The sequence below is a fragment of the Patiria miniata genome, unplaced genomic scaffold, assembly GCF_015706575.1.
Source record: "Patiria miniata isolate m_02_andy unplaced genomic scaffold, ASM1570657v1 HiC_scaffold_19, whole genome shotgun sequence".
Classification (NCBI taxonomy): domain Eukaryota; kingdom Metazoa; phylum Echinodermata; class Asteroidea; order Valvatida; family Asterinidae; genus Patiria; species Patiria miniata.
Genome location: NW_024037057.1, coordinates 16,876,798 through 17,404,737, shown reverse-complemented (window position 1 = coordinate 17,404,737; position 527,940 = coordinate 16,876,798). Strand labels below are relative to the sequence as shown.

The window sequence follows — 527,940 nt, the reverse complement described above, 5'->3', positions numbered from 1 at the left end:
GGCAGACAAGTACCACACTCAACTACTTGGACAAGTAGCTAATTACTTGATTGTGATGGGTAGTGGTACGTGTGTACATGTACAGCACAAGTGCTTCTTACCATTGGATTGCATGCTTTAAAATTAAGTACAATTTGTTTCACAAATCTTTGTTTGGAAAGCTGGCTTCACCTTACATCATGCAGTGTTGTATAACTTCAGAAAATCCTCCTCTGCTGTGTAAGCCCCCGATCAAGTTTTTTTTTTTTTGCCTCACAAAATACACTGATCTGATACACACATACTAGAATTTGTATCCTTGTGGAGACATTCCTTTGTTCTCATGTACTAAAGTTTCGAGTTTGAAAGTGTAGTTTAAAAATGCTCTTATTTTAACCAAAATTAATTTTCTTGGCTGTAATTTGGACTTAATATCCCTTTTCTAAATCTCTTCTATATGTGACGGTTCAACATAGCTTGGAAATTCCTAGTTTTCGAGTAAAATCTATATATTTTGTGAAAACCTTGGGGAGACGTACAAATGTATTCATCTATAGAAATTGCCCTGTGGAGACGTATACAAGTATGTACAATCTTTTGTTCCCTCTTGTACACACATCTCCAGAGGATACGGTGTACGTACACACATTCAAATTCTTCAAAATGTTCTTCAATTTCAGAGAAACTGTTGTCAAGTGCATTTTACATTAGCAGTCAAATAGTACTTTAGCTGAAGAAAGGGTTTTATAACACCTTACCAACAGATTCTGTATCTTGATTGGCCGAGAGCGAGTCACATGGCATTCACTATTTTTGCTATCTTGCTGTGCACAGCAAAAAAGTACTATACCCGTAGCAACCAATGCACTATACCCGTAGCAACCAAAGTACTATACGATGAGAACCGGTACATTTCGTGAGGGGTTAGTTTGGAAAAGTGCAAATAAACTTTCAACTCTTTTCATATTCAATTTGAATGACATTTAATTACATTAATCAGTTATCGCTTAAAATCAAGCAGAATCTGTGGGAGAGGTGTTACAAAACAAATATTGACTGCTTATAAATCTCGTGGTGTAGTAAAACTACATGTACATGTACATGTAGCTATAGGCTCCTCACTCGGTGATCCATGGAGCATTCTATTTCCCCTCGGCTTCGCCTCGGGACAAATAGATTGCTTCATGGATCACATCGGGAGGCTTACTACACCACTCGGAGCAGTCAATATTTTTTGTAATACATAGAAGTTCATTTTCATTATGACATATTTATATTGACAGGGGTACGTGCCGGTTTTTCTTTTTCGCTTCTTATTGTTCAGCACAATTGGCTGATATGAGATGAGCTGTATTGAGCTTGTTGGAAAACCCTGGCATTTGCCAGTTCAATACAAATGAATGTGATGATCAATGACTGGTAGCAGGTGCAGTGCTGCGCTTTTCAATTACATACATGCATCAATTCTAAGATGTCTAATTTCTACATACATCAATTCTAAGACATGCATGTACTATATGCACCGATACGTTTATTGCACCGGTAACAACTGGTGCTGTCCTTCCCCCTGCTTGTTAATTATTAAAGAGAACTGCATGTCTTTTCAAACAAAGAAGCAATGCCGGCAAGATGCTCTGCACTTTTCTCAGTCTTCCATAAACAGTTTTTCTACAAGTGACAAGAAATGAAAACAATACAATTTCTTCACATTGCGCATACATTATGGGAACTAGATTTTCCTAACTTTTAAATGTATACCTTAGAGAGTTTAGAGCTTCTGATTGGTCGAGACTTGATCATGTGGGGTATTTACATACATGTGATATAGACCGGCTTTAATAACAAGCGAAAATGGCCCCTAAACCAGCATTGATCCAGCGTCATGTCAGCCAATGATTGGCCAAACACCCAACAGTCCTGCCGAAGGATGGTTCCTGGCAAAAAGGGCCTAAGGGGTTAGGGTTCATCTTGCTTAGATGATTTTTATTGTGAGTTACATGTATTTGTATTTGTATGGTTAATTATTTTAAGATTTATAGTTGTTTTAATGCTTCTTTTCCAGCTTTTTCATATAGAATGCCTGAGTCAGAGTCTCCACCGTAGCGTTGTAATTGATTGTGTGTGATCATGAACTCCGTATCGGTATGGGACGCCATGGCCAGTGGCTCGACGGCCGTAGCCAGACCAATCCGGACGCTGGACCCTAGACCACCGTATGCAGTGGACAGACCCAGACCACAGTCAGGTAATTGTTAACTCTGTGACTATATTCATGATATTGAACGCTTGAACCAAAAGATTGATTCATGAGCTTAGGTCAATACGCGCAGGAGGGGGTCATATATGCATAGAAGAGGATCGACCGTTGGACTAGTAGTGGCAATTTTCTATGTGTGACGTTTCCTTCCACCACGTTTTCTGCATTGAGTCCATTTTTGTCTTGGCTTTGCAGATGTCCAATGACTTCAGAACATGCCACACATACATGTATTACTGGGCAGTTTGCTGGTTTCATCACCAGGGTTTTGGTCTGAGGTTTCAGATCTCGGAACATCAAAAGTAATGCCGTTGATATACATGTAGGCATCGGTTCGTCAAAAAAAAAAGAAGGTGTGACGGCAGCCACCTTTAGTTGGTCACAAGCCGGTCAAAGTCGATATGCCGGGTAACTCCCATAATCATGGAGTTGCCCATACAACTATGACAACTGTATTGAAGAAAGGAAAATTAAACCAGGGATGAAGGCGGTGAAATTACTGGACGATTCAGACTTTGGACATTTCATGTGCTCAATCAAATTTGTTCGGCATCGGTGCGTGCTACCTGTTAGCAAGTGCACACACACTGTACGACAGCTCAAAATTGATCATGCTACATACATGTACATGTATAGTGGTACATGTACAAATGTAGTTCATTTTTGTGGGAGCAGATTTTGCATCGAATCCTTTGCAGACTGACTAATGAGGTAACTAAAACTTTGACCAGCAAGTGCTCAGTTGCAATCATTGACACACCCACATGACCCATGACAAGTGACAAATTGCAGCTGTGGATGATGAGTTGTGATCTATGGCTGTACCTAATTGGAGAAATGCACTTTTGTATAGTGTACGACCATGGGCGTCGCCAGGATTTTTTCCAGAGGGGGGCAAAACATATCTTTTCCAAATTTTTTTTGTATTTCTCAACATATTCTCGATTTATCATTTTTAGATGGGGGCAGGGACATTTTGCCCCTCCCCCACCCATTAAATTTACACCACAATGACTTCACGCCTCTTTTCCTTTCCTTTTCCTTTTTTTTTTTCTTTTTTTGTTTGTTTTTGCTTTTCCAGGGGGGAGCAAGTGCCCCCCCTTGCCCCCCCCCCCCCTCAGGACGCCCATGTGTACGACTGCTACATTAGGACTGTAGGTGTATAGTGGGGAAGTGTTTCTCGTGTCATTTTAGCCACTTACATTTGTGATAGAATGACTTCTCAGGAAAATGGACTTTGTACGGTAGCAACACTGAAATGCATCTTTGAATGTCTTTTTGTCATAATGGTACGTATCAAATGTAGCCCCCCCCCCCCAATCTATTATTAAATGTAAACATCTTTAAAACACACATATGTACAAAACAAGCACAGAACACCAGGAGAGATGGTCCCCCCCCAAAAAAAAAGGGGAGAAAACAAATAAGAAACATGTGACATGTATTTAAGTGAGAGGTTTGCGGTAACACCATGTGGAAATAGGCCTATCTCTTCTGCGAGTATGTGTGGTTCTGAAGAGAAACTGTTGGGTTAAAGGGAATGTACATCATTGGCTTTTGCTGTAATTTTCAGAATTGAACTATTTGATGGGTTAGTACATTTTGTATAATAGACCAAATATTGTTGCACTGACATGTTTGAAGTTTTGTGTTCGAAAATGCTGGAAAACCAAGAAAAACAAAAATGTTCAAGCGGTCTGGTTCCCTGGCTCCACTTCAGTTGAAATAGATCAATATTTATAGATGCCAGAAAATTGTAAGATGAGGGAACCAGTCTAGCTGGCCTGCACCCGTTCATGAACATGTAACCAATAGCAAACAAAATTTGGACTTAAAAAATGGTAAATCTGGCTCAGTAGTTAAAAAATAGTTGGGTTTTTCCAACGGTGGCCGGCCAACCACAAAAATACTATTTTCTTGAAAATGACTTAATGCCATAATTTTACAGGATGCTTTATACTGTCATTTACCAACATCCTAGTGAAGTATTTCGTAAAAACTTGGTAGTTTTATTTTTCGATGTTTGTAAATGTTGTATATTCCCTTTAACTTGACGTTTCGAACAGTATGCTCTGTTCATTTTCTCCTGATGACGAACAGAGCATACTGTTCCAAACGTCGAGTTAACCCAACAGGTTCTCTTCAGAACCACACATACTCAAAAAAGGGATATTTCCACATGGTGTTACCGCAAACCTCTCACTTATTGATCTTTCCACCATGCAAACCTTCATGTCTCATGTGACATGTAATTTATTCTCCCAACGTTGCTACTCAGAGACAAAGGAGTGAAATCGTGAAAAGTTGCCGACAAAAATATTGAATACAAAGTTAATATTTAAAAATACTAGTGTACACAGTATAGGCACTGGATGATTGACACCAGCACATTGATCATGTTAATTGTTGACCCATTTTTTGTTGTTGACATTTGAGGTGGGACTGTTTTCCAATTCAATAAGTGAAACATTCTGGCGCCACTGTCATATGAAAATCAGACTCGTATGAAAATCGGACTCTTTTTCCCTTTTATTGGTTAAATCCTCTCACGAGACCGGTCCCCCTCCTAATTATCTATGCATGAGCATGCGCAATATCACCAATGAGTCCGTATTTCATAAAACCTAAATTCATGCTACACCGCGTTGTCCAACTGAGAAGTGAAATTGCGGATTTCGTTTTTTAGTTTCTAAGCCATCTGTCAGTTGAAGTGTACGTTTATGTTTAACCTCACAGAAATGGGTTGAACTCATAGAGCTATATTAAATTACTAGAGCGCTAACTTCGTGTACAAAGTAATGCCTGCTGGGCGCATCCATGTTTGTGCACAAACCTATGGAGACCTAGAAATTTTGTACGGCTATATATGTACATGTATATGCGTTTGTATTCCATACCGGTGCGTTATCAAAGCCAATACGCCCAAAACTGAAACGCACGATCAGCAAATGAGCGTTTCATTTTGCTCTACGCAAACAGCGCAACGCGTGCGCGTATTCACGGCAGATGCTTTTTGCCGTCACATTTTTTTGAACCGTCAATGATGCACTTAAGTTGTTTGCGTATTTTCTACTTGCGCGTTGCATGTAGAGTACACTTTCAAAATTCAATCCATCTAATTTCGTTATGCTCTACAAACACGCACATGAATTCAAAATGTCTGCGCCCAGGACGGCTTCAAAGCATCTTCTCGCGCAGAATGACGAGTTAGCACTCTAGTAATTTAAAGATAGCTCTATGGTTGAACTATACCCTATTAACCCTAAAGGGGCTGGGGGGGGGCGGAATCCGCCCCCCCCCCCTCCACATTTTCCGCGATAGCTTCTAAAAGAAATTTTTTCGCGACCCGAGCTGTTATGACTTTTTAGCCTCGAGCTTTGCGCATCTTTTGATACCAAAAACATAAAAATCGGACCACGGGTTGGCACGAAGCGAAACATTTTCCGGCGCTATGCGTCGTGAAAACTGAATTTTCGCATATACCTCGTGTACACCGAGCAGAATTGCCATTTAGACATATGAATAATTAATTAGCCATAATTCCAAAACCCTTTGACCTATAGTCATGAAATTTCTTGGGCATGTTGAGGAAGAGTTGCTCTATGCATGTGCTGAGTTTCAAAATTTTTCGTCACTCGATGGCCGAGATCTGAGGGGGGCGGAATCTGCCCCCCCCCCCCTCCCCGGCTGAGAGATGGTCAAAATAACCCGGCCCCTTTAGGGTTAAAGATTAGCTTCTTAGGTTGCAGAGTTTACCTTTCAGTGACTTTTCTCATTGTACAATACCCAGATCATTGTCTAAATTGGGCAAGCTCTGTGACTGTATGATATGGGTCAGTCTATAGATTTTGGATCCACTTCTTTCCCTGTCCCCGTTACATCTGACATCTATGATTTTGTAATTCTTATGCACTCCTTAATGTAGTCTTCCGCAAGAGTGAAGCAAGCGACCTACCCAACAAATACAAATTAATTTTTGAAGTTGTTTTTTATCGCTCTGGCTTTCAAGCCAAACAGGGGGAATATTGCGTATTCCTAGGCATGTCGGCGTGTGTGTGAGAGTGTGTGTTCCATTTCACTGTAAAAGTTCAGTCATCAATCCCAACCAAACTTGAAAGGTGGTCTGTGAAGGGAAGGCTAACGTCAAAACAATCTTTCCAATATGGATATTTACGAGGTCTCTGGAGTCTTTCCAATATGGATATTTACGAGGTCTCTGCAGAGATCATCACTCTAACATACACTGTAGGTATGTTAGTCCAGTGTCTCACTGAAACTCCCCATTCAACCCAAACTCCCCATTCAACTTAGAACTGATACCTACTGGATGGACTGCCGATTGTCCTTTAAACTGCCTGTATACAAACTGCCAGCATGCCAGGGGGATCGCGCAAGTGTTACTTGCAATTTATTTTTATATATTTTACTCCAGCTCTCAGAAAGTACTGAGTATACAGTGCTATAAATGTTTGTCGTTGATCATATATACTGTATGCAGTGATAAAAATTACATAAAAGTATTAATAAAATTCCAGTAATAAAAATGTAAATCTGTTTTAATTGATTTTCTTCTTTTTTTCCCCTTCCTTTTTTTTTCTTTCCAGCGCCAATCCGTAAGCCTGTATCACCTCCCAAACCCTTATGGCGGGATTCTCGCTCAGACTCCATCCCCCACAAGCAGCGACGCTTCACCACATCCCTCAGGAGCAGCAGTGCCAACCAGGACTCCTACGTCAGCAAGCGAGCCCCTTTTGCTGGTCAGTTTTGGGGGATCAAGTTATAGAATCAAGTTTAGGCCTAGCGTCCCTATTCATTTACTCAGCACACTAGGGAAGAGGAGATTTATCTCTCTTCACAAAAAAAACCCCCAGATTAATTGTTCTTAACCACAAGCCATTAATCATGCATTTTATTCGTTTCCAATATTATAATTAACATGTTCAAAATCCAGAAACTAATGTTCAACACCTACATGTACATGTAACCGGGTGACGTTTCAGCTGACGTGGATAACACATTTTCGAAAAAACATTGAAAAGCCATGCACAACCTTTTAAACACGACAAAAAATAGTGGACTAGACTAGTCCAACTGTCCTTGTTCAAGCTTAGTTAGTTAAACTATGGTGCACTAGCTGTAGAGTTCCGAACTTGCTCTATAATTGCACTTCAGTTTTCCAAACAACAATATTCCTTTATGACAAGCAGTTTAGGGCTGTCCCAACTATACCAAATATTTGAATATTTGATCATCAACCGAATATTCAAATAGCTAAAGAGAAAACTATGCACTTGCACACTTGACTATGGAGTCATGTTTAATAATTGTAAAGTTGTATTTTTATTATCAGATGATACTTTCTGTCAGGCCGTAACTTTCTTTTTGACAACTATTTATTGGTCTGGGTAAAGTCCACGCACAGTTATACAGTACAAGTTTACTGCAATTGCAAAACAATCTGGCGCCCATAATAGCCATCACTGCATGAAATTGTAACTGGCGTACTTTGTATGCAACTTTTGACCAGTGAGGAAGGCAACTTCAGCCGGCGTGTAACTTAATTGGCAAGTTTCAAATATTCAAATATTTGGTCAAGTGCAGTTCCGAATAACCGAATTCTAAATTATTCAAAAATAGACAGCCCTATAAGCAGTTACCACTACCCTCATTTGTACCAAGTTATAGACCATAAACTATTATGGGCCCAAGACGTTAGTGATCGATAGTGGACGGAGCAAAGTGCGCCCTCTAATGGCACAACAATTAGACCAGTGGGCCTGCGGTTTAAGTTTTTCTTTATTTTTTCCCTTGGCTTTCCTAGGGAACCAATCAGCGGTCGAAAAATGGTTCAATAGCTCGCCCAACGGTTGTAAACATATAGGTTATATACGTGCGGTGACCCAGCATCAAATTCGCTTTCCTAGGGAACCAATCAGCGATCGCGAAATATGGTTCAATGGCTCGCCCGACGTTTTTTTAACATTTGCAACGCAGTGATGCCCCCGTGCGAGAGCACAACTACTGCGGCAAATGGGAACTGCCGTTTTGTTCGAATTTATACAGACGGTCCTATTTTTTGGCCATGCCCCAATAAGACGTTAGTGCGAAAACGTCAAAAATCCATTATGCAAGGGCGCTACAGAACATTGCAACTATCGCTCTTGATCACTGACGTCTTGGGCCAAGACTAACCATAAACAAGTTCTTTTCAAATGGTCAATTCATCTCATGATCATAACTCTCTCTGTATTTTTTCACAGCCAAGAGACTCCATGCACTCAATGTGGAGAGACAGATGATGACTGGCACGTACCCCCGAGTGGAGAACGGTCGGACGGTAGCAGCACCAGAGTATGACCCCTTCGCTGACCCTCATCTCACAGATTACTTTGCCAGGAAGTTCTCAATTGGTTTACCTAGACCACCGTCAGGGGTAGGTTTTGTTTTTAGAAACCGTTCGCCGCAAAATACAGTAGATTTACATACATTCAAAGTAGTTGTACACATTATGAGGTGCTTTTTGAGATGTTACTGAGTAGTATATTCTGACTATTCTCATAAGGCCAAGTGAAAAAATAAACCAGTTTCTCGTTGTTCCTCCCCTCCCCCCCCCCCCCCCAAATAACTATTCATTAATACCTGCGACAGTTGTCCCATTCATATTGGTGGAAAGCCTTTCACATGGGTTGTATTAAACGCTTGTAAAACCGCTGCATTCTGCGCCACATAGCACAGTATGCACCCCACATGCTACAATCTCCTTATAAGGAGATATTCAGCACTATGCTACGAGGCACATACCATAGACGTGGCCAGAGGGGTATTTCACAAAACATAAAGCCAAAATTGTTGAACAAAATCGTTGGAATTTTGTCAATTTTGGAGTTGTTTTGACTTTTTGCCTGGAAATCTATTGATGACAAGGAAGAAATATGAGCTTGGCTGGTTTTTAACGGAGCGCTGTGGTCCAATGGTTACGGTGTTCGACTCACTTGCTGCTGTATGTGGGTGCGAAACAGGACGGGGAACATGGTGCATGTGTTCTTTGGCCAGACACTTTACTACAATTGCCTCTCTCCACCCAGGAGTATAAATGGGTACCTGTGAAGGTAGATACCAGATTGCGCTGATCTTGAGCTGCTGCAGAAGCTGGTCTCATGGCCTGATGAACAGGGGTAATAATTGTGAAGCGCTTTGAGACCTTTGGTATAAAGCGCTATATAAGCACTATATATTATTATTATTATTATTATTATTATTAAACAGGTACATTTAAAACTTACTAGGGGTCTGGTCATGTATAATGTCCTTCACCTTAGGCTCGGACCATTATCCGCGACTAATCCCCTAGCTGGTTTTAAATGTACTATTTAAAAACCGGCCAAGCTTTTATTTATTCCATTATCAAACAACATTTGGTCATAAAAAAAGTTATCATTACTGTGTGTATCACCCCTTGTATGTTGCCACCTTGCTTATTTATCCTTCCTCCCCATAATTTTTTTCCACAAAGGCAAAGAGACGTCCAGCTAGCGCCAATGGTCGGACCAGCAGCACATGGAACGGCGGCCGGCACTCAGCAGCGTCAGAATGCATGTACAGGGTAACTGTGAAGACCGGCGACAAGAAAAACTGTGGCACTGCGGCAAATGTAAGCCATCTGAGTGTTGGTCTTTCTGTCTGTCTGTCTGTCTGTCCGTAGGGCTGTACATTCAGAGCCAATTTCAAGCAGCTACAGGGTACAACGTTGAGAAGGATTTGAAAACAGAATGTTCCAATGAACCATTTAGCCAGTTAGCACTCTTTAACATTGTACTACACTGTACTTGCTCCTTGATAAATTTATCAAACCGTAGAGTGCTTGGGCGGGCTGGGGCATTACAAGGAGTAACAGGCAGGGCGCATTTTGGTGGTACAGGAGCTAAAGAGTTAACCAAAAAAGGATGAAGAATGGATCCAGTTGTTGACTGACAATACCTAAATTACAAGTTGAACTTACAATGTACCTCCTGGTACATTTCTGCCAACAGAAGGGGAAAGTTTCTCAATGAGGAGGGAAACAGCACATTTGTCTTTAAAAAGGGGTATTCAGAAGTGGGTGGGAAAAGGGACATTTTGACAAATTGCCCCTTCGGATGCCAGTGATATTTAGCTGCGGATAGCAATGCTTCAAGGTCTCATGTCTCTCTGTTAGTCCGTATGTTAGTTAGTTAGTTAGTTAGTGCATGTAGTAAGTAACAAACATTGACATTGATATTGACAAATTGGGGAACCGCCAACATAGGGCTGGTAAGCTTAGTTTTGGTAGAGCACCAGAACGGTAATCTGGAGGTCGCTGGTTTAAACCTCCGCTCCTGTTAATTTTTTTGTTCAACTTTCAATAATTTTAATGGCCATTTCGATGGTTCTTTCTTGCCATTTTATTATTCTACTCTTTGACAAATTCTATTTCTCTTATATATATTGAGAACGTAAAAAAAATGTACAAACGTGATAGCTGAGTTTCTTTTTTTTGCTCACACAGGTCTTCATTCAGCTGAAGGGCAGCAAGGGCAAGACAGCCAAGCGGAAACTCAGCAAGAAATCTGCCAAGACTCAGTCAGGCTTCATGAAGATCAAGTACAGCCGCAACACTTCCAAGGTCTTCAAACTCAAGATGCAGGACGTCGGGGAGCTACAGACATTGACGGTTGAGGTGAGGGGTTGGTTTGTTGACCAAGAAATTTGATTTTTAAATTTTTTTAATGAATTTACAGTAGGGGGCAATAACATACCAGTAACCTTGAATTTTGTGACGATGTTTGACCATCCTTTTGACCGGAAAATTTGCCATTTTTTGTGTGGTAATCAACCAGTTGTTCTCACTGTAACAGAGTTGTATTGCTATGTATAGCCCGGCTATTGGTAACCTGTGATGAGACCATATCATGTGGTCTGGGCCAAATTTCACGGTGCTGCTAAGCACAAAAATTTGCTTAGCGCAAAAAAAGTCTGGCTTATAAAAGCAGGTTACCAGCCAAAACTCCATGTGATTTTCATGCTAAGCAAACAACAGCTCAATACTAATCACGAGCAATATACACAAGGTGAAGTTTGCTTTTATAAGCCAGATTTTTTATGCTTAGCCCCTGGTTCAAAATAGTCTACTAGAGTGGTCCACCCCCTTCTGTGTTTGAGTGAGGCTAATCGACCTACTAGTGTTATCTTTAGATGGAACCGAAACTTGGTCCTACTGGTAGAATTGAAAGAGATTAGTTGTGGAGAGTGTCACACCAGTGCCATTGGAGACTTTTGAGACGTTGGTGGCAGCAAACACACCGGGCATGTTTTCATTGTTTGCGTCATATTGAGCGTGTGCGCTTTAGCTTAAACATGACGTAAACAATTGAAAAGGAAAGGTATGTTTGCTGCCACCAACATCCCTCCTCAATTGTTGTCGAGGTGTACATCGTTGTAAAATTTCACTTGCCACCCCTACTATAAATAATGAAATCATCTTCGCGTAAAGTTCCCGTCGGACGCAAACTAGCCAATCTCGCTGAACTGCATTCGTCAGAAGTCCAGAATTTCACAATCCCAAGCGTTGCATCACAGTGTATTGTTATAGCCGGCCATGGGTTTTGTTCAGGATCGTCCTACAGTGAAAAGCAAGGGAAGGCTGAACAAATTATTTTATTTCTCTCGCAAAATGAGTATTTTCTCATTCTTATATATACATCTTGCCTTGACCATGTTGACAGCATGACGGCCTAGAGAAGCCGGACAGTTGGTACCTAGAGGAGGTGGAAGTCACCAACCTATCCAGCAAGCAGACGTGGCTGTTCCACTGCGGGCAGTGGCTGTCACTGTTTGAGACAGATTGCCAACTCAGGAGAGTGCTGAAAGCTCTGGATCCCAAGAAACACGGCAAGACAGGTATGGATTGGGCTAGGCTGGCATGGTTATTTTTTTTTCCTAGGAGGGATGGGGCCAAGCCAAGCATAAGTCAGTTTTTCCTTTGAATCATTGCAAGACACTAAGGTTCTCGTTTTCTTTCTTCCCTTAAATTAAAATCATCTCAATGATAACTTTAGAGAAGAAAAATAGTCGATGAAAGTGAGCAGCGACGACGTGGTTTTGAATCAGGGCTCTTTGTATCCATAGCTCATCTCGCTATCCACTAGGCTATTGTGGTAGCTCGACTATGGCCTTACGTTAAAATGTTTTATGTAACTGGTTGACTTAATAACAACAATGCTCTTGATATCATTGTTCTATCTTTATATCATCTTGCCCTATCGAAACTACTGAATTATTCATGACTTGGCCCAAACCCTCCTGGCATGCCTGGGAATAAAAATTACACAAAATTGCATTTTATCTCTTTATCCCTCACAGAGTATGAAGAAGTCACTGTTACCGTGATGTGAAAGTGATGATTCCAACTTCTACATCACAATGTTTGGCATGCAGGGTACCAGTAAGAAGATGCACTCAAAACTTTCTCTCTTTCTTGATCACAGAGTATGAAGTTGTCACGATTACCGGTGATGTGAAGGGTGCCGGCAGTGATTCCAGTGTCTACATCACGTTGTTTGGCATGCAGGGTACCAGTAAGAAGATGCACTCAAATATTTCTCTCTTTCTTGTTCACAGAGTATGAAAGTGGTCAAGGTTACCGGTGAAGTGAAAGGTGCCAGAAGTGACTCAAGCATCTTCACCACGCTGTTTGGGATGCGGAGTACCAGCAAGAAGATGCCTCTCAAACTTGTCCCTCTTTCTTGTTCACAGAGTATGAAGTAGTCATGGTTAACAGTGACATGAAGGGTGCTGGCAGTGATTCCAGCATCTACATCACGCTGTTTGGCATGCAGGGTACCAGTGAGAAGATGTTCTCAAAACTTTCTCTCTTCCTTGATCACAGAGTATGAAGTTGTCACGATTACCGGTGATGTGAAGGGTGCCGGCAGTGATTCCAGTGTCTACATCACGCTGTTTAGCATGCAGGGTACCAGTAAGAAGATGCACTCAAATATTTTTCTCTTTCTTGATCACAGAGTATGAAGTCACGATTACCGGTGACGTGAAGGGTGCCGGCAGTGATTCCAGTGTTTACATCACGCTGTTTAGCATGCAGGGTACCAGTGAGAAGATGCACTCAAATCTTTTTTCTCTTTCTTGAACACAGAGTATGAAGTTGTCACGATTACCGGTGACGTGAAGGGTGCCGGCAGTGATTCCAACTTCTACATCACAATGTTTGGCATGCAGGGTACCAGTAAGAAGATGCACACAAAACTTTCTCTCTTTCTTGATCACAGAGTATGAAGTTGTCACGATTACCGGTGACGTGAAGGGTGCCGGCAGTGATTCCAGCGTCTACATCACGCTGTTTGGCATGCGGGGTACCAGCAAGAAGATGCCACTCAAGCCTCGGCAAGGCGTGGATCCATTCGAGAGAGGCAACAGCGACATCTTCACCTTCAAGTGCAATAACGTAGGACCACTCAGGAAAATCAGGTAAAATAGATGACATTTACTTTGTTTCTTGAGCTTACTTGCATTTTTATCCCCCGCTTTCAAGCCAGACAGGGGGATATTTCGATCGCGTATTCCTTCTGGTGTGGGTTCCATTTCACTGTAAAGTTCAGTCATCAATATCAACCAAACTTGAAAGTTGGTCTGTGGAGAGAAGGCCGATGTCAAAAAAATCCTTTCCAATATGGATGTTTACGAGGACTCTGGAGAGCTCAACCCAGTATTACGAAGGACTCTGACATATGTTAGTCTGGTGTCTCACCCAACTCTCCATTCAACCCAAACTCCCCATTCAACTGAGAACTGGTACCTGCCGGGCAGACAATCAAGGCCGTCACTGAAAATTGTCCTCACTAAGTGCCTGTACATGTATACAAACAAGTTTTATTTGCAGTATTTTTTGTCTTTAGCGTCATATGGGCTCCCTGCACAAATACTCTTCAAGGGCAAGAAAAGGAGAGTTTGGGGAGACCTTGACTGGCTCCCCGGTCCATACATTGCGTATTTGGAATGATCCAAAGATAATGGGGGCGGGGATTAGTCTGGGAGACTATCGCAAGTTTAATTCGAACGTATTCGCGAGCTGACAATGCATGACGCTCACATGAAGATGCTGTAGCTAGTAGCTTTGGCACATTCAGGAAGTTCTGCATACTTCGCGCGTGAACCAGTACATTACAGTACGCACACGCTGTGTGTCCCGTCCACATGGCTCTCAAAGTGGTAAAAACGCACCCGCTTTTGTTGGCGCACGGAGGCCATACTGATGACCATTTAATTTTTCCCCACCAAGGCAAATTTTAAAACCTTGAGTGCAGACCAAGTATTAAAAGTACAGTGGAACGCCGCTATAACGAACATCGCGGGATGCACAGAAATTGTTCATAAAGCCATTTTAAGCTGCCAGTGCAGCTCTGGTACTCACTTTTTAATAAATTGCGCCCTTCAGAACTTCACCCTGTTTGCCCTGGTAGTTACTGAAAGACAACTTTGAAAGCGTGCTGACTGTTGAATTATGTAATTACATCGTGTTTGAGCTTACTGCCGACGGCAATAAGTGACTTTCCCCTTCTGTTCCTTGGGGAAATAATAGCCACTTGTCGCTCTTCTGTTGACATTTTTCAACAACAATGTTTCGTGCATTTTGTACACAAAAATCGGGAGCCAAGGACGAGGTTCAGTTAAGCTGAATGTTCGGTATAGCGGTGTTCGCTATGGGGAGGTTCTACCATAAAAGGCCTGTATTAATACTCAAGCCGTTGAACTGAGTGTTTGTCATCCAAGTGCCATTCCACCAACTCATTTTTTTTTATTTTTGTTTTTAAGCCTGTCAAAACAGTAAAACTGTTTAAGGTCGCAATACTGGCAACCAAAAGTGGGACATTAGAGATCTGAAGCAAAATGAATGCTAACATTAAACTTCATTTAATTTTCTCCAAAACTGCAGGCAGCTTGATAATATCATTAACATATATTGTGACCTTTCAAGTATATTAAAAAAAGTGAAACTGCATGTAGTTCTGGAATGCGCTATTATTCTCAGCTTTTGGACTTAAAATCACAACAAATGAACATTTTGCTCTGCGTGATGAGCTTTCCTAAATACAGAAACGCATATGGTGAAATTAATACGGCGTTTCATATTTTTTTTTTTAATTGCTGGAATTGGTTGCATTATTTTCTTTATCCAGGATTGAGCATGACAATACCGGCTTTGCCCCGGGCTGGTTTCTAGACCGCGTGGTCGTGACTGACCTCAGCAACCCCAAGAAGGGCAAGTATTACTTCCCCTGCGGTCAGTGGCTGGCAAAGGGCGAAGGTGACGGCTTGATCTGCCGAGATCTGATGGGCAGCAGGGATCCACTGGCTGTCAGAAAATGTAAGAAGAATCCAATAATTTGTCGTGTGCCTGGCATAAGGGCGTATGCGCGCACGTCCTTCCGTCTGTGCGTATGCCTAATCACTAAAACGTTCCCAGCAAAAGGGCATATGCAGATAACTGCCTCTATTTTAATGAATTTTTATTATTTGCATTAGAAATTAACACAAGTTGTTTCAAAACTTATGATTCATACGTGTGACAAATGTAAAATTCTTACAATTTATGATACGCATGGAAGAACATTGGATTCACTATACGCGTGGGGGAACATTGAAGCCTTTCAATGCAATTTTCTAGAAAGTGATTTTGCGTCAGAGTGCTCATATGCCCTTCTGCCGGACACCCAATAAAGTTCTTTTTGAAGTCTAAATAACGTGTTTAATTTCCAACAATATGTCAATTGACCGATTGTCGGAAATCACCTACATTTCTTGATTTCTTCTAAATGAGAGCAAGCTAGGCGGAATTATTTCACGGGGTGTTTAGTACCAGAAAGATCTTTTACCAATGTAAGGTTTTGGATAAAAATTTGGTTGGCTACTTTTGGGATAGATGCAAATGGTCCTACCGGTATGTGTCTTAAAAACCATCAATTTGTCTCTTTAACTTTTTTTATTTTGCTTACAGCACACAAGTACAAAGTTCACATATTTACGGGTAACACGCGTGGCGCGGGGACCGACGCAAACGTTTTCGTCACAATATTCGGCGAGTCAGGTGAAGACTGCGGCGAGAAAAAGCTGACAAGCTCCAAAAACAACTTTGAGAGGGGCAGGTAAGTGGAAACAGATTAAACAAGTTGTTTGAAATATTTCCAATGAAGTGTACAATTTCTTGACTGCGAACCCTTTGGTTGCACATTTGAGCAGAGTACTTTCTTTTACTACACCTCATAAATACTCATGATCAAATTGGAGTACGTCGTTGGCCAATGCCACCGCACGTCTGGGAAGTGAAAATGATACGTGCCCAGGTGACGTCATCCCGGTGAGTATCCAGCTCGATACCGAGTGGTATTTTTTTCTGGTATCACCAAAAATTCCCTCTGTAACCCGCCTCGTAGATGAGTAGTCTATGGCCTGTAATCTTTACGGAACCAGTCTGTTATTGTAGTCTTTATAACTACTGCAGTAAATTCACATTAAAGAGTGTCGGCACCAGACTATTTCAACCCTGTTGCCATGACACACGGAACTTTGCAGCATTGGCATCAACGAGTATGAGTAACGTTACTGGATTTTGGTCACTGAATGACAAAGAACTTGAATATCTAAAAAAGCAGTGAGGCTCCTATAAAATATTTATGAGGTGTGGTCAAACAAATATAGCATGGTTTATTTTTGGAAAATAGTTTGAATTACTGGTTCCTTGTTGTAGGTCAGCTTGACGACCTCCCTCCTCTTCATTTCCAAGTACAAGTTGTTCAACAAACACTAATACCAAAAATTAAATGATAATGCAGCAGGGAATTAAGTATAGAAAAATAGACAATTGACCTATCGCGGTAGAATCGTGTCAACGCAGCTTGTGAAATTACATGATATACAAATGGATGCGGAACACGCAAAATCTGATACAAACAAAACTTAACGTACAAAACATCCATAGGGTTGTTTAAGGGGCGTTTCTAACTCACAAACCGCGATAGGTCAATTTGGGTCTGAAAGCCTGTTCAACGCGTCGTGTGTTATTAATACAAAGAATGTGTTATATGGTTTAGACAACAGAGTGTTAGCATGGGGCAGATGCTGCTGGGTTGCTCTAAGTGGGGAAAAGGGGGAGTCGGGATTAATCCTGCTATCAAATTGCTACGAAAATGCCAATTGGTGTGATTATTTTTTAACCATTTTTTGTGCTTGTTGTATGTGTGTTGCTATAGAGAGGATGTATTTGTCATAGAAGCACAGGCCCTTGGTCCTCTAGAGAAGATACGCATCGGTCATGACAACTCAGGGCCTGGACCGGCATGGTTCCTGGACAAGGTACGTCAATGTGATTGTTGCGTGTTTGTGTGTTCTAAAGAGGATGTATTTGTCATAGAAGCACAGGCCCTTGGTCCTCTAGAGAAGATACGCATCGGTCATGACAACTCAGGGCCTGGACCGGCATGGTTCCTGGACAAGGTACGTCAATGTGATTGTTGCGTGTTTGTGTGTTCTAAAGAGGATGTATTTGTCATAGAAGCACAGGCCCTTGGTCCTCTAGAGAAGATACGCATCGGTCATGACAACTCAGGGCCCGGACCGGCATGGTTCCTGGACAAGGTACGTCATTGTGATTGCTGCGTGTTTGTATGATCTAGAGAGGATGTATTTGTCATAGAAGCACAGGCCCTTGGTCCTCTAGAGAAGATACGCATCGGTCATGACAACTCAGGGCCCGGACCGGCATGGTTCCTGGACAAGGTACGTCATTGTGATTGCTGCGTGTTTGTATGATCTAGAGAGGATGTATTTGTCATAGAAGCACAGGCCCTTGGTCCTCTAGAGAAGATACGCATCGGTCATGACAACTCAGGGCCCGGACCGGCATGGTTCCTGGACAATGTACGTCAATGTGATTGTTGTCATTGAACATCAGGAATTTACTACGTTTTGCCATTCGGTCATTCTTAAAATGTGGTGTGTGAATTTTTCCTGTACCTGTTGTTACCTGGACTTCAATTGATTGTTTTATTTGTTTGGTTGGTAGTTTGCTTTTCATCACAGTTGACCGTATTGTTAAAAGGGTGCATCAGAATTATACAAACATAGATGTCAGATGAAACAGAGACAGTGAAAATGTTGACCTCAAAATTTAAAGAATTATCCACATGTGTTAAGTGAAACTGCCAAATCAGGACTTTTGTGTCCGTACTATCGACCAATATTTGAAATCAATGCTAGTAAAGGGAAATGTTTTACTGTTATCATTCAGGTCATCATTGATGACGTTGAGATGGGAACGACGTACGAGTTTCCCTGCAAACGCTGGCTGGCCAAGAACGAAGACGATGGCAAGATTACAAGAGAGCTGTACTGTGGAGACAAGGCAGGGAAAGGATCGGAAAAAGGTAGAGAAAGAGTTGAGGAACAAGTGTGGTTTGGGAAGGGAACTAAGACCCCCCCCCTCTCTTCAAAAATCACCATCAAGCCCATTACATTTGAGAAGATTAGCTGATTAATTATGGAAGACAACCGCATCTTGACCTCAAGATTTAGACCAATCAGCGGGCGCTTTCTGTATCAGGTCTTTGGTCATTCACCCATTTCGTGTCATAGACATGGATAAAAAAAGCTGTGTCACGTGCTCTGTATCATGTTACACAATATATAACAAAACACTGCATTTGAATTGACCAATCAAACCATTAGTCCTGATTTTGGAACGAAAGGACGTCACGATTGGGTAAAGGCGAATCTCTGATTGGCTTGCGCGCGGCTTGCATTTGAGACATATCAGACGTTATAACTGAGACTTGGCTAGGCTCGGTAAATAACGGGTGATACTCAGACTACCCTCAAGAAGGTTATGTGTAAAGATTACTGTCCGTGCTATTTTTGAGTTTCCCCCTGAAAAGTACCAGTGTTGTATTCGCGTCCTGTCACAAGTCCTTTCACAAGTCCAGTCACAAGTAGCGTAATTTTCGGAATATAGGCCGCGCAGAGTATAAGCCGCAGCACGCAAAAATCTGCAAATTAAGATTTGAAGTCGGCGTATTAGGCACAACGGCATATAAGCCAAACCAGCCGCAGCGGTTTCAATTTTGTAAGGCCTCCAAATTCTGAAGTCAAAAGGCCCTGGACCATTTTCACAACGAATGCTATAAAAAGGGCCACAAAAGTTATATCAAAACAATTACGGTCGATTCCTCTTTTTTATAAAAAGAAATTATGGAATACACCATGTGTCATCTGACTGGAGCGCTACAGTTAAATCTTGCTTTGTGGCAATAGTTGCTGAGTGGTTTTGTCCTAAGAATAAACAGGACCTTTTTCACAACAGAACTTATCTAATTGTTGTGAATACTATAAACGCGTAGTAACGACTTTCTTCAAAAACAGTCAACATAACACAATGCAGACATTTTTATGGACGTATCAATTAATTTCGTAAGGGGTGATTTAGCGCCTGTTTTGGGTTTCACATCGTTTCTTAAATAATTACCAGAAAAAAAACTATATTGTGATGTTTAACAACTGATTGTCGAATAAAGAAATGCCCAAAATTACTCTTTCTGGCATGCTGTCATTTTGAAGAAAAACAATAAAAGAAGGCTATTTCCAAAGATGAGTTAATAGACGTTTTGTTGGAAATTTCTGTATAGTTGTTTTTTATTTTGCGAATACGTGAATGGGTGCGTGCAAGTGTTGACACGATGCACACGTGCGTGTGGTTGTTGTTATTCGTTCATTCAGTGCGTGACATCACCTAGCTGCATTCAACTCAATGAGAATGTGTCCTAGATGCTGATTTCAGATGTCATTGAAAACATGACTCTGCAACTTTTGAATTGAAATCGAAATCCTAGAATATTGTGTTCTTTAGAATATACAGCATTCACAGAGCTAAAGGTTCATCTGGTTAGTTGTTAAGCGCCTGTCTTTAGATTTGGAGCACTTTTGTTGCTTCCTACGGAAGACAAAGCACAAATGACAAATGATGTACTCTATAAGGGAAGCCACCAGATTTTGCCACACTTACTATAATCAAAATTTTGTTCCAGGAATTCCCTACGAAGTTCGCATCACCACCAGCGACAAGCGCGGGGCTGGAACCGACGCAAGAGTCTACATCGTCATGCACGGCGGCAAAAAGGGCGAGGAGACTAGCGGCAAGATCTGGTTGGACGACGGGAAGTTTGAACGTGGCCGGACGGACGTCTGCAGCGTTGAGATCGGAACCATACTGAGCCCTCTATCCAGAATAGACATTGGACATGATAACGCTGGGGTGGGCGCAGGCTGGCATTTGGAGAAGGTAAACAAACGTTCCACGAAAATTATGCTTTAGGTGTCGTTGTAAAGGCCCTGTTTTGTCGTCAAGTCCTCACAATTCATCACACATCCTCACAAGTGCAAGTCCTCACAAGTCCTCACAAAACCTCACAAGTCCTCACTAGTCCTAACAAATCCTAACAAATCCTCACAAGTCCTCACAAATCCTCACAAATCCATTATCCATTAAGTCCTCACAATTCCATCCGTCATCATCACAAGTCCTCACAAGTCCTCACAATTCCATCACAAGTCCATTACAAGTCCTCACAAGTCATCACAATTCCTCACACATCCTCACAAGTCCTCACTAGTCCTCACACGTCATCACAAGTCACAAGTCCTCACAAATCTTCACAAGTCCATCACAAATCCTTACATGTGCAATAAGTCCTCATAAGTCCAATCACAAGTCCTCATAAGTACAATCACAAGTCCTCATAAGTCCAATCACAAGTCCTTGTAAGTCCAACACAAGTCCTTACAAGTCCATCATAAGACCTCAAGTAACAAGCCATTTAAATGAACTCAGACAAAATCATTCCTTTTATATTGTACATCCCCATTACTTGTGACTGGACTTGTGAATAGACTTGTGATAGGCTTGACTACGTGTATAACACTGCAAAAAGGCCACTTTAAAAAAGTGTTACTATGCAACTCAAACATATTCATGAGTGCAAGGCGAATTGTGCAAATTATTACCCAAAAAAAAGCATTTCAGAGTTTACATTTGGAGAGGATTTTACAAAGTATTTGAATTAAATAAACAATTCTATGCGTTTGTTTGGGTTTTTTTGCGGTTACCAGGTTGTGATCGACTGCCCTGCTGCCGGCATTGAGCAGACCTTCCTATGCAATGACTGGCTGGCTGACGATGAGGGCGACAAACGCATAGAGAGGACGCTGACGGAAAACAAGTCCATGAGAAAAACCAAGAAACAAAGTGAGTTCAGAGGCATCGGGAGCATAGTTACTATGCAATGTCATGATGTTGTCATTGTTATCCATTTATGGTGATAAAACAGAAACATTTTCAACCTGTGGTTTGGCAAATTGCCTGGATAGGAGGGGTTAGCCAGATAATGTTACAGTGGGCTGAGTAAAAGATAAACAACAAAATCCTGGTAAGGAAAACACCCTGGTTCGTTAAAAGCAAAATCACCTCATGTTTTACTTACAGAGGAAGTCTGGAACGTCACAGTCTGCACCAGCGACGTGCCCAGCGCCGGCACGGACGCCAACGTCCTCTTCTGTCTCTACGGAGACCAGGGCAAGTCAGACGAGATCAGACTGGAGAACAAGAGCGACAACTTTGAGCGAGGGCAGCAGGACAGCTTCAAGATTGAGATGGTGCCCGTCGGCAAGCCCTACAAGATGAGGGTGTGGCATGATAACAAGGGCATGGCTGCTGGCTGGCATCTAGAAAAGGTAAAAGGGGTCACGGCTAATCGTTGTCTTGCTCCAAGATTGGAGTTGAATTTTGTTTTCCTGACGGAGCTGGTCGTTACGGATTTATTCATTTTTTTAGGTACTACGAAAGAGCTGCCAACTCTCCCTGATTCTGCAGAAAGTTCCCTGAAAATAAACCTATCTTTCCATGTTCTGATGAACAAATTTGACGATCTCCCCGATTATGGAAACTTTTTCCCAATTATGTTGAATGTAATTCTAAATATGTCCCTGATTGTTGTACAAAATCTCCCTGATTGCAAGATGCAAACGTTGGCAGCTAAACAAATTTGATCCATAAAAGTTTGCCTTATACATGTACATGTTGCTGCACATGAATTCATTTATGGTAGTGAAACCGAGGAATCCTCAAAAGCGCCCTAGGCACTGTTTGCTCGCAAGCCTGAAGAAACCTGTAGAGAGAAGACGATGAGCAGAAATTACAGTTTTAGAGGTGGGAGAAACCCCAGAATGATATTCTGGGGAAAAAACCCCAGAATGATATTCTGGGGAAAACCCACGGAATCAGGTACTGGTAAAGACTGAAAACCCAATCCACATGTGGACCAGGGCAGGAATCGAACCCTGGTCACAGCGGTGGAAGGCGAGGAAAGAACCCACTGCGCCAATTAACTCCCCAATATGAATATATGTCGTTGCATAGTCCACTTATATGCCAGGGGAGGTAAATTCAGCATCACTGAGCATTCAGAGCGAAATTCAAAAAGAGTTAAATGTATTCAACTTCAACAAATTTGTAGAGTGAAAAGTTGCCGGATGTTACAAATTTACATTGGCCGTAACTTTTATATCCTGTGTGAACTGGCAGTAAGGGCCCGTCTCAGTTCATATCTGGGACAAGTTCCGGACAAGTTCCAGACATTAAATCAGGTATAAGTTGCAGGATCCTGAATAACTTCCCCCCAATCTTTCCGCAATGAAGTTATCATTGGTGAGTCAAGCAGTTGCAAATGAAAGTTTCCCCAGAACATGTCTGGGAAAAATGCAGTGCGTCAGCCAGACAAAGCAACTAGTCTGAAACGGATATGAATTGACATGGGCCCTAATGACTAACACACATGTAATGCTTTGATAGACTTGGTCTGAATTAAAAGCCATCTTCACAGAGACCTGGTGAGCTTTCAGAAAGTTAGTTTCACAAGATTTGAATCCCACAGATTGACATCCAGCGGGTTTCCTCCAAGAAGTCCTTCACATTCCCCTGCAATCGCTGGCTGGCTAAGAGTGAGGATGACGGGGAGATTGTCCGAGAGATGCCAGCGACGGGAGACAGCATCAAGAAACCACTGCCTCGTAAGTTATATGCACACTGAACTTACGCCTCGAAACGTAGCCCGTTTGTCAAGGGGTTGTTAAGATACCGATAAGTATGCAATGTCACAAAAACAAACGATTCAACATTGTGCGCAGTGGAACGTCGCCTTACTGAACACGGCTATACCGAACATCAGCCTTGGCTCCCAATTTTTGTGTACAAAACGTACTGAACATTGTTGTTGACAAATGTCAACAGAAGAGCGACAAGTGGCTATTACTTCCCCAAGGAATAGAAGGGGAAAGCCACCTGTGTAAGCTCAAATACTGTGTAATAACATGATTTAATAGTTGCACGTATTCAAAGTCATCTTTCAGTTTTGCACATAAAAAATTAAAGAAAAGAGTTTTTGGTTCCAATTTTGACTTTTCTCCATACTGCTTAAAAAGGGTCCTCTCTGTGCTAACCTTAGTGGCACTATGTTTTGTTCATCAATTCGGCCCATTACCCAAAGGCCCACAATGTTTCCCCTTCCAAGTACTTTAGTAGAATATAAACAAAAAATATGTAAATCGTCTATGCAGTTGACTCCAAAAAAGGGTTTCAAAGTCATCACTACTAGGAGGTTGAACTCTTCTTTCTACTTTAAAAATAATAATAATAACAGACATCTCCCTTTTTATAAAAATATTAAACTTGAGTTAAAAACTTTAATATGCCTAGGTCATGGACATTTCACCATGTGTACCCGGAACCACATCGTTTACACTGTTTACACCAACCTTCCTCTGTTTCTGTGTTCCATTGACAGTTGTCAAATACAAGGTCTCGGTCCACACAGCGGACAAATTCGGTGCAGGGACAGACGCCAACGTCTTCTGTAACATCTTCGGTGAGCTGGGCGATACCGGCCAGAGGCCACTCTCTAAATCAGCCACCAACAAGAACAAGTTTGAACGAAAGAATGTAAGCTCACTATTCATGCTCTCATCTTATTTTCACTTTGTTTTGGTGGGAAAAAAAACAAATAATTTTCCCGTCATTTTCCTATCATTTTTCTGTGGCACAGACTAATATCTCATGAATGTCTCCCATGTTTAGACAAACATTTAAATTGAACAGTGTACAATGTATGGCACCTCAGTTTGAGGCATATGGGATCATTTGCGATTATCCCAAAAGTATTACCTTTAACCTGGCTTACAATGTATTATTATCAAAAAAGCTTACTGGTACTAAACATCCTGTGACATTATTCTGTCTGGCTTACTGTCATTTAGAGGAAGTCAGGAAATGTAGCTGATTAAATGATCGTTGGAAATAAAGAGTTTTTGTGATCAAAATGCTGTGCATGGTTTTCACTGCTTTTCTCGAAAAGTTTAATATCCACTGAGCTGAAACTTCAAGAGGTTAATAAAATATTGGGTTTAGCTATAGAAATCTGTCATTGGCATACGTTGCCTGAGTTTTGTAAAAATCTTTTTCAGATCTTTGAAGATGGAAAGGCCTCATTACTGTGCAACGTTGGGAAAAAAATTATGTTTGCTTGTATGAAAATTTAGATTTTTATTTCATTTTATTTAATGGATTTTCTGTTTAGTAATGGTATAATTCTAACTTAAAACAAGGGTGTGTGGCCTGGTGGTTAGGGTTTGTGACTCATAATAAGAGGGTCAGGAATTGTAATCCAGCTGCTTTCTATGTTATGTCCCTCAGCAATCCACTTCACCCCAACTTGTCTCTTTCTACCCACAAGCATACATATAAGCGGGTACAGGCATTAGCTGGGGAGTAATCTGCGATGGACTGGCATGCCATCCAGGGGGAATAGAAATATTCTGAGTCATTTTATGCCAAGGAAACCGGGCAAAAGCACTGGCCAAATGGTATTCGACTTGAGACAGGAGTTTGAATCCAGCTGCTCACTATGTTCCGTCCCTTAGCAATCCACTTTACCCCAACTTGTCTCCACCTAAGAGCATACTTTAGCAGGTACAGGCATTAGCTAGGAAGTAGTCTGTGATGGACTGGCATGCCATCCAGGGGGAATATAAATATTCTGAGTCGTTTCATGCCAAGGAATCCAGACATAAGCACTGGCCGAATGGGTATTGGACTTGAGACAGGAGTTTGAATCAAGCCATGCAAGCTGCTCGCTATGTTCTGTCCCTAATAGCAATCCACTTTACCCCAACTTGTCTCTTTCCACCCAAGAGCATTCTTTCTTTTCCCTGTACTTTGATACTTGTAGGTTGATGAGTTTATCGTTGAAGCAGTCTCACTACGTGCCTTGAAGAAGATCCGTATTGGTCATGACGGTACCGGTGCGGGGGCAGGCTGGATGCTGGATAAGGTGGTGGTACAACAAGAGGGCAAGCAAGACTCAGAAGTTGTCTTCCCTTGCAAAAGGTGAACAACACTAAAAACAAAAGCATTTTATTGCTGTTTTAAACAAAAACCTAAAAATAAGCTGTACATATGTATTCGGTTTTTACTTCAGGATTTTTGAATGAACACCCAATACCAAATTGGAACAATTAGTTTCAATATACTTCATCAGGTATACTTAATGACATAAGTCTTGAGTGTACCAGTAGTCATGTGCTGGAATTTACTACCTTACGGAGACATGCACACAATAGGGAACAAAAGATTGTATTCGTCTTCCACAGGGCAATTTCTATAGATGAATACGTCTCCACAAGAATTTCATGCAATAGATATATGGATTTTACTCAAAAACTAGGAATTTCCAAGGTGGTTTGATCTGTCGCAAATGGAAGAGTTTTAGAAAGGGATATTTAGCCCAAATTTCAGCCCAGGAAATTAATTCTGGTTAAAATAAGAGCATTTTGAAACTTCAATTTAAAACTCGAAAACTTAACTACACGAGAACAAAGAAATGTCTCCACAGGAATACAAATTCCAGTATGGGGGTGTTAGTCTTAACCACAACAGGGCTCTTCGTGCTTGTGTTCTTGGGCAAGACACTTTACTACAATCGCCTCTTAAGACCAAAGACTATGGGTACCTGTCAGGGTCCAAAATAGATTGCACTGAATCTGGAACTGCTGCATAAAACTGATTTCATTGCGTGACGAATAAGATTAAACATGTGTGAAGGGCTCTGGAACATTTACATGGTGTTACATGTAGAAACAGACCAAAACATAGTTGTTTTATAAGTTATAAATCAATTTTGTTTTTCTTTTGGCAATCCAGGTGGCTGGATCGCGATGAGGATGACGGACAGATCGTCAGGGAACTCGTCCCAGAAGGAAACTCACAGCTTCTGTCCAGTAAGTCAGAAGAAAGTTTTAAAAATGTGAAAGGTTGTTTTTGAAAAATTTCCAAGCAGTTGAAGCCACATCAAAACCATGTGTTTCTAATCCTTGTATTGTTCTTTGCAGGGTACATTTGTTGTTGGTAACTTCTGAAATAAATACAGAAATAAATACAATCAGAAGCACCATCATGCAAGAAAGTTAAAAATAACAGATTTTGCTTTGTATGAAAATATGAAAATTATTCTCTGGCTTAAAAATGAAAGGTTTACTCCTCCACTGAATGTTCAAATCAAGGATACCCACTGCCTCAATCCTTCAAAATCCTCCAACAGTCTTGCCTCTCAAAATGCATTCAGCCTCATAAACTCCTCCGAAATCCTCCTCTTCTTCAAACACCATTCAGCCTCAATCCTCCAAAATCAACCAGTACTGAATGTTCATGTGCCCTCAATCCTACACAATCCGCAAAATTGTATGTTGCATTGAACCTCAATCCTCTAAAATCCTCCAAAATCGTCCAGAGGTTTTTGAAGGATTAAGGAAGGTTAGGGCTAATGTGAAAACTATTTATTATTTTCTTAATTTGGAAGTGAATGTGGTTTTGTTCGATGGAAAATTTGTTTGATAGCCCACTTAAGCTTTTTGCAAAACTGTTCTCATCCGACAGCAACCTCATACCACGTGTCAGTCAAGACGGGTGACGAGCGGTCGGCGGGAACAGACGCCAACGTCCACATCAAACTCTTTGGAGAGGACGGGGACTCGGGACTTATCCCTCTCAAACAATCAGAGAACACCAAGAACAAATTTGAGCGAGGACGGACGGACAAATTCACATTGGAAGCCGTGGATATTGGAAAGGTACGTTTATATTATCGTCCCACGCAGATATTTACCAGCCAATGTTCTGAATTTGGATGACACGTTTAAACGTTCACACACACAAATAATCAACTTCCATTCACAAATTTTCTCAGAAATGTCATCAGAATAGAACGTTTCAAATTAGACTTCGTCTTTAAATCTAACTGCACCATTGTTCTATTTCACATTCATAAACACCTGAGAGAGTTTACCCATTTCTATTGGTCCAGAGACTGTCACATGGGGGGCTTCAAATGGTTGATACGGTTGATTTAGCACCAATGTGCAACTACACGCACACTAAGGCAGAGGGCAGCCTTTGTAAAGTATTGTATAAGGTTCAAACCTTTGAACGGTGAACATTGTGCCAAAAGTTGGCTTCAGTGACCATGGCGAGATCGCTTCCTTAATTCTGACTCGATTTTCCAGCTGGAGTACATCAAGATCGGCCATGACGGCTCCGGCCCCGGTGCCGGCTGGTTCCTAGACTCGATTGAGGTAGACATACCATCCAGGGGACTGACCTACATGTTTGCTGCCCATCGCTGGCTGGCTGAAGATGAGGAGGATGGGGAGTTAGAGGTGGAGCTGTATCCAACGGAAAGCAAGAAGTCCAAAGCACGTACGTATGATATTAACCCTCCCGCTGTCTAAACAGTCACAGACAGTCAAAAAAATCAATCCTCTTCCCTGCCATGCCTTTTACACAGGCTAGTCAACAACAATCAGATCATATTTTTAAGCAAGTACTGTGACTAGTCAAACTCAGTCAACAGGCAAAGCAAGCAAGTGGTTAGGCAAAGCTTGCTTATCAATCGCTTACAGTCAAGGCATAGCCGTATCAAGTTACATAAACAGTCACAGCCAGTCAATCCTGCTTTATGTAGGCAGGGAGCACTCAACTGTAAGAACAGTCACGTGACTGAGTTTGACTGAAGATACAACTTTGCACAGAATATAATGTTTGCATAGAAGGGGAAATCTCTAAATGTTGCGAGTATTTTAGCAAGGAGGACTCCTGAAACTCCTTCCAAAGTCTGCATGATACAGCGGTGCCAGCCTCTCTCAGTTCGAGTAAAACCTTGAAAATGAGTTTCATTTTCCCAGTCAGGGAAAATGCAGGGAATTTGGAGCAAAAAAAAAAAAGCCAAAAAATTTGGAAATCTCATGGAATTTGAAATCAAAACTCCAGACTGGACTCGAACCCTCAGCCTGCCGAATTACCCGCAGACCACAAATTCAGTGCTCCGGACCACGAGGCCACGGCACTCCACATTAGAAGTTTTTTCAGTGCCCCAAAAGTATAAGACTTTCTGTATCGCAGTGCAGTGTGATAACTCTATTTGTGTGTTTCGTTGCTCTTTAGGTATCCCTTACGAGATAACAGTCACCACTGGTGGTTGCTCAGGGGCAGGGACGGATGCCAACGTCGTCTTACGCATCTACGGCGAGGATGGCGCGAAGACAGAAGAGTTCAACCTGCGCAACCGCACCGACAACTTTGAGAAGAACAGCGTGGACAAATTCAAGGTATTTAGCATTGACATTTACTAACAAGTGAAAGCGAAAGCAAACGTGAACACAAATTTGTGATGCCACGGCAAGTTTTCAAGCTGCGAATTTGCACATGTTGTTAAAGTCTTGCAAACATCAACAAACAAAACTACCAAATTATTGTGAAACACCTTACTTGACTGTAAGTGAATAATAGTCTCAAGCATCCTGTGAAATCATGGCATTTGGTGTGCTGTCATTTTCAAGAAAAGTGGAATTTTTGTATCAATTTCCAACAATGGGCGGCTGACCATCATTGGAAAACAAATAACTTTCTTTCAAATACTGCCCCCAATTTACCAAATGTAGTAAGTCGGCATTTTGTTTGCAATCAGTTAAACATGTACATGAACGGGTGCAAGCCAGCTAGTCTGTTTCCCTAATCTGACAATTCCCAAACATCTATAAATGGCTGTGTTTCATCTGAAGTAGGGTTTTGCTTGGTTTTTCCAGCATCTGTGAACACAAAACTTTAAACTGGTTAGTGTAACAGTATTTTCTATAAATATTAACGCCCAAATCCATCATCCATATCTGAAAATTTCAGCAAAAATCAACAATGTTGTCTTCAACCTTTTGCATTAGTAAGCTTTCAACCAAGTGATTTGATTTTGAAGCATGAAACTTGGCAGATACCATGCAGGGTCCAAACAACTGGCCCTCTTAACATTTTTTCTATTTGTATATTTCAGGTCAATCCAGTCAGTAATCGTTATTCATTTTCATGTTTTAAAGCCAGAGTCCATCATTTGCAGCTATCCAAAAATAGCGCGTAGTTGCTATAATTCGTCGGATCGGTGCGCGACATCGCGTAGCTGCAATTGGCTAGTGAGAACGTGTATCTGACGCTGAATTCAGGCCCAATTCAAAACATGATTCAGCAACTTTTGATTTGAAACTGAGATCCTAGAATGCTGTTTTTCTCGGAATATACAGCTGAAGCTGAGCTGAAACTTCATCAGGTTAGTTGTTCAGCACTCTTCTTTAGATCTTGAGCACTTTTGTTGCTTCAAACAAACAAAATGCACAAATTACAAATGATGGACTGTACCTTTAACATTTAGAAAAATGCTTTCTGTGTAGATCTGTGTGATTGGAGAAGAGTATATGTAAAAGTAAAAAAAAATTAGCTCAAGCTACTTTCTAAAATATGTTTTAGAAAGTCAATGTGTTTTCCTCGTAGATTGAAGCTGAAGATGTTGGGCCAATCAGCAAGATCCGCATCGGCCATGATGGCACTGGACGCTTTGCTGGCTGGTTCTTGGACAGGGTAAGCCCCCAACTTTCTCAACACCTGAATCAAACTTATAGAATTGTTATGGTTTAATATTAAGTCTGATATTAGCATTTAAGTTTTCACTTTAAAGCTTGTGTGAAATGAGATTTGAAGGTTTGCATGGTGGAAAGATACTAAGACAAGATAAGTTTGCGGTAGCACCATGTGAATAAATCTCTTTTGTGAGTATGTGTTGTTCTGAAAAGAACCAGAGGGACTCAACGTTTCGAACAGTATGCTCTGCCCGTCGTCAGGAGAATGAGGGATTCCATTTGTGTGAAATGTTATGTTAAAAAGTACCATATACATATAGGTGTTACACCATATAGTTGTCAGTTGGTTTGGCAGTAAGGCCAAAAAAAAAAAATATTCGGTCTCTGGTCAGACCAAAGTTCCGGAATTGACGCGGCCACGCGGCTTTTTTTTTTTCTGCAAGCTTGGATTGTACAGACAAGGTGGGGTACTATTTTGCTTTTTTGGTGTCCTCATGTACATTGGTGTCCTTCATAATTTGCTTGGTGCTTTCGATCATTTGCCTTGGTGCAATTTCCCATTCCTTGGTGCTCTTTGGTGAAAAAAATTGAGGAGGTGCGGAAATAAAGGGCGCTGTTGGAGCTACCGCGGAACATTTTGAAGAAAAAAAAAGATCGACGCGCATGATTAAAATCGATGCGCGCTGACCAGAGACCGACTTATTTTTTTTTTGGCCTAACATGGACAACATTTTTATCATTCCTTTTTTTGTTTTGTTAAGTTATAATGTAATAAAAAAAGGTCAAAACGACAAGCTGTTTATTACCTAATATCTCTCGGACACTCAGAACAGCAAAAATGTTTGTTTCTGTGTATGGGGCTTTTTATTTCCATCAGTGAAAGCTTGCAGAGATTTTTGTACAAGCTCATGAAAAACACTCAGAATACGGTATCAAATGTTTTGATCAAACCTTTATAACAACTTACTGAATTTCCACATAGTTAAGTTTTCAAAACCGAAATGATCCTTTCCCAATCTTACTATCGCAGGTCCAAATCGAACGCTTTCCACCAAAGAGGCGCCTGAAACGTCGGAAGTCCCGGTCGAAGACGCGGCCGCCCAGCGACGAGGATGATGACAGCGACAACAATCGATCCAAGAGGCGCCGGTCCAAGTCCAAGAGCCGAACGCGGAGCGACGAGGATGAAAAGAGCGACGACGGGAAGGAGGTTGACGAGAGCCAAGAAACGACCAAGTATCTGTTTGTCTGCAATCGGTGGTTAGCACGCAGCGAGGACGACGGCCAGATCGTCAGGGAACTTGTCCCGACGGACGAGTCTGGGAATGTCCTGAAGAAGAACTCGCTGAAAAGTTAGTATTATGTGGTGAAAACTGGAGTCACCATATGTGATGCAATTAAGCTAAATGAGTCGTTCGGAGATTCAGGCTAAAAGAGGGCCACTTCATCACATCACTTTATCACATCTCTTGGTGTTCTGACTTCCATAATTTTTGAACTAAAGATGGTACCAGCATGCGGTTTTCACAGCAGTAATGCTGAGATTGTGCTCTTTTCAAATCTCTTTAAAAAAAAGGGTCAACAAACGACTCGTGTAGCTTGATCGCATCACAAATGTGAAGCTTTCTGGTGAAATGTGACAGAACTGGGCACAGGCGGTAGTGGAGAAAAATGCAAAAAAAACAAATAGGGGTGGTTTTATTGTTGATTTTCAGACTAATTGATATCTGCAGTCTCCCATGTGTCTGCTACACATTCTCGGTTGCACCACAAACCGACATATCCCATTTTTCTTTGTTTTGAGAAAAAAAAGATTTAAAGTAGGTCATATTATTGTAGGCTCATTCCTTTTACTCCCTGTGCAAGAATTCAAGCTGTTTCGTTTCAGCTAGAAAATGATAGATTAAACTTTATTGTGTGCAATCCGTATCCATCTGATTTGCTTAGTTTTTAAGAAATTCAGTTCCCAAGATACACGTCACTTCGTGAAACAGATTTTTATCATGTTATTCATATTTCATACACTGCGTGTAATAGTGGCCGTGTGCCAGATACGGGATATGTCGGTTCGTTAAATGCTAAATCCACACTTTTCATGTCGACGCTCCTTGGTGATGTCATAGCACCATTGGAATTAGTGTGTAAAGCGGCATATCGTAAAACGTCACTTCGTGGTGAACGATTTCAGAGTTTTTAGAGATATATACCGAAGAGTCTCATTAGTGTTTTTAGTTAATTAGAACTCAGATCAGAATAAAACTTTGTGAGGATGAGCATTTTGATGAGATAAAAACGTTGATGACAAAATCTCAATTTGGCAAAAAATCAAGATACGCCAGTTCGTGGTGTGACCGATGACATATTTTAAGCATGCTGACTAGTGGTTGATTTTTGACAGAGCATGCACCTACACGCTGAAAACAATGAGCAAACGATTGAACCTCCTTCATCAGCTGGCTCCCTGCTGTACATTGCCATGCGCACAGCTATTGATTACCAGCTATGTATCCAACTTCGGAAGACCTGTCGCAAATTGTTCAACGTTATTAACTGGCATGCCTTTGATGATGGTTTACTGGTCGAGGAGTGGTCAGGCATACACAAATGTAGGTCTTGATCATACTAGCTCCGTGATATTTGAATTTGATGCAACCGTTATCATTTTCTTCATTGTATTTTTTGGTGTTTGTTCTTTTAGTGTGCGATTACGTCGTCCACACATACACCGGGGACGTATTCCAAGCGGGAACCGACGCCAACGTCTTTGTCAATATCTACGGTGAGAAGGGAGACACTGGCGAGCGCAGGCTGAAGGACTCAGAGACCAACACGAACAAGTTTGAACGAAACCAGGTAAAATACATGTAACTAGTTATTGTAAAGTAAACCAACTGAGGTTAAGATTACAGTGAAACGCAGCTGTAACGAACACCGCGGGATCCACAGAAATTGTTCGTAATAGCGATTGTTCGGTATAGCGATTTTAAGCTTCTGGTGCTCTGATACTCACTTTTCAGTAAATAGCGCCCTTCAGATCTTCACCTTGCATGTCCTGGTAGTTACTGAAAGACGACGTGTGAACTATTGAATTACGTAATTACACAGGTTTTGAGCTTACTACCTATATCGATGGGTGTCTTTCCCCTTCTATATTCCTTGGGGAAATAATAGTCACTTGTCGCTTTTCTGTTGACATTTTTCTACAACAATTTTCAGTACATTTTGAACACAAACAATTTGGAGCCAAGCACGGTGTTCAGTAAAGCCGAATGTTCGGTATAGCGATGTTCGGTATAGCGACATTCCACTCTATTGAAAATCCTGTTTAGGCCCAAATCATTATCAAGTTAACTGGTTATAGTATAAAGAAAAATCCATCTTATGAATGGTTATAGTATTGTAATCCAGAGTTGAAAAACAATTCTTGAATTTTTTTTTATGACCAGTGCCGCCGATCATGTTCAGATGTTCCCTCCTCCCCACCTATTAAATTTTACAACATGCAGAAACTGTCAGGATTTTTTTTGTCCATTATCATCGTCCCAATTATCAACTCAAATCTACGACATTAAAGAGGTTTCATACACTTTGATTGGTCGTTGTGGTCTTGTACCGTCATACGCAGCTCATTATCAGCTACGTTTGTACACGGCAAGCATTTATCTCTCACTGCACGTCAGCTGTGATATGCACAATAATTTGTTGATTTGTAATTCTCTTCTGTGCTTATTTATTAAATGATGTATGATTTATTTAAAAGAGGATGAATTGCTGAATATATGTGCCATTTGTGTGTATTTCAAAGCAGGATGAGCCACAGACACAATACTGCTATTTTAGGTTAAGTAATCGGGTTCCGATAACTATGTGTACTCATTCACAATGTGAAACGACGTAATGGTTGGTAACGGTTCCAGATAGCTGAAAGTATGCACACAGGTATCGGTTCAGATGCAACACATCTCCATTGACGGAAAATTCATCGTTTAATTGCCTGTATTTTTGTGTTTTCTGTTGACAGGAGGACATTTTCAAGATGGAGGCTGGGGATCTGGGTGGGATGAAGAAGCTGAAGATCAGACATGACAACTCAGGCCCTGGTGCCAACTGGTTCCTGGATCGGGTGGAAGTGGAGGACAAAATGCACAATCGCAGGTTGGTGACGGTCAAACAGCAACTCTGAAATTATGTGACTTTTCAGTAATGCTTAAATGACCGCCCTTTACTCTGAATTCCATGAATATTTCTTTGATGAGAAAAATTCACGTACTCATATTTTTTACAAATATGCACGTTTAACCCTAACCCCATAACTCTCTAGGGTATTTTGGCTAGAAACCGTACATAAAATAAAAACATTCTTGTCCGTATTTTAGGTATTATTTCCCCTGTCAGAGGTGGCTAGCGACAGGCAAAGATGACGGCCAAATATCACGCGATCTCATCCCAGTGGAGAAAGAGGTCATTCAGAGGTCGTTGTCAAGGCGACGGTCATCCACATCAGTCAGGGAGGAGATTGCGTTGGAAGCTAAAGGTGCGTTGTCTGTCACATTCTTAAGTTTTCAATCTGTTACACTTTGTGTCAGATCTTTTACGCAACAAATAAGTGGATTCCACATAAGCACATTTTTTGAAGTATGGAAAAAACAAAGTAATTTAGGTTTTCATCTACATGTAGATACATATTGTGCAGAAAAAAAATATTGACATGAAGTGAATTGTTCTTAGGAACGTATTCTGTGCAACTTTCTACTCCTCTTAAATATGTGACAATATTTGACATCCTTTTGTTGGTTAATGTCATTGAAAGTGCACTTCTTTAAACGTTTACGATTTCCCATGCTCTTCTGGACAACTGAGGGCGCTGTTGCCGTGATGTCATTTCAGGATGACACTGTTCAGTTTAGGGGTTTTCTGTTCCTTTTGTGAACCCAAAACTTTTATTGAAAATATTTGTGAGAAAAGTTTGCTAATGGTTTTACTGCTATGTACTGACACAACAACGAAATATTCAGAGTTCTGGCAACTTTTGGCACTGAAATAGCTGTAACGTTGAGGTTTCTGCCTGAAAGGACATCACACTTTTGCTCGTGAATGTGGAAATTTGCATTTGTATAAAAACCAAACGGCACCAAAATACCCTTGAAAATAACAAAACGAAGAGTGAAAAATATTGTTAAACGGGACAAAAACGTGCATTTCCCAAGATTGCATTAAAAATAAAATACATTATTTCCCATTGTGCAAGATTCATTGTCAGTGCTCTAAATATAAACTTTCGGGTTTTGTTCTATAAAAATTGAAAAGCAATTGTTCAAGTGCAAACAATCCTTCTGAGGGACACAAGAGCTGTTACAATTTAACTGTTTCGGGGTGTAAGGTTAAAATACTGTAGAGACAACTATGTGAATTCTTTGAGTTTATTGTCTCATACTATAATTAATGTCTGCTGTGGTTGCAAGTTTTAAATCCCGGTCAAGTTAATTTGTTTGTTTAAGCTTGAAAAAAGGGGAAGTTTAGTCAGTGTCCCATTGTGATTTAATATGATTATTGATGTCTTTGTTAACAGCCTCCATGGAGACATACCATGTGTTTGTGACCACAGCTGATGTCCGTGGTGCCGGCACTGACGCTAACGTGTACATCGTCTTGTACGGTGAAAACGATGACACAGGTATTGAGAACAGTTTTACACCTTTGTAGGTATTAATAATGGTTTCCACTTGTGAGTTACGGAAAATCAACCGACTATTTCCAAAGGCAAAATTCAGTAGCCTAAATAACATTAAAAAAAGACAATATAGCAGCCAGAGCTGCTGGCATGAATGAATGTTTATAAAAACTATGGTTAAAATAGTTTTATGAGGTGACTGATGGAATGTTCCATTTTCGCCTCGTCGAATGGAACATTCCAAATGAAATTATTCTTTCCATTGCATAAATGTGAAATATGTATTATTTGATTTACACCCTGAATAAAACCTTCTTATCTGATTGGTCAGAGCCAGCAATAGTGTCACCATGGAATGGAACTTCTGTCTTTTGCCTTGTGGCCTCGCTGTGCATTGGGACGAATAATTCAGTGGCATGTGATCAACAACCCACCAATCAGACGACAGGGATTTATTCAGTTGTTATATAATTGCAAATGGCCTTTTTTTGTGTTGTCTTGATTACTTTGGGGATTTTTTCGCTTTACAGATGATTATGCAATAAATGAAATTTGAAGGTTTTACCAATTTATCATGCAGTTTAAAGAGCGTGTGCAAAGATATATCGGTGTATGTTATTTTTTTAAAGAATTCTGAGTATCTAAGAAAGTGTGACAACATTTTCATCATGTAGAAAAATTCTTGGGGAATACACCATTGTTCCAACTTAAATCTTTCGACTGCTGCGGCAGTGTCAATCTGCTATGATTTCTGAACTGTTTTTGTGTTTGTAGTTTACATTTTTACCCTGTTCGCAAAATCATGAGTTTCTTTGTTTTGTTGATCAGGCCAGCATTTCCTGAAAGCGTCCAAGACAAACCGTGACAAGTTTGAGCGAGGGAAGACAGACGAGTTTATCATCGAGGCCGTGGATATCGGACAGATCCAAAAAATCAAGTATGCACTTGTTTATAACCATATGTAAATTGATTCAGGTGGTCGGCAATGCGCTCAAATGTCCCGCCCAGTGCCTTTGTTGCCAGGGAGCGGGTACCTGTGCCTGAAGTCAATATCGTCACCGTTTTCACGAAGAGCCACACATGTCAAAAATGACAATTTTTTCAATTTTGATTAGTTTTTTTTACTATTTCGCTTTAAAACATCGTACTTAACCATTTTGACATGCTTCTGTCAGCAAAACATCATAAATTTTTTCATTACATTAATGATGCAAGGGGCAGGCATCTCATTAGTGCATTTTTGGGTTTTTTTTACAAAGAGACATGAACATAGGTGCCCCTTGAACACGTACAAAACATATTGGATGGAAAGGCGTAAAAGTAGGTCAAATGAGATTGTGTTTTCACGAAGAGCCACGCATCTTTATTACATTATCAGTTGCGCATGTGTATCACACGCATTCCTTCCCTATGGAAAACACATTGAACAGAAAGCCTAAATATAGGAAACGTGGATTTTTGTTTTCATGAAGGGACACACATCTTTACTAATTAATTTTGGCTAGTTAACTATTGTGCTGATTCTAATTACTGGGTTTACATAAAAGTTTACCTTTCAAGGAATCGTGTGAATGCGTTCTTACTGCATAAAGGTGTTGCAAAGTAGTAGTTTTTGCAGTTTTAAAATAGTAAGAATTTGTTTTTCTTCAAAATTCACATGTGTGGCTCTTCGTAAAAATGGTGACAATAAATTCAGAAAAGTTTGTTAAAACCCAAGCACTTCTGCAAAGGCATCTACCCTGAAGACTTCACAATAATCTTTCTGTTTGCCATTACTATCTATTCTTGTCACAGGATTGGCCACGACAACAAAGGAGGCTTTGCGGGCTGGAAGCTGGACAAGGTTGAAATTGATGCGCCGTCCCTGGGTAAGAGGTGGTACTTCCCGTGCGGTCGCTGGCTAGATAAGGGCGAGGACGACGGACAGATTGAGAGAATTCTGCACCCAGTGGAGACTAGGACAGAGGAGTACCAAAAACGTGAGTAGAAAAGGAACCTGAAATTCAACAATTTTTTTTATTTTTTTAACTCTTAACTGTGGGATTACCATTGGAATGGTGTACAATAAAATAGCATGTTAAGAGCTGTGATATCTCCTGTTTGCATCAAAGGATTTGCATGTACATTGGAGTAGTTGCAGATAATTATATAATAATGTATGGCTTTGAGGGGATACAAAAATATATTGCACAAGCTTCGACAATATTGCACGATATTCTTGTATCCCCCGATGAAAAGCCATCCGATACTATTATTATATTGTTTATATCAGGCTGACTTGATTCGCTAGAAATACAAATCAAGACACTGTCTTCATTTCTCCTTTTTCGTCAAACTATTTGAAGCTGCCATTGTAATTGTTGACAACAGTGCGCGTATGTATACCTGGCCTGCTGCGTGCTGCGTTGGCGACTTGTTTGACGGTACTGCGCGCTACGCTCTGTTGACTGGTTGACAACTATGAGTTTCTACGCTCTTGATCATGGGGGAACCAGCGAAAATGTGCACAATCCGGGTACTTTGACTGACAATATTGTTGTCATCCGGGTACGTTTTACAAAAGCATAAAATACGCTGAATAATTTTTACCGCTGGAAGCCTGATATAAATAATATTATACAACACCTGAATAAATCCCCGTCATCTGATTGGTGGACCGTTGATCACATGTCATTATTGTCCCAACGCACGGCGTGCGCACAGCACGCAGCACACAGTGCAATGGAAGTTCTATTGTACGGTGAATAGAACTTCAATCGCACGGTGTCACTGCTGGTGGTGGTGGGGCTGTTTTGAATTGAGATGAATTGAATATGATGGTTCTCAACTTGCCTGTTTAACGGTTTGCATAAATGAAATATGATGAACTTGTCAAAGTTTTAAACAGTTTTTAACCTGAGTAAATTGGCTATTAAAAGTCAACCAATCAGATGACAAAGATTTATTCAGGTGTTATATAAAACAAATAATGAATGTTTCACGTTCGTGCAATGGAAAAAATAATTTCATTCGGTGACAGATGAAATGTTCCATTCTATTCGATTTTGCCTTGTGGAATAGAACATTTCATCTGTCACCTCTTGAAATTATTCTTACCATTGCACTCACAAACATTCATTATTTGCATAATACCATACATACTTTACAGTGCTATAAAAAATTGAAATCCATTCCTTGAAGATTTGGTGATTTCTTCATGTACAAATATATTGGGACACGTTGTATAACCATTGTTTTTGCTGTCTCTTTCAGATGTGCCTTATGAGTTCACAGTCCACACCAGCGATGTATCTGGTGCTGGGACGGACTCTGATGTCTTTGTCACCCTGTATGGTCAGGAGGTAGTGACGGGCCAGAAGAGTCTCTGTCAAACCAAGAAACAGAGGAAGGAATGCTTCGAGAGAAACCAAGTCGACAAATTTGTCATTGAGGTATGTCTTCAAACAAAACAGTTTCAAAACAACGATTCCCAACGATTTTGTATTGCACTTTGCGTAGAATGTGTACAGCCGTTTTCTATGAATGAGATCTCGAGAGCTGCTATTTAGCAGGCATGCGGCTATAGACCTTTATCATGCTCCCACCATTTTATTCATGTTCCCTGTATCCAATAACAGTACTGAATGATACTGTTTATTATGCAATAAGGAACCAGACTATTTTCCCTTCCAGCCTCGCTTTGGTTACATTGATCTGAATGGGAAAAAAATCAAATGGCTGCAACATGATAATGGTCTATTGTTCCGATTATCGCCGTTCATTGTGCTGCAGGCATGGGGCTATTGTCCCCCGTATTATCGCCGTTCATTGAGCTGTGGCTGCTCAGAACGTTTGTTACTAACTAACTAACTAACTAACTAACGAACTGACTAACGTATGTACTAACAGAGAGACACGATGATTTGTTGAGCTCCTGTCTGCAGCTTAAAAGTAAAATTTAAATGTAAGAACTGATTGTCTCCTCCTGTAGATTTGTATATCAATTTCATCACAACACCGTTTTTGGTCATGTTGAGTCCGAAAGACAACTTGGTTGATGTTTTGTGTACATATTTACAACAGTTTCAAAATTGGCGTGTACCGTTTTTGACAAACGATGATTTGTCAATATACAGTGCCATGAAAGGTGCATTTTTTTGTTGACTGTCTCAAGGAAAAAGGTACAATCAGAGACCAAGGGGTATTTTTTTTATGATATTAAGAACAAATTCTTTTTCCCATCCGACTAAATCTTTGCAAATATGCTTATCATGATCTCTGTTCATGCATGCTAGACTTCAATGAAATGTATCATTGCATATCTAAAATGATCATAGAAGAAAAAGGCCTGGCTAAAATATTGACTGTACAATGTAGTATTTAAAGAAATGTGATTTGGATTGTCATGTTTTGAGTGGGTTTTGTTGTTTATTGTTTCTTTGTTTTTTCCAGCTTGAAGACGTTGGGGAAACAATAGAAAAGCTACGCATCGGACATGACAACGCCGGGTTTGGGGCAGCGTGGCATCTGAACAAGGTGGAAGTACGCAGGCTCTTGGAAAACTCAAAGGTATGTGCCTTTTCCATGTTACACTTTTGTGCTGTGGAGCATCTTTCTTGTGCACTGCAGAGTTGTGTACAAACATTTAATGAAAGGGTAATTTTGGAAAAGTGGGGGTAGTTTAAAATTTTAAAATTTTAAATTGAAATAGAAGATGATTTATATTATATTTTGGTTAAAAACCTCAGATTTGTGTACAAACATTTCATGAAAGGGTAACTTTGGAAAAGTGGGGGTAGTTTAATATTCTAAAATTTCAAATTGAAATAGAAGATGATTAATATTATATTTTGGTTAAAAAAAATTCAGAAATCTTAACAAAAATTACCACAATCTGTGGTTGGAGTGTTGTAAAACAATATTTACTGCTTTAACTTGTGGTACAGTAAAATTAGCCTCCCTCGGAATATAAAAAACACTCCATGGATCGCTTTGGTCGGCTAGTTTTACTGCACAACTCGAGAAGTCAACGTTTGTATATTATTCCTTGTATTGGACTGCAGGGTTCCAGGACCTACGTCTTCCCCTGCAATCGCTGGCTGTCCCGTAAGGAAGACGACGGGGAGATTATACGGGAGCTTGTCCCCGCCCAGATCACTGAAGAGAAAGTCAGGAAGGACGGAAGCATGAAGAAGAAAGAAGTCAAACAGGACACTCTAACAAGTGAGCCATCTTCACACTATGTTTCATCACGAACTGACACTCACGTGCGCGTGAGTGCGCTGCACGCACGCCTATTTACAGAATCAGGATATTCATTACAAACAGTTCAGTCGCATCTTCCATAGACGACCACGCGCATATACTTGTAGTGGCATGAACACGAGGCGCTCTACTCCATAGCGATTCTACACAAAGCAAAGAAAAAGACGGCCTCACGGCTGTTTCCAAGACTTTCAGATTAATGCACACCGAGTTTAAACTAGAAGATATATTACTTAAACATTCTGGAGGAAAAGTTTTACAAAATGAACAACTAAACATCGGTACCTGGTACATTTCCCTACTTGTGACAACACGCACATTTTGACTAACAGCAGAATGAGCAACGGAGATTTGCACGTAATTGACAGTGTGACCGACGGGCTACCGCAGTGTACGTACTGTACTGAAAGTTCCCGTATTTATGACGCGCCGTTACTTCAAGTAATAAATGCACACTTGGCACTGTAAAGAGGATTTTGTAAGCTTCATTTTGATCGGTCATTCAATGCAGTTGGTAAAACTAATACCCCGTACCAAGGACCAAACAAATTTGTCTACTCAACAGTCCTTTGGCCGCCATAAAATACGGCGAACATCAGTTTTGCTACGCTCCACCACTGTGTTGTTACTAAGTAACAACTCAACGCGCACGCGCCCGCGCGATCAGGCAATGGTAGACTTGTACTGACACACACGGCGTATACACACATGCAAGGGATAAACGCAATTGCTGCGACAAAAAACGTTCCACACGCACTTCACGTAATCAATAACTGACTTAATGAAGTTTAATACTGCTGTTCATGTTGCGACTCGCCGTGTACAAACTGTTTGTAATGTTTGGGTTTCACGAACTGACATTCTCCACAGTGCGGTACTTTTAGAGCACACCCCGTGCATTTTCGGTTTCACGAACTGACACTGTTCTTAATGTTACCAATTGAAACGTTTTTTAATTAAAAATGTGTATAACCACACAAGTACACGGATGGATTAGATTCATGTCAAACCTTTCAAACCGTTTTTCTCCATTCTGTATTGCCGCATCATGCTTGGGTGTCACTTCATGAAAACGAAAATGTACGGGGTGCGCTCTAAAAGTGCCGCACTGTGGAGGATGTCACTTTGTGAAACCCAAAATATGCTGCGCACTCACGCGCGCGTGCGTGTCAGTTCGTGGTGACAGTGACGATTTGTCTTTATCCCAAAGTTAATTTCGTTCCAAAGTTAGATTAAGTCTAACCCCCTGGGCCTTTTTGCTAGGATGCACGCTCAATCCTTGAAAATCCTCCAACTGTCACTATTGATAGGTTTAGGCAGCACTGATGATTTCCAGAAGCAGTCCGGATGATTTCAATTAGAATCTAGACCTAAATTTATGCATCGTGGCTAACCAAAAACAACACAAGATGCATGTACAGCCTAGACATTGACACAATGCATCCTCCAAAATTAACTGACGCATTTTTGCCAGCGCCAACTAGATGAGCAGTTAGCAAAGTGTTTGTTTTCTGAAGAAAGCTTACCCTACTGAAAGTTGGAAATTGTTTTAAATTCTACATACAGTTTTGGACAAAGCATAATTGTTGTTGTAAAGTTAAAATACTGAGTCTTTCAGAAAAGGGGCAAGCTATATCAATAAACTTGTTAAATTTGGTTTTCTCTTTTATCTACAGTGAAGAAGTATGCAGCTCACGTGTACACCGGTGACGTGTTCCGTGCAGGCACTGATGCCAACGTGTTCTGCACGCTGTTCGGCGAGAACGGCGACAGTGGGGAACGACAACTACGCAACTCTGAGACCTACACAGACAAGTTTGAGCGCGGGCATGTAAGTCATAATAGAGTGAGGCTGAACCTTTTTGAACCCAGGATCGTTTGCATTTATCCCAAAAGTAACCTGGCGAATTATTATCAAAAAGCTTACTTGGATTATAGATCATTTAACAATTGTTGACTGCTGTGATGTGGGATATGAAGTTTTTAACACCCGAGGGACGCATAGCACCTGATGCAAAGCCAACGGTGCTATGTGTAAGTCAAATTAAGTTTTCAAATAAAAGAAGGTAATTATATAAATTGCATGAATAATAATAGTACTTTTATCTGAAATTACAAACGACACTTGTTTTGTTATTTCGTGCCAATAACTCAAAAAGATAAATGGTTGTAACTTTAATAACGTGTGAAAAAAAAAGAAATTAACTCAGTGTTTTGTTACCTTTGATAACTCAAGGTTTTCATTTTCTGCCGGACATGAGATCGAGAAGAACGTTTGACGTTGAAGTTCTCATTGCGCAAAGCTAGCACGACCGGCAGATTCCACACGCACGTTAACACCAGGTTCCACACGCACGTAACACGCGCAATAAACGCAGTGCGATATCGCCCTCAGTGTGTGTGACCGCGGATCCTCTACACAAGGATAAAGACTCATCTGAGCTTATGTACAAAATGTACAGAAATGTTTGTCTAGGGGCGTGATATGCCTCGTCTGCGCATAAAACAACACATAGAACATGTAGAACAATGCGCGCCATGCTCACCGACAGCTGGTGTCCTGACGGAAATTTGACCACTGAAAGACTGCAGTCTTTCGCGGAGTCTCGTGCTCGCGCACCCACGATTTGCAAGTGCCATATCACCTCTAACCAGAGATTTGGGGAAGTCGTTTGTCCTTGTGTATAGAGGATCCGTGGTGTAACATGCATTTTGATTGTCCAGACACGTGGCCGACCTAGACCAGTGAAAGTAGAGTATCCAAGGACACGATATATCAAAATGTTGTGCTCTCAGAACCCAGCTTAAAGCTATAGTCCATCATTTGCAGCCATCCGAAAAAGTAACTGGCGTATTATTGTTGAAAAACATACTTGGTTGAAAGATAGTAAGTGGACTAAACTCCCTGTGAAATTAATCTTTCTGGCAAGCTATCATTTGAAGTAATCAACAAAAGAAGGCCTTTCCAACGGTGCGTCTTAAGACGCACCGTAGGAAAATTTAAATTAGTAGTTCGTTTTGTTATTCGGCGCAGCGCGCGCAAGCATTGGCACGACGCACAGGCGCACACGGTTGCTATAATTCGTCGGATCAGTGTACGACATCGCGTATAGCTGCAATTCGAAACAATTCAAAACGTGATTCAGCAACTTTTGATTTGAAATTGAGATCCTAGAATGCTGTTTTATTCGGAATATACAGCTGAAGCTGAGCTGAAACTTCATCAGGTTAGTTGTTCAGTATCCTTCATTAGATTTTGAACACTTTTGTTGCTTCAAACGAACAAAATGCACAAATAACAAATGATGGACTATATCTTTAATTAGGCTTGTCTTTTGGTGTGTTTTTTTTTCACAGTGCGACAAGTTCTCTTTTGAGGCAGCTGACTTGGGAAAACCGTTCAAGCTCAAGATTCGTCATGACAACACCGGCTTCTCTGCGGCCTGGTTCCTGGACCGAGTGGAAGTCATCGACCACGACGGAGAGAAGTACGTCTTCCACTGTGAGAGGTGGCTGGGCAAAAACAAGGACGATGGCAAACTGGAGAGGTCACTGTATGCTAAGGTGGGTCTAGTAACCTTGTTCCTTGAATCAACAGAAATACATTGTGTTTTTGCAAATTGTTTCCATAACTATTAAGTTTTACAAGATTTCCTTGTAGGACTTTTTTGTCAAATTTCATATTGTGTCTTACACTGCCGTAAATGTATAGCTACCACTGTTTCATGTTCATATTGTTTAATCCTCGTGGCATGCAACACAGATTGACTAACATTGGAGGTTTCAGAACAGTTCTTGGTTCTTGGTTGGTTCTTCTCCTAAATACCCCACGTGGGAGATTTAACAGGAGGCAGAAACACCGGAGCAAACCCTTCTCGTAGCAATAAATGTCACTGGTCTCTTTTACGTGCATTGCATTACACAACACACGGGACCCACGGCTTTACATCCCATCTGAAGGACGAGGCTATAATGGTTAAGTGTCTTGCTTAAGGGCACAAGTGTCCACCCGGGCTCAAACCCACGCCACTGTTGCCTCTGAAACACCAGAGCATGAGTCCGGTGCTCTTAACCGCTAGGCCAGGACACTCTGTTGAGGTTAATTGAGTGCATCGTTGCTTTCTTATCTTGTTGCTGATTGTTGCTTATTGTGTGATGGTTTTGGCAGGGTTATGAGGGTGACATGTCCAGCTCTAGCACCCTGCACAGGAGCAAGTCATCAGGCTCGTTGAAGTCAGTCCGATCAGACAGTCCCGGCCCGCTGACCAGACGCAAGTCCATGCTGGAGATGCCAGAATTCACCGGACCAAGTAAGTCCAGTTAAAACCCATTGCCCCATTACACTCAGAGTGCCGACCAAAAAAAAACATCTAGAGGTTAAACTCCTATACCTGCAGCCAATTTCAAACTTTATGCAATGGCGTAACTGGGTGTGCGCCACAATTTATTGCGTTAGGTGGTAATATTTCACTTATGACACATTTCACGAAAGTCTCATAGTGCGTGAGTCTGCGACTTGCGCAATAAATTATGGCGTATCTTGCACAGTCCTTTTAGGTGGCGTTAGTTGTGGCAAAGCAACTGAAAATGAACTTCTACAAATTACAGCATAAAGCAAATGTTGTATATTCTCTTTATCAATCATTCTATATTTTAAACATTGTAGTTTTTGACATAACTTGCTCAATATGTTCCATTTGAGAACATTTGTTTGGTGTATGTTTATGTTATATAAGCATACACGAAATGTGTTGAATTCCTCTCAGATACACTTCCCATAGTCACTGACAGAGCATTTCAGCATGAACAAGTTTCATAGATTGTCTCTGCAAAACCCTAGAAAGATCACTCCTTCTCAACTTTGTTCCCACCCTATCTTTGCCAGCAATCCCGTACACGATCCGCGTGATCACGGGGAAGGAGGCCGACATGGGCACAGACGCCAACATCTACATCATCATCAGTGGGCCTAAGAAGAAGCACACGACGGGTCGCCTGCCTCTACAGATGGTCAGTAAGACCAAGCTGGAGCCGGGATCCATCGAGACATTCTCATTAGAAGCGCCGGACGTGACGGAGATCAAGAAGATTGAGGTATGACACAGGAAATAGGAAGGAGCCTAAGATTTGTGAAGATTTAGTATTGACATTGTTTGATAACTTGATTTGACCATGGAAAGTAGTGTTTAACATGTTTTATACATTTAAACGTTTAAAAATAATTTTAAATGCATTGACATATATTCCGAAATTTTTTTTAAGCGAAACACGCATTATAAGAAAGTGATGTTATGTTTACTTGATCTGCCCTCATGTTCACACAAAGAATCAAGGATTCCTTTAAACATATTTAGTTTTCAAAGCATTGGTAGCACCTCAGTACTCAGTCACATTTTGGGCAGTTGAGTTGATACTTTTTGACTTTTCCAATGACTGCCAGTTGTCTATTGTGGTTGTGGCAATGTTTTTCAATTTGCCTGCTGGCCCAAGAAGGTTGGCGGTTCGAATCCCATTCGGACCAAAAACTGGAAAACTCTCTCTGACGACCCAACGGTAAAATGGGTACCTGATTCGTTCAGGGAAGGTAAGACGGCGAGAGGAGAGGACTGGGCCCCGCCACTCATATGCCGCGCTCAAGACACAGTGGACCTCTAACATCCCACTGCCCCTACGGCCAGTAATGGCTATGGGATCTTTACCTTACCAAGATTGACGCTCATTGTGCTAAATTATGAAAAAAGGTTATGTTTTTGTTTTAACACGCCCGGCTGAAGACATACAGAAGCAGGCGTCAGCCTTTGTGAAGTCTTTGTGAAGTGGCTAAACTTTTAAACGGTTCTTAATAGATTTGCTATTAAACATTTACAAAATTAAACGCAAACGTCCATCTGTACTATTGTAAATGTTTATAGATATTTAGTTTGTGTTATAACACCTCACCCACAGATTCTGTGTCTTGATTGGCCGACAGCGAGTCACATGTTACTTTCTAATTTTGCTATCTTTCTGTGCACGGCCAAAAGTACTATGCGCATAGCAACCAAAGTACTATACCATTAGCAACCAAAGTACTATTTCCACGGCGCGGTATTTGTGTGCAAATGCATGCTGGTGTGCGCGTTGTGCGTAGCGCGTATTATTCCAAAGAGAGCGCGCCGCAGACTTGGGTTCAAACATTTCGTGAAGGGGTAGTTTTTAAGAGAGAAATACATTTTCCACCAATTTTGTATTGAAATTGATGTTTATTTCGACTGTGTTCAGATTTAAATAATTTAAAATATTAAAATCAAGCAGAATCTGTGGGTGAAGTGTTATAAAACAAATATTGAATGCTTTATCTCGTGGTGAAGTAAAACTAGCCTCCCTCGGTGATCCATGGACCATTCTATTTTCCCTCGGCTTCGCCTCAGGAAAATAGAACGTCCATGGATCACCCCGGGAGGCTAGTTTTACTACACCACTCGAAGCATTCAATATTTGTATAATATCAAGAAAAAAATGTGTACAAATTTCTTTAAAGGGCCATGTAATGTAATTTTGTTACAGTTATTTATTTCAGCGACAAAAATTGCCAGAATTTTGGATATTTTGCTGTTGTAGATCCCCTGTTCTTTTGGTGATTTGTTGTTGTTTCAGTACATAACAGTGAGCCAATGAGCAAGATTTTCTCACAAATGTTTCAAATGAGGAAATTGTGGATTCACAATGTGAATCGAAAACCCCCTAAACTGAACAGTGTCTTCCTGAAGTGACATCACAGCAACATTGCCCTCGTTTGTTAGGAAAGCATGGACAAATTTCAACGTTTGAAAAATTGCACTTTTCAACATAATAAATTTAAATCAATAAGGGATGTCAAGTAGTTTTCATACATTTCAGAGGAGTAGAAAGTTGCATGAAATGTGTTCCCAAGTAAAATTCATGTCGTGGGCCCTTTAAGATGTTGTTTAAAATATCGAGTCCAGTAGGCTGTGAAAGTGTCATCCATGATGTGATGGCTTTTACATTTCTCACTGAACTTCAGATCGGCCATGATGGAGTGACCCCCCAGGAAGGCTGGTTCCTGGAAGAGATCGAGGTTGACATGCCCACACTGGGCAAGCACGTCTGCTTCCCCTGCAAACGCTGGCTGTCCAAGGACAAAGATGACGGCCACATCTCACGCATCCTGGTGTCTGAAGATGGGCAGAGCGCCAACTACAAACCAAGTAAGCAATGTTGAACCTTGACCTTGTACGGAGTTATAGACTTGGCTCAAGCAGTGCTGTAACCAAGTTCTTTACAATTCCTTACAGCTGAGTCCATCACAAGTCAATCACAAGTCATCAAGCTATTCAAACTAAATATGACAAAAGCATTCCCAACATATTGTTCACTTCACTTTTACTTGTGACTGGACCTGTGAATTACTTGTGATTGGACTTGTGATGGACTATTGGCTAATTTGACTACAACACTGGGCTGAAGTCTGGAGGTATGCAACTCGTACCAACTATCTTGTATAATGTGTGGTATGTATATAATGACACTTGTGATGGATTTTGGATGATATCAGACTTGAATCAAGTCTAATCTCAAAAAAGCAGGAAGTCAGCATTCAAGTTTTCCTTCAAATCAGCCAATATTCTTGGTTGTCTTGTGTGTTTTGTAATAAAACCGAATTGCCCCTGTTGTTTTCATAACTCGCAGTTAAAACAATACAACTACAGGGGTTTTGGGGGTCGAAATATCTGATTCTGATGTTATTTTAATGATTTGAGGTCAAGTTTACCACTAATATCATTTGCGTCAAACCTGGTGTTTCTGGTGCATCATTCCACATAAAAAAACCCTGTCCTATTAGCTGTACATGTCGGAAAGTTTGACATCATCTCATAACTACCAGCTAACATGTCTTTAACTCTTCCAGTGTTGTATACGTGAAGCCACTTTTCTCTGATCTTTAGGTTTTTTCTGCAACTAGACAAAAAGTATTAAAACAAAATGTTTGATTTTAGGATCAAAGGAGTTATCATATCCTTTGAAAAGACCCTGTGAGATTACACCATTTGAGCTGATGCCAATTTGATGGGAGGAAAAACAGAAATTAGATATCGAAAACGAAATCACAGATGGTGTATTTTCTAGTTAAAAATACAATTTCCATTGGATAGTCTTTGATTATCCTGTTAACCCTTACTCTCTGAGGGTAGTTTACTGCATGTCAGTTGGTTATGCCAATGCCCTCCAGCTGCAGTTAATTGGAGGATAAACTATCTTGACTGTGAAGGCTCCAATTGGCAGGAGTTGGAGGCCCTGGAGGGTGCCTGATACTGACCAGCTGGGGGCACTCACTTTGTTATCAGAGGACTCTCATTGTTCTCTGTGGCATGTATTGGAGTGCCTGTCCAGTTACCCTTGAAATGACATGGCAGATATTGGAGGGCCATGCAAAAAACATAGGAGATTTTCTTGAGGCACATATTGGCATGCGTTGGAGGGTCTAGTAGGGTAAGGGTTAATACATGTATTTCTGTTTTGTTGAAAGCAAGTTGTCTGCTGTTTTCAAATTTTGTTAAAGTTTCAAATACTCCTGCCTTTAGCGCAAACGTTCCACAGATGTCCAGGGAAATTTGATTTATGTATGCTCCATCTTGACAATTGTTTTTACAAAATGTCTGATTTCTGGCTCTTTTCACAGAACGGGTCACATTTAACAGAGATCTGCTCATATTTTGAGAGAGTAGATCATTGTTGAATGCTTTTTTACACTACGAGGTAAAACATAAAATGTGCAAAGCATGACGCAGCTCAAACCCCATTGCTCCAAAAATTGATCCTTTGTTGTTGTGCAGACCCTCAAAATTCCCTCCGTAAAACCGTTTTCATTGGAGATGCAAAGTACATCAAAGAGTGTTTGTGTAGTAAGTTTTAGAAAAAGAAGTTTTATCCATAATTAGCATTAAAAAAAACAAATGCAGAGAATGAACTTTACTACCATAGTTTGAACATTATTGCCCCAATGTTGATCCCACTTCATGCAGATACTGTAGTCAGAATTCCCTCTGTTAAACATTTAGAAAATTCTAAATATAGCAAAGACGTGTGTTACATATGTAGGAAGTTTTTTACCCGTAAAAAGTAAGCAAAGCATGACTAACATGTAGTTCAGATCTTTTCGCTTCAATGTTGATCCTCTTTTCGGTTTGCGGTAACACCATGTGGTAATAACTACTGCTTAGAAGATATTCTGAAAAGAACTTGTCTTGCTTATTATCAACTTTCGCTAAGTAGTTTTTTGTTCTGATAAGAACAGTCCTGCTTTAAGTTTTAAAAGAACTTGTTTTTGGGCTCAACGTTTCGACTAGCCTGCTCTAGTCATCGTCTGCTCTAGTCATTGTCTGCTCTAGTCATCGTCTGCTCTAGTCATCGTCTGCTCTGGTCATCGTCTGCTCTAGTCATCGTCTGCTCTAGTCATCGTCTGCTCTAGTCATCGTCTGCTCTGGTCATCGTCTGCTCTAGTCATCGTCTGCTCTAGTCATCGTCTGCTCTAGTCAGCGTCCGGAGTCTCCTGACGACGACTAGAGCAGGCTAGTCGAAACGTTGAGACCAAGGACAAGTTCTTTTAAAACTTGGAAAACATTTACTTGTATACACGTTCTCCGGCGCGAATTGGTTAAGCATTCAAATACATGTAGGTGTAGCATAGCAGTACGATAAACAACCCTTTCCATGGAAAATCCCTACATGATATATGTTTGTAGCCCCTTCCTGTAAAGAAAGCAACCTTTCAGTAAGTTTTTCACATGTTCATAATTATTCACAGTTTATACAAGTGTCTTAATGTACTTGACATGTACATGTTATTCAGACTAACCCTGCATATATGCCTTTCTCGTTTCATATTTCAACCATATTTCGTCACCTGTTCTTCAGTGTTTTAGTCGAGTGCATCACAAGTCCTAACATTTCGTCGCAGAGCTGACCTACTGGCGAATCGACCATTTTGGCGATTTCGAGATTTTGTTATTTTTAGGGTTTATAAAGGTTGCTACTTCAAGTATTTATGCCAACATTCTTAATTCTTGTCTGGATTTTGAAATTCGGAGCCCCCCCCCCCCCCCCCACAAAAACAAATCCATAATTTGACATACTGACGAATACGGAATTTCGCTGGTATCCTGCTTATGTATGGTGTGCGTTCAAAGTACCAACGAATGTTATTCGTCAGTTTGTCGGATTGGCACGCGCGTGCGCCCGATCTGACAAACTGACAAATAGCATACAAACATTTTGCTGGTAACCAGCATATTTAAGGTGTGCGTTCAAAGTACCAACGAATGTTATTCGTCAGTTTGTAATTTGACAAACTGACGAGTACGTTTACGATCAAATAAAATCATATCGCACAACTTTTCTGTTTAAATAAGTGACCTGATGGATACTACGTTTCCTATTTTATTTCGAATATACACTAAAAGGGTTATTATCGAAACATTAAGGGTAAAATACGACTCCCAGAAAAATGTCCAACTTCAAACGCGAATTACTTGAAACAGGGTTTTTGCTTATTTGTCGGTATGTCAGCTCTGCGACGATTTAAGTCCTCACAAGTCATCCAGTACGTCCCAAGTCAAGTCTCAAGCTATTCAATTGAACTTTGACAAAATTATTCCTCGTCATTGTTTACCCCTGTTACTTGTGAGTGGACTTGTGAATTCATCTGTACTTGTGATGGACTTAAAATATTACCCTGTTGTTCTTCAACCGCCAGGCAGCATTCATTGTCTTTTCTCTTCTTGTTATGTATCTCTTGGCTTTTTCCTTCCTGTTTGGGACGGTTACTAGATGGCAGTCCAACTGTCATTTCCCTGGTTCGCAGCATACACTACAAACCAAGTGAGTGGGTACCGGGAATCGCATGAGTCAGCATCCTATGCCTGCAAGTTAAAATGCATCCATTTGTTTAAATGCATGTACATGTACATGGCATTTGCCTGCCAACCAGTTTTACAGCCCAAAGATATGGGGGGGGGGGAGATTTCACCCAAATCACCACCCATACTCCTTCCACTTCCTACCTCCCCCATCTTTTCTTCTAACCCCACCCCTTGCCATGATTGTTCCCTCTCCCATTCATAAGCTGTGTCTGATTCTGACATACTTGGCTGCGGCTTACAATTTATTACACATGCGCATATGAAAGTCGCTAAAGCCGCTTCCCATAGACATACATATAACCTGCCAGCCATAGCCACAGTAACCTTGAATACAAGGTGTGATCAGCATGCATGGGCACCGATGGCCATATTATACCGGGCTCACAGGTCCACGAACACGGCGAACCCAGATCCGTCACATTGTACTACGAAGCCCGGCATTCAACGCATGCACACAGTGCATTTGTACATGTACAGTACTGCTCATGGTCTGTCAGGACCACAGCCTTGATTCAACTGTATCTTCCTGGTTTTGCAGATATGTTAACTAGAATGAAGTACTTCCAATCAAACGGATCTGATTGGATGTGCCACGCTGTTAAACAGCACACTATGGGTCGATTCGCGCACGTGCCAGTGTTGGGTTACCAAACCAACAATCATTGATCTGCAGCAAGATAAATGAATATGCCGTAGAGGAATACATACATGTACATTCTACATACTGTATAATTCTTCATACTGTACTATTCTAGGTACAAAATGTAATGCGGGCTTTGTGCGTGTGACAGATCGGGTATATACCTGTGTACCGCGGTATTGCAGAGCGGGTAATACTAATACTATGCATGGCCAGCGATAATCTCACGTTGCCGATACAGCGCAGCCTTGAATTCAAGACTATAGCCACAGATTCCTTTCACTTTCCATCCCTTCTCCCCCTGAACATCTTTGTTCTTTTCTATTGGTTCATATTCCATCACCATCAAAACTACTTGATGCATGAAGATGCACGTTGATTTATATACATGTAGGCATGAAGCATTTGCATCCATTGCAACAAAAGAACACTTGGTTTCCAAATGTGTGTATCAAATATATCTCAGCAAAAACAAGTTCAAATGAAAGTATGTTCATTTTATTTACCGTAGTGTTACTTGTTCATGATTAAGCCATGTTTCATGGAACATGGACAGTATGCAAGTTCCATGGCATGCTTTCCATATACATTGAAATTGGTAGTAGAAAACAGACCAGTTCTTCATATTCACTTGTTCATGTGCCTGTAAATAAAATTGTCTCCAATGAACTTTTTGTTAAATTTTCCTGTCATAGCCAACTGGATTCCCCCCCCCCCCTAAAACTCAATTAAACACACCCAGATACTTTCAGAAAAGGCGTGGTGGCCTGGGACCAAGACTAGATTTGAATTTCATCCCCTCACTAAGTACAGCCGCTCATTGACAAGTGCAATAAAGCCACCGAGGCGGTAGGTCGCTGTCAACAAGATGAATCAAATTTAGTCTTTGGCACTTGGACAGGGCTACCCGGACAGTTCTGAGCGTGCCTCGTGTGCTTGCATTAGCAAGCATAATTGTGGTACAATCTCAGTTGTTGCTCCTGAATGCGTTTGCTGGATTCACCTTACATGCCTTTAAAAAAATATTGGGTTTTGTTCCTGATGAGGGGCTGCGTATAAGCCTTTTTTGAAACTATTACTTTGTCAACCTTAACGTTTTTGTTTTTTTCTTGTCAGAAATTCCTTATGAGGTGACGTTCTTCACCGGCGACGTCCAGAATGCGGGAACTGACTCCGTCATCACCTTGACCGTGTTTGGCACCAACGGTTCCACGCCGGAAATGACGCTGGACAAGAACGAGGAGAGGTTTGAACGGGGCAAGGAAGATTTGATCAAGGTAAGATCTGCTGACATCCGTATTAACTTGACTTGCAGCTTGCCTCATTTGCTTTGCCGCATCTTAAGCTGCATTTCACGAAACTCATCTTATTTTGCGAGTCATCTGAGGACTTAAGACTAGTCCCCGCTCTAAGATCGATCCTAAAAGACCAATTTCACTAAAACCATCTTAAGCAAGCGCATCAAAACTACCAATATGATGGCTGTTTCATGTTTCTTTTTACCGCTTGATGAAACAGAAGTTGGAAAGAAACACGAAAATCTAATCTACTCAATAAATTTCACATGCACGGTAGTTCTGCACAAGATGCGATAGCTACATGTATATAGAGTCATTCTTGCTCCCTGTTTCATCACTGTATTTTAAAAAGTCGACTAGTTGTTGGCGTATAATTGAATTTTGTAAATACGTTGTTTTTATTCAACCTACCCACATATCAAAAATCTTTTCACATCTGTTTCTACAGTGGTTTTCTTCCTCGAAACTATAACTCTAGGCCAACATTCTTCTTTAACAAGAAGATATTGCAATGATTTCAAAACGATTATACAAATTAAGTTAAGAGGAGTTAAGCTGCGTTGATAAGGAAATTAGGACATGTTGAATGCTTTTGGTGAAATTGATCCTAGGACGATTCGCGAGTTAAGACTTTTTAGAGTTTTGTGAAAGCTGCCCCTTAAGCTGCATTTCTGGCATCTTAATTTCTTCTCCCAAAAGCATTTTTCTTTGAGTGTGTTACTTTAATAATTATGAAATATTTTGTCTTTTGATTGACACAGATGGAGCTTGATGACATCGCCCCGCTGAAGAAGATCAGAATCGGACACAACGGGAAGGGCACCAGACCTGACTGGTACCTTGACAAGGTGAGAGACCAGTAAAAAAAAGTGGCATGTGCTCATATGTGATGTGGTATTCCAAACAACGGTTGAGCGGCCAAAATGATGTCGAGTGACTGTTACAACTTTTAATATAGAAATCTGTTTAATATTTTTTGTGTGAATTTGTATGAAAAACATTTGTATTTAATATAAAAAATAGATTCTTGAAGGAGCATTTTCTCAGATTTGAAGAGTAAAGTAATGAACTGGGCAATACACTGGAGAATATTTTGTGTAAGCAAAAGTACTCATTGTCTCGTTGAGCCTTACCAAGATAAAGTCTTATGCGGTCATGACTTAACTGCTGAAGTTTCTGCAACAGTAAAAAGTAAAATCTGTCAATAGCCAATGTGGCCCATCAGGCTGGCATTTATCTGAGGTTTCCTTGGCATGAAATGAATGAGAATATTTCTCCAGTCCATCGCTGATTTACCCAGCTAATGCCAGTAGCCTTTTGTATTCCTGGGTGGAGAGAGGCAAGTTGGGGTGAATTGTCTGCCCAAGGATTTGAACCCCTGACCCTCTGATCATGAGTCACGAATCCTGACCACTAAGCCACACTCCCCTCTCCGTTTCTGCAGTATTGTGTTACATTAACTTCGCTACCTTATTCCTGTGCTTTTGTAACCTCACTGAATGCCATGTGGCAATTTTTAGGTTCACCTGCGAAATATGGAGACTGGTGACTTGACGGTGTTTAAGTGCGAGGACTGGTTGTCCAAGACACACAGCGACAAGAAGATAGTCAGGGAACTACCCGCCTTTGTCAAGGGCAAAGCGCAGATCCAGAGTAAGGACAAATTTTGAAACCGTGTGTTCAGTATGTGAGGCTGCTGGGTTATTTGTCACAGTTCCTCCTGTGTTGTATGGCTGTCCCCTCTGATGTTTGCCAACATTGTCAAACGTTTATAGCATTTATTCTGATCTTTCATACCTTCTGTTGAATCTCCCCTTCCCCAGACGTCAACTACAAGGTCACAGTGAAGACCAGCGACATCCGGGGCTGCGGCACCGACGCCAACGTCTGCCTGGTCATCTTCGGCGAGAACGGCAGCTCGGAGGAGCTGAAGCTGAAGGAATCGCAGACTCACCGGGACAAATTTGAGCGCAACCAGACGGACATCTTCTCCTACTCCATGCTCAGCCTGGGCGAGCTGATCAAGATCAGAATCTGGCACGACAACAAAGGTAGGGGAACTCTGAGCAAGGGCGTTGCCAGACCAATTTGTTAAGGTATTCGTCCTCTTTGCCAATCAAACACGGGCATTGACCAATGAGATCATGATGTTAAGTCAGGTGACCATCGCAACTAAGGTAAATTTCGGTCAGAAGCACAATGAGGAATGTACAGTTACACAAGCCAAAGGTGAATGGGCAGAGCCTACAAGGGGGCTTATTTCAGAACAAGCCAATGCTGGTAGGGCAGTAACGGAACCACACAAAAAACAGAAATTTTTCTGACTTTTTCCCGGATATTTGAAAAGCAGGTGGGGGCATGACATTATTCAGTGGTGGGTCCAGGGGTTGCGCGGGGTGACCTGCAGTGACCAAAATTTTCTCAAAAAAGGTCAATTTTTACTTGAGAGAACTTCATGAGTGTACAGTGATCATGTGTCTGGATTCGTCAAAGCACAAATTTTCTGCAAACTGATAAAGCCCCAGTCACACATTTACGGTTTGGAGCTACGGATCTCCACGGTTTGAAATTCGTATCGTATTCATCCTTAGTACCTCCTTATTCATCCGTAGTACCTCCGTGGTTATCTGTCATCTTCCTTGGGTATTCGTGGAGGGGCTACGGAAGTTTGAAACTGTTCAAAACTTCCATGGCGAATCGTCATGAAAATCAATGCGTAGTGCAACTGTGGGACATCCATAGGACAACCGTACTGATTCATAGAGTTATTCGTGGCTATTCGTACATTTTCTTACAGATTCGTAGCTCATTCGTGGTAGAAATCTCTACGAATTCGCCATGAATGTCCAATGGATATGCCCAGTTGTGCTAGGTTCCTGCTAAGGTTGTACCACGAATATCCAAGCTTTATTTGTAGGAGAACCTTGGTCCTTCGTGGCCCAAACGCAGACAACCGTGGTGTTAACATAATTATTCTTAGTAATACCGTCGGTATTCTTCACCAATCCGTGCATATTCTTGACAAACCGTGGTGCATTCGTAGAGAAACCGTACAATAATCGTTGCTATCCCTCCTGTAACTGTAGTGCATTCTTAGAAAGTTGATTTCTCCACGACTCTCGATGGTTCATCATTATCGATTGATTCTTGGTAAACCGTGGGTATTTGTAGCTCCAAACCGTAAATGTGTGACATGGGCTTAATCAGTGCTGTGAATTTTCAGTGAGGATTTGAAGTACGACAATGAATTTATTATTGTGTGTCCCTTCCCTCAGGGCTGAAGGCCGGCTGGCATCTGGAATACGTTGAGATTGTTGACGAGAGTAAAGCTCAGACCTACATGTTCCACTGCAATCGCTGGCTGGCGAGAGACGAAGACGACAAACAGATCATGAGAGAGCTGACCTGTGTATCGCCGAACACGCCCAGGGACGACAAGGAGAAAATCAGTGAGTGTTCGGAACCACACAAAGAGAAGGTTTCCATAATCATTACACCCCGTACATGTTTTGAAAAAATTGGCCATACACAATGACCTGGTGGTATGGGTGGCCCAGTGCGTAAAGCGCTCGCCTGTCAATGCTGTGGCACATGTTTGATCCCGGCTCACGGGTTGCATTATTACTACTATTACTGTAATAGGGCGACAGGTTTTGCGAACTCCGTCCACAATAGGGCGAAACACCTTATTGAGGCGACAAAATAACTGTCGCCCTTTTATGAAAACGACCCTTAGGACAAGGAATTTTGCTGTCGCTAACCATCTAGATCGATTCCTCATGGTCCAATTAGTATAAATACTAAATTTCGTGGAAAAAACATAAGGTAAACTTGGGTTAGGTGACAGTTTAGGTTTGTGCACAAGTCTATGGGAAAGTCACCCTATTGGGGCGAAAAGAGTAAATATTATACTTATTATTATTATTATTATTTATTTATTTCTGTTAATGAAACCAAGGATTCCTCAAAAGTGCCCTAGGCACTGTAGCGCGAAAGCCTGAAGAAACCTGCAGAGAGGAGACAACGAAAAGAAATTACAGTTTTAGAGGTGGGAGGAAAACCCCAGAAGAATATTTTGGGGAAAAAACCACAGAATCAGTAGGGACTGAAAACGCAATCCACATGTTGGCCCAGGCGGGATTCGAACCCGGGTCACAGCGGTAGAAGGCAAGGAAAGTACTGCTACACCAACCTGACTCCCCAACTTAGTAGAGTTGTTTGATCGTTCTCTCCTGTGCTACAAGGGTTTTTCTCCGGGTTCTCCGGTTTTCCTCCCTCCGCAAAAATCAACACTTTTGATCTCTGGCTGTGCTCCGTGGTCATACATGGGTGGTATTGCAGCTGCCTAAGGTGCCTTTACATGCCTTCGGCTCGACCATGTTGTAGCTGCGTGCTTCCCAATTCAGCTTCTCAGCTGCGAGTACGGGCAATTAACACCCCCCCCCCCCAAAAAAAGTTACATTGTTCACTTTTGCAACTTGGTGTCTCACAGCAGTAACTTACTAGTTTCAAACTTTCTTCCATAGCTTACGAGATCTCGGTGACAACCACAGACAAGCGAGACGCAGGCACTACCCAGAATGCCTGGCTGATTCTAGAAGGCGATCTCCGGAGCTCACGGGAGTTCATCATGGAGAACAGTGCTAAGAGAAAAGTCCTCAGAAAGTAAGGCTTTCTCACAAGTTCTCAGTTGACACTTGAGGAAGTATCCACAACAGTTACCATTCTGTGTAGTGAAAGCAAACTTGAAATGAAAAATCAAAACTATGAATTTTTTTTTTTTTTTATCAATTTGACAGAGGCGACACAGACACATTCAAATTTTCCACCCGCAACGTTGGCATAATCGACAGCATCTTGCTGGGTCACCGAGAGCGAAGCGACGGCCCCAAACCCAAGGGCACTGGAAGAGAAGTTGACTGGCACTGCCATGAGGTCGTAGTCATGGATACGTCATTAGGAACAAAGTGAGTTATTAATATTATTATTATTGTTATAAATGGTTTATTGATAAAAAAAAATGATTGACATGGCAGCCCAAAGGCTGAATTACATCAAAATTTACGTAAACTCAAATGAACATCAACAATAAAAACTCAAAGGAAACAGTAAAAAATGTGTTCACACCTGTGAGTGAAATTAGCATCAAACAATTTAAGGACAAGACAAGACAGGACAGACAAAGTAAGACAGGACTAGACTAGACTAGACAACCAAGTATTAACAATCAGCAAAATTTACAACAAAAAACCTGAAAGTTAGTATAAGTTCATTGTAGTGCTGATTGTAGTGCAAATTCCATCAGGTCATCACGTTTTTTAAAGTGTTAAATTTTAACCGTTCATGAAAAATCATATTTAAAGCTATAGTCCATCATTTGTAATTTGTGTATTTTGTTTGTTTGAGCAACAAAAGGGTTCAAAATCTAATGAAGGATACTGAACAACTAACCTGATGAAGTTTAAGCTAAGCTTCAGCTGTACATTCCGAGAAAAACAGCATTCTAAGATCTCAATTTCAAATCAAAAGTTACTGAATCATATTTTGAATTGTTTTGAATTGCAGCTATACGCGACGTAGCGCACTGATCCGACGAATTATAACAACCGCGCGCGCGTGTGCGTCGTTCCAATACTTGTGCGCGCTGCGCTGAATAACAAAACGAACTACTAATTTAAATTTTCCTACGGTGCTTCTTAAGAATCACCGTTGGAAATGCCTTCTTTCGTTGATTACTTCAAAATGACAGCTTCCCAGAAGGAATAATTTCACAGGGAGTTTAGTCCCCTTACTATCTTTCAACCAAGTTTGTTTTTCAACAATAATTACGCCAGTTACTTTTCGGATGGCTGCAAATGATGGACTATAGCTTTAATCAGTGTTCCCCTGTTGGGCAACTCCAGCGTTATGTCATGTCCGTGACAGAGCTCACAATAAACCTGAAAATGCATTTTTTTTTTTCAAATCTTATACATCCATCATCTAGTAATGGTCAAGGAGATTACAGACTAGGAGTTTTGGAACATTTCTCTGAATCGTTAACTAGATATCATGATTAAATGGCTCTGTCACGGACATTACACCTCCTTTTGTAACACTGAAATTCCGCATTTAACGTTAAGCTTAGGACTAACAAGAAGTCAGTGTTTCCTCTGAACAGCTGATTTTGTTTTTACACGTATTTTGCTTCTCATGTAATAGTCCAACATTTTTCAAGAATTGTTCTCAAAAAAAACTTTCATTGTGTGCTATATTGTAGAGGTTTAACTTTTGATGAGGTGTGCGTAGCTTCAAAACTCTACAGCATAGCACACAATGATTTTTTTTTTTTTACGCTCAAGTGGGGTATCGGGGAACAGGCCTAGGTTTTATGAAGAACTTAAAAATCTCATTGTCTTTGTTAGTCATTGCATTTTCTAATTTTCTCAAAGGTTTTCAAGTCACAAACAAAATGGTGGAGGATTATTGTGACTTGACTAGACAATGAGCTTGCATTCGACAGCTTCTCAAGTAATAGTCTAACATTTTTCACGAATTTTTCTCCAAAAACAAAGAGTTTTCATTATGTGCTATGTTGTAGACGTTTGAAACTATACGCTCCTCATCAGAAGTTGAAACTCTTGTAATCTTTTATTGTTACAGACTGAAAAGCTGTCGAATGCAAGTTCATTATCCAGTCAAGTCACAATAATCCTCCACCATTTTGTTTGTGACTTGAAAACTTTTGAGAAAATAAAAAAATGCGATGACTATCAAAGACAATGAGATTTTTAAGTTCTTCATAAAACCCAGGCCTGTTCCCAACTGGAGCGTAGAAGCCCTTATTGCGTGGAGTCCGGTGCCCGCCCAAGGGCCCACAAAAATTTGGGATGCTAGATGCTCTGTGGAGCAATCTGAGGCATTTCCTGGCCACTTTCCTACCCCCCCCCTCCCCCCCCCCCCCCAGCGTAGGGGCTTGAAACCCATCACATTTACAACTGTATTTAGCCCTACGATAGTCTACCACTGATAACTTTTGTGACATCAATTTTTCATCCATTTTCTTCATTTTTGTTGTCCCTCCAGGTACAATTTCCCCTGCAAGGGATGGGTACCGCTGGGCTTTGGCAAGGACAGCGCCATGAGACTCAACTGTAAAAAAGTGGACGAGGGAAAAATGGCCACAACTCGAAGTGAGTCCAGATGAATTTTAAAATCCCTATATTTTTGCAATTATTGGACACTACTTGCAAACATCCACAAATGGAACTGCCAAAATATCATGAATTATCTTCAAGTTAACCTGAATCCTAGATCCTGATTGGTTGATCCATGGCAACAAGCCATGCAACATATAACCATGTAGCACGGTCAGGGTCCATACCGCAGTCTGCGTATGGACCATTCCGTACAACGCGCACGTGTAACAGGATAACTGCTGGAAAGTTTGTGTACAGGGTGCGGGTTCCATCTTTACTGTGCATCAAGTTTGCTTGAAGATAAATTTGTAGTCCCACTCACGCTTTTTAGTTTATATGTCTCCTCATTTTCGTTCCATCAGACCTTGCTCCGGTGCAGTATGAGGTTGTCGTAGTGACAGCCAATGAGAAAGGAGCTGGAACTGACGCCAATGTCTGCATTATCATATATGGCAGCAACGGAGACTCAGGAAAACAGCCGCTCAAGCAACGCTTCAGAGACCTCTTTGAGAAAGGTAGGTGATATGCAAGGGCTCGATATTCCATTTAACAACTGTCGGCTGCTGTGCTTTGGGACAGGTTTTTGAACAGCAACAATCTTTATGACGTCTTAACATAGCATGGCCGGCGCGGCGAGGCTGCAGACTACCGGACGTATTCATGAGATTGGCAATTTGCATAAACCTTGCGTTCCTCCTGCGTTCCAGACTGGTTGTCAAGTGCTCTTTTGTTTGGCACAGATGAACATTCTAGTCGGGATTCTGCGGGATACTTGCGTTCCAGAACAATCAGTCTATTTGGGGATGGGGCCTTAATACAATGGATGTACCAGCGGTGGCGGAACAGTTTGGATAGTGGGGGGAGCCAAAGCACCGTCTGTGCTAATGGCCGTTGCATATTCGAAGGGGGGAGGGGCCTAAAACTCATTCATCAATAGGGGCGCCCTTTTCCAAGAGTACGCTATCCGGTTCCTTAGTTTGATGTTAGTTCAGTTTAAACCACGCCCACTGGCCATTAAGTAGCATTCATAAATACCTAAGACAGTTTACGCATTCCTATTGGTCGAGAGCCCGTCACGTGGCCGGTCTTAAACGGATGATAAAGACATGGCTAGCTGGTCTTAAACACTTTTCCAGTGTCACAATAAAATGTGGACTCCTAAAAATCCAGTGCCTCTTATCATTTCATTGGTTGAACGTTCACAATCCTCACGTAGGCATGCGCAACACTGCCAGGGAGTCAGAATTTTATAGTTCTAAATTCAAAACGCAACGCGCCAGGTGCGTTCTGCGCGACATCGCGCAGAACATGATACGCGCGCGTCAATCTCCATAAAAGGGTTGTTTACATCTTACTCGCCAGCTGAACACTCCATTATTTTGCAAGAGTGGTGTTTCAAAAAGCATAAAGTGAATTTGTTGAACAAAATCGGGACGTTTTGAACGAATTATATGATTTGCTTTTACCGAAAAGGTATTTATGAATGGGAATAAATATGTGCTCCGTCGGTATTTATCACTCTGTTTAAGACCACTTAGAGTCTGGGTGCTGATAATTACCCTCGCCTCCGGCTCGGGTAATTATCAGCACCCAGACTCTAAGTGGTCTTAAACAGAGTGATAAAAACCTCCAGCGCACACATTTATTCCCTTATTGAAACATTGGAACCGAAAGTTAATGCACGTTGAGTGTTTATCCAATGGGCACTAGTAATCAGTGCCCCCCCCCCCCCCCCCAGTTCTGGCATACATCCCAATAAATCAATTCACCCCATAGTTTAGTTTATAATATCATAAATCCAAAATAACCATGTTGTCAATATACTAGGCCTACAATGTACCTTTCTGAAATTATTTTACAAGTGTTTCAGAAATTGGCAGATAGCATGAAATTGGTAACTTTATCTAGTGTGGAGAATTCGCTATATTTCTGCCAACCTCCTGCTGAAAAATTGCACAGTTTTGCAGCCTAAAACCTATATTTTGGGAAAACCTTATAAATCTACATTTTGATTTTCCAAACCTTTTGAAAATCCTATATTGATGAAGAAAGGCACTGAGGGGCCTGTGTTTAGTTTCAATGCACTGGTTCTTTTCAGAACCACACAAACTTACAAAACAAACCTTGTCACATGGTGTAACCCCAAATTGCAGACTTTACCATGCAAACCTTCACAATATCTGAAACATATATTTTGGAAACGAACTTCCATGCTCGGTATATTTTGATGTCTACAACAGGCCAGACAGACAAGTTCACATTGGAGGTTCTAGACCTGGGAGACCTCCAGAAGATTCATATAGAGCACGACAACAAAGGCTTCAACGCCGGCTGGCTGTGTGATCATGTGACCATCACCAACCTGGCCACGGGCAAACAGACGCTCTTCCCCTGCGGCAAGTGGCTGGACAAGAGCAAAGGAGACGGGGAGCTCTTCAAGGAGCTGTATCCGGTAGCTGAGTAAAATCATGTGGTGGCCATTTGATAGACATGCAGTGGCCATATGGTGGACATGTGACGACCATGTGATGGACATGTAACGACCATGTGATGGACATGTGATGTCCATGTGATGGACATGTGACGACCATGTGATAGACATATGCAGTGGCCATGTGGTGGACATAGTGTCCATGTGGTAGACATACATGTACGACCACCATGTGATAGACATGAGATGGACATATGATAGACATGCAATTGGCAGTGTGAGACATGCGATGGCCAAAGTGTAGACATATGCAAGGTCATGTGATAGATATGCGATGGCCATGTAATAGACATTTGATGGACATGTGCTATCCATGTGGTGGTCATGTCTTAGCCCCACATGCTGCCCATGTGATGACCATGTGATGGCCATGATATGGCCATTTAAAATTTGATGTTCATTGAACGACCAATCCCATGACAATGTGAGGACTACTCTGTATGTTTTTGCACGTACATTTTCGGTTGTGCAGGAAACTGATGCTTTATACTGGTAGGGAGTATTTCATAAACTTTCAACAACTACATGTATTTCTTCGGTGAAGTCTATTTAACATCTCAAATTCTCTTTGTTGCTGATTCTAGTATCCATTTATGTTCTGACCATGGTAGTATAATGATCGCGTGACAATCTTGTGACGGGTGTGAAATATTTCTTTGGTGAACAATTTCGGTCTAGTTTCAAGTTTACTGCCTACAAACATTCCTACTTTTTAACTTGCGAGCCAAAAATTTTATTTTCCAGAACTTTTTGCGACCCATGTGATGACTGTATGATATTTATGTGATGTGATTATCATGTGATTATCATGTGATTATCATGTAATCATCATGTGATTATCATGTGATTTCAGTCTTACATCGTATAAGGCTTCACGATTCCTAATTATCTCCAAAGTTTGCAATGAGACATCAGAGATCACATGCAATATGCACAGCAATATGTAACTGGGCATGATGCAAATGATTCGAAAACTAAAAAGTGAATTTTTTTCCAATACAATCGCAAATAATCTGAAATGTTTAAATTTAAAGAAATATTTTAAATAGCTTTCTTTTTGTGATCATGGATATGAATGAATTCCAACCTATGAGGTACATGTATAAAGATTTGGTTTTACAATTTATTGAATACTCAGGGAAAGAATATTTTTGTATTCCTTCACATTTGTTTTACTGTTAGAATCACATACACATATCCCACAGAACTCCCCCGTAGCTTTATTTGAGCTAATTAGCCATTATATTGCTGAAACATAATACACCGCTTTATGTCTTACGAAAGTAAGTAGCAGCGTTGTAGTCGTGTACGAGTACCGTCATTTCGAGAACGAGTACTTTGACCTTCGAGTTTGAGTACAAGTTTTTTTTTTTTTTAAAGTACTTGAGTAGTACTCGAGTACGAGTGCCGAGTACGAATACTGCAACACTGGTAGGTAGTTCGGTACTCAAATCATAATTTTAATACAATGGGCAATTGGCACTTCGCAGACTCGAATATCACATTCCTTACTTCTAACAGTTCCTCAATGGCAAAGTCACTACTGAGAAGTATCTGTACGGAGACAGACGGTGAACTCTTCATTTTTAAAACGATTTCCTGTATCAAAGGGTCAATATCTAACAGAAAAATCGGAGAGCCAATGTCACAAACATCTTGTCTGTTTGACTCCTTTGCTCGATGTAGTCAGTAAATCAGTCAGACAGTCCACTAAATAGCACAAATGGCATAAATGCTCAGTATGCGAGGAATTTTATTTGCGAGTGTGGAATTTAGTTGAAGCGAAGTTGGACATAAGCCTTAATTTTAATCTTCATTACATTCCTAAATCAAGCAGTTCACGTTCTACCAATTTGTTTTGAGTTGTTCATAAATTGATCGATAGTTTGGAAACCTTTTCTCTTTTCAAGTGGGAGGGAAAGAATTATATAACCAAACTGAAGAGAGGTGTATTTTGTCTCGGGCACTGTCTTTTAGTTGGTAATTTCCTCAAAACTTCATTGTAGAATACTTAACTGTGCGTAGATAGTGCTTGTTCCTTTGTTATAAATATCATAGTGAAGTGACATCTAGGTTGTTAAAAAAAAGTTAGTTGGCTTTTTTTTGTGGCTTCTTGTAAAAACTGCGTGTATAGTTTGTACTTTTTTAGCTGCAAGCTGTGTCTATGGCTTTCGGTCTTTTCCCGTGAATTGCACATGCTGAAGAGAGTACAGGGTACTAGTCCTTTGCCTAAAAGTGTAGATATTGTGTATAGTCATTCAGATACTACTCTAAAGAGAGGCTATGGCTCAGAATTTAGTCAGGCACCTTGATTTCCAACCCATTTTGTATGATGTAATGTAATTAGATCTCGGTCATTCGGTTTTTTTTATTATAGAAAAGCCAATTATAAGACACTTAACATTCCTATTTACAGGTAACGGGCGCCGCCATTTTATTTTATTTGTTATAAATAAAGATCTCCACATTCCCTTCAGAACCATGAAAACAAATCATTTTAGTATTACCAAAAAAATATATAAAATTTAAAAAAAAAATTAGAATCTAAGACAGGAATATTGTAGGGAACCGCCAGTGTAGGGCTGGATAGCTCAGTTGGTAGAGCACTTGAACGGCAATCAAGGAGGTCACAGGTTCAAACCCCGTTCCAGTCAATTTCTTTGCTCAACTTTAAAAAACAAAGTACAGGAATATTTTAGATGCGTACCTGTCTGTTAAAATGATAGTCCAGCAAAGAAAATCTGTATGGACTTTTGCCCCATTTTTGTCTGTAACAGGGTCTGTCTAGTTGAGGGTTACAAAAATAACCTGAACAATTTATCAGTGGAGAGAAATTTTGAAATATAAGGGCCGATCAAAGTACTCTTTTGTTTTTTTGTTACTTTTGTGGGATATTAGTTCGAAGTTCAAGTGTTCAAGCAGGCAAAGTTTAAAATGTTTAATATTTGTATTGCCACTGCCGCAATGTGAACCAAAATCTCTTGTGCAATTGTGTCAAACTGGATGTTTATTAGTCAACCCCCAAATAATTTCATTTTATCATGACATACTTGTAATACGTCGGACATTTGTAATAATTTGTAAATAACTTGTATTCGAGTATTTTTTTTTTTAAAGAATATGTTATTGTTTTTATTTGTTTTGTTAATTGTTATTAATTAGTTTTTTTAATATGAAAAAAGTAAGACTGCTGCAAACTGCTTACTGACTGGGTGGACCTGAAATATATAAATCTAAAAATTAATGTGGCCTGACGTTGCGAACTTAGCAAGTTCTTCTTCAGAGGCTAAAACAGAAATGACAGAGGTACATACATTAACATGGGGGTGCACACAAACATGCAGGGATGAAAGAAGAAACACAAAAGGAGGATTAGGTGGGAAAGGTGTGGAAAGATGCAGGGGAGGGTGGATGAGAGAACAAAGAAACAAAGGGAGATGGCAAACCACAAGGGGTCTGGTATGAACAGGGGAGGGACCAGAAAGGGGAAGGATCAAAGGTCACAGGGAGTGGGAACGGACAAAAGAGTGTGGGAGAGAAGGGGGATTATGCGGGGGGGGGGAACAGTATGGAGGTGGAAAGGGATGAAAGATGGGGAAAGATGGGGAAACACAAACAATGAAGACCAGGTGGATTATCTGTAACAGAAGACAATGGAGGAAGAAAAATATTAATCATTTCCAAGTTGGATGTTGAGACCATGTGGTTGAATAGTTCGAAGACGATTCATCCACACTTTCTCTCTGCTGAGGCGAACTGAGTCCTTGCGATGGCCAAGAGATTCAATGCCCTGCAAAATCATATCAGAAATGGAGTGGTTAGGCAGGTTGAAGTGATGACCAACAGGGGTGTCTAGTTTCTTGGTGTGGACCGTTGACCGGTGGGCATAGAAACGCTTCTTGAGCGTATTCTTAGTCTCACCTACATACTGCACTTTTTTTTAATAGGTATACTTACTGCAATATATTTTTTTTTGTTTACACAAATTATCAGAATCAGATTCAGAATTATTTTTTGTGTCTAAGCAAAGTTGTATTCAATGCTTTAGGTCCATATATAAAAACTTCAGCTGATGAGGAAGTTCAGTGATCTTCCCAAAGATAAGTCCTGTATTGTTGTATTTTGTAAAATCATTTGAATACTGCTCGAGTCTATAGTCTAGCAAAACGAAAACAATTCTTATAGGGATGCATGCGAATTGTTGTCGTTTTGCTGCAAGAACACTTACCTTTCTTTGTGATCCGTGGACAGAACTTTAAAAACGGTGTTTGTGTTGACTTGAAAAGTGCATGAGTGGTTTGAATGATTCTTGTACTTAAAGAAAGCTCATTGATTGGGCTTTCATATCCTAGATTTTGAAAGTGATAAAAGCAAAACTTCATTCAAATATTAGTCATGTCATTTGGGTTTCTTTTTTTTTTTTACTCGCCCTGTACTCTAGCTTGTATACATGTAAGTGTGATTTTGTGGTGTGTTTTTTTCTAAGTAACAAATTTTTAACAAACCTATTTCTTGTAAAGTCGTTAAAAACTCTTTCTACGCTCTGTGAGGCTGTACCTTTTTAAAAACATACTTCAGGAAAAATACCTAGGCCTTATTCGTAACACTTTTTCTTAGAATTTTTTTTTTGTAAATGCGGCTTCTTACTATAAACAGATGTGTATATTTTGTGAATTGAATAATTTGGATAATACGCTCGAAATGTCATTGTTGCATTGTGTGTGTATATATTTGTGAAAAAAAATATCTTACGAAGGGCTTGTCCCCAGTTTGTACTTTGAATGTACTTCAGAGGCTTAGTATAATAAACATGAGTCTAGTAATAATAAGATTGCAAATCTTGTATTTATTCTTTGGCTGTCGGTGACTGTTTGAGGACATGTTGAAAGGGAGTACAGTATATTATGTCGTATTTTTGACCATTGCATTTTTGGTTTTGCTAAAGAAGGATTTTTTGTCATATTTGGATAGAGTTTACTTTCCTTAGCCAGATATCCATTGGTAACATTTTTTCCATCTACTGTGTGGCGGCCATCTTGGATTTCAAAATGGCCGCCATTTCGGACCTAATTGATAGTTTGGACCTCATGTCATATCCATTTTGGTGGCAAACCCCATGTTTGTGATACTCGGGAACCCAAGTAAATCATTGTTTATAGTGTACTCCAAATGGATGGCTGCCATCTTGGATATTTCAAAATGGCCGCCATTTTTGACTAATTTGCATAATAAATTTGGACTCGAATGTCATATGAAGTCCATTTTGGTGGCAAACCCCATAAATTTGATACTAAGGAATCCAAATAAAACATTGTTGAGCTATTTCAAGCTTCAGGCTTGTGAGCTACAGTGCCTGGGGCATGCACTTTTGAGGAATCCCTGGTTTTATTACCAGAAATAAATAAATAAATAATTTAATAATCGTTTACTTCGTTTCTTATGAAAAAAAAAACATTAAATGCTTCAGATTTCAAATACGCACTTGTCATTTTTCAAGGCTGGGTTGGGGCAACCTTGAAATGATAAAGCAAATAATTCTGCGCAAAAAGTGCTGCATTTATTAATGTTAATCGCGAAAAATTAATATTAACAAAGTTCATGAAGTACAAATAATACCGTGTTCGTATGATTAAAACATGGCATTTGCTTTTACTACTAATGTTTAAGCATTTACTCGCATCTGTATGAAAAGAAATTAAGCAAGCGCTTTTACTGGAAACAATTTCCAACAATCGGAAAATAATTGATGTTTATCTTTTAGCTTTTGCTACACTATAAGCGTTTGCTTCGTTTCATAATTATGAATAAAAAAGAGTAAATGCTTCTTTTTTCAAATATTTACTTGTCATATATTAAGGCTGGGTTGGGGCTACCTTGAAAATATACAGCACATAAATCTGCGCACAAATCTCTGCATTTATTAATGTTAATCGCGAAAAATTAATATTAACGAAGTTCGTAAAGTACAGATGATACCATAGTTCGTATGAAAAAAAAACTGGCATTTGCATTTACTGCCAATTTCTAAGCACTTACTTGCATCTGTATGAATAAAAAATTAAGCAAACGATTTTACTGAATTTTGCACTGGAGCAAATTGGGCCTGCACAATTTAAAGGTTTACAGGTATATTTTGAAGAAAATATAATTATCGTAACCGAAACGGAAAGCGGCACGTGTGTGCACAGCGCGCACATACGCGGTTCGCATTGCTAGCTTCGCGCGTGTTGAGCTAGGTCGCGTGCTGGAGGACAGATAATAAGCTGTATGACTTTATGTTAATTTTTTGCGCTTCCTCGAGAGGCCACAAAAATGGCGCACATTTATTTCACAGTGAATGGGGCGTATGCTCGCGCTGCCAATCTTGTCTTTTTTATTCTATATCTATGGCCGTAGTACAGACCAGCAAAATTAACTTCATACGACATTCGAGTCCAAGTTTATTATGCAAATTAGTTTAGAATGGCAGCAATTTTGAAATATCCAAGATGGCTGCCATCTATTGAGGGTACCCCGTCAACAATAATTTATTTGGGTTCCTTGGTATCAGAAACACGGGATCTCTCACCAAAATGGACAACATTCAGGTTGCAGTGTTAAATATTTTAAATGAAATCCAAGATGGCGGCTATTTTGAAATATTCAAGATTGCTGCCATTCATCCGGGACACCTCATCAACAATGTATTTAGATTCCTTAGTCAGATTTATCGGGTTTGTGACCAAAATGGACTTCTTACGACATTCAAGTCCAAATTTATTATGCAAATAAGTCGAAATGGCGGCCATTTTGCAATATCCAAGATGGCTGCCATACATTTGAAGTACACCATAAACAATGATTTATTCGGGTTCCTTGGTATCAAAACATAGGGTTTGCCACCAAAATCGACTTCATATGACAGTCAGGTCCGAAGTTATGATACACCAGTGATGTAGTGCCTTGATGCTGGGCCTTGGCCTTAAGGCTGCCTTAAGGCTGGATTTTAGGGCCTTGGCCTTGGCCTCGAGGCTTGAGGGCAAAAGCCTTGGCCTTGGCCTTGGCCTTGAGGGTTCAGGGCCTTGCAATTTTGAGTCAAGGCTCTTCAAGGCCCATAGATTTTTGCATTTTCCAGATAAATCTGTTCGAAATTTTGCTGTTACCATTTTAATTGTATTACCATGGAGGAGGGAAGCACCCTGTAGATTTGTGTGTTGGGCACACTTCCACTTTTGTAGCATCACATTTTGTTACCATTGTAGTAGATTTGCTGCAAAAATATTCCGTACACTTGTGGGGCTAATGAGATGATCACTTTAATTGCATATAACTATGGAATAGATCTGATTGGTTGTATATGTCTCCCTGATAAGTGCTAAAGATTTCCATGTATCTGTTTTAGATAATGCTGATATTTCTGACCATGTTGGGCCAGCAAATAAAAAATTCCCAAATCAGTTTCTTGGATCCCCCTTTTGTTACACTTGGGAGAATTGTGTGTCAACATAGAAGTAAATCATTATTTTGTTTAGTTAAACCATATTGAAGACCTGAACTTATACAGTGCAGTCATAAAATGGTGTAGGCCTATGCGAGTATGTTGATTGCAATTAAAGAAATGTTGTTCTTCGTAACGAGCAATTCGTGATGATAAGGGCAGATCCAGGGGGGCCAAAAGGGGCCATGCCCCCCCCAAAAAAAAAAACCCAAACGAAACCATTTTTTTTATGTGACGTCGTAATAAAGGCAGGCAATGAGTACACCACCATCTTTTCCTCAAAAAACATCGGTTAAAATGGTCAGAAATTGCCTCAAATCGCACCACAGAGCATCTCGAATCCAAATTTTTTTCGGGGCCCTTAAACGGGCCCTGAAGCCCAAGCCGTCATTTTTTGACCCACTTTTTTTTGGGGGGGGGACACCAAAATTTCTTTGCCCCCCCCCCCCAAATTGTGTTCTGGATCCGCCCTTGCGTGTTGATGTGTCACTCGTGTGACTATAACTAGTTCTATATCAGTGGTCATTTCATAAAACAGGGCCTTGGCCTTGGCCTTGGCCTTGAGGGTTAAGCCTTGGCCTTGGCCTCGAGGCTTGAGGGTCAAAGCCTTGGCCTTGGCCTTGGCCTTGAGGGTCAAAGCCTTGGCCTTGGCCTTGGCCTTGAGGGTCAAAGCCTTTGCTCCAACACTGTGATACACATTAGGACCGAAATGGCAACCATTTTGAATCCGAGATGTCCGCCACATGGTAGATGGAAAAAGATGTTACCAATGGATTTCTGGCTAAGGAAGGTAAAATCTATCCAAGTATGACCCCAAAAAATCCTTCTTTAGCACAAAAAAAATGAAAAAAAGTACATAACAGCCTATAATAGGTGTCAAGTTACGTCACATTAAAGGTGCATTTTCTCTCCATAGCATTTGCACAGTGTTTTCTTCCACTAATACACTTTGGCACAAATAGACCAACACCTACAGATGGTCCCAAAAGATATCACGATGGCGTCATCATGGGTCCAGTTACGTCACATTTAAGGTGCATTTGTCAAAGCCCTATGTCTTCCGAAGTACAAGTCCGATTGGGTTGAATCATTAGTTGGCATGTAGACAGGAAAGTGTTATGTAAATTTAAGTGACGTCATCACGTGTCATGTGACCACATTAAAGGGGCATTTTGCTGAGGCCTAGTCAAGAGAACTAAAGGTCCGATTCAGTTGTACTTGATGTTATAGTGTGTATGTATTATACACGATATTTAGTGACATCATGAATTCATGATGAAACCTTTTGTCATCACGTCACGTAACAGAGCTGGGTTTGAAACTTTGTACCCATCGCGAGCTGGCGGGGCCACAGCTAGCGGTTGCTCCAACCACACTGCACTGCACTGCTTGCACTGGTGTATATTTTTGCAGTATTACTGCTCTGTCCCTCAAGATGGCCAGTACATGTAATCATTTGAGATACAAGGACAAGGTTGCCTTGGTTACTGGTGGATCTAAAGGAATTGGCGAAGGAATTGTTCGGGAATTTGGTGAGCTCTAGGATAGGTTTCATCTAGCTTGAGTAGCTCTATTTCAGCTTACTACATGCTCATCGGGAATTCGACATGTAACATGTCGAATTCCCGATGAGCACGATTGTAAGCTGGAACTCAAGCTAGTTTTCATCTTGGTCTGTTTTACTGAAACTTTTGCCAGCTTCAGTTTGTTTATCATTGTTTAGAATGACATTTTTCGATTTGTGTTTTTCTTTTTTAATTCTTTTATCTACAACTTAGCTAGGTTTCAGATGGCCTATTTATACATTTATTTTAAAGGGAATACAACATTCGTTTTTGCTGTAATGTCTAGAAATGGATGGATTTGGGGGGAGGGGATTTTATAGCAAATAATTGTTACACTGATGCCTGTGTTGGAGTCGAGTCCTCGAATCCGAGTACAGAGTACTCCGAGTAGTAGGGGCCGAGTCCAGGGCCGAGCCCAAGTACACAGTAACGAGTCCGAGTCAAGAATATTCTTCTGGGGTTTTCCACCCACCTCTAAAACTGTCACTGTCTTCTCCAGGGGCGGCGGAACCGGGGTGGGGGGGGGGGGGGCTGGGGGGGTGGGGGGGGGGGCATTTGCCCCCCCCCCCCAGATTTTCCCAAGTGCCCCTTTTGCGGCCATAAATATATGTGCCCCATCGAACAGTAAAGTGCCCCCTCAAGATACAACAAAAATGCCCTTAAAGTATCTTACTATTTCTTAGAAGTAACCATATCCCAATAATGGTATAGATATTTTTATATAAACGAGGAATAAGAAAACCAAGTCCCAAAACCCATACAATACGGCCTGAAAATGGGCACATAATGCATATTTAGCATATAATCATTGGTTTTGAAGAGCGCCCCCTATGTTGAAAGATGTGTCTTCTCTCTACAGGTTTCTTCAGGCTTGCGAGCTACAGTGCCTTAGGCATGCACTTTTGAGGAATCCTTGGTATCATTACCAGAAATAAATAAATAATTTAATAATTGTTTACTTAGTTTCGTATGGGAAAAGGATTCAGTGCTTCGGATTTCAAATATGCACTTGTCATTTTTTCAAGGCTGGGTTGGGGCAACCTTGAAATTATAAAGCAAATTATTCTGCGCAAAAAGTACTGTATTTAGTAATGTTAATTGCAAACAATTAATATTAACGCAAGTTCATAAAGTACACATGATACCACCATGTTCGTATGAATAAAACATGGCATTTGCTTTTACTTCCAATTGTTAAGCATTTACTCGCATTACTGCAAACCATTTGCTTAAATTGGAAAATGATTACTTTTTACCTTTTAGCTTTTGCTACACTATATGCGTTACTTCGTTTCATATGAAGAAAAAGGAGTAAATGCTTCATATTTCAAATATTTACTTGTTATATTTCAAGGCTGGGTTGGGGCAACCTTGAAAATATACCAGCATTTTAAAATGTTTAATGTTAATCGCGAAAAATTAATATTTACAAAGTTCATAAAGTACAAATAATACCATTGTTCGTCTGAATAAAAACCGGCATTTGCATTACTGTCAATTTTTAAACATTTACTTGCATCTGTATGAATACAAATTAAGCAAATGCTTTTACTTAATTTTGTTCTGGAGTAAATGGACTGCACAAAGGAGTACAGGTTAATAAGTTTGCAGAAAATATAATCATCGTATGGTGGCAATATTGGTGCAAATATTTGCAACATGGAGGCCATGTCGTGAATATTAGCGTCAATATATATGTGCGATGTCCCTTTGAAGCCACCATATCATCGTATAAACCGAAACGGAAAGCGGCACGTGTGTGCGCAGCGCGTACATACACGGAGCGCATTTCTAGCTTCGCGCACGTTGAGCTAGGTCACGTGCTGGAGGACAGTTATCAATGAAACAGGACAAATGATTTCATGTCATGTAACAGCCTTATACATGGACTTAATCTTGATTTGGTTGCTTTATTTCTGTGTTCCTTTTTTTTTTCTTTTGCAGTCAAGGCAGGAGCAAAAGTTGCATTTTGTGCAAGAGGGGGTAAGTGTGTACCATAAGGCTGAGTAAAAAAAACATAGTTTCTCGTCCGGCTGTTGAAAAAAAGATGAAGGAGGCGGGTATTTTTCTCTCCCCCCCCCCCCCCAAGATGGCCAATTTTCCAAGATGGCGGATAGAGTTTTCAGTTTTCTTGACTATTTTGCCGATACAAAATTGTGTCCAAGGAGCCACGACCCTTTCAGCATACACATGTAGCTATACATTAAGCTCATCCGTTGGTATTATGGGGTAATCCTATACAATAGCACTGCCCGACAGGTTACAGTGACAATGAGTCAGTCAGCGACAAGTCAGTGAGACCACTAGGCTGCCATACAAAAACACTTCAAAGTTGATCCCTGGCGGGAAGGACGAATTGATTGGGGAGCCGGGGGGGGGGGACATCTGAAACATCTTGACATAACCCTCCAATGCAAACATGCATTCAGTGTAGTAAAGTTGTCCTTTCAGCCAAAATTATTCAAGTGACCGTTTTTTAACAGTTAAAGAGTTCCCAACGTGTAGATACAGCAGGCTTGGCTGTGATTGTTTGTATAATTGATACAACTATGCTTTGGCTGTAGGTGATTGATAAGACAGCTGTGCCTACCAGTTGCCCGCTTTTGTCTGTTGACTGAATTTGACTAGTCAAAGTGCTTGCTTTAAATATGATCTGACTATTGATGACTAGCCTGTGTTAAAAGTAGGGGAAGTGCATGGATGAACATTTTGACTGTCTGTGACTGTTTAAATAGTACGAGGGTTAGCACGTGACGGTGCATTGTCATCAGTCTGGGAACGAGACAAGGAGGGATCCGAAGTTCCTGGATGTCTACGCACCAACCTACATCTATGTGAAGTTTTACATTTGCTTCCAAAATATCTGAAGTGGACGTCACCTTTTATAGTTCTTTGCATGATCATAAGAATGCGACAAATTGAAGTGTTTGTTTTCTTGTCGTCTTTACAGTGGAGGTTGGCAAAGCTCTGGAGGATGAAGTCAACAAGGCTGGGCCAGGAGAATGCTTCTTCATTAAGTGCGATGTCCAGAATGAAGAGGAGATTAAGGTGAACACACTGTAACAGTAGCCTTTGATTTCAAATTTGAATTGTCTGAATTTTGTTATACTTTTCCAAAGCCTACCAATTTTGGCAAACCACTCATACCACTTTCTAGTTTGTTAAAAAAAAACAATAATATTGTTTTTGAAAACAAAAAATTCAGATTGAGGCCAATGATAAATGGAAATGCACCTGGACCATTTTGATTGAAAATATTGGTTTGCTTGTCTGGTATAAGCACCGTCGATATCAGAATGTTCAATAATCGATATATGGGAAATCCAATATCGAGAATATTTGATATATCAATTATCCCATGTAAAATTTAAAGACCATAAAGATGACATTTTGATTAATAAAACACACTTTATGTCACAAATTTCCACGGCTTTCTCTGAAGCATATTGCTTAAACTTTTTTAAACCAATTTTTCGAGCTTAGCCGCTTAGCCACGGTGGCCTTGGCGAAAGGCTAACTATACATGCGTGCGTGCAGGGAATGGCGCGCGAGCATCTTGAAATAGCGTGACACGTAGAGTGCGATATCGACTGTGCGATTAGGTATAATATCACACTGTTGTTGCCATGGATCGACCAATCAGGATCAAGGATTCAAGTTTGCTTGAAGATAGAGAAGTTTATGATATATCCTGAATTTGTTTTTGTTTTCAGAGAACAGTAGAGCAGACAGTGGACAAATATAAAAGACTAGATTGTCTTGTCAACAATGCTGGATGGCGTAAGTAAACAAACGAAAAAATTGATTTCAAAAGTAGTTCCCTACATTGATAGAGAAAAGTTTTTGTTGGCTATGCAAACCACGTTGTATACCCACCTATAGTCTGTCGTTTGAAATCAAGACTGGACTTGCATAGTTCAGCTGGACCTGAAAGTTTTCGGTTGAGAACTTTATTTATACGCATTGACTCAGTCAGTCAGAGGACAACAGACAACACTTACAGGCTCATTAAAATTTTTTGAAATATTAGGAGCATTTCTTTTCAAACTGGGTCTTATTTCGGAGTTAACAGGGTAAGGTGCGTGTACAAACACTGCCTTGTGGGGTACCGGAACAATGGGAGGTACCCCACAAGGAATGCCCACCGACTTGCGGGGTACCGTTTTGGTACCCCACAAGTTTTTCACGAAATAGATGTATACATTTTACTCAAAAACTAGGAATTTCCAAGGTGGGTTGATGTGTCGCAAATGGAAGAGTTTTAAAAAAAGGGATATTAAGTCCAAATTTCAACCCGGGAAATTAACTATGGTTAAAATAAGAGCATTTTGACATAAGTGTGCGACGTTGCAAAATTTTAGTACACGAGAACAAAGGAAGTACCCCACTTCTATGCCTATGTAAGCGTGGGTGAGCTAGTGAGGGTTTGCGACAACACCGTGGGGAAGAATCTCTTTAAAGAAGATGTGTGGTCCTGTTTGTTGTGAAACTCGACGTTCCGATCAGAAGTATCCTCCGATCATCTTCAGGAGGAAGCCGTACAGAGTGGATGAATATTTGTAGGGCTAGATGATTACTGAGGCGTGGAGTTGTGGATGATGAAGGCTGATCGCTGAGGCGTGGTGAGAATACTGTGGTGGGGGAGTGGGGTGTGTCATCACTGAACCATGTCAGTGGTGGATAGGGTGGCAGAGGGTATAGGAGACCCATGCGCATGATGGGCTGGGTAACCGTTGATATAGGTGATCCATCTTCTCAAAAGAGATTCTTCCACATGGTGTTATTTACGGCCAACCCTCACTAGTTTATACTACTGCCTTGTAAAGTTTCAAATCTTATCAAAACTTATTTAGGATAAGGTAAGTTTCAGAAGATGCATTTCAGGTCAGGCGTATTGTCTCAAGGAGTCTTGCTCGATTCTCTTGAAATTAGCACCTCTTACCCAAAACACACAATTTGGTTTAGAGAACAATGTCTTAAGAACTCAAAACAATCGGAAAGTGACAATCTTTGTTTGAATTTGGAATAACAATATTCCTTAAAAGGAAAGTTTAATGTCAAAACTGGAATATACTTATGTATATGGAATACACTTGTTCCAAGATGTTCCCAGGCTTAAGTTTACTTTCGACCCGTGTTTATTTGCACTATAGACCCCCCTGAGGAGTCCATTGATGACATCACAGTGGAGCATTTCAAGTGGCTCATCAACTTCAATCTCGTCAGCTATTTCTCCTTCAGCAAGGTGGCTGTTTTTTTTTTTATCGTTTTATGTGTCGCTGTTTTGTTCCTAACTTTAATGTCAATTTAAGAAATCCTGATTGCTAGGAATTTCCATTTGGGATGGCGGCCTCTTCTAATTTAGAAAACAGGTTTTGTTTTCGTCTCGATACAGTCCAGAGATTGTTGTTTTTCTCACACCAAAACACAATACAAGCACACATAGTCCATAACACTAGAATTAAACAGTGCATACAACGGCTTTTCAGATAAAGCAGTTTTCAAACTATTAACATATGCTCCTTCATTGTCACACATATATTCTAGGATCTCACAGAAAATTGTGTTCTGTATTTCAGTTTAAAAAAAATGATTTCTAGATGCTCTCAGCTACGTGAAATTGTTGCGGGAAGGAAAATTATTTCAAAATGGATTGGTTTTGTCGTGTTGCATTAGATACAGAGCAACATTACTTGGGTAGAAAAATTTGATAGAAGAATATCAATTTTTCACTTTTTTTTTACCCATTAGCCAAAACGATCCTCAACCAGCCAAACTCAAACACCATGTTTTGGGGATCTGTTAGGATGAGTACTGCACTAGTAAACTGACTGTGCTTTACGTGGGATTGCATAACACATAAACAGAGTCCATCTGTTTATGGGTGCATACCTGCAAATAAACTCCCATAGACACTAGTGCTAAATGCCCGTACTTCAAAATTCTTTTAAAAATACTCAAAACTCTCACAGGTATTCAAGCTGCACAGAAAAATGATGATCAATGTGTCATCTTTCAATTTCTTTTCAATTTATGGTGGGTTGACCATTGACTTTTCGAGATATTTTCACGCAAAGAAGACGACCCCTATTTTCCCCAAAGCGGAAAAGTAGCCATCTTGAAAAACGATCCCTCCACAACATGGCAAAATAGCGCCACTTTCGAGCCCAATAGCATCAAAAATGCTCAGAATTGGAAGCCCCAAGTCCGGGCCAGAGGTTCACTGCCATATCTCTTCAATTCCCCAATTTTACGGCGCTCAGAACTCTCTAATATAGAATATTTTGAGGGTATAACTTTTATTCATGAGCTTGGCGGATCGATTTACCGGTGTGTACCCTATAGTGCACAATCTACGATATGGTGTCGGGATTTGCAACGATGAGGAAGTTCGGGTTAGTGACTGTACTGCCCCCAACGGCCCTGCCTTCTACTTCTTGTAGCCCCTAAACCATAAACCTAAACAATGCGATACAATGTAGTACAGTTGCTAATGGGTTAATTGAATGTTGTTGTTTTATGATTATATTTTTGTCCTATTAGTATGCACTGCCCCATCTCCGAAAGAACAAAGGCAACATCATCAACATATCCAGTCTGGTAGCCAAGATTGGGCAAAATAGTGCCGTGCCTTATGTAACGACAAAGGTATCTATGACATTGTCCCTGTTAATTGTTGTTATTACTGCTTCTGTTTCTTTCTTTTTTTATACTGCTACATGTACTACATCGGCTACTAATGAATGCTTTGTCGCATAGGCCTATGCCACTGCTGTTGTTTTTAAAATTGTATTTGTTGTTGTTGTTGCTGATTTTGTTGTTGTTGTTACTGTTAGTTGTTGTTTTCAATTCAATTGTTTGTTGTTGCTGCTATTATTGTGTTGGTGGTGTTGCTACTGCTTCTGTTGTTTTTATAATAATAATAATGACGGGTACTTATATAGCGATATTCGCTAAGATCAAAGCGATTTACAAAGCAATGAAACATTCAATCTCAGCTCCCTGGGGAGTATTCAGCTTGATGCTGCCATGTCGGCGTAAGGCAGCTAAACTCAATCACAATAACCATCTCTGCACTCACAGGTACCCATTTACTCCTGGGTGGGGAGAAGCGATGAGTAAAAAAGTTCCTTGCCCAAGGGCACACGCACCTTAGCCGCAGGCTGGACTCGAACCCACAACCTGCAGAATTAGCAGCAGACCACGAGTTCAATGCTCCACACCACGAGGCTATAGCACTCCGGATGTTTGATGAACATATTTTCGTATTTGTTTTGTTTGGAGTTGTTGCAGCTAGCTGCGGCGGCCTTCTTTTTGTTTGTAATTTTGCTTTGTTTTTGCTGCTGCTGTTGTTTTGGTTGTTGCCTATGTGTTTAATCTTTGCTGCCGATGTTGCTTTTGTTTGGTTGGCGGTTGGGTTGGTGGCATTTTTGGTTGGTTTTTTTTTGGGGGGGGGGTGTTCCCTCCTGGAGACAAATCTTTTCAAATCTTGAATTTTCTTCTAATATGTTGACTTTTCACTTGCCGGTGCCTTTAATTTTGCACATTTTGTTCGTTCCTTTTTCTTGAAATTTGATGCACATTTTTGTTACTGTCGTTTTATATCAGGGAGGTATTGAATGCAATGACGAGGGCTATGGCTGTCGATGAAGCCAAGTACGAAGTTCGTGTCAACATGTGGGTATTCACCATCCAATAGATTATGTAAGGGCGGTCGTTGGCACAGCAACGGGATCACCCCAATGTAAACATGGCCGCCACTCATCTGCAGTACCAATGGCTGGATCAGTTGCCAAGTGTACATGTGTGATGTGATTCATTCCTGGGATGGATTATGTAACACTTTAATAGTTAATTACCAAATGGATCCAGACAGACTGGTCGAAGTCTTGAAATAAATCTAGTGGTCAAACAGGGTGTCTAAAAAAAAACGAACCCTCAAGCGACCGGTCTTCTTTCTTTCTTTTACAGCTTTAGAAAACATACATCGCATATATTTAGAGAGTATAGTCCAGAGAGTATAGCTTTTCAACAATGAAACAAATCTGTCCAATCGGCTTTATATTATTGAGTTATGGCCAATTAAAAATAAGTGCCGATTTGTCAATCTGTCCACGGTCTTAATTGTCAGTAATTGTTAAGTGGTCGGGCACAACCCGACCACTGTTTAAAATCGTTCCGATTAAGGATTCTTCTTTCTTTCCTTTTTTTGGCACAATAATTCTCCGCGGGTTTTCTCCTAAACGGTTTATGATATGAACTTGTAACTTTCAACAAATATCAACCCTCATTCCGAGAAGTGCATATTACTCTGACGTTCGTCGTGATGACGTCGTCGGGTGTCAAATTACAAGCGGTATTATATTGCGGTAGTCAAAATATCAGTCGCTGTGGACAAAATGATAAAGCGGTACTTGTTTTTAACTTTTTTGCAATGACCTTCATTGAGATAATATATGATAAAAAAAGTAGCGTCAGGATGCAACATTCTTTCCTCTAATCCATGCAGTGCATCAGGTAGGATTCGAACAGTGTTAATAATATGAGAAAAATAACTCAATTGACCCGAATAAAAATGCCGTCCGCTTCGTTTACATTTGAAGCTTGGTGGCACTCGTCTACATGGCTACTATAAGAATGTGCACATGTAAATAGAATGGAAGTCATTATGATTCAGGTCTATTTGTTTGCACATAACAACCAGACAACTTGTTCGGATTTCAATCCTTGCTCTCTTACAGGCCATTGACTGTACAACCCGAATTTACAAATATTGAAGCGTTTTAATTGGAGAGTGTACCAAAGTAATCTCTTTACATATCCCTGTTGTATGAAGCTGAATATGGGTCCCAAATCCCGCAAGGCAGGGGCCTCTTCTCTTTCGGTCAACCTCAGAGACAATTTTTTTTTTTTAAGTTTTCAAAAAGGGTATCAAATGCTCAATGTTTCACTCATGACATGTGTATAAACCAACAGGAAACCAACATGAGTATTTAAACCAACAGCTAAAATTACGCATCTTCATTTCCCCTTAATACAAACATGCAGTTTCTCCCCTGGCAATATTTGGACACCCCTGTGGGAAAGTTGTGCAAAAGCCTCTGCCAACCCGGAGGCAATGAAGACAGGTGGAGCTGAGGCACAGGTGAGAGGTCAATGGGATGTTTCATTGACAGTGGTGGGTTAATTCTCAGAAATAGGAATAGTTATAATTTCAACCAAAACTCACTTGAACTTGTATTGTCGTTAAAAAAAAGTTCTCCCTAAAATCATTTGAAAAACTGTGTCATAATCACTCGAAGATTTGCATTTGAAATATCAGCATTCTTTATGAAATCAAAAACTTGGATGAGAATTTAATATGAAAAAAAATCCATGTGTAAAATCCTTGCAGCTGAATGGTCGGTTTGGCACACTGGAAGAATCGGGCAAGCTGTGCCTTTTCATTGCTGCCGACGCCACCTTCTGCACTGGCAACGACTTTTTGATGTCGGGAGGGGCGGAGCTAAACTTCGCCTGCAAGACCCAGATGAAGGAACGCAGCAATATTTACGAATAATTGCCGGGGGCAGTTTCATAGTCATTATCAGTTGCATTTCCCTTGCTCACTACCAAATTCTATTTTCTCTTTATACATTTTCAACTTGTATGTTTCATTCCAACCAAATATAACTCTTTTCTTTATTTTCCTTCTTGTTGTTTGGGGCTTCAGTAACCTTCTGGGAAAAATTGGTTTTATTTTTGGCACAAACAGATCCGCCTTGTGAGCAGACTGGCTCCCGGCCTATTATCGATACCGATTGTGGGGCGGGAACTAGCCTGTCATGTGATCTCGATTGGATTTATAATTGTCAGGCTGCCAGTAATTTGAAATCTGTAGAGTAAATATGGTCCAATAACCCAAACAATTACGCCAATATTTATCAGTCGATGCAAAAAATGACTATCTTTTGTATTGCTAGAAAAATAGCAATTTAGAAAAGGAATTTAATTTTTTAGGATGAAACTCGAAAGGTGAAGCAATTGTAGGCACAAACATTTGATAAACACAGAAATTATTTGCAGAGCTAAAATAGGACAATTTATAAATGATTTTAAAAAACTTCAGTACTAATAAACAAACATAAAGGATTCATTCCAAAAGAGATATATCTTAAGAAATAATTTCTGTGTAATAGTTTAGTTAGCAGTAAAGTCTGTATCAACATACCTTCCATTTCGTAAACACGTGATGATTATTATCTTATAATTTAGCTTGAATTAATTTATCCATTTATAACTCCTGTATCAATTTCAAGTTTTCAATTAACTCTCATATCAATTTCAGTTTGAATTGGAGTAGAGTGAACATTGCGCGGTACTTTTGTCTAAGGATAAAATATTTTACTTTTAACCAGGTCGCGCCGGGATTATTTTAACAAGAATGGAATGAGGCGCGGAATTATTTTTCCCTCGACCTCAAGTCTCAACGGGTTGAAGCCATCACCTCGTGCAGCACACTCATATTTCTGGCCACGCTCGCTGCGAGCGGGTCACTGACAGATATTTCCGGCCTCGCGCCCTGCGTGTTTATCCGTCATCCGTTCCAAATACCGCAAAACCTTTGCGGGTATACATGGCCTCCGGTGAGAACTGGTTAAATGTTAGCATTTATTCCAATATTGAAAATATTGAATGAACTTTACATTCCCCATAAATGTGTAGTTAAGGGCACTATGTTTTACCAGTTCCGCTAGAAAAACATTTCAAAAATGAGTTTTGTAAATGACTGTCAAATCCAAAACGACTCGTGCAGCCTCAGGCAGTCTTTTTTAATTTAAATTAACTGTGGGTTTTTACAATTTTGATAAGCACTCTGGTAGAAAACTGCTTACCTTTTTTAGCATTTAGAGACTTGCGAATCACAGCACGGTCTTTTAATTCTCTTAATGGAACAGGGTACTTTTACCTCATTCAGGACAGTCTTCATGAACTACAAGTAATTTATGTTCTACATGTATTGGTTGTGCTGTGGCCTCGAGATTAAGGGCACTGGATTTGTTGTCTGTGGGTAAAGCTGCGGGTTGTGGGTTCGAGTCCAGCCGGGGTCATGGTGCGTGTGCCCTTGAGCAAGGCACTTTGTCACTCGATCATTGCTTCTCTCCACCCAGGAGTAAGTGGATACCTGTGAGGGCAGAGATGGTTATTGTGATTGAATAAGCTTGCTTGCGCCTAACAGGCAGCATCGAGCTGTATACTCCCCAGGGAGCTGAGATGGTATTTGGAATGTTTAATTGGCCCAATGATCAGGGGTAATAATAATACTGTAAGCGCTGTGATTTAGTCTACTAATAAGAGCATTCTTAAATGCCGATTATTATTGATGCGACTCATCATGCTCTTCCCTGTTGATGGAATTAATTTCACAACGTGCCTTATAAAACTCCCATTGTTACTAGCAGGAGGGTTATCTTCCTCAATTCTTTGGAGGAATTTGCAAGCTAAAAAACAGTGGGTTTGAGGTACTAATGCGTGGACCACATTATTTTTTGTTCAGCCAATTCGTGCTAGGGCTGTGCCGAATATTGGAATATTCAAATATTCGATCAAGTCCAGGTCGGAATAATCAAATAGAAAATTATTCGAACATGCAAAGCCCCAATTCGTGCTATTTAGTGTAGTGGTTCGTCTGTTAGTTAGTGGTTCGTCTGTTAGGGTTAAGGTTATAGGTTGGGGAACATAGGTATTGGGGAACACATAGGCATACACCCAGCCCAATACCTACCATAGGACAACAAAAATCCCAAGTTGCACAAATTGAACGCATGAATTCAACAAAGGAAAGTTTTTAACTGTTGACTTCCACTTTCGGAAGATGCTTTTTTTTTTTTTAATTGGATTACCTTCATGGACTAATTTAACAAGCATTTCATACAAACAGTTATTATCAAAGTTTCCAACCTTGTGGGTATAAGATTTTTCCCCAAACACAAAATATGTTTTGCAGCTTAATTACACAAATTATCAATTAAAGAATCAGAATTACTTTATTTGTCGAAGAAAAGTTGTATTCAATGCTTTAGGTCCATCTTTAAAGACCTCAGCTGATGAGGAAATTATGATTCTCAAAGATAAGTCCTGTATTTTTGTTATTATGTAAAATCAGTTGAAACTGCTCGAGTCTACAGTCTAGCTTGTATACATTTAAGTGTGATTTTGTGGTGTTTTTTTCTTCTAAGTAACAACTTTAACAAACCTATTTCTTGTAAAGTCGTTTAAAACTCTTTCTACGCTCTGTGAGGATGTCCCTTTAAAAAAAAAAATTATTCGTAACACTTTTTCTTAAAATTATTTTTTTTGCTGCTAATTCTTACTATAAACAGAGATGAGTATATATTGTAAATTGTATAATTTGGATAATACGCTCTCAATGTCATTGTTTCATTGTGTATGTAAAAATAATTGTGGAAAAAAATCGTCCCCAGTTTGTACTTCAGAGGCTTAGTATAATACAATAAACATGAGTCTAGTTATAGTGGCAATCGTGTATTTATTCTTTGGCTGTCGGCGACTGTTTACAAGTTTGAGAACATGTTGAAAGGAGATTATTCAAGGGAGGGTGGGGTTGATACAAATACTGTGCTCTCTTAAGTCCCAACTCCCTAGGCGTTTTGCCAAGATGCAACCTCAATCCTGGCAAATCCTCCAACTGCCACCAAAACTCTTAAAATTGCATACAGCCTCAATCCTCCAAAATCAGCCATTATTAATTTTGAATGTGGTCCTTGGAGGGGTAACCACGTACTGCCTTGATCCTGCAAAATCCTCCAGCAATCACTGTCAATATGTTGAGGCAGAGCCAGTGACATCCTCGAGCAGTGCGGAGGATCTCAAGTTATCTAGGCCTAAATTTATGCACAGATGAGCACAATCGACACAAGATCGGGCCTAAGACTTTGACACAGACTTTCCTCTAAAATCAGAAACACATTTTTGCCATTATGTCATGTAGCCTCAATCCTGTAAAATCCTTCATATTGCGCAGAGGATTTTGGAAGATTTGGGAAGGTTAGGGTTAAAGGGCAAGGATCATTTGCTTGTTATGCATTTTGTTTGTTTCCAGTAATAATGCCACTCACAATCCAAAGAAGAATATTCAAAACCTAACCTGTTGAAGTTTCAGCTCGGTTGATATTACAATAAATTATGAGAAAACAGTGAAAACCATGCATAACCTTTTGATCACGAAACATGATTTCGTCTACTTACTTAATGCCTTGACGATGCCTACTGACACATAGGCCATCAACAAAGCTCCTCCATCTGGGTAATTAGCTAGCTTTTCCAGTTCCTTCCAGCTGTATCCCGGTCTGTCTCGCGTCGGCCATTGTGTCTCGCTTCCAGGTGTTCTTTGGCCTTCCTTTATTTCTCTTCCCTTGTGGATTCCAAGTCGAGGCTTGTTTGGTGATGCTTGAGATCGGATTCCTTAGAGTGTGGCCGATCCACCTCCATTTGCGCTTCAGGATTTCCTCCTCAATTGCGGTTTGCTGAGCTATCCTCCACAGTTCCTGGTTTGAGACATGTTGCTGCCAGTATATGCGGAGGATTCTTCGCAGAAACTTGTTTACAAATGTTTGCATCCTCTTCATTATCTTTTTTTTTTGTGGTTCGCCATGTCTCTGAGCCATAGAGTAAAATAAGACCCACTTGACGTTTGAGTTGAAGATTCGGATCTTGGTGTGGATAGAGTACTTCTTCGAGCTCCAAACCTTAGACAGCATTAGGAATGCTGTTCGTGCCTTACCGATTCTTGCCGTGACGCCACTATCTGTGCCACCCCGTTTGTCGATGATGCTGCCCAGGTAGACGAAGGATAGTCCACTTCCTCCAAAGCTTTAACGCCAAGAGTGATTCCTGTACGTGTTCCCAGCAGCATTCACTGTCAGTAGTTTGGTCTTGCCGCCGTGAATCCCCTTCCCAGTTGGTGCCGATTCTTCTTCTAAGGTGTTGGACTTATCCTTCATCTGTCTTGTCTATGAGAAAGGAGGGCGAGGTTGTCTTCAAAGTCAAGGTCGAGATGTACCCAGGGTGCATGTCCATTGTATCCCATTCTTCTTCCTTCCATGGTAAGTTTCATGATCGAGGCGATCATGATTAGAAATAAAGGAATGGGGGACAGAGGGCAGCCTTGGCGAACTCCCGTCTTCACTTCGAAACCCTCGGTAAGCTGACCGTGGTGTATATCTCTGCATGACATTCCCTCGCAGGTGGTTTGATGAGGTAGATGAACTTTTTTGGTACGCCATAATGGTCAAGGAGCCTCCAAAGCACGTCTTTCGGTCAACACTGTCAAAGGCTTTCTCGAAGTCGATAAAGTTGATGAACAAAGACGAGTTCCATTTATGGGCTGTTCCACGATGACGCAAAGAGTAGCGATTTGGTCAGTAAATGAACGATGTCTTCGGAAGCCTGCCTGTTGGTTTCGAAGCTGTTTGTCCACTGCTTCCTTGAGTCTCGATCTCCATGATGATCCGGTTCAGTATCTTTCCTGGCACTGAGAGGAGCATGATCCCTCGATCGGTCTTACAGTCTCGTTGGTCTCCTTTCTTTGGTAACTTCACCAAGTATCCTTCCTTCCATTCCTTGGGTACTTCCTCAGTCTCCCAGATCTTGCCCAGTAGCCTGTGCATCATTTTTGTTGATGTATCCATGCATGTTTGCCTTGATAGCCTCGGCCGGGATTTCATCCGGGACTGCTGCCTACCCGCTGTTCAGGCAGCCGATGGCCTTCTTGATCTCCCTTTTGCTTGGGCGGGACACTACTTGGAGGGCTGTTTCAGCTGGCGCTATCTCGATTGGGGTCTGTGGGGCTGGCCGATTCAAGAGTTCTTATAAGTGCTCAGCCCACCTCTTCATCTGCTCCCATCTGTATCTGTCAGTACCTGGCCATCGTTGTTTTTGATAGGTCGGTCGGTCTGCTGATATTTCCCAGTCAATTTCTTGGTGGTGTTATAGAGCTTCCTCATGTCCTTTCTTGCAGCTGCTTCTTCCGCCTCTCTCGCCAAGTTGTCGATGTAGGCTCTCTTGTCTCACTCCGACACTTTTTTTCACTATCTTGTTTGCCCCTGTACGTGTATATATTCTGGGCTTCTGTTTTTGTTGCTCGTATTATGTTGTTCATTGCCTGTTTCCTTTTTCGTCTCTTTTGAACTTTCTTTTGAACTTATGCTTGGTTCTCTTCTTCCCTATTGTCCCCTTGCAAGTGTTTGTCAAACAGTCACTGACTGCCTCCCACTCCGCTTCCACATTGGGTTCTTCCTCTTCTTCAGTCTCCTGGAGGGCCTGATACTTTTTTTGACAGGCTCACTTGGAACGTGTCTCGCACTGCCGGCTCTCGGAGCGAATCCACGTTGAAGCGCATTCTGGTGTTTTTCTTTGTGTCCCATGCTCCTTTTAACTTCAGCTTCACTCTTGCCGTGACAAGGTGGTGGTCTGAGGCTGCGTCTACTCCTCTCTTCACTCTCACATTCAAGAGAGACCTTCGGAATCTTTTCCCAAATTCGTCTATGGTACTCCTTATTTCCAAAAATTTGTTAATCGAACCAACCCTTATTAGAAATCACCTACGTTTCTCGATTTCTTCTAAATGACAGCACGTCATCAGGCAGAATAGGTTGGTTTATAGTATATATTCAGCTTTTTCTTTTAATAGTATATTTTAGTTACATTAATACTGCACACTCAAATATTACAGAATCATGAAGAGTTGCATAATGGATTAACATTTCATCAAAATATGTAACCAAGCGCATTCCAAGATTGAGACATGAATTCGAATAGAAATTCTTTTTGATTAGAAAAGCTTTTTTTCCCAATTAATTAGCAATGATGTTTAAGCAGGGGTGTGCGTGACCACTGATAAAAATAGCTGAAAACAGCTGGAAAAGGTGTAAAAAAGCTGAACTTTGGAAATCTCCTATACTTTTGTACACAGCAAGTGAGGGAAAAAGCTGAAATTCAAAACAGAAATAGCTGAAATCAGCTTTAAAGCTGAGATTTCACACCCCTGTTTAAGCATATACTCTAAGCACGAATTGAGGCTGAGCATCTTGGAATAATGTTTGATTATTCCGACCTGGACTTGGTCGAATATTTGATGGACTTGATAGAATATTTGAACATTCGGCACAGCCAGAATTGGCTGAACAAAACTAATTGGGTTCAAGCATTAGAACCTCAAACCCACGGTTTTGCAAATGCCTCCAAAGAATAGAGCAAGACAAGCCTCCTGCTCGTAACAATTCATAGGAGTTTTATAAGGCACATTGTGAAATTAATTCCATCAACTGAGAAGAGCATGTGTCGCAAACAATACAAGAACACAAATTACTTGTAGTTCATGAAAGACTGTCCTGAATGCGGTAAAAGTGTAGTTTAGGGCCCCATTCTATTCAGAGAATGAAAAAAGACTGTGCTGTCACTTGCACTTCTGTAACTACTAAATAAGTAAGAAAGTAACATTTTGTTTCCAAAGCTCTTGTCAAAACTTTAAAAATCTAGAGTAATTTTGAATGAAAAAGACTGCCTGCATGAGGCTACACAAGTCATATTGGAATTGACAGTCATTTACTAAAGTCATTTTAGAAATGTTTTTCCAATGGAACTAGTAAAAAATGGAGGTGTCCTAAACTACACTTTTACACTGAATGTAAAGTTCATTCAAAATTTTACATATTGGAATAAATGCTAACATTTAACCAGTTCGCGCCACATGACGTGTTTATTCATTAAGGTTTTGCAGTATTCGGAACGGATGACAGATAAACACGCAGGGAGCGAGGCCAGCAATATCTGTCAGCGACCCTCTCGCAGGGAGCGAGGCCGGAAATTTGAATGAGTGCGCTGCCCGAGGGTGATGGCTTCCATCTGTTGAGGTCCAGTGAAAAATAATCCCACGCCTCATTCTGTTCTTGTTCAAATAGTCCAGACGTGAACTGGCTTAAGAAATATTTTTTATCCTTAGACAAAAGTACCAAGCAATATTCACTCTACTCCAATTCAAACTGAAACTGATACGAGATTTATTTGAAAAATTGAAATTGATACAGAAGTTACAAATTGATAAATTCAAGCTAAATTATAACAGTTTTTCATAATAATCCTGTGTTTACGAAATGGAAGGCACATTGATACAGGCTTTACTACTAACTTTTACACAGAAATTATTTCTTAAGATATATCTCTTTTGGCAATGTTTGGAAAGAATCAATTAAGTTTGTTAAAAGTACTGACATTTTAAAATAGTTTATAGATTAATTTTTCATACATTACACAATTTGCACTTATTAAAAACAATCAGTGGGGTCTTCCTAACAAAGTAAAATTTCAGTGCTGCCCCAAAATTTACTAGACCTCAACCCAACCCCACCAACAAGTGGTGCAATTTCCGAATCACTGGCTTCACTTTTGGCTTTGGCTCCATCTGTGCCTTCACAATCACTTGGAAGCAAGTGATATTGAAGCATAAAATGGACCGAGTCACATTTAGCTACAGTCCCCGTAGGGAAACCATGAAACACGAGTCTGAAGCCAAAGCTTAAAATTAAACCGAGATTTTGTGAATATCTTTGGATTAGGTTCTGGGTATCGGGGTCAAATTGCACGAAACTTTGGTTGGTGCCCCGTATTAGCTCTGCAAATAATTTCTCTGTTATCAAATTTGTGTGGTTAAAGTTGCATTCCCTGCTCTATTCGAGCTTCATCCTAAAAAAATAGATTCCTTACTTTCAAAATTGCTATTTTGTACGTCAAGCAATACAAATTTTGAATGAGACACCAAATGATAAAAGCGGCCCAAATTTACAAGAACCTTTATTTTCGGAAGCCTCAAAAAGGAAAAAGCAAATTGGTTGTTTTTGGGTGGGAAAATTTATTCAGAGAAAACAACTTAATATCTCCATGGAACTGCATGGCCCCAAGGACAATTTACTCATAGATATTGCTGCGTTCCTTCATTTGGGTCTTGCACCCGTAGTTTAGCTCCGCCCCTCCCGACAGCAAATAGTCGTTGCCAGTGCAGAAGGTGGCGTCGGCAGCAATGAATAAGCACAGCTTGCCTGATTCCTCCAGCGTGCCAAACCGACCAATCAGCTGCAAGGATTTCACACATGAATATCGTTCAAGTTTTGATAATCAGAAAGAATGCATACATTTATATTGCAAATATAATATCTTCAGGCGATAACTGCCACAGTTATTCAAACAATTTTAGGGAGTACCTTTAACGACTATACAAATACAAGTGAATTGTGGTTGAAATTATAATTACATGCACCCCCATTGCTGAGAATTAACCCTACACTGTCAATGGAACATTCCATTGACCTCTCACCTGTGCCTCAGCTCCACCTGTCCTCATTGCCTCAGGGTTGGGAGAGGCATTTGCCAAACCTTCCCACAGGGGTGTCCAAACATTGCCAGGGGAGACGCTGCATGTTTGTGTTAAGGGGAAAGGAAGAAGTGTAATTTTAGCTGGTTCCCTGAATATGATGCTACGTCTTCCTGTCAGTTAATACACATGCCATGAAACATTTAGCATTTGAGACACTTTTTGATACCTTAAAGATGTGTTTTGTCTCCAAGTTTGACCAGGGAATGTAGGCCCCTGCCTTGCCGATTTGGGAACAATACAGGGCGGATAAAAAAATTTTAAAAAAAAATGATATATTATTGCTAATTGGAAGAGAAGTAGGGCACATGTGAATCATGTGCCCTACGAAGCTCATAGATGCAAAATCATGTGCCCTACGATATCGCGCCGAAATCATGTGGAGCTCTGTTAGGGTTGAATCTCCTCTTTAAAATGACACCCTGGTCATGTTATTACATTCACGGTTACCTGAGCAGTGACCAATTTTACGAAAGGGTCTATTTAGAGAATTGCGCTACTTTTTAATTGTGGTTTTGTATAGTCATTTGTCACAGAGTGAAAGGCTATATATGGTTGCCAATCAAGGCAGGTGGGAAAAAAGAGATTTCACCATAAAAAGTGGCGCGTCTCTGAATAGACCCTTTCATAAAATTGGTCACTGCTCAGTCAATCGCCACGTATTTTTATGAACTTTATTATTGTGAGCAACATGGGTTCCATGCAAGAAAAGTACATGGCAAATGATGGCATGCACGGGGTGTCTCAACCAAAAGAGCCTAACACTCAAAACGTCCGCTTTTTCACAGCTTTAACAGAAATAAATCGCAAAACGTAATCTACTCCTAGTGCATACCCACCTGTTGACACGAACTTCGTACTTGGCTTCATCGACAGCCATAGCCCTCGTCATTGCATCAATACCTCCCTGATATAAAATGGCAGTAACAACAACTGTGCATCAAACATCCAGAAAAAGGACAGATCAAACTTAAGATTTTAAAAGATTTGTCTTCATCCCCCGCCCCCAATTTGCCACCACCCAAACCCCAACCCCAACCAAACAAACCAGCAACACCAATGAAACTGTTAAAACAAAGGCAGCAACAACACTAAATCCAAAAACCAAACATCGGCATCAAAGATTTAACCCATCAGCAACAACTAAAACAACAACAGCATCAACAACATCAAAAAGAAAAATAACAGTGTTACTGTTGAAACCCCTCAGCCAGAGTCAAGTTATCATCCGACAACCATTAACCTTTAACTCAACATGATGACCTTGACCTTTGGCCTTTGACCCCAAAACCAGTCCCAACTTGCCTGTACCCAAGGGCAACCCCCTACCTAAGTCAAACACCAAAATCTCATTTCTAACTCAAGTTAGCATCCAGAAACCATTTACATTTAACTCACCACGGTGACCTTGACTTTTGACCTTTTGACCCCCAAACCAATCCCAACTTGCCTGTACCCAAGGGCAACCCCCTACCTAAGTCAGACACCAAAATCTCATTTCTAACTCAAGTTAGCATCCGGAAATCATTTACATTTGACTCACCACGGTGACCTTGACCTTTGACCTTTTGACCCCAAAACCAATCCCAACTTGCCTACTCCCAAGGGCAACCCTCTACCAAAGTTAGACACCAAAATCTCATTTCTAACTCAAGTTATCATCCGGAAACCATTTACATTTAACTCACCACGGTGACCTTGACCTTTGACCTTTTGACCCCAAAACCAATCCTAACTTGCCTACTCCCAAGGGCAACCCTCTACCAAAGTTAGACACCAAAATCTCATTTCTAACTCAAGTTATCATCCGGAAACCATTTACCTTTAACTCACCACGGTGACCTTGACCTTTGACCTTTTGACCTCAAAACCAATTCCAACTTGCCTACTCCCAAGGGCAACCCCCTACCAAAGTTACAACCCCAAACAACATTTCTAACTCAAGTTATCATCCGGAAACTAAGCTGCCCGGACGGACGTTCCAGCCAGACGGAATTGTGGGGTGATAGCATTGTGTTCCCATTTTCCCTTTTTCTAAAGATTCCCTTCTGGGGTGATGTTTTTCTATTGTGAAAAAAGAGGGGGTGATGTGTCCTGAAAGGAACATCACCCCACAAGGGTGGTATGGTCAGAATGCACAGACATACGGACGGACGGACGGACGCCCTAGGCGATGACAATACCCCTCGAGCCTCTCGGCTGAGGGGTAAAAAACAATTCACTTGTACCCCCCGCCATGTAAACAGGACGCTGGGATACGCTGATGAGCTTCACAGAATCTTGTGAAGGAAGTGACCTATAATGACCTATGTATAAAGCATCTGGCTGCAGCTGTTCAAGACCACAATTAGACAATGTGCGCAAATGCTATCCGAAAACTTCCCTTAGAAATGCACACATTCCATACCTTGTAATTTCTGTTTCATGGCGTACCATGTGGTCAAAATTATGAGCGTCGCATAATGCATTAGGCCGACTGTACGTGATTCGAAACTGGATCTTAAAGTGCCAGGAATTGTAAATTTACACCACAGATAAGTTTTACAGAATTTCTTCATTATTACGCTTTTCAACGAAAAAGAAACATCTCAAAACTGGAATAAAAAAGTAATGAATCAGTTGTAACGGCCTTTTCAAACCTTGCAGAGTCATGACCGTGATGACGCGCAGGTCACAGGTCACGCAAAATCCAATCAATCAGAGCGTGAATTCATCGGAGTATCCCAGCGTCCTGTTTGCAGGGCGGGGGGTACGAGCAAAAAAGAACGGCATCAAAAATTTAAAAAAAAACAACACAGCAAAAATGGCATATATGCAATACAATTCATTGGTAGCAGAAGTAGTGGCAGTATCATCAACAGAAACAAAAAACATAGGCAGAAATAACTTCAACATGAAAATATCATAAAATACCTTTGTTGTTACGTACGGCACAGCACTCTTCTGCCCAATCTTAGCTACTAGACTGGACATATTGATGATGTTGCCTTTGTTCTTTCGGAGATGGGGCAGTGCATACTAATAGGACAAAAAATATAATCATAAAACAATACTGCATTGTATTGCATTGTTTATCTACTTGAGCCCATAATAACCAGGATGCTTGAGTGGTTTAGGGGGCTACAGGAAGTAAAAGGCAGGGCGGTTGGGGGCAGTACAGTCACTAACCCCAACTCCCTAGGCTGATTACTAGGAACCTTCCTCATCCTTGCAAATGCCAACACCATGCACACAAAAAACAGTTGGACTCTGTTTATTTGTGGTATGCCTCATCCCACATAAAGCACAGTCTGTTAATTAGTACAGTGCTCATCCTAACTGATCCCTAAAACATGGTGTTGGAGTTTGGCTGGTTGGGGATCGTTAGGGTTAATGGGATGAAAACAAAGTTAAAAAGTAAAAAGAAATTGTAAAAATTGCCCATTGGCCTCATGGTTCATCTCTTGTTTCCCTGCTATAAAAAAATTCACAACATTTCTTTTCGTCTATCATATTTTCTACCCGGGTAATGTTGCTCTGTACTAATACTCTTTTGTTTATATAGAGAGGGTTAAGTAGTTGTAAAGTAGCTTGCCCAAGGACTAGCTTTATAGTGACACAGCCGGCAGCTGGATTTGAACTTCCTACTCTTGGATAACATGCCATAAACTTTAAGCAACGCTGCTTGACCTCATGCAACACGACAAAACCGATCCATTTAGAAATAATTTTCCTTTCCGTAACAACTTCACGTAGATGCTGGCAGAGCATCTGGAAATCTTATTTTTTTAAATGAAACACAGAACACATTTCTCTGTGAGAAGATCCCAGAACATATACATGACAATGAAGGAGCATGCCATATTAACTGCTTTATCTGAAAAGCCGTTACATGCACTATAAATTCTAGTGTTCGAAACTGGAATGGACTATCTGATGAGGTGTGCTTATATTGTGTTTCGGTGTGAGAACAACAATTTCTGGAATGTATTGAAGACAAAATAAAAACCTGTTTTCTAAATTAGAAGAGGGCGCTCTCCAAAATGGAAATTCCTTGCAATCAGAGTTTTTAAATTGAAATTAGGGACAAAACATCCACCTTGCTAAAGGAGAAATAGCTGACGAGATTGAAGTTGATGAGCCACTTGAAATGTTCCACTGTGATGTCATCGATGGACTCCTCAGGGGGGTCTACAGTGCAAAAATACACGGGTTGAAGGAGTTGACTTAAATGAGGAACATCCTAGGAATTAGTTAATTCCAGTTTAACGATTAAACTTTCCTTTAAAGGAATAATGTTATTCCAAATTCAAACAAAGACTGTAACGTTCCAACATGTTTTGAGTTCTTCTCTATAATAAACACAATTGTATGTTTTGGGTAAGAGGTGCTAATTTCAAAAATATTGAGCAAGATGTAGTGAGAAAATAAGCCGGCCTGCAAAGTTTTTTTCTGAATCTCACGTTGCCCTATTATAAGATTTGAAACTTTACATGGCGATAGTGTAAACTAGTGAGGGTTTGCCGTAACACCATGTGGAAGAATCTCTTTTGAGATGATGAATCACCTATATCCAAGGCATTTCCCTGGCACATGAGTCTCCTATCCCTCTGCCACCCTATCCACTACTGACATGGCTCACAGTGAGCACACGCCCCACTCCCCTACCACAGCATCCTCACCACCACGCCTCAGCGATCAGCTTCCAGCATCCTTACCATGCCTAAGCAATCAGCCTCCAGCATCCTCACCACACCGCAGCAATCAGCCTATAGCATCCTCACCAAGCCTCACTGATCTGCCTCCAGCATCCTCTCCAGGCCTCAGCAATCAGCCTCCAGCATCTTCACCACACCTCAGCGATCAGTCCCCAACATCCTCACCAAGCCTCAGTGATCTGCTTCCAGCATTCTCTCCACGCCTCATTAATCAGCCTATAGCATCCTTACCAAGCCTTAGTGATCAGCCTCCTGCATCCTCTCCACCCCTCAGCAATCAGCCTCTAACATCCTCACCACGCCTCAGCAATCAACCTCAAGCATCCTCACCACGCCTCAGCAAATATCAGCCTCCAGCGTCCTCACCACGCCGCATCAATCAGTCTCCAAAATCCTTACCACGCCTCAGCAATCAGCCTCCAGTGTCCTCCCCACACCTCAGCAATCAGTCTCCAAAATCCTCACCATATGCCTCAGCGATCAACCTCCAGCATCCTCACCTAAATTCAGCAATCAGCCTTCAGCGTCCTCACCATGCCTCAGTGATCAGCCACCAGCATCCTAACCACACCTCAGCGATCAGTCTCCAAAATCCTCACCATAGGCCTCAGCGATCAACCTCCAGCATCCTCACCTAAATTCAGCAATCAGCCTCCAGCGTCCTCACCATGCCTCAGTGATCAGCCACCAGCATCCTAACTAAGCCTCAGTGATCAGTCTCCAGCATCCTTCGTCACCGCCATGCCTCAGCGATCAGCCATCAGCATACACAACTCTATGCCTCAGTATTTATCCAGCCCTACAAATGCAGCCTCATCCACTGATGGGCTTTCTCCTGAAGACGATCAGATGATACATGTACTTCTAATGGGAACGTCAAGTTTCACAACCCACCGCTTAATCTTCTAAAAAGAGATTATTCCACAATGGTGTTACCCCAAAGGCCCAAACTCTCACTAGTTCACCTTACCTGTTAACTCCGAAATAAGACCGACGTTGAAAAGAAATTTGCAAAATAGTTGGAATATTTGATCATCCGGTTGTCATTGTCTGACTGAATGAGTCACAGCGTATACTTCTCCCAACCGAAAACTTTCAGGGTCAGCCGTTTCAACCCTAGTTTTGATTTCTAATGATAGACTACTGGTGGGCCTACAACTGGGTTTGCATAGCCCACAGCAACTTTCCGTTTCAATGTAAGGGACTATTTTTTCAAATTAATATTTTTGTTTGTTTACTTACGCCATCCAGCATTGTTGACCAGACAATCTAGTCTTTTATATTTTTCCACTGTCTGCTCTACAGTTCTCTGAATACAAAAAACAAAACAAGGATATATGATTAACTTCTTTGTCTTCAAGCAAACTTGAATCCTTGATCCTGATTGGTTGATCCATGGCAACAACAGTGTGATATTACGCCTATAATCTTTCCATGGATGCTGCTATTAAATATCCTAGTGTGATAACGAATCCTAGTGGGATGACAAAAAAATAGCATCTGGCCAGACATAAGTGCCATCAATATATGCCTATATTTGGTATTATTTTGGTATCAATATCGCCAATAGAAATGTTTTAATTATATCAAAATATCAAATTTTCAAAAATATAAAAAATAAGTCAGATTATCGAAAATAAATCTCCTGTTAGTGCTTTTAGTTAATGTTGAATGTTGCTGTATAATGAGGGAAAAACTCGGCAGCAAATTGTACTTGTGACTCAAAATAACAGCATCGTGCCATGCCAAGCAGCGTCGCTTTGTGCTCTGCATTCACTGAAATTGAGGGTCTCCCAAGTGTAAAACCTTAAAAGAAACTGCCCATTCTGGACAAACTCTCAGTATTGAGATTTGTTTTAATTTTTTTAGCAATATGCTCCGGAGAAAGGCTTGTAAGATTGGGACCTTCAACTTATTTTTTTTAAATAATTAATCAAAGTGTCATCTGTATGTTCTTCAACTTTTATATGGGATAATTGATATATCTAATTCTCTCAATATTGGATCCCCGATATATTGATTATTGAAAATTCTGATATCAAGCAAACGAAAATTTTCTCTCAAAATGGTTCAGGTGCATGCCTTAATCTGACAGGGTTTTTTTTCCAAAATAATTCTGTGGGTTTTTGTTACAAACTAGAAAACGGTATGCTTGGTGATTTTGATCAGCACTCAATGAGCTCTAAAATCGGACAACCTTTTGCCAAAATTGGTAAGCTTCGGCAAGTACTAACACGCAGTTCAGACAATGTCAAATTGGAATTTAAAGCTATACTGTTACATTGTGTTCACCTTAATCTCCTCTTCATTTTCGACATCGCACTTAATGAAGAAACATTCTCCTGGCCCAGCCTTGTTGACTTCATCCTCCAGAGCTTTGCCAACCTCCACTAAAAAGACGACAAGAACACTTTATGAAAACACACACTTTTGTTGCATTGTGATGATAATGCTAAGAATTATACAAAGGCGACGTCCACTTCAGACACTTTGGCAGCAAATATGAAACTTCACATAGATAGGTACGTGCGCAGACATCCAGGCCATGGGCGTCGCGAGGGGGGGGGGAAGAAAAAGAAAAGAAAAAAAAGAGGCGCAAAGACAAAGTGGTGTAAATCTAATGAGTGGGGGGGGGGCAAAATGTCCCTGCCCCCCTCTAAAACTGATAAATTGAGAATGTGTTGAGAAATACAAGCATTTTTTGGCAAAAAATGTTTTTGCCCCCCTCTAGAAAAAATCCTGGCGACGCCCATGATCCAGGCACTTCCTAATCTTGTTCCCAGACTGATGACAATGCACCTGCACATGCTAACCCCAGCTCCTACTACTTACACAGTCACAGAGAGTCAAAATTTCCATTTATTTCACCTACTTTGAACACAGGCTAGTCACCAACAGTTAGATCATATTTCAAGCAAGCACTTGACTTAAGTCAAATTCAGTCAACAGACAAAAGCAGGCACCTAGTAGGCACAGCTGTCTCATCAATTAGGGACCGTGACCATTCAGCCCTGGTATGACAAGGGCCCCCCGGTACCTCGTCCGGTTGAGAGCCAGTCCGGTCTGCAGCCCAGTCTCGTCTGGTACATGGTCCTGTCTGACCAGAAGTTTTGAACGCGTAGATGTAGGTGTGACCAGAAGTTTTGAAGTCAGTCAGGCGCATCAATTTATTGCCCTCCAGAGAACATCCAGAGCAGAACAATAGCAGACTTACCGGATTAAAGATAAATCCTTCCAAATGCCTTGGTAATTTAGGGTCCCATTGTGCATGAAACCACAAGGCAGGGGTTTTGATCTGTGCTGACGAAAGTGTTCTGTTGTTTCGCACTGAGAGATGAAAACCACAAGCAGGTTTCTTCTGGGATATATTAGCCTACATGTGTAAATACTTGCAAACAATAGAACCCAGGATAGAGGAGTTCCTGATTAGCAACCAGACCAGCTCCTAGGCCGGTAGCTGGGACAGTACGACAGGGCTTCTTGGGAGGGGACGAGTTTACCAGGGGGGCCCTTTTCATACCGGGGCTGAATGGTCACGGGCCCTTACCTACAGCCAAAGTATGGTGTATCACCTATCCAGTTATATACAGTCACAGCCAGTCAATCCTGCTTACATGTTGGGAACTCTGTAACTGTCAACAATCGACTGATTTTGACTGAAAGGAAACTTTTCACCGAATGCATGTTTGCATATATGAGGGTTATGACAAAATGTTTAAGGTGCCCCCTCCCCCCTCTACCCCCAAATCAATTCTGTTTCGCCAGGTATCAACTTTGAGGTGTTTATTTGTATGGCAGCCTAGTGTCCCCGTGGTCTCCTAAACTTGTCACTGACAGACTCATTGACTGTACATTGTCGGGCAGTGCTATTGTATAGGGTAACCCCATAATGCCAATGAATGAGCAACAATAAAGGGTCGTGGCTCCTTTGGACACAATTCTGTTTCAGCAAAAGAGTAAAAAAAATGAAAAATCCATCACCCATCTTGGAAAATAAAGAAAAGGCCCGCCTACTTCATTTTTCATAAAAGCCGGAGAAGAAACTACTTTTGTTTACTTAGACTTATGGTGCACACTTACCCCCTCTTGCACAAAATGCAACTTTTGCTCCTGCCTTGACTGCAAAAGGAAAAAAAAACCAGAAAAATAAATCAACCAAATCAAAAGTGTATAAGGCTGTTACATTGACAAATATTCAGTTGTATGATTTACATCCTGTCGGGCAACTCGAGCTACCGTACATTTTGGTTCCATCCATTTCGATCCATTGCACAGCACCTCGATTTCGATCGCCAGTGGCGTAGCCACGGGGGGGGGGCCTGGGGGGCGACAGCCCCCCCATGAAACCTTGTCGCCCCCCCAGTCAACCCCCCCCTGAGATTTTGAGTTTCTAAAAAAATTATCATTGATCTACATGACGCCCCCCATGAAATGTCCCCCCCCCCCCCCCCCCCCCCCACTGAAAAATTCCTGGCTACGCCACTGTCGATCGCGGAGCATGAATTTAATTTTCACTTGCTGCTATTGTGTGTTACACACTGACTGTACATGACCGGTTCTGACAATGACACCAACAAAACAGACTGTTTTAAAAAAAATATTGGATATGAATTCTGAATTTAATGTGTTTACAACTCTTCAGTCGCACTACGAATTGTCGTATCGCAATTTTTGGTGTTTTGAGGGGGAAAAAAAACGATTTAAGGTGGTCATATTTTTGGTAGGCTCATTCTTTATATCATGGAGGAATGTACTTCCTGTGTAAGAATTCGGTTCTGTTTCAGCTAGAAAATTAGTTTAATTTAGGTAGTGGATAATTTGCCGGAGGTAACGCCGGCAAACTAACGTTTACTAAAGGTTTGCCGGCGGCAATCCATATCAACAGAGGGCGCTGTACTCTTTAAGATAGGGCTGAGTTAAAACATGTATTAAATTCCCACCAAAGTTGTGTAGCACAGTCGGTGCTGTGGTTAAGCAATGGCTCTAGTGAGTCGGATGTCCCAAGTTCGAATCCTGATCCCCGCCACAATTTTAAGGGTTTTTTTTCCCATCCCCAAATAAATAAGAATATTCTTCTTTTATTATTTTAATATGTCTCAAACATTTTATTGCAGAGTATTACTTTTTCTTTTTCAGATTTGTGGCTCTGGAGGATTTTTTTTTAAAGGGAAATAAAGTCCGAAATTATAAATTGGTCTGATTCCCATCTTGTAAATATACAAAAATACAACGATAATATTGGCATGGAGCCAGACTAAAATTTGTCACCGGAAAATGTTTAAGTACAAAACAACAGTAACTGCGCATGTTCAGTGCATATCCGGCAAACTAACGTTTACTGAAGGTTTGCCGTCTCCGGCAAAATATCCACTGCCTTTAATTTACGTCTAGCAATCCGATTGCTTCTGACAATGTCTGAGTTGCTTAGTTTTTAAGATATGCTTACCAAATTCCCGCACAACTCCTTCGCCAATTCCTTTAGATCCACCAGTAACCAAGGCAACCTTGTCCTTGTATCTCAAATGAGTACATGATGTACATGTACTGGCCATCTTGAGGGCGAGAGCAAAAAGTACTGCAAAAAGATTGATACACCGTCACTGACCGTACCGTGCAAGGACCGCAGTGCAGTGGGTGGCGGAGCATGCAACCGCCCCTATATGATGGGCTCAAAGTTTCAAACCCGGTCCGTAGAACAACAATCACGGGCCTGCATACTATGATATAGTATTAATGGGTCAAAGGTTCATCGGTCACAAGTTTCAGTCGCTCGTGATCCTTATCTGCAAATGATTACTTCAACTTAACTTCCGATAATTTCGTGAAATCGTGAACTGTTGACAGCTAGCTAAGTATCTTTTGCTAAGAAATTAGTTAATTGGCCAAAAATTGCCTCCGACCGCTCCAGAGACCATTTAGAATCCAACATTTTTCGGGGCCCTTGAGCCGGCCCCGAACCCTACGCCTTTAGCTGAGAAAAAATTATTATCTTATCTTTTGCTATTAAAAAAACATTGGTTACTAGTGGTCAGAAATTGCCAAAGACTCTTCGCACCACAAAATCTAGAATTTTTTTCGGGGCCCTAAGTTGCCCCTATAACCCCCACATACACCTATAGCTCAGAATACACATTAGCCGATTCAATGACTCCGACCTCGAAAACGACGTTCAAATATATATTATCTTTTGCTAAGCAAATATCAAGCACTGGAGGAAAGTTGTCACAAATTGCCTCTCAGATCACACCACATAACATCTCAGTAGAATCCAAAATGTTGTCGGGGTCCTTAAGCGGGCCCCGAACCCCACGCCGTAATCAGCTCTGATCATGTCAAGGTATGTCCCCCCCCCCCCTACTTTTGGAATGCGATTGATACCCCTGGGTTCATCAGATATAACTTCAAAGAAAGTGAGTTGGTAGAGCAAAAACACAAAAACCATTTATAAGTTCAAACTGGTTAAAGAATTAAATCGAGATAATAATAATCAGTTAAGGACAAAAACCTCATTCTTTCCGATGACTTACATTGGTGGAATTCATCGAGTTGTTCGAAATCTATAATCAAAACACAAGTAGGAACCAGAACTCCATTACGTACATAATTATGTAAGTAATTACCACAAAAACAGTCAAATAACTTTGCGTTTTATAAGTCCACGACGTACCATCATGTACTTGTAAATAAATTACCTCTTCATTGATCGTTCAGTGGCAGCGATGAGGGCTGGGGGCATTTTGAATCCACCCATTTTGAATCCAACCGCAGTGACCATGTGACCCTCTACAAGGATGCAACAGCAGGGGCATTCCTGACAGTGAATGCAATCGGGCAGAAACAGATCGGACAAATGTGACAGAGCATGATAACCTGGTCTCTACAGCTGCAAGTGAAGCCATTGTGTCAAACGAGGGCATTCATGTTTTGGCGCGCGAAATATGATGTTGAGATCGAACGCTGACCCGGGCACAGGCATGGGAATGCGGATGCCATGTCCAGGATGTCATGCAGGCAGTGTGAATGGGTTGCCATCCGAGGCAAAAATGGAACTTAAGTAAGGAAGGAAGCAGCAGTCCAACAAGGGAACCGTAGAAAAGGCTTGCCGTTACCTGAGTTGTGGTGCCAAACTGGCTGCAAAGCATGACAAATGAAACGTTGTGTCAAGAGCAATTACAAGATCAAAGCCTTGGAATGATTACCAAGTGGATCGAGTCGAATGAACCATGATCAAGATGGACAGAAGTCTCTCCAAAAAGCGCCGAGTTAAGGAGCCTGTTGGGTGCCTGGAATCAACTTTGCCTTCGGCAGGGTGTAATGCACAAGAAGTGGGAAGACGATACCGATGAAGAAGTCCGTTACCGACTTGTCGTGCCCAAAAACTGCAAAAGGGTGTTTTGCAACAGTTACACAACACACCTACAAGAGGGCACCTTAATTGGTGCCAAGAAGCTCTACAAGAAGGCGAAAGCACAATTCTACTGGTCGAAGGTGAAGGAGTCCGTGAATCTGTGGTGCACACTATGCCTAGAATGTGCCAAACAAAAAATGTCGGCTAAACACCAGAAGGCCAAAGCAGAACATTTCTGGTGTGCCACTGGAGAGGTGGCATTAGATATAACAGGACCACTACCAGTGGCGAATGAGGGTAACAGGTACATCTTGGTGATCTCTGGTTTTGTTTTGAACAAAATCGGCCCAGGGGTTCAACAGTTCCAGTCAAGGTGACTGTATTATAAAAAGAAAGGTTTTGTTGCCTAGCAACTAAATTGCCGTAAATCACCTTAATCGTTTTTGCAGAAGTCGTTATTTGCAAACTGAATTGAACAGAGTGTGGAAATCCGTTCACAGATGTGCATTGTTTTCGTTACAGGAGTTCCAAACCCCTGAAGAATCTCCAAGCCAAGTTACAGAAGTGTGAAGTCAGCCAGAAATCAGTGACGTAACCTTAACATGCATAATGTTCAGGATCCTGGGACGCTTGGGAGTTAACATTATAGCATTTTCAAAAGAATTTATCCAGAAAAGTATTTGGTCGATTTCCTTCATTTTTAGAAACATTTGTATAAACCAGCCAACTCTTTCACCCTATCAATCTTAATCTGCCATTGAGGTCAATTAATTGATTATTTTTAAAATATAACTAAAATAACTTAACTTCGAGAACATGGCACCGTCCCTCCCAATATACCAAATATGCACATTTGTAAAATGTTATAAATGCTTAAGTGTTTCAGAAGTAAAAGAATGGTTAGCTATCACAAACTTATTCAAAGTAGTTAAAATTTTGAAATTAATTAGCATATTAATTAAGGTGTTAATTAGCGTAATGAAGAAATATTGACAATTTTTTTTCATCTTGCTTCATACACATTCCCACAGTTGTGTAGAAGGGATTGAAATACAACTAATTTATGGAAGCCTTAGTAAAACTAAGAAATTTTGGTCAATTTGCATATTAATTAGCTCTGAATTAAGAAATAATCACACAATAATCTGAAAGTGCTCATTTTGTTTTACCTTGGGTTTCAAAAAATGACCCAGAAAAAAACTGTGGAGATGAGAATCCCTTTAAAAGCTTGAGCTTTAATTCCAACAAACAACTCAGTGCCGAAATCTGCATCTCGGCGAAACAGATCTTAAAAAATAACGCAATATAAGGCCAACAAGAAAAGTACTCGGTCTCTGGTCAGCGCGCGCGTCGATTTTAATCATGCGCGTCAACCTTTTTTTTTCTTCAAATTAACACGGAAGCTGCAACAGCGCCCTCTATTGCCGCGCCTCCTCAAATTTTTGTACCAAGGAGCACCAAGGAATGGGGAAATTGCACCAAGGCAAATGATAAAGGGCACCAAAGCAAATTATGGAGGACACCAATGTATAATTAGGACACAAAAACGCAAAATAGTACCCACCTTGTCTGTACAATACAAACTTGAAAAAAAAAAGGCCACCAAAAAAAAAAAAAAAAACGCGTCGCAGCATCAATTTCGGAACTTCGGTCTGACCAGAGACCGACTATTTTTTTTGTTTGGCCTCGGTGCACGTCGTTTTTCGTGGGGGGGGGGGGGGGGGGGGGGGGGGGGGGGCGGGGCATCACCCAAAAGGGCCACTTGCTCCAGCATTTTTTTTTCGCACATCCGTGCTGAAAGAAAAAGAGAGGTGGCTGGGAAGAAAGCAAGCAGACAGTTTTTTTAAATCCAAAAAAAAAATCGGATTTATTTGATTTAAATCAGATTTTTTTCATTAAAATCAGATTTTTAATTTTTTTTTTACATTTTTTGTCTAAATCTCCCCATGCACCCTCACACCCATCACAAAGGAGTTTACAGGTTCCTATAATACCCATCATTGACAAAACTCAATAAATTGATAAATGCTTTTGCAAAAAAATTGTATTGAATCAGTGATTTAAAAAAAATCACTCGATTTCTTCTACATGTAGTCTACATCATTGGTTCAATGGTACATTATTACTGAAGACAGTCCAGAGTTGTAACGAGTCACTGATTTTTGTGACTCGAGTCAAATCGAGTCATTTTAAAGAAGTGACTCGAGTCGAGTCGAGTCATTAGGACAAGAAGGTCGAGTCGAGTCACGGTGTGTAGTCGAGTAGAGTCGAGCCGAGTCAAGTATTTAGCTCGAGTCAGTTCGAGTCACAAATAATTGAACACTATTCATAAACACGAGAGAAGTCACTTTTTTGTTTTGTTTTAATTTACATTCGGGCTATACTACATGTGGTGACAACACATTTGGCTCTTAATGCAAATAAAAAGGGGGTGCCACTAATCGTCATTCAACTAATGGGGACACTGATCAAACCACGTATGAACATTCTAACGTCACATGAACAAAAACCGGCACGGGCGTAAGTCATTACAAATATTTTTTCGAGTCGAGTCATTTGCCCTTAGGGACTCGAGTCGCGTCGAGTCACCAAAAATTGTCAGACTCGAGTCGAGTCATTGACTTGAGTCATTACAACTCTGGAAGACACTTTAAAGGTGCATTGCTTGATCGATACAGCTGAGATACATTGTGTGTATATGTGAATGAAAACTTGATGTATGGCACCTGTATATGGTATACAAAAAAATTCTCCATGGGTATGTTGTCAACAGTTCTCCATGGGCATGTCGATTTCATAAAAATGCTTCTAATTTCAAAAACGGAGGCACTGATCCTTGTGTAACTTATAGTGTTTGATTGATGGTCCATGGTGGGGAACAGAAATCAGGCCTTGCTCCTATAAAGGGTTTTATATAAATCTCAATCTAAATTTGTAGGGAGAAACGTTAAGAATAAGACTATCGATTGGGACTTTTAATACACCTTTTGATGGTTCATGTAAGCCTTCACCAGTGCAGTTGATTCACAATATTACTGTAAACAGATCAAGGAATTAAAGCAAACGTGAGTGTGCTCTCTTTAAAATTAAAAAACTTTGAAGAAAAACTTTTAACTCAGATCTTGACTTAATCAAAACAACGATTTTGTGTAATTATGCAAAACCTAAATTGAGTCGATGGTGAAGTATTGGTATTCGAATGTGTTAACAACATCTTACACTTTGTAATTATGTGGAATCAGTTGATTTAAATGATTAAAATGACCCTCAATCAATTGATTTTGCCAAAAGTAAGATTTTTACAAAAAGTGATCTAAATCTGTGATATTTATTTTAAAAAAATCATTTGATTTAAATCGCGATTTAAATCAGTGATTTAAATCAACGTGATATAAATCAGCCAACCCTGGGAAAAGACACAGTTTTTTGTTTTACTTGGCCTTAACTCCCTAGGGTGTGTTAGAAGTTATATGAAAATTGGGGGATTTAGGACTGTTACAGTCGATACAAATTTAGGCATCCTGGAAATGTATTATATTACTTTTTACAAATAATGGTTTTATTATCTAGACCTGTTTATGTCTTCATCTGACTTGGTTGATGAAAAAGTTGTACCATTGGACTTCCAAACGACTGCTCACTTAATACCAGTGTGAACCATGTCATGTCTCTTTAAAGCAGTTTGACGATTAAAGGCTTTACCACAGGTCTCACAAACAAATGGTTTCTTGTCAATGTGTAACCTGCCATGCCGATGGAGACCATGTTGCCGACTAAAGGCTTTACCACAGATCTCACAAACGAAAGGTTTCTCACCAGTGTGAACCCTGTCATGTTTGTTAAGATTACTTTGCCGAGTAAAGGTTTTACCACAGGTCTCACAAACGAATGGTTTCTTGTCAGTGTGTAACCTGCCATGCCGATGGAGACGGAGACCATGTTGCCGACGAAAGGCTTTACCACAGGTCTCACAAACGAATGGTTTCTCGCCAGTGTGAATCCTGTCGTGTCGTTGCAGATGACTGTGTTTTGCAAAGGCTTTACCACAGGTCTCACAAACGAAAGGTTTCTCACCAGTGTGAACCCTGTCATGTTTGTTTAGATTACTTTGTTGAGTAAAGGCTTTACCACAGGTCTCACAAACAAATGGTTTCTCACCAGTGTGTACCCTCTCATGTTTGTAGAGATGATTTGGCCGATCAAAGGCTTTACCACAGGTGTCACAAGTGAATCGTTTCTCATTAGTGTGAACCCTTTTATGCATGCTTAGACTACATTCACTTTGCTGGGTAAACACTTGACCACAGGTTTTACAAATGAAGGGTTTCTCAGAAGTGTCAACCCTTTGGTGTTTTTTCAGATAGGATTGTCGAGTAAAGGCTTTACCACAGGTGTCACAGACAAATGGTTTCTCACCAGTGTGAACCCTCATATGCATGTTTAGATTACCTTGCTGAGTAAAGGCTTTACCACAGGTCTTACAAACGAATGGTTTCTCACCATTGTGAACCCTGTCATGTATGTAAAGATCAGTTTGCCGAGCAAAGGCTTTACCACAGCTCTCACAAACGAATGATTTCTCAGTAGAAGTGTGAACCCTCATATGTTTGTTTAGATGGGCTTGTCGAGTAAAGGCTTTACCACAGGTCTTACAAACCAATGGTTTTTCATGAGTGTGAACCAATTTATGGATGTTTAAATGGTTTGAAAAGTAAAAGCTCTACCACAGGTCTCACAAACAAATGGTTTCTCAGTAATGTGAACCCTGTTATGTTTTAGATGGCTTTGTCGAGTAAAGGCTTCACCACAGGTCTCACGAACACATGGTTTCTCACCAGTGTGTACCATCTTATGTTTGTAAAGATGAGTTTTCCGAGGAAAGGCTTTACCACAGGTCTCACAAACGAATGGTTTCTCACCAGAGTGAACCCTGTCGTGTCGTTGCAGATGACTTTGTTTTGCAAAGGCTTTACCACAGATCTCACAAACGAAAGGTTTCTCACCAGTGTGAACCCTTTCATGTGTGTTTAGATTACTTTGCTGAGTAAAGGCTTTACCACAGGTCTCACAAACGAATGGTTTCTCACCAGTGTGAACCTTTTTGTGCATGTTTAAATTGGCTTGAAGAGTGAAGGCTTTACCACAGGTATCACAATCGAATGGTTTCTCAGTAGTGTGCACACTTTTATGGTTGTGTAGATAGGTTTGCCGACTAAAGGCTTTACCACAGGTCTCACAAACAAATGGTTTCTCGCCAGTGTGAACCCTGTCGTGTCGTTGCAGATGACTTTGTTTTGCAAAGGCTTTACCACAGGTCTCACAAACGAAAGGTTTCTCACCAGTGTGAACCCTGTCATGTGTGTTTAGATTACTTTGCTGAGTAAAGGCTTTACCACAAATCTCACAAACGAATGGTTTCTCACCAGTGTGTACCCTCTCATGTTTGTAGAGATGATTTGGCCGATCAAAGGCTTTACCACAGGTCTCACAAGTGAATGGTTTCTCATTAGTGTGAACCCTTTTACATGTATGTATGCTTAGACTACATTCACTTTGCTGAGTAAACATTTTACCGCAGGCTTTACAAATGAAGGGTTTCTCAAGAGTGTCAACCCTTTTATGGCTGTTAAGATAGGATTGTCGAGTAAAGGCCTTACCACAGGTGTCACAGACAAATGGTCTGTCACCAGTGTGAACACTCCTATGCATGTTGAGATTACTTTGCTGAGTAAAGGCTTTACCACAGGTCTTGCAAACGAATGGTTTCTCACCAGTGTGAACCCTCTTATGTTTGTAGAGACAAGTTTTCCGAGGGAAGGCTTTACCACAGGTCTCACAAACGAATGGTTTCTCATCACCAGTGTGAACCTTTTTATGAATGTTTAAATAGGCTTGAAGAGTGAAAGCTTTACCACAGGTATCACAAACGAATGGTTTCTCAGTAGAGTGCACACTTTTATGGTTGTTTAGATAGGTTTGCCGATTAAAGGCTTTACCACAGGTCTCACAAACGAATGGTTTCTCGCCAGTGTGAACCCTCTGATGAGTGTTTAGATTACTTTGCTGAGTAAAGGCTTTACCACAGGTCTTACAAACAAATGGTTTCTCACCAGTGTGAACCTTTTCATGAATGTTTAAATAGGCTTGAAGAGTGAAGGCTTTACCACAGGTCTCACAAACGAATGGTTTCTGAGTAGTGTGAACACTTTTATGGCTGTTTAGATAGGTTTGCCGACTAAAGGCTTTACCACAGGTCTCACAAACGAATGGTTTCTCGCCAGTGTGAACCCTTTTATGGTTGTTTAGACAGGTTTGCCGAATAAAGGCTTTACCACAGGTCTCGCAAACAAATCGTTTCCCACCAGTGTGAATCCCGTCATGTCGTTGCAGATGACTTTGTGTCGCAAAGGCTTTACCACAGGTCTCACAAATGAATGGTTTTTCATCAATGTGCACCCTTTCATGGGCGCGAAGATTACTTCGTGAAGTAAAAGCTTTACCACAGGTTGAACAAAGTACACCGAATACTTTCATGAGTAAAGGCTTCATCACAGGTGTCACAAATGGTTTCTCATCAGTGTGAACCCTCTCAAGTCTGTTTAGATTATTTTCGTGAGTGACGGCTTTACCACAGGTCTCACAAACAAGCGGTTTCTCCCCAGTGTGAACCCTGTCATGTTGGTAAAGATCAGTTTGGTGAGCAAAGCTTTAACCAAAGCTCTCACAAACGAATGGTTTCTCAAAAGTGTGAAGTTTCTCATGAATGTGTAGAGTTCTGTGACGACGAAAGGTTTGGCCGCATGTCTCACTATAAAAATCATTTAACACCAGTGTGGATCCTGTCGTGTCGTTACAGATGACTTTGTGTAGTAAAGGCTTTACCACAGGTCTCGCAAATGAATGGTTTCTCATCTGTGTGCACCTTTGCATGGGCGTGAAGATCACTTTGCATGCTTTGTGAAGTAAAAGCTCTACCACAGGTTTGAACAAACCAATGGTTCCTCACCCAGTTTCAACCTTTCATGGCTGAGATTGCTGGCTACCTGTCTGAAGTACTGGTCCATCAGAATCCCACTGGCTACATCTGTCAGTATTAAAGGGAAAAACAAACATCATTTAAGTGATATTCCACAATGCAACACTCAGGATTTTGAAGGATGTAATACTGGATGACCAAGAGAGTAAAAACATGCCCGGTCATTGGATAGGCGACCGCGCTTACAAGTTAGTGCGCATGCGTTTGAGGGTGATTACTTAGTCTGGTTCCATTTAGACATGAGCGTCGGGAATAATTGTCAGGTCTGGGAACCAGACTAGTGGTTACTAAGCAAATCGCGCGTGCGCACTGCGCGTTCACGCTGTACGCCATGGACGTACGTCATGCATGTACGACTAGACTCGACCTCGGCGGTGAGAAACTGATGAAAAGAGTCCACAACAACGTGCAAGTTTAACGTTGCTTTAGAGTTTATTTTCCTGATTAAGGTCGGTCAGCATCGCATATGGAATTCCTGAACCCAGCGGCCCAATAGATAAGGACACATAGAATACTACGACGTAAAAATTGGCTTCTCCAACAAGGTAAAAATATTGAAAATATTGGTCATAAATTTTTTTCGCCCGGTTTGGAGCACTTCATATCCTAGACTCCCTCCGTAACGTAGGGAGGAAAGGGAGTCCACCTGGGCTAGCTTTTTACCGATATTTCACATTTCCGTTCATATTAAACACTCACCTCTGCCTCAATATATATCCTTTATGCAGCAGAAGATCCTCTCAACATGACAATATGATCAAGCTGAACCCGAAGAAAAGGTATTTTACTTTTTAGTGCAACTCAACGGCGTGCCACCTTCGTTGTCGTTTGTGTACTACAAAATGGTGCCCAGCCGTATTCAGGGTGACCGTAAGGTCATGACTACATTCTGCTAAATGCACTTCAAAAATCTGTCAGATTTATCAAAAATCTGCCAAATCCCCCAGAATTACTCGAAATACACTATAAACACTTTAAATCACATGCAGATGCTGTAATATTGCCTTAATTAATGTTCAAATAACATTATAAACAATCTATAGCCACATAAATGGAGTGTCATGGCCTAGCGGTTAAGAACACCGGACTCATGTTCTGGTGTTTCAGAGCTATAGGCAACAGTGACGTGGGTTCGAGCCCGGGCGCGGACACTTGTGCCCTTAAGCAAGGCACTTAACCATTATTGCTTCGTCCTTCGGATGGGACGTGAAGCCATAGGTCCCGTGTGTTGTATAATGTCTAATGCACGTTAAAGAACCCAGTACACTTATCGCTAAGAGAAGGGGTTCGCCCCGGTGTTTCTGGCAGTGCGATTATCTTCAGCCATGAAGTCTGCGCTTGTAAGGAAGAAGAAGAAAAGATATGAAATTGCCTAAATTTCAGGCAAAATGTTATACGTTGCATCACAACGAAATCCGGTTCACCTCAGGCCTCAGCACCTAGACCGGGCAACCTCAAGGGCGGATCCAGAACACAAATTTGGGGGGGGCCAAAAAATTTTTTGGTTCCCCCCAAAAAGTGGGTCCAAAAAATTACGGCGTGGGGTTCGGGGCCCGCTTAAGGGCCCCGAAAAAATTTTGGATTCTAGATGCTCTGTGGTGTGATATGAGGCGATTTCTGACCACTTTAACCAATTTTTTTGGGAGGAAAAGATGGTGGTGTACTCATTGCCTGCCTTTATTGCGATGTCAAAAAGTGGGTCAAAAAAATTACGGCGTGGGGTTCGGGGCCCGCTTAAGGGCCCCGAATTTTTTTTGGATTCTAGATGCTCTGCGGTGCGATCTGAGGCAATTTCTGACCACTTTAACCAATGTTTTTTTTTGAGGAAAAGATGGTGGTGTACTCATTGCCTGCCTTTATTGCGATGTCAAAAAGTGGGTCAAAAAAATTACGGCGTGGGGTTCGGGGCCCGCTTAAGGGCCCCGAAAATTTTTTGGATTCTAGATGCTCTGTGGTGCGATCTGAGGCAATTTCTGACCACTTTAACCAATGTTTTTTTTGAGGAAAAGATGGTGGTGTACTCATTGCCTGCCGTTATTGCGATGTCACATAAAAAAAAAAAAAAATTGATTTCGTTTTGGGGGGGGGGGCATGGCCCCCTTTGGCCCCCCCCCCCCCCTGGATCCGCCCTTGGGCAACCTGTCCTATTTTGCAAGGGTTTGTTTGAAAAGATTGAAGCTTTTGTGAACAAATGTACCATATTTCAAAGTTTTTTGCAAATTTGCTTATTTTCTTTCAAATTAATAACCATTTTTGCAGAATTCTGCCAGAAATCTGCCCAAAAAACTCCAATCTCTCAAATTTTCTGTCAAACTCGTTTTATAACAAAAAATCTGTCAAAGTTAGCCGAAAATCGGCTAAAACGGTCACTACAGTCGTATTTTATGGTGGCCTTGAAGGGACATGAAGCAGTTGTGAATATTTTTGCGACGTCGTGAATTTATTAACGACTACTCAGCTGTGTGGTTGCGACTTGCGAAGGGCGACTTCTTAAGGTTACATAACACTTTATTTTTGAATGAAACTACATGCATACAGACATGTTAACGTTGGCAAGCGAAATCTTTGAAAATTAATTTCTCCAGTTTGGAAGACCGTGATCCGAGCCTGGTAAACATGTGTGCTAAAAATCGTCACTATAATGTTCATTATTTTTCGTTGAAATTGGCAGGCGCGGATCCAGGGGGGGGGGGGGGTTAACTGTCAAAAAAAAAAATATAATACAAATTCCTAAAAAAATAAGTGGAAACGCCCCCTGCTGTGACACCCCCCAAAAAGTATACTGGTATGACGTCCGCCTGTTCAAAATACAGTACACCATTCTGTAATCTAGTGTTAATAATCGTCGAATTTGAACAGCGCCCCCTATTGAAATATGGTCCCCCCCTTCCGTGTTTGATTTTACGGAGCCCAAGTGTCCGGAGAGAAAAACCTGTATACATTCTCAGATTTTTCGGCTGATGAAACACCCCCCCCCCCCCCCCCGCCCTGCGAAAATTCCTGGATCCGCCCTGATTGGAAAAATAGGCCTGCCTACGGTGCTTTTTCGAAAGTTGCAACACATAGCGTTTGCAATATCTGTCAATCTTTTTAAGCCCATGAATATTAATAAGGTTCTATATCCATTATGCATGGTGAAGTAAGAATTAGGACTGAGAAAAGCCTCCTTCTCGAGTTATTAATTGATGATCACCCTTTTTGCGGTGGCTTCCATTGGTCGATACTCACGCCGAGTAACGCCGGAGCGCCTATGCGCTTTGCCAAACCATGCACGTGGGTTGGGTCAGAAATCCTCGTCGAAATTTTCCTTGGAGGTAGTTCAAGCTTTAGGTGTAACGTGTATGTACGGTAGCGTTTGTAACAACAGGTTAAGCTGAAATTCGGACTATACTTATATGATTCGTGAAATAACAACCAGGAGAAATTCTACATAGATTTGGGGACGTTTTTGAACTAATTCTTCCCGACTTGAAGGTCAGCTTTACCAGTAAACAGTATGGACGTTTTGTCATCGATGACGGCGATTTTTTTCACTGACATGAAGTTTAGAATTTCTTCTTCCGCCATAATTTAACATTTCAATCACACTGAGCATATTTTCTGAGAAACACAACGTTCAAACGGCCGTGTTTTTTGGGGGGTGCTTGAATTTCACTGCTCTCTTATAGCGTACATCTAACTTTGCTTATGGACGGCAGATGCTTTGCCTTTGCAACCATACGGCTGTATCTTTGAGTGGCCGAAAGTTGACATGACTATATAGCACCATTCAATGAAAAGACGTAAAAGGTACCAGGAGCTCTGAGGCAAAACAATTATAAAATTCAAAACTAAGGCCATCAAAAACGCGGGGTACATTCCATTATTCGCTTTTTAACTCGTGCATTAAGTGGTACACCTTGACGCCGGCTTGTCGCCCGCTTGTCGGAAGCTTGACGCCGGCATGTCGGAGGATGCAGTCGTAAATTGTAATACAATGTATTACCGGAGACTACCTGACCTTAATAAGATTCATCAGGAATAGTCAGAATAATCAGTACCCCCTCACCGGCAAAGAAAGCACAGTTGGGGGTGACCGATCGACGCCATCTTGCCTGACTCCAATTTTGCCGCGACGCGCGGCCGTACCATGTACCGTACCACTGTGTGTACATAGTATACAAATATTGAGTGGCTCAGCGTGGAATGGGAGGAATATTATCGCAAGGTAAAATCTGGACTTTTCCATTTCACGAGGCGAAGCCGAGTGAAATGGAAAAGTCCAGATTTTACCGAGCGATAATATTCCTCCCATTTCACAATTTAAAGCCACTCAATATTTGTTTTATATAACTGACATATAGATCCTTGTCATTTGATATATTTGAACTTTTATTTCAATACAAACCTGGAGGAAAATGTATTTGTCTCTTCCAAACCACCCCTTCACGAAAATGTTTGCACCCAACGCTGTAGCGCTGGCTCTTTGGAACAATACGCGGTACGCGCAACGCTGAACGCGCAAACCAGCATGCATTTGCACACAAATACCGCGTCATGATCCTAACTGTTGAATAGACCGCTTGCAGACGCGTTCGATAATCGATGCGCGAAGGCGCGCGACGCCATGTTGTGGGACAGGCGTATATCAATTCACGCACATTTTGTCCCATAACATGGCGTCGCTCACCTTAGCGCGTCAATTATCGAACGCGTCTGCAAGCGGTCTATAGTATACAAATATTGAATGCTTCGAGTGGTGTAGTAAAACTAGCCTCCCGAGGTGATCCATGGACCATTCTATTTTCCCGAGGCGAAGCCGAGGGAAAATAGAATGGTCCATGGATCACCGAGGGAGGCTAGTTTTACTTCACCACGAGATAAAGCATTCAATTTTGTTTTATAACACTTCACCCACAGATTCTGCTTGATTTTAATATTTTACATTATTTAATTCTGAACACAGTTGAAATAAACTTCAATTTCAATACAAAATTGGTGGAAAATGTATTTCTCTCTTAAAAACTAACCCTTCACGAAATGTTTGAACCCAAGTCTGCGGCGCGCTCTCTTTGGAATAATACGCGCTACGCACAACGCGCAACGCGCACACCAGCATGCATTTGCACACAAATACCGCGCCGTGGAAATAGTACTTTGGTTGCTAATGGTAAAGTACTTTGGTTGCTATGCGCATAGTACTTTTGGCCGTGCACAGAAAGATAGCAAAATTAGAAAGTAACATGTGACTCGCTCTCGGCCAATCAAGACCCAGAATCTGTGGGTGAGGTGTTATAATATTTCCCATTCCCCATGGGCGGATAGTACTTTTTGAGCTGCGGTATGAATGGGAGCAATAAGAATGCCACGTGATGTGAGCTCGACCAATCAAATGACAAGGATCTGTATGTCGGTTATATAATACAAAATAATACCCTGGTGTACGTGCGTCACGCACAAGGAACGGTACTGTCAACCAGCGGGTCCTACTAAATTCGCTCGAACCCCCGCCTTCGCTCGTACCCCCCGCCCTGCAAACAGGACGCTGGGATACTGTGATGAGCTTCACAGCATCTTGTCAAGGAAATGGCCTATGTATAAAGCATCTGGCTGTAGCTGTTCAAGACCGCAGTTAGACAATGTGCGCAAATGCTATCCAAAAACTTCCCATATAGAATTACGCGCATTCCACACCGGATGTGATTTCTGTTTCATTGTGGACCATGTGGACAACGGTTTTGAGCGTCGCATAATGCAATCCGACCGTTCGTGATTCGAAACGGAGCCTGAGCGAGTGACGGGAATTGTAAATTTACAACACAGATAAGTTTTACAGAATTTCCTACATTATTACGCTTTTCAAGGAGGAAAAAAATCTCTAAACTGGAATAAAAGAGTAATGAATCAGTCGTAACGGCAGTTTAAAACCTTGCAGAGTCATGACCTTGATGACGCGCAGGTCACAGGTCTCGCAAAATCCAACCAATCAGAGCGTGAATTCATCAGAGTATCCCAGCGTCCTGTTTGCAGGGCGGAGGTTTCGCTCGTATCCCATGACTCTGCAAGGTTTGAAACGGCCGTATAAGACTGATACTCTTTTATTCCAGTTTAGAGACTTTTTTCTCGTTGAAAAGTGTAATAATGTAGGAAATTCTGTAAAACTTACATGTGTTGTAAATTTACAATTCCAGTCACTTGGTCAGGCTCCGTTTCGAATCACGAACGGTCAGATTGCATTATGCGACGCTCAAAATTTTGTCCTCATGGGCCGCAATGAACAGAAATCACATCCGGTATGGAATGTGCGCATTTCTATGGAAAGTTTTCGGATAGCATTTGCGCACATTGACTAACTGCGGCGGTCTTGAACAGCTACAGCCAGATGCTTTATACATAGGTCATAGGCCACTTCCTTCATAAGATTCTGTGAATCTCATCAGAGTATCCCAGCGTCCTGTTTGCTGGGCGGGGGCTACGAGCGAACCTATTAAACTGCGTCAACAAGCGTCAACAAGCCGTCAACGGTCGTCAACAAGCATCAACAAATTTTGTATATGCTTTTGAACATTAAAGATAATAGTCCATCATTTGTAATTTGTGATTTTTGTTCGTTTGAAGCAACAAAAGTGTTCAAAATCTAATGAAGGATACTGAACAACTAACCTGATGAAGTTTCAGCTAAGCTTCAGCTGTATATTCCGAAAAAACAGCATTCTAGGATCTCAATTTCAAATCAAAAGTTGCTGAATCAATTGTTTTGAATTGCAGCTATACGCGATGTCGCGCACTGATCCGACGAATTATAGCAACCAAGGGCGCATGTGCGTCGTGCCAATGCTTGCGCGCGCTGCGCCGAATAACAAAACGAACTACTAATTAAAATTTTCCTACGGTGCTTCTTAAGACGCACCGTTGGAAAGGCCTTCTTTCGTTGATTTCTTCAAAATGAGAGCTTGCCAGAAAGAATAATTTCACAGGGAGTTTAGTCCTCTTACTATCTTTCAACCAGTATGTTTTTCAACAATAATTACGCCAGTTACTTTTTTGGATAGCTGCAAATGATGGACTCCCGCATTAAAATTAGCTTGATATTTTTATAAAAAGCAATAAAGAACATCTTCTTCATATCAATTACAGTTAAAACTATTTAAAAACTTGTTGTTTTTTTAACGCGAAATGTACGACGAACTTGTCGATTAGTGTTGGCCGCCATCTTGTTTGGATGGCGCTGTACACTTCGCGCATGCGTAGTATGGCTCTGTGTTTAAATGGTGATATTCTTTGAACAGATTGAGCAATTTCAGTAATTTTTTTTCATCTAAAAGAAGCTTATGGATATAATTTTGGGGTTTGGGTTCCGCTATTTTTTTTTTTTACTCAACCTGTAGCGAAATCATTGTAAGGGGATTCGCGCCGCGACCAACGCCAAGCTATAGGTCTTTTGGAAAAAGCGAGGCCCAATCCAACTCGGACCCAGGGTCCTTATTCACAAAGCACCCGTAAATGTTTGCGTTGCGGGGACCCGTAAGTGGATGTTAAGGGCACGTAAGACTTGCGTTAAGTGGTATTCACGAAGCACCCTTAGAGTTCCCTAAGTGGACCCGCATGCTGCGGGCACCCGCAACTAATTGGTTGAACATTAAAAAAACATGCCAAGACATTTTATCCCATTTTTAGAGTTCTTGCTCGTTGTAAAAATTACAGGCAGATTCGATTAAAGATTAACTTGTCTTTGTTTTCTTAGCAAACAATCAACACCAATCAAGCATGTCTTTAAGAGCATGTTCTTCCACTCATTCTAAGAAAAAAATGAATCACTAAAATTTACCAATGCTTTCAGAAGTTATGCATGTGTTACAAACGTAGCCCATTTTTATAGCTGTCCTTGAATGTCATTGGAAGCTATTGAGTTAATAGTGAGAATCATATTACAGACAAACTTTAAAATGCCAACAAGACTTTAAAGGAAACATGCAGTGGAAATTCAGCCCATCTTGTTCTCTTACACATTATTATGTGTCGCAACAATACATACAAGATCGTAATACTTGTTTTCGTTGGAAGTGACAAGAGAGTGGTAGTTTTTCAATTGTTAGCAAATCCTTTCATCAAAACAATCGCATGTAATGGGCGCTATTTTGCTTTTGTCGCACAAGGAACTCCTTGTCAAAAGTGCATATGAACAGTACAAACATAACTCCTTCAAAATTACCCATAAAAAAAGCTTCGAAAAAACTAGTGGCGACTGCTAGTGTCCAAACAAGCTGTTTAACATGATAAACAAGTAAAAAGTGGAACTTACTGCAAGAAAATAGAAACAAGTGTGATATATATTTGTACTCAAAGCTGTAGAGACACTTCTGTTCTGCTTTAAATGACATTACGCTTTGGTCATGAATATGGAAAGTTTCAATAGCATAAAAATTGAAATGTTGAAATTTCTCCCTTTTTCTACTACAAACGAAGATTGAAAGTCATAGTAACATGGCAAGAAAGCTGTTTTAAATCTATTTAAGTTATACAAATCCTTTTGCAGGTTCCCTTTAATACATTGTAATTGAACTCAAGACGGAAACCACTGTCAGAATGTGTGCTTTCAATATATAAGAAACAAGTTAGCTCTATTTTTTTTTTAAATATTGATGGTGATTTTTGTATCCTTTCCCATGCTCTTGTTCATTCAGTGGAGGTGGGAAAGTCCACGTTTCATTGTACTCAATGGGTGTTCAGTTTGCATCACGTGATGAGTGGTAAACAAGTTTGTGATCGTTTTATTGAAATAGACATAACTTCGGATTAGACTGTGCAATTTAGGTGAAATGTTCACACACTTAAAATCCCATAAGATGTACTTCGTCCCATAAAAAAACAAAGGGCGGCAGTCGCTTCCCAAAAGTGGAGAACATACCTATTACGGCATGGAGCGGGCCCCAAAATTTTTTGGATTCTAGATGCTTCATCTGTGGTGCGATTCGAGGCAATTTCTGAGCACTCAAACCACTTTTGTGAGCAAAAGATCATCTTTTAAACATCATTTTTTGAGTTTGGAGTCATTGAATCAGCTACTATAGAATCATTATGTAGGCTACAATTTTTATTCGGGGATAGAACAAGTGTGGGGGGGGGGGGGGCAAACAATATGATATCCGCCACTTAAAAAAAAAAGTGGGGGGGGGAGGACTTGTCCCCCACCGATTGACGCCCATGAAAATGGAACGCGCCGAATATTTTGAACACATTTTTCAAATTCGGTCACTTTCTTTTTAACTCATCCTATAGTTGGTTCAACCGGTCAGGGAAGATGAACCGGCACGTCAAATCAGTTCGTAGATCCAAAATACATGCCAAGAGTGCCGCCATTGTGACAATCGAGATGATCCACGCAAGTTGTGGTGTGCTTGCGGGACGTCTGGAGGTCCCGCAAATTTACGGGTGGTTTACGGGCACACGCAGATTTAAGGGGGCTTCGTGAATAACCCGCAAGTGCTTAAGTGAGGGTTGCGGGGAAGTTGCGCGCCCGCAAGCATTTACGGGTGCTTTGTGAATAAGGACCCTGGTTCAAAGCCGCATGAGAGCAAGCAGTTGCAAACGGCCCGTGAGCTGGTTGGCGTGACCGGATTTCTCGTCCTCCGCGCACAAACCGTCCGGGCCGCAGAATTAATAAACCTAGAATTATATCCGAATGGACAGGACATTCTTTCCACGTTTGGATTGCCCCCCATCCCCCCCCCCCCAAAAAAAAAACCACACAGATTTGTAAAAGGTGTAAATCGAGGATTTCTATCGTTCCTCATCACGATCTCAGTTTGTACAACTTTTTGCAACTATAGTTCCCATTGGTTTGTACACGTATTCTCGGCGTCCTCGATTTGACTCATGTCCGATGCAACCTCGTCCCCAGTGCTTACTTTATTTCCAACCGCGTTTCCAATAGTAAACCCTGAATAGGAATCTTTCCTCCTGTATCCTGATTGGATACCGCAATTGGCTAGTAATGGATTTTTATCGTGTACTTGGTGCTATTATTCACAACGTGCAGTACGTGTTTTCGCGATCATTCGTCCACGCCTTCTCGAAAATACAAATTTCCTTTCCAATTTGCTCATATTAATATGAAATATGATACTGCATGTTGTCTCGATAAGATCGTAACAGTTTGATTTCAAAAATCGTGTTTTCGTAACTCACGCCGTGCTCGCGCTGCTACGAATTGACTCTGTTTTTACCCCAGACACCGCATACAAAAACAAACGCTAATGTGTAACGCATATCCAGGCACCAGACTGTTCCTCATTTGCATATGTGTTCAAAAATCTTGCACATGCAAATGATCCAATACCAGGGTGAGAGAGCAGGTAGTGGTGGGCGCGTACTGCTCGACACCCTGGGGACGAGGTTGTGTCCGATGATGCTTCACATGTTTGTCCTCGATTTACACCGTATTGTACACACTTTTTTTTTTTACAAAAAAACGCACAATATCGCAGAAAAGGGATCTTATATTGTTCTTCCATCGAGATCCAGCTAATCAAGGTAACTCATTATGGTTGTGCTTTTCTCCGGATGACACATTTTTATGGAGGGGGGGGCGACTGGAGGGGGCGTGAACTTTTTATGGGGGCGTAATTCCCACGCCCCCTCCCCTTAGCTACGCCGCTGGGCCTAAGAAGCTGGGCCTATGTCTCCTTGTTCGATCATGGTGTCTCACTACTTACACAATCCGAGAACAGAAAACTGCTTGGCTTGGTCATGCAGTGCGACAGGGTGAGGCTTGGAGCGTCAGTGCTTGGGTACTGCTGCGGTGTCGGCAGACCCAAACTCCGTAGGATCGGCGGCCTCACCACTGAATTGGGGTTGCCTCAGCTTGGCTGAACTATAATTGCGGCAGCACTGCATGTACCGACGTCATATAAGTTATAACCCCTGCATTGGACGGTTGTTGCATCAACGGGCAGTAGCCTAGACGACGTCTGATGAGTCGGATTTTCATATGACAGTGGCACTGACCCCCGTGATCGTCATTAAATCGGACAACTTTTCCCTATTACATGTATTATTAGTTAATCCCTCACACGTGACAGGTCACTCTCCCACGATCCTAAAAATAGCATGTTACATACTTACGCATGCGCAATACTACCAATGAGTCTATATTTCATGGAGTCGGATATTCACGCTACACCAGCTGTCGGAAGCTCAAAGACAAAACGGCGCACTTTCAGGCTCTATTCCCTTACACTTTTCGTTGCCTTCGAAATTCCTGAGGACTTTAGACATTTTCTTGAAATAAGGAAATATCCCTACAATGCGCTAGGCCCAATGTCAAAATCGGTGCGGCGTCAATCGGTGGGGGGACGGGGAGCTGGAGCTGGGGGGGGGGGGGGCGACCAAGTTCACCCACTTTTTAAAGTGGGGATATCATATCGTTCGTCCCCCCCCCCCACTTGTTATGTCCCCAAATAAAATGTGTAACATACGTAATGATTATATTGCTCAGAATAGCTGATTCACTGTGACTCCAAACTAGAAAATTGTGTTTAAAACTGATCTTTTGCTAACAAAAAATTGTTTAAAGTGGTCAGAAATTGTCAGAATAAGTGGTCTAGAATCCAACATTTTTCCGGGCCCTTAAGCGGCCCCCACGCCTTTAGTGCCAGTCGCGCTTCGTGCTTGCATTAAAGTTATGTCCCCCCACTTTTGAGAAGCGATTGTCGCCCTTGCATGATGTAAGCCTAAAGTGCCTAAAATATGACGGTAAATCCCCTGCGTTGCCTCTTTGTCGGTGCATCGGAAAAAATGAAGAAATAATGCAACATCTCCTATAAACCTATTTACCGCCCCCCCCCCTTTTAAAAATAAATTTAAATTATAAGTTTCACATAAAAAAAATGACAGACATGAAAGTGCATCTGCCGATAAAGCATTATTCCTCAGCTCACAACGCACGCGAATGTAAAATAAAATTTGTGGAAACAAAACTTTCTGAAAACTTATGCTAATTTTTGCTAATATTTTAGGCACTAAAATTAAGAGATAAATATGCAATTTGTTATTAAAAAAAAATGAACTTATTTATACCGTTTTATGAAAATTTTTTTTGAAATAACATTTCAAATAACGAATGGAAGACTGCTATACTGAAAGATTATTTTAAATCGATAATTTGCGTTATATTATTTCAGACGACTTGATCGAGCCGAATGACGTAATTGATCAAAAGGCAATATGGCCGCCAAGTAGAAAGGTCGACAATCTGTTTCGTAAAAACCTTCTGATTTCTCAAAATGTTCAACTGTGTTGACGCCTATATTATGGAATGACAGCTCTGTAACATTCCAGTTTTCGAGTGGTGTATTCAAATAAGATTATTTTTACCGAGGTAGCTGAGCTTTTTGTGCGATTTTTCTACCCAGCTGTCATCGTTGACGTTGAGCCGGTGTTTACTCCTCAGTGTTTAGCAACCGCGAAGCTCAACATAGCACACAAGGCAAGGCCAGGGACTGATCAACTGTGCTGTGTTGCACTGTCACGGTCAGACACGCGGTTGAATAACCTGAATTGGAGGCATTCGTTTGGACATAAGCTTGTCAGCTGGGTGTGAACATTCACTTTAGTAGTGCCGGCATACTCGGGTAATTTTGATTAAAATGAAACTAAGTTTCTGGTGGCCGAATAAATCTGGTCAATGATTTAAATCACTCATCATGCTCATCATGCTCATAAAAAGTCCCATTTTCATACTTCATTATTAATCATGTTACCTGTGAACATGCCTCTATTACATAGCCATGCTTCAATCTACAGTAAATATACTCTATTGTGATCCACGGTTACACAGTGATCAAGTGACCATGTAGGCCTACCCCTAGAACATGTAGAATAGCTGGAGTTACCCAGCCCTAATGATAAAATTTAGGGCTGGGACTCACCTAAATAGATGATGTTGACACCATGTTGTAAATCTGCTGGATTAATTTTGTAGAAAGAGGCAGGGTTTTGATTTTTGAGGGAAATTATGGGGTAAAACAACGACAGGAAAGAATTTCATAGGCAAGATTACCATATGCGAAGTTCACTAATTTTCCTCTGTATTGACTAACAAGCCCCCAGATAGCAATTTCATGTCATCAAAGTCAATTTGAGCAGTGAGAAAATGCAAGCATTTTCTTAGAAAACACTTAGAATTTTTCAGTCCAATTTCATAGGGTTTGTACACAGGGTGTTGAGTGAACTTCGTATATGGAAATCTTTCCCATGTTTTTGCTTTCTGATGGCTGATTGTGTATTCATCGTCCTGGTTGGCCACCTTTTGTTTTCTTCACTTTTTCTTGCACCTTTGCCTGTGACGTCACACCTGCACCCAATCCCAGTGTAGCAGTTTGCTGAATAAGGATCACACCTTTGAAGATTTGAAGATTGTCATTGCAGGGAAAAATTAGTGACGTCTATATGTATATGGTATTCTCTCCCAACGACAGCTACAAAACCCACGAACATGGTGACTAATTTAATTAAGTTAACAATGTTTAAGCTGGTTTGGTAGAATGTCGCTGATTCGTTGATGAAAAGTTCCATTTAGAAGAAAACTTTTGGACTCAATTAAGTAGAGGACGACAACACCATTTTGTATTACTGCAGGATTTTGCATGTTATTCTGCTCTCAAGGACAGGTTCTAGTCTGGATACAATTGTGAGTGTCGGTCTTGGTAAGTTAGGAACATTTGTTTGTTTGATATGAAGACTACCGGTGCAAATGTGCACTTCAATTCATTCATGTCTTATGCTTTATTGTCAATTGTAGCATAGCTGAGCATGGCCGAGGCCGTGAAAGTCATCGTGCGATGTCGGCCCATGAACGAGAGGGAGAAGTCGCTAGGATGCAGCCCGGTGGTTCAGATGGAAGGAGGGCGGGGCTACTGCTCCATTCAGAAACCTAAGACCAAGGACCCACCCAAGAGTTTCACCTTCGACGGTGCTTACTACGTGGACTCCACCACCGAGACCATCTACAATGACATAGCATACCCGCTTGTCGATGTGAGTACAACCATATATCGCTGTTGATTAAATCCTGATGTCAATTCAGTTTCAATATCAGTAACATTTATTTCATCAAACAGAGATGAAACTTGTCCGATTTTAATCGGAATTCCGACTTTTTCAAATTTATTTCCAAAATTCTGATTTTAATTCTGAAGATATTTTCCCCGCAGAGTTTGATTTCTTAACTTAAATTTCAACGAAATTGATGAAAACGGCAACGTGACATCTGTATTGCAAGCGCAATTTTAATTTGTTCTACCAGTCGTCAGTGCTCAGATTGTATGGTAAACGCACATAAGTACATGTGTATAAGCCCAGATTAAAGTAGTTTACTGCTAGAAATAATTTCAGCATTAATTGAAACTAACAGAGAGCTTGAAGGCTGCTACACGTGGGGTTCTATTGCAATCAAATGCACATGTTGCGCAATTTTTGAAGCTTAAGATTTAGTTGAACAAAATGCAATACTCTAAAATCACGTTGATGATCGTGAGGATGGCGAAGAGAGCAAAATGATAAATTTCACTGGCAATTGTTGGAAGAAAACGACAATAATGTCTGATTTTCCCCCACATATGTTAATGGAGTTTGGTTGAATCATGGACACAATGGAATGGTGTCATGAATGTAGCACTTGTCTCTTGGACATTTTCTCAGCCGACTTTCTCAAGTAAGAAGTGAACTTCTTTGTTGATGAGTCCCTTGCTCAAATCGTTATTCAAGCTTTTTTGTTTTATGGATACGCTGAACATTTTTGTGATGTCAATTTCTTTTTTGGACACAAGGTAAAGAAAATATCTGGAACAGTGGTCAGTTTGCTGAATGGTCTCCGATTGTGACAACATTCACTTGTTAACCCTAACAGGTCTCAACCCATCAAACCCCAAAGGCATGTTTTGTTGGAATCTGTCAGGATGGGTACAGTACCCCTCAACTGACAGTCTTTTACATTGGGTTGGCACACCTCCAGAATCAAAGTCAGAAATATGTGTGGGCAGTTTTCTATACGGTGTTGGAATTTGCCAGGATGGGTATGGTTTCTAGTAAATCATGCTAGGGGGTTAGCGTTAATGGCCTTCTTTGTTAATGAAAAGCCTGCTCATTTGACTGATCAGTGAGTTCCTATCCGTTTTTTCACCATTACAAATCTGGAGGGATTTTTTTTGCCAAGTGGTCTGTGAATCTCGCAAACTATACCCAATCATTGTGGAGGGCATTGCATGCAAGCACCTCACTCAGCACTTTTTGTTGGCATGACTGTAAGCTGAATGAGAATATCCGGTAAAGCAGATAACTGTTATTCAGTTTACAAAAATTTGGAGAACAGGAACTTAAAATCTCTTATTTCTCCTATATGCCTTTGGAGATGCCTGTGGATACAAGCAAACTTTGCACTTCTCAAAGTGTTTTCGTATCACAAAAAATTTAAAAAAAATTCTTTCACTAGCCAGCTGGGCTACTGAAACATACTCTCAACTAGCCCGCGGGCATTTTCACTAGCATCCATGTTTTTTCTTTTATAAAAAGTGTCATAACAAATAATTTGCATACATGTAAAATCTGTATAGCGCCTCTGTGCCTGAAAGTTTACCCCTGGTGGCGCGCTTCAGGGCCCCTCAAAAAGGAAAATTAACGTGTAAAAGTCAGAGTTTTTTCACAAGCAGGGGTGTGAAATCTCAGCTTTTTAGCTGATTTCAGCTTTTTTTGTTTTGGATTTCAGCTTTTTCCCCTCACTTGCTGTGTACAAAAGTATAGGAGATTTCCAAAATTCAGCTTTTTTACACCTTTTTCAGCTGTTTTCAGCTATTTTCATCAGTGGTCACTCACACCCCTGCACAAGGAAAATTAACGTGTAATGTCTTTTTTAAATAAGCTTTGGTACCCTAAGAATGTTCTGGAAACTTAACATTTACATGACATTAAAGAGAAATATTGTGCCAAAAATGAACCTCTCACTTCCAAAAACTTCCCTATGGACTCGTAGAACTCGATCACTTGTTCAAGCATGAACATTTTACATGTATGAAATAATTTTGTGAGGATCTTGAGGAAAAACTTCAATTAAACAGGAGACTCAACTGCCTTTTGGGACGAACAATTTTTTTGGAATAAAGTTGAAGGATTTATTTTCACCCACAAACAAATCTAAAATGACCGTTGATAAGAACTGTATTAACCCTTACTCTCTGAGGGTAGTTTACTGCATGTCAGTTGGTTATGCCAATGCCCTCCAGCTGCAGTTTATTGAAGGATACTTTGATGTAGCAGTGAAGGCTCCAATTGGCAGGAGTTGGAGGCCCTGGAGGGTGCCTGATACTGACCAGCTGGGGGCACTCACTTTGTTATCAGAGGACTCTCATTGTTCTCTGTGGCATGTATTGGAGTGCCTGTCCAGTTACCCTTGAAATGACATGGCAGATATTGGAGGGCCATGCAAAAAACATAGGAGATTTTTTTGAGGCACAATTGGCATGCGTTGGAGGGTCAAGTAGGGTAAGGGTTAAAATTGGATCCAAACGAGCCTGAATAAATCAAGAATCCATCGGATGAACGTAGGTAAACCTTCGCGTGGTTATAAGTTTCGTTCTCACGCCAATACGCGATGTGCAAACAGACAATGTTATTCGGGTTTTTTTCTCTGTTGTAATTCAGGGCGTGTTGGAGGGTTACAATGGCACCATCTTTGCCTATGGCCAGACAGGATGCGGCAAATCCTTCAGCATGCAGGGCATCACGGATCCAGCCACTCAACGAGGGATTATACCACGGGCCTTCGAACACATCTTTGAGAACATACAGGTTGGTTGACATTGTCTTTGAGGACATTACCTTCCAACGATCCAAACTACAATTAGGATTGTCCCAACTATAGTTAGGAATTCTTCCAATTTGGTTGGAATTGTCTCAACTGTAGTTGGGACTCAGTGTCATAGTTGGGGCGTAATATCCATGAGAAACTACACCCCAACTATGGCATTATCCTAGCTATAGTTGGGACAATCCCCACTACAGTTAGGACCATTCCAACCACAATTAGGAATTCCCCAACTTCTGTTGTTGGGATTTACTATTGTTGTTGGGATTGACTAAACTTTTGTTGGGATTGTTCCAAAAATTGTTTAGACTGTCCCAACTATGCTTGGGACTTAATGCCATAGTTGGGGCGTAGCTTCAGTGAGGATGTTCCACCCCAACTATGACATAATCTCAACTATAGTTGGGACGAACCCAACTACAGTTAGGATCATCCTAACAATAGTTAGGAGTTCCCTGACTATTGTTGGAATTGTCCCAAATATATTTGTTTAGTTGGAAATCAATGTCATGTTTGGGGCGTAACATAAATGAAGAACTATACCCCAACTATGGCACCATCCCAGATATAGTTGGGACGATTCCAACTACAGTTAAGATCGTCCTAAGTATAATTATAGGGGTTGGACCCCAACGATTGTTGGATTTGTCCAAACTATAGTTGGAACTCAGTGTCATGGTTGGGGCGTAACATAAATGAGGAACTATACCCCAACTATGGCATCATCCCAGCTATAGTTGGGACGATTCCAACTACAGTTAGGATCGTCCTAAGTATAGTTATAGGGGTTGGACCCCAACGATTGTTGGATTTGTCCAAACTATAGTTGGGACTCATTGTCATGGTTAGGGCGTAACATTAATGAGGATACTACACCCCAACTATGGCTTTATTCCAACTATAGAATTGCTCCAACCATAGTTAGGAAATCCCAACTATTGTTGGGATTGTCCCAGCTATAGTTGGGATGCAATGCCATAATAGGGCTAGCTTAACCCTAACTCACTAGGCCTTTTTGCTAGAATGTAGCCTCAATCCTGCAAAATCCTCCAATGAAACTTGAAAATAGCACGTGATACTGGAGTTTCGGTTAAAATAATTTGTACACATCAGGGCCCAATTTCATGGCACTGCTAAGCACATGATTTTCTGCTAACAGAGCCTCCATTTATTTCATGGAGACTGTACATGCTGTAAGCTGTAAGCACAGCAAAGGGCACATGTACCTAGAAGGAAAAACTTGCTTAAATCAGTGACCTAACAATAGAAATCTCCATGCGCGCACGGCCGTTAGCACATCCACGCCATGAAATAGTGCTTAGGGTTAGGCCAAAAAAATAAATAATCGGTCTCTGGTCAGACCGAAGTTCCGGAATTGATGCGGCGACGCGGGTGTTTTTTTTTTTTTTTTTGGTGGCTTTTTTTTCCCCAGGCTTTTATTGTACAGACAAGGTGGGTAATATTTTGCTTTTTTGTGTCCTCATTATACATTGGTGTCCTCCATAATTTGCCTTAGTGCCCTTTATCATTTGCCTTGGTGCAATTTCCCCATTCCTTGGTGCTCCTTGGTACAAAAATTTGAGGAGGGGCAGCAATAGAGGGCGCTGTTGTAGCTTCCGTGTTAATTTGAAGAAGAAAAAAGGTTGACGCGCATGATTAAAATCGACGCGCGCGCTGACCAGAGACCGAGTATTTTTTTTTTTTGGCCTTAGCACAATTTTCTGCTATGGTAAGCACAACTTTTCTGAAAACTGTTAAGCAATGCCCAGCAGCGATGGTAATTTTCAAAATTTTCGAACAGTCCTCGACTAAAAGAGAAATTTCAGAAAACTAATGTTGTGATGTAACAACGGTTGTTTATTTCCTCCATTTGTTGCCAGGTTACAGAAGGTGTCAAGTTTCTGGTGCGGGCCTCCTACCTGGAGATTTACAATGAAGACATCAGGGATCTACTCGGGAAAGATCACAAGGCCAAGCTGGAATTGAAGGAGCACCCTGACAGAGGAGTCTATGTCAAAGGTTAGTTTAAAAAAATGGACAAGCATACAAATTTTCCTCGGATCCGCTGATTTCCTTGTTTTTTGCTTCTCGTGAATGCCATTACTAATTAACCCTAACTCCCTAGGCCTTTTTGCTAGGATGTAGCCTCAATCCTGCAAAATCCTCCAATTGGCCTCATGGAAAAATAGCATATAGCCTCAATCCTGCAAATTCCTCCGTTATTTCTTGAATATGGTCCATTATGTCCATGGAGGGATGACCACTGCCTGAATCCTGCAAAATCCTCCGGCTATGACTGTCAATAGGCTGAGGCAGAGGTAGTGACATCCTGGAGCAGTGCGGAGGATGTCAAGTATAATCAAGGACTAAATTTATGCATGGCTGAGCATAAACAACACAAGGTCCGGCCCAAGACCTTGACACAGTGCGTACTCCGAAATCAGCAACCCACTTGCCATGTAACCTCAATCCTGCAAATTCCTCCAATTTGCAAAAAGGATTTTGGAGGATTCAGGGCGGTTAGGGTTAAAAAAACACTGTACAAAATCTTGTGGGGTTTGGAATTTCCTTATTTTGTCTAATTCCCAGTCGCATGCCTGAGTGGAATGGAGTTCCATGAGTTTTTTCTTCGGTATGTTTAAGATTCAAAAGACCATGATGGGCTCCGTGCGCCAACAAAAGAGGGTGCGTTTTAACCACCTTTGAGACCGCGTACACGTGAACACTGTACTGGTTCGCGCGCGAAGTACGCATGACTTATCTATCCTGAATGTGCACAAAGCTAAGCCATAGCGTCTTGGAATCCATAGATTCCTGGAATTATAGTATAGATAAAAATGACACTTGAATGTGTGTGTGACCTGCAGATTTGACCATGCACATCGTGCACAACACGCAGGAGTGCGAGCATATCATGGACTTGGGTTGGAAGAACCGTTCCACGGGGTCAACGCTGATGAATGCCGACTCCTCCCGTTCTCATTCCATCTTCACCATCCACATCGAGCGCTGTGACTTGGACGATTCTGGGGAGGACCATCTGCGGGCCGGCAAGCTGAACCTGGTGGATCTGGCTGGCAGTGAGAGACAAGCTAAAACTGGTAAGAAAAATGATGGCACAGTCGATCGGCTGTTAATCCTAACGTCTGGGCCCAATTTCATAGAGCTGCTTAAGCAGAAAATTTGCTTAAGCACGAAAAAACATTGCTTAGTAAATTAGGTTACCGGCCAAAACTCCATGCGATGTACATTGCTTGTGACTGGTATTTAGCTGTTGTTTACTTAGCATAACAATTGCATGGAGTTTTGGCCGGTAACCTGATTTTATTAAGCAAGACTTTTTTGTGCTTAAGCAAATTTTGTGCTTAAGCAGCTCTATGAAATTGGCCCCTGGCAGGTCTAGGCCAAATGTCATGGCGCTGCTAAGCACACAATTTTCTGCTAACAGAGACTGTAAGCGGTAAGAACTATGGGTGTATCAAATATACATTGGAACGCCGCTGTACGGAACACCGCTATACCGAACATCATCCTTGGCTCCTGGTTTTAATGTAAAAAATGTACTGAACATTGTTGTTGAAAAAAGTCAACAGATTAACAAATAATCTACCAGTTGTACATGTATTAAACACTATTTGGGCCACTTTTAATTTCCGAACATCAAGCGACCCATAGTTACATCCTGTTTGAATGTTGAAGAGCGATAGATGGCTATTATTTCCCCAAGGAGTAAAAGGGAAAACCAACCATTGCTAAAGCTTCCTGACGACTCCTCTTGCGGCCGCGGGATGTGAGAAATGCCAATTCACTATTGGTCAAAAGAGGGTACCGGCGTTTCAAAGTCGCTGTACCGAACGATTGTTATTACGAACACTTCCTGTGGATCTCACAATGTTTGTTATAGCGGCATTCCACTGTATACCGAATACTTGAATATTGGATCATCAACTAAACATTTGAATAGCTTTTTGCCGGTTTAAGAATTTGAGAATTGTTTTTGTTAAATACGCATGTTTACACACACGACTGTGATGTTATTTTATCATAGAGTTGCGGCATTTTATTGTCAGGATCCACTTTTTAGTCGACAGGATCCACTTTTTGTTGATGGCAGTTCATCCCTTTAGAAGGTTAAAGCCCTTTACAGTTGCAAAATACATACCGCAAAACTGTCCAGCGCCCCACATTGATCGCCGCATGCAAATTTTAACTGGGACCAGCACTGGGATGAGCAAAATGTCTGATGAAACAGCCAGTTTGATCATTATCGTTCCTTCCTTTTTTTTTATTTAAGGAGCGACCGGTGATCGTCTGAAGGAAGCCACCAAGATCAACCTGTCCCTGTCTGCTCTGGGTAACGTCATCTCGGCCCTGGTGGACGGCAAATCCAAGCACATACCCTACAGAGACTCCAAGCTGACTAGGCTGCTACAAGATTCCCTCGGTGAGTATCAACCTCTGCTCTCAAGCCAAATCAGGGCTGGAATAGACCAACCCATCAAGCCCCGCCCCCATGATGGGCTTGACCAATCACAGCCCTGATTAATATGCGACATCAGTGGCATTACTGGGGCCCAGAAGGGGGTACCAAAGGGGGCCTCAGTTTCTGGAGGGTGTACTTATTTTCTGGAAGGGGACACTGAATTCGGTTGTTACAATAGAAAAGCTCAATTTTTGCCATCCCCGAATTTGTGCTAAGACAGCACCATCTGGAGAGTCTTTCGGGACCACCTCTACTTCATAAAATACATTGATAGTTTGATGGTGTCATTCGCAAACCTAATTCTAGCAAAAACAAGTCCCATTGTTTAGTCCTGAAGCTACCTCAAAACCGCTGTTTAATACTGTACATGAAAGTCTTGATTTGGAAAGATTTGAAAAGTGCCTGATGAGTTAATGACTATGTTTACATGCGTTTGGATATGGTGTAAATCGAGGACACACTCGTGCAACATCATCGGTGAATCAAGGACAAGAACCAAATCGAGGACGACCTCGATTAGAAAACATGTACAAAACCAATGAGAGCTGTAGCGAAGTACAAACAAAGGAAAAGGGAAGAGGAACAAAAGAAAATCCTTGATTTACACCATAAACAAACGTGGGTGTTTGTGTGAGTGTTTTGTTCCGTCCCTGTGATGTATCAACATCATTCTGTCTTTGTTGATTTGCACCGGTTTCATATTTCAGAGGTTACATGTTCGAATTCTGTTTGAGTGAATCTGTCTTGTTTTGTGCAATTACCAGGTGGCAACACCAAGACCCTAATGGTGGCCTGCCTCTCCCCGGCCGACAACAACTACGACGAGACGCTGAGCACGCTCCGCTACGCCAACCGCGCCAAGAACATCAAGAACAAGCCCAAGATTAACGAGGACCCGAAGGACGCCCTCTTGAGGCAGTACCAGGAGGAGATCAACAAGCTCAAGGCCATGCTGATGGGTGAGATGCCAATCCCTGCCGAGGGCTTCGAAGGTGAGTCGGTCTGGGTGATAGTGATGTGGGCCACAGGGTTTTGTACCTCCGAGGGGTGTCAAGACACCCAAGTTGAAGCTGAGGGTGCCATTTGAAGATGATTAGGTTATGGTGGCAGTGGTGTGGGCCACAGGGTTTTGTACCCCTAAGGGGGTGACATAACACCTAAGGTGAAGCTGGGGGTGCCATTTGAAGGTGATTAGGTCAGGGTGATAGTGATGTGTTCCGTGGGGTTCTGTACCTCCGAGGGGTGTCATGACACCCAAGGTGAAGCTGCGGGTGCCATTTGAAGGTGATTAGGTCAGGGTGAAAGTGATGTGTTCCATGGGGTTTTATACCCTTGAGGGGGTGACATGACTCCCAAGGTGAAGCTGCGGGTGCCATTTGAAGGTAAGTAGGTCTGGGTGACAGTGATGTGTTCCACAGGGTTTGGTACCCCCCAAGGGGGTGACATGACACCCAAGGTGAAGCTGCGGGTGCCATTTGAAGATAATTAGGTCTGGGTGACAGTGATGTGTTCCTTGGGGTTTTGTACCCCTAAAGGGGTAACATGACACCCAAGGTAAAGCTTAGGGTGCCGTTGGAAGGTGATTAGGTCTGGGTGATAGTGACGTGTTCGATGGGGTTTTGTACCTCTGAGGGGGTGACATGACACCCAAAGTGAAGCTGAGGGGTGCTGCTTGAAGGTGATTAGGTCAGGGTGATAGTGACGTGTTCCGTGGGATTTTGTACCCCCAAGGGGGTGATATGACACCCAAGGCAAAGCTGAGGGTGTCGTTGGAAGGTGATTAGGTCTGGGTGATAGTGACGTGTTCGATGGGGTTTTGTACCTCTGAGGGGGTGACATGACACCCAAAGTGAAGCTGAGGGGTGCTGCTTGAAGGTGATTAGGTCAGGGTGATAGTGATGTGTTCCGTGGGATTTTGTACCCCCAAGGGGGTGACATGACACCCAAGGTGAAGCTGAGGGTGCCATTTGAAGGTGATTAGGTCTGGGTGATAATGATGTGTTCCGTGGGGTTTTGTACCCCTGAAAAACAAAGGTTTAGAATGTCATTTGTGGGGAATTTTCAAAATGAAAACCAGGCTACATGGAAAAACTAAACTGATTTACGTTTATGATGCTAGCAAAAATTCACTTTGCACCATTGAGCTGTAGAGCTCACTGTACACACTTGTATCTTGCTGCATTGACGCACTGATGTGGTAGTATGAACACACTGACCTTTCTGAGAAAAAAAAATCTGAACATCAACTTCCAAGATTTAAATTTTGGGGTTTGGTGTTTTTAGCGGGTACCTGGGTACCTGATTCCCATACTACCTGTAAATGCACACCCCTAAGCTCAAGGCCATGGGCATCTCAAGGCCAGAGATGCCGAGGGCTTTGAAGGTGAGTAGCTGAGGGTGTCAAGGGGGTGTAATGACACCCGAGTCAAAGCTGTGAATGCCATTTGATCAACAAGCTCAAGGCCGTTTCAGTTTCAGTGCAAACGATCTACGTGGCCTTTGAATCTAGCCAGTGCTTTGCATGCATGGAGATTTGCATTGCTCTGTCACTATTTCATGGAAAATTTCCTGCTGACTCTAAATTATTTCTTTTGGCTGGACATTCAGCCATAGCTCATAAAGACAAAGTGTATTAGTTCAAATGTGGAAAAACACATGGCATTCTTCAAAATGAGATAAATTTTGTTGGACCATGATTGCATATCCTCCAAAAAATAAAAGGGTTCTGCATACAATTTATTGAAATCAATATGTGACGTGGTATATCAAAATCAGGAACTTTTGGGCAAGAAGCCAAATTTGGGTTATTGCAATATTAGTTAAAACATAGACCTTGCTTTTTCAAACGCAGCTTTCTTAATTGAAATTGGATGTTCCAAAACAAAGTTATTAAATTTTGAAATTGGACTGTCTGAATTGTCACGCTAATTTTGCGTCATTTCAGAACAAAATCTTGAACAAAGTGTCATTTTTGTTAAAAAAAAACTGTATTTATGAATTTCCATTTTGCAGAACATTTTAAACATTAGTAGCATCACAAATTTAAAAAAATCTTAAAATCGCTGAAAATCACCCCAGTGTCATTTTTGCAGAGCTCTGTTTCTTCATTCGTAGCTCTGCCCAAGTCTACCTGGTTTTGACATACAACGTCACATTTGACATCCTTGAACACAATACATTTTTTTTTACATTATAAATTCTGTTAATTGAGACACATTTGACAATTATGTTTCTGTCCCAATCTTTGTCCCGTTTTCCCATTTCTGAAGGTTTTGGTATGCCAGCGGGTAAGTGTACCACGCACCAAGTGTTGCGGTCCCCACCAGTCAGACTAACACTCTATGTATAGACTCTGTGCACATGTACCCCCACAATGGTGGCAAAGACAGCGATAAGACAGACGTTGGAACGCATTGCCACTTTGTTGCCTGGTCCCCCTTCGGCTGCTTCAAATTAAAATTAGTCGCGCATACTTTATGTCAATCACGCGTGAACACTAAACCATTGCTGACTGCTGTGATGTTGGATATGCCATTTTAAGCACCCAAGAGGCGCATAGCACCCGAGGCAAATAATGGGCCTGAAGGGTTAAAAATGATATCCCACATTACAGCAGTCAACAATTAACCTATCGTGGTAGTTGTCAACGCAGTAACCAGCTCGGTGAATCTGTTACCTGGGCCAGGCTCGAGTAAGCGCGAGAAGTCACGTGAGAGGTAAATCGAACGCTGTCGCGCTTGCACGAGTAAGCACGGGGGGAAGTAATCGAACGTACTCATTGTGATTTACTGCTTTATATGTCAATTGCAAAAAGCAACAAGGTTGGGGCTTGAATTATAGCCTCTTATGTCGCAATGAGATCAATAAATAATTATGTTGAGATTTCACATCAAGTTAATTTTTTGGTCCACTTGATCTTTTCCGCTGTCCGGCTGCCATATTTGTCTGTTTCTTGGATTGAACAACGCATGGGTGTGACGTATTTCCACCGATGACTTCGCTATAAATTATGTTCAAAATCATTGCACACCAAGGCAGGCCTAGCATTAACAGTGATGTTTTTGCATTGTGACCATTGGGGGCACTTGTGCACAGAGCCAAAAAAGACAACAAATTACTACAGTCACAGAGTGCAACACATTAACACATTTTCACCCAAACATCTGTACGTTTTCTTCATTCAGAGTTTTCATATCCCTTATTATGTTCCTCATTCTTCAATGATGCCCAGGACAAATTCTCTCCAAAGCACTGTGTGTGTGTTTTCATTACTACCGGTATCTTTAATCAGTGTATGAAAGTTTCAGTTTCTTAAAGGGGCATCACGTCCTAAAATCGCAAAGATTTTTGTGTTTTAGATTGTTTACTCATCCTATTTCAAAGTTATAATTGAGAGTAAACTAGCCTAATGTCGCATTGTTCCTGACACAGTGGACATTTTGAGAAATATACATGTACACATTTCCAGCCATGTCCATTCAATGTACGGTACACGTGTGTCACACATAATACACACAGTACCAATGCACAAATTTTGTTTCTCGCACGTCCGCAGAATGCGATACACTGGTGGAACATGTGCGCCAGGATCCACGACTAGCACCCAGCAGCTCGATTTGTGAGGCTCAAAATTCTGACCCCCGAAATTTGTTCTGGCAAGAATAACACAAAAACGCCCAGTTTTTAAAGGATGGTTGTGTGGACGTTTATATCCTACTTTTAATATAATGATCTTTACAAGTAACATCATTTCGTGCAAAAATCCATTTTGTAGCCCAATTGGGCGCATTCCAGGACGTAATGCCCCTTTAACATCAGTACTTTCACAGCAGCACAATTTCCCAGAGTTGTGGTTGTGTTCAATAAGTCCTCATGAGACAATCACATGTCCATCAGGCTCAAGGCACAAACTATTCAAATTGTCCGTGACAAATGCATTCCTTTGTCCCTGTTCATTCCCTGTCACCTTTGACCTTTTGTGTGATTGACTCGTCATGTGACTTGTGATGGACTTGACCACAAAACCCTCTGTGTTCTGGCCTGATGGTTGCCAAGGCAACAACAAAATTGAAAACTTAATATCAGAACTCAATTCACACCTGTAATTCTTCAACCCCAAGTTTGAAACACCCTCTGACTTTTGTCCCCCCCCCTAATTCTTTTCCTCAGTTCTTGAATTTATGTGTGTTTTATCGTCATCATTTGCACCCTTTCATATGAGTAAATTTACAAATGGGAGAGTGGCACAATAACATGAAACTACTTTTTTGCCCTGTTTGATAGTTATAACAAAATTGATCATTATATATTCCACAGCTTCATGTAAACACCACTTTTCTCATAACTCCAAAAGGTACTTTTAAGCCGCCCCCCAAGCCCGCCATCACCGATGCCCCCACGGCCGACAGCGAGGCACCGAGGGTCTCGTCGGCAGAAATTGCGTCCGAGATTGACGCAGAGAGGGAGCGAATCAGGCAGGAGTATGAAGAGAAGATCGCGGCCATGTCGGCCAAGTATGAGGAGGAGCAGTCCAATAAGAACAAGTTGCAACAGGACATCGAGCAGATGAAGAAATACTATGAAGGAAGGATGGAAGAGGTGCCTGATGCTGTCAGGCATAACGGTGAGTAAAGGGGGAGGGGAGGGGGTCACACCCATTGACAGACATAGAGACAGACACGTAGATAGATGCATAGATAAACTGACAGATTGAGCAAGCAGCAACAGGACATTGAGCAAATGAAGAAATACTACGAAGGAAGGCTGGCTGAGGTGCCTGATGCTGTCAGGCATAACAGTGAGTAAAGGGGGAGGGGCCACACCCATTGACAGATATAGAGACAGACACATAGATAGATGCATAGATAAACTGACAGATTGAACAAGCTGCAACAGGACATTGAGCAAATGAAGAAATACTATGAAGGAAGGCTTGCTGAGGTGCCTGATGCTGTCAGGCATAACGGTGAGTAAAGGGGGAGGGGAGGGGGTCACACCCATTGACAGACATAGAGACAGACACGTAGATAGATGCATATAGATAAACTGACAGATTAAACAAGCAGCAACAGGACATCAAGCAGATGAAGAAATACTATGAAGGAAGGCTGGCTGAGGTGCCTGATGCTGTCAGGCATAACGGTGAGTAAAGGGGGAGGGGAGGGGAGGGGGTCACACCCATTGACAGACATAGAGACAGACACCTAGATAGATACATAGATAAACTGACAGATTAAACAAGCAGCAACAGGACATCAAGCAGATGAAGAAATACTATGAAGGAAGGCTGGCTGAGGTGCCTGATGCTGTCAGGCATAATGGTGAGTAAAGGGGGAGGGGCCACACCCATTGACAGATATAGAGACAGACACATAGATAGATGCATAGATAAACTGACAGATTGAACAAGCAGCAACAGGACATTGAGCAGATGAAGAAATACTACGAAGGAAGGCTGGCCGAGGTGCCTGATGCTGTCAGGCATAACAGTGAGTAAAGGGGGAGGGGCCACACCCATCGACGGACATAGAGACAGACATGTAGATAGATGCATAGATAAACTGACAGATTGAACAAGCAGCAACAGGGCATCGAGCAGATGAAGAAATAGTGTGAAGGAAGGCTGACTCAGGTGCCTGATGCTGTCAGGCATAACGGTGACTAAAGGGGGAGGGGAGGGGGTCACACCCATTGACAGACATAGAGACAGACACGTAGATAGATGCATAGATAAACTGACAGATTGAGCAAGCAGCAACAGGACACTATGTGGGTACACAAGCTAATATAAAATCACACAGTGATGTCCTTGTGACACATCACTTATAACACGTCCCTGTCTATGTACATGCCAAGTTTCAAGCCAATCGGACATATACTTGTACTGGCATAAGTGTTAGTAAAGGTAGGCGGTGACTGTATATGATCAAGTTGGAAAAGGGATTTCCACAGTTTTATGTTCAATTTCCCGGATTGGAAAACCGACAATTTTGAAATTGAAAATTGTTTACTCTGAGGGCGCAGGGAGGGGTGTGAGTAGGTTGTAGTTATGTGTTTGTATGTTCATATTTTACTTCAATTTTGTTTGGCTGTGCAGCCCACATGTCAGAGACTTCGGCAGTTGGAGGGGATGAAGCGAGCGCTCTTCGTTCGGAGAGTCACAAGCAACTGGACGGAGAAGGACAGCAGCTCATGACCAACCACGCCATCCCAAGAGAACAGGTATCGTTGAGCTGTATTATAACCATTGTATCTTCAAGCAAACTTGAATCCTCGATCTCCATTGGTCGATCCATGGCACCAACAGTTTGATATTATTGGTTATTCCACTCACGCTCGTGGGACGCAGATGGACACACCGCATGCACATAATAGGTGGCATGCGTTTTGCTTAAAGGGAAGGTACAACATTTGCTTTTGCTGCAATTTTCAGAAATTAATGGATTTGGAGGATTAGTATGTTATATAAAATATTGTTAAACTGATTTGTTTCATGTTTTGGGCTTGTAGATGCTGGAAAAAGCAAGAAAACCTATCATGTTCTTGTAGTCTGGTTCCCTGACCCCACTTAAGATGAAACAAAGCAATTAATACACTTTGGGGAATTGTAAGGTCAAAGAATCAGTCTAGCAGGCTTGTACCCCTTCACAGGTGTGTGATCAATTGCAAAGAAAAGTCAGAATAACTAAATATGAAAAATTAAGAACAGTTTTTGCAAAAAGCCAGTTTTCTCCAACGCTGTTCGGCCGACCAGCATTGGAAAAATACAGTTTTTCTTGAAAATGTCAGCCCACCAGGAGCCACGATTTTACAGGATGCTTTAGACTGTCAGTCCCTATATATTTCGTGATATTGGATCATTTCGTTTTTTGATGTTTGCAAATGTTGTATCTTCCCTTTAAAGCACACACGAGTAACTGTATTCTGAATCTGCACAAATCGGTAGTGTCTCTGCGTTTGAATGTCCCTCCCAGTGGTCTCCCCCAATTCTTACTTTGTAATCCTAGAGCGGATATTTGTGTATGGAGTCCAGCGAAGGACCGGACTGAATGAGAAATCTGTCATTTGATCTCCCCAGGGTGAGTCCTACGATGACTTTCCGCCCCAGGGTGATATGGAACCTGCCGATGAGGGTCCGTCGGCGCCCACAGCCTCCCCGACCCTACCCCGCAAAGACACCTCCCAAGCCCTGGACCAGAACGAAGCGCTCAAAAGGTAGGTCTAATGTGTGACTTGAAGGTCAGCCCATATCTTATATTTTTTGGGGGGGGGGGGTAGGGAATCTTACAGCAGGGCGTTGGCTCAATATTCACAAGATTGGTGAAAAATTAACATGCTGAGTAATGTATTCTGCTCAGAAGCTGCAACATCCTGTTACCGGAGGAGATGCATGTTCCTTGTCAATTATCTGGCAACCAGAATGTTGGCCTCCATTTATACTCCTGGGTTGAAAGAGAGGCAAATGGGGGTAAAGTGGCTTGCCCAAGGACACAAAATATGGCCAGCAGCAAGATTCAAACCCCAAACCTCTGTTCATGGGTCACAACTCCTAACAGGACATCTACACCAGTAAGCAGAAGGTTGTTGGTTCGAGTCCCACAGGTCTGCGTAAACTCATACCTTTTTTTTCAAAGGCTCTTGGGCAGCACTGATATACACTGCCTGTGAAACTACATTGGTAATGTACATGTAGTTGAATTACATTTCTAACCCGAAAACTCAATCATTCAAACTATAGATCATCCAGGCCACACTATCCCATACGCAAGCACAGATGTGGAAAAAAAACACAACATCAAGTCTTAAGGCCTAGACCCAATTTCACGGCCCTGCTAAGCACAAAAATTTGCTTAGCACAAAAAAAAAAGTCTGGCTTATAAAAGCAGGTTACCAGCCAAATCTCCAATGTGATTTTCATGCTAAGCAGACAACAGCTGAATACTAATCACAAGCAGTGTTCATCACATGGAGGTCTGGCCGGTAACCTGCTTTTATGAGCCAGATTTTTTTTTGTGCTCAGCAAAATTGTGTGCTTAGCAGCTCCGTAAAATTGGCTCCTTTTCTCCTCAAGCCGTGCTCAACTATCTCTCGTTGTCATTTCCTTTCACAGACTGCAGCAGCTGGAGCACGAGATGGTGGGCGGCGAGCGAGCCACCGACGAGAACCTGAAGGAAAAGCGGCGCCGGAAGCTCAAACACGCCGAGGTGCGCAAGCTGCAGCTGGCCAAGGCCATCGCCAAGATGGACGATGACGGCATCATGCTGAACATCTACAGCAACATCGAGGAGGAGCTGAAGGCCAAGAATAAACTACTGGAGGCGGAGAGGGAAAAGGTATGGCAACCATTAGCTGTCAAGTAGAAATCAATGTCTCGGATAGTTAGGCACCAGTCTGTTTTTAGAGGCCATTCTCTGACTAGAGGCCGTTCAGATTTAGAGGCTAATCTGAATTGCTTGTCTAAAGCAATTGTGATGCGATCAAGCTAAATGAGTCGTTTGTCAACCCTGGTCAATTTTTTTTATTACAGATTTGAAAAGGGCACAATCTCAGCATTACTGATGTGAAAACAGCGTGCTGATACCAGTTTTAGTACAAAAATTGTGAAAGTCGGAACACCAAGAGATGTGATGAAGTGATGTGATGAAGTTGCCCTATTTAGGCCTGAATCTCCAAATGAAAGTTCCAGACAAACGACTCAAAATGTAGCTTGATCCCATCACAATTACTAAATATTCTCTGCTTGCAAGGTTACTGTGGAATATCTCTGCTAATGCTGTAAGCTCAGAATGGTGATCATAAGTTTGTGGTTAGCAAAATTAGGCCCAATTTTGATGTCGTAATGAGTGACGATGTGTGTGGGACCCCTGAAATGTTTACTTGGCTCTCGTCCTTTCTAGGTCCGTGTGTCTGAGTGTGAGATCTCCGACCTGAACAGCGAGTTTGAGTTTGAGCGCATTGACTACCTGGACACCATCCGCAAGCAGGAGAAACAGATCAAGATGTTCAGCCAGATCCTAAACAAGGTGCATCCCTGCCTACGACGGGACTGTAACTATTACAACCTGGACAAGGTGAAGGCAGAGAGCAGCTGGGATGAGGAGGAAGGGAGGTGAGTACGAGAGATAGACAGAAGGACTGACGGACAGACAGATTGACTAGGACAGAGAGACTGGTTTGGTGCATCCCTGCCTTTGACGGGACTGTAACTATGACAACCTGGGCAAGGTGAAGGCAGAGAGCAGCTGGGATGAGGAGGAAGGGAGGTGAGAATGGGAAAGAGACAGAAGGACTGACGGACAGACAGATTGACTAGGACAGAGAGACTGGTTTGGTGTATCCCTGCCTGCGATGGGACTGTAACTATGGCAACCTGGACAAGGTGAAGGCAGAGAGCAGCTGGGATGAGGAGGAAGGGAGGTGAGTACGGGAGATAGACAGAAGGACTGACGGACAGACAGATTGACTAGGACAGAGAGACTGGTTTGGTGCATCCCTGCCTTTGACGGGACTGTAACTATGACAACCTGGGCAAGGTGAAGGCAGAGAGCAGCTGGGATGAGGAGGAAGGGAGGTGAGAATGGGAAAGAGACTGAAGGACTGACGGACAGACAGATTGACTAGGACAGAGAGACTGGTTTGGTGTATCCCTGCCTGCGATGGGACTGTAACTATGGCAACCTGGACAAGGTGAAGGCAGAGAGCAGCTGGGATGAGGAGGAAGGGAGGTGAGTACGGGAGATAGACAGAAGGACTGACAGACAGACAGATTGACTAGGACAGAGAGACTGGTTTGGTGCATCCCTGCCTGCGACAGGATTGTAACTATTTCAACCTGGACAAGGTGAAGGCAGAGAGCAGCTGGGATGAGGAGGAAGGGAGGTGAGTATGAGAGATAGACAGAAGGACTGACGGACAGACAGATTGACTAGGACAGAGAGACTGGTTTGGTGTATCCCTGCCTACGACGGGATTGTAACTATTACAACCTGGACAAGGTGAAGGCAGAGAGCAGCTGGGATGAGGAGGAAGGGAGGTGAGTATGGTAGATAGACAGAAGGACTGACGGACAGACAGATTGACTAGGACAGAGAGACTGGTTTGGTGCATCCCTGCCTACGACGGGACTGTAACTATGACAACCTGGACAAGGTGAAGGCAGAGAGCAGCTGGGATGAGGAGGAAGGGAGGTGAGTATGGTAGATAGACAGAAGGACTGACGGACAGACAGATTGACTAGGACAGAGAGACTGGTTTGGTGCATCCCTGCCTACGACGGGACTGTAACTATGACAACCTGGACAAGGTGAAGGCAGAGAGCAGCTGGGATGAGGAGGAAGGGAGGTGAGTATGGTAGATAGACAGAAGGACTGACGGACAGACAGATTGACTAAGACAGAGAGACTGGTTTGGTGCATCCCTGCCTGAGGTAGGATTGTCACTATGACAACCTGGACAAGGTGAAGGCAGAGAGCAGCTGGGATGAGGAGGAAGGGAGGTGAGTATGGTAGATAGACAGAAGGACTGACGGACAGACAGATTGACTAGGACAGAGAGACTGGTTTGGTGCATCCCTGCCTACGACGGGATTGTAACTATTACAACCTGGACAAGGTGAAGGCAGAGAGCAGCTGGGATGAGGAGGAAGGGAGGTGAGTACAGGAGATAGACAGAAGGACTGACAGACAGACAGATTGACTTAGACAGAGAGACTGGTTTGGTGCATCCCTGCCTGTGACAGGATTGTAACTATCTCTCAGATGTGTCAAATGACGTTCAGCCCCCCTCCATTCATTTTCTACTGCCAGAAAATTTCAGGACTTTTTTCCAGTTCATGAAATTTTCTTGTTATTCACTACCTCTGCTTCTTGTCTGTTGATCAATTACAACATTGTTTCAGGAATCACTGTGCTGGGTTTTTTTATTTGTGGAGCTGAATTTTTTTGATACAATCTGCTTATTTTTATCCCCCTGGCTTTTAGGCCAAAAAGGGGGATATTGTGATAGTGTCTTCCTTCTGTCTGTCCATTCCTTGTTGGTTAGGTTAACTGTTTTTAGTGCCGTCATGTGCAAAATTATACTTCAATCTCAACCAAACTTAGTGACAATAATCTTTGGGTAAGGGGACTTCAGATGACACGAGACATTTGTGGTCAAAGATAATCTAGGGGTCAAATGAGGTCATTGTTGATTTTGGTTAGGTACACTACTGCCAGCATGCCAGGGAAATTGTGCAAATTTCACTTGCAGTATTTTAAATACAAGAAATACTGCAACATTTTTTGTGTGTTATATGTGTGTGTTTGGTTTTGGGTAGGGCTTAAGTTTTGCCTAGGTTTCACAAGTCTCTTGTTCTCGATCCACAGATGGAAGATTCCAGAGTTGATCATCTCCAGGGACAAGCTGCCCGCAGCAGGCAGCGTCATGCCCGGGGGACGCCCCCCTATGCCTGGCCGGCCAGGCCACCACGCACCAGGACCACACGCCAGCAGGCAAGACCACTCCCATGTGAACGGCTACCCCATGGGTGGTACGGAGCTGCCGGAAGAGGATAGATACTTACAGGTAAAAAAAACAACCCAAACAGCAACTTAGGGCCCGTGACCATTCAGCCCCGGTATGAAAAGGGTCCCCTCGTCCGGTCCAGAGCCAGTCCGGTCTTCAGCCCAGTCTCGTCCGGTACATGGTCCTGTCTGACCAGAAGTTTTGAAGTCAGTCAGGCGCATCAATTTATTGCCCTTCAGAGAACGCCCAGAGCAGAACAATAGCAGATTTACCGGATTAAAGATAAAATCCTTCCAAATGCCTTTTTAATTTACGGTCCCATTGTGCGCGAAACGGCATGGCAGGGGTTTTGATCTGTGCCGACGAAACTGTTCTATTGTTGCGCGCTGAGAGATGAAAACCACAAGCAGGTTTCTTCTGGGATATATTACATGTGTCAATACTTGCAAACAATAGACCCCAGGATAGAGGAGTTCCTGATTAGCAACCGGACCAGCTCCTGGGCCGGTAGCTGGGACGGTACGATAGGACTTCTTGGGAGGGGACGAGCTTACCGCTGGGCCCTTTTCATACCAGGGCTGAATGGTCACGGGCCCTTACCCAGTTCAGTACAGCGAAACATATCAAAATCACACTCAATACAAGGACTCTTTGTGCACAAGTACCCCTTCAATGGTTACAAAGGGAAAGTTGGGAGAGACCACTGGGACGGACATTAGAGCGCATTGCTGACGACGTCTAATGCTCAGACACAGACACTGTGAGATTGTGCACATTGACAATAAGATTAGTCATGCTTACATTGAGCCATATACACGCAGACCAATACACCCAGGCTGTGATAGCTAATGCGCAAACAAACTTTTGCAAAACCAGACTAACAGGTTAACACAGACACTCACAATTTCATTATCACACCACAGCAATGGGCCAGTTCAGCCGAGGACCGTTAGTCGACTAGTGATCGATTTGTGATGTTAGCCACGCTTGGGCACCCATACCAACGTGGTATAAAATATAAGCTCTTTTAGGGGTGTATTCCATTCATGCAAACAATACCAAGGTTTGTCAACGTTGGTGAATGTTAGCAAGAAATGCAAACAGTCTTCCTGAGTTGTTAGCTATGTTTTTTTTTCAAAATGGTTAATATACATTTTCTATTTTCAATATCCGAAGTTGCGTCATATATTACTGGAAAAAATTCACTTCCAGTTAGAGTATATTTTTCAAAAATTTTAAAAGCTGAGCACTATCCGAACGGTGACACCTGTAAGATTGGCAAACAGGATGCTGCCATTTTGAAAACATTTTTTTTCGATGACGTAATCATTCCATTTGGGGTTAGTACGTTCGCAGGGCATAGCTAAGGAAAGCAAATATGTTTGTGTGACTGGAATGCGCCCGTGGTTTATCCTTGACGTTTCATGCAATACTGTTGCCCATCTTCAGAAGATTATTCTGAAGAAAAAAGACAGTGATGTTGCCTAAAACGTCAAGGAAATATATCCATCAGCCAGAATCGGAATTAACTTGATCAAGGAATTCATACACTGCCACGCCCTGTGATGAATTTTCTTTACGTTTCTGATTGTCAGCATGTTATGACCGCTTTTATCGTACATTTTGATCGTTACTTGTTTTCATAAGAATTCTTGTGTTTTCATGTAAATTTCTGTGTTTTCCTGTACATTTCTGTGTTTTCCTGTAAATTTCTATTATTGTGTAAACTACATGTTATTAAAAGAATTCTTGTGTTTTCCTGTAAACTTCTGTGTATCTTGTTCAGCTCAGCTTGATTCTGTTTAAGTTTTGTTGTCGGATGTCGTACTGTTGTCTTCTTCCCTTTGGGTCATTGCGTGTCAAATCACCCAAATGGTTTAAACCCCACCACCTTCAATTTACCGTAGTTGGTGTATGAAGAAAGCAAGCAAAAATTTGTATACCCCCAATTTTTGGATATTTTGTAGAAAACATGTTGGGGTATCATTTTCATCCAAGATCGTCTCAAGGTCACATGATCGGTGATCCACAAGGTCAAATTCAGGGTCAAAGTTTAAGTGAAATAGGTCATCATACTTCAAAATGCTCCCATATGAAAAAATAATAGTAAATGTGGATTCCTTAAAATGTAAATTGTACCTTCCGAAAGAAACCAAGATTAACAAACTTGGCCCACAGGTTATGGAGAGACACGGTCATTTGAAAATTGGCAGCCACGCCCATTTTGGCCAAAATTGCCCCCAAAAATGGCAGGCACTAGCGCGAAAACTGTTTGTCCGATGGCGCTAAAACTTAAGATTTCAGCTTGTTCAGCCTAAATTACCCCATACACTAAATGTGAACCAATCTGAAGGGGGTGGGTTTGAAACTTTCACTCTTTTGGGGTGATTTGACACGGAATGACCCCTCTGTATATTCTTCATCTTTTTCCTTTCCGCTCTCATGTTCTTATTTCCAATGTGGCTGCTTTTCTGTTGAGTAATGCCGCTTTGTACATTTTATCCCTTACATTCCCTCCGTCATTTTTTTTTCTTTTTTCCCCCTCCATTTTTGGTGTTTTTTGTCTTTGTACGCCCAGAAACTGAGTCGTTCCTCGCATGACGCTGCTGTTGATTACTTTAAACCTAAACGGGCCAATCAGCTGTTGGGTAGCACTAGCCACACCCACGAATCCAATTACCACATCCCTCCCGTCGGTGAGTGCATGACATGTCTTTTACATAAAATTTGTATAAATTTGCATGAATAATTATATAAAATTTGTATAATTTGCATGAATTTGCATATAAGGCCAAATAAAAATTAGCGTTGTGTTTCCAGTAACATTGCCAAGAAAAGGATGGGTTGGTTGGAAGGGTATATTGTTTTTGTATGTTTTTGATCGGATACACGGTACCCTGTGGAGACATGGGCACAATAGGGAACAAAAGATTGTATACGTCTGCACAGAGCAATTTCTTTGGAGTACCGAAGTGTGACGTCATTTATAGCCAGAAAGTGTAGCGCAAACGAATGGAGTACATGCGCGTGTTGGTTCACGGGCTGAATCACGCGCCAGTGTCTTTCACACACATTTTGTGCGCGTGACATATGCACTTTGGTACTCCATAGGTGAATATCGTCTCCACAAGGTTATCACGAAATAGATCTATGGATTTTACTCAAAACTAGGAATTTCCAAGATGTTTTGATCAGTCACAAATTGAAGTATTTTTTATGTATTAAGGGATCCGAATTTCAGCCCAGGAAAATAATTCTGGTTAAAAAAGGAGCATTTTGAAACCAAATGTTCACATTCTAAAGTTTTAGTACACGAGAACAAAGAAATGACTCCACAAGGATATGAATTCCAGTATGCATGGTATGTATGCACACATATGTTTACAAAATGTGTGTTTACAAGTACTGAGTACATTTTGGAAAATAACCAGACAAGTAGATATACTTGTATTTAAAAGACGGTACTTTAATGCAGACTACATGTACCAACACAGCAAATGTTTTTGTGTTTTTCTGTTGAAGATTAGCATAAATTTTCGTTTTCTGTCATAAATTTGTATGTATGTATTTTGGGACTGTAGGACTTGTGATTTACATGTTAGGCCAGTTCGGTTGCAAAGCGAACTTGATGTCAGAAAACATTCACTGTGATATTCGCCAGAGTTGAACTGTGTCCAATGTGTGCGAATTTGCAGCACGAATGCTTACCATGTTGTTACAAACTCGCATTTACGTTTGCTTTGCACCAACGATGAACCGTTCTTTAAAGCAGCTCATAAGATGAAACGCTCGGAACGTTGCATTGGGAACACTGACTGTTCTTTTTGGGAACACCCGCTGTTCTGCGTGGGAACAGAGAGTGTTCCCACCTGGAACAGCGGTTGTTACCAGCGGGAACAGGCTGTGTTCCCAAAAGGAGCGTTCCAAATGGAACGGGAACGTTCCGACTTATGAGTCGCTCCCTTATAGTCAACTTGTGATTGACTTCTGGTTGCTTGACTGTAAAAATTAAACTCTTTCTCAGTGTCATTCTCTGGTGTTTTTCTGCCCCAGATCACCAACAATTGAAAGGTTCGTCCGTTGCCCTCGCGTCGGCCAAGGACCTTCACGGACCCACCACCACACAGGCAGACATGCATCTACGAAGACCCCAACGCCTAGAGGCTCTGCAACATGGCAAGGGCAAGAAAGGCAAAAAGAAACATCTCAACTCCCTGGAACCTATATGAAGGGGGGAGAGAGAGGAACCAAACGTCTTGGGTTGACTCATGTGTGAGGGACTGCCACCCCCATTGCAAAAATGGTACAGTCCTGATGAGGATTATGTTATGGAAAGCAGGGTTAGGTTTAGTCTGTACATGTAGTCTAGTACCCAGTATCCGTGTGTATTACTCTTACGGCTCTATTTTGTGATGTTGTTCAAGATACTTCTATAATCAAGACATGGATGATTATTGTTTGAACCCACATTGCAAAGTTACTTACAAAACACAAAAGCTCAAAGTAACTTAAATATTGGGTAGCTCCAGGGTTCAACCTTAGCGGTAGCCCGCTAGCCAAATGTGAGTCAAAACAGCAGCAGGCTAATCAAAACTGTTCTCTAGAAGCCTGCCTGGTGAGTCGAAATTATTGAGTTAACGTAAGAAACTTTTCTGTGTAGCCGTGGATTTCCGGATTTTTTTTTTAAGGCGGCCTGAGAAAAAACTATTCAGATATTGACGCTTATGCGGCTTTTTTCATGCCGTCGTGCTGCCGAATATCGTTAGTGTATAAATTAATATAGAAAAGAAGACCAAGAAATGACAAAGAAAAACAAAAATTATATTGCAGACTAGCGAAAAGGTCCTTGGGCTAGTTAAGAGTCTGGTTCACTAGTCCGGCTGGCTAGTGGGGAAAAAAAGATAAGGGCGAACCCTGGTGGTTCATCAAATGTTGGCGAAGTAAAGGATGCTAGTCAAAATCAGCAAACACAGACCAAAATGGTTTGTGTAGATCCTGATGCAAAATGTCAACCTCAAGCACTGTCCATTTATACCTCATCGTGAGTAAATGACTATTACATAGTATGCTTTGAGAATCTCTCTCTCTCTCCAAAAATGAATAAATTGTATGGGTATCTGCCCATGCTTGCCCTTGTCTTTAATGTAGGATATTATATCTGTGCAATTTTAGTAATAAGCAAAGTGAGTGGTGGATAAAAACATTAATGATTTACTTGTGAATGTGTCAGTTTTTAATTACATCGGGTGAGATGTGCTGTTTTGGGGTATAATTTTTGTGCAGGAATATAGGGGTTTTTTTTGGGGGGGGGTGTTATAAGTTTTGGAAGTTGCATGTACATGTTATTTTCTGCAAGTGTGCTCTTTGTTTTCAGTAACCATGGAGGCACAAAACAGGAGTCCATTTACTTATCGAAAAACGTCCTGGTATTTTTCTCAGAAATCTGCTTATCAGTTTTAAACTTCACAACTTTTTTTGTTTTCTTTTTTTTGGGGGGGGGGGGGGTAGTGGGGGATGTTCGTAGCCATGGAGTAATTGTCTACACTGCTAAGTTTTGTTTTCAGTAAAAAAGTAAGTCGCAGCTACTTGTCAAAAACCGTCCTCGTGTTTTTTTTCTAAAATCTGATAAGTTTTCAAATTTAATGGTTTATGTTTTTATACTGTACATGCTATACCTTTGAGTGTGTGATTGCTTTAAGTGTGATGTTTTAAATTTAATTTACAGCTGATTTCTGAAATTTAATTTTTTTTAGCATCTTAATTTTTAGCTTGTTAAAAATGTTCAACACGTGCATTTCCATGTATATTTTGTTTGGATACCAAGATGTACAGATATTTTGTTAAGCAAAATAAGCAGTCAGTCACTAACATGACTCGTATTTATTCTATATATTTGCAAACGTGTGTTTCATTTAGCATTATTAATATAGGTTGTGTGCACTTTTTTTTGTTATGTTTTGGATTTTTCTTTTAGCAGATTATTTTATGTGTAAATAAGTTTACAACAATCAAGATATTTAAAAGACATTAAAAAGCTGTTTATTAATTAAAGACAAGTTGACCAAATGATGAATTGTATGTACAAGGTCAGTCAAAGTGATTTCATAGATATTTCAGTGATATTTTCTGTCATGTGGGTCTCAGTACAATCATGTGATAATCTTGGACTGTCATGTGACTATCCTATCGGCGGTGTTGTAGTCAAGTCCATCACAAGTCAATCACAAGTCAATCACAAGTCAATCACAAGTCAATCACAAGTCCATCACAAGTCAATCACAAGTCAACCACAAGTCCATCACAAGTCCATCACAAGTCCATCACAAGTCCATCACAAGTCCATCACAAGTCCACCACAAGCCCATCACAAGTCCATCACAAGTCCATCACAAGTCCATCACAAGTCCATCACAAGTCCATCACAAGTCCATCACATGTCCATCACAAGTCCATCACAAGTCCATCACAAGTCCATCACATGTCCATCACAAGTCCTCCAGTCTCAAGTCAAGTCACAAGCTATTCAGATGAACTGTTACAAAAACATTCCTTTGTCATTGTTCATCCTGTTACTTGTGACTGGACTTGTGATGGACTCAACCACAGCACTGCCTGTCAGTCATGAGACCATCTTGACAGTCATGTGACCATCCTGACCGTCATGTGACCATCCTGACAGTCACGTGACTATCCTGAGTCACACACGTGTGGTATCATACACCTTGAGTGCTTGTATCAAGTTGTATTTAGTGTGTGTGTGAACACAGATCTTCAGTGGGAAAAAAATTGTCTTATTTACAGCTAGCCTAAGGGCCAAAGTACATGTAGATATGTGTGCTTAGATTAGGATTTGACCAACGAGCCGTGTATGAAAATGTAAAATGATATGTAAAGAAACTTAATTAAAATATTGTGCCGTCCTACAGTATAATATTACAATATATGTAACACTGCAAACATGTACCATTAGATTGGTTAAACTGTACTGTGTCGTAAAAATGTATTCGGACTTGATCTGGAGCATTTGACTTTGTTGCAAACGATCATTTTTGTGAAAAATCACTGAACCATGAGCCTAGTTCAGTCATAAATACTGGAAGCGCTAGACTGATGCTTGAGACCACTGAGCTCAACTTGCATTAGTATTACGCTACTATCACTACAATCACCGCAATCACCTCCATCACTGCTATCACTGCAAACACCACTATATCAGCACTGTCACTGCTGTCACCACTATCACCACAATCACTGCTATCATCACAATGCCCGCAATCACTGCCATCATCACGGCAATCATCGCAATCACCTCTATCACTGCAAACACCACCACATCAGCACAATCAGCTCTGTCACTGCTGTCACCACTATCACCACAATCACTGCTATCATCACAATGCCCGCAATCACTGCCATCATCACGGCAATCATCGCAATCACCTCTATCACGGCTATCACTGCAAACACCACTATATCAGCACAATCAGCACTATCACCGCTGTCACCACTATCACCACAATCACTGCCATCATCACTATCACGACAATCAGTGGTCAGTATTACCACTATCACCACTATCACCACTTTCACCACAATCATTGCTATCACCGCTATCTCTACAATTATATCACCACAATCACCACACCCGCCACAATCACTAGTATCACCACAATCACGGCTATTGCTGCTATCACCACAATCATGACAATCACTGCTATCACCCCTATCACCATAATCCCCACTGTCATCACCATTACCATCTTATGATAGATCACCAGCACCAAAGTTTTATTTTGTACCATACGGCCAGCATCAGAATCGGCAGGTTTTGTTTTCTTCTTTTAAACTAACAATTATTGTATGCTCTCTGCATTCCAGTTTTGTGATCATGACCATTCCTGTGAATGCAGATATTTCTCCTTGTCTGCCCTTGTGCAATATCAACGGGTTTGAAAATGTTAATGTCTAAAGTCATGTAACGCTTGCTGTCTAGTTGATGTTAAACAAAATGTGCCTTTGCAATGCTTTGCTTGCCCTATCCATATATAGCCCATGTTATGATGATCCAAAAGCTGAAGACAACATTCAAGTTTTGATTTTCAGTTAATAGATGGCACACCAATTTATGCCTTTGCATAGGCTCTGTGCATGTGTATCTCTTTCGTTGAGAAGATCGAAGCACAAAAATACTGAGTTTACACTTTTGCAGGCCGACTAAAACATTATAAAACGAATAAGTCTTTAAAGCCTTTATAAGTTTCTAGAAAGTTGGAGGCATTTTTGCCGGGAACATAAAATCCCCAAAATCCTCCACAGTGCAGAAAACCAGTAGCACACTTTTTGTTTTGAACTTTTAAGGTCCATTGCAGAGTACACATGGCTGGGGTCTGCTGTCCTCAATCCTACAAACTCTTTCAAAAACCTGATGGAATATTCCAAGAGTCCTAGTGAGATAGAGGCAATTAACTACTTTTCAGCTCTGGCAGGAGCTTCTACAGGTCACTTGGGTGTCGGTTGGTCGGTCCCCGAAAACTGACCAAAAGTATTTTACCAAAATTGAGCAAATGCCATGCCGTCGTCAATAAATGCACTCTAACAATTGTTTGTGACAATTTGTAAAGTTGCTTATGAAAATGTTGTAAACGGAGGCAGTGCAGTAATGTTATAGACGTGATATTTTGTGTAGTGGTTGAACGGTATCCAGAAGGAGGAAATGAAAATTGGCCAAAAGTATGGTGTTCCATATGTGCCATGGGCGTCAAATTTTTTGCCAGAGCATATTGTGTACTCGCACTTGTTTTAATAGCCTCCATACTTTTTTTTCAGGGACCAGGCTCAATGTGCTGTGTTTGTGGAAGAAATATTGACCTTTTTCCATGTGAAATTGGCATAAAAAAATTCCTATGTTTTGGCCAGTACAAGTAAAATCTTTCTTATATGAGCCATTGGTTTATGTGGTATGGAATAAGGGACTAATTTCAGACATTGAATTGTGCCAACTGTTAAATTCAGCCACTTCAAATCTTTGCATCCACAAATGTGGCACCTCAAAAAATTGGCTTTGATGTACTGTACTACCCTTAATAGGCTGCATGATAAAGTCATTTTTTTTCTAGGTGTCTGCCACTGCTCATGATTAGGGAGTTGTAAAAGAATTGAGTTCATATGTACATTGTAGGTAGAAGCCTTTATGCACTATTTATTGATGTTGCTGTGAACAATGTAACTAGTGATTCAGAACCACTGTATGATATATATGGAGTGTCATGTATATAATAAAGCTAATGTGGAACGTACGTGCATCATTTGTTTTCTCAGGATGAAGTGTTTTGTGATACCCCTATAGATCTCTTTTGTGAATTTTCTCATATGCGACAAATGGAACAACACGGGGGTGTCATTTTGTTCCTAAACATTTTTGATAAGATGGCCAGCAGGCGAATAATTGCTCGCTGGTCACTGCATGAGACGGAAGGAGCTATGATAGCTGGAGCTCTGGTTGATCACGTCATTGAATTATTCGTCGATCCCACCCCACGGCCCAGCCCCACCGTGAAAATAGAAGTTCTATTCCACGGTAAATAGAAGTTCCATTGCACGGTCACACGATTAGTGGCTCTGAGCAATCAGATGACAAGGAGCCATTCACGTATCGTTTAAAACAAATAATAAATGTTTCACATTCGTGCAATGGAAAGAATAATTTTGTTCGGTGACTGATGGAATGTCATTCCAGGAACAGTCCATCTGTCGCCTCACGAAATTATTCTTACTCATAATCATTCGTTATTTGTATGATATTGTATTTTCAATGTGTTTTATTTCTTTACCAGTCATGTACATGCACATAATATATATGACACACAGGTTTACAAAAAAGAATTGAAATCATTATTATTCCATATTTAATAAAAAAAAAACCATGTATCTTTTTAACAACAGCAATATTTTTAAAATTCCCAAACCCCTGATCAAGTTGTGCTTTTATTTCAAACATCATTCTCACTGTTGCAACAACAAAATGTATACATCTATTAGTGTCTCATTATAAAAAAATAAAATATATTAGTGTCTCATTAAAAAATTCTGCAATTACTTCATGAAGGCTACTTACAGAGATATGGTCAAATTAGCACACTCGACCAAAAAAAAGGCCATCAATTCTAAAAAAAAAAAAAGGAAATGTGTTAAAACATTATTAAAATATTCAGGATATCTTCCCCAATTTTTTTGCAGCAACCCAGAGTTTTTCTTCGAAAACCTATTTGCATGGAAGCGCATATACAGCGTAGAATTTGGCATAAAACCTGCTCACACAAAAGAAAATAGCACAACCAAATTTGATGGTGCAGCTAGTTTAAAGCCCACAATTTGTCTAGTATATACAAACATTTCTTTTGAGAATTTTGTGGCCCCTGCACTTAAGGTTTGCAGAAATGAAGGGTCCCAGATATAAACTGGTCTTTGAATTGGTATTTCTGAGAAATTTGTGATAAATTTGAGCCAAACTCACTCTATTTTGCAATGGAATGGAGGATCATGCATTTATCAAAATGCAATGGGCTTCATACTGCTTTAAAGGGCAGTCTCTGAAGGGAAAAATCACCACAAAAACCAAATTGGTCAACCCTTCAAAAATTGAACAGAACGTGAAAGAGGGTTATCATTTGCTTTTAGTTTTTTTTGAGGTGGGGATGTTTATCTTTGTTGTCTTGTATGGGCATTTATTTTCTGGTCAGCACCCTACTATTGAGCTTATCAGCATACAGACTGTAACATTTGTTCAGTAACTTGCAATGTACTTTTAGTACAGAATTTGACTGATGATCATGTCCATTTTTGTGAGGACAAATAACAGGCATGCAACTGGGAATTTTGAAGAAAAAAACGAGGAAATTCCAAACCACACAAGACTTTGTACAGTGTTTTCCAATTTGTAATGGCATTCATGAGAAAATCTGTGGATCCCAGGAAAAGTTGCATGCCTGAAATAAACGGTTGGAAAATGTCCAATCATCATTTCACTCTCTGCATGCAGAAATTTTAACTAAATTGAGAATGAGAAATCTTCTATACTTTGCTACAAGAAATTTTGTAAAGCACACAGAACAACCCTGCAGCTAGAGGTGCACATGCCACATGTAAAAATTAATAAAAACAATAACTGAAATATGTCTTCAAAGACTACCCAGAATTACTTTCCAAAAGAAGACAAATTTAGTTATCAGAAACAAATGTGGTTTTTTTAAAAAGAAATACGAAGGAACGGAATTAAAAAGGAATGTCTCTTAATACATAGGTAGTATAAATATTTGTAAAACCAAAAAATATAATATAAGAAAATAATGCAAGGTTTGCGGAAACACCATGTGCGAATAATTTCTCAACTAAGAGAATGGTTCTGAAAAGAACCAGAGGTATAAACTCAACGTTCCGGTCAGTATGCTCTGACCGTCTTCAGGACGGTCTTCTCCTGAAGACGGTCAGAGCATATATGACCGGAACGTTGAGTTTATACCTCTGGTTCTTTTCAGAACCATTCTCTTAGTTGAGAAATTATTCGCACATGGTGTTTCCGCAAACCTTGCATTATTTAGTATCTCCACCATGCAAAGCCTCAAATCTTACTTAATATAAGAAAAGGAGTCTAAACATTTTACAAACGGTCAAAGTTATGGCGTGCTAGTCTCTATGCATATAAGCAAGACTGCACTGAGCAAGTTGGGCATTTTAATGCGTTAGGTAAATAAAGTGTACAATGCTCTCTATCAGATACATTAAAAACAAATGCGAATAATCATGGCATCAGAGGCCGGTGTAACTGGGGGCGGGGGGGGGGGGGGGGGGACACGTTGCCCCCCCCCCCCCCCAGTGGAGGTTCGTGTACATCTTTCCTTCCCCACCATTTAAGATCTTTAATTGCACAACAACCATATATCAGTTGCCTTCAGTGCCCCTCTCGAAAAAAAATTGGTTCACCCTAGGTGCCCCCTAGAAGATTAAACCCTACTTTAACACCACTTCAAAATGGTATTTGACAGCTCTAGTACTAATGCATGTCAAAAAATAAGATGCTTTAATATGCATGTACAATTTGGAATGGGCGGATGTTTGCTGGTCAGTTCCTATCATGTTTCTTACTTTAAAAGGTTCACATGTAAATAGAATCACCACAGTCTACGTACTGAGACAATAATGAACATGTGAGAAAGAACCATTTTAAAGTATTTTTTTGTGTTTTTCGGCGAAATAACACACGGCTCATTTGCCATGATCTATTTGCCCACATGAACGAGTGACAAATTTTGAAAGCTTATTTTGCTGATGACATCACAGTTGTAAAGAGGCATTGTTTTTTGGGGTTTTTTTTTGCACGGGCACAAAAGCAACGATTTCAGTTTCTCAAGTTTAAGAAATTACTGATACACAAAAATACTCCAAAAGCTTTATTTCTCATCATAAGTTCAACATTTGTAAATGTCGTATTATAGCGTGGTTATCAGCCATTGAATCCTGTGTCAAGTGACACAGGGTTGGATTGCTGACAACCAAGTTTAAAAGATAATGGCCCAAATCAGCCTAATTTATGTACAGTTATAGTACTCATGCAGATATTCGCTGCTAATGACAGACCCCTGCACATTCAGTAATACTGTAAACACAATCACGTAACCAGAGTATTCTTTGCCCATTGCTCAATATAATTTTAGTCTCCTTTACTCACAAAGTATCAGTGCTGAAAGATTTTTTACCTGGTCATCCGCCCTCCGCAAAATCCAAAGGGGGGGGGGGGGAGGGAGGGGTGGACACTATCTTATATGAGGCATTGTTCTAACGGATGATCACTATTGGACAGTATAGGTGGGACTCTTTATCCCTGTAATTTGCCAACGGACAAAGGATTTCCAACGGGATGATATTTCCATCCTATATTGCTCCTAACAGCATCCCGATTTTGCTTTTAAAATATAAAGCCTGTGGTTACGTCACTGGTAAAACATGGGTTAAAAATACCACAATTCTTACACATCATTTCGTTGTTTTTTTCCCCATACCTTCAGGTTGCACTAGCGCGTCTTTTCCATACCGGCGAACATGTGCATTGTACCTATACAAAATCATATACATGCATGTTTCCCAGTATGGAAAAGGCGCAGTGCAACCTGTTCGCCAGTATGGAAAAAAATATGCGACAAATTTATCACTATACATAATATAGTGCAAAGGTTATATATAGTGTGTGCAACATTTAGTACTGGCAACCAATACGAAACACACCATAACAAAGTACATTGGTTAAAAAGGTGCTCACTAAAATGCAATGTGATAGCTCACAATACATGTAACACAATAGGTAGACACAACAGTGGCGGATCCGGGGTGCCCCCATGCCCCCCGGCAGCAACAGAAATTGTCTCAATTAAGGCCATTTTTTTCCCCCGGCAAAGCCTCAGCCTCCCCCCCCCCCCTCCCCGCCCCCTCGCCGCATTAACCTCTCTGGATCCGCCATTGCAGAGTTTGTCCCTGTCCCTACAAAAACATAGAAAGTACCAACTTCAAATAGGACAGTGTATTAATTATGGCGGAACAAATTACTTTGTACACATAGTAAAGTAAAAGATTGTCTGGCTTTTGTCCACTGAAATGTTCAATACGTGGTTACATTTGGAAATATTGTACACAATTATGTACATAACAAGTCACTCAAAAAATACATTTCTTGGCAGGCTATAGCTAGCACATCTACTTCACCATATTTGTGGCTGATATTGAAGTGCTGTACAATTTTATTATTAAGGGAATAACAGTGTGAGGAGCCGGTCTTCACTGCGTGATAATGACCGGGTGTGGGGGTGACCGCTGTTAATGGACCGAGACGAATACCTTTATAACGAAATAAACAGTTAAAATGCTCCAATTTTGTGACTTTTTTCCAGCGATATTTCCAGACTTTTTGTGTTCATGTTCATGGGCCATATTTTAGCTTAACAGCTATAATGACGTAAACTCAACAGAAACTGCTGCCGTACAAAAACAAACTACAACAATGTTTTCATATCTTTACCTGATGGAGGAAGCTGAAATCTCGTTTACACATTCCTTGTGTCCGGAATTACAAAGATGCTTGGTTTAGGAAAGGTAAATATGTCGGTGGGTGAAGTGTTTCAAAGAAAATAAATCGTAGATCTACGCTTTCGTCGTAAACATCCTCAGTATATACTGCACTGCTGTACGATGTCGTTTCAAAACTTCCTGACGCGCGCGCACGCAAGCATCCCTAGCAACTGTGTTGCGTACGCGCGCGTCAGTCTCACTCGATGGGGGTTGAGCGCATGTGCAGTGCTCAATTGTTAAAAGCTACCGCTGGACTGTTACTATATTTTGACCAATCATTGGCTTGCATGGGGCTGAACGGGGCTTGATCAAAGCTGGTTCAGGGGCCATTTATTCGCTTGATCTTTGAAGCCGGTCCATTATCACCGTTAATGCCCGGCCACGTGATCGAGTCTCGACCAATCAGAAACCATCAAATCTCCAAGGTATTTATTAATGTTTGATAAATTGTTCCATACGTGTAACAATTATCAACAGCGTATCAATTTGCAAAAAGATAATCGAATCACATCACAAAACTCAATTGATTTATCATGATTTCATTCAATTTTTTGAAATGTTGAACAAAGAAATTGACGGGAGCGGGGTACTGTCCGGTGCTCTACCAACTGAGCTATCCAGCGCTATGTTAGCAGTTCCCCAATTCGTCAATATCTTTGTTCAAGGGGCGCTAGTCAGAAGCCAAATGTTTAATTCAATTCGATTCAGGGCTATTTCAGCAGCCAAGTTTGAACTGCATGGCTTAAATTGCAAAACCTCCCCACAATACGACTCACAAGAAAGGTAAACTAGTCCCTTATCTTCTTCCAACAAGCTTGAACTCGATGACCTTTTTGCGGGACTCATCCAGCTGAAAGTGCTCGGAGGCAGTGAACTGCTGGCTGCTTGTGCCTTGCAGTATCGTGGCGCCCGGTTGCCAGTCTGAATGAGAAGGTCCAACGAGGCTGCGCGGAACGTCGTTGACGGAAGGGACGGCGTCGTCCGTGCCAAAGTAGTCCACCTCGGGCTCACTGCCGAAGTTGCCAAAACCTGTATTACAATACAACACATGGTGGAATATTATCAACAAGAGAGATAATAATAATAATAATAATAGTGGATATTTATAAAGCGCACATATCCACCAGGACTGGTGCTCAAGGCGCTACATCATTATTACCCCTGCTCATTGGGCACATGAAACATTCCAAAATACCATCTCAGCTCCCTGGGGAGTATACAGCTCGATGCAGCCTGTTAGGCGCAAGGAAGCTAATTCAATCACAATAACCATCTCTGCCCTCACAGGTACCCATTTACTCCTGGGTGGAGAGAAGCAATGAGTGACAAAGTGCCTTGCCCAAGGGCACACGCACCATGACCCCGCCAGGACTCGAACCCACAACCTGCAGCTTTACCCGCAGACCACGAATCAGTGCCCTTAACCACGAGGCCACAGTACTGTGGATCTGTAGTGTATCTCAGTAAAGCCCCAGTCACACATTCACGGTTTGGAGCTATGGATCTCCATGGTTTGAAATACGTGATAAACCGTGGGAGTATCGTATTCATCCTTAGTACGTACGTGGTTATCCCTCATCTTCCTTGGGTATTCGCAAAGAGGCTACGGAAGTTTTAAACTGTTCCAAAGTAGTAGATGGTAGAAATCTCTATGAATTCGCTACGAATGTCCTACGGATATGCCCAGGTGTGCTAGGGTTCTGCTAGGGTATCCATGCTTTATTCGTAGGGGGAGGGGGGGGGGAAGGGGTGTACTTTGCTGGATAGGCCACTGGTACATGTAATTTCAAACGATCTTACTTGGTTTGAAGAAAAAATGTTGTCCTTTTGGATATTTGAAACCATTAAAAATTTGATGATTTTACCCATACCTCTGCTTATATCATTCCAGGGCCCTGTCTTGCTCTTCTCTGGGGTGAAGACAACTCGGACCAGACCATTATTGGGGTCCCCGTCTGTGACCCCTGACCCAGCAGCGGCACTACACGGGTCAATGAAGCAGAATTTTCTCTCCTCTGTGGCAGGGCGTTCTATGACTATGCTGCCTCTCGGATCCACGGTCCAGTCACCAGCAAATCTTCCATTGTAGCAGACCACGGCGCTGCAACGCAAACGCTGGTCGTTGTTGAACAGCTTGATCGTGTAGTTGGTGCCGTATCGGAGGATCACGTGACCACCCTCGGTGGTGAGCACGTGAACCCCCTCTTGGATCTTCACTTGGTATGGACCGTTCTCAAAGAGGTCAATTCTGCGGTGATCTGAATAAATTGGTTTCAAAAGTGCTTCTTATATGTCAAATAATTCTTGGAGGAATGAGAATTGAACAATTGTGCTTGTTATGTTTTCAATGTCTATTAACTGCTGCTCTCCCCCCACTATTTGTTGAGCTTTGCCCCAAAACGTAGATTTGTTTTAAAAATTGCTATGGAATATTTCGTGTACAAATTACAAACTACAATAATCAGACGTGTGCATTACCAGTGCGAGAGCAACCGAAAATAACAGTGTATTTTCAAAGGGTTAAAATGCCCAAAAGACAAAAGAAGTAGCTTTTCCATTTTAAATGAAATCTAAAAACTGAAACGATAAAAAATGTGACTATATATTGATGAGGATGGGTTGTGGCCTTGAAAGCATGTGTTTAAGACGTCTTCAGAAGGGGGGGGGGGGGCGGTAGAGTGAGTTCTAGCCCCATCCAAGCAACAACGTGAATTTTCTTTGCAAGCTGAGTGACACAATAATGTCTACGAGTGACGAATGCCTAAAGCGTGAAAACGAACACAAATGCAACTTTGTGACATCCCATTTTTGCAAAATTGGCAAACATTTTCAACCATGGTGAATTTTGCAGTGAAGGTTTCACGACGTCACATTTTGCTTCGCATTCAACATCACAGTAGGCTTGTGACGTCGTCTAAGCAGATGCAAGTAAGTCTACATTGTTATTGATCAATATACATGTATTCACAATGTGTAATGCATTATACAATGTACATGACAGTTTCTCTACAAAATCGGTAGATAGATGTAAAAAAAACAAAAAAACATATGCATTCTCCAAGAGACAGTAAAGGGTTCAAGGCTTCGCTACTTGCACAGGTCTTTTTTTCGTGACAGTATCCGGGGGGTCATATGGATGCATCCCGGTAGATATGTGTGCTTGACCAAAGGCTACTCTAATAGCGGATGAACAATTCTTACAAGTCCATCCGCAAATACCTACCGTAGAGTTGCTTTCCAGTACCATACTCTGACAACAGCTGACGCTCGGCATTGCCAATGCTGTTTGTGGATATTGGGTGTGCCGCTATGGTGGTTGAATTCCGATTATTCTCCACTAAAAAGAATACAAGGAAAGGAAGTTTAATAATAATATCCAAAAAAAGGCAATTTAGTATTGTAGTGGGGAGTCAGGTTGGTGTAGTGGTACTTTCCTCGCCTTCCACCGCTGTGACCCGGGGTTCAAATCCTGCCTGGGCAAACATGTGGATTGTGTTTTTTAGTCCCTGCCTGATTCCATGGGTTAATTTTCCCCAGAATATTCTTCTGGGGTTTTCCTCCCACCTCTCAAACTGTAATTTCTTCACATTGTGACCTATGGGAGATCAGTGAATTCCACTGAATGGGCTACCCAGCTAAAATATGAAATAAATAAATAAAAAAATAGCGACTCATGGTAAAATGAAAAGCCAATTGTTTGCCTCAAATATATCAAAGCAGCAGCATAGCGATGCGGGTTAGGGGGGTGAGACAAGAGAGAAAAAAAAGGGAGAAGGAGGAAGTGAAAGATGAGAGGGGTTAGCCAACCATTAATAATCGATGCACTGAATGTGCTCTCTGCATGCGGTCCGCTTGCGGATGGCGCACTGTAGACGTGCTTGAAACCATCAACAGGGTAGTCTGGCAGATACAAAAAAATCAGGGAAATATTTTTTGAACCCCCCTCCCCCATCAACCGGCCAACCCCAAAATTGAGTAAAGCTCAGAGAATTATACCGTCGGGTCCTTCACAAGACCGGTCACTTCAAGTACATTATGAGTCAATTCGGTAATAATGCCTTTATTAGAGTCCACGTGAATAGCTTGTGACTTAATTAATCCGGTACCGGATGACTTGTGAGGGACTTGTGAGGGCTAATGGAGGATTTTGAGGACTCCATGAAGACTTGTGAGGACTTGTGAGGATGTGTGAGAACTTATGACAACTTGTGAGGACTTGTAAAGACTTTCAAGGAATTATGATGACTTGTGTGTACTTGTGAGGACTTGCAAAGTCTTTTGAGGAATTGTAAGAATTGTGAGGACTTTTGAAGACTTGTGAGGACTTGAGAGGACTCAGGACTTTTGAGGACTTGTGAGGACTTGTGGAGGACGTGTTAGGACTTGTGAGTACTCGTGTGGTCTTGTGAGGTCTAGTTTGCATGGACCAGTGAGGACTTGACAGGACTTATGAGGTTTAGTAACACAGTCAAAAACAGCACTGGAATGTACCCGAGTCAGCACGCACTCTGCCTGTCTGGTAGGTGCCATCAGTAGCAGCCGTATTTGCAGCATTGTATCTCTTGATCTCTGTAGAGTCAGAAAGATTGACAAAACCAAATTGAAAACTGGGGAACACTCATTCTTTGCAACTATCATACTGACTGACTGACTAACTCACTCCCCGAATGACTTTCACTTGTGAGTCGGGCAGTGCTAATGTATAGGAATACCCATAATGCTGATGATTTGGCTAGATCTGGCCCACTGTGTAGGCCAGATGCACGAAAAAGATACCGGGCTGACCCAAATTTGCCATGGAATCTTTGCTTTTGGTCAATTGCATGGACAATGCTTTCACAATTGAAAGGGCCTCAAGTGTGTGCTGAGATCACATGCCTGGATTCATCTAATTTTCTGTGCAGCTAAACATTGAGTAAAAGATATGCCAAACAATTCTCAAGCAAGTCTTACCACTTGAAGGAGACTGTCCTCCAATGCTCGAAGTCCCGGTCATGACGTTGCCTTTTTCCATCTGCTGTCCGTTTACCTTGGGCATGCCTTCACCAGCAACATTCTCAACGGGTATGTTCCAGGTCTGGTTTTCTATCTTAGGGTGAGACTGGTGGGGTCCCTTCAAACTTGCCTCTGGCTCCGTGACATTTGGGGAGAAATTTTGGAGATTCTGGCCGGCCGCAGACATCGCACACGGGGCTGATTTGATGGCAGAGACCTTGGCATGACCGGGTGGGGCATTGTTGGGCATGTAGCCTTGCACCTGGGGTACTCCGGATGCTTGCGGATAGGACTGGATTCGCGAGCGGGGTTCTGCTTGCGGGGTTCCAATATTTGGCTGGCTACCGGGAGTGCCTGTGTACTGTACTGCTGTTGGGGCTTGGTTACCACTGTTCTGTAGTAGGGTTTGGAGCCGGAGCTTTTCCTGAAGTTGCTGGATCGTGTTTTGGAGGTCTTGGTCATTGGGCATTTGCTGGACGCTGCCTCCGTTCACACAGGGAGCATAACCGGGGGTACTCAAACCTTGCTGATATGGATTGCCAGTCTGCGAAGCTTGATAGTAATGATTGGCCATTTGGACTGGTTGATGTGTTGGATTACGGTCTTGCATAGGGTGTCCCTCCCCTGGATGTGATTGCAGTAATGGTTGAGGATATACCGCGTACTGATCTACCGATACTTGTTGCTGCATGCTCATAGGGCTTTGGTAACTCAGGGATGCCACTCCTTGTGGAGTTGGGTAATAATGCTGCATACCTGCTGGAAACGGTGGTACTGCTTGAGCTACAAAATAAAAGACAAAAACAAATAAGATTTTCATACCAAAGTGAAAGAAATCACAAGGTCATGCTACAACTTGATGAAGGCTGTAGTTGGGTGGATGCTGAACTTTTATAATACTCTCATTGCAACATATACATGTACAGCACTTCTCTTTCCGATTGGTGTTGTGCAAATCGGATCCAAAACTGACCCGACCTAAAACCGACTTTGGTTCGGATGGGGTTGGTTTTTCCACCATTTCAGTCAGGTCGGTTGTGCATTTTTGGGCGATTTTCGGGTCAAGTTGGGTCGGATAAGCCACCTTGCAAAAACCAGAAACCAAAGAAAAATGTTCTATCACGCACAGTCTATAAAGTGAAGGTCTACCAGTAGGTCACTTTAGGAGTGTTCACTGTATACGGTGCATATGACTGAGAGACAACTATTTCCATGGGTAAGTTCAGGATATGGGCCTATATAGTTCAGGCTCACAAAGTGGACATGGAACAGGGCGCGATATTGCCGGCACCGTGTACCATGTCCGAGGATCAGAAGGTCTGATGCTCGGGGCTTGGGAATAATTTAGTATCGGTATAGATTATTCGAATATTCGAATATTCCAAACTACCCGATCAAGTTTTACATGCACCAGCTGCAACTGGGTGCTGCGCCAGTCAAAGGTTGCACGCGAGCGTCGCTTAACATGGTTAAGTTTTGCATGAAAGCGATCAATATTATGGGCTGCTGGAACATTTTGCAGCACGTATTTTATAACTATCAAGGGCTCATTAGTAAATATGACTTACAGGCCTTGAATTTGGGAATTTTTAGGGCAAGGCCACTTTGGCCTTGAATGGAGCAAAATTATAGAGGGCACCAAGGCCAGTTGGGAGGGCCCCAAGGCCAAACTAATATCTGCAGAAGGGGCACAGAGGCCGGCCGGTAAAAAAAAATGCGAATTTATATCGGCGATCATGTAGTTTATGGCCCCTCTTTAGTTTCGATCAAATTTGAGTCAAAGGTGTTTCTATCATTCAAAAAATTACCTTTTCAACCTAAAGCAGACTTCTCTCAGCTTATATGGCACCTGTTTTGTAATTTTGAACTCTTTTGGGGGATAGAAATTACGTTTTTTGTAAGCGGTTTTATGGTTGGTGACGTGCGATCGCCATCTCTATTTTCGTGTTGCGTTTTTGCGTTGTCGTTTTCCCTCCAAATTCCCCTCAAAAATTCAAAACCCTTCCCTCTATCTATAACCTACCTGCATGTTCTTAATGTGGCTTAAAAGTTTATTTTGTTCTCTTAGGGAATCGGGCCCATAATTAATAGATGATCGCCATTTACAATGTCCGCTTTTGACAATCGGAATTCGGAACGCCATGTGCACGCGTGTTTTTACTATGCCCCGAGCTCGTTTGCCTCGTACACGAACATCAATGTGTTCTGTATGTACCGCGCATGCAAGCACTGAGAAAAAGAAAGTCTGTTGACTGCTCGTAAGATCTGCCGTACTTACTCCTGCTGGTATGTGTGTGTACGAATACAGACATATATTTTTGCGGCGGGGGTGTCGCTACTTGAAGTATCGGCACATACAGGAACTGGAGATTCAGTTGTCAGTGTACGTGTACGTGTGTGTACATCATACATACAGTGGGGAATCGCCGGTGTTTGGCCAGCCGGCCACGGCCGGCCGTACCGCGCGCGTGTGATTGAGTCAGCGAGATATTAAGACAACTGATCGGGCTGGCATGACATTGAAATACATTGTCAATGTGTGGAAAAACAACTGGAATCAAGGATTGTAGTGGTTTTAATAGGCTGATAGATGTTTTTGCAAAAAGGGCACGACGGCCAAGGTAATTATGGGGCAAGGCAAAACTGGTCGTGAAGACAGGGATTTTTTGTGGGGCACCTCGGCCAGTCAGAAGGCAACGACGGCACTGGCCGTCGTGGCCGTCGTTCAATTCAAGCCCTGAACTTAGCCTGGAAAATTGCAGTTGAAATTTCAAAGAAGCTACATTTTTGTATACAGTCCACCGTGAGCTTGTTTTTCTTTAAAACTGCATCATATGTTCGCCATTTTGTTTTACGTTTTAAAAACTTTTGAGAGGAGATCAAATGACTCTTTGCTGAGTATCAGACGACTGTTTACCGTACGCCGAATGAATACATAATTATAACAGTCACAGTTTTGTGCTACGATTTCACCTACGATGCGTTGCACTTTTAATAATACAACATGTTTTGTGAAAGAATTGCAGGACGCGTTGCAGCTGCAATGCATTGCAGGGATACAACGCGTCGCAGCCCTGCGATGCATCATATTTATGATGAGTTTCATGAAATCGGGTGCTGCACTACATGTATGTATGTGCACATCTTTTGTTCAGAGCTCCACACATCTGCAGGAACCGGTATCTGTACATGGTGTGTTCCCTCACTGGAGCACTCCAAAGCGCTATCTATACTCTTCATGCATGCATGGAGTAATTACCGTACCATTCATCGCTGGCTCTGTGGTAATACTCTGGGTTCTTGGCTTGTCTGCAGCTGGTGCCTTCTGCTGGTTGAAAGTGGAGGTCGGCCAAGTCTTGCTCAATGGTTCCTCCATAGCTATAAGATACAAAAAGGGGAGAAAACACTCAATTGACCTATCGCCGTTTTCGAGTTAGCCACGCCCCTTAGACAACCCTATGGAGATTTTGTACACTAAGTTTTGTTTGTCATTGCAAACATATTAAACAAGTCGATGCGGACTGCTTCCAGCAGCTTCAAAACATGCAGTGCCACTCGTATATAGCCATCTTCAAAACGCAAATACACATGCCTCTCCACTCCTTCAACAATTACGTTACCAGTCAGCCATCAACTTCAAAATAGCCGTGCACACACAAAGCACTTAATAAAAAACTAGGAACAAACCTGATTTCTGTGCTGCCTGAAACTCCTGCACCTTCTTAGCGAGTCGGTTGCGTTTATGATCCTCCAGTAGCCTCTTCAAATCATCCAAGTTGTCTTCGTCCAGTTTGTCCTGTCTCTCCATCTCCCGCAGCAGGTGGGTACCGGAAGTGATGTCTGCTGCTGCATCAAACCCGAGGGTGTACGCCATCTCTTCAACGTCTTTTTTGCTGAGGCCACTGGCGACGTCTCTGAGTAGGGACCGGTAGTTTGTGATGGCTGGATTTGCCATACTCGCTCAGATGATGGTCTTCTAGTACTACTGAATGACAATAATAAACTTCATATTAGTATTTTTTTTGGGGGGGGGGGGGGGAGGGAGCTCTTCACCGATGTATAGACACTGTATACTCAGTCAGTGTGTTACCTCCGGAGTGAAAGTTGGAAAAAAACACTCGGGTGGGACTCAAACCCATGACCTCTAGCCCAGGTGGACTCCCTTTCCTCCCGTAACGTAACGGAGGGAGTCCAGGGTATATGAAGTGCTCAAAACCGGGCGAAAAAATTTATGACCAATGTTTTCAATATTTTTACCTTGTTGGAGAAGCCAATTTTTACGTCGTAGTATTTTATGTGTCCTTATCTATTGGGCCGCTGGGTTCAGGAATTCCATATGCGATGCTGACCGACCTTAATCAGGAAAATAAACTCTAAAGCAACGTTAAACTTGTACGTGTTTGTAGACTCTTTTCATCAGTTTCTCACCGCCGAGTCAATTCTAGTCGTACATGACGTACGTCATTGCAGCGTGTAGTCTGGTTCCCTAGACCCGACAATTATTCTCGGCGCTCATATCACGTCTGGTCTGGGAGCCAGACTATGCAGCGTGAAAATGCAGTGCGCCGCACGATTTGGTTTGTAACCATCCTCATACGCACGCGCACTTACTTGAAGGTGCGGTCGCTAATCCAATGACCGAGCGTGTTTTCGCGCCAGTTACCAGAAACATGTTTCGGCTTTGGTCATTGGTTGAGCGTTTTCGTGACGTCGGTTGGCTGGAGTGACGTCACTGTTCCAACCAAAACTAAACAAATGAGGGCGCTAGCGTGCGTGCGCGCTTTCGTGCGCACGTACATGACGTACGACTCGGGAATAAAACTGATGAAAAGAGACTACAAACACGTACAAGTTTAACGTTGCTTTAGAGTTTAATTTCCTGATTAATGTCGGTCAGCATCACATATGGAATTCCTGAACCCCTGGATCAATAGAGAAGGACACATAGAAAATGTAGGCGTGAAATAAGCTTCTGTAACGAGGTAAAACGTAACAAAAATCTGGTCCAAATTTTGGGTGGTCTTATTTAGAGAATTCTCATCCTGGACGTCAGTCGTAATGCAATGAAGACTTCGTCCAACCTGGGCTAGGAGAATTAAATGCTTAGAAACTTTTCTTGACTCTCCATAGACTTAATTTGTCACAACTGCTGAAGTGGCGTCAGGTTGCAACATTCTATTGTTTAAACCGAAAGATTATGCTCTTGCATCTACATAATCTACACAAGCGGAAACTTCCTTTTTCCTGTGGCATCACATTATCCACTTGATGCTTACCTGCGGTTGCCGTGGATTAAATCAATGGCTTTTCTTATGGCAGTTTTGGCCACTACGTACACTCCAGCGAAAGACAATAATGGTTTGGGCGTATATTATGAAGGATGATCTCTCGCAACTCTCTCAAGTTTTCCTGACCGAGTTAAGCAAAAAAGGCTGAATAGAAATTGAAGATGCTCTCAAATCGGAAAGAAACAAAGCTGACAAATACGCAAGACGTAAACACACGTACATGTACTCTGACGTGCTTCTCGCATCCCGTCTACCTACTTATGTTTATTATGTTTTGAACGATTGCGAAACTCCCCAAACAATTTCGGGGACACTTTACTAAATTTCACTGTTTATATTTCCCTATTTTAATTTGCTAAAATAATTTAATAATCCATTAAACGGTTACAAAAGTATGCATTTTACAATATATTGGCTTGAATTTTTTTTATAATTAGGTACTTAGAAGTAAAGCGGGCGGTAAAATAAGAGTTTGGAAATAGGTATGCGCTCCCCCCGTACTTGAGGGGAATTCCTCGGAAGTTAAAAATAGACGCGTTGTTTCCCAAAACAGTGAAAACACGTGGCCACAAGTACGTGCCCCAGACGACGTATAACGCACGTGTATTGCAGTGACGGATATGGGCACCGACTTTTAAAAATTCCCGGGAACAAACATTGGAGCGCACCCAAACGATGACTCATGACTACATGCATGCAGCGGATGTTGCCTTCTTAATCTTGCACTTGTTGTTGCAGCCTGCAGGCATGTATTTGTTGTTACTTTTGATGTTTTGATTTCAAAACCAAGCAGAGTAAAGAGATGCCAGTATCACTCAAAAGCTGGGCGTGTAAACTGTAGTGTGAGCGGCAAAGGCCGAAAATCCAAACAGTGGCGTCCGGAATTTGGGCACAAAATCGGCCGAGTGCAAACTGCAATCTAGACCCGTGAACGTGACGTAGTTTACAAGCCACGTTCACGGGTCTAACTGCAATCATGTTACTTATAAAATAGTGTTACAAATCTTGGAAAATCCCTTAGTCATGTTACTTTGTTAGTATTTAAGAATTTCTTTACAATTGACAAATCGTCTTTATATCTCCAATCCCGTACTCCCCATATAGTGGCCGCGTACCTAGTCCGAGTAGCTTGGACCCAACTTATTGCCTTTTTTAACATTTTGGACATGGTCTGGCGTTAAAAATGGCGATAAGTTGGGTCCAAGTTACTCGGACTACCGCGTACCCAACTACAAATTTTTCAGCAAATTCAATAATTTGCTGAAAAAATGCCGGATGTGTGAGACTAGACTTGGTTTAACATCATGAATGCAGTGGCGTCGCCAAGGGGGGGCCAGGGGGGGCACGTGCCCCCCCTGGAAAACCTAGTGCCCCCCCGAGTGCCCCCCCATCTGAGATTTGGGTTGGTAAAAAAATATATATATATTTTGTTATATTCAACTCCCATCATCTGAGTTGGTTAAATAGCAATTTCTGGAGATATCTTCAGATCGAATTTAGCATCAAATGTGGCACCATTTTGCATCTAGCCCATCCTCCGTATGTGAAAATTTTCCAAAGGGGAGGGGGGCACCCCCTCCCCTTAGACCCCTCCCCCAGGACGGCGATCCGTATCCACCTAAGTGCCCCCCCCCCCCCATCAAATGCTGGTGCCCCCCCCCCCGTGCCCCCCCAGACTGAAAAGTCTGGTGACGCCACTGCATGAATGTAGGTCTGGCAAGTAGGTAGTCCGAGTAGCCCCACTAGTGTGGCCATCGGTGCGCAGCATACCGACGGCCACACTAGTGGGGCTGAATCACGGGCTAGTAGTCCGAGTAACTTGGACCCAACTTATCGCCTCTTTAACATTCGGACATGGTCTGGTCAGTTACTCTCGGACTAGCAAGTAGTCATGTATGGTCTGACAAAGTCAGGTACTATTATAATATAAATCCGTTACAACTTAATTTCAGCTTGTGATTGATTTTAAACTTTATGTTTTGTTGATATAAAAATGATACATTAAACTTTGTATGATAAAAATTAAATACATTTCACTTTGTTTTTAAACAAGTGGAAAAAATTGTGAGGGAGTTTAATTTGAAATTAAACTCCCTCACAATTTTCTAATTCTAGAAGTAAGAAGTTCTAAACAATTTGTTTTACAATTTTGTTTCAGCTAATTACAATGTTAATGATTTAGTTAAATTTGATAAATAAGGCTTAGTTTATCGTTTAATAAAGTAATTATGATTCAATTAATTTGTAAAAATATAGGCTATTTTTCCTTTCAGAAATCAAATAAGGAGCACGTTGGCCCCTCCAAAAAAATGCAAAGCTTAAAAATCAGAAGGGCAGTAGTTACTTTTAGGACCCCTCTGTATTTGGAACTCATCCAAAGTAACAGCTGGCAGAGTTGAGGAATTTTTCTCCAAAATTCTCTGAATGATTTTAGGAAACAGGAAGTGGGATCAGCACATGCACGCTGAGAAATCTAGCCTTGTTTCCAGAACGTGATTTCCTAATAAAAAACTGATTCCACCGTCACTCGCATGCCTAGCCCCATAAATGTGGCCAATTTACCAGACTACCTCCTTAAATAAAGGCCACACTTCCACCATGTACAAAAATATGTCGAACTTTGTCAAATTTGGATTTTCACATTTGGACTTAGTTTGTAGGGTTTTTTTTTTGCTTTAGAATCATTCTCACTGCCTTTATAGGCAAAGGCCAAACAAAATTTCTTCGGCTTCTGGTATGGAGTTTGCCCAAAAAGTGGTGCGGCGACGCGGCTTTTTTTTTTTTTTACCTGATTTTTTGCTTCAAATGTCGGCTGATGACTGCAAATGGTGCCTGACTAAACTTAGTGCAAATATATGGGAGCCCAGAGAGGCCACATAAAGCTTATTCTCGACCATAACCCAATCTAAAAACACGTTAAAATTGTGCAGCAGCAGGATTCCAGTCAAACCAGTGAGTTTGGCGGTTTTGAGACATCATTTTTCATTGAAAAAAAAACTTTTTCATTTTGCCGATGTGCATGGCTATGGCGAAGCGCGCGCATACCAGAAACCGGAGACTTTTTGTTTTGGGCCTATAATCAGAAAGTGCTGCCTTTTTCAGATGTCTATTTTTCGTGAAATTTACAGATTCGTTTGCACCCGTTTGTGTATCAAAATTTCAACATGAAATTTCACGAAAATTAGACATCTGAAAAAGGCAGCACTTGTAAAGAGGGTGAGTATGCTTCTAAAGCAAAAAAAAACCTAGAAAAGCCTAAATGTGAAAATCAAAATTCGACAAAGTTTGACATGTTTTTGTACATCATGGTGGAAGTGCAGCTTTGTGGCCTTTATTTACGGAGGTAGGCCAGTAAATTGGCCACATTTATGGGGCTATCGCATGCCATGCTTCTTTGACCTCTCACTGCTTTAAAAAACTTATTTGATCAAGCTGAATCCCCCCAGCCATACAACAACCTTGGGTTAAGGGGGACTTGTTGTGTAATTGGAAAGAAAAATTCAATCCATTTAATCACTTCTTGAAAACGTGTGTTTTGTTGTTCATCACTCTCATTACAAAAAAGAAGACATGGAAGATTTCCCAGCAATTCTGTTGTTAAGGTCTCCTCAAACTATAGTCTGCAATGCAGAAGTAATGTTGGTTAACTTGTTTTACCTTTCATTCAACCAATAGCTCTCTATAAAAACCCATTTTGAATCAAATCAGCTTTCAGTGTGTGTCTATGTGTTAGATACAAGGGACATTAGATTACAATAGGTACCGTACTGCACTCATACAGTACGTCACTCACATTAATTCCTCTTATATGGTTTCTAACACGGCATAAAATCTGACATACTGCAACAAAATGAAATCTTTTCTCATAATTGTTCTATAACTGGGGGGATTATACACACAAGTTGTACCAATGGCGACCAAAGATGCTGTGGGGACAGCAGTAAGTCCTTACAACTCAGTCCTAATTACCCTAACAATTAATGAAAAACGTCCCCATAACGCGGTGATGGCCCGCCCACAATAACACTCGCATTTTGCATGTTAAAACAAGGTGCCAAAATGACTACCAAAGTTCATGATTTTAGCCCAAAAAAGCAGGGTTCTTTAACAGAAATTACACTTAACTATACCATTAATGCCATGTCCCTTTTATTCATTTAAATGAGAAGTCATGCATTTGCGGTTGTGATGCTAGTTTGGAAGATTTCATACATTTTCCACTTTCCAGCTGTGGCCACTTTTGTATGGAATTACCCATTACAGTTACAAACACTCATGCAAAAGCATTTAATGTTGCCCCTTTTAGCTAAAAAAATAGATTTGTCATTCTGACTACATGTAAATACTTGGTACTTGGTTGGTTCTTCTCCTAAGGACTCCGTAGGGGAGTTTAACAGGAGGCCAGAAACCCCGGGGCAAACCCCATCTCTTAGCGATAAGTGTTGGGCCTACTGGGTTATTGTGCGTGCACTTACACAACACACGGGACCTACGGCTTTATGTCCCATCCGAAGGACAAAGCAATAATGGTTAAGTGCCTTGCTTAAGGGCACAAGTGTCCAGACCCAGGCTAGAACCCACATTCTGCTGCCTCTGAAACACCAGAGCATGAGTCCGGCGCCGTGTTCTTAACTGCTTGGCCATGACACTTCCGGCCTGTTTAAAATTTATTCCAGATGAGTGTCCAATGTCATCATCCGCTTCCAAGCTACATATCATCCTTTGCATATCCCTGCTAGCTGGCATAATCAAAACTCACACGTTCCACATCGGCAAGCGTGACGGTAGCTCCAACATGGCGGCATCGTCATACACGTACATCCCCAAACTCTCTCTGAAGGCAGCACACAGGGAGAGGATAGAGGAACTCATGGTGGACGTTGAAAAGCAACAACAGCGTCTCCTTGCAGAGTTCCGGGCAGAGAATTATGAAACGCTCTCCGTTGGTAAGCGACCATGTGTGCCCATAAGCACCGTCGATATTGGAAATTTCAATAATCGATATATCAGAATCCAATATCGAGAATATTCGATGTATCAATTATCCCTAAAAGACCATAAAAATGACAGTTTGATTAAAAAAAAAATACCTCCCACAATCTTAAGTCCCAATTGTCCACTGCTTTCTCTGGAGCTTATTGCTCAAACTTTTTAAAACAAATCTCAGCACATGACAGTTTGTCCAGAACGGGTGGTTTGTTTTGAGGTTTTACATTGAGGAGACCGCGAATTCCAGTGAATGCAGAGCACAAAGCGATGCCACTTGGTACTTTGTGATGTTTTCATTTTGAGTAACAAGCACAATTAAGTTGCTGCCGAGTTTTATTTCATTATACAGCAAACGTTAAACACAAAGTAAATGCACAAACGGGAAATTTATTTTGACGATATCATTCCTCAGTATCGAAAATTTTCAAAATAATATAGAATAATAGAGTAATATCGATATATCGACGGTGCTTATGTGCCCATGGCAGACTTGTATTAAATTTGAGTCCGAGTCCTCAGTGTTGAGTCAGAGTCCAAGTCATTTGGGTCGAGTCCGTATCCGTAGTCACAAATACTGAGTCTGAGACCGTGTCATAAGTCACTCTAAAAAAAACCCAGAAAACAACCAGACACAGTGATGGTGGATGCTGGTGTGCAGCGAGAGCATCTCCTTGCAGAAGGGCGAAGAATTACGAAACACTCTCTGTCAGTAAGTGACCACGTGCCTGTGGCAGACCTACCCCTAGAACTATATGCTCCGCAGAGCGGCCATAGTTCTAGGGTATGACAGACCTGTAATTGAGTTCAAGTCCTCAGTGTTGAGTCCGGGTCCTGATTCATTTGGGTCGAGTCGGGATCAGAGTCCGTAGTTAAGAATACCGAGTCTGAGACTGAGTCTCAGTCCAGAAAACAACCTGACACGACAAAAACATACAGTAGTGTTGCAATATTTGTGCAACTTCTGGAGAAGGTTGATGCAGGCACAATTTAATATAAAATTTGTCATTTTTCGATGAAATTTATTTTGCAAAAAAATAAATCTTTGATTTTTCCATTTAAAATAGCTAGCAAGCATACCGGTATTTGTAATTTTGTCATGGAGTTCGAGCCGCTAATGTTGAGTCTGGGTCCTAAGTCGGAGGTTGAAATGTCCAGTCCGAGTCTGAGTCATTGTTAACAGAGACTGGAGTCCGAGTCCAATAATGTGACTGAGTTAGCCTCGAGTCCGAGTTCAAGTTGCGAGTCCTAAATCTCTGGCCATTGGGCTCCCGAAACTGAATGATGTGATCTCGCTTCATTATTGTGTTTTTCAGATGAGAGAATTTCAGAAGCTCATAACTTACTGTCCACCAACCTTCCTGCCACAGCAGCGCTGCTAAAACAGACCTTAACATCACCAGCTTTGACTGTCAAACAGGTAAGGGTGTCCGATAAAATTGGACAAGTTAGTTGAGATTTTCTTACTGCTTTAAGCTCTGACTGCACCTGACCTCACCTCAGGATATAAGGATGTTTTAAAGAATGGTTGTTTGGAAGTTTATATCCTACTTTTCTTAGTACTCTTTCCAAGAACATAATTTTATTTAAAACACATTTTGCAGCCCAATTGGGCGCATTCCAGGATATAATTAAGGATCATTTGCATTTCCAAAAAATGAACTTCCAAGTAAGCGTTCTTGGGTCAAAGCTAAACAACCCATGAAATTATTTTGTCTGGCTTGCTGTCATTTAGAAGAAATCAAAAAATGTGGGAGATTTTCAACAATCAGTTGGCTTTGACTGATTTTTGAAAATGCAAAGTGCTCATATGGATGGAATCATGTTTCGTGATCAAAAGGTTGTGCATGGTTTTTCCACTGTTTTCTTGTAAAGGGTAACATCTACTGTGCTGAAACTTCAATGGGTTACAGTTTGAACATTCTTAATTTTAAAAAGCAAACAATCCTTTGCCATTATGAATTACCCATGACATCAGCGTTTGATGTTCGTCAGTCTATTTTGTTTACATCAACTTACCAATTGTCACAAAAAGCCATATCGTCACCGACACCACGAAGTAGCACTCCACGTTTTAAACCTTATTTTTTTCTTTTACATTTTTCAACATTATTCATCAAGACCTACCATTGCTTGAAGTTTCATAGCTTCAAGGGCTAAATTTACTTTAAGCATCACGTAGTGTTGTAATACACTGAAGGATACTACTCCTTGAAAACACAAATTTATAGTTTCGCAGCTTTTTTTGTTTCACGAACTAGCACTCACCTTTAATCTCTTATTGCTTGATGATTTATTATACAAACAGATTAAAAATATCAAATTAATATAATTCAATACATCAAGTGTCCACAACAAGAAACACCCGAAAATACCCTGCAGTTTTGAAGGAAAGTGTTGTTCTGGAAGGCGTTCAACTTTAGATGCCGTTTTCTTCAATTGCTTTTTTTTACTGGTAGTGGTATGTGCATGAGTGCTACTTCATGGTGTGTGAGAAATGAATTGGGGGACAGACGTTTGCAAATCTTATAACAAGGCCATTTTGTGTTTGTTAACAGCAAATGCTGTGCTATCGCCTGCTGTACCTGGTCTACATGTCACTGGGTCCACTCAGTGAGGGTCAAGAAGCAGCAAAACAGGAATACCGTGTCGTAAAAACTGTGTCACTGTCACAAATAGGCAACAGATCATCAGCCACGGGAACAGGGAACGTTGATCCCCAGGTGAGCACGTCCTCGCCAGAAATCAACGAGATGCGTTTCCAGGCAGCCCTGGACCTCGGCAACGCTCACCGTTTCCTGGGCAACATGGGCGATGCCAAGATCCATCTGGACGAGGCCATGGCAGTTGCCGTGGCGATGGATGACACGGACAAGATTACCACGGCGACCATTCACCACGGCGAGTGGATTCTGGCGAGCGGTCATCTGAAGGACGCAATCAGTCAGGTGTTCCAGCCGCTGCTGAAACGGAACATGAGCGACCGGAACCGGGGCATTCTGCTTCAGGCATTTGGGAATGCTGCCAGGTAAGGACCTAATCCTTACATGTTATTTGCCATCAAAATCCATCCCCCCATTTTGGGGATTTTGGCAGAAAAACGAAACCAAGATATTATTGCTAATAAAGTAGGGCACATGTGAATCAAAGGGAGATATCCTCTATTAGGGTTGAATCTCCTCTTTAAAATGACACCCTGATCATGTAATTACATTCACGGTTGACTGAGCTGTGACCAGTTTTATGGAGGGGTCCATTTAGAGAGTTGCGCCACTTTTCAGTTGTGGTTCTTGTTGTGTCATTTGTCACAGAGTGAAAGGCTATGGTTGCCAATCAAGGCAGGTGGGGAAAAAAGAGATTTCACCATGAAAAGTGGCGCAATTCTCTAAATAGACTCTTTCATAAAATTGGTCACTGCTCAGTCAACCGTGAATGTAAGGACATGATCAGGGTGTCATATTAAAGAGAAGATTCAACCCTAACAGAGGATATCTCCCTTTGATTTACATGTGCCCTACTTCTGTTCCAATTAGCAATGATGTCTCGGGTTTTTTTTTAACCACCCTGTGTAGCCATGTGTACCAATCACATGTTAGTCCATCAAAATCCACCAGCACCAGTGGTGGTTTTCAACGGATTTGGTCCTGAAGAATTATGTGAAGCAGCATGAGTGATGGATTTTGACGGATATGGTCTTCTACTTCAGTAAAAGTAAGTTAGGGTTAATGTATGGCAAGTACACATATGTGCACTAGCCAAACTTCCTTGCTTAACCCTTGGCTATAACTGTAACTGTAAGCCAAGAAGCTTCGAACCAGATTCGACTGGCCAACCGATCCCGTTAGCTTGAAAGCAGGAGGTCGTGGGTTTGAGTGCCAACCAAGTTATTTTTTCCAAATTTAACTCGGGGAGGTAACATACTGAGTATACAGTGTTTATACGTCGGTGAAGGGCAAAACCTAATTTGAGTTGTAAGCCAAGAATTTTCTGTAATGATTAGGAGAGATTCTCCCCTGATTGTAAGCAGAGGATGGAATTTGAGTACAGTTCTTCATCTTTTCATCTTCAGCTTGAATCCAAGACATGAAACCGTTTTGAATGCTTTCAGAAGATGATTATATTTATAAGGAAAATAAAAACACACAGTTAGCTGAGTGGTCTTTTTTATCCTCACGATTTTTGTTTTTAAGGGCGGCGGCAGACTGGGGACCAGCGAAAGAATACATGAGAGAAGCCATTGCCATCGCCGAGCGACTCAATGACCCCATTGCCGTGGCCGATCGTCAAGGCGACCTGGGTACCATATTCCGGTCGGAGGGAAGGACGAGCGACGCTTTGCTCTACCAGAAAAAACAGTTTGTGTTTGCCAGTGGAAGGGGTGAGCACTTTTCGTTCAAATGTCCGTCCAGCATTTCTAAAACATTTCTAGCTTTAAGCCCATATCCAATCGCTGATAATCGCCTCAGTCTTAATTGGCAAGCACAATCATCGGCGGCCAGGCTTCTAAGAGGTTTTATTTAGAGGAAGGATAATTATCAAACCGTAAAATGAAACTGCCAAATATTATACAAATAATGAATGTTTGTGAGTACAGTAGTAAGAATAATTTCATGAGGCGACAGATGAAATGTTCTATTGGAATGGAACAATCCATCTGTTACCAAATGAATTTCCATTGCACTAATTTGAAAAATGTATTATTTGTTTTATACAACACCTGAATACATTTTTGTCATCTATTTGTCAGAGCCACCAATAGTGTGGCTGTGCAATTCAACTTCTATTCACCATGGAATGGAACTGCTATGGCCGCGAGCCAGCTCGCTGCGACCTATAGTTCCTATGCATGACAGATTCCGTGAACTGCACTTTGACGTTTGAATAAGAAAAGGTTTTCTTTGATACTTTTCCAGCACTAAATGACACAAAACATTGAACAGCTCAGTGGAACACTGTTTGATATATATTAACAGCTCTTCTATTTCATGAAATTGCGACACCTGCAAATGATCTTTACATACCTTAAAGCTACAGTCCATCATTTGTAATTTGTGCATTTTGTTCGTTTGAAGCAACAAAAGAGTTCAAAATCTAATGAAGGATACTGAGCAACTAACTTGATGAAGTTTCAGCTAAGCTTCAGCTGTATATTCCGAGAAAAACAGCATTCTAAGATCTCAATTTCAAATCAAAAGTTACTGAATCATGTTTTGAATTGTTTTGAATTGCAGCTATACGCGACGTAGCGCACTGATCCGACGAATTATAACAACCGCGCGCGCGTGTGCGTCGTTCCAATACTTGTGCGCGATGCGCTGAATAACAAAACGAACTACTAATTTAAATTATCCTACGGTGCTTCTTATGAATCACCGTTGGAAATGCCTTCTTTTGTTGATTACTTCAAAATGACAGCTTCCCAGAAAGAATAATTTCACAGGGAGTTTAGTTCCCTTACTATCTTTCAACCAAGTTTGTTTTTCAACAGTTATTACGCCAGTTACTTTTCGGATGGCTGCAAATGATTAAACCACGTATTCATAAACACCTAAGACAGTTTACCCATTCCTATTTTGGCTTGGGTAATTATCAGCGTCCAGACTCAAACCGGTCTTCAACAGACATTTTTGTTTTTATTGATGTTTTCATTAGGTGATCAGGCGGCTCTGTGCGTGTCATGTTTCAACATCGGTTTCACCCATTACTCCATGAAACCACCAGACTATGACATAGCGTTGATCTACCATTCCATTCACCTGGAGCTAGCTGAACGAATCGGGTACCTAGCCATGAAATCACGAGCGCTGAATGCCCTCGGAAAGATCTACACAGGTTTGCATTCCAGCTGTTGGGATATATGGAGTTATAATGACAAGAGTCAGTGATAAGATGGAATTTTGCGTCGGGGTGATGTAAATCAAATTAGGTTTTGCCCTTCACCGACGTATAAACACTGTATACTCATTGTGTTACGTCTTATAATGGTTAATGCGGTACCCGCTGCTATGTACATCAGATTCGAACCAGCCAACCGATCCCGTTAGCTCGGTGGTCGAGTGGTAAGACGTCTGCACTAGAAAGCAGGAGGTCGTGGGTTTGAGTCCTACCCGAGTGATTTTTTCCAACTTTCACTCGGGAGGTAACACACTGAGTATACAGTGTTTATACACCAGTGAAGGGCAAAACCTAATTTGAAGAGTCGGTGACTCAACTCAAGTCTGAATTGAGTCTCAGTTTTTGAAGACTCAACTCGATTTCAGTCGTAACAGCAAAATGACTCGACTTGACTCAACTCGATTCGAGTCTCTTATGAAAAGACAATCTGTTCCGTGGATTTTGTACACAAGCTCAGATAAGTTGTTTATCCTTGTGTAGAGGATCCGTGTTAGAAGGGACTACTTCATGTTGTCAATCTGTAAGCTAGCTGGCGTGTGCTTGGAGGGCACATACAAGTATAACCAGTTGTTCAAATGCTTGCCACTTGAATTGATGCAAGCAGACATTATGACTCAACTCGACATTGTTGACCAGACTTGAGGCCCTAGAAACGGGCCAATTACGATATGTTTAATATCAACCATTCTGTCAACCTGTTTCCTCCTCAGCTCTGAGAGACTACGAATCGGCCATTTTGTTGCTTGAGGAGTGTTTGGAAGTACACAGTAAGATAGGCAACCATCGCGGGCTGGGAATAGCCTATGGGAACATTGGCACTGTCTACCGGGCCATGGGTAAGAATGAGGAACCCTGCTAACTTCTGTCATACAATTGCTGATTTCAGTCACCAGTTTGTAACATCATAGTATTGTAGGACCAATGATTTTCCGTTTTAGAAAACTGCAAATTCTGTTTTCAAAAATCCTAAACTTCGTTTCAGGCTGAAAAATTATGTTTCATATTTTTCAATACATAAAAGTACTTTTGAACATACACCATGTACACAGGCAGTGAATAACATAATTCTGAGGTGATAATGAAATTACCCTTTGGTTGGAACGAGGAAAACTTGCCAAAAGTAAGATTGCTATTTTATCAACGGCTGATCAATTTACAGACGTAGTATTTGAGCTTTGGCCCAGGTGCAACGCAGAGATTTGCAATTGTACCAAAGGATCTCATCATTTACAGAACTTTACAGAACCATAAGGGTTTATTTTTTTCTATCGTGAAACAATTGCTAATCCGTGTTTAAATTTATTGCAACATTCATATTCACCTGTAATATGGATTAGCATTGAACTATAGAACTTGAAAACATGTTTGATTCAATTGCAGGTAAGTTTGATGAGGCCATAGTTTATCACGAAAAGTACCGTAAAAATGCCGCGGAACGCGACGACGTCGGGGGTGTGGCCATTATGCAGCGAGAACTAGCCATGGACTACTTGTTTAAAGAGGTGCGTGTTTTTGGTTATCTTCAAGCTGGTGACAAAAACACAAGTTTTTGTTATTATTTTTTATTTCGAGCGAAATGTTAAAGTTTGTGTTCCCTGTGTTATTTTCAACTTTCATCCCGAAAAATAGATTCCTTTACTAGATTGCTTTTTTTTTTAGGAATACAATAATAATAATAATAATAACTGTATTTATATAGCGCCTTTTGCCAGAGGATACAAAGCACTGGGGGAGAATGCAACCAAAGACTGGTAAATGAAGTACATGTATATGAACATATGAGACCCATTATATAGCACTTTTTTGCTAGGTGCTGCGGCGCATAATTGCTTCCACTGCCAGAAACACCGGGGCAAACCCCTTCTCTTAGCGACAAGTGTTACTGGGTTCTTTAACGTGCATTACACAACACACGGGACCTGCAGCTTTACGTCCCATCGGAAGGATGAAGCAATAATGGTAAAGTGCCTTGCTCAAGAGCACAAGCACCATGTTCCCACGGTCAGGATTTGAATCCATGTACCACGGCACACGAGTCGAACACCGTAACCATTGGACCACAGCACCCCATTAACTCACTTTTGAATGACACATCGAACGAAAAAACCAGCCCATGTTTAGTTATTAAAATATGACTTTACAATTTTGAATTCTTGGCTACCAGAATATAATCCCATTCTTACGGGGTTGGCTGGTTCCCCTCCCCACAATCAGAACAGGAAGTCAGCCTGCTTGTAAAGTGGATCTGTTTGTCTCCAAAATATAAAACCTCATTTCTGAGGGAAAGGTTTTTTTTGTCGAAATAAAACATACAAGTTGAACATTTCATTAATAGAAAAAAATCAAATTTGTTGAGAACACAGAAAATGCAACAAATTTTGTCCTACTTATTTGGACAAAAGTTTTGCAAGAAAATCACCTTGTTGCATCACATCTCTGATCACAAGATGTTGTCTCGTGATTGTCAAAAAGAAATGATATATTTATGTTTACATCATGGCGGACAATTTGGCTTTCTTAAAACAGGATCTGGACATGGCGGAGCAGTACATAACAGACGCGTTCTTCACTCTGGAGCGAATCCGGGCCAAGATTGGCGCAGAGGACTCCTCGCGCATCGCCAACTTTGAGAAGAACCAATCGGAGGCCTTCAATCTTCTGCAGACGATCCTCATACGGAAGGGCAAATACCGCGAGGCGTTGGCGCTGTCAGAGCAGGGACGAGCGAGGGCGCTAGCCGACTTGATCCAACAGAACCAGGAGGAGCTAGAACCAGGAAGGTTAATAAATATTCATTAGGCATAATTAAGTTTTTTCTGACTGTTTCAGAGGGCTTTTTTGAAGTAAACTTTGACAAGCTTTCAATCTTAAGTGGCCACACTTTTCTCAGTCTACAATTTTGTACACCAATTACATTTCCTCAACGAGGTGCATTTGTTACTTCTTTTTAAATACCAACATTTCTTCTGAAACGAAATATGCTAGTATATTTTTTAGTGCACTAAATACTGTAACTGTATGTTCATTTGGGTATTTTAAGGAATTTGAAGTTTCCCGAAGGTTGAAATAGAAGCAAATTCACATACCATTAAAACGTAGCAAGAGCTTAAATCAAAGGAAGAACGAGCTGTACGTATTGCGGGGAAAAGTCTACATCGCACGACCCTGTTTCACAGCGATCACAAATGGCTCTAAACATTGCACCTTGTCCATGCTTTCACAATCAAATCTTGAAATTCTCCCTTCTGGGGGATTTCACCGTGCGCGGTGAATTTTTCCTGCATTTTTTGTCTCGGAATAGGCCGTGAGGCCAATTTCTATATAATCCTGTTTGATTTCTTTCACCTCGCGAGGCAAAAATCTCACCGTGTGTGGCGAATCTGAGCTACGTGCTGAGCTAAAAAGATTAACTAGCAAATGAAATCACGTACTTTGTACGCGTGATTTTAAGATATTTTGTGAAAATATTCTAAAGTCTGCTGACGTTTATTTGTCCCCCTTTTTTTTTTCAATCAACCAACCGACAAACAAGAATAATGTGCTATCATTGGTTAGTTAATCTTTTTAGCTCATCACATAGCTCAGGTTTGTCGCATACGGTGAGATATCTGCCTCGCGAGGCAAAAGAAATCAAACAGGATAGATATTGGCCTCGCGAGGCAGAAAATGTAGCAAAAATGTACCACACACGGCTACGTGTTGAGCACACGGCCTCGAGAGACTTTTTGCTCAGCACGTAGCTCTCGTGTGCGGCAGGCTTTACATGTAGTTTGCAAGAACGCGTCACATACGTTGTATCTTGATTTAAGGCTTATGATTTTTCTTTCCACAGCCCTCGTGATTTCAATAATGATTCTGCATACCTAAGCACCATTTCGATGTTGGAGGAACGCTTCACAGAGAGGGCGCTGTCAGATATCTTCCAAACGGCCAGCGAACTCAACACGACTCTCGTCATCTACTCTATTGTGACCGAATTCACCCCGGCGGGGGACGTCGAGAAATGGCTGTACTCCTGGGTGGTTGCCAGGGAAACAACAGAACCAACCAATGGGGAGATCCGTAATGTACCTCCTTCAGATCCAACCAATCGGGGAGGGGCTACTGTAAAAGACGGCGACTGGAAAGTCCACTTTGCAAAGGGAATGCTGAGTTCGGAGAAGAAAACGCAAGAGGCGATTTTGGATGACAAACACGTGAACGCTCTGTGCCGCTCACTTGCGGAACTGAGCGTTAAGGAAAACATAGATGTAAAAGGTACAAGAAAGACTTTTAAAGTTGCAATGGAAGTATTTAAAGTTGCAATGGACGTATTAATTTGGAGTGTTATGGCCTAGCGGTTAAGAGTACCGGACTCATGCTCTGGTGTTTCAGAGGCAACAGTGGCGTGGGTTCGAGCCTGCCGGGTGGACACTTGTGCCCATAAGCAAGGCACTTAACCACTATTGCTTCGTCCTTCGGATGGGACGTAAAGCCGTAGGTCCCGTGTGTTGTGTAATCCAATGCACGTCAAAGAACCCAGTGACACCTATCGCTAAGAGAAGGGGTTTGCCCCGGTGTTTCTGGGCTCCTGTATAGACTCCCACGCAGAGTATTTAGGAGATGAACAAACCAAGAACCATTAGGAAATGAGGCATTAAACTCCATTGACCCTCCCCCTCCCCTGTGAGAAGCCAAGGTGTCCAGTCTGGTCCACAGAGAGAGTTACTGCCAAGTTTCTTTCTGTTGGCATGGTGATCAACTTCAGGATCAATCCAACTCTCATGGACAAAAAGCTATACAGAGTGCGCCAAAAACAGTGCAACATTCAGAAAACAAATAATTAAAACTGTTCAATGTTTTTTTTTTTTTTCAATGAAATTATACAAATATATATTACATTAAAGCCTGACTATTTCTCAATTAACTCCTTTTTATCCCATTCCATTTTGGTCCCTAGTTTCATAAATACAATCGATTTAGTGGAAGGGTATAAATTTTACTTTGGCCACTCTCTCCCGGACATGCTGAATCTGGGTTATTTAGCATTGAATAGGCATTCAGGTGACATCATAGGTGAGAGTGACCCAAGTCATGAGCCGGTAAATTTGTCCGGGGGGACACATTACCAGGGGGGTCAGAATTATGTCACACCGGTATTAAACAAGTATGTTTAAAATTGGCTGAGGGCCTGGCCTGGCTGAGGGCCTGGTTTGAAACTTACTTGTCTAAAACCGGCCAGCACATATGTATTCCCTTAATTATGTATGATCATCTGAATGATTTCACACAGAACCTGATGTGTGTGCCTCAAAAGATCAAACCGAATGTACGGAGGCCTCGACTGACCACATTGAAGACTCTCCTGCAAGAGATATTCCCCATCGCCTGTACAGGCAAGAGAAGCTAGCCCACGTCTACGGTGGCCTAGAGGAGACAAAGCCAAAGCAACCTGTCACCGATCCCAGGCTGCAGAGAGCTTTGGACAAGCTGAGGGTGGACTACGACATCTTCATCGCTCCAATTGAGAGTTTTCTTCCAGAATGGAGGGAAGGGATGGCCGATGTACCAAGAATCACCTTCATTCCGCAAGGTAAACTTGTATAATTTCATCAGACATACAGGGATGTCACTTTTCCAGCTATAGCCCAAATTCCGACTTTTTCACGTTTTGAATAAAAAAATCTGGCACTCCTTGTTTTGCGGAAATGGAGAAAATAAAATAATATAGGTGCAATAGTCCCATAGTTTTTCAGATGAATGAACCTTCGGACTTTTGAACCTTGTGTTCACTTCAGGCTATGGAACCTTCGGACTAAGAACCCTCGGACTATTGAACCTTTGGACTAAGGAACCTTAGGGCTATTGAGCCTTCAGACTAATGAACCTCAGGACTAACGACCTTCGGACTAAAGTGCCCTTTTTTCACGAGTGCCTTTTTTTCACAGTTGCCCTTTTTTCCACCAGCACTTTTTTTTCACGAGTGCCCATTGTGAAAAAGGGCCCTTGTGAAAAAAGGGCACTTCTGAAAAAAGGGCACTCTTAAAAAAAGAGGCACTCGTGCAAAAAAAAGGTACACGTGAAAAAAAGGGTTTTATTTCAGGAGCACCTTTTTTTCACAATTGGTCTTTTATTCAACGCCTTGTCGGCAATTGTGCCACCATGAAAGGTGCCATCTATTGTCCGGAGACCGGGTCCCCTGTGAAAAAAAGCTTATCCACCTTTCAGCACAGATGAGGCAAGTGCTCTATTCATATCTACCCCCCCCCCCATATCAAAATGACTTTGCTGCACCACTGCTTTATACTGTAAGTCATTAAAAAGATATACATGCTGAAAGAATTACTGATTAGAATGAGGTTGTAGGGATGACACTGTGTGACAATGAAACTTTCTTAGAAACACGGACATACTTTTGATTGTTTTATGCTTTGTTGCAGATTATATGTTCAACCTGCCCTTTTGTGCCCTCCTCGGCCCGGACAATCTTCATTTGATCCAGAAATATGTCATCTCTTTTGTGCCCTCGGTGCGCACGCTCAAACTGACCAATCAGAGGCTGACCCAGCTGCGTCAGACATCAACAACAGCGCCCCCTAGTGTCCTGGCTGTGGGCAATCCCACAATGCCACATCCAAAGTAATGGCAATTCCACAGAATTATATACACCTGCAATGCCAACATTTCAAAAATGGTCCAAATGCCACAAATCAAACAGAAACATGTATATCATTTTGAAGCTTATTATCTGTATTTTAATAAAATACAGATAATAAGCTTAAATTCAATAAAATTTTTTATTGAAATATAGTTTTTTTTCTAACAATACGTCAAGAGTCGGCTGTAAGTCCAGCTGAACCATTAATTAATTGGTACACCGACAAAAGTAAGTTTGCCTGAGTGTTAAGGCCCTGTCACACTGTCTGCGATCATATGTGCGCTCTCACTGCGTCCTTGAAAAATAGCTGGGGCGCAGCAACAACTATTAGATCGCAGCGAGAACTATATAGGTCGCCAGATGGGCGCCAGAGGGTCTTAATTGTCTCAGATGCGCGCCAAAGTTTTTGAACATGCTCAAAACAATTGCAACACCTCTGCGCTTTGGCCTGGGTGCCGTAATGACGTAACTTCGGTGCTTCGCGAGCATGAATCATGCGACATTGACGTGGCATTGACACAGCCTAGTCGCAAGGCAGTCGATGCAGTCTCCATGAGAAAGTAACTCGACTGCGATGAACTAGTATAATAATTTTAAAACTGGAATTGGATTGACTGTTTTGTCGTGGTATTTATACAGCGCAAGTCACGTCACATGAGCGTATTTTGGTCGGCTGGAGAGCGCGACACGAGCTACTAGGACGTATCAACAGCAAGCAGAGCATAGTGTGAGCGCAGTGACAGCGCAGCGGCAGCGACTAGAGCGAGTAATTGGGCTTAACAGTGGCACATAGATAGTGAGTTGAGCACATCGTAAGCACAGGATGAGCACTATATGAGCGTAGCTTGAGCTACTTTCTGGCTGCTTGAGACAGAAAAATTGTCATTTTCTTGCGTCCTCGCTGCGATTGTTAAAATTTATTAAATAATTTTTGGTGGCCGTAAGGTCTCCTATGAGAGCGCATATAATGTGACAGGCCCTTTAGGCGTCGTCTGAGTGTCAGGCGTCGTTGGCAATGTGCCCCCAGTGGTCTCCCCCAACTCTCCCTTTTGTGCCGTTGAGGGGGTACTTGTGCACGGAGCCCAATATGCACACTGCTGAACTGTCCAAAATGAACTCTAAAAATAAATAATAATGTTTCAGTTTTGATTTCACTTATTAAAATCTCATTTGTATTCGAATGGCTGTAATTCTCAAAGTACAGTTGCTTCCAATGGCATTCCTTTTCAGTAAAACATGCATAACGTCTGATAGCATGGATCAATATCAGTAATTTTTTTGTTCAGATGAGTTGAAGAACATACTCCTTTAAAGACAAACTTCATTGGTGTATCAAATTTGATTGCTTTTTAAGAAAAAAAAAATCTTAAATCCGGTTTCCTGTCTTTTTGACTCATCCTATAGTTTTGTCCACCATCCTAAGCTTCAAATTTTAAACTCGTAGTACCTTTCATGTATCAGAATTCCAGCACTTCCTGCGGCCACTGAGGAAGCTAAAATGGTGAAGAAGTACTTCCAGTCACATTCCTCATTATCATCATTGGAGGGAGAGCCAGGGACAGACTCCATGGTGCTGACCGGCAATGATGCAACAGTGGACAACGTCCGGCAGAAAATGACCGGTCACTCGGTCTTACATTTTGCAACCCATGCTGAACAGGATAATAGAATTGTGAAGGTATGTGCATTTTTTTCTTTACAGACCCATTATCTTGGACCATAGACATCCCATGTTGGAGCTGATCAATTCCAGCTTTATATGCAAGATGCCGAATCAGTGTAATTCAACATTGTAATTGCATTAATAAGAAGGAGAATTAGAAATGTTTTTGTGGACAAATAGTAGCTGTTTCGGCTGTTTGAAATGACTCTGTGACGTGAAGCACACATGATGACGTCACTTCAAATTTCATGTCTAACATTTCGGTTTACGTTCATATCAAGTTACAACCATATCGGACCTATAGTTCTTTAGATATAGGCCTCAGAAAAATGCACATTAATGCAACGTCATATGACATGTGAGAGCATCACGTTGAGGTAACTTGTGAAAAAAATATGCGCAAAAAGCAACAAACTTTTAAAAGTCTTTATTGAAACTTTAGATGATCAAGGAAGGCACACAAGACTGCCAGCCAGAAAGAGTTCCGACAGGAGATTTCAGCATGCAGGGATTTCTGGTCCTTGCTCGCAGCCACGAGAATTGCAGTGGCCTCCTGATGGCCGAGGAGGTCAAAGATCAAAGGTTAAAGGCAGAGGTGGCCGTGCTCAGCTGCTGCCAGACAGGAAAAGGTCAAGTCACCGGTGAGTAGCCTTCCCCTGATAAGGGTTTGGCAATTTGGCCCATTTGCACGAATGTCACTTAACGGCAACGAGCGACGCCGGAAAATATCTTGTCAGCGACCCTCTGACAGCGAGCGAGCAAGGCCGGAAATATCAGGGTGTGCTACCCGCAGATGACGACCTGAACCCGTCTGGCATCGAGGTTCATGAAAAACAATCCCGTTAACTGGTTAATGAAACGATTCGGCTTTTCAGATTTGTAGCATGAGAGTACCGTATGTGTCAATTTCACAAAGAACTGCAATTCATTAGAGTTGAAATTACATTCACAATTACCAGTGTACCAATTGCTATTGGTTGAGAGCCTGTCATGTGGGTTTTTGCCGGTATATATGCGCCTCGCACATTTCCATATAAGGAGATTTTTAGCACTGCATGCATGAGGCACATACCATAGACATGGCCAGAGGGGTGTTTCATACAACTGAAGTAAAATTGTTGCACAAAATTGTGCAACAATTAGTTAATTTTTGACTTGTTTTTTACATTTTGACAGAAAGGCATTTATGAATAAGGGAATAAATGTGTGCTCCGGAGGTTTTTATCACTCTGTTTAATACCACTTAGAGTCTGGGTGCTGATAATTACCCGAGCCGGAGGCGAGGGTAATTATCAGCACCCAGACTCTAAGTGGTATTAAACAGAGTGATAAATACCGACGGAGTACATATTTATTCCCATTCATAAATACCTTTTCGGTAAAAAAAAATCATATAATTCGTTCAAAACATCCCGATTTTGTTCAACAAATTCACTTTATGCTTTTTGAATCATCCCTCTTGCAAAATAATGGAGTGTTCAGCTGGCGAGTAAGATGAAAACAACCCTTTTATGGAGATTGAGGCGCGCGTATCATGTTCTATGCGATGTCGCGCAGAACGCACCTGGCGCGTTGCGTTTTGAATTTAGAACTATAAAATTCTAACTCCCTGGTAGTGTTGCGCATGCCTACGTGAGGATTGTGAACGTTCAACCAATGAAACGATAAGAGGCACTGGATTTTTAGGAGTCCACATTTTATTGTGACACTGGAAAAGTGTTTAAGACCAGCTAGCCATGTCTTTATCATCCGTTTAATACCGGCCACGTGACGGGCTCTCGACCAATAGGAATGGCTAAACTGTCTGAGGTATTTATGAATGGGTATTAAACAAGTACGTTTAAAACCAGCTAGGGGCCTGGCTGCAGATAATGGCCCGAGCCGAATGAGAGGTCACTATCTGGCCAAGTACATAAAAACCGGCCAAGTACATATTTAGTCCCTTATTGTAACTTATGATTGTTGCTTGTTCAAGAAATTTATGATTTAGTTGAACGCATGTGGTTAAACCTTTGCGAAAACCTGCACTGCAAATGAAATACAGTATTATTTTATTACTTCATGTTTACTTGCATTTTTTTGGGAGACATGATGTTAAATGTTTCCAAATGTGATATAAAAAAAAAAATACAGCAACTTTTAGAATTAACCTTTTGAAGTCAAACTGCCTATAAAGTTGTAGAAACTGCCTTGCCTATAGCCTGCTGTACTGCCCCAAACCACCCTGCCTATTACTCACTGTAGCACCCCAAACCACCCTGCCTATTACTCACTGTATCGCCCCAAACCACCCTGCCTATTACTCACTGTATCGCCCCAAACCACCCTGCCTATTACTCACTGTAGCGCCCAAAACCACCCTGCCTATTACTCACTGTACTGCCCCAAACCACCCTGCCTATTACTCACTGTAGCACCCCAAACCACCCTGCCTATTACGCCCTGTATCGCCCCAAACCACCCTGCCTATTACTCACTGTATCGCCCCAAACCGCCCTGCCTATTACTCACTGTAGCGCCCCAAACCGCCCTGCCTATTACTCACTGTATCGCCCCAAACCACCCTGCCTATTACTCACTGTAGCGCCCCAAACCACCCTGCCTATTGCTCACTGCAGCACCTCAAACCACCCTGCCTATTACTCACTGCAGCACCCCAAACCGCCCTGCCTATTACTCACTGTAGCACCCCAAACCGCCCTGAGTATTACTCACTGTAGCGCCCCAAACCACCCTGCCTATTACTCACTGTAGCGCCCGAAACCACCCTGCCTATTACTCACTGCAGCACCTCAAACCACCCTGCCTATTACTCACTGTAGCGCCCGAAACCACCCTGCCTATTACTCACTGCAGCACCTCAAACCACCCTGCCTATTACTCACTGTAGCGCCCAAAACCACCCTGCCTATTACTCACTGTAGCGCCCCAAACCGCCCTGCCTATTACTCCCTGTAGCGCCCCAAACCGCCCTGCCTATTACTCACTGTATCCCAAACCACCCTGCCTATTACTCACTGTAGCGCCCCAAACCGCCCTGCCCATTACTCACTGTAGCATCCCAAACCACCCTGCCTATTACTCACTGTAGCGCCCCAAACCGCCCTGCCTATTACTCACTGTAGCGCCCCAAACCGCCCTGCCTATTACTCACTGTAGCGCCCCAAACCACCCTGCCTATTACTCACTGTAGCGCCCCAAACCATCCTGCCTATTACTCACTGTATCGCCCCAAACCACCCTGCCTATTACTCACTGTAGCGCCCAAAACCACCCTGCCTATTACTCACTGTAGCGCCCAAAACCACCCTGCCTATTACTCACTGTAGCGCCCCAAACCGCCCTGCCTATTACTCCCTGTAGCGCCCCAAACCGCCCTGCCTATTACTCACTGCATGTAGCATCCCAAACCACCCTGCCTATTACTCACTGTAGCGCCCCAAACCGCCCTGCCTATTACTCACTGTAGCACCCCAAACCACCCTGCCTATTACTCACTGTAGCGCCCCAAACCACCCTGCCTATTACTCACTGTAGCGCCCCAAACCACCCTGCCTATTACTCACTGTAGCACCCCAAACTACCCTGCCTATTACTCACTGTAGCGCCCCAAACCGCCCTGCCTATTACTCACTGTAGCGCCCAAAACCACCCTGCCTATTACTCACTGTAGCACCCCAAACCACCCTGCCTATTACTCACTGTAGCGCCCAAACCTTCCCAAGCACTCTATGGTTTTATTGATTCTTCAGTGAATAAACACAATGTAATGCAATGTAGAACATGTACTAATGGTTAAGCTAAACAGGTATGGTTGTCAAAAAAGGGCATCAAAACCAGCGTATCAGGGAAATAGTGCAAAATCACTTGTCTCTCAGTGTTGACTGATTCTGACTACCCTTTTGCACTTCATATTGATTAATCAAACACAGCGAGGGACCAGTAATTAAGTGTGCACTTCTTTGTCTAAACTATGCCACTTTGTACAATAAAGATTTATCCCTTTGGAAGACCAATTTTGGGTACTATCTTCCCTTTTTTGCCCCCAAGGGGATGGAGTGCTTGGTTTGTACCGGTCTTTCCTAGTAGCTGGAGCAGCCAGCGTCGTGGTCACCCAGTGGAAGATCTATGACAAAGCCACTGCTCAGTTCATGCGACATTTCTACCAGGATTTCATCGTAAGTTCAAACATCTTTATTTCACTGCAGTTGCCATTAGGAGAGGGACTAATAGACCAACATGCACAGTGCCAAGAAGGAGCCTAGCTTACGGAAGCAAAAACAGTTATTGCCGAAGTGTCATGCTTATGACTGGCTAATTGTGCTTATTTTCTGCGAAGCATATAAATTTTGCCGGAAGTAATTTTTGCTTAGAAACCCCATTAAATTGGTCCAGGTGCAAAAGCTGGATCCATCTCCAACTTGGACCATTCAGAGATGACGTCAAGAAGCCCTTTTGTTCCCTGAAGTGTAGTCAAGTAGTTAAGGACTTTGCTAAGCAGTAAATGTGATTACTGGGCACAGCTAGGCAGTAGTGGAGTAAACTGCAACCAAAAAAATGAATGGGTGAATTGGTGTTTCTGATTTCTGTATTTATTGATATTTGTAATCTTTGATACGGTCTACTACACATGTTATAAAGAAATAATTTAAAACCATAGAATAAAAGTGGTTTTCAGGAAAAACAATTGGCAACTGACACTTTCACTTTTTAGTTTTCTTTGTTTTTTGGGGTTTTTTTTGTGGATGTGTGTTGAGCATTTTGTTCTTCGTAAAGCGCTATATAAATACTTTGTATTATTATTATAAACCCTCATTTCGACCTCTACCCAGTTCTGTCTCGTTTCGCCTGAACGCCTTACAAACTGGTAAAAGACTAGCACACTGGGCTGACAAGTGACGGTAAATGAACAAGTGAGAATTCAACTCTCGATCATGAATATGTGTGAAGTATGGTAAATATCAATATTAGGTTTGTTGCCCTTCACCGACGTATAAACACTGTATACTCAGTGTACTACCTCCCAAGTGAAAGTTGGAAAAAAAATCACTCGGGTGGAACTCGAACCCATGACCTCCTGCTTTCTAGTGCAGACGTTCTTAATACCACTTGAAGAAAACGCTGGATGTGGGAGAAATTGAAGATAACCCTTTTCACTGGAAGTTCCCATTCAGCTCACAGTCATGCCAACAAAAAATGATGAGTGCTACATACAATGCCTTTCCAATGATTGGGTATAGTTTGCAGGATTCAATGACCACTCTGGACATTTACACACACAAAAACACACAAATGTGTGTTCACCGTCAATCGTGGACATCCTCTATTGTCCCTCTTTTGTTTGCACTCTAACTTTTTAGGAAGACTCCCATAGGTTTTGTACACAAACCCAATCGCGGACGTATGCTGGGAATCGTGGATGATATTGTTCTCTTTTGTTCTCTGGTAATTTTCGTCCGCGGTTTGAAAAGATGAACACGTACACTCCAGGTCTGTAGTGTTGAAAAAAAGGGTGGGAATGATCTGATCAATCAAAGGGGCAGGTTATTCATACACGAAGAAGACCATTGACAAATGAATTCTGTTTCAATCAGAGACTGCCAATTAGGGGATGTTCCATTTGTTTTCTTTAGCGTGTGTCACAAAAAAAAAATGGAAGGCTGTTTTAAGGTTGGTTTTGCTTACCCAGTTTCCCACATCAAAACCAAATAGTGGAATTCAAATCGAATTAAAAAAATTCGGCTTCAAATCCTACAATTAAAGAAAGCAACGTCTTGACATCTTTATAGGTCCACCGTGATTCGGCGAGGGCCTTGAGGGAAGCCATGCTATCCATGCTAGCAGACAGGGGGGAGCATCACCTGCCGCAACACTGGGCTGCCTTTGCTCTGATTGGAGCCTCTCGCCTAATCCAGACCTAGACAGCTGATATCAAGACAACGAGGGTGTACAGGAATCACCAAATTTGGATTACCAATGTAGGCCCCAAGTTTACAGCTGAAGTTTGCTTACCGCACAATATATGCTTATTGTCATAATTTATGCTTTTGTGAGCATAGGGATTTGACACTGCACTGGCACACAGTCAGTCTTTTTTTATGCTCATCATCCAAACTTTCTTGCTAACCTGTGAATAGGCCAATATCTGGGCATGATTTAAAACATACTTGTTTAATACCGGCCAAGCACATATTTATTCTCATTCATAAATTACCTTCAGGCAAAAAGTCCAAACAGGTCAAAAATAAAAAATGTCCAACAATTTTGTTCAACAAATTTGTTTTGTGGAACACCCCTCTAGCTATGTGTATGGTATGTTGTGCCCGGTGTGAGTAGTACTAAAAATCTCCTTATTATTGGCACTCACGTGGCGCGTTCGGCGCGTTCTGCGCGATGTGACCCAGAACGCAGCGGTGTAGGCATAGTGTGGATTAGGACTCGTATGCAAGACAGCGCATGCCTAAGTAAAGATAATTTTAGGAGAGTGACTGGTCACGTGTGAGGGTTCAACCAATAAAAAGGGTAAAAGGGGCCAGATTTCATTTGAGCCTAAATTAATGTGACACCAGAAAAAGTGTTAAAAACTTATTGGTGTTTTATTGACCGTTTAAAATCACCTTCGTGACGGGCTCTCGACCAGTAGGAATGGGTAAAATGTCTCGCGTATACATTTGTGAATGATTATTAATATAACTGTACATGGGAAAGTTACACGTAGCTCAGCAATGACATACAGCACGGTTAATCATTTAATCAACTGCCAATAGGAATGCTTGCCGTAATTTCGAATTAATATAGGCTTTCCCGGCTATTTTCAAGGTTTATCATTCAAATTTTCTGTTTCTAATATTCAAATTTGTCCATCAACATTGATTTAGTGTACTTCCTGTGTCTAATTTCATCGTTTGTCAGTCAATTTCAAGTTCAGTTCAAGCAAATTCAAACAATGAGCACACGTTTTTCGTCCCGGAGTTTTCAATTTTGCCTCATCTACGCCAAACCTTGTTATTTAGAAAACAAATTCGTCTAATTGATTAATATAAGATGAATTCGATCTCTGAATGCTGCCATCAGCAACAGCTTAGACGAATTTGATCTGTATTGACGAATATTCTTGACCTTGTGACTAAAGAGGGTGACCAAACTTTTAAATTGAATGGTAAATGACTAAATCGGTTTTTTTTTTTAAGCGTGTGAAATTTTTCTCGGACAAAATTGAATGTTAGAGTTGGTGAAGTTGCATGAAAAATATTTTAAAATATTTTAAAATAACCGGGGGTTATGTTTTTATTTAAGCTATCTTTTTTATTCACTCAAATTTTATGCAGTATATATGCTCTCTAACTTTCTGACTTGTATCTCTAAATAAATTTGATCAAAGCAATGTTCAGTGTTTCTATTTTGAGAAAGCCTTATTTGGTTAAAAGGGTTCATGAAATGAATATTTCTGAGGGACACATTTTGTGCAACCTTCTATTTGTGCAACTTTAAATGTATGAAAACTGTTTCACATGCCTTTTTTGTTAATTTTACTGGAAAGTACACTTTTTCCAAAATTGACCATGCTTTCCGGATAACTGAGGGCGCTGTTGCTCTGATGTCATTTCAGGAAGACACTTCAGTTTAGTGGCTCGAGTTCGAATTGTGAGAAACGTTTGCTCATTGGCTTACTGACATGTAGTGTACTGACAAAACAAGGAATCACTTGAAAGAAAAGAAAATTTACACCAAAATATCCAAAATTCCGGTAACTTTTGGTGCAGAAATAGCTGTGACATTGAGGTTCTGCCTGAAATGACATCACAGTTTTGCTCCTGAATTTGGTAATTGGCATGGTAAGTATAAAAAACAAACAGGCACCAAAATACCCTTCAAAAGGGCATAACGAAAATTGAAAACAAGGTTAAGTGGTACACAAAGGTGCGGTTTCAAAACTAGCATTAAAACATTACTTTGCATGGCCCTTTAAGGTTGCATCACTTGTTTGTTTTTTATGTAAGGATCTAATTGAAGCAATGGTTGTATAACTATCATCCATGATTATGCAGCTAAGACAAGCTTTACTTTTGTATGTTTGATGTTTAATCTGTTAAGGACAGATCAAGGACAGATTTGCTATTTATACCAAAAAGATGATACTTTGAATAAATATTGACAAACTTAGAATGTTTTTAAAAACAAGAATTGTGACTGACCTTTATTTAAGATTCTTCAAAATGTATTTCTTTTGGTTTACATTCCCTGAATTGTTGTTATTGTGTTTAGGGAACAATTCAAGGGTAACTTGAGGTTTTACCCTGAGGTACCCCTCAAATGTAAGGAGTGTGGCCTAGTGGACAGAGTTCGTGACTCACGATCAGAGGGTCAGGGATTCGATTCCAGCTGCTGGTCATAATGTTGTGTCCTTGGGCAAGCCCCTTCACCCCTCTTGCCTCTCTCCACCCAGGAGTAAAACTGGGTTCCAGCGTTAGCTGAGGAGTAATCTGCGATGGACTGGCATCCCGTCCAGGGGGAGTAGAAATATTCTCAGTCGTTTCATGCTACTGAAACAGGAGATAAACGTCGGCCCGATGGGCCAAATGTCGTGACAGACTTTACTTTTTTTACCCCTTAAAACCCTGTTAAACCTCGTAAAACCTCGAGTAACAGCTTGGTTAATTTTGATTTCCCCCTTTTAGGGAGGACCTTTTTTGTGTTCAGGATAACAACATACCTGCTTGTTAACATGGAAACCACACATATTCCACAGCCTTGATGATGTACGATTTGACTGTTCACATAACTTTGGTGACAGGAATTTGTCATGTTATCGACTTCTTATCGATATGTGGTTCCATTGTTATCTTATAAATCCCCTCTAATGCTTTTGAACTGTTTGCTGTAGTACCAGTACCTGGTAGCAAGATAGCACTTGATTTGGTTTCTTGTTTTTTTGCCAAACAGGAAAGTTTTTAAATTGTTTCAATATTTAAAGTGAAATAATGAACTCTTCGATTACTGAAATAATATAATGACAGAGGCTGAGCTTGGTGCACTGGATGATCGCTTGACTGCGATGATTAGAGGAATGGGGCCAAGTTAAGCGCAGGACCTTGGTCTCTTTAGGAGACAATTAAGAATATGTGACTTTGCTGTCTTGGGAATGGAGTTTCTTTTTCTATAACAAAAAGGATTCTGTAAAACTTTAATCGATTGCTTGTTTAACATATAAACATACATTTATATGGTTTTGATATTCAAATTTCTCTTTTCAAGTTTTAAAAAATCATAGAGTTACATAATACATTGATGCGTGGCCGGCCACGGCCCCCTATCTGTGGCTGACCCTGTATTTTGGTCATCCCTATAATCTTAACAAACACTCTTAGATAAAATAATATTTGGTGTATGGCCGAGATCCCTCTATCTAGGGATGACCCCATCAGGTAAGCCCTATTAGTCTACCCCATCCCATATTCCTCCCCCATTCTGGCCCCAGCCAAATCATTGGACAACTTTTGTTCTGGGTGCAGAGTATTCTATGTGGCTGTTCAAGCATGTTGGTTGTGTTTAATGTGCTCAAGTTACATCGATATCTTGTTGGAAATAGTTTGTTTTATATACATGTATAGCCAAGTCTTCGAAAACTGAGAGAAAAAAATCCATATTTTTGTACAATTACAAGTGGTTGACGTGGATCTTGTGGACGAGGATCACCACTGGATTTCTCTGCATGAAACATGGATTTCTTCATTCAAACATTTCTGCTGTCACTTTTTGTTACAGGATTGCGGGGTGAGTGTAGTCGATATCTTTCGTTAATATTGGGTATATACAGATGTGGTCAAGTCTGTTTCCCTGAGTCTGTGACAACTTTTGTCAAATTGATGTCGACCTTGGAAATCATTAAGTTTATTGCGGCCTGAGAAACCATGTTGTCTGAGTTCTCAAACTTCACGAGTTTTATTTTTTGATAGAAAGGCCTACTGAAAATACAGGGTGATTCGAAACAAAGCGGAACCAAAACCCCCAAAATTATATTTCATATTTAAAAATATGTAGCACCAAACATAATGACGGGAAAGCCAATTTTATAAGCTACTTTTAAATGAAAACAAAATTGCTGAAATTGCTCAATCCGTTCAAACAATATCACCATAACCTCTTTCGTCCAAAAATGCGATTTCAAGAATCGTCGTCACAATTGTCTTCAAACATTACCAGCGACAACACCTCAGTTTAAAAGTTCAAAGTCCTTTTGAAGGCCCGTCTTTAAAAAAAAAATGGATTTTATAAATCGCGTTGTTTGCCTAAACAGGGTTGTTAATAAAGATATTGTGTTCTACAGTTGTTGACAGTTTTGAAACAGTATTCTGTGCCATTTTTGTTTTGTTGTTCCAAACAGTCAGAATACACAATAAACGGGGGTTTTTTTTGACGAAAGAGGTTTTAGGGTCATTGCGTTGAAATGGTGCTGAATGGATTGACAAATTTCAGTTATTTGCTTCATCTAAAAGTATCTTATGAAATTGGCTTTCCAGTCATTATTATGTTTATTGTTACAAATTGTATTTAAATACGAAATATATTTGTTGGGGTTTGGGTTTCGCTTTTTTTTGACTCACACTGTGTATGCTCATCAAAGGACTTGAACCTTGGTCTTTGTCTGAAACTGAGCCTAGCTTTGCAAGTTTTCGTTCAGTCATGGTTTTAGTTGGGCAAAAGTATGTTCATGAATTATTGAGTATTGTGTCCAGTCGCAATACCCACAAAAGGCATTTGACAACAGAGTATGGTGCTTGAGTTTAATACTCTGGTAAGTGCTATTTTGATTACTTTTACTTGCCGGCTTGGGGAAAAAGGGAAATGACTTGAAGAGTAAATTCTAGTGGATCCATAATTTGTTTCTCTGTATATTACTTGGTTGGAACTAATTGAGTTTCCAATCTTTCTTCCCAGAACCACACAATCTTACCAAAGAGCCTTCGCTTTTAAATGGTGCAACCACAAACTATATACACTTATATTATTGATTTTACACCTGCAAAATGTACACATTAGTGGCTTTGCTAAAAACGAATGAAAAAGTCTCGGATTTCTTTTTTACTTTCTTGAAAATGCCCCCAAAAGATGAAAACAATGTCATATCCTTATACACTGTGTTAAAAGTGACTCAAAAGATAGGGGAAAAAAGATGTTAAGAAAAAATCATGCAACTGTTTCCGGGTGTTGTTCGAAATCGTGAAAACGATGGACTTCGAATTCAGGAGAGCATTCTCCGTTTTTTTTCTTTATTTTTGTTGTATTTTCTCTTGAAATAAATTCTGACATAGTGTGAATGCAAAGTTAATTGAGCAATTCTTTCACAGGTCAAACCACCTTGGCACCGTGTCAATCCAATGAGAGGCGATGTGATGACATGACCTGCCTGGCAAGTGACAAATTCTGCGATTTCCGCGAGGATTGCCCAGATGCCTCCGATGAACTCTCTTGCCGTAAGTTTCATTTCAAGACATTTTGTTTCCTCTTTAAGGCAAAATGAAAATGGTAACTTGAGACCAGTATAGGTGGCAAAACCTGAAAAACTGTAGCTTGTGAGAGGCTGGCCGGCAAGATTCACATCCGGGTCGTTCTGTACCTTTAGCTAGGGTCCAAAATGTGTTTTCCTGTTACCTTGGCACTTTGTAATTTTTTTTTCGTCCGACACCCCCTACAGACACCCCACCCATCTTCGTAAAAACCGGCAATGGCGGACCCCCCATTGTCCCAAATCCTCATTCCTTTGTTTGTACTCAACTTTTTAGCAACAGCTCTCATTAGTTTTGTATACACGATTTTCATCGTGGACTGTCGATCAATCGTGGACGGATTGTTTGGCCCTACCATTTTGTCCTATGGTCCACGATTGCCGGTGTTTACATACTCCAGCACAGACACACCCAGCCTACGGGGCTGAGTACAATCTGTTGGCACAAAATAGTCAAGAAGTGCCTTGAATCAGCTCTTTGGTTATTTTATTATATTTTGAAGTTGAAGCGGAATGTCAAACTTAATTTGTGTAAAATCCTAGGTGATAGGGTTTCATCTTGGTGATCTGTGTACAAAATATATAACCCCCCCCCCCCCAAAAAAAAGAAATCGCTCCAACTCAGTGCATGACATTTACTCCACAAAGCTGTATGTATATTTGTGTTTTTGCTTATCATGATTACTATCTTGTATTACTTAACTTGGAATGTTACTTAGAGCTTAGAAAAACAATGTCAAAGCAAGATTACGTTGAGCCCGCTCATCATAGTAGAGGTAAAATATACGTGGTGGAGCCGGTCGGGTGGTCAAACTTTTCAGCTTGATCATTATCCTGTTTGTGTGGTTTACCTTCTTTTTGGAGGCGGGTGGGGGAGGTAAACCCTATATTGGAAGTAAGTTAGACCCCTGTGGTCCAACTCCTAAATGCTTGGTCAATCCCCATAACATTTTTGTGTTTTTATTGCTGGACAAACTTGTGGTATGTTGAAAAACGAAAAGCTATAGGTCTTCTTTATAGGCCTATATCCATTTGAATGCTTAATAATATAATATGACTGATGTGTCAAGACAGAGTTAAAATCGGCATATCAGTTTATATTATAGACTTTAATCAATATGATCGCCATTATTCACAACGCGTGTTTTTCAATTCTTTTAATTGGGAAATACAGTTCTGAAACCAATTACGTTACTTTTATTACGCATAAATAAAGGTAACAATTGGCAGACAGTATTTTAGTAACAGACCAAATCATTAATATCGCTCATGCTCTGTTCCAGTTACGGAATTTTGAACACAAAATGTCCACGTCATCACATGTAAGGTACGTGATACTTTTTTATTGTAAAATGAAACCATGTCGTATTATGAAAACGTGCTGCAACCAGACGAGCTGCCTTGAAACCTGCCGGCCGCCAACGAAGCTCATCCCTCCACAATAATAAGATGCAGTCTCCTATGCCCACCCGAAACATTTCCACATTATGAGCTGCCCAACAGTTCTTGGATGCCTTAACAACAGACCATCCCAGATTAGAGAGCAGTGGCTTCTGTCAGAATAGAAGCTATAAGACAACCTGATCATGAAGGTTAACTAAATAACTTCTTGCAGGTCTCCACCAAACCAACAGGATTACCTCCCGAGAAAGGAGTAGTGCCGCCTCAATGGACTCACAACTGGCCTAGGCCGCTTTTAAGGCCTAGCTGCATGCATGCCTAGATCTTTCCCGATACCGCGGCATGCGGGTGCGAGGCACCTCAGACGGCACACAGTCCACCTTGTTGACCTATGTCCCATCCACCGACTTGCAGGCGGCTCGGACTCTCTAAAGGAGCTCTACGATGACGAGGAGGGGAGAACTAGCTGGTTCTATTCAGCTATATGTTTGCGAAGGCGAATGTGTGCCGGTTGTCAAGCAAAGCTAATCGGATTTCGTACTAAGCTTAGACGCTGTAACAGAGCAGTGAAATTTGTGAGCCCAAAAAACATGGCCTTTTTAACGTTGTATTTCTCAGAAAATATGTTCAGTATGATTGAATTGTTAAATAATAACGGAAGAAGAAATTCTTAACTTAGTGTCAGTGAAAAAAAAAAAAATCGCCGAAAGATCAATAGTGGTTACTGGTAAAGCTGACTTTCAAGTCTGGAAGAAATCGTTCGAAAACTTCCCCAAATCTATATATTTATATCAAATTTTGAGAATTTCTTCAAGTTGTTATTTCACAAGTAGTTGAACACTTATATTATCTAAGTATATTCCGAATTTCAGCTTAATCTGTTGTTGCAAACGCTACTTCACCTTGAACTATCTCCATTGAAAATTTCGACAAGAATTTTTTACCGACCCAACCCACGTGCACTGTTCAGCAAAGCAACATAGGCGCTTCGGTTGACCGATTTAGGCCCGGCAACACAATGACGACGGGCATATATTAGCATATTCATTAGAGTCACTCGGCATGACTTGGCGTGTGTCTCGGTACAATGGAAGCCAGCAAAAAGGGTGATATTTATCAATTAATAACTCGTGAAGGAGGCTTTTCTGCAAATGTTTACTGCACACAATAATGTATAGGAACCTTATTAATATTCGTGAGGCTTGAAAAGATTGACAGATATTGCAAACGCCAGTGTTACAACTTTCAGAAATGCACGTAGCCAGGCCTATATTTTCAATTTCAACGAAAAGTAATGAACATATCACAGCCATTTTTAGCACATACTTGGATCATTATAAGGGAATAAACCCTGAAAGTTGCATGAAGATACGGTCTTCTAAACGGGAGAAATTAATTTTCAAAGATTTCGCCCGCCACGGTGAACATTGTATGTGTGCATGTAGTTTCATTCAAAATAAAGTGTTACGTAACCCTAAATCGTCCTTCGCAACCACACGGCTATATTTGCCAACTTCCCAACCTGAGCCGCCCAAATCAGATCAGAAGAAAGAAGAAGAATTAACAATAGCGTTGTCCCCCATAATGTTTACAAATTGTTTACAGATTTTAGCCCAATGTACCTTACTTTGCACTGTATTTCCTTGTAACATAGTTGCTTGTGCACCACCTTTTTTTGGCAAGAAATCACTGCCGCTGTTTTTAAAAGGAACAAAAAAAAACCCAATGTCGATTTTCAGTGCACCTCGTACATGCACATCGGCTCGTCTTCACTCTAACGCGTTTAACACCAATGGGAGACTTTTGAGACACTTGGTGGCAGCAAACACAACGGTCCTTTTCAATTTGTTCACCTTATGTTGATGTGCGCATGTTCAGTTGAAAAGGACCGCTGTGTTTGCTGCCAACAAGCGTCTCAAAAGTCTCTCCCTTGTTTCAAGCGCGGGTAGAGCATAAATAATGGCACAGAGTAAGCAGCCATGTTTCTGAGAATGATAGCATTTGCACAGCGCCCTCTGTTGAAAAGGGTGCATGACTAATAAAGGTGTATTAATCATATTGTTACATCCTCCCCTTTTTGAGTTTGTGGGGAAATGCACGAATACAAATTGTTTTCACAAATGACATGTAGAACATCAAGTCCCTTATATACATTGTCTGAATCAAACATTTGAAATTAAGGGTAATGTAATTAGGCAACAACGTTCCAGCTGATCAAAATTTTGAGTAAATGCAACATGAGTAACACTTGAAAATGCAAAACGAATCTTCATAATTTTTTTTCTTTGCCAAAAAATCTGAGTAGAAAATAGCTTTCTCTAAGGATGGTTATTTTTGGTTCCAAGAGAACAGATTAAAATCGCTGACTATGATGTTTGGTATGCAATATCTGCCAAATGATGTTTGAGCTTGCTAATGACTGATCTGGCAGTTGTGCTGTGCAGACGATCCACTTCCCAGAAGTTCGATTTGTAACACACGGTGATGAGGTAATCTTTCCCATCATGGTGGAAAAGATCAATGCCAAGTTTTTTTCCAGGGTCGTTCGCATATGTCATGGGGCATCAATGAAAGTGGAGCTTGGGACACCTCGTATTCTCTGCATGTCTCACAGCACTTGATCCACTATCGGATTCATCTGTCATGCCAGGCAAGAAGACGTATTCTCTTGCTCGTCTCAAAGTGCCTTCCACACCGATATGGCACACAGTGGTTGTTCCACATTTGACGCCACATCTTCCACTCTACGGCTTCATCCTTAGCACTTGCATTAAAATGAGCTCGTGGATTGATGTGTGACTATACTGCTCCGTAACATTTGAGCTTGAAGCAGCAAATGGGTGGCTCCAGAAGAAGTTGGCATTTTGACAGTAGTTTTCTGTGTCAGTTAATCAGTTATTGGTGTAAGTAAAAGTACATGTATGAGCAAAAACACTGTGCATAATCACACTTTGGAACGGTGGACAGTCATTTATCCAAGTTGATATGAGAGAGATGGCAATTCTTCCAGCAGTAGTCACATGGGAATGTCACAGTTCAACATGTTCATGTGTACAGTAGAGTACATGCAGTACAATGCCACAGTATGCAGTGAAAATAAGACACACGCAGTTCGGCATTAAACAGTCATCAGAAATCTTGTCATTTGTGCCAATATTGTTGTCAACAGCAAACAGACATTAGTTTCAAAAACTTCTATAAATGTTCATGATGCCCTTCCCGCGCTTCCACCATGTTTCAAGCGCGGGTAGAGCATAAATAATGACACGAGTTTGACACAGAATATAACTTTCTGGAAGCAGCCATGTTTCTGAGAATGATAACATTTGCACATCTATGATTCTGTTGGCTAAAGGGTGCATGACTAATAAAGGTGCATTATTGTTACACCCTTCCCGTAAGGTCGTGATCAAAAGTGTTAACTATACCTCCGCACCCCTTTTTATCCATTTCCCTTTGGGGAACAAAATTCACAACCTCACCCCTGTCGTCGAATTGACGTCATTCAAGCCATAACAAACACTCTGGAGTATTTTTGAAGCAAAATCAATTCAACTGTTATTATTCTTCGTATTGGACTGAAGGAAAAAGAACGATACCGAGAGATGTTTTGTGTAAATCTTCAATCACATGGCAAGTCCGACCACACTGCATGTGATATGCCGGTTGACTTTTGTTTATAGTAGCCCATAGCTATGCCGTTGAAATTCTATGTTCACATATATCAGCGTTGTTGTGATCATCGTTATTGCTAACCTGAGGGTTGTTGCCGCAGAGTTTATAATTTCATTAGGTATTTGCTCAATGAAAGAACGGACAGCAATTCGTCGACGTGAGGGGAGCAAAGACAAAGACAGCTGAAGTTAATTGATACTGAAAACAAATCAAATTCATTCTGCCGCCGTCACAATTGCCGAGCGATTGCTAACATAATATAACGCCTCGTAAGAGACGTTTGGACGTGTAGGCAATTTCCTTTAGTTTGTTTCACCCTTCTTACACAATAATTATCCTTTTCAAGTTCAAGTGCGGTATAGGTATATAAAAGAGCGAACGATGGACCGGTGGCAGTGATCGGGCTATACCGAGAGATGTTTTGTGTATTCAGTCTTCATTCACATGACTAGTACCACACTGCATGTGATGCAGTTTGACTTTTTTTTTTATATCTCAGAGCTATACAATTCATTTTCTACATTCAAGATCAGCTTTATTGTAATAATCGTAATTTATAACCTGAGTGTTGTTGGCGCATGTAGAGCCAAAGTTTGATTTCATTAGGTAGTTGCTCACTAGTGAAAGGACGGACAGCAATTCGTCGACGTGATGGTGGCAAAGACAAAGACAGCCGAAGTTAATCAAGTTGAGACTAAAAACAAATCAAACTCATTCTGCCGCGGTCAAAATTGACGAGCGTTTGCTAACATAATAACGCCACGCATGAAAAGCGTGGACGTGTGGACAATTTCTGTTAGTTTGTTTCAGCCTTTTTACAAAATAAGTGATCCTTTTGAAATTGACACGAACTCACAGAGCACACAAACGATTGTCTTCTTAGCGACGCACGGTTGGCGCTTGTCTTGCAGTATAGGTACCGGTGTATATATAGAAGAGCGGACGATGAATCAAAGGCACTGATCAACTCGAGTTTCAAGTGCATCATGGATTCCAATAACGCGTCTGAGACCACACCAGGTCCGAATTTTGGTGGTGAAATCTTTCCAAGAGCATTGATTAAAGATGTCATTAACGGCATCATCGCCTCTCTGGCTGTGCTCGGTAATGGCATGGTCATCACCGTTATGCTGCTCAGACGGCGAGTGTTTAGCTCCTTCACGAATCGTCTCCTCCTGCACCAGTCCGTCCTGGATGCACTGGCCGGGCTGATGTTCTTTCTCTTCGCTGTTGTCCGGGAGTTGCCCGTTGCTGTCTCTCTGGAAGGTAACGCATACGACCAGCTGGCTTGCCGTGTTGTGTATTCGGCCGTCTTGCTCTGGTCTCTCAACGTGACCTCTACCTACAACCTCGTCATCATCTCCTTGGAGCGATTTATGGCGACTTGCTACCCCGTGAAGCATCGTAACACCTGGTCCAAGGCTAAGTTGAAGTTGGCCCTGACCACCTCCTGGGTAGTCGGATTCCTGTACGGCTCCCACATGCTCTTCGTCTTTGAACCACGCGAGGGAGAGTGCCAGGCAGTCCAAATGGGGTTAGGCCTTCAGGTCTTGGTCAGTGTGGTGGTGGTGGGGACGGAGTACTTGGTACCCCTAGCGATCCTGATGTACACTTACACTCGGATACTAATCGCCCTGACTAGAAAATTCGGCAATCCAGCTAATGGCGAGCTGAACTCACTCAGCAAAGCGAAGAAGAATGTGTTGGTGACAGTGCTGCTGGCTGGTATCATGTTCGTCGTCTGCTGGACACCGGCCGAAATCAACTACATCAACGTTCTGTTCTTCGGCAACAGTTTTGGTTATGACGTCTACGAGGTTTTGACCGGTGTCCTGGCCTGCAACATGTTCATCAATCCCATCATCTACTGCTTCAAGTACGAGCGTTTCCGAGTCCAACTCGGCGGGCTTCTGATGAAGCGATGTCGAGGGAATCGCGTGCATGGTGAGCAAATCACTTCGGTCTCCGCTGTGACCCATGACTGAGTACGACAGTTCGCAGACAGTCGAAGAACAAGCAATCCAACACTAATTTGCACACAAAACAAACAAGCAAACATTCATTCACCGAAAATTTAAATTATCATATTATGCATAGTGTTTCACCTACCATAAATACCAACCACGCCAGTAGGGCATACATTTTAGAGACTATAATCATGTGTGCACATGACGTCAGTTTACAGTTTCAAGTTAAATACTTCAGCACATGAGATAATCGTCCCCTTATGTATTGCACTTTCCGCGCTGAGAAGATTAAACAAAAAAAAAGGATCTCTGGATTTTTATGTTTGGGTATCAAATTAAAGCGGAGAGCTTTTTCTTTCCAATACTGAAAAAAAAAATCATGAAATTAGCACTTTGGGTTGCTGAAAAAATGTCAATTATGTAAAAGTAGTCATTTTTCATCTTGTACACAAGTACTTTACTTAGTGAAACATTTTACTGTAAGCCTGCTGTGGAATTACCCTTTAGTTGTGATATTTATTTAATATTTTGTCATATTTATGATGCTGAAAAGGTTTAAAGTAGGACTAAACGGATGAGGTTCCTGTTAAGGTGGAAAATAAAAGGTATTTCCATCAAATTCATTTTTGAGATTTGAAGGTTTGCATGTTGGAAAGATACTAAGACAAGATACGTTTGCGGTAGCACCATGTGAAGAAATCTCTTTTGTGAGTATGTGTGGTTCTGAAAAGAACCGGAGGGACTCAACGTTTCGAACAGTATGGTGTGCCCGTCGTCAGCTGAGAATGAGGGATTCCAACGATGATGCAATGTTATAAGGATGGGTGCGGTGAGGCGTGAGAAGGATGCAAACTGGTGAAGCTCGAAACCGTTGAAGCTGAGAAGGATGCAAGTTGACTGAGGGATGCTGGATGATCACTGGAGCGTGTCAGTACACAGTGAGGGGGAACAGGTGAAGGAGCTCAGGGTATAGGTGACCCATAGGCGAGAACTGAACCTAAGTTCACAAGTTTGCACCTTCTCACGCCTCACCGCACCCACCTTTATAACATCGCATCATCGTTGGAATCCATTCTCCTGACGACGGCCAGAGCTGTTCGACACGTGGAGTCCCTCCCGTTCTTTTTAGAGCCACACATACTCGCAAAAGAGTTTTATTCACATGGTGCTACCGCAAACTTATCTTGTCTAAATTCATTTGTACTCTTGTCATATTATGTGCTGTGTTGTTTGTAAGGATTGGGACATGCACAAAAAGGTACAGTAAAAATCCCAGGATCTTATAATGAGATACCTTAATTAATAAGAAGCCAAGGTTTGGGGTATATGTAGATTAGGCAAAAAAAAAGTCTCCGGTTTCTGGTATGCGCGCGCGTCGCCGCAGCCATGCGCGTCGGCAAAATGAAAATGTTTTTTTTTTTTCAATGAAAGATGATGTCTCAAAACCGCCAAACTCACTGGTTGGACTGGAATTCTGCTGCTGCGCAATTTCAACGTGTTTTTAGATGGGGTTATGATCGAGAATAAGCTTTATGTGGCCTCTCTGGACTCCCATATATTTGCACTAAGTTTAGTTGGGCACCATTTGCTGTCATCAGCCGACATTTGAAGCAAAAAAGTCGGGTAAAAAAAAAAAAAAAGCCGCGTCGCCGCACCACTTTTTGGACAAGCTCCATACCAGAAACCGGAGACTTTTTTGGGGGGGCCTTAGTCAACTACAGATTTTGATTATTTCTTGTTCAAATTTTCCGATTCTCTGTTTGCGATTAGTATTTCAATCCTTGGTACTGCATAGAAATAGCTGTTAGATAGTGCAATTATAGTCCAAACATTTTCGACACTCAGATCAATACTGTGTATGAGAGTGCCAACACTTGAGAAAGTAAAAACATGCAAAACAAGAAAATAAACTGCATGGCACCTGACACACAACCAGTCTCTATTTCTATATAAATTCTCTCCATAATCATGCCACCAGACTACTAGCTGAAGGATCAATCTTCAAAAGGTTGGACATGTACCAGTCTATAGTTTTCAAAATGAAGTCACTTGGTTTCACTCTCAGGTGAAAACTGTTGAAGAAAAGTCTCCTTTAAACATTCAATTTAGAGGTCAAACTTGGCTGCTGAAATACTGAGGACCTTGTTTTCAGTTCCCTTTGCCTCATGAAAATTTTGGAGAATTTTTGTCAGCTAAAGAGTGAATAAAGATGGCCTAATTTTGTTTTGCATGCATGTTTTTTTCTGCACCCAAGGTCTCAGTATGGTTATGGTGCAATTAGTTAAATTATGAAGATATTTGCACTGAACAGGCCCTTGCCAAGCGATATGTAAATAGTTGCAACCTTGGTATCAACATATACAGGGTGAGTAAAAAAAAAGGCGGAACCCAAACCGCCCAAAATATATTTCATATTTAAAAAAAAAAAATATGTAGCACCAACAAAATAATAAATAAATAAATGGAAAGCCAATTTCATAAACCACTTTCAGATGAAACAAATAATGAAATTGCTCAATCCGTTCAAAGAATATCACCATTTGAACGCAATGGCCCTAAAACCTGTTTCGTCAAAAAAAAACCAATATATTGTGCGTTCTGACTGTTGGGACCAAGTTGTACAAGGCTGCAACAACGGTGTTGAATTTGCAGTTTCTCTAACGTCTTACTAACATTACGGTCACGGCTGAAACATTTATCTGAAATTTTTGTCTTATGCTGTGAAAATGTTTGCAAAGTTTTTGTCTGATATTTCTAATAAAATCCGTTCTCAAAACGTGTTGGTCATTATTCACACCAAGAGAATGTTTACAAAATACGAGGAAATATACAAGATTCATGCGATGCTTTGAAAATGTTTCTATATTTCTTTTTACGTTCTAATAACGTCATTACACTACAGACATGGACATAATTTGTACGGTAAAATACCAATTTATCTTTAAAATGTGTAATGTCTAAAAGGGAAAATAAGTTACGAGTATCGTTGTAATATTTCGATCTGCAGTTTTTCCAACATTAATTTTACTAATGTATAGCGACTGAAACATTTATCTGACATATTTCTCTTATGTTTTGAAAACGTTTGTAAAGTCTTTGTCTATATCTAGGATGGTTTTCTGAACATGTTGATGTACAGAAAATCACATTAGAATAATGTTGTTTATTAAAATAATAATACATATGTTGACTGTGTCATTATAGATATTATATGTAATCAAATTGTTTAAACATTCTTTGGTAATATCCTTAAAATAATGTTCTGCTTATGTCATTGGTAAATGTTTTGGTCAAATATTAAATTAATGTCGTATAATGTTTTGTGTACAGATTGACATAATATTTTAAAATAATTTAACTGAGGCAGTTATAGTGAAAGTAATATCTCATAACATCTGTAAAATGTGAAAAGTTTAAATACATTGCATCAAAAAGATATCAAAATTTTATTTTTTAGTACGACAATTTTCCGTGAATAAAATTCTAAAAACATTTCACAAAAAATTATTGTAACATTGTGATAATACACTGAGTTAAAAAGACTTGGGAAATATTTCATATTTAAAAAAAAAGTATACGTTGCACCAAAAATACTTATGACTGCATGGTAACCCAATTTAATATTTAATAAATTACTTTTAAATGAAAAAAACAACAACAATTACTTCAATTGCTTAATCCGTTCCAATTACATCACCATTTAAACGAATGACCCTAAAATCTATTTCGTCCAAAAATGCGATTTTAAGAATTGTCGTTATATACCTTCAAACATCACCAGCGAACCTCATTTTAAATTTTACAAATATTCAACAAAGCCCTTTTGAAGGCCCGTTTTTTTTTAAAAGATCGATTTTTATATCCTATGGTTAACAGTTGTTTATAACTTAAACAACTTGAAACAAGTAATTTCAATGTCAATTATTTATTTGTTGTTCACAATAGTCAAAACGTACACAATTGGTTTTTTTTGTGGACGAAACTGAAAATTTAGGTTATTTCGTTTAAATAGTGATACCATTTTAACGTGTAGATCAATTGAAACAATTTTCTCACCTTAAAAGTAGTTTAATAAATGGGCTTAATTCCAAGTCATAATTAATTTCGGTGCCCGGCTACATATGAAGTTGTTTATATTTCTTTGGTTTTTTTTGGTTCCGCTTTTTTTTTAATTTAAGTTTGACTCGTCCTGTAATTCAAACATGTTTAGCATGTTAACAGAATGTTATTATAAGAAAACGAGGTATTTGTAAGATATTAATTGAATGTTAATTTTAAAATTACACTTAATCAGCACAAAGTTTTTGTTGCATTATTTGCTAGCGATAGTTTTATTGCTTTAAATTATAATACCTGCGACCTAAAAATTAAAGCTATAGTCCATCATTTGTAATTAGTGCATTTTGTTCGTTTGAAGCAACAAAAGTGTTCAAAATCTAATGAAGGATACTGAACAACTTACTTGATGAAGTTTCAGCTCAGCTTCAGCTTCATATTCCGAGAAAAACAGCATTCTAGGATCTCAATGTAAAATCAGAAGTTGCTAAATCATGTTTCGAATTGTTTTGAATTGCAGCTTTACGCGATGTTGCGCACTGATCCAACGAATTATAGCAACCGCGCGCGCCTGTGCGTCGTTCCAATGCTTGTGCGCGCTGCGCCGAATAACAAAACCAGGCGCGGATCCAGGATTTTTGTAGACGGGGGGCACACTGTTGGAGCAAAATTATTTGCTCCGAGAACTAATGCGAGCGCGGAGCGCGAAGCCCTTACGGCGTGGGGTCCGGGGCCCGCTTAAGGGGCCCGAAAAAAAAATTGGATTCTAGATGCTCTGTGGTGCAATCTGAGGCGATTCCTGGCTCCTTTCCCCTGAATTAGTTGAGCAAAAGTGTTTAAGATTTTAAGGATTTTTTTAAAACATACTCTTACTTTTACAATTTTTAAGTTACTGTGTGCTTGAAAGTCGAAAACCATTTTACGTCTTTATATTTTCTTGCTTTTTATTTTGGAAAAGGAATTGTATTGACTTCGTTTTGTAAACTGTTGCAACGGTGCGTTGTGGCATTTGCTCCGAGGACTAATGCGAGTGCGGATCACGCCTGTCTTACGGCGTGGGGTCCGGGGCCCGCTTAAGGGCCCCGGAAAATTTAGAATTCTAGATGCTCTGTGGTGTATTCTGAGGGGATTCCCTTTTCCCCGGAGTTATTTGAGCAAAACGTTTTAAGATTATAAGGATGTTTTTCATTGGTTTATAATATACTCTTGCGTTTACAAGCCTTTTCAGTTTCTTCTGTTCTTCACTTGTATAACCAAACATTTTTGTCTGCATAGTTATTTCCGTGCTTATTTTTGAAAAGGAATTGTATCTTGCAAGGATGAGTATAGGGCATCTTTCCGAAGACCAATGCGGAGCGCGAACATCTTTCGGCGTGGGGTCCGGGGCCCGCTTAAGGGCCCAGGAAATTTTGGATTCTAGATGCTCTGTGGTGCAATCTGAGGCAATTCCTGGCCCCTCTTCCCCGGAGTTATTTGAGTAAATTGTTTTAAGATTATAAGATTTTTTCATTGATTCCTTCTCAGTTTCTTATCACTTGATACCATGTATTTTCGTCTGCATGTGTCTTCGTGCATTATATTTTTGAAAAAGGAATTGTAAAAACTTAGTTTGTAAACTGGTGTAAGGATGCTTTCTAATGTTTTGTTTCAAGTTGAAATTTTCAGTTTATCAACAAGAAGAAACCGCTTGAACATGTTAATTGAATTCAAGTTTAAAATTAGTGTAATTTAATCAAACTAAAACAGAGGAGCAATTAGCCTGCATTGTAACTTCACAGCTCAGTTTTATCTCATGACTACAGAAATTAATCATACGGTCATCCAAATTTCTCCCTCTTTTTTTGCATAATGTAAAATGCCCAAACATTTCAAAGAAATGTTCTTTTAATTCAGTCAAGTTTCAATTTCAAGAATAGGGCCTATTACACGTGCATGTATTTGTAAATAAACCATCGGCAGATCGGCGGCGCAGCAAGACAAATTGTGTGAGACACTGCGTCTGGTCTTTACATTATAATAGACATCGGGTCTTTCGGCGCCATGATTGCAATTTCCACATGGTACAATTTTGAAGGTGGATTCGTCATTTAGTTATGTAAAAAAAAATTACAGTAAATAATTGTTGATGATAACGTACGTTGAGAAATAAACATCGGGAATAGGCGTATACCTCCCGGTCCGGCACGGATGCCGGCCCGCGTCGCCACCGGCGAACTACAGTCGTTTGACCGGTTCCGCAATCGCAAATCGTCTGAAGCGTCTTGTGGCGAAAAAACGCGCTTTCACAGGAAGCTACCTATCTATAAATATGCGCAAATTACTCACCTACTTCATGATATGAATAGTTTTCTGTGATCGTTTGAAAGAGAAATTTGCCAGGACGTTTTGTAGAGGTCGGTGCTTTGACCGGTTCCGCAAATGTTTTCCGGTTTCGCAAACGGCGCCCTCTGCGATACTGGACTGAAAATATTCCTTGTTCACTGGCCAAATCTAGATCGTTTTTGCCCCCAAACCAGCCAAGAAAAGATGTGGATTATATTTCCCTGTGCATGAGCCAAGGTCTGCACATTATAATGCGTCCAAATTTACAAAGTGTAACTCCATGAAAATGTTATGGTTCGTTGGATTTTTTTTACGTTATAATTATTTGACTTGCTTCAATCCAATTAAATGACTTTCTTGCTTTTTGTGCATTCTGTCTATCATCTTGCAATCACTAATATTTTGCTTTTTTGTTGTCTTATTTTTATTTAGACACACTCTGACGTTGAATAGAACCAGACACAAACCTTGTACCGAATTGCTCCAGTTGGTTGTTTTTTTCTCACATAAGCACAGACCAGATAATTTATGAATTTGAATTAATATTTTCTCCAGGATCATTTTTAATTCCTATGACACTTAAGGAAGTTACTGCATGGCTGGATGAATTGGAACTGAATCATTGTCTGCAGGGGAGCACTGTTTATTAATATTATTTTTTTATTTAATTATTATTATTTATTTACTTTTCTTTATTCCCTCCTCCTTTTTTTCATGTTACTTTTTTTGTGGGGGGGGGGGGGGGGGGGGGGGCAGTGTTTCAATTTGTTCAGGGTAACAACACAATATGCTTAATTTTGTGTGCACCAACATCCAGTAGGGGGAACCTGGGGGCCGGGAGGGGAGGGGGAACAGGCCTCAGCAGGCCAGATACATACAGGCCACATACATGCACATATTGTTTCACATTCAAATTAAATTTCACAAACAAATTAAAACAAATTGTTAAAAATGTCATAAATCCTATGGCTGTTTCATAGCAATGGCAATTTCTAATTATAATGTTCAGTTACTCCTCATACGTTGTTGCACATATTAACTATGTACATGTATCATGCTTGGGCAACTGTATTAGCAAACCTCATCTACTGTTCGATGATGCTCTTAAAAGAAAATGTCAACACATTCATCACGTATATCCCGATAACCCTTTCAATATATTGACATGTGATACCTGCATGTGTAAATGTAATACAAACTAAAGCACTCAAGAAGCTACCCCTTTTAAATCCAAAAATATACGTGTCATATAAATAAATGGTGATGAATCACAGAAATAGACATGTCCTGTGAGTTTTTCATGCAAAGTAGCATAGTTTTTCAAACACCTCACTTCTCTTTCACATGTACTGGTAAATAAAAATGTATGTAACGCCTTTAAATTTATTGCCTTTATGACACCTGCATGTCTGTTTAATTGTTATACACAAATAATTTAAGCACTCCAGAAGCTAGCACTATACAAAAAAACTTGTCACATAAATAAAATTCAAAGAAATGGTGATGAAGACACACAGCTACATGTACTTTCACTATAATATTCAACTTCTTCTTGACCTTCACAGGTAAAACTGAAAAAGATGTGCCGATGGCCTCTTATGGCCTATCAGGAGGCTGGCGTAATCTTCTTCTTTGTCTTTGGCATTGTCTGTATGAAAAAGAAATTTTATATAAAACGTTTAGTTTATGACCGATTGAGACAAAAATGAGAAATGGTTTATAGTATTTGACAAATTTTGTGCTCCAAGAAAACAATCAAAATTTGTGTCTCTGTACTGACGAGAGACTGGTCTTCATTATGAAAGGGTAAAGAGTAAGGTTAGAACCCACCGAAAAAGGATAATTTTAAATTTACTAAATTACTGGAAATGTCCTTTGGGTTAGAAACATATTATTATGCACTATTCTTAATTGGTCCCCACAAACCTCACCTCCTAGCCTGGGCTGACTCATGCACCCTGGATGTGGAGAGTTGTAACTCTAAAATGAATTCAAACCCCTGAGGCACAACTGCTTCAACATCAAGTATGGGGTGAATTTTTTTAGAGCAAAGGAAAAGCGTTTAGTGGGAAGTATTGAGAAAGATTTTTGTATTTTAAATTTTGAAGTCCAAATTTTTTTTATCCAAAACCTACAGTGCTGTCCGGAAGCTGGACAGAAACAAAATCATTTTGTTTCAATTTAGTTTTCAATTTTTTGCACTGAACACCCAGAAATGATCATCAAATTCGACATTTTTAAAACAAGGATTAAAAATAAATAGAAATTCTCAATTCTTTGTAAGTTGTAAAAAAAGAAGGATTCATGCCAAAATAAATAAAGTGCACCGCGCTAGGGGGCCGTCATCAACAATACTTGTCAATAGCAGCACTGGTTAATACAGTCACACCATGGCCAGTGTATTGTATAGGCAGAATGCGTTTGCGGAACCGGCCAAACGACCAGCAGTTACTCTGGTGGGTATAGAAAAAAAAATTCAAAGACTTCAAATCTTATATTTGTATGGTGGAATAATGAATAATTTCCGAACAAGTTGCATCAATCGCCATGATTTAGTTCCCCTGAACAATCGTGTAGCAGGCCGACAAACATGAAATCACGCTTCCGTGCGCGTTCCATTTCGGCAGTTCGTTAACGGCAAGTGACGGTCGTAGGGGATTTATTTTTAAATGTAAGTGAGTATCCTAAAACTAAAACCATTTTTGAAAAGTAGATTGAATAACCTTTCCATCAGTACCAAAGTTTAAGTCCTTGGCGTTTTCGTCTTCCTGAAAACGAGAGCTAGTTTTCCGAAATTGCGGAACTGGTCAAATTGCGGAACCGGTCAATTGACTGTACGATCAAATTAATCTCGCTTGCAATTCAAAAAGCAACACACTTGCGTTCTGTCTAGCTTGCAAGAGCATGTCTCGAGTGCTAAAACTTGCCTTTGGGCAATAACTGCTGATTGTTTTCGTCCTCAGACAAACAGATCTCTTTTATGTACCAAACTTATCAGATTTGTATTTTCTGCAACGCGTAGTAACGTCAAAACCCAACTTTTGGATCTCAACTTTCTTTGTTAAAAAAACGTTTTATGGACGGATCCATGACCTTCAGGGGTGTTACAATTTTTTTCAGGGTTTTACATCGTTTCTCGAATAAAGTCTTTACGAAAATTATATGATGACGTGACGTTGAAGAAGTCAATTTAAAACAAGGACATGTTTTGGACTCCGTGAAAAAAGTATAATTTGTAATTCAAAAGCATGTGGAACTGCTGGCAAATTGTTCTTACTAAAACACACCCTTGATCAATGGTGTGGTCCAAAGAGCACTGCGGAACGTGTGTTTGTCGCGCACATAAAGCTGCATGTTCGTAGAGAATAAATCGTGTACGTTCGTATGAATCGCATGTAATAACGGTATATGCAGGGTAATACGTACGTACATGTACGTACGTACGGGGTACGTACGATGGGATCGCGGTTTATTTCGAAGCTTTTCGAGTCGAGTACGCAATGTTTGCAGGCTCATGTTTAATATCGGCGCCGGTATTTTTGTAAGGAGGTTCCCTCCTCCTTCCCTCACCTCCCCTCTTTTTCCCCCTTCTATTCCTTTTTTTTTTTTTTTGACTCAAATTTGACGGGGGGCACGTGCCCCCGCGGCCCTCCCCTGGATCCGCGCCTGAAAACGAACAACTAATTTAAATTTTCCTACGGTGCTTCTTAAGAAACACCGTTGGAAATGCCTTCTTTCGTTGATTTCTTCAAAATGAGAGCTTGCCGAAAGGATAATTTCACAGGGAGTTTAGTCGCCTTACTATCTTTCAACCAGTATGTTTTTCAACAATAATTACGCCGGTTACTTTTTTGGATAGCTGCAAATGATGGACTCGGGCTTTAAAGAAAGGAAAAGATAAGTCATGCCAGTATGTAAGTAGTGGTGATTGCGCCCTCTGTAGTCTTTGACCCTTTCCGCACTTTCTCCGTTCTGTCAACCATGGAGCTGGTAAAATTCTGCCTCAATGATCATGGCAACTTCAACATGTTCAACGTGTAATCGCGAGTCAGCTCCTGTCAATAATGTCATGCCTGTAAACAAGTCCGTTTACTCATGGAGATATAGCTCCATGGTTTATTGAACTGTTGCATCCGTGCTGAAGCTTTAAAGGTAAAAACAGTTTTTTTCCCCAGCGGCCACGTCCTCCCTAGTCTGAGTATCACCCGTTCTCGATGAAGTAGCCTAGTCCATGTCAAAGGTCATTCGGGATAAAATCACTGATGTGAATTGTGATGATTTTAGATTCAATGAATGTAATACGTGATCGAATGCCCATTCTGATTGTAGAGTTCGTGTGCGTTCAATACGTTCATGCGCCTTCAATGAGCGTTTAATTAAAATCATGAATGGCCCGTGTTGACACATATTTCATTGTGCGCATGCGCTATGAGGAGGTTAGGCCTACTCTGATAATAAAAATACGTTGGTGAAGGGCAAATTACCTGAATTGAATTCACATAACCCTTGGGACGCACATTTCATCTTCTGAATTCTCAGTGAAAGTTTTAATTGTTTCAAACATTTGCCTTTCTCCATTTCAGCTAAGACGTGCAACTTTGAAGATGGCTTGTGTTACTGGACCCAAGACACAGCGGATGATTTTGATTGGAGCGTGCGTCTCGGAGGGCAGGACCCTGGTGACCGCTACCAGGGACCAAAGGAAGACCACACACTAGGCAGTTTCACTGGTAAGCAGGATACGCAGGATACCGGTGTAGTGTGAAATTTGGACACCATACGGACTCTTTGGTGTGCGAACGTGCAAACGTCTCTAGTCAAATGCTGGTCAAAATGTCATCGCAAAACTTCTGGATCCTGGCTCTCTGCTAGCGTTATGAATGCGCGCAGCTATTGGTTACCAGCGATGCAACCATGTCCCAGGTTGGTTCCAAATAGTCGACTAGCGTAGTCAACCACCGTCGACTAGACAGAGTTTGGGCAAAAGTTAGTCGAACTTCAGTTCGTTGGTTAACCATTGGTCAACTATAGTCCTTGCGCGAACTTGGCCCTAGTACCCAATACTTGCCATCGCGGCCGTATCCAATTGGCACTCTCTTGTGTTCAACGTTGTCCATTTGCGTTCCTGCAATAGTATGGTGCTGTCCTCACCACGCAGCTCACGTTAGTAATGCACTGTCAAGATTCTAGATTTGCGACCTTCGTTAAAAGCAAGCCATTTTGTATCAGCACACCGACTGCACAACCGGAACAGAACCTTTTCGCTTGGGACCATCTTGCGTCGGATTTTTTTTACGTGCCAACTGATGCTGATGATTGTCTTGATAGGGAGGTTTCGCAAGCGAACGGATACGCTTACACTTACGTGTAGCGAGCGAGATATGCGTGTCGTCTGCACGTATGATGTCATACGCCACTCACTATCTGCTAAACGTGCAGACGACACGCATATCTCGCTCGTTACACGTAAGTTAAAAACGGATACGGATAGCTAAGCATAAGTGTAAGCGTATGCGTTCGCTTTCGAAACCTCCCTAATATCGTAGCAGTTACACTCAGGTCGCGAAAAATAGCGACTTATTTGTTTCCAATTACGGTCGTAGCTCAGGCCCAGCTTGATCCTGAAAAGTCAGTCACCAACTGTAAGCTGTGTCATATGGTGGACCTGATAATGATAACGATAGTTTTTATTTTCTTATTACCCAAAAGGTCACTACCTGTATGTTGATGGTTCAACTTCACCAGGGCTCAACAACCGTGCCCGAATCATCAGCCCCACGTTCTCCCTCTGTGGCCGCTCCTGCAAGATCAGCCTCTGGTACTACATCTTTGGCGTGGAGTTCGGTGACCTCGAGGTCATCATCCGAACCAGCGTCGGCGAGCGCAAGTTGTTGAAGCTCAGCGACGATATCAGCGACAAGAATGCGTGGATCTACGAGGACTTTGCCGTTGACTCTTGCGCGACAAATTTCCAGGTGAATTTCTGTAGCTGCTGAATTTTGGCAGCTTTTGACAAAACAAGCAAGGGGAGAATGTAAAATTAAACAGACAATAACACGAGGTGTACCCTGAGGTTTTAGGAGGTTTAACAGGGTTTTGTGGGGTACCTCCGGGTATGACTTCTCGTTACCGCTTGTTAATTCTGCATTTTTCCCTAAAGGCAATTAGTATTCTACCCCATGCCATCCCAACCTAGCTTTCTATTAACTAATCTAACATTCATCTAACACATTCTGAATCATGAACATTTAGTATTATTGTGCAATGGTTGTACCAAATTTTGGGTTGACAATTAATCACATGACATTTCAAAAGATTATTTTTTACCGGCCAAATGGACTGGTCCAGTATTCCTGGCCGATGGTGTTTTGAACAATCAAAGCCATGGTTTGTATTTCAGTTATAATTCTTATTCACAACTGGGTAGCCCATTCAGTGGAATCCGCTTGTCTCCCATGGGGCCCAGTGAAGAGAAGACAATGTGGAGAAATTACCGTTTTAGATGAAGGAAATTCCTGAAGAAGATTCTGAGGGAAAACCCACAGAGTCAAGTTGGGACTGAAAACCCAATCCACATATTGGCCCAGGTAGGAATCGAACCCGGGTCACAGCAGTGGAAGACAAGGAAAGTACCGCTATGTTAACCTGGCTCCCCAACTTTTTGTCTGCAGGCATGCAACTTTTCCTTTGATCCGCTGATTTCCTTGCTTTTTTACTAATGCCATTACAAATTGAAAAACACTGTCCAAAGTCTTGTGTGGTTTGGAATTTCCTCGTTTGTTCTAAATTCCCAGTTGCATGCCTGTGTCTGACATGCCTGCACAAACATCAGACATGTGTGCATGTGTGTTGTCCACATATTTAGGCAGAGCTAATTGATCGGTCAATATTGCGTGGTGGACCTATAGTCCGAAAATTTTGGACTCGCAGTACTTGTGTATGAGAGTCCCAGAACTGAAGGTATTGAAAACGTGCAATACAAGAAAATAGACTGGCACATGAAACAACCGGTCTAACAACCCTTCAGTACTGCACCAATCAACTGTGTCAAAAGAAGCATCTTGCATAGCAGAAACTAGTCTCTATTTCTACACATTTCTCCATAGTCAGTCACCAGACTAATTAAAATGAAGAGGTCAGTCTTTTCAAACAGTTGGGCCATGGTTGGACATGTACCAGTCTAGTCTTTAGCCTCATTTTGAAATCTTTGACTTCCCTCCACATGCAAAATATTGAAGACAAGTCCCTTTAAACATTGAAGTCAGTCTTCAAACTTGGTTGGTGAAATACTGAGGACCTTTTCTTAGCCAAATGAAAATTTCGGAGAAATTTGTTGGCTGAAGAGTGAGTAAACGTGGCCTGATTTAGTTTTGCACGTTTCAGACCACTCCAGGTCTCAGTCTGGTATGGTGGACCATATGCTGATGAGATCTTCCAACCTTCTGTTGACCATAGATAATCATAGATGCGGAGGACAGACAGGAAATTCCATCAGAGGGAGGCTTTGCCATTGACGACATACGCTTTGAAGACTGCGCGCCTGCCGAGAGTCAACTCATCTGCGGGATCACTGAGTCGCAGTGCTCGTCTGGCCAGTGCTACCCGACGTCCCGCCGCTGTGACTTCCAGGTAGACTGCTGCGACTTGAGCGACGAGCAGCAATCCTTCTGCAGGAACTGTGAGGATCTGTAGCTGTTTTATTTGTCCACCTGTCTGTCTCTGTCAGTTAAATTATAGAACTGACATACAGATCCTTGTCATTTGACTGGTGGAACTCACATCACGTGACATTCATTATCGCTGCTATTCAGGTCGGGGCTAAAAAAAGTCCCATTCGCCCATGGGGAATGGGATTTACTATTCAACAGTTAGGATCATCCTTGTTCCAGGGCGCGGTATCTGTGTGCAAATGCATGCTGGTGTGCGCATTGAGCATTGCGAGCAGCGCATATTGTTCCAAAGAGCCAGCTACAAACTTGGGTTCTCGTGAAGGGGTGGTTTGGAAGAGAGGAATACATTTCCCACCAATTTTGTATTGAAATAGAAGTTCATTTTAATTGTAAAAATGACACGAATCTATAATGTCAGTTACGTAAAACAAATATTGAGTGGCTTTAAATTGTGAAATGGGAGGAATATTATCGCTCGGTAAAATCTGGATTTTTCCATTTCTCTCGGCTTCGCCTCGGGAAATAGAAAAGTCCAGATTTTACCTTGTGATAATATTCCTCCCATTCCACTCTGAGCCACTCAATATTTGTATACTACGAGAGTGCTCTCCGTACAAGTGAAGCCTGCTGGGCACATCCATGTTTGTGCAAGAAGAGCAAATCGTCGGATGCCTGGCAGAAAGGTAGATGAGCATTCTGACGCGAAAAATCTACTTCAAGAAAATTGCATTGAAAGGATGCAATGTTCCCCCACGTGTATTATGAATCTAATATTCTCCCACGCCTATTGAAAATCGCACAAAATGTTAATTTGTCACACTTATGAATCATAGATTTTTGAAAAATGTGCGTTAATTTTCAGTGAAAATGTTTATGTCATTCAAATAGTGGCAGTTTTCTACACAGTGCATATTACCTGCCATATATGTCATATTGAGAAATAAACCCCACCTTTGACTGTTCAAGTTCTATGTACATCATGTTAAAGCACATATGGACTTTCCAATGATACCAAATTCATTTCTCTAGCTTAATGTAATAAAAAGATGCCACAGGAACTTCAACAGTGTCCCATCAAACTTCCCCGACCTCATTTTGAGAAAAGTGGCTTTGAAAATAATACACATAGCAACGCCAACGGCAGTGAAAAAGGTTCTTTATTGTTTGCCCCACTTTTGAGATATATTTTTCCCCAACAAAAATACAGTGTGAATCTGATATGCCTTGGCTACTGAAAAATACAAAATACTCAAAATCGATTTTGACATGATTTTTTACGTATATCCGACTTCAGGCATCAATTACTCAAAACAAGGTTTTGGGGGACATTCCTCATTTTGCAACAGCAGGTTACATTTTCCTTTTTGCTGGAAATATTTTGGTGATTACTCGTTCGCGCTTAAGGGTGTAAGCGCATACGCCCTTCTGCCAGGCACACAACAAAGAGATCACATGTACCTTTAACATTTGTTACCGTAATTTCTCATCATGTAGATGGCTACTCCATGTGTGATTTTGAGTCCGGTATCTGCGGTGACATGTGGTACCAGGCTGCCAATGACGACTTTGACTGGACACGGCGCAAGGGAGCTACGGGATCTGACGGCACTGGGCCAAGAACTGACCACACCACCTACACGTCTGAAGGTGAACTGTTATCCGGAGCATTATTTCTTAGTCTTTCAAAAGTCCATCACAAGTCTGGTCATGAGGTTGACAATAACAGAAGATAGCCTCTGTTGCATCATTCAAATAGCTTGTGACTTGTCTTGAGACTGGAAGACTTGTCATTGAGTTGTGATGGACTTGTAAGTTAATTGACCTTTTGCCATTTGCGAGTTAGCCACGCCCCTTAGACAACCCAATGGAAAAGGGGACGTTAAGTTTTGTTTGTCTCAGATTTTGCGCGTTCCGCGTCCATTAAATATATCATGTAATTGGACAATATTTCACAAGCTGCGTTGACGCGATCCACCGCGATAGGCTAATTGTGTGGACTTACTGACGTCCACGCTGATTCAGTTGTGGACTCCGTACAGGTGTTGCCAAACAAAGAGTTTGGCAACACTGCATGAGGAAATTAGAGAGGGAAACGTTAAGGTGTGCCATGTTAGTTTCTGTGGTTGTTGATCTTTGTATTATCTCTATTTTTTTACTATTTTTGTTTCTATTTGTTTGTCCTGGGTTGTATTTGAGCCCAGTGTTTGTGTTTATCGGTGCAATAAAAAAATTTCAAATATGAACAAATAAAGGGCTTGTCACACTGTCACGTTCTGGTATAGAGTTCATACCACGTCCAAGAAAATTGACTAAAACGCGGTGGGAATGCAGATGATGGCGTAGGGACTCATTGATACTAGGTGTGGACTTCAGAGGGAATCCAAGGACTTTGCTGAACGCCAAACTGCCACGTTTGTTTTGGACATGCACAAAACAAATGCCGTGCCTTGGCATTTTGACCAGAATGCGGTAAAGACTCTGCGAGAACTCCTTGCGAACGGCCATGGCATACTGGCAATGCGTAGGCAGACGGGAGCGATGTTATGAGAACTCCACGGATGTGCATGTATCAGGACTGTGCGTCTCTTCTGTGTCTCCTGCGTCGATTTATGTCCTTAAAAATGTAAAGACTCATGATAACTATCGCCCGTTTTGGCCCAAGGATACACGCCGCGCTTCTGGCTGCTGACGTCACACAAATTTTTAAGGTCGCATCAAACGCGCAACAAGGAATCCACGAACATCGTACCAACTTATTGGATGCCATGAGGACGCAGCGGGGATGCAAAGGACGCCGCACAGACTTCTAATTGGTCTTCAATGGAACTCATAGAGAACACCACAAGAACGCTATAGAACACCACACGGACGTCTTAGACTTCCGGTGGACTTCACAGAGACGCATTGCAAGCCACTGGTACCATGAATCCTGCGTCTTCGTGGCGTTTTGTTACATTTTTAAAAATTTCAACAACGCAATATGAATGCCATACATGGACGTGACAGTGTGACAGGGCCTTAACATGATTAACAGATATATACAGACCTACATGGAGAGGAATGCACCAGAGCAAAGTTGTAGGCTATGACAACAAATGGTGCTTAAGTTTACAAAAATATAAGGAAGTCATGTTCTGTGGGTTTGCTTTCTGAGTGGATGGCTGTGCATAGAAGGAGTCGATAACAAACTTCTCTGACAGTGCACATACATGTACGACTTCCTTTTTTTACTAAATGAAATTTTGTTGTGTTCTCATTTGTTTCATGGTAAAACCAGGTGCTGATAATTCTTTTTGAAGACAATTTTAGTGTATCTTGTTCACTTCTCATCTGTTTTGATTGGTACCTTTTTAGGTTATTACATCTACACGGAGGCTAGCTCGCCCAGAATCATCAATGACAAGGCTCAACTTGCCTCCTACCCCCTCAGAGCTCCTGCAGTGGTGGACGGTTGCTCAGTAAGTTCTAATCATCAAGATATTTAAAAAATATTATTCTTACCCCAAAAATCATTTTAAAAACTTCATATTTTCTATCCATAGCTATAGCAAGAGGGTGTAGTGTTGGTGTTGGGGTGTGGTTTCCCAAAAATCCTGCTGTCTGAACAATCACAGACAGTGTCAAAAAAGCAACCCCGTTCCTCTGCCATATGCAGAGATGCCACTTTTCAGGGTTTAACCTGAATTCAGGTGGTTTTTTTTCTCAAAAACTGAATGTGACAAATTAAAAGTGCTGGATTTGGTCTGAAACATCCAGAAAAAAAAAAAAAAATTGAAAAGGGGTAAGGGTTGTTTCAGGTTTTTTAGTTGTACAGTAAACTCTGGCTAAACCGGCACTCTCGGGACCCGAGAATTTGTGACGACTTATGCGAATGCCGACATCTGCTGTAAGTCGTCATTTTGCCGAGTTACATGGATGGTCTTTTGCACACATGATTCATTGCACTAATTGGCTTCGATTTACCCTGGATTATCTCCTTAATGCTTGAGTTGAATCCAGCAAATTAATCCTCAAATTGTATCATCACATTTGGGTAATTGGGGTATTGATAGTGGAGACCACGATACATTATGTATGTGCACAGTAACGTGCGTGCGTGGTCCCGTATATACCACACACGCATTGACTGCAGCAGTAGTCATTCAATAAGACGACCCCCAAAATGGATAGAGCGCATGTGTACAGCCGAGAGGGGGTACTGGTATTGATATGCTCATGATGCATATGCGATGTATGCAGTAGGATATCCTTTTTCGACACCGATGCATGCAGTGATCAGATCACGGGCCGTGCGAAACCACTTTCACTCGACGCTTTGCCAACCTCAGAACAGGAAGTTGATGCCAATGCGTGATTTGTTGAATGCCGACTTACACAAAGGATTTTGTAATGCTTTTTAGAGAAAGGGAACCGAGAGTAACACAACGACTTGAGCAAAATGGCGACTTATAAAAGCCGACTTAGAAATAATAAAATCAATGGAAATGCATTACGGACAATCGGGACTTTAGTCAGACGGCGGACTTGAGCGAATTGACGAGTTCAACGATGTCGGTTTAGCCGGTGTTTGCTATACGTGTTTTCAGGCTTTTTATTGATATGCGTTGTATGGATGGCACCTCTGCATACATGTACAGGTATACCTTTTACACAGGCTAGTCACCAACAGTCGGATCATATTTCTTGTAGGCACTGCCACTGTGACAATCAAATTCGTTGAACAGACAAAAGCAGTTAACAGAATAGGTTCAGCTTGTTAATCATCAATCTCCAACAGTACACAGGAACTGTTAACAGTCACTTGATTGATTACGAGTACTGGAGCGGCTTTGTTGAATTTGCCAGCTTAGTAGCGCTTTGAAGTTATTTCTGACTTTCATCCATCGATCGATTGCTGCTTCCATTCTTGGTATTTTCATGATAAAAAAACTCTCAGTGCACAATTTATGGCACCAAAACATGACTAATTAAAGCCCGTGATTTTTGGTTGTAACAAAATGTGTTTCATAGTACATGTAATTTCAGTAGTAATTCAAGGCATTAAGGATCATTTGCATTTATCCCAAAATTAACCTTCCAAAGTATTACCAAGAAAAGTTTAACTTGGATCAAACATTGTACTAGCACTAAACTCCCCATGAAATTATTCCATCTGGTTTGCTGTCATTTTGAAGAAATCAAGAAATATAGGTGGTTTGCAACAATTAATCATTTGAATGAATTTTTTGAAATAAAGATTGTATATTGTCAAAGTAGGGTTCCGTGCTCAAAATGTTGTGCAGGGTTTATTTTCACCGTTTTCTTGAAAAGTGTAGTATCCACTAAGCTGAAACTTCAACTGGTTAGGTCTTCTTTGGATTTTGAGTTATTATCGGAAACAAACGAAATTCATGAATGATCCTGGTGATATGGTAGTAGGAATCTGGAATACACATATACATGTAGATAATGAAATTGGCATGACTAGCTGAAGTATTCCTTTTTAAAATTAATGTTTCCGATCAACCATTTATTGCCTTTTCTTTGCCCTTGATCAGCTGCGCTTTTTCTACCACATGCGTGGTGACTTTGTCGGCGCCCTCAACGTCTACACGATGACCAAGATGAACGGACCCATGACCCTCATCTGGAGCCGAGAGGGCGAGAAGGATTACTGGTCCCGCAAAGAACTTGTGCTGCAGAGCACCTCAGATTTCATGGTGAGACTGATATAGACTCTTCCTTTCAAGAATGGGTATATTCCCCTGAAATTTGTTCCTGTATTTTCCTCCCCCAACATATAAATTCCATGCGTAATAGTCAAAGCTATTGCAGTGGGATATTGACACTTTGTTGCGTGTGAGTGAGCATGCGGACATACTGGACAGAACCACTTTATTTTGGTTTTCACAAACTGACACCTGGTACTACATGAGCACACTCCGTACATATTCATTTTCATGAACTGAAACCGGTCTTAATTTCACCTGCAAAAAAATGGTTTTTTAATTGAGGTTTTGTGTAAAACCCACAAGTGTATGGGTGGAGTAAAATCGTGTCAAACCTTCCAAAAGCGTTTTTCTCTGAATGGTATTTCTGCCACATGTATTTGTTCAGTTCGTGAAAACCAAAATACACGTCATTGTATGAAGTGCGCACACTGACTTGTCAGTTTATGAAACCCAAATGATTGATGACGCGGATTTCACCAACTGACAACACACAGTGCGTGCATGTCAGTCGGTGAAACGTTGACGAATTGCACCTCAATTCCCACATTTAATCGTCCTGTCTTAGATCATTATTGAAGGCGTCATTGGTCTAACAGCAGAGGGCGACATTGCACTGGACGACGTCTCCCTGACCCCAGGATGTATCAGGTCACCTGACCCGCTCCCTGTTGCAACCACACAAGCGCCAGGTAAAAGAGCAATCCGCATATTTTATGGATGTGCTGATTCAAAGGCTTCAACCAAAAATAATCAATGTCCATTCCAAAAGTCTAAACAGAACCCAAACTTCAATAGTGGGACTCGTCGATATGTGATCAGTTTTTCTAGTTTTCTTATTTACAAAAAAATATTAGAAGCACCTTAGCAGTTGCTTGAATTCGGGACGGCCAGTGGGGGTGATGGGGTATGACCAAAAATATAAAAGAATTGCCTGGCCATGGAAATTTGAAAGGCAGTTACGGGTTGGGGGGGGGGGGGGTGGGGTGGGGGGGGGGGCCAGGAAACCACTTGACACTAGTGGTTACCGTTCAAGATACAAATGTACAAAGTTACATGCTTGCGTCCCTTAACCTTACATCAAAACGTTGTATTTAATGCTTCTGTACAGTATGTGTTCCGTTGTTCATAACTACCAGTATGTAATACATTAACTGTTTGAAAGTTAAAAGAAACCTCAAAATTTTTTTTTGGTTTCTAGTCACAAAAGTCTGGCGGGAATGATCCAATGAGTTCAACCCCACCCCCACCCCCTTGTCAAAAAGTGGGGGGGGGGGGGGGGGGGGGAATACATATTCTCTCCATTCACCCCGAGATTTATGCCCTTGGACCTTTGAGTATGCTACTGGGCCAAGAGCAAGCCTCAGTGCCTCTCTTACATTAAATGTTCCCCAGGGGCCGAGGATGCTTCTGTGAAGTGTTGACAAAATATTTAAAAAAATCAACAGTTCTTGAAATTTCAATGAATGTTCACAAAATGAACATGTGTTCCCGTTTCACCTTCACTCAAATTTCAGTTGTCGTGAAAACAATTAAATAGGCCTAAACTTTTTTTTTAGGAACAACCGTGCCATCCCACTGTCGGCGACGGACCGATTTCTCATGTTACGATGGAATGACGTGCATCGATGAAAACAAAGTGTGCGACTTCAGGCCCGACTGCCCGGATGGATCTGATGAAATGACGTGCCGTAAGTCTTCTATCATGAACTGTAGAAATTGTAATCTTTTTATTCGTTAACACAACAGAGACTTAAACAAACTCTCAAGATCAGTCATCAAACGGTGGCCTATGTCTGAAACATGTATCCCCATTGAAAGACATTCATGTGTATTAGGTTCATTATATAGAGAAAATGTCTAGAACTGAACTAATGGATCAAAACTAATGCAAGCGTGAAGCACAAAGCCCTAACGGCATAGGGTTCTAGAGGCTCTGTGGTGCCATCTGAGGCAATTTCTGACCACTTTAACCATTTTTTGAGTAAAAAACCCTACTTAAATTAAACATTTATGCAAAGTATTTCTTTTGAGTTGAGACACTGTCCGTTGCTTCCCAGCAGAATCCTGTCAAGCATGCACAATATTTTGTCAATACTAATCACTTCCTAACTTTTCGTCATCAAGGAGGAGAAGAGAGGAGGTGGGTAAATTTGTTTTCGATGCAGTGACTACAAAAACTAAGACGCATCCCGCCTTGTGCGCCGTGCGAACCCAACCGTGTCTATAGAAATGGAATTGAGCTTCTTGTCAACCAAAAATGGCAAGAAAACAAATTGATATTGTTTACAAGTTCTGTGCGCTATGGTAACAAGCAGCCGGATAAAGGTTTGGGACCAATAATGTGTGTCTGTTATGAATAATGGATTTTGTCCCGCAGTGACCAAATGAAATATAGTTAGTCGGGCGTACTTCGTGCCATACACGCGCGAACCAGTGGATGCATGCGTTGCGTACCCCACTAGAGCTCTCAAAAGTGGTCAAAAAGAACTCCTATTCACGCACGGAGCCATAGCGTAGCGGTGATTCAGGGCCATTCCTTGCAAGAATGCTGGTGAGGAGGAGTATCAGCAAAGGAAGGAGACAATATTCTGAAGCAGCTAACATGTATCTCATTGTCTTTTTATTGCCACCTTCAGCGATGGCCTGCTCTTTTGAATCGGACACCTGTTTCTTCACCGAGACGATGCCGGACAACTTTGATTGGCTGAGAGCTAGGGGTGCTGACACCATAGCAACCCCTAATGCAGCGCCGAGGGAAGACACTACACTCCGAACGGACCAAGGTATTTTTTGCTTGACAAACATCACCTGCAAAAGTTTCTAGCTTAACTCTGAATGAAAAAAACAAGTGTTGAAGAACTCAAAATTGTACATGACTAATATTTACTTTTGGATTTTGCCTTTCATTAACATGTTTTTTTTAACCGCTGTGTACTCAGTGCTGCCCAATCGCTTGGAAGGACAACTTCATCACAAGCTGTCTTTGGTCTTAATGTCTTAACTACTGAATCACTAGCTTTGTAGGATCTGCTGGCTGCTTTGAACTTGATATAGCAGCAGGTACCACAATCAATATTCATTATGTGAAAGTGACATCGCTGATGAGCAAACGCAAAATTGAAGTTAACCTTTTACGAGATAAATTAATAATTTTTAGTATGTCTCATAAAAGGTTGCAACAACATGGGTAAAATGGCGTAGCAAGGGAGGGGGGGATCCCCCCATAAAGAAATTGGCCCCCCCCCCAACTGGAATAGTGTTGGTCCTATACGTTGTACCAGTGTGACGTCACGTGGGGTCATCTCCCATAGTGATCGTTCCACACAATGTGAAATTTTCTCGAAAAGTAAGAATGAATCATATGCAGACTAAAAACTGGTACAGTGCTTTGTAGCTGACTGTAAGCATCATTCAGAACATGAAGAATCCCGTTATTTTCTTTTCCGACAGATGAAAAATTTATGAAAATGCAGGCACTGTGCCGCGCTATATAAGGCCATGTGTGTTTGGACATATTAACTGGGCGGTGCGTGGCCTCAGCAGTGACCATGTATAACTTTAAGTGACCATGCTAACATGGCCATGCTTAAAGGGGCACTAGGTCCTGAAATCCCCGAAAAATTCATGTTTTGGATTGTTTACTTATCCTATTTCAAACATGTGGTTGAAAGGGAACCAACCTAATGTCTTACCGTTCCGGAGAAAAAGGGAAGAATCCCCGGTTGTTTACATCGGACACGGCGGAGTACGAATACGTTTTTCGTGACGTTCTCATACAGTATACGATATACATGTTGTGTGTCTCTGGAACAGCGGTGACCAATCACCAATGCCAAAAAATGTGGTTTCTTCAACATCCGCAAAAGGCGAAAACTTTACGAATGAAATCACAAATAGCATCCAAACGACTCGAATTTATGGGGTCGCAAAAGTGGACCCCGAAATTCGTTCTCGCACGCATAACACAGGAATTACACAAAAACGCCCGGATTTTAAAGGATAGTTGTGTGGATGTTTATATCCTAGTTTTAAATGATCTTTCTGATTAACATAATCTCGTTCAAAGCGCGTTTTGTAGCCCAATTGGGCTGTTCCAGGACCTAGTGTCCCTTTAACAGAAAATCCCCCCCCCCAATAACTGAAACACACCCAGCCTCCCCCCCCCCCACTCGCCCCCCTATATGGTGAGAACACTGGCTATGCTGCATGGGCGTCGCCAGGATTTTGTAAGGGGAAGGATTCTTCACCAGAAGTGATGCTTTTTTTTACGGGGGGTGGGGGGGGGGGAGGATTTGCCCACCTCACCCAAGTAAGGCAAAGATAAAGTTTGATATTCCTTACACAAAAAGTTTATTAAATAATAAAGCAATGTCTTTTTTTGTCTTGTTTGAACAACAGGCTATTACATGTACATAGCAGCAGTGGGTATTATCACGGAGGCCCAGATTGCAGAGATCTCGGGAGCGACCTACAATGGTGCCGGCACCAACTGCAAGTTCAGCTTCTATTACTACATGGCGGGAACGTTGCCGGGGGAGCTCAGTCTCTTCCTTGACGACCAGGTCACCAAGGATACGGTGTTGCTATGGCAGAAGAGGTTGTCGCAGGGCGAGCAGTGGCAGCGGGCGGTGGTCGGAATTGGGAGGAGGAGGGACCCATTTAAGGTATGTTGGTTGGTTTTTGTCTGGTTGTTTGTTTGTTTGGTTTTTTGTGGATTTGTTTTTGTTTTTAATTTGTTTGGTTCATTTGTTGGCAAAAATTTGCAACCTGACGCCACTTTTGTGTTCACATATCATTTCACTAAAGGTCATTCATTGCAAAAATGACGATAAGACAAGAATCTGGGACTGAGAAACATATCCAATCTTGTTAGGAAATACATGGGAAAATTGTCTTGACTCTCCATATACTTTGTACTCCATCACGGAAGTGGCGTCAGGTTGCAACTTTTTTTTCCATTGGTTGTTTGGGGACTTGCTTTTGTTTTTGCTTTGTTTTTGTTTACTTTTGTCAAAGGTAGTGTTTTACTTAGGCTTGTTCATGCTATGAATGTTTTCATGAAGTCACATGCACGTGTTGTGTGGTTTATAGGTTCGTAAAAACAGCAAAATTAATAATTTCGGTTTCACGAACTGACACACTTCGTACAATGACGCATAGTAGAATGATTTTGTATATATGACTTGAAGCTTTGCATGGCAGATGATATAAAATAGACAAAATTGCGGGTAACACCATATGGAAAGAAATCTCTTCTTGGAAGAAGTGTGGTTCTGAAAAGAACCGGTTGGTTGAGTGTAGAACTCGATGTTTGGGCCAGTGTGCTCTGTGCATCCTCAGAAGGGTGAGTTTTCACGAGCTGAAAGGCAAGCATGTGGCGGAAATATACATTTTGGAGAAAAACGAGATGAAAGGTTTGACACGAATAACGCCATCATAAATGATGTCATCATAAGATTATCAGATTCAAAATTATGATCCCTGCAATAAGTAAGGATTTTCTTTTTTAGCGATGTTTATATGTCCCACTTGTATGTTCGAGTTTTGCCTCCATTTTGAGCAACCCCCTTTCAGTAAATGCTGGATCCGCCACCGTCTTATAAAGATTGCAACTTCTGAAATGTTGTTATCTCAATTTCAGACTCATTTTCTTGAAACTCAATGCTACTCATATCCTGAATGCTAGTGATAACACGGAGCAACTGCTGAAACTTTGCCTAAAAATAAATAGATTTTACATCTTTGGATGACATGACACAATAACAAAGGTTTGCTTATAAAGATTTTTGAAAGTTGTTATTTGTTCCCCCCCCCCTCCCTCCCTGGGTCTTTCTAGCTCCGTTTCTCCAAGTCACGCACAGAGCGCTACCAGGGCAAGATAGCCATTGATGACGTCTCCTTCATGGATTGCATGCTGCCCCCCGAGGACCCAACATGTCCCCCCTCCAAACTCTCCTGCGGCAACCTGGCCTGCATCGACGAGTCCAAAGTCTGCGACTTGGCCGACGATTGCGGTGACAGATCTGATGAGACGGACCTGCTGTGTAGTAAGTTCAGTGGTGTAGCAGTGTCGATTTGATGGGTGGGGGGGGGGGGGGGTAAAAGGACAAAGGCACTCGTTCCCCTGCTTGTCAATTGTTCAAGGGGCATTATAGTCAAAAGCCATAAACCAGCAAATGCCATGTAGCCACGGATCACATCCAAAATAACGTTAGCAATATTAGCAGTACTGCAAACCTGGGAAATAACACCGGGGCTCAGGCTTTTACAATTACAAATCAAATAAACTACAGTGGTACTGAATAACAGTGGGACACTGGAAAATTCAAGTCTGAAACAAGTGCATGTTTTCATTGCAGGTGTCAGCGGTTACACGCTGTGCAATTTTGAGACAGACCTTTGCGGCTGGGTGCAGTCAACCACCGATGAGCTAGACTGGACGCGATGGAACGGTACTACTGAAGACATCAACAGTGGGCCATCTAGGGATCATACGTATGGGACTAGCCTAGGTGAGAGCCATGGTGCAGACCAGTATCTGGTTCGTTAGTGTGACGTCACCTCCAGCGCTTTCTGCATGATTTGAACCAGAAGTTAACACAGCTCAAGTGTTTGTAGCCAATGGACGCTAGTAATCAGTGGTGTGCGCGTGTATGACGTTTTTACTAACAAACCGGATTCACATAATCACCTGTGACAAAATGCCAGTGTCACATGAAATTTGGACTACTATGAAATCTGGGTTGCGTTGCATTCCCGCGAATGTTGACCAGGTTTGTGAACGTTTGCCAACAAAAGAGAGTAGAACAGATTGTGCACCATCAAGGTCGGTGATAGTTTAGGGTCTAGATGTTGTTATGGTTTGATACGCGATAATCCGCTGCCGCGATAACCTGCCGCGCAAGAGGACGTTTTCACGACCAACCAATGTCATCCATGAACCGTTGGTAACAACATCTAGGCCAATTCCTAAAATAACCCCCAAAAATGGGAGAAACTTGTGCGCAAGCGCGACTTCTGCAGGCAATTACGGTCCCTTTTTAGTCCCACACAACAAAAGAGCTGACTAGTGAAGATGCACAAAAGTCTTGCTGCGTCTTTTATAGTACTGGAAGAAATTTGAGAGTTTGCTACTATGAATTTTTTTCAGTGCGTGCTATATTAGGCCAAACAGGTGCACGCGCATTACACAACCAATAACGAATTTGCCTGGTTTGTGAATGATATTGGTCGGTCGTGATAACGCCCTCTCGCGGCGGCCGGTTATCGCGTATCAAACCATAACAAAGTCTAGCCCCTAGACTACGTTGGCGAACGTCAGCAACCGAAAGCGAACAACGTCTAGAGTCATTAATGTTACCAAAATGGCCAACGCAACTGTAAACGTTACGCTACAGTCAGGGCAACAACTTGCCCTGACCACAACAGAAGATGAATTCTCAAGAGATTTTATTAGTTAGGAATTTTACTATAAAGGTTTGCACCTGTGGGATAATCATTGAGGAGCCCTTATTTCACTGGCGAAACTACACACTCACTCGATGTTAATTCTTCCAGCCTAACAGTATCAATGGGCGCCACCATTATGACAACGGTTTAGTTGCCCAAATCAGTTCCGCTTCTCCAAACACCATTGGTCAACGCTCAGAGAACATGGAACACTGTTTGTGCAATCAAAACACAGCCGTGGGCTCTTTTACCGTGTAGGGATGCTAAGCCTCAAATGTGACCTGCTACTTTTTTAATTACACAGTGGCGCTGGGCGCCGCCATTTTGACAACGGTTTAGTTGCCCAAATCAGTTTCACTTCGCCAAACATCGTTGGGAACACTGTTTGTGCAATCCAAACACAGCCGTGGGCTCATTTACCGTGTAGGGATGCTAAGCCTCAAATGTGACCTGCTACTTTTCTAATTACACAGTGGCACTGGGCGCCGCCATTTTGACAACAGTTTAGTTAATGCCCAAATCGGTTTCGCTTCGCCAAACACCGTTGGCGAACGCTCAGAGAACGTGGAACACCGTTGCAATCGAAACGCAGCCCCGTGCCCGATATAGGGATTCTTGGCCTCACACGTGGCCCACCACTTTTCTGATTATCTTCACTGAGGCATGCGCAATGCAACCAAGGTGTCCGTATTTCATAGAATTCAAATTTCCCGCGATACACCAGGCCCCCATCTTAAACAAAATCTGGGAAATTACTCACACCTATCACGGTGATCGAGATATATACAAAGAGTTGAAGCTTGAAGTGCATTGATTAGCTGTTGATGGCTATACTTACCCCTCCCTTTTCCACCCAACCCCACTACTCTTTTTTTAGTCAAACCAGTGAAACACCATGCACAATCTTTTGATCACGAAACACAATTTCCTCAATTGAACTCTTTATTCCAAAAATCAGTCAATTGACTGATCGTTGGAAATACATGTTCTTGATTGCTTCTAAATGACGGCGAGCAAGAACGAATAAATTCATGGGTTTTGTTTTAGTATCATGATCAGTACGATCTTTAATACAAGTGAACTTTTTGATAGTTAGGCTACTCTTGAGATAAATGCAAATGATCCAACATGCCTTGAAATACGGCACCGACTGTAGCCTAAGTTTTAACTCTCTTGATCCTTTATAGGTCATTTCATCTACTTGGACGGTCGGTTCTCGCACACCTACAAGGCCAAGGCACAGATCACGAGTCCTAACTTCCAGTCTGCCCCAGACGGCTCATGCCAGGTTTGTAGAATTATTAAAGAATTTCAAGACATAAATTTTGTTCATTTCTTGCCATATAAGGCCATTAACAACAGACTTTAAACAAGAAAATTGGAAATAATAGTATGAGGGTCTAGTCTGTTCTATATTGTGGAGCGACGTGGTCCAGTGGTTACCGCGTTTGACTCATGCGCTGTGGTACATGGATTCACACCCTGACGACAACCATTCTAGTGTTCTGGGGCTTAAAACTTTACTACAATTGCCTCTCTCCACCCAGGAGTTTAAAGGGGTACCTGTGAGGGTAGAGACCAGAATGCGCTGATCTCGAGCTGCTGCAAAAACTGGTCTCGTGGCCTGATGATCAGGGTATTATTATCTCTATTATTATTGCTTTTATTTCTTTCTGGTAATAAAACCAAGAATTTCTCAAAAGTGCCCCAGACACTGTAGCTCACAAGCCTGAAGAAAACTGTGGAGAGGAGACAATGAGAAGAAATACGATGTTTCATTATCCAACTGCATTGAACAAAAAAAAATGCGCACATCTAATTATCACAAATTTGCATCATCAGATCGGAAAAACATTAATTGTATATTTATCTCATATAGTGTTTGAATACTTGGGAAGCATGTGGCAGAAATTGTAAAATTTTAAAGTCACAAATGAACACAGATTATTTTTACAGCGAGGGGCAATAAAATGATCTATATTTATGTATTTATAGCAACAGATAGTGACTAATATTGATCAAATGACCTAATCTGACCTATGACCTGACCTCATCTGATCTATGACCCAACCTTATTTTTACCTTGTGTGGTGATTTTTGACTCTGCAAATGTAATATAAATGTGGTATATCAGACTTTTGACAAAAGGTCAAATTGTGAGTGTCTTTATTGGAACTTGTCTCTTGCCTCTGTGTGTTGCAGCTACGTTTCTTCTATCACATGTACGGTGAAGACGTGGATTATTTGAATGTGTACGCCAGTCGCTATGCCAACACTACATCCCTGAATGATCCGGTTTGGTTCCGCTTCACCGAGCAGGGGAACTACTGGCAGAGAGCGGAGATTACGCTCACGACCTCCTATAATTTCATGGTGGGTTTTTATTCACTCTGCCAAGGATGATAATTGATCATATAATAGGCCACAGTTTTGAGTGAACTAGGATGCTGCAATGAAACATTTACTTCAATACCACCAAGTGAAAAAGATGGTGATACTGTTGATATTTTTTATTATTAAAAAAGCACTATGAAGACCATTACCTTACAGTCAGCATTATCGAACTACAACTTTCACAGACATTGGAAAGAGAAGTGAAAGGTGCTGAAACTTAAAACTAGTGCGGAGAACGCAACTTAAAACAATTCTAAAACCTGGGTCCAATTTCATAGAGCTGCTTAAGCACCAAATTAGCTTAATCACAGACAATCCTTGCTTAAAATAATCAGGTTGCCCGCCAAAACGCCATGCGATGTACATTGTTTGTGACTGGTATTTAGTTGTTGTTTACTTAGCGTAACAATCGCATGGAGTTTTGGCGGGTTACTTGATTATCTTAAGCAAACTCTGTTTGTGCTTAAAGGGAATTCATATACAACATTTGCAAACATCGAAAAATAAAACTACCAAGTTTTTACGAAATACCTTACTAGGATGTTGGTAAATGACAGTCTAAAGCATCCTGTAAAATAATGGCACCTGGTGTGAAGTCTTTTTCAAGAAAATGGTATTTTTGTATACATTTCCAACGGTGGTCGGCCGACCAGCGTTGGAAAAACCTAACTATTTTGCAACTACTGCTCCAACTTTACACTTTTTTGGGTCCAAATTTTGTTTGCTATTGGTTACATGTTCATGAACGGGTGCAGGCCAGCTAGACTGGTTCCCTTACCTTACAATTTTCCGGCATCTATAAATTGATCCATTTTATCTTTAGTGGAGTCAAGGAACCAGACTACTTGAACATTTTTGTTTTTCATGGTTTTTCCAGCATTTTCGAACACAAAACTTCAAACATGTCAGTGTAACAATATTTGATCTATTATACTAACCCCTCAAATAGTTCATTTCTGAAAATTACAGCAAAAGCCAATGATGTACATTCCCTTTAAGCAAATGTTGTGCTTAAGCATGTTAAGCAGATCTGTGAATTTTGCCCCAGAAATGAAGCCAAATTAAGTCATAAACTGAGTAAGATTTTGAAAAACCCCTAATAGTACCCGATCTTCATATTTTCAAGGGCAAAAAATATATAAAGTATTTGATTATAATTTGATTTGATCTATGAGGTGTATTTCGTTCTTTCCCATAGATTGTAATAGAAGCAACCATTGGTGATGGTCTGAACGGAGACATAGCTATCGATGACGTTTCGCTAACATCTGGCTGCATTGTGTACAACGGTTAGAACAAAACATACAATTTGTTAAATGGAAAAAAAAAATCTTCAAAACACATTGCATTTGTATATGGGTCTGCATTTTTGTAAAGATAGATAAAAAAAAATTGTAAAAAAATGCACGCTTTCATTAGAGCTACTCCCTGAAGAATTGAAATTGAAGTATTTGATGTGAAAATAATTTCTGTACATTTTTAAAAAATCCAAAACCAGTCATGAACCAAGACTGTCTTGTTCGTTTCAGGTCAACTTCCAAACACTCCCGCTGATGACACTACGACCTTGTCACCTACGACCCCTGACCTGCAGGGCAACTGTTACGAAGGTCGGATCTTCTGTGCTCCGGAGAACAAGTGCATTCCCAGGAGGCACGCGTGTGACTTCCGCAAGGATTGCTCAGATGGGTCGGATGAGGCTGGTTGTGGTAAGAAATCCCAACACTTTGGATCTCTGGCTGTGCAAAAATCACAGTTCCGATCTCTGGTTGGAATGGCAGCTGCCTAAGTTGCCATTACATACCCTCGGATCGACCATGTTGTACAGTAGCTGCATCCTTCGCAATTAGAGTTGTAATGACTCACTCGAGTCCAACTCGAGTCACAAGTTGGGGTGACTCGACTCAACTCGAGTCCCTGAGGGTAAATGATTGACTTGACTTGAGTCACTGCGAACATATGACTCCACTAGTCCCTCATCAGAATGACTCAACTCGACTCAAGGGAAGGCCCTCCTTTTATTATATTAAATAGACACAAGCCTATATCTAAATAGTAAGTTTTATGTAATGCAAGATGGTTTTGATGTTTTCAACGATCAGGGAAAAAGGCAAAACAATTCTTGACCCGAAGCCAAACCAGATAGCCTATATAAGATCGAAGTTTCACTTCTTGTTAACTGTTAGTGATACCCATTACTTTTTCTCTTGTCTTTATTTGTTATATAATGTTCAAATATTTGTGACTCGATTTGATTCGAGCTTGTATTTGACTTGTCTCGACTCAACCTTCTTGACCTAATGACTCGACTTGACTCGACTTGACTCGAGTCACTTCTTTAAAATGACTCGACTCGACTTGAGTCCCTTCTCTAAGATCACTCTAGTCACAAAAACCAGTGACTTGTTACAACTCTGTTTTCAATCACAGCCCTGCATCTGCAAGTAAGGATGATTTGCCCCCAAATATTCCATAAAGCTGCATTCATAACTACCTAAGACAGTTCCTATTGGTCGAGAGCCGTCATGTGGCCGGTTTTCAACGGTTGATAAAGACATGGCTGGCTGGTCTTTAACAATTTTCCACTGTCACATGACATTTTGACTCCTATGAAATCTAGTGCCAGCACCGTTTAATTGGTTTGTTGTTCAAAGTCCCCATGTAGGCATGCGCAGCACTACCAGTGATGATTCAGTATTTCATAGTCCTAAATTCACAATACACCGGCACAGCTGCGTCCTGCGCCACATTGCGCAGTCCGCACGATACATGCTTCAATGACCATATAAGGCGTTGTTACCACAGGGTCATGCCATAATACAGCTAGAGGGACATACCATAATACAGCTAGAGGGGTGCTTAAAAGCATGAAGTAAACTTGTTGAACAAAATCATTGGACATTTATAAGTTTTGACTTGCTTTGGCTTTTGGACCGAAAAGATTTACCAAAGAGGTTTTTATGAATGGGAATATATATGTGCATGGTCAGTATTAAACGCTTTGTTTAAGACTGGTTAGAGTCTAGATGCTGATTTTCGGCTCGGGTAATTATCAGCATCCAGCCTCTATTCAGTCTTAAATGGAGCGTTTAAAACTTGCCCAGCACACATTTATTAAAATGAGCCAAAGTGAAAAATTGTTCACTCTATTTGATCATATTTATATCCTTTTGCTACTTAAACATGTTCCTTGGTGTAGTGGCAGGGGCTCATGTAGCATTAAATGGGATGTCGATGTAAATAGGGAATCGAGTCTAAGGTCTAAGGGGGGGGGGGGGGCTAGTTGCAACTTTGGCTGTGCTGAATTTCGTTACAGGCAGTGGGACAGCAGGAGCATTTTGTTTTCTTGCACTTACATCTTTAAAATAAATTGGCCCTCAATAGTAACATGCATTTGTATTGAATTGTCTGCCTCTCTGTAGTCCAGGACTGCGATTTTGAGACGGGCGTCTGCGGATGGCAAGAGGTGCAGCCGAGGGCGCTTGAAGGGTCACATGATCAGCGAGAGTTGCCACGGTTTCAGTGGGTCAGAGGTCAGCCTAACTCACGGGAACCTGGAGAATCGAGGCCTGATGTTGACCACACAATTGGGACAGGAAATGGTAGGGAAAGGGACTGATATAAATAACAACATAAACGTATCGACTTGTAAAAGGTGGTGGGAGAAACCAAACATTTCAAACTCCGGCTATCCTAGTTTGTTTCAGAGCGGATAACGGTTATCCAATTTCACCTGAAGTTCCCACTCAGCTCACGGTCATGCCGATGCTGAGATACTGCATGCAATGCCCTCCAGAGCTGAAATGGTTTAAAAAACTCTCTGATCCTTCAAATGGGCTATTCATGATGAACCAAGAAGACCGCTATAGCGAGTGAATGCTGTTACAATCAGAGACCGTGGAGCAAACTGGAAGATGTTCCACTTTAAATTTGCAAACCCCATTAAAAAAAAATTCAATGAATTTGTAATTTATACATTTTCAAATTTCTGTTTTGCTTTTTGGGGACTTCTGTAACTCTGAGGAAAAAAGGTTTTTGTTTTGGGTACAAACAGATCTGCTTTGTAAAGCGATCTGGGATCCTGGTCAGGACTACGAGAACAACCTATCCCATGATAACATGAGAAATGTCAACATTTTAGTTTTTATGCTAATGAAAATTTCCATATTCATGAGGCAAAGTGTGATGTCATTCAAGGCAGAACAGTAGTGTCTCCCTAGGTTTGTGTACAAATATATATCAAACTTTTCTTCATTTTCTTGGAGTAAGTTCCACTTTTTACTTGATTATCATTCTAAACAGCTTGTTTGGACAATAGAAGTGGCCAATATTTCTTCGAAACTTTTTTGTGGGTAATTTTGAAGGACTAAATTGTGTACTGTTTTTAATGCAGTTTTGACAAGGAGTACCTTGTGTGACAAAATCAAAATAGCGCCTCTTACATGTATTGATGAAATTTGCTAATAATTGAAAAACTACCACTTTCTTGTCACTTTCAATGAAAACAAGTATTAAGATCGTGCATGTATTGTTGCAACACATAGTAATGTGTATGAAAACAAGATGAGCTGAAGGGTGCAGACCAGTAAATCGGTCCGAAATAGCCTGCGCCGGCCAAATCACGATTTGCATGCCCTCAAAATCTTCAGTATTTGAGCATGCTGTGGGCCATGAACTTGAGAGTTTGTAAAAAATATGGGTGGAAACCGTGCACAGGACTGGGAGCTTGCAGTTCTGTGTAATTTTGATGTACTTTGGACCCTAAAAGCGCTCTATTTTGCAATGGAGTGTAGGCATCGTTTTCAAAATGGTGATGGGCTTCAGGACTATTTTCAGGGGTGATCATCTTCAGATGGAAATTTCCCCTAAAAGTCATCAGTGGACCCCCCAAAATTGAAAAGAAAGTGAAAGATGATGAAATAAGCTTTAATTTGATGTGTGTCTCGAACACCTTGGAGAGTTGTGAGTATTTTTCCCGAATTTTTGAAGTGGGAGCATTTATCATTGGGGTCTATGGAAGTTTATTTACTGGTCTGCTACCTGAATTTCCACTGCATAGTTCCTTTAAGCTCGATAAACAATTACCTATAAAACTGTTGCTTGTTTTTTGATACAACAACATTCTTGTTCTCGTTAGGATGGTACATGTACGTGGATAGCTCGCCAGGCACCCTATTTGACACGACGGAGCTCAACACTCCAACCATCTCACTGAGTGGGGGTAACTGCCAGATGAGGCTGTATTATCACATGTACGGCACGGACGTGGACACGCTGAGTGTCTACACGGAGGCTTTTGGTTACCGGCGGCTGATGTGGAACCGGATTGGAAGTACCAGCCAGGACAAGTGGAGGAAGGAGAATGTTTACATCGGCACTAATCAGAATTTCAAGGTAACAAACAGAGATGAAGCTTTTCCGAGTTTAATCGGAAAAACAACGTTTTCAAATCAATATTTCGAAAATTCTGAATTTTCTGAATTAAATTTCAACAAATTTGATGAAGTTGGCACAGCGACATCTGTATTGCGAGCACAATTCTAATCTGTTCTACCAGTCGTCAGGGCACAGATTGTAAGTAAGCCTGGACATAAGTAAGCCTGGATTGGAGTATTCTACGGCCGGAAAATAAGTTTAAGCATTATATGACATGATTGAAATTAGTACTAGCTGGCTAAGGCCCCCCAAAAAAATCTCCGGTTTCTGGTATGCGCGCGCGTCGCCGTAGCCATGCGCGTCGGCAAAATGAAAAAGTTTTTTTTTCAATGAAAGATGATGTCTCAAAACCGCCAAACTCACTGGTTTGACTGGAATCCTGCTGCTGCACAATTTTAACGTGTTTTTAGATTGGGTTATGGTCGAGAATAAGCTTCTCTGGTGTGGCCTCTCTGGACTCCCATATATTTGCACTAAGTTTATTCGGGCACCATTTGCAGTCATCAGCACACATTTGAAGCAAAAAAAATCAGGTAAAAAAAATTAAAAATGCGTCGCCGCACCACTTTTGGGGCAAGCTCCATACCAGAAACCGGAGACTTTTTTTTTGTGGCTTAAGTAAGCCTGGATTGGAGTATTCTACTGCCGGAAAATAAGTTTAAGCATTATATGACATGATTGAAATTAGTACTAGCTGGCTAAGTACAGAGCTTTAAAAAACGTACGTGGATATAACGGTATTTGACTGCAATAAAATTCACATATTTTCAGAGGTTTCAGATCAGATGAAGTTGTATAAAATGCAATGCTTTGAAAATCACGATGATGATCTTGAGGATGGTGACTACTTTTCACTGGCAATTGTCGGAAGAAAAAGACTATAATGCCAATGTTTCCCACATACATTAGTGGAGATTGGTTGAATCATGGACATGGTTGAATGGTGTCATGAATGGTGCACTTGTCATTCAGACTTTTTCCTCGACTTTCTCAAGTGAGAAGTGAACTTTTTTGTTGATGAGTCTGTTACTCAAAGATAATTCAGGTTCTTTAATTTAATGAAAACAAGGAATGTTTTTCCTCATCGTAAAATTTTGTTAGGATCTTAACCATGAAGAAGGAGGCAGTGTCCGGCAATTGGGCATAATGAATATGTAAGCAAATCTTGTGCCACCGGAGGCTGCCAGTTGTTTTGACAAACAGTACGGCTTCTATGTTTCACAAGTCTAAATTCATCCATTAGATTCTATTCTGTTGGATCGGTAGATACACTCAACCAAAAAAGAAAGTCCCCTTTTAATACTTTTTTGTCTAACTCAAAAACTACTAGGCACATCTTGCTCAAATTACGACTTATCAGTACAGAAATTCCAGCCCTACTCTTTGTTTGGCCCAAAACAGTGATAATGTGTACAAAAATATGCAATTTATGACAAATGGTAACGAAAAAAAGTTACACTTTTGTATACTTGCAAGGTGAGTGTGAAACACAACTTGCACGTATACAAAAGTGCAACTGTTTTCGGTATCATTTGTCATAAATTGCATAATTTCGTACACATTGTCACTGTTTTGGGCCAAATAAAAAGTATGGCTAGATTGCTAAGGAATTTCTGTACTTCTGTATTTCTGTATTTCTGATTAGTCGTTATTTGGGCGAGAGTTGCTCAGTAGTTTTTGAGAAAGACACAAAAGTATTGGAATGTGGGGACTTTCTTTTTTGGTTGAGTTTATTAGGAAAAGTACAATGTTGACCTATCTTTCTTCTTTTTTTTGACACAAAGATTATTATTGAAGTGAGACGTGGAGCTAGCTTTGTTGGGGATGTGACGATAGATGACGTTACTTTCATTGATTGTGAACCTCCGAGTAAGTAAACCTTATTTTTTTGGGAGTATATTTATTTCTAAGGATTTGTAGTAACGTTCCTTGTCGGAAGTTTTCATCACTGCTCTGTGCAGTGTTGATGAGCGAATGAAAATGGTGAAAAAGATATTGAATGTTTGCTACACATTTGCTCAACTGGAGAAGAATTTCCGTAGAGTTGGTAGCCTCGTGGTCGGGGTAGGCTGCATCCGAATTAGCTGTCTAGAGCTAGGTCTAGGTCTGCGCCCATTGAAAATACGCGGGGACGCGCTGACAATAGACGTAGCCGTAGCTCTGGAAGCCCGTTTCGGACACGGCCGTATTTAACTTTTGGTCAGTGGGTAATTCTGCAGGTTGTGGGGTTGAGTCCAGCCGGGGTTATGGTGCGTGTGCCCTTGGGCAAGGCACTTTGTCAGTCATTGCTTCTCTCAACCCAGGAGTAAATGGGTACCTGTGAGGTTATTGTGATTGATTGAACAGGGGTAATAATGATGTGTGCCTTGATCACAAATAATGGTAGATACATGTCATATATAAAGAAAAGGCCACATTGTTATTATTATTTTCCTTCATTTCCATATTTGCTTAGTTATCGATGGAACACCGTGCACGGAGGACCAGTTTACCTGCAGTAACTCCCACTGCATCGACGCTGCCAGGGTCTGTGACTATGGCAACGATTGCATGGATTACTCAGATGAGCTACACTGCAGTAAGTTGGAATTTATAATAAGCGTATCCATGCATTGCTGTTCATTTGTCTCTTGGTATTTTGTATCGTCATTGGTCAATAACAGTCACTTGTTTGTAACAAGTTTGTAAAAACGAAGTCAACATATGGTGTAGAGCGCTTCAAGGCATAAGTAGGATCATTAAATAATAATAATATGAATTATTTAAAAAAATGCTTTCCATGTAACAAAGACATCACAAAGCGCTGTACAATTAAAAATCCACAGGTTATTAAGAAATACAGATAAAAAGTTTAAAAACAAACAAGCAGGCCTAAGTAAAAAGAACTTAATTAACTTGAGTGATACAAAGGTAATGCTTAAAAAGATGGGTTTTCAAGTAAGTTTTAAAAATGTTGAAGGTATCAGCAGATCCGATTGCTGCCGGTAGCCTATTCCATAGACGGGGGACAATGACCGATCGCCATGGTATGCGGTTTTGCCAAGTGGCTGCTGTAAACATACCACACCAGAGGTTGTCGAGCGCAGAGTGTGTGCATTTGCTTGAACACTAAGTAGTTCAAAAAGATAACTCCTAGCTATTCCATAGCTTTGTGACATGAGCAGATATAGCCCCTGATGCATCTAACATAACACCATTTGCATAATATCCCAAAAGTAACCTACCGAATTATTATCAAAACGCTTTAAACAAGGATTAAAGATCGTACTGGTACTAAACGCCCTGTGAAATAATTTCATCTGTCATTTAGAAGACCTCAAGAAATGTAGGTAATTTCCAACGATCAGTCAATATGACTGATGTTTGGAAAGAAATGTGCTATATACAAAATCATGTTTCATGATCAAAAGGTTGGGCATTTTTTTCCCCCACTGTTTTTTTTGAAAAGTGTAATATCCACTTAGCTGAAGCTTCAACAAGTTAGGTTTTGATTGTTCTTGTTTGAATATAGAGCAAAAGCCATGGACAATACCACAGCAGGATAGAATTGTTTAGTTGTAATGTAGTATTTGGGAATTATATTCAAAGTACACTTTTTCCACAGTTAACTAGTAGCTTCATAGCTCCTTTTTAGCATGGTGTAAAGATGAGCAAGGCTAACATTTCTCTAGATTCTGTACTCCTTATACTTCTTTTGACGTATTGTGTGCATTTTATGTTTTATGTTATGTTTGTTAAATTCATTATGTTTATCCATCCTGACATTGACTATTTTGCTGTTTAATGAAAGAGTAATAAAATATAAAAAAACAATTTGGGGGGGGGGGGGAATGTACTTGGTACTTGGTTGGTTTTTCTCCTAAATACTCCACAGGGAGTTTTAACAGGAGGCCATGTAAGATGTTTTTTGTTTCATTTGGTTTTCAATTCAAAGTTATGCGCTATGCATTGATGCAGGCATCCGATCATGTCAGTATTTTCTGTTGTCCAATCACAAATCCTGTTTCACTTGACAGCTGGCTACCCTGGGCGCTGTGACTTCTCTCTGGACATCTGCGATTGGTTCCAAGATGACGAGGAGGAATTTGATTGGACGCTGAGGGGCGGCAACACAATCAACCCTGGAACAGGACCGCTGCATGATCACACGAATCTCAACTACGCTAATGGTACATCAATAATTCTGTCTCTGACAGATGCCATTTCGTTTCAGCAAAAAATTCTGAAGAGATTACTTTGGCTCATGGTGAGGTTGGAGGAGGTCGTGGGTTCGAGTCCCACCCGGGTGATTTTTTTTGCAATCACTTGGGACAACACTGAGTATCCAGTGTTTATAGAAATACATCGGTGAAGGGCAAAAACCCCAATATTGAATTTACATTGCTACGACGCAAATTCCATCTTGTCTTTATAGTTTGGTTGTGGTACCCGCTGCTATATCAGATTCGAACCAACCAGCCGACCCTGGCAAGCTCAGTAGTTGAGTTGTAAGACGTCTTGGGCTAATTTCACGGCGCTGCTAAGTGCACAAATTTGCTTAGCACAAAAAAGCCTGGCTTATAAAAGCAGGTTACCAGCCAAAACTCCCTATGATGTATATTGCTCGTGATTAGTATTCAGTTGTTGTTTGCTTAGCATAATAATCACATGGAGTTTTGGCTAACCTGCTTTTATATGCTAGCCATTTTGGTGCTAAGCAAATTTTTGTGCTTAGCAGCGCCGTGAAATTGGGCCCAGGAGGTTGTGGGTTTGAGTCCCACCCAAGTAATTCGTTATCACAATCTCTCTGAGGACAACAAAGAGTATACAGTTTTTCCGGTGATGCACAAACCCCAATATTGAACTTTAAATGTCTCCATCAGTATTCAAGATCTGATGAAAGCCTATCATTATTGTTCGAAACTTTGAGTACTGCTTCCATAAATATCCAACAGTATATGTTTCACTATGCAAAGCTCAATTCTTATTACTGCTGTCTAGGCTATTACATCTACACGGAGGCGCTTTACCCGAGACAAGCCGGTGACCGAGCCAGAATACATAGCCCCACTATGAGCAGGAAGAGTACCAGTGACTGCACGGTAAGATTGCCTTTTATTTGGCCCACATTAAATAGTGTTTGTCAATGCTTTTAAACCATTCATATTTCGAGAGATAAAAATGCAGTACAGAAGAGAACCATTTGCTGGAAATTGACACCATGTGACCACATGTCCAACATCCAGTTTTGTACATGAATGTCAAATATGATCTGTATGGCATGTATGGTGATAACATTTACTTGATGTCGCAAAAGAAAGGGGAAATTCCCTCATTATTCAATGTGGCAGAGCTTTTAAGAGTTAAGTCAATAAAACCTGAAAATGTATTTTTCAAATCTTATACTGGTACATCTATCATCTAGTAATAGTCAAGGAGATTACAGACTAGGAGTTTTGGATCATTTCTCGGAATCATTAATTAGATATCATGATTAATTGGCTCTGATGCTGCATGCTGTTTTCCTACGTTTTCCTTTTTTTCTTTATCTTGCTCCTACTTTTACTACTTTTTTTCCTTCATTAATTCCCATTTTCCTACTTTGCCCTTCATTTTTGTCCCACAACTGTAAAAAATAAAGTCGCATTGAAAAAAAAATAGGTAAATCAAATAATGAAGGCCTTGATGGGCACTGCAGTAGAGTTCAGTTGAGGATGGAGCACATCATGTTGTGAGTACAGAACATATGCCAAATGATTCTGATGATGCTGTAGACATGGACGAATATCAACAAAAACTACCAGAGAAAGTCACACAAAAGTCCTTTAATCCTGATTTTGTACTCCAAAGCCCTACTTTTGTCCTGTTTTTACAATTTGATATTTTGATCCTACTTTTCTCCTGCATTTTGACCTTGCTCTGCTTGATAACCCCACCATGGCCTTTGTGCAGGATTGGTCATTTTAACTCCTCCATTCACGTTAATTGTTACTTTTTGATAGTTCCGTTTCTGGTACAACATGAACGGGAATGACATCGGTACCTTGGAGGTCTGGCAGGTCACGTCTTACCGACGTCCCGATGAGGTCATCATGATTGATTCCCTGACTGGAGATCAAGGAGACGACTGGCAGCTCAGGGAGGTCCCTCTACCAACTAAGGACAAAGACTTCGATGTAAGTGAGACGTTGACCTGTGCATGAAGTCAGCACTACAAACATTTGCAATACATCTCGGTTGTAAATTGGCAAAAATGGCGGGGTTTACATGCACCATTATTTTCAGGACGCCCTGTATAACAAGTATTGTGGGAAGAGAAAAAGGCACTGATATTGCCCCTTTTTCCTTCCCACAGTGCTTGCTAATATACTGAGCAAGATTGCTGAAGTGATGATTGCAATTCTCTGGTGAAGTTGCGATATCACTCAGAAGTCAACTCGGTGCAACCATGATTACTGGTTCGTACACACTTTAATGACCCAGAGAACACAATGGTTTCGCTATGCCTGTTGTAAACCCATCTCATAATTAACCTGATTCTCCTCTGGTGTGGTGGCAATCTGCTGAAAGGCAGTGTACCATTTTCAGGCACTAATTGTGATGCGATCAAGCTAAATGAGTCGTTTGTCGACCCTGGTCAAAACATTTTTTGTTTCATATTTGAAAAGAGCACAATCTCAGCACTGCTGTGAAAACTGCATGCTGATACCATCTTAAGTTAAAAAATTAAGGAAGTGGGAACACCAAGAGATGTGATGAAGTGATGTGATGGAGTGGCCCTATTTTGGCCTGAATCTCCAAATGAAAATTCCTGACAAACGACTCATGTAGCTTGATCACATCACAATTTGCAAAAAATATTCTGTATAAGTACGATGTAAATTTGCCACTCGTGATCATGTGCGTTTATACGTGAAATGCATCTTTAAAGAATACCTATTGTAGTCGAGGAAGTTGGCCTGACTCGCGGGAGGAGATGACATCTGGTTTCTCAGTGAATAACGTCTATGGGGCTTTATCTTAAGACTTCTTGTCGTCCATGCCTCACAGATTGTTTTAGAGGGTGTCCTTGGCGATGGCAGGCAGAGCGAGATAGCCCTGGATGATTTCTCCTTCACGTCCTCCTGTATCGGAGGCGGAGTCATGCCCGACTCCCCCTTCAACAACCGCACCGAGAAGTACTGCACAGACGGCCGGCTCCAGTGCGCCACCACCAATCAGTGCTACGACCCGCTCAGCCGCTGCGATTTTGTGGCCGACTGTGCCGATGGCTCAGATGAAATATGTGGTGAGGATTTGTACTGCGCAAGTGCTCAATACAATGCAGTAGTTAATGTGTGTTTTAATTTCTCATGCTACTAGTCTAGTGGTTTATATAAACAATGTCAGGATAATAAGTCATTAGGAACACTTTCCCATAGACTTGTGCACAACATTTTTCAAACTTAAATGTGCCCTAACCCAATATTCCCTTGTCCTTTTTTCACGAATTTCAGTATGTTTTACTAATTGGGCCACGAGCAACAGTAAAATGTTGCCTCTAAAGGGGGGCTGTGCCATTAGGGAGACAGTTATGTGTCTCCCTAATGACCGGTGTCTCCCTATTATCGAAGAAATTACGATAACGTGTCTCCCTAATGGTACATTTAGTAGTATAAAGCTGTTCCTAATGAAGCCAGACCTCAGTGTTCTTAATTGTGAAAATCAAATATGTTTATATTTTTTAAAGTTCATATTTAATCAGTTGGAGAGCCCCTCGACAGAAACTATGTTTCTTTTGGGTGATCCAGTGCGAGCTGGTTAAATATTATACTGTGTTTGTTTTGTCTAAAGTGTTCTTGTGTATTTCTGAGTATTTAATGTTATTGTTTGTAATTGTTGAAACAAATGTATCCCAAAAAATGAAATAAATTTAAATGTAAGTGTAAATAACCATGCAAATCTTTCACTTTTTTTTTCAAATTGCGTTTTGGAAATACATTTTTTAAATTTTAAAACATATCTTTTATGATTCCAGGAAATACCTGCGATTTTGAGACGGACACCTGCGGTTGGAAAAATTCCTACAGGGAGAACCTGGACTGGTTGCGGGCCAGCGGAGACCAGACTGAGAACCTGAATACGGGACCTACTGTTGATCACACACTAGAAACAGATTTAGGTATTACAAATACGTTGAAATGTTGCATGTCTTCTCAGAGTCTACCTGTCTTCAAGGGTGCACAACATGAGTAGGATGTAGTCCATGACGATGACAAATAAGTAGGGCGCCATGGGGCGTTTTCGAATCCCTGTTCTTGACAACATGCGTGTAACACGAGAACATGTTCTTGAGCTGGTTGTTACAAACGCACGGGTGCGTGTCGCATCGATATAAAGCAATGCAAATTAAATGGCCGACAATCATCTGAATTTGTACTTAGGCCTATTCCAAATGAACGAGGACGACTGTTGCAAAACCGGACATGCGGGGATAAAATTGCAGACCTGCACTATAATGGTATTCTTATTCCAATCATTAGGGTATTAGCAAAAAAAAAAACCCACAAAACAACTGACGAATCTGCACAGTCCGCCATTTTGTTCAAGCTGCACCTCGCCGAACCCTCCATCAACCGGGGAGTGAAAAAATCGATCCGCGAACGCCCTCTCGGGTCTGTTCGTCACGTTCGAGACCGCTGTTCTCGTGTCGGGTTAACCCGAGTGTTCGGGATTCGAAAACGCCCATGGTGTCTCCCTGGAGAACACCAGATCAGTGTTGTGACTCAAACTCATCAGTGCAACCTGAAGATGTGCGCACACATGTGGTTGAGTATTGGTGTACAGTGACATTATCGCGTCAAACACCATGGGACCGTGCCCCGTGCAGACGGCAATAGGCAAGGCACGGCCAAGTCAGCGGCCTCAGCAAGGCAGACGGTCGCGGGCGGCATGGCATCACCGGAGAGCGAGTCCCTTGATCACACCTCAGCAAACTCCAGTTCAGAATCCGAAGAACGGCGAAATTCCAGAGCTTTCAAGTCCGAAAGGGAATTCCAATGTCCATTCCACTGGTAAGGAATGTGGGTTGGACTTCAGCGCCAAGTCCCAATGCGGGAACAAAAGTTTGTTGCAACAAAAGGGGACTATGCAGGACGATCGCGGGCCATTGGCCTAATTTACATGAAGTTAATTTGTTTAAACTTTAAACAATTTACGAATTCTAACAATACCATAGATATCTCTCGCAGGGCCCCGCCGGATGGGAAGTTAGTCAAACAGTGGTTGACCATAGTCCTCGATTGTATACTTGCTCATAGGTTACTACATGTACGTAGACACCAGCCAAGCATCAGGCATCATCGGCGGTGATGACCAGGAGAAAGCTCACCTACAATCACTAACTTACCAACACTCTGGGGATGCTTGCACGCTGTCACTGTGGTATCACATGAAAGGCAGCACTATCGGATCACTGGGTGTCTTCATCAAGGCAAACGGACAGGTAACCAAAGTACAGATGTGACATACATGTAATAAAAAAATAAAAAAAAATAAAGGTTTAATGTATACCGTTTGCATTTGCTGTAATTGTATGAAACGGAGTGATGATTGTCTATTAATTTATAGCAGATCGGGTCCACTGACCTGCACAATGTTTTGCATCCATTGGTGCTGGGAAAAACACCCCAAAAAATCCTGTTAAGGTACAGCTAACTCCCTGAAAGTTTCATGCATAGAATCCATAGGACCCACAGGATACATGCAGGTCACAGGAAAAAACCTGTTCCTAGCATAACCAAGGGTACACATGGACCCAATAGCTGGCTCACACCTGTTTTTCACAGTGACGGTTCAGTTTGAACCATCGTTAGTGCTGAAACAACATTCCTCTTTTCTCGTGGAGCGCTGTGGTCCAATGGTACGGTACGTGGGTTCGAACCCGGACGGGGAACATGGTGCTTGTGTTCTTGGGCAAGACACTTTACTACAATTGCCTCTCTCCACCCAGGAGTATAAATGGGGTAATAATTGTGAAGCGCTTTGAGACCTTTGGTATAAAGCGCTATACAAGCACTATATTATTATATTCTTATTGAGAATGATGCTTCTGTTTGTGTAATTTGATTTGCTGAACTGCTACAATAATGATGATTTAGTGTAGTTTACATCACATCGTTTTTTTTTCTTTTGCCAAAATATCTTGACAATAAAAAACATTTCCAATCTGCACAGCAAAGATTGTTTCTTGTAACTTCATTATGTAACGCTGACTGTCAATTGTCACTGTTGGCAATCTACACCTACCAATATTTTAAATTTATTCACAAAGCCCTGTTACTTGTATTACATAATTATTTTAACTTTCAAACATTTCTAAATAATCCAACATTCAATATGAAAATTTGATATTTGCCTTTATTTAGTCAAATTAACAACTGAATTCCCTAGAACAAAATGCAGGAATTGATAGCTGGTTAACCAATAATAATAACAATAATGGAGTCTTATATATAGCGCACGTATCTACCATCTATTAGGTACTCAAGGCGCTGGAGATATGTCTATTATTAAAGAAAGGTAAATCAAGTTTATGAGAGATGTGAGACCCATTATGTAGCACCTTATAAGGGTGTACAAGGTGCTGCGGCGCATATTGCAGCCACTGCCAGAAACACCGGGGCAAACCCCTTCTCTTAGCGATAAGTGTTACTGGGTTCTTTAACGTGCATTACACAACACACGGGACCTACGGCTTTACGTCCCATCCGAAGGACGAAGCAATAATGGTAAAGTGCCTTGCTCAAGAGCACAAGCACCATGTTCCCACGGTCAGGATTCGAACCCATGTACCACGGCACACGAGTCGAACACCGTAACCATTGGACCACAGCACCCCAACTAACTATCTATCAACCTTTTTGACTTGGTTTACCAAACCCAGGTTACGCAGCTGTTTGCCGTTGCCGGTAGTCAAGGTAACGAATGGCGGTCCACTGGAGACCTCCTGATTGGACACCAAGAAAACTTTGCCATAATCATTGAGGCTGTCCGAGGTATAACCATAACCGGCGATATCGCGATTGATGACGTCACTCTGGAGAACTGCAGGGACGGTAAGGAGTGCTTCAAAGTCATCTGTGAAAGTATATAACAGACATGTTGGATTATTTGCATTTATCCCAAAAGTAACCAACCAAACTATTATAAAAAAGCTTACTTGGATTAAAGATCGTACTGTACAGAACACCTGTGAAATCGGTCTGGATGTCATTTAGGAGAAATCAAGCAATTTATGTGATTTCCAACATTCAGTCAATTGACTGATTTTCGGAAATAAAGAGTGCTATGGATGAAATCATGTTTCGTGATCAAAAGTTATGCATGGTTTTTTCACTATAGCTTCTCGAAAAATTGAAATACCAGCTGAAACTTGAACAGGTCTGGAACATTCTTCTTTGCATTTCGAGTGTTGTTATTCTTGGAAAAGGACAAAATGCATGAAAACAAATTAATAATTGTACATGCCTTTAAACTTATTGTTTGCTGACACGTGTGAACTTTAAATTTGAACAACCAAACAAAATAGCCAGCTGATCTTAGCAAGCTTTGTGGTCCAGTGGTAAGACGTCTTCACAAAAAAGCCGGAGGTCGTGGGTTCGAGTCCCACCCGAATGATTTTTTTTCTAACTTTCACTCGGGAGGTAACACACTGAGCATACTGTGATTATACATCAGTGAAGGGCAAACCCTGAATTTACATCACACCAAAGCAAATTCCATCTTATGAATACTTTCAGTCTTAAGTATTTTTGGTTGATATTGTCTCGATATTGTTTGGTGTCTTGCCTGCAGATGGTTTCACCCGGCCCTGCTCAGACCAGGAGATCACGTGTGGTAACGGCCAGTGTGTCTCTCTCACCCACGTCTGCGATTACGGATATGACTGCCTGGATGGTGCAGATGAAAGAAATTGTGGTGAATTATTTATACAAATAAATACCAATTTCTTGTCCTTGCCAGCTTCATTTTATCCGGGACACCTCCTTTTGCTTTTTCTTTTATAATCACACATCTGAGTATATTTTTTTCATGTGTGTCCAGCAAAATTTTAGCTATAAATAAGAAAGTTCCAAGGGTGATTTGACAAAAGTACCAACAAAAGAGTGGGGATAATGGAAGAATCCATCTTGGAAAATCTGCCATCTTTGAAAATAACAAGGGACGCCTCTTCCCTTTTACAAAAGCCCAGACAAAAAACTTTTGTATGTGGCCTACTTTGGGCAGTCTGTGTGTTGACTTTTACATCGCAGAGGTTTATTTTCCTAGTAGGGTACTTTGGAACCCTTTTGTGTATGACAGATACTCCACTTTTTATGTTATTGGACTGGTCAGAATACTTGGCAATGTTCAATAGCAACAGAAATGTCATGGAAAGAAGGCAGGGTAGGGAATTCACATAGATATAGGTTAAAATGTTGACATTACAATAACGACAAAATACTGCACGAAAAATGAAGATGGTGATAGTACCAGCACACCCACGATTCATAGTAAATGCACAAAACTGTTTCTTAAGTTGGTCAAAAAACCTGTTGAAATCTTGAAACTAGGGGAAAAAGAAGATTGCTTGAGATTGCAGAAGTCATTTTGTCATATTGAAAAGTTGGGGATAATGTAAAGATCTTGTCACTTTGACTCATCAGTGTATAAAACAAACTTAAGTTTTATTTTGTTTGCAAATGTTTTCTTTGCAGAACCACAGCCCGCAGACTGCAACTTTGACCAATACCCATTTGCGACAGCCTGCGGTTGGACCCAGCTGAATAACGATGATTTTGATTGGTCGCAGGGTCAGAGTACACCAACTGGTGAAACGGGACCGAGCAGTGACCATAATGCGGACGGTGGTAAGGCTTTATAAGTCAAACAAACTTTGCTCATAGGCTTTGTTCTCAAGTGAATACCATTGGGGGGGGGGGGGGTATGGGCTCCATGCGCCAACAAAAGAGGGCGCTGTTTTACCACTTTTGAGAGCCCCGTGGACGCAATGTATCCATTTGAAGAAAAAAAAAACGTTTGAAGAATAAGAACAGTGTAACAGCTGTATTTAAACTTCATTTTTTGCTGTATTGCATTCTTACATTGTGTTTCAGTACATAACAGCCATCAAAATTGACTTTGGGCAGCCAGAGTGCTGTGGTCCAACGGTTACGGTATTCAACTCGTGCCGTGGTATGTAGGTTCGAACCCTGACTGGGGACATGGTACTTGTGTTCTTGGGCAAGACACTTTTGTACATTTGCCTCTCTCAACCCAAGGGTGTAAATGGGTACCTGTGAAGGTAGAGACCAGATTGCGCTGATCTTGAGCTGCTGCAAAAACTGGTCTCATGGCCTGATGAACAGGGGTAATAATTGTGAAGCGCTTTGAGACCTTTGGTATGATGTGCTTTATAAGCACCACATTAATAAATAAAGAGTGGGATTCTAAATGAAAATGGTGTATATTACGTTTTAGAAATAAAGTGTTCATGTGCTTGCATGAGGATACTGCTGTTTATATACTGATCGTTTTCTATCCTCGATACAACCCTACCCCCTTATTAACACCCCAGTCTTTCAGCCAAAAAGGTCTATCATAGTGATTATTTATTTATTTTGCTGTTGATATGTAGGCAGTTTCCTCTTCATTGAAGCCTCTGGTCGGAGGCAGAATGACATGGCACGGGTCGCTACCCCTGTCTTCCCGGCTAGCAGCAGTGTCTGCCTGATGCGATTCTGGTATCATATGTGGGGAACAAACGTTGGGACTTTACAGGTCAGTCACCTCAATTTACCCTACAGCCTTGCTCACATTCTACAAATTTTCTTTTTTTTTTAAATTAAACTAAGGCCAAAAAAAATATAGTCGGTCTCTGGTCAGCACGCGCATCGATTTTGATCGTGCACGTCAATTTAGGCTACAACAGCGCCCCACTGCCTCAAATGTTTGTGGACAGCCAGTACCCAGTGATCGATCCGGTACAAGGTTGATGTTGAACGAATGATAGTAGACCATGGGTACGAAGTTGCTGGCAGCTGATCAACAACAATGGGGGCTAGTCAACTACACACGTATCGACACGATGACATGCAATGTGAGCAATTGTGATTGTGAATTAAAGCCTGTCTAAATACATGAAATATGCCACTTATTTCCTTGTCCGTTGTTTGTGGAGTGAAAATTCCTACACTGTTCGGTATTGTGTCATGTGATGACTGTACAACCATGCATGAAAAAAAAAAAAAAAAACACCACGATTTGCCTCATCAACTCTGGAACTTTGGTCTGGCTGGACACTGACTATTTTTTTGTTGGCCTAAGACGATTGTAAAACCGAATCGGTTAAATCATACTTGAGACCCAGGAAATTTTTACCAGCAGGTAATCATTCACATGTATATCTCCAGGTGAAAAGAGAGGACTGTAGTATAGTGCCTTGCCTAAGAACACAATCACCGTCATCCCCATTGGGGTTCGAACTCATACCTAGTTATTGAAATATTTAAATGTGCACAGTTCCTCATTATTATAAAATGAGAACATTTGGATATGCCATATACCAAGTTACCAAATATCTCTGTCTGTGGTGAGGGTGTGGCCCAGTGGCTTGGGTTTGTGAATCATGATCTGAGGGTCATGGGATTTGAATCCAGCTGCTGGCCATAAGTTGTGTCCTTGGGCAAGCCGCTTCACCCCTTACTTGCCTCTCTCCACCAAGAACTATGAATGGGTACCCTATGTGGGGAGTAACCTGTGAAAGACTTGCATCCCATCCAGGGGGAATAGAAATATCCTCAGTCGTTTCATGCCAAAGGAATTGGAGATAAATGCCGGCCTGATTGGCTCGTGACAGATTTACTTACTACTTGTTGATTTGAATCTTAACAGGTGTATACCAAGTCAGCTTCATCAGATGGTCACATGACCCTCATGTGGACGGCCACCGGCCCCCAGGGAAATCAATGGAATTATGGCAGTCTCTTTGTCTCCAACAACAACAACTTCTCGGTCGTGTTCCAAGGGATCGTGGACAGCACAGGCCTCTCGGACATTGCAATCGATGATGTCACATTCATGGAAAGTTGTGGGAAACCCGGTAAGCAGATGATCCTGCCATAAATCATCATTGGATCATTTTCCTTCTTTCTATTAACTTTTTAAAAAGGAAGAATATGACTAGCATCATTTAACCAGATTGAGCAGGATGACGTGCGTGTACAAACACTGCCTTGTGGGGTACCGGAACAATGGGAGGTACCGCACAAGGAATGCCCACCGACTTGCGGGGTTCCATTTTGGTACCCCACAAGTTTTTCACGAAATAGATATGTGGATTTTACTCAAAAACTAGGAATTTCCAAGGTGGGTTGATGTGTCGCAAATGGAAGAGTTTAAGAAAAGGGATATTAAGTCCGAATTTCAGCCCAGGAAATTAACTAAAATAAGAGCATTTTGACATAAGTTTGCGACGTTGCAAAATTTTAGTACACAAGAACAAAGGAAGTACCCCACTTCTATGCCTATGTAAGCGTGCGTGTAAACACGCAGAGGTTTTGAGGTATTTGGAACGGATGACGGATAAACATGCAGGGAGCGAGGCCGGAAATATGAGTTTGCTGCCTGAGGGTGATGGCTTCAACCCACCTGGCTTGAGGTCAAGTAAAAAATTATCCCGCGCCTCGTTCCGTTCTTGTCAAAATAATCCCGGGGCAAACTGGTTAAGATAGTCATCTTCATATCCCTTTCACTATATTATTAGAAAGAAAACAATAAAACAAATACCATTACAGAAGACAAGAAACACAATAAAGGGGCCACTTATCTACCATCGCGTTAGCAGGTTTCTCCAAAGGTTGTGATTTTTTTGTTAAATACCTGAAACCACCAAAGGAGAATTTCAACACATGAAACGACATGCAGCCTTTCGCTAAAGATAAATTGAGTTGATTATTTATATTGCTTTTTGACATCCTCAAATTTCCGTCAAAAAGTGGACGGAAAACTTAGGTAACTTTTTCCATCCATTTTTTATGGAAATTTGAGAGTGATTTTAAAAATTAAAAAAGAAAGAAAGAGGGAAATGATTCAACACATATCACATGTATTAAAAGCCTACATGTCCATTCACATTTCAAAAACTTTTGGGTGGTTTCAGGTACTGTAAAAAAATTACAACCATTGTCAAAATGCTAACGTGACGGATGCAAGGTGGTCCCTATAGTGTGTTTCTTGTCAGAAGCTAAAATTACCGTCCACTTGTTGTTGTTTACTCTTTTGGGGGCCTATTTTTGCTTTCCCAAACCCATTTCTTAAACTCTTTATTTTTATGATTACAGATTGCCTGACTTTAAACTCCTCAGCCGTGCAACTTTTCCTCGGATCCGCTTATTTCATTGTTTTTTCTTGTCATGAATGCCATTACAAATTAAAAAATACTGCACAAAAGTGTTTGTGGACTTTAAAATGTCCTCGTTTGTTCTTAATTCCCAGATGTTTGCCTGACTCCTACTGACTGCATGCTTTGAAAGTATAATCCAACTTGTTCTTCTTTACAGAGGAAGCCGTTCCCATAGAGATCCCAAGTCTCTGTGGTTACGAGGAGGTTCTCTGTCCTGCTGATAAGGTCTGCATCCCTAAGACGTGGCTCTGTGACGGGGATGTGGACTGCCCGACAGACCTGTATGATGAACGCAAAGACGGCTTTGTCTGCCGTGAGTGCCAACTGTTTGTCATTTCAATTGATTCCTATATTTACGACAGGAATGCAACAATTTTCCTGATTTTTTACATCATCAGCTACACGCAAGTTCAGGTGAAGACTATGGGATCCATGCGCCAACAAAAGAGGGCGCGTTTTTACCTCTTTTGAGAGCTCTGTGGATGGGACACACAGGGTACGCGCAAAGTACACACGACTTCCTGAATGTGCAAAAGTAGCCACCGCGTCTTCACATGAGCGTCAGGCATCTTCGCGTAAGCGTCAGGCGTCATTGGCTCTTCAAACTCAACTTGCAATGGTCTCCGAGCCTAATCCCCACCTCAATAACTTTGGATACATTCGAAATATGCAGTGGATGGATCGGGAACCAGTCTAGGTCACCCACAACTCTCCTTTTCTGGCCGTTGTTGGGTCAGTTGTGCACGGAGCCCAGAGTATACAAATATTGAGTGGGTTAGAGTGGAATGGGAGGAATATTATCGCAAGGTAAAATATAGACTATTTTGTTTAATGAGGTGAAGAATGGAAAAGTCCAGATTTTATTCCATAATATTCCTCCCATTTCACAATTTAAAGCCACTAAGTATTAGTTTGATGTAACTGACATAATTATATCTTGTCGTTTGAGTTACAGTTGAAATGAACTTCTATTTCAATACAAAGTTGGTGGGAAATGTATTTCTCTCTTCCAAAACACCGCTTCATGAAATGTTTGAACCCAACCGTTGCTTAAATGCTTGCTGTTAAAAGTAGTGCTTCATATCCAGAAAAGATGACACAAATTTCTTGTAAAACTCCATCTAGTTTGGTTTTAATAACATTACTAATGAAAAGTACAATAATATCCAGAATATATAATTTGTAATCTTCTATTTATATTAACATTTTTTAACCTTGAGTTTTGTGTTCTTGCTTCGTTGCAGCGATAAACTCAACAACTCCGGAAGAAAATTATAATCCAAGTAAGTTGACTACTCTGTTGAACCTCTTCACTTATTAGGTTTTGTGTATTTGATGTTTTCTGATGAAGTGTAAGAATAATATTTACACAATATCATCTTGTAAAAGCTTAGCATGGGCACAAACTTTGACAATATAACAATTATAAGTTTCTCAGTGTTTATCGTTCAATCTTTGCTGTCTTTTCTGTGTGCTTCATAAGCCACGTGTACAGAATATTTGGTTTGGTAAATGTATTCTGTAATGTAGTCCATATTGCAGTGAATCAGGGGTGTTACATGCTTAAATCAAAAAAAGGGTCTCCGGTTTCTGGTATGGAGCTTGCCCCAAAAGTGGTGCGGCAACGCGTTTTTTTTCTCCTTACTTTTTTTTTCTTCAAATGTTGGCTAATATTGCAGATGATGTTTTGATCCTCTTAAAACTCTCAAAAATATCCTTCAGGGTGGAGCTTGAGGTGACCTCAGTAAGGCCATAAGGCTTGAGAATTCTGCACCCAATTACGATCTCAACCGACACCAACATTTTTCGGGAAATTTGGATAGTCAAGAGAAAAATCAGAGAAAACGGTAACGTCAGACCATACAGCGACATCGTGCATGAGCTGCCAGGCTGGTCATTAGTCTGCTCCCTTATTGCACTAATTAAAAAGCGTTTACAGGTTCCAGATACACTACCATCACTACCTCAGTCTGGCTTCCAGATGCACAACTACAAAATTACAACACTGTTAAAATTGTGCGACAGCAGGATTCCAGTTAAACCAGTGAGTTTTACATTGAAAAAAAGAAAAACATTTTACTTTTGCTGACCCCATGGCTATGGTGATGCGCGTGCAGACCAGAAACCGGAGACCTTTTTATTTTGCTTAAAAGGGTTCTCATTGTTTGCATTACTTTTATGTTGATTTGCATGACAGGTGTAAGCAGTAATACCGGCTTGATTGTTGGCCTGGCCATACTCTCAGTCGTCATAGCTCTAGGATTGGTCCTCCTTGTTGTGTACTTTGTCAAATTCAGGAAACCTGCAAAATCGTGAGTAGATTTCTCAAATTCTTTAGCTGGTGTGAAATGTTACTCATACAAACCCCGAAAAACCACAGGGAAAAACATTGGAGCCTAAAATAAAATATTCCGGAAACGTAGACCTAGCGATTTAATTAATGAGAAAGTATATGCTCAAGTGAATACAAGACTGGTACCATATTCCCTGTGAAATTATTCTGCCTGAAATGGTATCATTCAAAAAACAACACAATCATGGAGGTATGTTTTAAGAACATGTGCCCAAGGAACTGTTCTTTACATGCATTATTAGCAACAAAATCCACTAACGAGGCCAAAAAAATTGTGCTTACATTTTTGTGGTTTTTTTTCCCCAAAATGTTTAGCATCCACTGAGCTGAAATTTCAACAAGTTAGTTGTAATGCTCCCTTCTTAAGATCTTGAGCTATTTTGTTGCTTCAAACGAAAAAGCAAATTTTCCCATGTACATTGTACTGTACCTTTAACAAAATAACAGAATACAGGGTGAGTAATAAAAAACGAAACCCAAATGTTGGGTCCATTGTTTTAGTGAAGTTAAAACTTTCAAAATCTAGGATATGAAAGCCCAATTCATAAGCTTTCTTTCAGTACAAGAATCATTCAAATCACTCATGTATATTTCAAGTTATGGCATTTTAAACAAAACCACTGATTTAAAGTTCTGTCCACGGATCCCAAAAATGCAAGTGTTCTTTCAGCAAAACGATTCAGGGATGTACCTGAATTGTTCACGTAACTTGAAAAGTTTATGAGTGATTTGAATGATTCTTATACTAAAAGAAAGCTTATGCATTGGGCTTTCATATCCTACATTTTGAAAGTGCTACATGCAGAACGTCACTAAAATAATAGTCCCGACATTTCGGTGTCTTTTTTTTAACTCACCCAGTTAGAAAAAATATTGTGGAAATCTGAAATGTGAAGGTGTAATTGGCCCTTAATGTTCTTTCTTGTTTTTGTTTTGTAAGTGCTGATCCATCTGTGCCTTCAGGACTTGACAATCCTACATACAGCAATCAAAAAGACACAGGCCTGCCTGTAAGTATTGTTAAGTGTTAATGTCAGTGACAGGCAATACTCAACATTACAGTTTATTCTTCAATGATGCTATGTCATCTAGAGTCACTAAGATAAATTCTAATGTTAGTTTAAAATCCAGGGCACAATAAGCACAATTTGTGTGCTTACAGAACGGGTCTCTGTGTATTTCATGAAGACTGTAAGCAGTAAGCACACAAACGGCACACTTAACTCAGAGAAAAAAGTTGCTGAAATCATTGATGTAACTGACAATCAAAATCTCCATTCATGTGCAACTATTAGCACATCCGTGCCATGAAATAGTGGTCAAGGTTAACACTATTTTCTGTTGTAGTAATTAAGCACAACTTTTCTGCTATCATATGGAGAACTAGGGAGCATTTGCTCACTGGCCACTAGTGGAGCTATGTTTACGTGGGAAGACTGGCTCATGTCTAGGCGCTCTGAGCAAATTTCCGTTAATATGCGGAAAGTGTGTTGGTTTAACTTACTTCCTCGCATCGCATCACAAAATACAGATTTTCCTCTTTCACATGGATATAATTTCTTCATGATCAAAGGCGAATAATTATGTGCACTTTTTCATTGAAAAACGGGCAACTCAGTGAAAATTTCGCGTTTCCTATGGAGGTCACGGCACATTTCCCCGATTTTTGAGGGTGCGGGTTTACTTCTTCGAACAGCACACGTGTGAACCCGGTCGCATACAATTACCTCGCACGGTTTCTGAAAGATAACACAATAAGCTTTCCATTCATGTAACAACTGTTTAGATTGGTTGAGAAGAACAAGGGGCACTTTTCTTGTCAAATCAGACATCGCTTTTGTTCTGAGGATCGACCTGCTGTTTATGTATAGTCCGGTCTACGCAGTGGGGCTGTGAAGGTCTCCGAGTCAGTGCACTGTTGTGTGTGACCGCAGAGCATGCAGGGCTTTGATTTTCTGCACATATGGGTGGCAAAGTTCTCCATATGTGTTCAGCAGTGCCATGAAATTGACCCCAGAGGATTCTATAAGGGCAAAAAGATATCTGCACCAGCTTTACTAAACTGATAGCAGTAAATCCACTTTGATACCGAGCAACTAAAAGTGTTTTCAGTTAAAAGGCTATTTCTAACATGTTGGACTTTTGCCTTGCCACACAGGGTGAGACAACCGGTGAGATTGCGTACACGGCCTCAGGGGTGGGGTTTACCAACTTAAAGGAGGAGATGGCGTGAGGGATCATTGCCCTATCATTGGGCACTTTACTCTGGAGGGTGGCCTCATTAATTTTGACATTTTTGTTTTGATATTTCACTTTTGTTGATATTTTCCCAATTTAATGCAGATAGCTTTAAGGGTTCCCACAGTCATGGACAATCCTGGAAAATCCTTGAATTTAGAGCTACTGGTATCATAGAAAGTCATGGAATTTTGATATTGCAAGGAAAAGGTCATGGGAAAAGTCATGGAATATATCATTTCAAGATTTCCCTGGGAACCCGGAATTCTCTATGTGTACCTCTCAGTGTACCTTCGTCTCCATCAATGCACAGTTTAATGAAGCAAAGTCTTTATTGTTTAAATACTTTTTACTTTGTTAAAATTGTTCCCCAACAACATTTTCGGCTTAAATTAGAGTACTTTTACTTTTGTGGCTCCAATAAGATGTCCCTTTTAATAAGCACTCATACCTCGGTCAGCCTAATTTGTCGTTTTGTTACTAGTTTGATTGTTCGCATCCAGATTTGGAAGTTGTATTGAGCATTATTGTGTAACTGTTAAGGGTAAGATCTGTTTAACAATTTTTTTTGGAATGTTGGTTGACAAAGGGCAGACTTGACTATAAAGACCAAGTCAGTACCTATTTCGACCCGAAAGGTCACTCCAGTAGCTAAACTTGGGTTAAACTTCTTTGGATGGAATATAAGATGTTGAAAATCGCTAAACGTAGTTTGAAACAAAATATGCACTTAGCCTAGTATTTCTGTTATTGTTTCGACCTCTGTTGCCGATTTGTGAAGATAAAGCAAGAAATAAAAGCCAATATAAATACACCAACACATTCTGTAAAGCGTTTCCTTTTCACCTCTCTTTCATCTTTTTTGGAATGGCCATATATTGTTTTATTAATGGCTTTACTCGCAATATACAGCGCGTCCCAAAACATCCACAGCATATTTTTTTGCGAGGCTCTAGCGTCGCTGCGGAAACACGTACCGCCAATATTTTTTATATCATCATTCATTTTAAAGCTTGGAATCTTAACTTTATCCCTGGTAAGTGTTGGTTTGATATTCAAAAGGGGTTTGAAATGATTCGTGTTCAAATGAAGGCGTGCCAAAAACAAACTCAACCAATTTCAAGGAATATCAATCAAATGTGGAAATGGTTCATCATGTTCATGATGTGACGATCTCGTTGCCTTTTACTTTCTTTTTCTATTCTTTTTGATCCAAGTAGACTACACCTTTAATGAATTCACAATATTGTTCTTCGTTTCAAGATCAATTTTGAAAGTCACGTGCAGGTATGTACCTATTCAGAAAGGGGCCTCAAAGTGTGACTGATGTACCGCCTCGTCGATTTTCCTTGCAATCAGTTGAATTTGTTTTCGACAGCTTTATTTGAACACGAATAGTTTTAAAACTCTTTTAGATATCAAACCAATACTCGTCCGGGACAAAGTTCAGATTCCAAGCTTTAAAATGATATACAAAATGGCGGTTATTGTTTCCGCGCCGCAACAAAAATGTGGGTATTTTGGGACGCGCTGTACATGCTGCATTATCCTTCAGCGTATTGTTTCATACCGATTTCGCACCAGGGCGACTATCAAAGGTACAGGGTGAGTAAAAAAAAAAAGTGGAACGCAAACCCCAAAAATATATTTCATATATAAACAAATGGTGCTAGTTTTTTTGTTGAACAGATTGAGCAATTTCAGTATGTTTTTCATCTAAAAGTAGCTTATGAAGTTGGCTCTCCAGTCATTGTTTTCGGTGCTACATATTTTTTTATTAATGAAATATCATTTTTGGGGTTTGGGTTCCGCTTTTTTTTTACTCACCCTGTATATTATAATTACCCACTGAGATAAGCTCGCTCTACGAACAAAAGCGAAATCATTGTAGCGGTCTTTCTTTGATACAACATGCAAACTAGCGGAGACCGGCTTTGCCTCATAGGTGCAGGCCTAATTCCATCGTACCAGGATCTCCCAATCTAGTCTAAATCACTAGCAAATATTGACGATTACTGACATACAGGCAGGGCTGTAATTCCTACCATTTCCTAGTTTAAGAACTTTTCAAATAGTCCACTTCCATCCCAGCATAATAGATAATTACTGTTAAGTTCCGTTATGTTCATATAGAGCTAGATAATCGATGTGAGGTAAAGCCTGATAGGCGGATCCATATTTGTGCACAAATCTATGGAAACTGCTCGAAATTTAGTACGACTCACTTGATTAGTGATGTAAACTGGAACCTAGTGATATGCGCCGATTCTTGTTTCCGGCTGAAAAAGATAATCCGTGGACCGCGGTACCCATAAAACAACTACAAAGCACTCAATTCAATTCAATTCAATTTATTATTAACCATCATGATTAAAAACATGAAAATCAACACCCCGTGTGTTCAAAACAGTTTAAAAGACCAGACAAATCCACAACAATTTATCAAAACAGCTTACAATCACACTCAAACACAATATGAATACAAACGAGTACACCATTATACGGTCTTATTTAAAATGATAAAATCATCTTTAAAAGTGATAATTAATTAATTAAAATGTGGTATGACTTGGGCAAGTAGATCTCTTTAAAAGCGCTGTGTATTTGTACGGGGAAGCATGATTTATTTAAAAAGATAAAATCATCTTTTAAAAGTGGAATTAAAAAGGTGGCATGAGTTGGGCAAAAATGATCTTCTAAAACGTTGTGTATTTGTACGTGGAGGCCTGACTCTCCCAGATTTTTGCACAGTTACCAGGTGATGAATTGGGTGGGTGGGGTCCTGCATGATTGACTTGAGTTTTTTCAATGTTACCTCCTGAAAGATGACACGAAGGTCTCCAACATCCATACCAATCACCTTAGCAGCAGTTTTGGTTACACGTTCGAGCCTATATGCATTCCTAACCGTTAGAGAGCCATGCCACACACATATACAAAATGTCATTACAGATTGAATCACACTCTGGTTAACTCAGCGAGCGCAAAGCTCCTCCAAGGATTAATAATTCCCCGCCATATTGTCAGTTCACCCCAAAGAAAATACTCGCATAAATGGTGAAGAATCCTATTAAACAAATATCCTGGATCCAGACCCAGATCCGGATCACTTCCAAAACCTAATCGATTCGTACTTGTTCCAAGACAAACCAACCAACCAACCAACAAACAAACAAAATCCGATGAAAACATAACCTCCTTGGCGGAGGTAACAACTCACACGTAATGCGGAGTGTGTACCTACTGCGCAAGCGTCATTTCTTAACCGATTATATAAAAGCTACATTTAGTTAATCGTACCGCACATTAATCGCGAAAAAAAAAAACCCAGGGAAAATCCCTCAGTGTATAAAATCAAGGACTTCTGCTTTCGGGGGATGTACCTCCGTAGATTTGTTGAACACCAACAATACCATGGCTACCAGGAAAGACGGATGCAGATATCGGCTACACGTTTTGAAGCTTCTATAGGACTTTGACATACGTGTGTTGCTGCATGACATTGTTGCCATATTCATAAAAAATTACACTTTGTTTAGGAGTCTCCCAGTACTTGGTACTTGGTTGGTGGCCCTCCAAAATATTCCATCTGGGGAATTTAAACTGGAGGTGTGGTGTGGTGAGAGTGGTCGAGATTAGGTTTTGTCACTTAGTGAGCTCCTAATAAAAAGGCTAACACGGCTAACAATGACAGCGCCACAGCCGCTACGTCAATAATGACAACGCATTTACGAATGTTTGCCTCGCTAGATAATGGGGTTTGAAACGTTTCTTAATCCAAAATCCAAACATAAGTTACATAATTATGGCTGGAATAATGATCTATTTATAGATTTCACGGATCAAAGCTTCCTATTGTGACGTAGTCTACTCAGAATAAAACCAAGCCCTCACATAGCTAGCTAGCTTAGTTTTGGACACAAGAACAGACGGCTTCTTTTGAGAATCTAAGAGAAAAGGAACACATCATTTAAAGTTTTAGAGACCAAAAAAATGGTACAGCTAGCGGTCTATGCTACGGACCCGGATGGCCGTAAGGAACACGTGAAGAAACCTGCCTGGCCGATAGACGAACATGGGGACTTTGTGGAGGTGCAGCTATCATCCGTAAGTATCTGTTTTATTTCTCGAAACAGTACAGTCTTTCTTTTTAATATACTCTCACTCCAGATAATGGAGATCCACGCAACAAAACACACCTTCCAATGATATACCCTATTTATCTTGATAGAGGAAATATACGTTACATCTCTATTATTGTACAAAATAATGTTGTGCCCAAGATAGACCTAGTGACATGTACAATGTAGCAAAGTATATCTTGGAGCTGAAGCCAGGATGTGTTAAAAAAAAAAGTGCAACTTTTACTGAAATTTAAGGTCAAAAGTGTCACGATTTAGCTGTCCCTGTTACCTTGGTACTTTTTAATTTGGCATTCAAGTATCGATAAGAATGACCGTCCAACGATTTTGCATTTTGTTAGGTGGTAGTTTGCTATTCACCAGTCACTCTTGGAGGATGACTGCATTGAGGATTGCATCCGAAGTTTACGATCATGATGTCAGATGTATTGGGACAGGAAAAAAAGTGCACCCCAATTTTAAAGAATGACCCATATCAAACATACATTTATATAGGTAGCACTATTGTCATGTGTAGAGGTAATTTAGGTCTCCATAGTTTTTATAGAACATTGGACTAAAATTGGTAAATAATAAAATAACAAATAACGTTGTGTAGATGAAAATATCCATTATTTTGCTCGCAATTTAGTAGTCATCGGGTGCTACATACCATTCAGTCATAGACTGGTACCACAGTGTTTCAAGAACATAGGTCTGCTAGCTATGGATCAGCACATGTAAATAATTTCCCGATGTTTGTGCCCTCCTGTCAGGGGCGTAAATCCATTGGATCAACCCCCCCCCCATACCCCCCTCCCCCCACACACACTTTTTCGTGTTGAGACCCCCCCCCCCCCCCCCCCCCCCCCCGCCAAGAAAAAGGGCGGATTTTGAGGCATTTTTTCGAACTTCCCAACAAGCAAAATGTATTCAGTAGTACTGAAAAAGGGGGGAAAAGTACAAAAGCTTTAAATGCGCCGTTTTCATGTAAGGTTAAGGGGAGTAAGTATACATAAGGCCAAAACAAAGTCTCCGATTTCTGGTATGGAGCTTGCCCAAAAAGTGGTGCGGCGATGCGGCTTTTTTTTTTTTTACCTGATTTTTTTGGCTTCAAATGTCGGCTGATGACTGCAAATGGTGCCGAACTAAACCTATTGCAAATATATGGGAGTCCAGAGAGGCCACATAAGCTTATTCTCGACCATAACCCAATCTAAAAACACGTTAAAATTGTGCAGCAGCGGGATTCCATTCAAACCAGTGAGTTTGGCGGTTTTGAGACATCATCTTTCATTAAAAAAAAACTTTTTCATTTTGCCGACGCGCATGGCTACGGCGACGCGCGCGCATACCAGAAACCGGAGACTTTTTTGGGGGGCCTAAGATGTACATCTGTAGCGTGAACAGCGCCTCCTAGTGCCATGTGGTGTCCAGCAATCCACGGCCGGAATTGGTATGATGTTAGTCATCCCCCATCCCCAGTCCCCGGCACAGATTCACGCCACTGCCTCCTGTGTAGCTCTTCAAATTAAAGTTGTACAAGTTGCCGAGGAAACAGATATGCTCGTATTTGTCCTAGCTCCTTCAAAGCTTCCATCCGTTATTACGACACAATTAAGACAATAAACTCCAAAGACACAATAATACTGTGTTTTTTTCATGCACTAAAAAGGTTCGTACCCTTTCATTGTAAACATATACAGAAGGAGGAGAACGATTCCGAAGTTGAGGTAAAAAAGACCGGATGTTGCTCTCGCAGATGCGCCGTCATTTGCATCTTTCTCGGGGTACTGATTGCCCTGGGTACAGCTGGTGCTATTCTTGGTGTTTACTACAGCATGGGCTCGCTGTGCTGGGCCTCGGAATGTGAGGACGCTCATCAAGTAAGCTTTTACATTATGTTTTAAGTTAAGGAGAATACACGAGAAAGTGTGGATTCGTAATTTAAGAATTCACGAGGCGCGAAGCGCCGAGTGAATTCGTAAATTAAGAATCCACACTTGCGAGTGTATTCTTCGACTTAAACCATTGCGTCAAAAGAAGTATTGGCATTAACGGTGAGTGGAGATGAAAAGACTTGGGATAAATGTTGCAACCTGACGCCACTTCCGCGATTGTGTACAAAGTCTATGGAGAGTCAAGAATTTTTTTAAAAGTATTTCCTAACAATATTGGAAATATTTCTCAGTCCCAGATTCATGTCTATCATCATTTTTGCAATGAATGCCCTTCATTGAGATGATATATGGAGAAAAAAAGTGGCGTCAGGTTGCAACATTTGTCCCGGCTCCTTCCGTCGACAAATTGATAGTTCAGACGATGATTTCTTTCTGACTCGAAGTAGGTTTTGCAGTGACGGCGGAGAATCTGACAGGGAAGATGCATTGGTAATTTCGGAAGGAAATTTTCACGCATACGGTCCTATTAATGCTCATTATTGAGAACAATTGTCTGACGTGTTCAAAGTGTGGATTCGTAATTCCGAATCCACACTTTACTAAAGATTCTTCGTTCCGAATCCACACTTTGTGACCAGCGTAACAGATTCGTAGTTCCGAATCCACACTTTTAACAATAGTGTGACGTCATAGCAATGGTTTAAATAAGGGAATAAATGTGTGTTTGGGAGGTATTATAACACTTTGTATAAGACCTGTTGGAGTCTGAATGGGTGACAATATTACCCGAGGCGAAGCCAGCCATGTCTTTATCATCCGTTTAAGACTGGCCACGTGACGGGCTCTCGACCAATAGGAATTGGTAAACTGTATTAGGTATTTATGAATGAAATATTTGGGGATGCTAATTGGTGGACTTTGGTTTTCAGACTCGGTGACCGACACCGACACTGATCGGATTAAAATACGAAGTGGTACGATTGGGTTAATTTTGTGAATCCTATTTTTTTTTCAGCATGAGCCACAAAAGGGTGATGTTTTGTATCCAACACCCACTGGAAGCAACGGAGGTGAAAATGACGACCCAAGTGGCGACCATCATGGCGGCAAACCCGGTCGGCCTGGGCATGGTGGCGACCATCACGGCGGCCACACTGGCCGACCGGATTGGGACCACGACCACGATCATGGCGACCATCATGGCGGCCGTCCTGACCCAGATGGCGACCATCATGGCGGCAACACTGACCGTCCGGATTGGGACCACGACCACGACCATGGCGACCATCATGGCGACCACGATGACTGGCACCACGGTAACTATCTTTCTACAATTTTCTCTGTTCAAACGCGTTGCCTAAATTGCAAAGAATAGCAAGAAGTTCGGCCGACTTGCAAATGGCAGTCAATCGCGACCAGGCGATTAGCCATGTCATATGTTTGCCCGTTGCAAAATACAATTTTGAATTTTTTTTACCCAATTTCCACCATCCCGATTTTGCTACTATCAGCATCCCGATTTTTCTTTTAAATTCTCTGTCCCATTGTTTTGCTTTTAAATTCTCCATCCAGTTATCCTGTTGCAATCTGCACCCCCGCCGCCCTACGGCTAGGCTCCGTCACTGTTCATGACTGTATCTCTTGCGTAGTCTCCGCTCTATTCGCCTCGTTTTTTTCGCTGCTCATCTTTTAAATACCGACCCGAATCAAGATGGTATTGATGGTCAAAAGGCTCCTCCTGGCACACACTGTTGACCCATCATTGGTAGTTTGCACAACTTTATGGGTTACTGAAGGATTATAGTGAGGCTAGGGTTATCATGTCTAGTTTGCATGCATGCATGTGATGTCACCACATTTTGCAGAATGGCATTCAAGCTACATGTAATCGATGTCTTAACAATTTCTGTTCCGACGTTTGAACATGCATAATAATCACCTTTTAATAACCCCTGTTTTGTTTAATAGGTCGTCCTAGGCCATCTAGACCTCGTCCCCAACCAACCGGAAGACCGCCCATGCGACCTTGGCCGTAGATGGGAGCGCTCACCACCCGGGATAGAGGACGATATGCACAATATGCAAATGAACGCTTTATACTTAATCACTTTTGTGATTCACAGATATTTGAGCAAATTAAATGTTGTGGAGGGTGTTTAATTGAGGCAGAGACACCTCTTACAAGGTGTACTTCGAAGTTCATATTCTATATACTATTATTTTGACGATGTTTCAAACTTTACCGAAAGTAACTATAAACTAGTGAGGGCTTGCGTTAACACCATGTGGAAGAATCTCCTTTGAGATGATGTGTATAGTTCTGAAAGAACCGGTTGGTTTTAAAACTCGATCGACGTTCCGATCAGTATGCCCTGATTGTCTTCAGGATCAGAGCACACTGATGGGATTGTCGAGTTCACAACCAACTTTCTCACACAATTTCTCAAAAGATATTTTTCTACATGGTGGTTTACACTACCACCATGCAAAGTTTCAAATCTTATTTAACCATGTATATTTTTACAACTTAATTAATCCAATAATGGTTGAGGATAAATAACAGTCATGCCAGCATTGAAACGAGTCTCTGCTGTTTTAATAAGGGAATAAAATATGTGCTTGACCGGTTTTAAACATTGTGTTTAAGACCGGTTAGAGTCTGGATGCATGCCGAAAAATAAAATTATTAATTTCCAACGATTTAAATTGTTCATCAATTTTAACTCATGTTTTTCGAACCACCCCTCTAGCTATGTTATGGAATGTGCCTCTAGCAAGAAGTCGTGAACAACTCCTAATATAGTGATTGACGCGCGCACGTAAACAACCCCTTTAAGGGGATTGGCGCGTACTGCGCAAGGGGGCGTGCGCATGGATTCAGCTGGGCCGGTGGCGTAATTTTTTTACTAGGAGGGTTAGGGGCAATATCATGAATAATTCAGTTTTTCCTTTGAATCATTGCAAGACTTAGGTTCTCGTTCTATTTTCCCCTTAATTTAAAATTATCTCAGTGATAAATTTGGAGAAGAAAAATAGCTGATGAAAATGAGCAGCGACGACGTGGATTCGAACCAGGGATCTTTGTATCCATAGCTCATCTCGCTATCCACTAGGCTACTTTGTGGTAGCTCGACGACAACCGTTCTTTAAAATGCTTTAATGTATTGTAACTAGTTGAGTAACTAACAACAATGCTGTTGATGTCATTGTCCGTTCTCATGGATAAACATGAATTATTCATGACATTGCCCCTAACCCTCCTAGGAATAAAAAATTACGCGGGCCGGTGAAGTGTAAATTTGGGACCATGAAATACTGACTCACTAGTAGTATGACGCATGCCTGCGTGAGGATTGTGAACGTTCAACCTAGCTCTATGGTTCAACCAGCAACACGGTAACAGACACTGGATTTCATGTGACACTGGAAAAGTGTTTAAGACCAGCCACGTGACGGGCTCTTGACCAATACGAATGGGTTAACTGTTAAGGCATTTATGAATATACTTTTATAACCATGCATAAAATAAATGTGTTCCCAGCACGAGTACATAATGAGCAAATCTTTTTACTGAATAGTCAGAATTAATCACCTTCAAATAAACGAAATATTTACGGGTTAATTTCTTTAAATGTTTGTAAAGAAAGACTATTGGTACAAAATCTTACTAAGTTTTGATGACATAATATTTGCTCTGTTATAAAACCGAAATTAAGGGTGTGACTCAGCGCAGCGTATCCAGCTTTTGATGTCAGGGGGGCAACCGCACATCCGCGCCGAAATGTAGACATGTTTTTTTCTCCGGACACTTGCCCTCCGTAAAATCAAAAAGCGGGGAGGGGGGGGGGGGGGGGGGGGGGGGGGGGCTTGTACCCATCTTCCAAATGGGGGCGCTCTTCAAAACTTAATACCATTGTTATGTTTACTATATTATTATATGGACAATACCGCCGCAGTGTAATGGTTGTTGAGCGGATTTTCTTTGGTGGGATTGATGTCAGAAGAACTCTATAAACACTTCAAATCATTGCTGACAAAAAAAATTGTCAAAAATATCCGCCGGGGGGGGGGGGGGGCAAAGTGCCCCCCTGCCCCCCCCCCCTCCCCCTTGGATACGCCACTGGTGTGACTTTAATTCCAGTAAAATAAAATCTTTCTTTTGTGGTTTAAGAGAAGTTCGAATCTATAAATAGAATTGACCTTGTGTGTAATCATTGAGCCATACAAAGGATTTGTTGTCAGTCTCGACAGCATCAACCTTTGTTGACGTGTACTCTTGTACGTCTGCTTGTTACCAGTACGTCAACGGATTGCAACAAAAGGGTTTCACTCTCATACTTACGGAAGCCAAATAGTGTCAGGTAACTATTTCTCTTTCACAGCGATGCGTTTCTCTTTTGCGGTGGTGCATCTATCTCTGACATGGTACCGTGACAAATGAACTTGCCCCCTCGAAAGAGAGAGAGACACACATGCTGGAAGAGAGATGAGCTACCGTGAAAGACATATGCACCATCGCGAAAGAAATACCATAGCTGTGAAAGAGGAAGAGGTACCTGATATTAATGGGCTTCCGTACACAAACGTACAGTGAAGTGTGATGGCCTAGCGGTTAAGAACACCGGACTCACGTTCTGGTGTTTCAGAGGCTGCAGTGACGTGGGTTCGAGCCCGCCGGCGGACACTTGTGCTCTTAAGCATCTTAAGCAAGGCACCTAACCATTATTGCTTCGCCCTTCGGATGGGACGTTAAGCCGTAGGTCCCCTGTGTTGTATAAATGCACGTAAAAGAACCCAGTAAACACTCATCGCTAAGAGAAGGGGTTTGCCCCGGTGTTTCTGGCCTCCTGTATAAACTCCCACGTGGAGTATTTAGGAGAAGAACCAACCAAGAACCAAGAACAAAATCTGGAGTGCTCGTTGGACATTCCGAGTTGTACAAAATAAGCGAAGCTGCTCGCTGGTTTTCGACCCCTCCATTTGAATGTGGGGAGGGAACCAGTCTCACCACTCCCATAGTTCAAAGTAATTAAAACAGAGTTGTCTAAAAGTATTTGAAACTTTTACTAAATAGACATTTTGTACATTAGATCGTTATATTCTGTTGTCCTTTAACTGAAAAAAAAATCCGACGGTAAAAATAAACCTATTGTTCTTGGAGACTTGGAGTAGTAATATGGCGGCCGGTGACTTCACTTCTAACAGCCAATGGTCTTTCCACGGAGACCATTGGGTTCGAACCCTGACGGGGAACACATGGTGCTTGTTTTCTTGGGCAAGACACTTTACCACAATTGCTTCCCGCTTACATGTGAAGGTAGAGAACTTGCGCTGAACATCGAGCTGCTGGAAACTTGTCCCGATGAACAGGGGTAATAATGATTGTGCAGTGCTCTGAAACCTTTTGTATAAAGCGCTTTTATAAGCACCACATTATAAAAGTGATTTGACCAAAGTAAAGCAGCTACATTTCTTTGCAAGTTAATTGAAGATGTATACCCCATGCTCATGTGTTGTTTGAACGGGGGGATAATTACTTTATTCTGATTTTGGGCGTGTGCAACTCTCTCAGTGAAAAGGGCGTTCATTTTTTGCACAAATGATCCCGCCCTGCCAGAGCCAAATTATTGTCTGGCAGCCAACAATTTGAATTTTGTGAAGAAATAATTCAATAAATGTCGGTGCATTTCGTTCAATATCTCATTGAAAAGTAAATAACTATTATATTACTAGAAAAAAAGCGATTAAAAAACAGATTGTGAAATTGGACAATATTAGGATATACACATTTAATCCGAAAAACAATGGTTGTGGATAGCACATGTTGGCATCGAAATTAACAGAAATAAACCCTAAAATGGTTTGACTGAAGTTTGTTTTCTGTGCGAATACAAATAAGAGCAGAAGTTTTTTATTTAGATTCGTGCAATATCAGAATTTATCATCTTCTCAGAATAAATATTTAAGTTTACATTTACTTTGAATAGTTGTTGTTTCACATGATTGTAAAGAGACTGTAGTAGCATAAATTCTAACAAATCGTGACGCAGAAACTCGTGGACTTGATGACTAAATCCACATAATAGCGGGACTCTGTTTTGAAACCGAAAGGGTGTGACTTTATTTCGGGTGAAAATTTCCTTTCTTTTTGGATCAAGACAAGACCCAAACTATATATAGAACCAACCCTGTGTGTTATTTCATTGAGCCATAGAAAGTTTTCACTCTCGACAGCAACGCATTGTCAGTTGTCCTGTGCTTATACACCTAAACTACGTCAGCGATTCAACAAAAGGGTTTCTATTGATAACTCTACACGCAACGCATTTGTTGCCGTATAAAAGACTGGTTATTCTGTCCTCTTGCACTTTTTTGGTGACCGTATCCTTCAAAAAAGGCTCATTTTTATCCCAAGTTGGCTAACGATCGTGCCCCAAAAGACATAAAAATACACATGGGGGGGGGGGGGGGGGGGGGGCGGGGGGGGGCGTTGGGGGGGGGGGGGGGTCATACCTTCTTGAGGCCCAAGGGAGTTAATTACGCTACGTTAATCCCTCCGGCTCTCTTGATATAGTTTGTATCGCAGAGAAACATTTCAGAATTGTTTTACGTAGGCCTCTAGGGTGATTAAAAAAAAAAAACCAAATGGCAGGACCAATTTTTGAATGACGTTTTGCCTGTAGCATTTTAAAAATCTAGGATATGAAAGCCCAGTCATTTAGCTTTCTTAAGTACAAGAATCATTGAAATCGCTCGTGTACTTTTTGTGTTAAATTTTGAACACAAACACCGTTTTAAAGTTCTGTCCACGGATCACAAAAAAAGTAAGTGTTCTCAGTAAAAAAAAACAACGAAAACAATTCTCATAAGGATGCATTAGAATTGTTTTCGTTTTGCTGAAAGAACACTTCCTTTTTTGGGATCCGTGGACAGAACTTTAAAACAGTGTTTTGTGTTCAAAATTCCGTAACTTCAAAAGTACATGAGTGATTTCAATGATTCTTGTACCAAATGAAAGCTCATTGATTTGGCGTTGATATCCTACATTTTGAAAATGCTACAGGCAAAACTTCATTCAAAAATTGGTCCTGCCATTTGGGTTTTTTTTTACTCATCCTGTAGTTATTAAGAAATCCTAATTTTGCCACGCCGGAAAAAAAAATGAGATGCCAATTTTCTTTTTGTATTTTTTTAGTGCCACCCATCAGATTCTTCAGATACAGCTTCATCAGTCTTGAATGCATTTTTCATTCTGAGCGATTTTTTTTTTAGTTTTAGTCCTCACTGTGAAAATGTGATTTTCTACAGTCAGAATTTTGTTAATTCTCTCGTAGGAAAACACTTTTGTGTACGTGTTACAAATAAATGTATCCATTCGAATTGGTACTCGGTTGTACGGACAACGTTATACTTTCACGAACCACAGAAAAGTGTATTATTCTTGCAAACTTTCTCAATTGGAGATGGTTTATTTTTAACTGTCGCTATTTCAACTACACCAACGACCAATATAATTTCCTCTGCTTTGTTGTCTTTGGAGGTCAAATTATTTATTATTCTACCTGCCGTGATGACGCGCCGTACGGAGGTACCAGGTACCATTGTTATCCTACAATAATGGGAACTGCGGCTGCGTCACACGTGCAGTGCACATTTGCATATTAATAGCTGTCTCACTGCAATACTGCACGACATGCGGGTATTAATACATCTTTAATACAGGGTGAGTCACAAAAGCGGAACCCAAACCCCCCAAAATATATTTCGTATTTTAAAAAAAATATGTAGCACGAAACATAATAAAGACTGGAAAGCCAATTTCATAAGCTACTTTAGATGAAAAAAAAATCACTGAAATTGCTCAATCCGTTCAAAGAATATCACCATTTAAACGCAATGACCCTAAAACTTGTTTCGTCCAAAATAAGCAATTTATTATGTATTCTGACTGTTTGGAACAACAAAGAAAATGACACAGAATGCTTATTAGTTCAACAACTGTCAACAACTGTAGTAGTAGTACACAATCTCTTTATTAACAACCCTGGTTAGGAAAACAATATGATTTATATAATCCATTTTTTTTTAAAGACGGGTCTTCAAGGGGTTTGGGTTCCGCTTTTTTTGACTCACCCTGTATAATGGTTTATAACAGAAATTTCAATTAAGGTGGCATATCCCGTGCTCTTCGAAAAACCATATTTTTCCCTCCCAACAATTATCAATGTGTATGCTTTGTTTTAACGAAACGAAAACTATCTTGTTCCAATTTCCGGCGTGTGGGTCTGAAAAGGGGCTTGAGTTTTGTACAGATGAACCCATCCTGCGAGAGCCGAATTATTGTCTGGCAATAACTTAACGTCTGTGGCCCTTTTTTGTTCGACATTTCTCATTACAAAGTGAATAGCTTTTATACTGCTCAGAAAATAGTAATTGAAAAAAAAGTCGAGATGAAACTCCATCGAAAGTTTATAGTACACGGATTACATCTTTAAGAAGTAAAAATGAACAATTAATCATGTCTCATTTCCATACTATTTAAGGCCAGTGAAAGCAATAAAAATAGTTTCTCTTCCCGCCCGCTTTATTTTTTCCGCTCAGGTATTTTTTGCACAGGTATTTTCCTTTTATTTGTTTCCATATCTGTTTTTTCCCCAGCAAAATTGTAGTTTATCTAGAAAGAGTTATGGCTCCTACGAACATAATTTTGTATAATTGACGATTGAAAAATGGACGAATCCATACGCCATCTTGGAAAATCCGCCATCTTTGGGAAAAGAAGAAGAAAAAAGAACCGTCCACCTCCTTAATTTTTTTCATTTAGTCTGGACGAGAATTTTTTTGTACTCGGCCTAATGCAGGGGTACGTAGGCATGTTCTGTGTTTAGAAAACAATTTTCATATAGAGCTTGAAGGACGATATAGGCCTACATTAGTTGCATTGAGTGCGTACCAAATCGCATATCTTAAGGATTAGCGAAACTGTGGTTAGTATGGTGGCCCTGAAGGGACATCGCATATCGCAAACGTGTGCGCATACGTATGCGATGTCGCGAAATTTATCGCGAATGTGTGCGCACACGTATGCGATGTCGCAAAATTTATCGCGAATATGTGCGCACACGTATGCGATGTCGCGAAATTCATCGCGAATATATGCGCACACGTATGCGATGTCGTGGAATTAATCGCGAATATGTGCGCACACGTATGCGATGTCGTGAAACAATTCGCGAATATGTGCGCACTGTGAAATTTGCGCGCGTGTGGAATTTGCGCGCGCAAGTTTGAAATTTCAAAGTTGCGCAAGTAGCAAGTTTGCGCTCGACAGTACTAGTAGTAACGATTGCACGAGGAACAGCGTGCGCGCGAAGGTTTATTAGTCAGACCCTATTTATATCTAACAGTACGTCTAGATTCCATACTAGCTGCTACAACTCCCCAGTTCATTAGGAATTTTACTGAAAGATATGCGACAAGGTATGCAATAAAATTCACGACATTGCAAACAAATTCGCATACGTGTGCGCACTTATTCGCGAATTGTTTCACGACATCGCATACGTGTGCGCACATATTCGCGATTAATTTCACGACATCGCATACGTGTGCGCATATATTCGCGATAAATTTCGCGACATCGCATACGTGTGCGCACATATTCGCAATTAATTTCACGACATCGCATACGTGTGCGCATATATTCGCGATAGATTTCGCGACATCGCATACGTGTGCGCACATATTCGCGATAAATTTTGCGACATCGCATACGTGTGCGCACACATTCGCGATAAATTTTGCGACATCGCATACGTGTGCGCACACATTCGCGATAAAATTCGCGACATCGCATACGTATGCGCACACGTTTGCGATATGCGATGGCCCTTCAGGGCCACCATAGGTTAGCCTATCTTTTTTGCGGCGCAATCGGGGAATTCATACACTTGGAATTGTTTCTCAGAATTTGCAAGAGTGTTCCATACTACCTGGGATTCGAACGGCCGTGATATTCCTGAGTAAACTTCCATTTATAGAAGAAAAGAATTTTAGTTTCGTTGTTGTTGTTGGTGTTGTTGAAAATTCATTTAAAAAAGAAACAGATCTTCACTGCAACAACTGGTATAATCCGAAGTTTTGCAGTTTGGGTGTTTTTTTCTCTGTTTACATACATGTTGTTGTGGTGTATTCAGTATTGACCCTTCTCAGAGTGGATGAGAACAATCGTTGTGCGACTGGTAAACGAGTCTAGTACTCGTGACAGGCAGTTCCTCGAAATCAATGAACCGAGTTGATGAATGCGGATGTAAACAAACTACGTCCTCGTACACGATGCTACGTACCGTGTTGTACAAGGTACAAGCAAGCATTCACAACCGGCGCGGCTTTCATTTGTGTAAGTGCATGATGATGACATCATCATAATAAATCCAGCGGCGCTTGCCGCGTATATAAAGAGAAAACGCAGCATCACCCAGCACACATTTTTTATGACGCAGCATTGAAACAGATCGGAAGCTGTGATAGCATCGTTCAATTTGAACATCTAGAATCAGTTAAAATGGTTCAGTTAGGAGTTACATCTCCGGAAAGCCAGAAAGAGCAGGAATTGAAGAAACCCATTGCACAGGATGTCGTAGTCGTCACAGTACCGGTAGGTTCATTTTCAGGATTTTGCGGGTCATCATTCCAGTCAATCTACGCTGTTGCTCGTCTCTGTACACCTTGATATGATCCTGATCCATGTATAATTGGACGTATAATTACTTTGGTGTGATCAACTCAGTATGACTAGTTTTGAAGCTGATCGTATCTATGATGAGGATCAAGATATTGCATAGTTCTATTTTGACCTTTGGTCAAACACCTCTAATTATATAATAGTCGGAATCTTTGTTTTTGTTTTGTTCTCGAGTTTTGTTTGCTATTTTTTAGCTGTTTTTCCCCCTGTATCATCCAGTTCTTGATCTTGATCGTTTACTGATTTCGATCTAATTACAGTTGAAGATATTTTTGTATAGTAATGTTTATTGCATTCCTGAGTTTGCAATTTATTTTTTGATCGTACAAGATACCAACATGTCTCTTCTTCATTCGAAAACAAACAAAACTGTTATAGCTTGAATAACATTTAATTCTATTGAAAAAAAATGGTGGCCCATTGAGCTGGAAACAGCCATGCATACAATTAATGATTGGACTACATGAATAGCATGTAAGTTAAATTATAGTGCCATGTCAAATTCAATAGAAGCACACAAAAAAAAATTCCCTTTAATGATTGCTATATCATGGATGACCTTGTGCCTTGTGATAATGTGTCACATTTCCGTTAACGCGAGCGGTAAACTTAAAGTGGCACTCTCTGCCAATTGATAACTATTAGATAACTTATACATTATAGCCAATAGCCAAAAAGAGTAAGATATTTTGGGCCATTGATTGCTGAAACGTTAAGAGACTTTATTAATAGCGGCTTTCCACGGTTAAAAAGCAGTGTCCATGGGGAGAAAAATTGATGTCCAACTTCAATTATTGAAATGAAGGCTACATGGACCAGGAAATCTATTACGAGATATTTGAAACTCCTCACACAACAGCCATTCAGCGTTTATTTTACACTTGATTGATAATTTAGCTGTTGTTTGCATGAACTGTGACATCATAAAACGTAGCGCTGCATTAAAATTCAGTCTGTCACCATTGTGTGTTCGTTTGTTCGTCAACATGTTGGGTTGTTTGTAATTGTTTGATGGCTTCAAACGTGTCAGTGTAACAATATTTGCGATAGAAATACTCCCCCCCCCCCCAATCCATCAATTTCTGAACATTACAGCAAAGCAAATATTGTATATTCCCATCCTGAAATGATATTCTGTTTGCTTTCCAGACAGCGTCGCCAGCGGCGAGAGGCAAAGACGGATGTTGCACCAAGCGAGTCGTCCTAGGCGTGGCCGTAGTCAGCATACTGGTTGCATTGGCCTTGGGCGGTACCGCGCTTGGATTGCACCTGCGCCATAGAGCTCACCATCGGCAGTGCATGGACTGGGGATGTGGTGATGTGAGTGATAAGCTTTCAAAGTGAACTCTTTCCTATACTGTTTGAACTCCATCTTTTCCCTCGCAGCTTCTATACATACAACATTGCTTAATCAATCATTGAGTGAGCAACATTTTGACCACTATTGCAGTATTCATCATAATGACATTTTAGGGATGACTGATTTCTGTCAAGAATGTTTTTTTGTGTCAATTGCAGCTATCCCCACTTAAGCTCCATTTGGTCCCTGATTTCGATTCAACATTTTCGTGTTTCAATGGGAAACAAGAGGCAGCCACTTTACATGATAAACAAAATGTTTATCTTGGATTTTAAGACAACCGGAATTAAACTTGCTAGATCTGCAGCATACATCGTATTGCAACCCTAACATGAATGTTTATCACGCTGTGTGGATGGAAGGCACTTATAGGTTCTCCTAGTGTTTTTCCTTCTTTATCCCAACCAACAAATATATTTAATGAAAATGGACATTCGAACCACAGACCTTTCGATACATAGGTCATTCCACTATCCACTATGCCACTGTGGCAGCATGACAAACACCGTTCTTTGAAATGCATGCGTGACTGAGCGATAGCAATGGTTTGACGTCAGTGTTATTTTCTTATGAATAAACATCAAACTAGATGAATAATTATGATCATTGACGATGTGCGCTGCAGCTAAACACACCGCGCTCTGGCATCGAATACAAGATCTGTGTGTAATTCTACTGATTGAACATTCCAGTCTAGCCTGGGGTTTTGTACGGTGCGTGAGTCCTTGGGCAAGACACGGTCTCTAATTGCTTGAGGGCAATTGTGCGATCGATGCTTTGTGGCCAACATGGCAGCATTGATATCCTGCACGGTGATGGTCTTTGAATATTTCATAGCCAATTAATGGGCAAGGTTAATCTGCCTTGTGCAGAAGTTTCCCCTCACCGCTTGAAAAGAGAGAGAGGCTTGTGGGTAGCCATTCAATGGGTTTTAATCGGCCGCCATCTTGGTTCGCGACCGTTACCGCGATCCACACACTGTTCATGTATGCGTGCGTGAACCAGCCCACCAAAGAAGTAACCATTGCGCACTCTCTTGGTCACGGACGGAGCTCATAGTGCCTTTGAGCATCAACGTTAGTGTATGAGCTCGCTTTATAAAAAATACGAAGCTTTATAGAACTATGGTATTTTGTTGTTGACAGAATGACATGCATCCGCCCATGCCCTACGGCGATGACGCTATATATCCTGAAGACTATCCTGCCGACCATCGTACGGACGAACATGGCTCGGGCGACCATGATGGCGACCGTCACGATGGCGACCGTCACGATGGCGACCGTCACGATGGCGACCGTCACGATGGCGACCGCCACGATGGCGACCGCCACGATGGCGACCGCCACGATGGCGACCGCCACGATGGCGACCGCCACGATGGCGACCGCCACGATGGCGACCGCCACGATGGCGACCGCCACGATGGCGACCGCCACGATGGCGACCGCCACGATGGCGACCGCCACGATGGCGACCATCACGATGGCGATCATCACGATGGCGACCGTCACGGTGGAGATCATCACGATGGCGACCGTCACGATGGCGACCATCACGATGGCGACACCCATGGTGAATATCTAGATTCTTGATCTTTGAACGATAAATAGCAACCTCAATTATTCTCGAGTCGATCACTGCTCTCGCAATTCAAAAAAGTGACATGAGGATGGAGGCTCTTTAGAGAAAAAATAATTAATTTAGTTTAAAAGAGGTTCCGAAAAAAAACTATGTACATGTATAAACAACTCTTAACGTCTTTTCCCCTATACATGTATATTTCTGTCAGAGAGAGAGAGTGAATACTCACTCTTTGAAATAAGTGTATACATTTGTTTTTACTGTTGCAGTTGCTTGAATGAATTCTTTCTATCGGATTTCCAATACAAATTATGCAAAATATTCAATACATTAGATGGCTGAATTCATTTAAACCTCATTGAAGTCAATTTGTTTGTTCAGCTTTACAACATTATCATAATGCACCTTGTAAATGTCCCCCTATGTATTTTTGGGGATTGTGTTTTAGACGTTCAACTTTTTCTTAATATGGGAACAAAAAGCTCTTTTGCTATGGAACAACCGCACAACTCGTATATAATGCATATATATTGATATTTAGATTTTCTTTTTGTTTTAATTGATACAGGAGAAGGTCGCCGACCCCACCCTCCTTACCGTCGCTAGAGTGCACACAAACGGCCTTTCATTTCTGGAGAGAGCTATTCGCACCCGTTTAAATATTACGTTTGATGATTGATATTGGTGTATCATTTGTATAAATTGTAAAAAAAAGAAATCCGATGATGTCATCAACCTTGAGCAATCATTGGTTTTATGTCGTTTATCTTGACATTCAATTACATTTTCCGCTATTGCCTGCGTTTTGTCGAAACTTATTTGCGCCGAATGTCTCGTTTTAGAGGATATTTTTTGTTGGAAAGCTAAAACCCTGAAGTCTTTCATTTTCCTTAACAAAAATCGAAGACAAAATAATCGAAGATCAGCAAAGACTCGAGAAGCTTTGCTGCTAACTGTACAATGGTATTTGCACCTGTTTCATCTGTTAAGTGACGTTTCTTGATGGGTTATGAAAACATATCTTTGGATCTACTTATGTTCCGTGTCTGCTCCGTGATGTAATTGTTTCTTGTGAAAAGCGCATGCGTGTACCCGAAATGGTCTACGCGCATTTAAATTCCTAACTTGATCTCAGCACGGAAAGTTACTTGATATAGTGCATATTATGAGGTGTGATCTTACTAATCACCGCCCGTAATCCATCAGTCCAACGTTTATAGGAGGCCCCCTTTCAATGGTGAAATCATTGTGCTGTATGTCGTTCAATTAGCTGTCAAGGGTCAGTTGCTTTCAATGTGTTCGCCATTGAAGGGGGGCGTCGGTGAATGCACATTGATAGCGTTCTGGAAATTGTCATTCATTGTTACCATTTCTATTCTTAGCTCCCAAAAGCAGGGTCATGATACTATTACTATTTTTGTTCCGAAATGTGTAAATAAACAGCTCGATTGGGAAGTTTTACTTTTGAATAAAGTTATTTAATATGCACTTGTAAATACTAAGTTGACAATAAATAACGCAAAACGTCAAAACGCCTTTTTGATGAAACGTCTTTAATTATTCTCAGTGCGTTTTACAAAGTTGCTATAACGGCAGAATTAAGAATTTCTCAAGTCTCAAAATCTAGCGTAGAAGTCGACATCGAAGTAAAAGTGAAAATAAAAACTTCGTCAAGGAACTGGTACATGTAACATATACCATGGACTTGTGATTTATATAAAAATGAAACACTTGCCCAATTCCTGCCCCACCCCATTACTCGTCTCAAACCTACCCCGGCCCCACGTCATACCCACTCTACCCATCCCTTGTATTTCTTGACGGTTTGGATTGGATTACTATTGTGGACTCATGACAGTAACTGCGACTTCTTAACAACATGCGGGGGGGGGGGGGGGGGGCTGTTACTGTGGGGTGCCAGGCTGGACGATACTTTGCTCTTGGAGGTGCTGTTCAAATTGACTGTACAGTACGATTACTTATTAGTCTTGCTGCAAGATGTTGTTAGGGGGGTATAATTATTTTATGATAGACAGTGCCACGCGCATCAGCATGCATGTTCCCGGTCCCATTGCCATAAGGGTGAAGGCCAGTAAATAGGCCCGAAATTGCCTTCGCCGGCCAAATAACGATTTGCTTGCCCTCAAGTTCTCCGGTATTAGAGCATTTAAATTGGAAGCCGTGCAGAGGACTTGGATCTTCGTATTTCTGTGACATTTGGATGAAAGGAACTAAGATGGCTATATTTTGCAATGAAACGTAGGCGTCTTTTTCAAAACGGCGATAGGCTTCAGGACTACTTATAAGGGTAATCATCTTCGAAGGAATTTTCTCCCAAAGTCATTTCTTAACCCCCCCCCCCCCCCCCAATGTTGAACAGAAAATGAAAGATGGTGAAATAAGCGTTAATTTAATGTGTATCTAAAATCGGCTATGGAGAGTTGTGCGTATTTTTAATAGTTTTAGGAAGTGTGCCTAATTATCAATGAGGTCTGTGACGGTCAATTTACTGGTCTGTAACCATAGAAACATCCACGAATTAACCTGACTCGGTTGTCGACGAATCGCACGCAAACAGCACTGCGGCTTGTTCACTGATCTCTATATGTATATAGAGATCAGTGGGCTTGATGGCGTGTGTATAAAGGGCGCCCACTTCGGTAAACGGCTGCTAAGTCCAATAACTCGTGCACGCTGAAACATTTCACCGCCAAGGACCTCTTGGAACCAAGTCTGGTTCCCAGACCAAAAGTTTCTGACTGTTCCTGATGAATCTTAGGTCAGGTAGCTGTCAGTAAGGCCAAAAAAAAGTCTCCGGTTTCTGGTATGCGCGCGCGTCGCCGTAGCCATGCGCGTCGGCAAAATGAAAAAGTTTTTTTTTCAATGAAAGATGATGTCTCAAAACCGCCAAACTCACTGGTTTGACTGGAATCCTGCTGCTGCACAATTTTAACGTGTAAGCTTTATGTGGCCTCTCTGGACTCCCATATATTTGCACTAAGTTTAGTCGGGCACCATTTGCAGTCATCAGCCGACATTTGAAGCAAAAAAAAATCAGGTTAAAAAAAAAAAAAGCCGCGTCGCCGCAACAATTTTTGGGCAAGCTCCATACCAGAAACCGGAGACTTTTTTTGGGCCTATTGCATTGTATAACAAATATACGTCACGTGACTAAAACGGGAGGAATTCCTCCTTTTTCCGCACATGTCCAAAGTTTGCCGAATTCATTTCGTCGACAATCGGATAGCGTATAATATAGGTTTTATTAACTGCTATTGCTTCTTAAAAACTTTAAAAAATGGGTTGATAATTCATGTTCATTGCCTTAATTTACAAAACTTGAAATTCAACGACGATCTATACGAAGGGCGAACTTTTTTGCTGCGTCATGTACTATTTTGAATTTGACGACCGTTACCGGGATTTTCCAAAACTCGGCGTGGTCCCCATTTGGCTCCTCCTGCTAACAGTGCTATTTGGGTGCGTAACTTTGAAGATTCCAGGTCAACATTAGTCAATATTTTCTTACAGAAGTATCAAACTGTATTATCATAACTGTATGATATTATGAAGCAAGTGATTAATTAAAAAATTTGATTGGAACATTAAAAACTATAAGTGATAAAGCGAATTCGGAAACGAAGTCGAGCTTTGATAAAGGGCCGTCAATGTCGTCATGTTTATTTTTAGCCACGGAGGCTGCCTGACCTACAATCGATACAATCTTGAAAATTGAATTTGTACTGGCCCACTATTGTCACCGCAGCAAAAGTGCAGAAGATATTCAAACCCTGCCAAATCAGACACTTGATGAAACAACGTTTCGAAATGCCGCGTTTGCTCTTCCGATGTTAAACTTTGGTAGTATATCGCAGCGCAAAATTCTTGAAACGTCTTATGAATGAAATGAGCTCTTTTACAATTTCATTCATAAGACCTTACAGGGTAAACAAAATCGAACGTGCTCCTTGAACCTAGGCTATTTCACCACCTAATTCCCTCAGCTACTTGAAGTACAGTCCCTTACAAGGTGATTGTGGTTGTCTAAAACTGGTTAGCGCCTGAAAGCCATGATACGCGGAGCAGACAAGGCTCTGAGCATTGCCAAAATAATGGCACAGCTTTCGAGATATCGTTCCATACGCTATCACTACCATAGCATAAAATAGAATACGAAATTTACTTTTGTGTACAAAGGCTAAGGCTTATAGTCATTGGAAACGAACCTATCGCTCGATCTAAAGACATATTGGCCGAACCACAAAATGATGCCAGCCCATGGTACATTGAATGCGATCTACAGCGTGAGTAAAAATAAACGAAACCCAAATGATGCGATCAAGCTAAATAATGAGTCGTTTGTCGACCCTGGTCAATTTTTATTTTTACAGATTTAAAAAGAGCACAATCTCAGCATTACTGCTGTGAAAACTGCATGTTGATACAATGTTTAGTTAAAAAATTATGGAAGTCGGAACACCAAGAGATGTGATGAAGTAAATCTCCAAATGAAAATTCTCCAAAAACGACTTATTTAGCTTGATCACATCACATCACGAAATGTTGGGACCGTTGTTTTTAGTGAAGTTCTGCATGTAGCACTTTCAAAATCTAGGATATGAAAGCCCAAATAATAAGCTTTCTTTTAGAACAAGAATCATCCAAATCACTCATATAATTTTCAAGTTCTTTTAAGCATTCTTTCAGCAAAATGAAACAATTCACGCTCATCCCTATGTGATTTGTTTTCGTTTTGCTGAAAGAACGCACGGTGGTTGTGTTTAAAATTTCGTAACTTGAAAAACGCTCAAATTCTTCAAAATTAGGGCGTTCCGAGAGCCATGGAATTGGGGATTAAAAACATGTGGCACTGTACCTCTTGCGTGGACTTGGGGCTTCCAATTCTGAGCATTTTGTAATTGGATCCGAAAGTGGCGCTATTTATCCATGTTGTAAAGGGATCCTTTTTCAAAATGCCTACTTTTCCAGTTTGGGAAACATCGTTCGTTTTAGGGTCGTCTTCTTTGGGCGAGAATTTATCCAAAAGTCATGGGTCACCCACCAAAAAAAGATGACATGTTGATTTTCTGTGCAGCCTGAACACCTTTGAAAGTTCTGAGTAATTTATTATTATATCCTGGCGACTACCCTGTTGACCATCGTACGGACCAACATGGCTCGGGCGACCATCACGATGGCAACCGTCACGATGGCGACCGTCACGATGGCGACCATCACGATGGCGGCCGTCACCGTAAATGGCGACCACCACGATGGCGATCACCACGGTGGCGACCACCACGATGGCGACCATCACGATGGCGACACCCACGGTGAATATCTCGATTCTTGGTCTTTGTACAATAAATAGTAACCTCAATTATTTTTGAGTCGATCACTGCTCTCTTAATTCAAAAAAGTTACATGAGGATCCAGACGCTTTTGAGAGAACATTATTAAGTTAGTTTCAAAGAGTTTCCGAAAAAAACCCAGTCAACTTATTAGAAATATTAACAACTCTTAAAGTCTTTCCTCCAATATATTGTGTCAGAGAGAGTGAATATCACTCTTTGAAATAAGTGCATACATTTTGTTTTTTACTGTTGCAGCTGCGTTTATCAATTCAATCGGATTTCCAGACTTCTGCAGAATTATCAAATATAAATCAATGCATTTGATGGCTGAAATAATTGAAACCGGCTCAAGTCAATTTCCTTCTTCAGCTTTAAAACATAATCATAATGCATCTCGTCGGTTTCCCTTTGTGTTTTCTTTGAAATTTTGTTTTAGACTTTTTCAACTTTTTCCTAGTATGTGAAAACAAACCTCTTTTGGTATGGCACAACTAAAATATATTGGATATACATTGATATTCAAGGTTTTTTTTATACAGAAGGTCGACCCCCCCCCCCCCCTGCTTACCGTCGCTAGAGTGGACGCAGACGGTCTCTCATTTCTGAGGAGAGCTATTTGACATCCTTTTAAATATTTTTTTCTTCGTTTCATGATTGATATTTGCGGTTTCATTTGTATTACATGTATGTTGTAAAAAAAAAAAACCCTGATGTCATTAACCTTAAGTAAGCATTGGTCTTATGTCGTTTATCTTGACATTCAATTACATTGTCCGCTATTGCCTGTGGTTTGTCGAAGCTTATTTGCACCGAATGTCTAGTTCTTGAGGTTATTTTTTGTTGGAAAGCCAACACCCTGAAGTCTTTCATTTACCTTAAGAAAAATCGAAGAAAACAATATCGAAGATCAGCAAAGACTCGAGAAGCTTTGCTGCTAACTGTACAATGGTATTTGCACCTGTTTCATATGTTGATTGACGTTTCTTTGGATCTACTTCCGTGCCGTGTCTGCTCCGTGATGTGATTGTTTCTTGTGAAAAGCGCATGCGTGTACCCGAAATGGTCTACGCGCATTTAAATGCCAACTTGATCTCAGCACAGAAAGTTACTTGACAAAGTGCATATTATGAGGTATGATCTTACTAATCACCGCCCGTAATCCATCAGTCCAACGTTTAGAGGAGGGCCCCTTTCAATGGTGAAATCATTGTGCTAGATATCGTTCAATTAGCTATCGTTCAATTAGATATCGTTCAATAATAATACTGTAAGCGCCGTGATTTAGTTTACTAAAAGGGGCGTTTTTAAATGCCGATTATTATTATTATTATTATTAGCTATCAAGGGGCAGTTGCTTTGTGCAATGTGCTTGCCATTGAAGGGGGCATCGGTGAATTTACAGTGACAGCGTTGTGGAAATTGTCATTTTCTGTTACCCTTTCCATATATAGCTCCCAAAAGCAGGGTCATGATACTATTACTTTTTTTGTTCTGAAATGTGTAAATAAACAGCTCTATTAGGATTTTTTTTACTTATGAATAAAATTATTTAATATGCACTTGTAAATACTAAGTTGACAATAAACGTAAAACGTCTTGTACGAGTTTTTACAAAAGTTACCAAGGCAGAATTGAGAATCTCACCATATCTACAATTTAGCGTGAAAGATCAAGATACCAAAAAAAAACACCGTAGAATTAATCATTCGTCAAGAACCTGGTATATATATATTTTCCCATGGACTTGTGAGTGTAAAATTTAAGTTACCAGTACCTGCCCCACCCCTTTCCTCGTCTCAAGCCTATCGCAGCCCAATGTTCCCTAGACCCGATCTACCCATCCCTCACACTTCTTTACGGTATGAATTTGATTGCTATTGTGGACTCCTAAAAATACGACTCATTGTTAACATTTAGGGGGAGGGGGTGTTATTGCTGAGGAAGATGAAGCCAGCTTGATTCTCTGGTCTTGGCGGTGTTACAAAGTGTAAACATGTACATGTAGTAGGTCGAGTCTTGGTGCGTGATGTTCTCGGCTACAAAAGTGGTTCAGCTGCATGAAGTTGAGAAGAGGCAGAGTTGTATCCTGTAGTGCCAGAGATTTTTACCTGCCTAGGTTCAAAGATGGCATTGACCCAGTAAACAGGTCGACGGTATTGGGCCGATACCAGCTAATTATGGGTTTGTTGTGGAAGTATCATACAGTTAAAACAGTACAAGACCAGAAGCGGGCTAAAGCTGGCTCGATTGCGCCAAAACGGTTCCGCGTTAACGGTACAGACACCACTGAGTCGAATTTGGTCCAGTGCTCGCCCTATTAAATGGCAAACGGTAATGGTAACGCCGTTCAGAGCCTGCATCGGACCAGTGCTGGTCTTTTTAAGGCAAACAATAACAGCAAGACGGCGCACAACCTGAACAAGGCCATTGCAGGTCCTCTTATGATAAACCATGATGAAAAGATGGTAAAAGGCCTGAATCGGGCCGGTGTTGGTCCCTTTATAGGAAACCATAATGACAAGACGGTACACAACCTGAATGGGACCGGTGCCGGCCCTTTCAGGTCAAACCATAATGGCAAAAAGGTACAAAGCCTGAATCGGGCCAGTGTTGGTCCTTTTACGGCAAACCATATGGCCGCCGCATTAAGTATCTGGACAAACTGACCATTTGACACGATCCCAAACACATGTAGCTCCAAATTGTTTAGTTGCGTTCCATGACCCTGAAAATATAGTTTAGACACCAAGAGTTAGATCCAATTAGTGGCTTAAAGATACAATACACGTATTCGGAGATTTAGGTTTTAAATGGCAACCATGTTTCAAACACAAGATGGCCACATGTATTTGGACAAACTAACCATTTGACACTATCCCAAATGGTACAGTTGCCCTCCTTGACCCCCAAAATGTATGTTCTGACGCCAAAACTTTAATCCCAAGTGGCTTACAAGATGAGATATTGGTAGATATAGGTTTGTAATGGCCGCCATCTTTAAAATCCAAGACGGCCGCCAAAATGTCATCGGATAAGTTGGTTCCTATCAAAAATTGAAAGCTAAGGCATTGAGGAGCGTGTATGGAAAATTTGGCGCTTTTGTCCGGAATGTCCACATCCATTCACTCATGTAATACGATCGTTTGCTCTTCATGTATTTTGTTTGTTTCCAACAATAACAACACTCAATATCCAAAGAAGAATGTTTAAAACGTAACCTGTTGAACTTTCAGCTCGGTGGATATTACCCTTTGGGAGAAATGGGTGACTGAACACCACGTGCCACAACCTTTTGAGTTTTGATTATAAAACACAATTTTGTCAATAGAACTCTTTATTTAAATTAAAAAATCAGTCAATTGACTGATCGTTAGAAATCGTCACACATTCATGTACATTTCAGACGGAATAATTTCACAGGGTGTTTAGTACCAGTTCGATCTTTAATCCAAGTAAGGTTCTTGATAGCAATTTGGTGGGTTACGTTTGAGATTATTTAAATGATCCTACATCTACATGTACATGCCTTTCAAGGTTTCATAGTGAACATTTCTAGATTACCTTTTCCACATTCATAACACTTACTCTTAATTATCACAAAGATATTGAAGTAGCACCTGATTTTTTTTTTATATTTCAGAAGAATTAATGCATTGCACAATATTGGAATAGAATCAAATGAAAAATTACAAAATTAGACAAAAACATACAAACGATTACAAAAGAAGAACATGACACGAACAGAATCACTGATTGCGGGTAATTTAAGAAAAAAGGAAAAGGGTCTGTCGGCACTAACAGTTACAACTTGTAACTTTATGGGTGAGACATGGGAGGTGGATTTCAAAGCTGTTTTTTTGCTAAGATTTTTTTTTTTTTTTAACATTCCTGTATTATTCGTGATTGCACTGATAAAATAATAAGGCTGATTCACTGGATATGTAGGAAATTACTCGGCCATCTTCAAGATGAAATGTAGGATAATGTTCATAACATGGACGGGCACTCTTGATTCATACTATATGTTCTTTTCATAATAAATCCCACCCATGTTCCATTTATAGTACACATTCAATGAAGAATTAGTATCATTCAACATTAAAGCAACCTGTTAAGTATTTATGAAATTATGATGCGACTTGATACATGTTCATAAAATGAACAGAAATTTGTGACACAATTTCTGTCCCTGTTATGAACATGAAGTCTTGAAGATGTGCCCACCCTGTAGTTAAAAATATCTAGAGGTTTAACCTGAGATTGGCCAGTGACAATCTCTCAATGGATAAATGGATAGCTTTACATTAGGAACAAATTTGGGATAATTCATGTATTTTATTAACTGCTTCCCACCACTTAAAAATGAAATGTCTGTCCATGTTATGAACGTTAAATCTTGAAGATAATCCTCTGTAATTTCTCGAAACCTGAGAAATTTATCAAACTTGTTCGTGGGTAATGTTCTCACCAAGATATAGGATGAAGAATGATGGAAAACTTAACGTATTACTTCATATATCGACTCCTGTCCATGGTTCCCTCTAAATGTCACACTTTTGTAACCGTTAGTGTGGACAGACCCAAAAAGCAAAAGACAAATTGTTGATTGCAAGCTTGAGTTGCACATTTAAGGCTTGAATTTTTTGAATACTTACTGCGAGTAAAAGTTACATCTATACGTCAATGTTAAAAACTTCTTACTGAATACTGAATATACATATACTCATGAAATTCTGCTTTTGACTTCATTGAATCAACCGAAAAATACACTTCTGCTTGATGGATTCTAGTAAATATTTCGGGAGGTTGTAAATTTATATTTACTGATTCAGAAAATCTGAAAACATCTAATTGGTCTGTTCCACCCCAAAATGACTTCACATGGCCTTTGTGCAAAAACTACTTCTGCAACTGTGTCCGGGTTTCTTTGGGGCAGGTCTCACATTTTATCAACACCAATTGTTTGAGAGAGCCCCAATTATCATCACAACGTTTCATGATAAAGGTTGCATCTCTCTTGACCTTCCCAAGACCTGCAAAATCCTCACTACATGCTGAGCAACAAGTCTTTCGAAGCCATTTGCTCAGCACGTACGGTAGCTCACAAAACATCTCTGTCTGCGGTGAATTTTCGCTGAGTTTTCTGCCTCGCAAGGCCATGAGGCAAATTTTGATTTTTTTCGCCTATCTTGTGAGGTCAACCTGAGCTATGTGCTGAGCTAAAAAATTAACTAACCAATGAAAGCACATACTCTGGTCACGAGATTTCAAGATGGCGGCCCCAATCGAAAGCTGAGAGTCAGTTACTTTGTCTTCAACTATATTTTAGAGGGCAAGCTGGTTGAGTTGTGGCCAGGTTATCCTTGTTTGTCGGTCGCATGATTTTAACAACAGGGACAAAAACAAACACCAGCAGGCTTTAGAAGAAATTGAAAAAACGATATCACATAGCTCAGGTTTTACCACGAGGTGAGTTTTTCACCTTGCAAGGCAAACAAAACAACAACAAAAAACAAACAGGATCTGCCTCACGGCCTCGAGAGGCAGAAACTCAGCAAAAACTCATCGCACACGGGAATATTTTGAGATCTACATTTACGTGCTGAGCAAACGGCCTTGATGACGTTTCGCTCAGCATGTCGTTCTCGTGTGCGGTGGGCTTTAACTGCTCTCGGTAAAAAAAAGCTCTCAAACATACAATTTTTTGTCATTAACATGAAACCAATTTGATTAAATTGTGACGGAATAAACAACAACACTGATAGAAAAAGGACAGTACCAACCACTGTTTATAAATTACCCGCAATCATGTCACTCCACTTTAATTGATGGCTTTCCAATCCTAGCCTCCACTTTTCTGGCAGCTACTAGAATCATTAGACTGGTTAGCGACATGGCCTCCAGACACATCAGCACTACGGACCAGTCAAACCTCTCTGCTATGTAGGTCAGTGGGTAACCTGCCATCAGAACGCCAACTGAGGAAAAAGCAAACATGTATAACTCTGTACAGTGTAAGATTTGCGCTTGACACAGTGGCCTCTTGTTCGTGCAGCTGTGGTGCAGTGCGTTGCCAACTTGTTCCCTTTTACACGCACACATAGTGTTTGAACATTGTTTTAGTTTGAGTGTCGAAGGGAAAAAGTTTTTCTACCGTTTTTAGCCATTTACTGTTTATGTTATAAGCTGTTATAGGTACCGTTCTCGTTTAAGCTGTTTAAGCTTTTACCAGACATGTGCATTGTATCAATAAATTACTGAATATCAACAGCTTGGAGTCTTTCTTCAATGGTATGGAGTACCGAAGTGTGACGTCATTTAGAGCCAGAAAGTGTAGTGCAAACGAATGGAGCACGCGCATGTGTTGGTTCACGAGCTGAATCACGCGCTAATATCTTTCACACACACATTTTATGTGCGTGACGTATTCACTTCGGTACTCCATTGCGGAACGCGCCAGAATCTGTGAGAACCTGTCGTACACTCATCGGTACGGAAGATCTTACATTCAGGGTGTCTCAAAATAAATCATATCCTGATATGCCTACATAAGCCGGGCAAGTCTTGCTCCATGACTGAGTTTTTCATTTGTTCCCTGTGCTGTCTGTCTTGTGCATGCAGTGCAAGGGTGATCCTTTCTAGGTTACCGAAAACTGCTCAAGTGGAGGGGACTCTATATAATCAACACCGGCCTGCCGCTAGTATCTCCTGTTGTATTCTATGCATGTACTGTATTCTATGCGTGTACTAGTAGAGTGTATTCTAAACACGCATACACATCTGTTCTAAACCCACCATAGGCATATAGGTTTTACTATGAAACCCACTTACCGCGCGAACAGTATAATAGCCCCATCTATTGGTGTATTGTATAGTGTACTACGCATATCTGGTTTAGAGCGCCCTGCATGCACTTATTGCACTACACGCGTGGCGCTATAATAGCGCCCACTATTGGTGTACTTCACTTTGGTAATTCGGGAACGGAATATAAAAGCACCCTCTATTGGTGAACTTTGAGCAACTGTATGCCCTTTGCCACCCAGCTAAAAACTTGTCTCAGTGCTGATCATGACCTCTTTGTTAGAGGCCATGTTTGCTTAGTTATCCATGAAATTAACACCATTGGATAACCATCCTGGCCTTTTTCTTTGAAGTTGCCTCTTTCTTAATCATTCAACACATTCTAATAATTTAATATACATTTAAAAATGGGTATTCTATATTAAATGGGTACTCTTTAACGTGTTTTTACTGCAGTATAGTCTACGTAGTCTACATGTCTACGAGGTGGGTTCCAGAAGGAATTTTTGGTGCTACCAGAAAAAAACACTGCACAGCAGCAAGCTGGATACTCACCAATATATACTCATATTTATGAGGTGTAGTAATCAGGCATGCAACTGGGAATTTAGAAAAAAACGAGGAAATTCCAAACCACTCAAGACTTTGTACGGTGTTTTTCAATTTGTAATGGCATTCATGAGAAGTAAACAACAAGGAAATCAGCGGATCCGAGGAAAAGTTGCATGCCTGAGTAATGAGCAATCCCTCTGCGTCATTTGATACATAGACATTTTCATTGAAATTATATTTTACATGAAAATAAATCCTACTTGGTAGCTAACGAAACGCTTGTCTACTGCAATGGTGGCTGATCACCGAGGAACTGGATGGTTGCATCCAGGGAGCATTTACGCCAAACGATCAGACCCTAGGGGGCTTACCATTGCAGGCCATGGCAGCAAAGGCATGGGAGGTTCCAGACAAATGAACAGGTGCGTTCTCTATGGCCACTACACCGTACACAGAGAAGGCTCCATACTGAGCAACACCAAACAGGAAACCAATGGTAAGAATCAACACCTGCAACAAGTACACAATCATAATCATGAGATTAGAAGAGATACATTTTTGTAATAATCAAGCATGCAACTGGGAATAAGCCATTTGCGAGTGACCTATAGCCTTTGGGAATTAAATTTTGTAAATGGGTTTGCGGCACTAGACAAGGGTTGTCATGGTAACAACAGTGTTTTCTTACTTTATTTGTTTCTATGGTGACCAGACTTCTGAAGATGTGGATTGACATGAGGTTGACTGCCTCCATGAACATGAACCATGGAAACCGAGGACTGCTTTTAGAATTTTTGCTCGCCTAGAATAAACGGACAGGAAAGAAACAAATTCCAAGTTAATATTTTCAACATTAGAATAAGGCTGTCCGGCCTTTTTTGATTATATAACCAACATACAGATCCTTGTCATTTGATTGGTGGAACTCACATCACGTGACATTCGTTATTGCTCCCATTCACGCCACGGCTCAAAAAGTACTATCCGCCCATGGGGAATGGGAAATACTATTCAACAGTAAGGCGCAGTGTTTGTGTGCAAATGCATGCTGGTGTGCGCATTCAGCATTGCGCGTAGTGCGTATTGTTCCAAAGAGCCAGCGCTACAGCGTTGGGTTAAAACATCTTCGTGAAGGGGTGGTTTGGAAGAGAGAAATACATTTTCCTCCAGTTTTGTATTGAAATAAAAGTTCAAATATATAAAAACGACAAGGATCTATATGTCAGTTATATAAAACAAATATTGAGTGGCTTTAAATTGTGAAATGGGAGGAATATTATCGCTCGGTAAAATCTGGACTTTTCCAATTCACTCGGCTTCGCCTCGTGAAATAGAAAAGTCCAGATTTTACCTTGCAATAATATTCCTCCCATTCCACGCTGAGCCACTCAATATTTGTATACTATTCAAAACTCTCTCATCAAGTTTTACATGTACACCAGATGCAACTACGTGCAACGCCGGTCAAAAGTTGCACGCAAAGGGGGCCGGTTAAGATGTGCATGCGGCGTCAATATTATGGACGGCTGGAGTGTTGTAAAGTAGGTATTTTATAAGGGAGGGAACAACGAACCACCGTCGACAAAAACAATGGCTTCTGAAGTGGCAAATTTACTATTAAAATAATATCACAGTCGTGTGCACACATGTGTATTTTTTCCCCGGATATTCAAACCGGCAAAAGGCTATTTGAATATTTGGTTGATGTTGGAATATTCAAATATTCCGCATATTCAGGACAGCCCTACATTAGAAACATACAGTAAGTGGTTCATTCTATACAGGGTGAGCAAAAAAGAAAACCGATGTGCGTTTAATGTGCATTTCACATGACATCCTGAAAAATAGATTCCTTTTCTAAATTGCTTTTTTTCTAGCAATACCAAAGTTATTCACTTTTGAATGAGACATTGACTGAAAAACATTGGCCAATGATTAGTCATTAAATAATTACTTTGCAATTTTGAATTATTGGCTGCCAGACAAGAGTTCTGTTCTTGCAAGGTACAGGGTGGTTAAAAAAAAAGACACCCACTTTTGACAGCAATTTTCACCTACCTAATGAACGTATTTGAAATATTTTTTCACATAGTAGTAAAGTATAGGCCTTAAACCATGTATGGTAAAAACAAGTTTAGTAAAAGTTGCAAAAATAGTGATATTGTGCTAATTTGAATACAAGTCACCAAAATCAGTCTTGTCCACGGGTTATTCTATGTAAATTGGACGTTTTCGTAGTTCATACAAATTAAAAAACCTTCCCACCAAAATATATTTTGCCCTGGTAACTTTTATTGAAGCTGTCCAATTATGCATGTCAGTGTTAAGATCATCTACTAAATGAGCTGTTGGCTTAAGTTCATTGTTGCATAACATTACATAACATAACAATCAAATGTCATGCCCTTTCGGATGTTAAGATTGGCTTCATTGTTAGCGCGTTTTTTAAAATGATAATGTTCAAGCATGCATTGGTGCATTTTGTGTTGAGAGTATTTCAATGCCCGAGAGAAAGATGGTACCTTTATTTATATTTTGATATTAAAGTAACACAACGAAAAGAAAAACAATTTGAAATAGCAATCTCTGTTTGAAGTGTGCTAATATTGTGCCTTCAAATAAAGCTCTGATAGCTGAGCTCAAGCGAAGGAATGTATACCTCCGTGGACAAACAGGTTTCGCACACGAAATGTTCAAATTAGCATAGCTAAACAACAAAATGCGCAAATGCAACAATTTTTTTTGTCACATTTGCTTAAAGGCCAGTACTTTAATAGCTTCTAATCGACAGTTAAAAATAATTTTAAAAAAATAGGCGAAAATTGCAGTCAAATGTGGGTGTCCTTTTTGGGGGGGTAGGCATCATACTCTTGCATTCTGCAGTTCACACATGCGTGAAAGTAAATCGTGTGCCGCAGGGACCACACTTACAGTCCGACAATTCAGGATTTCTGTTGATTGTGCATCAAAATAAGGAGACATGGTTTCATTACTCGTCAACAAAAACAAATAAAATGTTGGATATTAAATTTATGAAAAATGCATGTGCATTTTAGGCCTCTGAGGAATGATTCAGGCATACAATGTAATTGTTCCCTGCTGGTGGTAGGCATTCATCAGGTGCTAAACTGCCCTTAGGAGATAAATCTTGAGTTAAGAGAGATCAGTAAGCCTGGTTCAGTCTTGATCAAAAACCCAAATATAACCGGCCAGCTCGGGTGTTCTGTTAAAAGAGGATTCATGCCATTGGGAGCCAGTCTATCTGCTCAGAAAGCAAAACTGTTTGTGCCCCCCAAAAAACGTTTGTCTTAGAGGTTTGCAGACATCCAAAAAAGAAAAGAAAGGAATGTTTGAATAAAACATGGTTGGAATAAAACATGCACGTTGAAAATGTATTAACCTTAACCTTACCAACTCCATCAAAATCCATCCCCCATTTTGTGGAATCGTGGCAGATATAAAACCATTTGTTCCAAGTCCATCAAAATCCATCAGCACCAGTCGTGGATTCAATGGATTTGGTTCTGAAGCATTATGTGAAGCAGAGTGAGTGATGGATATTGAAAGATATGGTCATCTACTTGGTAAAAGTTAGTAGGCAGTTAGGGTTTTATAGAGAAAAGCTGTTCATTTTTTTTTAGCAGCATGGGGAACGTACATGTAACTTTAATCTGAGTTCAATTCTCAGTAATTATATCAGGCCTTTTTTTGCATGGGACTACTCCCCATACATGTATTTCCTAAATATTAGTAACATAAACAAACACAGAAAACAACAACATTAATAACTTATAAGGCATCGGATATCCATATATTGGATCAAACCATAAAGTCAAATGCAACGTTTCTATACTTACCCTGGCAACTAATCTGTCTGTAACAAAGCCGGCAACAATGCTGCCAACGATGGCTCCGATGGAATAAGAACTAGTGAATGCACTTCCTGGGGGAAAGAGGGGAAGAAAACAAAAAATTCAAGACCAAGGACAACTCATCACATGGGTAATTAGAGCCACAAGTTTATGATTATATTTTTGATAGATTAATCATTTTGGATTACGATTTCCATACCATGTAGACAGACGTGTCAAATCGATGCTCCAGGGACCGTCATAATTGACCAGTAAATTCTCCATAAATCTCATGAAAATCTAAGATTTCAGTATTCTTGTGCCACTGGCTTTATATCGAGCCTCTTGATAGTTATTATGCCGAGAAAGGAAAGAAAAACTCAGTCATCCTAGACCGGATCAGACGACTCGGTCAAGCCGCCACATGACCCCACTGACCAATCACCTGGCACTATCACAGAAGAAGGTGACGCCATTGACAATCTGAGGCGGGAAATTCGCACTCTGGCTGCCGACGTAAATGCCAAGCTCGACAAAGCCCTCCTGAATCAAGAGTCCCTACTTGGGAGAGTGGCAGATGTCGAAAGAAAGCAGAGAGATATGGAGGAGTCATTGGGCTTTTCTTCATCCTCCATTGAGGAACTTCAGTCCAAAAACACGGTGCTGACGGAAGGAATGTCCAGAATGTCTGCTCAGCTGGAGACGGCACAAAAGAACATCACCACCCTTGAAGAAGCTATTCTTCAGCAGGAGCGTTATTCCCGCAACTTCAACTTGCGATTTGGGGGCATACCAGAGAATCACTCATCAAACGATCCCATTGTTCCATACGACCAGGTAACTGAACAGCTTCTGACTGATAGATTCGGTATGGCAGAAGTCGAAATCGAGAACGCTCACCGAACTGGCAAACCACTAAAATCTACATCAGACAAGCGGCAACACATCTTGGTGAAGTTTTTTGGTATTATTGTGGATCGGGCAAAGGCCATGAAAGTTTCCCCACCGCTCACATCCCCACCCCGCATCCCTCACACCCCACCCCTCACATCCCCACCCCGCATCACTCACACCTTACCCCTCACATCCCCACCCTTCATATCCCCACCCCTCACATCCCCACCCTGACACCAGCCTGGCTATGGGCCTGTACGTACTGCATTACTCACCTACAGCATTCTCAAAGCCAATCTCCTGTATGAGATACAGCTGGCCCCAATCCATGATACCATAGGCAATCAGGGCTGTCAGGAAGAATAAGACTGAGATGACCCACAGAAAGGGACTGCTGATCACGTCACGGGTAGTTGCCGAATCTCCAGATGGACTCGCATCTGATGAGGCTGCATAGACATACATATAGGAGGACATTTTACAAGCAAATAGTGACAAAAAGACTGGTACTAAATACCTTGTGAAATTATTCCGGCTGAAATGGTATCATTCGCAAGAAAACAAACACTGAAGGTGGTTATGTGCCTGTGGTCAGTTTTTTTTACATGTGTCACCAACCAGTTGCAATAAAAGTGTGCACACATTTTACCTGTTTCTTCAAAATATATACATGTACAAACAATATGTGGCGTGCAAATAAAACATGGTTTGAGGGTTGATAGTCGATATTAGCTCCCCGAGGTATTGGAAGTGACTAGTCTGTCAACTTCCCATGCCGAGGAGAGCTATCGGTGAATGGTGCGCAAAGTTTGCACGCATGCATATTATCAGATGTTCCGGGAAAACGGATCAGGACAAAAGGATGGCCTTTTCTCCCCCCCCCCCCCCAAAAAAAATGGATAAAAAGTTGCAACCTGACGCCACTTCAGCGGTTGTGTTCAAAGTCTATGGGGAGTCAAGAAAATGTTCCAAGTATTTCTTAACAAAATTGGAAATGTTTCTCAGTCCCAGATTCATGTCTTATCATCATTTTTGCAATGACTGACCTTTATTGAGATGATTATATGAAGAAAAAAGTGGCGTCAGGTTGCAACATTTTTTCCAAAAACTGAAGTAGATAATTACCGTCTTTATTACTTGAGGTGGCTTTGGTGGGCTCTGAGGAAGCTAACGGTTCCAGGCCAGCCTCAGCAGGAGAGTTCTTGATCATGAGGAATGACACACATGACATGCCGATGCCTAACACACCTAGTGACAAGTGTGAGAAAAGAAAACCCATGTATTTATGAAAATTGTGCATGTTAATAATATTGTTAGTGCCACTGCATAAATCGTTCATGGTCAGTTACCAGTCAGGTCAAGCTGAGCAAGGCAATGACATTGTGTGGGATGTGATGCATCAGTAAACATGATAAAGGATTGTATAGAACTTGGCCTGCTGTACAATGTACCATGACACACGACATGTACATTGTACAATATTGAACATGTACTTTATTATAGACTGTAGTTCCTCTTGCCCAAACATTTCTGGCACTTTCACATGTACCAACTTTGGACATATAGCACTTACAATCATAAACATATGCATTGAATTACTTGAGGAACTCAACAATTCAACAAAAAAACATATTAAAAGGCAATACATGTGTATGCATGCGGTGCGTTAAGCATGACGTCATTTCAACTTTAACCCATGCACACAGCACACAGAGTAGCATTCAAACTGTTGAAACCAGAAGATCGTGTACATGTACACGTAGTACCGAGTGACATGCTAGTAATCAGTATGTGAATTGTTTTGGTTTGCTGAAAGAACGCTTATCTTTTTTGTGATCCGTGGACAGAACTTTAAAACGGTGGTTGTGTTTAAAATTCCGTAACTTGAAAAGTACATTGAATGATTCTTGTACTAAAAGAAAGCTTATTAATTGGGCTTTCATATCCTAGAGTTTGAGAGTGCTCCATGTAGAACTTCATTAAATAATTGGTCCTGCCATTTGGGTTTCCTTTTTTTTTTACTGACACCCTGTATAATTACAATGTAGGTGTGTACATGTTGGTATGGTATACATGCATTAAATAGAAAGAAACACAGACACTGGCTACACTTGTATGTCAAAGTCTAACAAACCTGCCATTCCATGCTGATGCATTTGACCTTTGGAACTAAGAGTAAGAAAACAATTCAAACTTTTCTCTATCCCAACCAAATCTTAAAATAGCCTGATTTCCTAAATACAGTTTCTCAATGCCCTTCACAAGTGCAGTCACTTATCTCAAGTGTTTACTCAGCTAATCAAAAGTTCACCAAAAGGCCTGAAATATCTGAGCGTATTCCTACGTATTTCTTTTAATAACCTTTTTGCAGTAATCCAGCGCACTTAAATAGTTCACCTGAAGAAATAAAACAACAATTTTCCAATCTCTGTTATCACTGATCAGAATTAATCAAAGCAGTAATTCACACTTGAATTAGAATCACCTAGAATAGGGGCTTGACCTCATTCGTCAAATGGGGGCGCCCTTTTCTATGGTTTTCTGTTCGGTTAATGTTATGTTAATTACACGATAACACCATTGCATGTTAAGTCACTTTGTAGTGCCACCATTCAACCTATTAGCCTGTTTGAGATATATGGCGCTGTTTGATTTTGGTAAAGTCTTTTGGATAATAATTTACCCAAAACCGAAGAGTGCCCTCCTATTTTGTCCGCCATATTTGAAGTAGGATTAGGCTAATATTCCTCCTACCTCCTATGTACATTGCCGTCCTCCACCCATAATCCCTTGCAATGAAAGACAGACAAATGGGCCCGACAACCCCAGCGAGATTGGCACTGGTGGAGAGAACGCTCCACCACAGACCCAGCTCTGATGGTAGAAACCACTACAATATAATAAAGACAAGAAAAGGAAGAACTAAGGCCAATATGTCATAGATTATTATGTGCATTAACATTGCAATCCAAACTTAACCTGGGAATCGGAATTTCTCTTCACACTTTTTCTCTTCCCAGAGAATTCTTTTTCAGTACATAAAGTGTGAAAAACTTTTCCATTGGGAAAACATTTTCACGCCTTTTCACACAAGTGGGAAAGCATTTTCATGTCTTTTCACTACACATACAATAAGTCTCTGTACTAATGACGTCACACTTTGTTTACATGTGCACTTTCCTATGGAGCCAGTGGGGGCCCACGGTCCACTGAGCACCATAGGAAAGCACACGGGTAAACAAAGCGTGACGTCATCAGCACAGAGGCTTATTGTCAATTGATCAACAACATTTTTGGACACTCGAACCAAGTTCCTTGTCTTAATCAAATCCAGTGCTGTGTTATGTAAGCTGTGAAAAATCCTGCATGTTGTGAAAAAAGGCTGATGTGGTTTGGGATTGGAATCATTTGCCCTTGCGCATTAAACTGAGGTCTTGCCATGATGATTGATAGCCAGGCAAATGATTCTAATCCCAATCGAAGCCCTTTTGACAACATGAAGTATTTACACTAGCTGACATAGCACAGCACTATGATTTAGGATTTCTGTTGTGCACCAATTTCAACGATCAAAAAAGGTTATAAATGGTTTCATAACTGGACATGAACAAATATTGCACTGGATATGACATTTATTGAAAAGGAAATATGTGTGTTTTATTATAATAGGCACCTGAAAAGGATTTAAGCAAACCTAGCATGTCATTCAGTCAAGTGATAATGATGATTCCTGCTGGTTGTGGCCATTCAACTAGTAATAAACTCCCCTAGGGGGATTAAATATTGAGATAAGAGAGAGTTGAAATCTTGACAGCACGGGCTCGGGCAAATACACAAATATAAGCACTGTACTCAGGTTTTCTCTTAAAAGAGGGTTTCACGGCTTGTGAGGCACAGGGCCTACCCGGTACCTGCTTTAGGACTTTTGAGCATGATGGCCAGCCGCCGCCCTGGGCCATGCCGTTCAGGAACCACAGCACCATAAACATCTGCAGGGACCGGAAACCAGTGAACTGGAGTACCAGCACGCTGGTCAGGAACAGTCCGCTGCTGAACATGACCCGGGCGCTGATCTTGTCTGACAAGATGCCGCTGATGAACTTGCTGATGGTGTAGGCCAGGGAAACACTGCTGGTGATAGCACCTGGGAAATCAAATGTGGAGAACAGTAGAGTTTTTACTTTTTCAGTGACAGGTGACTGCTTTCAATCACTGTTGATTTACCATGTCTATCATACTAGAGCTGTTCCAAATATACCAAATATTCCACCATCAACTAAATATTCAAATGGCTTTTTGTTGCTTTGGATATTCGAAAGATTGAAAAAATGCGCTTGTACAGACACGACTGTGATGTTGTTTTAATTGTTAAGTTGCTGCGCTTTGTCAGATGCCATTTTTTGTTGAGGGCGGTTCATTGTTCTCTCTCGCATTCAGAATCTGCCACTTTCGACTTGGTGTCCTCCAATGTCAATAGAGCGCTGGAGACGGTGGCAAAATACACGTGCTGCAGCCGAAAGCTTTTAATTCTGAAGGAATGCAGGATCACCCCTGATGTCATTGCACACCTCCTCAACCGTTTGGCGCAACGCACGATCGAGGAGGTGTGCAATAACATCAGGGGTGATCCTGCATTCATGAACAGAAGCTTTTGGCTGCAGCATGCGCCTTCCGCTACCGTCTCCAACACTGAAGACGTCAAAAAGATGTCAAAATCGACATTTTGAAAGTGAATATTTTTTTTGCACCCTCTTGCACAAAGCTGATGAAACTTGCTCCATAAAATTTGTCATGCCTTGTTCACTTGATCTGAAATGTTGGTTTACAATGTAATTCCATTATCATAAACAACAGACTTATTCAGGATGTTTTTGAACACGTAGTAGTACTCACCTAACTCACTCCTGTGCATTCCTTCTTCTTCAATGACATACGGCATTAGGAAGGAGAAGGATTTGCGATTCAGGTAGTAGAGGAAATAGCCAACAAACAGCGTGACGTAGATGGAGGAACGCCTCACCATGTAGGACTCCATGCTTGCTGAAGCTTAATGTGATGCTTGCTGTACTAAAGAAAAAAAAAGTATCCTGAGAAATGGGAGACTTTTGAAATCGAGACTTTGGTGGCAGCAAACACACCGGTCCTTTCCAATTGTTTATGTCATGTTTAGAATAAAACATGCATGCTCAATATGACGCAAACAGTGGAAAAAGGCCCAGTGTGTTTGCTGCCACCAATGTCTCAAAAGTCTCTCAATCTCATTACACATAAAAATGTCAATACGATGTGAGTTTATGGAAATGCCTGTTTTAGGGTTTGGAATTCACTTGATTACCTGGTAATGTGTTAAGTGAAACTTTCGCACATGATCAATTTTGAACATGTAGCCTGTGGTCTGTGGATGTGAAATTTACAGCACTACTTACAGTTACTAACAGCACTCACACATCAGCGCCAAAATGTAGACAAGGTGCCCCCCCCCCCTTCTGGATACGACACTGTCTATGACCCGAGTTTGGTTCCAAATGGACTCGACATTTTCAAATGAGAACAATTTTAGGAAAAAAAAAGTTGCAATTTTGACGCCACTTCCATGACTTTCGCGATTGTGTATCCTCAACCCTCCATTATCTGCGCAGGTAACGCTTGCATACGCGCGCGCGTTGCCACACACAAATTGAGGGTAAATGCGTAGAAAAAGGGGTAATCCTTACTTTTAGGACCCCGTTCCTATATATAGGAAGGGAAAGACTCACCAAAACAGCTGACTAAATGACACTCAAAAGTGACATTCTGATATTTCTTGACACATTTGAACAGTTGGCAATGACACCTTCTTGAGTAATCAGCAGGTTTAAGTTTGTGGAAAGAGGGCAGGGCTTTGATTTTAGAGGGAAATTCAGGGGTAAAAGACGACGATGACAACCAGAAAACAGACTCAAAAACCAAGATGGCAAACGTGAAAGCTCGATCCAATGAAAGCTCGATGCTGATTGGCTGACAAAAAATAAACATCTTAATTATTTTTTAGCAGCCAATCAGCATCGGGCTTTCATTATGTAGGGCTTTCACGCATGTGAGAACTAGTACAACATGCATGTCCGACTGTGAAAAAAGGTAGGAAAGTCACATTTTCTTTGATTTCTTTGAAAGTGCTTTCAAAATTACAACCATGACAACTAACATGAGTTTGTATGAAGAAAAAAGACTGCTTTAGGCAAAAAAAAAAAAAAAACATGTTTAGCGTCCTGCCTCTTTGACAAAAAGGAAGGAGGAGGAGGCCCTTTTTTTATTTTTTTTATTTTCAAAATGGCCGCCCGACACATTTTTCAAGACAACGCGGCCGGGCTATTTTTCAAGATGGTTACCAGCTTTTTTCAAAATGGCCGCCACTTGGACTCAGGAAATGACATATTGGCTTCTTATGGGCAAGATGCAACAGAAAATGAGACCAAAATGATGTAACTATGCAGAACCGAACATCTCTTCTGCGCAATTGCACCATATTTAAAAAAAAAAAAAAAAAAAAAAAAAAGGAGGCGGCCTCTAAAAAGGAAGCGGGCGGGGACGCTAAACATGTTGTTTTTTTTACTTCGCCTTAGCCTGCAAAAGTCACTTTGGTACTGGACAGTCATCTGTTTTGAACAGAACTCGTAAAAAATAGAGGTGTCCTAAAAGTAAGGATTACCGAAAAAGGACAGCGTAGCTTTAGGGGGTCTTACGATACAAAGTCGATGGAGAGTCAAGAACATAATTTGAAGGCAGTGTATATTTTGCCGGAGACGGCAAACCTTTAGTAAACGTTATTTTGCCGGATATGCACTGAACATGCGCAGTTACTGTTTATTTGTACTTAAAACATTTTCCGGTGAAAAATTTTAGTCTGGCTCCATGCCAAAATTATCGTTGTAACCTCGTATTCACAAGATGGGATTCAGACCATTTCATAATTTCGGACTATATTTCCCTTTTAAAAAAAATCCTCCAGAGCCACAAATCTGAAAAAGAAAATTCTGCAAAAAAATGTTTGAGACATGTTAAAATAATAAAAGAAAAATATTCTTATTTATTTGGGGATGAGAAAAGAAAAACTTTAAAAATGTGGAGCGGTCAGAATCGAACCCGAGTCATCCCGCATTTTAGAGCCTTTGCTACACAACTTTTGTTGGGAATTTAAAACATCTTATAATTCAGCCCTATCTTAAAGAGTACAGCGCCCTCTGTTGACATGGATTGCCGCCGGCAAACCTTTAGTAAATGTAAGTTTGCCGTCATTACCTCCGGCAAAATATCCACTATCTAATTTGGGTAATCCTTACCTTTAGGACCCCGTTCCTATATAAGGTTAAAAGACTCACCCAAACAGCTGACTAAATGACACTCAAAAGTGACATTTTGATATTTTTGACACATTTGAACAGTTGTCAATGACACCTTCTTGAATATCAGCAGGTTCAATTTTGTAGAAAGAAGGTAGGGCTTTGATTTATGAGGGGTTAAAGATGACGATGACAAACAGAAAATATGTTTAAAAAAAGCAAGATGGCGAACTGCAAAAAAAGGTAGAAAAGTCACATTTTCTTTGAAAGTGCTTTCAAAATTACAACTAACATGATAACATGAGTTTATCTGAAGAAACAAGACCGCTTTAGCCTGCAAAAGTCACTTTGGTACTGGGCAGTCAGTCACCTGCAAAAGTCAGTTTTTAAACAGAACTCGTAAATATAGAGGTGTCCTAAAGATAAGGATTACCCTAATTTGAAATGTTTCCACCACCAACATGACCAAGCACTTGACTTGTCCTGTCATGCCAGCTCTGTCATGATCATGCCTGTCAATATGCCTGTCAAAAGTGTCAGAACATGAAGAAACAAGCTTGAATGAATGAGTAGCCTACACTTACAAGTAGGTTAGGGTACGTAAACTTGACTTCAACTATCCTGTCGCTTCTCCATTTATAAACCATACAACAGCACGATGTCTTTATCGAGTTTTTGAAAACCGAGTTGCACGAAAAACGGCACGACCGATGCACAATACGACAAAGTTCTTAAGTTCATCAAACACCAGCGCCCTCTAGCGGTGATTCAATTTTCTGCCGGTGCAGGTGATTCCGGTCTCGGACCGGCAAAGGGAATTCTTGCAAAATGTCGGTTGCCATGAACAAATCCGCTCTTTTCGTCTGCCTTGGTAAAGTTTATAGACTGAATGTATACATTTCCTAGGTCGACTTGGTTTGTAATTTCGGTGTAGTTTTTAATATTTTTTTAATTTTATAGAGCCGAGGGGCGATCAGATTTTTTTTGTAGTAGGCCTACTGTATATGGGCCCTAGCTGGAGTTGCCCTAACATTGCTTATTGGGTTGTCCTTTAGACAACCCAATGATAAAATTTACGAAGTGGCTATCGTTACGGCAGCCGTTGTTTAGCGCCCTCTACGATACTTTTTTGATACACACGCAGGTATATAATTATTTGTTTCCCAATGTTTTAGCGAGTAGTGCGACAGCTCAGTCGATAGAGATTAAGATTTTGCACCGCAAGGTTGCGAGTTCGCATCTCAGTTTTGCACTCAAATTTTTTTCCTTTTCTAACCTGAGGCTTTGGAGGATTTTTTTTAAAAGGGAAATGAAGTCCGAATTTCATAACGTTCAAATTCACTCTTTTCCTTCTAATTTTATTTTTTCTTCTCATGTTTTTATAAAAGTTGCAGTCTATCTACCGTAACGATAGAAAATGGGAAATGCGTTACGGCTGCCGTAACAATAGCCACTGCGTAAAATTTAGGGCTGGGTAACTCCAGCTACATGGGCCCTAACTGTGCTATGATATATGAACATATATTCATCCCTTAAAAATTTGTTAAACATGTTAAAGAGCCATTTTCCCTTGAAGTTGAAATTACAGTTAACTAAATTTTCACAGATTTTTCAACATATAACTAAGCCAGATTAGGAGTCAGTGAAAACACCCCCAAGAAAGTCCTTTGTTTACCCATGGAGATACATGTACCTGTAGCATGTAGACCCAGTGTACCATACAAAAATCCTCTTTTTTTCTAGTTTCTGGACTCGCCTAAATAGCTGGCAACGTCATGTGGAAGGATTAATTTGGTGGAGAGAGGGCAGGGTTTTGATTTTGGAATGAAATTATAGGCCAAAAAAAAAGATTTAACATCCTGCGATAATTTCGCCGTGAAAGTGCTTATTGATGTTGTGCCCATTCTTGAAAATCACGCATTCTCGAGAATGGGCATGCACATTCTCGAGAATGGGCGCGCATTCTTAAGAATGAGCGCACATTCTTAAGAACGAGCACGCGTTCTTAAGAATGAGCGCTCATTCTTAAGATTGGGTGGGAATATCACGTGCACAATTTATGAATTTTGCCCAATCTTAACAAACATTGCACGACATAATTATGTTAAATGAATTGTATAGCGGTTAAAAGGGAAACAATTCATATAAAGAGGAAAGAAAATGTGCTATGCTTCTGTACTCGTATAACTACGATAATTTGAATCAAATTAAACCTGTTATTATTGCTTTTATCTGCCCACTATGGGAAGTTTTGTAATAACGGAGGACTGGGAACTAGTCTGGGAAGTGCTTTGTTTAGGCTAGACAAGTTACAAGTCCCTGCATGTATCATATGCGTGCCACGAAAAAAAAACGATGTCCAGAAGCTGCCAAAATTGCTCTTTTGACTAGATAGAATCCAGCTCTGCGACGTTATGGTGGGATGTGAACAATAAATTGGTGGCAATTTAAATGGGAAATAGCATTAGCACTATGGGATGTCGCAGTATTCATTCTCATTCTTCACATTCTTCATTCTTACGTCCCCCCCCCCCCCGCTTTTATTATCCCAAAAATCTGAATTCTTTGCACTAGTATTATTATGTCTCTTATATTTTCCCGGTTCCCCCCCCCCCCCCATATTAATACGCCTTTACTTGTCATATCCACTCTACTTTTCAGCGCCTTGCGTTGCAACAGTATAATTATTGAGAATCAGTGAAAGAGGATTCAGCTAGACTTGCCAAGCGCAGCCGGTGCTCGGCATCGACAAGACCGTTATCTTGTCGCGCATTCTCGAGAATGTGCGCTCAATCTGGAAGAGTTATTTTTTGCCAAGATTGAGCAAGGATCCAGTTGCACATTCTCAAGAATGTGCATGCCCATTCTCGAGAATGCGTGATTTTCAAGAATGGGCACAACATTAATAAGCACTTTCAGGGTTTTTTTATGCCATATTGCAGACGGGGCAAATGTCCACGCGTTGCTGTGTACGCATCGCCAATCAAAAACTTTTGCGCTTCCTCCTCAATCTCTAACCTTGAAGGTATTTGATCATTCGCATGTATCCAAAATGTTTGGATATCCAAACTTTTAGGATATGCAAATTAGGAATAGACTGCCATGTCTGGTGCCTGTCTGCATGTGCAATACATTAACCATCTTACTATTTAAGAGGTCACAAACGGTCAAAATTGTCTTCCTCACCTGCTGTGTACAAACCAATGGGGGTCTCGACCAATATTGACCCAAGTAATAACAAGGCTCACACTGCATGTTTCCATTAGGAGGGTTCATTTTGTTTTTGTACGCGGTGTCTGGGGTAAAAACAGAATCAATTTGTCGCAGTATGAGTTACGAATACACGATTTTGTACAAAGTTAAAGTGTTACAATCTCATCCAGCCAATAGGCGGGAGCAAACATCCAGGAACTGTTTACATGATCTAGCTCCCAAACCAACTTTCTTGAAACTCGGTGGTTCTTGAGTCTGGAATGCTGAATGATATCACATAACACCACCCCTTGGGATTATTACTAGCTATCCCTACTCACATCAACCACATCAGCACCGCTAGAAAGTGAATAAATGGACCCTCTTAATTTTTGTCAAGGTAACATCTGCCGATCACCGATGGCAGAAAGTATGCTCTCTCACATGCTGGAAGAGAGAGGAGCCTTAGGGGACTGGATCGTAGACAGCGCAGCCACGTCAACCTATCAAACCGGCAACGAGCCAGACAGTGATGCCAACGACGTCCTGCAGGCCCACGGCATCAAGGAGAGCCACCACAAAGCCAGACAGGTGAGCGTGCTGAATGGATGTGTTTAACTCGTAGACTCTTTGTTTTGCTACGCCACCCAGGTAACATCTGTCGGTCCACGATGGCCGAGTCTATGATGAATCACATGCTGAAGGACCAAGGGGTGGCCGATGAGTGGACCGTGGACAGCGCCGCGACGTCCACCTACGAGATCGGCAATGAGCCGGACGACAGAGGTATTGATGTGCTAAAAAAGAAAAGCATTGAACCAACCAGACATCACGCAAGACAGGTAAGGTAGTCAAGTCCATCACAAGTCCTCACAATTCCCAAGAAGTTCACCATGAGACCTAGACGTACCAGTACAGTCTCAAGTCATGTCGCAAGCTATTCAAGTGAGCTGTAACAAAAGCGTTTCTTTGACTTGGACATCGTTCACCCATGTTGCTTGTGACCAGACTTGTGATTTACTTGTGAACAGACTGTGTTATCGCATTGATCAGAAGTACATGTACAATACATCACAAGTCTTGTCATCACAAGTAAATCACAAATCAACTCGCATTTCCAGCAACAAGTAACAGGGGATGATTACAAAGAGTGCCTTTGTCACAGTTCATTCGGATAGCTTGGGTTTTGAAGTTGACTTGGGTCTGGATGACTGACTTGTGACTGACTTGTGATTGACTTGTGACTGACTTGTGACTGACTTGTGACTGACTTGTGACTGACTTGTGACTGACTTGTGATTGACTTGTGATTGACTAGTAACTGACTTGTGACTGACTTGTGATTGACTTGTGATTGACTTGTGACTGACTTGTGATTGACTTGTGATTGACTTGTGATTGACTTGTGACTGACTTGTGACTGACTTGTGACTGACTTGTGACTGACTTGTGACTGACTTGTGACTGACTTGTGACTGACTTGTGACTGACTTGTGACTGACTTGTGATTGACTTGTGATTGACTTGTGATTGACTTGTGATTGACTTGTGATTGACTTGTGGTACATCACAAGTACTGTACAATGTACCCTGATTGAAATCCTAACTCCCTACTTCTGTAGCATGATTTACTAGGAACCATACCCATCCTGGCAAATTCCAACACCATATGGGAAACTGCACGCACATATTTCTGACTAAAGGGACATCATGGCCTGGAATGTGCCCAATTGGGCTACAAAAAGTGTTTTAAACGAAATGACATTAAATAGAAAGGGCATTTAAAAGTAAACATAAACGTCCACCCAACCATCCATTAAAAACTGGGCATTTTTATTTTACCTTCTTGCGAGAAACATGCGAGAACAAATTTCACTGGTCATAATTTTGTCCCCGAAAAATCGAGCTGTGGGTGCTTGTTTTGAATCCATGGTTCAAACAAACTCACTAGAAATTTTCATTTTCATGTGTTGCTTATGTAAACTTACTCTTATTGAGATAAAATGTTATTCAAAGTTAAATGTTAAGTTGCACCAATTATCCCAAGGAATGTCTTTTTTTTTGTCTTGTCATGCAGATCACTAAGCAAGACTACGAGAAGTTTCACTACATATTTGGATTTGACGAGGATAATCTCAGGTATGACCAATACCCCAGTACACAACTTAACCACTAACCTATCATGAAAGTGGTTTCTATCTATCTATCTATCCCATAACTGCTATCCCATGTCATTGGGGCACCACTGATGACTTTTTAACATAGAGCTATATTAAATTACTAGAGTGCTAACTCGTTATTCTGCACACGGAGACGCTTTGAAGCCGTCCTGGGCGCAGACATGTTGAATTTATGTGCGTGTTTGTAGAACATAATGAAATTAGATAGATTGAATTTTGAAAGTGTACTCTACATGCAAGGCGCAAGTAGAACATACGCAAACAACTTAAGCGCTTCATTAAGGGAATAAATGTGTGCTCCGGAGGTTTTTATCACTCTGTTTAATACCACTTAGAGTCTGGGTGCTGATAATTACCCGAGCCGGAGGCGAGGGTAATTATCAGCACCCAGACTCTAAGTGGTATTAAACAGAGTGATAAATACCGACGGAGTACATATTTATTCCCATTCATAAATACCTTTTCGGTAAAAAAAAATCATATAATTCGTTCAAAACATCCAGATTTTGTTCAACAAATTCACTTCATGCTTTTTGAAACATCCCTCCTGCAAAATAATGGAGTGTTCAGCTGGCGAGTAAGATGAAAACAACCCTTTTATGGAGATTGACGCGCGCGTATCATGTTCTACGCGATGTCGCGCAGAACGCACCTGGCGCGTTGCGTTTTGAATTTAGAACTTTAAAATTCTAACTCCCTGGTAGTGTTGCGCATGCCTACGTGAGGATTGTGAACGTTCAACCAATGAAACGATAAGAGGCACTGGATTTTTAGGAGTCCATATTTTATTGTGACACTGGAAAAGTGTTAAAGACCAGCTAGCCATGTCTTTATCATCCGTTTAATACTGGCCACGTGACGGGCTCTCGACCAATAGGAATGGCTAAACTGTCTGAGGTATTTATGAATGACGGTTCAAAAAACGTGACAGCAAAAAGCATCTGCAGCAAATACGCGCACGTATTGCGCTGTTTGCGTAGAGCAAAATGACACGCTCATTTGCTGATCGTGCGTTTCGGTTTTGGGCGTATTGGCTTCGATAACGCACCGGTGTGGAATACAAACGCAGATATCCCCGGTTAATAGCCGTACAAAAGCCGTACAGAATTTCTAGGTCTCCATAGGCATGATAGGTTTGTGCACAAACATGGATGCACCCAGCAGGCATAACTTTGTACACGAAGTTAGCGCTCTAGTAATTTAATATAGCTTGATGCTTTTGAACCAGCTCTCTCCACCTTCCTTGATTCTCCACTGCCCTCTGAGAATCGGCAAACTCCAGGCCAGTCCACTCTCTGATGTTATCTTGCTAGTTCATCTGCCTGCATTGTTTCCTTCCCCCCTCTCATTGTGCCCTGCAAGATGGTCTTTGCCAGGCCGGATGATCGGGAGACATGACCATACCACTTCAACTTTACGATTCTTGACAGTGGTCAGGAGATCTTCATATACCGATGGCTTGTGTGATCTTGTTGCAGACCTCTTCATTTGTCACATGGTGTTTGTATGAGATGCCCAAGATCTTGTGGTAGCACCTCATTTGGCTTGTATTCTTCTGATTAGATCAGCATTGAGGGTCCACATTTCACAAGCATAGAGGAAGGTTTGTGTGACAAGGGAGCGCATCAGCTGTAGTTTAGAGCTTAAAGTGATGTTACTGTTGTTCCAAATTGGTTTCAGCCTACTCAGGGCTGATGTGGTCTGTTCAATCCTGTAGAGTATCTCAGGTTTGGAGCCTTCGTCAGTGATAACAGATCCTAGATACTTGAAACTTGGAACTGGTGCAAGTTTCTGACCTCTGACTTTGATTTCTGTGGTTATGCCATTTGTGTTATTGGTCATCAACTTGGTCTTCTCAGCACTGATTTCCATGCCGTAAGCTGTAGACATGTTGTCAAGGCACTCCACCAAATCGGCTAGCTCTTGCTCTGATTTATAATCCGTCAATGTCATCAGCAAAGCGAAGGTTGGTGATGGTTCTGCCTCCAATACTGACAGTGCCTACATGATCTTTGAGTGCCTCAGACCTCAGTCATAATGTTTTCTAGGAAGAAAGGGTGGGAGAGAGTAGGCAGCCCTGTCTCAAATGTACGTGTACGTTGGTTCGAAACCAGTCCCATGTGCTCTTATTAATGAGGAATGCATTGGTGGCCTTGTCATAAAGAAGTTCAATGACTCTGACAAGGTAAGTGCTGATGCTGTATATCCTCATTGTACTGAGCTCATAAGGCTGCATGCCATACCCTGCCAAGCTTTTTTGAAGTCTATGAACACATGGTAGGCCGGTCTTACCTGGTGCTACAGATTTTTTCCTGAGATTGAAGATCTGCTCATTGGTGCTCCATCCTGCCCGAAAGCCTGCCTTTTCCTCAGCAATGAAATTCTCTGCTTTGGGCTAACAAGCAGAATGGTCTTCAGCATGACTTTGCTCGGGTGGCTGATGAGACTTATTGCTTTGTGGTTTTGGCATGGCTTTGAGTTACCTTTCTTATGAAGTGTGATGATGACCAAAGACTTGGCCCATGGCTCATCTTATTGCAGATTGTCATGAGGGCAGTGATCAGGGTATCACGTCCAGCTACAATAACTTCAGCTGGTATGTTGTCGACCCCAGGCATGCCAGGAGATTTCTCTTTCTGCCATTTAAAACATTGTTAACATGTCTCCCCCAAAAGACATAATTTTGGGTGTTACTCTGGCAAGGTTGCATAAATCCACTTATGAGCATGTGTATGCAGACCTACAGTCATGACAGTGTATACTTTATCACAGAGTTGCTGACTCGAGTCATGTGACTTGGACTCGAGTCAGACTCAAGTCGCTATTTTGTGACTTGTGACTTGACTTGTAAATACCAGCTTTGACTTGTGACTTGACTTGGACTTGCAAACAATCACTTGTGACTTGACTTGGAATTGCAAAAAATGACTTGTTACCAACCCAAGTCAGACGCTACTTGAGCGACCCAATACGTGCACTTTAATTAAGCTATTATACTTTTAATTAGCTTTTTCATTCCAGAAAATGTCACTTCAATTTCATCGAATGCAATATTTATGTTGACCAATCAGATTTAAGAAGGAAGTTACATGACTCATAATTGGTGGCTGCCATTTTGTCATGTAACTGATGATCATGTGACCGAATATAGGACGGAATCGGGCATGTGTGCGGGTAATTGGGGTCTACCGTAACGGTGAAAAAACAGTACTGGTAATGGGGCGCTCCAGTGAACCTGGCCGTAAAATTAGAAAAGTGCACCGGCCTTTACAACGAATACATTTTTCACATTTTGTGCAGTTGAAAGGGTAATTTTATGAAGTGATAAGTATACACCGCCTTTGTCTGGAGCTGCATGCTGTACGGTTGTGAGACGTGGCCCACTAGGGTGGGGCACCTCCAGCAGTCGGAACGAGCAGAGATGAGAATGATCAGGTGGATGTGTAGGGTGTCTCTGGCCGACAGGCTGTCAATTGAGGAATAGAGGAGGAGAGTTGGAGTGGAGGGGATCAGTATCGTGTGGAGGAGGCATAGGCTGAGGTGGTATGGTCACGTGGAGACAAAGGATGATGCCAGCTAGGTCAAGGGGTGTACCAAAGTTGTCAGGGGTGGGCCCAGACCCGTTGGCCGACTGCGTAAGACGTGGCACAGCTCTGTGTCAGATGGCATGCGACTATAGCTTTAAAACTGACGATGATGACAGACAAAACGTTCCATTCCACTTGTCGTGCAAAGCTTTGCCTCATGGAGTGGAACATTCCATCTGTCACCTCATGAAATTATTCTTACCATTGCACTCAATATTCTTTATCGTATTTATACATTGTATATACCCATAAACCCATGATAACCAAACACAGCTGTGGCACCTTAACAAATTATAGGGAGTTACATGTGCATGGCAGTTTTGGACGGCACTGTAACTATAATGGGCTAAGTTCACGCATATATCATTTTGTTTTCTTCTATTTTCCTTTCAGGGAATTAAAGCGAAAAAAACCAGCGTCGAGCACCAGTCTAGTACGACTTTTGGGGGATCTGGATCCAAAGGGAGAACGCATCATACACGATCCGTATTATGTGAGTATAGGTACCAGACATGAATGTGCCTACGTGCATATTTCGTGTGTGTCTATACAGCACCATGCTTGCGAACAGCGGTGACCAATCACCAATGCATAATGTGGTTTCTTACACGTCCACAAAAGGCGAACACTTTATGAATGAAATCACAACAAGCACCGAAACAGCTCAACTTTTTGGGGTCGCAAAAGTGGACCCTGAAAGTCATTCTCGCTTGCATAATACAGGAATATCACAAAAACGCCAAGCTTGTACAGGACAGTTTTGTGGATGTTTATATCCTACTTAAAATGTTCTTTCTGATTAACATCCTTTCATTCAAAGCACTTTTTATAGCCCAATTGGGCTGTTCTAGGACGCAGTGTTCCTGTAAGTAATGCTATGATGATTGTTGCTAAATTGTTCTTGTCTGTGTTGTTCAATTTCCTGCAGTTGGATAAGCAAGCCTTTGAGAAAGTCTTTGCTCAGAACCAGAGGTGTCTGGAGATATTTCTGAAGGAAGTGTTGGGGGAATAGCTGGACATAGAGTATTGCCAACTGCAGTGAACTGTTTTATCAGAGCAGCAGTCAAGTCCATCACAAGTCAATCCCAAGTCCTTCATCTGTCAAATCATTGTCAAATATGCTCTGTGTTGGGAGGTAAATGTAGGAAAGCACTGTGACCAAAGTGTCATGGGCGTCATTACGTCTCGGGGCTATCAATGACATATATGGCATGTGTTGTTGTTCATCTTCCTGCATCACAGTTAATTGTGATAAACCATGTACATGTAGAACTACCCGACCATATTGTGATCCCTTAGTTAGTGGGGCGTTGTGGTCCAATGGTTAGAGTGTTCGACTCGTGTGCCATGGTACGTGGGTTCGAATCCTGACCGTTGGAACACGGTGCTTGTGCTCTTGAGCAAGGCACTTTACCATTATTGCTTCGTCCTTCGGATGGGACATATAAGCCGTAGGTCCTGTGTGTTGTGTAATGCACGTTAAAGATCCCAGTAACACTTGTCGCTAAGAGAAGGGTATGCCCCGGTGTTTCTGGCAGTGGCAGCAATATGCGCCGCAGCACCAAGCAAAAAGGTGCTACATAATGGGTCTCATATGTTCATATACTTCGTTTACCTGTCTTTGGTTGCATTCTCCCCCAGCGCTTTGTATCCTTTGGAAAAGGCGCTATATAAATACGATTATTATTATTATTAGTTAATTATGTTAAACCATGTTCATGTAGAACTACCCGACCATATTGTGATCCCTCCAAAATTAATCTTCGTAGGTCAACCTGCGATTTGCTTGCGCCGCAAAGACATCAAGCAGAAAATTCATGCTCAGGTCACAAAACAGAGAAATCTTGCGATAATTGTGGAAACGGCATCTGTGAATTGTGACAAACGTGGGATCATACCACAAGAAGTAAAAAGTTATTCAGATAACTTTCTGGAAAGGAGGACTTTGAACAAAACCCTTGCTTTGGGTAAAAAAATATGAGGCAGCAACTGTGTACACCACCATCTTCTGCTTAAAACAATTGTTTAACGTGGTCAGAAATTGCCTCAGATCGCACCACAGATCAAGCATGTAGAATCTTAACATTTTTCCGGGGGCCCTAATTAAGCAGGCCCTGAACCCCGTAATTAACCCTTTTTTTGGTCCCCTTAAAATTGTGTTCTGGATCCTCCCTTGATTCACGATAGACTGTGCCATTGATTTTACTACAGAGTATTGGATTTTTGAGGATTTGAGAGGCATGGAGTGTTACATTTGGTTTAAAGTATATACGAAAATAAGTTAAGAACACAAGTGTGTGGTTTTTGTTAGGCTGCATGGTTTGTGGTGACGACAGATTTTAAGTGCAAGTATAGTTTTAGGGGTTACATGAAATTTGTATTTATAGGAACACATTTTGTGCAGCTTTCTTCTCTTAAAAAGTATAAAGATATTTGACACCCCTTTTTGGATTATTTTAATGAAAAAAAAAATTCTTTATAAACATTCTAAATTTTCCTATGCCTACTCCGGACAACTGAGGGCGCTGTTGCCGTGATGCCATTTCAGGAAGACTAGTGTTCAATTTTAGGTGTTTTCTGTGCGAATTGTGAACCTGAAAAAAACCCACTTTTTTATAAACATTCAAAATGTTCCTATGCTTTCTGGACAACTGAGGGCGCTGTTAAGGTGATGTCATTTCAGGAAGACTAGTGTTCAATTTAGGTGTTTTCTGTTCAAATTATGAACCCGGGGAAAAAAAAACACTTCTTTATAAACATTCAAAATGTTCCTATGCTTTCTAGACAACTGAGGGCGCTGTTGCCGTGATGTCATTTCAAGAAGACAATGTTGAGGTGTTTTCTGTTCAAATTGTGAACCCGAAAAGTTTACTCAATTGGCTTGCTCTCATGTAATGACACAAGGAATCACTAAAGAAATGAAATTTTTTGACAGCGAAATATCCAAGATTCTGAAAACTTTTAGTGCTGAAAGTAGTTGGATCATTGAGGTTTCTGCCTGAAATGACGTCACACTTTTTCTCATGAATATGGAGATTTTCATTAGCATAAAAAAACAGAAACGTACCGAAATACCTTTGAAAAAGGCCAAACGGAATTTAAAGAAAAGGTATAATTATGGGGCACAAATGTGCATTTTAAGGATTACATTAACAGAATATACATTGCATGCCCTTTAAGAGAAATGTGAATACTTAAAGTACTTCACACAGTAGGAAGACGACCAGTGCTCAAACCTTCGCTCTCTTTCATGAAAAAAGGGTCTACTTGTCTTTTGAAAAAGCATTATTAAAAATAGTATTCAAATATTCAATCATCCACCAATGATCCGAATAGCATTATCATGTTCAATTCAAATATTCAAAAATATACGTAAGGTCTTCAGGAGATTGTGAAAAATGTCCATGTTATTTTAATGTTTATTGTTTTATTTTATGATTTTAGGAAATTAAGTTTAAGGTCCATGTTGCCTGGTTTGTGTTCTGTTTACAATAAACACAAATAAAAATGAAATGTTGTGATCTTTGAGTGTCTGTTTTTTTTTCTTGTGCATTTATAAATGTTATCAGTGTTTGATGAGGACTGTTCAGAGTGTTAACTTTTCCATGAATTCTATGCCTCCAATTACGACTGCTAAGAGTCATCAAAATATATCTCGAGTTCAAGTATGAATAGCTTTTTCAGAAATGGTCTGCAAAATGACCCCCAAAAAGCTAGAGGAGGGGATAATCCAACCATGTAATCATCCAAATGGGACTTGAGACGGACTTGAGTCAGAATATGAGTTGTACAACCCTTCCGTATGGTTAATAACACAAATAATTGACTCAGACATCAATTTTGAAGATGGATCAAAGGCTGGTATTTATTTTCATGAACTATAGAACTCGAATTGATTTGACTGGCAGTAAAGTTTTAATTACATGATTATCCTTTGTGTGTTTGAGTGACTTTTATGCCAAAATATAATAGAGTTTGTCTTCACAAAAGTAAAGAAACCAACACAGAATCAAGAAAGAAAAGTTGGGAAAAAAAGTATAAATACATGTACATGCACATTGACTCTGCCCACTTCAGCCATTTTGAAAGTTCTCTTTTGTTACATGTATTTTAATTCAGTAATATCCGAGTGCACGCAAGGTCTACTAGTGCATATCCCCATGAACGTAAGTACAACACCTCCAAGATGGCTGCCACACAAATGGTCCCCCTATTGATTCCTGAGCAGTTTTCACAAATCACTCCATCCAAGTTACATTAACATCTATCAAATTCAGTAGACAAAGAAACATTTGAAGTATATTTGAACAATGACCTCTAATGACCCCTACATGACATTTGACATCAGTAATCCGATGAAGAATTGTGTCTTCCCACCCAAGGGTCATTGCATCCAAGTTTCATCAAAATCTATGAAAGCATGTAGAAGTTATAATTTTTTTCAAAACTTTAACATACAGGTCTACGGTCATACAGAATTTAGGACTGGTTAGCGTCTCCGAAAACTTTTGGGCCACACAAAACTCCACGAAATAATTGGCAGTGCCTTGTGTATGGTACATGTATATGCTTGTATTTGCATACAGGCATCCACCCATTATAATAACCATTTGTTTTGATCAAATACCTTTATGGTGAAACCTGAAGAGATTCCACATTTTTTAAATCAAACATTGGTTTACTTATCGGGTCTGGTTGAAAGGAAGCTAACCTAATGTCTAAAACACACAAAAAAATATGGTGGTTTACATCGGACGCGGCAGACATTTACATCAAGTGTTTTAGTTGAGTCCATCACAAGTCCTAACATGTTTACTAGTCTGAACAGAACAAGCACAGATCATCCAGTCTGAAAGTCACTAACTATTCAATTGAACTGTGACTTAGGCACTCCTTTGTTACTCATCATTGAACTTGAAGTGTTACTCAAGGGTGATACAGTTAACTTCCCCTAGAGCTGGATCTGCTACATGTATAGCAACGATCCCGCCATTCCAACTGAACGGGATGCAGAAAGCAAAGAATGTTGTATTCTGCTCAACGATGGTTAAAGAGGTTGTGGAATGCTCGAAGGCATTTCCGTCATTTTTCGGGTATATGTAGCCTAAGGTGTGATGAAATAAAAACGACTATTGTTTCTGTCATGAAATGAGTACAAAAGGTACTTTTGAGAGCTGTTTTTCAAGTCTTGTCATGCCTGTTTCGACCCGAACGTGCAATTTGTGTAAAAGTCATCGTTGGGGGCAGCAAACAAAACACAGTAAATCGTGACGTAATAAACAGGACTCCCGATGCAGAGTAGCATAAACGAGTCCTGTTTATTATGTTACGATTTACTGTGTTTTGTTTGCTGCCCGCAACGACGACTTTTACACAAATTGCACGTTCAGGTCGAAACAGGACCCGAAAAACAGCTCTCAAAAAGTACCTTTTGTACTCATTTCATGACAGAAACAATAGTCGTTTTTATTTAATCACACCTTTGGCTACACATACCCCCAAAATGACGGAAATGTCTTCGAGCATTCCACAACCTCTTTAATTGTATCAGTCCTCAATGCCAGCACACACATGAGTCATACCTGTAGTGTTTACAGATTTCTATACGCAATTTCAGCTCGATGTATCGCTGTTGGATAGTCAGCAAAGAAGATGACCATCCCATAGTGAGTGGCAAACACCATCTTTGCTACAGCTGTGTGATTCCGTTGCTGTGCCAACGGTTCAAAATCTCTCAGATCACGAATGGTTCACCCCATTATTACACTTGTGGACTTGTGAATTGTGATTTACTTGTGACCGGACTTGTGATGGTCTAAAACACTGCATCAAAATACAACAAAAATAGTCTGAAATGTTCAACATTTCCCCAAATATAAAAATCATGTCCTTAAATTTGGTCCTTGAAAAAATCTTCGTAAAAAAATCCTAAGTAGTTGTTGAAATGCACTGGTTGATTACAAAGTGACAATAATGAAATTTGAACGATGCAAAATTAACAAGTGATTTCTGTGTTTTGATCCATCTTTTCATAGGATATATAAAATGTCCTAAGGGAAGCCACTGTCAATCCAAGATGTTGACCTCCTCATCTTCATCTTCTTGCAGCTGAAGAGACAACACCTAAGGAGGGAAAAGCAAGAAAAAACCAATAGGTTGAGTCCAAATCACTCAGTTAAGGCCATCTACACTTTACAACCCTTTAACTTTTGCAAAATCACTTTTGCCCACTTTAGAGTTAGCACCCATATACTTCAAATTACTCCGGTGATGAAATTTTCTGTGGGGTATGGATAACACTTTATAGATCAAATCCCTACACAATTATTTTGTGTGGTTAAGATCTGGGCACAATTCCTGTCCCTGCTAACCACAGAATTCCACGCTTACGATTGCCATTCTGTGCTAACAGCGCTAGCAGAAAACATTTTTTGCTAACCCAGCAAGCCCAGCAAGATCAGGATCCTTAGGTACGGGATGTATGCATGCATGCATGTAAGCCAAAATTCCTTGATAACCTGTGAAATACGCTTACCAAAGCATATAATGTTCTGCTATATTAAGCAGGGATTTTTCACTGTAAGCAGAGCCATGAAATTAGGCCCAGGGCAAGCAGGCAGATTCAGTCACACTTCACTGCTCTCCAAGGTACTGTTTTTAGTGTAGTGACTCCCTGAGTGACAGTTACATAAACACTTCATATCCCTTCACCTGAAACTGACCTGCAGTGTTTTAAAGGGAATGTACAACATTTGCTTTTGCTGCAATTTTCAGAAAACAATGGATTTGGAGGATTAGCTTGACATAGCAAATATTGTTAAACTGACTTGTTTCATGTTTTGGGCTTGTAGATGCTGGAAAAACCAAGACAACCAATCATGTTCTTGTAGTCTGGTTCCTTGACCCAGCTTAAGATGAAACAGATCAATTTATTGACTTTAGGGAATTGTAAGGTCAAAGAATCAGTCTAGCAGGCTGTACCCCTTCACAGGTGTGTAATCAATCAAATGTAATGAAAAATTAGGTACAGTTTTTGAAAATAGCCAGTTTTCTTCCAACGCTGGTCGGCCGACCAGCGTTGGAAAAATACACTTTTCCTTGATAATGTCAGCCCACCAGGAGCCACGATTTACAGGATGTTTAGACTGTCAGTCCCTAACAACTCAGTAAGGTATTCCGTGATAATTTGATCATTTCATGTTTTTTATGTTTGCAAATGTTGTATCTTCCCTTTAAGGCCCATGTGTGTGCAATAAATCCATACATGTAGAGTGTACAGGGCCTCTTATGTTTTTAACTTATTGCGCTGCGGATCCATATATAACAATTAAGATGCAGTCAAATAAGGTCTACAATGCACAGTGATTTTTAAGAATGAAGCTTTTCTACGTCTTGACCCGAGATCAAGAAAAGACGCATTTACTTGTGACTGAACTTGTGAATGGACCTATTGTGATGCAAGTGAGCAGACTCTAATGAACTTGACTTACATCATATATGTACAATTGTCTTCAAGTAAACTTGAATCCTCGATCCTGATTGGTCGATCCATGGCAACAAGCCGTGCTACATATAACCATGTAGCACGGCCTCGCTCCATACCGCACTCTGCGTGTTGCGCTTTTCTAAGATGCGAGTGCCATTCCGTACAAAACGCGCGTGCAATAGGATGACCAATGAAAAGTTTGTGTAAAGCGATGGTCCAACTTTACTGCGCGTCAAGTTTGCTTGAAGATAAATTCGTTATCACGCTTGCGCTCGTGGAACACGGAAAATGTAGTGCGTCTGTGTCCCACATACCACTCGGCCTTCGGCCTCGTGGTATGTGGGACACAGACGCACTACATTATTCCGTGTTCCACTCGCGCTCGCGGGATAACTTATAATATATACCTCTACATCATATCAATATAAACCAATGTACATACCACTTCATGGTCAAACAGCCTGCTGCGCTTTTCCTTCAAGCCTTGCTTGCGTTCTTTATTTCTTCTCTTCCTGTGGGCTTTGTGCTGCGCTCTCCTCTCAAGCGTCTGCAACAAATAGGACGGAATTCACTAATAATTGACCTCATGCTTAAAGGCATGTAGGATTATTTGCATTTATCCCAAAGTAACTTGTCATCCAAAATGTTTACTTGGATAAAAGATCGTATTGGTAGTTAACACCACGTGAAATCCTTCCGTCTGGCTGGCTGTTTGAAAATTGTAACGACATGGTCTTAACAGTGTTAAGATAGGCATGGGTTTGGCTGTTTTTTAACTTTTATTCATCGCTGGGTTGAAATAATTTTTTCCCACAATTTTTTTTTCAGTTGATGAGTGTTTGAAAATTGAAATAGCAGACTACTGCTTGGAAGAGAGGATTTTTCCGGACAGAAGGAATCTTCCAAAGAAATATTATGACACTGAGTTGTTTTGCAAAAAGTATTTTTTCAATATGATATCCAGTAATTGACAGATTTGATTTCACGATTGGAATCACACAAACCAAAAAATTGCGCAGTCTGTCCGTATAATGGCGCGTGACGAGCACCACAGCCTGTAACCATCGAATGTCTGTGCGTGAATCATTACTCTCAGCGGGCTTAGTAAAGCCGGCTTATTGCAAAAGAGTTAAGTTTGGCGTCTTAGCCAAGACCGTCTCATAACAATAGCTAGCTAAACCCGGACTGATTAAGCCAGCCAACTAAGACCGCGGTATGGCAATCTGCCCCAGGTTACCAGCCTAAATGTCATGTGATGTATTCTTTTAGCGACTGGTTCCAAGCTAATTGTTTTTCCTTGGGGATGCTAACATGGCTAATGGCAATGTCCCCCAATAATTTTTCACAGCAGCATAGTGTTTTGTTAAAATGACCACGATATTGTTTCAAAGTCTCAAAGCTGTTGCTACTCCACCACAACTTTCATTTAAAGGTACAGATGACCATTTGTAAATTGTGCATTTTTTGTTTCCGTTTGAAGAAACAGCAGTGCTCAAAATCTTACGACAGGTGCTTAACAATTAACCTGTTGTACTTTTCAAAACATTTTTGGGATGAATAATTTCTTTTTTGAATCACTGTAGTAGCTAACTGATACATGTAGGTGTCATCAAAGTTAAACAGATGTCGTCCAAAGTCTTGCGCCCCCCCCCCCCCATCTCCCCCCCCCCCCCCCCCACCCACCTCCTCCCCCAACCCACCTCCCCCACCCTCCATACCTTTTTGTATCTGGGCTCCCTTGGCTCATGCTGTTGGTCCTCACAGCTCCCTGCACTAGCCTCTGATTTATGGAGGGCCACTTGGGTCAAATACTCCCGTACACTCTTCAGTTTTTCATCATCAATATTGGACGGATCTTCAGAAAAGCAAGAACAGAGAGAAAACCATATTACATTTATTTTTGCATTGACAGTAAAAATACTTACGGCATTTCCATGGTAACTCAAATTACATTGAGAGGGGGTCTTCTGTCAAATCTGTGGTGTTATTCTTTTAAAGTCAAATCATTCAGGGTGGATTTTTCTAACAGAAGATCCCTTGAAATTAAGTGGCTTTAAATTCACTGCGAAAAGGCAAACAAAATAAACTTCTGTTGGTTTGGCAACACATTTTATCGGTATTCACGTTAGTTACACAATGGATATGGAACAAATAAGTAGCAAGGTTTTCATTTTGAAGTCTCCACAAATGACACTCAAAACCTTTCTTTTTTGTTGTCTAAGAACTTACTACTAAGTATAAATTTGCAAAGTTGGTTACCGGTACCCGATTCCACAATCTGGAACCGTTTCCTGACATCAACAGTCGGGCACTCAGGTAGCCAGTTCCGTTGCACAGCCCTACCCCTAAGCAAACATTGTCTGTGCTTAATTTCTGCACTTTGCAGCTCCATGCATATTGTCCCTTAGCGCCTAATTCTCACCGATTTGAAACCTGCTGTCGGATGGAAGTACTGTCATGTCTTGACCAATCAGGCGCAAGAGCTCTAGCTGTTCTCTTATACTCGCGCTATCTGTGATGGCTCTTGTGACAAGCTCTAGCTCCCTCGCTTGCTCATCGCTGTCCATTTCACTCCTACAAAAAGCAAGTTTCAGTAAAAAGTTAGCTGATACATGTACACACACTCTTGTTTTACTGTACTCCCAAGGACAATGCTTTGTGTGTTCCTCTATCCCAGTAATATAACACTGTCCCATAGACTAAGCACTCAAACCTACCACAGAGGACCGTTTTGAACAAAAGACCCAACTCCTGAGGACTGAAAGGATCTGTTGTTCTCCCTTTGTGTGTCTGTCCAGGGGGGTTATATAGAAAAAGAACAACAGAACTAATGTTTAGTCCAGCAGCCAATTTCATGAAACAGTGCACCATTTGAGGACTTATACACAACAAATTTAATGGGCAGCTGCGAAATCAACTTATGATTGATTTCACAAAACTTGGCATGGCTAAGCAAGGTTTTAAATAATCTAAACATCTTGGATAAGGATAATAACAGCATTTACTCCAGGCCGTTTCTGTGTAAATTGTTCGTTCATGTAACAGTCATTTGAATCACCTCTGCCTGTCATTTTGTAAACACATTCACTTGTTAACAGTCTTCTTGGTTCATTCATAGCCTTCTCATTTGACTAATTAGAGAGTTCCCACCCATTATTCCCATGGTGATGTGAAACACACATCGTGGGCTTAAGCTGCCTATGTTGATTGGTTGGCGAGTTAGTTGGTTGGTGAGTTGGTTGGTGAGTTGGTTGGTGGACACTTTACTCGGCCCGTTACACTGTTTTCATGCCACGCGTGTATCATAGCTTTTCAGTTTCTATGAAAATACCTGCAGTTTTGTGAGACTGATGCACATGCATCTAATTTGCATATTAGATCAAGCCCCATTGCATTGCAAAATTCGTGGTTGTACGGTTCGTGGAACCGCTGTGGGTTGTCCACTTGGAACTTGATTTTTTTTTCAGTTCTGGACTGTTTTTGTAAAGGCTTAGTGGTCACTGAATCCTACATAATACCCCCATCATTATGAGCGCAGGGCATTGCATGCAGCACCTCACTCATTTTGTTGCAATGTGAGCTGAATGGGTTTATTTCGGGTGGAATTCTATAACCGTCATTGTAGTCGGCTCGAAAATAAATGATAACCGGATTAAGAAATCTCTGATCTTCGCCACTACTTTACGCACCATTGTAGATGAAGCTTTTTCCTCTTTGTCGTTGGACTACCTGGGCTGGATGAGGTAGATGTAATATCACTGAGAGTACTGTCATGACTGTAGGCTAGACTATCATCAGAGTCGGACAATTCAATGCTGTACGCTAGGTCTAGATCGCTCTGAAGCAACTCGCTGGCTAACTGGGCATCACTCTTCCCTGCAAAACAAAAAAGAATCATCAGCAAACGAGTGAATGTCATGGGCTAGTTGCTACATTGGATTAGTAGAAAAGCCAATGACACATACATGTACACTATGAACTTAACCTTTTCGTAGATCTTTGCATCGGAACCTGGTACCCGGGTACCTGAGTACCCAACTGCTGATGTCAGGAACCAGTTTCAGATTATGGGATCGGGTAGCTGTAACCAACTTTACAAATTACTTAGTAAATTCCCAGACAATGAAAGCGAAAGGTTTTCAATGCCTTTCGTGGGGAATTTTCTAAATGAAAGCCAGGTTACATGGGCAAACAAACCATATTTCACTTTTCAAAGTGCAATTTTACACCCTAAAGCTATAAAGCTCACTGTACACGCTTGTATCTTCAACTATCTTGCTGTAGTGACGCACTGATGTTATAATATTTTTGTGTGGACCTTTAAAAGCAATATTAGCAGCAACTTCCAAGATTTAATTTGAGAGTTGGGTTTCTTTCACGGGTACCTGGGTACCTGTGCTTTGTTTCAATCGGGCACCACTTTCTGTACTCCACGTAAATGCACACCCTTACTTTTCATGTTCACAATGCATCCTGGGTATGGCTGTGCATCGGTTAACACTTTCATTTCATTCCTCATATGTCACTCCCGTTTAGCCTTCCCAGTCCATGAGCACCACAAGCATCGCAATGGTGCATTGAACATGCAACAAGTATACAGCATACCTAGTACAAGTATGACGTATGCAGAGGAAGTACATGTACATGTACATGTATAAACTGGATTCAAACTGGAAGCCTGCCATAGCCAAATAATACGCATCATCACATAACGGTTGTGCATGATTTCATGACTTTTCAATCGCTCATTCTTGCAATATCAACTTTCCATGACTCCTTGTGTAAAATAACAAGATTCCACAACTTTTTCCACGACTTTCCATGATAGCTATAACTTTAACTCCCCAGCCTAATTTACTAGGAATCATACCCATTCTGGCAAATTCCAAACACTCACATGGGAAATGGTACACACACACTGTTGGACTTAGTTTCTGGAGGTATGCCAACCCCAGTGTAAAAGACCATCAGTTTAGGGGTACTGTACCTATCCCAACAGATTTAAACAAAACCTGCTGTTGAACTTTGATGGGTTGTGTTCGGTTTGGGTTAATAAATTCCTGGATTTTCCAGGATTTTACCTTGACTGTGGCAACCCTGTATATACGTATGTACCTACCTATATCATCCTGGTCCTGCAGTGCAGTGAGGAAGGAATTGCTATAGTACATGTAGTCACTGCCTGGACTGCCACACACTGCCTCTGTCTTGCCCTTCATGCTATCCTGCAGGCTGTGCTCGCTCGTCAGTCGCAGAGAAGCTTCGTCTAGATCTTCGTTTAAAAGAGGGTTGACAATGTCTTGAAGCCTGTCAGAAAGACAAAGAACTTTCATGGGTCATTTAATAAATTTGGGGTCCAATTTTCTTTTCGTGTCCCTGGTAAATAATATTTTGGGCAATTCCATGAGAATGTGGACATGGCTGGTAAAATTACAAATTTAGGAAATCTTCAAAACTGCAAGCATTACAACTTCAAATTAACTGTAACACGTCCAGAATCATCCAAAATCAACCGGGTGTTTTTCTTTTTTTGCAGGATTTTGGAGGATTGAGGCTGAATGGCAAAAAAAATGTTGGTTGAGTTTGAATGATGCATTGTGTAAAGCATTGTTTCTGTTCCACCAGGCAAACATGTATTTGAGACCTACATGTACATTATACTGGACATTATCTGCACTGCTGGGCCTAAATGCGGTTTGTTGGATGATTTTGAAGGGTTGAGGCAGTGACATACACATGTAGGTGATGATTTCCAACGATCAGTCAATTGACTTTATTTTGGGTTATCAGAGTGTTATTGATTAAATCATGTTTACATGTACATTTATGTGACAAAAATGTTATGTGCACTTCCTTTTTGCAACTGTTTTCTCAAAAAGTTTAACTAACATCCACTGAGCTGCAACTTCAACCGATTATGTTTTGAAAATTAACGTCTGGAATTTGAGTGTTGTTGTTATTGGAAACAAACACAAAAATGTATGAAAAGCAAATGATCGTACAAAACGTACGAACACGTGCAGCATGAGCAAGTGTACATGTACCTCACAAACGACCATCATTAGATATCATATAACCAACATACAGATCCTTGTCATTTGATTGGTGGAACTCACATCACGTGATATCACATCACGCGGTATTTGTGTGTAAATGCATGCTGGTGTACGCGTTCAGCGCTGCGCGTAGCGCATATTGTTCCAAAGAGTCAGCGCTACAGCGTTGGGTTCAAACATTTTCGTGAAGGGGTGATTTGGAAGAGAGAAATACATTTTCCTCCAGTTTTGTATTGAAATAAAAGTTCAAATACATGTATATCAAATGACAAGGATCTATATGTCAGTTATATAAAACAAATATTGAGTGGCTTTAAATTGTGAAATGGGAGGAATATTATCGCTCGGTAAAATCTGGACTTTTCCAGTCCACTTGGCTTTGTCTCGTGAAATGGAAAAGTCCAGATTTTACCTTGCGATAATATTCCTCCCATTCCACGCTGAGCCACTCAATATTTGTATACCGTACATTACATGTACTTACCCATTCAATGTGACTGTGTCCTCGGCACTCACATGTATCAGATCCGTTTGAAACAGGTCATCGTAGGTACTCAGAAACACTGGTTCCTCACCCAAATTGCTACACACAGTAAAAGAAATTGGAAGTCAGTCATGTCAGTGGTGTAAAGTGCACATTTTGGATTTGAGAGGGGGACACTGGAGGGTACAGCAAAGCAAGATACATTGTATTTTGTTCAGTTATTTCCTGTACTTTCCTGAGGCTGTAACAATCATGGCTCGGGTAATTATCAGCGTCCAGACTCCAAACCGGTTGTAAACATCTGCTATTTACAATGAAAAGACACTTGCTTAAAACCGGCCAAACACACATTTATAATATGCCCTTGCCCCTTATTATTACCGCTAGTAACTCCCTAGGCCTTTTTACTAGGATGTAGCCTCAATCCTGCAGATCCTCAAATTGGCCTCGTGGAAATATACGGTAGCATGTAGCTTTAAATTCCTCCATTATTTCTTAAATATGGTCCGTGGAGGGGTGACCACTGCCTGAATCCTGCAAAATACTGCCGCAGTGATCATGACTGTCAATATGTTGAGGCTTGGCCAGTGACATCCTGGAGCAGTATGGAGGATTTCAAGCATAATCCAGCCTATATTTCTGCATGGCTGAGCAAAAACAACACAAGGTCCGGCCCAAGACCTTGACGAAGTGCATCCTCCGAAATCAGTAACGCACTTTTGCCATGTAACCTCAAACCTCAATAACCGCAAAGAGGATTTTGAAGGATTCAGGGCAGTTAGGGTTAATTAATACTCAGTACAGTACAGTACAACAACAAGCAGACAAGACTGTATGGGCAGAACAATCAGAAGATAGGCCTACAGTAGGATCATTTGCAAATGCAGTGTAATGTACATGTATGTAGATCAGATAAAAATGATCACAGTAAAAAAATAACAGTCAGAGTCAGTCTGAGTATACATGTAGGGTCAGATACTGCAATCGCGTAGGCTACAGGCTATTTTTAGATTGATGGCTACAACCTCCAGCTCTACAAGTCGAATTCCTGATGTCGATGAGCATAGGCTGGAGTTTCTCAGGCTGTATGTGGACTCCCTATTTTGTGAGCCACATTCATCATTTCATTTATGAATAGCCCCGTAAATGTGGCCAATTTACTGGACTCCCTCCATGCCCTCCGTAGTCCAGTAAATTGGCGACATTTATGATGCTAATTTATGACATGACATTTATTTTTTTAATGTTTTTTTTTAACTATAACCCTACAACTCACCTGAAGCTACAAAATACTACTCAGTAGTAACCTGTAGTACATGTATGCATTTCTTTCCATACAAGTGTGCACAACACATGTATATTACAGGCAATATAAAGTTTGACCTCAAACAAATTGCAACAGAATTTTTTTTCACCACAGTGCATTTCTATAAGGTCCCTATAATGACATACTAAGTCTTAAGAAATCCGGGTGGTGGAAACATGCCTAATTTGCATAAATCCAAAATGGCCGCATATGTTAGGACTTTCGCATTGATTTGGTCATATTTCTCATACTATAGGTAGATTTTGGAGGTACTTAGACGGCCCACCCCTTCGCTGAGCTGAAGTTGCGTCAAAAATCCACATACATGTAGTAAAATATTTAAATGCTGCTTCGCCGTTATTCCCACTGTCAGTGCCATCCTAGACCTTACGATTACAGACTTATTTATTCTTTTTTTTTTTTTGGGGGGGGGGGGGGAGGGACGGCACAGGTGGCGCTCTGGCTGTGCATCTTGGCGATGGCCAGGCTGTGCGGTCAGGCGTGGCACTGCCACCCGCAGCCCGTGTCGATGGCCGGTGGGCTGTGCGGTCAAGGGCGGCACTGCCACCAGCCGTGCACCGTGGTGATGGCTGGTGGGCTGTGCAGTCAAGGGCGGCACTGCCACCGGCCGTGCATCGTGGCGATGGCCGGTGGGGATGTGCGGCCAGGCGCGGCACTGTTACCGGCCGTGCGTCGTGGCGATGGCCGGTGGGAATGTGCGGTCAGGCGCGGCACTGTTACCGGCCGTGCATCGTGGCGATGGCCGGTGGGGATGTGCGGCCAGGCGCGGCACTGTTACCGGCCGTGCGTCGTGGCGATGGCCGGTGGGAATGTGCGGTCAGGCGCGGCACTGTTACCGGCCGTGCATCGTGGCGATGGCCGGTGGGGATGTGCGGCCAGGCGCGGCACTGCTGTTAACACCAAGTGTCGACTGCCGAAATCCGAGAAAGTTTGACTCCAAATATCATACAGTTGTATGCGGTGTCTGGGGTAAAAACAGAGTCAATTCGTAGCAGCGCGAGCACGGCGCGAGTTACGAAAACACGATTTTTTAAATCAAACTGTTACGATCTTATCAAGACAACATGCAGTAGGCCTATCATATTTCATATTAATAATATGAGCAAATTGGACAGGAAATTAGTATTTTCGAGAAGGCGTGGACGAATGATCGCAAAAACACGTACTGCACGTTGTGAATAATATAGCACCAAGTACACGATATAAATCCATTATGCCTACTAGTACTAGCCAATTGCGGTATCCAATCAGGATACAGGAAGAAATTTTCCTATCCAGGGTTTACTTTTGGAATTGCGGTTGGAAATAAAGTAAGCACTGGGGACGAGGTTGGAGCACGTTAGCCCCACTACTAGTGTGGCCGCGGTATGCTGCGCTGAACCTCAGCGCAGCATACCGCGGCCACACTAGTGGGGCTAGGACTAGGAGGAGCATGTCAGCTGGAGTTACTCAAGCTACATGCATCCTTTCTCCATGATGCATGACAGTGCTGATGTTACGTCCCAACTATCGCATCGGTCCCAACTATAGTTGGGACTGTCCCAACTATAGTGGGGCAGTTGGGTCGGCCCAACTATAGTTAGGACTGGAGTTGTGCCGGATGCTTCATGCTTGATAGATCTTGTTGGATTAAATGTTCCGCGGTGCTGGCACCGTGTATTCGTCGTGCATGCATGCCGCAAGGCTGGCCGGTCACGTGGTACTGCCTAGTTGGATGAGTTGTCCAGCTGCTGGGTTTTATTGTCCACCAACATTTTGCAAAATTCAAAGATTGCCATGGCCGGCCATCTATAGATGGGCCCCACCCATAGCTAATGTCAAAGGTCCCAAGTAAAGTTGGACTACTCCTAGAACTATGAGGCTCTCCAGTGAGCCTCATAGACACAGAACCCCGCAAAATTGTTGTCAGCACAAAACACTAATTAAGTACAAAAACGTCCATCCCAACCAAGCTTTTTCCCACAGAACCGCTGCACAGTTTGCCCCTAAACTCCGTACAATACCTCATGACATACTCACGTTATGTGCACCCAACAAACATCCGTGGATTCTGTCTGTTTTCGGCAAAAATGATGAAAAATATGCCCTTTCCGCACTGAGCCAACCTAACACTTGAAACGAGCACACGCGCAGAATGATCGCAGTCATTTTCGGGTTCGATCCTCGGAGCGCGCCGCGGGGGGTATGGTGTAGGAGCGGAACGATAGTATGCGCATGCGTACAAGTGCAAGTACGTACCCCCCGCGGCGCGCTCCGAGCGATCGAACCTGAAAATGACTGCGATCATTCTGCGCGCGTGCTCGTTTCAAGTGTTAGGTTGGCTCAGTGCGGAAAGGGCATATTTTTCATCATTTTTGCCGAAAACAGACAGAATCCACCGATGTTTGTTGGGTGCACATAACGTGAGTATGTCATGAGGTATTATACGGAGTTTAGGGGCAAACTGTGCAGCGTTTCTGTGGGAAAAAGCTTGGTTGGGATGGACGTTTTTGTACTTAATTAGTGTTTTGTGCTGACAACAATTTTGCGGGGTTCTGTGTCTATGAGGCTCACTGGAGAGCCTCATACATGTAGTTCTAGGAGTAAAGTCGGACATGTAACAGAGCTGTAGGGAATGTTTTATAGTCGATCAGGCATGCAACTGGGAAATCACAAAAGAAGAGGAAATTCAAATTTTTCCCAGACTTTGTACAGTGTTTTTCTATTTTCAATGGCACACATGGGAAGTAAAAAAAGAGGAAATCAGCTGATCCGAGGAAAAGTTGCATGCCTGGTACATCAATGTAAACTATAGTTGGGACCGCCAAATAAAAATATTGCGGTGGCCCAACTACAGATGGTCCCCGGAAGTCAGACGTGTATCAGAGCTGTAGGGAACGTTTTAATTTTATAGTTCAATGTAAACTATAGTTGGGACACCGCAAAATAAAAAGATCGGATTGGCCCAACTTTAGATGGGCCAGCCCAACAGTGGAACTTACAGTTGGGACCGTCCCAACTATAGTTGGGAAAGGCCCAACTATAGTTGGGCCAGCCCAACTGTGGAACTACAGTTGGGACAGGCCCAACTATAGTTGGGACAGGCCCAACTATAGTTGGGACCGATGCGATAGTTGGGGCGTACTAACACTGACAAAACTGACCTACCTTGGGCTTTGAAAGGCGACATTATATTCAGCTAACATCATTCGACAAGACTACATGCAGGGCAGACTTTGTTTCGATGAAAATAATAATAAACACATGAAGTAAAACCCTCAAATCCACGTTATTCTGGTTATTGTGAAATTCGGGAAATAAGCCGATCCACGAACAATGCCACGTGAATTGTGTTAGTCGGGTTCCATGTACGAATGAAGCGCTAAATACATTAAATACGTCTGGGTAATGTAGGAGTGTTGAGTCTTTTCCCCAGTCTTCTCCTCATGTGTTACATTACTAACAACAAGAGCAATGTTGTTCACCATTCTATTTTGTTGGATGCCTAGTATGGTGTTGTTTATTTGCCATCTCAGAACTGCCGTAGACTATCATGCTGGCCCCACCCATAGATAATTTCATTGGTCCCAAGTAAAGTCAAATGTGTATTAGAGTTGTAGGGAATGTTTTATAATCGTACAACAATGTACACTATAGTTGGGACTGCAAAATAAATAGATTGGGGTGGCCCAACTATAGATTCGCCCCATCAATAGCTAATTTCAGTGGTCCCCAGTAAAGCTATGACACCCCCGAGTAATTTATTATTCGAAAGATATCATGACCGGGAATGCGCTCAATTAGGTTACAAAGAACGCGTTTCCAACGAATTGGTACTAAATGGAAAGAGTATTTAAAAGCAGAAAATGCACGTCCAAACATACTTAGTAGGCCAATATTTTTTGTACATGGACTGTAGTTTCCTAGGAGTTTTGTTTTATACATTTATTTCTCTTTTTAACTTCTTGTTGCAGTATTAATTAAGAGGAATTTGTGCTTTTTAGAGTCATTTCCCAAAAGTGCTGTGGGGCTTTAAACTTTGGTTTCCTTGATTTTATTTTTTCTCCTATCTATCCGGGTTTTTTTACACTTTAGTTTTTCTCTTATTCTCCTATTTTATACAAAAATTGTGTATTGTCCTCGGGCAAAGTTTTAATTATTTTTCTCCTTGGCAATTTCCTTTTGATTCTGTTTTGATTCATTGTTTGATCCAGATTGAGATTTCTTTTATGTATTTGAGAAAATATTGTAAACATTTTGCGAAGGAAGCACAGGCGCGCGCAAAAAAAAATGTGGAGTCAAAACCATGGATGCATGCACGTAAATTTCCTGAACGTGTATATAACCGGGCCAGCTCATTTTCTTGGACCTCGTACGCACGAGACGAAAGCTTTTTTAAAGATGTTATTTTGTACCCCCAAAAAAGGCACGGCAGACAGTAATACCAATGACGATTCCAGGGACTTTTCCAATGACAAATAAGACAACTGGATAAATTGAGAGGAAATGGCAAAACTGTTTGGACCCCTGTACATTTTCAATGGGCCGCTTCCGCTTTCTGATCGGCTTCTTAACTACATGTACCGGCCAAGAACAACCCACAAACCAAATTTCAAGTTTCTAAGTGAAGCATTTCTCAAGTTACCACGTTTTTTTTGACAAGATTTATATTACAAAATACGACTACATATAATCTAACGACAAAAATATCCCCCCGCTTCGGTTCCAACGCCCCTGAATAAGAGCACCGAGTTGACGGAATTAAGACACCTATAAAGGTATCGTGAGTTACGATGGAATTGCCAATGTTTATTTTTAGATACCGGCAATGCATATGGGTCCGCTCATAAGTCCTACGCCCCATAGGTCCGACGCCTAGCTCATAAGTCCTACGCCCCATAGGTCCGACGCCTCATAAGTCCGACGCCTCATAGGTCCGACGCCTCGTAAGTCCGACAAATTAAACGCCTCCTTTTTTTTTCCGTTGTCGGACTTATGAGGCGTTGGACTTATGAGGCGTCGGACCCGGACCTATGAGGCGGAATAAATAAAGTTTATGCCTCATAAGTCCGACGCCTCATTTCGGACTTATGAGGCGTCGGACCAATGAGGCGTCGGACTTATGATACGGCCCCCCTTTTTATATACTCAATTCTTTCGGAGAATGACATCCATTTAAGTCTAGCAAACATATCGAGTGATGGAGTTAAGAATGCACTCTTCAGGACTACCCGCGCCCTTTTCTGACATTTGTTAAGAATATTGTCATGAGATAATTATGTACCGTCCTCCTCGAACAGTACCGCAGTAATCTAAAGATGGCGTACCGGTAAGCTACAAAGAGAGAGTGCAGGCTGCTTTGGGGAACATGGTCACGGATTCCATTCAGCATATACCTAGTTGAGAGGAAACGGTTTTCTTCACGTATTCAACGTGTGGGCCCCAACTTAAAGTTTCATCAATAGTAAGCCCCAAACATTTACAAGAGTTCACCTGTACAACTGGACTACCAGCGATACTGACATTAAGGTCAGTATTATATTTGGTCTGAAGTTTTTAATGCAACTGATGCAGATACCGCTTTTGTGAGATTTATGGACATTTTGTAATTCATTCATTCATTCATTCTTTATTATATTTACCACATCTCATTGTGATCACATTACGTGACAAGGCATAAATACATAGTTTTGAATACTAAGGAATTAATCCTGGTTTTATATTTATACATTTAAGCGCATTATTTTCAAATTAGAGATGAAGAGTCGTAAATTTAATTCTCGAAAACCTAGTCCTAAAACCACCCTGGATAACAGTTAGTTAGTGTTAATCTATAAAAATAGGTTGTATCGGAAACATATTTCCCATCCCAATGACACTACCCGGTCTAATTATGTTCGTTACAGAAATATATTAACTAATGTGTTACACAATCAAAGCAGAATTATTATGCTAAACAATTTGCCAATGCCAAGGGCAACATCAAAAGTTCATGGAAAGTTATTAATAGCGTACTTCATAATGAGCCACGGTCTACGGTCAACTATCGACTGCGTTTCTATTGATAATCCACGCCTAATTGTTCATCATTTAAATACATATTTCACAAACATTGGTGAATCCCTTGTCAGTGAAATTCCACAAAGCTTGGTTAATTTTGAATAGTTTCTTCAAGATGCAAGCGCTAATTCTATATTTTTGAATCCGGTGTCCGAACATGAAATTCAAAATTTATTTAGTAACTTGCCTAGATCTATACCAAGCGCCATGAAAAAAAATGTCAGGTCACTCGTATTTTTAAAAATGGTGATTCACAACTTGTTAGCAATTACAGGCCAATTTCTATTCTCACCACATTTTCTAAAATATTACAACGCATTGTTTTCGTATGAATGACGCATTTCCTCGATAAACACAACATTTGACCGGATTCCCAATTTGGATGTGATCATGTTGGGGAAAACATTCGACTATTCATGCCGTTATTCAGTTATTAGATAATATCACCAGTGGTATGGATGCACATTCGAATACTATTGGCAGTGGCGTAGCCAGGAATGTTTCAGTGGGGGGCCCTGGGGGTGCTGGAACATTTCATGGGGGGGGGGGGGCGTCATAACTAATTTTATTTTAGCAAAAGATATTTATTTGAACATCGTTTTCGAGGTTGGAGTCGTTGAATCAGCTATCGCTATTCTGAGCTAAAGGCGTGGGGTTCGGGGCCCGCTTAAGGGCCCCGAAAAAAATTGGATTCTCGACGCTCTGCGGTGTGATCTGAGGCAATTTCTTACCACTTTAACCAATGATTATCTTAGCACAAAAGATAATAATTTAAACATAATATTCGAGGTTTTCTCAGCTAAAGGCATAAGAAATTGTTTTGAACATTGTTTTCGTGGTTGGGGTCATTGAATCAGCTACCAGAATTCTGAGCTTTAGGCGTGGGTTTCGGGGCCCGCTTAAGGGCCCCGAAAATTTTTGGATTCTAAATGCTCTGTGGTGCTATCTGAGGCAATTTCTGACCACTTTAACCAATATTTTCTAAGCAAAAGATACATTGTAGTACATAATAGGGCCCTGTAAATGAGACACGAGTTCAGAAATCGGGGGGGGGGGGACTTTTGATATTGTGTCCCCCACCCTTCAAAAAGTGGGGGGGGGGGGACATGTCCCCAGTCCCCCCCCCCCCCCAGGATTGACGCCCATGGCGTCATGTAGATCAATGATAATTTTTTTAGAAACTCAAAATCTCAGTGGGGGGGGGGGGGGCGACTGGGGGGCGACAAGGTTTCATGGGGGGGGGGGGGCGGGACATTTTTAGCTGAAATTAAATATTTTGTTTCTTTTGTTCTTTGAAAGTTTTATTAGTTGTATGCTTTCCCAAGATCACTAATATATGTAACTACAGTTATACGTCACTGTTTAAAGAAATTTAAAACCAGCAAAGACGTCATTTTGATGCTATTTTTACTTTAAAGAAAATGATCAACAAAGTTGGATATGTGTGTAAAAACTATATATGAAACTTTACCGATATATAACTTGAGATTATGTATACGCTTTTATGATGATAAATCTGACAACAGTTTTATACAAAGAATTAAAACCAGCACATGTCTCCATTTTTATGTAATCATCTTATTTCACAACAATCTGATCAACAAAAAATGTACAGTCGTAAATATTTCTAGGATATTGTTTCCACCCTCATGATAGCATTATTCTGACAAAAGCCTATTCACATCCCCCAAATAAATGTACCAATATTTTAGAGTTCAGAAAGTCCCCTGTTCCCTGTCATGATCAACAGTTTTGTTCCTCTCATTGCTTAACTTAATATCAGAAAACAAGTCATGAATCCATTCCTTTTATACTTTGTGTGAAATACCCGGGGCGTCATGATGTAACTTTTCTTGCTTTCAGACCCAACAGCCTATGATATCCTGAAACCAATACTTCAAAACTGAAATTGGATCGAAAGTCTTGGAGTCGCAAGTTAAATTGTAATCACATATTTATCAATAATTACTAAATGTGTGTGTTTTTTAAGCTTTGGCTTCAAATTCCGTCTGCTAGCTGTTTTGCTGATTTTAAAATCCCTGACTTTGACGATTTTGCCAAAAATCTGCAGATGTTTCTCTCTACATCGATATCAAATTGTATGATAATAAGCCAAAAATGAGAGTGTTTTGATTTTCGGTCATTTTTTAAAGCTATCGCGGAAAAAGTTGAGAGGAGGGGGGCGGATTCCGCCCCGGCCCCTTTAGGGTTAAAAGTTATAAGAAACAAAATAGCTGGAGTTTCTCTCTCCTTTTTTTTTTAACATTGCTGTATAAAATAACCAATGAAGGTTTGTTTATTCTTGAACAAATATCAATCACTGATATGTACATTTTCTATCAGTACACTCACTAAATTTTAGTTAATCAAAAATAAAAAAAATACATTACATTTCATACACAGATGTACACAAAGGTTATACATTTTATATCCATTTTCTTTTGGTATATGCATATTAATATGTAATATGCAGTGACACTACAACTGCTTCGAGGCACGCAGTGATATTCTCACACCACAAAATACAGGCAGCGGACGGATGTGGGAAAGATGAATTTACAACAGAAAGTACTCATACACTTCCATAGTGCACTTATTTAAGAGGGTCTTCCATAATGGGCACCTTCAATCAAAGCACGCTCTGTATCATTATGATATATCAGAAAGTAACATTTTGTTTTGGTTTTGTTTTGCCTTTTGCAATTTTGGACCGACTCTGTGTACTCATTCAAGTTCACGTTACGTGTAATTTGCTTGTGGGTTGCTCGTCTTCCAAAAGCTAAGTACAGCTAGGATCAGCTGCGCGCAATTTGGACTGTTTCCAAGTCAAATTTGATTAGAATGTTTCCACCGTGTAAAACATTTTGACGTCTTCTTGTCTCAGTTTTTTTTAATAATCTTGCCAGATCTGTGCCAGTCATACGTTTTGAACTGAATGCAAACCTCGCCCCCCCCAAAAAAATAAAGGACAAAAAACTGCACAACATCATGGATTCAACTTCTAGGCAACCTTGTCCCATGGTGTCGAGCAATACGCCCCGCCACTACCTGCTCTCCCACCCTAGTATTGGATCATTAATTGATCCAATTGTATATTAGGAGAAGTCTGGTGCCTGCCCTTAGCGTTGGCGTTTGTCTTTGTATGCGGTGTCTAGGGTAAAATCAGAATTAATTCGTGGCGACGTGAGTTACGAAATACGATTTAGTTTTCAAAGATAAAATGCTACAATGTCTTATCCAGTCAATACGCAGTATCGCATTTCATATTTCTTGAGCAAATTGGAAAGGACAGGATTATTTTGAGGTGTGGACGTAAAAAAATACTATATGAACGTGTAGCGTGTATCGAGTCAGGATGCAGGAAGAAAGTTTCCCATCCAGGGATTACTAAACGAGGTTGAAAATAAACTAAACCCTGTGGACGAGGTTGACTTCTAGGCTTCTCAAAACTTTCACGATAATTATTATTCTTGAAAACTCATGTGATTCCTATTGCTTATATGCCCCACTTGATGTTGTAACCGCCCAATTTTGTGAATAATCATCAATGCAACGATGGCTTTTGGGTGGTAAAGACTAGATGAATAAATTGTTGATGAGAGAATTTACTCCGCGAATAGCGATCCACATCACCTAATAAAGGAACTGGTCCTTTGACAAGGAACCGAAAATTTAAAGAGGAGAAATCAATGTAAGAACACGGAAGCAGTGCATTTTCAATACTGTTGATAACATTCAAATGTTGGGATTTGGGAATCGTTCGATTTTAGCGTTGCTTGATTCGACTATACGGGTAATATAAATAGTCAGGCTAGGGCAGATATTTGTGATATCAGCATGATGAAACTAACAAGTGAACCGGCAAGCTTCCTCAATATCGATCGCCAAACGTGCTGGAAGACAAAACTGTTGTTTTTTCTCTCATATGTTGCAGGACTGAAATGATTTAACCATCAGCTACGAACCTGCATTTATTTTGTATTAATTGGAGATTGTCACCCTTTGTATGCACGATGTATTCGAAATTATCATTTTTGTCATTTTGTACTCTGAGACACTCCCATTATTGAATGCTTCATGTATTTTACCCATTATTGCTAAAACTGATATTCCACTTCCAAGTTGGTCATTTGACTCACTGCTTCGGTGATTTGTGTCCTATCGTCAGCGGTCAAATTGCAGTCTACAAAAGAAAGCTTTCGAAGATGTTTCATTTTTGCCAGGACAGACCATGAACGACCAGAGCCAGCGAGGCTTTGATTGCCATACATAAGCAATTCAACAAGGTTGGGAACGGCAATGTTTTCCAAGTCATCCCTTGTCAATCCGCAGTAACTCAAGTCCAGTTTATTGAGGGATTTTATTTCCTTCCAGCCATACCATGACCGACCTGATCCACCAAGGGTCTCATTGTTAGACAGATTCAATGCAACGAGTTTGGGCAGATCACTCAGCCCGACGGCAATGTGCACCAAGTCATCACTCACCAATGTGCAGGATCTCAAGTCCAGTGTGTTCAGAGATTTGATTCGCTTCAAGTGAGACCACGACTGACCTGATCCAACAAGGGTCTCATTTCCAGACAGAATCAATTCAACAAGCGGTTCGGACTGATCACTCAGCCCGGCGGCAATGTGCTCTAAGTCATCGCTTTTCAATCCACAATAGCTCAAGCCCAGTTTGTAATTGTGGAGGGTTTTGATTTCCTTCAAGTGGTACCACGAGCGACCTGATCCAGCAAGGGTCTCATTGTCAGACAGATCCAATTTATTAAGGTTGGGCAGATTACTCAATTCCCCAATAATATGCTCCATGGCTCTCTTCGTTAGGGCACATTTCTGAAAAGACACTGTCTGAAGCTGCGTCATTTTATGCAGACGTAGAGAGGAAACTAAACCTGAACAGTCGCTCTGTTCAAGTAGAATTGAAGTCATTTCTACACGGAAGTTTTGAAGATTTCTCATTCTATTCACAAAACCTACAAAATCTGTACCTAACTTTTGAAAGTTGTCTGGTTCTATTGTTAATGAATGTATGCTTTCGATGCAAGAAGCATCGAATGTTCGAGAAGTAACTTGATTAATTATTTCCGACTGTGGTAATATTTGACCCTGACTTTCACAATAGCAATCTATGGCAAACTGTAGTTGTGAATTGAGCAGCTTTCCTGTACGTGTGACTGGAAGCGATACAATCTTCAAAATTAAATCTGTACCTGGCCCATCATTGTCACCGCAACAAAATCGTAGAAGATATTCAAACCCTTCTATATCAGACTCTGGAAGAAAGAATTGTTTTAATTTCCGCCTTTGTCTTTTTGATTTTAAACTTTGGTAGTATATCGCAGCGCAAACTTCTTGAAACGTCTTATGGATAAAATGAACACGTTTACAAGTGTCGATACCCTTCAGGACTCGCTGGCTGGTGAGGATGCCAGCTCGTATGGCCTTATCAAGAACATCCGGCTCAAAATCCTCCTCTTGAAATGATAGCTTTTGATCAGATGAAAGTAGACCATCCAAAGCAACCTTTCCAATTGCAACGATAAGCCTTGATATATCTTTTGTTGACATGTGTGTCTTACGTTTAAATATGTAAAGCAGTGCCTTATCATAAACGCGGAACATGGTATCAGGGAGTGTAGCATTCTCTCGCCATAACAAACACATCAACAACAACAGCATGGGACTTGACGCCAAATCAGGCAAAACATCCGAGGATGTTATTTTCTCCAGAAGCCCACTTGCTTTGAATGAATTATCTGAGAAAAATTTGTTCACATATTCCTCAATATCGTCCTCGCTAAACCCCAAAACATTAACAAGAGCAAACGGCCTCTGAATCAAAGTCTTCCTTACCAGTTTGTCATAGTGTGAGGGGCGGGTTGTCACAAAAACATTGCATTTGTCGTACCTTCCCTGTCGATTAAGCATTTTCAGGATCGAACCGAACTTCGTTTTAACAAGTTTGGTGGACTTGAATTCGTCGAAACCGTCCAACAGAAACAGCACTTTCTCAGGGTTGGCTGTAATGAAGGATTCCAAGTCTTCCCTATTTATCTTCTCTTCATCTAATAACTGATCAAACAATGCGTCAATCACATCCGACTGTTGTTGCAAGGAATGCATTTTCAATACAAAAACAACCTTATACTTTTTCAATGCCGCAACAGTGCCACAAGCCCAATCGTAAGCAATTTTGTCAATAAGGGTCGTTTTCCCTAAACCTGCCCATCCTCTTAAAATTGCCCGTTTAATTGGATGACCCTCTTTTGATTTGAGTTTGAAAATATCCCAATACGATGTTACCTCTCCCTCTAAATAATCATCATCGTCCTTTTCTAATTGTAGCTTTGTGTAGATGTCCATAATATGCCTTTGATCGTCATCGACCCATGGAAGCATCTGCACATAGCTACCCGTGCTAGTATATATTTCCTTTAAGGCCTTACTACACCCATTTCCAGCAGCTCGCTCAGCTCGTCTTTGTTCTGCCTTTAACCGAGTAGCGTTCGTCTCCCCTGTCAAAGTAATAAAGAAACCAACCGTTACAAGTGGATCGCTTGTAAAATACATCACAAATCGCAGGAATGCAGGGGCAGATCCAGGAAATTGTGCAGGGGGGGGGGGGGGTTCATCAGCAAATTTGTGCTCTGGACACTTGGCGTCCGTAAAATCAAAATCTATTTTGTTAAAATTTGCCCTGAAATCGCTTGTAATTTGATATATAATGACGTCATGATGACATAACAAAATTTAAAACATCTTTGTAACATGGTACAAGTTCACACTAGGTTTTATAATCAAACCGTGAACTGTCATTCGGAAGAAATTTTGCTTTGGTTTGATTTCAGGCTAATGTCTTCATTTTGAATTCGCCTAACTTTGACCTTCCGATTGACCCGGAAATAAAGATCTGCGAGTGCACGTACAGACAAAAAATGTTTATCAATTAATGGTCTATTTGATTAAAAGGTTGGAACATGAGTGATTATGTTGTTCAAGAATAATAGGAAAGATATAGAGAAAGAAGTTCGTAATTTTTTCAACGAAAATCGCTTGTAATTTGACGCCTGATGACGTCATCATGACGTCAGAGTATTATGCACCACTAGGGATGAGGGTCAACTTATGTTGAAAGTTACAAGTTCATACCATATACCGTTTAGGAGAAAACCCGCGGAGAAGTATTGTCCAGAAAAAAGAAAAAAGAAAGAAGATTTATGAGAACGATTCCAGACCGTGGTCGGGTTGTGCCCGACCACTCAAAGAAAGAAAGAAGGGGAGAAAGAAGATTTATCAGAGCAATTCTAAACAGTGTTCGGGTTGTGCCCGACCACTCGATAATAAGAAGGGGAAACGGAAATTAACGATTGAAGTATGAACTCATTAATTCAGTAATACCCTTGCGTGTCATGTGATTATCATCTGGCACTGACTAACAGCTTTTCGCGAACTGATTATCTCCTTTCCCATTGCGAATTGATACCGTAGGCCTACAGGTCGTGACAATGTGGGAAAAATGAATACTTTTAGACGACCTCGTTTCCATTATAAACATGAAACTTGTCCGTTTTGCCAAACAATTCTTAATAAGTATTATTGAGTTTACCTGGGTTGTTCGAGGACAAGTCTTGCATGTCTATCAGAGCCTTCTCCAACGTCTCCTTTGCTTCTGTGTCACTTGCCTGCCTTCTCCACCAGGTGCTTAGCATCTCAAAGCACTGCTTTACAACACTGCATGGGTAATCACGCCGAGTTGTTTCAATTTCTCCAGCTGTAAACGTCAATTGTTTTGCCAACACTTCCCAATTCACTCCAACCTCCTCAGATTTCTTATACAAGTCCATATCATAAGATCCTGCGAATAAATAGTTAAGGAGCATCATAAGTTATGGGCACCAGGGGCTGATCAGGCTTTTAGGAAACGGGACTGATATGAAGGCGATATGAAATCTACTTTGTTTTCTCCTGCAATCAGAAAATATATGTAGGATCCTAAGCAATTGGTTTATTATTTGTGGCCCCATTTTACTGGTTTCATACCATTAGAACGGGCGATACCATAATAACTGTCATAATTATTATTACTACACCTCATAAATATTCATGATCAAATTGGAGCGCGTCATTGGCCGATTCCGCCGCGCGTCCGGGTAGTAAAAATGATACGCGCCCAGGTGACGTCATCTCGGTGAGTATCCAGCTAGTCTGGTTCTTAGGTCTGAATCTTAGGTCCGGTAGCCTCCGGTAATACATTGTATTACAATTTACGTCAAGTGACTAAAACGGGAGGAATTCCTCCTTTTTCCGAAAATTTCCGAAGTTTGCCGAAATCGTTTCGTCGACAATCAGATAGTGCCCGAATATTTCCGAGTATAATATAGGTTTAATTAACTGCTAATTGCTTATTAATTTTTTTTAAAATGAGTTAATAATTAATATTCATTGCTTTCATTTAGAAAACTTGAAATTCAACGACGATTTTGTGCAACAAATATAGTCGGATCGTATGGGCGAACTATTTGCTGCGTCATGTACAATTTTGAATTTGACGACCGTTACCGAGATTTTTCAAAACTCGGTCTTCATTCGGCTCCGCCTGCTAACAGTGCTATTTTGGTGCCTAAATTTGAAGATTCCAGATCAACATTAGTCAATATTATCTTACAGAAACATCAAACTGTATTATCATAACTGTATGATATTACGAAGCAAGTGATTTATTTACAAATTTGATCAGAACATTAAAAGCTAAAAGTGATAAAGCGAAATCGGAAACGAAGCCGAGCTTTGAAACAGGCCCATCAATGTCGTCATGTTTATTTTTAGCCACGGAGGCTGCCTGACCTCAACCTCGTTCCCAGGGTGTCGAGCAGTACGCGCCCACCACTACCTGCTCTCTCACCCTGGTATTGGATCATTTGCATGTGCAAGATTTTTGAACACGTATGCAAATGAGGAACAGTCTGGTGCCTGGATATGCGTTACACATTAGCGTTTGTTTTTGAATGCGGTGTCTGGGGTAAAAACAGAGTCAATTCGTAGCAGCGCGAGCACGGCGTGAGTGACGAAAACACGATTTTTGAAATCAAACTGTTACGATCTTATCGAGACAACATGCAGTATCATATTTCATATTAATATGAGCAAATTGGAAAGGAAATTAGTATTTTCGAGAAGGCGTGGACGAATGATCGCGAAAACACGTACTGCACGTTGTGAATAATAGCACCAAGTACACGATAAAAATCCATTACTAGCCAATTGCGGTATCCAATCAGGATACAGGAAGAAAGTTTCCTATCCAGGGTTTACTATTGGAAACGCGGTTGGAAATAAAGTAAGCACTGGGGACGAGGTTGGCCTGACCTAAGATTCATCAGGAATAGTCAGAATCTTTTGGTCTGGGAACCAGACTAGTATCCAGCCTGATGTCGTGCGGTAGTTTTTTTTTTCTGGTAGCACCAAAAATTCCCTTTGGAACCCGCCTTGTTGACATGTGGTCTATGGCATGTAATCTTTACTGAACCAGTCTGTTGTTGTAATCCTTGTTACTACTGCAGTAAAGACACATTAAAGAGTGTTGGCACCAGACTATTTCATACTGTGACGAAGAACTTGAATTGTGCTTAATAAATATGTAAAATCTAGGAACACCGTTATCGACAAGGCAGTGAGGCTACTAAAAAGACAGTGAGGCTACTAAATATTTATGAGGTGTAGTAAAACAAATACAGCATGGTTTGAGGGGAAATAGTTGGAATTACTGGTCCCTCGGTATAGGTCAGCTTGACTACCTCCCTCCGCTTCGCGTCGGGAAGTAGTCTACTTCCCCTCAAACCATGTTGTATTTGTATATTACCGATAATAGGTCACCAGGGAGACATTCCCATAGACTTGTGCACAACTATTAATGAATTATTTATTTATTATTTTATTGTGTAAAAAATGTAGTGTTCCCTAATGAAATATATGTTCCTGCTATACTATGGAGGACAAAAAGTGGCCAGATGCTTTCCTGCTTTCGGAGGACCATGCCGATTGAACGTTTTGGTTACGACCATTTTTTTCTGCACTTCTGATCTTATAGTGGCTAAAATAAGACTGAACCAAATTCACTAAGGCCCACCCTATACATGTATAAAAACGAAAGATTTCGAAGTTTTATTGGAAATCTATGGTAGTGTACCTTTGTTTAATTCCTTTGAGGGGCCGCCGGCACAGTCGTGCGAAAACACTAAGTTTCAGTATGCATACGTGGTTGATGAAAACACTTTTATATTGTTTGCTGAGCATGATTCATGCTCTTGTTATTGTTACTTTTACCCATCACACGAGAGTTGAGTACTCACGTACCTTCATAATAATATTCAAGCGTGATGCACGTACATTTACGATTGTTCGGACTTTCTTCTGTTACTGCATAAGCATACCTGATGTGTCCCGAACCAAGTCGGTCCTGCCTGAATCAATTAGAGCCTTCTCCAACGTCAGTCTTGCTTCTGTGTAATTTTCCTGTTTTCTCCACCATGTGCTTAACATCTCAAAGCACTGCCTTACAATATCCTTGGAATGATTAGCCTTAATAATATCATTTTGTTCTTTGCAAAATGTCAAGTTTAAGGCCAATTTTTCCCAGTGTATTCCAATCTTGAAGGACAGATTCCAAACGGAAATGTCCCCAGGTAGAGTATCTATCATTGAATGAAATGTAATCGCACCATTAATAAACCGTGTGCAGATTATTTGTTAGAATAATACATTGGGAATGATTGCGTTAACATTGGAGAATATCCCTAAAAGTACCCTGGGTGTAACCCTACAGGCACAAAATGTACCTGTAAATACAATCTTTATGCTATCGTACGAATGGAATTATTCTTCAGTATTTTCTTTTGATATTATTAGTTTGTGGCATTAAGTATGCGTATCCATCGCGTTTTGTTGCCGAATTTTTTTTTTAGATAAATAGATGTTTTAGTTTTTATTTCTGAACATCTCTTTTCTAGCGATAAAATATGTTTACTTTTACTTTTCATTTTTAAATGAGTCATCGAAAGAATCCCACTTATATGAAGACAATAATTACTTTACTCATTTTAATGCATATTTAACTATTATAATGGCATGCGTCAGTTATTAACAGAATGGTTGTAAGACTTCACCTTTCCTTTTGAAAATAATTTCAAGAGCCAACAATCAGGGAAAATGCAATGTATAATTTATTTCACCGAAAAGTTGGACTTGATACATCAAAATATCAAAACGAAAATTCCATTTGGGGACAAAAAGAAAAATGTTAAACTTCCTGGACAACATGCAATTTTCCGACCACTGGCCAAGCAGTTGCCGAAATGATGCCATGGTGTTTGTGGTGGACTCTGAACTATACGAAATTATTTCAAATCACGCTATATTAATTCAATTGCGTGATACTATCAAGCAATACTAGTCCACAGAAGAGAAATTTGTTTCCCACCTCATTTCTCTCTCGACAATGCTAACTCGCAGACCGGATACGTTCATATGAAAAAGGAATCCAAAGTCAGTGCATCTTAGGGAGATTTGCAGTCAAATTCTAGAATTTGAAAATTTTTTGGGACATAATAACAACAACATATTCGTTGAGGAGCATAGAGAGTTCATTTTGAAAACGATTTTATATTTCATAATATGAGGAGAAAGATTAAAGAAATTTTTGAAATTGATTGTATAATTATTTACCTGATCTGCTTTCTGTCTCATCAGTCATCCAAGGCTTAGCTTGAACTTTCCGTCTCAGTTTCTGTCCCTCAGATGATGAAGTTCCTTTCAGCTTGCTATGTTCTTGAGCCCCTCCAACTTGAACCACTGGTTCATTTTTGTCACGATGAGCAACTTCCTCTTGTCCCGATCGCTTTCCCTTAGATGATGCAATCCCTTTCTGCCTGCTCCGTTGTTTCTTAGTCCCTTCCATTTGCACCGCTGTCTTAGGTTTGACTAGATAAGCAACTGCCTCATTTCTCGGCCTCTGTCCCCTAGATGATGTAGTCCCTTTCTGCTTTCTCCGTTTTTTAGACAGTCCAACTTGTACCTCTGTTTCAGGCTTGTCTTCATGACCAACTTCCTCCTGTCTCGGTTTCTGTTCCTCAGAGGAAGATGTAATTTTCCTCTTTTTCCGTTTGTCTTTATAACCAACTTCCTTGTGTCTTGGTCTCTGTTCCTTAACTGATGTAGTATCTTTCTGCTTGCTCTGTTCTTCAGCCATTTCCACTTGTAGCTCTGGCTGAGGTTTGTCTCGAAGACCAATTTCCGCCTGTCTAGGTCTCTGTTCCTCAGATGTTGAAGCCTCTTTCTGCTTTCTCCGTTTTTTAGTCTGTCCAACATGTACCTCTGGTTGAGGTTTGTCTCCATGACCAATATCTTCCTGTCTAGGTCTCTGTCCCACAGATGTTAACGTCCCTTTCTGCTTTTTACGTTTTAGAACCCGTCCAACTTGTACCTCTGTCTCAGGATCGTCTCGATGACCAACTTCCTCCTCTCTCGGTTTCTGTTCCTCAGATGTTGATGACCTTCTCCTCTTTTTCCTTTTTTTAGCCCGTCCCACTTGCATCTCCAGATCACGTTTGTCTTGATTACCATCTTCCTTGTGTCTCGGTCTTGTGTCTTCCTTGTGTCTCTTTTCCTTGCTCTGTTCTTCAGCCCTTCCCACTTGTACCCCTGGCTGAAGTTTTTCTAGATGAGCAATTTCCTCCTTTCTAGGTCTGTGTTCCTCAGATGTTGAAGCCCCTTTCTGCTTTCTCCGTTTTTTATCCTGTCCAACCTGTACCCCCATTCCGGGTTCGTCTTCAGGACCAACTTCCTCCTGTCTAGGTCTCTGTTGCTCAGATGTTGAAGCCCTTTTCTGCTTTCTCCGTTTTTTAGTGCGTCCAACTTGTACCTCTGTACCAGGTTTGTCTTCAGGGCCAACTTCTTTCTGTCTAGGTCTCTGTTGCTCAGATGTTGAAGCCTGTTTCTGTTTTCCCCGTTTTTTATCCCGTCCAACTTGTACCTCTATTTCAGGTTTGTCTTCAGGACCAACTTCCTCCTGTCTAGGTCTCTGTTGCTCAGATGTTGAATCCCTTTTCTGCTTTCTCCGTTTTTTATCCCGTCCTACTTGAACCTCTGTTTCAGGTTTGTCTTCAGGGCCAACTTCTTTCTGTCTAGGTCTCTGTTGCTCAGATGTTGAAGCCATTTTCTGTTTTCCCCGTTTCTTATCCCGTCCAACTTGTACCTCTATTTCGGGTTTGTCTTCAGGACCAACTTCCTCCTGTCTAGGTCTCTGTTGCTCAGATGTTGAATCCCTTTTCTGCTTTCTTCGTTTTTTATCCCGTCCTACTTGTACCTCTGTTTCAGGTTTGTCTTCAGGACCAACTTCCTCCTGTCTAGGTCTCTGTTGCTCAGATGTTGAAGCCATTTTCTGCTTTCTCCGTTTTTTATCCCGCCCAACTTGTACCTCTATTTCGGGTTGGTCTTCAGGACCAACTTCCTCCTGTCTAGGTCTCTGTTGCTCAGATGTTGAAGCCCTTTTCTGCTTTCTCCGTTTTTTATCCCCTCCAACTTGTACCTTTGTTTTAGGTTTGTCTTCAGGACCAACTTCCTCCTGTCTAGGTCTCTGTTGCTCAGATGTTGAAGCCCTTTTCTGCTTTCTCCGTTTTTTATCCCCTCCAACTTGTACCTCCGTTTCAGGTTTGTCTTCAGGACCAACTTCCTCCTGTCTAGGTCTCTGTTGCTCAGATGTTGTATCTCTTTTCTGCTTTCTCCGTTTTTTATCCCGTCTTACTTGTACCTCTGTTTCAGGTTTGTCTTCAGGACCAACTTCCTCCTGTCTAGGTCTCTGTTGCTCAGATGTTGAAGCCCTTTTCTGCTTTCTCCGTTTTTTATCCCCTCCAACTTGTACCTCTGTTTCAGGTTTGTCTTCAGGACCAACGTCCTCCTGTCTAGGTCTCTGTTGCTCATCTGTTGAAGCCCTTTTCTGCTTTCTCCGTTTTTTAGCACGTCCTACTTGTACCTCTGTTTCAGGTTTGTCTCGATGACCAACTGCTCTCAGTCTCAAGCTCTGGTTTTGCTCCTCAGATGTTGCAGCCCTTTTCCTCTTTTTACTTTTTTTAGCACGTTCCACTTGCATCTCGAGTTCAGGACTGTCTTGATGACCAACTTCCTCCTGACTTGTCTGTATTTGTTCCTCAGATAATGTAGAGGTGATCCCACGGTGTGTGGGCTGTTCTTTAGCCCCTGTCACCTGAATTTCTTGTTGAGGTTTTTCTCGATGACATTGTAACTGTTCATGCCTTGGTTCGTGTTCCTCAGATGACTTCATCCCCTTTGGGGTGTTCCTATCAATTTCTCGTTGTTTGTGCTTTTCTTGTGGAAGCTCTTGACTCGGTCTCTGTTTCTCATTAGATGGTCTTGTCTGATCATCAACAGGGTGTTTGCCTGCTTAACAAAATGAAGGCTTTTCGTCAGTATATAATTATAACTATAGTTATTGGTTGCTGCCTTTTCGGATTGTAAGGCAATGACCATTAGGCATTACATGTACTTGCGTTAAAGAAAAGGCAAATAATCAATCTGATGTCCTTAAGATGAGGCAGGGTAGCACATTATTTAGACTGCAATTATTGTGCCATTGCTAGTCATAAGGCTTACAAAAGGTTGAACGCCAGGGCCTTGATTATGTTTAAATAATTTCACGTTCTAGGAGGCTTTAGCAAAGGTTGCTTAGGTCGTTTCTTTTTCGGACACGAAGCTAGTTAGAGAGGTGGATGTGGCATCGCAAGCTAAATAATGAGCGTATATAAGCCCGTAGGTTATTCTCTACCGTGAAGGTAATGTTTTCCATAAGCATTCACCTTTTGGTCCACCGCCCAGTAGGCCATCAGTACACAGACGGAGTGAGATGTTCTCGTCCTGATGAATTCCACAGTCGTGAAGTGTCAGCAAATTACTTAGCTGAAAAAAAATTGTACGATCCCTGATATAATACTTATTATGTGGAAAGGTTTTAAAAATTACAGTTTAATAATAGGAAAATGCGGGTATACAAAAAAATCATGACGAATATGGGTAACTTTTATTTCCGTGGTGCATGTCGGGACCCATTAGCTGGGCCCTCCTATTCATATTTTGATTTGCGCATGTTTAGCCCTATTTCATTGACACCCGCGCGTCTATTCTATGCATTAATTCGTAAATGATTTCTATTTTTAATTAGAATGTTTTATTCGGTCTCCCTCAGAGCGATTTAAGATCTTTAAGGAGGTGACAATGACTTAGTCATTGTTCTTACTGCTGCTGCATTGTTTTATCATCAGTCACCACTTTCGAGTTTTTAACATCTCTAATCTCAGGTAGGCCTTTATATTTTGATGAAGTGTTTATATTTTGATGAAATGTACGCATATTTGTAATTTAAATGATTTGTTTAAGAATGGAATGGCTATTTACAATTCGCAACGTTTACTAAATACTATTTTGCTGGTTTTGGGAGTGAAGGTCTTATTGACGTGACGTAGGAAGCGCAAGTGATATTTGTAAATTGATATGCGTTTCTCGATAGTCGTATGGACGAAGAAACTTGTTAGGTAACATATGTTTTGTTGCTAATTATTTTATACTGTTTTGAAAATAATAGGTTTTTGGGGGTTAGTTATAGTTCCGAGGGCGAAATAAGATCTTTAGGTGGTGACAAGTCAATTTTCTTACTGCCGTCATATTGTGTATCATCAGTAACCTGCGAGTTTTTGACATCCCCCATTTCATATCATCGTTCGAGGGGAACCAAAGGGGAATTCCCCCTTCCCCGAATCAGACATTGTCTGATCCGACGTACAGTCTGTACGTGGTCACCGAGCAAAGGTATCAGCTAGACGATTAATCGTTACCGGACAGGGAGGCATGGCCAAGTTTGATCAGACGACCCAGCAGAGTCACTGGACGGAGCCTCGCCACCGTCATACGTTGGAGAGCTGCGCCCCTCGGATGTTTCCGCAGTAATTTTCATGATCAATTAGTTTTTGAATATTGTATAATTCCAGCGATTAGTATGCCTTAAAGATGGATTCATTTGTTTCCTAAAACTCCGTTCTATACAGGCCTACTTGATCAACAACTTGGAGCAGAGAATGATCTCATTGGCATTTGTTAAATTATAATTTCTTTGATTCTACGCAAATATATTGTTCCGTGGTTGATTCTCTTGAGTACATTCGGATGGTGCCTCCATTTTGTCGTAGGTCAACCTATTATTAACATTTACGGGTAAACCCGGCTGATTCGTGGATACAGAAAAATGGTAAAAGATGTACGTAGAATCAAAGAAAGTATACTATAACAATTGCTCATATAAAGACAGGGTGATAACAATGAGATCATTCTCTGCTCCAAGTTGTTCATTAAGTACAGAACGGAGTTTTAGGAAACTAATCAATACATTCTATACAAAAACTAATATATCATGAAAATTACTGCGAAAACATCCGAGGGGCGCTCGTCAACGTATGACGGTGGCGACGCTCCGTCCAGTGACTCTGCTGGGTCGTCCGATCTAACTTTGCGATGACTCCCCGTCCGGTAGCGATTAATCGTCTATAGATACCAATGCTCGGTGACCACGTACAAACTGTACGTCAGATCAGATAATATCTTCGGGGAAGAGGGAATTAAGTCGGGGAAGCGAACCGGGTCGGTTCCTCTTTGCGATGATATGAATTAAGTCTTATTCTATTAAAAATCGAAGATGGTGACTAATTATAGGCCTAAACAGTATGACGGCATAAAATTGACTTTTCACTAAAATTGGGATAACGAAACGCGGGTATAAAAATATCATTTAGCACAAATGTAACATTCTGTCCATAGTGCATTTTTACCGTGAGACTAAATTGGTATACAAACCGATAACTATTTTTTTTTTTATTATCGTTTATTGTTTAGTGAACTGAAGTTTTAAAACACTATTGTACTGACATCAGAAGCTGCACTATTTAAATATACCCTCATTAAATTTTGAAACGGAAGAGGTTATCACTAAAACCCAAAAGAAATTGCCTTCAATTCGATGAAATGTTGATTGGTATATAGTTTCCAACATGGTCACTTCGTACAAAATGGAGCCATCTTTACCTCAAAGTTACGAAAGTTTCTTCGGATGTACAATCGCTGTTGTTGAGGTTGGACACCAATCTTCTTGTCTATCATCTCTTTTAACGTCAAGACGGATGTTTCTCGATCCACTTGGAAACAAAGCGTCTTAGGTTTGTGTAACACGTGACTTTGGAGAAAGACCTGCAGCCTCTGTGTCACATACCTAAAACTGTAGGAAAGGAGGTTTTGCATTTTTCAGGGTTAACATATAGTTTTAATGGACATTTTACAGTAAATGAATGAAGGTAAATACCATGATTTACTCTGAAAAACATAACCTACACCATAATTAAAGTGGGAGCAGTTCGTTTTCCGAGGGTGTTCAGTTATAATTATACGCTAAGATAATTCCTAAAACAAGAGGTGCAGTACGAATTTTTAGCAGTAAACCATGTTTTACCTGATAAGCTGAGGTTTGTCTTGATCACCAACTTGTTCCTTTTTCAGTTTCTCTTCCTCGGTTGATGCCGCCCCGTTTTGTTTGCTCTCCTCGTCAACTCCTGCATCTTGACGCCTTTCTGGCTCGGGTCCAGCTGCTTCGTCTCTCGATTCGCTCGTTACTGGTGCAACAAGGAAAACGAAGTACATTATACCGTTTACAAATTGTTTGAACTAATTTCTTAACATTTTCTATACAATTAAAAAAGAAGTTTTTTTAATAGCTTATTTGTTGTTTAATTAGTGTGCTACTAAACATGTACATGTATTATTTGTACTGAACATTAAGCGTCTCGTATAAGTCTAGTCTTCATTTCATGTTTTAGCTCACCTGGTACATTTTTAGCCAAATCAGTCAACCCGATGGCCTCCATTGCTCGTCTTAGCTTCTGAGCTGCTTCGTCGCGATCTGGCGTCTTTTTCCACCAAGTGAGTAACATGTGACGGCTCTGTTCAGTGCTGCCTTCGTTGGTGGTTTGGATGTCTGCAATTTCTGCTTTTTCATATCCTAGATGTTTAGCTACTTCCTTCCACGATGATTCGATTTTCGAGGACAAGTCCTTGAGATACTCGTCATCATTTTTGGCTTTGTCTGTCAAAAGAATGTTCAACTGATCCTTCAGTGAAACATTTTCAAGTGTGTCCACTACCGTATAATCAACGTACCAGTTAACATATTAACTACAACTATAACAAAAAGACGCTCTCTTTTTGTTATTATTAACTCAAAATATAGAGAAGAGATCTACATAGGAGGCATTTAATTCACTTGAACATTCTATTCCTAACCTCCGTCATTTACCTTTTGTTACATCGTCGTTATCCTGATCTTCTGTTGATAGATGGAGATAGATAATTTCATCTTTTTCGACACCGTTGTCCTCAAGTGTGAGCAAGTCACAGATCTAACACAAGTTAAATATGTAAAATAGATACTGAGGATAACAAAGTGAGACTACAAAAATAGCTTCTTTTAGCCTGTGTTTTAGTATGGATTACTTGTGATATTTCTTTTATACAGGTATGTCATAAATAGACAATTTATTGATACAATCTAAAAAATTTGGGATTTTGTTTCTTGCATATTCATTTTCAAAATTCATATATGCACAAGTCTAATGTTTTGAATCTTTCAAATTGAAGTGTCATTGTTTTAAAATAAAATATACCGACCTGAAAGTTTCTCTGGATGCACAAACGCTGATGCCGCGCCTCGACACCAATCTGCTTTTCAATGAGCTCTTTTAAAGATTGAACAGGTGTCCCTGGATCTAGTTGAAAGCTAAGCGTCTGTGCTGCGTCATCGTTGGTATTTTCGGGAATCCTGACAGAGATTTGAAGCTTCTGTTTCGGGTTACTGAGGGCACTGTAATCAAAAGATTGGAATACCATTTTTGATTAATTTAGTAAATCTCGGAATTTGGTTTCAGCAAAAACTACATTGGAAGTATTTCTTTGTTTTGTTCTGTCACAAAGATTCAATATATAACAGGGTTTAACCAAAATTATTATTGAAATGAAGACATATACGGGCATTTATTTTATACATGTATTGCATGACAATTTAAGTTTCGGTTTAACGTAGTAGTTGGGGGAAACATTTCATTTTCCTTCGCGTTGGCTTTTCCAACCAAAAAAAAAAAAGTTAAACATTCCAAAAATGATGCGGCCCACCCCGCTCAAGTTTTTGATTGGTTAAGCGTATTTGCTTTGAATGCATGTACTTGAACTCGTAATTATGAAGCACAGCTATAGAATTTTTTCCAAGTTTAAACAAACAATGGCTTTGGTACAATGTTGATTATCGCACAGAGATTCCGAAAAGAGAACAGTCAGCCAGCCTCGATGACTGCTATCAAATAAGTTGCGTGTATCTAAAGCTCAATATTTAGTAAGTGTCCAACTGTCCAGCGGTAACCTGTATTTCTGAACTCTGAAGCCATCTGCGAATGATCCGAATTCTGTAAGTTTATTTGGTTTAAAAGTGTATTTTGTGCCTAAATCTTTGGAATAACAGACACAAATATTTATCCGAATGATAAAACCGTTAAATTGTGCTTTTAAGAAAACAAGGGATTTCACAGCATACATAAAATATGGCTAGGAACTGAATTAGGTTGTGTCATTGTATAAAATACAGTACTGGATGGATCCTGCTTGCAGAGAACAAGGGTGGATCCGGGGTAAGGGCAATGGGGGGCATTCCCCCCCCCCCCCAAAAAAAAACACATTTGTGTTTACGTCGCAATAAAGGCAGGCACTGCGTTCACCGCCATCTTTTCCAAAAAATATTGTTAAAGTGGTCAGAAATTGCCTCAGATTCTACTACAGAGCATCTAGAACCCCAAGCCGTAATATTTTTAAACCCACTTTTTGGGGAATCAAACATTTCATGGACCCCTCCAATATTGTGTTCTGGATCTGCCCCTGGCAGTGAACATTGGTTGTATTACAAATGAAAACAATTGAAAGACATTTTGTGAATGAGTTGTTGATATTACTAAAACTATATTGTGAAATGTAGTATCACCTCCCATAGTGATTTTCTGAATGTTTGTCAGTCAGCGTATTGGTGCAATGCCGTAAATCTTCGCTGGTGATTTGGTGGATGGGGGATGACTACAAAAAATATTGGCACAGCCTTGGAAAAGCGTGGGGGGGGGGGGGGACACCACATAGCACTAGGGGCGCTGTCCAATAACATACGATGAACTTTTGAAGTGTGTTAATACGAGTTGCCCTCTACAAAAATAACTAAGTAAAATGTTGAGAGGAAACAGGGGTGCATGTAAATGAAGACTGGAGAGTGTAATAGTCAGAAATTGATTATGCATGTGAGCTCAGTTGGGCATTCGGTGCGTGTTACTAATTCTGAAGTGCTCGTGGACCTATTAGCAATGAATTGTGTTGCGTGATCAGGAGACAAATAATTCATGGTGTTTATTGATCAATCAGCATTGCGTATTGGGAAGGCTGTGCGCGAATTAGCATAGCGTGGGGTCGTGAGATCACCTAGCGAGTTCGCAAGATGGCGTCGATGCAGTAGGAACTAATTCTGGAGCTGTTGCAAGAAGCCAAGCTTCGGGGGTAGGGACGAGTGAATTCGCGGTGCCGTTGCTGGGAGTAGGAGCCCCCGGTCGGGAGTAGGAGCTCTCTGACGAAGACGCTCTGGTTCGGCCGGGTTCGGGAGTTGCAGCTCCGGGTTAGTTAACATTAAACCAAGTGTTATCTAATATATGGAAGTGGAGTTTTTATCTCCAGCCTATTTATTTAAGATAATTGTGTTCTCAGATTTAGAGGGATTTGAAGTGGGACGAAGGGTATTTAGTAGGTTTTGATGAGTGTGAGAACAAAAAGGGAGGAGTTGTGAATAACTGGTTGAAGGCTAGCGGGACTTTGAGTTGTGTGTGTAGTGACATGTACATGTGTATATAATTAATTGTTTGTACTTTTAGCTCCAACAGGCGTTCCATACAAATAAGTATGTTAATAATTTTTGGTTGCCAAAGGGACCGGAGTTCACTCTCGCTGTGCTGCGTTTGCGCAGTGTGACATGTTGGTGACCTCTGACTTATTCGTTTTCATTCTGCTTTGTGCAAGTCTTATTCCAAAGTTGAAAGTTTCCTCAACCAAGTTTTATTTAGTCAACTGATGTGTGCTTAAACCTACTGACGTTCCAGAAGTTTGTTAATCATTGGATAGCAGGTGCATGACGAACTTGTGGGTTTTGAGAGCATTAAAACTTGTAAACAACCATCATTTTGTGTGCCGTTTTTCACGACTTGTAAGAACAGACACGAGGCTTGATAAACAATAGTAGAACTCATTTCGGGAGAAAACACGAATTACTACACTGGTGACCCTGTTTTCAACAATTGTGCCCTTCTGCACAAGCCATGTCTGTGGAAGTTAAACCTGATGGGACAGAGGGTACACCGCCTCCAACTCCATCTCCCTCTTACCCATTTCAACCGCCTGTCATGCCGATGCAAGCTGCAGTAAGCCTCAAACTCCCTCCATTTTGGCCTAACGACCCAATCCTGTGGTTTACCCAGGTGGAGGCTCAGTTTGTCATCCGCCATATCACTACCCAGGAGACTCGTTTTGCCTACGTTATCGGATCTTTGCAACCGGAGGTCGCACAAGAGGTGCGGGATATCCTGATTACACCCCCATCCACGGACTGCTACGATAAGCTGAAATCTGAACTCATTCGCCGCACTTCAGCTTCTGAGCAGAAACGATTACACCAGCTGCTTACTTCAGAGGAATTGGGAGATCGCAAGCCCTCGCAGTTGTTGCGGCGCATGCACCAGCTTTTGGGGGACAACAAGCTGGAGGAGAGGATTTTGAAGCAGTTGTTTGTACAGCGACTTCCCCACACCGTCCAGTCCATTTTGGCCTCCACAGCGGACACGGTGGGAATTGGAGCACTGGCAGATTTGGCTGACAAAATTGTTGAGGTGTCTGCCCACTCTACGCCGGCATCGCAAATTTCCACGGTTTCTTCACCACCCCTCCACCCCCCGCAACGACACGCCTCCCCTGAGGTACTCACTCTGCACGCAAAGGTTGATGACCTGACTCGGCAAGTGCAGGCCTTAATGACTTTTCAGCTACAGGGCATGCATCGACAAGGCCGTCCCCGCTCTTCCTCCCGCAGTCGACCCAGACAACGTAGTCCAACCCCTTCTGCGGATAACCAGCCATCCGGCGACCGCCAATGCTGGTATCATTGGAAGTACGGAACTAATGCACGAAAATGCACCAGTCCTTGTTCGCGAAGCACAGAACCACAGCGGAACCAGGAAAACGGCCAAGCCAACGACTAGCGGCGACAGGTCGGTCTGGCAGCAATACAACAAGTCGCCTCTTCCATGTAACTGACAAGACCACAGGCACTCGTTTCCTAGTTGACACCGGCGCTGAGGTGAGTGTTTTGCCACGCAGTCACAAGTCACGAGCTCAACCTACTTCTATACAGCTACAAGCGGTCAATCACTCACCTATTGTAACTTACGGCGAGAAGTCTCTGACTTTAGATTTGGGACTTCGCCGAGTATTCCGTTGGGTTTTTATTGTTGCCGACTTGCCAACCCCTATTATTGGAGCTGATTTTCTTCGGCAGTTCAACCTACTAGTCGATGTAAAGAACCAGCGGCTTGTCGATTCCATAACTAGTCTTACCATACAAGGAATAATGTCTGGTACCCCGTCCGCGAGCCCCGTGTTTGTGAATGCAGCTTTATCACAATACGACGAGCTCCTTAGCCGGTATCCCGACGTAGTGCGTCCTGTGTATAAGCAAACGGAGGTACGGCACAACATCACGCACCACATCGAAACTCATGGCCCCCCGGTTGCGGCTAGACCCCGTCGACTTGCCCCGGACAGACTACCACTTGCCAAGGCTGAGTTTGACCATATGCTTAGCCTTGGAATTGTTCGCCCTTCCAGTAGCGAATGGTCCTCTCCGTTGCACATGATGCCTAAGTCAACTCCCGGGGATTGGCGCCCGTTTGGTGATTACCGCGCCCTCAACAAGAACACCATTCCGGACTGCTACCCAATTCCACACCTGCAGGATTTTTCCTCCAACCTTCACGGGTGCACGCTGTTCTCCAAGATTGATTTGGTACGCGCCTACCATCAAATACCAGTGGAAAGTCTGTGCCGCAATGCGGCACAGACTTTCCAAAGGTTCGTCGACGAGGTAACCCGCGGTTTACCATTTGTCTTCGCCTACATTGACGATCTGCTGGTAGCGAGCTCATCAGAGGCTGAACACAAAGAACACCTTCGACTCCTGTTCGACCGCCTCTAGCAATATGGCATAGTCATAAACCCCCACAAATGCCAGTTCGGCGTGTCATCCCTCTCCTTCCTCGGTCATCTCGTCAACCAGCATGGAGTCTGTCCTTTGCCTGACAAGGTGCAAGTCATCAGAGATTTCCCGGAACCGGCATCGCTGAGTAAGTTGCGGGAATTTCTTGGCCTCATCAATTTCTACAGGCGTTTTGTTCCCCACTGCGCAGACATGCTCCAGCCCCTGACCGACCTGCTCAAGAACAGGAGGAAGAAAAACGAGCCGATTCAGTTAGGGCCGAACGAGCAGCTAGCTTTCGAGCGTGTGAAAGCTGCATTGGCCGACGCAACACTCCTAGTCCACCCACAGACTGACGCACCATTATGCCTCTTAGTCGACGCATCGGACAAGGCCGTGGGTGGTGTTCTCCAGCAACACGTCAAGGGTGTTTGGCAACCACTGTCGTTTTTCTCCAAGCGCCTCCAACCAGCGGAAACCCGCTACAGTACTTTTGGTAGAGAGCTTTTAGCTCTATACCTCGGCATCAAGTATTTCCGACACATGCTGGAGGGACGGACATTCCGCGCTTACACTGATCACAAGCCCCTTACGTACGCCCTACACTCCAAACTAGACCGCCATTCTCCTCGAGAGATTCGACAACTTGACCTCATATCCCAGTATACCTCGGACATTAGACACATCAGCGGCCATGATAATGCAGCGGCAGATGCACTCTCTCGTCTGGAGGTTAATGCCTTACCAACGAACGTGACTATCAATTTCGACGCCATCGCTAAAGCACAGATCGATGACGACGAGTTGAAACATCTCCCCGACACCTCTCTGCAGCTAACTGCCGTCCCCCTACAGACATCGCAGGGTACCATTCTATGCGATACCTCCACAAGGACGCCTCGACCCTTCATCCCAGCCCAGTTTCGTCGAACAGGTTTTGACGCTTTGCATGGACTGTCGCACCCTAGTATCAGGACCACACAGCAGTTACTTACTGCACGGTTCGTGTGGCCTGGTATTAACAAAGACGTTCGCGCTTGGGCTAAGACCTGTCGCAAGTGCCAACAATGCAAAATTCATCGCCACATCAAGTCGCCACTTGGTACGTTCTCCACACCCGACGCACGATTCTCACACGTACACATCGATTTAGTCGGTCCCCTTCCACCGTCAGCCGGACAGTCCTACCTGCTTACGTGTGTGGATAGATTTACACGTTGGCCGGAGGCGATCCCCATTCCTGACATGACTGCTGAGACTGTGGCCCATGCATTCGTTACCCACTGGGTTTCTCGGTTCGGTGCACCAGCTACCATCACCACCGACAGAGGACGCCAGTTCGAGTCACGACTTTTTCGAATGCTCACTGACATGCTCGGTTGTCAACGAATTCACACTACATCATATCATTCTGCTGCAAATGGGATGGTAGAGCGACTACACAGACAACTCAAGGCATCGCTAAAGACTCATGCTAACCCACGTTGGACGGAATCTCTTCCCCTTGTCCTGTTAGGCATCAGAGCCGCTATCAAGTCAGATATCGGTTTCTCTCCAGCAGAAATGGTGTACGGTACCACAGTCAGGCTGCCTGGTGAGTTTATTGTGCCTAACAATGATCATGCTGAGCTCGACCCCAGTGTGTATATTCACAGGCTGCGTTGTCACATGCAAGACATTCGTCCCACTCCGCCCAGGCCACAACAGCGACAATCACACATTCCAGCTGACCTAGACAAGTGCACACACGTTTTTGTTCGGCATGATGCAGTGAAAACACCCCTACAACCTCCGTATGATGGACCATTTCGCATCATCAAGCGCGCCAGCAAATACTTTGTTTTAGACCTCAACGGCCGACGGGATGCGGTTGCCAAGGATCGTCTGAAAGTGGCGTATCTTGATGACGACTGGACAAACGCGCATTCCCAACAGATTCGCGAGACACGCCCGCAAGGATTGTATTGCCAGAATCACACCCCCCATCCACAGAAACGTCGTCTTCCCGACAGATTCGCGAGAACGCCCCCGCGAGAACTGTTTTGCCGGTTTCACAACCCCCATCGCCAGAGACGCCACCTCCTCCACAACGAGCCACCAGAGCTGGTCGACACAATAGGTCGGAGCGGTGTGTCCGGTTTGTGAATCTTCGGTTGGCCAAAGAATCTTGGGCATTTCGAGCTGGATGGACGAAGATGCCTGTATAATGGAGTCGGTAAGGCTGAGCTACGATTTAAGGAGAGTAGTTTGGCGGCAACTTTCCTTTCGACTGCTGGAATGGGATTTTTCTTGAGGCAAGTATAGGTATCTGTGTTGAGGATATCCTGAACCTTATGGTCATACTCCGTGCGGTCCATTATGACAGTTGCATTACCCTTGTCTGCCTTTAGGATGTGTATCGAAGAATCATTGCGGAGGCTGTTGATAGCCTGGTGTTCAAGTCTTGTGATATTGGATTTGGGTGGCTTTGAGTGCTTCAAGACTTGGTGTATTTGGATACGGATGTTGTCTGCCTTTTCTTTATCCATCTTGCGGATAGAAGGTTCAATCGATTGTATGAACTCTTCCACCGGGACCTTACTAGGGGTAGTGGCAAAATTCATACCCAAGGCTAGGACATTCGATTCCGTTTTAGATAGCTGGCGTTGGCTGAGGTTTACGACTGAGTTCGCTTTTTCCATGTCATCATTGTTCCCTTTGTTTGTGGACGTGTTACGTGAGGCTCTGTCCATTCTCTTCTTGCTAAAAGAAATGAGGCGTTGGAATTTTCGGATCTGTTTCCTTTGGGTGGCATGAAAAGTGTGGGATACAGATTTATCCGTGAGGGCGGATATCTTGTCATAATCTGTGGGCTGCATAGTCGTGCGGAGACTATCCTTGCTACTCTTTATTTCTTGATCGGTTCGGTATAGGCAACATCGGGTGGAGGCAATTTGTGATCGAAGTAGGGCTTTATTGGCAGTATGTATGATTCGAGCAGAATTGTTTCCTTTGATAGGGTCTCGTAGGCGGAGACTCTTTGGGACTACGTTCGCATCTCTACATCTCTTCAGAAATGTCAGGTTATTGATCAGTTTGCAACGTCTTGTACAAGAGCGTTGGTATAACTTGACAATAGTTGTGTTTGGCAATAGTTGTGTTTGGCAGTGTAATTTCCATATGGAATAAACAGCCTAGAGCCAGCAGAAACGTGAATACCTGTGTGATAGTTCTCTGTTTGTGTGTGTGTGACGAATCCCAGAATCGTTCTACGTTACAATATTACGTAAACCCTGTGAACTTTATAATTGTATAGGCACAGTAGGGAATACAAGTTTATTATTAAGTGGTGCAGTTGACTACTACGATAGCTGTAAGTTAACTTGATGCGTGGTGCAGTTGACCACGTGAGGATTTTTGCAAGCAAAGATTGTTTTAAGGGGTGCAGTCGACCCTTGTTTAATTCATAAGGGATAGTTGCAACTGTGTATTATAGGTTTACAAATTGATTGATTGTGTATGTAAAGATCATAGTCTAATAGTTGATCAGAGAATACGACCAATTATTGATTGTCTTGGAAGCAATTGTCTCTGTGATAATTATATAGATCATTGAGAAGGTTATTATTCATTATTTAGTGCTCTGTTTACATTTAAGTAGTCACGCAATCACAGAACGGTGGTAAATTTCCAGGAGGAAACGTCAGTATGAGTTAGGGCGGTAGTGTCACCTCGGTTGAGGCGGACAAGGGTTCTATCCTGGATGAGCTGAACTGCTCGAGAATGGAGGTTCAGTGGTTGAAGTGGGAGAGAGCTCGTCTTTCTTCGGAGTTAGAGGCTGTCAAAAAGGGGGCAAAGCCAAAGTTTGCGAGTGAGCATACCCCTAACAGTAGGAATGCACATTTGGTCAAGGTAGATGCAGAGATAAGTCGGAAGTTGCCTGAGGATATTTCAGGGGATGCCTTATTGAAGGCATGGGATCGTTCCAGTGCTGACACGTCACCAAATTTGGTTCCAAGGGACGCAAGGCACGCTGAGAGTATACCTTTGAGGTCTATTCCCACGCGTAGTCCTTGTACCAATCCCTTCTTGAACCGGGATGATGATTGTGCTATGGAGGAACGAGGTTTACACAGTGAGTTGTTGAGTTTTGCTACTAAACCCGCTGTGGGGAAATCCAATGAGTTTGTTGGTGATGTAGACTCGCCTGGAGCGTTGCCTGGGATGAAATACAGTTGGGTGAAACAGTTTACCTGGTTCAGGCAATTTTTGCTGACATCAAGTATGATAATGTATTAGGCATGGATTTCTTGTTACCTACTGGAGGCAACTTAGATATCCGAAGCCTGAAGTTGAGGTTAAACAGGGAACGGATGAAATGCACAAACGATGCTGGTAACCCGTTCATTAGCCGAGTACGTGGGGGTGGTCAAAGCCACCGATATTCCGTCCAGCCATGAGGCTGTTATGCCTGGTACGGTTACCCGCCCTGCAGAGGCATTGAAACAGCCGGCAATCGTGGAGCCTGTGGAAGGCGGGTCCGAGTTGGCTAAGCGAGGGTTACTTCTAGCCCGGTCGCTGGTTGAGCCATAAGCCAAGACTCTCAAGCCGCGGATGTTCAATCCAAAGCTAGAGGAGAGTCAGGTTGTTCGCAAGGGGAACAACTGTTGAAACATCTGCGAAAGTTAATGAGGTTGACTCGGCAGTTGTTCCAGGTCACGGTCGTGTAGGTGAGGTCGATAGGGACCTCCCGACTCACCTGCATGATTGATATGACCGTAGGAAGGTCGACCTCGATGAGGACTATCATGCAGAGGTGAAGTCTTGTAGTTTGATGGAATTTCCAGACGTGTTTTCCTCTGGTGAGCATGATATAGGGCGGTCTGCTGTGGACGGTGTGACAGAAATTGTTTGTGCATCAGAGGCTGCCAAGGTGTACAAGTGGGAGGAGGAAATCTTCTGTGAAGAGGAGAGATACTCGCTCAAACGGTATTTGGTAGGCGAGCCCTTTGAAAAGGTGCCTATGGGCTTGCTTGGGCCACAGTGCCAACGTCCGAATACATGTAGTGGCGCTTGATGACTACTGCTCCAGATAAAGGAGGCGTTGGGACGGGCACCCCGATTCCTGAGTCCCCGTGATCTTTGCCACCCCTAAACCCCATTACGACAGCTGGTCCAGAAGCTAGAGCCGGGAGAGGAGGAAGTGTCCGAATCTGGTACAGAGCTGATCTGGTACAGAGCTGATGCAGGTCGACGGAGAAGGACGAGAAAACATGTACAAATATGAACTCTTAATGAAAAAAAAACTCTGATATTATACGTTTTCCCGGCTATTTTAACACTTGTATCACACGAATTCCCTATATCGATACTTTAATTTCGTCCCCGAACATCGCCAAGCTCACTTCTCAATTTGAATTTCAGAAAGCCACCATTAGATTTAATTTAATTTTAAGTCTAAATATTGGGCGCATCGTATACGATTTAAGTCACCAGGGACGAAATGTAATGACCAGAACATTAAAACGAATGACAAAAAACGAATTTGCTTTTTCAATTCACCGCCGATTGCTTCACGAGACGAATTTCAAATATTTTGGACGAATCGGAATGCTAACAATTTGAATTATACTGAACCTTGAATGAAATCTAGTGGTGGCTTTTTGACATTCAAATTGAGAATTGAGCTTGGCGATGTTCGGGGACGAAATTAAAGTATGGATATAGGGAATTCTTGTGATACAAGTGTTAAAATAGCTGGGAAAACCTATATAGTAGAATATTATAATATGGAATTTTGCGTCGGGTGATATAAATCAAATTAGGTTTTGCCCTTCACCGACGTTTAAACACTGTATACTCAGTGTGTTACCTCCCGAGTGAAAGTTGGAAAAAAATCACTCGGGTGGGACTCGAACCCACGACCTCCTGCTTTCTAGTGCAGATGTCTTACCACTCGACCACCGAGCTAACGGGATTGATTGGCCGGTTCGAATCTGATGTACATAGCAGCGGGTACCGCATACACTATTATAATATGGAATTTTGCGTCGGGTGATATAAATCAAATTAGGTTTTGCCCTTCACCGACGTTTAAACACTGTATACTCAGTGTGTTACCTCTCGAGTGAAAGTTGGAAAAAATCACTATCAAAATGAGTTTGACATTTTACTTTGAAAAGTTAAGAGGTTTGGTGTTAGGGGGAAGACCCTGGACTGTTTAGAAATTATCTTCGTGACCGAAAACAGTGTGTTGAATGAAAAAATAATAAATCAACCCTTAGGCCCCCCAAAAAGTCTCCGGTTTCTGGTATGGAGCTTGTCCAAAACGTGGTGCGGCGACGCGGCTTTTTTTTTTTTTACCTGTTTTTTTTTGCTGCAAATATCGGCTGATGACTGCAAATGGTGCCCGACTAAACTTAGTGCAAATATTATGGGCGACCAGAGAGGCAACATGAAGCTTATTCTAGATCATAACCCCATCCAAAAACACGTTAAAATTTTGCAGCAGCAGGATTCCAGTCAAACCAGTGAGTTTGGCGGTTATGATCTTTTATTGAGAATTTTTTTCTTTCATTTTGCCGACGCGCATGGCTACGGCGACGCGCGCGCATACCAGAAACCGGAGACTTTTTTTTTGGCCTTAAGTCAGTTACTTGTGGCGTACCACAAGGCTCAATCTTAGGTCCACTACTCTTCCTTATATATGTAAGTGATATTTGTAACTCTTCGAAATTGTTACCTTTTATTTGCAGATGACACAACTGTTTTCTTTAGTCATTTAATTGAGCTAGTATTAATTATAAACAAAGGACTTTAGAATGTCTCGATGTGGTTTGAATGCAACAAATTGTCGATAAATGAAAAGAAACATGTTTTGTTATTTTCAAAAAAGTACAATGATGTTGACATTAATATTTATATTAATAAATCTTAGATAAGCCAAGTACAGTGCCGAAAGATTCACACATCATTTTCGCAGCTATTGGGTGTACTTCGTAAACTTCGACATATACTACCTAGAAATGTCCTCTTCTCTATTTGTTATACAGCTTGCATGACCACATTTTCAATATGGAATTCTTGCATGGGGAAATATTCATGGTACTTATTTGAATAAATAATTTATAGTACAGAAGAAGCTGATGAGAGTCATCACAAATTCCGATTTCAGAGAACACTCTGCGTTCCTTAAAGACAATAAAACACTGAATATTTTTGAACTGTACAAACACTATCTAGGAATCCTTGTGTTTAAATTCGAAGGTAACCTACTACCTACAAATATCAGGTCCATATTTGTGAGGAATCTAGATGTCCATTTACATTACACAAGATCAACCAAAAAAATTCACATTATCTAAAAAAATCTACTTATTTCCGGTATTATATAAGACATGCATCCATAATTACCATTTTTATAAGTCACATTCCATTATAATCAAATGTTATATTGTAAATCAGTATATTTCAATTTCCATCAGTTTTTCTACTATTATGCTAAAGTAATTAATTAAAGGGAATATACATCATTTGCTTTTGCTGTAATTTTCAGAAATGGATGGAATTGGGGGGTTGGAAATATATAGCAAATATAGTTACACTGACTTTTTCGAGGTTTTGGGTTCAAAAATGCTATAAAAACCAAGAAAAAACATCATTTGCCTGTAGTCTGGTTCCCTGACTCCATTTAAGAAGAAACAGAGCAGTTTACATACATTGGGGAATTGTAAGGTCAGGGAACCAGTCTAGCTGGCTTGTACCCGTTCATAGGTGTGTAATTTTTTGATGTTTGCAAATGTTGTATTTTCCCTTTAATTAATTTATTGAACACTGATTTAAATTATAACTTTAATTATTGTTTATTTCATAAGTTATTCACAAACGGGACCAGGCTCTGTATAAGCTTAGGCTTTGTTCCTGGTTCCCCCACCTATCATCATTTATGTTTAATTGAACAAAGTGTTGTTCATGTATTTAGTTATTGTAGTAGTAAATAAACTGTTGCATTAGCATTATATCAATTTGTGACAAATGGAAAATAAAACAATACAATACAATACAATGATACAGATGAACATCTTATGCATACAATACACCCTTAACCTTGCACCAAAGCGGCGCATTTAAAGCCTTGGCTTTTTTCCTTGTTCAGTACTGTTTTAGTTGTTGGCAAGTTTGAAAAATACCTCACCACGAAAAAGTGTGTGTGTGTGGTGGGGGGGGGGGGTGATCCGATGCCCCCCCCCCCCTTGCTCAAAAAGTGAGCGGGGGTATATACCCCCATCTCTCCGCGGAGATTTACGCACTTGTATTGGTAAAACTATACAGAATGTTGTTCTCTTGAGGAGGGCCAATCGAGGAGCTGTGACATCGGGTACAGGTTTCGAATTTTTAATGCAGTCACTCGACTGTAATTTGTCAGGGAAAAATAATTACAAAATACATTAAATTTTGTGTACAGAACTGGAGTTTTCATTAAGATAGATCTTTTACGAGGTATCTTACCTTTCTTTCGAAGGTTTACTTCTTGGTTTGTGGGCAATCAATGATGATGATGTCTTTCTCTCATGGGAATGGTAATGAGACGACGGTTTCCTGTATGGAAGAACAGAAAGAAACGCCTCTTTCCTACGCCTGCTGACTTTAGTCTTCCTGCTGACGAGTTTGGTGTTGGAGTGGTCGTACACGACAGCTGTTGCCTTAATGTATGCCTCCAACTGCTGAATGGTTTTTTGCGGCATCTTGGTATTTACAGGTTTGACGATGAAGAAAGGGAAAAAAGCTGTGAAGGCTCACGCACAGAAAGAAAAATCTACCAGAAATGTGTCGATGTACATCATTCAATGCCGTACTTCGATGGATTGTATGCAAATCAGCCGTACCCTCTAAATAAACACAAATTACTCGTGATGCACAAAGTTTCGTTATGGCAACGAACCCTAGCACAGACTACACATGACCTGGTCTTACTTCAAGTGATTTGTACATGGCGAGGCGGGACACCAGACCGTGGATTTGTTGTCTTTGGGAATTTTCCAAACCACAGATTCGTCCCCAGTAGTAAGGGAGGCGGGGGTACGGGACCAAAATGAAAAAAAAAATCTGCGGCGAGCCTGGGCACGCCGCTCTCGATTTTAAAAAAAGTTGGGGAAAAAAAAATTAGGGGAATCCCCCGATCCCAATTTTAAAAAAAAAATCTGACGTCGGGTTTGGGAGCAAAAAAATCTGTCATCGCTAAAATGAGGTGATGTCACCACCACGTGACCTTGAAACTCGGGACAAAAAAAAATTAGCTCCTCTACCTGTGAAAAGGTAGAGGAGCTGTTTTTTATATAAAAATGGAGAGTAATATGTTCAGACCGACGAGTACTTGAAAAATTAATAAAAAATAATATCGGTTTTTATTAAATATATCAATGACTTTTTTTCAGAGTGAAAACCTGGAGCTATCTGATAAAACAGATCAGTGCGATCATCATATAATTATCGAGAATGGTTTTTTAGTTTGTGAAACGTGCGGTGAAATAGTCTCACGTTACTTTGATTTTTTGGCAGAAAATGCGCAAGAAGATCGTATCAATTGGTCAACTTTAAAAAGAAACAAAAGAAAAACTGTGGAGAAACTTATTTTTTCTGTTTGTCCAGAGCAAGACGTAGAAGATGTCCAAGAAACAATCAATAAATATAACGAGCTCGTTAATTACAAAACATTGAGGGGAAATGGTTGCGTCAAACGGTCGTTAATAGCCGCGAGTTTCCATCACGTCGTTGGATTAGACAAAGAACGAGTTAGAGATTTATTTAAAGTGACTCAAAATCAATTTAATAAGGCACTAAAAAGATACGATGACCACTACAATAAAGGCGGGGCCGAGGGTGTAGCCCTAAGAGGTGAAATAGAGGTATAACTCGGCGGATCGCTTTCATAATGTTTATTTACCGAGAATTCGAACTTGTAAGTTTTTCGATAAGAGATTTTTTTTCTTTTGCCAGCCGTTCGTCTACCCGTTTTTTAACTTCTTTTTCAAAGTCTGTATCGTTTTTAATCTTTTGAAGCTTTGTGCTGGTCTTTGTTCTAATTTTTTGCTTAAGCTCGTTAAATTTTGCGAGCTCTCTCGTAATCAGTAAGAACTCTTCGTGCGATATATCTCCGTCGTTGATGGCTTGAGACACGTATTCTTCAATCGTGTTAAGTTTGGAGTCTGCTAATATTTTAATCTGGTCGTGCTTTTTCAGCTTGGCGGATAATCGCTTAGACGCGATTCTAAGCAGAATATCTACACCAAAAGCGCCTATAAACGTTCCTTCTAGCACCAATCCAACGGGGGCTGATATAACACCCAAGAGAGCGGGAATACTGACAGCCCCCGCTATAGCCCCTAATCCTATCTCTACGTAATTAATAGTGTCGATCACTCTCTTTATTTTTTTATAAGTGCGCTCTCGGTGGTCTCTCTCTTTCAAGATTAAAGATCGAATCTCTTCAATCTTTTTAAGTCTGTACACTTTTGTTTCTTCGTTACTATTTAATCGGAGTACATCTCCAGAAATATCGGGGTATAACGCCTTACCATCTACACTCATGTTTTTAATATAAAAATATTTTAAAATTAAAAGATCTCCAACTCAATAATGATACCCTCACCCTTGTTGTTGAATACCTGTCCTTTTTCACCGCTGATAGAAAATGTCAGTTTGTCGATTATACCGTTTTTAAGATTTTTGAATCCCTCGGCTCTATCAATATCGGGTTTGCGCGTAGCCACGGGTACGATTTTTAAGATGTCAGAAGGACGACCATTAAAAAAGTTTTCACTCGTACTTAATTGCGGGCAGTGAATAAACAAAAATTTAAACGGATTAACGTCGTAAGACCCCGTATACACCACTTTGGGTACCAGTCTTCCTTTGGGTAAATTGAGTAATCGAGATACTTCTCTGTTCAAGCGCAATTTGAGATTTACGTCGGTTATCACCAACGTCACCTTTTTAAATTCTCTAAATATTCGAAAACTTACCCCGGGTATAGAATTTAAAATGAAATCGAACCAATCGACGTCGTACCACCCAGGTGGGATGGTGACTGAACCGGTGACTCCGGCTGGTAACGGCGCTAAAAGACTCGGAGAAATAAAATCTAAATTATCACCAGACACGACAAGACTCCCACGTATTGTCACACCAGATTGTCTAATAATTCTTACCCTAGGTTCGCTTATTATACCGTCGATATATTCTAGCGCTATCTTACCTTCTAAGATGAAGCTTCTTCTTTCCGCTATAATTGCTATTAAACATTTAATCGTATTGTGTTGTACGTCGGTTAGTGTTCTGTCGTCTCTCCTTTTAATGGCTAAAGTTCTTATACACTCTTCTATTTGCAATATTTCTTCTTTGATCGATTCTAAAGCAGAGTCTAGTCTATCTTCTTCGTACGCTTCTATAAGATCGTTTATAACTCTATTGAAAGTATTTTCGTCGTTAATTAAAAAGTCGTAGGGGTACTCGGGTACCAATTGCGCAATAAAATCTCTATCTGTTCTTACTTCTACATCTGGGTTAACCAGTTCGGGTCTTATACCATCATCAGGTCTTTCAGCTGGTCTCCCGTCTATTTGCGTATACCAATCAATCTCCGTGGCGCTGGAAATATTAAAATATCCGGGGTTAAACATCACCCTTTTTACGCGTACAGATTTTTGACCGTTTAAATTATCTACGACGTCTTCTAATTTAAACGTCTGCTCATTTTGAAACAAGTGAAACGAATGCATTTATTTTAAAGTCTTTTTATATTAAATCTGAAACTAAAATAATGAGTGATTTTGAGTCGTTAAAAAAGCAGATACAATCGATAGCTGATCAGGTAACGAAACAAGTAAATCAAAATGTAGCTAAACGACAAGCTACCACCCAAGCGCTTGTACTAGACAGTCCGTATCTCACCGGCGAACTCGAGATTACGGTCAACGCATCTAACACGTTTTTAACACCGTTCCCCGACTTAATCTCAGACTATAAAATATCTCGCCTCAATACCAACGATGCTGTACTTCGTTGGAAAATAGACCCCATGTCTTTTTATCAAAATCAGTTAAACTTTGCGATCTATTGCGCTACAACGGGCTGTGGTGTTGGAATCGATATTTTAAACTCGAACAACCGTTACGTTAAAGCCTTATTTAATTTTCATCTATACTTTACGGTGAGAAGGATATTAAACGACATGGCCATTGCAATACCGGGAGAAAACTCGTTTGACGCTCTCAGCAACACCTATGATCGTGGAGCATTTACCAACATCTGTCGGACGTTTGCCATCGATCAAAATAAGTCTTTTAAACAGACGAGAGATCAAAAGACTTATGGCTTAGGTCGGGTTTTTCTTTGGAACGAAAAAACAAAATCGTTTTTACTCTTGCCGTTAGACTATGATAAAAACACGACCACACTCGACGATTTTATCAACCCCACGGGTGATAAAAATTGGGGTTTAGACGATCCAAAAAAACACGATGCTTTTTTTAAGCATTGGAAGGGTTATCTCGAACAAGACGACATCGTCAAAATGGCTTGGTTAGATTTTATACCCGCCAAGAGTTCGTTTACCTCCGCGGGAATCATAAAGATCAACGAATCGATCAGATCTTACGTGTACGCTTTACTCGGTGCGCAGGCTCAAACAAAAACAAGCGTATTATCACCGGGCACCGGATTAGACGCTCAGAGACAATTTAACGTCATCGTTGAAGATATCATCAATGCAGTAGACGACATGGAAACGAGTATCGATCAATTTCAAGACTCTTTGCAGTATGTCAGAACGCCTTTAAATTTTGTCGTGAAACCGGGGTTGTATTTAATTCCATCGGATATAAACTTGAGGGTTGGAACGCACGACGGCTATAACAACAATCTTCAAATCGCTACCCAGAGTATGAAAACTGGTTTAGTGTTAGATTTAAACTCACAACCTCAACCGGACGACTCTTTTGATGACACCGATGATGTCGCGCCACCAGCACCAACACCAACAATAACACCAACACTAACACCAACACCAACACCCACACCAGCACCAACACCTGCACCAACACTAACACCAGCACCAACACCCTCACCTACAGTTTTAACCCAGGAGCCCACGAAACTACAAACTCACCAAGACGAAAAATTATCGTTGACGGTAGGAATATTAGCTATCGTTGGCATGGGTATTTTAGCTTACGAGGCAACGCGATAAGTCACACTCTAATCTCACAAAAAAAATAAGCCTTACCAACTTTGTGCTGGTAAGGCTTATTTTTTTTGTTTAAACTTGATTACAACTATTACTACCATCGTTTTTGCAGGTACGCAAACACCAAGGCTCCCACACCCAAAAACAAAGCCCACACGTGTTCGGCCAACCACGATACAGACTTACTCAGCGCGTTAAATATCCAACTGAGTACACTGCCTATGATACCCGGCAGAGCACCCAACGCGCTCACTCCGAGTTTTTGAAGAGCAGATGCAAAATTAGCAAGTTGTTTTGAAATCCACTCTTTGATACCACCTTTTGGTGTTGGTGTTGGTGTTGGCGATGGCGCGGTTGGGGCACCCACACCTCTCACGCTAGCGACGATGCTACTCACTATCGTGCTGATGGCTAAACTCAAAGCGGCTAAAATACTCACTACGGTCACACCTTGTTCTCTAAACAGAGTTCAAATCTTTTCCGCCAGAGTCGTGTCGTCGCCTAAAATTTTATTAATCGTTTCTTTGATTCTAGCGATCTGACTTTTGAGCCCTCGTTCGTTGGCTTTTGCGGCTTCTAATCTGGCGGATCTTTCAACGTTCAAGTCGCTCAATTTATCGTTTAACTCTCGTCGACCCTCTTCGCTGTGAGATTCGTCGAGTTCTTGCCTCGTGGCTGCAATCTCTTGGTCCAGTTCTGTGAGACGCGCTAAATTAAGTTCTAGGTTACCTCTCAACGTCTGAAGAGTTTTGTCTAAACCCTGGAGTTCTCTGTAATTTAATCCCTCCGTTTGAGCGCCAGTGTCGCGTTGTAAATCATCTATAATCTCGGTTACCTCGTCGGTGACGCTTGGTAGTTCTGTCAAGGGGATACTCTCGGGTTGTACTTTTTCGAGTTTATCTTTTAGTTTGGCAAGTAGTGTTGGTTTATAGTCAGCGATTTTGAGGGTGTCGCGAATAAATGCGGTACCATATTTACTTTGTAAGGTACTTAATTTGTAATATATTCTTTGACCACCTAATGGTTCTCGACCTTTATATGTTTTAACGTATAGATTTCTGTCTTTACCAATTTCAAAATCGTTGGGGTCGATAAACGCGGGGTCTATATTATTTTGTTTGTAAAATGAATCAACATCTTCTTTTATTAGTTCTATAGATAATCTGCTTATTGTTCCCGTGCCGAGGACGCTTTCTGTGTCTACCGGTGTATCAGGAGTATCAAAAGTATCGTCCCAATCTAGATTGGTCTCTGCTACATCATCATCATCATTGTTATCATCTGTTCTTTCGTAGTCTGGATCATAAAATCCTCCCTCGGCCATTTATTTAATAAACCTATTTAAATTATGCCGTTTTCATTATACTGCCCGGTAGTATACCCTGGGTCACCAACCAATTTTGCGTGGCCAGAGCTCCACTTATAATACCCGTCAATTTACCCGCATCTTCTACGCTTAGTTTGCTTAAATCCGGCGCTTTCATTTTGAGTAGTTTAGCTCCTACCATGGCGTATCCCATCGAAAGACCCGATATGACGGCTCCGTGATAAATCGTATTAGCTATTCCGTTGGTGTCAAAGTTACTCATCGTTTTTAATATAACAGTTTTTAAATTGCTGGTTTATTCCATATCTAGCGTTTTGGGGGCGCTGGGTGTAGTGGGTTGCGTGACTATCGGCACTGGCTGTACAACCGGCGCAGTTGCCTTACTTTTTAGTACCAGCAACCCCACTGCTATTATAGACGCTATAGCCCCCCACATCGCCCAAGAGTTGTAGTCTGGTGAGCTCGTAGCTTCGTCCGATGTTACGTTCATTTTTGCTAATTTTAATTTCATCTGTCTATTGTGCTCGGCTAAAGCTTTACCCTCCTGCTATCGCGGATGCCTAAATTGCCAAAAATGGTTCTATTGTCGTCGCTTCCACCTTCGAGTTCTAAACTAAAAGCTAGTTTACAAGTGCCGGGTACGATCACGTCGTCTACGCCCAATTGAGGAAACTTAACTCTCAGCGTTTGCCCCGCCGATATACTACTAGGATTGTGGGTAATGACCACCTCTTTTCTCTCGCCCTTGATAGATCTGGGTATTTTTAATAGCCTGCTGGGATTGAGCTTTTTTCCATACGCATTCATTTTATTTATACGAGTTTTAAATTTAAAGATATCTGTAAGCCAATAGGCCAACCAAAAGCGTTCCTCCCGCGATAAACGCCAGTTCTTTTTCTATTTGTTGGTCGCTAGGCTCGTAAAAATCTTCGAGTTTGGGTTCGCGGGTAACTCGACGTTTTCTCCGGTCATTTCGTTGTAGTAACGCAACGCTTGGTCTACGTTGGAAAATGTTTGTTTAGAAACATTTTGTTTTCTGATACGTTCATTGAGAAAATCGAGTCGTTTCGTTCGTTCTCGTTGCCACTGATCTCTGGCGGCTGAGAGTTGTTCTGTCGCTAAATCGTGTCTCTTACGCTCTTCGCTGCCATCATCCCTTAGACTTGAAAATAAAAAGTTTGAACCCGAAAAAGCTAAGGCGTTTATGATCGCGCCTCCTATCATCATAGCAACAGGTGACGCCATCTATTTAATGTATAAAACCTTTTAAATTATTATTATAGTAAATGATGGATAAACTTCAAAAACTGTATTATAGTCCGAGCGGTTATTGGAGATGTGAAAGCGCCGTCGACCATTTACACGATAAAACCAAATTTGATAAAAAGGTAATCAGGGATTGGCTTAAAAAACAAGCGATCTGGCAAATTTATCTGCCGGCTCCTGCGTATGTACCCAGGCCTACGAGTACTTCGCGAGAGTTTGAAACACCAAACGACTTTCACCAAATGGATGTGCTATACCTACCCTGGGATAAAGTAAAACGCAAGACTTATAAATACGCTTTGACGGTTGTCGACGTTGCGAGTCGATACCACGAAGCAGAACCTTTGGTTTCTAAAACGGCGGATTCCACGCGGGATGCTATCGTCAAGATTTACGCGAGATCGCCTTTGAGTTACCCTAAAACGTTGAGAGTAGACGCCGGTACCGAATTTAAAGGTGCATTTAAAAAATGGATGGCTTCAAAAAACGTCGAGATTATCGTCGGCGAACCCGGAAACCACCGGTCGCAGGGTATCGTAGAAAGATTTAATCGAACGCTAGCCGAGAGACTGTTTGGTCATCAGTACGCTCAAGAAATGTTAAATCCCGAGAGTAGAAACACGCAATGGGTCGAGCGATTACCCAGCGTGATCAAAGCTATAAACGATGAAACGACGAGATTAATAGCTAAAGCACCGTCAGAGGCGGTTAAACTAGAACAGGTCCGGCAATCGCCGGCTAACCCCGTTAAAACAAAAGAGCAACAATTACCGCAAGACGCCATGGTTAGATATTTATATTACCCGGGCGAGCAAGAGGGTGGAACTTCTAGAAGAGCCACGGATCCCATTTGGAGCGTAGACATTTATAACGTGGAAAAAAGAACGAGTCAATTTAAAATGATTAACGGTAAAAAAGTCACGACGGGTCCCACTCTTTATTACCTTCAAAACGGCCCAAAAAGGAGTTTTGTGAGACAAGAGCTTCAAGTCGTACCCGAGGACACGCAATTACCGCCTAATTAATATCTAGATTACGGTGACCATAAGCGAGCGTGTGTACTCCATCCGGTAAAATGTACCTCTTGGTATCCAACGGACTCAACGACAATTTATCAAGCGATATGGTATACAGGATGTGTTTTTCCGATCTAATGTGAGTCATCGTTTCTGTTTTAGATTTATTTTTAAAGATGCAGTCGTAGTAGTGCCGGTGTTTTAATTTTTTGTCAGTGACCGATTTTGTGACCCCCTTGGCTTTTTTAAGAGTGATGTTGTTGTCATCCGCTAAAATCGAGTACATCTTAGGTCTTATGCAAACTGCTTCTTGAATGACCTTACCTCCAAACTCGTCTTTAAATTTACCGATCACTTTCTTATTGGTTGGATCGTATAACTCGTGATCCAGATTGTAATTTGAAAAGTCGTAGTGTTGCCCGTAAGATTGCATGTCTTTGTATATGTCATCCGTGTAAACTACAATCAACAGACTGTCCGTATCCGTATACATCAACCTGATTTTATCTCCGTACTTGTCTTTCAATCGGTTGTAATAAAAATCGTACATCAGCGTCTTTGAGAGATCTAAGATGCTCACTCCGCAGTAAATGGGTTTGTTTAACACGGTTGTCGTTTTATATGTTTCGACAAACGACAGGTCACATTCTGGAAACGGCGTTGTTGTTTTATAGCTCGGTTTTTGAATTATTTTTTTGTATTTTTCTTGATCGCTCTCGTTATTGTCTCTCAGTAGGTAACCGTCTATTCGATTTCTAACGTTTTCCATCGTCTTACCAAACACGCTGTTATTCATCAGTTTAAAAAAGTCTTTCTCAAAATCAGAGGTCGCTTTTGTTCGGAGTTGCGTGTTTTTATCGATGTAAGATTTCATCCAAGGCGCTTGTTTAAATTTTAACACGCGATGTACCTTTTTTAGTTTCAAGCCGAGTTTGAGATACAACTGCAACGTAACGTAGTGCAACACGTATTTTTGTTTTGGATTAAGCGTACACGTTAATTTTTGTACGTCGCTACTAGGTTCGGTATCCAATAACTCATTTTGATAATCAGACATCCAAGCTTGGGGTACGACCATATTTTCGGGTGCTAGGGGATAATCGTTATGCTTGGTGTGTAGATCGTACGGGTAATCGAGGTCTACTTCAAAAAAGTAACCGGTGTTGGACGTTTTCTTAAGCGTTAATATTCTTTCTTCGGTAAACGGTTTCGAGGGTGTCCATTTAAAATCGCTGTACGGTAGATATTGACTCATAGCCCAACCGTACAGATTGTTGGCATCCAGATAAGCGATATAACTCGAGGGCTTGTTTGAATCGTAGTCATCGAGATATTGATTATTGGCTTTGTGATGCCTCATTCCACCCACGCTCGATATGCCTCCTCGTTTTGCCTTTTCAAAAAATAAATGTTTGTCGACGTCTTGCAACAGTTCGAGTTTAACTTCCGAGTGTTTCAATAGAGCATCCCAGGACAATCCGGGTGCGGTAAAATAACTGGCTGGATCTAACCCGTAGTTTGTAATACACGTTCTTCTAAAGTTTTCAAATACGCCTGCAAGTAATAACGTATCAGTCGTCACGTACAAGTCGTGATATTCTCCTAGATTTTGTATATTAAACTCCTTCCACACGCGTTGAGCTCTGTCGTAGTCTTGTTGCGATATATGTTCGTCTTTTAGTCTGCTATAAAACTTGTCGATGGGTGGTAGGCTGGTCTCTTGAAACTTATCAAACGAGTTCATATATTCGTAGGGATAAATTCCTTTTTGTAATAGCAAGTCAGGATGTTTAAAATGCTTTTTGAGTAGCTGAAACGACTCTTTTGGACAAGCTTTCACTAATTTATCCAACGATGATGCCATAAAACTAAACGAGTCTAAAAATCGTAGATTTCCTATCGAAAACGAAATATACTTTTCTGAATTTTTAGCGATCACTTGTATTTCTGTTTGACTATCGTACTCTGAAATACTCTGCATGATCAAGTGAGCGTCGTAATTTTGTAAATTGTGAAAAAAGACTGGTATCGGTGTACAACCGGGTTTAATTTGTAGTTTGAGGTTACAATAAGCGTGTGCGGCACCCCTATATTTACCAGTGACGTGGCAGTGATCTCTCACCTTTCTAAATTTATTAATGCTCTTTTTGCAGTCGAGACATTTAGACTCGATAAATCCCTTACTATTTTTGTACTGATATTCTTTCTTTTGTTTTATCGTCTTGGGTTCTCTGGGTTTCTGGCACTGACAGTTGCTCGAGTAATTGGGATAAATTGGTTTTTCACAAATCCAACACGCGTTTGTTTTATCATGATGATCTTTAGCTCGCTCGTTAAATTTCATGGTTTGGGGTTTTTCAAATAGACAATTTATATCGCTTTGTAATTGTAACAACGTCGTTATAAATCTAGTTGAAGCGTCTTTGCCTCTATAAGTCTCTTGATACACATTTTTATCGTCGCATTGGACAACAACTAGCGAATAACCGCTAGCTTTGTGAACGTTAATCTTTTTTGTGTTTGTCTCTTTGTCTGAGTGAGTAGGTTTAGATGTTAGTGTCTGTGTGGGTGTTGTTGTTGTTTGTAGTATGGATTCAAAGTCAGCATAAATGACAAATGGTGCTTTTTGTTTGTGCCTATAGTTTTTAAATTCTAATATCGGTACGTCTCTTTCGCCTGGTTGCCCGTCTATGTATTTTGGTTTACCCATAGGAAATACAATCTTTGATGGATGCGCATCTATACCCTTACAATCGGCGATATGTCTGTCTAATTTGTTTTGATTGGTAAAATGGCATAGACATCTTCGACAAAAATATTTCTTACATTTATGTTTCGTAACGTCATACATCAACCTCGTAAAATATTTTATCCAACAATAGTGATGCTTGTCACCTTTAGAAATCAAAAGCAGATCGATCTCTTTTGCCCCGTAGTTTTTAGACACATATAATGGATATATCTCACTCTCATAACCGTATACGTTTATCGATAAATTATTTTGTCTTTCTATCTTGGGTATCTGATCGACCGGTGTCGGAAAGTCAACGCCTTTAAAACTGAGTCCGTCGTCTTTTGTGTATACAACGGGTTCTTCTTTATGGATTTTATATTTGGGATTATATCTTATTTGATTTTTTACTTTATCTGTATACAACCCAAGAGCAGCTCTCAAACACCATCTCAAACACTCGTCGTCTTTGTTTTTGATGTTTATCATCGCCTGTTTAATTTTAAGATGTTCGGGTAGGTTTATGTAAGAACTACCTCTCGCTGGATTATATCTGTTGATGTTGATGTATAACGCCATTATCTTTTTTAAAACCCAACCCGATCCTTGATTCGTATACCTTTCATCCTTTTTGAATAGCTCTTCGATCTCTTCTCTTAAAACCTGTTTTATTTGACTTTGATTTAAAACGGCTTTCGGCTTGCTATAATGAATAGCTTCGATCGTTTCGATCGTACCATCCGGTTTGGTTTTTTCGTATTTTATTTTGATTGTGAGCTCTATTTTTAAACCTCTCAGCTCTCTCAATTCAGACTTGATTTTATTGACTATTTGTTCCTTGTGCGAATCAAAAAACTTGATTAAATCATGGTTATAAAGTCTGGGGTTTAATTCCCAGTTTCTGTAGTAATTTCTAAACCTTCTCGTTTCTCTAAAAGCTGACTCTGTAAAGTATTCGGGTTGTCTGTATGTTTTAATCGCCGAGATTAAATCTTTTTTCAAAAATCGTCCTTTATAACCCGTCGGTACGTATTCTAGATTTTGTTCGTCTACAATCTGTTCGTCTACAATAAAGTTTCTTTTTCCTCAAGTTTTTAAATTTACTTTCATAATGTTTTATCCCCTCGATGTAAACTTTACGAGTAAGAGAAACATTTTCATTGTGCGGTATACTATACCGCTGCACATAATCACGCAGCGTGGCTTTGTTCCATTTAGAATATCCTTTGACGGTCGGTCTAAACATATTACTCTCCATTTTATTATAGGAAATATAATATTTTTTTTCTCATTTTTTTTGGAGGGCAGACTTTGGATTTATAAGCAATCAGACTCACCTCATTTTAGCGACGACAGATATTTTTATTTTTTTTTTAACTCCAGAGCGACAGGCTCTGACTTGGCAAACATTTTTTTTTTTTTTTTTTTTTGCTCCCAAACCCGACGTCAGATTTTTTTTTTTTTTTTTTTTTTTTTTTTAATTGGGAATCGGGGATTCCCCAACTATTTTTTAAAATCGAGATCGGCGTGCCCAGGCTCGCCGCAGATTTTTTTCATTTTGGTCCCGTACCCCCGCCTCCCTTACTACTTCCCCGGAATGGCTTCATCTTTGACTTCAGAAAAAGTGTATGGAGTTTCTAATGTCAAAACACAAAAGGAAGATTACCAATATTGGCTTTGGGTATTCAGATTTTTTTAAATGTTGCTGAAGCAGAAAAAGGGCCCTGTACTGGAACTGATTCCCCAACGTCAGGGATCTCAAACTATCCCGATGTCAAAACGGAACGGAAGCTGTGCACTGGAAACCCACATATATTTGGCTTTATCTTGCCATCGGCATCAGACTTTGTAAACATTCACACAATTGCCGTAAACACTTCAATATTGGACTTTTGGAACATTGTGAGAGTAGATAAGCGCCACTGAACGAAACTGTCACGGTCAGAACGCACGTATGGTGCCTAACTGAACGATAACTAGCACTGCCAAACACCAGCCAGAAACTAAACATGCATCTGGATTCGGTAGAAAAAGGTCCTTGGAAGAATTCCTTACGAAAAAACTGCTGACGAAATGGTCCCTAAACACCAGTCCCGATATTTGTCATGCACATAAGGGCTGCTGTACTGGACATCGTTATAGTACATGATTGTGTAGGGTAGTGGTAGCCAGAATGATTTTTATCCGGGTGATACCGCAGCAAAATAAAATACACAGTAATGATGTGCATCGGGTCGGGTTGACCAGGCCAAACCGACCCGAAACATTAGAGATATAAACCGAATCCGAACCGAAATCGATCTTAACTCCCTCAAACCGACCCGACCCGACCCGACAAAATATAAGGTAAAACCGACCCAAACCGACCCAACCCGATAAAAACCGAAAAACCGAATACCTTAAATGCTTGGACTAAGTGTAACTTTTTTTGTGCCTGCCCTTACCCACGTGGCATGAATTCTTTTGCAAAATCATCGTCTCTCTCTGTCATACTCAGTGGGTTGATCGAGAGATAACTCCGCTTACTGGACAAACGCATGGTATCCTCCGCGGTATCATGAAAACTGTTACAATTTCACTATCAGTCCCATTCGACTGGAGACATTAATACCGTATGAACTTGGTAGTGCGCTCGGTGGCCACACCACACAATGAGCTGCGGTCACAGTGACTGTCAATACTATTGCATCACCTAAATTTCTTAACTGTTTCGGTTTATTTCGGTTTATTTCGTTTTAAGTCGTTTTTTTTTCAAAAGATGGCTAAACCGACCCGACCCGACCCGAAAATGAAAATGCAAAACCGAAACCGACCCGACCCGACTGGGCTGCGGTCACAGTGACTGTCAATAATATTGCATAACCTAAATTTCTTAACTGTTTCGGTTTATTTCGGTTTATTTCGGTTTAAGTCGTTATTTTCAAAAGATGGACAAACCGACCCGACCCGACCCGAAGTTGGTTTTGGGTCGGGTCGGTTTCGGTTTCGGGTCGGGTTTGCACATCATTAATACACAGTGCTGAGGTGACACAGCGGACGATGCAGGCGCTCTTTATGGCGAAAATCTGTGCTGGCGTAAATCTGGGGGAGGGGGGGGGATGGGTGATGGCCACGAGCCAAAAATTGCCCGGCCGTGGAAATTCGAAAGGGGGGGGGGGGCTGGACCAACATTACAATAGGGGGTGCTCTTCATGATATAGATGCATATCAATTTGTATACTCGCACTTACATCAAAAGGCAAGTTTTTAAAGCGTTTGTACTTTGTTTGCCCACTTTTCAGTGCTATTGATTTTTTTTTTTGCTGTTTGGGATGTTCGAAAAAATATCCGCATTTTCACGAAAACGTGGGGGGGGGGATCATTCAACTGCCCGTCCCCACTTGGTCAAAAAGTGGGGGCGATTTATACAATGGAACGCCGCTATAACGAACATCGTTGGATCCACAGAAAGTGTTCGTAGTAACAATCGTTCGGTATAGCGATTTTTAACCACTGCAGCTGGTACCCTCTTTTGACCATTAGTGAACTGGCATTTCTCACGAATGGTTTTCCCTTCTTTTCCTTGGCAAACACGATGCAACTATGGGTCGTTTGATGTTCGGGAATTAAAAGTGGCACAAATAGTGTTCAATACATGTACAACCGGTAGATTTTTTGTTAATCTGTTTTCAACAACAATGTTCGGTACATTTTGTACATTAAAACCGCGAGCCAAGGATGATGTTCGGTATAGCCGAATGTTCGGTGTAACGGTGTTCGGTATAGCACCGTTCCACTGTACCCCCATCCCAGCAGGATTTAAGTCCCTGCGATCTTTTTTCCGGCGTATTTGCTGGATGGAAGACTCGCTGAAAAAACACCAACAAGAAAAACACATTAAAAACCTTTTGGGTAGGCCTGTTATTTGGGGGGGGGGGGGGGTAGTGGGGGTACGTGACAGGAACCATGCCATCCCCCAATAAAATTCGTCGATGTTGGTGGAATCAATCTAATTTGAGTCAGGACTAATGACAAACATGAATTTTGCTTAAGTTACCACTATAGACACGGAATTTACCGAGCTATCAAGGACATGCCGGAGGGTCAGTGCAAACACTTTCGTAAAACTGGATATAAAATTCGTAGGAGTGATTAGAATCATCGGTCGGGGAACCAGACTATTGTAAATTCAAGTTGCCAAGTTTTGAATTCATTTAATAGGACACACACAGTCATACAGTAACAGTAAGATTTGCTTCAACCAATCTGAGTTCGTTATCAATTATATCACGGGGCAGTTGCTGTGAATAGTAAACCTTTCATTATTTTGTTTGAATGAACTGCCACATACATGTATTCCGTAGTTAGCAACATATTTTGCCAAGCTTTGCATACTAACATCCTCCTTAAATGTAAAAAAGGAGGCATATTAACAAAGTATTTAGTAGCGTGTGTTGGTTATTTTGTGTTTTCAACAACACAATGAATGAAATGATATTTGGAAAACAATTTTTAGTTCCCCCCCCCAAAAAAAGTTATAATAATAAAAAAAGGAAAAACAGTTCTTATCTGATGTGAGGATGTGGTGTCCCGGTTTGTTTTCCGAAGACATTTATCTTAGGCAATATGACAATACATGTACTGGATGCACCCTTTAACTTTTTTTTTTTGGCCGACCTTCAAATAATTATCAACGAGTTGACATTATTCTTATTTTTCCTTAAACTCCTTTATTTTCTAATTATATATTTCAGACAAGTCCAAATGATTCGCGAAAAATACCAATTACAAATGTATCGAATATTTTTGTTTCCATCGGTATAAAAATGACCCAGACTTCCTTGAAAGACAAACTTTTATCAAAATGCAAACCTTGCCATCTAGACCGACCATCAAGCCCCGCCCATTACGCTTTGACCAGTCACAGCCGTTATTAATGTCCGACACGCATGCACAGAAAGTCCGACATGGGTGCACGCGTGCACAACGGGTGCGGCTGCAACGTGAAACGTAGCCTTGGTCAAGGCGCTAGTTGTTATTCATCCCGGCTGTAGCGCGGTAAACGATATCCTCGCTAGCGCTATGCATGCGGTGCATTAACAGCGACCTCACGCGGCCACCATTTCTATGCAAATCAGTTGGACCCAATCTAGCGCCTTGGTTCAATCGACGGCAAATCTTATGTTTTTCTTTAGTTTGCGCTGAAATTCTAGCGCACGACCTCGTATGCGAATACAGATAAGTGTAGGCGGGGCTAATATGTGGAGTGTCCAATCACACCTTGGTAAATCAGGACGTCATAAAATTATTTGCAGCTATTCGCCTTTTGCGGACGTGACAGGAACCACAGATTTTGTGCATTGGTGCCGTGTGCAGAAACACACAACGTGTACGTGTACGGATTATGTACGATGCCACGTTTCACTATGCACGTTTCCACGCAACGATCGACCAATAAATAAACGACATTTAAGGTCAGCTAAGGCTATTAATATAATGAGCACCACCCCCAAAACCTCACATGGACGATTGAACCAAGGCGCTAGATTGGGTCCAACTGATTTGCATAAATATAGTGGCCGCGTGAGGTCGCTGTTCGCGCTGTATTTTTAATGCACTGCATGCATAGACATATCAATGCAAAAATCTCACTTTTGACCTTATGCCCAGAAAAGTTCTGATTTTGACAGAACAGGTCACATATGACTGCATGCATAGCGCTAGCGAAGATTTCGTTTACCGCGTTACGGCCGGATGAATAACAACTAGCGCCTTGACCAAGGCTACGTGCAACGTGGTATTGGTGAGGTGGATGTGTTGGTTGTCCAATGTGTGCAATGGGCGTGGCTTACTGAATCAGTCTATTGTTGTAAAGTCAGAAAATTACTTCCTATTCATAAACTGTTCCTGTGGCGAACAGTATGATTCCTTTTGAAAGTTTGAACAACAGAAGAACTCTAAGTTGGGGACCATTTCTTTTCCCAAATAAAGTGTCCCAAAAATATAATATTTTCTTGACGTGAGGCTTAGTTTCTTAAAAACTACAGACAACTAAAATACCAAACGCAGAATTTGTTGTTGCTTTTATATCAATAATCAAAAGTAATATGCGTCTTAAGGCATATATAGGACCTTCGACAAAATAGCAATTTTGGGTGTTTTCCACAAGTCACTATGTAACTTTAAAATAACCCTCATTTACCTTATCTTATTTTCTTGCGTTGTCTACAAGTTTAACGTGTAACCGAGAAAAATGACAATACAATTAAATAATGTCCATACATGTATGCATAGTTGGGCTTGAAGACCGGTCGCATTAGACATGTTGCTACAGCCCTCTTAATCAAATACACAATTTGAATGGTATATACAAATTTCATGAGACTTTTCTCATTTATTTAGAATCAGGTGCATACAAAAATATATGGTTATGATAAGCTCGTTTAATAAGCTCGCAAAATATAACACGCTAAATATGTACACTTTTAAACTTTCACTCATTTTCTCTTAAAACAAAGTACAGCAAAGATACATACCAAGGTATAAAAAGCATGGTAAGCCATACTCTCACTGAAAAATAGTCTCAAATATTAAATCTTTAGCAAAAACATTACCACGCCTTCAAAAAAGGTAGTAAATTCAAAGGTGAGGGACGATAATGTACATTTATTTCTTTTGGCCGTTTACCAACGAGGTCTGACCCTTCAAACAGCCTAAGAGTCTCTTTTCGGTGCAATTGTATCTTATGAATTTTTAGTTCCTTTATGTTTTTACCCAAGAAAATTAAAGTTCCTGTGCAAATCTTATTGCTTCATTTTATTTCGCTCAAGACAGTATTTGACGTTAAAGGTATATGTCCATCATTTGTAATTTGTGCATTTTATCCGTTTGAAACAACAAAAGTACTCCAAATTTTAAAGGGTGCTGAACAACTAACCTGATGAAGTTTTAGATCAGCTTCAGCTGTATATTCCGAGAAAAACACCATTTTAGATTTCAACTCGATTTCAAATCAAAAGTTGCTGAATCATGTTTTGAATTGGGCCTGAATTCAGCGTCAGAGAAACGTTCTCACTGAAACTATTTTCACAAATTTGGCCTTTATTTGCTTTTAATTTGATACCCGATTTTTTTAACATCTTCGGACGGGGTTTAAAAAATGACGCCACAGTGTTTAGAGGCAAATGTGAACATTGTAATGGATGTCGGTATTTGGGGACCGAAGATTTACGACAGGGATCAAATGATAGAATTACATTGTACTTTTTTAAAAATATAATCGTTTTCAAATTCTCCTTCAAGTAACTTTCGGTCTGATGACGTCATGAATTTCAAACCTTGCCAAGTTATCTGTTGTTAATCAGAGAATATCAAGGGGCGATTTTGGTAAAATTTGAATAAATGGTTTTAAATTTAACTTCAGCAAAATCTATTTTATGTGCCGCTAAGGGGCGCCCTTTCGGATGATGATGTCATCACACTGTTTTTGTGACTGACATTCCTCGCTAAACACTTTCATAATTTATATGCGTGCAATAAAATGCTAACGCTTTATATTCAGTTACATTCAGTTTTATACAACACCTAAATAAATCCCAGTCATCTGATTGGTGGATCGTTGATCACATGTCATTGAATTATTCTTACCAACGCGAGGCGCGCGCGTGGCGCGCAGCGCAAAGGGGAATGGAAGTTCTATTGCACTGTGAATAGAACTTCCATTGCACGATGTCACTTCTGCTGGTGGTGGCGCTAATTGAATCTGATTGTTTTAAACCTGTAAAACAGTTTGCATTAATATCAATAAGATAAACTTGTCGAACTTTCAAACAGTTTTTAACCTGAATAAATTGGCTTTTTAGAAGTCAACCAATCAGATGACAAGGATTTATTCAGGTGTTATATAAAACAAATAATGAATGTTTCACGTTCGTGCAATGGAAAGAATAATTTCATTCGGTGACAGATGAAATCTTCCATTCCACTTGGCTTCGCCTCGTGGAATGGAACATTTCATCTGTCACCTCATGAAATTATTCTTACCATTGCCCTCACAAACATTCATTATTTGTATATTATTGCACTTCCAATAACACCGGAAGTAAAGGTCAAGCAGTTCTGTGTCCGGGCGCAAGAAATTTTTCTCACGGCATCACAAAAAACGAACCTCACAAAAAACCGAACACGATACTCTATTTAGTTCAAAAGATATAACACAAACTATTTTGTCAGAATTTGCACTGAAATCGCTTGTAATTTGATACCTGGCGACGTCATGATAAACAAAATTTATATTATTTTAGTAACATGGTACAAGTTCACACTAAGTCTTATGATCATAACGTAAACGGTTTGGAAGAAAATTTGCTTTGTTTTGATTTCAGGCTTAAGTCTTCATTTTGAATTCACCTAACTTTGACCTTCCGGTAGACCCGTAAGTAAAGGTCAAGCGAGTTCACTTACATGACAAACAATGTTTATCAATTAATGGTCTATCTGATTATGCAATATATACATCATTAATTATTTTGTTCAAGAGTCATAGGTGAAAGTGATTGGAAACTTTTTCAGGTAAAACCACTTGTAATTTGACACCTGATGACGCCAGATGAGGGTCGATTTAAATTTAAGTTACAAGTCCATATCATGAACCGTTTAGGAGAAAACCCGCGGAAAAGTATTGAACGGAAAAAAAGAAAGACTTAAACAAAGATTAATACGAACGTTTTCAAAGAGTGGTCGGGTTGTGCCCGACCACTTAATTAGTACCACAACGACTTTCTTTAAGTGAATTTCTAGTGAGAAATGAAATCGTTAGGGACAAAATCAAAACAATCGTACAATTAATTGTCTATTAAATTGGATGTTTAATGGCTGAATGTCATGGGCGTCGCCAGGATTTTTTCTAGAGGGGGACAACACATTTTCCCCAAAATTTCTCGTATTTCTCAACATATTCTCGATTTTTAAGTTTTAGAGGGGGCAGGGACATTTTGCCCCCCCCCCTCAACCCATTGAATTTACTCCATAATGACTTCGCGCCTCTTTTTCTTTTCTTTTTTCTTCCTTTGTTCTTCCTGTTTGTTTGTTTGTTTGTTTGTTTGTTTGTTTGTTTGTTTTTTTGCTTTTCGGGGCGGGGGGGGCAAGCGACCCCCTTGCCCCCTCGCAAAGCTCATGCTGAAAGTGCATGACTTTAATGACTCAGTGATATTGCGCCCCGCCAATTTACTTAAACCAGTCTTAGCTCAGACCACGATCATTTAACTGCTTCTATTTGCTATGTCCTGAATACAGCATCATGCCAACTGTAGTTGGGACTGTCCAAGCTGAGTTGGGGCCACTGCTACAAAATGTTATGGAGTGTGTCACAATTGTGTGCGATGATGTATTCGTTACACAAAGGTTCCTCTACAATAACGTGACGTTGTGGTTGCAGACCAGTAAATCGGCCCGAAATTGCCTAAGCCGGCCAAATCACGATTTGCATGCCCTCAAAATCTTCAGTATTTGAGCACACTGTGGGCCATGAACTGGAGGGTTTGTAAAAAATATGGGTGGAAGCCGTGCACAGGACTGTGAACTTGTAGTTTCGTTCAATTTGGATGAAATTGGGGCCCTTAAAGCGCTCTATTTTGCAATGGAGTGTAGGCATCGTTTTTCAAAATGGCGATGGGCTTCAGGACTACTTTCAGGGGTGATCATCTTCGGATGGAAATTTCTCCTAAAAGTCATTAGTTGACCTCCCGAAAATTGAAAAGAAAAGGAAATAAGCTTTAATTTGATGTGTGTCTCGAACACCTTGGAGAGTTGTGAGTATTTTCCCCGAATTTCTGAAGTGGGAGCATTTACCATTGGGGTCTATGGAAGTTTATTTACTGGTCTGTAACCTATATTTTCAAAATAGCGCCTTCCTTCCTAAAAGTCGTTGGTTGACCCCCCGAAAATTGAAAAGAAAATGAAAGATGATGAAATAAGCTTTAATTTGAAGTGTGTCTAGAACACCTTGGAGAGTTGTGAGTATTTTTCCCGAATTTCTGAATTGGGAGCATTTACCATTGGGGTCTATGGAAGTTTATTTACTGGTCTGTAACCTATATTTTCAAAATAGCCTTCCTTCCATCGTTTGTTGTCAAATGTGTGCGCCTGCACTTTACATTCCACGGCAGTGGGTTTTTTTCAGGGGGGGGGGGGGGGGGGGCGGGACCTGGGGGGGGGGGGGGCAGCGTTTCAATAGCGGTCACCAATGGCGGTTCCGCAACAAATGCGCCCAAAATCTGAATCGGGCTGATGGGCAGTCGTCCGATCACAGCAATTTCGAGCGGACAAGGTGGGGGGGGGGGGCGGTATTTGGGGTTGGAAGGGGCCAAGATTCAATCAATTCCCGATGGGGGCGCCCTACAGCAAGGTAGCCGCAAACAGAGGGCTTGTTTTCAGGCCAGAAATCGCAGTCAGAGATTTTTTCTCGCAATTTTTTGATGAAATATGAGTCATCCATCCTTCCTCGTGCCGTACAAGTGGTTTGGGGGAATTTTTCAAAACTTCGCTTCTTTATAGTCTCAAAATGGCGCCTTTCTTCTATCGTTTGTTGTCAAATGTGTGCGCCTGCGCTTTACATTCCACGACAGTGGTTTTTTTTCAGGGGGGCAGGACTTCGGGGGCAGCGTTTCAAAAGGGGTCACTAATGGCGGTTCCGCAACAAATGCGCCCAAAATCTGAATCGGGCTGATGGACCGTCGTCCGGTCACAGCAATTTCGAAAGCACAAAGGGGGGGGGGGGGTAATTTGGGGTTGGAATGAGCAAAAACTCAATCAACTCCCGTTGGGGGCGCCCTACAGCAAGGAAGCCGCAAACAGAGGGCTTGTTTTCAGGCCAGAAATCGCAGTCAGAGATTTTTTCTCGCAATTTTTTGATGAAATATGAGTCATCCATCCTTCCTCGTGCCGTACAAGTGGTTTGGGGGAATTTTTCAAAACTTCGCTCTTTAAAGGTTGCAGACCAGTAAATCGGTCCGAAATTGCCTAAGCCGGCCAAATCACGATTTGCATGCCCTCAAATCCTTCAGTATTTGAGCATGCTGTGGGCCATGAACTTGAGAGTTTGTAAAAAAAATATGGGTGGAAGCCGTACACAGGACTGTGAACTTGTAGTTCCGTTCAATTTGGATGAAATTGGGGCCCTTAGAGCGCTCTATTTTGCAATGGAGTGTAAGCATCGTTTTTCAAAATGGCGATGGGCTTCAGGACTACTTTCAGGGGTGATCATCTTCGGATGAAAATTTCTCCTAAAAGTCATTTGTTGACCCCCAAAAATTGAAAAGAAAATGAAAGATGATGAAATAAGCTTTAATTTGATGTGTGCCTCGAACACCTTGGAGAGTTATGAGTATTTTCCCCAAATTTCTGAAGTGGGAGCATTTACCATTGGGGTCTATGGAAGTTTATTTACTGGTCTGTAACCTTGTAGAGTGTTGTAATCGTGCATATGCAGCGCCTAGTAAGCCAACCAAAACATATCTGTATACGCTAAAAATGAAACGACCTACCAGCATACCAGTACGTCAAAACCCCACTCTTTATTTTCCTACTGCGGCCTTAACGCATGATTGAGTTTATTATTATTCAGTCTGTGGGTAGGCAGGCAAGCTTTGTGCAGTTGAATATTGGACACAAAATAGTGGAGCAGTGTAGCTTCCTGGTACATAAACCACCAAAGTGCTAGAGTGTCGAGAATGGTAAGTTTTTGCCTACTTGGTGCATGTTATATGTCTGTCTTTGTTGGTGTAAAATTTACCACAATGTAAAGTAATGTTGTGAACGTGGGCCTATTTTTTTTCCTTTTCTTGACATGACCGGCTTAAATAACATGTTTTAAATGTGTCTCATGTGAGCTTGGGCAAGAAATATGCTTTGCACTGTTACTTGCTTGGATCTGTCTGTCCTTATGTTCAAATTGCTGTCAACTGCAATCTGAGATCTGATACATTAAGTATGATCTTATTAAATTTGCGTCCTAGAACTGAACGTGAGTTTTCAAGTGCTCGCTATTTCATCATTCATATTAGGTTTTAGTGAAAAATCAGTAAAATATCAATATAAAATCGTGTTAGATAACAGCTTCAAGAGTGTGATAATTCTGTCATTCCATGAAGATTACACATGCATGCAGACATATGCCTAGTTAATATGGAGGGGTCGAACCCCCACTTTCCCTGACACAAAACATATAAAAATTGTTATATTTATAGTACTAATAAAAATACCTATAATGTCCACCTGTCAGCATCATTCGGACCTTAAACAAAATGTGATGGGCTTGACCCCCCCCCCCCCGCAAATATGCCTAGATCCGCCCATGTATGACTTAAGGGAATATACAGCGTACGTGTTTGGTAAGTCACCACAAATCCCCATTGGACTATGTCAATTGCAAATCATCCAGTCTCAAAACGTTCTTTAGCAGTTCAAATTAAAAGCGACAATATTGGCTGGGTTCGTAGCTACTCTGGAAATCAAGGAAAACCTTGAACATGCCAGGGAAAATACAGCGACTTTGGGAAAACACTTTTTTTTTTAATCCAGGATAAACTCAGGGAATCCAACGGTGACCCAAAAGGGAGTGGTTTTCGCCAGTTTGGCGAGTGTGCGTCTTGAGTCATTGTGTCCAAGCACTATCCATTGACAGACTGGCTGTATTAAAATAGTTTATGCAGTGTACATAACACACACCTCACAATGGCTGTGTTTTACTTTCTCCAACTTCCTTGCAACCTCGTTCAAGTGAAAATATTTCTCGTGAAATTTTGAAAATTTCTCAGGTAATAGGGAAATATCAAGGAATGTGAATTCATGAAAGTGCTCAGAACCCTGAGATGATACCTTTCCTTGTTCATGCCTTCTGACTTGTAGTGGTGACCTATGTTTGTCTTGTAACGCATTTATGATGTAGCTTAACAATTCTGATGATGAGCGCACAGTGTGCATACGCATCCCCACTTAAACAAAGACTATTCACAATGAATAACACCGCGGGCTGGTGGTCGACGATGATGGCTGTTGGTCTTTAAATTGTATTCGAAAGAATATAAATTCCTTGTGCATTATGTTTGTTGTCGTGCTGCAAAAGTGTTTCTGCGCAAAGGGAGGATATAAAGGCCCCACTGCCCGAACTGAAGGGACCATTATCAGGCTCCATTAGTAATGAGCATATACTGGATGCGGCACAGGTAAAACTATAGCACCATTCTGTGCAGTCAATGACCAAGCCCACATCACATACATGTTAACATTTTGATGTGAGATGATTATTGCTGATATTATGCCCGATAATTTTAGTAGCAACGCAAAATGGTGATCAAACATGCAATTTCATTTTGATCCGCACACGTCCTGCAGGCGCGTCCTTTTTAACGTCCTTATTGCACAAACTTATACGAAGGAACAAAATCAAGGCTTCAGGTAAATGCGTCGTGATTGCACCGGTTGATTAGCACTACCGTTGTACTCTCTTATCGGACGAATACTTTCTCGTGCACCTTTTTTTTGCAACCCAGTATTATTCAATTGGCCTGTCCGCGCCATAGCAGACTAATAAATGACACAAACGGCAAGCCTCGCCTCCAGGCTTCATATTTGTGGGTAAGATATTCACAACTCCCCAAGGTGTTCCTGACAAACAAATTGAAGGCAGATGTACCCTCATTCTATTTCAGTAATTTTAGGGGCAAATATGCGTTAAACTTTTCAATCCCAAAAAGAAGTCACATCGCCATTTTGGAAAACAGGTATCGCACTTCATTGCAAACTGAGCGACATTCCTTTCCACTTCATCATAAATAGCTCAGGAAAATGCAAAGGTAACGAGGCTATTAAAGAGAGAAAAGTGAGGGCATATACCAACGGTGATTTGGTTGCTGCGGCATTGGAGCTCATACTTGCCTACAAGTCACAGAGTACATGTACATGGATGTATACGTTCACAATTGACCGAGCACGAAAGGCCCGACAATGTGTTAACCAAAATAGAAAACCTTGACGCAAAGCAGGTTTATTCAAATCCAAAATACCACCTTTTGTTAACGCCACTGTGTCTTTTGTTGCAACCTTTTGGGTTAGTATCACGCAGCGGCAGAGCTATTATATGTAGGGGGGGGGGAATCTGCAGCAGACACTGTATTATTTTGCATTTGACTGACTAAACTGTAACTTTTGAAATAGACTTGTAAAAGCCTAACTTAGCTCAAATATATGACTCGTATGAATACCTGAACCCCTTGGACCAAGTTGGTCTGTGACCAGATTTACTAGGAGTGCCTAGTCTTGTTTCAGCACTGACATTTCACCATGAAATGAGAATCGTAGATGTCCATGTCCATGGAATCGTAGATGGCCAACAATTAAGCAACAACAATTTCCAAATTCGTATTTCGCCGCGCCAAACGAAATTAAAATTTATTTTCAATACTTGTCGCCTTTTAACGCTGTCGTAAGTTGCCGAATAATTACTTGTCAAGTGACTGATACTGATAGGAATTCGGTTGGCCTAGAAGTTTCTCGGCTTCAAAATTTCTGCAATCCGCCTGAGCCAATTATGTGGATTGGATTTTCAGTTCCTGCGTAATTCCGTGGAATTTCCTTGGACTATCATCCAGGGTTTTTTTCCCTCGCACGACTAAAACTTTAATTTCGTCCACATCTTCTACCAGACCTCATTGGAAATAATTTGAAAGACTGTCGTGGGCTATACCGGCCAATTGCCGAATAATCACAAGGTTGAGGAAAATTTGCTGGTTATGTTACTTACGTAATTATAAAAGCTCTTTCTATAGGAATGCACACGCTCAAATATAAAGCGAAAAACCTTCTAGATACAACATACATACAACCTGAAATTTTCTGAGGAAAATTAATGTATAATTCTTTGAGCCCAGCATTCCACTATTAACATTTGTCATAGTTCCCTCTGCCAATAGTGATAGGCCAACACTACTGAGTAAGGCGGCTATTTGCTTTGTGTATAACTAATCGGTCGATGCTGGAATATCATTACATGTTTTGCCATATGTCACCAAGTTAGCAGCAGGCTACAATAGGCCTACAATAGGCTCAGCAATGGAAAGTCTATACTTTCCCCGTATTACTCTTCCGATAAACTCTTCAGTTGATACAACACGGCATACTGTGTTGAAACTCTACCCGCACTTTCCTAGTAAGCAAACCTCGTGCGTGGATTACATATTAAATATACCAGCAATACTGCGAGGTGAATTATCAACGCAATATTCATAGGCCGAAACATGGCTTGTTCTTGTATTTCATGTAAAATTATTTAATAAGGGTTGGGCAGTTTTTTTATGAAATATAAAAAATTATGGTGTCAAAAGCAGTACTGACGTTAACAGGGAAAAGTAATAGGCATGTTACATTTTATCATCCGTAACAAAATACAGTATCTGCCAGTTAAATTCTCCACGATGGACACATGCTGTTATTGTATATTCTTTGTTCAAAGGTTGGGATCCCAAATGGAATTATAAATAATAATAGTTTAATTAACCATTTCACACTTGTGTACATTTGTATCAGATTGGACATACTGTCCATCTTATCCTCAAGATGTTTACTTTTTTGAATACTTTTTCACATGCAGCACCAGTATTCAGATTAATTTTGTTTCAGGTTATTTCACACACTAGAGTATTGTCTTGTTTCTAACGGTTTTCTCTGTCTTACGTTTTGGGATTTCTTGTTGAGAGTTCTCTTCAGTTCCAGCAGGGCGCCCTCTGGTTACAAAATTGCAACAAGTTGCAAAATCAATTGCCAAGACGTTTATGCACAAATAACATTATTATGTAATTCGCATCGTTGCAGCATTCTGACAACAAACGGTCAGGAATCTTCCCGAGATAATAAAGCCGGACACAATCGAAAAGGCTAATTTAGTTCAATAAAAAAACACATTTTGAAACCGATTCAAAATGACACCATTCTATTATCCTCATAGTATAGTCATCATGTCTCAATGACTTCTTCACCACGTTGAATTTGGAAACTCAGATGCTGGAAGATTTGGGGGAAGTTGTCGGAATACCGCAATAACCAAAAACAATGACTCTATGGGGATAATGTTGTCACCTCTTTCCAGATATTTGACGAGATGACTCAACCCTTGTTTTGTGTTTGTTTTATGTTTCCATCACACAGGCCAATAGTAAACCAACAGAGAACGAAGAGACGGATGAGAGGGAGGAGGAACTGAGTGAAGCTCAGATCAATGGTGAGTAGTCAACTTCTTCCGTCGTCCGACATGCATAGTCTTTGTTTTAAAAGCGTTTTGCTAAGGTTTCCCAAGTTTCACTGCAAACATCGAAAAATACGTTTGAACGTTGTATTCAAACAACACATGGAGGCTGCTGTACTCAATACGCCCCTTTTTTGAGTGAATAAGTACACTATAACGAAGATTTTTGGTGTATTATACATACCAGTGTTGGAGCAAAGGCTTTGACCCTCAAGGCCAAGGCCAAGGCCAAGGCTTTGACCCTCAAGCCTCGAGGCCAAGGCCAAGGCTTCACCCTCAAGGCCAAGGCCAAGGCCAAGGCCCTGTTTTATGAAATGACCACTGATATAGAACTAATTATAGTCACATGAGTGACACATCATCACGCAAGGGCGGATCCAGAACACAATTTGGGGGGGGGGCAAAGAAATTTTGGTCCCCCCAAAAAAAGTGGGTCAAAAAATTACGGCTTGGGCTTCGGGGCCCGCTTAAGGGCCCCGAAAAAATTTTGGATTCGAGATACTCTGTGGTGCGATTTGAGGCAATTTCTGACCATTTTAACCGATGTTTTTTGAGGAAAAGATGGTGGTGTACTCATTGCCTGCCTTTATTACGACGTCACATAAACAAAAATGGTTTAGTTTTTTTTTGGGGGGGGGGCCCATGGCCCCTTTTGGCCCCCCTGGATCCGCCCTTATCATCACGAATTGCTCGTTACGAAGAACAACATTTCTTTAATTGCAATCAACATGCTCGCATAGGCCTACACCGTTTTATGACTGCACTGTATCTATTAAAGTATAAGTTCAGGTCTTCAATATGGTTTAACTAAACAAAATAATGATTTACTTCTGCATGTATATTGACACACAATGCTCCCAAGTGTAACAAAAGGGGATCCAAGAAACTGATTTTGGAAATGTTTATTTGCTGGCCCAACATGGTCAGAAATATCAGCATTATCTAAAACAGATACATGCAAATCTTTAGCACTTATCAGGGAGACATATACAACCAATCAGATCTATTCCATAGTTATATGCAATTAAAGTGATCATCTCATTAGCCCCACAAGTGTACGGAATATTGTTGCAGCAAATCTACTACAATGGTAACAACATTTGATGCTATAAAAGTGGAAGTGTGCCCAACACACAAATCTATATGGTGCTTCCCTCCTCCATCGTAATAGGATTAAAATGGTAACAGCAAAATTTCGAACAGATTTATCTGGAAAATGCAAAAATCTGTGGGCCTTGAAGAGCCTTGACTCAAAATTGCAAGGCCCTGAACCCTCAAGGCCAAGGCAAAGGCCAAGGCATTTGCCCTCAAGCCTCGAGGCCAAGGCCAAGGCCCTAAAATCCAGCCTTAAGGCAGCCTTAAGGCCAAGGCCCAGCATCAAGGCACTACATCACTGATACATAAATCCAAAGTACATGACTTTAATTCACACACAATTATGGCAACAACTCTAACATTATATGTTTTCAATCTGTATGTTTGTAGATTGAATGAAAGGTACTAAACTGCGTCAATTAAAGGATTACATCTTGTGTTTGTACCTAGAAAATTCCTTTGTTATATAGCGCCCTATTTTTTTTTCCAGATATAGTTCCTCTTTGCAGACAAGCATGACTGTAACTTACCCTGGATATTTAATGAGATTTATCCTTCTTTACTTTCTTGAATACTTCTCTCTCCTTTGTCATGCAGAGTTGAAGATTGCCTTTGAGGTGTTTGATAAGGATGGCAATGGATTTATCTCCTCGAAAGAGCTGGGTGCTGTTATGAGGTCACTCGGCCAAAATCCAACGGATACTGAGCTGCATGCAATGATCAACGAGGCCGATATAAATGGTCAGTTGTTTGTACTTTGACCAAGTTTATTTATTTTTTCGCTAATACACATGCATGAACATATCGCGTGATTGAACAAAAAATACAGGATTTCCAAGAAAAAAATACACCCTAACGTTAAGTGATCGCAACTTCCAAACTAAATATCAAAATTGACAAAGAAATCAAACGGAAACATAAAGTGCAATAATTATGCTACATTGTGGTGAAAACTGCAATTCTTTTCGTTCAGTAGTTACAAAGAAATCAGCGATAATGCAGCTCTTGTTCTTCTAAGTTTGCGTATAATGAGTTATTCAGACAGCACAGGCCAAAAAGTAATCAATACCTCTTTACATTGATATAACGTAAATGTTCTTCATTTTCGTTTTCTTGTTTTAATTCTCACGGTTAATCATTCAGTACTGTAATAATGCGAACAAAATATATTGATCTCATAAAATATATTCAACAATGTTGGTTCATTGAGGAATGAAATGAGGACAGGTAGCTTGAACAGATAATGCGAGCCATCAGCGGTAGTTAAATTCAGTATACTGAGCAGACTTGGAAGGAAGTGTTCTTTGACTAGTGTCACATAATTGATCATGTCTTCGTAACTACTCAACCAAATCAAATGCGGTTTTCACTACAATATAGCAAAATAATATCACTTTATGTTCCCGTTTGATGTTTTTTTTTTTCAATTTTGACGCTTATTTTTACACTTAAAGTTACGGTGTATTTTTTTTCTGAGACACTCTGTACATCAATATCAAATGATTTTAGGAAAACAATTGATATCCCGGGACAGCTATAAAAGTTGACAAAGACAAGCCCATAATATGATAACGTACATTTCTCTAAATTAATCATTACTGCTTCTGCACCATAATTCAAGAAACTCATCGTAACTTACGATGCATCGCAGCGCTGCGACACGTCGTGTCCCTGCGACGAGTCATGCGATTCATTTCACATTTATAGCACAACAACCCAAAGTAAATAATAGTCTGTTGTTCAGCAAACAGTTGTCAGATCTCCTCTTGAAATATTTGTTTTAGAGTGTCGTAATACTAAATGGCGGACGTTAGATTCAATTCAATTCAACATGGTTTATTAACAAATCACGAATGGCAGCCACAGCTGAATTGCACGTGATTTACATTAAAAAAAATACATTTTTAAAAAAGTTAAAGGTCTACCAAGTTAAAAAACAAAATATGACATTAAATACTAATATTAGAAAAGGTTTAAACATTGTGCATACAGATCTGACTAAAGAAAGTTGTCTATATAGAGAAATACATATTATTGTTACAGACTGTGTTGCAATCAATTTATCTTACTTTAAAAAGGGGGCATTGAAATTGCGTTAAAACTTATAAAAGACATTCAAAAAGGTTGCAGGTAAAAAATTTATAGTTTCATTTAGGATTAGAATTATAAAAATGAGCCAGATGATGAATGAGTTTAAAAATTGTGCAAGATGTGTGGCAGTCAAATTATCTTATTTAAATGAAAGGGAGTATTAAAATAACGTTAAAACTTGTAAAATACAATAAAAGCTTGCAGGTTAAAATCAATTCATTTCATTTGGGATTAGAGTTATACAGATGTACCAGATGAGGAATGGCACTATTCTGCATTCTATTTGTTTTACACTTAAGTTGTGGGACTTTATTCGAATTTCTTAGTGTACGTTTCATTTTTGGAGGAGAAGGGATAAAATCCTTAAATTGTTCAGTTTGTTTCAATGTTCTTTCGATGAATGATGTACATAGAGATTCTCTTCTTTGTTTCAAGGGGGAAATCCCGAGCTCACATAGCATCTCGGAATAACTGTTATAACCACGTATTCGTAGAGCTCTTTTTTGGATGCTTTCGATCTGGTCAGACTGGGCGGTGGTTAATCCCCCATCCCATACTGGTGCTCCATATTCAAGAAGCGGTCTGATGTAGCTGTTGTAAATAATAAGTAGATCCTGGACAGGCAAACAGTGGCCTTTAAGAAGACGGAGCATGTAAAGTTTTCTACCTACACGTTTAATGAGGTCGGTAATATGTGCGTCCCATTTCAAATTGCTCTGAATAAGTATGCCAAGAAGTTTAATTGATTGCACTGTGAAATGGATCATATAACGCGTTGAAAGTAGCGTTGCAGCGCTTCGTGAAATGAGCGCTTTCACTTTTATGCACACACACAATAATGCAAGTTGTGATGGTCTGAGTGTGCCATCATTGTTATGGCGTTCTTCATGTACTATCCATACCAGTAAAAGTGGTGAGTGGAAATCCTGTTCGATCGCAAACACCGTTCGCGTGTTGATTCTCGTGAATTGAAACACCGTTCTCATGTTCATTCATCACGAGAACGGGATTTTGAATACACCCTGGGTTTCACGTCTTTGTACCCTACATTGGCGTCCATATAGCATCCTCATTTGTTGAAAATGTTTGCATGGAGTTGTAATTATACGCAGGCAGTTTTTATAAACACAGCCCAAGTTATGCTTTTTATTCCTAACAACTGCTGAATCGGTGTTTCGAAAGGGGACGGTCTGGTGAACTTTGAGGATTTTATGTTACTGATGACGCAACGTCTGAAGGTCTTGGACAGGGACGAAGGAATAAGGGAAGCATTCCGAGCCTTTGATAAGGAGGATAAAGGCTCCTTCGAGTAAGTTTCTACATTTAGCCCAACCTACAGTATTTTGACCAATCAACGACTTACTTAACGTCCGACAATGGTGCACATGCGCAAGATGCGCGCATCTTCGTGCAGTTTGGCATTATGGTAATGCACGTGATGTTGACTACTTGCGCGGTGGGTGGGGTCTATCAGGTCGGTCTTTTCAAATATTGGGCCCAATTCTACGGGCTCAAAAACGGAAAATACCTTCTCTTTCTTCATTCTCATAAAAGGAAGTCGTGAGTATTCTTGCGGGCGATGACCTTTATGTTGGAATGCGGGAATGCAACAGACAAAGAAAGTTGATTTATTGCTTTTATATCTGTGCTGTCCCTCATGATGGAAATAATGCTATTTCCATTCACATAATTATATAGCGCCTTCACCGAGAACCATTTTAATTGAAATGTTTGCATAAATGAAAGCTCTTATGCCTTATTCAAATGTAATGTATGGCTTATGCGTAATTACAGAGGAACAGCAACCGGCCTATGCAAGGGGTTTGTTGCACACCTTTGTAGGTGCAGTGACATTCCGCTCAGCCAGCCACTCGCAATAATGGTGTGGTGACTAGCACTAGGGAGACAGTGAATTACCAAACACAAACAAGAACATTTTGGTTGAATTTAAAAGCTAGAAAAAATGGGCAATTCAACTTGTCCTGCGTTTTATCGTCGTATTATAAATAAATTGCTTCGATCTGTGTAGTAGTTTTCTGAAGGCGATTCTTCATTAATCAATGAGGGAGCAAGTTTGTTGTATCGCAAATTATGTTATATCGCCAAAACAAAAAATCCAGTCCAAATGTGTTTATATGTCATTCTGAAAGTGTTTGAACTGTATTGTCTTTATGGACAAACCTGCTGGCTCATAAGAAGAAAGAATTTGTGGAAAAGTGTGATACACTGTAATTTGTTTCAATAGACTCAGTACTACCTGATACATTTTCTGGGGTGGCTCTGGGTTTTATATTGGCTTCTCATCGTATCTTGTGTGCAGTGTAGCTGAGCTTCGGTATGTACTGAGTAACATCCAAGAATTCATCGACATCCCCAAACACGAGGTGGAAGAGATCTGCAAGGAAGCTGACATCACCGGGTCTGGAACGCTCAATTTCGAAGGTAATTATAGCAATAATTATTAGAGGTATTACATTTTTTTGACGTTCCTTTTGAATTATTGCATGCACTCAAAAACAATCATTCCAATCGTCCATTTTGTTCATATCATTTAATGTAACACTATATGTCGGACAGGTAAAACTGTAACATTATAATTTGAAGGTAAACAAATCGTGTTTTCAATTTGATTCCATTTGTACCGGAAACAAAGCTTACAGAAACAAACAGCGATTTGAAGCATGGCCAGCCACCAGACTACTCCATACCTAATTTGCAAGTGCAAGATTTTTGAAACGTTCAAACGATCCAATACAAGGATAAGGGACTAGGTAGTGGAAGCGTATTGTTCAACTCCATGGGAACGAAGTTTAGCGTACGGCTGCTTAAACATAACACCTGTCCTAAAAAAAAACACCGTTTTCAACCACACTTATAAGGCAACCTTGGGCCATATTTTGAGCAATGAAATGAACAGTTTTGAATATGTACACAATTGTTTGAAGAATTTTATTATTAGATTTGAAATGGTTTATAAAAATAAAACGTCATCGCGGCTAAAGGCCGAATTGAGACATTCTTACATTTATAGATAGATTAAAAAATATACATTGATAAAGTTAACTCAAAAAGGAAAATAATTAAAAATACAATAAATAGAGTGTGAATATGATTATGAAGATTTAGGAGGAAAATATGTTTAAAAAAACAGAGTTTATGAACTATCAAAAGGTTAGATTTGGAAGGCCATTCAGAAACAAAATACATTAAAATTAAAAACAAAACTAAAGTTTTCCTTTCACCTAAAAAAGTACATAGGCCTATATTAGGAATATAAAATGGTAGCTACCCTAGAAATGTTCAAAGAAGTGCGTCCCTTTGCCGCATTTCTGAGAAATAAATAAACTACCTTTGCCTTTTATTTTCGTTGCAGAATTCGCCTTGTTGTTCGAGACGTAAAGTGCGACACAAAGCTTTCTCCGTCAAGTGATATTTCTTATATGAAATAAGGACAATTAAGGTCATAAAACATATGCTCGGTTAAAAAAAACCAGCAGATTCAGAGTGAAAATCACTGAAGGATTGAGGTACTTTGAAAAAGATTATATTTAGTAAACGTAAATGGAAAATGTTCAATTGGATTAACTTCACTCTAAACCGTTATTCACACAATAAAAAGGCGCTAAACAAAGAATGAAACGAGGAAGGAAGACAAGAAAAGAGTTCGCTGAAGTTATGTGACAGATTTTTGTTATATATACGTTTGCCTTAAATATGATAACCACTTCACCAAATAGTGAATTTTGGAGAGAAAAAAAGTTTACTGCTGGTGTGTTTACCGCAGGTGCATTGCTATGAAGATGGATTGATTTCATTTCAGCTTTTTAAGCGTGCATCATGTGGTATTACTCTTTATTTTACCTTACAGAAACTTCACTCTATTCGAGTGAGAATTCGATCTGACTGACTAAAATCGGTGACCGAACGAACTGCTTATATTGAAATTAATGTAATCTAGAAGATTGAGTTGTCATTTGAGTTCTACTGGATCTTACTTTCAATCATTCGAAATTGTCCTGTATTTGGGGTAAAATGTGGATGTGGTTCAAGCGTGTGAATATTGTTTTTGTGATAAGGAGTTGCAGAATTTTTTTTTTGTTACATTACTCGGGTCTCTGCAGAGCTGCTGCACCCAGAGTTTTACCAGTCGATTGCACACTCACGTGACATATGCATTTGGACACGTATTATATAACCAAGGACATCACTGATGCAGCATAAAATGGCCTTTCTGTTTATGTATGTGCTAACTATTTGCTGTGTAAATCAAGCTACTAGGCTTTTGTGTTATTCGTGTACAAGCATTACGGTCGCTGTGTGGACCTGTGAACAAAAGATGTCCACATTAGGCGAGAGCGTAAGATGTTCCGTGGACTTGCAATGGTCAATACAATGTTTTCTTCACTTTCTGATGATCATTTTGGCATTTGGGGGTCCAGGGTTACTAAGTTTGAGATATTCATTTTCAAAGAGCCTTCATTTGCACGTGGCAGCGGGCTTTCTCTTAATTGCATGTGAGCAAAAGGATGTCCACAGAAGGTATGGGAAACAAGTCGTTAGGACTCTGTGTTTTTTGTGTGTGCGTTCATATGAGAGCGAGATGGATATGGCGAAAAACGCTGTTGTGTCTGGAACATCCAGAATATCAGATATCAGGATGTTGGCCCTCATTCATTAAGTGTATTCAAACACACATTTTGATGCACCTCTGCTGTTTCAAACATTTAACGTAATGTTGCCGGTAGACATGTTTGATTCAGTCTCATATGTACATTATTTGTTTTCTTCAAATTTATATATTAATGTTCTTTCATAAAAATAGGGTTGTTTGTGTAGTTTTGTACACATGTAAGCACTAAATTATAAGCTGTGAAGTCGTCACTTCTTTAATGAAGTGAGTTTAATGTTAATGTTAAATTGTTGGTGTAATTTTTTAACCTGTAAATTATTGTATACAGGGTAAGACAGAAAGAAAGTGACCCGGATTCATTTTTTTTTCAGAAAAAAAATGAAGATGTCCATAAAGAGCATGTCCTTCTGGAAACAAATACTGAAATGTTTTCATGTTATCAGATGGTATGCTTGTTTTATCAAAACCCCTTTTTATGCTGTCCATGCAATGCAATTTGAAGCTATTGAGCAAAATGATAATTACAGATTACACACAGACATTCAAATACAAATGAGATTTTTAATCATTTAAATCAAGACTGATGCATTAGTTTTACTGTCAGATTTGTGTTTTGAATATGAGGAACAAGTCAATATTAAAAGCGATTTATGTTAATTTTTCTGTGCAAGCTTTCGTTCATCCATAGAGGTGGGAAAACGTCCATATTCCATTGTATTCAATGGGTATTCTTCAGTTCGTAAAACGGTCGAGACCCATGGTAGACAGCTGAATTGTATGATCTTATTGTCATAATAGATATAACTTGGAAAAAGAGCATGCAAATCACGTGATTTGTTACATGTATTTGTCAATAACATGTCCTTTATGCCTTTGTTATTTCATGAAATGGAGCAAGCCACCTATTAAAAAAAATAATCTTTCTTACACGATTAATTAATGCATTAAATGGCAACTCATCCAACACCGAAAAGACTTGAACGATCACTTTATTTGATTGCGTTCAATCTGTATCCTGCGTGACATCTTCTAGTGTTATTAGCTTAGTGGGAAGAAGCGGGTATCGTGCACCCTCACAACTCAACTTGTAATCGACGTTTCTATACCAACATGCGTAGAAAACGATTTGGTTTGTTAACAAAATGTAAAATTGTCGCATGTATCTTTTTGTGCAAATAAGTGCCGCCATAACCGAAAAATGTATTTTTCACTATATATCAGTCAATATTGCAGATAACTTAACAAATAAGATGGCTAGACCCATGTTGTTAGGGCCTAGGGTCAAATATCATAATACAATTATCGTTGAATTGACAATATGTGTCCGTGGCGTATGAGCGCCATAAAAAGCCATTGCCTTCCCCCCCCAAAAAAAAAAAAATATAAAAAATAAGTAAACAAATTAATACAAAAAATATTTTAAAATAAATAAATAAATATTAATAATAATCAAAATAATTTAAAAAATAAAAGAAAAAAAAATAGAAAGAACAAATGAATAAATAGAATTCATTTTTTTTGGTTTAGCATATCTCGGCCAATATTGCACATAACTGCACACGCAACCCATGACCCATGTTTTGAGGATCAAGGATCGTTGAAAGACCATTCCTGAAGTAACTACGTGTGTCCGTGGCATGTAAACATGTAAATCCTAAACATCCGGCATCACACAAAATACTTAGAATAGGTTGACAGGTGTTTTCGAGGGCATTACTTTTGGACATGTAACTCCTCTTTCCATTTTATTCCCTTTTTATTCAAGCAGTGGTGATACAGTAGGACAATAAACAATCATAGGCAAAAGAAAACGTATCCTGCAGCCCCAAACACCCTACGCCTATAACAGAGGAGTATCCATGCTCAATATCCTTTCTCGATAAGAACATGAAAGCATCGCCACCTCAGAACCACTACTTAACCAACGTTACGTACGAAAACAAATACAATCTTTTCAACTTGGAAAAGCACCCTCATCTGTCAGGACTTATTCAGCGCTTCTCCAACATTTTTAGAATGATTTTCCGGCGGCCGCACGACAGGAAACATAGCTGTCACCCTGACTAAGTATTTAAAAACACCAGATTCAGGGGAGTGGGGTTTGTTGAAACGAAAGATTTAAGTTGTCTTGCGGCACTCGAGGAAATGTTTTGTTTTTTTGTTTCATTGGGGGAACATGAAAAAGGGCGGTCTATTCTACTACCATTTCTACACTACTTGTTTTCTTAAATAGGAATACAGGATTGTCCAATATATTGAGACACCAAAGAACGATTCTTCTTTCTCGGTTACGTGATGAAATGAAATGTCTAAAACTGGGTGGGGAGGAGGAGGGGCTGTGACTATAGCTTATTGTTGTGTATAGAATTAACGGACGCGTGTTTTCAGCTTTTCTTTTCACGAAATGGACTAAGTATTTAAAAACACCAGATTCAGGGGAGTGGGGTTTGTTGAAACGAAAGATTTAAGTTGTCTTGCGGCACTCGAGGAAATGTTTTGTTTTTTTGTTTCATTGGGGGAACATGAAAAAGGGCGGTCTATTCTACTACCATTTCTACACTACTTGTTTTCTTAAATAGGAATACAGGATTGTCCAATATATTGAGACACCAAAGAACGATTCTTCTTTCTCGGTTACGTGATGAAATGAAATGTCTAAAACTGGGTGGGGAGGAGGAGGGGCTGTGACTATAGCTTATTGTTGTGTATAGAATTAACGGACGCGTGTTTTCAGCTTTTCTTTTCACGAAATGGACGTAACTTATAAGGGTTAAGGGGAAGACCAAAATGGACAACAAAACAAACATACTTAGGAAGCGTTTACCGTTTGCCCAGAATTTCTCCATTTCTACATTTTATTAACATTGTTCAAAATTGTTCAAAGTTATTAAGTTGTTTCAATTTGTATGACGGTATTTTAATGCAAAATAAGTATTGGTTACGTACATGATTTTTTGTTACCAAAACGACCAGGTTTTGCTAAAAGCCAATAGGGTTTCTAGCATTCGCCAATAGCTAAAAAATGTGGGTTGCAGGAAAGAACGTGTGCTTTTAGCCTGATCCCGAACATTATAGAGTTCATAAATTGTTTCAAAACTGTGTTCTTCCCCTAATGTAGGACCATCCTTACATTAACCATTATAAAGTGATCAATTTAAATATCATGCGAAAACATTGGGTTCTCACTCAGTCTGGCCACAGCACGACACATAATAGTGTGAAGCATTCTGTTCACTATGAGTTTATTTCAAAGCAATTGTTATACCTCTGTCTTGAATACTGTATTTTCGTTGGAGTAGGACGATCACGTGTTAAGTTTATAAACAAGTCATGACACACTCCCTGTAGGATACACGTACTACGTATACACGCAAACACTTGTATCGTTGGTACCCACGCTATTTTCACAATGTTTTCAAACATGAGTAGGAGCAGCGAACTAGCAGACGATCAGCTGTGTCGAGCTGCACTCGACATGCATGTGAGTTGACTTTCGATTGTCCTGATTGTTGTGTTAACCGTTGCTGATTGTTTTCGTGATTTTTCCATCAAAGTCCAAAACATCAGAGACAAAGGTATAACAAAACAATTGTTGACTGTTTTGATGTGGGATACGACGTTCTGAACACCCTCGGACGCAGTGGCATAAATCTGTGCCGGCGAGTGGGGGGGGGGGGGGGGGGGGGGGAATGACCAAATTCCAGAAATTGCCCGCCCGTGCAAATTCGAAAAGCGGAGGGGGGGGGGGGAGGATGACACCATATTTCACCAGGGGGCGCCCTTCTGTATATAGATGTATATATCACTATGTATGTACTGACATCAAATAGGCGCATTTATTTAATCTTTTGCTGCTCGTTTCAACACTTTTCAGTGCTACTGAATACATTTTGGTGATTGGGATGTTGAAAAATAACCTCAAAATCATTTTTTTTTTCTCATCACGAAAAAATGGGGGGGGGGAGGGAAGATTCAATAGCCCATCCCCCAGTCAAAAAAAATGGGGGGATATATACCCCCATCCCTCAGGGATTTACGCCCCTGCTATGTCGGGTGCATAGCACCCTTCGGATTCGCCTCTGGTGATATGCGTCCCTCGGGTGTTCACAACATCATATCCCACATCACAGCTTTCAACAATAACTCTTCCCTATTAATAACGAACCGAATTTACTTTGAAACATAATTTCGTTAATGACTAATGCAATTCAAACAAATATAAAAACCTCCACAATTTAAATAATAAAATTTCCATATTGCAAAGAACATTCAGGTAACTTTACAGAATGTCAATAACTGTGTTTGAAAAAATACAAAATGTATAATTAGTTGTCAAGTTATATTTGTAATTTATGCTCAATTTCAAATTATCTATTTCAAAGCAATTTTCCTGAATACGGCATGCATTTTGCTCAGATGTAACATAACTCAAAAACCAAAAAAGACTTTTCAAATCCCAAGCTGTTGACGTTTCAGCTCAATGGGTATTACACTTTCCGAGAAATCAGTGCAAAACTATTTTGATCAGGGAAAACAATTTTGCCTATATAACTCTACATTTCCAAACATCAGTCAATTGACTGATCGTTTGAAATCACCCAAATGTATTGATTTCCTCAAAAAGGCAGAAAGTCAGATGGAAAGAAATACCAGGAGTGTTTAGAACCACACGATCTCTAATCCAAGTAAGCTTTTGATATTAATTCGGAGGGTTACGTTTGGCAACAATGCAAATGATGATATGTACCTTTACAGTATTTCCAATTAAGAAATTATTGATTGATATTAATGGGAAAATCTTCCGTCAACACATGCAACTAGATTTATGTCAAGTATGTTTGTGGACAAACATAGGGCTGTTTCGGTAACTTTTTGTGACATGTAAAGTTTCAAGTATAAGTTCCATCAAGGAAGGATGTGTAGTTCTAATGTAATAAATCTTCTCTTCTTCATTCATTCATTTTCATGATGACTGAGCATAGTGTTGGAAAGAGATGGACCACTCAGACCAGTTTCTAGCTCGATGGATGTTTTCAGGGTCATGTTGGGACGACCTTTTCGTCGAGGGGCTTCATGATTCCAGAGGAGAACTTGACTAGCTGGCTCAGTATGTCGACAAACGTGACCGGCTAGCCGAAAGCGACGCTGTCTGATGGTGGTGGAGATAGGGGAAGGGCACCATACAGAACAGAGTTAGGGAGATGTTGTTGCCAAGAAACGTTCTGTACAGCCCGCAACATCCGTGTATAGGTGACATCAATGGATGCAGAGATCTGTTTGGTCAGGGTCCAGGACTCGCAACCGTAGAGGAGGATGGATTCTACTAAGGTCTTGAAGATCTTAAGTTTGGTGGTCTTGGAGATCGAGGATCTCCATACTTTGGTCAGTGAGAACAGAGCAGACCAAGCTTGAGCTTTTCTACACTCGATGTCATGAGCTGTGTTGGTGTAGAAGCCCGGATACTTGAAGTCATCAACTTTATCGAGCTTACTGCCATCTAGTGCAGTGACGTCATCAGAGGTAGATGGGTTGATGACCATGTACTTAGTCTTCTTTGCGTTAAGAGAGAGACCAACGGACTTGCAGCAAGCTTCTACTTTATGGAGGAGAGATTCGGTATCAAGGAGGGTGTCAGCAAGCAGACTAATGTCATCTGCATAATCTAGGTCGGATACGTATTGGGCAGTGTGTCTACTACTCCTACGGCGTGAGAGGGTGAGACCATCGGTTACATTTAATGCTGTCCGCAGGGCATAATCCAAAACTATGATGAATAGGTAGGGGGTGAGAGGATCACCTTGAAGAACTCCAGTGTTGACGGAGAACGAATCTGATTCACCTTCGGGAGTGAGAACAACAGCACTTGTATCTTCATACATAATTTTGATGGCATTAAAGGTCTCCTCCGGGATACCGTAAGCATGCAGGATCTTAAACATTGTTGGTCTGTCAACAGAGTCAAATGCTTTACGGAAATCGATGAAAATGATGGCAGCTTCCTTCTGGTGGTTACGAATTTCCTCAATAAGGCGCCTGAGGGCAAGGATTTGAGATGAGGTTGAACGTAGAGGCCGAAAGCCACTTTGATTGGGACGGAGTATCTTCTCAACTTCCGGACGAATGCGATTCAGAAGTAGTCGATTGTATACCTTGGCAGCAGTTTGAGAGAGGCTGATTCCCCGGTAGTTGTCTGGGATGGTGAGGTCCCCTTTCTTTGGAACTGGGACGATGCCGGACAAGACCCATTCTGGAGGGCGGTTACCTTCAAGGGTTGCATTGCAGAACCGTGTGAGATATTTCTTGAGTTAAGGAAGCCTCCAAACTTCAATAGGTATGTTGTCCAAACCAGGAGCCTTGCCAAGCTTCATTTGTTTAATATCTATGTTGACCTCGGCTTGGGAGAATTTGCCAGTTGGGATGTTAGGGTTTGGATCAAAGACAAGATCAATGGAGACTGGGTCATTGGAGGCATTATCAGAGTTGAGAAGCTTCTCAAAATGGGATTTCCAATAGGTAAGTCGATCATCACCTTGAATGAAAACGGTGTTTGGACGTTTACCAGAGAGCTGTTTTACCAGTTTCCAGGCATTTTGGATGGAGTTGGTCGATTCCCACTCGTCAAAAGCACTGAGGATGTTGTTGACTCTGAGGTCTTCTTGCTCGTCATACTACTGAGGTTAGATTGAGCAGAAGGAAGATTGGTTGGTAAGGAGGTGAGTACCTTTGTTCGAGCTACATTGACTGGTGTCGATGATGCAATGCTAGGTGGTCGTTTGGTTTGTGATGGAAGGAGAGACTTCCCAACACTCTCCCACACTTTGACGAAGGGGCCATAAGATTGGTCATCAGGGCACAATGAGGACCACTCATGGGTGATACGGTCCTCAATAGAAGATGCAAGTTCTTTATCTGAAGCCATTTCAGACCAGTTCAGTCTAGGACGGGCAGTAGGTTTTGTGGAACGAAGACTGAGCCTTATCTTAGCACAGACTATACGATGGTCGGAGCCAATTGGGTCAGATGTTGAATACGCTTGAGAATCTAAGATGCTGTTTCTCCAACGTTTACGGCACAGGATGAAGTCAATCTGTGACAGGTACTTGTTGGTGAGTCCAGAGCTTTTTGGAGGACTCCTGAAATAGTGTGTTGGTAATCAGAAGGTTGTTACGATTGACAAAGTCACTGAGGAGCTGACCATTACGGTTGGTAGTAGAGTGGTAGGAGAACTGCCTTGCAACATGAGCGTTGAAGTCCCCTCCGATGACAAGGAGGGCATGTAGGGGAATGGAGGCAATGGTGTCATTGAGACATTTGTAGAACCCAGTAATAGATGCCTCATCACTGGTGTTAGTGGGAGAGTAACAGGAGACAACGTATGTCTTAGGATTGCCTTTGAAGATGGCGAGCATAATTCTGTCGTTGATCTTAGAGATAGAAGTCAGCAGCGGGAGCAGTGATGTTTGAACAGTTATTGCTACTCCACCAACGGATGCACCTTGTCGATTCCGAGTTGCAGAAGAGGTGAAGATGGTTGATGATCCTAAACTAGAGATTCGGATATCAGGGTCTTCAGGTCGTTGCATTTGACGGTGCTCTTGGATGCAGGTAACAGATAGGTTGTAGTCACATATGTGTTTATTTAGTTCCTCTCTTGATGACAGCGAAGAGAGACTTCAAAAATTAAGCTGACCAAAAAGGATGGTTTTCCTAGGTCGAGCAAGACCCTTCCAGAGACTATTTTTATCAGACGATGCCCTCCCAAGAGGGTTTCGGACGCCGTCGTCATAAGACAGAGTGTCAATAGTTCCATGAGAGGGCAGATTTGAAGCAGGGGCTTTAACACTGGTGCTGTAGGTTGAACTCATCATGTTTTCAAGTGGCTGAATACTCAGTGTGACGCCAGGACTACTGAGGTTTTGGTACAGTTGATTCTGCTTGCCTTTGACAAACCAATGCCTCCAAACCGCAAGGCAGCGGGAAAATGACAATCCCCAAACCACTCTTAAGGAATACCACAGAAGGAAGTGCTGCACGCCATCATAACCAGGTGAATTAGCCTATCGACCAAGCCTGCCTATTCCGCCGATACAGACTTTATGTACTAGAGGGGAGAGGTCCCTCACCTGCAGGATTCCACCATACAGGTTCACTCATGTAGTCTAGCTGACCAGCCAAGGCCAGGATACCAGGGTGTGGCCACTGCCGTACACAAGCAGTTCCGTGGAGCCATACATGAGCTAGGGTGAACTGTTGGAACCAGTGGTTAGAGCCCCCATAAACATGGGGCGGCTGCCCGTCGCCAAAGGTACTATCCATCCAGAACACCCCAACACCCCAATAATAAATGGTGGCATATAAAAGGTGATTACATTCTTATAAAGCTTTGAATTATGACGTAACATGTCACGTGATTACGTCATGATGACGTTACATCAATTTTCATTTATAACACATCAAGCGTAGGTACACACAACAACATTCATCATAACTTCTGTACCTGTACTTCTGTAGATATTGGCCGTCAAAATATGACATTTTATATGAAGTACACATGTCACGTGATGACGTCATCGTGATGTCACTTAAAATTTAATCTATATTACACATCCCGGTTTAGGTAGTAGTAGGCATCCGTCCGTCAATACTGACGATGGACTGCGCCCGGGGGTTTTCGTCTTTGTTGCAGCGGCGGCTGTGGCTGAGCAGTCCAATTCTTGCATGACAGTCTCTGCCGCAATTAGCGCAGACGAAAGGAGAGGGGACTGACTCAGGGGTGGGGGCTGCTACTCGCAATTTCCTCCTCTGCCTCTTCTCCTGCAGCAAGGAGGTGCGCCTCTCCTCAGCGCGGTGGATCCCTGCGGCAACTGTCTGTCTCCAAGCACTGCGATCCTGGGCGGCTTCCTCCCAGCTGTTGGGGTCTATGCCAGCCTGCCTCATGCCGTGTTTACAGACGTCCATGAAGCGAAGATGGCGTAGTACTAGTATGAGAGGGGTGTATTAATTGATCTCCATATCATAGACATTATATGTCTATGCTCCATACATACAGTCTGTGTATATGTAGATCAGTGGGTGTATTGCGTCCGCCATTTCCCCAAAAGGCCAACTGCTATATATATATGTTAACGAATACGCTACCGGGCCTGGTTTAATTAGTTGCCTCAATTTAATTTTCAAGATATAGCGTGGCATTTCAATTCTCTATTTTAGTGGGAAAATAATTGCAGTGAACTTGAGGGGAAATAGAGTTGGGAAACATAGTAAAATGTTTATTTTGATTAATTATATTTGTCACACTCTCAAAGATCCTTACCATGATATTTTCTAGTTCCATCCCGAGAAAGATTGTTTAACAATACACGAGCCAGTTTTACATGAGACATCGACCAAGAAAAATGGGCCGATGTTTAGTTATTGACAGATTACTTTACAGTTTCGAATTATGGGCTGCCAGATAATAATTATATTATCGCTGGGTAGGTTGGTTTGTTCCCCACAATCAGTATCGATAATGTACGGACTGGGAGCCAGTCAGCTTGCAAATAGATCTGTTTGTACCCGAAACAAAACCTTTTTTCTAGAGGGTTTAAACTTTCCAAAAGGATTTAGAAAAAAAACATACCTCAAGTTGAAAATGTATCAATAAATAAAATCTTATTTGTCAACGATCATGGGATCGTAACTTACCAACATTTTAAATAAAATTGAAAACTGTTCAAATTTAAATCATCAAGCATAAGTAACAAACACATAAGAGCTAATTGCAGGACAGGCTAGCGTTTAGGCCATTCTAGCACAAACCATTCACCACAATCAGTCAGCATGATGTCAAACGACAGTTTATATTGTTGGTGAGAGAATTAACGGTTGTTATAAAGCTGGCCAAATGCAGGATATCAGGAGTTCGAAAATCATTGAACAACCAAAGTCGTCTGCTGACTTGCATAAAAGGCAGGAATAAATTATGATTAGGTGACTTGTTCCTCACCATTTACTCGGTATCAATTTGGTCAGAATACTTATAGCCAGTAGCACGAATCCTCCTCTCCGGCGGGCAGACAAACGGCCAGGACCAGATTTGCTCTTCAGTGATCATCTCCAATCGGTTTCGAGATTTTTTGGACTCACGATCCAAGAGCATGAAGCTACTTCGGGAATCCCGGCCAGCACGCCCACCTGATTGATCTTCTCGAAGCCGCTTGCCACGCTCCATGATCGCTTGATAGCCAAGTTCGTCTTCCACGTAATAATAGAGGGTTGTTGTATGATGGATTCATTAATGTACTCCTGGGAAGCTACGACGGTCGGAGTGCTGGCCACCACCTGCATGTCGAGATTAAGCTAGGTGACGTCCACCAGGCGAGCTCTCTCGATGGGGTTCAGCATAGCGAAACCCATGTTGTTGGCGTCAGAGCCGCAGCTCCCGAACATCCCATATTCCAGCATCCCATATTCCAGCACCGAAATCCAAAAAGTTGGGAGTGCTGCAGCACCCACAGGACCCCCGTTCCCGCGGGCTAGGGTACAACAAGCATTCAAATGGCAACATGTTGTAGTCGAGTACTTTTTTTCGACTACCGAGTACTGCCAAGTACGTCGGTAGCCGAGTACGAGTACTTGTGCTGCCGAGTACAAGAACTAATTGTCTCCGAGTACGAGTACTTGAACGTCCGGGTACCAGCACGAGTACGAGTACTTCCACTTCCGAGTACGAGTACGGGTACAAGTACAATGTATTCCGAGTACCAGTACGAGTACGAGTACTTGTATTTCCGAATACGGCACCGGGTACATTATTATGCTTGAAGCCTAAAATTATTTGTACTGTTAATCACTTTTGATACTAGGGTTCGTCTTTGTAAGCGTTTCTAATTATTTGAAATTAATTTGTTTGTTTTTTCAATCGGCAACAGCAGGAAGTATTTTCCAAGGAAATGCTACACAGCTGAGATACAGACATGAAAGTTTAGGTCAACTGTCATTTAATAAAATTAATCTACAATGCTGTGCATTATTATTCTTGTATTTTCGGGTCCTTATTCCTCAGACTAAAAAACCCACAAGTACAAGTGACTAAAAGACCAAATGCATCTTTATGTTTATGATCGGTAGATGGCAAGTTTTGGGCTAGGCAATTTATCGGTCTACTGAGTTTTTATGAGCAAAAACCTGCATAGGGTAAAGCATGAATAGCTTTTTTATTAAAACGAAACTACACTGGAATTGGCGTAAAGCATGACTAGTTTCAATGAAAGCGCCCGTCCCACTCCATTTAGGTTGGGGATGTGTGTGAACCTTGCTATTTGTTAAAGTTGAGTACAGAATGCTAGCAACGTTCAGGGGAAAGGTATGAATATTTGCCCCTATTGAAAGATCAAATGGAAAAAATCTTGGCAAACATAATCAACTTTGCCACCATTGTCATGGCTGAGGTTATTGTTTTAGGGTCAAAGCTTCCATCATGGCGGAAATATCATAACATGTCATGATTTTAGATACCTTGAGGGAAATATCGATTCTGCCTGAAGATTTAGAAAATACCTCCTCTTGATATTTTACAGTATTTGTGCCAGTTCGAAGCTCCGCGCTTATAGCCGCGGCAAAACTAGAAACGAAAAAAAACCGGAGATATTTGTAGAGTAAGCGTAATGTATAGCGTAGCGGCGCAATTTCATCGTCGTTGAACACTAGTACTGCTGGCTGGAACACATTTTTGCCCGGGAGTAGGCTGGGGGTGCTGAAGCATATTCCAGCACCCAAATCCAGAAAGTTGGGGGTGCTGCGGCACCCACAGCACCCCCGTTCCCGCGGGCTAGAGTACAACAAGCATTCAAATGGCTGAGAAAAGATTTCTTTATTTCCACTATAAGTTTCAACCACTGTTCTGAGTGTTCTTACAAAAGTTGTTCTTACAATAATCTTTTTAATTCCTTCAACCATCCTATGCAAGCATACATTCTGAGCCAAGTTGTCCTTCAGACAAAATCAATCACACCTAGGCAATCGTAAGCGAACGTTGACGGTACACTTTACGTAAAAAGTGCACATGCAACGTGTATGGAAAAAAAATGGCAGATTCGCGTTTCTTGTTGTCTACGCATTTGGTCTGCTTCCCATTCAAAGGCCTCTACTAGGCCGCTGAACTGTGGACCTGCTGCAGTAACCTGACTAGGGGCCGTTTTTCAAACCTCGGCTGTGTCTCTTTATCCAGTCATGCAGAGTGGCAATGAGGCTGGACCCGTATTATAAATAGTACCGAATCAGGGGTTCAGAGAACGGCTTTGCTCCAATCACCAAGTTAATCGAACGACCATTTCGGTAATTACACCTCGGCGTACAGTGTGTACATACAATGATTGGCCATTGTGCCCACATACGGCAAAAGGGTAATTGTGCGTATTTGGCCCAGGCTCAGTCAGACGTGCGTAGAGTAGAGAAGATGTGTATTTCTCTGCAATCGACCATTTGAAACTGAAAGTATCGATAAAATAAGGCCGTAGGAACGTAAGTGATATACTGCATTTTTTTTTTATCATGTCGAGTACCGCTGTAGCATGAATTTAGGTTTTATGAAATACGGACTCATTTGTGGTATTGCGCATGCTCATGCATAGATAATTAGGAGGGGTACCGGTCACGTGAGGGGGTTTAACCAATAAGGGAAAAAGAGTCCGATTTTCATATGACACCGCTATTCGAGTACGAGTACCGGTACTTTGTTTTATCGAGAACTGTTATTCGATTACGAGTACTTTGATGATCGAGTTCAATTTCGACATGTGCGAGTACGAGTACTTTGCTATTCGAGTACGAGTACCGTCATATCGAGTACGAGTACTTTGACATTCGAGTACGAGTACGTACGAGCACAAGTACGAGTACGTACGAGCACAAGTACTCTAAAAAAAAAAAAAAAAAAAATTAAAAAAAAGTACGCGAGTAGTCTACAACACTGTCATAAAGGTTTGAAAACATCTTGACATCCCCTTTAGGTGAATCTTATTGGATAACTCACTTCTTTAAACACTTAACATTGTCCATGTTTTTCTGGACAAATGAGGGCGTTGTTGCTGTGATGTCATTTCAGGAAGTCACTGTTATGGTTGCAGACCAGTAAATAGGCCCCAAATTGCCTACGCCGGCCAAATCACGATTTGCATGCCCTCAAAATCTTCAGTGTTTGAGAGTATTGTGGGCCATGAACTTGAGGGTTTGTAAAAAATATGGGTGGAAGCCGTGCACAGGACTGGGAGCTTGCAGTTGTGTATAATTTGGATGTAATTTGGACCCTAAAAGCGCTCTATTTTGCAATGGAGTGTAGCCATCGTTTTTCAAAATGGCGATGGGCTTCAGGACTATTTTTAGGGGTGATCATCTTCGGATGGAAATTTTTCCTAAAAGTCATCAGTTGACCCCCCCCCCCCAAAAAAAAAAGAAAAAAGAAAATGAAAGGTGATGAAATAAGCTTTAATTTGATGTGTGTCTCGAACACCTTGGAGAGTTGTAAGTATTTTTCCCGAATTTCTGAAGTGGGAGCATTTACCATTGGGGTCTATGGAAGTTTATTTACTGGTCTGCTACCTTATGTTCACTTGAGGGGTTAACTTTTCTGTTCAAATTGTGAACCCAAAATTTGCTCATTGAAAACATCTGTGACAAAACTTTGCTCATCGGTCTACTGTAATGCAGTACTGAAACAACAACGAATCACCAAAGAAAATATCTAAACATGCTGGAATTTTTTTTATGCTATAATAGTTGTAATAATAAGTTTTCTGCGTGAATTAAATAGCAAAAATATGCCCATAAAATGGCAAAACGAGAAACGAAATTAAAGCTATTGTCCATCATTTGTAATTAGTGCATTTTTTTTTCGTTTGAAGCGACAAAAGTGTTCAAAATCCAATGAAGGATACTAAGCAACTAACCTGATGAAGTTTCAGCTAAGCTTCAGCTGTACATTCCGAGAAAAACAGCATTCTAAGATCTCAATTTCAAATCAAAAGTTACTGAATCATGTTTTGAATTGTTTTGAATTGCAGCTATACGCGACGTCGCGCACTGATCCGACGAATTGCAACAACCGAGGGCGCGTGTGCGTCGTTCCAATACTTGTGCGCGCTGCGCTGAATAACAAAACGAACTACTAATTTAAATTTTCCTACGGTGCTTCTTAAGAATCACCGTTGGAAATGCCTTCTTTCGTTGATTACTTCAAAATGACAGCTTCCCAGAAAGAACAATTTAACAGGGAGTTTAGTTCCCTTACTATCTTTCAACCAAGTTTGTTTTTCAACAATAATTACGCCAGTTACTTTGAGTCGGATGGCTGCAAATGATGGACTATAGCTTTAAGGTCAAAATTATGGGACATAACAAGGACTGCATTTGAAAACTAGATTATATGGGCCCTATTATACAATACAATATAACTAGTTGACTAAATCGTAACAACGTTGTTATTTTCTCGTGAATAAACATAAAATTATTGCTTCACCCGCCTACGAAAAGAAAATTCGCGTGGCGGCCACGCTAGTATGATCACAGACATGTGGCTATGATCCGAGTGAGGCTATAAGCCAGGCACTTCGTGCATGACGTCACAACGCAAAACCGCTGCATCGATAACCCAATTACAGACGCCCGGATAAGAACGCACTCACAACAAACACACGTGTGTTGAACGACGGTCGACTGTCACTGTACAACTGTAAAACAAATTGTACTTACAAGTTGCATGTTTTGTAAGCGAAAATGGCCACAAAAATGCTTAGGAAATCAGTCTTTGGAGAACGTAGGTACATGATGTATGGCAGAATCGAAATAATACGAAGTGCCTGGCTTATAGCCTCACTCTATGATCCACGGGACTTTCAAAATAAAGCGCCCTCTTTAGTTGCAGCGGGTTAAAGCGCCCTCATTCGACGACAAACGATAACGTTATTCGGAGCAGTGGAACTTTTTCTGTGAACTTGGTGAGCAAAATTCCCTTTTTATTATGTATATTTTTCGTGAAATTTCCAGATTCATTTTTACACGTTTGCGTATCAAAATTTCAACATGAAATTTCACAAAAAATTAGACATCTGAAAAAGGCAGCACTTTTTGACTAGCCTATAAAGTGGGTGAGTATGCTTCTAAAGCAAAAAAATCCTACAATTTAACTAAGCCTAAATGTGAAAATCAAAATTTGGCAAAGTCGACACGATTTTTGTACATGTGGACGTGTGGCCTATGTTTACGGAGGCAGTCCAGTAAATAGGCCACATTTATGGGGCTAGAGTAACTCCAGCTGACATGTTCCATATTCATTCACATGCATGACATGTAACGCTGCAGGCAAAACCTGTTCGTTAGAATGTGGTAGCAAGAGACCCTAAAAAAATGGCCTCTCAAAAATTGTTCATTTTCACCTCTAATATCCCACCCCATAGTTCATTTACATACCTCATACATTCAGCAGTCATTTACGAAGCCTAGTGAAAAAGTGAAAAATCTTGACGATTTCGGTGGCTTGTCCGTAAAAATACGCCAGTTCCAACGGCTGTCTTCCATTTTGTTTTAACTAATAATGTAAATGTATGCATCACATGATGACATCAAAAAAATCTGCGCGTGCGATGTATGTGGACCGTACCACACCGCTTTCAAGCGCCGCAAGTGAGTTCAATTTTCGTCTGGTGCGTTGTCGTGGAAAGCAAGACAACGAGAATGCCCTCCACAGCAACGCACCAGACGAAAATTACTAATTAGGCTTCGTAAATGACTGCTGAATGTTACTATGTATGAGGTATGTAAATGAACTCTGGGGTGGGATATTAGAGGTAAAAATGAACAATTTTTGAGAGGCCATTTTTTTAGGGTCTCTTGCTACCACATTCTAACGAACAGGTTTTGCCTCCAACGTTACATGTGAATGAATATGGAACATGTCAGCTGGAGTTACTCAAGCTATAACGAGATTAGCGACGAGCGTTGCAAATAGTCCGAGTAATAAACTGGGACCCTAGCCCAGGTGGACTCCATTTCCTCCATACGTTACGGAGGGAGACCAGGATATGAAGTGCTCAAAACCGGGCGAAAAAATTTATGACCAATATTTTTTATATGGTAGTGGATATTTTGCCGGAGGTAATGACGGCAAACTAACGTTTACTAACGGTTTGCCGGCGGCAATCCATATCAACAGAGGGCGCTGTACTCTTTAAGATAGCCCGCCCTGGCTGAATTATAAGATGTATTAAATTCCCATCAAACAGTCAAAAGTTGTGTAGCACGATTGGTGTAGTGGTTATGCAAAGGCTTTGGTGAGCGAGATGACTCGGGTTCGATCCCGATCCCCGCCACATTTTAAAGATTTTTGTTCCCATCCCCAAATAAATAAGAATATTCTTTTATTATTTTAACATGTCTCAAACATTTTATTGCAGAGTATTACATTTTCTTTTTGAGATTTGTGGCTCTGGAGGATTTTTTTTAAAGGGAAATAAAGTCCGAAATTATACAATGGTCTGAATTCCATCTTGTGAATACGAGGTTATAACGATAATATTGGCATGGAGCTAGACTAAAATTTGTCACCGGAAAATGTTAAAGTAAAAAAAACAGTAACTGCGCATGTTCAGTGCATATCCGGCAAACTAACGTTTACTAAAGGTTTGCCGTCTCCGGCAAAATATCCACTGCCTTTTTTTAAAATCCATGTCTATCACATGCAACGGGTAAAATGACCGAAGACCCGATAGACCAATAGAAAGCGCCTGCTGATTGGTCAAAATCTAGTTAGTCAAGAGGCGGGGTCTTGCCTAATTAATCAGCAAATCTGCGCAAAATAGACCACGGCGAATTCTATTACTAGACTACCAATACCATAGAAGTGGCATTTAGTTCATGACCTCGTGTTTGTATGGCCAGCCGCGCCGAGTGTCCGACAAACGTCATAAACTATGATGCATATTCATTATCTTGCCCAAAGCGCGCTCGCATAATGCATACATTACAGCGCGGCCGCCATTTTGAAATCGCATGGGGGAGCATTTTCGGGACGATATTTGTGGAAGATGATGACTGAAAGTCGTCTTTTGGCCAGATGGATGAAAATATTGAGACCAAAGAACGTTTTTTCGAAAAGGTATGAGTTGCTCTACGACTAAGAACCTTAACTTTGGAAATTTGTGTCCTGGATGAAAAGATAAACTCGATCGAAATCTGTAGCAAAATCGCTACATCAGCGGCCAAAAAAATTCAGTCTCTGTGGAAGCATTGGGCGTCTGGCCGTACTACAGAGCTTGCGATAGTACTGTACGGCCAGACGCAGTTGGGCTATGCATAAACATAACGCTAGGATCATCCAAGCTACATGTACTTGGACCCAACTTATCGCCTTTTTAACATTCGGACACGGTCTGGCGATAGTAGGGTCACCAGCCAGTCTCACCGGTCTCACCAATATGGCGTCAAATTCATTATTGTGCGGCTCTCAACCTCATTTTACGCCCCGATGACATCTTTAGAATGTTGAAAATTGTGTTCTTGAAGAATCAATGCTTTCAGTTTCAAACATACAGTTTGGATGTTGCGTTATTTAGCAAAGATTTGTATTAAAGTTACATACCCCTTTCGTCCCTGTAGATACATGTACAGGGTTTTTTTTAGCGAAAAACGAGGCTGCCATAATCCATATCGTACAGGCATCGCGCAGTTTTGAATACATGTATATTCGTACGTGACGTGATGTTTACGTGTACATCACGGCCAGGGGTTAGTGAAAGAAGGCGCACGTGCCCATGGAGTCGAGGCTGTGCAGCTCTTTATCCGCTATCCATAGAGATCAGTGAGTCTAACTCGCCCCTGACCAGCCTCGACTCCATGGGCGCGTGCGCATTCTTTCACTAACCCCTGGCATGCCTGGCCGTGATGTACACGTAAACGATGCTGACTGGCTATTCAGAGCGTACTGCACGCGCATTTCCAAGATTGCACGCCAGGCGCGCCCATAATGCGCTCGTGTGCTTTGCATGTCACGTCATGTACGAAAATGTTTTGTTATTCAAGGCTCATGATGCCTTTACGATATGGATTATGGCAGCCTCGTTTTTATCGCTATTATCGCTAAATAAAAAAACCTGTATCTTCGGTTGTGAAGGGATGAAAGGGGTACGTAAGTTTAATTAATACAAATCTTTGCTAATTAACGCAACGTCCAAACCTGAAATGTTTGAAAGGATTGATTCTTCATGTTCAAAATCACAACTTTAAACATTAAACATGTTAAAGATAAACTGCAGCCTAATTATAATGTGCCATATTTTGACACATTTAAATTACACAATTCCAGGGGTTGAGATCGGCAAGGCAGGATGGGAAACAACATGGTGCAGCAAGATCTCGTACCCATGGGAACGAGGTTGCCCCCAGACCGACTCGCCCCTGGTGCTGACCAACTCGCCCTATAATTGTGCACACATTCCGCTGCCATCTTGAAAATGGAGGGAACACATTACCGTGCAAACCAACCTCGCCCCCAGTGCTTACTTTATTTCCAACCTTGTTTCCAATAGTAAGCCCTTCATAGGAAACTTTCGTCCTGTATCCTGATTCGATACTACAATTGGCTACAAACATGACAAATGGATTTATATCGTGTACTTGGTGTTGTTATTCACAATGTGCAGTACATGTACGTGTTTTTGCGATCATTCGTCCACGCCTTCTCGAAAATATTCATCTCCTTTCCAATTTGTTAATATTGATGTGAAATGTGATACTGCATGTTGTCTCGTTTAGATCGTAACAGTTTAATTGAAACAAATCGTGTTTTCGTAACTCACGTACGCCATGCTCGCGCTGTTCGACATGTACGAATTGATTCTGTTTTTACCACAGACACCGCATACAAAAACAAACGAAAATGTAATGCACAAGCAGGCATTCATTCCTCATTTGCATACGTGTTCAAAAATCTTGCACATGCAAATGATCCAATACCAGGGTGAGAGAGCAGGTAGAAGTGGGCGCGTACTGCTTGACACCCTGGGGACGAGGCTGCGTGCAAACACATTGCTGGTCACCAGGTCACTGCGTGAAATGCTATATTGAGCCAAATTATTTAAAGACATTTTGAAGGTTTTCCAGTACAAAAAGAGAACCAGAGATCCTTAAGAAGAATTTGTGTTGGAGGCAAGTCAGAAATATGGGTTGATACTAGTGTGAGCACATTTTGGGCACTGACCGATATAGCGCAGCATGATTTTTCGCCGAGTCGAGTAAGTGCCCATTTCGCACTTGTCACCCTGTGCACAAACCAGTATGAGGCAGGTTTGAAAATTTGTGGGGTTTTTTCAGTATAGTAAACATGGTAAATGTGTCAATATTTTCCCTGCTAAAGTTGACTTTGTAGGACATGTACATGTATTATCACTTTCTGATGGTTGATACAGGTAGGTCACTACAGGGAAAAACTAGTGATGGCCAGGTATGGGAATCTTTCCCAAATCTTTGAAAAGTCTTTATTCACCTGCCCATATTGTTTTCTTGCATTGTTGCACCACAAACAGCATAATTGACTTTACACTACACTCCTGTTTGTAGTTGAGTCGATCTACACTCACGTCCACATCAAAGCGTAGGAAATGGCAACATTGGAGCTGGATCCCGTGTTTGTAAAAGCTCTGGGTTTCCTACGGTCCCGAAGTAAGGACTCCACGGAACAGCTGAAGGCACTGTTAGATGAATCACTTGCTGGGACTAACCGAGGACGCTTCAATAAACAGGTGAGGGGGCATCTCTCCTGGGGCCATCTCAATTCACATACATGTACATGCACAGTATGGGTTTCGGACAAGTTCCAGACATTGATTGTAATGGGTATAAGTAGCAGGATTCTGAACAACTTCCCAGTGGCGTAACTAGAGGGGGGGGGGGGGTAAAACAAATCTTAGCACTGAGAGTTTGTCCATAAGGCTGAGGAAATGAAAGTCATAGAATACCGTCCTGCTGATTTTGAAAACAATGAGGCTTTTTATCATTATTCATTATTCATTATTCTGAAGCACTAACCAGAAGGGGTATTCTAATTGTTCAATTGCGACTACCCTACTACATGTAGTCTCTTGCCAGTCGTTTTGCACATTGTGTGGTTCGGATGACAAATTGCATGATGTCACTACGTAGACATTAAGAAAGTGTTTGGGAAAACGGCCACAGGCAGTCGCTGGTATCATGCCGCGCTAGTGCTGGTAACCGCACGCTATACATTGTATGCACGTATTGTATATGTACCGCGTGTTCACCGTACTCTGTACGCGTGGGCAGATTGGGTTTGCGCCAATGTGGTACACAGAATACGAGTATTCTGCGTTAGAAAAATTGTGTAGAGCGGATTCTGATAAAATTAGAAGTAAACTGTTGAGGCAGATTAATATTCTGGGTAAATAATGATTGTTTTTGTAAATAATGAACAATTTCGGCGGCACATGCGGGCGGTGGACGGTATTCTATGACTTGCATTCCCTTGGCCGTGGAAACGAGTGGTTTCTTTCGACGGTGCTTAGCAAATGTTCCCATGTGCCTTTAACTAGTCCCTACATTGTACATGTACGTACATTGTACACTGTCATGACTGTATACTTAGACATTTTCTGTACTTGCATGTGGTGCTGAGCTTGATGAAATTGAACCCTGGCGCTGCATGGTTTCACTTGGGCAAGCGTTTAGTACCAACGTGATACCTTAAGGCCCTCTTTCTCTGTTGTAGGACAAAGAAGTTAGCAAGAGGTCAGGTACCAGACAAAAAGAAGAGAAAGCTCCCACCCCATGCATCAAGCTAGCAGCCACGGAGGGGTCCAGAAAGGAGGCGGAGAGAAGAGCTGAAAAGAGGGCAGGAGAAAAGGTGAGTGGCACGCCTAGCATTCCACCGCTTCCTAAAATTAAGTGTGCCTTATCTTGATGCTTTCTATTCTAGTCGTGCTGCTGGTTATCCTGTATCACTGGGCGTGCATCACTGGCCATAGCCTACCCGATCCATGGTATGTACAAAGCCCGCATTTCATACTCAAACTCTAAATTATATATAAACTGTACTGTACATGTACACACACTGCTAATGACAGAGCACAGTACAGCCTTGATTAAACTGTAACTTTCACGTTTATGTGTTATTTTTATGTGTTATGTTAATGGGCTCCGTGCGCCAACAAAAGAGGTTGCCCTTTTACCTAGCAACGGCATGCCATGGGCTGGACACATACATTTCGCTGGCTGACGCGCACGCACCGTTACTTGTGTGTGATGCACGTACACCTGGGGATTTGTACTACATGTAAGTACACGTAGTGGCCGCGCTTCGCAGCAAAATATTGCAGTAAAGCAAGATGGCGTCATTCGGTCACCCCAAACTGTACTTTCTTTTCCAGTGAGGGGGGTACTTGTGAACGGAGCGCATTCAGTGGGATTCTGTCGGAAAGTGGGTTTTGAGTGGACATGCAAAGTATCTATGAATAATGTACATGTATGTCACTCAACGGCCAATCACAGATTGTTTGTTTGTGTAGAACCAATGTAGTCATTCATTTCAGAATGTCCAATCAGCTACATGTACATGTGTATGGAATTTCTTACACAGGCATTGGAGATGTTAGACCTACACATGTAAATTATCTTTGTCATTGGTAAACCAAGGTGACCCACTCCATGCTATTTAAACAATGTGACTTGTCCAATCAAGGGCCAATTATTCTCATAAACATTTAACTGCAACCCGAACGTTACAGTTTAATCAAGGTTGAGCCATGCTGTGTCTCCCACATGGGGGCAGTGTGTGTGTGTGTACATGGGCATGTTCAGGCATTCAAACCGTGGACAAAAAATGCTAGAGAACAAAGAGAACAATATCGTCCGTGATTCCCAGCGTACGTCCGCGATTGGGGTCGTCGACTCGTGCACAAACCAATGGGAGTCTTCCTAAAAAGTTAGTGTACAAACAAAAGGGACAATAGGATGTCCACGATCGACAGTGTGAGTACAACTGTATGTGTACAGTTCATTGTTTACATACATTATAAAGTGGTATACATGTAGTACAATGGGGCAAGGTTTCACCGTCTATGTTGAGCCGGGGTAAGCTACGGCCAGTGATGAGCGCTTAATGATACAGCATACACAGCCTTGCAATCAAGTCTAGATGCTTTCAAGAACTTGATGATTCCTCAAAAAACTTGGGAGGCAGCATCATCATACAGCGCTGTTCTCAACCAATAAAATGTCAAGAGCATTTGGTTTATTGCGTGGTCCACGTATACATGTACACGAGGTCCAGTCTCCAGTTTAGGATGTACAATTTTATTAATTGCTATGTGATGATGCTGCCTTCCATTGTTCCAATTTTTCGAGGAATCGTTGTACATCAGTACATGCATGGATCATGGCACCTAGCTACATGTACATGTAGGTTGTTTCCATGGAAGAAACTTGCCCATTTTTATTGGATAGGGCAGTGGGTATGGGCACCGTGCACGATCAAGAGAGTTTCTTTTTTACCACTTTTAAAAGCACAATGTGTGCGTACTGATTTGTGTGCATATGACGCGAAATACACCAGAGTAATTTTATTCTGAATTTTCACAAAGCAACAGTGTCTTCTCGTTAGTGTCAGGCGTCATCAGCGGCACGTTCGAATGTTTCTCCCAGTAGTTGCCCCAACTCTTTCCTTCTGCCAATGACGGGGTACTTGTGCCCTGTGCCAGTACATACATGTATGTATGAAAAGGTTTCCTCCTCTTGCTTTTAGTTGAAGACAAGCTCCTCAGACAGTCTGGACCCACCTCAATCAAAGAAACTACGCTCTGAGAAACGGCGGAAACCGGTCATAGAAGATGACGAAGATGAAGAAGATGAAGAAGATGAGGATGAGAATGAAGATGAAGTCGAGGATGAATCAGCTGGCACCGAGGACAGCAGCAAGGAGTCAATGACTGGAGACAGTAACCATGGCGATAGTAACCATGGCAGCACTGATGCAGACGATTTTGCCGTGGAAATGGGCTTGGCCTGCATTGTGTGCAAGCAGCTGGAGGTGGCAGCTGGGAACCAGTTGGTTGAGTGCCAGGAGTGTCATAGTCTGTACCACCAGGTAAGGGGGGGGGGTATTTATGTAACCAAGACCTTTGAAATATGGCAAGTAAACATTGTGAAACTCTAGATTTTGGCACTTGTGGATGAAAGTTACCTTTAAATAGTTTTCGGGGAGCATATTCCATCTCACTGGCACACCACCACTCATATAATCACCATCGATATATCGATATTACTCGATTGTTCGATATTATTTTGCTATATCGCAGATAGCGATTTTGTAATCATATCCAAATATCAAAATGTTATCAGATTATCGTCAAAATACAATGTATATCTCGCCTTTTTGCTTTTACTTTTTTTTATCAATTGCTGTACATGTATAATGAAATAAAACTCGGTGGCAACTTGTGCTTGTGACTCAAAATAAACACATAGCGAAATGCCAAGCGACATCGCTTTGTGCCCTGCATTTGCTGGAATTTGCAGTTTTCCCCAATGTAAAACTATAAAAAAAACTTTAAAAACAATATTTGTTTTAAAAAGTTTGAGCAATAGGCCTATGCACCAGAGAATGCTGTGGAAAATTGGGACTTAATTTTTTTTTTTAATCAAAAATAAGTGTCATCTTTATGATCTTTTAACTTTTACATGGGATAATCGGTATATTGAATATTCTTGGTATTGGATTTCCAATATATCGATTTTTGAAATTTCTGATATTATGAAATTTCTGATACTACATTTGCGGTTGTGATGCTTGTAGTTTTGAATATTTCATCAATTTACTTCTTTTCATCCATGTCCACTTTTAAGTGGAGTACGTTACCCTGATGAATTTGGATTCTTCATTGATTCCCCTTTGCAGCTGTGTCACAAACCCCCTGCCAGTGAAGCGGATCCCAATGACCCCCGTCTTGTGTGGTACTGCAGCCGCTGTACACGCAATATGAAGAAACAGGTGCGTGTGGTAATATCGATTCATTGATCAATCAATGGAATGATAAACTCTTAATTAACCCTTACTCTCTGAGGGTAGTTTACTGCATGTCAGTTGGTTATGCCAATGCCCTCCAGCTGCAGTTTATTGGCAGATAGTTGGTCTTAACAGTGAAGGCTCCAATTGGCAGGAGTTGGAGGCCCTGGAAGGTGCCTGATACTGACCAGCTAGGGGCACTCACTTTGTTATCAGAGGACTCTCATTGTTCTCTGTGGCATGTATTGGAGTGCCTGTCCAGTTACCCTTGAAATGACATGGCAGATATTGGAGGGCCATGCAAAAAACATAGGAGATTTTCTTGAGGCACATATTGGCATGCGTTGGAGGGTCTAGTAGGGTAAGGGTTAAAGGGTAGAGATTGTCTCCATTGGATTTTATTTTTTCTGTAGTGCGGAAATAAATTGGTGTTATGAAAGGCACCCATCTCAAAGCCCTATTCAGGGGCGGATCAACCTTTCTGGAAAGGGGGGTGAAAGGAGGTGGGGGGTGGTTTGAGGGAGGCACACCTTGCTAGGGTGTCCGGGGGCTAGCCCCTGGGAAAACTTTGGAAATCTACGATACTTTCTCCTGCATTCTAAGGCAATTTGAAAATAAATGTAGGAACTTTAGAGTTCCATGTATTATTTTTGGCCCTGTTTTACTGATATCGTAACATTAGTCAGCAGCTTCATTAAGCCCGGTAAGGTGGTCCCAGAGCACAACATTCTAATCAATTCAGGCGATTTACAATGCAATGCGCCACCAAGAGTTTGCAGTGGAGAGTCAATTTGTCAAGTTTATGGTCGACAAAACATGGCCCTTTTGAATGAGTGTTAGAAGTTAGAAGAGTTTATTTGTTATAGATTGGGGCATAGCGTTCTGCCACCTTCCCAAAACACCATATTGATAAAAAGAAAAGAAAAGGGTAAACAGATACTTGAATCATACCGCAGTGTTCTCTAACTTTGAAAATTAAAGGTTGGTGCTGGGGTGTGGGGACTCCTGCGAGCGCGGAGCGCGAAGCCCTTACGGCGTGGGGTCCGGGGCCCGCTTAAGGGCCCCGAAAAAATTTTGGATTCTAGATGCTCTGTGGTGCAATCTGAGGCGATTCCAGGCCATTTACCCTGATTTTTTTAGCAGAAGTTTTAAAGATTTTAAGGAGAATTCCATTTCATTGGTTTACTATTGCTCTTATAAAGTTTATTATTTTCTCAAAGTTAACAACCACGGTAAAGGGGTGCAATTTATTACTGGACATAATAGTTTTAGCCTGAACTATTTCCATTGCACTACGAAAGCTATACAAAAAATGGCCACAAAAAGTGAATAAAACCTACCTTAATTATTGTCAATATATTTACGTTCTATAATTCTTTAAAAAAGAATGGAAAATTCAGGTCGTTCGTATCATATGCACAACGCTAGTCAAGACGGGAAGCTGGCCAAAACTCCGAAGTGTGTGATGCACTGTGCATGTGTGGCCCGCGGCCAACAGACCCCGTTTAACGGTCGAAAATTTCGGGAAACACGCTGCATTGTATCACTCAAATTACGAGTAGTGCGATCTCAAAATGAACTCTTGAACACGGAAAATACATACACAGACAACCTAGATTAATTCTGTGAATTAACTTGCAAAAAATGTTCTTTCTCCATCGGTGTTTTCTTGGCATTTTTTCGATGTCGGATCCGACCAGTTGACAGTGCACATACTTGCAATGCAGAGCCATGCTAGTGCTATGATCACGTAGGCGTGCACAGACTAGTTACCGCATTTTCATCATGTCTTCTAAATTGGCGCGGCGGGAACCAGTCATCGCCGCATTGGGCTAGGTTTACGCACATGATTATAGTCGCCGTGACATCGAATTGCGAAGTAGTTATATCATGAAGCGAATTTGTAAAAATAATGGTTTCTTTTGAAAAATAGGCCTCATAATCTACAACTGAAGTTCATGGAATACAACATGCAATAAAAGTTAGCCTTGGCCCCGAAGTCTATGTTTAGAGTCAAAAAAATTAAACCTGGCGGCTGGATTTTAAAGCTTGGCGGTGACTTCTAAAACATGGCGGGCGCCGCAGAAAACATGGCGGGGCGCCAGGTTTGTTTTACATGTTGGAGAACACTGTACCGGTACGCTTACGAAACTGCTGACCAGAATATTGACCAATTTCAAGTGTCCTGCGCTGCAAATTTTCGACCATCATGACCATCTCCCACAATGCACTGGGAAAAATGAACTCTCCGTTGCAAACTCTCGGTGGCGCACTGCATTGTGAATCGTCCGAATTGATTCAGAATGGCTACTGATTGGAAGTCTGTTCATGCATCTGGTCTACAGAGTAGGCTGGGCTTATTAGCCCATTTATCTGTGAGGGAATTTGCGAGGGAATCCTATACAATAACACTGCCAGGCTCTCTTCACCAGTTTATGACCAGTCTAAGTGACCGTGGCCTCGTGGTTAAAGGAACTAGATTCGTGGTCTGTGGGTAAAGCTGCAGGTTTTGGGTTCGAGTCCAGCCCGGGGTCATGGTGTGTGTGCCCTTGGGCAAGGCACTTTGTCACTCATTGCTTCTCTCCACCCAGGAGTAAATGGGTACCTGTGAGGGCAGAGATGGTTATTGTGATTGAATTAGCTTCCTTGCACCTAACAGGCTGCATCGAGCTGTATACTCCCCAGGGAGCTGAGATGGTATTTGGAATGTTTAATTGGTCCAATGATCAGGGGTAATAATAATGTAAAGGGCTTTGATCTTATTTAAAAGCACTATATAAGAACCTGTTATTTATATTATTAAGCAACAGTCAGTCACTCTGTCAGTAAGATGTCTACAAAGAGGATACTTGGCTAGCCCTTGGGACCAACAAATATCTCCATCATTCTATCAGTTTGTTTTTAAAACCCAGCTTTATACTAATTTTTGGTGTAAAACCCTTTTCACTTCATCAATATGTTGCAGACTTTAAAATCAGATGCCTTTATACAAATGTAGTGGATAGTTCCACCAATGCCAATGATCTCTTCCCTTTGCTGTTTTAAAGGCAACAAAGAAAGTGAAGAACACAGGTTCAACCAGCCATGTTGCCAAAGAGAGCAGCAGTAAGGACACTGAAGCCAAATCAGACACTGAGGTACTCAATATCTTCAAGAGGGCGGAGCCTAAGGTAATGTCTTTCTCTAGAAAGTCAAAACCCTTTACTTTGTTTCAGCCTTTAGCTTCAACCTGTGCTTTAGAATTACTGTGAGGCGTTCTGGTAAAGTGAGACAGAACTGGACACAGGTCGTAGTGGAGCAAAATTAAAAATCCAAATGAAGGTGATTTTTTATTCGATTGTCAGATTTATTGATGTTTGTGATCTTTGATATGTCTATTACGCATATTTTAAAGAAATGGTATAAAAATCATGGTTTTAAGGTGTTTTTAATGACTTACAAGTGGCATCTTTCATTTTCACGACTACAAAACTTAAGCCTTTATAAGCCTTTTTCTCGATTTTTTTCTTTTTTACATGTCGATAAATGCGAACTTTAAACAGCCATTACTTGTTACGGAATGTCAGATTGAAGTGCAACAAGCAGTTTTGTGAGGAGAATGCATCCTCTTTCCTGATACCTGCAAACCCTCATTTTGACCTCTGCTCAGTTCTGTCTCATTTCACCAGAATGCCTCACAATTAAGTAGCCTACATGTATACAGTGTAGGTTCAGATCGTATGACGTCAAATTACTCCATGACCATCTGGTATCCCCATGATCAACCAGCATTGCAGTAGGGAAACATTTGGTTGGCAGACACATTGTGCATGGCAGTAAGGCTTATTTTCTTGTAAAATAATTGTAAATCTTTTATCAAATGGCATAATGGTCACTACCTGTGTCGGTTGTCATAATCAGGCCAACCCAGCACTAGGTGTTGGCTCTGAGCATTTCCCCATCCATCGCAGCTTTGAGGGCTTGCCTACTTCATACTGTGCGATCTTGCTTACTACAATGGCGACGCTGACTTTCTGGTACTCGGACATGTATGCCGAGTAACTTGGATCTGTGATGAGAGTCCTATAATATCCGAATCACATTAACTAATTCAAATTTAGGCCTCGTACATGTATATGGCTCCGTGCACAAGTACCCCTTCATCGGCCAGAAAAGGAGAGTTGGGGGAGACCTAGACTGGTTCCCGGTCCATCCGCTGGGTATTTCAAATGATTCAAAGTTATTGGGGACGGAGATAAGTCTAGGAGACCATCGTAAGTTAAATTCGAACCTATTCGTGCGCTGATGACGCCTGACGTTCACCCGCAAAGACGTTATGGCTTAGCTTTGTGCACATTCAGGATAAATAAGTCGTGCGTACTTCATGCAGGCAGCAGTACAGTACGCACACTTGGTCTGGTGGTGTCCCATCCAATGGGCTCTCAAAAGTGGTAAAAACGCGCCCTCTTGTTGGCGCATGGAGCCCATACAAATTTGATGCTTCTGAAGTAGATAATGTACATTGTACATGTACACATAGTCTTTAATCGCCAAGTTATGGGGCTTTAGATCACCTCATGCAGAAACAGGAGACAAAGGAAAAAATTCCCCCCAAAATATGCTCTGATATTGACTTCATGCATCTGATAATTTATCTTGTATGTATGGAGTCATGTAATTATCATTTGCGACAAGGCTTGCCTGGATACTTTGATTGCTTTCAAGGTTCCCTCATTCTCCCTTGTAAGTAGGCTACAAATCAAACATTTCTGGCAAGGGGCTTATAGACCTTTATCATGCTTCCACCATTCTAGTCATGTTCCCTGTATCCAATAACAGTACTGAATGATAATGTTTTTATGTAAAAAGGAACCAGACTATTTTTCATTCCAGACTCGCTTTGGTTACATTGATTTGAATGGGGAAAAAATCATGATGGCCGCAACATGATAATGGTCTATTGTCAGTAGCCAAATTTGCCTAATTGTTCTCCCTGATGGATTGGATTGTGTTGTCTTTAATTACAGTCCACTGCAAATACATCATCATCCAGTTCTAGCAGTAAGACACCCTACACCGGTTTAGCAAGCTTTGCAGCAAACCTCACTGGACGCTCCACCGCAAACTCCAAAGCGGCCGCAAGCAGCAGCAGCAGGCCCCCTAGCCTCTCCGCCAAGTCAGGACACAAAGCCACCCCTGTGCCTTCCCCTGTAAACAAGAATGCTCCTCTGTCTGGTTCCAAGAGTCATGGGTCAACAAAGGTCAGCAGTGGACACTCAGGAAAGAGCGGACCACAGACCAGCACAGCCTCGGCCATGAAGCGACTACAGCAGATGAAGAAGAAGGCTTCCTCTAAACGCTGATGATGAGTTGTCCTCTAGCCTCATCAAGATATTACTCTTAAGAATAGATTTCTTTTTAAGGCATCCTCAACTCTTGCTGCCGAATTGAGCAAAACCATCTAAGCAGCCAAAATCACTTGCTGTTACTATTTGCCGCTGGCCATATTCGTGTCCATGGGCAAACCACGTTTCCCTCACCTGCAGGAGTAATATGCGATGGACTTGCATCTCATCCAGGAGGAATACAAATATTTGTAGTTGTTTCTAACCATGGAAACCAGAGATAAACAACAGCCTGAGGAGCCATATTGGCCAGGGACAGATTTGGCTTTGGTCTTACCAACTGTTTCTGATGAAAGCGGAACGTGATCCAACTTGGAAAGTGAATGACAAAAATGAAATTTGTTTTAAGCATACTTAATATTAAAGGAAATATACAACATTTGCTTTTGCTGTAATTTTCAGAAATGGATGGATTTGGGGGTTAGTATTTTATAGCAAATATTTTTACACTGTTGTTGGAAAAGCCTGGAAAAAGCAAGAAATATATGCTGTTCTTGTTGTCTGGTTCCCTTGTATGCTTGCACCCGTTCACAGATGTGTAAATGGTTGTGAACAAAATGTGGACTAAGTAAATTTGGCAAATTAAGGGTAGTATTTGACAAAATGCCATTTTTTTTTTCAACGATGGTAAGCCGACCATCGTTCAAAACTGATACAAAAATTCCACTTTTCTTGAAAATGACAGCACATCAGGTGCCCTGATTTACAGATGCTTGAAACTATTATTCACCGACTTTCAAGTATTAAATATTTCATAATAATTGGGTAGTATTATTTTTTTGATTTGTACTAATGTTATATATTTCCTTTTAGAAATTCCCTTTTTATTGGATACCCATCCCAACTTGGAGGAAACTCTTTGTTGTCTTGAAGAATCTCATCATCCTCAGGCTGCTGTTTTCTCTGGCTTCCCAGAAACAACTGAGAATATTTCTATTCCACCTGGATGGGATGCAAGTCCATTGCAGGTTACTCTCTGACAAATGCTGACATCCATTCATATTCCTTGGTAGAGAAAGGCAAGTAGGAGCAAAGTGGCTTGCCCGTGGACACAGATATGGCCAATGGCTGGATTCGAGCCCAAACCCTCTGTGCATGAGCCACAAACTGTAACCACAAGGCGTACTCCCCCATGATGTGTTACATTAGGCAATCTCATTGGTCTAGAAGTGCTAAAGAAATGTATTTCAGAAGTTAATTAAAGACCAAGTAGTGGACCTTCTAATGTCATCCTGGTCGTTTCCATTGTATTATCGCCCATGGGATCTCACGTAACATTTAACAACTGTTGACTGCTGTGATGTGGGATATGGCGTTTTTAACAACCAAGGGGTGCATACATTTTCGATCTGTGTGTGTGTATAGGCTACATGTACCTATCTTTTGTGTGAAATTTCAGGCAAAAATGTCAGAGTCCACTTTCATCCCTGCGTCTACAGCTCTGATAGCAGAATGACATACCCTAGATTATTGTGCAGCCGGTAGGTGGGTTTGGGCACGAATAAAAGGTGTAGCGACATGTTTGTCCTTCCTTTAATGAAATTTTGACCAATCAATTTGCCGTGATTTTGTATGAGACACGATAACAAAATAACCATGAGAATGTATTCAATTGTTTCTTTCTAAATGCATACATATACGATTTATTACGTTAAAGCGTTAGACATGTTGTAACCTAAGAAAAAGTAAAACAAAAACATATTTTACACAAAAGTAATATGTGTATAACTTCGGGTTTTTTTATTTGTATCATTTTTTTTCTATTCAATGTTCCCCGATAGCTGCGTGGGTTGCGATGCAGCCATTTGCTCCATCTGTTCCCAATGGAAGTGAATGCGAGTTAGGTCAACGGTTGTATTGCCTTGACAAGTTCATCGAGCTGATGAATACTCACCAGACAGTGAAACCAACAATACCCATGTACATGTGCATCCGGATTGTTGTGTTAAAGTTGCATCCCCAATGTTATTTTCGAGTTAACGAAAAGTACATTTTGTTTTAAAATTGTTATTTTTTTTTCAAGTAATACAACAGGTTTAATGAGACATCGAGCAAAAAAAATAGAAACCAGTATGTTTAGTTATTGAATCAGACATGCATGTAACAACAATTCGAATTATTTGAGGCCCGACAATATCCGAGGCGCATATCTTCTATGCGTTACTGACACGAAACGCGCATTTTCAATTCCGAAAATCTAAAATACCTGCGGACTAGTGAAACTCGGTGTACTTGTAAGAAGAGACAATTCTGAGAAACATTTTTTGTGGCGGTCGTAGGGTGAAAGCTGAAAGTTAAAGAGACCAAGATGACTTTTAGGATAGGCAGTGTTTACTATAATATTTAAAGGACTCTTTAGTATTTACGACAACAAATAAGTTTGATAAGGACTGCATTCGAGCCACCCCGCTATAAATCCAGAGCCTAGCGACTGTAGGTAAATCTAAGTGTCGTTATACATTCTCGTTCTCGGGCAAGTACGTGATGTGAAAACAAACGTGAACGAAAATGCCGAATGCGAAAGGTAGTAAATAAGATTGTTGTTACCATCTCCAAGTGAATTGTCATCAATCTTTTTTAACCAAGATTAAATTCCAACATGAATGTTATTTTTTTTTGGGGGGGGGGGTTACAGTTAGAAATCATTCTGCAGTGTCAAGAAGTTTAGCAAGAGAAAGGGCAACCTAGTGTAAAATGTCCATGGGCGGGCCGCGCGACCTCTTACTTTCAGGCTCTATTCCCTAGAATTCCATTCCTGAAGCAAAAATGAGGAAAAAATTAAATGAGCTGGGGTGCTGACGATTATACTTGTAGCTAAGGCCTGAATCCGAACCAGAGATGAAGCCGAGTTTTCGTAAACCCAATTTGTGTATGTACTATTTGATACTATATACCGGCACCGAAGGCCGTATTATGGTTTATTAGAATAATAATTAATATCAAAATTTTATTATTTGTTTTTCTATCATTGCTATATTGCATTATAGGCATAACCCGAATGAGCTTTTTTCCACTCTACCCGGCTCCGAACCAGAGATGAAGCCGAGTTTTCGTAAACCCAATTTGTGTATGTACTATTTGATACTATATACCGGCACCGAAGGCCGTATTATGGTTTATTAGAATAGTAATTAATATCAAAATCGTCATTATGCTCGGCCAGATACATTTTGTTCATATTTATTACAACTTGCAGATACCAGGTTGGGATTTGCAGACGATGTCGTTGGGATTTTTACACCGAGGTAACTGGCAGTAGAGACCGAGGTGCTGCGAACATTCGCCCATCATCTCCAGACCTCCGCACGGTTCATCATAACCCTGACAAATAAAACAAATACAAACAAAGGAAGAAAATATATCAAGCGCGATTGAAGGTTGTATGATCGTGCTTATCAATTCAAATTGAAATAGGCCTATATTCACTAGGCTACGACTCCAATGCATGTTCACTTTGTTGAAGTATTAATGACAGTGCATATGCCCATTGCGGATGTAATAACAATCGGTATCCGTGCATGGGATCATTCATTACTTTTTACACTATTCTTTTGTAATGACTATGTTTATGTGAATAATTTTCCACTAATTTTTATATCGCTATTTATTATTTGTTTTCTATCATTGCTATATTGCATTATAGGCATAATCCAAATGAGCTTTTTTCCACCCTACCCGGCTGCTATTTTTTCTCCTCGCATTTCCGTTTTTAAAACAAGCCGACAAAAGTGATTTAGTTGCTAAAAACTGAGCGTTTAGGGGCCCCGTCATAGCGCTGAAGACTTGAGCCACACAACACAGAGGAGTTAAGCACACATACTGCAATTTGTATCCTTGTGTAAACATTCCGTTGATCTCGTGTACTAAAGTTTTCGAGTTTGAAAGTGTAGTTTAAAAAATGCTCTTATTTTAACCAGAATTAATTTCCTTGGCTGAAATTTGGACTTAATATTCCTTTTCTAAAACTCTTCCATTTGCGACGAATCACCACAACTTGGAAATTCCTAGTTTTTGAGTAAAATCCATATATCTATTTCGTGAAAACCTTGTATTCATCTGTAGAAATTGCCATGTGGAGACGTATACAATATTTTGTTCCTTATTGTACACACGTCTCCAAAGGGTGCGGTGTATCAGGTCACTTATTTCTTTTCCAAGCACACACACAGAAAAACCTTAGAAAATGCACTTCACGTCCAAACGTCGCGTGATGCATACTTGCTGATTCCCCCCGGTACCATAGAGTGATATTATTTTAATGTAGCTCTATTTGCTCGTATTTTTCTTGAATTCGATATGCAATACTATTTTCTGCTCAGCTGCTCCTTGTAAACAGACCCAGCACGTCTTTTATGCAGCACCCCCACCCGCCATCATCATCAGCTACATAATGTAGACCATTTCTTATAGGCCTAGTTTGATTCTTATAAATAATGTAGACCATTCCTTTTAGGCCTAGCTTGAATAGTTTGATTCTATTGACGCTTCAGGCTAACGTGCTTGGTCCAGACCACATTATCCTTACACCACTGATCTGGTTTGGCCGTAATATATATAAACACCATACCTTAGAGCAGACATCGCAGCACCCACAGTGATCTGTGACGAGCTCGGCACCCTTGTAGCAATCCGATTCCAGAACGGACACGCACTTCACCTCCGAACATGGCTTGCAGCCTAGACTCTGGCCTCTAAAAGCAACCCAAAAAAAAAGGAAGGAAGAAAAAAAGAAAGAAAAAGAGGCGCGAAGTCACAGTGGTGTAAATTTAATGGGTTGGGGGTGGGGCAAAATGTAGCCTTTAGTCAAGTCCCACGCGCCTATACCGGACCATCCGGACACGTAACGCACCCTGGATGCTGGCACGTAAAAAGACTAGCACGAGCGGCAAAGCAGCGAGGGCCTTTACTATCTCGTGGAACTAATCACTTATTCATTTATTCACGCAATATAAATCAAGCAATATAAACCAATCATCTAACGGTGGTTTGCGGTTACCAGCAACAGCACGCACGTCATGGCTGTCTGGCGCCAGACGACGGCTGCATGATTTACGTTAGTAATTCTGCATTTTCATTGGTCAATTCACAACGGGTAATGCATTATGCATGTCTACCAAATCGGTAGACAAATGTAAAGAAAAACATTAGCGTTCTCCACGAGATGGTAAAGGCCCTCTCGGCTACGCCGCTCGTCCTAGTCTTTTTACGTGTCAGCATCCGGGGTGCGTCTCGTGTCCGGGTAAGCGCATGGGACTTGACTAAAGGCTATAGGCAAAAACCTGATAAATCGAGAATATGTTGAGAAATACAAGAGTTTTTTGGAAAAATATGTTTTGCCTCCCTCTAGAAAAAAATCCTGGAGACCCCACATTTCTATCACCCTAGCAGTCTCGCTCAGTGTTACAAAAAAAAATGGGAACATGAGTTAATTTGCACCAACTGCAGAATTTCCTTAAAGTGTAGGTATAGTTGAAGGGAAAGTGCCAAATTTCTGGTGTTTTAAGGATTTTTTTTTTTCAATCATATGCTTTGCTTTGGGAGATCAAAAAACATTTGACATGCATGCTAACTTCTGTGAACTGTGTAAAAAGGGGAATGGATTTCAGGGCTAAATTCAAAATTGAAAGTTACCATAATGAATCCGTGTTTCCCCCTCAATTCTTTTAACTACATTCACGACAAATGCTGAACACGTTCATCATCAGTTTGTGTGTCGTATATGTGTGGTGAAACTTTTTTCAAACAAAATATACCACTTACCATCAAAAATATACTGGATCTTTCATTATATTTGGTTAACTTTCTTTTTAAATGTGGTTTATGTACAGCCCAAAATCTCAATTTAGAAAAAAAGATAGGCAAGACAAGGCTGGTAAAGCTGGTTCGGTAGCACAAACAAATCTATTCAATTGATTCAGAATGGCTTTTCGCTGAAAGACTTTAGTGGGCTGGTTTTACTGCCCTGCTCTCTTCACCATTCCAGCAACCAGACTAAGTCACAAGTGAAAGTCAGTCAGTCGGTTACACAGTTAGATACAAAAAGGAAAATAGTTTCGATGGAGGACCTGCAAAAATACAATTAATTGAAAACCGTGATAACATACCCCTGCACGAACATAGCGAAAACTGCCAGTACCACGGCGATCTTCATGTTTCTAATCTGAGCGTTGTCCCGTGCCAAAAGTTAAAGGCGAAACACTTGAAGCTTGAGATGAGACTGACGCGGATGAAAGAAGCGATTTGGAACGCCGGAGTGGTGTTGCAAAGTTCCCACGAGAATATTTATAGGCCGAAACACCGTATAATGCAAATTAGTATAACGGGTTGTTCCATTCATTATAGGGGAGTAGTTGATGTAGTGGTTCTTTCCTCGCCTTCTACCTCTGTGTGGTCTGGGCTCAACTCTTGCCGTGGTCCACATGTGGATTGGATTACAGTCCCTATCTTCTTCCATGTGGGTTTTCCCTATAATATTTTCCTGTGGTTTTCCTCCCGCCTCTAAAACTGTATTTTTCATTGTCTTTTGTCTACATATTCTGTCTTCAGGCTTGCAGGCGATTTTGAGGAATCCTCGGTTTCATTACCAGATATGAATAGTAATTATGCGAGGTGGTGTCTCGTCATCCGTTTGCGTGGAAATAAATGTTGGATGATCCTTCACAATAATTAAGCGATTGAATCAGAAATCTGAAAGTTTTTCAGAGCATCAATATCATATTAGGTCACATTTTTGTTGAAAAGTGTAAAAAAAAAAAAATAGGCCTTAATCGTCACTGGTGAGTGATTTTAAGGAATGAACAAACCAAGTTACTTGCTCAGGGATGTATAAGTATTAGATGTTTTCCTTTCAGTGCCTTTAGTTATTTTTTATTTCTTAAATACATTCCTTAAATGAAGTCTTGCTTGCCAATAAATGGGCTGCCTTTTTTATACTCCCCCTCATATGACCAACAAGTTATTCCCCCGTTTGAAAATGGTACCATCCTACACGTCAATCAGCTTTTTGAGACTAATTGTTACGACAATCAGTGATGGGAAAAAATTTATCCCACACACAAAGCCCTTTGAGCGGAGTCTAATTAACGTCACCTGTTACGAAGAGGCAATTGACCGCAATATACTTTTGATATCACCCAGATCATAATGGAAAAGATCGTTCTGATTGATTTGTCCACCTTTTTTCATCTTTAGATGAATAGTTTATGATGAGCTCGTCCTTGTGCATTGTGTTTTTGCGTACGGTGCCAGCTTGCTGGAAATATAAATGGTTTAAAAATGTATCAATTAGTTAAAGGATACCTGATGGTTCCGTTCTTTCAAGATACCTGATGGCTCCGTATTATTCTCGTCCCAATGAAAAGAAAACAGTCTATTTGTTTCCTTTTATTGTCCTGACTGAGGGGTACTGAAATGAAAGTTGGGTTAAACAGACAGTGAACATCGACGAAAATTAAAATTTACGGGGAAAAAAACATTGGTATGGCGCGAGAAAGAAATGATAGCATTCCTTTAATGTAATTCGATCAAACTAAGTTACACGTGCAAAACGCTCCCGAGTTGTTCATTTCACAAGATTGGCGGGCCCGTTTTAACCCTCATAAAATGAAGCAAAATGTAAAACCAGTAAAGCGAACGAATTGTAAATCACTCATGTCGAAGAGAAACGAAAACATCAAACAAACTCAGACACGTTAATATTCATCAGGTTATAAGGTCACAAAATGAAAAATGAGAATACCACGCAGACATCCAATAAGTGTTCAAGATGATTTTTGTCTGTATTTTCCGGCATTTTATTGTCTTTTTGGTATTTTTGTTTGTTTATAAAGAAGAACAAATTGGAGTTAATCTCCATTTTGCGGCAGTGCTGATAGTCAATGTTGATTTTTTCTTCTTCTGAATTTGATGCGGTAAAAGATAAACGAGATGATTTTAACCGAGTTCTAAAATGGAGTTAGCTACCGTTAACGATGTATCGCAATAAAGAATAGTGTGTGGATCCAAAGAGGATTACGTGCATAGAGTGATATTATATCCTGTCTAAATTTCATTTTGTTAAATAAGTTATACGTTGTCAGACTTACAGAGTTGTGTTTTGATGAACTTATAATTGCCCCCTCCCCAAAGTTGTTTCCAATTGAAATATTGTTACGTTTTATGTGGTCAAAATTTCGGCTGCCTTGAAACGATTATTGAAATTAAGATATTCCTTAAAGTTGCACTGCTCTCGGATATCTGAATTGTTTCAGTTGAGTTAAATTTCTTGGATTGCTTCTTAAAGCAAAGAGAACAATGCGAAGTATATGCATAGTCCACAGATGACCTCCAGTACGAAGATTTTTCCCAGCAGTTTTACAAACGCGATGCATCGGCGGCACTTTTCCTGCATGACTTCGAGCTGCGGGCGCAGAACCAGATCTTGTTGGAGGCAGGCCAGGTCGCCCCTGAGCTTGGTCAGGTGACCATCTATCACGTGATTGGCCCTCTCTTTCTGTCGGTACTCCTTCTTGGTCTGCGACAGCCGCTGTTTGAGCTGATGTGTGCGTTCTTGCAGGTTGTTCCTGACTTGCAGCTGTTGATTCATGAAGGCGGCGTGGGATTGCTGGAGCTCCAAGTGGCGTCGTTGTTGGTCCAGTGCCTTCTCCCTTTGCTTCGAGCATTTCAGCGCACACGCCAGGTCTTCAGGTTTTAGGTTTTCGATGTCGTGATCTGAAATATATATATATATATATATATATATATAAATAAGATACAGGTATTCGAGCCTCTTCGTTCATTCGCAAGTTACTTGGTATTGGTATGGACAGGACAAGTTCATACATGACTGTCGTTTTTTTCGTGGCGAGGGGGGGGGGGCGCAGTAAAGAAGTCATCCTTAACTAAGACCAAAGGCTTCAAGCACTTGACCGAGATTCGCCCAGTAGGTGTTGTTTTGTTTTCATTTCTACCGAGTCCAGTATTTTGTGTGAGAGCCCCCCCCCCCCAAAAAAAAAATAATAATAAAATAGAATGAAATGAAAACTAAAAAAAAAAAAAATACCCGAAACATTCCTGAACATCTGTCATGGCTTTCATATTTTTTTTTTGTGCGAATGCAAAGGTGTAACATTACATAGCACTTGATGCAGATGATACATGTACCTGCTATCCATTTCTCATGTTGTTTCTTCATCTTCACGACTCGCTCTCTCAGGCGGTTCACCTTGTCCCTCATCCGACTGCACTCCTGCCGAGTCCACTCCGCAATCTCCCACAGAGCCGTCATCTCCTCCTGGTGCCTGAGACGGAAGCGCCTGAGGACGACCGGCAGGTCCTCAACTTCCCGCCTGCTGCTGATCCGCTGCTCCTCCAAGCTGCGTCGGTGCCTCACAAGTCTGGTCTTGTAGTCCTTGGCTCGGGCCTCTTGCTCCAGGGCCTGTTCCAGTCTTCGCTTCGTCGCCTTCAGCTTGTCCTCCAGGAGGAGAACACTTCGGGCTTCCTCCGGGGACTCAGCGAGCTGCGGCTCCCGTTGGGTGGTGACGGGTCCCTGCTCGGTTGGGGCGTTACCGCCGGTTTGTGCCGAGCAGGGATTAGGGGAGCTCAATGCTCGCCGTTTGGGACAAAAAAAACCCGACACAATGAAAAAACTTCAAATCCGTAAAAGCTTGCAGCCTTGACAAACTTGGCTTGATATTTGGCTTATACTTAAACTAGCATGATTATATGGAATCGTTAGCCTACATTAACATACATAAAATGTGTGTCTGTTATGAGCTTATGAACCATTTCAAATATTTTTTTAGAAAAAAAGTTTATGTTTTGAGCGCCAATGGTGGCAATTGCAGTTTTCTTTGACTTTATGTAAAATACTTTCAATACTTCTGCGTTGCCAGGACAAAGATACATGATAGCACCTTCTGTCAAGTATTTATCCAAATCACTGGATACTTGCTTTTTGCCGAAGACGTTCATGGCTTGTACCAGCCGAGATTGGTTGAAGTAAGTCTCCATCGGATCCAGCATCATGAATGAAGACATCACGTGGAACATGACGATCCACGGGTCCGGAGTACGAACCGTCAGCATAGTAATCTTAGGCTGAGGTCGATGATGAGAGTATACGTTGTCGAACTTGCGAAGTAGAGGAAAGAAAACAAACGTCGACGAAGTTTTGTAGCGAGCAACAATGTCGACAGACGTACGTGCGTTCAAGAAAAGAGGATCGCTACTGTATACTCATCGCACACAACGCGCACAACCCATGTGTTGTTTCGTGACGCGTGCGTCTCCAACGTTACATCAAGTGCGCCAACGTTCACGATGTGTGACGTCACAGGAGAGGGTGCTCCCAGGGCGCGTCTATATGGAACTTTCGAGAGCCCGATGCACAGTACAGACACATAGGTCGTTTACCAAACATTTTGCTTCGGCTTCGGCTGCGGCTTGGCTTCAGCTCCAAGTTACGTACGAGGCTTTGTCTTCATGCGGCTCCGCCACAGAGCTATATCAAATTAATTAATTTTGCTCTATGGCTCCGCGCCAAGCCCAACAGCAACCAAACGCTTATTTGGAACGCCGAGGCTTCGGCAGGCTTCTAATAGCGGCTCAAACCTTTCGCGTTGCTTCGGGCGAATTCGGCACCGCTCGTCGTTGTTAATGTTATGATTATGACATTGCCGGGCTATGACAATGACCATGATATTTTAGCGCCAATTAATGCTTTTATTTCCGTGATTTTGATTACAAATCCGGCTTTATCTGCCAGAAATCAACGAAAGCGATATTTTGCGTCTGCCTTAATACAATATATCAAATAGATAATCAAGTTAAAAGTTTCTGAACTTATAACTTATTAAAATACTAAGCTAGCTAATATGCATGATACATTAAATCCAAATAAACTTTAACAAAACAATAAAAAAGGAAGAACATTCTCTTAAATGCGAAAATTAAAACACTTTTATAAAGCATACAGGTCTAAAAAACATTCATACATCAAATTAATAGACGTTTCTGCACTGTCTAATTCCTGATTAAAATACTGAGGTTGCTAATCTCCATAATACTTTAAATCCCACTTAACTCTACCAAAATGTAAAAAGAAATGATGTATGAGTAAGTGTATCAAAAAAGGTAACCCTACTTGAAAGGGTAACCCTACTTGAAAGGGTTACTATGGCCAGACTATTTGTTTACAAGCAAGAAGCATGGTATCATCTTAAAGCTGAAGCTGTGCACTTTTCAATGCTACCTTGGGTTAATTTCTAGAGTCACGCATCATGGAGCACCATTGTCTTTGAAGTTGTGGTGCAAAAATGCAGTCGGTTCACTTTCCTGATGAACAAACATTCATGTTTTTTATTCATGTTTTTTATTCATGGATTTTATTCATGGTTTTATTCATGATCATAGGTAAAACACTTAACAGCAGCAAAAGTTTCTGGTTTTCTCACATTGGCCAAGACCCTCCCTCCGCTGTCGTACGGAGCGATGTTTTCCTGAGATCTCGCTGTACTTGGCCTTCCTAAACGTCCTTTGTTGTGGTTGAGGCTGGTTCCATGTGCCTCCTACTTTCTCACATTGGCCCAGATTGTTTTCTTTGCTGGTGGTTCTCAGTCTAGGAATGCTTCTCCAAAGGCATCCTGTGCTGTGTAGCCTGCAAACTTATGGGTCCATGTAATTTCTTGACCACAGAGATTCTCTGCTCTGCTGTTAGCTGAACCATCGTGACAACCTGAGGTTAACACACTGTCTAAAGGCTAGAATGACATGGGTTCAAAAGTGAACCAACTGCATTTTGCGCCACAACTTCAAGACAATGGTGCTCCGTGATGCGTGACTCTGGAATGTAACCAAAGGTATCATTGAAAAGCGCACAGCTTCAGCTTTAAGATGATACCATGCTTTTTGCTTGTAGACAAATAGTCTGGCCATAATAACCCTTTCAAGTAGGGTTACCTTTTTTTGAGACACCCTGTAGTTCTCTCTTAAATGAGTCTTAATGGAAGACAATGCATGTAATAAATCTGAACACTTCCATTGAAATAGTTTCTAAAAAGGACGATAACGCTCATTGATCTTTTAGCTAAACGTTTTCAATAATCAAGTAAAAACAAACATGATATTTTAATTCAGTTCTTATTCCATGTACGTCATTTTCATTAAAAACAAAGTTAAGGGCATCTTATATTATGAAATCGAAATTTAACAACAAAATCAAGGACCCTTTATGTAAGATGCTTGTTTTGTTTGTTTGTTTGACCTCTTATTGGTGATATAAAAAAATGCAATATTTAGAGCCCGCAGTTTAGCATTTTTCATCATTTAGTATTCATTCATCAGCCATAGAGGTATTTATGGTGAGGGCGTGGCCTCGACTGGAATTTCTTCCTTCTTTTGCGATGTTTTTTTGCGTTGTTTTTTAGGCAAACATCCAGGAATGTGTAGAGATAAGGATTGATGGAGGAGTTGATGGGAAGATGAAGACAACGCTCCAGACAAAGACCTCAGGATTGTTCTCAACAACGCCAGCCTGGAAGAGAATTCCCATGATAATGACAGGGATCCAACACAGGAAATCCGTCAAGAAGACAATGGCCGCCATTTTGACGGCCATCCGAACCTCGCTTTCATCTCGCGCACTGCGGCTGCGAACTCGTCTAGCTGTCACTTTGAATTTGACGAAGATGGCGACGTAGCAGGCCAGAATGAGTCAGAAACTAAACAGATTGACACCCAGGAACAGAACGATAGAAAAGACCCAGGTAGCGGACTGGCTGGATGGTACCGGTCTGGCGTAGGACATGCACTTCACCGATTCCTCCAACATTAACGACGTCTTTCTTCACCTCAGAACCTGTAACTTTGGTCGTCAGCAGCAGACCAATGCAAACATCTGAGAGACCATAAGCCTTGGACGCCTCATCCGAAGCCAGAACTGTGGATATCACGGCAAGAATGACCGTCAGGAGCCAGACGAAGCCCACAACAATCTTAGCCCCCTTGAGAGTCAGACGGGTGATAGGAGAAAAATGGGTAGACGATGAACATGAATCTCGCCCCGCTGATGAGGACTAAGAAAAACACAGACGCTTCGTTGGCCATGATGAAGGTGAACCCTGCTGCTTTACACGCGGCGCTGGTTCGCCATTCGCCAGACACCTCAAAGTAATGGGTCTCGTAATACGCATCAGCCCCCGCTGTGATTAACATGTACAAGCCCATCAGAGCATCAGTACCAGCCAGATTGAACACCAATGAGGAATTAATCATCCCACGAGCACGGTTTCCTGTCTCCCCCCGACACCTCCAAACCATGACGAAGCCATTGCCAACTACTGCGCTGGTACCCAAGATCCACATGAAGACCTTCAAGACGTAGTTGGGTACCAGCCGATAGACAAAGAGTTCGGGAATCTCAAACCACTCCTTGCACTTTTTGGTAGTTCTGACCCGAAGAAACAGCACAGACGATAGTCAGTTACAAACCTAAATATAGATACAAAATACAACAAAAAAGTAAGAGTTTCAGAACAAATTCCTTCACTAATCAGAGCACATTTCCTCAAGGGGAGGTCGTGGGTTCGGATCTTGCCCGAGTACCTTAGTTTCTGAAGTTTCTTTACGGATATACACGTACCTAGAACGCATGACATTAAATAGTAAGGGACCGGATTTTCCATAGGCTTTTTTGCTCTTGCATACAAATTAAAAAACAAAGAAACTGTTTTAGATTCGTGTTGAATTACACTCGAGAATTAGCACACTCACAGAAATAGTCGGGAGTCTTAGGGATTGTTTGGTTCAGATTCTTCCAAAAGCACCAAACTTGGCACAGATGTCGTCCATACCATACTATTTCGATTTTTGACGGGCGCCAAGACGGGCGCCCCACGGGGCCGCCATATTGGCAAAATCCAATATGGCTGCCATCCGGGTCAGAGGTCAATCGAACTAAACGAGCTAGAATCATAAATAATATATATATTGGCAAAATCCAATATGGCTGCCATCCGGGTCAGAGGTCAATCGAACTAAACGAGCTAGAATCATAAATAATACCACTTTTCAGGTATTTTCGGGGTCGAACAATCTGAATTTGATGTTATTTTAACGATTTAAGTCAAGACAGACGCCCCAAGGGATCGCCATATTGGCAAAATCCAAAATGGCCGCCAAATATATCACAGTTGAACAAATAACGAGCTAAAATCCTAAGTAATACCACCTTTAATGGGTTTTCAGGGTCCAGCCTCCTCCCCCCTCCCCCAATTGAACTCACGTCTTTGCACCCAGACTTGGCAAGCAAAGTTAGGCCATTGCTTGATGTGCGAGTTCACAAGGTCAAGAAAGGATGAGGCTTGGATGGCACATGTACCAGCTTGCTGAAGCAAGGCAAGTTTGCAGATTGTGATATCATCGCCTGGTTGGGATACAATGAAATCAGTGCTAGCAAACGAGTCGGCAAAGCCCCATGCCGAAATCGGGATCTATGCCCTATTCCTAGACAAGGCCGCATCCACATCTTCAATGTTCAAACACGCGATGGAACTACACGATGCAGGGCACTGAATTCCTCAACCCAGGCCAGACCAGCGTGTTTGGACCAGTCACGTACTGTATGATATCATCAAACTGCTCTCAAAAGTCAATACCACCGATTTTTTTTTTGAGGAGAAGACAAGTTTGTACCTATGATTGGCGTACAGCGTGCTGAACATTTAAGACAAGATTTATCAATGTGATAGGGAAGCACCTGCCTCACTCTGGGAGGGCCACTGTCCTTTCTAAGGCTGAGGTCCTGACATTCGCTCACAGTCTGAACTCAATGAGCATCACATCAGCGGCACGAGGTACGCGCATTAAGTCTCTCTCACGTCACTTTACCTGGTCATGCAGACCGCCTACTCAGAGCATTGTAAGAATGTAATGGGCACACTGGAGTAATTCGTTATGCGACCCACTGAGCCTGAAAAATTGAGAGTCGAGTCACTGCGATCACTTTCGAGATCATTTCAAGCTTGTTTTGGAGATCTTTGGCCTATTGGAGCTCTTAATGGACTTCGGAAGTGGTGAAAAGTACAGTAACATACTAGTCCATAGCATTTACTATCTCGGTCTGACAAAGTCCCCGGCACCACCCCTCTTCCAAAGCCTAACATGGTGCGACACGTCTTGCTTCGCCATACTCATGGAGAGCGGAGTGGTGCAGCTGCAGGTGTCAAAATGGGCCAGACATCGCTTCTTCACTACTTCTTCAGCATACCAGCTACTGCCGTGCTGTTTGAACATGTAAAGCAACCGCTACTACAGGCCACCTCGGTCCAGCAGGAAATTCCTGACTTCATCGAGTGGGGCTGGCACAAAGATGGTACCAGTACATGGCAACCACTATGGACCACACTCTCAATGATGCTTCAGTGGCATGCGCCATTCTCGTGCACTTCTGTCCTCTACAAATTATGGAGACATGTGCATAATTGGACGGTAGTGATGACCAGTGGAGTACTCATTTCTGGCCGGGCATCATAGAGGGCGAGCCAGAACGTAAAGGTGGTAATATCAATCACTGGTACATGTGCATATTGTAAATAAACAGCTCCATTCAAACGCACACAGCGGCATTAGCATTTTGTCACTGCAGATATCATCTCCAAATATTTAAATAAAAATAGTTCAAACAATAATCTTTATTGATAAGTTAATCCCTAATGACCTTTAGGACAAAATATGACATACAATCTTTAATAAAGCAATATATTCAGATTCTCCGACCCTGAAAACCCCCGTAAAATGGTATTATTAATGCTTCTAGCTCGTTTAGTTTTTAACTGTGACTGACCTCTAACTTGGCTGGCGGCCTGAATTGTTCCATATGGCGGCCCCCTTGGGCATCCGTCTTGCATGAAATCATTAAAATAACCTCAGTTTCAGATTCGTTGACACCGAAAACCCCTACAAAGTTGTATTACTTATGATTCTAGCTAGTTTAGTTGTTAACTGCGGTGTGTGGCGGCCATTTTGGATTTTGCCAATATGGCGGTCCCTTTGGGCGTCTGTGTTGCCTCAAATCGTTAAAATAACATCAGATTCAGATTGTTCGACCCCCAAAATACCTGAAAAGTGGTATTATTTATTGCGAGCGACCACCTTCACGTGAGCGTGGTGCCTCCTCAGTAATGATTTCTACTTTTGATTGTAGGGTAAGTAAGCATTTATATAAAACACAAGGAAATATCCCTCACCAAACTATAAACAGCAAAAAGGCATAAAACACGTTAACTTTAAAAGGTGCAAAGAGCACGACAGTTTGCTACATAGTCCGATCATCTTATCATTATCATTAGGACTAACTGTTACAAAGCATATCATCTGGAGGAGCGATGTATTCCAGTGTTGAAAGAGTTTGTAATTTGAAAATAGGTCATATTGCAAGTTGCAATACATTTAGTCAAGGGGTAACACAGCACACCTTGCTCAGTTTGAAACCATTATATTTGGTTTTAGAGTATTTTTCCTCTTGAAGGCACGTTTTCAATAATTTTAATGCAAATGCATATAATTTGACTGTTAAGCTCTAATTCCCCCAAAAAGTTGTATTTTCCCATATTGCGTGTTGTTATTTAAACAAAATTCTTTTTAAAAGCCGTCTTGTTTAAAAAAATGTTATTATACAATGTAGTGATTTGATGGTTTCATGCAAAATGTAATTGCTTTTTTGTATCATACTGATTACCTATATAGGACGCAATGAAGCGGTTCATTAACTTCTATTTAATACATTTATGCCCTAACAGTTTAAAACTCTTTCAACCGGCCCTGCAAAACAGCGGATCCAGGGGGAAAACAAACACACCTCGTTTTATGTTTAGAATGTCGTAAAAACTTAACAGAAGAAATACATTTGCAACCCCTCCCCTTGCTTTTCATATTAAATTGGGGTAAGGGGAATTTTTTGTGCCCACTTTTTAGAAAATAAAAAAATTTTTGCCCCACCCCCTCCCCCAATTGTGTTATGGATCAGGTCTTGGCCCTGTATACATTACAAAGTACTATGTACATTACAATAATTTACAATACAATGCAATAAAATAAAAGTAAATGGGATTAATGCATGATTTTAAAGCAACTATTATAACCATTGTAAAACTATTACTACTACATGCACAGTGTGAATCAACATCGATATAAACAGACTCTACTATAAGGTGAATTAGTGAACACAAAGCATTTGGACATAATCTTGTGACATCAAAAAAATATGACATACATACAGTGTGTATCCAAAAAATGATACATTTAGTGAAAAAAAATATATAAAATATACAACCTCCTTTTTTATTTAACTATCAATTATATACGCTTCACAAATTATTTCTCAACACTGTGCTGTTTTCCCATCTCATTTGGACACCTCAATCCAGAGATTTAGACAGTTATTAGAAAGGGATCAATGTAGTCTAATTTGCAGCAAAGTGGATGAACGGATTAACATGCAGTAAATATCTCTGTTTGCCAACTTACCTATTGTTCTTTGGCAATCAATATTTATAAGATAACAGGTACAGAAAAGAACACCAAACAAACCCAAAAAATTACCCTCTACCATGCTTTAGTTTTATGAATAAACATCTGAACGGCGTTGTAAATGAATATGGTACGTAAATGAACAACTAGTACCTATTTCGATTACGTCTAAGTCTTTGATGGTTTCACTGAGACATCAAAGTGACCTTGTTATGTCAAAATGACGAGTTTTCGGCCTCAGTTCCACCTCGCAAAGACTGCATGATGATCCAACGTTCGTGGACAGGATTTAAACGCTAGGTTCTTGCAATTTGCAAGATCGAAAAGTACGTCCAACACCAAACAAACGGCTAAAGGTGTGAACGCTAGAGACATGGGTCAGCTAAAGATGGACCCGTCAATAGTTCAACACTGGCAGGCGACATGATAGTGTGATAAAGCCTAAATATTCACTGCTGCTGTGGGAGGTTCCTCTCGACTGGAAAGAGGCATGTAAGCCCCTGAAGGTTGCGGCACGCCATCATAGAGGTTCGTGGATTGAAGCTCAAAGTCTGCAGGAGGCTGGGCGGTGTTCACTCCCTGGCTGTGACAGGCGCTATTGACGCAGAAAAAGAAGCTGGAACTCTCTGCAGAACGAAGATGTTACGGACATTTATAACAAAAGAATGAGTGGGCTAGGCCTGTGCCATGTTTGTGATTTAAGAAATGTTGTGGGTGCCAATTGTATACGTTGCCGAAATCGTGGCGACTCTGCCAAACTTGATGCATTCATGGTAACAGGTTCACGCACAGCGAGGGGACAACGCGAACACAGTGTTTCGCTATAAAATGGCTATAAGACGGGAAAAAAACGGTTGTTTACATCGGACACGACGGAGTACGCATACGTTTTTCCTAATGTTTTCATTCATTGCTCACGATACACGTTGTGTTTGTCACGTAAATTAAATTACATAGAGCACCAATGCACAAATGTGGTTTATTTCACGTCACGAAAGCGGAATCACAATTGTGTTATTTCGTGGAGAACGAATTTCGGGGTGCACTTTTGCGACCCCCAAAAATCGGGCTGTTCGTGCTAGTTTTGATTTCAGCCGTAAAATGTTCGCCTTTTGCGGACGTGTAAAAAACACATTTGTGCATTGTTGTTGTGTATAATATTTATGCGACACACACAATGAGTGCGTTCGATTACTCCCCCCAGCTTACTCGCGCCTGGCTCCTGTTATGACAGACACAGGCTGCATCCGAATCAACTGTCTAGAGCTAGGTCTAGGTCCACGCCCATTGAAAAAAACACGGGGACGCGCTGACAATAGACGTATAGCCGTAGCTCTGGAAGCCCGTTTCGGACACGGCCTGAGGCGTCACGTTGGCAGCCATGTTTATTGTATGGCCTTATGGGATACTTACCCAAATAACCGGAACTGATTGTTTCAAACATTCGTTCTTTATACGTACTGCAAATGAGTGGAAAAGTCTGCCTGAACACGTCATCCAAAGTTAATCTGTGAATGTGTTCAAAAGTTCCCTGTTTGATTTCTTGACCTTTTAGCTTAATATGGCATCTTTTAATTTTTGTTTTTTATTAAGCAGGTTTATCGTAATATATCTTTACATATTTTATTAAATATATATATCTATTTTCAACTTTTTTTTTTTTTACATTTTAACTCTTTTAATGCTTCACTGTTGTGTGTAAATTGGTTTGATTGTGCATTTCCATTATTGCTTAATGTTATTTTGTTCCTATCTTTCAGAGTTATATTTACTAGTTTAAACAATTTATTCTTGCGTGTAATTGTTTGATAATATCTCTATTTTATCTCCTTTGTTTTTGTTGGCCAGTTGGTTTGAGGGTGTTTTTTCCACTTTTAAATTTATATGTACTTATTTTTAACGTTTTATTATTTTATTTTTATTAATGTTTGTCTGCGCGTCTATTTTATCTTTCTTAGTTTTTTTTGGTTGGTCATAGATTTTATCATGTTAATTTTACTTTTTCTTTTCTTCTTATACGTTAAATTTAAAATAATATCCTTTTTGTTTTACAGTTTACATGATTACTTTAAGTTTTTATCTTTAACTGATTACTTTTAAGTTTTGATAGTATTTTATTCGGGAAGTGGTTCAAGATGGGCTGTACAGTCTTTCCACAACCCATGTTTCTGTCAAAAATTTATAATAATAATAATAATAAAATGAAGACGACAGAAAATACGTATGCGTACTCCGTAGTGTCCGATGTAAACAAGCTGGGGCATTTCGTCTTTTCTCGGGAACGGTTTGACATTTAGGTTGTTTCCTTTCAACCAGATGTTTGAAATAGGATCAGTAAATACAGAAGCATGAAAACTTCGGAGATTTGAGGAAGCAGTGCCCCTGCAAACGATTTAACTGAAAATATTTGCTCTCGAGTAAGTGGACTGCACAATGTACGGGTGTACAGGTTTATAAGTTTGCAGAAAATAAAGTCATTGTAAGCGAAACGGGAAGCGGCACACCAACGTGTGTGCGCAGCGTGAGGCACTACTCGGTGCGCATTTCTAACTTCGCGCGCGTTGAGCTATAGGTTACGTTCTGGAGGACAGATACATTCAGCTGTTACAGTATGACTTATGTAAAAAAAATTGCGCGTTCACGAGAGACCACAAAAATTGCGCATATTCATTGCACAATGAATGGGGGCGTATGCACGCGCTGCTGATCTGGTCTTTTTATTATATATCTATGGTCAACAACCTCTGCGCGTAATCGCTCCTTACCATTTCACAATCGATCTTAGCCTGGTTTCCATATCGAAGTTAAGCGGAACCGGGTTCAACTTTGCCGATTGTCTGCAAGATAGTTTGCGTCTGTCTGGGTTGTCGGCGACACTTCCGGATGAAATGTTTCCATATGTCTGCGTTGCAGATTGGGCCCTTTGCGTTTCTTACGTCGATATTGAAACTAGGCTTTAACTAAGCGTTTGGTACAGTATGTCAGGTGCAAATCTTTGACACCGGCTTCAAATGCTTGTTTAATATGTTCGTATCAACTACCCCCCCCCCCCAATCCATTAAAATGCGCTCGAATGTCAAAAACATGATCTCTCAAAAACATGTTGCCGCCTCCTGGCGTACAAAACGCCATGAATTACTAAAGCAGACAACAGGATATTTACTATATCTTTGTTAGTAGTCTCTGTCAATAAAGTGATTATTAACTTAAGTCCATGCACTTACTTCCAAATTGTTCTCCTTCAGCGATAGTATTAGGTAAGTTGCGCCCCAGAGTTTCCGGGAGCATCAGCGAGAGTATCCCGGCAATGACAGAGCAAGTACCGAAGACGAGGAGTGGCAGAGGAACCCAGTGCTTGCCTAGGATCACGATAAATGGACAGAGAATGCCGCTAACACGAGCCACCATGGAACATGCCCCAATACCCGTACTCCTGATGACAGTCGGGAACAGCTCACAAGCGTAGATGTAGACGTGGTTGAAGACGGCAGTTATGGCAAACTTGCCAACCATTGCAACTGCAGCTCTTGCTGCCCCAAGAGGAAGAAAGATTGTGATCAGGCAGGCCACTCCACCGGCGACGTACAATGCGACCATGGTCAAACGTCTTCCGAAGCGTTCCATCACATACCAAGAGAAGAACAGGCTTGGTATTTCAACGGCTCCTGCCACAAAAGCAGCTAGGTAGTCATCTATACCGAGGGTAGACGTGCTCAAAGACAATCCATAGTAGACCATATTAACAACAAACCAATCACACCACATGATGAGGGTGATCCTGCGAAGGTTAGGTGTGCGAACCAGATCAAGCTGTGTGACCGACGAGCGTTGGTTTAGGACAGATAGCTTTACATCATCAGACGTATCAAAGGGATTCTCCGGAACTTTGGTTCCATTGACTTTTGCGATTTTGGTCAGAATGGCGATCGCTTCATCAAATTTGCCCTTTGACATGAGCAAACGAGGAGACTCTGGTAGAAGTAACAGCAACGGCAAAAAGAAAACAAACTGAAGTGAAATTGCCAATTGCAGGTGACGCCATTCTCGTAGTAAGAACGCCATCACGGACAAAAGCATTAAGCCAAAGCTGAAGAACAAATTAAACAAAGTACCGACGAAGACTCGCTTCTTTGATTCCACCATCTCAGAGGCAATGATGAAAGTCACAAGGAAGGATCCGTAGACACATGCTGCCGTGATGACACGCAATACAACGAAAGCTGGAAAGTTGGGGATGAAAGCTGTGCCTATGGAAGAGACGGTAACTAGAAGGAGGCATATGAGGAAAGTCTTCCTTCTTCCCAACAAATCACCGGACCAACCCCAGACAACGGAACCGACAAGCAATCCGACAAACCACACTGACTGTGCTAGACCAGCATAATCCGCTCTGTCACACACCAGACTGTAATCCTCAATGATAGTCGACTTGTAGCGCGATCGGTCAAAGTCCCAGCCAGCATCGCATGGTCTCACGTCAGTTGCATTCGGGCCCAAGCCACTCCCGGTGTCTTCATCATCCATCACATACCGCTCGCATGATGAGTAAACCTTGTTTCCATTAGGACTCAGTTCGTACGGGATACCATAATTCTTCAGCAATTCCTGGCACTCGGCCTCGAAGAGCTGACTGCAGTTGGTAGGTTGGCTGCCCTGGATCACACACCAATGGTCCGTGTCCGGAGCCAGAAACACCTGCACCAGAAATTGACATCCCGTCGGTATATTATAAGCAACCAAAACAAGAATCAAAACTTTTTGATACTTGCCAAAAGCGCCGATGTGGCGCAGTATGTCGTCGTACTGCATTGCAATTGTGAGTTAAGTTGCCACAGCTAGCGTTAAGCACAACTGCACTGTTCCAGTACACATTAAACATTGTGCTATTACGACTGTAACTGAACTGAGTGCTTGTAAACTGTCACGGACGGCTGCGTTATTACTGACCTCGGTATGTATTTGATGAATGCGCCTGCTTTGTGTCAAATCTGTTCGGGAAAAAAAACCTATTTGGAAATATACTGGAGTTGCAGTCTTTACTTTTGACTGTGTGGCGAAGCGTGTACAGTGCAACAAAGAAGTTGATGCAGTATCCAGTAAAAATAACTACCGGCAATTGAGTCAGTTTACAAAACCCAAACAGGGTTTTGTAAACCGACTCAATTGCCTGTATTGATGTCATTTTTATCTGGGGAGTAAACATTTCTTGAAAAGGGCACTTATACTTCCGACACAAGCCCTCTGTTTGCGGCTACCTTGCTGTAGGGCGCCCCCAACGGGAGTTAATTTAGTTTTTGCTCCTTCCAACCCCAAATTCCCCCCCCCCCCCCCCCCGTTTGCTCAAAATTGCTGTGATCGGACAACGGTCCATCGGCCCCGTTCAGATTTTGGGCGCATTTGTTGCGGAACCGCCATTGGTGACACTTTTTGAAACGCTGCCCCCCCCCCAGGTCCCGCCCCCTTAAAAAACCACTGTCGTGGAATGTAAAGCGCGTGCGCACACATTTGACAACAAACGATGGAAGGTGCCATTTTGAAATTATAAAGAAGCGAAGTTTTTTTAATTTCCCCAAACCACTTGTACGGCACGAGGAAGGATGGATGACTCATATTTCATCAAAACAATGTGAGAAAAAAATCTCTGACTGCGATTTCTGGCCTGAAAACAAGCCCTCTGTTTGCGGCTACCTTGCTGTAGGGCGCCCCCAATGGAAGATAATTTAGTTTTTGCTCCTTCCAACCTCAAATCACCCCCCCCCCCCCTTGTTCGCTCGAGATTGCTGTGATCGGACGACGGTCCATCGGCCCCATTCAGATTTTGGGCGCGTTTGTTGCGGAACCGCCATTGGTGACCCCTTTTGAAACGCTGCCCCCCCCCAGGTCCCGCCCCCCCCCCTGAAAAAAAAAAACACTGTCGTGGAATGTAAAACGCGTGCGCACATATTTTACAACAAACGATGGAAGGCGCCATTTTGAAATTATAGGTTACAGACCAGTAAATGAACTTCCATAAACCCCAATGGTAAATGCTCCCAATTCAGAAATTCGGGAAAAATACTTACAACTTTTCAAAGTGTTCGAGTCACACATCAAATTAAAGCTGATTTCATTTCATTTTTCAATTTCTTTTCAATTTTTGGGGAGTCAACTGATGACTTTTACTAGAAATTTCCATCCGAAGATGATCACCCCTGAAAATCGTCCTGAAGCCCATCGCCATTTTGAAAAACGATGCCTACACTCCATTGGAAAATAAAGCACTTTAAGGGCCCCAGTTTCATCCAAATTGAACGGAACTACAAGCTCACAGTCCTGTGCTCGGCTTCCACCCATATTAATTACAAACCCTCAAGTTCATGGCCCACAGCATGCTAAAATACTGAAGATTATGAGGGCATGCAAATCGTGATTTGCCCGGCGTAGGCAATTTCGGACCGATTTACTGGTCTGCAACCATAAGTGAATACACAAGGTTTTCACGAAATAGATTATATGGATTTTACTCAAAAACTAGGAATTTCCAAGGTGTGTTGATCCCTTGCAAATTGAACTTTTTTATGTAAAGTATATTAAGTCCGAATTTTAGCCCATGAAATTAATTGTGGTTAAAATAGGAGCATTTTGAAACTACACTTTCAAACTCGAAAACTTTATTACACGATAACAAAGAAGTGACTCCACCAGAACACAAATTTCAGTAAGTCTGGGTGTGTATGGGTGAGATTGTCTTACAGTCACTATGTGGACATGTGAACAAAAGATGTCCACATAATGCAGGTTGTGTTGACGTTATGTGGACTAAGCCGTGTCCACATAACGTTTCGCCTTCTCTGAAAAACATGTTTATTGAGACATTTTCGGGTTAGGGTTATGCGTCGCAGAAGAAGAGAAACATTCAAGGAAATTAACAAACCAATTTCGGGTTGAAAGAGTTTTCACAGTTTAAGTAAAGTTATTTTGTGTTCACGAAAACAAAGGAATTTCACATACAGCATGTAAAACAAACATGTGGGTGGGTGTGGGTGTGTGTGCGTGTACAAACACTGCCTTGTGGGGTACCGGAACAATGGGAGGTACCCCACAAGGAATGCACACCGACTTGCGGGGTACCGTTTTGGTACCCCACAAGTCTTTCACGAAACAGATATATGGATTTACCCAAAAACTAGGAATTTCCAAGGTGGGTTGATTCGTCGCAAATGGAAGAGGTTTATAAAAGGGATGTTAAGTCCGAATTTCAGCCCAGGAAATTAACTATATGGTTAAAATAAGAGCATTTTGACATAAGTGTGCGACGTTGCAAAATTACACGAGGGCTAGTATCATCTGTCGATGGGGGCGCTGTTCAAAACCGACGACTCTGCACACTAACGATCAATATATGGCGCTTTTCAGGGCGATAAATGGGCAAAATTCATTTTTTTTTAAGGCACCCGTAACTGCCAGTGGCACTAACAGGGCACGCCTTTTTTTCTTCTTTTTTCAAAGGGCACTAATTCAGACCAAAAAAACCAGACTTGTTAACAAAAGAAGGGCACTCTTTACAAGTATTACAAATATTGGGGGTTTACGCTGGTGAAAAAAAGAGCATTTGAATGGAAAAGATCATTCTTTACCCCCCCCCCCCCCCCCCCCCCCCCCCCCCCCCCCCCCCCACTGGCTGGTGGGAGGGGGTTCGTTTCCGAATGTGTCCGAAGTTGCTGAATGCAGTTCGTCGATACTTGCGGATAGCTTCGGGTATTTCCAGGCGTAAAATAGGTTTTATTTACCTGCCATACTAAAAATATTAAGAAAAATAAGTTGATAATTAATATTTATTGCTTGCATTTAAACAATTTTTTTATTCAATGGCGATTTTGTGCATCAAATATGCCCTCAGATTGTACGAGGGGCGAGCTTTGTTGTGTCATATACTATTTTGAATTTATCGACGGTTACCGGGATTTTCCAAAAGTTCGACGTGGTCTAAATTCCTTCTTCTTTTTTAAAGTGATTTTTTTTATTTGATCGGAACATTAGGAGCTTATCATGTTAAAGCCAAAGCGGTAACGAAGCCGAGCTTTGCAAAAGGGCCGTCATTTTTATGGGTAGTAGGCCGACTGATAAGGTTTGTGCACAAAACCCCAGACGCTTAGGGTTTGGTGTAAAATGATCGGAGGACCATTTTTTTATGGCAGTGTCCTGGTAATGGAATAATGCACGAGGTCAAACCCCGCACAGGGAAAATCATTAACGCTCCGTAGCGTCGGTAGATGAAAAAATACGTCTGTCTATGGACCTGTGGTTTTTATTGTGCCCCCTCCAGACATCGGAGAAAAGGCTTCACACTTCATCTGTTAATCAAAGAAACTCTCATTTCAATGGTCAGTGCTTTTCTATTGTCAACCTAGACCAGGGAGAGATGAGTTCCACGTAGGACTTGCAGAACCAGGAGCGTCTTTGATGGATATCACTGGTTTAAATTACTTGAATGAAAATGAAGTGGCTACGTCACGTATGTTTCAGCCCCATAGACCGTGCGTGCATTTAGTTCGTCTTCTCACGCATGCGCAATGGTTTCCTCCGCGTCGTCGGCTTGCAAACAGCGGTAGCAGACGACGCACTGAACGATTGTCTGGTTTTCATGTCTTAAAATGTATCCTTCTCAAACGTACTTAAAAGATGATTCAAACCAAAAATTATCAGTAGACCAAGTGAACAAAGATTATAAATTGTCTCTACAGTGTGGTAACGGCGCTAAAAACCTTTTCAAATATATAGAAAAAAATAATAATAATTATGGACAAAAAACGTACAAATGAAAAGGAAAAACGTCGTTCGCTTTTGAGTTTGGTTTAGACATTTGGACAATTTCCCGGGTTACCTTAGATCAGCCGTAGTACCATCGGAAAGGATGATAGATTATTTTCATTTTACAGGTGATTTGATGTAAGAAGGAAACCTGTAGCTTATAAAAATCGTCATTTTTCGAGTAAACCCATTTTGAAAGCTTCGTGCACAAATACACAAGTCCCAGTGCCCTCTGTGATCGTACTAAACTGCATTTCAGGGCCGGGAACCAGTCAGTTGTAAATCGTTTAACAGTTAAATGTATACATTTCCAACGCGTCGAAAGATTACAAACGGAGCGCCGCGGCGCGTGGCGCGTGGCTAGCCATGTTAACGGGCCAGTTCCAGGGTCTGTGTACAGGTACGTGCACACTAACCTTACATTCAACGAAAAAAACCTATAACGTGAGACCTTACTTTTCTCATTGAAACGGTTTCCGACTTAAATGATATTTATACATCGCACTTTCCGTGGCATCCTTTACCATTTTTCAGTGAAGACAAGTTTACAATTACTCGACAAAACTGAAAAATTTTCCCCTAAACTGTCGCCTGTTTTTAATTTGTGACCCAATACTTTCGTACTACACGACAAGTAAAAACAAAAAAAATGCATCAAATACTCTCTGCTTTTTTGCACTAAGGTTTGCAAAAGTGACTTTGATTGCCTAAAATTCCTGTCCACGTGGAAAGAAAAATTTATCAAAATTCTTCGAGCGTGATGTTGACCGATACTTCAATGGGTCCAACTGCGATTCGCTCGTACCCCCCGCCCTGCAAACAGGACGCTGGGATACTCTGATGAGCTTCTCAGAATCTTGTGAAGGAAATGGCCTATGACCTATGTATAAAGCATCTTGCTGCAGCTGTTCAAAACCGCAGTTAGACAAAGTGCACAAATGCTATACGAAAACTTCCCATAGAATTGCACATATTCCATGCTGGATGTGATTTCTGTTTCATTGCGGACCATGTGAACAAAATTTTCAGCGTCGCATAATGCAATCCGACCGTTCGTGATTCGAAACGGAGTCTGAGCGAGTGACGGAAATTGTAAATTTACAACACGGATAAGTTTTACAGAATTTCCTACATTATTACGCTTTTTAACGAGAACAAAACCATCTCTAAACTGGAATAAAAGAGTAATGAAACAGTGTTAACGGCCGTTTCAAACCTTGCAGAGTCACGACCTTGATGACGCGCAGGTCACTGGTCACGCAAAATCCAACCAATCAGAGCGCGAATTCATCAGAGTATCCCAGCGTCCTGTTTGCAGGGCGGGGGGTACGAGCGAACAACTGCGACTGCAGGCATCCATGTTTGCTGATTATCAGTGGTTCATATTTTGAATGCGCGTGCGCGCAAACTAAATGAGCGGCTGAAACGTACGTGACGTAGCAGTTTTGATTTCATGCTTTATACAATCTAATTTTTTTCGGCAAAAAAAACCGATTTTTTTTTTTTTTTTCAACAAGCTCACTTTATGTTTTTTCAAACACCCCTCTAGCTAAATAATGGAGTGTCCAGCTGGCGAGTGAGATGTGAACAAATCCTTGTTATGGAGATTGACGCGCGCGTTGCGCGTACTGCGCGATGTCGCGCAGAATGCACCTGGGGCGTTGCGTTGTTAATTTACGACATTGATCTCCATATACACAGACTGGATAGGACATCGCGCCGTGTTTGTGCACGAATGCGCGGCCGAACAATGGCGGCGCGTTTACTGTCAGACGGGTAAACGCGCATTGTGCTTTCACCTTGTTTACTTTGGAAAATGGACTATTGTGTGGAATTTTTCTTACAGAAGGGAGTTCAAGCGTTCCTCCAAAACAATCTTTAAAAAAATAACTGAACGATGAAGAGTTACCCTCAATCCCTCCAAACAGCTTTTCCACACTTTCTTGATATACACTTTCTTATTATGCATTTTCGAAATTCAAGAACCCCCCCCCCTTTCCTTTTCCCTTATTTTTATTTAAATCCCTCCTCCTCCCAAAAATGATTGTAAGTAAATTGCCATTTCATTTTTGGCACATTGGTCATTAGAGCACACTGAATTACTCCATCAACGAAATGAATAATTGTATTAATAATATGCTAAAATGACATCATATTTTTTTAACTGAACACTCACACGAGAAATTGTATGGATATTCATTCAAATGATTGATATATTTATTTAAAAACCTGAACATATATCAATTACAATCTAAAAGGTAAACGAACCTTAATTTTACAAAGTTATCAGTAAAAACTTCTTCCCGTCCCTAGATTGATCAGGGAATGACATCGTTCACCTCTTGTGATATTGTGTGAAAGGAGATGAATCACAAACCAAAATACTACTATACTTATTATGTCAAAGAATAATTCAAGCTACGCACGGTCTTGTTTATAATTAAATGTTTAGCTATACTTCTGAAAATAAATATAATTACTTGTAAGTGTAATGGGAATCGTTTTTGTGAGCGAATATGGCGGTGTATATGGCTATAGCTAGTAATCTTATTTCAAACCGTAAAAGTACTCATTGCTTTCTTCACCATACAAACTGTCCAAAATGTGACAGTCATCTTGGAAGCTCATAAAAATACTTGCGTTGAACTCCACAACTTCTGGAGTAGGCGTTAAGCCAAGGTAGCTCGGAGGGTACCGAAGTTCCAGCGCTTCACTGAGTAGAGCTAAAGCCAAGGCAGACATAATTCAATCAGATTTTGCATATAAAAGTTATAAAGGTTATTCGAATAAACTATTTTAAACAAATCAACTTTTGTTCATTGCCATTGCCGGGTCAGTCATGCACGTTTAGGCCTATGTCTTAAAAAAAACATGGACGGCGAACAGCATGACAGGTCTAGATCGCATGGAATTTGAACAGAATATCTCGCTAGCTACAGGCCTCCATCCCCTCAAACTCAGAGCGACAACACTAACGATATTATAATTTGCTATGTTTATATTCCTCCATGCCATGTTGTATAGGCCTCGTTAAAAAACAACTTACTTGCGAATAATTGTCCTATTCTTCAACGCTCCTTACTTCCCGACTCCAGCAATCTAATGCTGCGCACACCTTGACTATACTCCTCGTCGATTTTGATCAATTTAGATCTGTTTCTTTCATTCTTTCAAAAATGACAAAGAAACCGAAGAAAACCCAACTTCATTTTTTAATCCTCCGTTCGAAAGTGTACACAACTCGAATGCGAAATCGTGTTCTTTACCCTTTTCAAAAAACGCGCGCGCGGACGCACGTTCGTACGCGATGTCCTATCCAGTCTGTGTATATGGAGATCAATGATTTACGACTATAAAAGTATGACTCACTGATAGTATTGCGCATGCCTACGTCAGGATTGTGAACGTTCAACCAATAAAACGTTAAGATGCACTAGATTATTTAGGAGTCCAAGTTTCATGTGACACTGGAAAAGTGTTTAAGACCACCTATAGCAATGTGTTTATCATCCGTTTAAGACCGGCCACGTGAATGGGCTCTCAACCAATAGGAATGGGTAAATCTTAAACAATTTTCCAGTGTCCCATGAAATTTGGACGTCCATGAAATCCGGTGCCTTTTAACGTTTCATTGGTTGAACGTTCACATTCCTCACGTATGCATGCGCATTACTACCGGTGACTCAGTATTTCATAGTCCGAAATTCACACTACACCAGCCCAGGTGCGTTTTGTGCGACATCGCACAGTACGCGCGACACGCACGCCAATTTCCTTATAAGGTAAGAAGTTGTAGAGGGACATTCCATACTATAGTCAGAGGGATGTTTCATGAAAAAAAATTAAAAATTGTTGAACAAAATGGTAACGTCTACTTTTTGACTTGTTTGATTTTTGGACCGGAAAGATTCGGGGTTTTTTTTACCGAAAAGGTATTGATGAATGGAAATAAACGTGTTTGGTCGGTATTAAACACTCTGTTTAAGACCGGTTGGAACCTGGAGTACTGATTATTACCCTCGGATTCGGATCTTGATACAACATGTTACTTGTTCTTGCTGAAAAGAAAAATTAGCAACGAAATAAAATTATGTTCAAAAATGACGAGCATAGACTGGCCGTGCTCTTCAATATCTGTTTTCTTCTGACAATGTTTCAAATTTGTATGTTTTTTTTAACCATATTGTAGACGTCTGAAACCTTCCGATTTTAGTTTAATCTTGGGTCCTGTGGTGCCCCGAATACTCAAAAGCATCCACCCTGTGTGAATGAAATTATTGTGTTATAGGTTCACAAATTATTCGAAATGTGTAAATTACTTATTCCAAAGGTAAACAAGAGTGGATTTTTGTTCGTTCGATGTGTCATTCAAAGTGAATAACATTTGTTGTGAAATTTTCATTTAAAAAAATTACTTTTCACGGGAACTCTATAAAAGTGTGTCTATAAACTCATAACGAAAATCTCAATCCTTGGGTTTTGGCCTTTTTCACATATCCACAAATCAGATCTACATCAGGGAAACGATATATTACTTAACTAAGCGACTCCAGTATTGTGTGTAACTGTGATAGCATAAGCCGTTATAACAGCGCGGATTCCAGCAAAGGCCTTCTCGTCGATGCCCCACATTTGGCCCAGGTACTTATGTTCTCCTCGTTAAGGATTGACATGACGATTCGTGTGACCAACCGTTCTTTCTTTAAATGTCCCTCCTTTGTCCTGACGTCACTTCCCTCAAAGTTCGATCTCAGAATATCTGCTGTAAAAAAGATATTGCAGCAGTCCTCGAACAAAAGTTGTCGCCTTGTTTGACCGCGATCTTAGCAGGCCGTACTCTTCTTCGTGGATCGTGACCGGATCGTATACGGCCCTCGGATTGAGATTATCATACTGGATGGGTCTGAAAACTCTCCCATCAACAAGTTCGAGTGAGTGGTGTTGTCCAGCATGCAACGAGCATTCTGGACAACACCACCCCAACCCCTGTATTCCTGATGCATTCCCCTTTCCGGTATAGGGGATCCAAGTGACATAGGAGATAATGACATTTAATGACACAGGACTGAATTTAGTCACGAGAAACAGAATTCCAAAAAAATGAGGGGGGTCGAATGTACGGTTAGCATATGAAGGGGTTCTGCCATCCTTACCATTCATATGTATCTTCCATATTCCATTTGTGTTTATATGGAATTCTCGATCTGTAATGATTACAATGTATCGTCAAATCGGCATCTTCCACGGGTCGTGAGGAAGGCATGCTCCGCGTGCAAATGTAAGCATGCACCGAAAACACTGCATGAACTTATGGGAATGACGTGTTCTAAACTGTTCGTGGCAATGTACTAATACCTGGGCAGCTTTCATTCGCCCACACGTCCAGTGGATGCTCGAGCAGTGTAAGATTGCAAATGGCAATGGCTTAGGGTAGCTGTTCCCAATGAAGCATCCTTCATATCTTGACAGGCAAGTACAGCCCATTGGATTATAAGTTCAGCTACAGCAATCATAAAATGGATCGAAAACAATGTATGTATTACGTACATGTATTTTATTCATGTAATCACATTTTCCTTTCATTCTATAGGTCAAATTGTTAATATTCGGTTTTATTGTGGCATTCATGCATCAAATTTTGACTTTAAATTAACCAAGAAAATTCATGGAGTGTACCATGATGACAATAATAATGATGGCAGTAATACTAAGCAGTTAACAATTGGTGGAGCAGTAACTTGATAACTACATGTATTTATGGAGCAATAACTGGAAAAACAATTGAGAAATAACTGCATAACAACTGGATTAGTAGTAACTTGATAACCATTGGTACAACTTCCTTAAGAATTATCTATAGGTGTAGCTACATGTTTTTCTGTAGGTTTTGATTGAGGCTCTGTGTGGGACTAGAAACTTCAGTCTTTTGTTTAATAATACATTGGTAGAAGCTCTGTTTGAAGTTCTGCTAGAGTCTTTACTTGAACCTTTCTTTGGTAATTTGCTAGAGTCTTTGCTTGAATCTTTCTTTAATAATTTGCTAGAGTCTTTGCTTGAGGCTTTCTTTTGACACATTCGGAGAGTCTCCAACATGCATATGGAGCCGTGCATTGGAACTGGGTACCCGAGTACCCGACCGCTGATGTCAGGAACCGGTTCCAGATTATGGAATCTAGTATACGTAAAACACTGTACAAATTACGTAGCAACTTTCTCAGAAAGGTTGTGAATGATATTCGTGGGGATTTTTTAAAATAAGAACCAGGCTGCATGGGAAAACAAAACAGATTCACATGACAGTCATGAAAGTTGCAGTTTACACTACAAAGCTACACAGCTCACTGCACACTTGTATCTTGCTCTATTGACGCACCAATGTGGTAGTACATGTATGTACGTATTATCATAAGGACCTTTATAAACAGAATTCACGGACCCGTGTTTTTCTCAGTCGGGTACCTGGTTCCCGTACTACCTGTAAATGTACACTTCTACTCTAATAATGCTAGATAGAGTCTGTAATGGTTAAGGCTTTCTTCGAAACTTTGCTACAAATGGGTGACCGGCTCCACAAAAAATGGTATTAAGTCGCGCTGAGCATTATTGTTTAATGGCCCGCTCAACATTGAGAGGGTGAAAATTTCGTAAAAATGTGGTTTTCAATTTTTGTCGTGAATGACATCTTTAATACCTACATTGTCAGGTTTCATTCACAGAAATGTTGATTTTGATAAACAAAATGGAAAAACAACCATTTTGTATGCATCGTTCTGTTGATCTACAACCAAGCCAGCTACTTCAAAACCTGGGTTTTTTTTCAGTTGTGTAATTTGAACTCCAGGGAAGTAATTAAAATGCAAATACGTCATATCTTCAGAGACGGGAGGGGCTATGGAGCTCTAATATATTCAAAATGAAACCTTACATTGTGGACTTTCCATCCATGTTTATAACTCAAATTCACTTTTTTTGCGACATAACACCTTTTTTGTGGAGCCGGTCACATATAGTATTTGCTTGAGGCTTTCTTTGACACTTTACTTGAGGCTTTGCCGTTGCGGCTTTCTTTGACACTTTCCGAGAGTCTCTACTAATGCAATAGTCTTGAATGCTTGATGCTTTCTTCGAATATTTGCAGGAGTCTTTGCTTGAGGCTTTCTTATAAACTTTGCTATAGTATTTGCTTGAGGCTTTTTTTGACACTTTGCAAGTGTTTTTGCTTGGGGCTTTCTTTGACACTTTACTTGAGGCCGGCTTTGCTTCAGGCTTTCTTCGACACTTTGCTAAAGTCTTTACTTTAGGCTTTCTTTGAGATTTTACTTGGGGATTTTCTTGACGTCTTTCTTTGATGCTTTGCTAGACTTGATTTCATGCTGTGTTAATGCACTTCTATATGATGTACAGAATAGATGGGCTAATCAGGGTCTAGGATTCAAAGTTACCTTACTCATTCATCACTACGCTTCTTAAATTAATGAGTCTCTAAATTTTAAATACCCCAATTGATTTTTAGTGGATTCTGATAGAGGAAGACATGCTCTATCAAGTCATTTTTATTTCGTTGATTTTCGGAATGATACATTATTACATAAATTGGGTCACAATAACATATTAAAGGTCACATGACCTCCTTTTCACAAAATTTATTTTGACAAAAGAGTTGATTTGAGCATGCAAGTCTTATTATTTTAATACCAAATTCGCATATATTCGATGAAAATTGACACAGTTTTGACATATTTCTACCAAAAGGTTGGTATTTTACTCTAAAAATGTCTGTTTTTTGTGGTTTCTGCCCTGACCACATGGTAGGTCGGATCGGGCTAAAAATTGGTGTGCATTCATTGCTCATCAGGACCTACAAGCACAGCAATTTTTATCAAAATCGGAAGACATGAAGTAAAAAAGTGCGTTGGTCTGACATGGAATATGAATAACGGTGCGAGAACATAACCGTCAAGTCGTTATATTTGTCGCAACCCGGCCGATTACGTACTAGTCTTGTACCAGCCGCGCCATTGAGTTCGCCTAAAGTTTATAGACAAAATACGACTATCTAACGACTCGTCATCAAGTCTAGTGTGTGTACCGCCTACGTCCAGACGTCTGGCATGTGCAGGTCACCCGTTGCAGAGGATAGGGGTGTCGATAATGTACATGTACATACATGTACACTCAATCCAGCACAGAACTGTTGTGCAAGCTATGTATACATGTATATAGAATCAAATCAAAAAGGAAGTGTTTGGGCCTAGTTATAATGCATGCAAGCCTGCGAAATGGTTGGGATATTCTTCTAATTGGCTTACATATCTTATTTCACAAACTAAATCATGCACATCCATGTGTGTATCATTTAAGAATAAGCTTGAAGTGGTGTAATCCCGCTTGGCCAAAAATATAGTTTATCGACAAGAAAGCACATTGGTATCACGGATATCACCGTTCAGTTTGTGCCATCCAAGTAAAAACCTTTGTAAACAAATGTACAACATGGTAAAACCATTATGTTACCATCATTTAACAACATACATGTACATCATGGGAAAACCATGGTGAAACCATGGTTATACCATCGTGTCATTTCAAATGTTATTGTAAATCCAAAGTAAAACCATGGTAATCATGGTTTTTCAATAAAAACAAAAGCAAATCTATCGTAAAACCATGGTAAACAATGTAACATAGTCAAAACTATAGGAATATCACAGTAAAATAGTAGTGGAGGGGGACTGTTGAGCACAAGTTGACCTTTTCTAAAGAAATATGTAAAGGTCACATAAATATGTAAATATGTAAATATGTATATATATATAAATATGAATTAATGGGATTATGAAATTCCGGGCATAGTTTGACCTAATGAATGGATGGGATGAATAGGGAATAGGTGTGGGTATAAGGAACCGGGTACAGTTTGACCAATTCTATGGGAAAGATTGCATAAGGTATGGAAAAATATTACAATTTTAGGAGAATATGTATCTACATGTAATTGCAACTAAGTGGTGCAATGTGAACGAACAGCTGGGTCGGATCTTTAATCCCCCAACAATAGACGGGAGAGGGCTCGTGCCAAGTCAGCGCATTAGTATTGTTACGAAGTTAATCCGATCGATACAAAAAGTAATTGGATTTCCGAATGCTCGAAAGCAGAAAGCAGTGATAGATGGCAAAAATGAATTTTGCGTTGATCAGACTGAAACGAGTACGATTGTCTATTTGAAGAATTATTTTAAAGTCATTTTTATTGGGTTTATGGGTATTGTGCACGTTGCGTTTTCAAAGTTATAAACAAACACTCACCGCAGCATACTTGCAGGGTACAGCCTGTGTCGGCCAGGGGGGTATATGATAAATCCACGATCCATAATCCATGCGTCTGTACGGAGACCGGTGGTCGATCACCCCTCGATGATCGTACCGATCATGGAGCAAATAAATAACTCCGTCCGTGCGCCTATATTCCTCTTGTTAATCGATACAATACCAATGGCACTCTTCTACACTGCCACCAGAATCATCCAAGTAAAAATATATGTCTGTGCGCGGTGATCGTAGAAAAGGGAAGGTTTGGGCATTAGCCAGAGCAAGTGCTAGTACACATGCACACTACTGTACACACGCCGTCCGATCAGATAGCGCTCACGTTTTCTTAATCCGTGACGGCTAAATTATCGATTAGGCTCTATTGCAGAGGCGCGTACAATAAGGAATGGATTCAGTGGTTTAAAGCCATAACAAAACGTGTGGGCATGTGGTTTTTAAAGGGAACTACGGCCTGGAAAGTGCCCGATTGAGTGTATAGGAATAACACAACCATCATTGTGCATTTTGTAATATTTAGGACTAGAACGACCCCCAAACCAAGCTATAGCCTATCCATAGTTAAAAATTCAATCGTAACGTGGTCGTCTTTCTAAGGATGTGTGAGAACCACTTTTTTTGGGGGGGGGGTGTTGAGGGGGTGGGGGGATTGGCGTTCGACGGGAAAAATGGTGCCCCTTTAACGCTGTCTGGACAGGAATGCACCGAACCCTAGTTGTACCTCCGTGCCGGATTTGTTTACAAAATCAAGGATGACTGGGTTTTATCTACGACCATTTTACGGGGATTATTTAGAGGGCGTGTCCAAGCACTAATTTTATGACTGAGAGTAGGCTTTTACGACTGATAAGACAACACAAACAAAGAAAAATACAACTGCAAAAAGTATATACGTTATGACATTATTGCTTTATTGACTTTATTATTGCTTTATTAAAACACTCGTGTTTTTATTTGTCTGTCCCAATGTATTTCTTCGCAATTATATCGTCATTGTAATGTTGACTAGTCTTTAATCGTCACTGTCTTCCTCGCTGACGTCTTCTTCATCTTGATGGAACAATCCGTCAAATTTCATCTGGTGTTTAGGCATAATTCTGCCGAGAGCCTTTTGTACGCTAATGCCCTTATATATTTTTTCATCGAGATTGTCCACAATATCTTGATGAGTATCGTTATCTTTCAGATGTAGGTAACTTGACAGAAAATCCTTGTACTTGTCAAAAAAGATTTGCTTGACTGCCCAGAGGGTCTTCCTATCGGCCTTTTCCTTGGCCTGATCTTCACCCATACCCTCGTTGATGTACTTTTCATGTTTTTTCATGTTTCATGAGCAGGGAAAAGAGTAGGATGAGCAGGGAAAAGAGTAGGATGAGCACGGTAAAGAGTAGGATGAGCAGGGAAAAGAGTAGGATGAGCAGGGAAAAGAGTAGGATGAGCACGGTTAAGAGTAGGATGAGCAGGGAAAAGAGTAGGATGAGCACGGTAAAGAGTAGGATGAGCACGGAAAAGAGTAGGATGAGCAGGGAAAAGAGTAGGATGAGCAGGGAAAAGAGTAGGATGAGCACGGTAAAGAGTAGGATGAGCAGGGAAAAGAGTAGGATGAGCAGGGAAAAGAGTAGGATGAGCAGGGAAAAGAGTTGGATGAGCACGGAATTAAATGCGCACAGGCACGCAGAGAGCATGCGCAGGGGGGGGGGATGTGGAAATGAGCTCAAACAGACAGGTCTCGGCACAATATATATTAAACCAATTCATCCGTTTCTTGTCATTCGTGAATCAGCCTTTATAACTTCAACATGAATACTTTTTCTGCGGTCAAACCCCATGCTTGTAACCAGTGTGATAAAAGCTTTGGACGGAGATATAATCTCTGGCGACATACCGAAAACGCTCATGCTGAAGATGAATCTGAAATGAATGGGGTTAACGATGATTCTGAAATTGAGGTTATTCAATCTGATCATCCTGACGTGGATGAATCGGGCTCGGAAACGGACTCGGAGGTAGAAGATGACGATGAAGATGAGTCTAGTTCTGAATTAGAAGACAATGCTACATTCCAAGACTGGTTGGAAGAGTCCAAAGAAGCGACTCGTGAAATCTGGAGCGAAAAACATGAAAAGTACATCAACGAGGGTATAGGTGAAGATCAGGCCAAGGAAAAGGCTGATAGGAAGACCCTCTGGGCAGTCAAGCAAATCTTTTTTGACAAGTACAAGGATTTTCTGTCAAGTTACCTACATCTGAAAGATAACGATACTCATCAAGATATTGTGGACAATCTCGATGAAAAAATATATAAGGGCATTAGCGTACAAAAGGCTCTCGGCAGAATTATGCCTAAACACCAGATGAAATTTGACGGATTGTTCCATCAAGATGAATAAGACGTCAGCGAGGAAGACAGTGACGATTAAAGACTAGTCAACATTACAATGACGATATAATTGCGAAGAAATACATTGGGACAGACAAATAAAAACACGAGTGTTTTAATAAAGCAATAATAAAGTCAATAAAGCAATAATGTCATAACGTATATACTTTTTGCAGTTGTATTTTTCTTTGTTTGTGTTGTCTTATCAGTCGTAAAAGCCTACTCTCAGTCATAAAATTAGTGCTTGGACACGCCCTCTAAATAATCCCCGTAAAATGGTCGTAGATAAAACCCAGTCATCCTTGATTTTGTAAACAAATCCGGCACGGAGGTACAACTAGGGTTCGGTGCATTCCTGTCCAGACAGCGTTAAAGGGGCACCATTTTTCCCGTCGAACGCCAATCCCCCCACCCCCTCAACACCCCCCCCCCAAAAAAAAGTGGTTCTCACACATCCTTAGAAAGACGACCACGTTACGATTGAATTTTTAACTATGGATAGGCTATAGCTTGGTTTGGGGGTCGTTCTAGTCCTAAATATTACAAAATGCACAATGATGGTTGTGTTATTCCTATACACTCAATCGGGCACTTTCCAGGCCGTAGTTCCCTTTAAAAACCACATGCCCACACGTTTTGTTATGGCTTTAAACCACTGAATCCATTCCTTATTGTACGCGCCTCTGCAATAGAGCCTAATCGATAATTTAGCCGTCACGGATTAAGAAAACGTGAGCGCTATCTGATCGGACGGCGTGTGTACAGTAGTGTGCATGTGTACTAGCACTTGCTCAGGCTAATGCCAAAACCTTCCCTTTTCTACGATCACCGCGCACAGACATATATTTTTACTTGGATGATTCTGGTGGCAGTGTAGAAGAGTGCCATTGGTATTGTATCGATTAACAAGAGGAATATAGGCGCACGGACGGAGTTATTTATTTGCTCCATGATCGGTACGATCATCGAGGGGTGATCGACCACCGGTCTCCGTACAGACGCATGGATTATGGATCGTGGATTTATCATATACCCCCCTGGCCGACACAGGCTGTACCCTGCAAGTATGCTGCGGTGAGTGTTTGTTTATAACTTTGAAAACGCAACGTGCACAATACCCATAAACCCAATAAAAATGACTTTAAAATAATTCTTCAAATAGACAATCGTACTCGTTTCAGTCTGATCAACGCAAAATTCATTTTTGCCATCTATCACTGCTTTCTGCTTTCGAGCATTCGGAAATCCAATTACTTTTTGTATCGATCGGATTAACTTCGTAACAATACTAATGCGCTGACTTGGCACCAGCCCTCTCCCGTCTATTGTTGGGGGATTAAAGATCCGACCCAGCTGTTCGTTCACATTGCACCACTTAGTTGCAATTACATGTAGATACATATTCTCCTAAAATTGTAATATTTTTCCATACCTTATGCAATCTTTCCCATAGAATTGGTCAAACTGTACCCGGTTCCTTATACCCACACCTATTCCCTATTCATCCCATCCATTCATTAGGTCAAACTGTGCCCGGAATTTCATAATCCCATTAATTCATATTTATATATATACATATTTACATATTTACATATTTATGTGACCTTTACATATTTCTTTAGAAAAGGTCAACTTGTGCTCAACAGTCCCCCTCCACTACTTAAAATCACGGTAACCATCGTTTTACAGTCAAAACCAAATTGAAACCATGGTAAAAGCATGGTACCCATCATTTTACAGTGAAAACCATGGTGAAACCATGGTAAATCGATGGTAACTACCTTTTCAACATCATTTTACACTTAATCACATGGTAAAACCATGGTTAAACCATGGTATTTTTGGAACACCATGGTTTTACTTTCGATTGACCATGGTAACCATCATATTACATGATTAAATGATTGAGGGCGGGACACCAATTCTTATGGAAGCGCTGCTAATTCAAAGGGGACTATATTTGACACACTCGGACAATAAATGGCGCTATTCCTTGCGTATCATTTGTTTCAACTATTGGCTGAATTTAGCATGTCATGTTTGAATGCATTTTTAATAAACAGCATTTTAATATTTTTTATTATCTTTTTTAATAATTGTTTTTTAATTTTGTTTAATATTTGACAATTGTCCTGTGGGACATGATGGGCCACATCGACAAAGTCGACGCGAACAAACGTGACCAATGCCTGGGTGATCTGTGGCAGTGGGATCGGGTTGAGTATCAGCAAACGGAGGACGGTAGCATCATTAAGCCGGCAGAGTGGTTTGTATTATAACATAACTTGAACCAAATCACTTAGAAAATGAAAAGTACATTTGGGACACTTTGAGGAAATGTGAATTGAATATATGAGTGATACGTAAGGTTTTGTTTACTGTTTGCTTCTCTCTGGGGCAGTGGCGTAGCCACCGGGGGGGGTGGGGGGCGACCGCCCCCCCCCCCCCCCCATGAAACCTTGTCGCCCCCCCAGTCGCCCCCCCCCCCCCCCCCCCCCACTGAGATTTTGAGTTTCTAAAAAAAATATCATTGATCTAAATCTAAATAGTCGCGAATGATCCACATGATGACCACTGAGAAACGACCCTTCGACCGGCGACCGCGGACCAGTAAGCTGACAACCGGCATTGCCTCAGATAGCACCACAGAGCATTTAGAATCCAAAAATTTCGGGGCCCTTAAGAGGGCCCCGAACCCCACGCCTATAGCTCAGAATTCTGGTAGCTGATTCAATGACTCCAACCTCGAAAAGCAATGTTCAAAAAATTTTCTTATGCCTTTAGCTGAGAAAACCTCGAAAATTATGTTTAAATTATTATCTTTTGTGCTAAGATAATTATTGGTTAAAGTGGTAAAAATTGCCTCAGATCACACCACAGAGCATCGAGAATCCAATTTTTTTCGGGGCCCTTAAGCGGGCCCCGAACCCCACGCCTATAGCTCAGAATACCGATAGCTGATTCAATGACTCCAACCTCGAAAACGATGTTCAAATAATTATCTTTTGCTAAGAAAATATTAGTTAAAGCATGGAGGAAAGTGGTAAGAAATTGCTTCAGATCACACCACAGAACATCTAGAATCCAATTTTTTTCGGGGCCCTTAAGCGGGCCCCGAACCCCCACGCCGTAAGGGCTTCGTGCTTCGCGCTCGCATCAGTTCTGATCAAGTTATGTCCCCCCCCCCACTTTTGAGAAGCGATTGACGCCCCTACATGACGCCCCCCCCCCAATGAAATGTTCCAGCGCCCCCCCCCCCCCCCCCCCCCCCCCCCCCCCCCCCCACTGAAAAATTCCTGGCTACGCCACTGTTCTGGGGTAAATGTACATGTATTTCCTATATTAACTATTGCTTAAAAATAGAGTAAAATCAATTTTGTCTTTAACTTATATCCATGATAATGATGTGCAAGTTATGTGTTCAGCATAAACAAAAGAGATTGGAATGCGTTATATAAGTTTCCAACTGACAACGATAGTACAGGAAACGGGGTTATGTCTCTGTCACAAAATCTGAATTTAAATAATGAATCTTTAAACAAACTTTTTTTAAACATATGTTTTCCCAGCCAATTTTAGCAAAACAAATTATTTTCATCAACACGCATTCAGATTAATGCAGATTTTCCGATAGCCCCATCTGGGGTTTCTTTTCCCCTTGGGCAATGATCTTTAACGGTCATTAACTGGTCTCGAACGTTGTGTTGTTCAGGAATGAGGTTAAATTGTCAATAACAAAATTGTTTTCAGTCTGAGTTATTTCAAATATGATTACCTAGCCTGGTATTTAATGTAACCAATCAACATTATTAAATGACAAATTAAAATGGTTAAGATTACTCATTATTTTGTGCACACTAACTGCTAACTATTAATTACTAATTCATCTTCTTGCATTACTTGTTGTTTGAGAAGTTAGTCAAAATAAGACATTGTTTCCTGACTAATTCCTTGACATTGCATGGAACAAAAATTTAGACCAAATCCAAGTTCACGTTGATTTCTTCGCTACTTTTTGCGGGAATGACAGTATTTACGTGACAGAAATAAACCTTCAAAGATTTCGAGTGTTCTGTAGACCAATTAGGTCTTAAACATCACTGAGAAGCGTGAGCAATTTGAAGAATCTATTGGTCGAAGGAGCACTGACTGCGAGCGACCACCTTCACGTGAGCGTGGTGCCTCCTCAGTAGTGATTTCTACTTTTGATCGTAGGGTAAGTAAGCATGTTATATAAAACACAAGAAAATATCCCTCACCAAACTATAAAAAGCCAAAAGGCATTAAACACGTTAACTTTAAAAGGTGCAAAGAGCACGACAGTTTGCTACATAGTCCGATCATCTTATCATTATCATTAGGACTAACTGTTACAAAGCATATCATCTGGAGGAGCGATGTATTCCAGTGTTGAAAGAGTTTGTAATTTGAAAATAGGTCATATTGCAAGTTGCAATACATTTAGTCAAGGGGTAATACAGCACACCTTGCTCAGTTTGAAACCATTATATTTGGTTTTAGAGTATTTTTCCTCTTGAAGGCACGTTTTTAATACTGTTGAATTTCAATTCAATTGACTGTTGAGCTCTAATTCCCCCAAAAAGTTGTAATTAATAATAATAATAATAATAATAATAACGGAGTCTTATATAGCGCACGTATCTACCAATTTACCCATATTGCGTGTTGTTATTTAAACAAAACTCTTTTTAAAAGCCGTCTTGCTTAAAAAAAAAAAATTATTATACAATGTAGTGATTTGATAGTTTCATGCAAAATGTAATTGCTCTTTTGCTCTATACAGGACGCAATGAAGCTGTTCAATAACTTCTATTTACATTTATGCCCTAACAGTTTAAAACTCTTTCAACCGGCCCTGCAAAACAGCGGATCCAGGGGAAAACAAACACACCTCGTTTTATGTTTAGAATGTCGTAAAAACTTAACAGAAGAAATACATTTGCAACCCCCCCCCTTGCTTTTCATATTAAATTGGGGTAAGTGAAATTTTTTGTGCCCACTTTTTCGAAAATAAAAAATTGTTTGCCCCACCCCCTCCCCCAATTGTGTTATGGATCAGGTCTTGGCCCTGTATACATTACAAAGTACTATGTACATTACAATAATTTACAATACAATGCAATAAAATAAAAGTAAATGGGATTAATGCATGATTTTAAAGCAACTATTATAGCCATTGTAAAACTATTACTACTACGTGCACAGTGTGAATCAACATCGATATAAACAGACTCTACTATAAGGTGAATTAGTGAACACAAAGCATTTGGACATAATCTTGTGACATCAAAAAAAATCAAAAAAATGATACATTTAGTGAAAAAAAATATAAAACATACAACCTCCTTTTTTATTTAACTATCAATTATATACGCTTAAATAATTATTTCTCAACACTATGCTGTTTTCCACATCTCATTTGGACACCTCAATCCAAAGATTTAGACAGTTATTAGAAAGGGATCAATGTAGTCTAATTTGCAGCAAAGTGGATGAACGGAGATTAACATGCAGTAAATATCTCTGTTTGCCAACTTACCTATTGTTCTTTGGCAATCAATATTTATAAGATAACAGGTACAGAAAAGAACACAAAACAAACCCAAAAAATTACCCTCTACCATGCTTTAGTTTTATGAATAAACATCTGAACGGCGTTGTAAATGAATATGGTACGTAAACGAACAACTAGTGCCTATTTCGATTACGTCTAAGTCTTTGATGGTTTCACTGAGACATCAAAGTGACCTTGTTATGTCAAAATGACGAGTTTTCGGCCTCAGTTCCACCTCGCAAAGACTGCATGATGATCCAACGTTCGTGGACAGGATTTAAACGCTAGGTTCTTGCAATTTGCAAGATCGAAAAGTACGTCCAACACGAAACAAACGGCTAAAGGTGTGAACGCTAGAGACATGGGTCAGCTAAAGGTGGACCCGTCAATAGTTCAACACTGGCAGGCGACATGATAGAGTGATAAAGCCTAAATATCCACTGCTGCTGTGGGAGGTTCCTCTCGACTGGAAAGAGGCATGTAAGCCCCTGAAGGTTGCGGCACGCCATCAGAGAGGTTCGTGGATTGAAGCTCAAAGTCTGCAGGAGGCTGGGTGGTGTTCACTCCCTGGCTGTGACAGGCGCTATTGACGCAGAAACTGAAGCTGGAACTCTCTGCAGAACGAAGATGTTACGGACATTTATAACAAAAGAATGGGTAGGGCCTAGGCCTGTGCCATGTTAGTGATTTAAGAAATGTTGTGGGTGCCAATTGTATACGTTGCCGAAATCGTGGCGACTCTGCCAAACTTGATGCAATCATGGTAACAAGTGCACGCACAGCGCGGGGACAACGCGAACACAGTGTTTCGCTATAAAATGGCTATAAGACGGAAAAAACGATTGTTTACATCGGACACGACGGAGTACGCATACGTTTTTCCTAATGTTTTCATTCATTGCTCACCATACACATTGTGTTTGTCACGTAAATTAAATTACATAGAGCACCAATGCACAAAATGTGGTTTATTTCACGTCACGAAAGCGGAATCACAATTGAGTTATTTCGTGCGAGAACGAATTTCGGGGTGCACTTTTGCGACCCCCAAAAATCGGGCTGTTCGTGCTAGTTGTGATTTCAGCCGTAAAGTGTTCGCCTTTTTGCGGACGTGTAAAAAACACATTTGTGCATTGTTGTTGTGTATAATATTTATGCGACACACACAATGAGTGCGTTCGATTACTCCCCCCAGCTTACTCGCGCCTGGCTCCTGTTATGACAGACATGCGCAGTGGAGCTAAATAAACGAACGGTTTCGGGTAAAGTTTCGTGCAAGAGCTGGAAAGTTGAACTTTGACATGACACAGGCTGCATCCGAATCAACTGTCTAGAGCTAGGTCTAGGTCCACGCCCATTGAAAAAAAACACGGGGACGCGGTACCAATAGACGTATAGCCGTAGCTCTGGAAGCCCGTTTCGGACACGGCCTGAGGCGTCACGTTGGCAGCCATGTTTATTGTATGGCCTTATGGGATACTTACCCAAATCACCGGAACTGATTGTTTCAAACATTCGTTCTTTATACGTACTGCCAATGAGTGGAATAGTCTGCCTGAACACGTCATGCAAAGTTAATCTGTGAATGTGTTTAAAAGTTCCCTGTTTGACTTCTTGACCTTTTAGCTTAATATAGCATCCTATAATTTTTGTTTTTTATTAAGCAGGTTTATCGTAATATATTTTTACATATTTTATTAGATATATATATCTATTTTCAACTTTATTTTTTTTTACATTTTAACTCTTTTAATGCTTCACTGTTGTGTGTAAATTGTGCATTTCCATTATTGTTTAATGTTATTTTGTTCCTATCTTTCAGAATTATATTTACTAGTTTAAACAATGTATTGTTGCGCGTAATTGTTTGATAACATCTCTATTTTATCTCCTTTGTTTTTCTTGGCCAGTTGGTTTTAGGGTGTTTTTTCCACTTTTAAATGTATATGTACTTATTTTTAACGTTTTATTATTTTATTTTTATTAATGTTTGTCTGCGCGTCTATTTTATCTTTCTTGGTCTTTTTTTTGGTTGGTCATAGATTTTATCATGTTAAATTTACTTTGTCTTTTCTTCTTATACGTTAAATTCAAAATATTATCCTTATTGTTTTACAGTTTACATGATTATTTTAAGTTTTTATCTTTAACTGATTACTTTTAAGTTTTTATAGTATTTTATACGGGAAGTGGTTCAAGATGGGCTGTACAGTCTTTCCACAACCCATGACTTTGTCAAAAATGTATAATAATAATAAGAAGAAGAAAATGAAGACGAAAGGAAATACGTATGCGTATTCCGTCGTGTCCGATGTAAACAAGCTGGGGCATTTCGTCTTTTCTTGGGAACGGTTTGACATTAGGCTGTTTCCTTTCAACCAGATGTTTGAAATAGGATCAGCAGAAGCATGAAAACTTCGAAGATTTGAGGACGCAGTGCCCCTGCAAACGATTTAATACGGGCGATTCACAATAGTGCGCCTCCAAGAGTTTGCAACGCGTTGGCCAATCACAATGCGCAAAATCTGTCGACCCAATGCGCGTTTGGAAAAGGTCGACTGATTTTGCGCATTGTGATTGACCAACGCGTTGCAAACTCTTGGGGGCGCACGATTGTGAATCGCCCGTATTGAAAACATTTGCTCTTGAGTAAGTGGACTGCACAATTTACGGGTGTACAGGTTTATAAGTTTGCAAAAAATAAAGTCATCGTAAGCGAAACGGAAAGCGACACACCAACGTGTGTGCGCAGCGTGTACATACTCGGTGCGCATTTCTAACTTCGCGCACGTTGAGCTAGGTTTACGTGCTGGAGGACAGATACATTCAGCTGTTACAGTATGACTTATGTAAAACTTTTGCGCGTTCACGAGAGACCACAAAAATTGCGCATATTCATCGCACAATGAATGGGGGCGTATGCACGCGCTGCTGATCTGGTCTTTTTATTATATATCTATGGTCAACAACCTGTGCGCGTAATCGCTCCTTACCATTTCACAATCGATCTTAGCCTGGTTTCCATATCGAAGTTAAGCGGAACCGGGTTCAACTTTGCCGATTGTCTGCAAGATAGTTTGCGTCTGTCTGGGTTGTCGACGACACTTCCGGATGAAATGTTTCCATATGTCTGCGTTGCAGATTGGGCCCTTTGCGTTTCTTACGTCGATATTGAAACTGGGCTTTAACTAAGCGTTTGTTACAGTATGTCAGGTGCAAATTATCGACACCGGTTTCAAATGCTTGTTTAATATGTTCGTATCAACTACCCCCCCCCCCCCATCCATTAAAATGCGCTCGAATGTCAAAAACATGATCTCGAATGTAATTTGTAATTTCCCTCAAATCATTAAGTGTACCATCACAAGTTAATATAAACAACATCCGTCTGCTGTGGTGTGTTCATTGGATTATAAACTCTCAAGGAAGCAAATGCCTCCACCTGCTTCGGCAAAATTTTGCTGCCAGTTGCCGCCTCCTGGCGTACAAAACGCCATGGATTACTAAAGCTGACAACAGGATATTTACAATATCTTTGTTAGTAGTCTATGTCAATAAAGTGATTATTAACTTCCATGCACTTACTTCCAAATTGTTCTCCTTCAGCGATAGTATTAGGTAAGTTGCGCCCTAGAGTTTCAGGGAGCATCAGCGAGAGTATCCCAGCAATGACAGAGCAAGTACCGAAGACGAGGAGTGGCAGAGGAACCCAGTGCTTGCCTAGGATCACGATAAATGGACAGAGAATGCCGCTAACACGAGCCACCATGGAACATGCCCCAATACCCGTACTTCTGATGACAGTCGGGAACAGCTCACAAGCGTAGATGTAGACGTGGTTGAAAACGGCAGTTATGGCAAACTTGCCAACCATTGCAACTGCAGCTCTTGCTGCCCCAAGAGGAAGAAAGATTGTAATCAGGCAGGCCACTCCACCGGCGACGTACAATGCGACCATGGTCAAACGTCTTCCGAAGCGTTCCATCACATACCAAGAGAAGAACAGGCTTGGTATTTCAACTGCTGCTGACACAAAAGCAGCTAGGTAGTCATCTATACCAAGGGTAGACGTGCTCAAAGACAATCCATAGTAGACCATGTTAACAACAAACCAATCACACCACATGATGAGAGTGATCCTGCGAAGGTTAGGTGTGCGAACCAGATCAAGCGGTGTGACCGACGAGCGCTGGTTTAGGCCAGATAGCTTTACATCATCAGACGTTTCAAAGGGATTCTCCGGAACTTTGGTTCCATTGACTTTTGCGATTTTGGTCAGAATGGCGATCGCTTCATCAAATTTGCCCTTTGACATGAGCAAAAGAGGAGACTCTGGTAGAAGTAACAACAACGGCAAAAAGAAAACAAACTGAAGTGAAATTGTCAATTGCAGGTGACGCCATTCTCGTAGTAATAATGCCATCACTGACAAAAGCATTAAGCCAAAGCTGAAGAACAAATTAAACAAAGTACCGACGAAGACTCGCTTCTTTGATTCCACCATCTCAGAGGCAATGATAAAAGTCACAAGGAAGGATCCATAGAGACATGCTGCCGTGATGACACGCAATACAACGAAAGCTGGAAAGTTGGGGATGAAAGCTGTGCCTATGGAAGAGACGGTAACTAGAAGGAGGCATATGAGGAAAGTCTTCCTTCTTCCCAAAAAGTCACCGGCCAAACCCCAGACAAAGGAACCGACAAGCAATCCGACAAACCACACTGACTGTGCTAGACCAGCGTAATCCGCTCTGTCACACACCAAATTGTAATCTTCAATGATAGTCGACTTGTAGCGCGATCGGTCAAAGTCCCAGCCAGCATCGCATGGTCTCACGTCAGTTGCATTCGGGCCCAAGCCACTCCCGGTGTCTTCATCATCCATCACATACCGCTCGCATGATGAGTAAACCTTGTTTCCATTAGGACTCAGTTCGTACGGGATACCATAATTCTTCTGCAATTCCTGGCACTCGGCCTCGAAGAGCTGACTGCAGTTGATAGGTTGGCTGCCCGGGATCACACACCAATGGTCCGTGTCCGGAGCCACAAACACCTGCACCAGAAATTGACAAGCCGTCGGTATATTATAAGCAGCCAGAAGAAGAATCAAAACTTTTTGATACTTGCCAAAAGCGCCGATGTGGCGCAGTATGTCGTCGTACTGCATTGCAATTGTGAGTTAAGTTGACACAGTGAGCGTTAAGCACAAATGCACTGTTCCAGTACACATTAAACCTGGTGCTAATACGACTGTAACTGAACTGAGTGCTTGTAAGCAGTACCGATGCATGCGCTCACAGACGGTTGCGTTATTGCTGACCTCGGTATATATTTGCTGAATAAGCCTGCAGTGTGTCATATCTATTCAAGAAATAGACCTAATAATAATATTTATCATAATAATAAACATTTACATAACGCCCGAAAATGCATAATATGCTCTTAGGCCAAAACAAAAAAAGTCTCCGGTTTCTAGTATGCGCGCGCGTCGCCGTAGCCATGCGCGTCGGCAAAATGAATAAGTGTTTTTTTTTTCAATGAAAGATGATGTCTCAAAACAGCCAAACTCACTGGTAATCTTCAATGATAGTCGACTAGAATCCTGCTGCTGCACAATTTTAACGTGTTTTTAGATGGGGTTATGATTGAGAATAAGCTTTATGTGGCCTCTCTGGTCTCCCATAATAATTATTTCCACTAAGTTTAGTCGGGCACCATTTGCAGTCATCAGCCGACATTTGAAGCAAAAAAAAAACAGGTAAAAAAAAAAAAAGCCGCGTCGCCGCACTACTTTTTGGGCAAGCTCCATACCAGAAACCGGAGACTTTTTTGTTTTGGCATTAGGCACTGTACACATTAACAAAGATAAAGTAATCAAAACAATTAATGTAAAAAAAATGAACATGTAGATCAATACACAAAAGTACATTATAAGCTCAGTGAGGAAGAATTAGCTATTACAATTTCAAGCTGGTTCCAGAAACCATTCTCTCACCTGCGGAAACCAGCCTGGCATTAGGACAATATTATCGAGACGTGTCTAGCGTAGAACGAGTAATATATAGTTGGAACTCTAAAACTTAGCAGATCACACAAATAATTAGGAGCATAACCATGGAGACACTTAAACACCAAGAGACAAACTTAAAAGATCACCCAGCCTTTACTTGACTGCCAACAAGTGCAATTGCATGAGAGCATGGGTGATGTGGTCATACTTTTTTGTACCAGTGAGCAGCCTGGCTGCAGCATTCTGCACCCTCTGCAAAGGGGCCAGGTCTAGGGAGACCTACTAGAACAGCATTACTGTAATCAATACAGGAAGTAACCAGCATATGAATTATCTGCTCTTTGGCTGATTGACCAAGTGTAATGAACTGTGAAAAACTGGTTTCAGTCAGTTGCCGTGTCACGCGTAGCTGATAGCAACGCAAGGCCAGCGACAGATGGCCGTAAAAAGGGCTCCAGAAAATTCGCAATTTTCATGGCAAACTACAACCGATCCAAACAAACAAAGTTGTTTTAGGCCAAAAAAAAAAAGTCTCCGGTTTCTGGTATGCGCGCGCGTCGCCGCAGCCATGCGCGTCGGCAAAATGAAAAAGTTTTTTTTTCAATACAGGATGATGTCTCAAAACCGCCAAACTCACTGGTTTGACTGGACTCCTGCTGCCGCACAATTTTAACGTGTTTTTAGATGGGGTTATGATCGAGAATAAGCTTTATGTGGCCTCTCTGGACTCCCATATATTTGCACTAAGTTTAGTCGGGCACCATTTGCAGTCATCAGCCGACATTTGAAGCCAAAAAAAAAAAAAAAACAGGTAAAAAAAAAAAAAGCCGCGTCGCCGCACCACTTTTGGGGCAAGCTCCATACCACAAAACCGGAGACTTTTTTTTTTGGCCTTAGGTAGTTAAAGACCTACTTTATACATCCACCAAGGTATTTTTTTTCTCAAAAAAGGATTTTGAGGCATTTTGACGATATTATTTCACGGACAAATCGACTAAAAATAAGGTCATGCAATTTCCTCTACAAAAAATCTCGTGAACGTCATGTCGTTAATATTAAGAATTCGATGTACACCTAATTGTTTCCAACAATTTCCATTTTTCACAACGCAAAAATATCGTCGCCATTGTAAAGCATAGATCGAGGAACCCAAACACGGTGTGACCTTGTGACCCCATACGCCCACTATGTGCTATGTGCACGTGCTATGGACCGATCCAGTAAGCACCGCCCCATGGTGTTCTGACCAATCACAGCCGTGATTAATGTCCGACGTGCGTGCACTTAAGTCCGACATGCGTTCACGCGCGAATGATGCGCGTGGAAGGAAAATGCAGCGTGGCATTGGAGAGGAGCACGTGTTAATTTGCCCACGTGCGCACTGGGCGGAGCTTACTGGATCGGTCCATTCACATTGAATTCAGGCCAACGTACGTACGTCGGCGTACTTACGTTCGTTTACACGCGTACATGTGATTGCAAATCATGAAATCTCGCAAAAGTCTTAATTTTTCAACCGGCGATTTGGACCAAACATGAGAAGTCTCCTGCACGTGTTTCACATGAAAATGAAGCGTATACTTTCCTCTATCTAATGAATCTTGCCGTGTCTTTCGGCCTTTTTTAAGAATCGAATGTACACCTAAAAACTATCGGCCCTCGCTTTTGTTGATAAAAAAATATGATTTTGTTTGACAGGCCGTAACAACACTTTATATTTGTCAAAAGCAGTTATTCTTGGTATCAAAATGAAGCACACGATTTCAACTTTTCACATATCTAGCCATCTTGGCCAAACAGGGCATGTATCCAGGCACTTTTTGTGTTTTTCTGTAGTCTCGCATAAATCTCCGGGACAAGAAACCTCGGGACAAGAAACTGAGGTCAAACAGGGCTGTGTGCGTGACACGGCCACTGACTGGTTTGTTCTCGATTTCTTGGCACGACACTAGAGAGCACTATTTATTTATACACTGCAATACACACGCACAAAACTACGCGCATGCACGCAACAATTGTGTACAGTGAGAAAATGTATACCCCGCGTGTGAGTTTACAGTACGAATGTAAAAGAGTTCAGTACGCGGTCAGCGTTAGAGTAGCCAAACAAGTATGTCGATTTCCGGGATATTACACCAAGATACCGCTTGGTTTTACTTATGTTGTACAAGTGATAAATAGCAGAACGAGAAACATTCCTAATGTGGGATTGCATATTCAAGTTCAATTCAAATGGCGCTCCTCGACTCTTGACCTCGGATACTGCAGTGATATCGTGGTTTCCCATAGAAACCACAGTTCTGGGAATCTTCGTCAACGATGTGGATGATCCTATGACGAGAACGTCTGTCTTGTCATCGTTAAAGCCCATTCTCGTGTTTTTTTGTGTTTATTCTTTGGGGGGGGGGAGGTGTTCCAAGTGCCACATACATTTTGTTTAGATAGCGCCATCAAGCAACCCCAGTGTAATTTAAGTAGTAAACCACAAGTTACCGGATGCGGTCATTTGGTCTGGTCAGCCATGATGATTGTTTTACGACCTGTTATACAAGCCCTTAGTAAAACAAGTAAGAGCACAGCCACTTGGTTTATGTGTACATGAATGTACACATGTACATACATGTACATCAGGCCGGCTTATGCCTAGTTATCTTCTTCTGGTTGTAGGGCCTTCTATGGGGTCCGTGCGTCAACAAAAGAGGGCGCCCTTTTACCTAGCAACGACGTCCCACGGGCGGGACCATTGATCTCCATATACATATGGAGATCAATGGGCGGGACACATACATTTCGCTGGTTGACGCGCGCGAACCGTTCCTTGTGTGTGACGCACGTACACCAGGGGATGCGTGCAAATTTGGAATGCGTGCACATTTCATGCAATATACGACTGTTGTGCTGTACCATGACGTGCCGCACCGCACCCGCATGTCTTGCTCGGTCAGTTTATTCAATTTATTCCAATTTTGATTAGCTGCGTTTTGTGTTTACCTGCTTGTTTTTCCACCCCCCTCCCCCACAATGAAAGAGAACGACTAATGTAATAGATACCGTTTGATTTTACTTATGTTGTACAAGTGATACATAGCAGAGCGAGAAACATTCCTAATGTGGGATTGCATGTTCATGTTCATGTCAAATGTCACTCCAAGACTCTTGACCTCGGATACTGCAGTGATATCGTGGTTTCCTATAGAAACCACATTTCTGAGATTCTTCGTCTACGATGTGGATGATCCTATGACGAGAACGTCTGTCTTATCATCGTTAAGTTTCAAGAAATTCACCGCCATCAAGCACCTGATATCATCACAGCATGCTTCCATCTCCAACACTCGATCATGCACATCACTGGACGTTGGTCTTGCAGTAATGTACAATTGAGTGTCATCATCATAGAAATGATAACCGAGACCGTGGCGGCGGATGATGTAACACAGTGGTATCATACACATTGAACAGGAGTGGACCAAGCACAGAGCCCTGGGGAACTAAACACCAAACTGTAACGGATAAGAGGCACTTTCTGCTGAGGACGCTGACCCTCTGTGGTTTTCAGAGGAGCTGGAAATCATTTTTTCTGGTGGCGCCCCTTCGGGTACGAAGAAAACCAGCTAAATGTGCACGGTGACACACCTGCATGTACATGTGTCATTAGCCAGTGAAGCAATGTGTCATGCTCCAGCGTATCAAATGCTGCACTGAGATCAAGGAAGACCAATATTGAAACCTTACACTGGTCCATGTTGTGCAGGATGTCATTCTGAATACGGACAAGGGCTGTCTCTGTTCCATGAAAACGTTATATGCTGACTTGAAAGGTTCATGCAGATCGAGCCTCGTCATGTGATTGATAAGATGCTGCGCTACTATCTTTTCGAAAATCTTGGAGCGAAACGGTAAGTTGTGATAAGCCTGTAATGTTTGAGATTATTTGCCTGGTCACTCTTCAGATGACATAGATTCGGTAAAGGTGTGATGGTAGACAACTTGAATTAACGCCTCTGGGAAAAGCACCTTGTGTGATAGAAGAGTTGACGATTGGTGTAATAACCGGTGCGATCTCCGGTAAGCAACCCTTCAAAAGCTTGGTTGCTATTGGATCCAAATCGGAGAACTTAAGTTGGCATTGGCGTATAATCTGTTGTACATGAGAACACGTGACCCCTTCCAGTCGAAGTTCACATCCGTCAGGAAGAATGGGATCCGAGTCGCTGGCACAGTTTACTCTGCCAGCATCACATATTCGTCTTAAGTTGTGAATCTTGTCATGAAACTTGAAAGAAGCAGGCAAAGCGATTAGTCAGCTCCACCAGCGAGTTATGTGCGGGTAGCACAGTGGCTGTCTCACGACACAGGAGTTTATCAATCACGAGAAAGATCTGGTGACAATCACCCCTGCTCTCGGAGATGAGATTCTGATAGAAGTTGGCTTTGGCTTCATTGATCATCTTCACGACCTTATTTCTTTGTGTCTTTTAGAGTTCTCTGTCAACGGTGAGTTACGTCGCCAGCGTCGCTCCAACCTTTTGCGTTTGAGTTTCTCAGCTCTGATTGTTTCCGTAAACCAAGGTGTATTCGGTCTAAGAGTGGAGGTCTTTGATTGCAGTGGGGCATGCTTCTGTATCATAGGACCCCACAAGTGAATCCAAACTGGGTGGATCCTTGGCCAAGACGGTAAGTGGGGAATTGCAAATGTCCAGACGAAAACTGTCATAGTTAATATTCTTAAGCTTTCTGAAGACCATTGATTTATGTTCCCTTGGGGTTTACTGACATCTAGGAAACAGGTTATCAGCGAATGATAAGACAAGACCGGATCAAAACCGTCTATGGACCTAATAATGTTCAACGGCGTGCACAAGATCAAGTACATGACCGTTGACTTGAGTCGGAGATGAGACGTGTTGGGTCAAGTTGCAGGACTCGAGGAAGTTCATTAATCTGATGGTATCTCTCGCTTGCGGCTGATCCCTTAGGATATTAAAGTCACCCAAATCACAAGATTTGACGGTGTTGTCCAGAACAGTTCCAGAAGTTGAGAAAACTCTGAAAGGAATGCAGCAATGGTGACACTTGGAGGTCGGTAAACTACACTCAGTAGAATTGGCTGGTTGTAACAGTGAACATTGAGTTCAATGTGTTCAAGAGATGACACTGTCAAAACAGATGTCATTCCAGACGTATGCAGTAATCCAACACCCCCACCAGCTTTTCCAATACGTGGTTTGTGAAGGAAACAGTAGTTGGTTGATGTAAGCTGCAAAACAGTTATTGTGTCGTTTTCTTTCACCCATGTCTCTGTTAGTGCTAACATGTCAATATCCTTCTCTTCAAAAAGTTGCAGAATATCGGTCTGCTGTCTTTTTGCAGACTGACCTTGTGTTCAGGGTACAGATACTGAGGTTACTCTCTTCCTTACTATTAGAGGTAGGCATATAACTGATTGGTACCAGATTGCCGAAGTTGACAGAGGGTGCACCGACATGATCAGCCACTCGTTTGGCCCAAGATGGCGGACGCTGGCCACTGATAGTGCGAATCAGATTTCCATCGGATTTATTATTCAAATGTTTGCTAAAAGACTTGCAAGCACGGCATTTTCTTCGATAGATAAATGGAGTCTTGGAGCCTGGTTAAAGACCTATATTGAACTCCTGGAGTAGCAGTTTTAACGCATTGGATCGTCTTCTTTGTAACAGTGTAACACATTAGACGATCCAATATCCAGTCAAACAAATACAGGCAATTGAGTCAGTTTATAACACCCTGTCTGATAGCTAATATACTATGGTGGCACATGTTGAATATGTATCTCACGAAGCAACATTTGGTCTGCATTTGCGGATCGGGATGTCGAGTACATTGCGCCTACATGATGTTGCCCCCTGCATGCGTTGGTGTACAATGTTTCCCTCTTTTTAAAGGTTATTTATCCTTTTCTTTGCATTGCCAATCAAAGCCAAACCGAGAAACTGAATCCTTGACCGAGTTGTTTCTTAAACATATTCTGCACTGTACACATATAATGGCAAGGTCACATGAAGTATTATATTTAGTCATCATGCAATTCCTCTCAATGGGTGCGTTTGATAAGCTTCCCGTGCATCACGTGGTATGTACACTCGAAAAAAAAGACATGTATGAGGTAAATCAATTGCCATGGTGTAATTGTCTATGCATGCTGGGAAAAGTAAGGGCAAAAGTTGTTGCGGGGCGGACATTGAAATGTGAACACATCACGCATAGCGTCGTCTGCTTGTTGAAATTGAAAGATTTGCTGTGAATTATCAAAAAAGATATGAACTACGTGTACTTTCAGTCCTCAACAGTATATACTTCAATTTATAAATTACGTCCATATTTAGGAAAATTCCTTACCGAAAAAGAAAGAGAAGAGGCAACCCCGGGCAAAGCGAAGCCGTTTGTATGAATGAAGGAAGACCTAAAGCATGCTGGACCACTCCAACCAATGTATCCTCTGCCCATGATACATTGCACTTTCTGGTGTAAGTGGCATAGGAGATAATGCAATTTTGAAGACACAGGACTGAATTTTTAAAACAAGTCACAAGAAGAAGAATTTTAAAAAAAAATGGGGGTGGGGAAATGAATGTACGGTTAGCCTATGAAGGGGCTCTAGGCGAGATCGAGGTGATGGCTAAAAGAGCTGACCAAGACATACATTGAAAAAAATAACGTAAAAAGGAGGCCCTTAAACACAGATATTTCGCTAAATGTATTTCCCAGCCTTACCTTCCATATGTATCTTCCATATTCTATTGTCATCTCTGACGATGACAATTTACTGGCAAATCGGCTTCTTCCGACCAAAACTCGCTGGGCCCCGGCCCCCGGCCAATGTTTATTTTATTTTTTATATTTATTTGATAATTTCTCAGGCAACAAGACAATTAAAATATCTAAATATATGTCAGTTTTAGAATTTAATGACATAGAAACTACTAGACACGACAAAGAAGATCAAAAAGACAAACTACACAAAGTAACGATACAAGAAACTATCAAACAAAAACATTAAAACATTAAACATAACACTGTACCATAGGCAGGCCTAAGGGACTGCTTAAAAAGCTATATAAGAAGCTTGTCGAGAGGCTCTCCAACTACAACAGTATAATTTGATTAGACACAGAAACAAACAAAACAAAGGACGACAAACAGACAGACAGGCACAAGCACATACACCAAAACAAACATATTCAAAACTAAATAAAAGACGGACAAGACTAATAGGAGACAAACACATTGCAAGACATGCATTTGGGGAAAATAGAAGATCTAAGCACATAGCACATTACAAACAAACAAACGAACAAACTTGCAAAAAAAACTGTAAGCAAAAGGCAAACAAGGGAAGCAGAGACAAACAAGAAACATGATACAAGACAGGATGCATGTACACACAGAAAGGACAGATAGATGGACAGACCCAAGCACATAAAAAGAAATAAAACTCACACACAAAAAGCCGAAAACAAACAAACAAACACCCCAACAAACAGCCCAATTAACAAACAACCCTAACAACCCCCCTCCCTAACAAAGGAGCAAGGACAAACAAAAGACAAACATACAAGGCTGGATTAAATTCATAATTCACTGACATTCGACGTAAAATCATTAAAAAGTAGCAAAAAACCTCTTTTGTTACTGTAAAAGACAACTGACAAAACATAGTATACATCCACAGATCTATCTAGAACCGGCCTTAATCTTGTTTTGAAACTGTTAATACCAAAACGAACTTCTTTTCTAACTTGCTCTGGTAGTGAACTACATGTGCGGGAAAATCTAAGAAAAGGTGAGTGTTTGAAAGCATCAGTTCTGGCATATGAGTGACTAAAATGAAAAGTGTCACTTCTACGACTGTTGATAGATACAAAAATAAAAACTGGTAGATCATATATCCCATACAGACGCTTACAAACAAATATAAAGGTGAGATACCACATTCTTGAGTGAAGTGAAGAGATGCCAAGGTTAGCTAAACGCCGTAAACGGTTAGTATATGAGGCGGTGCGGCAATTGAAAATAATGTTGAATGTGCTCAAGCGATCGAATGCGATTTTGTTGATGGGCTGCCACACTGGTACACCGTATTCAAGAATGGGCAGATATAATCCTTTGTACAGTCGTAACAAGACCTCCCTGCGACGTGACTCAGATTGTGACACCCCAGAAATTCTAGTGATGAGGCCTGATACTCTAGAAGCTTTAGCAACTGTCATGTCAGGATGCTTGGACCATGAGAGGTCACATGAAACAACAAAACCGAAATACTTGTAAGAATTAACAATTTACAAAACACTGTTGTCAATATGATACGTTTTTGAAATGGGGATTCTAGATCTGGTGATATGCATAGTTTTGCAATCAGTACTATTTAATTTAATCTTGTTTGTAAACTCCACGTATAAATCATGTCCAAATCATTCTGCAAAATGTCTTTATCAACGGTGGAGTTGACAACACGATAAAGTACTGTATCATCAGCATATTGTGGTAAATGAGACTGCACTCAGAACATATAGAAATTGGACGGCATTTACAGATATCATTTACACCACCTGATTTGTGCAGTGGTACAACATTGGCACTTTTCCAGTCGAGAGGAATCAGTCCCAAACGCAAAGACACGTTGAATATGTTACACAAAGTAAGGGGCGGCGAGTTTCAGCATCCTAGGTCATACTTCGTCAGGACCTGAAGACTTATGTGGTTTGAGGGTGGACAACATTTTGTATACTTCTGTGGGTGAAGTTACGATGTCACCAAGGATTAACGGCGAAGTGGAATGATGTATCATGTCACAAGAGTTGAACAGCTGATTTTGATCGTCAGTGTTAGAGCAGGCTGATAAAAAAATGCTGTAGAAACCGAGTTAAAGGCATTGCAAATAACCTGAGCATCACTTACTTTACTGCCATTGATGACAAAATTGTCACAGGATGAACTTGATCGTTTCAACTTGTCCAAAGGACCAACATTTCCTTGGATTTTAATGACAATTTGCTGACAACTTGGACACATAATTCGAATAAGCCTGCCTAGTAAGTTTCCTAACTTTGATTCTAAACTGAGGTTTGATACTTTTCCCATTTCCTGCCTTTTTGCTTACTACGTGTGGCAGATTTGTACAGTCCGTTCTTGGACAGTCTGAGAATAGGACGATCTGAGGACCTCGGGATTAACCTTGGAATTTGCGTTTTCCTGTGATTTTTATTTTGGGACAACATTGCTATTAAACTGCAGTTAAGAAATCGGTAATATTACCCTCGACAATGCAAGTGTCCGAGGGAACACTTAACATCGGCTGATGAAATTCATTCATATCAACTTTTGAAAATTGATAAATGTACCGTGAAATAAAAATAGATGGCTTGGAACATTTCATGTTCAATCAAACAATATCATGATCACTGTTACCAATGCTGGGCATGGAAACAATGTTTGTTACAATGTCCGGCCGGTTGGTGAACAGCTAGTCCAAGATGTTACCGTCGCAGATGAACGCCTTGTTACAAAGTCAATCAGCGGAGAAAGGTTGAGGATGTCGGTAATGTTGAACAATCGAATCTGGGGTGTCGAATGAGTTGACTTAAGTGGGAACGTTGAAATCACCAAGGAGATTTACTACATGGTATTGTGTAACTACACTCATGTGTGTAACCTGGATTGGATGTGGAGAGGGAGGGTGTGGAACAGGGAGAGTATGCTTAATGTGACGTGTCCCAACCTTTTTGGCCGGGATTGTCTGAATGTAATAATATGTACCCTGGATTGGATGTGGACACGGAGAGTATGTTTATTGCCAGTGTCCCAACCATTTTTACCGCCATAACCGCAGTTGTTAACACTTATCCACAACAACAATACCTTGGCCGACTATCAAAACGAAAGCGAATAGCACTTGAAAAAAAATCAACCCTTATTTCCCTGTTTTCGTCGTATTGAAATAACAACCATTGTACTGATTGCATTTCCTCATTTGACTCATAAACCGTGACGGAACATAGCATGTAGCACGTGCTCAAACAATACTGCTCGCGGGCGCGCGCGTTACATATAAAATGCAACGGTTCACCCCCGTACATTAAAAAAACTTAGAGACACTCACTTCCTTAATATGTGTTGGTTTTTTATCCCCCCCCCCCGGCTGTAAACCGGAGGGGGAAATTGCTATAGTGTGTATGTGCGTGTGTTTATGGTGTAAATCGAGGACACACTCGTGCAACATCATCGGTGAATCGAGGTCAGAAACCGAATCGAGGACTCCTCGGTTGAAAAATGTGTTCAAAACCAATGAGAGCCGTTGCGAAAAAGTACAAACAAAGGAAAAGGGAAGAGGAACAAAAGAAAATCTTCGATTTACACCACAAACAAACGTCTGTCTGTCTCTGTGTGTCTTATGTTTTAGTTAGGTTAACTCTTGTCAGCCCTATAAGTTGAGAAATACTTTACTGAGGAACTTAAAAATTTGGTTTGTAGATTGTTCTTGATAGTCTAACCTATTGATTTTGATGCCAACAGGTCACAGGTCAAGGTCACTTTTCCTAAAACAAGAAATCTTGTCAACGCGATGACTGAAGAAATACTTTACTTAGGAACTTGAAATTTGGTTTGTGGGTTGTTCTTGGTAGTGTAAAGAAGCCTATTGCTTTAGAGGCCGACAGGTCAAAGGTCAAGGTCACTTTTGCTAAAACAATAGAAATATTTTCAGCACGAATACTTGTGAAATACTTTACTTGGGAACTTCTAATTTGGTTTGTGGGTTGTTCTCGGAAGTCATATCGGCCGACATTGCATTTTTGGGACAGAAAACGAAAGAAAACAGCCCCAAAAACGGCATATTCACATATTGAACTGTGAATAAATTCCGACATGTCTAAATGTATGTACCCTGGATTGGATGTTGAGAAGGAGAACTGGGGAGAGTATGCTTATTGCGACATGTCCCAACCATTTTGGCTGGGATTGTAGACTGTTAACGGTATATAGCGCTGTTGAGTTTTCGCGCGTTATGAGTTGTTTTTTTCCTCTTTGACAAAACCAGTCACTGAAAATTCAAAGCACCTATAGTGTGGCCAAAAAAGCTGCAGACACAGAGGCTCTAAGCGTCCGTACGCAGTGTTTTTATCTGCAGCACACATCATCAATGGATCATGGTTATTCAGCTAGTTCGATGTTTATTCATAAAAAAATAACAATGACGTCACACCATTGCTATCACTCAGCCATGTATGTACATTAAAGCATTTCAAAGAACGGCTTTCGTCGAGCTGCCACAGTGAGCTAGTGGATTGTGGAATGAACTATTGATCGCAAGATCTGTGTTTCGAACCCATGTCCATTTTTCATCAAATATTTTTTTAGTTGGGATTAGTTAAACTGAAAGGAAAACACTACGAGAAGATAAGTGTCTTTCATCCAAACAGCCTGATAAATATTCATGTTAGGGTGCGTGATTTGATTGGTTGAAATACGATGTAGCCCGTGCTGCAAAACAAATATGCCGTCCGCACAGAGGAAAATGTTCGAAACGAATGATTCAATGTGTATGTTATACACCCGCTTTAGCATTGCGTTGCTTGGCGACGCGTCAAACTGGCGATGCGTAGGACTTGACCCGCCAGACTAGCTAGGTTGCAGTTGTTCTCATATTCTGGGTCTCGTGTCATCAATAGGATATCGACTGAATCGTGTCCCTTCAAAAAACGCTTGTGCTCTGTTTATTTGCACAAATATGTTTTCGGATGAGTCAGAAGTTTCGTTCTGAAATGTCTTCGTGAAAGTAAAATGTTAAATGCTCATAATTTTATTCATAAACCGTTAAAGGTGACATAATATTGTGACCTAAATTTAGAAGTGTAAATCACTAAGACAGTCGCTACACAGACGGCCCGATAACAGAAGCTCACTGAGTAGTCTTCCCGGTATTGGTTGAATGTACACTGCTTGTTGTGAGAAATAAATGAGGGGACCAAGGACACCAAGTCTACAGAACAAGAGGAAATAATTCATTTAATCTTATAACACCTTAACTGACATGCGTTCTTCTTCGCTGGTCCACTCAATAAACTGTGGCTACGTGCGCGAACAAGAAAGGCGCTTTTTGACCACTTTTGAGAGCCTCGTGGACGAGAATGATTCTCGCGAAATACGCACGACTAATTTCATTTTGCATGTGCACAAAACCATAACATCATATCGCGTGAGCGTCTGGCGGCGTCAGACGTCCTCGGTAATGCGTTAGAATGTACAAGGTGGATAAAAAATCGAAACCGAGATATTATTGCTAAGTGGAACAGAAGCACCTGTTACTCAAAGGGAGATATCCTCTTTTAGGGTTGAATCTCCTCTTTAAAATGACACCCTGATCATGTCATTACATTCACGGTTGACTGAGCAGGAACAATTTTATGAAAGGGTCTATTTAAAGAATTTTCAATTGTGGTTTGTGGTGTCATTTGTCACAGAGTGAAAGGCTATGGTTGCCAATCAAAAGAGTTTTCACCATGAAAGGTGGCGCAATTCTCTAAAAAGACCCTTTCATAAAATTGGTCACTGCTCAGCCAACCGTGAATTTAAGGACACGATCAGGGTGTCATTTTAAAGAGGAGATTCAACCCTAACAGAGGATATCTCCCTTTGATTCACATCTGCCCTACTTCTGTTCCAATTAGCAATAATATCTCGGTTTCTTTTTTTTAATCCACCCTGTATACTCCAATGATCTCCCCACAGATACAAATATAAAGACTAGATCGGCAGCGCATGTATACGCGCAGCTTTCCCTGGAGGGTCACGTGCCGGAGGACATATTCAAAAAAATGCGCGCCAATCGTGACGAACGCAATGCCGTTTACGCGCACAATGCGCTGTGCATCGGCATCCTGGTCTGCAAGTGAATTAGGTTTTCCCCGAAATATTTTTCTGGGGTTTTCCTCCGGGGTCCGCTCATAAGTCCGACGCCTCATAGGTCCGACGCCTCATATGTCCGACAAAATCGCATCCCCTAACCAAATGAAGGCCCATAAGTCCGACGCCTCATAGGTCCGGTGCCTCATAAGTCCGACGCCTCATAGCTCCGACGCCTCATAGCTCCGACGCCTTGTAAGTTTTTCCGACGTCGGACTTATGAGGCGTCGGACTTATGAGGCGTCGGACCTATGAGGCGGAATAAATAAATTTTATGCCTCATAAGTCCAACGCCTCATAAGTCCGAAATTTCGGACATCGGACCTATGAGGCGTCGGACGTATGATACGGCCCCTTTCCTCCCACCTCTAAAACGGTTACTTTTTCTCATTGTCTTCTCTCCATAGGTTTCTTCAGGCTTGCGAGCTACAGTGCCTGGGACATGCACTTTTCAGGAATCCTTGGTTTCATTACCAGAAATAAATAAATTCATTAAAACGTAAATAATCGTTTAATTCGTTTCGTATCAATACTATAGAGTAATTGCTTCAGATTTAAGTATTCACATGTAATTGTTCATGGCTCGGTTGGGACAACCTTGAATTTTTACAGCAAATAATTGTGCGCAAGAAAATACTGCATATCTTAATGTTAATCACGAAAAATTAATATTACAAACGCATAAAGAACAAAAGATACCATGTTCGTATTTATAAACCATGGCATTTGCTTTTACTACCGATTTTTAAGCGTTTACTTGCATCTGTATGAATAAAAAATTAAGCAAAGCTTTTACGGAAAACCATTTGCTAAATTCTGACAATAATTACTTCTTACCTTTTGGCTTTCGCCACACCTATAAGCGTTTATTTCGTTTCATATAAATGAAAAGGATAAAAAAGTTCATATTTCAAATATTTACTTGTCATATTTAAAGGCTGGGTTAGAGATACATGGAAAATATAAACGCAAATAATTCTGCGCAAAAATTACTACATCTATTAATGGTGGTTGCGAAAAATTAGCATACAAAAGATCAAAAAGTACAATACCATAGTTCGCATATGAATAAAATAAACTGGCATTTGCATCTGAATACAAATTGAGCAAACGTTTTTACTGAAAGCCATTTGCTCTTGAGTAAGTGGCCTGCACAATGTAAAGGTTTACAGTTTTCAAAGTTTGCAAAAACTAAAATTATCGGAACGAAAACGGAAAGCTGCACACCAACGTGTGCACAGCGCGTACATTCTCGGCTTGCGTTTCTAGTTTCGTGCTGTACATTGATCTGTATAACTTATTTTTATTGCGCGAACACGAGAGACCACAAAAATGGCGCACATTCATCGCAGAGTGAATGGGGGCGTATGTACGCGCTACCGATCTGTTCTCTTTATTCTATATCTATGAATCTCCCAAACTTTCCCTTTCTACAGTCCATAGGATACTTGTACCATACAAAATGGTACGCGTACGGGATACGTATGCGGCTAGGCTCGTTAAAGCTGCTTGTTAAATTACCACTTTGCATAGTTATTTCATCTGGCATACTATGGACAATGTGTATTTTACATCAACATGTTAAGATGTGGTCAGTTTGGTGAAATTACCACATAAAATGGTGATATATCCATCTACTTTTTCCTAGCTGCATACGTTTCCCGTACCGGTGTCGCGAAAAGGGACATTTCGCTTTAACACGCATGCACAAAATTGCCCAGTAGTGTACATTTTTGTCAACTGTATTTGTGTGCTGAGTTCTTCGGGTTGTTCTGGTGCACGTAAGATCTTAGGATATTTATATGCATGGTTACAGGGTACCAGTCGACTCCAGAATTTTCGTGGCGCCCACAACTCCCAATAACCAAAAAGACTTGAAATGCACATTTATTTTAAGCCGTGGTTGCAACAACAACAAAAAATGGACACGAACGAGCAAGGAACACGGACCAAGGAGGTCGTTCTTAATTATTTCTCCATGAACACACACACATGCATGACGCTGGGAACACAAATCAGAATGCTTGCAAGACCATGGCCATGGAATGGAATGACTTGACCCACAGGAACTGTTACATAACGCATTCTTGGGTGTCCCTCACTTGTGTTATTATTAATGGGCTTGGTAGACTACAGAATACAGCCCGAGGAAAAGTAAGCACAGTGGACACATGAACATGTATCGTGCTCATGTGACGTGCACTGTAACGTGCTCAATTATCCGCCGAATCCACCCGGAGAAGCTAGCACGCCGGAGAAGTGAGACCGTGACACGGGCACCATTATCGTGTTCCCTTAACACACTTTTGCGTTAATTGCCCTTTCAATTTCAGCCAGAGGCCTCGCAATACGACAGCACTTTCACCTTTACCAAGGATAAGGGGTCAAGGGGGTTCAAGATAACAAAAGTCCAATGAGATGTCACATATACAAGAGGAAGTGTTTTTCTTAGACAATTTGTAAAACAGCTGTTTTGCTACAGTATCTGTTTGTCTAAATATACAACTCACGAAAAGGTAGCTGTCAGATTTGTTAGGTATTGCCGTGTAAAGGGTGGTGATGGTTGGTGTGTACTTTAAGCACAGTGTCAGTAAAATGCGTGTATATTTAGGTGCTAATTCATTTGATATTGAAAAGTAAAGCTTAATTACTATATGAACCTGTTTCCTCAACAACCTCATGGTCTTCACTCTCCTGCTTCACACCATCCTCGGAATCCTCTCCCTCAACATCCTCGATATCTCGAGTCTCGACACGTCCTTCGTTCCCAGCTTGAGCATCTCCTTTCCTACTGTACAGATTGCAGCAGCCCTCTTCTCCAGAGCAGTTACAGTACGACGAGCACGAAAGATGCTCTTTCTGACAGCCACATGCCTTGATGTTGCACTTCTTGCCCTGTGCCTTGCACTGATACTGAATCACATCAATCAACTCAGGTGGAGCTGGATCATCCCGAACAATGGCAGGAACGGGTGTGCTATCCCGCATCTCTCACCCAAAGTGAGTGATATCAGCTGACTCATCTGGTGGGGCTTGGTTTCCTGCCGCTTACCACAACATGACTTGCAAGTGATCCCGCAGCATGTGCTGCAACGGGTTGGCAGATGTTGGAGGAAGGACCATGACTTTGGAACCTTCTTCTTCTTGGTGAAGAGAGTTAAGCGAGCAGACTCCATGGGTGTCTCTGGCGGCTGACCACACAGAGGAATGAAGAAGGGATCTGCTGCCTCCATCAGATATGCCCGTATGGTGCCTTCCTCACCAAGTACATCAGCTGAACCTTGGAAGTTCCCAGCGAGCAAGGTCTTTAGTGCACCGATCTTGCCATTGCCATAGTGTTCTTTCAGCAAACGAAAACAAATCACATAGGGGTGTGTGTGATTTTTTTTCTCGTTTTGCTGAAAGAACGCAGACCTTTTTTATGATCCGCGAACAGAACTTTAAAACGGTGGTTGTTTTTGAAGTTCCGTAACTGAAAAAGTACGTGAGTGATTCGAATGAGTCTTATACTAGAAGAAAGCTTTTGAATTGGGCTTTCATATCCTAGATTTAAAAGTATTACATGCAAAACTTCCCTAAAACAATAGTCCCGACATTTGGGTTTCGCTTTTTTTTTACTCAGCCTGTATAGATTGTGCATATATTATCGTCAGATCAATGCCAAGACGGTCAAGGACTCCTTACCTCTGCCTCGCAGTGAGGAAACGTTGGAGTCGATAGAGGGGGCAAGTTAATTTACATCTTGCATATAGCCTATGGCTACTTCCAGGTGGCGTTGCACCCTGATTCAGTGCCAATGTCTGCATTCCGAGTGCCATGGGGCCTGTGTGAGTTTCTCCGGTTGCCACAAGGCTTAGTAAACAGCCCAAGTACCTTCCAACGAATTACTGAGTCCATATTTGGTGACCTTAACTTCTCGAAATTGGTATTGTGCGTGGATGATGTTCTTGTATTCTCGCGAACTATAGATGAGCATATTGAACGCTTGGACACCGTCTTTGCCCGGCTTGGGGACAATGGTTTGAAACTGTATGGATCAAAGTGCCAACTCTTTCAGCAGTCGGCTTAAAGTCTTGGTCATTGTCATCAGTGAAGCCGGCATAGCTGTAGATCCGTGCAAAGTTGATAGGATCATGCAGACATTGGCCTACCCCTACGAGTGTTCAGGAAGTACGCTCGTTTTAGGCCAGGCCTCGAATTATAGGAGGTTCATGAAGGATTTGCACAGATCGAAGGTCCACTTCACGTACCTATTAGTAAGGCCGATGCAAAAGCAGGGAACCCCTGTGCGTTTCTCCTGGTCTGAGGAGGCTGGAAGGGCTTTCGACACTTTGAAGGCTGCTCTTACCGATACGCCAGTTCTTGCCTTTCCACAGTTCAACAAAGATTTTGTCTTGGAGGTTGATGCCTCGCTTCAAGGGCTCTCCCAGTATTGCACCGATGGTAAGCTTCATCGAGTGGCCTACGCAAACCGTGGGTTGGGGCAGCCGAGAAAAGATACCCTGATATGTCGAGTTTCAAGATTGAACTGCTTGTCCTAAATGGGCAGTGTGCGAGAAATTTCGGGACTGTTTGCTTGGTCGACACACTGTCTACTAGACAGAAAACAATGGCCTTGCCGACCTGCAGACGGCCCGTCTCGGTGCGTTGGGCTGCTTAGCTTGCTCTGTACGACCTAGAAATCAAATATCGGTCAGGTCGGTCGAATAAGTACGCTGATGCCTTGAGCCGTAACCCTGGTAATGCCGCTGAAGCTGCTTCCATCCTTCGAGCTGTTACATAGAGCTCTCCCCTGCCGGTGATTTCGGTCAATGTCATAGCGCCTTCAGCGAGTCAGAGTGAGACTGTTGATAACCGTGATGGCGCTTCCACTGTCTTGCCAACTTACTCACTTGCAGATTTAGCCAGGATGCAAAGGGAAGATGAGACCCTTCAGGAGGTGTGGCGTAGATGGTCTAGCAAGTGGGAGCCCAAAAGCATCCCAGAGGAGTTTGACAAGCCCACCCCTCGTGTAGCCGGATGGTTAAGGGAGTGGCCAAAGATTTGCGAGCGCCAATGAGTGTTGTACCGGACAGTTGAGGATCCCTGACTTGGTGACATGTATCAATTGCTAGTCCCAGACAAATTGAGAGCTGAGGTGAATCGACTAGCACATAAAAACCCGCTGTTTGTGGCCAGGGATGGATAAGCAGGTCAAAACCTATATCGAAAAGTGCTTGCCTTGTGTGGTGGCTTAGGCGCCGAGTCCAACTGTTCGACCACCTATGAGGCATTAATGGCATTCCAACCCCTAGAGTGTTTGGCCATTGAATTTGTCAAACTTGACACCGGGCTTAAAAACTGTTAAGATATCCTAGTAATGACAGACTCATTTACAAGATTTGCTATGGCTGTCCCATGCAAAGACCAAACAGCTCCGCGTATTGTTAAAGCACTTCATGACGACTGGTTTGTCCACTATGGAATACCACAACGTATACATTCCGATCAAGGAAAGAACTTTGAGAGCAAAAAAGTAAAGAAATAATGTTGGCTGTACGGTGTCCAAAATTGAGGCCAGCACCTTACCACCCTCAGGGGAACAGGCAGGCGGAGCGATTCAACAAAACTTTGTGTGGCCTGATTAAATCTGTCAGCGTGGAGGAACGTCACAAGTGGCCTGTTCTGCTTCCTCAGCTGGTGTATGTTTATAATGCGACACTGCACAGTGTCACAGACTATAGCCCATACTCTCTCATGTTTTGGCGGAAGCCATGGGTGCATAGCCTTGGTCAAGGCGTTAGTTGTTATTTATCCCGGCCGTAGCGCGGTAAACGATATCCTTGCTGCGCTAGCGCTATGCATGCGGTGCTAAGTACAGCGCGAACAGCGACCTCACGTCACGCGTCCACCATTTCTATGCAAATCAGTTGGACCCAATCTAGCGCCTTGGTTCAATCGTCGGCAAAAGCTTATGTTTTTCTTTATTTTGCGCTGGATTTCTAGCGCACGATCTCGTATGCGAATACAGGTAAGTGTAGGCGGGGCAAATAAAAACGTACAATGATGTACGTGTTATTTTTAAGTGATGCAGCAACCAAGACTTGGTCAATATGCCAAGCGTACGCGCTAGTTTGTTCCACGTTTGTACACAGTCTATGGAGATTGTGAATGGGGTGATGGCAGATTGATCAAGTCGGAATTGCTAACTTTTGCACGACACATATTTACTTGCTCTGTCTGTACATGTACACACACACACGCCAACACACCCACACAGTCGTTTTTTCTATGCTACCGAGGATGGGCTTTGTGTTTTCCTTTGTATTTGCCTGCAATCGGGAGCCCCCTATTGTCCCTCTTTTGTTTTTACTTTATTTTGTTAGGAAGACCTCCCAAATGTTTTGTACACATCGCCAAATTTGGGATCCTTCGGGAATAGGGGACCCTACTGTCCTCTATTGTTCAACGCCCCTATTGAATGAAAAAAAAAACTCACACACCCAGTCGTGTTCGCACCGTCGATCGTGGACGTCCAATTGTCCCGCTTTTGTTTGTACCACTAACTTTTTAGGAAGACTCCCATAGACTTTGTACACGACCCCAATCGCGGACGTAGGCTGAGAATCGTGGACGATATTGTTCTCATTTGTTCTCTGATATTTTTTTGTCCACAGTTTGAATAGATGAACACGCCCACGCTGACAAACCCACTCTCGTTTACTTTACTCCCGAGGACAATGCTTTGTGTTTTTCTTTCTCCCTGTAATATAACACACCCCCATAGACTAAGCACACAAACCTACCACAGAGGACCGTTAAAAACAAAAGACCCAATTCCCGAGGACTGAAAGGATCTGTTGTTTTCCCTTTGTGTGTGTCTATCACGTGTTGTACAATGTACATACATATAAACAGTGTGCGCGCATTGTTATACGGCACTATATATACGTTGGGGTCTACCCGATGTTCCTCAATACCAATGTTCCCCGACATCCCTAGGATTAGGGTTAGGGTTTGGGTTAGGGTTAGGGTTAGGGTAAGGTAAGGTAAGGGGAACATAGGTATGCACCCTATACGTGCGTGTAAACGATTCTGTTAGTTCGGTGAAAGATCGTTAATGATCGGGAAGCGCCCCGACAATTTTGGACATGTTCAAAATTGCCGGGGTGATTCGGGAACCAATTTCAATTCTTGGTTCGTAGAGTTGTTTTTAGTGAATCATGCCGAATCAATGCAAATGTGTTAAGAAATGTACGAATATTATACGAGTAGCTTAGGAATACACTAAATCGGCATAATGCTGAGTCATTCTGGATGATTCTTGAGTTATTCGTATTTTATTTTCGCCAAAATCGCTACAGTTCGGTTTTATTCTGCACTAAATCGCAATTAGTCGGCTTGGTTCGGTCTGATTCGGCTTTCAATTCGTAACTAGTTACAATCAGCGAATCGGGGCTAATTTCTCCAGATGCCATCAAGAATTTTTGTTCCGGGGTATTCGTGGCAATAATTCGGGAATGTGTGACCCTAGCATAAGTATGGTTTGCTCCCGCACTGGTATTCAATGATTTTTTGTTATGGTGGCTACGGGCGGGTAAATACCCTATATAAGCACTGACTGTCCTTTATTCGGTCACAGTTGGTGCCCATGTACAACCATGTGCGATTTCCGTTAGCGCGTCGTCGAACCAGCATCTCCCGACGTTCTAGCAATCTTCGTACCCCTCATCGCGGGATCGTTGCAGACGGAGGCTGGCGGTACCACCGGACGGAGACCTGGACTGTCGTGGCTCGCCTGATGTCACTGACATCCCGGGGTTTAACGCCGACCTACCTGTGGCTTGGCTGATATACGGCTGACTGCGGAGATGCTTGGCTTGACGGCTGCGCTATTACTGTTGTGGGCAATGTACTAGCTGGGCGGGGCCTCTTCCTGCTGGTTCCTTAATGGTAATTACATTCGGCCGAATACAATTCGCCTTTTTTGTTTTTTGCTTAATAACTTATTTTGCCTGCTTGTTCTTTACTGTATTTTGCCTGTTTGTATAATTTGCTGCTTTGCTAATTTCTTTGTATTTGCCTGTATATAATGCTGAGGAATTCTTGTATGAAGTTAAAGTTTCAGACTAACTGAGAATGCTTGTTATAACACATTGACCTGTTGATTAATTTGGAAGAATTAATTAAGTTTTGTTAATTATATCTTAGTCTCTAATTTTGTAAACTTTTATCTCAGGGTAACATGTTTACAATAATAATAGAAGTGCATGGCATCTGGTGAAGCAACTGAAACATCTTTTAAAAATGTTAGGCCTATGCCTGAAATTAAAAAGAAAGTAATACAAATTTGATTGAGCCTTAAAAAAAGGAAGCGGGTGGGCCGTTGGGGTTTATTGGTGGTTTTCACGGAATGGATGGAGCAACAACAAAACATGAATCGGTTCTTAAAACAATATTCAAAATAATAAAAACGGTAAGACGGTTTCAGCTGAAACAAATTGCAGTTGTAATGCTGCCACTCAAAGCTTCTTAACATGGGAATATAAGTTGATTTTCACTTCTTAAAAAAGTGTGCAAACAGAAAGTTGGTCCTGCAATTTGTTGAGACTTTAGATGCATGTTTCAACAATTATGCAATCGGCCTGTGGTGTATACAAATGCTCATATAGCTCGTTTTGTCAGTTGAAAATAAACGAGTGACTTCATTCAGTACAGATTGAACAAACTTATGTCATCTTAATATCATTCTTCTTGTGTGGGTAAAAGCTGTGAAGGTTAAAATTGTCCTCCCCCCCCCCCCCCCCACAAAAAAAATAAAAGAAATAAGTGAAATAAAATTAGATGTTAAATAAATTTGTATTTCTTTTGGTACGTGGTTACTTAATAAACCACATTGCGCCTGGAATATATATAAAAAAAAAATACCAAAACAGTACTTGCAGTTATTGCCGTCTTTATAATTTTGAGTGATGTTGTACAATAATGCGCGCCGGCATGCGTCAAATCTAGATCATCTTGTTAAAAAGTACAATGGCGGATGCAGAACACAATTTTATTTCCCAAAATAAGTACAGCAACCAAATTGTTTTGAATTCTAGATGCTCTGTGGTGCGATCTGAGGCAACATGGTGGTGAACGCAGTGCCCAGGCGCGGATCCGGGGGGGGGTGGTCAACCCCCCCCCCCCCAGCTCTTTCCCAAAAAAATTATCATCCAATTCCTAAAAAATAAGTCGAACACCCCCCCCCCCCCCCCGTGATACCCCCAAAAAAATTATACTGGTATAATGTCCGCCTGTTCCAAATACGGTACACCATTCTGTAATCTAGTGTTAGTAATCGTCGAATTTGAACAGCGCTTAATCTTCCATTAAGGCAATTTTTCTTTAAGACAAACTAAAAGATGTTACCCTGAGATTCTCATTTGGGGTACGGTTAAACTAGATTTCAATGTATGATTATTTCTTAAAACTTGATCATTTCAAGTTGGACATTGAATGAGATTGTAATGAAAAGGGTTTGGCATCCTGATGACAAAATAATAATAAAAATCTAGAATATGCATGTATATGAAACTTAAAAGAAGTATCATCTGGCAAGCATGGCGTTTCGTCCTGTTTGCAGGGCGGGGGAACGAGCGAGTCATTGCGTGCGAAAAGGTTTCTGACTGTGTCAATAAAGGGCGCTGTTTCTTATTATTTTTTTTCCTCATGCAGAATTTTTGGAGTTTTTATCCCAGATTTTCTCATTCCCAAACAAAGTGTGGATCGGGTTTGTTATATATGGTACATCATAATCTACATGTCTGGGAAGTTTTATGAAATCTCGAAAACTAAAGCGTTTTCGGCCTCTCGTCCCACGGACTACACCGACCATTTTGAGCATCAACTTGGGTAAGCGAGCGTGTTTGGAACATTTTTAACACTGCACAGTGCGTGCTTGATTGCGTAAAATACGCAGTTGCAGTTCTCCTACAGAAACGGCCGTCATTGAGCGCCCCTATCCGCTCTGTTCACAAGCACCCCCTCACCGGCAAAGGAAGTACAGGTGGGAGTGACCGACCGACGCCATCTTGCCTGACTGCAATTCAATTGCCGCGAAGCGCGGCCACTGCGTGTAAATAGTACAAATCCCCTGGTGTACGTGCGTCACACACAAGGAACGGTGCGCGTCAACCAGCGAAATGTCCCGCCCATAAAACGTCGTTGTTTGGTGAAAGGGCGCCCTCTTTTGGTAGCGCACGGAGCTCATAGCCGGTTAGACTTTGCCCAAGGCTGGGTTGCGCTCGGTCTGTATATATAGTAAATGTACGTATAGGGCATACGTATATACTATACACGTTGTACAATAACGCGCACCCTCACGCGTCAAATGTAGATCATCTTGTTTAAAACGTACAATGGCGGATGAAGAACACAATTTTATTTCCCCAAAAAAGTATAGCCCCAAATTGTTTTAGTTTCTAGATGTTCTGTGGTGCGATCTGAGACAACATGGTGGCATACGCAGTGCCTGCCTTTATTGCAACGTCACCTAAAAAACAAAATGGTTTTTTTTGTTTTTAAGAGGGTGGGGCATAGCCCCGTTGCCCCCCCCCCCCTTGCCCTGAATCCGCCCTTGAAAACGTACCAACATGTTACAAACGTAAGGCCAAATAAAAAAAAAAAAAGTTTAGCGACGCCCGCTTCCTTTTTGGAGGCCGCCTCTTTTCTTTTTTTTCCTTTTTCTTTAAACCGAAAAAATGATGCATTTTAAACAGTGACATCACTTTGGCCTCTTTGTCTGTTGCATGTAGCCCATATAAAGCTGGTATGTCATTTCCTGAGTCCAATAGCGGCCAATTTAAAAAAAAAAGGCGGCCATCTTGAAAAATAGCCCGGTCGAGCGGCCATTTTTTTTTTAAAGGCTGGACGCTATACATTTTTTTGGGCCTAATTGCACATGTTTAACTTATTTTAATGTGATGCAGCAGCCCAGACTTGAGTCAAGTCTAATAGCTGGTCAGCGTCGTTTGCGTATTCCTCACAGTCAGGAATCAGTGAAGGAATGCGCACGCGCCCAGGAAATCGAGGCTGGAGCTCGAACTCTGAAACTAAAAAGAATTTCAACAACTTCAACCTGGATTACATGTAGCTCTTTTCATGCAGTTATTGAAAGAAGAAACCGAAATGTTTATATTAAGATCATGTTTCCGATTGTAGCACCTGCATGCATTTCTGAATCGGTATGATGATTTAAATACGATATTGTGTTCCAGTCTTGTAAATCTAGTTATTGAGCGGAAACACAAACACAACTGTTGTATCAGGCTGGATTAATATTCAAAGTGGCCTGGGGCGTACGTCAGAGCAGGTATAAAACATCTCTCCAGTCCGGATCCCACATCACATAATGAACATCTTGAAATCACATTTCGAAATTCCGAAGATATCGATTTTCCTATCACGAAACCTCGACTAACAAATCGTTTGGACTTAAATTAATTTGATTCAGATAAAATACAGGTATTGCTGTCTGCAAAAAGACCATCTTAACTCGCAAGATTTGTCAACCCCCCAACCCCCCCCCGCAATAAATTAATTAATTGATTAATTAATTGCAAGACATCCTAGTGTCGAAGTCGCCCGGACCCCCTCAATAAAACGCCATTTCATTTATTCTATTTTTTATATTTACTAACTAGCTACACAAATTTATTAACAAATCGTTTCAACACATCTGATCTGTACAGGAATAGCAATTGATAAATAGTATCCAATCGTTCAGATGTTATCAGCCTAAAACCATCTCAAAAGTTCAGTTCGATGCAATACATTTGTCGTCTGACATACATGGGCGTCGCCAGGATTTTCTCGAGAGGAGGCAAAGCACACACACCCCCAAATCCCTGTACTTTTCCAGCATATTCTTGATTGATCATTTTTCGAGAGTGGGCAGGGACATTAAACCCCAACCCCCACCCATGAAATTAACAGCAATATGACTTTTGGGGGGCTTTTCCGGGGGGCGCCCCACCTTGTCCCACCCCTTCCCCTCGCGACGCCCATGATGACGTAGGTTAACAATATCACTGTTAATACAGTGAAACATATCTAGCAATCCATTATTTCCTTTATTTTCACCATAAATACAACCGGCAGCTTCAAAATTCCAATTCGATATAATTCACTTGTCGTCTGACATACACAATATCAGTATCCAATATATATAATAATACATCCGCATTACATATGTGACCCACTCCAGGAAAAGGTGAAATAAGTCGTAAAAATAAAATTCAAGTTATATGCACGACTGGAAAGCCCACAATGTAAGCTTTCATTTGGTATATGACACAGCTCTATAGCCCTTCTCATTGTGGTGATATGATGAATTTACATATTAATTAGTTCCATGGAGTTCAATTTACACAACTGAGAAAACAGGCTTTAAAAAAGCTTTCTTTGTTGTAAATTTGGGTATGAAAAGCTCACTTTTAATCTCTTAGCAACCAACATGTTTTTGTTTTACTATCAATTTTAAACTTTTATTCTTCAATAATTATTTTCAATGAGTTTTGGGAGAAAGAGACTTTTTGTTTTGAAACAAGATTACTATATTTTGGCTAATTTGCACATCGATGAAAATTATAGTTTTTGGATGTTAAATAAAGAGAGCAATGCACACAAAATAAGGTTATAAGATGTCATTTTAGACAAAAACGAAAAACAAATTTCATCCTCTCAACTTTCAGCGGGCCATTACACGTGGGGCATAGCGCGACGTATGTCACCTTTTCCTGGAGCGGTTCACATTTTAACAGGCTGTTTCCTCGGTTCTACACATAAAACAGTCTAAATGTCTAGCAATTCAATCAAAGATCATACCGAATGTAACCAGCAATTTCACGCAAAAAAAAAGACTATTAAGCACAAACAACACATTTTACAGTTAATTCATTCTAAATTATGTGACACTATACTCGCCACCACGTTACTGCCGTACATCAACAGTCAAAATATCAATTTCAGAATCTGTACATCCAAAATGCGCATGCAGCAATTGCACATGTGCACAAATGCACTAAAAAAACAACACACAACAACCTCGTCCTCAGAGTGTCAAGTAGTACGCTCCCACCACTACATATTCTCTCACCCTGAATATTGCATCGTTTGCATATCCAACATTTTTTGACACATATTCCTTTTGTGCGTGAGTTGAATTTGATCAAAGTAAGAACATTAATGATAATACAGGGACGTGTCTGCATACTTGTAAGTAAATATGAAAGAGAAAAAGGCCCATTTGTTGAAAACGGATGAATAATTATGAAATATATATATGATAATACTTTCATTGTCATTGTCGAATCAGAGCACGGGTAAGGCGTTCCTTTCCCAGAGCCTTCTGTTGGACACGAGGTTGGAAATAGGTAGGCCCTGTGGACGAGGTTGAGGCACATAACTGCATTTAAATGTACATGTGATGCGGTACACCCAAAGTGCATGGAAATTAGTGGATAAACAAACACATGTGAGCTTATACATTTTGACCCGGTTTACTCAAAAATACATGAGAGATAATACATGGGAACTGGAACACTCCAAAATACATGTGAGATAGTACATGTCAATAGGTACACTCACAAATACATGTGAACTATTACATGTAAATTGGTACACTTCAAAAATGCATGTTTAGAGCAGCTTCACTCAAAAATACATGATAATATTTCTGGACGAGTACACTCAAACATTTATGGGAGGTAATAAATGTGAATACACTCAAAAATACATGAGAACCAATACATATGAATCTGTAATCTTGAAAACAAATGCGAACTAATACACTGAACTGGTGAACTCAGAAATACATGTGAGATGACACATGTGACAGTTGTTACACTCAAAAATATGTGTGAACTAATACATTTGAATTGGTTCATCAAATACTTGCAAGTTTTGCACAGTTTCACACAAAAATACATGTTAGAATATATTTCTGAACTGGTACACTAAAAAAATGGGAGATAATACAAGTGAACTAATGTGATTTGGTACACTAAAAATTACATGTGCACTAATACATGTGAATTGGAACATTAAAAATTTGCTTGTTTTGCACCTGTACACTCAAAAGTGAATTTGAGATAATACTTGCACACTCATAAATACATGTGAGATAAAACATGTGAATTGATACACTCAAAAATATATGTGGACTAATACATGGAAATTTGTACACTCAACAATACATGTTAATTAATACATATGAATTTGTTCACTCAAACCTACAACTATATGTAAACTATGTAGTTTGATATACACTCAAAAGTACATGTGAACTTATATACATGTGAATCTGTATACTAAAAATACATATGAATTGGTACACTCAAAAATACATGTGAGATAATTCATGAGAACTGACACACGCACACAAGTTTTACATACCTAGTGTGGACATTCCTTTGTTTTCGTGTGGTTAAGAAAAACCTCTGAAAAAAAGCTCATTTTACTCAGCTCACACTGTGAAAACTCTTTCAACCCACTTTCTTTACCGTCATTCCCGTGAGCGTTTCTCTTCAATTTGCGACAAATATACATAAACCTAAAATGTCTCTAAGCCTGTTTTCCCAAAGAAGGGGGAACACTGATTGGACATGGGCAAGTCCACAAAAAAACTGGTTTATGTGGGCCTCTTCTGTTCGGAGGTCCACACGGTGAATGTAATGCTTGTGCAAAATAACATTTGAACAATAATACAGACAATTTGTACACTCAAAAATACACATGACCGATGATCATGGCCTAGAACATTCAGTTCATGTACATCCGCATAAGTGGCTGAGTGTGTTTTACTCTTAAGGACACTAAAACGATGTGGTGTTGGTCGGTAAGAGTCGTTGAGCATTTCGGTGTGTGTCTCTAAAAGTCGTGGTGAGAGCCGTTAAGCGTCGCAGTGAATGTCGTTAGTGGTAGTTAAGTAGAAAAATTGCACATTTGCCCCATTTTTACGCTTCCAAAAAGGCACTTGCGAGGGTTCTAAGAATAAGTTTCTTTGGCTACAGTAAGATTTTAAATGGGTCATTTCATATCTGGTGAGAAAATCTTGGGCAACTGTATACTCATTGTGCAGTAGCACTCGGAAAATGGTGATTTTCACAAAAACCATAAAAAGTGTATTTTTGGTTGTTGACCCAAAAAAGTGGGTCCAAAAAATTACAGCCGAAACTTTTTTGGGATTCTTGATGCTGTGGTGCGATTTGAGGCTATTTCTGACTACTTCAACCAATTAATGTTATGTGTTTTTAAAGTTCACAGTGCATGCACTCGACAGTTTTCAACCATGCGTAATTATTCCGGACGTAGTTTGGCCAACAGTTTTGACATGACAAAAGTGTAAATACATTGGCGTACACGTTTGTTGTGATACAGGTTGATGCATTAATTGTCTTTAAATATGAACACCAGTCGAAACGCTGATTTCAACACCGCGGTGTATATTTTTTGGTTCCTTTCAATATTTCAAATGGGGGGCACGGGGGGGCACAGACATCCGCTGGGGGAGCACGTGCCCCCACCCCCCACCCCATAGTTACGCAACTGGACAGGGGTATGCTGGACACATGCAAAAAGTTTATACATGAACATCGTACATGTACACCGTACAAAATCCTGCAAGTAACTAAACGAAATAACGTTTTTTTGTATTTTTTTTTTCAAAACAGGGACGTGATCAGGAAATGTAGAGATCAAATTATGACTCTTATTTTTTTTTTGGACATACAATGTACATGAATTTTAAAACAAGGATCACTCAAGTGAAAACTTCGTGTATAAACATGATCTATATATGATGGAATGAATTTCAATCTGAATTGGTTTGGCCCTTCATGTATTTATGGTGAGATTGAATACATTTTCATTTGAATAGAGTACCGTTGTGGGGGCTGCTGTGTCCGCCAAATTCAAGTTTAGTGTATTTTCCAAACGTGTTTACAATGGCCAACATGGCCGCTCTTCTTAACTGTGTCTGTGTTGCCACCATGGCAGCCCATTTAAAAGCATCGGTGCTCATAAATGTCAGGATTTTTTATACAAAATGTGAAAGCGCACTTGTTAAGCCAAACATGTGGACTTGTTCCCACCTAATGTTACCAAGTTCCTACTTATTTTAACCCTATCGTGCGGTTATTTGGGGGTCTTTTCATGACTGAAGGGGAGGGGTATGGCACATTGTGATCCCACGTGAATTTGCTTTGACCGATTTTCCTACAATTTGGCAGGAATATTGGTTGACCATCACTCTATAACAATGACGTTCTTGGTTCCATTGCTTCTACCACTGGTGGTGATTTCTGTATACTAAGTCAATCTTGTCAAAACAATTTGTTGACATAATTTCTGATTTACCTTGTAACGGTTCCAGATTTGGTGCAAATAATATTGGAGTAAGTACACACTCATCTAAATCATACAATCGTTTGCATCCATTGCCACTGCTAGAGGGACTATATACCTACTGCTTTTATTCAAAAATTGGTGGGGTTTAAACTCAAATTGGCACAACTGAAGGTAATGTATAATAGGGGAATGCACTGCAACTGTTTCATGTACTAACTATCAGAAAACTAAGAAAATTGTACAAATTGAAAGCTGAACATTACAAAGGCTTAAAGCATCAATGGCGGCCTCGTTAGTTACTGAGCACGCATTATTGTTAAATACGTTGCCAAGAATTTTAGTCTTAATAGAGTTTTGGATATGGAAATATTTTGACTTACATTGATGAGAACCGATGTTTGTGAATAGGTTTTCATAGCAACAATTGACACATGCTTTGTCATGCTAATTACTTACTTTAATTTGTGACATTATTTCGCATTTTGGCTCGATGAACTTTGAAAACAACGTGAAAAAAAATCGGCGAAATTACATAAGGCCAAAAAAAAAAAAGTCTCCGGTTTCTGGTATGGAGCTTGTCCAAAAAGTGGTGCGGCGACGCGGCTTTTTTTTTTTTTTTACCCGACTTTTTTGCTTCAAATGTCGACTGATGACTGCAAATGGTGCCCGACTAAACTTAGTGCAAATATATGGCAAATATATGGAAGTCCAGAGAGGCCACATAAAGCTTATTCTCGATCATAACCCCATCTAAAAACACGTTAAAATTGTGCAGCAGCAGGATTCCAGTCAAACCAGTGAGTTTGGCGGTTTTGAGACATCATCTTTTATTGAAAAAAAAACGTTTTCATTTTGCCGACGCGCATGGCTACGGCGACGCGCGCGCATACCAGAAACCGGAGACTTTTTTTTTTTGGCCTAATGGTCCGTTTCCACGGATTTATAAAGTCGGTGTTGGTAACTTGCTCCCCCAGTCCGTACATCCTACAAACCTTTTAAACATTTTATTTTTGACTGTTGATATAATTATAAAGTATTTCACAATATTGCTCTTAAGAACGCTTATCACGACGATTAACGATACTTACCGCGACGCCAGGGGCGTAGCCATGATTTTTTTTCAGTTGGGGTGGGGGGCACCAGCATTGTTTGAGGGGGGGGGGGGTTGGGGGCTGGACCTCTTTTGAAGCTTGAGGGCGCTTCTTTTTCTTACTATTTCAATCACATATTATAAAGCCGTGCTGTTAAGGGAAGTCCAAAATAGTAATCTAGATTTCCTTTTCGTTTTAATAACACAAACATTCTTCAAACAGACACTTCCTTTTTTTCGTTGTGGGCACCTGGCGGACACTGGGAATTTGTTTGGGGGCGCACTGCCGCCCCCCCCCCCCCCTCGCCCTCCCCACCATCTCTTGCCCCCCCCCCCCTTAGCTAGGCCACTCCATGACGCTCAACAACCCTATCCGTGACGCTTAACGACTCTCACCTCGACGTACAGAGACACACACCGAGACGCTGAACGACTCTTACCGCTACGCGTGGAGATACTCACTGCGACCCACACAACCGACGCCGCATAAAGACACAGTATACAACCGCGTTAAGATACGGACGCGTTTGTTTATGGTGTGAATCGAGGATTTCCTTTGTTCCTCTTCCCTTTTCCTTTGTTTGTACGATAACTTTTTTGCAACAGCTCTCATTGGTTTTGTACACGTTTTCCAATCCAGGTCGTCCTCGATTTGGTTCCTGTCTTCGATTCACCGATGATGTTGCACGTGTGTGTCCTCGATTTATACCATAAACAAACGCAGATACTGCGCTGCGTGAAGACACACATCGCGACGTTGTACTGTCCTTAATAGTACACAATAAAATACGGACCATGATTGCCGGTGTCAAGTTGATTTGTGCCTGACTGAGCTGCAGGCAAGAAGCCACACAGAACTGCAATTAACCGTGTCGATGGCCACGAGAGAGAGAGAGAGTATTATATTTCGATATTGGAATTAACCGTGCAATTATTGTCGGCAATACAGGGTGAGTCACAAAAACCCAAACCCCAAAACATATTTTAAAAAATATGAAATTGCTCAATCCGTTCAAGGATTATCACCATTTAAACACAATGACCCTAAAACCTGTCTCGTCAAAAAAATTAGGCGAACAATATGATTTAAAAAATCCACTTTCTTTAAAAGACGGGCCTTCAAAAGGACTTTGTTGAATATTTTTAACTTTTAAACTGAGGTTTTATCGCTGGTGATGTTTGAAGACAATTGTGATGACGATTCTTGAAATCACAATTTTGGACAGACATGTTTAAATAGTGATATTCTTCGAACGGATTGAGCGATTTCAGTATTTTTTACATCTAAAAGTAGCTTATGAAATTGGCTTTCCAGTCATTATTATTTTTGGTGCTACATATTTTTTTAATATGAAATATATGTTTTGGGGTTTGGGTCCCTGTAGCAATCACGGTCACGCTGGTAAAACATTGATTAGGAAATATCCCTTTCATCATATTCAGATGAGACAACAGGTTCTATATTTGTCATATCCGGTTTTCCCATGCAAAATGTTGATATTTAATTCATTCCGATTATTAAATTAAAATTCTAAAAATAATTTACCGCATACCGGGAATGCACACAATGCATGGCTATAAATATGCACTCTTTCCATAATTTCAAAAATGTAATGAATGATTGCTCATAATTATGTTTTCCATTTTTCATTTTTCCCATGCTATGAATAGTTTCATTGCGGCACCCGCTGCTATATCAGATTTGATCAGGCAAACTGATCCTGGCGAACTCGGTGGTCGAGTGGTAAGACATCCGCACTAGAAAGCAGGAGGTCGTGGACTCCATTCCCACCCGAGTGATTTTTCCTAACTTTCACTGGGGACGTTAAGCGCAGAGTGTAGATTGTATACACGTCAGTGAAGGACAAAACCTAATATTGAATTAATTTTGTTTATATTACATTTATAAGTCTCGTAGATAACTCTAAGAAAACGCGGAGGCTTTTCGCTTAATGATATTGTGTTATGTCATACTCAATATTGGTATCCGAACGGTAGCAAAAGGCGCATACCCGCATAGTTCAAAAAAATTAAACAATATTAAATTTGAATTTTAAAACTCTGTAAAACTATATTAACCAACATAATACTATAATCTACATCGTTAAAAGCATATTTGATATTTACACACGAATTTAGAGTTAAAGGGCTCATGCAATGTTAATTTTTAATGCAATCATTGGAAATGCACCAATTTTATCCTATTTTTTATTTTTGTTAGCCATTTTCAAGGGTCAGTTTGAGCCTTTTTTTATTTTTTATGCCGCGAATTCCCATATTTATGAGCAAAAGTGTGATGTCATTTCAGGCAGATGCCTCCATGTTATATATTTCAGCACCAACAGTTGGCAGAATTTTGATATTTCGCAGTCGTATTTTTTGAGGGGGGGGTGATTGGGTGACAGCACATGGCAGTAAGCAGTGAGCAACCTTTTTTCGTAATTGTTTTGAATAAGCAGATTTTTGGATTCACATTTTGAACAGAACACCCTTGTGCCATCCTGAAATGACATCACAGCAACAGCGCCCTTGGTTGTCCGGTAAGCATGGACATTTTAAACGTTAAAATCACTGCATTTTTCAATAACATGTTCCGAAGAGGGATGTCAATTAGTTTGTTTACATCTATATAGGTGTCATGGGCGTCGCCAGGATTTTTATCTAGAGGGGGCAAAGCCAATTTATAAAAATCCCTATATTTTCCAGCATTTTCCGGATTGATAATTTTTTCAAGGGTGGGCAGGGACATTTGCTCCCCCCCCCCCATTAAATTAACAACAATATGATTTCCCACCTCTTTTTCCGTCTTCTTTTTTCTTTTTTTTCTCCTTTTTTTTGGAGGGGGGCTTGTCCGGGGGGGGCAAGCGCTTGCCCCCCCCCCTCGCGACGCCCATGATAGCTGTAGAACGTTGCACAAATATTGTCCTAAGAAAAAAATACTTCATGGCCCTTTAAGTGTAATACATGCTTTTTAACATTTCATTTTGCATCGATTCCTGTTTACTATTTAACCTGCCATTTCCTAAGTATATTGATAAAAATAAATTATCAAGTCTAATCTCTGAGTAACTAGTGGATGATATTTTCCCTTTATTTTCTAGGATATGTCTCCTAAAGCAGACTACTTGCTTTTGCATATTTTAGTGAGAGCATACGATTGATTTGAGATGCCATTTGAATTTTGTTAACATTGTACAAATTACTCAATAAATGTGCATCACAGTTCAAATTTACTCACATGATAAAAACAAATAATTATGTTGAAAAAGTCTTCCCTCCCCTGCTTGTTTGTCTTTAAGGAGCGCAAACTTTCATGTTATACTGACGTGTTTCACGAAATTTCATGCTGCTTTTTTTCTTTGAATAATTTTTACCTTTCCAGTTATGCCAATAAAGGCCCAACTGATCCCCGACATTATGATCTGAATAATATAAACCATTTAAGTTACTATGTTTACAACCAAACCTGCTAAACCACCAAGCGCCTTGAAGGTCAATGGCACAATTGCTTGCTTGAATACCATCATTGTCCTTATCCTTTGTTGTAAAACTAAGTCCCTTGCTGAACGCAAGAGCATTACCCGCAGTGCCCCCAGCACTATATTGGTCGTAATTTAGAATGTACTCACCGGTAGATACGTGGAAATCGGTCCACTTTGCCCATGCTGTATTACCCTCCCAGTCCTCTAAATCAACTCGTAGCTCCCATGTTCCTTGTGAATCATCAGACGTCAAAGTCACCAAGTTGTCATTGCCCAACCAGAACTCACTGGACAGATCGCCGAAGCTAGACCGGTACTCGGTCCAGTTACGGTAGAAGTCCACACTGCCATCTTGTCGCCTCTGAAACACGATCCATCCCCCGCCGTCGTTTTCCATGTCACAGAAGACGCGGAGACTGCCATTGCCGAATCCCTTTGGGTAGATTGTGTAGACGGCACTTGCACGATAACCGGCCTCCAGGAGCATCTTGCAACTTTTGTATCGATAAATTAAGGAGCTATCATCAGTCAGTGAGTAGAGAGGTGTGTCCTCTTCTGTGTCAAAGTACACACTCCTATATGTAGCATTGAAATTTTCGGGATGCTCTCGTCTTGTTGCAAGGTTCAACTCGCACAATTTACTGCAGTGGTTAAAGTTAAAGGACTTGCAACGCTTATCCATGCAGCATTCCCGTCCGCAGACGACACGAGATCGCACGGTTTTGTTCCAATATGCAAACCCAACAAGTGTGCGATTTTCTGCGGCGAACATGGTTTGTTGGCGTGTATTTGGGGCACTTAGAAGACTGCAGACAGAAGCAATAGTGCCCGAATATATCACGATTAGTGCGAAAACGTTGACACAAGCGTTCAGTTTGGCCATTGTTGAAGATCGCAATTAAACGCTTCAGTAAAATTCTGTTGACGAATTATAGTCTCAGTGAAACTAGAGGGTCAGTTAGTTTTGAGACGACGTAGATCTATTCAACTGTAAAGCGATTCTTGTAGACAGCTGAGTTTAAGAACCAACACATTCACAGACTCAGAAAAAAATGTTAAATCAATCTTCAGTCCGTTTGACTTTTCAAAGAAGAATTTGACGGCTTTTTGTTCACTTCAAAAACAGTAATCTCGCACCTTTTTATGTTATGAGCTACACATCTCTGATAATTGAATGAGACAAGTAGCAATTTACACACGAACACGTTATCATAACGCCGTTTCTCGAATGAAACTGGCGATGCAGCGCACCCGGTTTTCAACAAGATCGGTGTTATGAATACTAATAATACAGCTGACACTGGATTGGTTAATACCACCCATGAACGCACTGTCATAAAGGTTGTTGGCTCATACGTTAGGCTAGTCTTGGTTCCAAGACGTTATTATCTGCGTTTGTGTACGTGTGTAATCACATACTACTAATGGATACTTTTGTAAAACAATTGTTTTCAATCAACAGAGGGCGCACTTCACATGACCACAGCGCGCTCTCAGACTAGACGCGCGCTAGCTGATCGCGGACGATTAAATTACAGAGTGGAAGTACAGAATCGTTCGCAGTAGAATCGATACTCGTTGAATAAACACAGTGAATAGGAATCGAATACATTGCAGAATCGATAACAGTTTTTCATCGCGGGCCTGTAGTGCAATATAATTTTCGCGCGGAGAAAAAATATTCAACGAAGGTCTTGGAACCAAGACTAACGTTAGGCCAAAAACAAAAAGTCTCCGGTTTCTGGTCTGCGCGCTTCGCCGTAGCCGTACACGCGTCGGCAAATTAAAAAAAAAAAATCCATATAAAATGATGTCCAAACAACGCCAAATTAAACTCACTGGTTTGACTGGAATCCTGCCGCTGCACAATTTAAACGTGTTTCTAGATGGGGTTACGATCAAGTATAAGCACACAATTTAGTGGGGCACCATTTGCAGACAGTGTTGTACTTTTGTAAAATTTAATGTGCGTCTGGAAGCCAGACTAAGTGTGCGCTGTTCGTGTATCTGGACCTGTAAACGATGTTTAATTAGCGCAATATGTAAGGGAGCAGACGAATGACCAGCCTGGCAGCTCATGTACGATGTCAATGTCGCTGTATGGTCTAACGTTACTACCGTTTTCTCTTCTTCTTTTTTAATTCTCAAGCCTTATGACCTTACTGAGGTCACCTCAAGCTCCACTCCGTGTTTCTTTTTAGTTTTAAGAGGATCGAAGCATTCATCTGCAACACCAGCCGACATTTGAAGAAAAAAAAGGAGGGAAAAAAACGCGTTGCCGCACCACTTTTTGGGCAAGCTCCATACCAGAAACCAGAGATTTTTTTTGGACTTTAACTGTCACGTTAAAGAATAGTGAAAACCGGCGGAACGCAGTGTAACTCTGCCCATTATGACGTCATTTTAAACTGGCGTACAATTGGTCATATAGCGGTTTCTCAAAGCCAATAATTGCCTCTTATTTATACAATGACTTCATTATGTGAATATAAGGCTAGTTATGGCTGCAATAAATTATTTTAAAAAAAAGTAAGGTCAATCGACTTTGTATTTCCAGCTAGGGTATTACTAGGCGAACTGTGGAGAAAAACCGAGAGCAAACTTAAACGTCGGTACTCTCAAATGATCGTAGCCATAAAATGCCGATTAAAGCTGGAAACCAATTTAATGGCAATGCATTTTGATTAAAATTTCATGTGAAAGTCCCTCTGTTTAGTTAAATATTCAAATTGAGCTTTTCTCAATTTTACTGCCACTAAATACGCAGAGACATAACCATTTACTGCCATCTTCTCTTGAAGGAAAAATTTATCCCATTATATCTCAAGCTCCTCTTTTTCATCAGTGTCAAGTATCAATGGCCCTCATGTCTCTCTTCCCTACCCGAGCCAAGTTTGGTTTTCTCGGGTTAGAACACGTTCATTGAAACCTCGCCCCAAACTGCCGAAGTTTCTATACCAGTAAATACACTGCCATACAAGGGCGGATCCGGGGGGGGGGGCCAAAGGGGGCCATGCCCCCCCCCCCCCCCCCAAAAAAAAACGAAACAAATTTTTTTTTTTTTTAATGTGACATCGCAATAAAGGCAGGCAATGAGTACACCACCATCGTTTCCTCAAAATAAATTGGTTAAAGTGGTCAGAAATTGCCTCAGATTGCACCACAGAGCATCTAGAATCCAAAAATTTTTCGGGGCCCTTAAGCGGGCCCCGAACCCCACGCCGTAATTTTTTAGACCCACTTTTTTGCCCCCCCCCCCCCACCAAAAAAATTGTGTTCTGGATCCGCCCTTGCTGCCATAAACCTCAGTGGTAATTACGCGCACTTCCCAAAATTATTTGGGGGTAATTTGATAAAGTCTTTTTTTGTCAAACCATTGAAATCTAACTCCACAAATGTCACTAAAAAGGTTTTCCCGAAGATCATTTTACAAAGGACATTCGAAAAGAAAATGCAATTCAGTCTCAACATCAAGTAGGCAATGTGGACATGACCTTTCATGTAGAGCTAAACCAGTGCATCTACCAACTTCAATCATCAAGTGGTAAGATGAACATCTAAAGCGAGATAAATAAGATCTATAACCAGAATCCAATAAAAACACAAATATTCACTCGAAAGGCAACACCCTGAGTATACAGTGTCTATAGTCGGTGAAGGGCAAAACCTATTATTGTGGGTATTAAAAGCCATGCTCGTGACATTGAAACAATGTGCAGCAGATAACTGAATATTTCAGTTATCATATCCACATTTCTTTCAAATGTGGATACCTGTACCAAAATCGGCATAAATGCTCCTTATGGATTACTCTTTTGATAAAGCCCGTTAGCCACTCAAAATTTCAAAATGGCGGTCATTTTCAAGATGGTAAAGGATTCGTAAGACACAAAAGCTCAAAGTGTGTTGCAGAATAAGGTATTCATTGACATTATGGTATATTTCTGCAACCGAGTACGTGAAAATCTGTGGCATATGTAGCCAAGTAATTTCATGTTATTTGCCAAGATGAAGATTTTATAGTTTCCCAAGATGAAGATGACATTCAGTATGCCACCAAGTGTGATCAAAATGACCAATAATTGCGAAAATGATGATGAATCATCTAGTGGTTTCATGTGTGAAATTCGCGACAATGACAGATGCACCGTAAGATCATTGAAACTGTATTCATCCAAGCTGAATCCAAAGTGCCTGGATACGTTTTGGCAAAAACCCAAGGAAAGTGCACAACCAGATGATGGCCCGTGGTATTGCAACGGTCAAGGTTGAACTAACACTCTAGATTCTAAAGTGACAATCATCTCTACCAAACCTGGACGAAGTAATGCGCCTATCAAATGTCCCCCCCCCCCCAATCCCGACATCGGACCTGGGGCAGCGCGGAAAAACCGAGAGCAACTTAGACGTCGGTACTCTCAAGTGATCGTGACCATAAAATGCCGATTAAAGCTGGAAACCAATTTAATGGTAATGCATTTTGATTAAAGTTTCATGTGAAAGCCCCTCCTCTTCAGTACCGTTAGATATTCGAATTGAGCTCTTCTCGTCTTTTATGCTGCAATTATATACGCAGAGCAATAACCATAAACATCCGTCTTCTCTTGATAAAAAACTTGTATTAAAACCAATACGTGTATTGTGTTTTTCTTTCACAGCAGAGTACGCGAAATCCTTGTCGGTAGAAGTTTGGCATGCACGCAGCTTTCAAATAATATGTATGTTTGTTTTTCCATTTATGTATTTCTTGAAGTCAAGATATTGTTATAGTGAACGGCCGAATCGCAAATTCCATCATTAGTCTTGTACATTGCCAAATATGAGCGTACGATTTCAGAGTGATTTACAAAAGAAAAACAAGTCGTAAAAAATCATCAATCGTCAAAAGCATGAGAAACCTGAATATTACTCGATTAAGCATCAAACTCCCCAAAACCCCTGTGTTTTCATCCGTTTCACGTACCCGCTCATGTGTCTCTCTTCCCTTCCCGAGCCTAATTTTGTGACCTTATCCTTACTTGCTCTTGATCCTGACTCGACTACGTTGTTCCTTTTCTTGTCGATCACTTTTCCCTGTTCTGTCGTGTTGTGAACTTGCCCTTGCTTTGTGACTCTGTCCTTTTCTGTCCAGCCCCTTCCCTTCTATTTTGACGGTGTTTCTTTCCCATCCATAACGTCGTTGTTATATTGGTGTCCTTATGGTGCCTACCTTATTAAGCCGTAACCCTGATGACGTATTTTGATGGTTATTTTTCTTTCTTGTAATGATTGATATCTTAATTCAGCTCGGTTATAGATCTTATGGGTTAAAGCGGGGTTAGAGGGCTAGCAAGGGTAGAAAGAAACAGTACTCATCCTCGGAAGAGTTATTGCCATTTAAACCCTGTGGGAGACAATTCCTGCATTGCTAATTGTGCAAATTGCAAGCATTTTGTACCGTAATATTAGTGCATCGGACTCAAAACGGAACTTCCATTTCAAACACCGGCAAGCTCGGTAGTCGAGTGTTAGGAGGTCTGCACTTGTGAGCAGGAGCCCGTGGGTTCGAGTCCCACCCAAGTGAACTTCTGATTGTTTTTTTTTTTGCAAGCTCTCGGACAACACTGAGTATATATACATTGTTTATGAAGTGCGTCGGCGAAGGGTTAAGCCAAACTATACAATGTGCATCTTACCGACGCAAATTCTATTTCATACTACATTTATCCAGTTGAAATATTGATAGCGGTACACAAACACAAAACAGTTCCGCAATAATTAAGTTTTTGCAGCTTTTATGGTCCCAGATTTCATATCAGTTTCCTCTGCTTTTAGTATAGATCAGGCTAAAGCATCCTCAATCTGTCGGGTTTTATCAAATTCCTGTATTGTACGATCAAATGTTACTCAAAATAGACGAAGAACATTTCTGCAATTTGATTCACCAAACGTGATCTGTCCTTTTTTGTGTATGTGTTTTCCGTAGTTAACCTTTCGATGTACTTATTTGGTTGAATCATTGATTTCAAGGTTGTACCGATTGTACCGCTCTTACTTGAAGCAGCGTGTTTCCCCGAAACTTCCTGCCGCAGCAAGTCGCTCGTTGCCAGCCGTACTAGCGCCACATACACAGTGCAGTCAAGCGCGCTATTACATGTAAATAGTACGGTGCGATACATGGCCATCGTGACTAGCGTTGTGCATACCTACATTCTCCGTTATTTTTTATGAATCATCGACCTGAAATAGAGTTTAGATTAATTAAGACGAGGTTTTTATCACATTTGAGGGTCACTTTCGATAGCTTTCGTGGCGCAAATTCAATAATTAAACTTTTCTATAGCGATCGCGGTGCGGCGACCCCACTCAATTCCGCAATGCATTGCAGTAAATATTGCGTGACGTCATTAGTACCGAGTGTTATTTCGTCAATTACTTTTTGGACAGCTGCAAATGGTGTACTCTACCTTTAGAACATTAGCTCGCTGGCAATACTCGCAGGAATACCAGGATGTGTGTTTCTATTAGCAGGAAAGTGTTTCCAGGAAAGTGGTCTTCCAAAATCAAACGCAGGGCATGATGATTCAACACGAACCTAAGCTCCAGGTGGTTTTAAAGAACATTTTTGATACGTTTAACACACAAAAAAAAACATGTTTAAGGAAAAGCTGCTATGGTGTCTAATAAACTGCCGTTCATGATTTCCGGTTAGCGGTTATCAACAAGACTTAATTTCACTGGTGACGTAAAAAAAAAGTAATTATAAACATTCAAAATATCCACGCCTTGAAATACTCGGCAGCTTCAAGGAATGTTGTTGTATTTCAACATCTGAGGAAAACCGATCCCACGTGTTGTAGTTTGTTATTCTCTCAGTATCATCGGCTGCATTTCAGAATGGACAATTTTGTCACAACCACTCTAATGTTCGACGTTATGCGAATAGATACATTACTTCGCTGACTTCCTCATTAATGTGCTTCTTAACGACGTTATTTACAATACAGTGTTCTAGCCACGGGGGGGGGGAGGGTTAAGAGTGCTTTAACCCCCCCCCCCTCCCCCTGCAATATGTGTCTTCTTCTACAAATAACCATAACGCTACGCCACTGCCATAAAACTCAATTTGTAAAAAGAAATATTAGCAGAGTAGTCGGTTCGTTGGAAATGGCTTTCAGTAATGCAGTGTTAAAAAGCTTGCCTTTTAGTGAAGATGGATGCACTTGAACAAAAGTACTGGAGTGACCTTCAGATGACCATTAAGACTTGATGATGGAACGCACAAAAAATACAAAACTTGTATCTTCCACAGTCAGTTCAATCATAATACATGTATTTTCAAAGAAAGCGTTTTCCAAATTTAATTGATTTAATTATTTAATTTTTCATTTCGCCGGCCAACAGCGAATAAAAATATAAACAGTGCGCTATACGGATACACATACACAGTTGTGCGCGTTGCTTTTCGAACAATTGGCGCATTCCTATACTGGTCCATAGATGTTGGCTGATTTTGACTACATCGACCCAGGAGGAAGTCAAATCAGCCGATATCTCGGCACCAGTAATTTCGAAGTGCCTCCCAAATTAACCATATTAATTATTAAGATGGATTTTTTTTTGGCCGTTGGGGTGATATAAATCAAATTAAGTTTTGCCCTTCACCGAAGTGACGTTAAAAAACACTGTATACTCAGTGTGTTAAGTTGGAAAAATCACTCGGGTGGGACTCGAACCCACGACCTCCTGCTTTCCAGTGCAGACCCAGCTAACGGGATCGGTTGGCTCGTTCGAATCTGATGTACATAGCAGCGGGTACCGCATAAACTACTTATAAGATGGATTTTTTTCCGTTTGCTCGGTGGTCGAGTGGTAAGACGTCTGTACTGGAAAGCAGGAGGTCTTGGGTTCGAGTCCCACCCGAGTGATTTGACCAACTTTGGCTTGGGAGGTAGGGAAATGTAATGCAGTTTGAGCTTCTCGCTTACTCATATTCGTCTTCCCTTGGCGAGACATACAAAGGGGTGAGGGTACATTTGCCCCCCCCCCCCCTCCTGCTCTGACACCAAACCAAAAAAAAATAATAATAATAATACAAAATATTCTGCAGGGGCTATGATCTGTATCTGACGGTCCTGACCTCATCCCCGCAAAATTCCTGGATCCGTCCTGCAAAGGGGGGCGGGGTGCATTGAGACAACAACCCCCCCCCCCCCCCTGCCATCTTGCCCTTGATCTGTCATTCAAAGCATTGTTTCAGGCCTTGGAAAACAACACCAATGCTAGTGAGGACTCAGCACTGACTTAAATTGTACATGTAATACAAAAAGTCTCTTCGAGTTAAAATGCTGGCTAGCTTTAAGAAACTCGGCTGACATTGAGTACCTAGGTATCAGAGGCAAACCGATGCTCCTTTATTTTTCTCTAAAGTCAAATATTTTCCAAGATCACAGGAATCACAATTTGGCCACACCTACTCTCTTTTCCTGCATTGTGTTAAAACGATATTATTTGTCTACAGTCTGTTACTTCGTAAGTGCAGTTTAACGATGTAGTTTACAATAAAAGCCACTTAGCATCAGCCGTAATCATCAAAAAAATGGTGGTGTCGGATGAATTGGCTTTCTGAAATTAGAGACTGAAAGGGCAGAGATGGGATCCCCTTAATACTACCGTATTTAACTTAGAAGCCTTTCAATGACCATTAAGTTTTGACGCATTGGCAAACTCTGAATACAAAAACTGCAATATTTACATTCAGTTGACAATAGTGCTAACAATGGAGGTTCAAAAGTGGACATCTACTTTTCTGCTGACAGAAAAGCAGATCTTACTTGTTGCCCTTCACAGGCGGTTCTAAAAGCAAAATCTGCTTTTCTGCTACCAGAAAAAAAGCAATTTGAGTTTTTGGTCGCCGTGGTTCAAAAGTGGACAACGAGCAGGTCGAACGTTTTGTCACGGTAGTTCAAAAGTAACCGTCTACTTTCCTGCCACAGAAAATCTGAGCAGATTGGGTAATCACAGACGTACTTCACTAGTTTGCTGGCATTCTATAGAGAAGTTCTGTATGCGTGGAGAAGGGTTGAAAGAAAATAAATTGATCAAAGCATTTGTGACTTTTAGGACTGAGACATTTGACTACGTATTGAACAACCTTGGTCGTCTTCTTGTTTTTTTTCCCGTGTGAAAGTCATCACATGCATTCGCTATTGTGTATCTTACACGTTGTGATAACAATACTTATTGGGCGGTGTGTGTGGTTGGGCGTGTTGTACGTAACAGTATTCAGTGGTTATTGTTTTTTCCCGTGTGAAAGTCATCACATGCATTCGCTATTGTGTATCTTACACGTTGTGATAACAAAACTTATTGGGCGGTGTGTGTGGTTGGGCGTATCGTACGTAACAGTATTTAGTGGTTATTGTTCTGCTTTGCTGTGTACCCGTCCCAGTATGAGGCTTTTAAAAAGCTGATGCACTTTAAAGGGACAGTCAGTCACAGCTTGAGTATTGTACAAAGACACACGATCCAAGAATTCTTTGCCCTTGCCTCCAAGCTCTTTATTTCTCCCTGTCGGACGCCTTAATTGTACATCCAATTAATTTGTCCATAATCATTATCAACTTACATGTACATCCTAAATCATGATCATGTCCATGCAATCAATTTGTTCGTAATCATTAGCAACTTACATCCTAAATCATGATCACAAATTAGATAGCATATCTCTCATTATAATGCTTGTCAAGCAAGTAGCTTGTTCTAAACACATATATATATAACTGGTCTCGAACTCAAAAGGAGTAAACTGCAAACTTGTAAATTCAAGCAACAAACAGGTCTTTTCCCCCAACTAGGGGGCTTATTATATATGAACCCATGCAAAACTAGTTCCCCCGAGTATTACCCTGGTTATTCCCGGGACTGAGAGAGGTTGGGTCAGCCGCCCCATTCGGCGGATGGTTACTCCGCCGAAGCCGAGAGCCCCGTGGTCCCCGGGGTCTCGATGCCTCCCCCGGCGTCCCGGGGCACCCCGTGACAAGGCCTGGCGAAGGTAACTGGTCAACTTTCGTGACCACCTGACCAAGCCCTGGCACAGAGGAAAAAACAACCCCGCTACGTGTGCAAGGGTTTACTTAACATAATCCTATTACTCAACTTAAATTATCTGGGTGGTTGTAGAAACAAAAGTACATGTCTACAACTAACCAATGTTCCAATATATAGGACCTCGTCAGGGCAATTATGTTAAGCCCAAGCCAACCAGCCAATTTTTCTCCTTTTTTAGTCCTAGTTTGGAAGGGTATTGATGTATCAAGCCCAAACCAAACAACCAATATTCAACTGAGTAGGACCCATTCGGGGAGATGATGTGTCAAGCCCAAGCCAACCAATAAATATTCTTCCCTACTGGTCCTAGGATAGAATGTAGTTATGTATCAAGCCCAAACCAACCAACCAATATTCAGCCAACAATACGGACCGCATTCGGGGAAATGATGTGTCAAGCCCAAACCAACCACTATTCCCTCTTGGTCCTAAGATAGAATGTAGTTATGTATCAAGCCCAAACCAACCAACCAATATTCAGCCAACTAAGGACCGCATTCGGGGAAATGATGTGTCAAGCCCAAACCAACCAACCTTTATTCTTCCCTCTTGGTCCTAATATAGCATGTAGTTGACTATCAAGCCCGAACCAACCAACCAATATTCAACCAACTACTAGCCCCCATACGGGGAAATGATGAGTCAAGCCCCAAACCAACCAACCATTATTCTTTCCGTTTGGTCCTAGTATAGTCTGGAAATGCATTCATGTACGTGTATCAAGCCCAAACCAACCAACCAATGTTCCA

The 527,940-nt window shown here is 41.1% G+C and overlaps 22 protein-coding genes, 2 long non-coding RNA genes and 1 pseudogene across 38 annotated transcripts; 11 read left to right on the top strand and 14 right to left on the bottom strand.

Moving 5' to 3' along the window:
* Positions 1 to 2,046: 2,046 nt before the first annotated feature.
* Positions 2,047 to 66,353, top strand: LOC119725955 (lipoxygenase homology domain-containing protein 1-like). Of its 4 annotated transcripts, XM_038197579.1 has the most exons (47): positions 2,047 to 2,224; positions 6,841 to 6,993; positions 8,497 to 8,669; positions 9,750 to 9,887; positions 10,761 to 10,931; positions 11,977 to 12,151; positions 13,537 to 13,735; positions 15,445 to 15,632; positions 16,263 to 16,410; positions 17,515 to 17,617; positions 18,552 to 18,687; positions 20,341 to 20,594; positions 21,422 to 21,557; positions 21,795 to 22,042; positions 23,242 to 23,377; positions 24,151 to 24,305; positions 25,591 to 25,748; positions 26,562 to 26,638; positions 27,294 to 27,487; positions 27,920 to 28,112; positions 28,857 to 29,020; positions 30,228 to 30,314; positions 31,344 to 31,665; positions 33,012 to 33,166; positions 34,335 to 34,468; positions 34,690 to 34,847; positions 35,883 to 35,987; positions 36,813 to 36,921; positions 37,779 to 37,963; positions 39,237 to 39,415; positions 40,416 to 40,532; positions 41,027 to 41,186; positions 42,905 to 43,059; positions 44,586 to 44,792; positions 45,397 to 45,538; positions 46,114 to 46,322; positions 48,253 to 48,436; positions 53,904 to 54,064; positions 54,847 to 54,933; positions 55,606 to 55,738; positions 55,909 to 56,136; positions 57,361 to 57,534; positions 58,612 to 58,750; positions 58,885 to 59,052; positions 61,151 to 61,257; positions 61,626 to 61,778; positions 63,504 to 66,353. In XM_038197579.1, exons 1-47 carry the CDS (start codon positions 2,107 to 2,109, stop codon positions 63,725 to 63,727), a joined length of 7,599 nt encoding a protein of 2,532 aa, XP_038053507.1. In that variant the 5' UTR covers positions 2,047 to 2,106; the 3' UTR covers positions 63,728 to 66,353. The 4 variants fall into 4 exon arrangements, with proteins under 4 accessions (XP_038053507.1, XP_038053511.1, XP_038053508.1 ...); XM_038197583.1 differs by lacking the exons at positions 2,047 to 2,224; positions 6,841 to 6,993; positions 8,497 to 8,669; ... (5 more) ...; positions 16,263 to 16,410; positions 17,515 to 17,617 and adding an exon at positions 17,636 to 17,899; XM_038197580.1 differs by lacking the exons at positions 2,047 to 2,224; positions 6,841 to 6,993; positions 8,497 to 8,669; ... (5 more) ...; positions 16,263 to 16,410; positions 17,515 to 17,617 and adding an exon at positions 17,924 to 18,040.
* A 6,298-nt stretch (positions 66,354 to 72,651) lies between these two features.
* On the top strand, positions 72,652 to 82,355 carry LOC119725497 (17-beta-hydroxysteroid dehydrogenase 14-like). The gene is made up of 7 exons (XM_038196902.1): positions 72,652 to 72,763; positions 74,741 to 74,779; positions 75,747 to 75,844; positions 76,510 to 76,576; positions 77,950 to 78,041; positions 79,340 to 79,444; positions 82,191 to 82,355. The coding sequence occupies exons 1-7, from the start codon at positions 72,667 to 72,669 to the stop codon at positions 82,353 to 82,355; spliced, it is 663 nt and encodes a 220-aa protein (XP_038052830.1). The 5' UTR covers positions 72,652 to 72,666.
* A 7,069-nt stretch (positions 82,356 to 89,424) lies between these two features.
* Positions 89,425 to 101,764, bottom strand: LOC119725953 (17-beta-hydroxysteroid dehydrogenase 14-like). Of its 3 annotated transcripts, none has more exons than XR_005270764.1 (10): positions 101,367 to 101,764; positions 100,001 to 100,039; positions 98,213 to 98,310; positions 97,163 to 97,229; positions 95,302 to 95,393; positions 94,137 to 94,241; positions 92,063 to 92,130; positions 91,167 to 91,263; positions 90,676 to 90,925; positions 89,425 to 90,335 (listed from the first exon to the last, which is right to left on the bottom strand). XR_005270764.1 is itself a non-coding variant. In XM_038197578.1 (9 exons), the coding sequence occupies exons 1-9, from the start codon at positions 101,470 to 101,472 to the stop codon at positions 90,761 to 90,763; spliced, it is 837 nt and encodes a 278-aa protein (XP_038053506.1). In that variant the 5' UTR covers positions 101,473 to 101,764; the 3' UTR covers positions 89,425 to 90,760. The 3 variants fall into 3 exon arrangements, 1 of the variants encoding a protein (XP_038053506.1); XR_005270763.1 differs by having other exon boundaries at positions 89,425 to 90,599; positions 90,684 to 90,925; XM_038197578.1 differs by having other exon boundaries at positions 89,425 to 90,925.
* A 4,837-nt stretch (positions 101,765 to 106,601) lies between these two features.
* LOC119725952 (zinc finger protein 595-like) lies at positions 106,602 to 107,971 on the bottom strand. The gene has a single exon (XM_038197577.1). It carries the CDS (start codon positions 107,869 to 107,871, stop codon positions 106,906 to 106,908), a length of 966 nt encoding a protein of 321 aa, XP_038053505.1. The 5' UTR covers positions 107,872 to 107,971; the 3' UTR covers positions 106,602 to 106,905.
* LOC119725951 (gastrula zinc finger protein XlCGF26.1-like) lies at positions 107,943 to 111,172 on the bottom strand. The gene is made up of 2 exons (XM_038197576.1): positions 111,004 to 111,172; positions 107,943 to 110,352 (listed from the first exon to the last, which is right to left on the bottom strand). The coding sequence occupies exon 2, from the start codon at positions 109,815 to 109,817 to the stop codon at positions 107,964 to 107,966; it is 1,854 nt and encodes a 617-aa protein (XP_038053504.1). The 5' UTR covers positions 109,818 to 110,352; positions 111,004 to 111,172; the 3' UTR covers positions 107,943 to 107,963.
* Positions 111,173 to 122,491: 11,319 nt separating this feature from the next.
* Positions 122,492 to 149,406, top strand: LOC119725950 (kinesin-like protein KIF17). 3 transcript variants are annotated; one of them, XM_038197574.1, is made up of 16 exons: positions 122,492 to 122,770; positions 124,085 to 124,320; positions 126,979 to 127,125; positions 129,022 to 129,160; positions 130,009 to 130,242; positions 131,436 to 131,585; positions 132,389 to 132,616; positions 134,894 to 134,911; positions 136,978 to 137,247; positions 138,721 to 138,845; positions 139,702 to 139,838; positions 140,734 to 140,956; positions 141,521 to 141,732; positions 143,987 to 144,185; positions 146,704 to 146,821; positions 148,179 to 149,406. In XM_038197574.1, exons 2-16 carry the CDS (start codon positions 124,096 to 124,098, stop codon positions 148,352 to 148,354), a joined length of 2,601 nt encoding a protein of 866 aa, XP_038053502.1. In that variant the 5' UTR covers positions 122,492 to 122,770; positions 124,085 to 124,095; the 3' UTR covers positions 148,355 to 149,406. The 3 variants fall into 3 exon arrangements, with proteins under 3 accessions (XP_038053502.1, XP_038053501.1, XP_038053503.1); XM_038197573.1 differs by having other exon boundaries at positions 122,492 to 122,915; XM_038197575.1 differs by lacking the exon at positions 134,894 to 134,911 and having other exon boundaries at positions 122,492 to 122,915.
* Positions 149,407 to 158,597: 9,191 nt separating this feature from the next.
* LOC119725949 lies at positions 158,598 to 168,797 on the bottom strand. 3 transcript variants are annotated; one of them, XM_038197569.1, is made up of 8 exons: positions 168,512 to 168,797; positions 166,923 to 167,220; positions 166,500 to 166,613; positions 163,194 to 164,018; positions 162,732 to 162,809; positions 161,464 to 161,577; positions 160,112 to 160,498; positions 158,598 to 159,269 (listed from the first exon to the last, which is right to left on the bottom strand). In XM_038197569.1, the coding sequence occupies exons 2-8, from the start codon at positions 167,188 to 167,190 to the stop codon at positions 159,037 to 159,039; spliced, it is 2,019 nt and encodes a 672-aa protein (XP_038053497.1). In that variant the 5' UTR covers positions 167,191 to 167,220; positions 168,512 to 168,797; the 3' UTR covers positions 158,598 to 159,036. The 3 variants fall into 3 exon arrangements, with proteins under 3 accessions (XP_038053497.1, XP_038053500.1, XP_038053498.1); XM_038197572.1 differs by having other exon boundaries at positions 166,500 to 166,607; XM_038197570.1 differs by having other exon boundaries at positions 166,923 to 167,217.
* A 363-nt stretch (positions 168,798 to 169,160) lies between these two features.
* On the top strand, positions 169,161 to 193,943 carry LOC119725948 (tetratricopeptide repeat protein 28-like). The gene is made up of 16 exons (XM_038197568.1): positions 169,161 to 169,268; positions 173,200 to 173,469; positions 174,826 to 174,929; positions 176,068 to 176,537; positions 177,700 to 177,887; positions 179,162 to 179,341; positions 180,115 to 180,240; positions 180,785 to 180,906; positions 181,931 to 182,184; positions 183,237 to 183,661; positions 184,677 to 184,976; positions 185,824 to 186,022; positions 187,503 to 187,719; positions 188,147 to 188,345; positions 191,755 to 191,882; positions 193,494 to 193,943. Exons 1-16 carry the CDS (start codon positions 169,199 to 169,201, stop codon positions 193,623 to 193,625), a joined length of 3,384 nt encoding a protein of 1,127 aa, XP_038053496.1. The 5' UTR covers positions 169,161 to 169,198; the 3' UTR covers positions 193,626 to 193,943.
* Positions 193,944 to 197,171: 3,228 nt separating this feature from the next.
* LOC119725946 (MAM and LDL-receptor class A domain-containing protein 2-like) lies at positions 197,172 to 263,111 on the top strand. Its single transcript, XM_038197567.1, has 38 exons — positions 197,172 to 197,478; positions 199,053 to 199,178; positions 217,215 to 217,361; positions 218,341 to 218,606; positions 220,087 to 220,309; positions 221,796 to 221,948; positions 223,656 to 223,759; positions 225,839 to 226,000; positions 226,578 to 226,701; positions 227,569 to 227,700; positions 228,649 to 228,795; positions 230,411 to 230,676; positions 231,849 to 232,059; positions 232,372 to 232,524; positions 234,649 to 234,749; positions 235,664 to 235,834; positions 237,054 to 237,144; positions 237,385 to 237,564; positions 239,278 to 239,457; positions 240,993 to 241,249; positions 243,076 to 243,160; positions 243,747 to 243,869; positions 245,308 to 245,460; positions 246,272 to 246,372; positions 247,273 to 247,446; positions 248,321 to 248,558; positions 249,288 to 249,431; positions 250,570 to 250,754; positions 252,195 to 252,366; positions 253,106 to 253,228; positions 254,008 to 254,160; positions 254,928 to 255,070; positions 256,184 to 256,391; positions 257,851 to 258,006; positions 258,938 to 258,976; positions 259,891 to 260,005; positions 260,987 to 261,056; positions 262,205 to 263,111. The coding sequence occupies exons 1-38, from the start codon at positions 197,424 to 197,426 to the stop codon at positions 262,277 to 262,279; spliced, it is 5,706 nt and encodes a 1,901-aa protein (XP_038053495.1). The 5' UTR covers positions 197,172 to 197,423; the 3' UTR covers positions 262,280 to 263,111.
* LOC119725947 lies at positions 213,728 to 214,906 on the bottom strand. Its single transcript, XR_005270762.1, has 2 exons — positions 214,563 to 214,906; positions 213,728 to 214,279 (listed from the first exon to the last, which is right to left on the bottom strand). It is a non-coding gene; the product is annotated as an uncharacterized LOC119725947 (long non-coding RNA).
* Positions 263,112 to 265,932: 2,821 nt separating the features above from the next.
* Positions 265,933 to 270,886, top strand: LOC119725945 (alpha-amylase 4-like). The gene is made up of 4 exons (XM_038197566.1): positions 265,933 to 266,391; positions 268,112 to 268,291; positions 269,322 to 269,622; positions 270,275 to 270,886. Exons 1-4 carry the CDS (start codon positions 266,278 to 266,280, stop codon positions 270,340 to 270,342), a joined length of 663 nt encoding a protein of 220 aa, XP_038053494.1. The 5' UTR covers positions 265,933 to 266,277; the 3' UTR covers positions 270,343 to 270,886.
* Positions 270,887 to 278,720: 7,834 nt separating this feature from the next.
* LOC119725944 (histidine-rich glycoprotein-like) lies at positions 278,721 to 283,530 on the top strand. The gene is made up of 4 exons (XM_038197565.1): positions 278,721 to 278,963; positions 280,200 to 280,370; positions 281,556 to 281,985; positions 282,563 to 283,530. The coding sequence occupies exons 1-4, from the start codon at positions 278,871 to 278,873 to the stop codon at positions 282,598 to 282,600; spliced, it is 732 nt and encodes a 243-aa protein (XP_038053493.1). The 5' UTR covers positions 278,721 to 278,870; the 3' UTR covers positions 282,601 to 283,530.
* Positions 283,531 to 290,757: 7,227 nt separating this feature from the next.
* On the bottom strand, positions 290,758 to 307,485 carry LOC119725940 (glucose-6-phosphate exchanger SLC37A4-like). Of its 3 annotated transcripts, none has more exons than XM_038197558.1 (10): positions 307,353 to 307,485; positions 304,343 to 304,516; positions 303,361 to 303,593; positions 302,204 to 302,339; positions 300,575 to 300,697; positions 299,725 to 299,898; positions 298,562 to 298,647; positions 295,393 to 295,506; positions 295,076 to 295,214; positions 290,758 to 293,326 (listed from the first exon to the last, which is right to left on the bottom strand). In XM_038197558.1, the coding sequence occupies exons 2-10, from the start codon at positions 304,482 to 304,484 to the stop codon at positions 293,160 to 293,162; spliced, it is 1,314 nt and encodes a 437-aa protein (XP_038053486.1). In that variant the 5' UTR covers positions 304,485 to 304,516; positions 307,353 to 307,485; the 3' UTR covers positions 290,758 to 293,159. The 3 variants fall into 3 exon arrangements, with proteins under 3 accessions (XP_038053486.1, XP_038053488.1, XP_038053487.1); XM_038197560.1 differs by having other exon boundaries at positions 299,725 to 299,889; XM_038197559.1 differs by having other exon boundaries at positions 304,343 to 304,511.
* A 38-nt stretch (positions 307,486 to 307,523) lies between these two features.
* On the top strand, positions 307,524 to 316,862 carry LOC119725942 (low molecular weight phosphotyrosine protein phosphatase-like). Of its 2 annotated transcripts, none has more exons than XM_038197562.1 (5): positions 307,524 to 307,639; positions 310,612 to 310,802; positions 312,038 to 312,099; positions 316,121 to 316,220; positions 316,656 to 316,862. In XM_038197562.1, the coding sequence occupies exons 1-5, from the start codon at positions 307,597 to 307,599 to the stop codon at positions 316,737 to 316,739; spliced, it is 480 nt and encodes a 159-aa protein (XP_038053490.1). In that variant the 5' UTR covers positions 307,524 to 307,596; the 3' UTR covers positions 316,740 to 316,862. The 2 variants fall into 2 exon arrangements, with proteins under 2 accessions (XP_038053490.1, XP_038053491.1); XM_038197563.1 differs by lacking the exon at positions 310,612 to 310,802 and adding an exon at positions 310,361 to 310,551 and having other exon boundaries at positions 307,538 to 307,639.
* A 561-nt stretch (positions 316,863 to 317,423) lies between these two features.
* Positions 317,424 to 319,249, top strand: LOC119725943. Its single transcript, XR_005270761.1, has 2 exons — positions 317,424 to 318,297; positions 318,563 to 319,249. It is a non-coding gene; the product is annotated as an uncharacterized LOC119725943 (long non-coding RNA).
* Positions 319,250 to 321,269: 2,020 nt separating this feature from the next.
* Positions 321,270 to 334,455, bottom strand: LOC119725941 (protein FAM199X-like). The gene is made up of 8 exons (XM_038197561.1): positions 334,228 to 334,455; positions 329,754 to 329,852; positions 328,333 to 328,520; positions 326,903 to 327,089; positions 325,636 to 325,787; positions 324,932 to 325,068; positions 323,656 to 323,760; positions 321,270 to 321,850 (listed from the first exon to the last, which is right to left on the bottom strand). The coding sequence occupies exons 1-8, from the start codon at positions 334,266 to 334,268 to the stop codon at positions 321,794 to 321,796; spliced, it is 966 nt and encodes a 321-aa protein (XP_038053489.1). The 5' UTR covers positions 334,269 to 334,455; the 3' UTR covers positions 321,270 to 321,793.
* A 14,570-nt stretch (positions 334,456 to 349,025) lies between these two features.
* On the bottom strand, positions 349,026 to 351,567 carry LOC119725496 (trichohyalin-like). Its single transcript, XM_038196901.1, has 2 exons — positions 349,460 to 351,567; positions 349,026 to 349,428 (listed from the first exon to the last, which is right to left on the bottom strand). The coding sequence occupies exons 1-2, from the start codon at positions 351,457 to 351,459 to the stop codon at positions 349,101 to 349,103; spliced, it is 2,328 nt and encodes a 775-aa protein (XP_038052829.1). The 5' UTR covers positions 351,460 to 351,567; the 3' UTR covers positions 349,026 to 349,100.
* Positions 351,568 to 351,956: 389 nt separating this feature from the next.
* On the bottom strand, positions 351,957 to 369,364 carry LOC119725495. Its single transcript, XM_038196900.1, has 7 exons — positions 369,034 to 369,364; positions 355,896 to 356,088; positions 355,525 to 355,627; positions 355,054 to 355,314; positions 354,685 to 354,844; positions 354,264 to 354,453; positions 351,957 to 352,091 (listed from the first exon to the last, which is right to left on the bottom strand). The coding sequence occupies exons 1-7, from the start codon at positions 369,267 to 369,269 to the stop codon at positions 351,957 to 351,959; spliced, it is 1,278 nt and encodes a 425-aa protein (XP_038052828.1). The 5' UTR covers positions 369,270 to 369,364.
* A 22,324-nt stretch (positions 369,365 to 391,688) lies between these two features.
* LOC119725939 (calmodulin-A-like) lies at positions 391,689 to 403,659 on the top strand. The gene is made up of 6 exons (XM_038197557.1): positions 391,689 to 391,819; positions 396,288 to 396,360; positions 398,077 to 398,220; positions 400,753 to 400,879; positions 401,891 to 402,012; positions 402,944 to 403,659. Exons 1-6 carry the CDS (start codon positions 391,817 to 391,819, stop codon positions 402,967 to 402,969), a joined length of 495 nt encoding a protein of 164 aa, XP_038053485.1. The 5' UTR covers positions 391,689 to 391,816; the 3' UTR covers positions 402,970 to 403,659.
* Positions 403,660 to 419,089: 15,430 nt separating this feature from the next.
* Positions 419,090 to 435,347, top strand: LOC119725935 (integrator complex subunit 12-like). Of its 3 annotated transcripts, none has more exons than XM_038197551.1 (7): positions 419,090 to 419,175; positions 423,757 to 423,972; positions 424,956 to 425,090; positions 426,987 to 427,328; positions 428,139 to 428,231; positions 431,294 to 431,416; positions 433,253 to 435,347. In XM_038197551.1, exons 2-7 carry the CDS (start codon positions 423,832 to 423,834, stop codon positions 433,586 to 433,588), a joined length of 1,170 nt encoding a protein of 389 aa, XP_038053479.1. In that variant the 5' UTR covers positions 419,090 to 419,175; positions 423,757 to 423,831; the 3' UTR covers positions 433,589 to 435,347. The 3 variants fall into 3 exon arrangements, with proteins under 3 accessions (XP_038053479.1, XP_038053480.1, XP_038053481.1); XM_038197552.1 differs by having other exon boundaries at positions 419,093 to 419,175; positions 423,791 to 423,972; XM_038197553.1 differs by lacking the exon at positions 419,090 to 419,175 and adding an exon at positions 421,300 to 421,331 and having other exon boundaries at positions 423,791 to 423,972.
* A 1,314-nt stretch (positions 435,348 to 436,661) lies between these two features.
* Positions 436,662 to 439,900, bottom strand: LOC119725938 (CCN family member 2-like). The gene is made up of 3 exons (XM_038197556.1): positions 439,735 to 439,900; positions 438,198 to 438,321; positions 436,662 to 436,951 (listed from the first exon to the last, which is right to left on the bottom strand). Exons 1-3 carry the CDS (start codon positions 439,779 to 439,781, stop codon positions 436,814 to 436,816), a joined length of 309 nt encoding a protein of 102 aa, XP_038053484.1. The 5' UTR covers positions 439,782 to 439,900; the 3' UTR covers positions 436,662 to 436,813.
* Positions 439,901 to 441,364: 1,464 nt separating this feature from the next.
* Positions 441,365 to 443,988, bottom strand: LOC119725937. The gene is made up of 2 exons (XM_038197554.1): positions 442,772 to 443,988; positions 441,365 to 442,339 (listed from the first exon to the last, which is right to left on the bottom strand). The coding sequence occupies exons 1-2, from the start codon at positions 442,893 to 442,895 to the stop codon at positions 441,906 to 441,908; spliced, it is 558 nt and encodes a 185-aa protein (XP_038053482.1). The 5' UTR covers positions 442,896 to 443,988; the 3' UTR covers positions 441,365 to 441,905.
* Positions 443,989 to 444,884: 896 nt separating this feature from the next.
* On the bottom strand, positions 444,885 to 447,529 carry LOC119725934 (annotated as a pseudogene).
* A 1,754-nt stretch (positions 447,530 to 449,283) lies between these two features.
* On the bottom strand, positions 449,284 to 456,100 carry LOC119725933 (organic cation transporter protein-like). The gene is made up of 2 exons (XM_038197550.1): positions 454,360 to 456,100; positions 449,284 to 451,761 (listed from the first exon to the last, which is right to left on the bottom strand). Exons 1-2 carry the CDS (start codon positions 455,942 to 455,944, stop codon positions 451,577 to 451,579), a joined length of 1,770 nt encoding a protein of 589 aa, XP_038053478.1. The 5' UTR covers positions 455,945 to 456,100; the 3' UTR covers positions 449,284 to 451,576.
* A 19,440-nt stretch (positions 456,101 to 475,540) lies between these two features.
* LOC119725932 (organic cation transporter protein-like) lies at positions 475,541 to 482,446 on the bottom strand. The gene is made up of 2 exons (XM_038197549.1): positions 480,793 to 482,446; positions 475,541 to 477,821 (listed from the first exon to the last, which is right to left on the bottom strand). The coding sequence occupies exons 1-2, from the start codon at positions 482,375 to 482,377 to the stop codon at positions 477,637 to 477,639; spliced, it is 1,770 nt and encodes a 589-aa protein (XP_038053477.1). The 5' UTR covers positions 482,378 to 482,446; the 3' UTR covers positions 475,541 to 477,636.
* Between the last annotated feature and the right edge of the window lie 45,494 nt (positions 482,447 to 527,940).

What these genes read in the sequence shown, in the direction of transcription:
- LOC119725955 (XM_038197579.1), top strand. Translation starts at nt 2,107, where the DNA reads ATGAACTCCGTATCGGTATGGGACGCCATGGCCAGTGGCTCGACGGCC. An exon ending in ACTGTGGCACTGCGGCAAAT is followed by an intron (nt 9,888 to 10,760) that starts GTAAGCCATCTG and finishes TTGCTCACACAG; the next exon opens with GTCTTCATTCAGCTGAAGGG. An exon ending in CAAACAGGACACTCTAACAA is followed by an intron (nt 41,187 to 42,904) that starts GTGAGCCATCTT and finishes TTTTATCTACAG; the next exon opens with TGAAGAAGTATGCAGCTCAC.
- LOC119725497 (XM_038196902.1), top strand. Translation starts at nt 72,667, where the DNA reads ATGGCCAGTACATGTAATCATTTGAGATACAAGGACAAGGTTGCCTTG. An exon ending in AGGAATTGTTCGGGAATTTG is followed by an intron (nt 72,764 to 74,740) that starts GTGAGCTCTAGG and finishes TTTCTTTTGCAG; the next exon opens with TCAAGGCAGGAGCAAAAGTT. An exon ending in AGAATGAAGAGGAGATTAAG is followed by an intron (nt 75,845 to 76,509) that starts GTGAACACACTG and finishes TTTTGTTTTCAG; the next exon opens with AGAACAGTAGAGCAGACAGT.
- LOC119725953 (XM_038197578.1), bottom strand. Translation starts at nt 101,472, where the DNA reads ATGGCCAGTACATGTACATCATGTACTCATTTGAGATACAAGGACAAG. An exon ending in GCTATTTCTCCTTTAGCAAG is followed by an intron (nt 94,242 to 95,301) that starts GTGGATGTTTTG and finishes TTGTCCTATTAG; the next exon opens with TATGCACTGCCCCATCTCCG. An exon ending in CAGGTGGAGCTGAGGCACAG is followed by an intron (nt 90,926 to 91,166) that starts GTGAGAGGTCAA and finishes AAATCCTTGCAG; the next exon opens with CTGATTGGTCGGTTTGGCAC.
- LOC119725952 (XM_038197577.1), bottom strand. Translation starts at nt 107,871, where the DNA reads ATGAGGGTTCACACTTCTACTGAGAAATCATTCGTTTGTGAGAGCTGT.
- LOC119725951 (XM_038197576.1), bottom strand. Translation starts at nt 109,817, where the DNA reads ATGAAGCCTTTACTCATGAAAGTATTCGGTGTACTTTGTTCAACCTGT.
- LOC119725950 (XM_038197574.1), top strand. Translation starts at nt 124,096, where the DNA reads ATGGCCGAGGCCGTGAAAGTCATCGTGCGATGTCGGCCCATGAACGAG. An exon ending in CAGAGGAGTCTATGTCAAAG is followed by an intron (nt 129,161 to 130,008) that starts GTTAGTTTAAAA and finishes TGTGACCTGCAG; the next exon opens with ATTTGACCATGCACATCGTG. An exon ending in AAGAGGATAGATACTTACAG is followed by an intron (nt 144,186 to 146,703) that starts GTAAAAAAAACA and finishes TTGTACGCCCAG; the next exon opens with AAACTGAGTCGTTCCTCGCA.
- LOC119725949 (XM_038197569.1), bottom strand. Translation starts at nt 167,190, where the DNA reads ATGGCAAATCCAGCCATCACAAACTACCGGTCCCTACTCAGAGACGTC. An exon ending in TCAGGCAGCACAGAAATCAG is followed by an intron (nt 166,614 to 166,922) that starts GTTTGTTCCTAG and finishes TGTATCTTATAG; the next exon opens with CTATGGAGGAACCATTGAGC. An exon ending in AGGACAGTCTCCTTCAAGTG is followed by an intron (nt 162,810 to 163,193) that starts GTAAGACTTGCT and finishes CTGACTCTACAG; the next exon opens with AGATCAAGAGATACAATGCT.
- LOC119725948 (XM_038197568.1), top strand. Translation starts at nt 169,199, where the DNA reads ATGACTCATGACTACATGCATGCAGCGGATGTTGCCTTCTTAATCTTG. An exon ending in GGAAAACATAGATGTAAAAG is followed by an intron (nt 183,662 to 184,676) that starts GTACAAGAAAGA and finishes GATTTCACACAG; the next exon opens with AACCTGATGTGTGTGCCTCA. An exon ending in AGGATAATAGAATTGTGAAG is followed by an intron (nt 187,720 to 188,146) that starts GTATGTGCATTT and finishes TTGAAACTTTAG; the next exon opens with ATGATCAAGGAAGGCACACA.
- LOC119725946 (XM_038197567.1), top strand. Translation starts at nt 197,424, where the DNA reads ATGGATTTCTTCATTCAAACATTTCTGCTGTCACTTTTTGTTACAGGA. An exon ending in TGAGACGGACCTGCTGTGTA is followed by an intron (nt 232,060 to 232,371) that starts GTAAGTTCAGTG and finishes TTTTCATTGCAG; the next exon opens with GTGTCAGCGGTTACACGCTG. An exon ending in CAAAGACGGCTTTGTCTGCC is followed by an intron (nt 258,007 to 258,937) that starts GTGAGTGCCAAC and finishes GCTTCGTTGCAG; the next exon opens with CGATAAACTCAACAACTCCG.
- LOC119725945 (XM_038197566.1), top strand. Translation starts at nt 266,278, where the DNA reads ATGGTACAGCTAGCGGTCTATGCTACGGACCCGGATGGCCGTAAGGAA. An exon ending in AATGTGAGGACGCTCATCAA is followed by an intron (nt 268,292 to 269,321) that starts GTAAGCTTTTAC and finishes TTTTTTTTTCAG; the next exon opens with CATGAGCCACAAAAGGGTGA. An exon ending in CCACGATGACTGGCACCACG is followed by an intron (nt 269,623 to 270,274) that starts GTAACTATCTTT and finishes TTTGTTTAATAG; the next exon opens with GTCGTCCTAGGCCATCTAGA.
- LOC119725944 (XM_038197565.1), top strand. Translation starts at nt 278,871, where the DNA reads ATGGTTCAGTTAGGAGTTACATCTCCGGAAAGCCAGAAAGAGCAGGAA. An exon ending in TGGACTGGGGATGTGGTGAT is followed by an intron (nt 280,371 to 281,555) that starts GTGAGTGATAAG and finishes TGTTGTTGACAG; the next exon opens with AATGACATGCATCCGCCCAT. An exon ending in TCACGATGGCGACACCCATG is followed by an intron (nt 281,986 to 282,562) that starts GTGAATATCTAG and finishes TAATTGATACAG; the next exon opens with GAGAAGGTCGCCGACCCCAC.
- LOC119725940 (XM_038197558.1), bottom strand. Translation starts at nt 304,484, where the DNA reads ATGGAGTCCTACATGGTGAGGCGTTCCTCCATCTACGTCACGCTGTTT. An exon ending in CAGACAGATTAGTTGCCAGG is followed by an intron (nt 295,507 to 298,561) that starts GTAAGTATAGAA and finishes CGTTTATTCTAG; the next exon opens with GCGAGCAAAAATTCTAAAAG. An exon ending in TGCTGCCATGGCCTGCAATG is followed by an intron (nt 293,327 to 295,075) that starts GTAAGCCCCCTA and finishes CTTTTTCCTCAG; the next exon opens with TTGGCGTTCTGATGGCAGGT.
- LOC119725942 (XM_038197562.1), top strand. Translation starts at nt 307,597, where the DNA reads ATGTCGGTTGCCATGAACAAATCCGCTCTTTTCGTCTGCCTTG. An exon ending in CGCTCTTTTCGTCTGCCTTG is followed by an intron (nt 307,640 to 310,611) that starts GTAAAGTTTATA and finishes TACGCCACCCAG; the next exon opens with GTAACATCTGTCGGTCCACG. An exon ending in TCATACACGATCCGTATTAT is followed by an intron (nt 316,221 to 316,655) that starts GTGAGTATAGGT and finishes AATTTCCTGCAG; the next exon opens with TTGGATAAGCAAGCCTTTGA.
- LOC119725941 (XM_038197561.1), bottom strand. Translation starts at nt 334,268, where the DNA reads ATGATGTTAGCTGAATATAATGTCGCCTTTCAAAGCCCAAG. An exon ending in GCAGGACCAGGATGATATAG is followed by an intron (nt 327,090 to 328,332) that starts GTAGGTACATAC and finishes TTTGTTTTGCAG; the next exon opens with GGAAGAGTGATGCCCAGTTA. An exon ending in GGCTGTTTGACCATGAAGTG is followed by an intron (nt 321,851 to 323,655) that starts GTATGTACATTG and finishes TTCCCTCCTTAG; the next exon opens with GTGTTGTCTCTTCAGCTGCA.
- LOC119725496 (XM_038196901.1), bottom strand. Translation starts at nt 351,459, where the DNA reads ATGAAGTCATCTGAGGAACACGAACCAAGGCATGAACAGTTACAATGT. An exon ending in CAGACTAAAAAACGGAGAAA is followed by an intron (nt 349,429 to 349,459) that starts GCAGAAAGAGGC and finishes TCTGAGGAACAG; the next exon opens with AGACCTAGACAGGCGGAAAT.
- LOC119725495 (XM_038196900.1), bottom strand. Translation starts at nt 369,269, where the DNA reads ATGCCGCAAAAAACCATTCAGCAGTTGGAGGCATACATTAAGGCAACA. An exon ending in AGTAAACCTTCGAAAGAAAG is followed by an intron (nt 356,089 to 369,033) that starts GTAAGATACCTC and finishes TTTTGATTACAG; the next exon opens with TGCCCTCAGTAACCCGAAAC. An exon ending in GACAAACCTCAGCTTATCAG is followed by an intron (nt 354,454 to 354,684) that starts GTAAAACATGGT and finishes CCTTTCCTACAG; the next exon opens with TTTTAGGTATGTGACACAGA.
- LOC119725939 (XM_038197557.1), top strand. An exon ending in GAGGATAAAGGCTCCTTCGA is followed by an intron (nt 400,880 to 401,890) that starts GTAAGTTTCTAC and finishes TCTTGTGTGCAG; the next exon opens with TGTAGCTGAGCTTCGGTATG. An exon ending in TGGAACGCTCAATTTCGAAG is followed by an intron (nt 402,013 to 402,943) that starts GTAATTATAGCA and finishes TTTTCGTTGCAG; the next exon opens with AATTCGCCTTGTTGTTCGAG.
- LOC119725935 (XM_038197551.1), top strand. Translation starts at nt 423,832, where the DNA reads ATGGCAACATTGGAGCTGGATCCCGTGTTTGTAAAAGCTCTGGGTTTC. An exon ending in GAGGACGCTTCAATAAACAG is followed by an intron (nt 423,973 to 424,955) that starts GTGAGGGGGCAT and finishes TCTCTGTTGTAG; the next exon opens with GACAAAGAAGTTAGCAAGAG. An exon ending in AAAAGAGGGCAGGAGAAAAG is followed by an intron (nt 425,091 to 426,986) that starts GTGAGTGGCACG and finishes TCTTGCTTTTAG; the next exon opens with TTGAAGACAAGCTCCTCAGA.
- LOC119725938 (XM_038197556.1), bottom strand. Translation starts at nt 439,781, where the DNA reads ATGAAGATCGCCGTGGTACTGGCAGTTTTCGCTATGTTCGTGCAGGG. An exon ending in TTCGCTATGTTCGTGCAGGG is followed by an intron (nt 438,322 to 439,734) that starts GTATGTTATCAC and finishes GGTTGCTTTTAG; the next exon opens with AGGCCAGAGTCTAGGCTGCA. An exon ending in GCTGCGATGTCTGCTCTAAG is followed by an intron (nt 436,952 to 438,197) that starts GTATGGTGTTTA and finishes TTTATTTGTCAG; the next exon opens with GGTTATGATGAACCGTGCGG.
- LOC119725937 (XM_038197554.1), bottom strand. Translation starts at nt 442,895, where the DNA reads ATGACGGCTCTGTGGGAGATTGCGGAGTGGACTCGGCAGGAGTGCAGT. An exon ending in ACATGAGAAATGGATAGCAG is followed by an intron (nt 442,340 to 442,771) that starts GTACATGTATCA and finishes TATATATTTCAG; the next exon opens with ATCACGACATCGAAAACCTA.
- LOC119725933 (XM_038197550.1), bottom strand. Translation starts at nt 455,944, where the DNA reads ATGCAGTACGACGACATACTGCGCCACATCGGCGCTTTTGGCAAGTAT. An exon ending in TGAAGGAGAACAATTTGGAA is followed by an intron (nt 451,762 to 454,359) that starts GTAAGTGCATGG and finishes TTCGTTCTGCAG; the next exon opens with AGAGTTCCAGCTTCTTTTTC.
- LOC119725932 (XM_038197549.1), bottom strand. Translation starts at nt 482,377, where the DNA reads ATGCAGTACGACGACATACTGCGCCACATCGGCGCTTTTGGCAAGTAT. An exon ending in TGAAGGAGAACAATTTGGAA is followed by an intron (nt 477,822 to 480,792) that starts GTAAGTGCATGG and finishes TTCGTTCTGCAG; the next exon opens with AGAGTTCCAGCTTCAGTTTC.